Here is a 419,807-nt window from a genome sequence, read left to right on the forward strand (position 1 = left end):
AACAGAAGAACTAGGGGTTTTCAGAGAGGTTGCTGCGTTGGCCTGTTCCAGCCACAAAAGAAAAAAAAAAAGCCAAGACAACCAGGCCATGGTAGCCATAAAAACACACCCTCCAATAAATATGCTTGTCTTAAAGGTGCCACTATACTTTTCTTGTGTTGTGTTTTTTTGGAGGGTGGGTGGCTTGGAGAGTTGCATGGTGCCTGAACATCCAGCAGACCCCACGAAGCGTCCTGGGTGTCCAATGGCGGCCCAATATTCTCTTCAAGGCCTCCAGCGTTGGAGCACTTCACCCCTTCCCGCGCTCATGGGTTCCCCTGTTGTAATGCTCTAAAGAGTTTTTTCCTGATATCCCACCGAAATTTGGCTTCCTTTCACTAGAGCCCATTGTTGCATACCTGGAATGCTGGGATAACTGAGAACAGATCCTGCCCCTTCTCGGTTTGACTCCCTTTCAAGTCTGTCCCTCTCTCAATCTTCCTTTCTCCAGGCTAAACAGGCCCAGTTCCTTGGGCCTTTCCACACAAGGCTTGGTTTCCAGTCTTCTGATCAACCTCCTTGTCGCCCTCCTCTGAAGTTGCTCCAGTTTCTTGGCATCCTTCCCACCATGTGGTGTCCAGAACTGGACACACAGGACTCATGATGTGGCCTAACCAGTCTTCATCTGCAACATCTAGTTCTCAACATGGATACAAATCTCCCCAAATGCTCAGTGACTTGATGGGGGAATACTTGGTTGGGCAATCTTATGAGATGGATCTCGGAGTCCTTGTAGATCGCAAGCTGAATAGGATTGAGCCAACCGTGTGATGTCATTCATTGCACCCCATGTCATTAACTCAGAGCATTGTAGTAGCCAAAGGGGGGGGGATTAAAAAAATCATCTAGTTCCCCCTAGTGGCCAAATCTGTTATTGTACCTTGGAATTAAAAAACAAACCAACTCAAAAGATAACACCAGGAAATGCCTCCCTTACCACTTAATACTGATGAGAGAATGGCATAAAACCTTTAAAATTTACATGAAAGCGAAAGCGGGTTCCACCGTTGCTCGGAGCGACTACCGTTGTCTGGGGCATTCCGCCCATGCCCATTCGCCAGTTCTCGCCAGGCCGTTGACCGTTGCTGCCAACCCTGCCAGCTGGCTTCTTTTTCTTGTTTCTCTTCATCATTATCCACTTTCCTGCTCCTTCTCCTTCTCCTCTGCTCCTTCTACCCTCTTTTGCCTTTTTAAATTGCTATCCCTCATAATGGCAACCAGGGCCCAGCCCTTCCTTGGATGGATCTCCCCCTCTGTGACCCTCGTTCAGTTTCAAACCAGGTAAGGTCACCTGTAGCGTGGGTGGGGTGGGGTGGGGGCTTGTTGTTTTTGTTGTTGTTTAGTCATTTATTCGTGTCCGTGACCCCATGGACCACGAAGACAGGCCCTCCTGTCTTCCAGAGTTGGGTCAAAGTCATGTTGGTTCCTTCGATGACACTGTCCAACCATCTCATCCTCTTCGTCCCCTTCTCCTCTTGCCCTCACACTTTCCCAACATCAGGGCCTTTTCCAGGGAGTCTTCTCTTCTCATGAGATGGTCAAAGAATTGGAGCCTCAGCTTCAGGGTCTGTCCTTCCAGTGAGCACTCAGGCTTGATTTCCTTCAAAATGGAGAGGTTTGTTCTCTTTGCAGTCCAGGGGACTCTCAAGGACCTCCTCCAGCACCACAATTCAAAAGCATCCATTCTTCGTCGGTCAACCTTCTTTATGGTCCAGCTCTCACTTCCATACATCACGACTGGAAAAAACATATCTTTGATTATGCAGACCTTTGTAGGCAAGAGTCAATTAAAAACATGGTTGTATGTTCAGGCCTTCCCTCCTGTCAATATTTAATTCTTTATTTATTTTTTTCTTTGAACTGTTATTTATTTTATTATTTTATGTGTTATGGACTGTTTGTAAAATCCTTATGTATTATCGTATACACCTTATTGGAAGCCGCCCAGAGTGGTCGACCAGACCAGATGGGTGGGATATAAATAAATAAATAAATAAATAAATAAATAAATAAATAAATAAATAAATAAATAAATAAATAAATAAAAGACGTCTCTGCTTTTTAAGATGCTGTCTAAGTTTGTCATCGCTTTCCTCCCCAGAAGCAGGTGCCTTTTGATTTCGTGGCTGCTGTCACCATCTGCGGTGATCGTGGAGCCCAAGAAAGTAAAATCTGTCACTGCCTGCATATCTTCCCCTTCTATTTGCCAGGAGGTGATGGGACCAGTGGCCATGATCTTATTTTTTTTGGTATTGAGCTTCAGACCATTTTTTGCACTCTCCTTCACCCTCATTAAGAGGTTCTTTCATTAATCCTCACTTTCTGTCATCAGGGTGGTATTGTCTGCAAATCTGAGGTTTTTGATATTTCTTCTGGAAATCTTGGGATTTAACCAGTCCAGCCTTGCGTATGATGTATTCTGCATATAAGTTAAATAAGCAGGAAGACAATATACAGCCTTGTTGTACTCCTTTCCCAGTTTTGAACCAATCAGTTGTTCTATATCCACTTCTAACTGTTGCTTCCTGTCCCACATACAGTGGTGCCTCGCGTAACGAGCGCACCGTACAACGAAGAATCCGTATAGCGATCCCTTTTTGGGGATCGCTATACGGAGCTGCCCCAATCGCCGCACTCGCTTTGCGACGATTGGGGGGTCCGGCGGCCATTTTGGAGCCGCCGATCAGCTGATCGGCGACTCCAAAATGGCCGCCGGATGACCCGAAATGGCCCCCGTCAGTGTTTTCGCGCCCCCCTTGCTTACCGAGGTTGTGAAAACGCTGCGGGGGGCCATTTCGGGTCATCCGCGGGCATTAAAATGACTGCGGACGACCCGAAATGCTCCCCCGCAGCGTTTTCACGACCTCGGTAAGCAAGGGGAGGGCGCGAAAACACTGACGGGGGCCATTTCGGGTCATCCGGCGGCCATTTTGGAGCCGCCGATCAGCTGATTGGCGACTCCAAAATGGCCGCCGGACCGCGAAAACATCGCTGGAGGGGTAAGTTTGGGCGCCTATTGGAACACATTAAACTAAGTTTAATGCGTTCCAATACCCTTTTCCTGCCCCGTACAGCGATGTTTTCGCATAGCGAAGGTTAATCCGGAACGATTAACCTCGCTATATGGGGCACCACTGTATAGGTTTGTCAGGAGATAAATAAGGTGGTCAGGCACTCCCATTTCTTTAAGGACTTGCCATAGTTTGTTGTGCTCCACACAGTTAAAGGCTTTTGCGTAGTCAATCAAGCAGAAGTAGAAGTTTTTCTGGAACTCTCTGGCTTTCTCCATAATCCAGCGCATGTTAGCAATTTGGTCTCTGGTTCCTCTGCCCCTTCGAAATCCAGCTTGTACCTCTGGGAGTTCTCGCTCCACATACTGCTGAAGCCTTCCTTGGAGGATTTTTGCATAACCTTTCTAGCACACAACAATAACAAATAGTGCAGGAATAAATAAATAATAAATAGCAAAGCAAAGAAATCAGTAGTTGACAGGAGGGAAGGCCTGGACGTACATCCATGTTTTCAGCTGGCATTTGAAAGTACCCAGCGTAGGGGCCTCGCGATCCAGGTCTTGTTTTTGCTGACTGTATAGAGCTTCTCCATCTTTGACTGCAGAGAACATAACCGATCTGATTTCGGTATTGCCCATCTGGTGATGTCCATGTGCAGAGTCGCCTCTTGTGTTGTTGGGAAAGAGTGTTTGTGATGACCAGCTTGTTCTCTTGACAAAATTCTATTAGCCTTTGCCCTGCTTCGTTTTGAACTCCAAGGCCAAACATACCTCATTTTCCTTTTATCTCTTGAATCCCTACGATATCTCCCCCCACCCCACTTCTCCCCATTTCTGCAGGGTGAATGCGCCATCGCGGAAGAGAAAAGCAAACGGCTCTCCTGCGACTCAATTCTTTGTCGCCTCGAGGCAGGCTCCATCGGCTCCTCCAGGTGGGGCCTTGGGCAGGGGGGCCAGGGGTCGGGGATGGTCTCCCTCCACCCAGGATGTGGGGCAGGAGGGCAGCCACTGCCCTTTGGGGGGGGCATCTGAGAAGGTGGAGGCAGTGGGTTTCCAGGCGGGTGCACCCTCGGGCCCTGCCTTGGTGGGTTCCCTGCCGAGCCAGGATGGGTGCCCGGTGAGACTCTGTTCTCCCAGCCCCATTGGTCCAGAAGGGAGGGCTGTGGGGCGCCCTAGAGGCTTGGCCAGGGAGCTTCCCTGCTTTTGGCAGTCCCATGGACGAGGGTGGAGGGGGCACGCTTGTGTGGGAATGGGGTGCCCGAGTGGGAATGGGCCAAGTGGGGGGCCTGACCCCAGGCTGGCAGACCCCACATTGATCCACAGTCCCAATTCTGTGAGGCTGGAATGGGGGGTAGAATTGGCCCCTGAGCGATCCCATGGGCCCAAACGATCACCAAAGGCGGTCAGTTATCTAGTCAGTTTCCAGTGGTCGAACTTATACTCTTCTTTCTCTCACAGCTGCCCCCAGCGTGGAGGAGCCGATGGAATGGTGCCCGTCGGCAACGGAGGAGGCCATGGATTGGGCTCCTTCTCCCTATGTGGAGGAGGAGCCCATGGACTGGACTCCTTATTGACACAGGTGAGGAAGGGGAGGGCATCGGATAGATGACAGGCAGGCAGGCAGGCAGGCAGGCAGATAGATAGATAAAAATGCAGATTAGTTGGATTGATAGATTGATCGATCCCATGAGACTGAGTGCTGTGCTTCCGCCTACATATTGCTGGACTCCAACTCCCCATCATCCTATCCTGGACAGATGACGGAAGTTGAGCCACGCATTGCCAAGCCCAGCTTTGCAGGGATCAAGCCTGGTGATGTCTGGACAGGAGGGAGGAGGCCCGCCGTCTCCCAGGGGCTGATCCAGGTCTGCTTGGTGAGGTGGGTCGGCAGAGGGACCGGCGGAGCGGGGCCTCCCCCTGCCCTCGGGGCCACAGGCGAGGCATCCCTCGTGGGTTGGCCAAGGAGGCCGGGGCGTCAGAGGAGACGTCCCGGCCGATGGGAATGCTGGTGGAGAGCAGGATATTTGGTCAGAATATGGAGTGGGTCACAAATCAATCTGTGGGATTCTTCGCCCTGTCCCTCTCTCTCCGGAGCCTTTAAAGGAGGGCTCGTTCCGTAGTTTGGGCAATTCATCACGAAGGCTGAATAAAGCCACCGTGGTTGAAAGCAGCGTCTCTTCAGGTGTCCGTCGATGGAGAGCTACAACAGAAGAGGTTGGTTGCCGAGCGTGGAATGTTGCTTTTTAGAACGCTGTAGTTTCTTCCAGTTATTAGATAAGCAGCGCTACTGATGTGCCATCAAGTCTCATCCCAATTGTGACGAACATTTGTTTCTATGCAGCATTTTGGCAAGACCGTGCATTGGACCCTTCGGTCTAATTTCTGGAATCCAGCCGAGAGTACGGGCCGTGTTCCTGGATCCACCCGGGATGCCCAGATTTCAGCAGCACCCAGGGGTGCTTTTACACAGGGAGAACCCGTGCGCCAAGGGCTGCCTATCACCACACCTCCTGGGAGCACATGGACGGTGCCTGGTGGAACGGAATCCACTTTTCTGTCACTAGAAATGTCAGGGTATTTAACTGCTAATCCTTCATATGCATATATTTATAATTATGTTGTAAAACAGTAGTATTGTCTTTGAATTGTTCTAAAAATTCTGCAATGAATATTTCATTATAGAAATCTATTTTTTTAACCACCTTATTTTGAGTGCTAAGGCTACCCTGAATCCCATGCTTTCGTGGGCAAATTCCTGAGCTGCTAGCCTTGTCATTTCAGTCATCGTCCAATCCCCAGAGAGTGCCAATTTTCCTTCATTTCTGAAGAAAAGAAAAATGTATTAAAATGCAATTCGGAAGTGATAAAAACTGTAAGTGGAGCAGCCAGCTTTCAGCACCTCCTATGTATACTCAGGGACATTGGGGCCACATTAATTTTTTTTGTGTGTGATGTCCATCCCACGTCCACATTAGCCCTGGAAGTGCTATAATCTGTTTTATATGAGAGCCGCTTGTCCCAGGAGTATATACATGCTTCCGTAGTAGCTTTGTATAATGTAAAACTCTGCTAATTCTGTGCTTTTGTTTTGCTAATTATCAGGAGCCTTTGGTTTAGAATTCTGTATGGGCAATTTGACTGGCCAGATGTTAATAAAGACCAATTTGTTTCTCTGCAAGGAAGGTTGACTGACATAATTTAATTTTGATAAAATATTATTTTCTTTCCGTAGAAGTTAGTTAAAACAAGATAGTTTTTTTCTCTGCCATCAGAAAAGTTGTACACATAATAAAAAACCTACCATTATTATTACAAAATAAGAGTGGCTGCCTCTCTTTCTGTCCTCCACATTAAGAAAAACACACATCTCTGTGCCTGGGAAAATAGCACTCTTATTTTTCTGTATTATCTGACAGTATTTCATCATTCAGTATCTTTCAAGGACAACCATGTTTTTACCTTTGCTGATAGAGGTATCCTGAATTGCAGGGACTAAAATTTAATGTGGTACCCCTTGGGTACTCTAACTTGTCTGCAAGCTGTTCTGAAGTTACCTTTCAATAGGAAATTAGGCAGGCAGGATATTTGTGGCCGGCCGCTGTACCACAGCCTAGCTTCAAAGTGGAGCAAGCAGTGTGACCGAGTGGAGTGGCACCAAGTTCAGAGAGAAAAGCAAAGCTTTTCGATGCTTTAATGCAAACAAAAAGAGTAAGGGTCTGTTGAGGGGGGGGGTGCTGTGGAAGAAGCATCCTTTAATAAACTCAAAAACATTCACGTCCACACCTCGAAGCCAAGAAGTCATAATTTTCTTTAAACTGGGCGCAGCAGTTCTCCTTTCATTCCAACAAGCCTGGGCAAATTTTTATTTTAAAACTTGATGCCCGGGAGTGGGGTGGCTGGAAGAAGGGAGAGGATGCCTGGGATGGGCAGCAAGGAGGAAGGAAAAACAGGCCCGGTCCGAAAGGGCTGCCCCAGTTCCAAACAGGGATTTTATGGGGCTGAGAGCCTGTCCACACTGGCTAATATTTCCCTTTCTTCTTATAGGATTGCATTTCCTTTGTCTGTTCATTAACAGCCAAGAGCAATGCCTCACACTAATCAGGCACTATAAAAGAGGAAGAAACAAATAAATAAACAAGTAAATAACAATCAAACATATGTATCTCTCTCCCCCCCCAATAGTGTGTGCAGTAATTTGCCTGCAGTAACAACTCTGTGGAGGGATCGAAAGATCCAATTCCATCCATGTAGGTACAAAAACCCTCCCCTGTGAAGAGGGGGAAAGTCTACTCATGAGCCAGCTTGTTCAGGACTGGCGGCTCTGTGATTTTCCCTGATGGCCAACATAAACTGGGAAGAAGGAGGAGGCCGAAGGTGTGGGTCCTTTGAGCAAGTGAGGTGGGGAGGGCCAGCAATCCAACTGCTGCAAGAGGAGATGGCGGGCTGGGGCGGGGGGGTGAGGATTATATTCCAGGGTTTCTTATCCGGCATCAGTTAGGAGTTCGTCTTTATGGTGAATCGGGACAAACACCATTTGACACCAGCTAAGCAGTATTGCGTGCAAAAGAAAAGTCTACCTGATTTTCCGCAAGAGTTGGCTATATTTTAAAAGGCAGCTGGTGGTTCTGGACTACAAATCCCAGAATTCCCTGAGTCGTTGGGGAATTCCAGGCAGTAAAGTCTGCAAGCAGATCTGGCCCCCTCAACCCCGTCTCCAGCTTTCCTGGCCTTTAGCCCCGGATGTTATTTCCTTTGCAGGTCTGCTTCTTTCCAAAAGCAAAGAGTGCTGGGTTTGGTGATCCCGTTTCTTTGGGATGGGTTTTGTTTCAGTGTACCTGGAGTGCCTCTGAGCAGAAAAGTGGATTGCGGGTACCTCCTTCTTCTGCAAGCCCAGTTGTTAACATTCTGTGCCTACCACCTTTAGTCCTGCTCTGATATCACAGCAGCTCAGCCAATGGTAGGAGGCGAGGGGGACCTATAAGGAAGGACATTTTGCTTCTTTTGGCCAAGCGGCGATGATTTTATCTTTATTTTACTTAACTTTATAGGGTTTTACTGTTTTTTATTTACTTGAAGCTGCTACCTTACCTTGCAGCTGGGTGCAGTGAGCAAGCGTTTTTTTTTTAAACCAACTTTATAGCCTCTACAGTTAGTGACAGTCTCCCTGCAGCCGGAACCTTATTTCCTCGTGAAGGAAGAGTGCAGATAAGGACGGGCAGCTTTGTGGATATCTGGTGGATATTATCAACTCGGTCCTTATCAAGAAGAGCCTTAACGCCAGCAAACAACAGAGGACTACAAAACTCCAGCCTTGGGAAGGAATTAGACTGTGTGGACAATTCACTGCTTCTTGCCAGCTCCTTCCTGAAGGAGGGAGGGGAAGAGAGGAAAGGCAAGAAGCCTTGTTGACCTGGAGGTGTGTTGCAGCTGCTTACAACTTAGCCTGGCTCTGAGTCTCTGCCTTGGTAACTCCTTTCAAGTTACTAAGCAGATTGAACTGCTTGGGTTCTTTCCTTGCCTTTACGAACTCAATCTCCAGATCCCAAAAGTTTCGCCAGGAGGAACTCTGTTCCAGCATTCCCGGCCCTACTATTAAGAAGATAATGACTACTCCCATAGAAGAACTGGAGGATATTCTGGATTTCACATTAATGACCCCTGTGCTACAATCTGTTCAAAATAAATTGCTCCCACGCATTGTTCCATTTCCAGAACTTAGAGACTCAGGAGCAGGTGTTGTGGCAAAGTCCTTGTGCCAGGAGCTGTTCAGAACTCCTGATACGGATGGTCTACCCCCTTCCCCTCCGAATAACAACCCAGATGAGACCATTAGGGCGGCTGAGAAAGTGGGAGGTGAAACAACCAAGAAACATTGGAAACAAATTAAGATCACAAACTTCGTTAATATCAGCGAGCAACCTACTCATAGAGTGGACTACAAGGAGCTTGACTACCTTGGGAAATCAAGCAGCCCCATAATTGACCTGCCAGACAATGTTGCTGATAATTCTCACCCGTTGAACACCATATGCCTATCGAGTGAATTGGATGTGGATTTTGGTCGTATGAGATCACCAGACTTAAGCCCCTTACCAGATGCTTTTCTAGGCGGAACAGCCCTGGCGAATGCATTGGAAAGTCCAAGGAACACGGGAAAGGATTACGCCCTGGCAGAAGCCATTGAGGCGGAAAAAACCCAGAACACTCCAGATCAGCCCATCCCAGCGAGGGGGTCATACAACAATACTTCCTTAAGAGATGATCCCTGTGCTTACAATCAGACCCAACTATCAGAAATCAGGGATTTCCTATTTGACATCAAAGAACTCATGATAGTCATAACAGGCTACCTGATGAAAACACAACAGCTTCCTGTAGCAGAAAGTGAACTCCTGCGGAGGCAGAGAAAGGACAATTCCACACAAGAGCCTGATATGGACTACCATAATTTATCTCTGAGTACAATAAACAGAATTGCTGGTCTGTCCCTGGAGGAGTTACTGCTTTATGTGGATCCTAAGAATGTAGAGCATCGTGGTCCTAACTCCTGAAAAACCTTTATGGCAGGTACAGAGGACAATCATCAGACCTCGTTGGATGACAAGGGAAAACCAACCCAAACCACGGAGCCCCCAAGTGGAACAATAAGAAGTCCAGCTGTGAACAGTGGCAGAAAAGGCCTGGGTATAGGTGCACCAACAGTTTAGAAGGAAGGGGAGAAAGAAAAATACTGTCAGGTCTGGTAGTAAGAAGGTGACCAATCTCTTGCAGGGGAAGGTAAAGAAAGTAAAGAAAGGTATTAATTTTAGACCTCTCTAGGAGCTAGGCCTAGCTAAGCCTCAAAGCTGTCGAATTAAGGACTCCCCCCCCCCCCCCCAAGTGAGCTACATTTCGGTGTCTCGTCAGCCAGGTAAAACTCTCTGAATGCAGTTCTGGATTTGTAATAAATTGCAGTTGGAGTAAGCTGCAATTAGAGTGGGCACCTACGAATCAAGAGAACCCATGGAGGAGCCGACCCGTATTAAAGCCCCCATATTATCCATATGAATTCATGGCTCATGTTAAGCCACAGCAACTTGTAAAGCGATTTTGCCAGACAGTGCATTGAATTCTGCCATGCGCGCCGTGGGAAAGAACAAACAAGGGTTCCCCCAACCAGACACAACCGCCCTGAACACTTAAAGTGTGCGTCCGGTTGTCAGGAAGGGCTTCTTTTTACGGAACCCCTGCATGACCCAGCCAGCATGCCCAATGGTCAGAGCAAAGGGGAGGTTCAATCCGTCCCCCGTCCCAAGAGCTGCTCTTTGCCCTAAAGGGAGGAAGACTAACCCAGCTGAAGGGAGATTGGAAAGGCGTGAATTATCTCTTGGACGATTGACGTCAGTAGGTCTGCTAATAAATGGATTTATTTGAAATATTTTTTACCCCACCTTTCTTCTTAAAAAAGGACCCAAGGTGGCTTATATCAGTAAAAGAGAGTATTTAAAGCTAAAAGCAGTTTAGTATACAATTACTAAGAAGCACCAAAGACCACCCTAAAATATGGTAAACAAAAGCAGTACCAAAAATGCATTCAAAGCAGTAAGGGGCAACTGCCTACTTACTAGACTAGGAATCAAGAGACCTGGGTTCAAATCCTCACTCGGCCGTGGACACTCATTGGGGGGTGGGAGTTTGCAATGGGAAACGACTTCTTGAACATTTCACATGCCTCAAAAATCCTGCCAGGGTTCCTGTAAGTCAGAAGTGACAACACCGCTCAGCCTACAGGCTGCCCTCCCTTTAGATCCTCAACGCTGAACATCCATGCACCCCCTCCACCGGTTGAACTACAGTTCCCATCAAGGAGTTGACAGGAGTTGGGGCCGATAGGACTTGTAGTTCAGCCTCTCTGGAGGCTACCAGCCAGGGTGGCAGGAGTCTGGCAGAAGCACCCAGCGGGGTCACTTCCTGAAACATCTCATTTTCCAGGCTTTTTTAAAAAAGCCACTCGATAATAAATTGCAGCAGCACTAAATTGGTCAAAGGTACTGCTCAAGAGCCGAGAGGAGACCCTCAGGCCACAGGCGAAAGCCGCCCCAAAGAGACACAAAAAGGTTGAACCCGGCAGGGCCCCAAGGCAGAGGGAATCCATCAACCTTACCTGGGTCTTGAAGCCCCCTTTGGAAATCAGGAAGGGGGAGAGAGGGATGCCCCCCCACCGCCCGGAAGAAAAACACCACCTTCTCCTCCACCTGACTCCCAAGGGATCCGGCCTGGGCAGAGTTCAGGGGAGAACATCATCCTCTAAGAGGCAGGAGCACAGATCCAGGCGCGCTCAGGCACCAGCCTTCCAAAGTTTGCACCCTCGGAGAGGCTGCCGGATGACAACTGCCAGCCTCCTCTACCCAGATGGGCTTCCGATGCCCACCAAACCGGATCCGACCATGGGCTGAAAAGGGACCCATCATCTGGCTTGGCATAACACTGTATATTTCCACACATACCCCAACACACACATACACAAACACACACACACACACACACAAATACAGAGATAAGGAGAGAGAGAGAAATATCCTTTCTCTGGGAGGGATATCCACAGGAACTGGGCGATGCAGTATTTATCTAAAGAGAAATGGATGCCGGACGGGGAGCACCGGTTTGTGGGTAGAAAATTCCCAGCGATGCTGGGAGAGCGGAGCCGAGCTGCAGCAGGGAGAAAAACCCAGAGCCGCGAAGCTAGCGATAGATTTTTGCAAAGTCAATTGAGGGCCTCCCCTCCCAGTCCCCCGGTAGACACGCAGGAGTTTGGGACCGAATAGAATCGGAGCTCAGGAAAACCCCCTCCTTTTTGGACTACAATTCCCATCCATCCCTGGCCAGAAAAAGCCCCTTTCCCACGCAGAACCTGCCACCATTTCTCCTTCAGGGAATCTCCCTTCAGAAGAACCAGCAGCTAAGCATTCCTGGGGCACGGGATGGGCTTCGGAGTACCCTCTGAGGACATGCAGAGTGCATTTCCTTACTCAGCTCACTGCTAGGGCCCATTCATCTTCCAGGGACCTTGGGTTCTTTTTTAAGGAGAAAGGTGGGATAAAAATATTTTAAATATATATATTTTGAAATAAAAAAAATCTAGAACGAAGTCATGGGCTGGTTAGGACGTTTTTTGGATGAGCAAAAATTAGTATAAGACCCTGTCTTATTATTGGGGAAACAGGGTACACTATGCGAGGTGAATGTTCGTGTGTAAATCCCACTTCTTCAACATTTATTAGCGGCCTGTAAAGAAAGACACTGGCCATGTGACCACAGAAGATTGTCTTCGGACAAAACACTGGCTCTAGGGCTTGGAAACGGGGATGAGCGCCGCCCCCTAGAGTCGAACACGACTGGACAAAAAAATTGTTAAGTGGAACCTTTACCTTTACCTTTAATGAAAGACAAAGTAAATGATGCCACGCTAAGGCAATTCCGCAAGGAACTATATTGATTTTTGTTTAAATAAACAAGATCACACAATGCGAAAATGGAGAGCTTCAGTAAAATGTCAGAGATTTGAAGGGAGAAGGATATAAAACCCCCAGAATGGAAACTCATGGTGCCTTAACTAAGATGTAAATCCAAACTGTTTAAATGTGCTAATCATCTCTAATCACAATCCTCTCCCTGGGACCTGATGACCAGAAATTAAAACAGTTCATTTCCCTAAATTCGTTATTTTGCCAAAATGGCCGGTTTGGAGACAAGGTTTCAAAGAAACAAAGGCACCACATAATCCTTTAGCATTTCAGGGACTTTGCCCCCCCCCCCTTTCCCTTGTTGGGTGGCTTTGATAGAATTGCAAGGTGGAAACACACACAAACACACCAATACTTTGCAAGGTTTCTGATCACACAGGAGTAAAGAGTTGTATGTAACTCAGAAGCTTATATCAGCTATGGTGATCGTAAAAAATATAATGGTTATCTATATTAAAGTTAAAATTCAGAAAACCCAGTGAATTCTAGTATTTTGCTTAAGAACGATCTGACCAAATTTAATGGGTTTTGCTCCTGTGAAGATGGAATGCCTAAGATTGCTCTATTAATTGCAGGTTTTGGAAAAGTTGCTTTTCTTTTTTTCCTTAGATTTTATTTTTTAATACCTTGGGATAGGGCAAGGGATACAAAGGGTAAATGAAAGAAAGGTTGGGGTTATGAGGAAGAGGAGACACAAAAATATATTAACATCCATTCTATTCACATTATCATCCCAAAATTCTCTTTCTGCTTGTGAGGGTCCCCTGTCAGCCTCCCCACTGTTGTTCAATAAATCAGATGGTGATTTGAAATCAAAAGTTTTGTTTGTTTTATTTTTCTTTCCAACGGTAACAAGCCAGTAATAGCAGGCTTAGAGAACTTCTCCCGAGGGACAAACGTGTCTCTTGGGGGGCAACCTACGTGGGGCTACCTTTGAGGTTGCTGCGGAAACTGCAGGTGGTGCAGAATGCGGCGGCCAGATTACTCAGTGGAGTCAGAAAATTCCAACATATCTCACCAACTCTGGCCGCATTGCATTGGCTGCCCATCCGATTCCGCATCGACTTCAAAGTGTTGATGCTCACATATAAAGCCCTAAACGGTTTAGGACCTCGATACTTGGCGGAACGCCTTCTCCTGCCAAGATCTACCCGTGTCACTCGCGCGAGCCAGGAGGTGAGGCTGAGGAGCCTAACGCCGAGAGAGGCCCGGAAGGAGAAGACAAGAAATCGGGCCTTCTCGGTGGTGGCTCCTCGCCTCTGGAACAACTTACCTCCTGAGATTTGCGTGGCCCCCTCGCTGGGTATTTTTAAGAATCAGTTAAAAACATGGATGTTTAGGCAGGCCTTCCCACCAGATAATTCCTGACGCCCTCTTTTTTTCTCTCCTCCCCCTTTCCTTCAGCTCTCCCATTCTGTTCAGTATTTCTGTTATGTAAAATTGTTTATACGTATACTTATTGTATTATCTTTTAATTGTTGTTAGCCGCCTAGAGTGGTCCTGACACGACCAGATAGGCGGGATATAAATGAAATAAATAAATAAATAAATAAACCAGAGTTCTCTTTCAAACGGGTTTAAACTTCTCACTTCCCAAGGTCCTGGGGTGTGAGGGTCTAATTCCCGGGCAATTCCCATTCCACTTCTTCGCCCATTAATAACGGGAGGGTCTCCTCATCTCCCTCACATCCCCCCCCATAACGGTGGTCCCTCTCCCGGGTTCGCTGCTTTGCGGGTCCACCACATGTGATAATAACGTCCCACATGTGTTTCACGTTTCCAACAGGAATTTGATACATCTGTATACTTTTTAGATAGTTTTTCTGGGGTCATGTGCCATCTATGAAACATCTTGTAAATATTCTCTTTAAAGTTAACTGATTTTGTAAGCTTTATGTTCTTTTGCCATATTTGTAACCATTGATCAATATCGATACTATGACCTATGTTTTGTGCCCACTTGATCATACATTCTTTTACCATTTCATCTTGCGTTTTAATTTCTAGCAGGTAGTTATACATTTTCTTAATTATTTTATCTTTCAAACCTAATAGGAGTTCATCAAATATCGTTTGTTCTAAATATATACCTTCTATTTTATCCGTCCTATATCTAGATTCTACCTGTGCTCTAGACCACCAGTTTATGTGAATGTTCTCTGTCTCTAACTCTTCTTTTGACCTTAATGCATGATCCTTTTTTAGCAACTCTTGATATCTTAAGAGTTTTTCTTTCGTCATCAGATTAGGGTGTGTATAAGCCTCTATAGGTGATACCCATACTGGTGTTTTTTGCTAGACTATTTGTGTGATCTTTTTCCAAGTTCCCAATAAAGCTCTTCTTATCATATGTGAGTTAAAATATGTTTGCTCTTTATCCTTTTTATACCATAAAAAGCAGGCCAGCCAGATTGCAGATTGTGCCCCTCCAGACTGAGTAATCTATCATTTTCCAAAATTATCCACTCCCTTATCCAAACTAACACACAAGACTGATAATACAATGCCCAATCTGGAAGCCCAAGACCGGCCCTCTGTTTAGCATGCTGATAAAGAAGATTTGCTTTCCTTTCCTGATTCAAAACAAACCAAGATAATGGACTTTTTCACTGCAGAGCCTGCATTCACACTCCCCACTCCCATATCCAACTCCTTCTCTCCTAGTGAGGGTCCCAGAGAGGGAAGGGAAGTAGAGAACGGGTGAGGGCGAAAGGACCTGATGGAAAACATGACCGCAGAGAAATATTTATTTATTATTTTATTTATTTTATTTATATCCCGCCTATCTAGTCGATTAAGACCACTCTAGGCGGAGACACGAAAGAGCGGGAAGTTTGAAGTTCATTTAGTGGAGGAGAGAGAAGGCTCGAAAGGGGTGGAGCAGGAGTTGTCGGTTTGGGAGGAAAGTATAAATACCACTGGTGAGCGCCGTTTTGAGGTAGAAATAGAGCTGTGGAAGAGGAAGAGGGAGATCGAGAAGCTAAGAAAGCACGAGCGGGTTAAGACCCAGGCGTTGCTGAGGGACTTCCCGAACTTAAAGTGAGGAGGGCTGCTTCCCGATCCACCCTCTCAAGAAGGAAGAGAGTTGAGCTACGAGACTCTTGAATGGGGTCCCTCGTGGTCTTCCCTAAGAACAAAGGGAGAGGCCGATGCTCGGCACAACACTCCTCCAGTAGAAGGGGACTGGGCAAGGCACCCATGTTGCGGTACCATTGGCGCGGTGCAGAGCGCACCCCTGCGGAAACCGACGGATGCGGAGAGATTTGGCCCTGCACCCTTTTTGAGTTCGATTGGTGAGAGGACAGAAGATCCATTGGACAGTTATGGCTTGTTGCCAGAATTTGAGTTTCTCTGATCCGTTTTCTAACAAGGTTGAACCGCCTGTAACCAACGAAGATGAGGTTGTTAAAGTTAAGAAGACGACTCCTGTGATACTTCCTCCCCCCCCCTCCCAAAATGAGGAACCGTCCAAATCAGAAACTGAACCCATTCACACCTGCCCATCTAGACCAGGGGTCTACTCTGTTAGTAGATCAGCAATTATTGCTTCAATGGCTGTTTCCCTTTCTCTTCCACTGCTCCTGGGTATAGAAATTCATGCCTATCTTATACTGCCGTTCTGATGTGTGTGGACTATGGAGCTAATTATTAGAAATCAAACATCTATCTCCATATCAGACCACAACAAAGATATGCATGGCCACACGCTTCTACACCTATATGTTTTGTACATTTGAGGGCAGGGGTCTGGGTAACCGTGTAAGTCTAGTGCAGGAAACAACAAACAAACAATCTATTCTTATACAGTAACCATTTTTAGTGTCTGCTATAAAGTGTGGATTGGAGCCCACTTGCATCTGATGAAATTGGCTACAGTCCACAAAAGCTAACATGAAATAAAATATGTGCCAGCAAACTTATTTGTGATTGTGTACATACGTTACAAATACACTTTAAGAAAAATAGACATTCTACTTTTTCAAAACAGATTATCAGGATTCTCAATATTACAGTTTTGTATGATCGGTCCTTCAATGTAAAAAGAGCTTTTGGTGTGCATCCAGTGTTCATTTCAGGATTTCCTGCTTTCAGTAAATATGCCATATAAGCCCTACTCCAAAAATAAGCCCCACTGAAGTGAAACTACCGCCCTTCACCCTTGTGCAGCAGCCAGAAGAAGATGACAGGATTGTATTTGAAACAATTTAGATGGTTGTACATGAAAAAAAAATAGAACATCCTCTGAAAATAAGCACTAATGCATTTCTGGAGCAAAAATGAATATAAGACCCTGCCTTATTTGGGGGGGGGGGGTGAAACACTGTAAGACTTCTGAAGGTAAGTTTGTTTTCAACAACAACTTAGGATTTCATGAGAGAAGAGGCAGGCTGAAGGAGAGAAGCCTCTCATGAATCTGATGTTACCTGTCTGTCATGGGTTTGGAGGGAAAGTTCCATCCTATGGGGAGTGGAAGGCGGGACATCAGGAGGAGGGGCTGTACTGTATAAATATGTGATGCCTGTGTGGTGAGAGAGGAGATGCTGAGACAAACACGGAGAGACTCTGGGTGAAGAAGCAGCAGCTGGGAAGAAGAAGCTGTTGTGGGAGTCTGTGTGTCAGACAGGGTACTTCTGTGTGTCAGAGTACCAACCTGATAGGTTCAGGTGTCTGTTGGTTAGCCAGAACTGATAGGTTCAGGGTCTGTGCTTCAAGTTAAGGGTTCTGGGTGAACCAAACTGTATGCTTGTATGAGTGAGAATAAGCCACGTTACTTTATTTATTCACCTGATTGTTTTATTTTTCCCTGTGTGTATTTAAATAAACCTTATTCTTTTTATTGTTTAAAAATCCATCCCTGGTCTGTGTGACTTCTTAAAGGGAATGGTTGGTGGCAGCTTAGTGTAACTGTGTGACATATCCCAGTAGGTCTGGGTTTGTCACATTGATTGGTGTCCAGCGTGTGGGATACGACTGGTCCAGTTGTCCAGTGGTCCAGCAAAGCCTTGGCAGGTGTGCCCAGAGCAAGGGGGGTCTAGTCAGGGACAGTCTGAGGCGCGTAGGTAATCTTCTAGGTGTACCTCACGGGGAGGTGCGCTAGTAGAAGAACGTGCCAACTGGGGAGACTTAGATTAAGGTGCTCTGAGGCAGCCTAGTTTTGGCGGGAAAACGCTGAGGCAAAACTGCGTAGCAACAGCGAGCTAGCTTGCCAGCTGAGAGGCCCAGCAGAGGGGGGTAGGCTCTGACTCGATACTGTTGCAAATTTAGGGCTGAAGAACAGCAGCAATCTCTAGGGAAAGCTGGTTCTGAGGCAAGAAGAAAAAAAAGTGGTCGTTTTATTTTGAGGCTTGACTTTTAAAGCAGCCTGTTCTGAGGGGGGATTATGCCCTTGACTCGAAGCCAGGTAGCAGACATGAGTGAAGTGAAAGACCCCCAGATTGACCAAGGTTCTGAGGATGAATTTGGCTCAGTGCAGGGTGACAGCACAGGAGAGCAGGACCCAGAACTCAGAAAAATACTCCTAGCCCAACAGCATGAACTGAGGATGAGGCAATTTGAAATGGAGGAAAGGGAAAGAGAGAAACAGAGACAATTTGAATTGGCATTGGAGAGAGAGAAAATGGCGTTTGAATTAAAAAAACTGGAACTGATGAACCAGAACAATAATAATAATAGGGATTCTGAGGGAGGCCAACTGTCTAAAGCTGACCTGAAGAAATTCCCTGTGTACCACAAGGGAGATTGTCCTGAGGTGTTCTTTTCCTTAGTGGAAAGAGCGTTTGTGGACTTCTCAGTGAGGGAAACTGAGAAGATGACCATCATGCGGTCTTTAATCAGTGGTAGCCTGGCTGAGGTTTATGCCGAGATGCCTGAGGAACTGATGAAAGATTTTGCAGAGTTTAAGAAACTGGTGTTTGCAAGACATGGGATAAATGCAGAGCAGCTGAGACAAAGATTCAGGTCCCTAACCAAAAAACCAGAACAGACTTTTACCCAAGTGGGGGCCCAATTGGTGAGGCTGCTTGAGAAATGGCTATCGCAGGAGGGAACAGAGACCTATGAACAGCTTAAAGACTTGATAGCACTGGAACAGTTCTATTCAGTCCTGCAGGGGGAATTGAAATTCCAGGTGAGGGAAAGGAAACCGAAATCTGTGGCAGCAGCCGCAGAGATCGCAGATTTTATTTCTCAAATAAGAAAGCCCTTGGGTGAGGGGAAATCTGTAGGTAAACCCAAAGAAACCTACAGCAAGTACTCTCAGGGACCAGGGAAAAGCCAGCAAGGGGGAGGGGCCCATGGTGAAGGGAAGCCCTCAGGCATGAAACCAAGCCCTCAGAATTTGGAGGGAAAACCCAAACAAGAGGAGAGAGAATCAAAATACACCAGAAAATGCTATTTCTGTCAGGGAAAGGGTCATCTGATCTCAGAGTGTGAGAAATTGAAGCAGCTAAAAGGAATGGTGCCTCAGAATTCTAGTGGGACCAAGCCAAAAGCTGTGTTCTGTGTCCAGCAAGAGCAAGGCTCAGTGTCACAGAGGGAGCCTGTTGCCATGGCTACTCAGTCTGGAACAGCTACCTATGCTGAGCAGGCTGAGGAAAATGGTCCTCTTGTGGAGGTAAAGCGCTGCTTGCTGATAAAAACAGATTCTCAGTTGTTTGAGACAGCCGGGGTGGACGTAGGAATACTTGACCGTCAGTATAGGGGGCTGCGGGACACTTGTTCCCAGGTAACCCTGTGCCATCCAGATATCATCCCTAGGGAGTTTATAATCCCAAATGAGAGCATGAAGGTGGCAGGGATTGAGGGGCAGGTAATCTCTCTGCCAGTAGCTGAGGTACCTGTCAACTTTCAAGGCTGGAGGGGAGCTTGGCGCCTAGCAATTTCATCGACTCTGCCAGCAGCCGTGCTCGTGGGAAATGACCTGGCTGAACATGTGAAACGGGTGCTAGTGATTACACGCTCACAAGCCACCACGGGGACAGTTCAGGGGGGTAATGATGAGCCAGAGACGGAAGCAGAGGGGAGTTCAGAAGCTGTGGTGGAAACCTTAACCACAGACAGCAGATTTGGACAGGAGCAAAAGGCAGACGCCACTCTCCAAAAGTGTTTTGAACAGGTGACTGACGCCCAGCTAACACCTGAAACCCCAGTGAGATTTCTGGAGAAAAAGGGGATTTTATATAGAGAAACCCTGAGGAATATCTCAAAAGGGGGAGATGGGATCAGAAGTCAGCTAGTGGTGCCTGAAAAGTATCGCCCCATGATCTTACAAAGGGGTCACTCTGACATGTTTGCTGCACACTTAGGGGTGAAAGGGCCCCTTGATTTGATCAAACAAATTTGGGAGCAGATCACCCAGGATGACCCACAAGACGTTGTGACTTACATAGACACCTTGATGAATGACCTAAGGAGAAATCTAGAGCTGGCAGCAGAAAACCTGCAAGCGCAGAAGGTCAGACAGAAAACATGGTATGACCACAAAGCTAGAGAGAGGCACTTTGACCCAGGGGAGGAAGTGCTTTGGCTTAGGCCCTGCAGAGAGAATAAACTGCAGCTCAAATGGGCAGGACCATATAGGGTCATTTCCAAGATGTCAGACCTGAACTACCTAATAGAGCAGGAGGAGAACCAAGCAAGGAGGGTGGTTCATGTGAATGCCCTAAAACCCTACTACAGAGGGGAACAGAGGGTTTTATTCGCGATAAAAGCAGCTGAGAGTGAGGAAGCTGAATTACCCTTCTGGGAGGGTAGAGGGGAAGTAAAATACAACCCAGAGGAGGTAAAGATCAGTCCTGCACTCACCCAAGACCAGCAGCAAGAACTAAAAATGCTGCTTAGTAAATATCAACAGGTGTTTTCCAACAAGCCGGGGATAGTGAAGGGAGTGATGCATCGGATCCACACAGGGGATGCACCCCCGCAGGCAGTATCCCCATACCGAGTAACGGGACCCTATAGGGACAAGGTGCGGAAGGAGCTGGACGAGATGCTGAGGGAGAACATAATCGTCCCCTCTTCTAGTCCTTGGTCCTCTCCGATAGTCCTTGTGGACAAGCCTGATGGGAGCATTAGGTTTTGTGTTGATTACAGGAAATTAAACCGTGTAACCACTCCTGATGCCTACCCAATGCCCAGGCTAGACAACCTGATTGAAACCATAGGGGGTTGTCGATTCATCTCATCATTGGACCTGGTAAAGGGATATTGGCAATTAAGAATTGATCCCAGGGATCAAGAAAAGACTGCTTTTTGCAGCCCTTTTGGTCTCTATGAGTTTCGAGTCCTGAGCTTTGGTCTCAGAAATGCACCAGCCACATTCCAAAGGCTGATGGACCAGACCTTGGTAGGGCTCAGTGACTTTACAGTGGCCTACATTGACGACATAGGGATCTTCAGTAATACCTGGGAAGATCACCTGATACACCTGGAGTTAGTGCTGCAAAGGTTAAGTGCAGCAGGGCTAACAGTAAAGGCCAGCAAGTGTCAGCTGGGTAGCCCAGAAATAAAATACTTGGGTCACATGGTAGGGGGAGGAATGATAAAACCCCTGGAGGCCAAAATAGAAGCTGTTCGTGATTGGCCTAGACCCAACACCAAGAAAAAAGTCAAATCATTTCTTGGGTTGGTGGGCTACTACAGAAAGTTCATCCCGAGGTTTAGCGAGATTGCGGCTCCGCTGACCGATCTGACGAGGAAGAAGGCTGATGACCGCATCCCGTGGACCAGCGACTGTGAGGCGGCGTTCCAGAGGTTGAAGGAGGCGTTAATCAACTATCCTGTCCTGCGTGCTCCAGACTTCGACCGGGAGTTCATCATCTACACCGATGCGTCTAACAGCGGGGTAGGAGCAGTTCTGTGCCAGGAGGATGAGAATGGTGACCAGCATCCAGTGTCCTACCTGAGTAGGAAACTCCAAAAAGGTGAGAGACATTTGGCAACCGTGGAGAAGGAGTGTTTGGCCATAGTCTACGCGATCCAGAAGGCCAAGCCTTACATCTGGGGAAGACATTTTATTCTGTGTACTGACCATTCACCATTGCAATGGTTAAAGACAATGAAAACCCACAATAGCAAACTTATGAGGTGGGCTTTAAACCTACAGGACTATGACTTTGAAGTGAAGGTGGTCAGAGGGTCAGTGAACTGTGTTGCTGACGCCTTATCAAGAAGACCTGAAGAATGAAGACGGCGAAAGAACATGGACTATGTGTATATAATGAAGACAAAAGTAAAATGTACCTGGTTTTAAATTTGGTTTGTATGAATAAAGGTAAATGGATGTATTGTATATATGGTAAATGTTTAAATGCATAATTGCTATGGTTAACTTAGAGTGTAAGGATAAGTAAGTATTATATGGTATGTATAACTGTTTTTGTGTATTTTATACAGGTTGTTTTTTGGTGAAAAGCACGTTAGCTTTCCCCCTACAAAACAACTTATAAAGAGGGGAGGTGTTACATAACAGCACTGATGTTACCTGTCTGTCATGGGTTTGGAGGGAAAGTTCCATCCTATGGGGAGTGGAAGGCGGGACATCAGGAGGAGGGGCTGTACTGTATAAATATGTGATGCCTGTGTGGTGAGAGAGGAGATGCTGAGACAAACACGGAGAGACTCTGGGTGAAGAAGCAGCAGCTGGGAAGAAGAAGCTGTTGTGGGAGTCTGTGTGTCAGACAGGGTACTTCTGTGTGTCAGAGTACCAACCTGATAGGTTCAGGTGTCTGTTGGTTAGCCAGAACTGATAGGTTCAGGGTCTGTGCTTCAAGTTAAGGGTTCTGGGTGAACCAAACTGTATGCTTGTATGAGTGAGAATAAGCCACGTTACTTTATTTATTCACCTGATTGTTTTATTTTTCCCTGTGTGTATTTAAATAAACCTTATTCTTTTTATTGTTTAAAAATCCATCCCTGGTCTGTGTGACTTCTTAAAGGGAATGGTTGGTGGCAGCTTAGTGTAACTGTGTGACATATCCCAGTAGGTCTGGGTTTGTCACAATAAGCACTAATGCATTTCTGGAGCAAAAATGAATATAAGACCCTGCCTTATTTGGGGGGGGGGTGAAACACTGTAAGACTTCTGAAGGTAAGTTTGTTTTCAACAACAACTTAGGATTTCATGAGAGAAGAGGCAGGCTGAAGGAGAGAAGCCTCTCATGAATCTTGCAGTCCCCTGTGGGCAGAAGGCTTGCTTACATTAACTGCAGCCCATGGGCAGATATGGCTAAAAAGTGGGGGGAAATACCTGTGCCCATCAAGAAACGATTGGAATGAAAAAAAGGCCAGCGTTTGCTACAATACCTGATGAACGTAGGGAGGTATTCCGTACCTAACGTACAAACTGTAAAAATAGAGCACCTGTTGAATAATTTTGAAAGACTTGCAGATTTTTTGTTCAACAAATAAATGGGGTGCAGATCTAATGCTGTATAGACACCCCCTAGTGGCCAAATCTGTTATTGTACATTGGAATTTAAAGAAATAAATAAAGGTAGCACCAGGAAATGGTGTTATGCCAGAGAATGGCATAAAACCTTTAAAATTTACATAAAAGGGAAAGCGGCTTCCACCATTGTTCAGGGCGACCCCTGTTTGGGGCATTCCGCTTAGCGACCTGCCCCCGCCCATGCTTATTGGTCAGTTGTCTGCAGGATTCCGTGGACCGTTATTCACTGTCGCCAACCTTCCCCGCCAGCTAGCTGCTTTTCCTCCTTTCTCCTGCCCTTTTCCCACTTTCTTCTCCTTCCAACCTCTTTTGCGTCCTCCCCTTCATCATATTGGCGACAATGGCACAGCCTTTCACTGGATGGCTCTTCCCCTCTGTGACCCTCGTTCAGGTTCAGGCCAGGTAAGGTAACCTGGTCGGTCTCCTGGGGTGAAGGGACAGTGCGGGGGGTGGGGGGCGCTTGTTGTTGTTGTTGTTTAGTCGTTAAGTCATGTCCAACTCTTCGTGACCCCATGGACCAGAGCATGCCAGGGCCTCCTGTCTTCCACTGAGTTTGGTCAGATTCATGTTGGTCACTTAGTGACATTGTCTATCCACCTCGTCCTCTGTCGTCCCCTTCTCCTCTTGCCTTCAAACTTTCCCAACATCAGGGAATAGGTCTGTTCCCCTTGCCGTCCAGCGGACCCTCAAGAGTCACCACCAGCACAATTCGAAAGCATCCATTCTTCGGCGGACAGCCTTTTTTATGGTCCAGTTCTCACTTCCATAAATCACTACAGGAAAAAACATAGCTTTTCCAGATGCTGTCTAGGTTTGTCATCGCTTTCCTCCGAAGAAGCAGGGATATTTTAATTTTGTGGCTGCTGTCACCATCTGCTGTGATCATGGAGCCCAAGAAAGTAAAATCTGTCACTGCCTACATATCTTCTATTTGCCAGGAGGTGATGAGACCAGTGGCCATGATCTTAGTTTTTTTTTTATATTGAGCTTCAGACCATTTTTTGCGCTCTCCTTCACCCTCATTAAGAGGTTCCTTCTGTTACATAACAGCACTGATGTTACCTGTCTGTCATGGGTTTGGAGGGAAAGTTCCATCCTATGGGGAGTGGAAGGCGGGACATCAGGAGGAGGGGCTGTACTGTATAAATATGTGATGCCTGTGTGGTGAAGAGGAGATGCTGAGACAGACACTGTGAGACACTGGGTGGTGACGAAGCAGCAGCTGGGGAAGAAGAAGCTGTTGTGGGAGTCTGGGTGTCTGACAGGGTACTACTGTGTGTCAGAGTACCAGCCTGAAAGGTTCAGGGGTCTGTTGGTTAGCCAGAACTGATGGGTTCAGGGTCTGTGCTTTAAGTTAAAGGTTCTAGGTGAACCAAACTGTATGCTTGTGTGTGTGAGAATAAGCCACGTTACTTTATTTTATTCACCTGATTGTTTTATTTACCCTGTTTGTATTTAAAATAAACCTTATTCTTTTAGTGTTTAAAAATCCATCCCTGGTCTGTGTGACTTATTATAGGGAATGGTTGGTGGCAGCTTAGTAACTGTGTGATAGATCCCAGTAGGTCTGGGTTTGTCACATTGATTGGTGTCCAGCGTGTGGGATACGACTGGTCCAGTTGTCCAGCGGTCCAGCAAAGCCTTGGCAGGTGTGCCCAGAGCAAAGGGGGTCTAGTCAGGGACAGTCTGAGGCGCGTAGGTAATCTTCTAGGTGTACCTCACGGGGAGGTGCGCTAGTAGAAGAACGTGCCAACTGGGGAGACTTAGATTAAGGTGCTCTGAGGCAGCCTAGTTTTGGCGGGAAAACGCTGAGGCAAAACTGCGTAGCAACAGCGAGCTAGCTTGCCAGCTGAGAGGCCCAGCAGAGGGGGGTAGGCTCTGACTCGATACTGTTGCAATTTAAGTGCTGAAGAACAGCAGCAATCTCTAGGGAGAGCTGGTTCTGAGGCAAGAAGGAAAAAAAGTGGTCGTTTTATTTTGAGGCTTGACTTTTTAAAGCAGCCTGTTCTGAGGGGGGGTATGCCCTTGACTCGAAGCCAAGTAGCAGACATGAGTGAAGTGAAAGACCCCCAGATTGACCAAGGTTCTGAGGATGAATTTGGCTCAGTGCAAGGTGACAGCACAGGAGAGCAGAACCCAGAACTTAGAAAATTGATCCTAGCCCAACAGCATGAACTGAGGGTGAGGGAAATGGAGGAAAGATTAGAGAGAGAGAAAATGGCATTTGAATTAGAGCGAGAGAGAGAGAGAATGGAGAGAGAAGAAAGAATGGAGAGAGAGAAGATGGCGTTTGAATTAAGAAAACTGGAACTGATGAACCAGAACAATAATAATAATAGGGATTCTGAGGGAGGCCAACTGTCTAAGGCTGACCTGAAGAAATTCCCTGTGTACCACAAGGGAGATTGTCCTGAGGTGTTCTTTTCCTTAGTGGAAAGAGCGTTTGTGGACTTCTCAGTGAGGGAAACTGAGAAGATGACCATCATGCGTTCTTTAATCAGTGGTAGCCTGGCTGAGGTTTATGCCGAGATGCCTGAGGAACGGATGAAAGATTTTGCAGAGTTTAAAAAACTGGTGTTCGCAAGACATGGGATAAATGCAGAGCAGCTGAGACAAAGGTTCAGGTCCCTCACCAAGAAGCCAGAACAGACTTTTACCCAAGTGGGGGCCCAATTGGTGAGGCTGCTTGAGAAATGGCTGTCGCAGGAGGGAACAGAGACCTATGAACAGCTTAAAGACTTGATAGCCCTGGAACAGTTCTATTCAGTCCTGCATGGGGAATTGAAATTCCAGGTGAGGGAAAGGAAACCGAAATCTGTGGCAGCAGCCGCAGAGATCGCGGATTTTATCTCCCAAATAAGAAAGCCCTTGGGTGAGGGGAAATCTGTAGGTAAACCCAAAGAAACCTACAGCAAGTACTCTCAGGGACCAGGGAAAAGCCAGCAAGGGGGAGGGGCCCATGGTGAAGGGAAGCCCTCAGGCATGAAACCAAGCCCTCAGAATTTGGAGGGAAAACCCAAACAAGAGGAGAGAGAATCAAAATACACCAGAAAATGCTATTTCTGTCAGGGAAAGGGTCATCTGATCTCAGAGTGTGAGAAATTGAAGCAGCTAAAAGGAATGGTGCCTCAGAATTCTAGTGGGACCAAGCCAAAAGCTGTGTTCTGTGTCCAGAAAGAGCAAGGCTCAGTGTCACAGAGGGAGCCTGTTGCCATAGCTACTCAGTCTGGAACAGCTACCTCTGCTGATCAGGCTGAGGAAAATGGTCCTCTGGTGGAGGTAAAGCGCTGCTTGCTGATAAAAACAGATTCTCAGTTGTTTGAGACAGCAGGGGTGGACGTAGGAATACTTGACCGTCAGTATAGGGGGCTGCGGGACACTTGTTCCCAAGTAACCCTATGCCATCCAGATATCATCCCTAGGGAGTTTATAATCCCAAATGAGAGCATGAAGGTGGCAGGGATTGAGGGGCAGATAATCTCTCTGCCAGTAGCTGAGGTACCTGTCAACTTTCAAGGCTGGAGGGGAGCTTGGCGCCTAGCAATTTCATCGACTCTGCCAGCAGCCGTGCTCGTGGGAAATGACCTGGCTGAACATGTGAAACGGGTGCTAGTGATTACACGCTCACAAGCCACCACAGGGACAGTTCAGGGGGGTAATGATGAGCCAGAGACGGAAGCAGAGGGGAGTTCAGAAGCTGTGGTGGAAACCTTAACCACAGACAGCAGATTTGGACAGGAGCAGAAGGCAGACGCCACTCTCCAAAAGTGTTTTGAACAGGTGACTGACGCCCAGCTAGCACCTGAAACCCCAGTGAGATTTCTGGAGAAAAAGGGGATTCTGTATAGAGAGACCCTGAGGAATATCTCAAAAGGGGGAGATGGGATCAGGAGTCAGCTAGTGGTACCTGAAAAGTATCGCCCCATGATCTTACAAAGGGGTCACTCTGACATGTTTGCTGCACACTTAGGAGTGAACAAAACACAGCAGAGAATCACACAGAATTTCTACTGGCCTGACATAGGGAAGCAGATCAGGGAGTTCTGTAAACAATGTGATGTGTGTCAAAGGCAGGGGAATAACCGCGACAGGACCAAAGCAAAGTTGTGCCCTTTGCCTGTGATTGACACTCCGTTCAAATGCATAGGGGTGGATATTGTGGGACCTTTGCCCAAGGCCACAAAGAGGGGGAACAGGTTCATCCTAACAATTGTGGACCATGCCACAAGGTATCCTGAAGCCATACCCTTGACTAATATTGAAACTAACACAGTGGCAGATGCTTTGGTGGGGTACATGTCCAGGATGGGATTTGCCTCAGAGATAATCACAGATTTGGGCACATCGTTCACGTCAAAGCTCATGAAACGCTTATGGCAAATCTGTGGAATTAAGCTCAGGGAAGCCACTGCCTATCATCCTGAAAGTGATGGGGTAACTGAGAAGTTCAATGGGACTCTAATGCGCATGATTAGGGCTTTCTTGGCAGAGAATCCAAACAATTGGGACCAGAAGCTGCAATCCCTTTTGGTTGCTTATCGATCAGTGCCACAAGCCAGTACCGGGTTCAGTCCATTTGAACTTTTATTTGGGAAAGGGGTGAAGGGGCCCCTTGATTTGATCGAGCAGGGTTGGGGGCAGATCGCCCAGGGTGACCCACAAGACGTTGTGACTTACATAGACACCTTGATGAATGACCTAAGGAGAAACCTAGAGCTAGCAGCAGAGACCCTGCCAGCTCAAAAGGTCAGAAAGAAAGCTTGGGATGACCAGGAAGGCAGGGAGAGGCGCTTTAACCCAGGGGAGGAAGTGCTTTGGCCTAGGCTCTGCAGAGAGAGCAAACTGCAGCTGGGTAGCCCAGAAATAAAATACTTGGGTCACATGGTAGGGGGAGGAATGATAAAACCCCTGGAGGCCAAAATAGAAGCTGTTCGTGATTGGCCTAGACCCAACACCAAGAAAAAGGTCAAATCATTTCTTGGGTTGGTGGGCTACTACAGAAAGTTCATCCCGAGGTTTAGCGAGATTGCGGCTCCGCTGACCGATCTGACGAGGAAGACGGCTGATGACCGCATCCCGTGGACCAGCGACTGTGAGGCGGCGTTCCAGAGGTTGAAGGAGGCGTTAATCAACTATCCTGTCCTGCGTGCTCCAGACTTCGACCGGGAGTTTATCATCTACACCGATGCGTCTAACAGCGGGGTAGGAGCAGTTCTGTGCCAAGAGGATGAGAATGGTGACCAGCATCCAGTGTCCTACCTGAGTAGGAAACTTCAAAAAGGTGAGAGACATTTGGCAACCGTGGAGAAGGAGTGTTTGGCCATAGTCTACGCGATCCAGAAGGCCAAGCCTTACATCTGGGGAAGACATTTTATTCTGTGTACTGACCATTCACCATTGCAATGGTTAAAGACGATGAAAACCCACAATAGCAAACTTATGAGGTGGGCTTTGAACTTACAGGACTATGACTTTGAAGTGAAGGTGGTCAGAGGGTCAGTGAACTGTGTTGCTGACGCCTTATCAAGAAGACCTGAAGACTGAAGACGGCGAAAGAACATGGACTATATGTATATAATGAAAACAAAAAGTTAAAATGTACCTGGTTTTGAATTTGGTTGGTATTAATAAAGGTAAATTGATGTACTGTATATGGTAAAATGTTTAAATGCATATTTGCTATGGTTAACTTGGAGTGTAAGTATATGTAAGTATTATATGGTATGTATAAATGTTGTTGTGTATTTTATACAGGTTGTTTTTTGGTGAAAAGCACTTTTAGCTTTCCCCCTACAAAACAACTTTTAAAGAGGGGAGGTGTTACATAACAGCACTGATGTTACCTGTCTGTCATGGGTTTGGAGGGAAAGTTCCATCCTATGGGGAGTGGAAGGCGGGACATCAGGAGGAGGGGCTGTACTGTATAAATATGTGATGCCTGTGTGGTGAAGAGGAGATGCTGAGACAGACACTGTGAGACACTGGGTGGTGACGAAGCAGCAGCTGGGGAAGAAGAAGCTGTTGTGGGAGTCTGGGTGTCTGACAGGGTACTACTGTGTGTCAGAGTACCAGCCTGAAAGGTTCAGGGGTCTGTTGGTTAGCCAGAACTGATGGGTTCAGGGTCTGTGCTTTAAGTTAAAGGTTCTAGGTGAACCAAACTGTATGCTTGTGTGTGTGAGAATAAGCCACGTTACTTTATTTTATTCACCTGATTGTTTTATTTACCCTGTTTGTATTTAAAATAAACCTTATTCTTTTAGTGTTTAAAAATCCATCCCTGGTCTGTGTGACTTATTATAGGGAATGGTTGGTGGCAGCTTAGTAACTGTGTGATAGATCCCAGTAGGTCTGGGTTTGTCACACCTTCATTAATCCTCACTTTCTGCCATCAGGGTGGTATTGTTTGCAAATCTGAGGTTTTTGATATTTCTTCTGGAAATCTTAATTTCGGCTTGGGATTTATCCAGTCCAGCCTTTCGTATGATGTAGTCTGCGTATAAGTTAAATAAGCAGGGGGACAATATACAGCCTTGTTCTACTCCTTTTCCAATTTTGAATCAATCAGTTGTTCCATATCCAGTTCTAACTGTTGCTTCCTGACAAAACTCTATTAGCCTTTGCCCTGCTTCATTTTGAACTCCAAAGCCAAACGTACCTCATGTTCCTTTTATCTCTTGACTCGCTATGGTATCTCCCCCCACCCCACTTCTCCACATTTCTGCAGGGTGAATGCGCCAGTGCACAAAAGGAAAGCCAACAGGTCCCTGGTGGCTCCATCCATCTTCGCCTCGAGCCAGGCTCCATCGGCTCCTCCAGGTGGGGCCTTGGGCAGGGGGGCCAGGAGTCGGGGGTGGTCTCCCTCCACCCGGTCCGTGGGGTGGATGGGTAGCCACCGCCCTTTGGGGGGGCGTCTGAGAAGGTGGAGGCAGTGGGTCTCCCGGCGGGTGCATCCTCGGGCCCTGCCTCGGTGGGTTCCTTGCCCAGCCAGGATGGGTGCCCGGGGAGGCTCTGGACTCCCAGCCCCATTGGTCCAGAAGGGAGGGCTGTGGGGCGCCCTAGAGGCTTGGCCAGGGAGCTTCCCTGCCTTTGGCAGTCCCACGGGTGAGGGTGGAGGGGGCACGGATGTGTGTCGGTTTCCCCAGTGGAAATGGGCCAAGTGGGGCCCCGCACCCCAGGCTGGCAAACCCCACACTCATTGTGCCCCCTCTTGATCCAAGGTCCCAGGGATCCTAGAATGGGGGGGTAGAATTTGCCACCAAGGGATCCCTTGGGCTCAACCCGTCACGATAGGGCTGTTAGTTAGTTCATTGGTTACTTATCTAGTCATTGTGTTCTGGTCGAACTTGGACTCTTCTTTCTGTCCCCAATGCAGAAGAGCCGATGGAATGGAGCCCGTCGGGAACAGCGGATGAGGAACCGATGGATTGGGCTCCTTCCTCCTATGCGGAGGAGGAGCCCATGGACTGGACCGCTTCATAACTCAGGTGAGGAAGGGGAAGGGGTCGGCTAGATGAGAGACAGACAGGCAGGCAGGCAGGCAGGCAGGCAGACAGACAGATAGGTAGGGTGAAAAATTCGGGATGTCCATATTTTAGGAGAGTTTTTCTCTCCCCCTCCCCTGCCTGGAAGAGGAAGGGGTTTTAGGGTGTGTGGAGGCGATGCCAGCTCAAGAGCGCCGCAGATGATTCTGGTGCGCATCACTTCCCGCCATTTCATGAAAAAAGCTTAGGTGATGGACAGGTGAGATTTTAAAAAGGAATTAATCCCATAATACGAAAGCTGAAAGGCTTGCTGATCATAATGCATGCCGAGAGAGAGAGAGAGAGAGAGAGAGAGAGAGAAAGGCCAGGAAAGAGAGAAAGGCCCTTTGTGCGCTCCCTGACAAGGGCTGTTTGGGGCGCTGGTTTCATGTGTTCCTTTCTATATCCGCTCCAGAGTGTTGCGGGGTTTAAAATTATGGACCTCCCTGAAATACAGGTCAAATATAAAACGAATGAAAATGTGGAGACCATGGGGCTGTTTTTGACCAGAGGTGGGCTCCTCCGATCGCCTTCTCTTGGCCCTCGGCTAGATCTTCTTGTGCCCACCTGGGGGGGGGGGCATAAAATCATACTCACGCAAGCCTTACGTGGATCGAACCACGGACTGAGTTCCTCGTCTGGCGCTCAAGGTGCCACGTCGAGCTGTGGCAGGAGCCCAGTGTCTCCTGGTGAAGGTGCCACAGAATCTACCCTGTTTCCCCAAAAATAAGACAGGGTCTTATATTATTATTTTGCTCCAAAAATGCAGTAGGGCTTATTTTCAGGGGATGTTTTATTTTTTTTTCATGTACAACCATCTACATGGATTCAAATGCAGTCCTGTCATCTTCTCCTACTTGCTTCATAAGGATGATGGGTGGGCTTTCACTTAACTAGGGCTTATTTTTGGGGTAGGGCTTATATTACGAGCATCCTGAAAAATCATAATAGGGCTTATTTTCAGGTTAGGTCTTATTTTGAGGGAAACAGGGTACTCCTGCTCACTTTGCCTGCCAATTAAATCTTGACCCTGCCACATGCCCCCCTGCCTTGAGGTTATTACAGGAAGGGGGGGTAATCAATCTTTTTTCCAATTTTTATTCCAATAATCAACACTAAGGTTTTCTTTCTGTTTCCAGCAGCAGCAGCAGCACCAGCAGCAGGAGGGGGCGCAGCGGCGGCGGTGCTCCTTGCTGGGTTTTACAGTCCTACCCCACCCAGCCGGGAGGGAAGGAGTGCTCGCCCGCAGGGGAGAAGGGAAAGGGAAAAGGAAGCTGCCTGCCAACCCATCCCTGGGCCTCCCTGCCGTCAGCGGCCATCTTCCAGACGCACCGATGAAAACCCCACCACACTCATGTTCCACGCCTTATTTGTTTATAAGGACAGCCTTCAAATGCTGTTCCGCATACAGGGGTGATGTCAGGGACTATGATATCAGAGTGCTTCTGAGATTCCCTCAGAGACTGAAAAATCAAGGCACATCTGACTTCTTACCAAGCCGAACACGATATTCATGGGAGTGGCACAGCCGTCATCAGTGAGTGAAGGGCTCAGCATGGTACTTTCCAATTATGCTCATTTCCTACTTGTTTGTTTTCATGGGGCTCCCCCATTCCTGCGACTGTTTGGAGAGAGAACAAAAGCAGAATCTTAACCCCATCTACTCAGAATTTGGACAAGCAGCAGCCGCCTTTCCTGCTGAAGTGAGATTTTTTTTTAAAAAAAATCTTGCCTGAAGGATACAAAACAATTTATTTATATCCAGCCGGTTATTCCCTCCTGCCTCTGAATTCAAAGTCGTATCCTTGGCTTTCCTCCCCATGTTTTATCCTCAGGAGAATTCTGTGTCAGGAGTTAGACTGAAAGAGAGCGATGGGCCCAAGGTCATCCAATGGACTTCATGGACAAGTGGACATTTGAACCCGGGCCCTCTGAGCTGTCCTGCTCCCACAGTCCAACCATTAAGCTATGCTGGCATGTTGGAAATAACATGGAATATTTTTGTTGAGATGTGACCGGAAAATATATTTTTTAAAATAATGCATACATTTAATAAAGATGACAAGTGTGGATAAGAGCTTGTAATTTTGATAGCAGGGCTCGAAGCTGAAGGGAAGTCTCTTGCCCTGAATGGTAGGGGTTTTTTTACACGTGTTCACTGCAGATAATCATAGAAGGAATATTGTGGGAAGGAGATGCAACATGGTCCTGTATCTAATGTCATATAACTCCTAAAGAAGAACAGAACGAAATTGTGTTCCCTTTTTAACTCCCTGTTACAGTTCTCAGTTTTGCCTCAAAAGCTGGCTTGAGTGGGTTTTCCAGTTCTTTGAAGCAGATTCTTAGGTACAGTGGTGTGATGAACTAGTTTATGAAAGTTAAATAGTGATTTACTTTATAGGTACAAAGTTAGTCTTGAAAAATCCTTTTGATTTCTGTGTGTGAGTTAGAGAGGTAAAATTCCCAAGGACAGTTTCTTTTGCAGTTTGCAAAAGCTCTGTGCAGCTCAAGGTGACCTTTATCTTGGAACCATGCAACTATCTTAGCTCAGAAGGAGCAAGGACATAACTCCTTATTTAAGACTCATGAAAATGAGAAGAGAAAGAATTCCAGCATGAGAGGAGAGGAGGTTTTCCAGCACGGAGAGAGTTAGAAGATGGACTTCAGAAGAACTTTATTTTTGGAAAGGACAGTAAGACTGACTTCTACCTAATAGAATCTACAGTTTTGTTGAAAATGTAGTTTTACTAGAATTGGAGAGAAGGTCAGCCTTCCTCTAATTATAATAGTTAGTGGCTTGTTATTTTCGTTTTTTAATAGAGGAATTCTGTCTTTGGGTGATGGCTGGGGTTGGAAATAATTGGTTATGGAAATATGTCTTGTTTTACTTGCTTTAACAAATTTCTTTCTAATCTTTATATTTTTCTAATAAAATTATAAAAATGCTAAATGTCTGGAAGTTGGCTTCTTGGATAGACCATAAGCTACAATAGTTAATTGGCTTCTTTAGATTGATGTGCTCAATACGGCCACGTTTACTTATTGCTACCATTTGGGTCCTACATATTAAAGAGTACTAGGAAGATTAGATTCCCTAGAACTCCTGTAAGTGCCTTTGTTCTTTCTTAAATCGAGTCAGACTTGGGAGAAAGAGTGCTCAGCTGCCCTAGGGTAAAATTAATGAACCCGATTTTGCCTGTTAAAGGAGCTGATCATTCCAGACCCTCTCTGTCCGTGGTAAAGCAGTTTCTTAGGAAACTTGGCTTTTACGATAAGTGGTGCTTCGCTTGTCGAGCGCCTCGTATAGCGACGAATCCGCATAGCGATCCCTTTTCCGGGATCGCTAATGTGGAGGCATCGCGTCAGCCTCTATGGCCGAAACTCGCATAGCGAAGATCGGTAAGCATTTCGCTTACCGACCTTCGCTTTGCGACCCGCGGATCAGCTGTTCGGCGGGTCCAAAATGGCCGCCGGAACAGCCGAAATGGTGGCGCGCAGTGTTTTCGCGCCCTCCCCTCGCTTACCGAGGATGGGGGGGCATCCTGGGGCTGTGCGTCTTGCCCAGGGCCACACGGGGGTTGTTAGTCGTTACTGCACAACATAAATATTATTCTCTCTCCTTTTGGGAGCAAAGAAGGAAGAGACTTTGGTTCATAGTACTTGAATTTTCCTGTAAAATCTGTAGATCTTCCATAGCTTGGAGGCAATTTTATTATAAACATTACAGGTAAACTTCGTAGTAGGCATCCTTCAGTCTTGAGAGACTATGGTAACCTGCTCTGAGTAGAGGATTTGGAACGGCGTCTTGTGTGGCTGAGGAGGTCAATTCAAGAGTGACCATCCCTTCCACACTGAAGACAGATACAATCTGTCCCCTGTCCAGCTCCCTGATTTTGGTGGCTGCGGGACGGCCTCTTTGCCTCGGCCTGCTGGACAAGGGTCTCTTCAAATGGGGCTTGTCAAAGACCCCCAAAGAGCACCTCCCAGCCTGTGTTCTGTGCCTCCTCACCAGGGTGTGAGAAAGGCCTGGCCGTCCAGCAATTTCTCCTTCCTCCAGAAATGGTCACTTCCTGTCCAGATGCAAGAGAGCGAGAGAGGAAACCAAAACAAAGACGAGGAGCCGCCCGTATTGTTGGGCGCAGGGGCAGCCAGGGGGAGAAGACGTGTGCTTAGGAACATGAAACCTGATGAAAAATAAGGGCTCGTTAGTCTTACAGCAGCTACATAACTTTCTGGCAGGAAAGGTCTGAGTTCGAGTCCTTGATACCAAGTCCCAGGTCCAAAGCCCGAAGCTCAAGTTCTGAGTTGCAAGTTGAATCTGAGTCAATGGGGCAGAAAAACCCTTTGGTGTGACTAAAGTCTGACTTGACAGGGAGCCCCGGGAGTCACCTGACAGCTCCCCAGAGGGTCATAACAGCCCCACTCCTGAAGGCCAGAAACACCTTTTCCATCTTTTCAGAGCTGCAGGTGAGTTATCCTAAGAAGCCCAAACGAAAGCATCACACGGGGTTTAATGAAGCAGAACCAAATCAACTGCAGTTCCCCCAGTTCAATGCATACCCTTTCCTTCCAGGACACACATGCCTTCCTTTGGTTGGGCGTAGAGTGTTGTGGAGGGTGCCTTCCGGAAAATATTTAGAAAATTCTGAATTGTTCTTTTTTTCTTCCAAAAATGGTTACACGAGAAACCATGGCTCAATGGCCTGTGGAACTCTCTGCCACAGGAAGCGGGATATATGTATATATACCAACCCTAATGGTCCCCGAGTTACCAGATGTCAACACAAACAAAAGGCGCGAGAGAGAGATGGACACAAAATATCTTTTTTTCCCCAATTGTGAATTTTGCAAAGACACAGTTAAGCAACAAAATATACATTTCTGACTCTTTAGAATTTCTTTTATACAGTAACAAATACAAGATGCTACCGTAGCAGTAAATTAAATGTACATTATTTACAACATACATTAGCAACTGACTACAAAGCATTGCCTTTTGAAACGAAAGAAGAGGAAAACCTCCATGTTTCAGAACCTGTTTTTAAAAGACTCTTCCTTTCACACCACTTTTTTTTTAAAAAATAGCATTGAAATGGACAAAGCTTTGAGCAGAACATGTTTTGATGACTTAAACTATCAAAACACATCCCAATTGTGGTGATTATTTGTTTCTATGCAGTATTTTGGCAAGAATGTGCGTTGGACGGCATGCCTTCTCGGGCCCTGCGGTCTAATTTCTTGAATCCAGCCGAGAGTACGGGCCGTGTTCCTGGATCCACCCAGGATGCCCAGATTTCGGCAGCACCCAGGGGTGCTTTTGCACAGGGAGAACTCGTGCGCCAAGGGCTGCCTATCACCACACCTCCTGGGAGCACATGGACGGTGCCTGGTGGAACAGAATCCACTTTTCTGTCAGTAGAAATGTCAGTGCATTTCACTGCTAATCCTTCATTCTTGGTGTTTGAAGGGAGAATAGACTTCAGTGCAGGCGTTCGTTTTGCTTGAACTCAAATGCCGTTTTTGTGGAGTCCTCATTCGTTTTGTTTCTGGAGCGGAATACACAGGTCAAGTTGCTCCAAAGAGAAGGCGGCGAGACCACCGGAGCGCCTCAGTCCGCACCCTGAGTCCCTGGGTTAGCAATCTCTTGCTGTGGAATCCAGTGCAACTGGAAGGCTGCCTACTGCTAGACAATTGCTCCTTTTGCTATCCGTTTACATAACGTGTGCATGTAGTGCCATCCCTTTTAGATACCAAATCAATTGGTAATATAAAGTTAAATAACTGTATTTTACTATTTCTTACAATTTCCAGATTTCCAAAAAGAACCTGTTATCCGAGGCTTCTATATGTATTTTTTACAATGGCCTTTAAAACAAAAGGCAAAAGGAAAGTTGCTCCATCCCTCACAAAGCCTCATAGATCCGACACTCCGTTGTTGGATGCCTTTCCCAGTAGATCCAAGGCTGGTTCCTCAAGTTCGAGGTCCAAATGTTATGCAGATTTCTTCCAGGCAGGAACCCTGTACGGTTGCCTTGTTGTCGCTTCAGTGATGACCCGTTTCTGCCGCAGCTTAGCCACAGAACGGATCCGGGGCTTCTCCATGTGCTTCACTCATTGTTGTGAGTGATTTTCAAAGAAGTAGCCACGTTAGTCTGTGTGAGAAAATCCAAACAAAAACAAAATAAAAAAACAACCGAGTGGCACCTTAAAGATTAATTGTTAGAGCTCAATGCGACCTTCTGTTGTTCATCAGACACACTTATCCAAAAAAGCTCGCATTAAAATATAACGGTGACTCTTCAAGGTGCCACTGTACTATTTTTTTTGGGGGGGGGGGTGTCTGTGTGTGCTTATGATCCAAGCAGGAAAACATGGCTCTATTTCCTGCTACCCTGAGATGTATTTTCAGAAGTAAAGTGGTCAGAAAGACGATGGGGAGTAAAGGAGCTACTGAGGTCAAGAGTTGCCTAGATATAGTGTAGATGACCATCGCCTAGCGTCTGCTAGTAATTCTCCCCTGAAAGGTGAGAAGCAGAATTACAGTTAGGCAACAACTCTCCCCAATTGCATAAGTTAGGCACTCCTGGGCCAGTCTTGCATTACGCAGTTAATATGGAGAGTGCCCAATTCTCTGTACTGTCCATCCAGCCCTTTCTTCTTTGGCTCTCAGCAGCTAACTCCTTCCAATAGCTGTGTGGCCTCCCTGCAGCATTACCACCATCAGGACGAGGGATTCTCCTCCAGATCTGGAGTCGGAGGGGCAGTGATGGAGCCCCCCCACACACACACACTCTGCCCCATGGGCTCATAATCTACTTCAGTGCCTTCTGGCCTTGGGTCCCACAAGCCTTCACTGCTAGCTGTGTTGGACAAGATGTCTGGGAGTTGGAATGCAAGCATCTCTGGGAATCCAAGGTGGTGGACCACTGGTCTGGTGGATGCCACTGTCTCTCCACACCTCCACAGTGTGGTGACGACCTCATCTTAAGGGGTGGGGTAAATAAATGCCAGGAACACAGGCAGCCCAGAAGGTAGAGAGGCAACTAGGAGAAGGAAGACAACACTTCCCCCCCTCCTCTTTGTCTCTGGCTGGAGGGTGGCCCTGTAGGAAGGAATAGGGGTGGGAGCAGGAGTAAGAGCAGGCAGTGAAAGGGGGCACACACCTGTACACATAAGGGCTCCCCACCTTCTGTTTTTAGTGGACCAAACCATAAACGAGGAACTGAGGCTCCTGCCTTGTCTGCAGTATAGGTTTTCTAGCACCCGAACAAGGCTTGGGTTTTTCATGCAATAATACAATGAAAATGGAGTTGAAATACGTGAAGGTGGAATCGCCAGGTGACTGAAAGTGGGATTACATTTGATGTTCTCCAGAAAAAGAAGGGAATATGAACAAGACACATATCAGGCTACCTGGAGATGGTATTTTGAATTTATCTGCCTTTTTCAGCACCGAATACCAATGTAACATCATACCAAGTAGTGCTTATTTGGTTACTGGAGAAATTGAGAATTTGAAATGTACTCTGTTTTCTTGTGTCCTGTGCCAATGTTCATTCGTCTTTAAAGTGATGAATAAAAATACACTCACCATGAATGTTTCAAAAAGATATTTAGTAATAACAGACATTAAAATCTTTTGCACAATGGATTTTGTTTTGAATTTCTTCAAAGTTTTGAAATTGGGTTATCTTAATTCCTTACAAAATGCATTTAATTTTGTGCTTGATAGGTGCCCTGATTATTTATTTATTTAGCTTGCTTCTTTATTCATTTACTTACATCCCACCTCTCCTCCAACCAATTGAAGACAGCATAGTGGCTTTTCTCCTCGATCCTTTCATCCTCACAACAGCCTTGTACGTAGGTCATGCTAAAGTCAGTGAGTATCATGGCTGTCACTGCCTCCATATCTTCCCCTTCTATTTGCCAGGAAGTGATGGGACAAGTGGCCACGATCTTAGTTTTTTTAGTATTGAGCTTCTCCTTCACCCTCATTAAGCGGTTCTTTCATTAATCCTCACTTTCTGCCATCAGGGTGGTATTGTTTGCAAATCTGAGGTTTTTGATAATTCTTCTGGAAATATTAATTTCGTCTTGGGATTTATCCAGTTCTGCATATAATTTAAATAAGCAGGGGGACAATATACAGCTTTGTCGTACTCCTTTCCCAATTTTGAACCAATCAGTTGTTCCATATCCAGTTCTAACTGTTGCTTCCTGTTCCACGTACAGTTTTCTCAGGAGATAGATAAGGTGGTCACGCACTCCCATTTCTTTAAGAACATGCCATAATTTGCTGTAGTCCACACAGTCAAAGGCTTTTGCGTAGTCAATCAAGCAGAAGTAGAAGTTTTTCTGGAACTCTCTGGCTTTCTCCATAATCCTTCTGAAGCCTTCCTTGGAGGATTTTGAACATAACCGTGCCATGCCAAACTCCCATTTTTGTCCTTTTTCATGTCCATTTTTTCACAAAATGTTCCTTTAATATCTCCGATTTTTTTGAACAGATCCCTTTCTATTATTTTCCTCTATTTCTTTGCATTGTTCATTTAAGAAGGCCCTCTTGTCTCTGCTTGCTATTCTTTGGAAGTCTGCATTCAATTTTCTGTAGCTTTCCCTATCTCCCTTGCATTTTGTTTCCCTTCTCTTCTCTGCTATTTGTAAGGCCTCGCAGGACAGCCTCTTTGCTTTCTTGCATTTCCTTTTCTTTGGGATGGTTTTTGTTGCTTCCTCCTGTACAATGTTACAAGCCTCTATCCAAAGTTCTTCAGGCACTCTGTCCACCAAATCGAGTTCCTTAAAACTGTTCTTCACTTCCATTGTGTATTTATAAGGGATTTGGTTTAGTTTATACCTGACTAGCCCAGTGGTTTTTCCTACTTTCTTCAGTTTAAGCTTGAATTTTGCTATAAGAAGCTGATGATCAGAGCCACAATCAGCTCCAGGTCTTGTTTTTGCTGACTGTATAGAGCTTCTCCATCTTTGGCTGCAGAGAACATAACTGATCTGATTTCGGTATTGCTCATCTGGTGATTTCCATGTGCAGAGTCACCTCTTGAGTTGTTGGAAAAGAGTGTTTGTGATGACCAGCTTGTTCTCTTGACAAAACACTACTAGCCTTTGGCCTGCTTTGTTTTGAATTCCAAGGCCAAACGTCCCTGCACGTCTCGACTCAGGGATATCTCCCCCCACCCCACTTCTCCCCATTTCTGCAGAGCGAAAGGTCCATCACGAAAAAGGAAGGCGAGTGGCTCCCCAGCAACTCCATCTTTCCTCGCCTCAAGCAGGGCTCCATCGGCTCCTCCAGGTGGGGCCTTGGGCAGGGGGGGCCAAGGGGCAGGAGTGGGGTGAGAGGGCATGGGGTGAGAGGGCAGCCACCACCTGTTGGGGCATCTGAGAAGGTGGAGGCAGTGGGTTTCCCAGTGGGTGCACCCTCGGGCCCTGTCTGGGTGGGTTCCCTGCCCAGCGAGGATGGGTGCCCGGTGAGGCTCTGGGCTCTGAGCCCTGCCATTCCGGAGGGGAGGGCTGCGGGGTGCCCTAGAGGCTTGGCCGGGGAGGTTCCCTGCCTTTGACAGTGCCACGGGTGAGGGTGGAGGGGGCACGGATGTGTGTCGGTTTCCCCAGTGGGAATGGGCCGAGTGGGGGGCCCACCCCATGCTGGCAAACTCCACACTCATTGTGGTCCGAGGTCCCACCCCTGGGAACCTAGAATGGGGGGGGAGAATTTGCCACCAAGGGATCCTTTGAGCTCAACCCATCACAATAGGGCTGTTAGTTAGTTCATTGGTTAGTTATCTAGTCATTGTTTTCTGGTAGAACTTGGACTCTTCTTTCTGTCCCCAATGCAGCAGAGCCGATGGAATGGAGCCCTTTGGCAACAGCGGATGAGGAGCCGATGGATTGGGCTCCTTCCTCCTATGTGGAGGAGGAGCCCATGGACTGGACTCCTTATTAACACAGGTGAGGAAGGGGAGGGGGTGGATAGATGACAGACAGACAGACAGACAGACAGGATTATAAGAAGAGAGACAGACAGACAGAAAGATATATCTTTGCAGCTATCCACGGAATCCATCATCTTTGCAGCTCTGTTCTGCACACTAGGAAAACACAGGCAAAATCACAAATTGTAGAGATCGAAGATCACAGATCTAAACCCAGAGATTACACACAGCCGGAATCACGGACCTCTAAAACGACACATTAGAATTCTTTGCAAAATGTGACAGCGCAAGAAGGCAGAGTAACTGGTCGTTGCTCCAATTGGTTGCCCACCCTCGATGGTTCATTATTGGCTTATTTCTATTTGATTGTTTTCAGGTCTCCCTTTACAAGCATCTGTTCGACGCCATGGTGCGAGGATGCCTAGGGCAGGAAAGTTTCGTCTGTCACCTCCAGCTGAGGCCTGAGCAGCCGCTTGGCCCCCAGGTCCGAGAGCAGGCTCTGTGTGTGGGTTTTACCGCGTGCCGTTTCCAAGACCTCCTGGAGCTGGCCTTCCTGAACTTGACTTTCTCCGACCTCCCGCCCATCGACTGGCTGCGGGTGGAGTACGTCCACCAAGAGACCAATGCCTCGCTGGGCACGGAGGCCGTGGCTTATGAGGAGGAGGAGGAGGTGAAAGCCAACCACCGCATCGCCATAAACTGGACCATAAACTGCCGGAGGACAACATCAAGAACGGGACACGCCGCACACTGGGGCGCACGGAACGGGGAAGGTGCCGCTCTTGGGGAGGGAGAGCGCAAGAAAGCGACGGTGCATGCCATCAGCAGGAAAGGGTCGTTACAGTGTTCAGATTAAAACAAATCAAGATGGGTGGAAGATGAATTTTGGAAATCAAATAGTTCCTATCATACCATTGACATCCCCCCAACAGCTTCCCCACACTGAAAGGGATCCCACAGGAGCTTCAGGGGAAACTGAAAACATTTTTTTTCTGAAAAATCCCTGTGACCAATGATAGCAACAAGTTTACATGGTGTAGCTGCTGAAACAAGATTTCAGTTAGAGTTTTGCATTCATTTTTATGCCAAAAAAGCATATGTAAAAGATTTTACTTCCTGCTTAGTATTAACAAATGCAATAAAATAGTTTTATTTCAATGTTTTCATATTCTTACACTATTTGTTTTATAAGGGCTTTGCCATATTTTAATTATTATAATTTATATGATTATTCTTCACAGTTGCAGTCTAACTTAGTTGGAAACACTTAGTTGTGCAAACCTTTTAAACTCACAAAATGCCAATTGTCTGCCCAACCATATTTTGCCACTATGGAGCTACTCAACACAACATATATTTCACAAAACAGTTAAAAAGTAAAATTCTAGAAAACATATTGTAAGTGTATTCAAATATCATGTTTTCATATCAATAGTGGTCAAGCACTCCCATTTCTTTAAGGACTTGCCATACTTTGCTGTGGTCCACACAGTCAAAGGCTTTTGCATAGTCAAGGAAGCAGAAGTAGATGTTTTCTCACTTTAAAAAAAGTCCAAATACGGATTTGTTTTCATTTGGATGAGATGAAAGTGACAGTTTGTTTTGGCAAGACGGGGATCGTGGTTCCGTGTAAGGATGGACAGATCCGGGTTAGAGACTTAACACTTCAGGCTCTCCAGAGGTACCAAAGAAAAGGTAAGGGATGACTTTGGCGGCAACACAGTAGTTGAGTCACCTGGTGCAGCGCTTATGCGCAAGGGGATTGGGTGCATCTCCTCAGCGGTGTATGTACATGTTTTGAAGTGGAACATATTGCAAGCCACTGAGTGGCCTTTTTAGGTAAAGGACATTGCAGCGTAAACTGAGAGATATGATTGGGAAGTTCATAACCCACAGACTGATGTGTTCCAGATGTCTCTAGGAAGTGTTGCCCAACCAGTTTTGACAAGATAAAGGGCTGGAGATTACCTTTACAGTATCTCTTTGAACAAAATTGCCAAATATTTTTTGTGTGGATCTTAAAAATTCCAAGGTTTGATTTACAGCCCTATTTAGCTAAACACCTATATTAATCTAAGTGCACTGGTAGGGTGCGTTGTGCCAGAAAATTCAATGTTGATAGAGATATTTTCTTCGCTAAGCACAGGAAATGTCAGAGTTAAGAACCACACGAAAGATAAAAGACTGGCATTGCTTCAGTCATGTGTCACTTTCCTCAGCATCCTCAAGGACCACAGCTAAAAAAGAGTTAGAGTTGGTTAGGCCACTCCATTGTTTGGCGTCTTCATTCTGGTCCGCCATTCATGGATAGAAAATATTCGATAAAAGCAAAGAAAATTGCAAGTGAGGACGCCAATCAAACAGCAATATGGAAATATCTTCAATAACTGTTTGTCAGGTATTTAATATTAAAAATCTTCCTTTAAACAATCTAGTTGTCTGTACCTCTTTTACTATTCTTATTGCAGTACTGAATGCGTGAATTATTAAACTACCTTTCGGTATATTTTTTGGTATAGTTAAAATGGTCATTAGGACATAGAACCTGTTCTTAATTTATTTGAACCCCACCACTGGAGTGGGGGAAGGTGTTTTTGATCAGAACACCTACTTCCCTACCTCTTATGGAGCGCATATGTGAGTAACGGGACAGTTGGAGAGATCATTTTATGACAGCATTTGTTTAAGACAAGCTACCTTCATAGCAATTTTCGGTGCCCTCAGGACCGGTGAGTTAGTGGCAGGAAGGAAGGCAGACACCTCTCGATTAGCCTTATGGAGACAAGGCATTCGAGTCCAGGATGGCCGCTTAGAATCACTATTGGGGGACCCGAGGCTGATCGAATAGGCAACGGGAAGCCGTTGGTCCTTGGAGCATGGCGGTATTGAGCACCTGCCCCGTTATGGCCATGTAGGCATTAATCGAACCTAGGGGCTAAGAAGTAGGATAATTTCTCCGACACACTGTTCAGTCACCGTGACTAAACATCAGTTTTTTAAAAAACTGACAAAGCTAGAGTTGGACAAGGTTCGGGTTAAGGGCATAGGATTTGGTGACTCACTCTTTTAAGACCGGAGCTGCATCTACAGCAACAGCCCAAGGTATAGCATTGACCAAATTCAATAGCTAGACCTGTGGCCTTCTTTTAGTTCTCGGACGTACCTCTGAACCCTATCTAACATGTAGGCAGAGGACATTTATGTCATTGCAGGTTCGTTGTGTAGGCGGAAGCACATAAGGACCATTGGATATAGTTTGTTTATTGGGCAGAGTACTCTGCTGCCTCATCCCCATGTGGAGTGATCTAGAGCTCTGAGGCCATGCACACATAGCCTGGGCAGGGATGTGTGGCAAGCAGTGGATGCAGCTTGGCACAATGCCGGCATTGGACCAGTCTCCACCAGATGGGCTGGTAATTTACCTTGGAGACAATGATCTGTCTGGATCCTCAGGTAAGCTAGTGATCCTGGACATTCTGCCTTACTGTTTGAATGCCAGGTACCCTGCGATGCGGATTGTGTGGTCCACGATCCTTCCGTGGTTAGCCTGACGAGGCGCCCGGAATGTTGGCGATGTTAACAAGGCCCAGCGGGGCGTTAACACAAGTTTGTAGAGGTGTCTGCAGCCGCGGCCTCAGATTGGTGATTTTCACCATAGGATCCAATTAAGCAACACTGGATTTTTGGAAGCAACAGTGTCCACCTGTCTGAGGCAGGTATGGTCAAATTCCTGGAAGATATTAAAGGGGGCCTGCTTGTTGAGCTCGTGGGGCTCTGTGGCGGGCATAGGACATAGCTAAGCTGGTCCTTATGCTGTGGCGGGCAGTGCGGAAAAACAGGTAGTCTCGGTGTGTCCCGTTTGTAATTCAGGTAAGCCAACAGCGCATCCGACCTCCCGGCTCTCCGGATCGTGCGATTACAGGGCCGGTGCGGGGAAGATGCGCTGGGCCACTTCCGGACCAACAGTCATTAATTAAAGATGTCTTGAGGTCTGGGTGTTTCTTAGTGGCCGGTCGGGTTCCTGCTGTCTTTGAGACCGCTGGAACCTGGGGCCGGGGACTCGCCCAATGGCGGATCAGGGGGGTATTTGGATACCCCCGCCTTCTCCTGTTTCTGCACTACAGCAGGCCCCCTCTATTGCTAATGTTTGAAGATATAGATTGATGTGATTTGATTTAATAAAGTGTGGCCAATATTTAATCCATATCACTGTCTCGCGTCTTTATTCCAGGACTGGGGAGGGGGGGCAAAGGCGAAATGAGATATACAGCTGCACTTTCAAGGTCATAAAGGGGAGTTCATCTGTTGCTGAAGATAATTACGTCGCTCCCAGAACTTAGTAAAAGAGCTGGAAGGACTTTTATATATATATAGACTTCTAGCTATCATTAAGCTCCAATAACTATAAATATTTATAAATATAAATATTTATAAATATTTATATTTATATTTAAAAATATAAAAGAAGTCAGTATTGTATTGTTATAGTTCACACTTATATGATGGTAAAATAATATAAAATACTATTTAAGATAAATATACATGATAGAAAGGAACCTTAGAATTTTTAGATAAGAAGCACATATATTTAAGAATGTTTAGAATATGTTTAGAATATGTTTAGAATACTTTAATGTAATGATAAGTAAGAGATACAATATTCACAAACAAACATAGATAAGTTGTAATTTGTTATATTAATATATGTATAGATTAGGAGGGTTAGAGCGGGCATGGGGAAATATCTGATCTTTTACAGGGAATGTTAAGTTTTCTGGCTCCCTATAGTTCCACATGAGCTGGGGACTTGTTCTCACTGACCATTGTTGGAACCGGGTGAGGGTGAGGGAGCGGGGAAAGGGTGGGAGGGAATTAGGTACAGTAAATTGGGTGACACTGAAAAGAAAATCAGAACGAAGTAGACAATCTTGCTTAGTAAAATATGAATATAGACTGTATACCACAACATATATAAAATCTATATATAAAATCAGTATTCCAGCCATGTTCTTATTTCCTTCTTGACTCAGTAATAAGCATGTCAATCATGCATATAACCCACATGGTAGATTTTTACAGAAGTTACACAGTGGCATCGGATCATGGTATCCTCCTGGGGTGTGTCTCCGAGCTGGGGATCGGTGACTTCACTTTGGCATGGCTCCATTCCTTCTTGGGGGACTGTCCCCAGAGAGTGCAGCTTGGTGAGATGACTTCCACCCCATGGATCCTCAAATTGTGGGGTTCTGCAGGGGTTGATCATCTTGCCAATACTATTTAATATCTATATGAGGCCGCTGGGCAAGGTCAGCTGGAGTTGTGAGGCTCGGTGTCATCAGTACACTGATGCTCTACCTCTCCTTTTCTCCAACTGCAGTGGATGCTGTTCCAACACTTGAATGCTGCTTGCAGCCTGTTCTGGGGTGGATGAGGGCAAATGAAGTGAGGTTGAATCCAGACAAGATGGAAATATTGCACATGTCCCTATCTAGATGTGGAGGCACTCACGACTTTGATTCATGCACTCATAATCTCAAGAATAGACTACTGCATTGCTCTCTACATGAGGCTACCCTTGAGGTTGTTGCAGAGACTACAACTAGTTCAGCAGCCAGATTAATAACTTGGGTGAAGAAATTTCAGCACATCTCCCCCATTCTGGCTGCCTTCACTGGCTACCAGTTCATTTACGCATCGACTTCAAAGTTATGATGATAACATTCAAAGCCCTCAACGGTTTAGGACCTCGGTACCTAGCAGAACACCTGCTCCCAGCCATATCTGTCAGTAATAGGGCAGTTCAGGGCCTTGACACTGAAGGAGGCCCAGAGGGAAAGAACAAGAAGCTGGGCCTTCTTGGCGGTCACCACCCACCTGTGGAACAATCTGCCCGTGGACATACACCTGGCACCCTCGTTGGACGGGTTTAAACGAGCATTGAAAATCTGTCAGGCTTTCCCTGAGCATTAAGTTGCTGATATCTCTGCTTCCCTTTTATTAGCCTTTCTATCATCTTCATACCCATCTGTTTTAATTTATCATACTACTTATTGTATCAGTTGAATGCTTGTATTATTTTATTCTCATTGTATTTTAATATTGTGTACTTTGTCTTGTTGTCGTTAGCCGCCCAGAGTGGCATGCCTGCCAGATGGTGCGGGGTATAAATAAATAAATAAATAAATAAATAAATAAATAAATAAATAAATAAATAAATAAATAAATAAATAAATAAAAGAGGTCTGAGCCATTTGGGTCATTGTACAGGAGGGGAGATGGCCAGCATTAGGAGCATGTGGTCTGATAGGGAGGGGCTTTATCTCAACATTTTGGAGCAAAATGTGCCTCCTTTGTTTGGTTCCTGTGCCACCCCTGAAGATTAGCTTTCCTGGGAGGAGGAGAGCAATTATGGCTTGGCATCAAGATCCCATCCAATCTGCATGGCTCCCTAACTCCCATTCTGTTCTGCTCTACTGGTAATGACTATGGTTTCTGCAGAAAGAACCCTAGAGATCCTCAAAGTTATTTCAGATCCATGATCCGTATTCTAAGGACAACTGGAAACACAGATACACCTTATCTTTTCACTGGCACCACATTCTGGAACTGCTGAATATTTGAAAAGAGAACAATGCAAGAGACACACACATTTTCTGCAATGAGGAAATGCTGCCAACAATGACACTGCTTCAGAGCCTCCAAATCCAACTGGGACCCTGTACAGCAACGGTCAACAGGACCCTCACCTCGCTGGCCTTCTCCTCTCTTCTTCAACGGGGATTCAGCCTTCAAAGGCTACTAGTCTTAGTGAAGTAACATGATTAAGTGAGCCTTTTAAGACAGATTTATGCAAAGAGTCTCTCCTCCAGCAAGTGTCAGATCGGGTCTAACTCTGTAAAAGAGAATATTTCAAAGACGCCACCTCTTATTTAGAACCACTAAATTCTCTGACATTGGTGGCCATATAGGCAGCAGGCCAAATTAGAGCAACATTGATTGATACAACTGCTGATGTTGGCTTTTGTTCCATTTACAAAGCGAGAAAGTGAGGAACTTCCATTCAGCAGGCAAAATTGAAAACGATAAAGGAATAAAGAGGGAGGGGCTTGTGTTTCCCCCCTAAAAATTGATTAGATCCTCCAAAGAAGGCCTTTGGAACAGCTTAAATACATGTATGCTAAGTTTAATGTGAAGCAGCCCATGTGCATTCTGTACTGCCACAGGCTCACTGGGTGTGTCTGGCATTCCGCATGAATGCATCATTGCTTCTGAGACTCTCTGTCCTCAGAGTCAGTGTCCACGTTCAGCAAAATCTCATGGGACAGAGACTTGGCTCCTTCTGCAAGTACACGGTGTGGCATTCTCTGCCTGTGTCCTTTCAATATTGCACATTTGTGTAAGGTATCTCACCTTTATTTCCAGCAGTGGATAATAAACTATTCTGCTGGATAGAACCGTCCATCTTTTCTGTTGTCAAGGGGAAGCTGTTGTATACTGTTGCTGTTTTGAATGCAGGGAAAAAAAATACTGAAATCTGAGCTTCTACCTACTGTGCACAGAATAACACGTTGACAAAACTTTCTGCATCTGTTTATTTATTTTTGGGAGAAAAAAAATGTTGGTAAAGCACAGTAAAAGTCCTAGGGAACTATACTGTTTTAGGAGCAAGTATGTAAAAACAAACTCAATCAAGGGTACTTCTTTGTCTTGGATTTGACCACAGGGCAGAGCAAAGGCACTAACGGGATGAAGGAGGACACCTATGGATGTGCTGAAGTAAGGATGTGTTTAGAAGTATGGGAGAAAAAAACCCCAGGAAAATCAGGGAGAATACGCTGTTCACCTTAGAAATGAATCTTCCTCACATTTCCTGCTGCAAAATCATTGATTAAGCCATCAGAGTCTTCTGGCCAGGAGGGCAACCCTAATTATGGATCAAGGGGTGAGGATGGGGGGGGGGAAGAGAGAAAGAACATAAGGAGCATATAGAAGACCAGGCTCCTCGCAGTGCGCTTTTAAGGAGAAATTTAAGTGGAATATGCCCCTTGCCCTTTCAGCAGTCATAAATGAAGTACACAGATATGAAACATGACAATTATGTAAAATGAATCAAACTATTGTGTTTATAGAGTTGCCATGGGCAGGTGGCCTGTGGCTCCCTGGGGGTGGGTGGGTGGTGGTGGCAGGGGTGACCTCACAATCCCAGAGGTTGACATCCGGTTTTGTGATCCTCAAGGCAAGCTTGGGAGGCCAGCTGGCATTTCTTGCAAGTGCTGTGAGAACCACCGGCTCCTGGAAGAAGGATTTAGATGGTCTATTGGTGAACTCGGCGGTGCCGGGGCGATCCAGTGGGAGACCGAACCTTGGCTGGGGTTGAATCGGAGAGGCTCCGCGGTGGCTAGCATGTTGTGTCCACCGGCCACCAGGATGTCCCACACGCTTCCAGCCAAAGGAAGCGAGGCTGCTCAGGGGGCTTGGTCTGCCCGAGCAAGTGACCAGAGCCCCTCACCCCGGAGAGGAAGTGAGCTATCGCAGCCTTCTCAGAGGGGGAGCGTGGGTGAGGCTCCCTGGAAAACATCGACGGGGGCCTCCTCAGGGAGAGGAAGCGAGCCCTTTCCCAGGAGTGGGGTCCCCCAGAGAGGAGGAAGTGAGGTGATACCATCTCCGAGGGGTCCCAATCCCTCTCCACCTGGCCCCTCTTCACGAAGAGGAAGCGAGCTGTCTCAGGCCTCTTCCTCTGGCCAGCAGCCGAAGGACCTTTCAGGCAACGCATCTCCCCGCCATGGGAGGGAGGACGTCTGCTGCTCTTCAGCCCCCAAAGGGCTCAATTCCCCCCAAGCGCCTCCCCCCGCCGAGGAAGCCAGCTCTCCCAGAGCCTTTGTTCGAGGCCGGGGGGCCAACACGGGCAAGACCTCTCCCCTCAAGGATCAGGGCGCGGAGCTGCTGGGCCCTCTCTTCCTCACCAGAACGCGTCTCCCAGAGAGACCGAAGAAGCCGCCTTACAGCGAGGCGACCTGGACCCACTGCGGCCCCCGGCCTTGGACGCTTGGACAAAATCCGAGGCTTGTCAAGGTGCCCAGGGGATGCCCAGGGGTACCCCTCAGCCCAACGGAGAGGAGCCTCAGCGGGCCTTGCGGAGTCCGGAGATCCTGGCAGCTTTGCCTGGATCCTTGCCTCTCCGCGTCTTGCCAAAGTTTGGGCCTCAGTCTTCTTGGTGGCCTTTACTCCAGGAAGACCCCTCCCTGTTGGCTCCAGGCCACACAGCAAGGCCCAAGACCCTTCCGGATCCCGGCTGGATGGAGAAGCCGTCCAGTCCCCTCCTCAATCCAGAACAGGCAGGGAAGGGCAGGAGTCTGCCAGCTCCCGACCAGCCAGAGAAGTGGGCGATTCCCTGCTCCAGGCTGGACTGAGAAGCTCCTGAGCCAGGCTGCTCCGGGCAGTGCGGATGCCGTATCTGTTGCTCTGGCAGACCCAGAGGGAGCCTTTGGTTCCCCCTTGATGGCATTTCCCCCTCGAGCAAAGACCTGCCCGCCTTGCCAGGATGTTGTCGTGAAGAGCCATCTGCCACCTTGGCACCTCCTGGGCACGGAGAGCAGAGGGCAGAGGAACCCAGGCCCTTGAAGGGGGCCAAAGACCTCTTTAAGCCCCAGACGGGGACGTTGGCAGCCAGGTTTGGTGCTTTTTTTCTGGATGTTTCTGAGGAGATGCAACCGGATATTCTCTGGTGGCTCAAAGAGGAGGAGATCATCGATTTCTCGAAGGAAGACTCAGGAGAAGAAGCAGAGCTGCTCCAGTTCCCCGGTGACTGCCCAGCCCAGGATGACACCTTCCGCCGTGCGGAGCCAGAAGAAGAGACCCAGAAATACAGAAGCCTGGGCTGTGCAGAGGCTGAGATGTTCACCAGCATGGCCGCTGGAACCCTCCCGGATGAGACCCCGGAGGAGAAGGATTGCTAAAACTCAGGCGATCTCCTGATGTCCTCCTCCTGTCCTTGCTAGATCTTGTACGGAAATAAGGACAAATTTCCGCTTAGCATGGTTTGATTTTTTTTAAACCAGCATTGGGCTTCCTATTTTGGGGTGGAACGAACAGGAGCGACTAAATATGGGAGAGACAAATACAGACCCATTCATTCCCCCGGATTTGGGGCTTCGAGAGGCTTAGCTTTCCAAAATCTGGCTTTAAATCCCTGTGTATTCCGGAAACCCGGCTCTGAGTTAGAGTTGCCCCTTCTGCCCCCTCCGGACCCTCCTCTTTGGAGAGGTTCCTTTACCCTACTCGGAGTAGGTCCAGTGTGGCCCTCCTCTACTTGCCGGCAACAGGTTTTCGGCTGCCTGATTTGACTGCCAAGGGGGAGAAAACATTTCATTTCAGTTTGGGGGGTTGATCGGGATTTCCCCAAAACTGGCAAATGTCTTCCTCTTTGAGATGGAAAGAACGTGAGGTTTCCAGTGAAGATTCAAACATGGGGACAGTAAAGAGGCAGATTTTCTCACTCCAAGTCCGGTGGGAACATTTCCTTGGCTGCTTCATTTCCATCTCCCACCTCCCCTCAGCCGCTTGTGGGTCCCACGACTCCATCTTTACCAGCTGGTTCATCCTCTACTCCTCTCGGGCCCCCCTCCCTGTGGCTCTTTCTGCCCTCCACCTGTCACCCGATGGTGCTCCCGGCTCTTTTTGTCACCCAGAACTTGGTTTTATTTCCTCTTCATCCCGATCGAAACTCCACTTCCTTTCCTGAGAGCTGCGTCCTGTGCACAATTTGGGAAGAATGCTCCAGATCTCACCTGCTAATGGGTGCCCGGTGAGGCTCTGGGCTCCCAGCCCCATCGTTCTGGAGGGGAGGGCTGTGGGGTGCCCTAGAGGCTTGGCCGGGGACCTTCCCTGCCTTTGGCAATCCCACGGGTAAGGGTGGAGGGGGCACGCCTGTGTGTCGGTGCCTGAGTGGGTATGGACCACGTGGGGACCCCCACCCCAGGCTGGCAAACCCCACACTCATCGTGCCACCTCATGATCCATAGTCCCAATCCTGAGAGCCTGGAATGGGGGTTAGAATTGGCCCCAGAGGGATCCCATGGGCCCAAACGATCACAATAGGGCGGTCAGTTATCTAGTCAGTTTCCGCTGGTAGAACTTGGACTCTTCTTTCTTGGACAGCTGCCCTCAGTGCTGATGAGCCTATGGACTGGAGCCCATCATCCAGTCCAGAGGAGAAGCCGATGGACTGGAGCCCTTCGTAAGGCAGCACCTGTGTCCAGATGCAGGTGAGGAAGGGGAGGGGGTCGGAGCACTCCTCCCTGTTGGGGGGTAGAGGCCCATTCCACCCCCCAGGCTTCCTGCTGGAGGAAAGAGCACCTCAGCCGGCCCAAAATTTGCCAGACCAGAACCCAAGTTTTGGTTCCTGCTGGTGAGTTTGACAGTTACTCCAAGCCTCTCATGGTCCTTCCCAGTCAAAAGAAGCTAGAAGGCAGCCAGTGAGGTTGTAAAGTCCAACAGCCCTTCTGGACATCACCTGCAGCCACCCTCTTGTAGATTCCCTCTGGTTAGAAAAGGTCTGAAAACGATCTCTTGCTAAAGACTTCATTAGAATGTCTGAGGTCATTTCTGTTGATGGATCATCACGGGATGTTGTAGGTCTTCCTGGAATTGGTCAATTGTGGCCGGGCGGATGGTGGCAAAGGATGATGAGTGTCATAGTCCAGCTGCCAGTGCCCCTACAGGATAGAATTCCTGTGCGGGACCCCCGAGAGCTCCCCTGGCCGAGCGACAGCTCTTCTGCTCCCCAGAGGAGCAGGTCCTGCCAGAATCGACTCAGGGATATCTCCCTGCCACCCCTCTTCTCCCCATTTCTGCAGCAAGAAAGCGCCCATCAAAAGGAAGGCGAGCGGCTCCCCAGCGGCTCAATTCTTCGTCACCTGGAGCCGGGCTCCATTGGCTTCTCCAGGTTGGGCCTTGGGCAGGGGGGTCAGAGGTGGTCTCCCTCCGCTGACACCGTGGGGCGGAAGGGGCAGCCACCGCCCTTCGTGGCGTCAGGGATGGTGGAGGCAGTTCTTTGAAGCAGATTCTTAGGTATAATAGTGCTGAGCAAGAGAGTCACCCTGTTAGAATCTGATCATGCCCAAGTGGTTAATTTTCCCCACCACTACTTTTATTGTGGAAAATGTAATCCTAGAACAAAGGTCTTTCACAGTATGGTCATAGAATAATCCTATAGAAGGCAAAGCAAATTGTATCACAGTGGAATATGCAGTGGAGTGTAAAGTAAATCTCAAACTATTTTGCACATATTATTGAGGCTATTAGTAAAAGTAGACATTTTGAACCAGATAAACCGTGTCTTAGTTATCAGTAGGCATATAAGGCTACATTAAGCGCTTCCTATTCTTTCTGCAACAGGAATTTTGAACAGCAGTTCATGTATTACTTTGTTTTAAAGTATATATAGATGCATGACTGATAGCTTTCCATTTCATATTAAGTGACAGGGAAATAATGGTTGAACCAAATATTATGTAAACATATTTCTGTTGCTTTGTTTCTTATGAATTGTTTTGTTACCAAAAATGAAACAAATCCGAACTCTCCTGATAAAGAGGACTTGACAAGATACTGTAGCTGTTCTTCACGTATCACCTGTTTGCAGTAACAGATAGAATCAATAAAATCACACCCAAACGTTTATGAATTGGAGCATGTTGCTAATCCAAGCAGCATTTGTTGGTTCGAAACATCATGTTCGCTAAAAGTCAGAGTGGACCTGTAAGGGCATGTGGTATGATTGCAGTCCCTTAAAAGTGATTTCTGTTAAGTAAAAACACTCCCATATAGAATGGCACAAGAATTAACCATACTTCGGTCACTTCTGTGTTGGAAGCACTATTTGCATCCTCAATATGGAAATAGCTTCAATAACTGTCAGGTATTTAATATTAAAAATCTTCCTTTAAACATAATCTAGTTGTCTGTACCTCTTTTACTGTTCTTATTGCAGTACTGAATGCGTGAATTATTAAACTACCTTTTGGTATAGTTAAAATGGTCATTGGGACATAGAACCTGCTGTTAATTTATTTGAATCCCACCACTGGAAACACTGCCTGCGGTGGAGGAGGTTGGGGCGGTGCGGGTGGCGGCCCTGACAAAAGACCCCTTCGTCCTCTTCACCAAGTCGCGAGGGGCTGCGGGGAGACCCTCTTTCCTTTTTCGGGCATCAACAGGAAAAAGTTGCCATCACTGGAGAGCTTGTGAAGAAGTTCGATTGTGAGGGCTGGCGTTTCGCTCCTTCCGAGGCAGCGGGGGGGGGGCTGTGATACAGGCGGGAGGAAAGCTTTCCGTTCCCTCCTCGAGTTTGCTTAAGCCTTAATTGTTTAGTTACAGCTACAGATTTAATTTCTATTTCATTTAACCTGTGGATTGTTTTCTGCACCTGCCCGCCACAGCGAGGCTAGGAGCTTTTTTCTATCTGATTAATGGGTTTGCCTCATTTTGTCTACTTCTATTATAGGCTTGCTTACTTTTAAGTTTTACTTTCCATTAATTCTGGTTGACTTCTTAAATTTTGAGGTGTGTATTTTCACGGAGCACCATTTTTCTCTTTCGCACCCTTTTCTCTTGCCCGCCAGTTTATTTTAACGTTTGACTGCTGTTGCAAGTCCTTGAAGCCCAAATAGTTAAAAGCAATAGTTTAAAGATAATAGTATTAATTCTGGTTTACATAATACATTTGGCTAGAGGTTGTTGGATAAGGAAGAAATAGGATCATTTTTTGGCAGCTTATTGCCTAGAATAAATTCAATTCCTGTCTAGCTATAATCATTATTATTTGGTATATTGGGTTGTCAATTATTTTATATTATTTCATTGTTAATTGGATAAGTTAGGATAGTAATATAGTAAGTGGAGGCAATGGGTCTCCCAGCGGGTGCATCCTTGGGCCCTGCCTCGGGGGGTTCCCTGCCCAGCCAGGATGGGTGCCCGGTGAGGCTCTGGGCCCCCAGCCCTGTCATTCTGGAGGGGAGTCAGAGGCCCATTCTTGGGGGGCAGAGGCCCATTCCATCACGCACACCCAGCCTCCTGCTGGAGGAAAGAGCACAATCGGTGCCGCCCTCAAGCCCAGTGAACCACCAGAGGAACGGCCTCCTGGAAAGCCAGCCTCCGGTCCTCCTGCTGATGAGGATCTGCCCGATCTATAGGCACCGGGGGCCCTTTTTCCAACATCTCCATCTCTGATAAGTAAGGGTGGTCTGCACATACTCAGGAGAGGAGGAGCATGTGCATCCTGCTCCTGCCCCTGATCCTGCTCCTCTTCCGTCTCCTCTCCCTGCTCCTGGCCTTCTTTTGCTGACGCCTCCTCCTCCTCTTTTCGGTGGCAACTTGGGGACAGCCCTTCACCGCCATGCCCCGATCCCTCCTGCCCCATCCTCTCCTGTCCGCATGACTAAGAGACGAAAGAGCAAAGAAGAAGGGAGGCCATCCCCCCCCCCCGTAATCCTCCTCCAGACCCACGCCATGTAAGGTCAGCTGGTGGGTCTCTCCCGGGAGGCCTGCAGCTGGGGTGGAGGGGCAGCGGGGGGTTGGGGGGACGCCCCCTAACTGCCCTCCGGGAAGGAAGAGGGTGGCTGTGTAATGTGAAGGGCAGACAGTGGTGAAGGACGATGGGCGTTGTAGTCCAGCTGCCAGTGCCCCTGCAGGATAGAATTTCTGTGCCCCCCCCGAGAGCTCTCCTGGCCGAGTGCCCCCCCCACTTTTCCCCGTTTCTGCAGAGTGAATGCGCCATCACGAAAAAGGAAAGCGAGCGGGTCCGCGGTGGTTCCATCCTTCGGCTCCTCGAGGCAGGCTCCTCCGGCTCCTCCAGGTGGGGCCTTGGGCAGGAGGGCCAGGGGTCGGGGATGGTCTCCCTCCACCTGGGCCGTGGGGCAGGAGGGCAGCCACCGCCCTTTGGGGGGGCATCTGAGAAGGTGGAGGCAGTGGGTCTCCCAGTGGGTGCATCCTCCGGCCCTGCTCCCCAGAGAAGGAGGGCCTGCAAGTCTTGACTCAGGGATATCTCCCCCCCACCCCACTTCTCCCCATTTCTGCAGAGCGAAAGGGCCATCCAGAAAGAGGAAGGCAAACGGGTCCCCGGTGGCTCCATCCATCGGCTCCTCGAGGCAGGCTCCTCCGGCTCCTCCAGGTGGGGCCTTGGGCAGGAGGGCCAGGGGTCGGGGATGGTCTCCCTCCACCTGGGCCGTGGGGCAGGAGGGCAGCCACCGCCCTTTGGGGGGGCATCTGAGAAGGTGGAGGCAGTGGGTCTCCCAGTGGGTGCATCCTCCGGCCCTGCTCCCCAGAGAAGGAGGGCCTGCAAGTCTTGACTCAGGGATATCTCCCCCCCACCCCACTTCTCCCCATTTCTGCAGAGCGAAAGGGCCATCCAGAAAGAGGAAGGCAAACGGGTCCCCGGTGGCTCCATCCATCGGCTCCTCGAGGCAGGCTCCTCCGGCTCCTCCAGGTGGGGCCTTGGGCAGGAGGGCCAGGGGTCGGGGATGGTCTCCCTCCACCTGGGCCGTGGGGCAGGAGGGCAGCCACCGCCCTTTGGGGGGGCATCTGAGAAGGTGGAGGCAGTGGGTCTCCCAGTGGGTGCATCCTCCGGCCCTGCTCCCCAGAGAAGGAGGGCCTGCAAGTCTTGACTCAGGGATATCTCCCCCCCACCCCACTTCTCCCCATTTCTGCAGGGTGAATGCGCCAGTGCGCAAAAGGAAAGCCAACGGGTCCCCAGTGGTTCCATCCTTCGGCTCCTGAAGGCAGGCTCCATCGGCTCCTCCAGGTGGGGCCTTGCGCAGGGGGGCCAAGGGGCAGGAGTGGTCTTCCTCCACCCGGTCCATGGGGTGGATGGATACTACCGCCCTTTGGGGGGCGTCTGAGAAGGTGGAGGCAGTGGGTCTCCCAGTGGGTGCATCCTCCAGCCCTGCTCCCCAGAGAAGGAGGGCCTGCAAGTCTTGACTCAGGGATATCTCCCCCCCACCCCACTTCTCCCCATTTCTGCAGGGTGAATGCACCAGTGCGCAAAAGGAAAGCCAACTGGTCCACGGTGGTTCCATCCTTCGGCTCCTCAAGGCAGGCTCCATCGGCTCCTCCAGGTGGGGCCTTGGGCAGGGGGGCCAGGGGTCGGGGTGGTCTCCCTCCACCCGGTCCATGGGGTGGGAGGGCAGCCACCGCTCTTCAGGGGGCATCGGAGAAGGTGGAAGCAGTGGGATCCTTTGGGCTCAACCCATCGTGATAGGGCTGTTGGTTAGTTAGTTCATTAGTTAGTTATCTAGTCAGTTTCTGCGGGTAGAACTTGGACTTTTCTTTCTGCCCCCAGTGCAGCAGAGCCAATGGAATGGAGCCCGTATCCCGTAAAGGAGCCGATGGATTGGGCCCCTTCGGATGCAGAGGAGGAGCCCATGGAGTGGAGCTGCTCATTATGCAGGTGAGGAAGGGGAAGGCGTGATTTTCAGGGAAACAGGGTATTTGCATATTTACTGTTTTTGGTTTTTAAAACTTGTCTTTTTTGGTGATATGGGCTGCCTTGCTCCCTTATTAAGGAGAAACACAAAGTAAAAAAGACAGACAGACAGATCTACAAATGGCTCTATCCATTTGGACTATCGGTTATGATGGGAAATAAACGGAGAACAGCAACAAATATAGAGGGACTGCAGCGTCTTTTTGAGGATTTAAATATTCCCTTTCCAGGAGAGCAGACTACGGATGAACAGCGAAATGAAGCAGAGCTCATAGAAAAAATGCAGCTGCGGTGGAAGAGAAGGTCTCAGCTGCTGGACGGACGAAAGGAGGATCGCACTGCCTTGCTCGCTTTTTTGCTGCATCAGCTCTTGTCAGAGGGGGAGAAACATCCGCTCCCTCCTTGGGTTACATCGTATATTTGTCATTCTTCTCAGTTAAATTACTGTTAGTTGGCTAGCAGCAGGAAGAGCTCTGTGGGGAAGGTCACCCTGCAGGAGTGCCGGAGGTGGTTGGTTCAAGTCCCTGCTGGGGAGCAACCCTTTTATTACTGTTTAAATAAGTTGTTATTGTTGTTGTTTTTCTATCGCCAAATGCTTTTTTTTTTAAACTGAATACGTTTATTGATTTAAGCAGCAGCGGCGACGGGGTTTTGTTTGTTTAAATAGTTTAAAACTAATATAATTAAGAGAAGGTGAGGAGGTGTTCATAGCAGATAGTTGGAGCCTTGAGGTTTTAAAAGTTCATTTAAAAAGGAATAAGGTGTAGGGTTTTTTTAAAAAATCACATCCGATGCGGTGCGGGGCTTCGTTTTGGCCTTAGTCATTTAAATACTACAAAGGAAGCGTGTTTAGAGTTGGTTTGGAGTTATTATTTACCTGGGAATTGCTTAGAGTTGGAATTTTGAATTTATTTATTTATTTTTGGTGCTGCTCTGCAGACCGGTAACTGGGCGCCACTTTACTTACGGATTTTTGGGCCTTTCACCCCCCCCCTGCCATTTTGAGTTACTAGCTTATAACCTAACAGGAAGGAAACCTTTGATAAAAAAAACATTATTCATATTATTTAACATTCATTGCAGGATAGAATCAATCATAGAATAAAGAAGAGGGGTAATATTAGTTATAGTTATACGGGTAAATTCACTGTAGGTGCAAATAGGAAAGGAAGAGGGTGGCTGTGTAATGCGAAGGGCAGACAGTGGCAAAGGACGATGGGCATCGTAGTCCAGATGCCAGTGCCCCTGCAGGATAGAATTCCTGTGTGGGAACCCCGAGAGCTCCCCTGGCAGAGCGTGGGCTCTTCTGCTCCCCAGAGGAGGAGCTCCTGCTGGAATCGACCCAGGGATATTTCCCCCCACCCCACTTCTCCCCATTTCTGCAGGGAGAATGCGCCACCGCGCAAGAGGAAAGCGAGCGACTCCCCAGCGGCTGCATTCTTCGTGGCCTCGAACTGGGCTCGATTGACTCCTCCAGGTGGGGCCTTGGGCAGGGGGGGCCAGGGGCCAGGGGGGGCCTGCCTCCACCCACGCCATGGGGCAGAAGGGGCAGCCACCGCCCTTTGTGGCGTCAAGGATGGTGGAAACAATGGGTCTCCCAGCGGGTGCATCCTTGGGCCCTGCCTCAGGGGGCTCCCAGCCCAGCCAGGATGGGCGCCCGGTGAGGCTCTGGGCCCCCAGCTCCGTCATTCTGGAGGGGAGGGCTATGGGGCACCCTAGAGGCTTGGCCAGGGAGCTTCCCTGCCTTTGGCAGTCCCACGGGTGAGGGTGGAGGGGGCATGCATGTGTGTCGGTGCCCGAGTGGGAATGGGCGAAGTGGGGACCCCCACCCCAGGCTGGCAAACCCCACACTCATTGTGCCACCACGTGATCCAGGGTCCCAATCCTGGGAGCCTGGAATGGGGGGGGTAGAATTGCCCTCGAGGGATCCCATGGGCCCAAATAATCGCAATAGGGCTGTCAGTTATCTAGTCAGATTCCGCTGGTAGAACTTGGACTCTTCTTTCTTGTGCAGCTGTCCTCCAATACAGATGAGGAGGCAATGGATTGGGCCCCTTCGATCTATGCGGAGGAGGAGCCCATGGACTGGAGTCCTTTATAACGCAGGTGAGGAAGGGGAGGGCATCGGAGCGCTCCTCCCTGTTGGGGGGCAGAGGCCCATTCCATCACACACACCCAGCCTCCTGCTGGAGGAAAGAGCAGGATTGGTGCCGCCCTCCATCCCAGGGAACCACCAGAGAAAGGGCGTCCTGGAAAGAGTCTCCGGTCCTCCTGCTGATGAGCACCTGCCCGATCTATGGGCACCGGGAGCCCTTTTTCCAACATCTCCATCTCTGATAAGTAACGGCGCTCTGCACATGCTCAGGAGAGGAGGAGCATGTGCGTCCTGCTCCTGCCCCTGATCCTGCTTCTCTTCTGTCCCTCTCCCTGCTCCTGGCCCTCTCTTGCCTCCTGTTCCTCCTCCTCCTCTTTCGGGTGGCGACTTGAGGACAGCCCTTCACCACCATGCCAGGCTGGCAGGTGGCGGCGCCCCCAACAAAACTGCTTTACTCAGTGGCAGGACTTGACTGCAGGGGCCACAGGCTCCTGGCACGGCGGATCCTGGTCCCGGTGGGAGCGTCCCTTGCCTTGGCTGGGTCACTCCTGCTCTCTGCCACGGTGGCCGGGCTGGGGCCATGGAGCGTGGCCCTATCGGTGGGCGTGGCTGCTGGTACCTGGGTGAGCATCGGTGCCGCCCTCGGTCACGATGAGCCACCGCCGTGCCCATTGGTCCACAGGCTCCACCAGAGGAATGGCCTCCTGGAAAGCCAGCCTCGGGTCCTCCTGCCGATGAGGACCTGCCCGATTTGTGGGCACCGGGGGCCCTTTTTCCAACATCTCCATCTCTGGTAAGTAAGGGAGCTCTGCACATGCTCAGGAGAGGAGGAGCATGTGCGTCCTGCTCCTGCCCATGCTCCTGCTCCTCTTCCGTCTCCTCTCCCTGCTCCTGGCCCTCTTTTGCCTCCGCCTCCTCCTCCTCCTCTTTTGGGTGGCGACTTGGGGACAGCCTTTCACCACCATGCCAGGCTAGCAGGGGGTGGCGCCCCCTATACCACTACCCTATTTGGTACCAGGACCGCCCTGCAGGGGCCACCGGCTCCTGGGGCAGCGGATCCTGATGCCCTTGGGAGCGTCCCTCGCCTTGGCCGGGACACTCCTACCCGGCCATGGTGGCCGGGCTGGGGCCGTGGAGCGTGGCCCTATTGGTGGCCGTGGCTGCTGGCGCCTGGGTGGCGATTGGTGCCGCCCTCGAGCCCAGTGAACCCTCGACGCGCCAATTGGGCCACCGGCTCCGCCTGCGGAACGAACTTCCGGAACACCAGCCGCAGGTCCACGCAATGAACATAGGAGAGGAGGAGGGGAGGGCAGATACCCAGTCCCACCCCTTGCTGCTCCCTAGCCTGCCCCTCACCCAGTGCCCCTCCTGCCATGGGTGCCCCCCTCCTTTCAAGGCTGGGGCAGATCCAGCCTGAACCCTTCCCTCTTTTCCAAGTGGAAACATTTCCAAGGGGTTGGGTGGGGTGTGCTGGCTTTGGGGGGGCAGTTCTCCTGTCATGGGTGCCTCCCCCAAACTCTCTCTGGCCTTTGTCCCCCCCGCCTCCAATCCCTCTTTCCCCCCCAACCCAGCATCCGTTTGGCCCTCTGGGGCGAGTGGGGCTGGAGAGGCAGGACGTTCAGGGGACCCCCACCTTCCTCTCCTCCCCCGGGGAGCCCATCCCTCTTCCGCAATCTTTAGGGATGGTGGGGTTTCGAAGGGGAGAAAAAGCCCCCCAAAAAAGGTTCGCTCCTTTGGCCTTCATTCGTTCCCCAAGGCTCTCTGGGCTGGAGCCCTTCAGACCGAGGGGCTGGGGGGGACAGGGGGCCCTGGGTGCGGGGGGATGACGGGACCCTCCTGCTTTATTTGCCCTCTTGATCACAGAGGGTCTTGTTTTCTCGCACAGGTTGCAGCGTCATCTGGAGGAGCCTCCTCGTCCTCTTGCATCCCCATGCCCCCCATCCCTCCTGCCCCTCTCTTTCCTCCCTCTGCACCTCCGGCCCCGATCCATTCTGCCCATGTCTTCCATGCCTCGATTCCTCCTGCTCCTGCCTCTCAGGCCCCGATCCCTCCTGCCCCTGCCTCTTGTGCTTCCGGGACAAAGCGAAGCAAGGGCAAGGAAGAAGGGAGCGCCCGCCCCCCCGTGACCCTCCTCCAGACCCAGGCCAGGGAAGGGCAGGCAAGAAACAACAGCCTGGGCAGTGTCCTGAAGTTGCATCAAAAAAACCAAACTGGCGAGGAGCCATATAGATGCATGGAATGTGGAAAGTGCTTCATTCGGAGTGGTAGCCTTACTTCGCATGACCCTCCTCCAGACCCAGGCCAGGGAGAGACAGCCGGTAGGTCTCCCAGGAGGCCTCTAGCCAGGGTGGAGGGGCAGCGCGGGGGGTTGGGGCACGCCCCATTGCAGCTCTCCGGGAAGGAAGAGGGTGGCAGTGTCATGCCAAGGTCAGCCCCTTGGGTCTAGGCAGATAGTGGTGGAGGACACTGCCAGTGGCCCAACAACAATTCTGACTGCTGCAAGAACTCTTTTTGCTAAACACTGGAAAGACCCGGAGAATCTATCTCAAGAGGAGTGAATATCAAAAATCCTGGATAGGGTGGAAATGGATAAACTATCAGAATGGCTAGACTCAACAAGAAAGACAAAATATTAAGATGGTTGGCATAAATTCTATCATTGGCTTAGAAACAGAATGCAAATTAATATTTGATATTATTATAAATTAGTTACACTGGAAACATATGTATCTTTGAAAATGTAATAGATAAGAATGAATATTGTAAAATCTTTATGATGATTTAAGAATGAATACTGTAAAATCTTTATGATGATTTAAGAATATTGTAAAATCTTTATGATGATTTAAGAATGAATATTGTAAAATCTTTATGATTTACAACCCCTGTTCAATCCCATGTCCTCTGTCCCCAATCCCTACACCTAACTTATATATATATAAAGATTTCCCTATCTATTTCCTTGTTAATAAGTAGTTTACATTTTATAGGCAAATGTAACTCAGACGGCAAAATAAAGCATCATTATTTACTTGTTCAAAATTCTGCCGCCTTCTTCATTCTCTGGGTACTGAAAGCAAATTGGTCGTGTGGTGGTTCTGTTCCCAGCTGTGTTTTTCCAACAATACTTCCACTTTTAGGCACCCCTCTGAGGTACATTTTAGAAGGACTTCTACATATTAGGGGAACACTTCTGCATCCCACTCAAATTATATCTGTTTTTTCCTGCCACCTATTTCTATTAAAAATCCAGAACTGGCCCAGGTCATGCTCTTTTCCAGTTCCTTCCTGGCTACCCTTCCGAGCCTCCGTCTTCTTCCGATTTCCAGGCTGCAGCCGCTTCCCTGTGGATGGAAGGTCGGCAAGATCTGAGACCCTTGGAGATGCTTTGTTGTCCCCATGAAATTTCCAGTAAGGGAGATGATAAACTGTACGTACTGCCAGGCACCAAGGGCATACCTGCGAGAAGGACCACACAGCCAGGCTGGTGACGGGATGATGGGATTCGTCATCCAACAGGGCCGCTTTCCCCATCGCTGCCTCTGAGAGGCTGTCTCGTTCAAAATTCATTGTAAAGCTTTGTTTGGCTGAAAGCCAATGCTTTCCATGGACAAAGGAAGGCTTAGCAAACATTGGATACTGACGATTTTAAGGATGCTGCCCATGTCAACAGGACCCCCCCCCAGACTATCCTTTAGGTGCATCATCCTTTTTTCTTTGATCTGCTACTGACCTCTGGTGATCACACCAGGAAATTCCACACCAGCTTCCCTTCCCTTGATTGTATATAATATTAATATAAAAAACAATATATGGGTAATCTATCTTATTACTTTATACTGTTTTAACTGTCTTGAAATGTTTTAATTGCTTCCTCTTAATTTAAATATTATATGTATGTATTTTAATGGGTCGGAGACTGCAAAATAAAGATTGACTCGCTTTGTGATGGACGACTCTTTCACCACCAATTTCAAAGCAGACTGTATGGATATTTAAGGTTTGTACATGTTCCTCTCCCCCAGTTCCTCCTCCGTGGCTGAGCAGGGATTAAAACCCAAGTCTCCTGAGAGTCCATTACTCTACCCTCTACACCACACGGGGAGCCACATAGTAAATAGAGAAGGCAGCCCTCTTTGGATGGCCACGTATTGCATGCAGGTTGTGGGGTTCACTTGTTGTGCTTCACCCGGAGTTCTGTGAATTTGGCTGGTATATAAATTAAACAAATAACAGCAGTTTAAAATCTTGACCAGAATCCCATCGGTCATTTTCACTGCCTTTACTGTAAAACCATAGCAGCAAATGTCTGGATAGCTCAGTGGCGTAGGCATCTGGCTGCAGAACTAGAGGTTGGGAGTTCAATTCCCCCGCTGGGCTTTCCTTGGCAGGGGCTGGACTGGATGACCCCACAGGGTCCCTTCCAGCTCTGCAGGTCTAAGATGAGGATGACGGTTACGAGTTCATGGTGCCTATTTTCCTCTTGGCACTGGAGTTGTGTGTCTTGGTGTGTAGAAAGCAACACGGGTGGGTGTGTGTGTGTGACTTGTGAACGAAGGGTAAACTTCAGAAATACCCGGGATGTGAATCCCTGAATCCAGCCTGTCCGGAATCCGGCCGCCTTCTTCTCCTCTTTAGGGCCTCTCCTCTCTCTTTCAATGTCAAGCAACTCAGCCATGAAAGAGAAACGCCCCGTGGCCCTTCTGGCAGATGATCTCTTAACGTTAGGAGGGGGGGTGCTGTGGAGCCAGGTGGGAGGGGTGCTTGTTTCCTGCCTCTGGTGGCAGGAGAGCGTGGGCCACCCTCGTGAAGAGCTCGCCTGGCAGCTCGGAGCGCCGGGAAGGAGGTTGCTCTTTTCTGGACACTCTCCGGACAACCTGCTTCTCAATCCAGAGCCCTCTCGAGCTGACCCTCTTGGGGGGGGGGGAGGACAGATCCCATCTGCCTGGTTGTATTTTGGGCTTTGCCCTGACGGCTTGATGGGAGGCAGGTCTATCTGCAGGGCTTGAGTGTCTTCACTCCTTCCTTAGCTGGTCGGGGGAGTGCTGTGGATTGGGTGGTGTGGAAAGAGTTGGATGATGGAGAGAGGGTCGTGAGGATGAGTCACTGAAGACTCGGGTTCCTTTTAGAGATCTTTCTTCAGTCTTAAAGCCAGCTCTGAGAAGTGTTGATCCTAAGGAAACAGGACTTCCTCCCTTCCCTCCCTCCCTCCTGCCTCTGTCTCTCTGGCCCCAATCCCTCCTGCCCCAGTCTCTTCTGCTTGATCCCTCCTGCTCCTTCCTCTCATGCCCCCGGGACAAAGAGACGCAAGAGCAAGGAAAAAGGGTGACCCTCCGTGACCCTCCAGCAGACCCAGGCCAGGTAAGGGCAGCTGGTGACTCTCCCAGGAGGCCTGCAGCCAGGGCGGAGGGGCAGCGTGGGGCGTGGGGGATGCCCTATAGCAGCCCTCCGGGAAGGAAGAGAGCGGCTGTTTTGTGCCAAGGTGGCCCCATATGGCCAGGCAGACAGTGGCAAAGGATGATGGGCATTGTAATCCAGCTGCCAGTATCTCTGCAGGATAGAATTTCTGTGGGAGCCCCCCGATACCTCCCCTGGCTGAGCAGGGGCTCTTCTGCTCCCCAGAGGAGGAGGTCCTGAAGGAATCGAATCAGGGATATCTCTCCCCCCACCCCATTTCTCCCCATTTCTGCAGCAAGAAAGCGACGCCATGCAAGAGGAAGGCCAGCGGGCGCCCAGCGGCTCCGTCCTTTGGTGTCTCGAGCCAGGCTCCATCGGCTCCTCTAGGTGCGGCTTTCAGCAAGGGGGGTCAGGAGTGGTCTCGGTCCGCTTGAGCCGTGGGGCATTAGGGGCAGCCACTGCCCTTTGGGGGAGCATCTGAGAAGGTGGAAGCAGTGGGTCTCCCGGTGGGTGCATCCTTGGGCCCTGCCTAGGTGGGTTCCCTGCCCAGCCGGGATGGGTGCTCGGTGAGGCTTTGTTCTCCCAGCCCCATCGTTCCGGAGGGGTGGGCTGTGGGGCACCCTAGAAGCTTGGCCAGGGACCTCCCCTGCCTTTGGCAGTCCCACGGGCAAGGGTGGAGGGGGCACACATGTGTCGGTGCCCGAGTGGGAATGGGTCAAGTGGGGGCCCCCACCCCAGGCTGGCAAACCCCACACTCATTGTGTGCCCTCATGATCCACAGTCCCAATCCTGGGAGCCTGGAATGGGGGGGCTAGAATTGACCCCCGAGGGATCCCATGGGCCCAAACGATCACAATAGGGCTGTCAGTTATCTAGTCAGTTTCTGCTGGTAGAACTTGGACTCTTCTTTCTTGTGCAGCTGTCCCCAGTGCAGAGGAGATGATGGAATGGAGCCCATCCTCCAATACAGATGAGGAGGCAATGGATTGGGGTACTTCTTCCTATGCGGAGGAGTAGCCCATGGACTGGAGTCCTTTGTAACGCAGGTGAGGAAGGGGAGGGCGTCGGAGTGCTCCTCCCTGTTGGGGGGCAGAGGCCCATTCCACCCTCCGGCCTCCTGCTGGAGGAAAGAGCACCTCAGCCGGCCCAAACCTTTGCCAGACCAGAGTCCAAGTTTTGGTTCCTGCTGGAGAGATTGACAGTTACTCCAAGCCTCTCATGGTCCTTCCCAGTCGAAAGAAGCTAGAAGGCAGCCTGTGAGGTTGTAAAGTCCAGCAGCCCTTCTGGACATCACCTACAGCCACCCTCTTGTAGATTCCCTCTGGTTAGAAAAGGTCTGAAAATGATCTCTTGCTAAAGACTTCATTAGAATGTGTGTGGTCATTTCTGTTGATGGATCATCATGGGATGTTGTAGGTCTTCCTGGAATTGGTCAATTGTGGCTGGGCGGACGGTGGCAAAGGATGATGGGTGTCATAGTCCAGATGCCAGTGCCCCTGCAGGATTGAATTCCTGTGCGGGACACCTGAGAGCTCCCCTGGCTGAGTGACGGCTCTTCTGCTCCCCAGAGGAGGAGGTCCTGCAAGTATCGTCTCAGGGATCTCTCCTCCCAACCCCACTTCTCCCCATTTCTGCAGGTGAAAGCACTACCTGTCAAAAGGAAGGCGAGCGGCTCCCCAGTGGTTCCATCCTTCAGCTCCTTGAGGCAGGCTCCTCTGGCTCCTCTAGATGCGGCCTTCGACAGGGGAGCCAGGGGTCAGGGGTGGTCTCCCTCCACCCGGGCTGTGGGGCGCGAAGGCAGCCACTGCCCTTTGGGGGGGCATCTGAGAAGGTGGAGGCAGTGGTTCTCCCGGCGGGTGCATCCTCGGGCCCTGCCTCGGTGGATTCTGTGCCCAGCCAGGATGAGTGCCCGGGGAGGCTCTATTCTCCCAGCCCCGTCGTTCCAGAAGGGAGGGCTGTGGGGCACCCTACAGGCTTGGCGGGGGAGCAGGGATGGAGGGGGCACGCATGTGTGTCGGTGCCCATGCGGGAATGGGCCAATTGGGGCCCCCACCCCAGGCTGGCAAACCCCACACTCATTGTGCCTGCCTCGCGATCCACAGTCCCAATCCTGGGAGCCTGGAATGGGGGGGGGGGGTAGAATTGGCTTCCGAAGGATCCCATGGACCCAAACGAGCACCATAGGGCTGTCAGTTCTATAGTCAATTTCCTCTCGTAGAACTTGGACTCTTCTTTCTTGGGCAGCTGTTGTCAGTGCGGAGGAGCCCATGGACTGGAGACTATCATCCAGTCCAGAGGAGGAGCTGATGGATTGGAGTCCATCGTAAGGCAGCACCTGCGTCCGTATGCAGGTGAGGAAGGGGAAGGTGTCGGAGCACTCCTCCCTGTTGGGGGGCAGAGGCCCATTCCACCACACACACCCCGGCCTCCTGCTGGAGGAAAGAGCACCTGAGCCGGCCCAATCCTTTGCAGGACCGGAACCCAAGTTTTGGTTCCTGCTGGAGAGATTGACAGTCACTCCAAGCCTATCATGGTCCTTCCCAGTCCAAAGAAGCTAGGAGGCAGCCTGTGAGGTTGCATGTGGTGGTTTGTGGAAACAAGTCAACTCATCAACCAATATTCTGACACTGATTCTGCAACCCTAATTATATTACAGTTCTATTATTAAAAAGGTCTTTGTTTTTGTGTGGTAATGGGAACTTTTGAAGTAACTTTTCTTTTTACAGGCATGCCTTCACTTACCGGTGGAAGAACTTCACGATCCCAGAGATGGCGTGTGCTGCTGCCTTGTATTTTTGTTATGGAGATTATAGAGAGATGCATGCGGAATCAACTCAGGGATATCATCCCCCCCCCCACTTCTCCCCATTTCTGCAGGGTGAATGCGCCCATCAAAAGGAAGGCGAGCGGCTCCCCAGCGGCTCAATTCTTCGTCACCTGGAGACGGGCTCCATTGGCTTCTCCAGGTGGGGCCTTGGGCAGGGGTGGTCTCCCTCTGCCCAGGCCGTGGGGCGGAGGGGCAACCACCGCCCTTTGTGGCATCAGGGATGGTGGAGGCAGTGAGTCCACCGGCGGGTGCATCCTCGCACACACACCCGCCTTGGGGGGGTCCATGCCCAGCCAGGATGGGCGCCTGGTGAGGCTCTGGGCCCCCAGCCCCATCATTCTGGAGGGGAGGGCTGTGGGGCGCCCTAGAGGCTTGGCCGGGGAGCTTCCCTGCCTTTGGCAATCCCACGGGTGAGGGTGGAGGGGGCACGCCTGTGGGTCGGTGCCCATGTAGGAATGGGCCAAGTGGGGGCCCCCACCCCAGGCTGGCAAACCCCACACTCATTGTGCCACCACGTGATCCACAGTCCCAATCCTGGGAGCCTGGAATGGGGGGTAGAATGGGTCCCTGAGGGATCCCATGGGCCCAAATAATCGCAATAGGGCATTCAGTTATCTATTCAGTTTCCACTGGTAGAACTTGGACTCTTATTTCTTGTGCAGCTGCCCCCAGTGCTGAGGAGCCTATGGACTGGAGCCTAGTGGATAGGGTCGAACCGGCCACCGTGATGTCCGACAACCTTCCAAGCGATGTTGTTTATGAGCCATCGAGTTCTCCGCCAGGGAATCTGTGGGCACCAGGAGCCCTTTTTCCAACATCTCCATCTCTGGTAAGGGCGCTCTGCACATGCACAGGACAGGAGGAGCATGTGCGTCCTGTTCCTGCCCCTGCTCCTATTCAGTCTCCTCTCCCTGCTCCTGACCCTCTTTTGCCTCCTCCTCCTCCTCCTCTTTCGGGTGGCAACTTGAGGACAGCCTTTCACCACAATGCCAGGCTGGCAGGTGGCGGTGCTCCCCACACCACTGCCTTACTCAGTGGCAGGACCGCACTGCAGGGGCCACCGTCTCCTGCCGCTGTGGATCCTAAACCCAATGGGAGTGTCCCTTGCCTTGGCTCCGTCTCTCCTGCTCTCTGCCATGGTGGCCGGGCTGGGGCCATGGAGCGTGGCCCTATCGGTGGCCATGGCTGTAGGGTGGAGGGGGCACACAGATATGTCGGGGCCCAAGTGGGAATGGGCCACGTGGGGGGGAAGAGTCTGCCAGGCCCAACTTCCACGACCCCACCCCAGGCTGGCGAACCCCACACTCATTGTACCCCCTCGTGATCCACGGTCCCAATCCTGGGAACCTGGAATCGGGGGTAGAATTGGCCCCCGAGGGATCCCATGGGCCCAAACGATCACAATAGGGCTGTCAGTTATCTAGTCAGTTTCCGCTGGTAGAACTTGGACTCTTCTTTCTTGTGCAGATGAGGAGGCAATGGATTGGGCCCCCAGAGAAGGAATCGCAGTACTTGTGTCCTTTCTATCGAGGGAGGCAGGCAACCAGCACGCGGCACTTCTCCCCGGGCCCCCGGCTGCCTCTCCGGAGTGCCATCCCTCCAGACTAGGAGCTCCCCCAAGACCAGACCGGAAGGGAACGGGATTGAGGACAGGCCAGCTGCTGCCCATGTGGAAACTAGATCGGAGGACCGCTGCCTCCTTCACCGACACGTGGAAGCAGTAGTAGCCGCCCAGAAAGCGATGAGGACGCCTCAGCCATTGGCCTCTTTTCCCACCCAGGAAGAAGAGAGGCGACACTCCTTCCCAAAGCGGATCCCTCTTTCAGGAACCAAGCCGGAGCTTCTCCAGCTTTTCTCTTTTCCCTAAACCAAAAAACAAAACCTATGTTCCCTTCCCTCTTTCCCAAGTGGAAACCTCCCCAAGGGGGATCTGGAAAGACAGACGTCTGGGCTGTGCAGAGGCTGAGATGTTCACCAGGATGGCTGCTAGGACCCTCCTGGATGAGACCCCAGAGAGGGAATCGGTGTACGTGTGTGCTTTCCATCGAGGGAGGGAGGCAACCAGCACACAGCCCTTCTCCCCGGGCCCCCGGCTGCCTCTCCGGAGTGCCGTCCCTCCAGACTAGGAGCTCCCCCAAGACCAGACCGGAAGGGAACGGGATTGAGGACAGGCCAGCTGCTGCCCATGCGGAAACTAGATCAGAGGACCGCTGCCTCCTTCACCAACAGGTGGAAGCAGTAGTAGCCGCCCAGAAAGCGATGAGGACGCCTCGGCCATTGGCCTCTTTTCCCACCCAGGAAGAAGAGAGGCGACACTCCTTCCCAAAGCGGATCCCTCCTTCAAGAGCCAAGCCGGAGCTTCTCCAGCTTCTCTCTTTTCCCTAAGCCAAAAAACAAAACCTATGTCCTCCCTGCAGCCACAAGAAAGAACAGACATATTCTGAGAAGAAACGATCGCTCTCAGGATTTCTGCTGAGGAACAAGAGGCTCTGTGTCTTGTAACCCTCTGGTCCTCTTGCTCACGATGTCCTGCCCCATCTGTGGACACTGGGAGCCCTATTTCCACTGCGTTCTTATCTGGTAAGAAAGGGCACTCTGCACATGCTCAGGAGGAGGAGGAGGAGGAGGAGGAGAGGTAAGGCACCCAGTCCCACCCCCAGTGGAGGGGACTAAGGATCTCCCCAGAGAGGGCAAGTTAGGGACCGCTTGTGCAGGAGAGCTCGGCCCCTTCCCCCAGGCCCTCACAGCTGCCCCACTCTTTCCAAGGAGCACCTCAGCCGGCCGCAGGACTGGAACCCAAGTTTTGTAAGGGCTGGGATAGCAAAACACAGGTGAGCAGCTGAGAAGGGGAGGCTCCTTGCAATTTGTGGGGGGGAGCGAGGCTGCAAGGTGTGGGTTTCTGGTGCGCCCTGGACTGGTCGCCCTCCGGCCGGCCACCCTCAGCCCAGGGAGGGGGCTTGGGCTTCCTTCTGAACATGCCCTAAAACAAGCTGGACATGAAATTCTCTTTCAAAACACAGAAGTACTGGACATCATCAGCAATCACTATGTTAGACTGCACAGGGAAGCCCTGCCTCCTGCTAACTCTAAAGATGCTAGGCTGACCCAGCGGGTAGGAAAAGCTTTGCTGGCCACTGCTTGACCGATGATCAGAGACCACAGAGACAAACCGTTGACTATGCTGCTAGATAAGTGTGGCTGAGCAGCAGCCCCTTCTCCGGTGCCTTGCCTTTGACCTGAAAATGACATTCATTGAGACCTTTTTTCTATTTATGAAATTGGCCCATCGCTTCCTGGATTCAGACTGTGTGCCACTGAGATCCCACATTAAAAAATTATGAAAGGAAGGGAGCTGAAGATGGATGGAGTTCCTCAAAGGTGAGCCAGTTTCGGAGAGAAGGAGAAGGGGGAGGCACACGAGGAAACGTGGGGAGATGCATGAAAAGGGCCACATATTGGAGATGCAAGGGAGCAGATGATGATGGAGGAAGGATTCAACAGAGTGTCATAGTTGGGGAAAAAGGTCAGGAGGGCGAAACTTGGAATGAGCTCAGACGTGGAAGGGAGTTGAAAAATAATGAAAAGGGAATTTTCCCCACTGCAGTTAGAGCATCGTTGGTTGTTCAGAGAGACTGGAGAAAACAGCATGAAAGGATGTCAGGGAGCAATCAAGGGGCCAGCTGCGCAGATATACGGAAGGAGCCTGGACGTGTCTTTCTCTGTCTCCATTTTGGGAAAATTTTGGAGAACAAATGAGGTCCCGGGAAGGTGAGAAGTGTGCCAATATCCCCACCCTTGAAGAGGGAGAGAATGAATGATCTGGGCAACGCGCAAGCAGCCCACATGGCAAAGGGGTTCTGGAAGAAGTTCTCAAAGTAGTTGGTTGGAGAGCACCCAGAAACAAGCCAGCCAGCCAGCCATTGGATCTGTGACAGCCAGAGCCCTGGGGTTGGGCCGGTAAGGGGGGGTGTTAATCAGAGAATCACAAGTTCAGTAGATCAGGGGTGGTCGTAGCATGTGTTGCCCCCCAACTTTGGAATGCCGTCCCTATAGAGATCCACCTGGCTCCAACACTTCTGGCTTTTTGGTGCCAGGCAAAGACTATTTAGCCAGCATTTTAATTAAATAGTAATAATCATTTTATTTGTAAGATCAATAGATCAGATGTGAATAACACAGAACAACTGCATAAGAATAAACAGAATCAATACAATATTGAGTGCAGCAGACTCTTAGGGAGATGAATTCCATAAATATTTGTTAGGAGCATAACCCCACCCCCAATGCAAACATATTCATATATGCATGCATACATGCATATATCTAGAGGATTAAGGCACTATTTCTCGCCTGCAGACTAGTGTTGCTGCACAGAAACTGGCCACTTTAATAGTTACTGGTGGACACTGGTCTGCCAGCAGGTAACACATATACTTTAGTACTCATCTTCTCTTCCAGAGAAGCTTTGCAAAACTGGATAAAAGTGAATGAAAGTGTCATGGAAATCAGTGTAGAAGGAGCAATACAACAGAACATGGCGAACCGTCTCCCACACACCAGGGAGGACATAAGCACTCTTCCTAGGGAATGTTCTTGTATCTGTCTTCCAACAGGACTGAAGGAAGTATGTTACACTTTGCTAATGTAAAAGCTTTTCTATATTTTGGAAGGGTCAGAATATTCAAATAGCTTGCAGGTAAAATTGCCTGACCATAATCTCTAAAGCCAGGATGGGCTGTAACTATAGTATTCTTTAGCTGGCCATATGAGCAGCAGGATTTATTAATATTATTTTTTAATGATTGTGTTTAATATAGTATATTATTATAATATTGCCTATTTTAAATTGTTTTAATATTTTTTAAATTTTAATATTGTTGTATGCCACTCAGAGACCACTGATAATGGCGCAGCTAAAAATCTTGTAAATAAATAAATAAATTATTTTTTCTGGGTTTTGTTGTGTTCCCCCCCCCCCGCCTTTATCATTTTTACTGTAGTTTCCTGTGCCTCCATTGTTTATTTGATTGCATTATCTCTTAACTGCCCTGAAGAGTGTCTTGCACTAATGGTGTGGCATAAAAATAAAATTCAATAAATAAATAACTAAATAAAAACCCTGACTTCAGTAAGTCTTTTCAGCAAGGTTCCCCCTCCAATGTTCTTGCCTCCCATTTGGTGAAAGATGAGAGATTATATCTAAAGTGAGACAGATTTACAGCTGATAGATGGTTAGAAAGGGCCTAAGTTGAGGCAGGAGTCCAAATCAAAGGATATTTGCCAGGTGGTGGTTGAATTTTCTCTCGAAGTCCTGAAGCCCTTCACCCCCCTCTGAATGTCATGGGTCCCATGGCTCTACTGGTCTAACTCTTTGGAGGTTTTTCCTGATATTCAGTCTCAATGTGGCCTCCTGTCCCTTGAGCCTTTTATAGTCTGTCCCATACCCTGGAAGGATGGAGAACTGATCCTGCCCCTCCTTCTGAAGGACAGCCTTTCAAGTATTTCAAAAGAGCCATCTTGTCTCCCCTCAGCCTTCTTTTTTCCAGGCGAAACCCTCCCAATGCTTTCAGCTTTTGGCTTGGAACCGGGAGCCAGGAGCCAAGAGGAGGCCTAACCAGGGCCAAAGTGAAGGGGAAACCCATACCCCATGGGATTGGGAGGCTAGGCTTCTGTTCATGGAGCTTTAAAAACCACTGGCCTTTTAAAAAAAAGCTACACCACACGGTGGGCTCCTAGTCACCTTGTGATCTAAGACAAGGCAAGATCTTTCTGGCTCCTAGTTTGGCTGAGCCAGGGCTCCCCCATCTTGTCACTGTGTGTTTGGTTTATTTTTCTGAGGCGTTGCAACTCTACCCTTCTCCCCCTGTGAGTGTGTTCAGGATAAGGTGATGCCCGTTCCCCATTTTGTTTCCCCAAAACCCATGATGTTTCTTTTTCCCCCTTCTTTTTATTTTTATTTATTTATTTATTTATTTATTTATTGAGAAAACACCTTTTTAAAATTTTCTAACCCCAGAGACCTGTGGAGCATGACTTTGGGAGGACCCACCGGTCCTTCAAACTCTTTCCACTGAGCCTAACTGTCTCTCGAATTCCCCATGGGGGGGGGTTCGCTCCCAAAGGCTCACAAATCGGTTGGTTCCCTCATGAGGGGCTCCTCAGGCTGGGGCAGGGGAAGACCCCCAAAGGGGAGCCCACCACCACTGTCTCCCCATTGAGGCTCTTCTCCTCCTCCTCCCTGCTCCTCAGATCCCCCTCCATGGTCGGATCCTCTCCTCTCTTTCCCCTCTTCTCTCCCCAACGGCCGGTAATGAAGGCTAAACTGCCTGCTGTCCCCTCCAGTGTGAGGGCTTGAGGAAAGGAAGGCTTGCCCTCCTCCTTCCTGACAGGATTTCTGTTCCTCCTCATGCCCAGCCTATTCAGATCCTTTTGAATTTTATTTCTGCCTTCAAGTGGGTTCACCTGAATTTCTGTCAGCCACCCATTTTAGCAACCATTCCCTGGTCATTAATAAAAATGTTGAAGGTCAAAGAAACAATGGTTCAATGGGCAAATATATTGGATATAAAAATAACTTTGAAAAATGGCAAAAACTGTGGTCTAGAAACTATACTAAAATGACAATGGCAACATCTTATAAAGAGAACTTATATAAAATGTTTTATAGATGGCATTTACCATCTGATAGATTAGCTAAAATGTTCTTTAATAGGTCAAGTAAATGCTGGAAATGTCATAAAAAAACTGGAACTTCTTATCATCTTTGGTGGACCTGTGATAAAGAATTTTTGGGGGAAAAAATACATATATGGCTTGTTAAAATAATCAAAAATGTAGATTTTAAGCCAGAACTTTTTTTATTAGGTACAATACCAGAAAGTGTTGATAAACAAAATGTATATTTAATACTGCAAATCTTAACAGCTTGAAGGATTGTATTTGCACAACACTGGAAAAATGTAGAAACACCTACAGATCAAGAAATAATTAAAAAGATATTGGACTGCACCAAAATGGATAGACTGACACTGAAAATCAAAGGAAAAGAAGATGCAGAATATTATCAAACATGGAATTTGTTTTATTAATGATAAGAAGCATGTTGTATAGATTAAGAGCTTAATATATATTGTAGTTGTATTAACAAATGATTATAAGCTGAACCCAGATGACACTATGTTAAATAAGCATAGAAGGATTTTATATGTAATAATAATAAAATAAAATAAAAATGTTGAAGAGCACTGGACCCAGGACTGATCCCTGGGATCCCCACTAGCGACCTCCAAATTTGAGAGGGAGCCATTAATCATCATCCTGTAGCCATCCTGTAATCATCCACTTGACAATTGCTCTACCCAGCTCACACCTTATTAGCTTGTTAATTAGGAAATCATGGGGCACTTTTGTCAAAAACTTTGCTGAAGTCAAAATAAACCTCTTCTACTGCATTCCCTCTGTCTCTCAGGGAGGTGACCCGACTGGCCTGTCGTTCCCACATTCCTCATTTTTTGCCCTTTTTAAAGATAAGGTCAACGTTGGCCCTCTTCAGATCCTCACCCTTCCCCCCCCTCCCGCCGCCATGATTTCAAGAAAAGAAGGGGCAGTGCTTCTGAGTGGTCAGATTCCTCTCAGAGGCCGTTTTTATTTGAACTCCTTCAAGGCAGTCAGGTCTTCCTTGACAGTTTATCCGTCTCCAACTGCCATTCTGCCCCCCCCCCCCGCTTGTCCTTCCCATGTGTCTGGAGGGTCACAGCCTCTGCTTTGGGAAAAGATGGAGCTAAAAGAAGAATGGAGGGCTTCTGCCTCGTCTTTGCCCTCATTTTTCCATTTCCTTTGAGCAGCTGAGCCACTCTTCCTTTCCTCTGTCTTTTGCTAGGCACATGTCTGGAGAAGGCCTTTTTCTTCTTATTTTCTATGCTTCTAAGCTTGCCTCAGCTCCTTCTCAGCTTTTGCCTTTCCTGCAACTCCTTGCCACTTGTCTGGATTCTTTTTGTGTGTGTGTGGTCTGGCCTTCCTTCCACTTCCTACCCTGTTTCCCCAAAAATAAGACCTAACCTGAACATAAGCCCTCATCTGATTTCTCAGGATGCTCCTCACATAAGCCCTACCCCAAAAACAAGCCCCAGTGAAGAGAAACCCTGCCCTCCGCTATTGTGCAGCAGCCAGAAGATGATGACAGGACTGTATTTGAATCAATGTAAAAATAAATGTCAAAATAAAACATCCCCTGAAAATAAACCCTAATGCATTTTTGGAGCAAAAATTAATATAAGACCCTGTCTTACTTTGGGGGAATCACGGTATATATGTCCTTTCCCCCCCCCCCCCGCCGCCCTCAGGTCCTCTCTGAGCCACTTGTCTGGTCTTTTTTGCTGTTTCCTACCTCCCCCCCTTGTTCAAATTGTTTTCAGTTATGCCTTTATAGTTTCCTGTTTTAGAAACTCCCACCCTTTGGGATTTTCTTGTTAGGATCTCCTGCCATGGGACCTTACTCATCTTTGTTCTGAGTTCATTAAAATTGGAGTCATTTTTTAAAAAAAACATCCAGCATATCTATATGTGTGTGTGGCTCCCCTCTGCTCTGGTTTCCTTGGAAATGAACAATCCTAGGAGAACAGGGACCCTCTCACCCAGAGTTCCCCTTCCTGTCACTTCCTCCACCATGTTGTCTCTGTTGGTTAGAATCAAGTCAAGGATAAATTCATTTAGTTTCTCTGCTTTCTTTCTCCACCTTTTGTAGGCGAAAATGATCAGCCACGCAAGGCCAGGAATTTCTTGGAAGGGCTTGGAGTTGGAGTTTGCTAATGACCTCAAAACAAATCTGAAAGGAGTGAAATTCTGCCAAGTCTGCCATGTTACACTCAGGCACAAAGGCAAACATTTCACAACCTTTGCAGGACACCAGGACTGAACTGCATCTTCCCTCCATAGTCCCTGTTAGTTTTTCATTTTGATGTGTTTCTCTATGAATACCCTTTCCCCTTTTATTTGTTACCTTGAACCTAGTTGAGAAAGTCCACTAATAATATAACTATTTTCAAAAATCCAAGAATATGCTAAGGGCCTCAAAGTCAGAAACGTATTCAAGAATCTAAACATTTAGATTCTCAACCTCATGTCTGGTTTTAAAAAATGCAGCTGCCAATATCAGAAGGTGGATTTAATCTCCCAGATATCAGTGTGTATCATAAAGCATATCTTTTAGCTGAAGTAAACTGCTGGCAAACCTCTATTCCTATTAATACTCCATTTTAGGCGAGTCTAGAAATGACTTATTTAACACAACCCTATATGGATGGTTTGTTCTGGGTTCTAAATACATTTTGAGAAAAGGAAACATACCTCCTTCCATTTTAGCTACTGGGGAAATATGAAGAATATTAGCTTGCCAATTATAATTCAACCCATATGCCCATGAAAAAACTACTCTATGGGCAAATTCAGTACTAAGAATTGAGAAAAAGTCCTTTTTGTGGAAAAAATGGGCAGAATGTGGTATATACACCTTAGACCAGTTAATAGTACAGATGATTAATTTCTATTTTTTTCCATTCCACATTCTAAATATAACCTATCTGCAACTACACAATGGCAATATCTTCAACTCCAACACCTTTTGGTGTCTGTTTTTGGCCCATCTGCAATGAGTGCCTCAGAATCTCCCAGACTGTTAGAGGCAATTATTGGATCTAATGAGTGGCCAGAGTTAGCGGGCGCATGGTGACCTGGGCCGTTTCATCTGTCCTGTGTGGGTGTGGAATCTGATGGGTCAGCTCAGGGAGGTGACCCAATTTAAAAAAGGGAGAGATCAGATTAGTCTGGCAGGATTCCTCTGTGTTGGCTTCCAGTTCTTACTACATGGTTTTCTAGTGACTGCTTTATAATCTAAATAAAACTAATAAGAATCCTCTATTCCAGAAATTTCCCTGGGATGGAAGGTCAGGCTGACTGGCCTGTAGTGCCCACATTCCTCATTTTTTGCCCTTTTTGAAGATAAGGGCAATGTTGGCCCTCTTCAGATCCTCTGGCACCTCACCCTTTCCCCCCCCCCCCCCCCGCCATGATTTCAAGAAAAGAAGGGGCAAGCGGTTCTGAGAGTGGTCAGATTCCTCTCAGAGGCCGTTTTTATTTGAACTCCTTCAAGGCAGTCAGGTCTTCCTTGACAGTTTCTCTCCAACTGCCATCCTGCCTCCCCCCCCCCCCCCCCGCTTGCCCTTCCCATGTGTCTGGAGGGTCACAGCCTCTGCTTTGGGAAAAGATGGAGCTAAAAGAAGAATGGATGGCTTCTGCCTTGTCTTTGCCCTCATTTTTCCATTTCCTTTGAGCAGCTGAGCCGCTCTTCCTTTCCTCTGTCTTTTGCTAGGCACAAGTCTGGAGAAGGCCTTTTTCTTCTTATTTTCTATGCTTCTAGCTTGCCTCAGCTCCTTCTCAGCTTTTGCCTTTCCTGCAACTCCTTGCCACTTGTCTGGATTCTTTTTGTGTGTGTGGTCTGGCCTTCCTTCCACTTCCTACCCTGTTTCCCCAAAAATAAGACCTAACCTGAACATAAGCCCTCATCTGATTTTTCAGGATGCTCCTCATATAAGCCCTTACACCAAATACAAGCCCCAGTGAAAAGAAACCCCGCCCTCCGCCATTGTGCAGCAGCCAGAAGATGATGACAGGACTGTATTTGAATCACTGTAAAAATAAATGTAAAAATAAAACATCCCCTGAAAATAAGCCCTAATTTGTTTTTGAAGCAAAAATTAATATAAGACCCTATCTTATTTGGGGGGAAACACGGTATATATGTCCTTTTTTCCCCCCTCAGGTCGTCTCTGAACTTTTTGTGAAGCCACTCTGGTCTTTTTTGCTGTTTCCCACCTTTCCCCCCCTTGTTCAAATTGTTTTCAGTTATGCCTTTAGAATTTCCTGTTTTAGAAACTCCCGCCCTTTGGGGTTTTCTTGTTAGGATCTCCTGCCATCGGACCTTACTCATCTTTGTTCTGAGTTCATTAAAACTGGGGTCTTTTTTAAAACATCCAGCATATCTATATGTGTGTGTGGCTCCCCTCTGGTTTCCTTGGAAATGAAGAATTCTAGGAGAACAGGGTCCCTCTCACCCAGAGTTCCCCTTCCTGCCACTTCCTCCAACATTTTGTCTCTGTTGGTTAGAATCATGTTGAGGATGACTTTATTTAGTTTCTCTGGTTTCTTTATCCACCTTTTGTAGGAGGAAATGATTAGCCACACAAGCCAGGAATTTCTTGGAATGGTCAGACTTGGCACAATTTCCCTCCCAACAGATTTGTTTTTTTCTGCTTCCTGTCCTGGATTGGGAGGTCATTAGCAAACTCCGACTACAAAGTTCCTTTTTTCTTCTTCTTCGCCCCAGCAACATTGATCCAATGAGACAACCCATCTCCTCCTCCTTTATTTTTCTGCTGAAATGCATATTTTTGACACAGACTGCAATGCCACCTCCTCTTCTATTGTTTCTGTTCTTTTGAAAAAATTATCCCTTTCAATTGCTGTATTCCAGTGAGTCGTCCTTCCAAGTTTCAGTTATTCTGATCAATTCATATTTATGCTCCTGAAGTAAGATTTCTAGTTCTTCTTCTTTGTTTTCCATACTCCTGGCATTCATATACATATAGACTCCGGAGAGTGTGTGATTTGTGGCTTGCTTTTCTATGAGCATTTTAATGAATATTATTATGAATGTTAATGTTAATATTGATCCGCATTAGAACTGTTTAGTCTGTAAGGCTTAAGTCTGTGCTTGCGTCTCCCTCCCGCTTCCCATTCAGTTCAAAGCCCTCCTGATGACGTTCTCCATGCTGTGGCCAAACATATTCTCCCCAGTCCTTGTGAGGTCTCTCGCTAGCAGTCTGTCTTCCAAGAAGCTTATCCCCTGACCCCAAAAACCAAATCCCTCACGTTGACACCACCTTCGTACCTGGTCCTTCACCCGGAGAATTTCCCTTTCCTTTTTTATTCCTCTTCTGAGTATGAGTAGGAGGGGAGACAGCATACCTGGTGGGTCCATGGATCTTCCGGGCCTACCTCAGTTTCCATCCCACGCAAGAGGGAGTCTCCTGGTGCAACTTCTCTTCTTCTAGTTCCTATAGGGAGCATCTCATTCAGCACAATGGCTGTGGAAAGGCAGAAACTGCTCAACGTTCCACAGGTCTCTTCCCCGGGTGAAGGAACTGAACAATCTTTCTGTCAAGGGAAATTAGTTGTGTGAACATCTGTCAGAGATGCTTTAGCGATGGATTTCCAGGACTGGCAGTGGGGCTGGACTAGACTGCCCACCAACTCCACATTGCTTTGGACTGTACGCTTGACGCCGTTTGATTTTTCTCCTCTGTGTTGCATGGGTGCCTCTTGCAATAGTTGAACCTTTCTGGCTGGTTTTATCTTGGGATGTTTTTCTTTGCTGTGTCTGTTATAGCACAATGTTCTGAGTTTTGTGATTTTCATTTACCTTTACTGTGCCCAGAAAACTCTGGTTTTTGGACAATGTGAAAGTGAAGTTAACTAATACATATATGTGTGAGTCTATCGTGTCTACCTGGTTACCAACAGCTCGGGGTGGTGGTGGATAAGGATGAAGCATTTGTAGAAAGAAACCAGAGGAAAACATTTACAACTTGCAGACTAGCCAGTGGGCGCCTTATTTTCTGCTCAGAGGAATGCTCTGAAATCCTGGCGTATTTACAGCTTCAAGGCAGAAGGAGGCAGACAGTAGGGAGATTCTGCCTCTTTACTGCCTCCTCTTAATAATTTAGCAGATTAAGGCAGGAAAGGTTGTGTCACCCAAATGCAGAGATGCAATTCAGCAGCTCTGGGGAAAAGAAATGGCAGGTGAATGAATAAAAGGCCTTAAGTTAGGAGCAGGGAAAAAGGTCCCCCATTGTAATCTTTCTTTTGCAAACCAGCTAGAGAAAATGAGCAGCCCTGTCTAGTCACAGAGGCAGGGAGCCGCTCCAAAGGTTTCCCATGAAACTGGGGCAGAGAAGAGAGGGTGGGTGAGGGGAAGTGAAGCTCTCAATGCTGATCCGGATATAGGTGCTTCCCCCTCCGCTGGAAAATGTTTATTTGGAGACGGTAATTTTGGGTCCTCAGGAGAAAAAAGGTCTTCAAACCTTTCCATGCAAGCTAAGTAACTGCTACATCAGAAACCAGACAATCTCTCCATAGGGCCGAGGTGGGCCATTGATCCCTAGTCGGTCTCCGAAATAAGCAAGAATTTCTGACCCGGAATCAGTGGCCAACAAAAGCAATAACGAGGAGGTGCTGAGACCAGGAAAGACGGAGGGGGAAAACGGGGCTCGATTCTTCCACGAAGGCAGTGAGAAACCAACTCTGGCATCGCACAGACCTCAACTTCCAAGACACGTCCTTTCGAATCCGTCTTGCCAGGGTTGCAGAGGATCTGTAGGGAAGCCAAAGGTGGGCCCCACTGCAGGCCCGAAGCCCCACAGAACCCGGGGGATGGGGGACTCACCCGTGCAGTGCTTCTGCAGGCACAAAATCTCCAGGTGCAAGTCATGGAGCAGCTCCAGCTGCTGTTTCTTCAGGAAAGTCACATGCTGTTGCACACTCTGGATTGGGTGCTCCAGGGACACTGTCTCCATCGCCACCGATCACGGACAGAGTCCAGAGAGAACAGGCAGGGGTTGGTTAGTGGCTCAGGGTCTCCCCCTGGTGCCTTCGCTTTGCACCCAAGTCCGGTGGTGTCCCACAGGCTACTGCTGTTCCTCACAGAGCCCACTGAAGGAAGGGGGGAATCCCCAAGCTACTATTTTCATCTCAGCTCATGAGATTTCTGAGCCTCCCTTTCTTAGGAAAATGGGCTTCGCGGGAGCTCTCCGGGGTGCTGAAGGAAGCCCCCAGCTGGACCGCAAAGTCTTCCTTTCCAAGCAACCTACAGGGAGCTTGTCTTGCTTGCGAAGGACCATCCAGATGGGAGTTTCGGGTTTCCTAGACCACAGAGCCCATAATCCTTCCTTCTTGGAATTCTACCCGACTGACACACACTTTATCGACCACTAAGCTTCCTGTTCTTGTCCCAGTGCTCACTGGGAGCTTTCCTTCTGAGCCGGAACACAGCTAGGCCTAGGAGCTAGGCCTAGCTAAGCCTCAAAGCTGTCCAAGTTAGGACTTCCCCCCTAAGTGAGCCACATTTCGGTGTTTTTTCAGCCAGTTAGGACTCCCAGAATGCAGTTCTAAATTTATAGTATACAAGAGTAGGCCCATTGACTCATCAGATCTCAATGGAGAATGGCAGTTCCCTGGGGATTTCCCCACAAAAAAGTTAAACCCAGCAGGGCCCCAAGGCAGAAGGAGTCCATTAACCTTCACTTGGTCTTGAAGTCCTTTGAAAATTGGGAGGGGAAAGAGAGGGATCCCCCCCCACCGCCCAGAAGAAAAAAACCACGTTCTCCTCTCTCTGATTCCCAAGGGAGCCGGCCTTGGCAGAGTTCAGGGGAGAACATCATCCTTTAAGAGGCAGGAGCATGGATCCAGGGGTGCTCATGCACCAGCCTTCCAAAGTTTGCACCCTCGGAGAGGCGGCCGGACGACAACTGCCAGCCTCTTCTACCCAGAGGGGCTTCCGATGCCCACCAAAGCGGATCCGACCATGGGCTGAAAAGGGACCCATGATCTGGCTTTGCATAACACCGTATATTTCCACACATACCCCCAGTAAACACACACACACACACACACACAGAGAGAGAGAGAGAGAGAGAGAGAGAGAGAGAGAGATCCTTTTTCTCTGGGAAGGATATCCACAGGAACTGGGCGATGCAGTATTTATCTAAAGAGAAATGGATGACGGACGGGGAGCACTGATTTGGGGGTAGAAAATTCCCATTGATGCTGGGAGAGTGGAGCCGAGCTGCTGCAGGGAGAAAAACCCAGAGCCAAGAAGCTAGCAATAGATTTTTGCAAACCCAATTGAGGGCCTGGCCTTCCTGTCCCTGGGTAGCCACGCAGGAGTTTAGGACCAAATAGAATTGGAGCTCAGGAAAGCCACTCCTTTTTTGACTCCAATTTCCATCCATCCCTGGCCAGCAAGGACCATGGGAAGGCTTAGCGAAAAAGCCTGGTTCCCATGTGGAACCTGCCACGGTTTCTCCTTCAGAGCACCAGGGAATCTCCCTTCAGAAGAACCAGCAGATAAGCATCCCTGGGGCATGGGATGGGCTTTGGAGTACCCCAAGCAGTCTCATCCCCGACGGGACACCTAGGACCATCCAAGCACAACCCTTCGAGCCCCGAGATGGGGAGGTGCTGGGTTAAAACTGACACTTTGCAGGGAATGGAAAAAAAAACCTGCTGCTATTGTTTGGGAGAGCTGCCTCTGAGGACATGCAGAGTGCATTTCCTTACTCAGCTCACTGCTACGGCCCATTCATCTTCCAGGAACCTCGAGTTCTTTTTTAAGGAGAAAGGTGCGATAAAAATCTTTTAAATATATATAAGTACAGGATGATAGGGTCACTGAAGTGACCAACTTGACTTTGACCAAACTCTGGGAGGCCGTGGAAGACAGGAGAGCGTGGTGTGCTCTGGTCCAGAGGGTCACGAAGAGTCGGACATGACTAAACAACTAAACAACAACAACAAGTAGCCCCCCGACACCCCCCACGCTGCCCCTCCACTCCGGGAGACCGACCAGGTGACCTTACCTGGCCTGGGCCTGAACGAAGGTCACGGAGGGGGAGCTCCATCCAGTGAAGGGCAGTGCTCTTGTCACCTTTAGGACGAAGAGGAAGAGGAAGCAAAAGAGGTTAGAAGGAGCAAGAAGAGTGGGTAAAAGCCAGGAGAAAGCAGAAAAGCAGCCAGCGGGCAGAGACGGTTGGCGATAATGGGCAGCCACCAACAGTTGAGCAGAATCCCTGGAGAGAACTGGCCAATGGGCACGGGAAGAATGCCCCAGACAACGGTGGTCGCTCCCAGCAACGGTGGAAGCCCCTTCTCGGGGGGGGGGTTCGCTTAGGCCCCTCCTCAGGCTGTGCACACCTGGCTGCTCTCTGACCCTGAGCCATGCCCCTGCCCCCTGGGAAGAAGCGTGCCCACCTGGACTAGAGGAAGGAGGTGGGCACGGCCAACAGGTGGGCCCTTCCCACAGCCGAAAGTAAGAGGGCAAAGGTGCACAACTTGAAATGTTCCAAAATGGTTAAAAAATGAATAGCTGCCTTGTGCTTGCTTTCCTCTGATTCTTTGAAGGAATTTTTAGAAACATTTTCATGTAAATATTAAGTGCTAAGGGAGGCATTTCCTGGTGTTATGTTTTGAGTTTGTTTTTTCATTCCAATGTACAATAACAGATTTGGCCACTAGGGGGAACTAGATAATGTTTTTTATTCCCCCCCCCCCTTGGCTACTACAGTACAATGCTCCGAGTTAATAACATGGGGTGCAATGAATGACTTACTCAACAGGAGTAACCGCAGCAATAAGCGAAACCTGGCTACCGGAACGTATTGACTTATGGAATAAATTTATTTTAAAATGGAATATTCTGAATTTGGGCTGGCCCTGGTTCACCCCACCTCTGTGTATGAGGTTGGAAAGCCTGCACACTGTTTTTGACTCCTCTCAGAAAACTGTGGAGGGGAGCAGTTTCCCACCCAGACAACCACAGGCTTCCTTCACCCATCCTTGCAAAGGGTGGCCTGGCTGTATGGAATTGATGTTCCCCTTCTCTTCCCCGCTGGGCTCCTCTCTGATCCTATCCTGGAAGGGTGACCTCCTTGAAGAAGGCCACCGGCTGACCTTGATCTCTGTCTCTGCCACCCAGCCTCCTGGGGAGGTAAGCGGCCGGCCGTGGGTTTGTGTTCTGCTTTCTTTCTTTACTAATTTGGGCCGAAACGAAAAATGAATAAATCCAGGAAGATCACAGAAGGCAAAGCGTTGCAGAGGCACAGCTGATGCGCCTTCCCATTCACTCCGATGGAGCTGATGGCTCTGCCTCGGTGGGAAATTCAGCATTTTCCCCAAGATCGCTCTTGAAACTACTGTACAGGATGTGAGGGGCTCTATATCTGGCTCTTGTCAGTTTATTTTCCCCTCCAGATTTGGGACTTCCAATGTGGCCGGCGCTTTGTCTTAGGAACCGGTGCCTCAGGTGAATGTGAGGAAAGGCACGGAAGAGTGATTTTGGGAGTGTCCAAATTCCAGAATTCCTCCCAGCTGCCACGGTTTGTGCTGGATGATACCCAGGGTAGTGGACAGAGTGGCGGACTAGGACTCAGGAGACCTGCGTTTGAATCTCTCCGCTCTGCCGTGGGGGCTCTCTGGGTGAAGTGGAACGGGGAAAGCCACCCCTTAAATCTCTCTCGCTTGCTGTGAAAGCCCGACTAGGGTGGCTGTAAGTCGGCTGTGACTTGGCTGCACAGAACGACCACAGCAACACGGTTGATGTCTGGGCATGAAAATTCGGAGCTATGGCACCTACAACTCTGCCCAGATTTTGCAACTTACTAAAGTGTCCTGATTTTGCAACGTACGGTACTTACTTACTTACTTACTTACTTACTTACTTACTTACTTACTTACTTACTTACTTACTTACTTACTTACTTACTTGTCTAATAATGAGGTGGTGGCTTGGTCTCCAATGGAGCTGAGCCAATTTGCATATGTGTGCTTTTAAATGGATGACAACTCCCATGTTCCTCAGACCATTGAGGTTTAGGGGGAATCAATTATTCAAAAATAAAAGCATGCATCTCCTGGGGGACTAGCGCTGTTTCACAAAGGGAAGCCTGAGAAACGCCCTCGAATGAGAAGGCTTCATTCCCTGTAAAAGCAGTCTTAGGTTTTATGCCAGGAAAACGTAACTTTTTCACTGGGAAATCACAGTTTTTTTTCTCCTCCTAATTGAGTGAAATCTGCAGGAAAGCAAACACAGGGCAGCTGGGGGTCAAGTTAAAACAAACAGCAAGAGATTGATTGCCAGGAAGGCAGCCGTTGTCTTTAGGATCTGCCCCACCACTTGGAAAAGTTACTTTCTTGATCTACTTTCTTGACAGATTCTCCGAGATGCCGGGCCAAAGAAGCCACTCTTCCACATTATGATCCACACACAAGGAGTAAGAGCTAAATCAATTCTTGACTGCAGTATTTCAAATGATTGCAAATGATGGAGTTGCTATAGAGGGGGAAATAGTGCTTTGCAGGGTTTGGAGACGAGACTTTTGTTAATACCGTCTAAGATAGCATTGGCCTTTTTTTGCAGCTGCATCACATCATTGGCTCAATCCTATTCAGCTTGTGATCTACAAGGACTCTGAGATCCTTCTCATAATATTACTCAACCAAGTATCCCCCATCTTGTTACTGAGCATTTGGGGAGATTTGTATCCATGTTCAGAACTAGACGTTGCAGATGGACACTGGTTAGGCCACATCATGAGTCCTGTGTGTCCAGTTCTGGACACCACATGGTAGGAAGGAGGCCAAGAAACTGAATCAACTTCAGAGGAGGGCGACAAGGTTGAAAGGCGACAGGAGAGCACTTTTCAGAAACTTGAAAGGGAGTCAAACCGAGAAGGGGCAGGATCTGTTCTCAGTTATCCCAGCATACCGGATATGCAACAATGGGCTCTAGTGAAAGGAAGCCAAATTTCGGTGGGATATCAGGAAAAAATTCTTAACTGTTTAGAGCAGCACGACAGTGGAACCCATGAGCATGGGAAGTGGTGAAGCGCTCCAGTGCTGGAGGCCTTGAAGAGAACATTGGACCACCATTGGCCCAGATGGGCTTGGATTTGGACTCCTGCCTTGAGTAAGGGGGTGGGGGACCTTGTCAGGATTTGGCAACAGGAAAATGCGTAGAGTTAATTGAACTTAGACATTCTTCTTCTTTAGCAAGACGGTTGTATTTACAATATTTTACAAGTATATACAGGCAGGCATCACATAAGCATGGCAGGAACTCATTACACAAACCGGCATAGAGGATAGCAGCAAATGGTGGAGAGAGAAGAGAAAGCTATGAATACACTGTTCACTTATATACATATACAAGGCTTCTTTAGTCCGATCACAAGACACATTACATCATCTTCTGCACCTGGGTGTCTTCTCATCTTCAGACATTGCATCGTCTTCTCAGCAGTCACAGTGACTCAGCATACACACATCTGTTAACAATGGCAGCACATTAATAACACATTTATCCAGGTTCAGGCTTATAAAAATTACAATATCCTGACAGACCTGACGGCCTTTGGGGCCCCTTCCAGCACCGTGATTTTAGGAGGCAATGATTCTGAGCCATGTTTCTCCCCCAGGCTGAAAGCAGCAACTCGCTCATCCCATTTCTTCCCGGCACAATTTGCCTCCGGGACGGTTTCCAGGCTACTAAAGACGAGGCACCCATGACAGAGCAAAACAGTCCCAGGAGTCACTTTTACATCTGCACCCCAATGTAAACTTGGGCAGGACCGGCGGTGGAGAGGGGTGGGGGGTCCAGCCATCAGAGCCCAGGGTGGTTTCATTGGGAGACCTTCCGGCTTGGCCGCCTCGACACCCAGGAACCTTCGTGGAGTCTGCTGGATGTTCAGGCGCCATGCAACTCTCCAAGCCACCCTCCGCCCCAAAAAAACAACACAACAAAAGTATCGTGGCACCTTTAAGACAAGTATATTTATTGGAGGGTGTGTTTTTACAGCTACCGTGGCCTGGTTGTCTTGGCTTTTTTTCTTTCCTTTTGTAGCTGGAACAGGCCAGTGCAGCAACCTCTCTGAATAACCCTAATTCTTCTGTTTACTAGATTTCCATGTGATCCTCCGTGCAAGGGCTTCTGGGCCACAAGCACTGGCGGCTGGCAATAGATGGGCCACAAGCACTGGCGGCCACAAGCACTGGCCAGCCTTTCCTCTTCCCACCCCATCGCTTATTTATTTATTTATTTATTTATTTATTTATTTATTTATTTATTTATTTATTTATTTATTTATTTATTTGTTTATTTATTTATTTATTTATTTAATATCCTGCCTATCTGGTCATGTGAGGACCACTCTAGGCGGCTAACAACATAAAAGAAATACAATAATATACACAAAACCATTTTACATAACCAAGAAAGAAAACTATATATATATATACTAAACAAAATAGGGAGCTATAGGAAAAGGGAAAAATCGTCAGGAGTTATCTGTTGGGAAGGCCTGCCTAAACATCCATGTTTTTAATTGTTTCTTAAAAATACCCAGCGAGGGAGCCGCGCGAATCTCAGGGGGTAGGTTGTTCCAGAGACGAGGAGCCACTGCCGAGAAGGCCCGATTTCTAGTCTTTTCCTACCGGGCCTCCCTCGGCGTTAGGCTCCTCAGTCTCACCTCCTGGCTCGCACGAGTGACACAGGTAGATCTTGGTGGGAGAAGGCATTCCGCCAAGTATCGAGGTCCTAAACCGTTTAGGGCTTTATACATAAGCATCAACACTTTGAAGTCGATGCGGAAACGGATGGGCAGCCAATGCAGTGCGGCCAGAGTGGGTGAAATATGTTGGTATCTTCTCACTCCACTGAGTAATCTGGCCGCCGCATTCTGCACCACCTGTAGTTTCCGCAGCAGCCTCAAAGGCAGCCCCACGTAGAGCGCATTGCAGTGATCTAATCTTGAGATTACGAGCGCATGCACCAAGGTAGTGAGCCCCCCAACATCAAGGTAGGATCGCAGCTGGGCTATCTGCCTAAGATGAAAAAAGGCGGTACGGAACACAGACGCCACCTGAGGTTCCATAGTGAGCGCCGGGTCCAGATGGATCCCCAGACTGCAGACCCCATCCCTGACGGGCAGGGTCACCCCCCCAAAAGTGAGGGAGTTTCCCAGATCCCCTAATGTGGGGGCGCCCACCCTTAGTACCTCCGTCTTGTCCGGGTTCAGCCTCAGCCCGTTCTCCTGCATCCATTCCAGTACGGTCTCCAGGCAGCGCTGAAGGGACAGGACGGCATCTCCTGCGGTTCTTTGTCTTGCGTCGTGTCTGTTAAATGGTAAATGGGGAGACGAGACCATCCTGGCGGTTTCCTTTAACCTTATATGTCAACGGCTCTTTTCCCCCCATGAAGACCAAGACCAAAGGGCTCTCAATAAGTAAGCCGCTCTCTGTTCCGCACACAACCACCTACTGCAGCCATACAACGGTCCTGTGAGGCAGGCCGGTTGGGAGATGCGGACGGTCTAATGCAAAGGCTTTGTAGCTGAGCAGCGCTTTGACCCTGGCCTTTGGCTCCTAGTCTGAAACCTAATCCATGTTCACTGTATAAGATCAACCTTTGCGATTCCCAATCCAAAGCTTGGAAAAATTAATTTTTAAAACCACAGCTCCCGGAACTCTGCGTTCAGGGAGAGTCTGACAGCTGTAGTTCAGAAAAGCAACTGTTCCAACTTCTGCAATTAATGGTGCCATCTAACACATTCCATCTTCACTGTGGCAAAACCCATTAAATTTGGTCAGATGGTTCTTAAGCAAAATACTAGAATTCACTGGGTTTTCTGAATTTTAACTTTAATGTAGATAACCATTATATTTTTTTACGGTCACCATAATTGACCGAATTACATACAATTCTTTACTTCTGTGTAATCAGAAACCTTGCAAAAAATTGGTGTGTGTGTGTGTTTCCATCTTGCAATTCTATCAAAGGCACCCAGCAAAGGGAAGGGGGGAGGGCAAAGTCCCTGAAATGCTCCAGGTCTTGTTTTTGCGGACTGTATAGAGCTTCTCCATCTTTGACTGCAGAGAACATAACCAATCTGATTTCGGTATTGCGCATCTGGTGATTTCCATGTGCAGAGTCGCCTCTTGTGTTGTTGGAAAAGAGTGTTTGTGATGACCAGCTTGTTCTTTTGACAGAACTCTATTAGCCTTTGCTCTGCTTCGTTCTGAACTCCAAGGCCAAACTTACCTGTTGTTCCTTTTATCTCTTGACTCCCTACTTTAGCATTCCAGTCCCCTAGAATGAGAAGAACATTTTTCTTTGGTGTCAGTTCTAGAAGGAGTTGTACAATCATCTACATTTATTAAAATACAGTGGTGCTCCTACTTACGTTCCAGAAGATGTTTGTAAGTGGAAATGCTTTTAAGTCGAAGCACCATTTCCCATTGAGATGCACGGGAACGGGATTAATCCATTCCAGCATTTTTTAAAAATACCAAAATAAAAATAAACAGAGCACGTCCCACACTGGGACTGCAAAAGAAAATATCACCAAAAAACAAACTACACCCAAAGCCACCGAAAACAGTTTTTAAAAAAGCAAAAAAGCAGCACCTTACCTCACCAGCCTGAAGCCTCCTCCGATCGCACTCACACCCCGGCCAGGCTCAGTCTCCCTTTTCCTATCCATTGCTGGAAAAGAGCCACAAACAAGCAGCCTCTTCGCCACTAACGGTTTAAATTTCCCGCCTTTTCCCCCTGCCTTTTTCTCTTCTCACCTCGGAGCTCCGCTCGCAAGTCAAAGCGAAATTTTGTTCCTAAGTCGAAATGTTCGTAGGTAGGGGTGTTCGTAAATCAAGGCACTGCTGTACAGTCACGCCATCTTCTTAAATAAAATTGAGGCCACCCACCTTTGGATGTGTCCCAGGATGGCAGGATTTGTTGGAAAAGACGACTGTGCTGGGAAAAGTTGGAGGCAGCAGGAAAAGAGGAGGACTGGACATGAGGTGGCTGGACCCGCTCAAGGAACCCACGGCCTGGGATTTGCAAGACCTGAGCTGTTAATGGCAAGACCTTCTGCCGTGGCATCAGCTGGAAGTGACCTGGCAGCAAATAAGAAGGAGAAAAAGAACCAGCTTGAAATGAAGTTCCTATAGACAGAGACAGGTTATATATTTGGTGTGTTTACATTTGATCCCAATACAAGCATTTCACTCTTTTGGAACAGGTCCATTTCCATAGCCTCCCCCTTCTGTGATGATAAACGCCTTGGCCTGCCCTAAAATGTTAAATAGAGACCCAACAGAGTAGTGTACAGAGTGGCGGGCGAAGAGCCTCCTCGTGTTTATTCCCAGTTACACTTACAGGACATCCCCCCCCATTTTTTCTCCATTTCCCAGTATCTTCCCAATAAACCTACCGGGTAGGGCAGCCTAAGACACACTCCTTAGTCCGTTGTCAGTCACAAAGATTTTCACAACTACAGTCAATCACAGAAGTGACGACACCCCCCCCCCCGCATTTCATAAATATTTTACTACGTATATCTTTTCATGTGACAACACTGAAGAAAGGACAGGTGGCTACAGTATAAAGCAGTGAGTAGAGGTCAAGGTTCCCCTTGATATTTAGTCGTGTCCGACTCAAGGGCGTGGCGCTCATCCCCATCTCCAAGCCGTAGAGCCAGCATTTGTCCATAGATGATTTCTGTGGTCACGTGGCCAGCGCAACTAGACACGGAACGCCATTACCTTCCCACCAAGGTGGTACCTATTTATCGACTCACATTTTTATGTGCTTTTGAACAGCTAGGTTGGCAGGAGCTGGGACAAGCGACGGGAGCTCCCTCCGCCATATGGATTCGATCTTATGATGGCTGGTCTTCAGACCCTGCAGCCCAAAGGCTTTGCGGTTTAACCTGCAGTGCCATCCAAGTCCCAAAGCCGTGAGTAGACAGCTTGTAAAAACTGTATCAATGTGCTGTCTCCTCAAAATAACGCTACACACAGCCATTCATGGAAACAAAAGGGAGTCCGCCTGTAAGTGACCGCGTCCAAATGGGGCCCGAATTTCTCCTCCCTGGTGTCATGAGACCCGTTAAGTGTCCCAAGTCTCAGGGGCGAAGGGGGAGCCGGTCTTCTCGCTCTCATTCTCTCCGATGGGTCACTGGACGTTCCACGTGGCACCTTGTGGTCACGAATGCTCTGGGGATCTGAAAAATGAAGGGCTGCTCTCCACCAAGATGGCCTCAGGGCTATCAGAAGGTGGCCGAAACCCTGAAACGGAGCGGCCAGACCTTCCAGCAGCGGAACAGGACAGGTTTCCCTCTGAACCGGCCCAGCCAAGGTCAACCTGAGACGTGGAGGGCCCATGATCAGCATCCTCACCTCCAGAGGTTGGCTTTGGGAAAGAGATGGAGGAGGGCTGCCAGCATTATTGCCCTGGAGGTTGGAGGAGTTGGGGGGGGGGGGTTCCTACCTGTCCCTGCTCAGACCCTACGCTGTACTCCCTTCTGGGAGGGCTCCTGAACCCGGATCTCCCAGGTCCCAGTCCAGCTCCCCCGCATGACACCACACCCTTTCTCTTCTCCAAGGGACCCCCTTCCATCTCGTGCCACGTGAGGTCTACAGCATGGCATGTCCTTCTTTGAGAGCCACAGGGCGCTTTTCTTCTCTGCCTGCTGGGCTGCCTTCCCCACCCCAGGGCATTGCAGCGGGGATGGGCCGCCTCTAAACATGCACAGAGTGCCACCTCTGTGGGGAAACGGCCTGTGGTGTGGAGACAGAAACGGCTGCCCCCGGTCGGGTTCGAGCTCGGCCGCCCTGCGGATTTTGCGAAGCCATCCAGGAAGAGGTCAGCGTCACACAACCCCTCCGGAAGGCAGCTGGTGTTTAAACCAGCAAGAAACACAGGCCTGGAGAGGAGGAAAACGAGGAGCTGTAATAATAGCACCGTGCTTTCCCCAAAAATAAGACAGGGTCTTATATTAATTTTTGCTCCAAAAAAGTAAGTACTGTATTAGGGCTGACTTTCAGGGGATTTTTTTTTTCATGTACAACCATCAACACTGATTCCAATGCAGTCCTGTCCTCTTCTTCTGGTTGCTTCACAAGGGTGGAGGCCGAGGGTTTCACTTCACTGGGGCTTATTTTTGGGGTCGGGCTTATATGACGAGCATCCTGAAAAATCCTACTAGGGCTTGTTTTCAGGGTAGGTCTTATTTTGGGGAAAACAGGGTACTAGATAGCTGAGTGGTATAGTCAGGGTTGGGAGTTCAAATCCCCCACAGGGCCTCCTTGACAGGGGCTGGACTGGATGATCTGCAAAGCCCCTTCCAGCTCTGCCGTTCTAAGATTATTCAGTCGAGCCCTTTGATTTAAACGGTTGAGGGGGAAAGACATCTTTATACTGGAGAAGACAGAGAGGCGATGTGGTAGCCGTACTGAGATAACCCGAGGGCCATCCTGTGGTCTTCCATTTTGCTTTTGAAGGACCTTCGGTCGTTCCCTTGGCTGTGGTTCCCACCCGGAGGCCCCCAGATGTGCTTGGACCACAACTCCCTCCAGCCTTCCCCTCTAGCTGTGCAGGCAAGGGCTTCTGGGAGTCGTAGTCCAAGAACAACTGGAGGACCCAAGGTTGGGTCACACTGTCGCTGAGTCTTGTGAGGAAACGAAGAAGGAAAAGGTTAATCTTCAAGTCTGCAATACGTTGGATGGGTTGAAAAAAAAATGCCCTTTCCAATTAGCTAAATTCTGGTGCGAGAGTTTTATCAGCCGCCTTGAATCTTGGGGAGCCTTCATCTTGAATTCTCAGGATACCCAAAGGAGGAACTGCTGCTTTATCCAATTAGTTACAGGAGTTGGGAGAGGATGCCAGGGTGGTTGGTTAACAGTGCCGAGCCCTGCAGCGAGAGGATGATGGAAGAGGAGGCAAGCCAAGAAGAGACGGGTTCACTCAGGCATCTTCTTGCCACCTGTGCTGGCTTCAGTATGTACTCCAAGCCTTTTTTTATGCTGTGAACTCAGTGTATGCCCTGGAACCATGTTTCTTTGTAAGTACAGAATGAGAGAGTTGGCTTTCCTTATTTTCTCTGGGTCTGGATCTTAGCGGCTTTCACTTCTGAATGAGTCTGGTTTTCACTGTCCAACTGCGTCCTATCTTTATTGTTGTAGAATAAACAAACTCTTGTAGAATAAACAGACTCTTGTTGTAGAATAAACAAACTCCTCTAAAGCTATATGTCCTTTTGAAATTCTTTCCATACAAATAACAACATTTTACAGCTTTGTTTTCACTCGAACATCCTGACGGGGCTGGTGGTCCTGAGGAAAGTGAGTTTTGGCTTTTTTTTTTTTAACCTTGCAGGGTTGGTTTGCAGGCAAAACCGCAACCTGGAAGTTTTTGTCTCTTCCTGGATCCCCAAAGATGGGGGAGAAAAGGGTCCAGATTAAGCTTTCCCAATTGCCAGCACACTGAAACACACACACACACACACACACACACACACACACACACACACACACACACACACACACACACACACAGAGAGAGAGAGAGAGAGAGAGAGAGAGAGAGAGAGAGAGAGAGACATACACTAACACACCCAGCAAGCCCCCACACCAGTTTCAGCAAGGGTAGTGTCGCTCAGTGGTCAGCGGCTCCTCTCTGGGTGGCCCAGCATCCTCCACAAATCTCCTTGGTTGCAGATTTTTAGACTTTGGGGGCCATCGGCCAGGGATGGCTGAGCCAGGGGTGGCGGATTCAGGTACAGCCCTTGGGTTGGGCTAGATGACCTTTGGAGTCCCTACGGGCTCTATGGCTCTTCCGTCCTGAGAGGCAAAGGTGCTTTCTCTCCCCATCCTCTGCTGACACGTGCCTCTTGGTTCAGGCGAGAATCCTGGAATGTTTTGAGTTCAGCCGTTCTATTCCCTCTCCTGTCCCCCCCCTCCTATGCACCAAAGAACAAGGACCTGGTTCGGCTGCTGAGCAGCTGAGCAACATTTGCTGCAGGCAGCCTCAGTCCGTCCCTGGATGGAGGCCGAGAGCATCATCCTCCCGGCACCAAGGTAGAGGCAGTCTTTTTTTTTTTTTGCCGGGACTGAGAACTCGGGCCGAGGGAGGAAGAAGGGGGAGCATGGCCTCTAAGAAGACCCCAGGCGAGAAGAAATGGGAGTTAGTCCGATGGTGAGTTTTCCCGGGAGGGGGGGGCACAAGGAAAGGGGGAGGGGAGGGGAGGACCCCAGCCTCTCCTGTTGGAAACGCAAGGGTCACATTGCTGCTGCTCCAGCGCATGGCAGAGCGGTGCTGCAGCATTCTGGTAACAAGAGGTCCTTTCAAAACCAAGTCACAGGAGAAGGGCCTGAGAAGGCATTGTCAATCCGCTTGAGTGAACCTGCTTCAAAGCAGCCGACCTCCAAGGGACAGCCCCCCCCCCAGGTTGGGGAGTGAGGGTGGGGGTGCCTGATTCTCAAGGAGAGGCGGAAAGCAAAATGATGCCAGAGATTTTGTGCGCAGTCATGTATGCCCCTAAAGACATAGGGCGTGGGGGTTCGCGGGGCAAAAGTGGCAAGGGGTCAGTATCAGCGGGGCACTGGTTGATTTTTGCATGCACCCTTAAGACCCGTTAGCTTTGCAAAAGACCCGTTCTCCACAGAATGGGCCAGAACGGGAGCGGTCCCCTGGCCTGCGCATTTTGAACTCTCTTCGCAGGAGTGGCTCTTTGAAATTTAACCCAACTGGCACTAGGGAAGGTGTCCCATTCATAGGCCTCATGGACTGCAGCCCCCATCATCCCCCACCAATGTAGCCCAGGCTGTGTTGGCTTAGGAAGGTGGGAGTTAAGAGTAGAAAAGGAAGGTGGTGAATGATCTTTTCTGCTCTGAGCTTCTTGGAGGTCTGGAAAGAAACACATTATAACATGAAAAGAGATTTGCTTTTTTTGGGAAACAGAAAAGAATATTTAGGTTGACGCCTTTTCTCAAAGGATGTAAGCCAACCCTTCTTAAAAGTCCAGGTTTCCTCCTTTACGGAAAACTCCCGCCAGCGACGCAAAGTTGGGGGACACCTTCACTTGTAAACCACGGGCAGCGTGTTCACACATGACATCTTAATTGTACACTTAAATGCTTTCCTTCCGATAAGTGAAAGGAGCACCCTTTTTTCCAGCCTGAGGGTTGGAGCCAATGCTGGAAAAGTCCCATGTTCCACGGGTGGGTGGGGCCAAAGGCAAAGGGGGTCGGGCTAAACCCTGCTTTGGGGGAGCTCTTAATTTCCAGTAACTAAGCCTCAGGAGGGGTGTTTAAACCTTTTAGAGGGGAGGAATTAAAAACCTACCTAGGAAAACTCTCTCTCTCTCTCTCTCTCTCTCTCTCTCTCTCTCTCTCTCTGTGTGTGTGTGTGTGTGTGTGTGTGTGTGTGTGTGTGTGTGAGAGAGAGAGAGAATATCACAAAACCCTGGTGGGATGAGGGCGGGGCCTCACGTGGGGGGGATCCACAGGCCACACCCCTTAGGGGAATCTGGGCCCCTCATTTCTGAGGTTCATCTGCCCTGAGTTGAATCCTCTGCAATGATCAAAGCCTTCTAAAGGGTGACGCTTGATGGGAGGAGGCTGCTTCCCATGGCCGGTGGGGATAAGGCCCCAGAGAGAGAGAGAGAGAGATGCAAGGCTGGGAAGGGTGATCGAGGACCAGTCTGTTCTCTTTCGCCCCACGTGAGTCTTGATGCAACAGGCTCAAAGGGGGGGGAGGATTTCTATTAGACCCGTGGTAGAGCTGCCTAGGAGTTAGAGCTCCTGAGTGGTTGAATAGCTTGTTCCAAAACGCTTTGGCCTTCTTTTGCTGGAAATATCGAAGCAGAGGCTTAGTTGTGGCCTCAAAGACAAAGGCTGTGAGGATGCATTAACGGATGCCTTAGTGCCCAGATCCCGTGAGGTGCTTGTTCTCCTCGACTCAGCACGGATGAGGCCTCATCTCAAGTCCTGGGTTTAGTTCTGGACACCACACTTCAAGAAGGATGCTGACCAACTGGAACAGGTTCAGAGGAGGGCGACGAGGATGATGACCGGGGGACTGGAAACCAAGCCTTAGGAGGAAAGGCTGAAAGGATTGGGCACGTTTAGCTTTGAGAAAAGAAGGCTGAGGGGTGATAGAGCCCTTTTCAAATATTTGAAAGGCTGTCCTTCAGAGGAGGGGGCAGAATCTGTTCTCCATCATCCCAGAGTGCAGAACACGCAACCATGGGCTCAAGGGACAGGAAGCCAGATTTCGATTTAGGAAAAACCTCCTAATTGTTAGAGCAGTATGATGAAGGAGTCAATTCTCTTGGGAGGTGGTGAGCACTCCAATGCTGGAGGAGTTCAAGAAAAAAAAATTAGACAAAACCATCTGTCATATATACTTTCATTTAGATCCCTGCCTTATGCAGGGGGTTGGCCTAGATGGCCTTACAGGTCCCTTCCAACTTCATTATTCTGTAAGACTGTCTAACTGGGAATGTATAGCTTTGACCAAAGAGGACAGAGGAGAGATAGGATAGTACTCTGCAAATACAGTACTTGAAAGATGGCTATCAAGAGGAGGAGCAGGGTCCATACTTGATCCTCCCAGGGTGCAGGACAGACAACCATGGGCTCAAGGGACAGGAAGCCAGATTTAGGCTGAATATGAGGAAAAACATCTTAACCCTGAGAGCAGTACAGCTATGGAACCCATGACCTTGAGAGGTGGAGAGGGCTCTGACTCTGGAGGGCCTCCAGGAGACATTTAGACCAGGGGTCCCCAACCTTGGGCCTCCAGATGTTCTTGGACTTCAACTCCCAAAAATCCTGGCCAGCAGAGGTGGTGGTGAAGGCTTCTGGGAGTTGTAGTCCAAGAACATCTGGAGGCCCAAGGTTGGGGACCACTGATTTAGACAACCACCCAGCAAATATCCTTGGATCGGGATCCCTTGCCTTGTTGGCCCGGTTCCAATGCCCTGATTCTAGGGTTCAACGATCCTTTGGTCAGGCCTGCCTTTCCGTTCGATTTCTACCACGGGCGAGCGGCGAGGCCCCTTTCGGGTTCCTTCCCGATCTTTGGTTCTCCAAAAGCTGGGGGTGACTTTCCTGATCGAATTTCTTCTGCTAGTCTCTCCCTGCCAAGCGAGCAGACAGCCTTGTTTTATTTTTATTTTTTTTGTCAAAGCTGAAAGACTGGCAGGTTTATTTCAGGGAATGCCATTTTTGGGAATGATCCTCTACTTCTTCCGACTCGCCTAGGTGCACTGCAGGGGGGGGGAGCGAGAAGCAAGGGGAGTTCAATGCCGAAAATAGCAATTACGTTATTAACGCGGCTGGTAAACTGTCAGCATAAACATTCCGCCGTTAAATCATGCTGTTGGCAGATGCTAATCTTGTGTCATCAGGATGCGTCTTTGTTGAGAAGTTGCTTATTCTGTGTTGTGACATTGAGTGCCTTCTATTTCAAAGTTCAGGGGACCCATCCACTTAGACCTTGAGATATTTTTTCCATCTGGAGTTCACCAGATGTTTGCACCCTTTTTTCCACGCCGCCCCTCTTTGATCATCTCCTAATTTCATAGATTTCTTCCCCCTTCTAAGATCCCTCCTGAGACGTTGTGATCGGCCGGGAAGGTGGTGGCTAAAATATGCTGGGTTTTTGTGGCTCTGCCCGTTAGCGTTCACCGCCACCCTTCATGGAGAAGAGCTTCAGTCCTTCAATTTCTCCGAAACCATTAAAACAGCAGCTCTAGAGAGACACATGTGGCCAGCTTAAAACTCCAAAGCACGTCTTAAAGTAGAGCAGGAGAACTTGGAGCTTTCTAGAAGGCATTGGACTTGAGCTCCCATTAGCCCCAGACAATGGGGTTGATGGGAGTTGTAGTCCAGCTTTGTCCTATGCAGGCACGCCACTGGTTCGGAGAAAGCAGCCCGCAAGGAAGAGCAGATCTCAAATGGCTCATTGGGTGCCCTTTTTCTGGGTACCCTTAGTACGAAGACTTTGGGCTGATTTGGAAGTACCTCAACATTCCCAGGAGTGGCTGGGCCACCATGTCTCTAGATCTCAGCAGATCCCCTCCGGTTTTCTTCTCAGAACTTCTTGGTCCATTCTACTGGTCTTGATGGCCATGCGGTCCCTTGATGGGTTGGAGAAACCCTCAAACCCAACACGAGGGAAGGACTGCCCATTCCAGCTGCCCCAGGATCCTCCCAGGAGCCCAGAGGGGTCACCCTCCTCCAGATGGCGCTGGGCCCTTGCGGAGCCCTCAGCCTGAACCCCCAGAGGAAAGGGGGCGTTGAGGCAGGAGATGCTCTCTGCTGGAATCTAGGGCTGGGTTGGAGAGACCTTCTCCTGGGTCATGGTTGGAACGACCGGAGAGGGGGAAGAACCAGAAGTGCTGGCTGTGGAGGAAAGACTAGGTGAGAGAAGGGGCTTCCTCTGGAGTAGGGCGGTCTCGGTGAGAGAAAGCTGTTTCCCCTGGGGAGACTCATGGGCCTGATCCTGCAGCTGAGCTTTCCTCCCAGGCGGCTAATGCCCTGCAGCTGAGCTCAGGGTGGGGCTTCCTCTGGCCAGCTGTAGACCCTTCCCTTTGAGTGTCCAGAGAGACCAGCTCTCTCTCTCTCCTGGGTCTGGATCCGGCCTGACTCAGCTTTCCAGCTCTAGCTACAAGGCCTGGCTTCTTTGGGATCATTCTGGACCCCCAACTCTCCTGCGCCTGGTTTACCTTACTCCCTGGTAAGCATCTGTTTGCGAGATCTGGGCGTAGCCCTCCCGTGGGAACAGGCTGAGGATTCTAGGATTTCTCTGTTCTCCAAAAGTTAGAATGTCATTTCTGGCTTGACCTCTCCTGGAAAGAGAGCGAGGGATAGGGGAGGAATAGAGTGAAAAGGGGGTGCTTCCGACGGTCCTATAAGTGCCCCCGCTCCACCCTAGGAGCTGTGAAGATTCCCTGGGGCCGGCGAAAGGTGTGTAAGGAAATGGGTCCCAGTGGATTAACCCCAGAGGTGGGGACTGCTGCTGGAGCATGGGACAGGGAGTCTTTGAATTCCGAAAAACCACATCCCTAATGGTGAAATTGCCCCTTTCCTCTCCAGGGCCCTTTTAGGCCATTGAAATTAAAATTAGCATTAAAATGAAGAAAATCTATGAAAAGGAAGAAGAGATAAAAATAAAGAAAAATTAAAATTAACAGTAAATACAAGTGAATGGCAGCGAGATCCTGGAAACCATGGGGGGGGGGAGCCACTCCAGCCACCTCAGTTAGGAAACGCTACTATTGTCTGACCTTATGGTCTCTATTGCAATGGATGGGTACCTGACCATTGTATTCAGCTCTATATGTCAGGAGCTGAAGGTGGGGAGCAGGTTCTAATTGACCCTCAGCTTCATGGATGAGTCAGGCTTTTTCTCTGGAGCAGGTAATATGAGGTCAGTCTGTGGAGGGTGAATCCCATGTAATGAACGAAGTGCAGGTCTCATGCTTAGCCTTGTGGCTGCTCACCTGACTGGTATGCAACCCCCGACAGGGGCCTGGCCCCTCTCCATGCGCCATGACGACTTGGGATCATTGACTTACTCCAGAGTAAAATGGCAATACTTTTCTGGCCTGTGTGTTTTATATCGTTTTTTAAACGTTGCAATTCAGCGATTCTTTTAATCTGATGATGCGTTTTATTGAGTTTTAATACAATAACTTACTGTATCTGTATATGGTTGTTGTTTTTAAACAATTTTTTTGGTAAGTCACATATGGGTCTTTGTCCTGGAACAATGGTTTACCACATTGGGTCAACCAGGTGTTTCTGGAGCCCAATTCCCAGAAGCCTTTGCCAGCCGGGCTGGCCCAAGCCTGGAAGCCGCTATACTGTACTGGAAGAATGGCAAGGGACAGATAGGTTTTTTTAAAAAAATACAGCAAAGACAGATTTTAAAAAGTGCAGAAAAATACAAATGAAAAGCTAAGAAAAAGCCACAATGCAATTAAATCGGCTGTCAGAAACGTCCTCTCTCCCGTCTTTCTTTCTTTTTTTTAAAGGGAGAACCTGTCAAAATATAGCTAATTTAAAAATTGTTTGGAAACACAACAGTTGAAAAGAAAAAACACAGCACGGCTCCGTTTCCTAAAGAGTCGGACCATTGTCAAAAAAACTTGCTGGAATAAAAAAGTCTTTGTCTAACGGCAGAAGGACAAGAAGAGTGTTCCAGGACTCTTGTAGGGGTCTTGTGGCACAGTGGTTAAACTGCAGTGCTGTGGTCAAGACTCTGCGCACACAACCTCAAATCAGTCCTGATGAACCAGCTCGAGGTGGACTCAGCCTTCCTTCTTAGGTTGGTCAAATGAGTGTTGTTGTTGTTTAGTTGTTAAGTTGTGTCTGACTCTTCGTGACCCCATGGACCAGAGCACGCCAGGCCCTCCTGTCTTCCACGGCCTCCTGGAGTTGGGTCAAAGTCATGTTGGTTCCTTCGATGAGACTGTCCAACAACCTCGTCCTCTGTCTTCCCCTTCTCCTCTTGCCTTCACACTTTCCCAACATCAGGGTCTTTTCCAGGGAGATTTCTCATGAGGTGGCCGAAGTATTGGAGCCTCAGCTTCAGGATCTGTCCTTCCAGTGAGCATTCAGGGTTGATTTCCTTCAGAATGGATAGGTTTGTTCTCCTTGCAGTCCAGGGGACTCTCAAGAGTTTCCTCCAGCACTACAATCCTTCTGAGGTTGGTCAAACGAGTACCAACATGCTCAATTATATTGTAAACCACCAGTCCTATTGAGTGGTAAAGAAGCAGCCAACTTTGCCGGAGGGAAGTCCGGAGCCCGGGAGTCACCACTCAAAAGGCCCTCTCTCTCCCCACTCCACCAAACAGGGCTTTGGGGATGGCAGGATGAAAGAAAGGGCTTTTCTGGAAGACCTCCAAACTAGGAAAGGAAAAGGAGGCAGCTCATCAGAGAGGCTGGAGCCCAACTGTAGATGGATGAGAGGTCTCATTGGAGGGACCAGACAGTAGGGGTGGAAGGTGTTCCATGCACCAGAGCCTGTGTGGGTCTCATTTGATAAATCTGGATCTAGGACATGACGTGGCTGCTGGTGGGTCTCGGGTTGGCTACAAAGTGGCATCTAGGACCAAAAATGGACCATCTTCAAATGCAGTTGGATAGCCATTTTCATCCTGCCTTGTGCAAGAACTAGTTTAGTGGTACCACAATGTCTGCGGGACCACCCAGTTGCTTTTCGTGATCTAAGGCCATCTGATGCCCCCATGATCCCTGCTTTTCTGCATCTTCTTACAGACCTCAGGTGAGAGCAGGAAATCCTCACCTTCTGCCTTGATTCGTAGCCAAAGATAATTCCTATAAGAAATCCCCCTTACCATTTCCCACTGGATTTCCTCTCCCTTCCCAAAGGTTCATAAAATGTGCGCCCAAAGTAGGACTCCCATAGCTACAGCATCAATATCTGCTGATTCACGTATTCACGGTCTGAAAATATTAAAAATATGAAAAGAAAAATCCTAGAAATACACTTTTCTAAAGATGACATTTCTAGATTAGCCGCCTAGAGTGGTCCTGACCCGACCAGATAGGCGGGATATAAATACTGTACAGTAAAATAAATAAATAAATTAAATAAATAGAACTGGCCACTAGAGGGAGATAGAGACATGCTAATCCACATTTTCCAGTATCGGGTGGGGGGCTTGATCTTCTGTGGATCAGCCCTATTGTTCTTCCCTCCAGTCATCCAACATCAAAATTTAGCACCTTACTAGAAGAAGCACTATTGTTTCAAACATGAAAGTCCTTGGCCTGCTATGATCTTGACTTTTGACTTACATGATCTAGTTTCCCCCCCCCCCCCCTCTTTAGGTGTCATTTCTGTCACATCCAATACTACCTTTCATACTGGCTGTACTTTGGATGGTGCTTTTCTCTCTCCTCCTTTCCAAGGAATAGGAAGAGAGAAAGCAAAGGTGGGATCGGTTTTATTTGACCCATGCTTTAATTTTAATTTCTGGTCTAGATGTTTTGATCATTATGTTGTTAACCACCCAGAATGCACTAATGGGGGGGGGGAAGAGTGTTGGTTGGTAAGTAAGTAAAGGTGTAACCATCCTTATCCTTTAGCAAGGAATGCTCAGTGGTAAAAGTAAACATTTCTAATGCAAACGAGCCGGCATTAACCAGTATTTGTGATTAATGTGCGGAAGGAATCTGGCTTGCTTTCTCCTTCAAGCGTAATTACAGGATGTTTTTGTCATGCAAAGTTGCTTAATTAGACTATCAGGACTCCATTCATTGCTGTAGGACTACTTAATAAGCTTCAGCAGCTGCTGAAAAACAGCAGGAGGACATTAGGAGGCCTTGTGAAGACAAAGGTTGGTGTCTTATAGTTAAAGGTGAGGATGGTTTCTTTCTTTCTCAGAGGTCAGTGGTTCCCCCAACCTTGGGTCCCCCAAAGGTTCTTGGACTAGCTGTGCTGGCCAAGATTTCTGGGAATTGTTGTGCAAGAACATCTGGGGGACCCAAGGCTGGGAAGCCTATTTATAGCAGGGCATTTTCTCCTGGAAGGCCAACATGTTCGGCACAATAAATTATAAAGCATGGTGGTAGGGGTGCTCACGGAGGAGGCTGGATTTGAATGTAAGCCCATAGCTTGACACAGCGGAATTGCTAATACCCTGGAAGACAGAAACAAAATTCAAAGTGAACTAGATAGGGTGGAGCCCTGGGCCAAAAGCAACAGAATGAAATTTGACAGGGAGAAGTGCAAAGTCCTGCACCTCAGGAAAAGAAACCAATTGCACAGTTACAAGATAAGAGATACCCGGCTCAGCAAAACTACGAGCGAGAAGAATCTTGGAATGGTTGTAGATCACAAGCTACAGATGAGTCAACTGTGTGATGTGGCTTTAAAAAAAAAAGGCCAATGCTATTTTAGGTTCCATTTACAAGTATAGTCACCAAATCCCATGAGATACTTGTTGTTGTTTAGTTGTTAAGTCGTGTCCGACTCTTCATGACTCCATGGATCAGAGCACGACAGGCCCTCCTGTCTTCCACTGCCTCCCGGAGTTGGGTCAAATTCATATTGGTTGCTTCGATGACCCTGTCCAACAACCTCGTCCTCTGTCGTCCCCTTCTCCTCTTGCCTTCACACTTTCCCATCATCAGAGTCTTTTCCAGGGAGTCTTCTCTTCTCATGAGATGGCCAAAGTATTGGTGCCTCAGCTTCAGGATCTGTCCTTCTAGTGAGCAGTTGGAGTTGATTTCCTTCAAAATGGATAGGTTTGTTCTCCTTGCAGTTCTCCTCCAACACCACATTTTAAAAGCATCAATTCTTTGGTGGTCAGCCTTCATACTAGTTCCTCTTTATTCAGCCCTGGTTAGACCCCATCTTGGGTTCTGTGTCCAGTTCTGGACACCACACTTCAAGAAGGATGCTGAGAAATTGGAAAAAGTGCAGAGGAGGGCGAGAAGGATGATGATCGGGGGGGGGGGGCTGGAAATCAAGCCCTGTGAGGAAAGGCTGAAAGAACTGGGCCTGTATAGCCTGGAGAAAAGAAGACGGAGGAGAGAGAGGAGAGCCCTTGTCAAAGACTTGTCATGGGGAGCAGGATCTGTTCTCCATCATCCCAGAGTGCAAAAGACACAACAATGGGCTCAAGGGACAGGAAGCCAGATTTAGGCTGAATATTAGGAAAAATTTACTGTTAGAGCCATAGGACAGTGGAACCCCTGACTCCGGAACGTGGTGAGCGCTTTCCAACGCTGGAGGCCTTCAAGAGAAAATGAGCCAATGGTCTGATTTGTGTTGATTCGGATCCCTGCCTTGAGCAGGGCGTTGGGCTCCCCAGCCTTTACGACCCCTTCCAACTCCATGATTCTCTGATTGGATGACGTCCTGTTCTTTGAATTTCCTACCATTCAATGTCTTTCCCCCTTTCTCTTCCATCTGCTTTCTGTTCTGTATGGTAAGTTCCTAGACGAGTGTCATGTGTCTGGCTCAACTGACCCAGCCGTCACTGAATGACGGGTGTTTCAGTTGACTGATCAAGTGTTTTTGTTGATTAATTAATTGGCCCCCGCAAGCCCCCTGTCTTCTCTCGACTCAAACTCCCAGGAACATAATTAAGTGAGATTTGTTTAACGAGGAGGCAAGCACGGGAGAGAAGCTGAGCTCTTGGGATGGCCCTGTCCTTTATTCTCAACGTGTTTCAAGGGTATTTTTCCCCCAAGGGAGCTAAATTTCATTGCCTGAGTGAAGACATCCGGAATTCGTTTTTCTCTTGCTGACGCCCCCTCATCAATAATGGCCTCAGATTTGCTGTTTTCGGGGGGGGGGGAAGAGGGACAGAGCAGGCAGCTTTCCAAAGCCCTGGTTTACATGTAAACGTTATAAAAGCTGCTGAAAGAACCCCCTTCAGACCATGCTGGGGACAAATTAAACATTACAGCTGGCATATCAGTGGGAGTGGAAAGCCGTCCGCGTCCGCCGGGTGAGGGGTGGCGGGTGATGCAGATTTTGATAGGGTTGTGAAGCATTTCCCCCTCAAAACTGAAAGTGATTATATAGAGCAGGGGTCAGGGAACCTTTTTACCTTTTAACCCCCCCCCAAAAAAATTATTTACATTGACATTCCCCCCCCCCCGGCTCTTGCCATCCGCGGCCAACCCCTGTCCCTCCTGCACTCGCCCGGGACCTGTGGCCACTGTCCGGGCACCCAGTCTGGAGCCACCACACTGCTGGAAATGTCCATCCTTGGCGAGGGGAAGCGGGCACTGCAGGGCGGGCAGGTCCACTGGCCATGAGCTCAGGTGAGGCGGGGTGGAAAGGGGGCCTCCTTGCCAGCGAACCAGGCAGGTGGGCGCAGGCAGGCAGGAAAGCCCCAGCCAGGGCTCCACCGGGCAAAGAGTCCAGCTGGCCTGGTACGCCGCCCTCCCCCCCCCCCACTTTGGAGGTGAGGAGGGCAGGCGGGTGCCCTTGTGCAGTTCCCCGCCGGGGCTCGCTCTCCCCGCGACGGAACGGCCGCCTACACACAGTATTGTCGGACATAAAATGCCTGGGGGTAAAATGCCTGCCGCGACCGTCCTCATTACCCCCAGGATTTTCATTTTTACCCCATTTGTTTCCTGACCATTGGTATAGAGTGTCGGGGTGTCCTTAGGGATGGAGGGGGGGCAAAGAGGGGTCACAGTGATGCATCATTTGGGAATGGCTGCGTAGTGTTTGACCCCCTCATGCAAGATTCCTGGTGGCCCCTCTTTCCTTGCCTCATCCATGCTTGTGAGAAGTAAGAAGCTGCCTTTTTAAACCCCTTCTTCACCTGTGAGAGTTTTGCCAGTTGTAAGAAAAATTTGTGGGTCAATGGCATTAATTTTGCGCATCGTGTCGCTTATCCAGAAGAGCAGCTGCTTTGCTGCGCCAACTTCTCTGGGGCTTATTCCCTTTGCTTCTGTTGAGCGGTTTGCTCTCCAGAGGTTGACTCTGTCCCCTTGTAGCCGCACGAAGGGGACCCCTGAACGGGCCAAAGTTAATTGCAGAAAAGGAGGAACCCCAGCAGGTTCCGGCCAAGTTCCTGAGACTTTTGAGTTGTGTGGCCAAAGTGACGGAAAAGCTGTGTAATAGCTGAGGGCACCCAGCGTAGCTAAGCCTGGAGAGGCTTGTTGCAAGGAAGTTGACCGAGGTGAGGATCAATCGGTTGAATTACTTTTGAACTCAGTTGTGGTTGAAATAGTGATCGCACATCTCCGGAAGGCTGCTTTTCACGGAGGAAAGCTGGCCTCTTCAGGTGGTATCTTCAGGGGGGAGAACTCCTGGTGTCGTCATCCAAATAAAGTTAATTTTCAAAACCAGTCCCTGTTCCACGGGTAGGGAGGTTGCACCGTGTTATGATGCCTTTAGGAGGTTTTGGCTGGGAGGGACATTTCTGGAGGGGGGAAGGTTCCTGTCAGGCTCAGGCGATTGTGTCTCTCTCTCTCTACCTCAGGTTTAGCCTTCTCTATGCGAATTACAAAGGCAGACACAAACTGGTAGCATGAAGGGTTCTGTCTGTCCGGAATATAACCACTTAGTCTGCCAGGAAGCAAACGAAGCACTTAAGTTCTGTAGTGAATCCTGTTCGGCATCCAGGACTGTGGGGTCCCTCAGGGATCTGTTTTGCCCCCTTCGCTTTTCAACATCTACATGGAACCGCTGGGAGAGGTTGACCTGAGTTTTGAGGTTCGGTGTCACCTGATGACCTTGAATGCGGATGACACCCAATTCTCTCTCTCTCTCTCTCCTTTCCGTCAAAATCAGGAATGGACCGGATGAGGGCGAATTGACTGAAACAGAATCCAGACCAGATAGAGGGGCTCCTGGTCTGTCGAAAGGCAAATGAGGGAATAGGGATGCTACCTGTGCTGGATGGGGTTACGCTCCCACTGCAAACACAAGCAAGCCACTTGGGGGGTGGCTCCTCCTGGATTTGTCTCCAAGCCGGGATGCCCAGGTTTCCATGGTGGCCAGGAGAGGCCTTGGCCCAATTAATACTAGTGCGTCAGCTATTCCTGGGGAGGCATCCAGGAGCATCTGTTCCTGGAAAAGTGTGCTCTGGCACATGCCTAAGTTACCTCCTGTCTGGATCACTGTAATACACTCAATAGTTAGGGCTGCCTAACTATGGAAAGTGTCATGAAACGTTCAGTGGGGCCAAAAGACGACAGCAGCCAGATGGCTGACTGGGGCTGGTCACCACATTCACAGAACCACCTCCTTGTTAAAGGAGCTCCACCGGTTGCCAAACTGTTTCTGGTGTTTCTTTTTTATATAAGAAGATCTGTGAGTAAACAGAAATATTTTATTATTTCTAATTTACCAGACTCTCTGAGCAAATGTATTGAATCAAATAAGTGCCAGTTGAGGTACATGAACAAATAAGGGATAGTCTACTAAGGGAGACTGTAGTTCACTTTGCTCCTTGTCCTCACAACAAACTGTGTCACGAAACCAAGAGCACCCCAACATCTTCAAGGAAGATTCTTGAGGTTGTAGTCCAGATAAAGTTAATTTTCCAACTTAATATCTGTTTCATGTCTCAGCAAAGCCCTTCATTTCCTTCAACATTTCATTTCAGCCTCAGACGACAAGTAAGGCAAGAGAGAATTTTCAGGGATGATAAAACTGAATAGAAGTGAAGGCAATAAAAAGCAAACATATTCTTCATTTTTAGGTACGTCAGGGAAGGCCGCTTTCGGATCGAGGAGAGGACCTTGACTGCGTTCCACTGGCTCTACTCTCCACACCAGCATCGGATCGTTGGCCGGGCAGACCTGGAGGTCCCGAGCAGGTGAGCGCAACCTGCTTTTGTGTTGCGGTTGTTAAGACGCTGACGTGGTGGTTCTGTCGCAAATGGTGGGGTGAGGGATGGTGGCTGAGGCTTCAATGCATGAACCTCAACCCGAGGTGAGGAAGTCATAGACTCCACAGAAGGACTTTGACAACGTGTTGTGTTTAGAGAGAGAGGGACTGAGTAGCTTGGGCCATCACATAATTTTCGCTTTTTGCCTCGTTTATTTTAATGCAGATACTCTTTGATGGAACGACAAAGCCCACCCTCCTGTATTTCTGTGCACGAATAGGATATTCTGCTACTCCCCTTTCTATTCATTTTGAACAATTTAGATCCTTCAATTGCTGTGTTCCAGTCATGGGAGTCACCCCACTGAGTGCCTGTTAAACATTTTTATGAAAGTTATTACTAGTCCTCATTAGAACTGTTTAGTCTGTTCCTCATCATGTGTAGGGCTTTGTCTGCTTTTACCTCCCCGCTTGCGTCTCCCTCCCACTTCCAGTTCAGTTTGAAGCCCTCCTGATGATGTTCTCCATGCTGTGGCCAAACACATTCTCCCCAGTCCTTGTGAGGTGCGAGCCGTCTCTTGCCAGCAGTCCATCTTGCAGGAAGCTTGGCCCCTGATCCCCCAAACCGAATCCCTCACTTCAACACCACCTTCGTACCTGGTCCTTCACCTGGAGAATTTCTCTTTCCCTTTCTATTCCTCTTCCGAGTACGGGTAGGAGGGATGAGAAAACCATCTGAGGTCCAAAATGGTAGAGTTTCCTTCCCAGAGCTTCAGAGTGTGATGTGATCTCTTCAAAGTTGCTCTTGGCTGTTTCGTTTGTTCCCACATGGATGAGAAGAAAGGGAGACAGATCTATGGCTTTCATGAGTTATGGTGATCCTTCTGTCACATCCTTAATTTGTGCTCCAGGGAGACGGGTACACCTGGCGAGGGTCCATGGATCTTCCCGGCATACTTCAGTTTCCATCCCACGCAAGACGGAGTCTCCTATTGCAGCTTCTCATCTTCTTTTTTTATAGGGTGTGGGTTCAGGGCCTCTGTTTGACTGAGCTTCCATCCTTCTCATGCACTCCCGCGAGGTCTCCTCTTTGGCTTCGTGAACTTGCTGCCTGCCAGAGTTCTCACCAAGAAACTAAAAACAGTTTCCCAGTTCCACCGATGGAAGATCGTCCTCTCCTTCTCCTTTTGCTCCTCATGGAGTGACTCTTTTCCATGGCACTTCCTCCTCCTCCTGCTCAAGAGTTCTGTCAGGGTCTGTCCTCCTGTGTGTGTGTGTGTATGTGTGTGTCTCCTGTATGCTCTACTTTATCCTTACAGCAGCACTGGGAGGTAGGCCAGGCTGAGAGGCCAGCGAAAAGTCAACCCAGCGAGTTTCACAGTAGAGTTGGGGGATTTCCACCCAGGTATCCAGCATTACAAATCCAATCATCCTTAGTGATTAGCTATTCCAGATGTGGCTGATAGGCACCGGAATCCAACAACATCTGAAAGCTCATTGCGTCCCTCGTCCTTCCAGAGAAACACACCTTTGGGTAGAAGAAGTGGCCTGAAGAGCAAGGTATTATGTCCCAGAAACAGGGTTTCTGCCTTGAGGGTGTGCAACGCCCACTGTTTCTCTCTGAGCAAAGCCGGCAGTGTAGAAATTGATCCTTCCACTAATGGAGGCTGCCCTCTGCCTTGGGTGAACCCCAGATGCTTTTAAGTGCCATTACAGCTTTGCCTTCCATTTCCAAATGCCCCGGGTAAAAATAGACCTCAGCACTTAAAAGCTGGCTGGTTTCTCTCTAGCAAAGGATCATGACCGGAGCCTGCCGTGTTTTCGAGGTTCACTCCAAAGCAACATGAAAAATTGAGGTGGAAGAAGAGGGAGAGCCGGCGAGCAGGACAGAAAGACAGAGGGGACCCCGTCTTCCTGGATTCCTCTCTGAGCCCGGATGCTCAGATTTCAGTGGCGTCCGGGAGTGCATTGGTGCAATTCATACTAAGGTGCCAGCTACATCTGTCTCTGGAGGAGGTCTCATCTGGCCATGGTGACCCACGCTGAGGTTACACCTCAGAGGCTGAGAGAAGGGCCTCCCGGAAGATGTGGAAAAGCAGGATGGCGTCGGGTGTCATCCACACAGCGGGAGGGGTATCAGAACCCATCATGCTGGGCAGCCTCTTTCAGGGTTCTCCTGTCTGTGTGAAATCGCCTGGGGGATCCTGAGCCCCTCCCGCAGGGGTTCAACAGGACTATCCCCCAAGCACCACGACTATCCACGAAGTGACACCACGCCAGGAGGAAAATCCCAAAAGCGGGCTCCATTTTTTCAATCCGTTCACTGCTTCTCTCCCAAACACAAAGCCACAGTTGGGCTGTTTTTCAACAAGTGTGTGAATGATCGTGAGCCGAAGGGGGAATCCTGTAGAGATCCCCTGGACGGCTGCCGTGGGTGTCGTCCATCTCCAGGCTGCCCTTGGCTAGGTAAAGCTTGGCCTTCTTTTTCCTGCTGGCAAGGCAGGCACGATATTGTGCAGCCGCATCGGGCCATTTCTTGGGTTTTTGAATCATGGGTAGAGAAGCACAGTCCCCCACATTTATGCGCCGGAGGATTTTTTGTTTTTTAAGAATGGGATTATTGTAATACATTCTACCTGGGGCTACCTCTGGAAAGGTCAAAAAACTTCAACGGGTCCAAAAATGCAGCTGCCAGATTCCCACAACCCCTCTGTTACAGCAGATCCACGGGCTGTTGATGTGCATCCAGGCCCAACTCCAAGTGTTGGTTCTGTCCATAAAAGCCCGAAATAATTTTGGGTCCGAGCGATCTCAAGGACGTCATCATCCCCTAATGAACCTGCTTGGCTGTTAAGATAATCAGGGGAGGCCTTTCTCTCAGTACCATCATCCTCACGGGTGTGTTTGCTGGGGCCACAGGAGAGGGGCCTTCTCGGTGGCTGCTCCCAGAGACTCTGGAACTCCCTCCCACTGGAGGCCAGCCTGGCTCCCTCTTGGCTGTCCTTCTGCAAGCAGCTAAAAGACCTTTCTTTCCAGGCAAGCTTCCCCTTTAGGAATGGCTCTTTGGGTGGAGTTTTTAAAGGGATGGTTTTACCTTGCTGGGACGTGGTGGCGCTGCGGGCTAAACTGCAGAAGCCTGTGCTGCAGGGTCAGAAGACCAGCAGTCGTAAGATCGAATCCACGTGATGAAGTGAGCTCCCGTCGCTTGTCCCAGCTCCCGCCAACCTAGCGGTTCGAAAGCATGCAAATGCAAGTAGATAAATAGGGACCACTTCGGTGGGAAGGTAAACAGCGTTCCGTGTCTAAGTCGCACTGGCCACGTGACCACAGAAGATTGTCTTTGGACCAATGCTGGCTCTATGGCTTGGAAACGGGGATGAGCACCGCCCCCCAGAGTCGAACACGACTGGACAAAAATTGTCAAGGGGAACCTTTACCTTTACCTTACCTTTACCTTGCTGCTTTGAATGTGTTTTTGGTATTGCTTTTGTTTACCACCTTTTAGTGTGGCGTTGTTTGATCTTTTCCAGTTCTTATACACCTCCTGCTTTGTAGCTTTAAATACCGCATTTGATTATGTAAGCTGTGTTGGGTCCTTTCAAGGCAAAAAGGCAGGGTAAACATATTTTAATGAAGCAAATGAATATGCAGCCTTCCCCCTTTCCCTGACAGGCAAATGGGTAGAAAACAGAATCAGGAAGATTACCAGTAGGATGATCGTTTTTGAGTGATTTCCTTAAATATCTTGAACAGAGATATTCAGTCCGTTGTAGGCCTTGACTTTGAATCCTTTTCTTGGGATCTCTCTCTCTCTCTCTCCTCATATATATATGAGGGGGAAATTTGTTTTTTAAAAAATGCAGAAGACATTAGAGGAGATTCTCCTCTAAAGCATAACAAAGGGCTTGTTTTCCTACAAATATATTTTCAGCAGTTTTTGTAAAACCTGAACTTTAGGTATTGGTGGGACCGAATATCCACTGACCCACATTTGGGTGGGTAGGAGGTGCAGCGTTCAGTGGTTCAAAATCGAACTCAAGACCCCTCTGAACGTTGCCCATCCCTAGCCTAAGGAGATGCATTTTAAGTCCTGACAAGGGTACATTTCCAGGTTTATATATTATTGTTTTAGAAGAAAAGAAAACTGCAGTTTGGAGCATTTGGTTTTCTGGTCAACTCATCCCATCATGTTTCTGCATGATTTCGTGATGTTTGCATGCAAAAATCTGCATGCGTTAAAAGTCATAGACATTTCTGTGAGCCATTTTTCCTCATCCAGACCTAACTTGGCAAGTAAGTTTCTGTAATAAAATACCGCTGGTTGTATTTCCTGCTCTTATATGTGCCCTTTTTTTGGTGGCCATTAACACAACGACGTAGTGCGAAATTTGAAGACGGCAAAAGAGGGCTGGTTCTCCTTTGCCTCTTGAGTTGGGAAATGCAAACGTGACGAGCTTTTGCCCAAAGCAAATCCCACCCCTCAAAACCTTGGATTACTGGCCCATTTGCAGGCAGCGTGAAAGGCCGACATCGATGAAAATGAATTTTTTTTTTTTACTGGGACAGGATGCTGAGCTTTTTGTCATTTTGCCAGGATGTTACTTTCCTTGTCTGCTGTTTGCAAAAAGCTTGCGGGAGATCTTCCCGGGAAAACCGCAATCCAGCTTCAACTGGATACCTTTGGGATATCATGTACTTTGGGAAACAGAAAAATAACAGAGAGATGGCGTGTCCATACGGGAAGGGGGAGCTGGACGGAGAGGTGATGCGTCTCTGTGCAGGTGGTGCAAGCATGAGCAGCTAGACCAGCTGCTTCATCTTGACTCATAAAACACAGCAGCCAGATTGCTCACTGGGGCTGGTTTGCAGGGGTCACATCTCACTCCCCTGTTACAGCCGCTCTGCTGGCTGCCGATCCACTTCCGGGCACAATCTGGAGCGCTGGTTCTGATTGTGAATGACGACACGACAGTGTAATGCTTGTAGTGCATTCCTGCTCCGACCGGGTCTTTAGTACGACTTGTATTCACCATCTCTCTTGAGCTGTATTTGGTTTGTTCCTTTTGACTATTTGTATACTTATGATTCCATCTTTAATATTACCTCTTAAAGATGTAAGCTGCCTCTTTATCCTCCTTGTTCTTAGCAGAGATGCAAAAATCCCACAAGAGAGATGCTCTCTCCCTCAATAGTCACCTGTAAGAAGCAGGGCCTTCTCCGTGGTGGCACCAGCCTGATAGAACCAGCTCCCGGAGGAGTTACGCCTGTCTCCCTCCACGGAGGAGGCCACTGAAGGCGTTGATTTTCTGGGAAGCTTTTCAACCCCACCCTGGTGGACTCCTGTTTACCTCCTGGCCTGCTCTTATTGGGAAACCACGTCTGGCGCCATTTGGCTTTTATGCTGTCGGTGTTTTAATTTTACTATTTCTTTGTTGGTTTAATATGTGTTTTAACTTGCTGTTAAACTCCTCCAGGAAGAGTGCTTTCTGCACTAGTGGGTTCGGCATAGAAAATAAGCAAACGAACAAACAAATAAATTGACGAATGGATGATCTTAGCACTGCAGAGTGACAAGGGGCCCTTGGCCAGGAAGACCCAGTGGAGGAATCGAACCCCCAACCTCTGACTCTGCCTGTATTGCTGGATGTAAATAGTAGGCTAGATTCTTCAGCCATTCTCAGCCTTGTTTTTGGCCAGGGCTAAAAACCACAAGATGAAAGAGAATAACAGGCTCACTCAGGATTATGTAACATACCTTATTAGGGGGTGTGTGAAGAAGTGTTGTTAGTCACTGACCTGCTTCAAATGTGCTGAGCCCCCCCCCCCCTTAAAAATGGCTGGGAGACAAAGCTTCTTGCTGGATATATCTGAGTTTCTCATTGTCCTATTTTTGTGGGTGAAATCCTTCTGGCTTTGTAGCCCCAGGTTTTCAGGCTCAAGCCGGGCCAGCAGCCACGGTGTGGCTCCTCCTGATGTTTATCCAATGGGCACAGCTGGAGAGAGAGGGTGCCCGGAGGAGTCCTCCTGCCAAGGGTGGTTGGATGTCTCTCGTCTCCTCTCCTCCCGGCTGGCCTTTGTTTCCCGCTGGCACACCGTGGCCAGAACTGTGTGGCAGCGGATTCTTTGTGTTCCCTGTGACAGGAACACGGGAAGGTTTGCCGAGCCGCAGAGCAGCTGACAGCCCTCTTGCGGCCACAGGCTTCTCACGGAGAGGCTGCCGAGCATGAAAACAACCGGTTAGCCCAAGCCGACGCATCATCAGCTCCAATCAGCCACGCACGAGCAGCCAGCCTCTCCTTGGCCGAGGAATACGACGCGGGGCGAAGCTGCCGACGTCTCCTGTCTGGGCCCCCCCACCCCAACCCCCTTTCCACATAAATGCATCTGGACTAGATGTTGAGGCTGAGCATCACTGTTGCATAAAGTGAAGCCGGAATCCAATTTGAGGTAAGGACCACGGTGGTCTCTGCGTCGTGGTGGTGATGTGAGGAGGAACACAATGGGCACGTAACATGTGGATGGACATGGGTGACGGGAGAATGTGTGCGCTCGTTTTAGTCAAGAAAATAGGTTCCTTGCGTATAAAGTCTCTCTTTGTGCATGTGTGTTGTGTGTTTTGGCATACTTCATTTGCTTACCAGGAGGAGACAGGGGACGGTGATGTTTTCAAAGCCTTCCAAAGGAAAACACGTCAGGTCAACATGTTTGATTTCCTGCTCCTCGGTCCTGTGACATTGCGAAGGTGCGCCTGAGGCAAGCCTAGGGTTTTGGGGGCCGGGCTGCTCCCTCGGCGGGCGCCACAGATCTGTGGTGTGCACATTTTGTTCCCAAAAAGCTGGGCACTTTGGCGGTTCCCGGGGCGATGTGGGGATTGGAGGGAAAAGGAACTTGGGTTCTTGGGTTGGTCTTCTCAAAGGCAAAGGTGGGCAGCCTTTGGTTGGCCAAGACGCAGGTGTGTGTGTGTGTGTGTCCGCACTGTGGAGGTGCTAGGTTGTCACTCTGAATTCTTGCCTGTTTAATGGAAGCAGGAAAGAGAAAATAAAGGCTGGGCTAATGAGCAGCTTTCCAAGAGAGATTTTAAAAAAAAACCACACAATCTGGGTGTCTGTTGATTAAAACTACGTACATCTACCTGTCTATCTGTCTACGTATTTATCTGGGGTTTTTTTTCCAGACTGTTTGCTTTATGGGTGGAATTTCAGCCCGGAAGAGGCTGTGTTGTTGTCTGTGTTTTTCAAATTCTACCTGCTGGAAATGTTAGAAGCTTGGAATGGGATGTCTTTCCATGAAGGTGTTATCCTTTTAACCCCCTAATGCAGGTGTGATTGTTTCTCCCGGTTGCAGAGCTGTTGAACTTTGGAAGAGAGGGATGAGTCGGGGTGTGTGTGTGTGTCCCAAACCACCTTGGACGGAGTCTTTTGGGGCTGTTCTGTGTGTCCTCCCTCCCCACCTCGTACTCATGAGGACTAGAGGCTTGGGTGGTGCTTATGCGGGATCTTACTAGGTGGTGGGTGCTCAGAAATGGTTTTCCAAGAGAAGATTGTGGCATACGGTCAAAAGGTGTTCATTCAGAACTACCCGTCCCACACAGAAGCCTGTTCTCATCTTCTATAAGGTCCCATTCTGGGTTAAACCCAATTTTAGCCCAGAATAGAGTAGATCAATTAAAATCAGTGGAATGTGCGGGCAAGTCATCCTATAAACCAGCCATTCTCAACGGGGGCCCTGACCCTTTGAAGGGGCTCACTGACTAGAAACGAGTCTTCCCACACCACCTTTGAAGGTGTGTTACATAATTTATACAATCCTAATTCCGGCTATATTTCTTGCATTTAGGGTCGTGGGCAAAAAATATTTTTTTAAAAATTAAAGGGTTGAGAATGGCTGCTGACTCTGTTCTAAAACGGAATGTATTTTCCTGTGTAGCTCAAGAGGCTCTGCCAACTTCTGATTCGAAAATGTTTTGGAACAACAACACCCCTCGGCCTTATTCACTGGGGATGATGGAGGTTGTAGACCAAAACATAAAGAAATCAACAGTGGGAACTCCTGGTTGTTTTTTAACCAGCAGTGGCTCACTGTGATTTCACTGAAAGGAAAGTTTCCCGTTCTCTCTTCCCTCTAAATCAGGGATTAATGGAAGGACTGAATGTTTGATCTCTCGTCCGCAGTGTAAAGTTTATCATGAAATTAGAAGCAGAGAACAGCCAGTCTCCAGCTGCATGAGAAGGATGTGATGAATATTCACACATTTTTCTCATCAGCAACATAAAGGGGGGGAAAAGGATGTCTTGACACTTTGACTCACCCCACTGGGGGGAAAAAACACACCTCACAATTCAGAATCATTTGCTCCTGTAAGAAAGTGAAAAGATTGGGAACCTTTTCTTATCCATGGAGCTTTCGCAAAAAAATTAATTGGGGGTGGGGGCATTTAATGCTTGAAAACAGATATTGTGCATTTAAAAAAACTACACTCAGTGCAAGCTTTTAAATGGAGAATGTGCAGAATAAGAAGGGTGGATTTTTGCGTGTGTGTGGAACCCCCCCCCCTTCCCACCTCACTGTTTTCTGAATTTTTGACAAGGAGATCTCAAAATTATAAGAAAATTTTTACCAGATTCCCCAACAGGGAAAAAAAATCTTTGACATTTTTAATCTTCACCCGCAAGAGTGAAATAAGTGATTCTAATCACCCCTTAGCGAGGAAGGAGTTACGACTTTGGCCTCCCAGTTTAGAAAAGTTCCTTTTTGAGGACGACAGCGCCTCGGTGTGGGCCGGGCTTGCCGAGGGATTTTGCTGGTTGCAAGCGACAAAAATCATTTTTGTCTGTAAACCAACGTAGAGTATACTCATTCTTTTGAGTTTTAAAATACTGTCTTCCAAGGATGTAAGCCTACTTGGGTCCTTTTTAAGGAGAAAGGTGGGGGTAAAAAAATTTTAAATAAAAAAATTAAATAAATTTCCCCCCCCCCCCAAGTTTTGCTTGGAATCAGTTTTCGGATACTAGCCCCATCGTCCAGTAACTGGACCTTCACCAAGTCCACAGCGTTTTCCATTGAAAAAGGTTTCAGGGTACAAGATGGAGGGAGCTTTTCTGCCTGAACTTCCTACGGCCCAGCTTTCACTGCATCTCCCATCAGCCACCATCTGGTGCTCTAGAGGGGTATGGGGAATGGAATCGAGCAACCTCAAGGCAACCCTGCTCCCAGGCTTTTTGAGACTGGGACTTCCAGGACTAGCATCTACCAGGGGGGAAGGAGCTTTCTCAAGATGTGATCTAGCTTAATATTTGCATCTTGATCTATATCAAACGTCCTTGAGGGCTATGTTGGGCCCAGAGGAAACAAAACCAAGCAAATCCTGAATGTGCAGATGAGCTTACAAGGTGGTGGTGGGGAAATACCTGGCTCAGCAATACTACCAGTGAGAAGGACTTTGGAGTTGTTGCTGAGCAAGCTGAGTATGAGCCAACAGTGTGATGTGGCTGCAAAAAAGGCCAATGCGGTTTTAAGCTGCATTAACAAAAGTCTAGTCTCCAAATCCCAGGAGGGGCTAGTTTCCCTCCGTTCGGCACTGGTTAGGCCTCATCTTGAGTCTTGTGTCCGGTTCTGGATGTTGCAATTCAAGAAGGATGCGAACCAACTGAAACGTGTTCAGAGGAGGAAAACAAGGAGGATCAGGGGGTTGGAAACCAAGCCCTCTGAAGAAAGGCTGAAAGAATCAAGTACATTTAGCTTTTAAAAAGAAGACTGGGGGGGGGAGTGATAGGAGAGCCCTTTTCAGGGACCTGGGAGGTAGTCAAACAGAGAAGGGGCAGGATCTGCTCTCCATCATCCCAGAGCGCAGGACATGTCATAATGGGATTAAGTGACAGGAAGGCAGATTTTGTTTGAGTATTGGAAAAAACTTCCTAACTGTTAGAGCAGTATGACAAGGGAACCCATGAGCTCAAGACATGGTGAACGCTCCGACGCTGGAGGCCTTCAAGAGAAAACAGTCAGCTCGGCTTGGACCTGAATTTCTGCCTTGCCTTAGAGGCCCCTTCCAACTCCATCATTCTGTGATTAGTAACCTCTTGATAGATTTGATTTAGGCATCCTTCAGTCTCAAGAGATGATGATAACGTGCTCTGAATGGAGGACTTGGAACAGCATCTAGTGTGGCTGAGGAGGCCAATTCGAGAATGACAATCCCTTCCATTCCGAAGACAAATACAGTGGGGTCTTGACTTGAGAACTTAATCCGTATTGGAAGGCAGTTCTCAAGTCAAAAAGTCTGTAAGTCAAGTCTCCATTGACCTACAGTGCATTGAAAACCGATTAATCCCGTAACAGGCCGTTTTTGTTCCATTTTGGTTTTTTTCTGGTCTGTAAGTCAAATCTCAGTCTGCAAGTCGAACCTAAATTTTGCAGCCAGAGAAGTCTGTAACTCAAAAAGTCTGTAAGTCAAGCCGTCTGTAAGTCAAGGGTCCACTGTATAATCTGTCCCCTGTCCAGCTCCCTGATTTTGCTGGTTTCAGGACTGTCTCTTTGCGTCGGCCTGCTGGAGAAGGGTCTCTTCAAATTGGGAGAAGCCATTTTGCACCACCTGCCTCCAGGCTGAACGCTCAGATGTCAGAGTTTCCCATCTGTTGAGGTCCGTTCCTAAGGCCTTCAGATCCCACTTGCAGATGTCCTTGTATCGCAGCTGTGATCTCCCTCTGGGGCGATTTCCCTGCACTATTTCTCCATACAGGAGATCTTTCGGAATCCGACCATCAGCCATTCTCACAACCTTTTGATAAGGACAAACCAAAATGCTGTAAACAAGCAGGTGCACATACGCCAAAACCTGCACCCTTTCTTGTGACATTTCGATTATCCTAAGAAAAGGGCCGAGTGGGTGCAGCTCAGAGAGTTGGCCCACCTGACAGCAGAGCCAGGGACCAGAAGGGTTGAATCCCCCGCTGTGTTTGCCAAAAGAGGGACCCGCTGAGCTCAGTCAGAGCATGCTTGGCTTATGGGGCAGTGCATCCTGCCGAACCTTGTGCGAGCTGCACCAGAACCCAGGACACTGCCAGAAGGAGGAAAACATTTCAGAATACTCTAGACCTAGAAAAACCTGGGAAGGGTTGCCGTAAGGTGGAATCACTGACGGCATGTGGGTATGATTACGAAGAAAGAGGTTGCCTGGCTTTGAGTTCTGGCTGATGGCTGTTCTCAGAGGGCTGGGGATCCGAGTCAGGGAGAGATTTAAATCCCCGTTTATTGATTTGCTTAGTTTGTTTTCTCCTAAAACTGAGACCGAAGCCAGCGCACGGCTGACTTGAAAAAGGGAATCAATGAAAACTCTGAGGGCAGAATTCCGTTGGCCAATGTGGAGCATAACCGCTTCAGACCGGAGTGCGATGCATAGTCTCTGCCTTGCGTAATTCGGACTTTACGTCATGCAAGCCAGAGATAGGCCCGTTGAAACCAACAGGGTTTCCATGTGTGCAAGGGGATAGAATATCTCTGTGCATAAATGGCATAAAAATCAGATGTGCCATCTGCTCTTGCATGAGTGGTGGAAACCAGCTGATCTTGGCCACAGAATACAAACATTAAAAGAGGATTTAAGAAGTCTTTTTCCTTTGTGGCTGAGCATCTTTCTGCTCTCGCACCTCCTAGCTAGAGGCAGCAGGATGGGCTCCACTTTTTTTAGAACCAAGAACCCTCCTACGTGGGTGGGTTTGCTGCTGTCACTATGGGCTGTCAAGTCACCTCTGACTTAGGGCGACCCTATGAACGAGCGAGCGCTCTCCAAAAAGGTCCCGTCCTCAATGACCCTGCTGAGATCTTGTAAACTGAAGCCTGTGGCTTCCTTTAGGAAGTCAATCCATCTTGTGTTTAACCTCCCTCTTTTCTTGCTGCCTTCCACCTTTCCCAGCATTATCCCCTCCCCCTCTGTGAATCCTGCCTTCTCGTGATGTGCCCCAAATAGGACAGCCTCAGTTTCAATATGTTTTGCCTCCAGAGATCGTGCAGCTTGACTTGATAGAAGATCTACTTGTTTGTATTTCTGGCAGTCCCGGGTATCCATAAAGCTCTCCTCCAGCATCATATTTCAAGTGAATCCTATTTCTCCCCCCCCCCCACAACCAGCTTTCTTGACTGTCTAGCTCTCACATCCCTGCCTAGTGATCGATAATACAAGAATGTGGATGATCTTGGTTTTCGTCTCTTGTGACACGTCCTTGCACTTGGCAATCTATTTAAATCCCTTTGTTGCGGCCCTTCCCGGTCTGTCTTCTTCCAATTTCTGATCTTTTTCGTGGCTGCCGTGTCCATGAGAATTGAACCAAGGTGTAGGGGTAGACGTTGAGATGTTCGCCTGACTGCAAGGCTACGGAAGGGAGTTTCCACCTCTTTCTGTGGATGGAGATCTCACAGCCTCTTGTTCTCGAAGAAAAAGGAGAAATCCTTTTTTCTCCTTGCAAGGAGATTTCGCTGGACGGAGGCCATCCCCTTGCCCCAAGAAACCTCGTGAGAAATTGCCAAGGATTATTTTTTTTTAAGTTTCGTGGTCATTTTGTTGGTTGTTGTTCTGGAATGAAAGCGAACCTGTGCAGGATTAGTACAGTCCACGCTCAGGATGGCCTCTTTTCTGTACAGGATTCATCAAGCTGTGCAGGATTTGGAACCTTCCTGCCCAGGATAAGGAGAGAAAAATGGTGAAAAAAATGAAGAGGCACATGAGACAAGGGAATTTTTCACAGGCTGCTGGGAAATCCCAATAGCACAGGGGGAAAGACTGAGATTCAGATAATGACCCGGAGCCAGCTTTCCAAATCTCTGCTTCTGGATGTCCTCCTAGCTAGCCGGTCAGCTTCACATTGGCAACCAGCCCCCACAGAGCGCTGTCCATGGTCCTGTGGCACACGAGCTTGTCAGTTTCCTGTGGGGTTTCTCGTCTAGCCACACTCGTCCTCCTCCGTGAGGTCAGCAGGCCGTGGTTTTCCCTGGTTCTGCATGAAGCTTTTTAGCTGTAAGATAAAATACAGTATTTATTTATTTACTCCTTTAAAAAGGGCCCGAGGCAGCTTAGAAGAATTAAAAGACAGTATTTAAGTGGGTCACCATGAATATGCAGCACCAAAAGGACCAAAGGATGCGATACCAAAACACAAAACCAACACCAAAACCACATTCAAGCAGTAAAGCCACAGTAATCAATTTAAATACCACACTCGGGGAAAGCCTGCCTGAAGCGAAAGGTCCAAGCCTGCTTGCAGAAGAGCAGCCAAGAGGGGGACCCCCTCCAGTGGTAGGGAGTTCCATAGTCTCTGGGAACAGCCACAGAGAAGGCCCTGCTCTGTGTTTTCCCCAAGCGTGCCTCTGAAGGTGGCGGGACCGAGAGAAAGGCCTCCCCTCATGATCTTCACTCCCAAGCCAGTTAGACGGAGACGTGGTCCCTGAGGTACCTTGGGTCCAATACATTCAGGGCTTTATAGGTTAGAACAACTGCTTTGAATTGTGGCCGGAAACAGATGCATAAGAAAGCAGCGCCATCTGTCCTTATCGTTATTCAGGAAAGAGGTTGTTCCTTAGGGAGGACGTGTTTTGCATGCAGAAATCCCCATGTTTTGACCTAAAACTCGGGAGAGTTTTGAGCTCATCTGGAAGATTGGAGGCACAAATGTCAGCGCCACTGAGCGCGATGGATCAGGGCTCTTCCCTTCTCTTTAAGAAATACACGCCTCTACTGGCACTTCTCCGATGGAGCTTTCAGAGGGTGGGTTTATTATTTATTTATTTATTTTAAAAAGCTAATTGAATGTTAATTTGAATGCTTTTGATCTGACACACTTTCTGTTAGACATCAGCCGCCATGAGGAAGTGCGAATCTATGACCGGGTGCAAATCAACACACACACAAAACATGCTTTCAACAGGAAGGAAAAACAGTGGGAAGTCAAGGGGAGGAAAAAGAATGGGTGAAGGGAGAGAGGAAAGCCGTACAGATGATGGTGGGGAAAATGTTGTAGGTATGATGATGGCACCAGAGCAGGAGCTGATAACTTCAGGGGCAGAATAGCTTTTTATCTATCTTCAGGTCAGGGTCAGAGCATATGCTTTGCTAGAAGAAGGTCTTATTTTGATCCCAAGTATTTCTGCTAGAAAAGCACCTCAAACAATGAAGTTGGAAAACTTGGGGAGCAAGGGGTGTGGAACTCATGGCCTCTTGATTTTGAACGGGACGTGGAAGGGGTGTGTGTCTTCTTTTCCTCTTTCAGTGAGATTTTCCACCCCTTCTCAAGAAATCTCATGGAAAATCTTGCGGGATTTCATGGTATTTTTTTCTCTCCCAGTAAAGGCACTCAGGATGGCACCTTTCCTGTGCAGGACTCATTGGAAAGGTAGAGAAAGAAAGAAGTCAGAATGGGAGGCCACCGCGGGCTCCCCGAGAGGAAACGATGTTGTTTTGGTCTACACCTCTCAGAATACTTCATCAATAATCCCCCGCTCTGAGATGCCTAGATGGTGAGGAGAGACAGAATTCGGCTTGGCGAGAAAGTCACCTTGAGCACACCCAACGCGGCACAAAGAGAACCACGCTCGTAAGGGCTGTGAAGAATGCTCAGGGGATTACTCATTCTTAATGAGACGCACTTTCTTGAAATGTTGAGACAGTTTGTTGAGAAACTAGCGATCCTCCGGAGACGTCTTGAATCCAGATGAGGCGAGGCGCTTCCTCCTCCCACGGATGTTTCCACAACTTTATACCAAAAAAAAAATTGTAATATTTTTTTGGGGTAAAGATAAGGAGAAACATCCTGAACGGTTAATGTCGAGGTTGCTGGTAGGACCTGATTTAACGTGAGAGGGAGTACAATAGTAAGCGTAGAATGACCCTTTATTGCTTGGCTGTGGGTCACAGAGTTATCGCTGGATTTTCCAACTGTTCCTGAAGCTATAATGGGGGTCACCTTGTGGTGGGAGGTCTTCCATCATCCAGCAAAAGCAGGGAGGGGACCAGACTTTTCTTCTGTTGGACTATCTTTATTTGTACCAGCACGTCGAACAATTTAAAATCATGGGTGAAATCGAAGTAAAAGTAAAAACAAATCAAGATAATTAGACAATCTCCAATTGGAAGTGGGCTACTTCAGGAGCAAGAGCTTCGAAATCTGCAGGATCTTCTCTTGTCCACGGGGTGGGACATAAGCACGATGCACATAAGCACTGCCTTGATTGGATTTCTCCACAGTCCCAGAAAAGTTGTCCCGTGTCCAAGTTACCTCCTTTAACTTGAGGATTCATTGCTCTTCCCTGAATTGCCACCCATGGATGTTGTTTGCAACCCTTTTGGAAATGAATTCGCTCCAGTCACAAAGTGAGCGACCATTTTTACCTGTTGGGCGTTGAGTGGCGTGAGATGTGAAAAGATTTGGGTCAGTAAAAAAAAAGAATACATATTATATCTATCTGTCTCCACGGGCGTGTAATGCGGGGGCACATCCCCCACACCCAACTGCAACTGGTCCTGGTCTCTTACATCTCACACGACACTAGCGATACCTAATCTAAAGTTAACCCAGCCCCAGGCGGCGAGGCTGACACCGAGGGAGTACTGCAAAGTATTCCCAAACTCTGTCTCCATGGTGATCAAGCTGGCAAAAAAGTCTTGTTCCAAGCATCCTTACAAGGGGAGCAGCGATATTCATCACGGTGTTTGTCCTCCGAGCAGGTGTTGAACAACTCTCGGGAGGAAAGGTTTCTCTCTCACATTGTGCGTTTTTTCCACCTCATTCCTCACCTCTGAATTCTCAGATGCGCTCATTTTTTAATTATTATTACTATTACAGAATAAGGGTGCCCTGGCTGTCAATCTTTGGTTTCTTCTTTCCCTGAAAAGGATTTGGAACATCCTTGCCTCTCTCTCTCTCTCATTCTCTCTCTCTCTCTCTCCCTCCCTCCCTCCCTCCCTCCCTCCCTCCCTCTCTCTCTCTCTCTCTCTCTCTCTCTCTCTCTCTCTCTCTCTCTCTCTCTCTCTCTCTCGGTGGTGTAATGGGAAATTTGGCAGTTTGGGTACTCCTCGTGAGTCACCCTTGCAGCCACACACTTGGCTGTGCAGACTCTAAAAATGTCGGCAGGAGGTCTGCGTTCGTATCCACAAGCGAGGAGAAGCATTTTGGGTTTGCAAAGCGAAAGGCCGGGAGAGTGACGTAACTTTGCTGTTGACGAGAAAGAAATCAAAACTGGTTCAAGACTGTGGCCAAGAAATCAGAAGGAAACTGGGATTAGGAAGGGCAGCCATGAAGGAACTAGAAATGATGATCAGGTGTCAGGATGTGTCCCTGGAAACCAAGATCACGATCAACCACACTCTTGTGTTTCCAATTATGCTATACAGATTATTTTATCTGTCTGTCTAATTTATATGCCGCTTTATAGGGGACCCAAGATGGCTTACCACAGATAAAACTACAGATTTAAAAAAATACTATATAAATATCCTATTTAAAAAACATTTTAAAACTATATTGACAAAATGAAGTTTTAAAAACAGTTCAAAAATATTTTTGGAACCCCGTAGGTTAAAAAACCAGCATCCCTGGGAGAACTTATTGCTTAAAAGTCTGCCCGAAGAGGAAGGATTTTGCCTGTCAATGGAAGGACCAGAGGGAGAAAGGGCGAGGGGGGCAACCTGGCTTCCCAGGGCAGTGCATCCTGAAGCCTGGGAGCCACCACTGAGGAGGACTTCCCTCGTGTGCTCCCCAAAACGAGCTTGGGAAAGTGGGGAGCCCACCCAGAGAAGGGCCTCCTCAGAAGATCTTTTAAAAGCCAAGAAGGCTCATAGGGGGTGAAACGGTCCTTCAGGTAGCCAGGACCCAAGCAAATAACCAGCACTTTGAATTGGGCCCAGAAACAGACTGGCAGCCAGTGAAAATGCTGCCAGGGACTTACAAGCTCTCTACAACCCAATACCGGTCAATAGTCTGGCTGCAGCATTTTGAACACCCTAAAGTTTCTGAACAGTCTTCAAAGGCAGCCCCACATAGCATTGCAGTAATCCAGACACGTTGTAACTAAGGCATGACAAGATAAGACATCTCGAGGAACATGTGCAAATGACACACCAGCTTTAACTCCTGGCCACTGCTGAAACACCCAAGCGATCGGTTGAGTCCAGGAACACACCCATGCGGCGAACCTGACTTTTCAGGGGGAGTGTAATCCCCTCCAGTACAGGTGGGAGCCTTATCCCCTGGATTTGCCTTGCGACCGAGAAGGATCACAACCGGCACTAGTATGGGCACAGAACAGTTTCCTTGGAATAGACTGGAAGAAGAGGTGGACATTCAGTATCATCACTGTTCTGATGGCACTTAACCCCAAAACTCCAGACAATCTCTCCCAGCCATTCTGTGTACCCTGTTTCCCCCAAAATAAGACCTAACCTGAAAATAAGCCCTAGTATGATTTTTCAGGATGCTCGTCATATAAGCCCTACTGCAAAAATAAGCCCTAATGGCAAGCCACTCCAGTATCTTTGCCAAGAACGCCCCATGATCAGAAACAAAAGGCTAAAAGATATGACGCTGGAAGATGGGCCCCTCAGGTCGGAAGGCGTCCTAGGAGAAGGGGACGACCGAGGATGAGATGGCTGGACAGTGTCTGCGAAGCAACCAACATGAACCTGACACAACTCCGGGAGGCAGTGGAGGACAGGGGGGCCTGGCGTGCTCTGGTCCATGGGGTCACGAAGGGTCGGACACGACTAAACGACTAAACACACACACACAAGTGAAACCCCCGCCCTCAAGCCTTGTGCAGCAGCCAGAAGAAAATGACATGACTATAATTATTTATTTATTTATTTATTTGATTTATACCCCGCCCATCTGGTCTAAAAGACCACTCTAGGCGGCTTCCAATATAGTAAAAACAGTGAAATAATACAAAAAACATAAGCAATTACATAAATCATATTGTAATAAACAGAATACAACAATAGAATAGAAAATACATAAGGAGAGAATAAACAGAAAAGTCAGATATTAACTGGAGGGAAGGCCTGAATGTATAGCCATGTTTTTAATTGACTTTTAAAAGTGTCCAAAGTCGGGGCCGCGCGGATCTCAGGAGGGAGATTGTTCCAGAGGCGAGGAGCCACCGCCGAGAATGCCCGGTTTCGTGTCCTTTCCTTCCAGGCCTCCCTCGGCGTTAGGCTCCTCAGCCTCACCTCCTGGCTCGTGCGAGTGACACGGGTAGATCTAGGTGGAAGCAGGCGTTCTGTCAAGTATCGAGGTCCTAAACCGTTTAGGGCCTTATATGTAAGCATTAACACTTTGAAGTCAATGCAGAAACGGATGGGCAGCCAGTGCAGTGCGGCCAGAGTAGGAGAGATATGTTGGTATTTTCTCACTCCAGTAAGGAGTCTGGCCACCGCATTCTGCACCACCTGAAGTTTCCGCATCAGCTTCAAAGGGAGCCCCATGTAGAGCGCGTTACAGTAGTCTAATCTAGAGATTACGAGCGCATGTACTAAGGTAGTGAGCGCCCCCGTGTCTAGGTAAGGTCGCAGCTGGGCAATCCGGCAAAGGTGGAAAAAGGCGGAGCGTACTACCGACACCACCTGCGTTTCCATGGTGAGCATCGGGTCCAGGTGTACTCCCAGGCTGCGGACCCCACTCTTCGCGGCCAGGGCCACCCACCTTCAGAACTTCCGTCTTGTCCGGGTTCAGCCTTAGCCCGTTCTCCTGCATCCATTGCAGTACGGCCCCCAAGCATCCCCTGAAAATAAGCTCTAATGTGTTTTTTTTTTTGAGCAAAAATTAATATAAGATCCTGTCTTATTTTGGGGAAAACACGGTAGATATGGAGTAGCATGGGGGAACAGAACTGAACCCCGGGGGACCCCATAGGCCAATGTCAGGGGAGGCAAACAGGATTCCCCCAACACTGTCTTCTGAGTTTCAGCCATCCAGAAGAATCAGAGCCACTGTACCTCCAAGACGTGTCCCAGAAAGGCGCCCCAGAAGGACACCGTGGTTGATGGTATCAAAAGCTACTGACAGGTCCAGCAGAACCAGCAGGGACACAATTCCCCTGTCCAGTTACCGCCATAAATCGTCCACTAGGGAGACCAAAGCAGTCTCCGTTCCATAACCAGGCCTGAAGCCAGATTGAAAGAGATCTACTGTAGATAATCCACTTCAAATAGGACCTGGTTGTGAAAGCTGGATGATGAAGAAAGCCAGCCGGGAAACACCTTTGAAATGTGGTGCTGGAGGAGAGCTTTGGAGGTGCCCTGGTTGGCCCGAAAGACAGACCGGTGGGTCCTAGATCGAATCAAGGCTGAACTTCAGTAGAAGCGAAAATGACGATGCTGCGGTGGTTGTATTTTGAGTGCATCATGAGGATGCAATACACACTGGAGAACATAATGCTAGGAAAAACTGATGGCAGCAGGAACAGAGGAAGACCAAAAGTGAGGTGGATCGACTCCCTGAGTTTTGCGGAGCAGAACTGTTGGCAACAGGATCCGCTCATCCCTAGGGTCACCGTAGGTCCGAGGCGAGAGCACTTGGACCCAACAAAGGGCTCTCCTTTGCCCCTCAGAGACCAAGCTGCCCTCTGATAACTCTGCGTTAACAATGGGCACAGCAGCTGTGTGTCGAGGGAACAGGAAAGCCCTCGGGGTGGTGATGACAGATGCCATCAACGTGGTCAGCCCTGGCCCTGTGACCCCCTGCCCGCCTGTTCGAATGAGTGTCACGTCCAGCGGACAGAAGTGCTCCTCGAGTGAAACAACCCCCCCCCCAAACCACGGAGCCAAAGAGAGCAGACATTTTAAGGGAAGCCCACCCACCCCAAAACTGGCAGGACCAGCCTCAGCCTCGCTGAACAAGAAGGCTCGGCACTTACAAAAATCTCAACACCTTCAGCCCTCACCCTCATCTTTTCTGGAAAATGAAGGCGTTCATTTTCCTTCGTCTCCTGAAACCACGTTTCTCCGCGGTGTCGCTGCTCCAGCCCACACTTGCCTGAAGCAGGAGCAGACAGATGGGCGAACAGGTTTTATTTGTATTTTTTATTTTTTCAAAGGGAGCCGGACTTTATTTCTCAGCAAGATTTCTGGCCGCTCCTTTTTCCCAGGGACTTCGTCGGGAGCCACGCAGGTACCTTCTGCGTGCCTGAATGCATGATGATTTTTCTCTTTTTCAGCTGTGTTTTTTCTGGGTTTCGTGCAAATCCACTTCTAAACACAGCACTGGCGAGCTTTGGGCTGATTTTTTAAAAAAAAATGATTCTGGAGTAAATCCAGGGGCGAGCACCTTTTTTGTCCATCTGCTGTTCAAAAACTCCTTATGCGGCAACCGACAGGAATACAAACAGACTCGCCACCCCACCCCCCCAAGGTCATCTGGCATATATGAGGAGAGAGGTGTTGTTTAAATAATCAATGGTGCAATTATATAACGGCACATTCTTTTATTTCCATTTTGGATTCAGGCCATGCTTGTGCAAGCGCGTTTGCTGAGCTAAAGCATGTCCACGCAGCTGCTCCACTTGTCTGTCCCCCTTTTACAAAGTTATTTAATGCAATTTCATTCTCCCCTTATGTTTGTGTGCTGGCATTGTGGCTGGGCATCGCCCTCAGTAGCAAAGGATCTGTTTTGTCTAAGCCATGGGGCGGTGAAAGCTGGCAATGCCACTGTTCCAGAGGATGTGAATCTGAATTGAACCCATACTTCAGAGAAGCTCTCCAAATACTGCATCTTCCTTTTCTACTTCTTTCTCTGAGGTCAGTTTTTCTCCTAACTAAAGGACAAAGCTGGACTGCCGTTGAATGTTAAGACAAATCTCAGAACTACACAACTTTAGTGTTGACCATGAAGAAATTGGAATCATTAGAGATTTTGTATCCCTTGGTTTCATCCTCAGTCAAAAGGGAGACTTAAACCAAGAAATCAGGAGAAGATGGAGACTCAGAAACGTCCCCATGAAGGAATCAGAGACTATCATCCAGTGTAAGGATGTGTCACTAGAGATCAAGACTCTTGTGTTTCTGATCCCCATGTATGGGTGTGGAAGCTGGAGAGTTAAGGAAAGCTGACATGGACAAAATTGGATTTGTTTGAAATGGGGTGCTGGAACAGAGTTTTTGCAAATACCCTGGGCTTCCAGGAAGATGAACAAGTGGGTCCAAAATCAAATTATGTCTCAACTAACTCTGGAGGCAAAAACGTGGAAATGGAGGAGAAGGCAAGATTCTCTGGAAAAGACAATAATGCTGGGAAAAGTGGAGGGCAGCAGGAAAAGAGGAAGACCCAGTGCAAGATGGACCGACGCCCTAAAGGAAGCCACGACTTTTGAGTTTGCAAGGGCTGAGCATGGCAGTTGAGAAGAGCACGTTTTCGAGAGTGCTCGTTCCTAGGGCCACCCTGAGTCAGAGGCGACTTGACGGCACATCATAATGGGAACAAAGACACACAGAACTCCATAATGGTTCCCAGAATATTTTCCAAATAGGGAAGTCAGCTCCAGGGCCATTTGTCAACGATGACCTTTTCCTCCTGCACTTTCCAAAAGTGGGTTTTCTTCAAACCAGCAGCCAGGTTTTTTAAACCTTTTCTTCTTCTTCTGAAACACCAGGTCTTCCGAGTGATCACTTCTCTTTAATTTTGATGAGCCGAGCGCTCAACGATGGCATTCTGCCAGGATAAACCCAAAACCATCCTGACAACAGCTGTGACCTCATGACAGACAAACCCCTTGCTCCTCATGGATAGACTTATGGTGGACCCATGAATCAAATGTCTCCAAAAGGTCCTGTCCTCAACCGCCCGGCTCAGATCTTGCGAATTCAAGCCAGTGGCTTCTTTGAGGGAGTCCGTCTGTCTCGTATTGGGTCTTCCTCTTTTCCTGCTGCCTTCGACTTTTCCCAGCATTATTGTCTCTTCCAGAGAATCCTGCCCTTCTCAGGAGGTGCCCGAAGGAGGAGAGCCTCAGTTTTATCATTTTTGCTTCCAAAAAGAGTTCAGGCTTGATTTGATCGAGGACCCCCTTGTTCGTCTTTCTGGCCATCCGGAGCACCTTCAAAGCTCTCCTCCAGTGACACCTTTCAAATGAATTATTCCTCCCCCCCCCCCCCGTTGGCTTTGTTTACTGTGCAACTTTCACACCCATACAAGGTGATTGTAAATACAAGAGTGTGGCTGAACTTGATCTCCAGGGAGACATTTGATGTTCTTTTCCATTTCCTTCCTGGCTGCCCGTCCTAATCCCATCCTCCTTCTCATTTCTTGGCTGCAGCCTCCATTTGGATTGAGGATGGAACCATGGCGTAAAGAATCTTTCACAATTTCAATGTCATCAGTGTTAAAATTGTGCCATTTTATCCGTATTCAGTAGGATCCGGGGACCTCCCGCAAACAGCATTTTCAGGAAACAAGAAAATGCAAATAGCAGTCTTGGGAAACTGGGTGTGACCTTTCGGTCCCTTGTGGTTTTTGTCAGAAATGGTGGATCTGGCCTGCAGGCTTCTGGAGAGCGGTACAAAATATTTGAAGGGAAGAGAAAGCAAGGACAAGGCCTGGTGGGGAGAAGCCAAAATGTGGGTGTTCGAAACACTTTCATTTTGGGTTAAATGTCTCTAGCTGCACAACAGAAGTGCAGGGTTTCAGAGAGCAGACCAGCTTCAAATCCTGTAGTCCACCCCCTTTTTTCCCCTTATCAACTGGCACTGACAGTCTTAATAACGGATCCTGAGACATTATTTGAGGCAGAAGAAAAGGTTTAATTTGCTTACAGTGAACAGATAACAGCATCCCTGACTGCTTTTAAAAGGGGGGGGAGCTCTCAGTAGGACCTAGAAACCCCCAGGTTGCACATCTGGGTTCTCCGGACACACCGCTAATCCTTCAAGGAATTCCGTTTTGTGCATGTGTGAGAGATCTGTCGTGGACGTAAAGCCGTTCCCTATGGATGGCGAAGGGCCGGTGGATTTCAGTGGCTCTCCAGCTCTTCTCTGCCCCAATCCACACTGACAACGATCAACTCCCCGCGTACACCCCCCCCCACGCATGAATAAATCTGGCCGCAGATGCAAAGTGTGGACGGCGCAATCCATCTTTTGTGGTGCCAGCTTTCAAAGGAGAACATGAACCCGGCTTTCGTGGGCATCCCTTCGCATCCTGCTCGGTGGACGGATGATTATTTTTCTAAGGGTCAAGAACTGCACGCAGCCGATGGTTCTCCAGCATCTTGTTTCAGTGATGAAACGCACGCCAATGTTATAAAAGCATTGGCCCGAGGTTGCTTCCTCTCCCTCAAATGGCCTGGAGGCGGTGCTGGGATGGTTGACAGACAACAGACTGAGGCTGAACCCGGACAAGATGGAAATCGATCAATCAAATCAATGGAGAGCATGGTTTCTTCCTTCAAGACTGTTTTTGTGTTTTCATCTCGCCTTTCAACCCAGCCCTCCCCATAAGCCCACAAAGCAACCGTTGTGTTACCCTCCGAACAACCAGAAAGCGAAGATGTGGCCCGCTGAAAAATGTCAGTGGGGATGGTCGGTTTGCCCCGGGTTTGAGTCTGAACTTTAAAGGAGACATTGAGGGTACGGAACCTGTTTGGAGGGATAGGGCTCAGCCTCTGGCTGTGGAGCCAGTGACTGGGAGTTCGATTCCCCCCCCATGGGGCCTCCTTGACAGGGGCTGGATTGGATGATCCTACAGGGTCCCTTCCAGCTCTGCCGTTCTACAGTTGCATCATGTACCGTTCAGAGTCAAACCCAGAGTGGATCCTATCCCATACCTCTTTTCACTGGCGGAGATCCTTTAAGAGGGGCGTCCTGCTGTCCAGGATCCAGCCTGATGGGGTTTCTGAGAAGTCTATAAGCTCCTTTACCATGAGAGAATCATGTGAAGGGGTCTCAGGATTTATTTATTTTTTTTGTATTCTCCCATTCTAAAATATTTGAAATGCCTCCCCCCTCCTTTACATTTAGTTTTTTATGTGCTGTCAAGTGGCCTCCAAATGACAGCCACCGGATGAAGGAGAGATCTCCAACACGCCCAGTCCTCAACAGCTCTCCTTTTAAAAAGTCAATCCATCCTCCTCTTTTCCTGATGCTTTCAACTTTTCCCAGCCTTATTGTCTTTTCCAGCTCATCCTGCTTTCTCAGGATGTGCCCAAAGGAAGACAGTTTCATCCTTTTTGCCTCCAGAGATCGTTCCAGCTGGATTTGATCTAGAACCCACTTTTTTTTTCTTCTTTCCCGGGGTTGTGGCCATCTGGGGAAGCTGCCAAACCGTTGGCTCGTGCCCCATCTCTCGTGGAGATACAACCGTGTATAAAAAGCGACCCCAAAAATAAAATTAAAAATTTGAAATGGAATGGAGGGGGAAGGAAGGCGGAAAAAGCAGCGTCTCCAAAATCAGCCAGATGGGGGCGTTGTTCTCTAGGATCCATCTGGCCAAACGGCAACACATTAATTAGCCGAACAGGCGCTGTCAGCTCAAGCGTGAAGGCTTTGTTATTCACGCATCAGCTGTGTTAAAACAACCCCCTGTGTAGAAATCCAGCGAATTTCGTCGAGCGAATACTTATTTCCACAAATAATTTGTTTTGGCTTTGAGGTGGCGACGGTAGCGCTGGCTTGCCAAGGGGTGGCTTAAAAATGCAGGCCCTGTACTCCCCCCCCCGCTTTTGACAGCTCCAATCCTCTTCTCTAGGTTAATTAGAACAGGTCCCGTGGGGGTCCCCACCGTTCGGGGCAAGTCTGAGAGAGAGAAAAAGAGCCGCCCTTGGAAATATGGAAACGCAGCCACCGAGGTCAAAGCCTAGCTGGGGAAGGGCGGCCGAAAATGGGGGCTTTGCAGGACTGAGTGTCGTCGGGTGAAGGTATTACCTTTCGGGAAGACCACGGAATTGGCCAGGCGGTCCCTGAGGGTGACCCAAACATGTGAGGGGCCTCGCGGTTCCTTTTCGTGGACCCCTTGCAAATTTAATAAGTAACAAACTGTCATGAGTGGAAATCCACTTTGTCAGGCTCTAAGCTCCAGGTTCAGGGACTCGAATCGCGGGACCCGCTATTAAGTTGGACTTAAGTCACACCGGGGACTCAACTCGGACTTGACTCTGGGGGGGTGGTGTCAATGACTTGGATGCGACTCGTGACTCAGAACCCACTCCAGCTTATTTTTAACAGGGACTCAGATTTGCGGCTTGGTACTGGAGATTTCCTGACATCTTTGCTAAGCACACCCCCTTCGTTGATGGTGCAGGAAAAGGGTAGACTAGGCATATGTTATGCACCAGCAACTTAGAGTGAGCTTATGAGTGAGATATTTAAGGAATAGTTTTATCAGATAGCTTAGTGGTTTAGGCCTCTGGCTGTGGAGCCATAAGTCAAAGCTTGTCTCTGTTATATAATACTTGTCAATGTTTTTATAATTTTGACTGTGCCTGGTGTTTAATAATAATAATAATAATAATAATAATAATAATAATAATAATAATAATAATAATAATAATAATAATAATAATAATAATAATAATAATGATAATGATAGGCTCAATATAAGAAACAACAATTTTAAAATATAACTTGCCAGCCCCCAAAACCCCATGGGAACACCAGGTAGAGAAAGTGTCAGAAAAGGACGACGTCAAGATCTTGTGGGATTTCCGGGTTCAAACGGACAGACACCTTGAATAAAACAGACCAGACATAGTAGTAGTGATAGAACAAAGAAACGTCTGGATCATTGACATTGCAATTCCAGGGGATGCCAGAGTTGAAAATAAAGAATTGGAAATACCGACAAAGGACAGAGACCTGGCCATCGAAACATCTCGCCTCTGGAAGAAACACCCTTCAGGGGTCCCCGTCGTCATCGGGGCTTTGGGAACAATATCAAGAAACTTCACACAGTACTATAAGCAGTTGCAGATCTCAGAAATCACATCATCAGAGCTATAAAAAAAGCAATATTAGGAACAGCATAGATCCTGTGCCATATTTAACAGATACACAGGTTTTTTGGTTAAAACTTGTATCTTTTATAGAATACGAGTCAATGTTTTTATAATATTGACTGTGCCTGGAGTTTTTGAATAATAATAATGCTAATAAATTTGTTTCCACCCCTACCCTCTGCTGTCAATTTCCATGGCCAAGCAGAGAAATTCAAACCCAGTTCTCCACGGTCTTTGTCTATCGCCGTTTTCCACACCACCCCTGGCCTAGAAATCCAGCAAGTGTAAGGGAGCATTCGTGCGTCTCTTCCTTTCCACGTTTTCCTCCTAGCCACCCTTTGGGTAGAGGTGGGGGAGAGACAGAGATAGGAAGACGCCCTTCCAGTGATTGCCATTGATGGGGGCCAAGGCAAGGGCTGAACTCATAAATCCTGATCCACCATTCTCACCTGGGTGCCCAGAGAGCGACAGGCCGCATGCGGCTCTTTCCAATCTTGAGAAGACCACACCCTTTCTATGTCCTTGCTCATACCAATCTAGTTTTCTCTTTAAAAGCCCCCCACAAAAGCCCCCTCACTCTCTCCTGGGATCCAAAAGCTTCCAGAATATACCGCATATTTTTTGCAATAACTTTTCGAAAGACACACTGGTGATCTGAAAGATTTCGAAACAGCCTCCCCAGTCCCCCTAGAAAGGCCAAGGGGACTTGATCGCTATTTCAAAGCAGTTGAGGTCCTCTGTAAGAACAACCGTCTGCTGTCAATTCCGACTTATGGCGAACCCACCAGATTTCCCTAGGGGTTTGAGAGTTCAGAGGTAGCTTCCCAGTCCCTTCTCCTGGGGGGGGGGGCATTGTGGGATCACCCTGCAGCTGGCTGCCGGCAGAAATGAACCCCTTCAGCCTCATCCCCAGAGGAAAGAAAAGCTACCGTTCCCTGATGGGTTACATTTCTCCTTGCAGGGAGCCCTCCCTCACAAAAAGGCTCGAGAAATGTGCCGCCTGCGACGGCGGCGTCTGTTCTGCCGCTTCTCTACATTGACCCTCCCTTGGAAGGGATCAGAATAAGCAAAGGACACATGAACCCTGGAGTTGTCGTTTACACTGGGTTCACAAAGCGGTTGTTTTCCGTGCGCTGTCTCCAGGCAGCCGCCACAGATCAAGCAGGGGATGCGTTTCGTAGAGATGCTTGTCACAAGCAAGCTGTTTCTCCTTCTTCGGTACCAGCCGAAGCGCTCCCTTATGTAACACACTTTATGTAATGCGCTGCCTCGTGTTGCATATGCATGAGTTCCCTCCACTTGTCACGGCCACCTGCAATCCACTTCTTAGGGCACTGCTTCCCAACTTTGGGCCCCCGGATGTTCTTGGACTGCAACTCCCAGACGTCTTTGCCATTCTTCCTGCTGGCCAGGATTTCTGGGAGTTGTAGTCCAAGAACATCGGGGGGGGGGGATCCAGGGTTGGGAATCTGGTGTCTTAGTGGTTCTTAACCTTTGTTTCTCGGATGCTTTGAACTGCAACTCCCAGAAACCCCAGTCAGGACAGCTGGTGGTGAAGGCTTCTGGGAGTTGCAGTCCAAAACTCCTGAGTAACCCAAGGTTAAGAAACAGTGTCTTAGATGATGCTTCTTGGCTCCGAAGAGCATTGCTTTTCATGGGACGGGAGGCAGTTTCTCTGACTGTTTTGAATACCAGCAGCGTCATTTCTGTAAATTGTCACCTTGAGAGTTTCTACCGAGGTTATTCTTCTCTCTTAAGAGAGATGAAGTATACATGGATGAGGACACGCCTCATCTGGATGGGAGAGAAATGTGTATTACCACTTCTCCTTCTAGCGATGAGCGTTTATTCCCCCTCATTAAAGCCCGTTGCCATTGGGGCGGTTTGACATGCACCCAGCTGCCGAGACCTCCCGGGGCTCTGGAACAGCCAGACACCACGTGTCGCTTACAATCACTGGGTTTTGAAGGATGGCTGTCATCTGCAAGCCACAGGCCGGACTCTCTGCTGTTATTTGTCCTGGTTAAACTGCGGAATTTGCAAAGGCATTTCATGCTTGGTTAGGGGAGAGGGCCAGTGTCTGGATTGTCCGTTTTTGCAAATGAAGTGATACTTCTTTTTGGTAGCTGGGTCTCTGTTGTTTTCATTGTTGCTCCCGTCCGATGAGCCACGAGATGTGTGGGCTGTTATCAACATGTTGTCCTGTAACATTGGTGGGTCAGAAAATACAAGAAAATACTCTCTATTTCTTTCTAATGGCTTATTCTGAGATTGCATTTTGGGAATATTTACGTATAAAAATGCAAAAGCTAAAAAAAAAAAAAGCTAGGGTACAGTAAGACCACTGTACCCTGTGGGTTCCAAGCCACCCCGTCCCCCGTGGATACTGCAAAATGTGAATGTATTGAACACTATACATTGCATTATCTCTGGCTCCCTCTGTCGGCTAGTTCGGGTAAATACACTCTGGAAATAAATGTAAACACTCATTTCTGGATTTTTTTTCTTTTTCTTTCTTTTTTTGGTATCTCAGGCAGTGGATAAGTGAATCAGCGGATACTGTTTCCACGGATGGGGGCCCTACTGTATTCCTCTCAAAAGGCTTTGCAAATGCCTTGTAATGCCTTTACAAATAACTTTCAAAAGTAACTAGAAAATGTCATTCATTACCCCTTTCGCCTTGTAACTGCTTGCTTTCTCATTTTTATGATAAGATTGTAACTTTGTTTGTTTCCCCAAAAAGCAACCAGTTATAGGTAGCTGCATTACTTGTAACTAAGTACTTTGGGGAAAACTCAATTTTCAGTCGTCTTCATTGCTCTGGATTTGAAATGGAGGCTCGCTCCATGTTGGAACACCGAGCAAATTATTTAAAAGTACTTGTGTGTCGTCAACTAGCTTCCTTGGTTGATGGCTGCTCTTTCTGTCGGAACTGGAGTACTGTACATAGACTGATATTCTAAGAACTGGAAAAGTCACTCTCTGGAAAAAGATTTCTTCCTGTTCCTGCTATTGACATTGCTTGTACTTGCTCATGACTTCCTGGGATCCTTTTGGGAGGGGAGAAAAAGCTTCAAGATTTGGCAAAAAAAAAACAAAAACAAAAAAACAAAAAAAAACAAAAAACTTGACAAAACAGTTCCCACCACAAGGCTTTAAAAAATGCATCAAAAGGCGTTAAAAAGAAACTTCAGAAAGCAACGGGAAAACAATGCACATTACACTGGTAGGCCCAAATCCTCTTGCTGAAAATTCACCATAGTCACTTACTTATCTGTTGTGTATTGAGTTGTATAACTCAGTGTGCAACTTGTAATGTCTGCACAAATTCCTGAACGTGTGTCGTTTGCGTAACTATGCAAGAGGATTTGGGCCGTAGTGGACCTGTGTTCCTTTTTGACTTCATTCCATTTCTTTGAGATGCAAAATCGCCATTCCTTCGTTATATGCACAAAGAATGTTTTTCAATGAATTCCATTACTTGTAATTCATTATTACAAAGCTCAGGATAACTCTCCATTCAAACCATAAATACGAAGCTAGAATGGCGTCCTGCCCTTTTTCCCCTCCTATTCTAGTTCCTACAATAAACCTATTTATTCTGACTCTGAACGGTCTTTGCCACGCACCTTTGTGGAAGGGTGCACACACAGAGTACTGGAACGCTGTTAGCTTGCAGATTTCAACCCTTGGAAGCTCAGAATGGTTACCTGAGCACATTTCCCTCTTTGTAAAGACAATCACCTCCGCACTTCTTTCGGAGAAAGCAGGAAAACTTGTGTTTATTTGAGAAATACGCTTGGGAGAGGAAAGGGGAGAGAAGTCTACCTGGTTCTACTTAACTAAGGTTTCAACTTAACACAGCCAGGAAAATATGCCTTGATCTTCTTTGGTCCATCGTTGTTGTTTTTTCCAATTGCGCCCTTGCTGATTCCCACGAGTGAAATCGCTGGGGCCGTCCAGACCAAAAATAATGTCTGAGCTACAAGAATCAGCAGGGAAGCTGTCCAGCGTCTCTGCCCGGACCAGCAACAGTGAAAGCTGCCGTTGATGGGATGAGATAGTAATTTGGAAATTTCCACCGGGACCACCCCACCCGCTTGCCCCTCCCCTCCTCCAAGGTGACCTGAAAGCATTTGCTTTGTAAAGAAACATTGCTTGGGCACATGGGGTGCTCAGGTGTGGGGAACTGACTGGCCTGTAACCATCCTTGTGCCTCCATCAGGTCAGGCCAACGCACAGGGCAGAAAGTGGAGGAAAATGATGCCGACAGATCAGAGGAAATTGAAGGAGGATTGCCAGCCAAAACAAAAGAGACAATTTCCCATGGAAAACGAGTGATTCCCCATCAAATTCCACCACCCTCTAAACGTTGTGGCATGTCATGGCTGGCTTTTAATTTGATTTTGGGAGTTTTATCAACCTCGCATGCTGTCTTGAAACAGGTTTGGCTGGGAGGGACCTTTCTGGACTGGGGTGTCTTTCAGTTAAGCAGTAAGCAATCCTTCCTTCCCTGCCTCTGATTTCAAAGACAGCCTTGCCTTTCTGCTCCATTTCCTCTCCACCCGTCTCTTTTCGTGGGCCGGCTGTTAGGGTGTAGTCTAGAGCAGTGGTTCTTAATGTGGGCGATAATGCCCCCCAGGGGGCGATTTCATTTTTCAGGGGGGCGGTAGAATGAAAAGGGGCGGTGTGGGGGCGCTGGAGCAGAAGGGGGCGGTAGGGGGGCGCTGGAGCAAGCCAAACCTGTGAAGATGGCTGCAGCCTTTTTACAGTGTGCATGAATATATATTTTCCTCCATTTTTAATTTAGTTTCAGACTTTTTGTCTTGAAATTTTTAGTTCCTGCATTTGTTTTTATGCCCTTTTTATATTTCTTTTTGCGTCTTAAAATTCACTTGCAACTAAATCATTAAATGTTACTTTTTGGGGGGCATTTCATTTTCTTGGAATTTAATTTTGTTTTCAGGGGTCATTGGATTTAAGTGTCTTAAATAAATAAATAAATAAATAAATAAATAAATAAATAAATAAATAAATAAATAAATAAATAAATAAATAAATAAATAAATAAATAAATAAATAAATAAATAAATAAATAATAAAAAAAGATATCACTGCGGGGAGGGGGGCGATGAATACTTCCTCAATGGCTCAAGGGGGCGTTTCTTTCAAAAAGGTTAAGAACCACTGGTCTAGAGTCTGCTGGAAGCAGGCTGTGAGTTGGTTGAGGAGACCCATTGCTGAAAGGAGTCAATCACGTTTGTTCAGTAGGCTCTTTGATCTGTTCAACTCCGAGTGAATGTTTCAGAGTGGGTTATTGAGGCTGTAAGTGCCAGTGGATGAGAGAAAAAGGGGTGGTGTAGTCCGGGGAAACTTGAAGCTAATTCTGCTCTGTAAGTCCTTGCACTTCTGCTGCACAGCTAGAGGAAATCTGACTCAAAATCTGCAGCAAGTCCAACAGAAACTTCAGGGTGAACGCCTACTGTGGTCACCCCCTAAGCTGGAGAGGTCAGGGAGCCATTGTTCTTCCTTTCATCTCTAGAGATCAAAGGCAAAGGGTCTCCTCCTTGGAAGGACAAGAGAGAGGCGCGAGAAGGAAGTGACATCAGCCCCCCCCCCCAAGTAGGGTGAACTCGGGTCAAAGGAAGATCAGTTCAGGTCACCGCAAGTAAAGGGCAGTCTAGGAAACCTGAGGAGGTCCTCTCTGTTCCCCATGCAAAGACATGGATCTTCATGCCTGGAGGCTGAGTTGCCCCCAAGTCACTTCCAATCCTTCTAAGCTGTAGCTTCTTCGTAAAACTCTAACCCTCTCCATCCTTTTTAGGGACTGTTGCACGTAGCGCTACTGGTGCTATTTGTATAAGTGGTTTCCTTCAGCCGGTCTGCGCTGCCCGAAAGCTTTAGCATGATATTTTATTGACTTCCCGAAGGCTTAAAAACAGAAATGGAGGCCCTTGTTCCACCGGAAGGCATAAGCAGCGAGCATCACTCTGTCAAATAAGTGTAGAGACTCCAGAGGCTGGAGAATGAAAGCAGAGGGTGGGTTTGAGGATCTGAAGCAAATGCACACTCGTGATGGATATTGGCTATAGAGGAATCTTTGGGCTAAAGCAGATGATACAGTTAACACGTTGTTAGGAGCAGGCCTCCTGTAAGAGGAAAAGACTCTCTGTTTATTTTACCACAAGCTAGCCTTGAGCCACATTTGGCAAATTACCCTGTTTTTGTTTTGTAATGGCTCCATCAGGAGACGATATGGCTTTTCTGTGTATGTCATGCAGCATTGAAATATTTGCATGCCCGGTGGGATACGTAGTACATGCCTGGCCAGGCTGGCTGGGGAACTGTAATACTTAATACAAGGGAGGAAATGTGTCTTTGATGCTTCGTCTCACATAAAGGCCCATTGTTTTCAACACGGAGGACCAGAAGTGCATTGAGTGAGTGGGGTTATCCTCCATACAGCAAGAACGAGCACAGAGAATGGAAGCTGAGTCAAAGAGAACAGGGCCATCTTCTCCCCACCTGGCCGTTTGTGCTGCGGCAGAGAATTTAAAGCCTTACAGGAGAAACCGAAGGTCGACATTGACCTCTAAATGGACTTTTGACGTCTGGGCGCCTTCTTCGCCCTTTGCTTTTCTCCATGAAGAGAGGACGGGCACAGGAAGGAAGCTGGTTCTTCTTCTGCTACAACAGAAAACAGAGCTGGGATATGAGGTGTGAGATGGGAGCAATTCATACACCTCGAAGGGCTAAAAACTGTACAACAGATTCGTCTCATGTATATACCACCCCTTTGTACTTAAAGTACACGTACACTCTGGGTGGCTTCTATTATGCAGGCTACACTTCATCCCCTTCCCCAGCTTATTCATTTTACTGACCTCAGAAGGAAGGAAGGCTGAGTCCACCTCAAGGTACCTGAACTTGCTGGGATTAAATTCAGGTCGTGAGCAGAGTCTTGACTGCAGTACTACAGTTGAACCACGTCGCCACCAGGCTCCTTAATGTAGCCTTTCTGGTGCAATGAGAGGCATGTCTTTCTGGCTGTCAGATTGCAGCCTCAGCCTTGTTACGTTTGACAGCAGAAATCAAGGGGAACACAGCAGTTTTCATATTACCAAGTTAGGTTGGGGAACCAGGGTTGAAAAAAGAGAACTGACAGCAAATGAGTGTTGACTTCCCTTTTTAGAAAAAAAAAACTTGGTCCCCCACCTAAAATAGGAGCAGCCCGCCGCTAAATTTCGAGTCCTTTGGACCACATTATTTATGTTGTCTTTTCCCGCCTCTGTTTGCTCCCCGTCAGAGGCCATGCAGGCCAGGTAGAACATCACTGTGGTGCCCCGCAAGATGGGCACTCCGTTTGACGATGAAATCGCTTGACGTTGATGTTTTTGCGATCGCAAAACGATGTTCCCTATGGGGGAATTTTGCTTTGCGATGATCAGTTCCCTGCTTCGGGAACCGATCATCGCAAAGCGATGATTTTTAGCAGCTGATTGTCGGTTTCAAAATGGCCACCGGGTAAATAAAATGGTTGCCCGCTGTGTTTTCGCATGGATTCCTCGCTGCACAGGCAGCGAAAATGGCCACGCTATGGAGGATCTTCGCTGGACGGTGGGTTTCAAGCCCCTAGGAACGCGTTATTCTGGTTTTAATGAGTTTCTATGGGCTTTTTAAAATCGCATTACGACGTTTTCGTTCTACAGCGATTTCGCTGGAACAAATTAACGTTGTAATGCGAGGCACCACTGTATCTCTGCATCACCATGAAGCCAAAGCAGAGTGAGGGGGAACACCTGGGGACTGGAAACCAGGACGAGGGGTTGGGCTAGATCAAAGCTTTAAAGTGGCCCCTTTTTTGGACCACAAAGACCAGAACCCCCAGCCAAAATGGGACTTGCAGTACCTCCTCTCAGTCATGCTCCCAGCTTCTGGCAATACCATGGACTGAATTCTGATTTTAGCAGATCTTCTCACTGTGGTTATTTAGGGACGTTAGGACTGTTTCTAACAGCTGTTCTACATCCATAGCGCTGTTGCACTTTAAGTTGTGAATGTTGCTGGTTGGGTGGGTTTCATGTTGGACCTCTGCGTCTGGCTCCATTCCATGGATTTCGTGTGTACACACCCAACCAAAGTCTTTTTGTATCGGAACGACCAAACACGGAGAAAAGGGGGGGGGGGACAGTTATTTCTCCAAAGGGGGAGACACCTGAGCTGTTTAATCTACGAGCGCACAGACCGTCTGGGGCAGGAAGTGGCCAGTGCGGTTTCCCTCGCCTGCAGAAGGGTGCCGAAGATCTGGAGGGCGTGTACGACACTGGGTCGCACGCTGAGAGGGAGGCGGTTGGGTCTCCCTCTTCTTAGGCCCGGGGGTGTGTTTGTGCGAACTTACGAGCAGTTGTTTTCTGGAGAATGTGCGGGTGGCTTGACTAGAGAGTGGAAAAGAACGGAAGAAGCAAGACCAGAAGCAGCAGCGATGTTTCAGAGAAAGCGGAGCGTGTCCTTCGGAGGCTACGGATGGTGGGTCTTTGTTTGCTTACTTTGGCAAGTCAAGGCTAGTGAGAAAGACGGAGTGGGTCTCCTGTGTTTTGAAGCACTCCTCCTGTGCTAAGCTCTTTTGAAGGCTCGGTTGCCAGATATCCTTTGATCTGGATCCCTGCCATGAGCAAGGAGGTTGGACACGATGGCCTTCGAGGGCCCCTTCCAACTCCATCATCCTTGGATTCTCAGGTCTATCTTGACAACATTTCCCTTGATTTCTGGCATTAGATATTGAGGGACCTGGGCTTGGAATTTTGTCTTCTAGGAATGACTCGAGGCTCAAGATGACTTCATGTCCGTTGGGCCGAAGGTGCCTACAGCATTCTAGGTTGCAGGCTCTTCTGGATGAGTCCGTACGTCTTGTTTTGGTCCTTGAAGAAGGACCACGAAAGGAAGCAGACCGTGCCTGCCGATTAGGATGAGCTACACCCATATGGGTGGTGGTGATCCCAAGACGTTCCGTTAACTCTGCTCCTCCATTCCATGATTCGAGAGGCAAGTCCTTAGGGATGCTCCAAAGAGATGAGGGGGACCTCTGGCTTATGTGCCCGACACGGATGGAAAATCCTTTGACCTTCCCGTTTTTTTATTTGAAGGAGATGGAGGAAGCTGACTTCCTACCTACATGTGAATGGCTGGTGTCTCCTTGGGGTTTCAGGGAGTCTTCCAAAAGTTGCTAGAGATGCAACGTGGGATTTTCTTCATGCAAAGCATGCATCTTGAAGCTCAGCTCCTTTCCTTGAAAGATAAAGGGAGACTCTTCAGTATTTGTGGGTCTGAAATGGTGCCGGCAACCTTCAGAGGTCGGAGAACCTCACACACCAATCTTGGGACATCAGAGGGGCGCACCCACTCTCCCATCCATCCAAAATATTTTTTTTTGATCTTTTTAAAAATGTTTTTCACTGAAAAAGATCCTTGGTGCTTTCTAGTGATCTTTTTAATTTTTAAAATTACACTTGTAGTGTGAGGCGGGTGGGCGCTAGAAGCCCCAGACATTGCAAACCCATTTTCCCTAACTCTGTAGAGGCACATAGATTTTTCTGAAGAAATAAGAGGGGTGCTGAAGATTCCCCTTAAGTCCCAAGGCACTAACATTTGAACCATATGCTACACTTTCCCCTGATCTTTAAAAAAAAGAGAGAGAAAAGGAAGGAAGGAAGGATGACACTGAACACTGAAAACTGCGTTGTGTCAGCTTTAAGTCTGCCTGACCCAGACCCGCAATGGGATACAGTATTCTCATTTCTGGCAGTCTTTAAAGGTGGGCTGTCTTTAGGCGGGATGTAAGAATCAACACTTCCCAAGAGTTCTTGCCTACTGGTAGCTCAGGGGTTTAGGTGGAGTGTTCGATTCCCCCCACTGTGCCTGCTTGAGAAGGGCTGGACTCCATGATCCATGAGATCCTTTCCAATTCTGCAGATCTAAAATCAAGCTGTTTAGGCTGCCTGGACCTGCTTCCGGCACAATTCACCAGATCTGCGAGGTGGGTCTTGCTGCTCTCTTGACCGAACCTTAAGAGAGAATTCTGCTTTCCTCTTGGTTCTGAAACTTTCCTCTTTAAATTGACCCATCTTGTCACCCGCTTGGCGGTTTCCCACGTCCTGGGGTGATCTGCTGGTGACACATGGCTATCTAAAGACCTCCCAGGAAGTGTGGCTGGCAGGAGGAAACCATGCTTGGCTTCTGGCCGGGCCCTATCCTGTGCCATGGTCTGAGAGGATGTGGCATGGTACGGGCACGCTTCTGGGAGGCTGTGGGAAATGACACACGAGAGGCCACTTGCAGCGTCAAGCTGCAGAAAAGTTTGGAGCAATGTATTTTATTCCCAGCCATTCAGGGGAGGATGATTGCTTTACCTGGCCCTTGACAGAGTAAGCCGGCCACCTGGTTACGCACGTTCCCTCTGCGGTGAAATGTGGGGAAATATTGTTGCACTTGTGAGCCAGCCAGCTAGTTGTGAACACATGGTGTGCTCTATTGCGGAGCAAACATGCTGAGGTACAGGAAGCGCCATCTCCTCATGTGTTTACTTGAGAGGAAGTGGCTGCCTCAATCTCTCCTCTATCTTGCTCCTCCGGCCACCATCACCTTAATCTGGGCGGAGCGGTTTGACCGCATTAAATGCAACACACCCTTTCCGTGGGAAACTTGGTGCGTGGCGGGCCTTTGGCCATTGATTTTGCTGCTAGGCGTGACTCGCTTGCGGCGTGTGTGTGTCTCCGGATCAGAGCTTGGAGTGGCATGAACGATTGCTGAGAAACTTAACTCGCTTTGAGAATTTGTAGTGGGCTGCAAAAATCACCATCATTTTACTACGGAGAGGGAAGTGATTGTACCAATCATCGCGTCCAGCTCCTGTCAAGCAGGCCCTGGGGGGGGGGGGGAATCAAACCTCCGACCTCTTGCTTAGCAGCCAGAGACCTCAACCCCTGAGCGACCGGATCAGTGCAGTTCCTTGGTTTTTGGTTGACCAGATCTGGCATTCACACATAAGGGTGTTCAAAGCGGGCGAGTTCGTACAGTCAGCCTCATGGCACTTATTGGGAAAAGCTGGCTGCTCCTAAAACGCCAACTGGCATCTTTCCAGACTTGTAACTTGCCCCCATCCTGGGGGAAACAACCCCTTCATTTCTCATATGCCACAGAATGATGGGATACCATATGAACAAGCAGTTCCCAACCTTGGGCAACCCAGATGTCCTTGGACTACAACTCCCAGAAGCCTCCACTACCAGCTGTGGTACCCGGAGGTTCTGGGAGTTGCAGTCCAAGAACATCTGGAGGCCCTGAGATTGGAAACCACTGGCTTAGATCACAAGTGGGCAGTAAAATTCCCCTGTGGACTCGTTTTAGACCTCCTTCCAAATCATTAACCCCTTACCCTTGACTCCCAATTTAAAAAAAAAGAAAAATTGTCCATTTTTAGTTTAAAGAAACACGCCGCCGCCCCCATGAGGCAACTGAAACAGGGACTTCTTTTACATAAAAATAATTTATAGTTTTTTTAAAAAAATAATGTTTTCAAATACATGTATATTATATTTTAAGAATTCTAGTCTACTTGCTTTCTTTTTAACGTGCTGTGGATTTTCAGTGTTGTTGCAGGGTGCCTGAGGAGAAAGGTGGAATCAGGGCCACGTAAATATGGTGCGCACACCACCCCAGAAGGGGAACCACTACTCTGGGTGGCGTACAGGTTAAAGCTCACAAAACCCCCCACATAACAAAATACCGTATTTTTCCGTGTATAAGACTATACTTTTGTCTAAAAACTTTAGACTAAAAATTGAGGGTCGTCTTATACACGGAAGTAAGCTGAGGAGAGAACAAAAACAAGTGGAGGGGAAAGCAGGGATCAAAGCGATCCTGCAGCGCTTTGATCCCTTTCCTCCTACACTTGCTAAGCCCCACTTAGATTTCTTAATTTTGGATTAGAAAAGTGTGTGGGGGTGTCTTATACACATAAAAATACGGTACATTCCACAATATGGCCATTCACAAGTACAGGTCTAAACATCATATACAAATGGGGGGACTTAAATTAACATTCAAATTAACAGCATCTGAGAGAACCAGTTGTTGAAGGCAGTTGCTGAAGGCAACTTTGAATGATTTCCCCCCCACACACACCAATTTCCTGAACATCAGGAGGGAAGGAGCCTGGTGTATCTCATTTGGTAAATTATTCCAGAGACTGGGGGCCACCACCAAAAAGCCTGATTCTTTGCTGTTGCTTTTTTGGCCTCCCTCGGCGTGGCCACTTTTTGTAACATGGACGTAGAGGAGCGGGTGGAAGGGGTAGCCAATTTCTGAGAGAGACGTTCGAACAAGTATCGAGGTCCTAAACCATTAAGGGCTTTATAGATCAGAACCAGTACCTTGAAGTGAGCACAGAAACTGACAGGGAGCCAATGAAGGCACAATACACATTCATGGATGCATAGATATATATATGAAATCATAGAATAACTTAGTTGGAAGGGGTCTGTAAAGCCATCAAGTCCACCCCCCCCCCCCCGCTCAGCGCAGGCATCAAAGCAGATCGGAGAGGTGGTGGTCTTAATATTCTCTTGAAGGCCTCCAGCATTGGAGTGCTCAATACTTATTTTATTGATTGATTGATTGATTGATTGATTGATTGATTGATTGATTGATTGATTGATTGTATTTATACCCCGCCTATCTAGTCATTTCGACCACTCTAGGCGGCTTCCCGAGGTCCTGGGTTCCACCGTCGCACTGCTCTAATAGTTAAGAATTTTTTTTCTGATATTCACCCAAAATCTGTCTTCCTTTTGCTTGAGCCCATTATGACGTGTCCTGCCCTCTCGGAGGATGGAGAACAGATCCTGCCTCTCCTCTGGAGGACAGCCTTTCAAAAGTGCTGTCATATCACCCCTCTGTCTTCTTTTCTCAAGACTAAACATGCCCAGTTCTTTCAGTCTTTCCTCCAAGGGCTTGGTTTCCAAGCTTATTGGTTTATTTATAAATAAATAAAGTCCAGGCTTCAAAGTCTGTGGCCCCAACTCTGAAAAGCTGCACACTTTGACTTACATTTTCTAAGACTTAAAAGAAGAACCGATTTTATCTGCCACAAGCTTTTCTGGACTTCAGAGGCATGAGAAAAAGCGTCCAATAACCATCAGCGCTACTCCACCCTTGAAGCGCCCCTGATGTTAATTCAGAATGAAATTCAGGTTTCCTGATTTTTTTTAAAGACATGGGCTTACATCCACCAAAACGGATGTCAAATGCTAAGCCTTTTAAACACAAGGAGAGTCTTGGCTGGTTTAGCTGCAACAACCTACAAAACTACTCTGATCAGAAACTTCCCACATGCTTTCTCAGAGTGAAACTCTGGTTTCCTGTAGCAAGTTCTGGATTTTCTTGGCTGGAAGGAAGAGTGCTGCCCTTCCTTCTGCCTCTCCTTCCCAGCCCATAGTTTCACTGTTATGAAATCTAAGCCGGAACAGGGATCTATAAATATTTCGGCAAGCAGTGTTTCAACCCAAGCCTCCAAAACTCATGCATTCCTGTAAATCAGGGCTGAAATCTGATTTTGCTTTCGTTTTTGTTGTTGGAGATCCAGCATGTTTAGTCTGTGGCACATGGCTAAAATGAAGAATGAAAAATCTGGATCTCATGATTAATGGGCACCAGAACGGGATGGTACCCCATAGCCCACTCGGACAAAAAAAAAAATGGTATTGTTTATCTTCCAGCTTGCACCATTTCTGTGCCATAATCAAAGACAGAAGAAGAGTCCTTTTATATTTGCTAGTGGTTTAGGTCTTTGGCTGCAGAGCCAGAGGTTGGGAGTTTGAATCCTCCCGGTGCCTCCTGGAAGAATAGCCAGCCTGGATGGCCTTGGGCAAGCTGCACAGTCCCAGGGATCCCCCCCCCCCCCGAGAAGAAGGGAATGGCCAACCACTTCCAAGTATTCTCTACCTGGAAAATCATGAAAAAGGATCACTAGAAGTCAGAAATGACTGGACAGTACATGGTTATTACAATAGAATAACAGCTGGCTGGATAGCTCAGTGGTTTAGGTCTCTGGTTGTGAAGCCAGAGGTTCAGAGTTCGAATCCCCACTGGGCCTCCTGCAAGTACAGCCAGAGTCCCAGAAGAAGAGATGGGTAAACCATTTCTGAGTATTCCCTGGAAAAGGGTCGCCATAAGTTAGGACTGACTTGACAGCTCATCATCACCATCATCACTGTTCAATAACTGGAAGTCCGAAATTCTTTCTGATTGACCACAACGTTGAGATTCAGTTTGGCTTTCTGCTGAACTCTGCCGTAAAACAATATTTTAAAATGGCTGTTTATTTAAAACTAGGCAAATACACTGCCTCTGGAGTCAGACAGATGTATAAAAACACACTGACTGAGGGGACGCGTACATCTCTGAGGGGACCCACGGGGCTGAGCAAAGAGCATGAATGGGGGTTGGGGTGGGCTGGCCCCTCCACAGATCTCCCCAGTTCAATTCAGTCTTCCCATGTCATGGGAACCATGAGGGCTGGAATCTTGGGATCGAAGTCAAAGGGCTGCAGACTTTGAAACGTGTTGAAAGGCCTGCTCATCCTGTGGCTGAACTCGGCGACCTTTCCCTCCAAGATGTGGCAGTGGCCATCAATGTTGAGAGCTTTTTTTAAAAAGATCCGACAAACTCATGGACGCGGTGGCTGCTGGTCCTCGGAGTTGCTTGCTGTCATGGCAGGAGATTTTAATAGAGTGATGGATAATGAAATGAATACATCTAACTCTTCTAAAGGACAAAAAAGAGAAAGAAACAAATTTAGAATATCAGACAAATGATAAGTAAAATGGACCTAATAGATGTATGGAGAAAAATGAATGGAAGTGAGAGAAGATTGTCTTGCTATATTATATGGAACGTGTGGTCAGCATGGAGGTATTCATTTCCATCTGTGGTGGAAGTGTGAATCCCTTTTGCAATTTTGGAAGTTGGTATTTAAAGAAAAGGGGGGAATTGGAAAACCACACTTGGAGTCTCGCTCAAAATTGCATTATTATCTAGTTAATAGCAAAGAGCAGCGCGGTTGGGCAAAAAAAGAATTAATTGCGAATATGGTGACGGCAGCCAGATTAGTGATCACGAAAAATGGGGAATCTAAATATTCTCATGAGAAGAGAAGACTCCCTGGAAAAGACCCTGATGTTGGGAAAGTGTGAGGACAGGAGGAGAAGGGGACAACAGAGGACGAGATGGATGGAGAGTGTCGCTGAAGCTACCAACATGAATTTGACTAAACTCTGGGAGGCAGTGGAAGACAGGAGGGCCCGGTGGGCTCTGCTCCATGGGGTCACAAAGAGTCGGACATGACTTAATGACTAAACAACAAAGTTATATGTTTCAGTGAAGTGAATTAGCAATTAAGGATAAGTTGATGTGTGAGATAAGGTTAGAAAAGGGATTTTGAAGGAGAATAACATTGTTGAGCTATATGGCAAGATTATTGATGTTGTTGTTGTTGGATTTTTGTAATATGGAAAGGGGAAAGGTGAATACTCAAATGTGAAATAATGTCTCTTTGGAAAGGGTTAGGGGCATGATAATCCTTGGGTTGGTTCCAGAGATCAGTACACAAACTGAGACATGTTTGTTGAGTTGATGTAAGTTACGTGTGCATTTTTGTTTCGTTTTATATTGTGCGTTATCTTGACAAATTTCTACTGTATATAACTTGCTTTTCCCCATTTTTTTGTTATTCTCTTGTAATAAAATTTGTAAAAGAGCTCTTTCGCTTCTGAGGCTGTGGGCCTCTTAATGCAAAGCGTGAGCTGGCCACCTCAAGGCAGGGCAGTTCATAGGGTATGGCATGGCATTTTTTTTCCAGATAAGGGTGTATTTGTAGAACCTTTAAGCTCCCCAAAAAGCCCGGACCACAACTGAAATTTCCCTTACACCCAAACAATGTTTCCCTCATATTTACTCTATGCTACTTTTCCCCTTATAGATTTTTAGAGCTATTTCACCCTAACCCCAAACCCTTGCTTTATTTTTTGTATTGGTTTGTTCCCAGAATGTAGCTTAGCCCCACCACGCTGCCCATTTGCCGCGTATGTCTGCAGGGGGAAAACTCTCAGTGGGAAACTACATTCTTCTCCATTGGGAAGCTTTCAATTCTGGATCTCCCTTTGATGGAGAAATCTCACTGAGGTTGGCACGGGACCAGTGGGCGCAAGGCGCTGCTCCACACGTGTGGAGGCTTCCCTCTCCCCCCTGCCCCGTGAAAAGCTCTCCGGCTTGCAGATGAGTGCTATATCCCCTCTAGTCTGGTTTGTGAGCAGACCTGGTTTTGATGCAAACCTTGGGAAACTATGGACTTTGGGTTTGTTTGTTTTTTGCACTTAATGACAGAGCAGGGGGTAGGAAAAGCACCCCATCTGGAAAATGCCTCCATTGCTCAGTTATGATGAAAGGGGAGGACTCTATCCATAAGTTTTCAAGCTGATCTCCACAGCATTGAATGCTTTCCTTCTTATTCTTTTTTAAAAATTAAGATGTTTATGATACTCTGTCTTTGGCGTTGAATGCAGGACAAGTAGAAGGGCCCGGATCCAGGCTACCTGAAGGACCGTCTCTCCCCATAGGGGCCTTCTCGGTGTTTAAGATGCTCAGAGGAGGCCCTCCTCTCGGTCCCATGGCCAGCCCGGGCACGGCTGAGGGAGACATGGGACAGGGTCCCAGTTTATGGGATGTATTCCCCCCCCCCGTTATCCTTCTGTCGACAGGCGAAGACTCACCTGCGTTACAGTCCCTGAATTCCATTTTTGAGTTAAGATCGTCTCTATGTTTTCCACATTTTCAACTAGTCAGTGTATTTTAAGCAGTGTTACAGTTTGTTGTTTTCAGTGTATATCTTACTGGGTTTTTAATTTTATTCTTTTGAGTCCCCTTACCAGGAGAAAACTGGCCTATAAATAAGAGAAATAATAAATAATCTCTGCCTGCCTAAGAAAAACTGGACACTCATGAAAGCTGATAACAGTGATCAGAAGCGCCTCTGTTTGCTTAATAGTTCTTCTTTTCCTTCTCTTTTCCAGGATTGACAAAACCATGCTGGCTGGCTTGAAGATGAAGTGAGTCCTTATTTCTTTCATTTGTATTGAGTCGGTCGCTCTGTCTGCTGGGGCTTGAGCCCCCAAGGTTTGTGATGTGTGTCTCTTGCTGCAGCAGCCTTGCAAGGTGTACTCTCTGAGATGAAGGTGAAGCATCTCCCCATCAAGTTGCCAGCAGTGCCACACCTGTATGATTCTCCCAGAGGTTGATGCAGCTCCTGGCCTTCCCCTCCTGTGCCTGTAGGGGGCACCAGATCCTAAGTGCATAACTTCTGCCTTAGGCATGGAGACTGCCAGTTTGTGCTTCGAACTCTATGATCATCGTCTCTTGACGGCGCCCTCTGGAGCCTTTTAGGGAAACACACACCCCCATTCTTTCTGTTTCTTCCCATCTAGGATACAGTATGGGGTTTAGCCCAAGGAGTTTGGGAAGTTTTTAAAAGTACCGTTGACGTCTTTGCAAAGTAACCCGTAGAGGTGATTTGTCACAATCTTGAAAATGTGATTTGCCACATGGCGCATGTATTTATTTATTTCATTTATATACCACCCCATTCGTGCATAGCGCTAAAGAGAAATTACAAATTAGAAATATTATATATATTTTAATATTTATAATATATAATCACATCATAAAACGTGACAAATGGCCATGATAAAAGCAAAATAAATAAATAAATAAATAAAATAAACCAAACCAACCGTGTTAAGTGGCTTCAAACCACAAACAGCACGAAATAGACATGTTACAAGCGACAGGCCGAAGGCAGGGGAAAGTCCCTTAAGGGTGCATTCGCAAGCCTCTCGAAAGGGCCACGTCTTCAGTGGGATAAGGGATGGGGCCCGGGTGCAGCTCAACCAGGAGCCGGTTCCCCCAAAGCAACTGCTGATTCGTGCAGACGATTTTTCTGTCTTCCTTCGGAGTGGCTTCCCAGAAGAGCATTGCGTGGGAGGATCGGGTGGGGTGGGCGGATGATCTCGGGAAAACACACTCCGACAAGGAACAGGATCTCGAACCGTGGAGGGCTTTGTAGGTCACTGTCAAAACCTTGAACCTGACTTCTCGACTGTAAGGGTGTAAGAAATGCTTGTCGAGGGACTCATCTTTGGTGAAAAAGCTGTCTTTATAGACTGAGACACCCCTGTTGACAAGCACGTCGGCTGCAGGCAGGAGGTTCCAGCCCTGCAGAATAAAGCAACAAGCCAGCACTTGCTCCCCAAGCGTATTTGCTAAACAGTGTGGTTTTTGCACCCCCCAAAAAAACCCCAAAACAAATAAACACCAACCCTCAGGTTTTGCACCCAGAATTTTGGTTGCAGAATCTCATTGGATTTGACGTACATGGAAGCAATGGCGTGGAAGTCACAGCGGCTAATTGAGGCTAAATTAGCAAGATGCCTGGTTGAATGGCTACTGATATACAGATCCAGTGACGAGGTACACAAACCAAGTGCACAACCTACACCTTGTTATTTTGCTTCAATTAGCCGCCCCAACCTCCATTTTTGCTTACACATATGTAAAAACCCAAATAAGATTCTGGCTTGTATTTGTGAAAAATTTAGTTGGTTTTTTTTTTCTGGGCAGAAACTCTACGGTTTGTTTTGTTTGCAAAAATGAGTCCCCTCAAAGGCTTAAAAAGAGAGAGAAAAATCACAAGAGTTCCGATCACGTTGCACAAATGAAACAAGATTTCCGTCCCTATTGCCCTGCTTCTTACTTTTGTAACTTTTCTCTTTTTTGGAGGGAAAAAAAAGAGTGGGGTTGATAAGAGAAGGCCCCCAGACCGAAAACCTTCTTTTCAAAATGCCTCAAAAATACCTTTAAATGCTCTTTAAAAGCCATGATTTAGCATGGCTGGGGAAACGTTACCGGTGAACACCGATCAAGTCATTTAATTTCTGATCTTTTTGAAATGGACCTTTGAAACAGAGCCTTGTCTTCCCAGAAGGGACAAGAGCGAGGGGTCATCCCGTTCCTTTTGTGATTTAGGACAGAGGTTCTTAACCTTGGGTTACCCAGGTGTTTTTGGACTGCAACTCCCAGAAGCCTTCACCACCAGTTATGCTGGGCGGGGTTTCTGGGAGTTGCAGTTCAAAAACACCTGAGTAACCCAAGGTTAAGAACCACTGATGTATGACTTCCACGGCCTGGACACATCCGTTCCCCTTTGCCTGTCTCGCCTTGTGTGGCTTCTGTGTGGCTTATCCTGGCTGTGCCTATGTTGGCTGGGGATGGTGGGGTTTGTAGTGGAAAAGCGAGTGAGCAAAGGACTCTGCATCTTACCTATTTCTCCCTGGCACCTGCTCGCTTTCCTTGGTTCTTCCAAAATCTACCACCGGCTGTTCTGCTGCTGTTTTTCTAAAAAATCTTGTGTGTGTTTTGTTTTTTGTGTGTGGGGGGGGTGTTGCATTTTTTTTAATGGCTCAAAGCCATCCTTCGGAAGGAATCTGTTTGCCCTCCTTCCCCCCCACCCACCCCCAGGACCAGATGCCGTTTCTTCTGCTATCCCTCCGCCCTCTCACCTCCTCCTCAGCCTCTTTTTACTTCGCCAGGAGGAGGAGGAGGAGAAGCGGCAACGCTCCCAATTTGCAGCCTGTTTGGTTTTCACTTCTGCGGCTGCACTATTTTTAATCCCAGGATGCATGATTATTGTTTTTCCCTTCTTCTCTCCCCAGCTGAAGGCTGAGGTGATTCATGCCCTAAAGAAAGATATAAAACAGAAACTGCCTTCTCTGCGGAAGAGGTGAAACGGGGTGGTGTAAATCGTCATTTGTCTTTGTGAAAGGGGAAAACAACCAGGGCACCCGGTGTGCCAGAAATTGTGGTTTTCTATTTGATTTCAGACTGCATCTCCTATCATCCTTGCCCGTCAGCCCTTGTGATGGGGGCTGATGGGAGTTGGAGTCCGAGAACGTTTGAGTTCTCTTAGCCTCTGCTGTCAAGAGTTGGCCTCATTCTCACAGAGAATTTGTGTCTTGACAATATCTCTTCAAATTTCAGGCGGGGAAACCTCCTCTACTGAGAAGTTCCCCGCAGGCAGAAAGCTAGCATTTCAGGGATAAGGTTCTGTCCTTGACTTTGTCCGCGAGATGCTGGTTTCTGTATCTCTTGAAAGTCTGAAACAGAGCTTGCCTTTAGAAAGTCGGACATTAGTATAAGTTCTCTGTTTTGCAAAAAAAAAAAAAAAAAAGTGACTTATTTAAGAGTAGTAGGTTGGTAAGATCTCTTTCATGGGTCTTGGAATGTTCCAACCAAAAATGTCCTTTCTTTTGGGGGGACATGACTGACTCTCCCCCTTTTTCATGGGGGGGCTGGTCCCCATCCCTCAAGGCCATTGAGGGGGAAGACGGTGCCACTTGACATGTTGTTATGCTCCATTGTGAAAATAACAGTGTTACAACCCTTGTTTATTTCTTAAAAGTTTCCAGTGTGTTAAGGGCAGTAACGCTGTTGATCCCACCGTTATTTCCAAGCTCCAGGGAAAATATTCTGCTGGGCAATCCCAATTTTCAGTCTGAAAGGTTGCGATCCAGGTTCAGAGGTCCTCCCTTGTTGAGAACTTATCCCATCTCAGAGGAGGGAAGAGCCTCAGCGATTAAGCGGAGGGCTGTGGGTTCGATTCCTGAGCTCTGCGGCCAGCCAAGAGAGAAGTGGCCGCCCATGGGGGCGCCGGGCTCAAGATGCCCGGTGGAGACAGAGGAGGTGGAAATCAAATGGATGGAAACGGATCCATGGATTAATCCCAACCGAGGTGACTGGGCTGAGGTGCTCCGAGACCAAAGAACAGTTCCATCTCTACGACCTTCTATGGTTCTTGCGAAAGAAAGGTTTCCCTCTGGGTTTTCTAGCTGGATGGCTGGGAGCCAAAGCACGGCCCTGTCCTTGTTTTAAGAACTGTGGGGCTGATGTCGGTGGACAACGGCTTTCACCTCCATACGCAGTACAGCTTTCATCTTTTCTTGTCTTCCTCTGTCAAATGCTGATCAGGAGCAGAAGGGAACAACTATTCCAAACCATCCTGACACCGCTTTGGAGGTGTTCGTCAGAAATTCTCCTGTAAGAAGTAGGGGAGAGAGTTATTGTTCAAGTTCAAACACTCCGCCCTGCTCCTGCTCCTGCTCCAAGTTCCCTCTAATAATAACCATGTGCCGGCTAGTCAATTTTGATTTATGGCAACCCCTTTTCAGAGTTTTTCCAGGGAGAGAATACTTTGGAGTGCTTTACCCTTTCCTTCCTCTGGGGGCGCTGTGAGGCTGTGCAGGCTGGCCCAAGGCTACCCAGGCTGGCTCTTCTCACAAGAGGCACCGCGGGGAATCAAACCCCCGACCTTGGGCTCCGTAGCCAGTTACTCCAACTCACTGAGCTACCCAGCCAGCTTCCAGATTCCCTACCAGCCCTTTAAGGCACAAAAAGCCTCTCCCCCCCCCCCGGGGATGCAGAGAACCTGGGGGAAATTCTTTTTTAATTTTTTTTGGCAAAACTCAGATTCTAGGAGTCCAAAAACTTTTCTAGGTCCTTTTTCTAGTCCTCCCTGGAGGACTGATGGCAACCAGGTTGGAGAAATGCCTCAATAAATGAGGTACAGAATCTCTCCCCACCAGGAATAGATCTTGCTGATATTTAGCGGACAGTAACTCCTTGCTCGTTCCCTAAAGTACAGGGGTGGGCAAACTGTGTCCATCTATGGTAGGACTAACTCCTTGTTTTCAGAAGCTGAGCAGGTTCAGGTCTGGTAAATATTGGGATGGGGCATGGCCAGAATACTAGCAACCTCATAGTATGGGAAGGCAAAGTCACCTGCTGAAAACAATGAAGAGTTGGTGCTACCGACCTAGATGAGTGAGTGATCTGTTTCAGTACAACGTGGCCTTTCTGGATCTAAAAAGCTGGAGAGTCACACTTATTTCACCCTTTCTGCCCAATCTTGCCCCATTCCCTTAACTCTGCTTTCTTTTATGGAGTTCTGCACCCACTTAGATTTTGTATGGGAAACACCCACACCCCACCAATACACACAGAATTCTAGCTGACTATACCCAGGTAGCAAAATGAGTTCTCAAATATTTGTTTTGTTTGCACCAGTACCCACGTACAGAAATAAAATGTTTCAGGATGCTATGAAACATATACCGTGTTTCCCCGAAAATAAGACAGGGTCTTATATTAATTTTTCCTCCAAAAAAATTAAAAATAAAAAATAAAACACAGTAGGGCTGATTTTCAGGGGATGTTTTATTTTTTCCCCATGTACAACCAATTACATTTATTCAAATGCAGTCCTGTCATCTTCTTCTGGTTGCTGCACAAGGGTGGAGGGTGGCGTTTCACTTAACTGGGGCTTATTTTTTGGGGGGAGGGCTTATATGACAAGCATCCTGAAAAATCATACTAGGGCTTATTTTCAGATTAGGTCTTGTTTTTTGGGAAACAGGGTATTTATTGGCATTTAAAAGCCCAATGTGCTCTGGCTTTCTTCAGTGGGATTCAAGGAACACTCCTAGATGTAGCTAACTTATTTAAGAGTCTGAAAACCAGCTTCCTGGCTGGTTGTATTTCTTTTAAACTCCTTGAAGAAGGTGCTTGTCAGACTTTGAAAAGGTAATAACCCCTGTTTTATAGCATCGTGAGAATTGTTTCTTCTAGACATGGATTCCAGAAGGAGGCCCTCCAGTTTTCTTGAGCCCATAGTCATAGAATCCTGGAATCATGGAGTTGGAAGGGGCCTCATTGAGTTCAACCCCCTGCTCAGTCAAAGCAGATCGGACAGAAGGTGGTCCTTTTTTTTTTCTGGAATGCCTCCAGCGTTGGAATGCTCACTATCTCCCGAGGGCACTGATTCTGTTGTTGTACTGCTCTAACAGTTAGGAAGTTTTTCCTGCTATTCAGCCTCAATCTGGCTTCTTGTAACCTGAGCCCATCTTTGTGTCTCCTGGATTCTGGGATGATGGAGAACAGATCCTGCCCTTCATCAGTAGGACATCTTTGAAGAGTGCTGTCCTCTCTCCCCTCCGTCGTCTTTTCTCCAGGCTAAACGGGCCCAGTTCCTTCCGTCTTTCCTCCGACGGCTTGGTTTCCAGCCCCCTGAACATCCTCCTTTTTGCTCTTCTCTGAATTTGTTCTAATTTGTTGGCCTCCTTCTTGAAGGGTGGTGTCCAGAACTGGACCCAGGACTCAAGGGGAGGCGTAACTCGTGCCGAAGAGAGGAGGACAGGAGATCACACGGCAGTCGTGGTTTATTTCCCAGCCCCTGCTCTTCCTTGATCTTCTGGTGCTGCCATCCTTCATCATTTTGATTCCCTCGCCCTCAAATCCTGTTTGCCCTTTGTGACAGACAGTCAGCTCTGCTTTGCCAAGCCGAGGCCTGGGCGAGCAAGCTATCCGAGTGCCTTCTAGAATTCCCGCCCTGGGAGCTGGTGTCCTCATGTCTGGGAAATTGGCTGCCTCGGTCGGTTGTGATGAGTCAATGAACTCAAAAGCAATAACAATCCTGGCCGGAGGGCTTTGGTTTCGCATCTTTTCTCTCAATCAGAGTCCTTTGTCAAGCAAATAAAAGTCAAAATCTTGTTCTTTTAGGCCGCTTGGATGTGAAAACCGCATCTGTCTGTCATCTCGGGTGAGCTGCTTTGCTTTTTACTGAGAAAAATCTAGGGAAAGAAAGCAGGGGGACAAGCAGGATGTCTTGTCAAAACCCACTCCCTGGGTTAGATCGCTTGCTACATGCATGAAAGATTTTCTAAAGCACCACCCAGGCAAGATAGTTTAAATATCTTTTGAATGTAAACGAAAAAAAAAATCAAGCAAGGGGGAAAAAACAAGAGGGCATTAAATGGCAGTTTCTGGATCCTCCCGATTTAGGTGGGTCTCAAGGCCAGTGTGGAGAAGCCACAGAAATAGAGATGGGCATGAATTTTAAAAAAAAAATCACCAAATTTGTAAAATAAAAAAATCGCTAATTCATCGATTTGTAGTCATATGAATCAATGCTCCTGATGAATATAAATCAATGACTTTTTAGCTAATTTTGATTGGCTATAAAATGGCCCTCAAGGTACCCTAGACTGAGACACCAAAATCGTAGAGAAGCTTCCAGGGACTCTCCCCTACAGTCCACCCAAGCTGGGTGAAAATCGGGTTTCCCCAAGCCAGCTGGTAAGGGGCACTTTCCTGGGGGAATGCAGGTGTATAAGTTAGATGTGGGTGTATAAGTTAGACATCTGAAACCCGAAATTTTCCAAACTAGCAGGACTTGTAGAAGAGAGTCAGGGGAATCTTCCTGATTAATTTGGTGTCTCTCAGTGCTTAGAGAGCTGTTTTATAGGGATTTAAAGTAAAAAATAAATATATTGACAGATTGATTCATCAGAAAAAAAATTCATAAATTCCACAATTTGTGATTTTTCGACCTCGACAAACCAGGAATCAAAATGAACTGCCATTTCCCCTGATTCATGTTCATCGCTACACAAACTTTTTCCTGCCAATTATTTTCCTTTTTTAAAAAAAGAAAATAACAGATATGAAAAAAGGCCCCCAGATCTTCGTGCTTGTGCCCGAAAGGAGGGAGAAGCCTGTTAAATTTTTCATCCACACCTCCCAGACCAGTCTGCGTGAAGATTTCGTGCTCCTGGTTTGCACTGGTTTCTCTGTGGCTGCTTATAACGAGTCAAGCTATGGAAGAAATCCCGGCGCCTGCATTGTGGGGTGCGGCCTGCCTCAGAGCTGGCCTGCCACTTTGTTCCACTGATTCGAGATGGTTTGCAGAGAAGAGCAGGAATAATAACCACAATGATGCACATGGAAATTCAACGTACAGGGCACTCGGGCGCCTCCGCAGGCCAGAAAGAGAGGCGATGAAGTTATGCAGCAGGCGCTGTAACCTTGGCTTTTAAAGCATTTATGAGAAGCTATCAAACATCATTGAGGGAGAAGGCTTCTCGTGTGATATCATGGACGATATTGGCCCCTGCCTGCTTTTAATTCCCTCCTTCCCCATATTGTGTGGGGGCTGGCAGAATCGAAATGTTTCTGTCAAAATGAGCAGCGCTTGGCAGGGGAAACACCCAATATTTCTGCTTCTTTGACAAATGTTCTTCTGATAGATATAAACAGGGCAGCCTGGCAGCAGATCGCAGCTGCGTGCCAGCAAAAGGAGCTCTAAGTCCTGCCGCTTGATGACCCGAGCCGCGTGGGAGATTCTCCTTTGTCAGTGTTTGCACCTAATTATACAATACAGAATCCTGGAGTTGGAAGGGGCCTCAAAGGCCATCAAGTCCAACCCCCTGCTCAAGGCAAGAGTCCAAATCAAAGCAGAGGGTGGTCCGATTTTCTCTTGGATGCCTCCAGCGTTGGAGCGCTCACCACCTCCTGAAGTCATGGGTTCCCTTGTCGTACTGCTCTAGCAGTTAAGAAGGTTTTCCTCATATTCTGCCGAAATCTGGCTTCCTGCAACTTGAGCCCATTGTTGCTTGTCCTGCACTCAGGGATATTTGAGAGCAGATCCTGCCTTTACTCTGAATGACAGCCTTTCAAGTGTTGGAACTATCTTATCTCCCCTCGGTCTTATTTTCTCAAGGCTAAACATGCCCAATTCTTTCCTCCCAGGGCTTGGTTTCCAGCCCCCTGATCATCATCCCTGTTGTCTTCCTCTGAACTTGCTCTCGTTTGCTGGCATCCTTCTTAATGTACGGCGTCCAGAGCTAGACACAGTGGTCAAGATGAATCCTAGCCACTGCTGAACTGCAGGATACAGAGAAGGGGTGGGGTTGAGGATTTACTCTTGAGGACGGAAGGGACATCTCTCCCTCAAAATACATTTACTCTGTGATATGGAGGCTCCAAAAAGCCTCCATGGAGAGGGGCCGTGTGTGAGCATCTTCTAGGTGTGCATGGGGTTGTGATGATCTCAGTCCCACTCAATTTGGTTTGTGCTGCAGACCCGAATCAGCGCTTTGCACGGGGGGCACAGCATTTGTGAAGCCGGATCTGATATGGGGGCGTGAAAGCGCCAAACGTCAGAGGCTTGCATAACAGTCAGCTTGAAAGCTTGCTCCGTGGAAAGCTAAATTCCTCTGGCCTTTGACGGCCACCACCAAGCAAAGCCTTCTTCCTTCCCTCCTCATTGCTTGATCCACCTCCTCTCTTTCTGGGGTCTGGCTTCTGTTCCACAGCTTCACCCCCCCCTTTTATTGTTTTAGACATTTGGGGCACTGGATAACTGAAGAGTTGTCACTGTGTCCTGGAACCAAATCTGCCCGTTCTGCTTTGAATTGAGAAGCTCGCCAAATCTACTTGAATCAGGCTGATTTTGGATTTGGCCAGAACGATGCCCAAGTGCAGTTCTTAAGTGTTAGCAACATTTCTCCACCTGACATGAGCTTGCCTGTAATTTCCCACCCCTTCCAGCCTGGCCCCTGGAACGCTAAAGGACATGCGCCATCTCCTGCACAATGGCCTTCATATACTTCACTTTTACACATCCCACTCACAGTTTTAGAAGAGGTTGCCGTGTTAGCCTTGCAAGCACATCAGGAAAAATCCAAAGAAACAAATAAAAGCGGGAGGGGGGGGACATGCGACACCTTAAAGACTAAGTGTTATATTTTAATGTGAGCTTTCGTGGATCATGTCCGCTTTGTCAGACATATGGGAAACAATGAAATGCAGAATGAAATACTGAAATCACAAGTAAAACATTCCAAAAATTCTTTGGCTTTAAGAGTCTTGGGTGCATGGCTACATCTCACATGCAGTCATTTGTGGCCTATTAAGTTCTATTGTAAACATTCCCACAGGAGACTGAAAACAGACAATCAGGCCAGGAGTAAAACAGAGAGAAAGGGAGGGTTGGTGGTATTGTGAAGACCAGCTTTGAGCATTAAGGGGAATAAAGGGTATCAGTCAAAAATCCAAGAGGGGAGGAAAAGGTGAGGAGACAAAATATATAAATAAATGTAAAAGAAGATGGCAGTGGAATCATGTGTGTTAGTATAGGGAATATTAATGGTTTTTACTTTTGAGCCTTGTAATGAAAGATGGATCTGGTAGTTCTGAAGGAAAGTAACTGTAGATCACAGCAGAAGTGCTACATTTGGCAATGACTGATGAAACCTAGGCTTATATGTTCAGTCCATTTATATGGGTATCCATCATGCATATAAAGTTTATCTCAGTCGTTTCCCTCTGTTTTCTCGATCTGTAGTGTTTCTTTTCCAAAATAGCCACTTTCGTATCTTCTGCAGAGTGTCCTGGTAGATCGAAAGGGTTGGAGACAGATTCCTATGTGTTGTGGTTTCTGGTGTCCGATTTGTGTTCATTGATCCATTTATGTAAAGATTGTCTGCTTGTCCTCGGCAGAGAGCAGAGGGAAACTGTTGGCAAAAGAGGGCGCAGATCCCACTCGCAGGGGAGCAGGTGAAGATGCCCTTGACATTGTTGTGTGTGTCATTGTTAGGCCCTGTAAGTGTGTCGCCAGAAGAGATGTGGGGGCAGAGTTGGCGTCTGGGTCTGTGGCAAAGGTTCAGTCCCCCTGTCCCTGTTGCTGTTTTGTGGCCCTTTTTGTGTGCTAGCCTTTGCTTGAGGTTGGCGGGGGGGGGTTGTCTGTAGACAGCTATGGGTCTCCCTCCCACCAAGAGCTTGGGAGAAGGAGGTGTTCTGGTCAAGGATGGGCCAGAGAGCCCCTTAAGATGCGCACGAGAGGTTCTCATCCATGGGCTGAAAGTGACATTCACTCTGGAATACCAGAGGCTGCTCAAAGGAAAAGACAATGGTGTTTATTGGGGGCAGCACGTTTGGGGGTTTGTGCCGAACGATATGAGCAACCTCACAGGAATATCTCCCGAAGCTGAGCAATGCTGCATTTCTCTTCTAGACAGCAGTGGTTTTGTGACAGACAGCGGGTTGATGTTGATGTTTCGGTGGCAGGTTCTGGAGTCTCCTTAGGGCCTGCTGTTGTTCCTCAAGAGACCTCTCCATTTACCGTATTTTTCCATGTATAAGACTACCAAAAATTGAGGGTCGTCTTATATACGGAAGTAAGCTGAGGAAAGAACAAAAATAAGTGGAGGGGAAAGCAGGGATCAAAGTGATCCTGCAGCGCTTTGATCCCTGTCTTCCCCTCCACTTGCTAAGCCCCACTTAGATTTCTTAATTTTGGGTTAGAAAAGTGTGTGTGGGGGGGTCTTATACATGTAAAAACATGGTAATTTATGCTTTGGCATGGCATCGCTGTGTGATCGAGGGATCAGAAGGCTGGATTCTGAACTGGTCAAAGTATTGCTGAACCGTCTTGACAGGTGTCTGGATACCACTGCCATCTAAGTTAGAAGTTCTTAGCTCAGCTTCTGCCCCCATCCATGACACCCATGGATCACCTCCCCTTCTCCTTCACATGCTTATCCTAGCCGTGGCCCGTTCTTTCGGTGGCAGCTGCCATGCTGAATCCACAACAGGGCTTTGGAGGAGGAGGCTGCTAGGGTGGCAGGAGACGTTGGGGGGCCCTCCATGCTGGCCTGCCACCATGCCCCTCACCACAGGAGGGGCATGGTGAAGCTACTTTTGGGGACCACGCCCAATTTTTCAGGCGAAGGGGGGAATTCTGGGAAATGCGATTGAAAAAAATGAATGTTTCCAAACCTTGCCGAAGTCCTGTCTGCTTGTCTACTCTTAGACCGACCAGAAAACCCTTGATTTTGTCAGCTTTCATGTCCTGGTCCTTCTCCAGTTTATTGATCATGTCCAAGGGGGTGTGGAACTCCCCAAAGCGACTCTCTACCTGAGCAAAGGGCAGACGGATCCGGACCGGTCTACCTTGCGGGCCACTCTGTCCCACGGCCTGTGACGTTGTGCTTCGGCATATCTGAAAATAAACCACAAGAAAATAAACCAAGAGCGAAATTTAAAGAGGCCTCTTATGCAACCCCCTGTAGCTAGACGTATGAAATGTGTCTCGTTGGCGCCCCTTGATAGGATCTGTCATGACACCGAATTTCATGTACCTACGTGCGAAAACAAACCAACAAAAAAATCATAGGGCTATTTTGATTCTCCACTGCAAGCCGAAGAGAGGTGCAGAAACTGATTTGGATCTAGGGCGTAAACTGAGCTGACGGGGACACTGGTCACTCCAGACGGTGGCAGGGCATGTTCCAAACACCCGAATGAATCAACAGACCCGACGAGAGGACCCACGCACGGTTCTGGTTTGGGGGCTGCCCTTGTAAAAGGGAACTCGTGTGACTGTATACTTTGAGCAGAAGAGCGCCTCGTGAGCTTTATCACTGCTCCACAGGTGCACGCCTCCTGCTTGTTGGCACAGTGTGTCGGCCTTACTGACACGTCCAAAAGAATACGGAGAAATATTCTCTGGTTCCCTCTTGTGGGCGATTCTGGCACCTTGAAAATCCTGTCCAAAAGACAATACAGAAAGTATTTCTCTATGCAGGATGGCTGAGACGACGTGAAGTGTCCTTAAAAACCTATTAGGCTGCCCTTCAAAATTCTTTCAAGTTCTGAAAGTAAGTAGAAAGCGTTCTCCGTTACAACAGAAGTCGTGTTGTAACCAATTACGTTTCATATATAAAGTAATATGTTTTAGTTATTTCCAGAAGTTACTTTTGAACGTCACTGGAACACATTTTTGGGCACTGTTTGCCCCATCTTCTCAGGAGAGGATGAGAAATGGCTTTTTTTTTTTTTGTCCCTTTCCTCACTGTGTGAGAGGAACCTGTGTTTTCCGGGGCTATCGCTCTTACGGTTTTATGTAAGTTATCTCATTTGTGAAGATTGTGTGACATGAGCCATCTGTGCAAAATGGCTTCCACAAACATTGTGGAAAACTGCTGCTTTATTGCTGGACCACTAAAAATCGGAAGCGTTAGCTGTGTACGTGGATTGTCTCTGTGTGTTTCTGGTCTCTCTGTGTGCCTGCTTAAAGAGAGAGGACACTAGTTGTTTCAAGTCTACCCCAGACACACTTTGTATAAATTGCCAAACACACAAACAAAAAATAAACCAAAAAAACCTCCACCCAATACCAACACACAACACAACAAAGTTAGACGGGGCAGAAAAGCTGTCCGTGTCTCACTCTCAGGCTGGGGCTGAAGAATCTGATGCAGCCGGGACCTGTGTAATCTAGGAGTCTCCTCACATTGAGCAGGAACAAGGACAAAGCGTATGAAAAAGGCATTTCCTAAGCCATCTTTCTGCTTGTTGCGTTACTTTTGAAATGCAACTGGGTTAGAAACTCTGAAATAATAACCAGCTAAAGCAACCTTTCGTGTAGCTAGTAGCTTCCTAGATTTGGTCTCCTTCTGTATGTTGCAAAAAATGGACTTGGACATTTTAAAATAGCAGTGCTTTTGGGAAAACCATCCACGGGCCAGAGGGAAAATCAGAGCTGAAAGTGGGGTAGAAGACGGGCATTCCTAGATACAGGGAGGGTGTGGGAGGGAAGGGCTCCGACATCATCCTTCTTCCGGGGGGGGGGGGGGGGGGGAGGGGCGGGGAAGAAGTTTGATGTCAGAGTCTTTCCCTCCCACTCCCTCCCTGTATCTAGGAAATAATGTAGTTCCCGAGTGAAAGATGCTGATGGGGGGCATCAGCATCTTTCACTCGGGAACTAAATTATCAATATCCACCAAGTGGCTCTACCTTGATGCCTCCATTAGGCCAACTAAAAGCTTGTTAGAAGCTTTTGAGGTTAAATAAAAGCCTTTTTGTTAGACATGATGTTACAAAAAAATAGATGTGATGCTAAATGCGTGCCGCCGGCTCTGAATGTGAAGAAGTTGCAGGCTGTACACGAGGGTTCATCAGGCGTTGCTTTCCAACTAGAGATGGGCATGAACCATAGTTTGGCAGTTCGTGCTGGTTTGCTTTTTGGCCGAACGGGCGTTCGGCACTCCCCACCCCTCCTTCTCCAGTGTGTGCCCACGAAGGGGCAGCTGCCAGAGGACGCAGGGCAGGGAAGCCACGGCGCCACCTCTGGTGGGCGCCCAGCGGAGGAGGAAAGGCTGGGAAAGCCCAAACGCTCGTTCGGCCGAAAAATGGAACACGCACGAACCACTGAACAGGCAGGTCGCGCCCATCTCCGGTTTCAATCGAAACAGCCGTGGTCTGCCTGTCTTCTTATATATTCATTTATTTATGCCATGCCACCTCCCTAATCATTTTTTTAAAAAGAAGGAATGAAAAACAACGTCTCAATTTATACACATAAATTTATACACATAAATTGGACTGGATGGCCTCAGTAATAATTTCCATTATTATTTTCAAAATAATGGAAATATTATTTCTAATGGAAATATTTCTATTAGATATTAATATTTCCATTATTTCCATTTCAATAATAATACCCTAATATTTCCATTAGAGTCATAGAGCTTCTTCCAACTCTATGACTCTAATGGAAATATTATTAAATGAGCAATGATTAAAATCATCCTATTAAAACAAATTAAGAAACGGGAAAACATTTTAAAAATGCCTTTAAAAAGATGCAAATACTTTACCGCTTCATAGCCAATCAGGCTGTACACATAACTAGAAATTAAGCCACTCTTAAAAGATAGTATTGGGCAACAGAGGAATAATCTGAAAAGCGTAAAATAAAGGCCATACAATAAAGATTCTCTGACAAGTTTCCAGTTGTAAAGATTGACTTGCAGGGATTGTGAAGCAGGCAATGAGGTTCCGTCTTTCCACCTTAGATAAATTTTGGAGCCCTACCTACAGGATAGCTCCTGGCCTGGGCCAGCTAGCAGAAATCAAACTGTACCTAAAGCGGAACGGCTCTTGATCCCGACTCTTAAGGGTTTGAGATATTGGTCCCTCAAATCTGGAGGCAGAGGGCATCCCGTTAGGAAATGTGCGCTTGGCCATTTGGCTAAGATCAAGTGTTAAAAAGGATGCTCAGGGCAACTAACTGCCTTAAAATGAGGTATTTAACACCGAAACACTGGAAGGAGAAAAGAGGTTCAAAAAGAGTTTTTTTTTCTTTTTCTGGGAATAAGAGATGCCATGTAAAGCACTCAATCTCCATGTTGAAGGTTCGTTCTGGGGAAATTGGACAGCCCCTTTGCGACAATGGGGCTGTCCTACTTATTGAAACCTCAGGGCCCCTAAAGAGTTGTTCTTTTTAAGTCTCAAAGGCTTGCACGGAGAATATGGCAGCTTTTTTGAAGGCAGCGCAACCGATGTGTCTTTACAAGGTCGATTCGGGGACTTGTGTCCGATGCAGCTGTCCTTTCATTTGGGACAGCCAGGGCCACAGCGAGAGGAGGACTCCCTGGGGTTTGCCCCACGGCGCCAAATTTCAGAGGGCATCAAAATCTAGAGGTGACTCCATCGGGCCATAGCCACTGGGGATCAGGGGTCTTGTAGTTCCACACAAGGGAGACTGAGGGAACTTGGCAGAGCTTCTCCCCCCCCCCCCCCCCAATTGCTGCTTTGGTCTTAAGTGGATTCAGTCTTCTCATGCTGGGATCTCAGATGGGTGGGTTTATTGTTTGATCTCTCTCTCTCTCTCTCTCTCTCTCTCTCTCTCTCTCTCTCTCTCTCACTCACTCACACACACACACACACACACACACACACTCTACACCCCTTTTTGTGTTTTTTCTCCCTGCTTTAATTTGGCTTTCGTTTGTTCCTATGGTAACCATGCATAGATTGGTGAAGGGTTCTGAAATTAAGAGAAAATGAGTACCTGTTACAGAATGGGGGCATGTGAGATGAAAGATGAGCTGGTTCTGTCAGAATGAAAGGAAGGAAGGAAGGAAGGAAGGAAGGAAGGAAGGAAGGAAGGAAGGAAGGAAGGAAGGAAGGAAGGCAATTTACAAGGAATTATGGCAATAATTAGGAGAAAACTATTGTGTTACATCTGAGCCACTCCTTCTGGTGAGTAGCTGTTGGGCATAGAGTGGCTGTCCTGTTAAATGCATTTTTCACTTAACAAAAATACATGGCGGCACCCTTTCTGATGGCTGTGACATTAAATTTTAAAAGATGAAATCATTAAATGTGCAAATCAGCCCCCTCAAACTTGTCCCATGGGAGCAAAAGTCTTCCAACTAAGCAAAGCAAAAGTAAATTCACCTGTTTTGATTTTTGATGGAGATGCTGCCATTCCGCCAGATCAGACCAGTATTATTCTTCTGTCCAGTTCCTTCCTTTCCTTCCTTTCCTTCCTTCCTTCCTTCCTTCCTTCCTTCCTTCCTTCCTTCCTTCACTCAAGGGCAGTAGGATGTGCACAGCCCTGGGTATCCTGCTTGGAAAAAATCAGTTTTGTAAAACTTAAAGCTATGATCATATCCCCCAAATTCCCATTTAAGTTCATGGAATAGAGAGGTACCCCTGTGAAAATGTGCAGGGCGGTTCACACCCAGCCAGTCAGTACCCTGTTTCCCTGAAAATAAGACCTTACTTGAAAATAAGCCCTAGGATGATTTTTCAGGATGCTCGTCATAGAAGCCCTACCCCCCCAAAAAACAAGCCCCAGTTAAGTGATACCCAGCTCTCCACCCTTGTGCAGCAACCAGAAGAAGATGAAAGGACTGTATTTGAATCAATGTAGATGGTTGTACATGGGGGGGAAATAAAACATGCCCTGAAAATCAGCCCTACTGCGTTTTTGGAGCAAAAATTAATATAAGACCCTGTCTTATTTTCGGGGAAACCCGATATTGCAGTTTTATTCTTTGCCTATTGTGTGAGGCACCTATTCTTGACTAGTGTGCAAAGCACCTCAAATCCTTTGTGACAATGATTTCTCCCATCTTCGTACAATTTTCTCTTCTGCCTGCCTAACTTGGACCTCAAAACGTAGCTCTGGAACAGGACTTCATCCTTTGTTGGTAGGGACCTGACTGATTTGTTAAGTTTGATTATCATAGAATCCTAGAGTGAAGGAGTTGGACGGGGCCTCTGAGGCCATCAAGTCAAACTCTCTGCTTAAGGCAGGAATACAAATCAAAGGATATCTGCCAGGTGGTTGTCTTAAGTTTTTCTTGAAGGCCTCCAGCGTTGGAGTACTGCTTTAACAGTTAGGAAGTTTTTCCTGATATTCCACCAAAATCTGGCTTCCTGTCACTTAAGCCCATTGTTGCGTGTCCCACATTCTGGGATAATGGAGAACGGATCCTGCCCCTCCTCTGTCGGACTGCCTTTCAAGTCTTTGAAAAGAGCTCTCCTGTCTCCATCATCTTTTCTCAAGGCTAAACCTGCCCAGTTCTTTCAGTCTTTCCTCCTAGGGCTTGGTTTCTAGCCCCCTGGGCATCATCCTTCTTGCCCTCCTCTGAACTTGTTCCAATTTCTCGGCCTCCTTCTTGAAGTGGGCTGTCCAGAACTGGACACAGGACTCGAGATGAAAGCCTTGCTAGTGCTGAATAGAGGGGAACGAATACCTCGCGGGATTTGGAGACTAGATGCCGCCTAAAATAGCATTAGCCTCCTTTTTTTTTGCAGCTGTATCGCACTGTTAGTTTGATTAGCTGCATTTGTCCCTTGGGTGAGATCAAGGTGGCACGCATGGCTCTTTTTCCTCCTTACCTGAACCTGATAATTGCCTTGTGAGGTACGGCGGAGTGAGTATGAAACAGAAAGAGAGAGAGAGAACAAGAGCAAGAGAGATCTAGGAGAAACCAGCAACTTGGGATTGAACCCAGGTCTTGAGCAGAGTCTTGGCTGCAGTCTTGCAGTTTAACCTCTGCCCCACGAGGTTTACCACCCCTGATTGCTTTTCAAGGCCACTTTTGCTGATGCCAAATTGCTCTTACTGTCCTCTGGGTTTTTATCCGAAGCCTCTCTGCTCGCTTCCGGCTGCTCGGTCTACCTTCTGGGCTAAAACTCAGGAGAGTTTTGTGTCCAAAGGTGGGACCGGACAGGGGTTGAACCGACGAGCCTCCGCCTGTCATTTTACCATTTGACACATCACGGAAACAAGCCCGGGCCAGCTTTACTTCCCCAGGGAGCTGGCTTCTCACGCTCTGTGGCAGAAAAAAGGCGGCTGGGGCGAGTGAATTTCGCAGTGATTGAGAGAAACTCGCACCCACCACAAAAGCTGTGAAGTTCAGCGACAGAACAGGCGTGACCTGGTTCTTGATTTGAACAGAAAAAAACTGGAACATGGGATGCATAGACTTAGAAGATTAATTTTCTTTATTTAAAATATTTTTACCTCAACTTTCTCCTCAAAACAGACCCAAGTGGGCTGACATTAACAAAACGAAGCCCCGACGACCAGCTGTTCGGCGGCCAAAAGCCCCGAAATGGCACAAAATGGCAGCGCACAGTGTTTTCACGCCCTCGTTAAGTGAGGGGAGGGTGCGAAAATGGCTGCCGGCCATCCCGGAACATCGCTGAACGGTGAGTAAAGGCGCCGATTGGAACGCATTAAACACTGTTTAATGTGTTCCAATGGCTTTTCCTGCCCCATTCAGCGATGTTTCGCTATAGCGAAGGTTATATGCGAGGCACCACTGTATCAGGAAAAACCTCTTCACTGTTAGAGCAGTATGATGATGGAACCAGTGACCTTGGGAGTTGGTGGGTACTCCAACGCTTGGAGGCCTTCAAGAGAACATTAAGACCAGCCTCTGTCAGACCAGCTTTGATTCGTATTCCTGCCTTGAACAGGGGGTTGGACTTGATGGCGTTTGAGGCCCCTTTCAACTTCAGTCTTCTATGATTCTATGCTTTTGCATCTTTCCAATGTGTTTTTTTTATTAACTATTTGCAGGCACAGGATAAATGAATCAGTGGGTACTGATCCTGCAGATCGGGGGTGCTACTGTATTGTAATTTAGACACATAGTTTGGGATCCTTCCCACACAGGCCGCAGGAAACAAGCTCGCTCCATCTCCCCTCCGGACAGGCGTTCAGATATTAGAGGACGGCTGCCACGCGATGATCCTCTAGCCGTTGTCTCTTTTACAGGATAAACAGGCCCAGCTCCGTCCCTCGTTTCATACAGTTTCCAAGCAAACCTCCACAGCTTGAATGCTCAGCCCATCGTCATGCTTTGGGGAGAGTGTTCATGCCAGACATGCAGAGCCACCCGTAAGGCTGTGGGGAGGCTTTTCTTTCTTTCTATCATGAAGGGTCCATTTCTTTCCACCACCTCAAAGCCATCCAAACTTCCATGGGCCCTAAGGGTCAAGGCAGGGGCGTTGTCTGATATTCCAACATTTTCATAGAACCATCGAATCGTAGAGTTGGAAAGAGCGCCACAAAGGCCATCGAGTCCAACCTCCCTACCGAGGCAGAAACCCACATCCGTGGATATCTTTGCCACGTTTCTCTTGAAGGCCTCCGGCACTGGAGCGCTCAACGCCTCCCCTTGAGGTCATGGGTTCCACTGTCACACTGCTCTAACATTTAGGATGTTTTTCCTGATATTCCACCGAAATCTGGCTTCCTGTCCCTTGAGCCCCTTGTTGCGTGTCCTTCACTCTGGGATGATGGAGAACGGATCCTGCCCCTCCTCTGTAGGACAGCCTTTCAAATACTTGAAAAGTGCTATCCTATCTCCCATCACTTTTCTTTTCTCTAGGCCAGGGGTCTCCAAACTTTTCACACAGTGGGCCACATAATATGTTTGCAATATTTTTGAGGGTCGAAGGAATGTGCGTCCCTGCATGCATCCGCCCACCTGCACTCCCATCCACCCGGCTGCATGCATGCATGCACACCTGCCTGCCCGCGCACTCCTGCGCACAGACAGGCCAGATAAAAAGGCCTGGTGGGCCAAATGTGGCCTGTGGTTTGTTGCTTTGGAGACCCCTCTGTTCTAGGCTAAACGTGCACCATTCTTGCAATCTTTCCTCCTCCAAGGGCTTGGTTTCCAGCCCCCTGATCATCATCCTTGTCACCCTTCTCTCAACTTGTTCCAGTTTGTCGGCATCCTTCTTGAAGTGCGGTGTCCGGAAGTGGACACAAGACTCAAGGTGAGACCTGACCAGGGCCAAATAGACGGGGGGCTAGCCCCTTGCGAGATTGGGAAACTATTCTCCTCTTAATGCATCTAAAATCACATTGGCCTTTTTTGCAGCCACATCACACTGTTGGCTCATATTCAGCTTGATATCTATGACCATTCCAGGCTCCTCCTTGTCCGTAGCATTGCTGAGCCAGGGATCCCCTATCTTGTATCTGTGCTTTTCTGTGGCAGAACTTTGCACTGATCTCCATTCTGTTGTTTCCAGCCCAGTGCTCAGACCTATCCAGGTCCCTTTGAATTTTGTTTCTGCCTTCCAGGGGATTGGCGATTCTACCCAATTTTGTGTCATCCTCAACTCTGACAAGTATTCCCTGCACCCCCCAATCCAGGTCATTAATTAAAAAAAATCCATCCATCCATGCAGTCCCTTCAAACCTACCAATCAGACTTGCAAATCATGTACGTATTTATCTTCCAATGACTGTTCACAAAATGAAGGCAACCTTATTTACAGAACAGGGAATGAAGCAAGCTTGTGCCGGGACAATCAGACAGCTTTTACCATCTCAGAGAGCTCTGCTTCTAACAACATACTCACTGTATGAGGAGCCTCGTGGCGCAGTGGTTAAACCGCTGTACTGCAGCTAAAACTGTGCTCATGACCTGGGGTTCAAATCCCAGGTAGCCGGCTCAAGGTTGACTCAGCCTTCTATCCTTCCGAGGTCGGTAAAATGAGTACTCAGCTTGCTTGGGGGGGCAATGTGTAGCCTGATTAATTAATTTGTAAACCGCCCAGAGAGTGCTTGAAGCGCTATGGGGCGGTATATAAGCAGCACGCTTTGCTTTTTTTTGCTTTGTATCATGATGTTTGGGTCTAAGCTGTAAGCACAGAAGCAAACTCTCTGTGTTCTTAATATTACCATCACAGCCACAAGACCCCTTGCTGAATGTATGAGATTAATAATAATAATAATAATAATAATAATAATAATAATAATAATAATAATAATAATAATAATAATAATAATAATAATAATAATAATAATAATAAAAATCAGGGGCAAGTAAGGCACATTTTCTTGCTTCTCTTCAGCACTCTGGCTCATTTTACACTCCCAGAGATTGCTCACCTACTGTACAGAATTTTTGTTTTAGAGTAATAAAACATACAAAGAACCAAACCACCACATCTTCTGTGTGAACGGCAGAGAGGAGTGAGGAGAAATGAGCTGCCAGTGTCTGCCTTTGCAATAAGCTGGCTGGCTAGTTCTGTGAGTTAAGTCTCTGGCTGCAGAGCCACCGGTTGGGAGTTCAGTTCCCCCACTGGGCCTCCCGGGAGGAGAGCCAGCCTGGGTGGCCTTGGGGGGGCCGGCTGCCCAGACCCCAGGGATCCCCCCCCAGAAGAAGGGAAGGGTCAACCACTTCTGTGTCCCCTCTACCTGGGAAACCCCGAAAAGGGTCGCCGTAAGTCAGAATTGACTTGACAGGCGTTGTTGTTGCTGCTGCCATTGTCATCATCATCATCATCATCTTGTGGTAAGCAGAGGCCTGGACTAGATGACCTCCAAACTCTCACTCTTTGTGGACAATATCGGTTGAGTTACTGTAATGTGGGACAAAGTTATTAATATTTTTAGATGACCCCTTCCTGAATCTTGCAGCCGGCTAAGGGATTCTGGGAACTGTAGTCCAGCAAAAACAACCACACACGTTTCCATTGCTTTCGACGGTCACTCGGTTTCCGTGAAGAGACTAGCCCAGGATGTTGCTCCGATCCTTCCACTGGTGACAGCCCCCAACCCTCCCCAGTTCCAAAGAGGATGAGGAAGGGTAGTCTTGAGCGCACCACAACTGGGCAAGGCAGGCAGCTCAGGATTACACCCGTCAAGCATTTTGGACCCCAAGTGCTTAACGCAACCTCGAGCTGGACGATGCTGCTGAAATATCGGAGGGTGCCTGGAGACTCGGCCGTTTGCTCTGGACTCCAATACCCATCATCCCCCCAACAGCCTGAGCCATTCCATGATGGAAGGGGACTTGCAAAATAGCACACCCAATGAGTAGACTTTGCAAATTCAGAGAGAATGGACAGAATTAATTTTTAAAAGTTTTAATTAATTTAAACATTTTTTAACCCCATCTTTCTCCTTTAAAAGGACCCAAGGTGGCTTTTGCATCCCTGAAATGCAATACTGTACAATATTTAAAGCCGGAAACACAGAGGAGACAAAGGCAGATCACATCATGAAAAGCCAATATTTAAAGGTAGGAACAAAGGAGTCTGCAGATATGAAAAGGGAACAACCCTGGCTCTTCTGGGAGGGAGGGAGGGAGGGTCACAGCGCATGTCGTTCCTAAAGGATCCCCTCCAGAGCTGGGCAGCAGCCGTTCTGAGGCAGTCAAGTTCGAGGCAGAACCCGCAGGGGTCAAGCAAGAGAGTTTCTCAGGGGGAAGCTGAGTCCAGGCGGTGGCCGGGCAGGAAAGAGACCCGAGCGCCGTTCATTCAGCTGCTCTCATGTGGCAAAGGAAGTGAAACCGTCAGGAGGGAACAGCGAGCCGGCACGTCACACGTTGGGCCTCAGTTACGGGAATATCTGCCGACACCATTTCGGCCGCAGAGGCCACACGCCCCACCCCAGCTGATGTCAGAGACCCCTTCAGCGCATGGGAGCCGTTCTCTGCCCCCCCCCCCGCCCTTCCTCCTCCTTTGCAAATGTGCAGCTTGCAAAACAGCAGAGCCCAAACCAACAAGCAGCCCCTCGCCTGCAACACACACACATGCACACATGTAGGAACTCAGTGTGTGTAGCCCACAGGAGCCCTGCGGGGTGGGGGCATCCATGCTCAGCCCCAACACCTCCTAATCTAGGCCTTTCTCCCAGGTGAGCCCCACTGAGGTGTTTGCAAGATGCCCGTCCGGTAGGCAGAATGTCCAGAATGGAGAATGATGGTGTTTGTAGTCCAGAAAATCCCCAAAATTACTTTCCTACATAAGATGGACAGTTCCACTTCTCCTTCTCAGCCTGTCAGGATCTGCCTCAGTGAGGACTAGGAGCCGTCGCCTCTGCGACGTGGTGGTCGTTGTTGCGAAGGATAAGAACTTCAACCACGGACTATCCTGGCTATCAAATCTCAGGGTTCAGACATGAGGCTTCACCCACCAGGCTGCCCACTGGACCGTCCTGGACAGGAAGTGGCAAGGAAAGACTTCCTGTTCGGGAAGAAACAGCAGACACAGCGAGTCTGGTAGCCCCTTCAGCACTATGTCCACTTCGTCAGGTGCCTCTTCTGAAATGGAGTTGCCCCCGGGGATCACTTGTTCCGCCAGCTGATAGCAAACTCTTATCTCAGTCTCCAAGGCCTGATCCAATGGATAGCTGAAGCTCTCTCTTTAGTCTGTTGGAGGCAGTTTGTTTGCTGTTGATCTGTTAGGTTGGTGGCTAAGTATTGCATGCAGTGAAGAAAGCAGTATAGGCAAGTCTGTAATTTCAAGCAACTGTAAGTAAAAAATGTTTTTTATTCTTTCTCCTCCAAATGTCTCAGGGTGAGTTATTGAGACATTAAGTGCTAGTTAATGAGAAAAGGGTGGGCTATCTGGGGAATTTGTGGCTATTCTCCTCTGTGGATCTCCGTGCTCCTATTACGTAGTAAAACGGGAATTTTACCAGAAATTCAAAATTATGCAACAAAAATGGGATTGTCCAAAGGGGGGGTCTCCATATGTTGGGGTCCATTCACTAGAAATTACTACCAAAGATCTGAATGTGATGCCCTTTGTGTAATTCTGGGGATCCTGGTGGAGGAAATGGATCTTTCAGGGTTTCCTTGGAGGAGTTCACCTGCCACCTTAGACTTACACATCTGCAGCCTCAGGCAAGTTGGGAAAGCCATCAGAAAGAAGGACTGATAAACTACCTCCAAGCACTCTACAGTTGGGAAACCCTGGTGAGGGCCACCACAAATCTTTTATGACAATTGAGTGTACCGTAGGTCCCCTGTATCCACGGGATCCGTATCCGCTGATTCACTTATCCACAGTCTGAAAATATTAAAAGAAAATTCCTAGAAATATATATATCTAAAGATGAAGTTACCAGACCTGGCCACTATTGTATGTTATTACCCTTTTTTTGGTTACAATGGTTCTCTAAGGTCAGGTCAGTTTTTCCATTTTTGTGCTACTGCCTGTATTTGCCTTTGTCTTCAAAATGTACATTGTGATGGCATTTCAGTTGTATGTTGACTGGAGAACACAGCTTGCCTAGGTACCAAACGGTGAAAAAACAGCAAGGAACTACCAGAAGTGCAGTGAATGTCTGTGGGAGTGTGTGTGTGGCTAAAAAGGAAGCCACCCCCTAATAGGACAGGGAGCGCCGGGTCTGCCCCCTGAGCACAACACTTGGCTCAGTTGTTTGGAGGGAGAGAGTGGATCATGTGTGAGAGAGGTGTGTGTGTGTGTGTGTGTGTGTGTGTGTGTGTGTGTGTGTCTACTAAAGGCCTGGGGGCCTGCAAGTGCAGACTGGGGGCTCTCCAGTGGAACGGTGAATCCGTTCCGGCTTTTAGTCCGAACTTTTCAGGGGCAACCCACAGTGTGGAGCCCAACCTCCAAAACAAGCTGGTGCAGACCCTCAGAAACGTTATTGGAAGTTCAGGCTAAAAGGCGGAGCGGAGATGGGAGCCCACAGCCCTCCCTAGCGGGTCGGTTAGAGCGAGGATGGCAGGAAGCGCCTACCTGGCAGCGTTCTGTTGCCAATTTCATTTGCATCCTAATACTGTAGATTTTTCAGTCTTTAAGATGCTCCGAGGGCCACTGTCTGTCTGCCTTCCGTTCATCCCAGGGCACTTAAGAGGTGTCAGGATATGTAGGTGTGTCAAAGTTCTTACTTAGTCGATGGCTGAATGTAAGGGGCCAGCAAATCCTGTTTGCTTTCCTCCCTGCATTGGCAAGAGTGGGGTAGGCAGAGACGACCGGGGACCCCTTCAAGGGTGCGGGGAGGGGATCCGCTCTGGATTTCAATTTGAACTTCATCAGAGCTGTGCGGGATAGGGACCCTCCATAAGGGGGCACAGTTTTGCACCACCGGGGGAAGCCAAAGCTCCAGATTCGTTCGAGGGCCTGTCGGGTTACCGTCTGAGACTCCCCGGCTTTCTTGCTGATGAACAGAAGCAGCTTCTTTCAGCCTCCACCAGGGGGCGCTTTTGGCATGCCCACCTTTTTTAGGTGACACAGCAACACCTTACTCTATGCCGAAACACGGCTGTTAAAAGGGGGGGGGGGGGAAGTGTGCTGATTGTTTTATTTTATATTGCTGAGATCAAGGAAGCAATGATCGTGGCAAATCTGTGTCGGTTCTCTGATGGCTCCGCATGGGCTTGCAGCCTCCACAAGGGGGCGCTTTTGCCATGGAGCCTCCTATATAGACGATAACTCTGGGAAGCCGAAGGCTTTCTTGCTTTTTGGCTTTCTGCATGGATGTACATGAAGTGCGCAGATGCGCTAGACTAGGGGGCCGAAGGACGTCAGACAGCTCGCCTCTGGGGTTTCTGTCTGTGGCACCTTTAAAGCTCCCTTTTAAAGAAAAGACAAAAGAGTGACTCCAGTTATTGTGCTTTGGGGAGAGATCAGTTTATAAGAACTGCTGCTTAGCTTATGTAACTCCAATGCCGACAAACTGGAGCACGTTGCGACCAAGAGGATCGCCATTGATAGTCCTAGACTCGGTGAATGCATTTGGCCCCCTTTTACAGCTACTCCCCAAATGGGGAGCCGTGACTACATCCAGTGGCAATGGGTTCCGGAGACTAACTGGGCTCGCACCATGATGACTTCCCGGCTCTCCTGCCACTCAAGATGTAACCTTGCCAGGTGTGTGGACCTTCCAGTTGGCGCAACACACGGAGAAGGTCTCTCACACAATTTCTACGCACCTCCAGTGAGGAGGATCACGTAGGGGACGATGGGAACGCCCCTTGTTTCTTGAAACCCCAGAATAAGCACCTGAGCAGGCAAGATGGACCAACGGCTGAGCTTCACGGTTTCTTTTCCGTGCTGGTGAACGTGGAAACCCAGAGATCAGAGTCCTGGCCGTGGGGCATCTCTGACGCCCGGGATCTGGAACGAAAGGGCTGAAATCCATCTGCCGCTGATCCCAAAGCGCCAGAAGGAGAAGTTAGCTTTCATGTTTTTTTTCCCCTTCACAAAGGCGTGCTGGAAAGTTCAGAGGTGGGTTGGCACAGCAACGGCGAGAGCTTTGTTCTCAAATGAATGGTATTGTGGAGAGAGAGAAACAGACAGACACAGATTCCCCAAACCCTTCAGGTTAACTGAAGGATAATGGGATGTGTTGGCCCCAAAAGTAACTTTTTGACAGCATAAATGAATTCTGTTGTTGTTCCTATGTGCCATCATGTTGCCTCCGACTTACGGCAGCCCCATGAATGAGCGATCTCCAAGATGTTCCATCCTCAACTGCCCGGCTCAGCTCTTGCAAACTCAAGCCTGTGGCTTCCTTGATGGAGTCCATCCATTTCGCATTGTCTCCCTCTTTTCCTGCTGCTTTCAGCTTTTCCTAGCCTTATGCTGCAAATCTAGTTTTCTCCTGATGTGTCCAAAACAGAACAACTTTTGTAATTTTTTTCTTCCTTTTATAGATTCTTTAGGTTTGATCTAGGAGACACATGTTCATTTTTTCTGGTAACTCTGGGTATCCCCAAAGCTCTTCACCTCCGGAATCATGTTTTGAGGAGGAAAAACAATTTTTTCCTCCCCTGTCCGCTTTCTTCACTGTCCAGCTTTCCTTTCCATACATAACAATCAGGAATACGATAGCGTGGATGACAGTGGCCTTCGTCTCCAGCGAGACATCCTTAATCTTAAAGCGATTCAAAAGATGTGAAATGTGAAAGGCATCGCTCGAAAGTTCTGTCTTTGCTATGTGAAGGCCTACCTACCGTTCATGCACTCCTCGTGTTGGCGCATGACTTTACAATATTTTGAAGGTGACAAAGTTGTGTCTCTCGTTCTTTGCCTGGGGCTGAAAATCCATCTTGGCCTAGAAAGAGGTTTTTTAAAAATAATAATAAAATGATAAAATTATTGGATTCTGTCTTGCAGTCTCCGATCCATGATTGCCCCAAGGAGACAGCCCTGCAGAGGTGAGGTAAACAAGATAAATGGTCAGAGTGTGTCCCGGAGAGAAAGCCATTCAAGAGAAGGGTTTTTAATTTGCTGGGTTGCCATGTTAGTGGAACATAACACACGCTCCCCATCTGTTCCTCTTGGAGGCTCATCCGTCCTCGATAAATATGTTTGTCTCAGAGACGGCGGTGGAGCCGTCCGAAGGGGGGGGGGAAGACGGCGTTGTGACTATTTCGCACGGGGGGGGGGGAGAAAGCTGAGCAGTACCAGAAACGACAAGGATTCTGTGTGTCTTGCCCTCTCAAGATGAAGGGAAGGAAGCCACCTGGTTTGTGAAAGAGAGTCACAATGACACTCAGTTGGTCCTGTGGAAATGGACCTTCCTCCCATTGACTTGGGATGTTATTTTGTTCAAAGTCAAACCATCCTGTCTTCAGAACATGGAATAATTGAGTTGGAAGGGGCCTCTTAAGGCCATCGACTCCAACCCCCATGCTCCTTCTGTATGTGTAGTCCGGTTTACACCCTTTTTAGATCTGGGAAGGTTCTAAGAAGAGCATGCAGCTGTCTACTCAGAACTAAGTCCCATTCAGTGGCACTTTCTCCTGGGTAAGAGCATGTCAACACAAAGCAGCTTTAGAGAAAAAAAACACTTCTTTCTTGCTCGCTCACTCGTTTGTTCCATTGCATCTAGTTCTGATGTTCATGTGATATGAGCTGATCGGCCGGCGCATGCACAGGGGCAGCTGGCTGGCTAAGAAACCATGGACCAGTTGGTTTTTCCGGGGGTTCCTCGTGGTTCGTGGTTAGCCACGAACCAGCCCAATGTGTTATTCATCTCTAGACATAAACTCTAATTGGGAATCACGTTAGATCTATTATTCCCTAGTCATTTGTACCCCACCTGAAAGGGGGTATTTCAAAGTGGTTTATGATATAAAAACACAAAATAAAATATATAGGAGCATAAGACAGTAATTGATTATTTGAAACATCACCTGCAAATCCACAAACACCGATGGAGGGTCAGAAAATGAAATTAATTAGGGCTGCACGGAAGCCCTATCACCCTAGCTGTACTCAAAAAAAGTCATATGGATTAGAGTCAACCATTTCTGGATCTTTACTAAATCATCATCATCCTGCAAACACCTATGACCAGGCTGGAGTAGGGCCAGCTGTGCAGGGTCTTTCACTGACTTTAGCTTACTAAACTTTAGTAAGTATTGCTACACTATTACAACTGAGCGTGTGTGTGTGTCATGGTGGAAGGATTATTGTTGCAGAGTCTCATGGCGCAATGGTTAAATGGCTGGCCTGCAGCCAAAACTTATCCTTCCAAAGTTGGTAAAATGAGTACAGGGAGCAATGTGTAGCTTTCATACAGTGGGGTCTTGACTTAAGAACGGCTCGAGTTAAGAACATTTTGACTTAAGAACCGCTCTCATAAGAAAATATTGACTTGACTTAAGTACTTAGATTTGAGTTAAGAACTGAAAAAAACCCACGTGGGAGGCAGGGAAAGTGCAAAATATGAACTTTCAGTTAACTGTTGGCCAGTGAAAAGGGTGCCTGTCTGCTTCCTCACTCCTCCCAGCGTTTAGAGAGTGGATTGGGAGACAGTCTTCGGACTGCCTGGTACTTGTACTGCCTGGACTGTATTTTCCCTGCCTTCCCTGAACCTTTCTTGACCTAAGAAAAAAAGAAACAAAATATCCCCCTCTAGTGGTCGAAGGCAGAATAGCAGCTTCCCATTAGTTTCTATGGACGGAAAAGAGCAGATACGGATCAAATGGTTTTCAATGCATTCCTATGGGAAATGCAGATTTGACCTGAGAACTTTTTGACTTGAGAACCGCCTTCCAATACGGATTAAGTTCTCAAGTCAAGACCCCACTGTAATTAACTTGTAAATCGGCCAGAGAGTGATTGAAGCGCTATGGGGCCATATAGAAGCAGCATGCTTTGCTTTGCGTGGGTTTTGAATGGACCGGCCACACAATTAGAGTGCTTCATAGCCTTCTTAGGTGATAGTCCTTCCCCATTCATAATGATACTTAGAGAGAGAGAGAGAGAGAGATGGAAACGATGATATAGTATTATAGACCTGGGGTCAGAGTGGATTGAAATTCTTAAAAGAGATAAAATCCCTGGATCTAAAAATCCAGTGTCTCAGGAATCGAGGCATGCCACTTCCTGAGATGCTAAGTTTCCGGAATACAAGGGAATGGAGGACTTTGCCGCATGAGTCCCTCGTTGCATTCATATCACACAAAAACAAAACAAGAAGTCAAAAACATTATGGGACCTTCTATAATTTTATAGTATATATTTTAATTGTATTTTAATTGTCTTATCTTTTTATTGTGTTTTAATTGTTGTAAGCTGCTCAGAGACCTTTGGTCTCTTTATTTATTAAGTTAAATAAATAAAATAAAATAAATATTGCAATGAGCTTCCATGGACACCACTCTCTTCTTGTTCATGAAAGCTGACATTAAAGTATAGCAGTTAGTCTTTAAAGTGCCACCACATTTTAAACTTTTTTTTTCCTTTTTCCTTTCTTTTTGCCTGATACGCGAGCACAGACTAACACGGCTACCTCTTCTAAAACAGCATCTTTGCATTCAGGAATGGTCCAGCCCCGATACGGCATCTTTCAGATCCTTCGGATCTGTTCAGTTCAGATAAAGGGAACTCCCGCATCACACTCTGTCCAAAATGCACCCAGGTCCCCAGTGAGGTTTCAGAAAGCACGTTCCCCTTTATCTCTGGACGCCACAAGCTGGGGGGGGGGGGGCGCACCAGAACCTTGCCATGTGACAGGCAGCTGTTGCCTCATTCAAAAACCCAGCCCAACATTGAGAAAAAAATCCTGAAGCTGAACTGAGAGATTCGTGCTTGTCCTGCAAGCTGCCCTTTGAGGGAAGACATGTCAAGCGCTCCTGATCGGGATCAACAAAGGAAAGAAGAAACATCAGCAGGTCAGGGTTCAATTCTCAGCTGCAGAATGAATGGATGTGTTAGGAGGAAGAGAATGAATGAATGAATGAATGAATGAATGAATGAATGAATGAATGAATGAATGAATGAATGAATGAATGAATGAATGAATGAATGAATGAATGAATGATGGAGTTGGAAGGGGGTTGGATTCAATGGCTTTATAGACCCCTTCCAATGGCTTTATAGACCCCTTTATAGACCCCTCAACTATTCTAAGATTCAGTGATTTGATGAAGGGGCCTATAAGGCCATCGAGTTTAACCCCCAGCTTAAGGCAGAAATCCAAGTTAAAGTCTGCCTGAGAGAGGGTTGTCTAATTGTCTTTCGGATGCCTCCAGAGTTGGAGGGGATACAACTCACTGCCTCCCGAGGGGCCGTGGGATGTGTTGTCGTACTGCTCTAACAGATACGAGGTTTTTCCTCCTATCCAAACAAACTCTGGTTTCCTGGAACTCAACCTCATGCAAGTGGGATCTGAAGGTCTTAGGAATGGACCTCAACAGATGGGAAACCCTAACATCTGAGTGTTCAGCCTGGAGGCAGGCGGTGCATCACGGCCTCTCCCAATTTGAAGAGACCCTTGTCCAGCAGGCCGAGGCAAAGAGGCTGCCATGAAAGCAGCAAAATCAGGGAGCTGGACAGGGGACAGATGGTATTTGTCTTCAGTGTGGAAGGGACGGTCACTCTCGAATTGGCCTTCTCAGCCACACTAGGCGCTGTTCCAAGTCCTCCATACAGAGCACGCTAACATAGTCTTTCGAGACTGAAGGATGCCTAACCTAACCTCATGATGACATGCCCTGCACTCTGGGATGACGGAGAACAGATCCTGCCCCTCCTCGGTAGGACAGCCTGTCAAGTGTTTGAAAAGGGCTCTCCCATCTCCCCCCTCCAGTCGTTTTTTCTCAAGGCTCAACATGCCCAATTCTATCAGTCTTTCCTCCTAGGGCTTGGTTTCCAACCCCCTGATTGTCCTTGTTGCTCTCCTCTGAACTTGTTCCAGTTGGTTGGCATTCTTGTTTAGACACAGGACTCAAGATGAGTCTTAACCCGTGCGGAATAGAAGGGGAACTAGCCCCTCCCAGGATTTGAAGACTAGACTTCTGTTAATGCAGCCTAAGATGGCATTGGCCTTTTTTGGAGCCACCTCACATGGCGGGCTCATCTTCAACTTTTGATCTACGTCCATTCCGAGACCCTCCTCACTCACAGTATTGCTGAGCCAGGGATCCCCCATCTTGGCCACTGTGCGTTTTGGTTTGCAGAACTTTGCAACGATCGCCATTCTGTTGTTTTCAGTCCAATGTTCAAACTTATCCAGATCGTTTTGAAGTTTGTTCTCTCTTTCGAGGGATTAGCGATTCCACCCAATAGGGTGTCATCTGCAAATTTGACAAGCATTCCCCGAACTCCCTCATCCTAATCATTAATAAAAATATCGAAGAGCACTGGGCCCAGGACTGAGCCCTGGGGGACCCCACTTGTCACCTCCTCCCAGTCGGAGAAGGACCCCTTGATAAGCACTTTCTGAGTAGGGTTCTCTGTCTAACCCACCGTGTATCCTTCCTGATAGAATGGCTGAATTGACCCTCCCTCCCAGTGGCAGAGGGATGAATGTGGAATATGACAGCAGCCCTGTAGCCATCCCCCTCCATGAGAAGACTCCAAACACGCTCTTATCTGCCCATATCAACAAATAGGAAACAGGTGTTTTGTAAAGCTAATGGCTCTTTGTTGCCCACTCAGGACCAAGCTATTTTCAAATACTTTGTATTATACCAAGCGTAGCAACAACATGTCATTCCAGGGAGAATCCAATTTTTTTTCCCAACGGCCTATATAGGGACTGTCTCTAAGCCCGGAAGGAAGAAGAAAGGCTGAGATGGGGTGTAGTGTGGAGCTCCGGTCTCTGGTACTCACCATGTCTCAGAGATTTGACCCTATAAACAGTCGGATCCCACCCAACTCACAAATATAAAATATATAAAAATATAAGGTAAGGAAAACAACTTTTCTAAAACCCCAAGATGGTGGCAATAGACAAGACAGAGAGACTACAGAAACGAATCATCAAAAGAAAACTAAGGGGTAGGGGGCGGGAATCCCAAAATGCCTCCCTGAAAAGCAGAGTTTTTATATGTCTTCTGAATCTTAGGAGGGAAAGGGCCCCCGGTTTCCATAGAAGAGGGGGCCACCACAGAGAAGACCTGTCAGCCTAATGCATGATGATGATGATGTCTCAGGCAAGAAGCTTCCCTGTGTGGGATTATGGATGTTTGGGTCATGAAAAACTGAGCTGAGCGTGACTGAGGGTTGGGACTGCGTGTAAAATCAGCTATATTGCTTAATTTCTTGGGATGTTTTGGATGGTTTGTAGATGCAGCTTATTTTACTGGGCTTTGACTGGAATGAGCCTACCGTTGAATTTGTTTTCATTTTTTAAATTATTATTATCACTGCACATGTCTGCAGCAGTAGGTATTGTCCAACAGCAGAATTCAACATTTCACAAGCCAATTCAAAGGCTGAGAAAGATTCCCCCAGGTAAAAAAAATGGTAAGTTTGAAATGTGGGTCAACCCTCAATTTAACACAGATGTAGAAGACAGGCTGCTCTTGTTCTGTGCCAAATTGGGGGACATTTGGCGAAATGGTTTTTGAGTTACAATTTTAAAAAAAATTAAAACTGTTTTACCCCAGTGCAAATGCCAGCAACCTTGGGTGTCTAGTCAGGCTCAAATTAAAGGACTAGCAGGACAAAAACTTTTTAACCCGTTCCTGGCCAAACAGACATTAAAAAGAGTTTATATTTTGGGTGTAAAACTATTTTAAAAGATATTTTAAGCAGAGAAAATATTCAGCTGTGAAATTACTGTTTTTTGCTTTGTGGCTGGGGACGGGCTGCCTTGATGTTAGCAGAGCTTAGGTGCCTGTTTCACCCATCTTGACTCTATACAATTGTTTGGTAATTAAGGGGGGGGGGGAAACCCTCCAAAGATGCTACGTGCCACCAGCTCACTTCTGATGTGTGGTGACTCTACGATTACTGACTTCCAAAATGTCCCATCATTAACAACTGTGCTCAGATCTTGCAAATAAACAGCTGTGGTTTCCTTTACTGAGTCAACCCATCTCACGTTCGGTCTTCCTCTTTTTTTTTCTACTGCTCCACCCCACTTTCCCCATCAATATAGTATTCTGGTCGCTTCTGTATTTCTGTTACATGTATTATTTGTTTATTGAAAATATTTTTTTCCCAACATTTCTCCTTAAAAAGGACCCATTGTGGCTTATTTAAAGTATTTAAAGCTAACAACAGCGAGTAGACAAATATGTATATGATACGTGCATGGTAAAGGTTCCCCTTGACATTTAGTCCAGTTGTGTCCAACTCTAGGACGCGGTGCTCATCTTCGTTTCCAAGCCGTAGAGCCAGCATTTGCCCATAGACAGTTTCCGTGGTCACGTGGCCAACATGTGGCCAGACACAGAATACCGTGACCTTCCCACCGAGGTGGTACCTATTTATTTACTCGCATTTCTACATGCTTTCGAACAGCAAGGTTGGCAGGAGCTGGGACAAGCGATGGGAGCTCCCTCCGCCGCGTGGATTCGATCTTACGACGGCTGGTCTTCTGACCTTGCAGCCCAGAGGCTTCTGCGCTTTAACCCGCAGCGCCACCACCGTGCATGGTAGGGCACCCTTTTCTGCTCACTGCCATTCACACTTGTTAGAAAACAGACAATTGCTTTGTGAGACGTAGTTACATGATAAAAAAAAAGGGAGTCAACTTCTGGGGTTTCCTCTTGCGCGTTGTCATTTTGTGGATGGTAGTGAGCCGAAGACACTGCTTGACGTGGGTGTTGTCAACATTCATATCTTGATGTACCTTTTCCTGCTGGCAACGTGGCCATGGTATTGTGCAGTGATATCGGGTCATTTCCTGGATTTTTTGATCGTGGGTACAGAGGGAATCCCAAACCGAAATCCGAGTAGACGTTGTCTAGAGGGGTGGGGTAAAAATCAAATAAACAAACAAACAAACAAACAAACCCAGAGGGGCTTTTTTTCTTAAAGAATTGAATTATGCCTTATGGTGATTATTAAAAAGCTTGGAACACCATCTAGTTACAGTAAGGAAAAACAGGCTAGAAATGTAAATGAAGAAAGAAGCAATAGCAGTCATGGTTGAAATAAATATGACATACAACATAAGGATGCTGTTGTGTGACATTATGCAGACCTTAATATGGTTTCCAAGGTATGCAAGATGTTCACGGTCCCCCTCCAAGTGAACATCCATGGTCCAGCGGTGACTTAAACTCATGTCTCTTGAGTCATGATCATTCCAATCAACCTAGATTTGCCAGACATGGAATAATGGGCTCTAGTTGCACCAAGCCAGATTTCAGTTCAATGTCAGAAAAACACTTCCTAACTGTTAGAGCAGTACAACGATGGGACCAAAGACAGTTGGAGATGGTGAGTGCTCCAACGCTGGAGGCCTTCAAGAGAAATGTAGACAACCATCTGTCAGATCCGCTTTGACTTGCATTCCTGCATCGAGCAGGGGGTTGGACTCGATAGCCTGATAGGCCCCTTCCAACTTCATTATTCTATCATTCTATGTAGGGCCAAGTCACTCCTGAAACATGTTGATCCTAAAAAAGTTTTCAAGGTATGTGAAATATTCAAGGAGTATTTCACCATTGCCACCCCCAGTAATTTCTCCCAGGCCAGCAGGGATCTGAACCAAGGTCTCCTGAGCCCCCCATTCAATATTCTGCACCACACTGGGCCTCAGAAGCAATGTTATTTGGATTGAAATCTATTTTTTATGCCCAACGGGTGTATACCTGTTGAATGTAACGCCCTGTTCCTGCCCCTGCGCTAGCCGGCAGCTTTCTTTTTGAACAAGAAGCTGGGGGGAGCTAGCTTTCGCTAAGCGAGGCACGCTTCAAGCCCCAGTGCCTCTCTTTAAAAATAAAATTAAAGTTAAATGAACATCTGGTTCTACTTATGCAAATGACGGGTTCAGAAAAGATCACAGATCCACATGCTGCGAGCACATTCCACGTGTTGGAAAGGCAGCTCCATTGTCAAGCACACTTGGGCGTGTTTGAAAGATGGATTATCCACAGTTATATCTGCCCAGAGGGACCTCATTTTGCGGCGACAATGGTCTTGTCTAAGTACTTTTAGAAGCCTGTCTGCCTGGAGAAGCCGGGGCTTCTGCTTTAAGGATGATCCTCCACCTTTGCAGTTTGCTAAAGATGCTGTTTGCAGGAGCTAAAACGAGATTGCTCCTGGAACAGCCTTCCCCAAGTAAATATTTAGCCGGCTGCTGCCCAGTCACCTGCCATTTAATGGCCTGGAAGATAAAGATGCCATATGGGTTATGGCTCCCCAGCTCTTCTGGGTTTGAGGAGGAAATGGTGCTCAGCAACCATGTCATTGCTTTTAGGAGACAATTATGAAACAAACAAGCCAAAGAGAGCAATCTTTCTATCAATTAGGGAGTGAGAAATGATTAGGGAGGCAGAGGGAGCCTGCTAACCCATTTGTGCCGTGCCAGGTTTGAGGTTCTCAACATGCAGGCGGAACGCAGCCTAAAAGTGACTTTGAAGTACAGTACGTGGGGTCCTCGGTCCCATCGGAGCAAATGGCAGGCCCCACCTTTTTAAGAAGGATTGAGACCGTCATCGGCTGAAGCCACCCAGGCGGCAACGAGGAGATGGCAAGATGTTTCGATGGGGGCCACTTTGGTTGCGAGGATCCTCTGCAGCCAGTGGTCAGCAGCAGAAATGTGTCTCTTCCCCTGGGTCAGCACAGCTGTAAGCATCTGTATACCATTGGCTGGGGAATAGGAAGTGGGGAATGGACTCGTCGTTCTGTCCTGCTGATGGGCTGGTCCTGGAGGCAACGGACCCGGCGTTGTGCGGACAGAATGTCAGACCAGGAAGGCTTGTGGTTCCCGCGCCATTCGTCCGCCATAAAAGCAGCTTTCCTAGACCCTGTTTCTGGTTCCTTTTTCTTCTCCCAAAGGGGCACCATTTCCCATCCAATAATATTTCCGCCATCTCTAAGTGGCCATTTCTCCTCTGTGGTTGAAGGCAACAGGAGACTGATTCATGTTTTGGAGTGTGGTATTGGGGTGTGTGTGTGGCCCATAATTAGTTTCACCTTGGGCTATCATTAGTTTTGCTCTGCCTTCAAGTTTTCCAATTTTCTGTGGGAGTTTTTGCAACCTTGCAGGCTGCCTTTTTTGTAGGTTGGGCTGGGAGGGGCCTTTCTGGGCCGGAGTAACTGTCAGTCTCTCCAGCACTAACCAATCATTCCTTCCCTGCCTCTGAGTTCGAAGAGAGCCCCGCCCCTCTGCTTAAGAGTCTTTTCCCCCCTCTCTTTTTCATGATGTCACCAGTTAGTCGTGCACTTATATGCATGCAGTTAGAAATGTAGTCGGCTGTGAGGTTGCTGAGACCAGTTACTGTAAGCAACCACAGAATAATTACGTCTGAAGGCCCATTGAATCAGTATACTACAGTATACTGTTTTTGATTTACTTAACGGTGACTCAGTGAAAGCTTTTTATTCTTTCTCTTGCCTGTGTCTCAGAGTGAGTTACTGAGACTGTAAGTGACAATTAATGAGATAATAAGGGGTGGTCTATGCTGGGGGGACTTGAAACTAGTTATGCTCAGGAAGTCCCTGCCCTGGCTTATGCAGCTGGAGGAATTCAGCCCAAATTCAATTGAATTTTCCACACAGGTGTCTGCAGCTCATGGAATGGGGGCAGGGCTAACACAGCTTCCCTGTGCCGGGGATGAGTAATGTCACAGGACTACATTTCCCATTCTCCTTCCCCATTGGCTTTGCTGGCTAGAACTGATGAGAGTTGGAGTCCACCAACATCTGAAGGGCCACATTCGCCATCCCTGTTCTAACAGACCATTAAGCAGCTTCACATGGATGCTGAGGTGGGGGAGGTCACAGAATCATAGGCTTCGGAGTTGAGATCCAAAAGTTATCCACTCCCACCCACTCCCATTGCAACAAATCGGTACGTAAAGCATCCCTGGCAGATAGTGAAGCATAGATTCGGTTCTAGCGGGCAAATTAAAAATAATCTTTCTTTGCATTGCATGGGTTGGGAGTTCGAATCCCCCACTGGGCCTCCTTGACAGGAGCTGGGGCTTGATGATCCATAGGGTCCCTTCCAGCCCTGCAGTTCCAAGAATATTATTATTAATTTCTCTTTGACTTGGACATGCAGGCCTACGTCACTTCTGTTTTAGAACGATGGCCATGGGTAAGCTATAATTTTAGTGGTGTGTGTTTTCACGTCTGTGTTTTAGCTGGCCGCAACTCATCTGAGGAAGGAGCAAAGCCAAACCTACAGTATATCGCTGAGCCTCTTTGTGTTCTGCAGGTATGTTCGGGTCTAGCAAATTAGAGCAGAATAGAAACCTACAGTCCGGGCTGGAGAGAAACAGCCGTGGGACCTGATTTCCAAGCTGCCTCACCGGCAGTCTTCAGCTGAATGGAGGGGTAACTTGGTGAGATTTGGCTCCACGCTTCCAGCTTTCTTTTAACACCTTGCCGGCACTGTCAAAACAAGGTGTTTAAGGGAGATGAGCCATCCAGCCCTTTCGGATGAAGGGGCAGCAACAGATGGCAAGGGCATTGTTTAAAAGCCGACAGTCGTGTCTGGCGCCGCAGGGAAGGCTTCTAACGGTCTCTTCCTTCCACTGATGGAACGACTTGACATCACGTTGCATAAACAGATTACAAGATCTTTCTTGAAGGCGGATAATCGGGAACGGCTCAGGAGAGCATGGTTTCAGCTTCATGAAACGAACGAACGAACAAGGCAGAAATCCACGAGAAACTTGCCCTCAGCTCCACAGATGGGAAGTTGGGTTGAGGTGTTTTTTTTTCCCTGGCATTTGTTTTTCTGTTGAAAATAAGTCAAAGCCAGGGCCCTAGCGAGGGGTTATGGGAACAGCTGGCTTTGCAGCCTTAAGGGTGAAGGTTGGGTTACACGAAATGAGACTCTATGGTGAGATGATGGAGGAGGTGGTATACATCCTTGGGGTAAAACCCCAGTAGCCCTGCCTTCGTTACAACTCTGTGAGCCTGTAATCCTATCTGTCTTTGTACCAAGGATTTTCGTGTTTTAATTAAAGGGAAAAACACATACACACACACAAAATAGTCACCTTTTTAAAAAAAAGTTCATGTTCTTTTGTTGATTCCCAGAATGGATCCTTCAAAACACAAATGATTTAACCAAATCAAGGTACATGAAAGTTTCGTGTTCATTTGTGTTCTCCTGTTTTGTGTAGCCTTTCTTTCACCCCTTGCTTGTCAAATTGCCCTGGAAATTTTTCATCCACGAATGTCACAAGGGCTGCTGTCAGCAGCCAATCAGAATATTTGGGGGAAGAAGGAATTGGGTTGGTTGAAACCCTGTGAGGAGTCTATCACGATTTTCCTTTGGGGTGTGATTACGGTGTGTTGCAGAAGGTTTCTCCTGAGGCCCTCCATCTTGGATTGTGCTGCTTGCCTGTTGTTGGTCATGGGACTCAAAGGAAAAAAAAAACAATTCATCAAATGGTAGAGGGGAGAAAAATGCCCCCTAATTCTAGTAGTTTTGGTTTGGAGTGGGTTAACTGTATTTTTCTTCTTTTTCTTCTTTTTGGTTTGCTTGCATGCTTATTATAGGAGGCAATGTCTGGTTTTTTTAATTGCTGCTTCCCCTGTGTGTGTGTATGTGTAAGCCTTCATGATTTGATTTTTAAAAGAATTGTTATTGATTAATTTACAGTGTATTTATTCTGCTCAAGGTGTATATTTTGGTGTTTTGGGGGGATAGCTTTCTTTACTTCTGTGGGTGTACGTCTGGGTTTGGGGGTAGACCTTCTGACCATATCATGTGCCATGAGACCATATAGGTATTACTGTTGCCTGCTTGATTGATTCTCCGTTGTGGGCCATAGCTCAGTAGCAGAGCAACTGCCTTGCAGAGAGGGAATCCCATGTTTGATCCTCAGCATCTCCAGGTACCCTTAGAAACAGATCTCGTTTAAAAGCCCGGAAAGCGGCTGCCAGTACGAGTGGACTCTTCTGACCTAGATGGCTCAAGAAGAGTCTAACTCACTGTAAGATTGCTCCCTCCATGCCTTCGTTTGGCACGGGTGGGTCACTGCCAAGCCGCTCCTTGTCCACCAGTAAAGCCACTCACCACCTCTCCCCAAAGGGAACAGGGAGATTTCCGTTGTGAGCTGTCTGTTCTTGCTGTAAGGGGGAGACTCGAAAAACAAAAATCCAGATGCAGAATACTTCCCTCCCCTTTGTTTAACTGGGGAAATCTGGTTTGCGTGCAGAAAGAACAGACAAAGGCACTAGAAGAGTTGTGGTTTACCTAAGAAGGAATGAAGCCTTTTCTTTATACAGTACATAAATCAATATTAAGGAATACAACATGTCCACCTACTGAGTTAGAATAATAACACAGGGCTGCTTCCTTGGAGGGATAGGATATCAGTAGGACAGCAGCCGCCAACATCTGCTATCCTACTGATATCCTAGCAATAGAAGAAGAAGAAGCAACATTTTAAAAATCTGTAATGCAGGGTTCTCTTGGTTATTTCCAGCTTCAAAGGGACTCCTGTCTCCCTGTGCTCTGTCTCCTTTACTCCAGCAGTGACACAGTCATCGGCAGATTCACTCGAGTTCGTATTTATGAAGTGCCCTCGAGTCACCTCCAATCTGTGGTGATCTTAGGAAGGACCAATCTCAGGTTGATTGAGTCTCAAAAACAGCTTTTCCTGGGATGGGGTTCTAAGATTCCAGAACGAGTCTGAGGGCTCTCGTTCCCCACTGAACTCAACCCAAAGAAACGAGTTTGATTGGCTTCTCAAAGAAGCTCATTCCAGCCTTTTGCTGGCTCTCTGCAGCCCTTGGGAGCCACTGGTTTGGCAGTTGAGATTACCCACGGTGGCTGTAAGTACAGTGGTGCCTTGCTTAACGACGATAATCCGTTCCAGGAAAATCGTGGTTAAGCGAAAACATCGTAAAGCGAAATTTAAAAGCCCATTGAAACGCGTTGAAAACCCCTCAGTGCGTTCCAATGGGCTAAAAACTCACCGTCCAGCAAAGATCCTCCATACAGCGGCCATTTTTGGTGCCTGTATAGCGAGGAATCCATCCCTAAGCACAGTGGGGAGCCAATTTAAGCACCCGGCGGCCATTTTGAAAACCAGACAGTCAGCTGTTTTTGATCGTTGTAAAGCGAAAATCGGTTCCTGAAGCAGGGAACCGATCATCCCTAAGCGAAATTCCCCCATTTAGACCATCATTTTGCGATTGCAAAAACATCATCGTAAAGCAGATTCGTCGTAATGCGGGGCAATTGTTAAGCAAGGCACCATTGTATCCAGTTCCTGCTCCTGTACTAACAGGGAGCTTTCTTTCTGAGAATGGAGCTCAGACAGAACTTGGCCTAGCTAAGCCAAGCTAGGCCGAGCTAGGCCTTTCTCCCAGGCGAACCACATGCAAATATTTGCAAGACGGCTGTAAACACCTTACAATTTCCAGGACGGATAATTAGGTTTGGGCTCATGGAGTTCTCAGAGAGGCTGGCCAGTCGAAGTGCTGGCGCTGGGTCCCGGATGTGCCACTGATGTTCAGGGGTCTTGGGTTTGGGTTGGTTCAGGGAGGCCACGACCCAGTCTCCCTCAGTTTCTTGGTTTCCCTGTCCAGTCAGCGTGAGATGGCTGAGACATGGCGTCTTCCCCTTAACAAATGGGAATGGTGGGCGGCTACCCCGCGGGTGTCCCTTCTTCCCTATGCTCTGGAAAGATGCTCGGCTGTGGTGCGGCACAGTTCCAACCCTGCCTTATAGGAGGACAAGGCAACCTTGCTGGTTTCCAACTTAGGACGGGGGTGGGTGAAGAAGTGCCGTCCTATCCTCAAGGCTGGCAGAAGGAGCTCCAACCTGGGAAGGGAAGGTTTGGTGTGGCTTCCAGAGCGGAGAAGCCGTACGTCCCCTTAACGACGGGACCGTTGTCAGCCACTGGCGGCGGCGGGACTACATTTTGCAGCTAAAATGGAAATCAAGCGGCATCACTTGAAAGGGTAAAAGGTTAACAGGAGCAGCAGACGCCTTGGCGGGAAAATGCGCTTCTCTGACATGCAGAAGGATAGTGAAAGGTTAGCGCATAGTTCTTAAAGAGACATGCGTCATCCGCTTGAGCATCCAATCTCCCACTCCGAGGCTAACCTGCGCCATCGTACTTAGCGGAGGAAACATCAGAATGGAGAAATGAAGGGTCGTGGTCCTTTGGGGACAAGGAGAGGAAGAATCCTCACCACCGCTCTCACAATGTTCTTGCCTGTTTGCCAGGAGTGTCAGAATCATGCAGAAGCTAAAGCTACACAATGAGCCCTGAAGCCATTTCAGAGTGAGGGCCACAGTGGCTGCACAAGCTCAGAGTGCGGCAGCCGAGGGTCTCAGATTAGGAGGGGCTTCTAAATAAATAATCCCAAACGACCACAAACTGGTCGTCAGTATCTTAGAATAATGTACATTTTGTGGGTAATGCTAAAATACGTGGCAAGGTGGGAATACGTCTCTGGAGTGTACAGTATGTTCCTGTGTTATCTGGGCTGACAGGTCTTCCCACTCAAGAGGATACTGGATAATATCCTCTCAATCCAGCCCTATTTGTAATCATAATATCTCTGGAGATTGTGCTCACTACTCTTCCCGGATATTATTTAATCCCGCATCACCCCCGCTTCGCTTTGAATATGAAGGCAGGAACCCTCACTCTGACACGGCTTCAGGAGCGACGTGTCAATACCATGAAGCCAGATCAGAGTGAAGGCACTGCCTCCTGCCTCCATCCTGGGAGGTTTTTATGTTAAAATGTGCTGGGAGAAATGACAGCAGCTGTAGGGGAAGTGATACTGCAGTAAATCTTACTTTTCAGATGGGAGGGGTTGGAGGGAGAGAATAAATTTTGGGAGAGGGGTCTCTTGGTGCAGTCTCTGAATATAGTGATAAAACTGAGGGTCTAGCTTGGTTTAGCCCTGTTTAATAACTAGAGGAAACTAGATGGAAACACTCCTTGTTTCCAGCCTGTATTATGTCTGTCCTTAATAAATCAGTGTAAGAACAAACTCTAAATAAGTTATCAGTCTGGCTTTCCCACTGAGGTTAATGGCAAAATGAAACCATTTAGCTGTCAATTCGCTCGCAAAGCAGAGCGGAAATTTTCTGCTATAATGTCTTATTTCCTTTGCTAATTGAATTTCTTTTGATTTAAAGCTGAGCGCTTGGAATTTATATCCTTGGCCAATACATTCTGAATTGGGGAGCGCGGCAAGGGCCAGGAAGCTGTGTGGTGGTTTGGTCAAAACGTCCGCTGGGGTGAAACGAAAAGGAAGGCAGGACTGAAACATGCGGATTCTCCCGAGCATCATCATCACTGCGGTGGGGCTGTTTTGGAGGAAGGGGCCAAATATATCAATGTTATCTTGAGCGTTGGCATTGCCCGTGCTGCAGTTTGGCATTATGACATCTCATAACCAAGTATGAATAGGTGCATGCACCAGCAATCCCATCCTCCTGGCTACATGTTCCCTGATTGGCTAGGTCATGCTCCCATCCTCCTGGCTACATGTTCCCTGATTGGCTGCATCATTCTGCCATCCTACTGACTACATGTTCCCTGATTGGTTGGTCATACTGCCATTCTGCTGGCTACATGTTCCCTGGTTGGCTGGGTCATACTACCATCCTCCTGGCTACATGTTCCCTGATTGGCTAAGTCATGCGGCCATCCTCCTGGCTACATTTTCCCTGATTGGCTGCATCATGCTGCCATCCCCCTGGCTACATGTTCCCTGATTGGCTGCATCATGCTGCCATCCTCCTGGCTACATGTTCCCTGATTGGTTGGTCATACTGCCATCCTGGTGGCTACATAATCCCTGTTTGGCTGAGTCTTACTCCCATTCTGCTGGCTACATGTTCCCTGGTTGGCTGGGTCATACTACCATCCTCCTGGCTACATGTTCCCTGATTGGCTAAGTCATGCGGCCATCCTCCTGGCCCTGATTGGCTGCATCATGCTGCCATCCCCCTGGCTACATGTTCCCTGACTGGCTGGATCATGCTGCCATCCTGGTGGCTACATGTTCCCTGACTGGCTGGGTCTTACTGCCATCCTGCTGGCTACAATTCCCTGATTGGCTGGATCATGCTGCCATCCTGGTGGCTACATGTTCCCTGATTGGCTGACTCTTACTGCCATTCTGCTGGCTACATATTCCCTGGTTGGCTGGGTCATTCTGCCATCCTTCTGGCTACATGTTCCCTGATTGGTTGGTCTTACTGCCATTCTGCTGGCTACAATTCCCTGACTGGCTGGATCATGCTGCCATCCTGGTGGCTACATGTTCCCTGATTGGCTGGGTCTTACTGCCATTCTGCTGGCTACATATTCTCTGGTTGGCTGGGTAATTCTGCCATCCTCCTGGTTACATGTTCCCTGGTTGGCTGGGTCATACTACCATCCTCCTGGCTACATGTTCCCTGATTGGCTAGTTCCTGGCTACATGTTCCCTGATTGGCTGCATCATGCTGCCATCCTCCTGGCTACATGTTCCGTGATTGGTGGGTCATACTGCCATTCTGCTGGCTACATATTCCCTGATTGGCTGCATCATGCTGCCATCCTCCTGGCTACATGTTCCCTGATTGGTTGGTCATACTGCCATTCTGCTGGCTACATGTTCCCTGATTGGTTGCATCATGCTGCCATCCTCCTGGCTACATATTCCCTGATTGGCTGGATCATGCTGCCATCCTGGTGGCTACATGTTCCCTGATTGGCTGGGTCTTACTGCCATTCTGCTGGCTACATATTCCCTGCTTGGCTGGATCATTCTGCCATCCTCCTGGCTACAGGTTCCGTGGTTGGCTGGGTCTTACTGCCACTCTGCTGGCTACATGTTCCCTGATTATTTGGTCATACTGCCATCCTGCTGGCTACAATTCCCTGATTGGCTGGATCATGCTGCCATCCTGGTGGCTACATGTTCCCTGATTGGCTGGGTCTGACTGCCATTCTGATGGCTACATATTCCCTGGTTGGCTGGGTCATTCTGCCATCCTCCTGGCTACATGTTCCCTGATTGGTTGGTCATACTGCCATCCTGCTGGCTACAATTCCCTGATTGGCTGGGTCATTCTGCCATCCCCCTGGCTACATGTTCCCTGATTGGTTGGTCATACTGCCATCCTGCTGGCTACAATTCCCTGATTGGCTGGATCATGCTGCCATCCTGGTGGCTGCATATTCCCTGATTGGCTGGGTCATTCTGCCATCCTCCTGGCTACATGTTCCCTGGTTGGCTGGGTCATTCTGCCATCCTCCTGGCTACATGTTCCCTGATTGGTTGGTCATACTGCCATCCTGCTGGCTACAATTCCCTGATTGGCTGGGTCATTCTGCCATCCTCCTGGTTACATGTTCCCTGGTTGGCTGGGTCATACTACCATCCTCCTGGCTACATGTTCCCTGATTGGTTGGTCATACTGCCATCCTGCTGCCTACAATTCCCTGATTGGCTGGATCATGCTGCCATCCTGGTGGCTACATGTTCCCTGATTGGCTGGGTCTGACTGCCATTCTGATGGCTACATGTTCCCTGGTTGGCTGGGTCATACTACCATCCTGCTGGCTACAATTCCCTGATTGGCTGGATCATGCTGCCATCCTGGTGGCTACATGTTCCCTGATTGGCTGGGTCATTCTGCCGTCCTCCTGGCTACATGTTCCCTGGTTGGCTGGGTCATTCTGCCATCCTCCTGGCTACATGTTCTCTGATTGCTTGGTGATACTGCCATCCTGCTGCCTACAATTCCCTGATTGGCTGGATCATGCTGCCATCCTGGTGGCTACATGTTCCCTGATTGGCTGGGTCATTCTGCCATCCTGGTGGCTACATGTTCCCTGATTGGCTGGGTCATTCTGCCATCCTCCTGGCTACATGTTCCCTGGTTGGCTGGATCATGCTGCCATCATGGTGGCTACATGTTCCCTGATTGGCTGGGTCTTACTGCCGTTCTGCTGGCTACATATTGCCTGGTTGGCTGGGTCATTCTGCCATCCTCCTGGCTACATGTTCCCTGGTTGGCTGGGTCTTACTGCCGTTCTGCTGGCTACATATTCCCTGGTTGGCTGGGTCATTCTGCCATCCTCCTGGCTACATGTTCCCTGGTTGGCTGGTTCTTACTGCCATTCTGCTGGCTACATATTGTCTGGTTGGCTTGGTAAATCTGCCATCCTCCTGGTTACATGTTCCCTGGTTGGCTGGATCATGTTGCCATCATGGTGGCTACATGTTCCCTGATTGGCTGGGTCTTACTGCCATTCTGCTGGCTACATATTGTCTGGTTGGCTGGGTAAATCTGCCATCCTCCTGGTTACATGTTCCCTGGTTGGCTGGGTCATACTACCATCCTCCTGGCTATATGTTCCCTGATTGGCTAGTTCATGTGGCCATCCTCCAGGCTACATGTTCCCTGATTGGCTGCATCGTGCTGCCATCCACCTGGCTACATGTTCCCTGATTGTTTGATCATACTGCCATCCTCCTGGCTACATATTCCCTGTTTGGCTGGATCATGGTGCCGTCCTGGTGGCTACATGTTCCCTGATTGGCTGGGTCTTACTGCCATTCTGCTGGCTACATGTTCCCTGGTTGGTTGGGTCATTCTGCCATCCTCCTGGCTACATGTTCCCTGGTTGGCTGGGTCATACTACCATCCTGGTGGCTACATGTTCCCTGATTGGCTGGGTTTTACTGCCATTCTGCTGGCTACATGTTGCCTGGTTGGCTGGGTCATTCTGCTATCCTCCTGGTTACATGTTCTCTGGTTGGCTGGGTCATACTACCATCCTCCTGGCTACATGTTCCCTGGTTGGCTGGGTCATACTACCATCCTCTTAGCTACATGTTCCCTGATTGGCTGGGTCATTCTGCCATCCTCCTGGCTACATGTTCTCTGATTGCTTGGTGATACTGCCATCCTGCTGCCTACAATTCCCTGATTGGCTGGATCATGCTGCCATCCTCCTGGCTACATGTTCCCTGGTTGGCTGGATCATGCTGCCATCCTGGTGGCTACATGTTCCCTGATTGGCTGGGTCTTACTGCCATTCTGCTGGCTACATGTTCCCTGATTGGCTGGGTCATTCTGCCATCCTCCTGGCTACATGTTCCCTGGTTGGCTGGATCATGCTGCCATCCTGGTGGCTACATGTTCCCTGATTGGCTGGGTCTTACTGCCATTCTGCTGGCTACATATTGCCTGGTTGGCTGGGTCATTCTGCCATCCTCCTGGCTACATGTTCCCTGGTTGGCTGGGTCTTACTGCCGTTCTGCTGGCTACATATTCCCTGGTTGGCTGGGTCATTCTGCCATCCTCCTGGCTACATGTTCCCTGGTTGGCTGGTTCTTACTGCCATTCTGCTGGCTACATGTTGCCTGGTTGGCTTGGTAAATCTGCCATCCTCCTGGTTACATGTTCCCTGGTTGGCTGGATCATGTTGCCATCGTGGTGGCTACATGTTCCCTGATTGGCTGGGTCTTACTGCCATTCTGCTGGCTACATATTGTCTGGTTGGCTGGGTAAATCTGCCATCCTCCTGGTTACATGTTTCCTGGTTGGCTGGGTCATACTACCATCCTCCTGGCTATATGTTCCCTGATTGGCTAGTTCATGTGGCCATCCTGCGGGCTACATGTTCCCTGATTGGCTGCATCGTGCTGCCATCCTCCTGGCTACATGTTCCCTGATTGTTTGATCATACTGCCATCCTCCTGGCTACATATTCCCTGTTTGGCTGGATCATGCTGCCATCCTGGTGGCTACATGTTCCCTGATTGGCTGGGTCTTACTGCCATTCTGCTGGCTACATGTTCCCTGATTGGCTGGGTCATTCTGCCATCCTCCTGGTTACATGTTCTCTGGTTGGCTGGGTCATACTACCATCCTCCTGCCTACATGTTCCCTGGTTGGCTGGGTCATACTACCATCCTCTTAGCTACATGTTCCCTGATTGGCTAGTTCATGCGGCCATCCTCCTGGCTACATGTTCCCTGATTGGCTGCATCATGCTGCCATCCTCCTCGCCACATGTTCCCTGATTGGTTGGTCATACTGCCATCCTCCTGGCTACAATTCCCTGATTGGCTGGATCGTGCTGCCATCCTGGTGGCTACATGTTCCCTGATTGGCTGGATCGTACTGCCATTCTGCTGGCTACATGTTCCCTGGTTGGCTGGATCATGCTGCCATCCTGGTGGCTACATGTTCCCTGATTGGCTGGGTCTTACTGCCATTCTGCTGGCTACATATTCCCTGGTTGGCTGGGTCATTCTGCCATCCTCCTGGCTACATGTTCCCTGGTTGGCTGGGTCATACTACCATCCTGGTGGCTACATGTTCACTGATTGGCTGGGTTTTACTGCCATTCTGCTGGCTACATGTTGCCTGGTTGGCTGGGTCATTCTGCCATCCTCCTGGCTACATGTTCCTTGATTGTTTGGTCATACTGCCATCCTGCTGGCTACAATTCCCTGATTGGCTGGATCATGCTGCCATCCTGGTGGCTACATGTTCACTGATTGGCTGGATCTTACTGCCATTCTGCTGGCTACATATTCCCTGGTTGGCTGGGTCATTCTGCTATCCTCCTGGTTACATGTTCTCTGGTTGGCTGGGTCATACTACCATCCTCCTGGCTGCATGTTCCCTGGTTGGCTGGGTCATACTACCATCCTCTTAGCTACATGTTCCCTGATTGGCTAGTTCATGCGGCCATCCTCCTGGCTACATGTTCCCTGATTGGCTGCATCGTGCTGCCATCCTCCTCGCTACATGTTCCCTGATTGGTTGGTCATACTGCCATCCTCCTGGCTGCAATTCCCTGATTGGCTGGATCATGCTGCCATCCTGGTGGCTACATGTTCCCTGATTGGCTGAGTCTTACTGCTATCCTGCTGGGTACATATTCCCTGGTTGGCTGGGTCATTCTGCCATCCTGGTGTCTACATCTTTCTTGATTGGCTGGGTCCCACAAAACTAGTCTGAAGCATCCTCCTTAAAAGAATTCCCCCACCAAAAAAGAGAGAAAAAATAGTAATTGGATTGGTGGAGTGGAATTTTCCTGAGACCTCTAACCATTCCTATCCACCTTCCATCTGTTATTTTTAGCACAGAAAATATTCACCAAAATTCAGTTCAAGAAGAATTCATCAGGGAAGGTTGGAGGGCAGGGGTTGGGTTCAGCTCAGAGTCCCCCTTCCAGTTTGGAGCTTATCTTGGTGGGGCCTCCATCCAGCAAAGGTCAGAGGTGAGGACATGGAGCAGGGCCAGACAGAAACGTCAGGACCAGAGATGGGATTGTTGGAATTCTTAGGCAACAAATCCCAGAATTCTCCATTCTGGAAGTTCTACCTGCCAGGCAGAGACCTTACAGATGCCCAAATGTGGCTCACCTGGGAGAAAGGCCTCAACTGGAAGGCTTTAATGCCGAGCTAGGCCGAGCTCTGCTGAGCTTCCTGTTCAGAAAATAGCTCCTATGTAGAATTGGGATTAGGAACAGGAAGTTTGAGCAGTGCTCGGCCTAGCTCAGCCTCAGAGCCTTCGACTTCAGGCCTTTCTTCCAGGTGAGCCACATTTGGGCATCTTTAAGGTGTGTATCTGTCAGGTAGAACACCCAGAATGGAGAATTATGGGATTTGTAGTCCAAGAAAATTGAAAATCCCAGTCCTCATCAGTACCAAGTGTATACTGTACCAATTTGCCCCAGGGGAAAAAGCTTTCAGGTATATAAGGCAGTCTGCAAACATGGGCTTCTCTTCCATTTTACAACTTTCTAGTCTGCACATCAGAGAACCCCTGATCCATGTTCAGTCTTGCTGATCTGGAAATAGTACCCCTAGTACAACAAGGAAAGGGACGTGGTGGTGCTGTGGGCTAAACCGCAGAAGCCTGTGCTGCAGGGTCAGAAGACCAAGCAGTCGTAAGATCGAATCCACGCGACAGAGTGAGCGCCCGTCGCTTGTCCCAGCTCCCGCCAACCTAGCGGTTCGAAAGCATGCAAATGCAAGTAGATAAACAGGGACCACTTCGGTGGGAAGGTAACGGTGTTCCGTGTCTAAGTCGCACTGGCCATGTGACCTCGGAAGATTGTCTTCAGACAAAAACGCTGGCTCTATGGCTTGGAAACGGGGATGAGCACCGCCCCCTAGAGTCGGACACGACTGGACAAAAATTGTCAAGGGGAACCTTTACCTTTACCTTTACAACAAGGAAAAAAGAATAAATTAGAACTTGTAGGCCAGTATACATCTGAATTGCTGGCACAATAGTTTGATATTTGAAACTCATGGAAACATATGTCCTAACACAAAAACAAATCCTAGTTTGATCAGATGAAATTAAGATGAGAAATGCACATAAACCAAAGGACGTGTTGTCAAAAGCCCCATTCAGGGGTTGTAAATTCTGCCGTTCAGAAATAGGTTTGGAAGGAATGACTGGTGCCCTCCGTCCCACTGTTCCTTTCTTCCCAATTTCAGGCCCCAGTCCCTCATTTCAGGTGGAAGCATTTTTTTTTTAATTTTTATTTTTGTATGTAGGTGTTACCATGAGCAAGAACTCTGGAAAAACTGTCCCCCCCCCCAAGTCCTGGAATCATGTCATGATGAAGTTGGAAGAGGCCTATAAGGCCATCAAGTCCAACCCCTTGCTCAGTGCAAGAATAGAATGCAAGCAGATGTGACAGAGGTTGTCCAAACTTTTCTTGAATGCCTCCGGTGTTGGAGCGCTCCCCACCTCCCAAGGGAAAACGGTTTCCCTTGTCATACTGCTCTAACACTTAAGAAGTTTTTTTTCCTGATATTCAGCCTAAGTCTTACTTCCTGTCACTTGAGCCCACTGTTACGTGTCCCTCACTTTAGGATGATGGAGAACAGGTCCTGCCCCTCCTCTGAAGGACAGCCTTTCAAATATTTGAAAAGTACTCTCCCATCACCCCTCAGACTTTTTTTTCCTCAAGGCTAAACATGCCCAGTTCTTTCAACCTTTCCTCATAAGGCTTGGTTTCCACCCCCCTGATCATTATCCTTGTCACCCTTCTCTGAACTTGTTCCAATTTGTCAGCATCCTTCTTGAAGTGTGAGGCCCAGAACTGGACACAGAACTCAAGATAGGGCCTAACTAGTGACGAATAGAGGGGGACTAGCACCTCGCGGGATTTTGAAACCATACTTTGATTAATGGAGCCTAAAATTGCATTGGCCTTTTTTGCAGCCACATCACACTGTTGGCTCAGATTCAGCTTGTGATCTAGAACGACTCCAAGTTTCCTCTAACCTACTGAGTCAGGTATCTCCCATCTTGTAACTGTGTATATGTGTGTTTTTTCCCCTTGGTGTAGAAATTTGCACTTATCCCTGTCCAGCTTTATTCTGATGGGTTCATTTAAGGAATTCTGGGTTCTCTCTCATGTGTGGGGCCTAAATGTGAGCAGTAACCCCTTAATCTAAAGGGGAGAGGTTGATGCCATCAGATTTGGAACTGAAATTATAAAGAGGAAGGGGGAGAGAGCCCAGGTAATCTTAGAAGGGATTACTTCTAAGCCACACCTTGAACAGTCACTGAAATGATACAGAGAACAGCACAACGGGCTGTATTGGCAAGAGCCCCTTCCAGCTGAAATACTGTTGCTCAACTGTCTGCAAAAGTTATTTTTCTAAGCCCTGACTAGATAAGGGACACAACAGACACCCTGCAAAGTGGCATGAAGGCGGCTGCTTTTGATTCCTTGATTTAGCCAGCCACCGGTCGTCTGCCTGAAATGGGCTCTCCCTCCTTAAAGCCTTGTAGGGACCCCGATTATTGAGTTAATCATTGAAAGATCAGAGCAGGTTGGCATAACGGTGTTGTCAATGATTAGCCAGTGGAAGGGAAAAGGCTGAGTTTCTTGACCCTGTTTTCCCAGCCCCGGGTGCTACTTTAAAAAAAGGAGAACAGTTTGTAAAGCACCTTGTAGAAATAAATAAACACTCCTTCCCAGTGTAGTTATATGTTTATTAAGTGATTAGGTTTTGTTTACAGCCCATTGTTCAACTGTCTTCCAGCTTCAAGAGAAGTTGGTAAATCGGATTACTCATTAGTTTTGGAAAATGCTTTCCAACTTCAATAGACGTTGGTGAAGTCAAAGAATAGCGAAAGAGTGCCATGCTACATTCAGTTAACAGGAGAGGCATGCAGAAGGCATAAAAACCAGCCGGTGACTCAAGAATAATTGGTGAAAATGGACTTTTCTTGTTACATTCTCGCTTGCTGGGCAGGGACAGGGTATGCCTGGGTTTCTCTAGAATCTAAATCAGTGGCTCCCAACTGGGTCCCCAGATGTTCTTGGACTACAACTCCCATAAATCCTGGCCAGCACATTGTGGTGAAGGATTCTGGGAGTTGTAGTCCCAGAACACCTGGGGACCCCAGGTTGGGAACCACTGGGATTTGGGTTGAGGTTACCTGCTAATTTTGGGAAATGCCTTCTGTGAATGTGAAGCAACATGTTGATCTTCTTACAATTACACTGAGTATCTTGCAAAAGTCTTCTTTCCCATCAGCCTTCATTGTAAGGCCAGCTCAAGAGAGTTTGCTGCCTGAGGCAGAGCTCCCCGCCTCTCCTGCAAAGTCCAAGGGCCTTTGGTCTTCTATACCAGTGCTTAGAAAAGTTACTTTTAAAAGAAACAACTCTGAGAATCCTCCAGCCAGCATAGCCAGTGGGGGTGGGGTGCAATTCACCAGAAATAATTTTTCAAGTTCAGTAGGCCATCTAAGTTGTTTCGGCATCTGAAGTAGAAAAAACAACAAGTGTTTACTTGGCAGTAAAAATGCAACAATAGGCAGAATTTGCTTATATTGACTGGAATCCTGCTGCTGCAACTAGAGCTGAGGAAGGCTAATAATGTCATCAGAAAGCATGATTTTTGATCCTTAACAAATTCCTACTTCCCTTCCACAACTTTTCCAACTCCTGTGTAATCTCTTTCACCATATGAGAGACTTGGGATGGGAGGAGGAAGTATTTAAATATGGAAATTAACCTCCTGTTGGCAGTGTCATCCAGTGACAATTGATAGTAATTAAAGACTTCCTTCTTCCATTCCACAGCTCCCATAGCTTTTCATGGGAAATGGAAAAGCTGTGGGACAGAAGTAGGAAGTTTTTAATCCTCAGATAAAAACACCACTGCTGATGACATCATCGCCCTTTCACAAGCATGAATTTTGCAGTTGGTTTTCAATCATTATTGCAAAAAAGAGAGAAAACTAAAAAAAGAAATATGCTATTTAAAAGATAAATTTAGACATGATTTCTTTATTTTTTCAACTTTTTATTATTTATAACAGTGGACAAATGGTTTTTTAAAAATTACTTCTCAGCTTTGCACAAGCCCCACCCCTAATATTAGAGGTTGTGTTACTTTGGAAAAACAATATAATTGTCACACTCAACGCACATGGGAGCATGTCGCCGTGCACACAAGCACACACACAGAGTTATAAAAGTAAATTAAGAGGCAGTCGGTTCTGCTGAAAATGTGGGGGAAAGAGTTGTGCATGAGAATACGCCACACTTTAAGAAGGATGCCAATAAACTGGAACAAATTCAGAGAAGGGCAACCGGACAAGCAGGGGATTGGAAACCAAGCCCTAGGAGGAAAGACTGAAAGAACTGTGCATGTTTAATGGGGCAAGATCTGTTCTTGATCATCCCAGAGTGCAGGACCCGTAAAAATGGGCTCAAGTGACAGGAAGCCTAATTTTGGTTGGATATCAGGGGAAAAACTTCTTAACTGTTGGAGCAGTATGACAAGGGAACCCGTGACCTCAACGAGAGGTGGTGAGCACTCCAACACCAGAGGCACTGAAGAGGAATTTACACCACCCTCTGTCAGATCTGCTTTGATTAGGGTTCCTCTCTTGAGCAGGGGTTTGGACTTAATGGCCTTAGAGGCCCCTTTCAACTCTGTTGTTCTATGAGTCTATGAGTCTATTCCTACATGATTTTACTCACTGACACTTGCCACACCATGTGAACTGAAGTGAGTGAGCAGAAAGGTCCTTCATGAGGAGTGAAGCTGGAAAAGCTGTTTCCCATTTTCAGATCTGGCACTGAGCAAACACCAGCCTTATATGGAATTCCTACTTTCTGTTTCCCTTTCCCCACTTTTCAGCTTCTTCTCTTTTTTAATGGATGTTTTCATGCTCTGAACGCTAGGGTTTTCACTATTCTCAGCTGTCCTGATTTGCCAGAGCTCTTCCCTTCGACTGAAGGCTTTCCCCAAATGGAGACAGATACTCCTCATTTGACCCAGCATTTGGCATTTGTCCAGGGCACCCCTGAGTGGTCACAGTTTAGCCTCTGTATAAAAGTGACCGGGTCAGGGAGCAGATAAGACTTTAAAAAACATGTGACGAGTCTTCCATGACAGTGACACAGAAATGTATGACGCCTCACAGCGGGTCACACTGGTATTTATTTGACCTTGGGAGTCCAAAAAAGGATGTCAGTGTTTTTAAAATAAAAACTTAACAGCAACTCTCTGAGTTAGGTTTCTGGAGCTGCAGACCCAGAAGCTGGGAGTTGGATTCCCCCACAGGGCTTCTTGAAAGGGTCAGACGCCGTGATCCATAGGGTCCCTTCCAGCACTGCAGTTCTATTATTTTTATTATTCAAAAATACCAGAGGTAGACCATCAAAATTATAAAAACATTGACTAGTATTATATAACAGATACAAGAAACCTAAGTATCTGTTAGATATGGGCACAGGAGGTAGGCTCTTCCTAATATTGCTATTTTTTTTGGTAGCTCTGATGGTTGTTATCACTGAGATCTGCAATTCCTTATAGTACTATGTGAAGTTTCTTGATATTGTGTGTTTCTTCCAGAGGTGAAATGTTTCAATGGCCAGGTCTCTGTCCTTCGTTAAGTTTTTCAAATTCTTTATTTTCAACTCTGGCATCCTCTGGAATTGTAATGTCAAGGATCCGGACATTTCTTCGTTCTATCGCTACTATGTCTGATGTGTTATGAATCTCATTTTGGTTCCGGAAATCCCACAAGATCTTGGCTTCCTCATTTCCTGACACCTTCTCTAACCCACGTTGTTGTTAACTACATTGTGTGTTTTGTGCCACCAAGTCGGGACCAACTTAGAGCGACCTTAATTGAGCTTTCGAGATAAGTGAGATATTTTAAGAGTGATTTGACCAGTTCTGCTTTCCCAGTGCATTTCGATGGCTATGTGGAGACTTGAACCCTGTTCTCCAGAGTCCATCACTCTATCCACTACACCATGCTGGGAACCCTTTTAACTAGAGGATATTGGCTGGAACCCTGTTGCTTCGTTTAGTAAGTCCCAGCTAGAGTCAGTCCATTGAATCAAAGGAACGTGGGGGAGAGTTGACTCACCAAAGTCCTTACTGATACAAAGGCCGTCCTCTTAGTGACCTTCTTCGCTCAGCAACAGGACTTCCACCAGGAAGTATCTTTGTGACAAATACAAACTCAGAAGAATACGTCGCCCTTGTAGTTGCTGGAAGAGACGTCCGTAATGGCCGCTAATTGACTGTCAGAAAAAGGAAGGCTCAATGCCTACCCTTTCGGTCCTTCTCAAATTAAATTTCCTATCGAGTCGTGGAACAACTTGCAGTGGAGCATAAATGTCACGGTATTTTTAATACACTCTTTCCTTGCACTGAAGAACGAAGCGACGTTCCGTAAAGGTCATCCAAAGCGGGCGCAAGTTTACCCATAACTCAAGACTGGATCTGGTTGTAGTTTTTCCACTCGTGGCAGATCCGTTGAAGTAGATTCGAATGATCTCATCATCTAAGGCTCGAAGGGAGCGCTGGGGCTATGCGGTTTTATAATGGCAGCTTGTTTAAAAAGAGCGACAGGGTCTCTCTCCTCTCATCACCCTCAATGATCCTGTTCAGTCATCATGATCATATTGTGCCATCAAGTCAATTCTGACTTAGGGTGACCTTTTTCAGTGTTTTCCAGGTATACCGCACTCAGAAGTGGTTCCCCTTCTTCTGGGGGTGGACTCTGGGACGGGGCAGCTGGCCCGAGGTCACCCAGGCTGGCTCTCCTCCCGGGAGGCCCAGTGGGGGAACCGAACTCCCCAATCCACCCAGCTGCTCAAATGACTGTTGTAACCAAGGGGGGAGCTCCATCCACAGCGATCGTACAGTATTCAGAACAACCTTCTGGACTCACAGATCTTGAACTCGGAGCCGACAAATGCCGTTTGCCTCATTGGGTTGAAACTCAACTTGCTCTGATGGAGGCTCATTTGCACCAGGTTTGGAACAAAGCATGGCCAGATCCTAAAAGTTAATCCGCTGACGAGCATTAGGAAAATACATCCCAGCACATCCCAGCTGTACTCGTATTCTCTCTTTTTTTAAAAGGATAAACTTTTTCTTTATTTTTTTTTTGATAGGGGAGGGACTAGATTCTCCTCTTTATTTTTCCCCCTGGGAAAAAGGGGTCACACCCCTCCCTCAAGGTGGAGGGGGTGGGAAAGCCATAAATGGCTTTAAGCTGGCGGATGTTGTTCAATTGTTTTCAACGGCATCACGGTCTGTAATCCACCCCAAGCTCTTTTGATATGGAGTAGAAATATTGAATAAATAGATCACAGGATGAGAGTCCCGAGTTCAATCCTCTTTCATTCACTCAAGGTGTGGATTGCAAGGTTTTACACGGACAGTTTCTTGCCCATAGGACTTCAAGCTCACCGTGAAGCGTACGCCTCGGATATTGGAGAGCTGGGGGGGGGCCCGCGGCGGGGGCCAAGAAATGGAGGTGGAGGAGACGAGTGTTGATTCCCCTTTGCCACCAGGCTGTCCTGGACAATCTGTCCGGCCATCACGTGGAACAGAACGATGGGCCGTGCCATGGCTGGGTTTCATTTCTTACGAACTGTTTCTTATTGTTGTTATGTGCTGTCAAGTTGGCTCCGACTTGGAGCAGCCCCATGAATGAGTGGTCTCCAGAACATCCTGTCCTCAACAGCCCAGCTCAGCTCTTGGAAACTCAACCCTGTGGCTTCCCTTTTGGAGTCAATCCCTCTCATCTTTGGTCTTCCTCTTTTCCTGCTGCCTTCGACCTTTTCCCAGCATGACGGTCTTTTCCAGAGAATCCTGCCTTCTCATGGGGTGCCGAAAGCAGACAGCCTCCGTTTCAACATTTTGGCCTCCAGTGTTTGATTTGATCTCAGACCCACTTCTGGCAGCCCAGGGTGTCCATCCATAAAGCTCTCCTCCAGCATCCCATTCCAAAGGAACTGTGGAAGTGATGAATAGAACCGCCCAGTTCCCAGATAGTCCTTCTATATCACTGACCATCAGGCCCTTAGTGGTTTCTGGCTGGCCTCTGCAGGAAGCAGAGCGGTCAAGGATGGGCAACCGAATAAGATATGGAAGTAAAAAACTCCATGCCCCATTTTCTGACCCCCAGATCGCTGTCTCTAGAATCCACCCCTGAATGGGCCTGAAGGTCACTTCTGGTTTTTTTGGGGAAAAAATTAAAATAGCATTTCATGCCCTCAAAAGATGCTTCCCAAGAAAATAAAATATTTGCATATTTGCATATTTAAAATAAATATTTGCATACGTTCGAGGCATGGTTGTCTATTTTTCAGAAATGGGTGGATTCTGGGCAGTCCTGAATCCATATTAGGGTCTTTCATGGGCCACACGGGGCTTGCAGACGGCCGAACCTCATCCCTCCTCACTTCCCACAGTTGAACATAATCTCGTTTCTCTCTTAGCATCATCCTTCTGTTATCTTTTCTTGTCTACCAGGGGCTGGACCCGATGATCCATAGGGTCCCTCCCAGTTCTGAGAGTAAGAACCAGATTATTCATCGCATTCTAGGTGTGGATCTGGTTTCTTCTTCTACAGAGAAACTCCTTTGGATCCCCACCAGGGCCAGAAAGAAAAAAATATCTTTCATTGCTCCATCATCATTCTATGAGCGCACATATGAAAAATGGGGTCCATAAACCCAAGTCTCCCAGAGGCATCCAGGTGTATCCTTCACTTTACACTAAAAAAACTGTCTGGGTGTCGGTGATTTTAAGGATGATGCATACATGCAGACAAAGCATCCTTTCTCCATCGCTTAATGGGGACATTTGACACCAGCAAGTCAGAGAAAAAAAGTCATCATTTTGACCCACCCGTTCTGCTCTTGGCTGCACAGATTTTTTTTCTGACAAAGAGAAGCCTTTGGTGGATTTGAACAAACACGTTTCTTGTGGACTTTGCCAAACAGCCCTCTCTCTTTTTGTTAATGATTGACCCCTGCTAGCCGGGAGACGTAGCAACTTAGCAAAGAAGGCATGAGCCACTTTGAACCATTGCTACAAGTTTTTTTTAAAAAGGCAGTTTTGGGGAAGGTACCGTAAGGCTCGAAGATTTTGAAGACTAGCTCTCCCACATGGATAGGGAGATCTAGACTTCAAAAATCTTTTTCTTGTGAACTTGGGTTTGTTTAAGTTGCCTGCCCACAAATAGACATCTGAATGAAGAATTGTAAAGCTTGTGAGCTTCTTTGCCTCCAGCGGAGAGCAAAATAACAAGCACCCTCCCCCATCTCTTGGGTATTCTCAAAATGTCCCCGGTGTTCATTTTCAGAGGTAAAACATGTCCACACTTACCTGAAACAAGCAAAAAAAGGATTGCTTGATTCTAGAGAAAGATACCTTGCCGACAAATGTCCGCGTCGTGAAAGCTATGATTTTTCCAGTAGCTATGTATGGAATTGAGAGCTGGACCATAAAGAATGCTGACCGCCGAAGAATTGATGCTTTTGAATTGTGGTGCTGGAGGAGGCTCTTGAGAGTCCCCTGGACTGCAAGGAGAAGAAACCTGTCCATTCTGAAGGAAATCAACCCTGAGTGCTCACTGGAAGGACAGATCCTGAAGCTGAGACTCCAATACTTTGGCCATCTCATGAGAAGAGAGGACTCCCTGAAAAAGATGCTGATGTTGGGAAAGTGTGAAGGCAGGAGGAGAAGGGGACGACAGAGGACGAGATGGTTGGACAGGGTCATTGAAGCGACCAACATGAATTTGGCCCAACTCCGGGAGGCCATGGAAAACAGGAGGGCCTGGCGTGCTCTGGTCCATGGGGTCATGAAGAGTTGGATACGAGACTTGAACCCGTGGCCAGAAACCTAAATTCCATGCGAAATCCCAGTTTCATCCTCCTTTAAAACATGGCAACACCAGCCACCCCTTTCTGAGTTTGGGATCCTTCGCGCTTCTTCTGCCAAGCCGGTCATCAGGAGCGCTCCTGGGGCCGTAGACAGCATGGATGTCGGAGCCTCAGAAAAGCCAGTGCTCTCGGCTGCCCTGGGGGGGGGGCCAAAATTAAGACCCTCTGGAAGCGCACAGGCTGTGCATGAGGACATGCCGAGCTTAGCCTGCACAGAGCCATAAAAATCTCCCAACCCGCCAGAAATCAATAAACATGACTGTTCCAGCGTGGATCCTTCCGGAAGCTATGGAGTAGCAGATGTTCCTCCTCCATATTTATTTATTTATTTATTTATTTATTTATTTATTTATTTATTTATTTATTTATTTATTTATTTATTTATTTATTTGTTTGTTTGTTTATTTATTTATTTATTTATTTATTTGTTCATTTATTTATTCATTCATTTATTTAGAGAACTGGGGAGGGGGTTCCCGTGCCTCAGCGTTATTTCTTTCTTTCTTTCTTTCTTTCTTTCTTTCTTTAAAACCTTCCTCCTCCAACTTTCTCCATAAAAAGGACCCAGGATGGCTTCTTCCACCATTAAAAGGGAGTATTTAAAGTGGAAAAACCAAAAACCAAAAGCCATAAGGATACAAATACTAAAAAAAGGATCAAACCAATAGCACACTTTAAAAAAACCACAACAGTAAATAAAATCAACGCTAAGAAGGCATGCCAAGTAGTGAATTCAATTAACCCTGAGGGAAAGTCTGCCTGAAGGGAAAAGGTCTTTTTAGCTGCTGGCAGAAGGAGAGCTGAGGCAGGGCCGCTCTGGCCTCCAGTGGGAGGGAGTTCCAGAGCCTCTGGGAGCAGCCGCAGAGCAGGCCCCGCTCTCTCATGTGCCACCAGGCCAACCTGTAAAGGTGGTGGAACCGAGAGAAAGGCAGAACATTTGCAGGCAGATCCTGTCAATTATGCCACTTAATTGGTTTACTCATCAGCGATGGTACATTCCAAGTGCTTATAATTAAGAATAATGGAGAGCCGGTGGAAAAGAGGCAGAAATTTTACTTCTGACCTTCCCAACAGAGAAAGGGGGGGGGTCTTTCTTCTCTTACATTTACATTTCAGTACTGCATTTGCTTGTATTCAGTCCTACGCATGCTTAAGAGAGAAATTATAATAGGACCCCCATATCCACGGGATCCGTATCCGCAGATTCACTTATCCACAGTCTGAAAATACTAAATATATTAAAAGAAAAATCTTAGAAATATATATTTCTAAAGGTGACGTTACCAGAACGGGCTGCTGGAGGGAGCCAGAGACTATGCTATTTATATTGTTTGCTATTGAAATAGCATTTGCTATTATCCGTGTTTTTCAGCATCCGCGGGGTGGCTCACAGATGCAGGGCTGCATTCCCCCTATGTAGATTTATCACACTGCACTTGCTAAACATTTTAATAAACAATTTTATTATCATTTTATTTTAGAAAACAGAGGCAATGGCATTTTATTTGGAAAACCTTGCTGTCTGTGAAAGAAACGCCAGGTCTCCATCTTGGGAGAACATTTTTATTATCCCAACAAAAAATTAGTACATAAGTTTGTCTTCACAGTTTTTAACTTCGGGGGGGGGGGGAATCGTTATGCACTTTGTATTCAAGGTGAATGGTAAAAGTACCCTTAAAACGTTATGGGAAGAATAATAAACAATACTACATATTTTCTTTACGTTAGCAGTAAGAAGCACAAGTTCCAACATATAAAAAACCCTCTTGATGGTGGAAACTCACTAGGGTGTACGTGGCAAGAATAAACTACTCCTCGAAGTATCTCAAAGACCCTGTTAGTAAGTTGGAAGCAACTTGGTGGCCCATGACAGCAGCATGTGTATTTTGATTTATGTTTTGTGGGAATAATTTTGGCCAGAAGGATACTTCACACACAGCTGATACCAGGACTAGCTGATACCAGGACCGCAATACCACCCCTATGATGAACTAATGAGGGGGCAGAAAAGACATTATAGATACCCCATCATAAGAAGGTTAAAAAAAAACATCGATGTTGGTGAGATGTGACTGAGGCAGTCTTTCAGGTTTGACATGCTCAAGTCCCCTGCACAGTTTGCCTCCGTTCCTGGATCGTCCTTCTCAGGCAGATCGGCTCGACAGGCCAAGAATCTGACTCCATTTCGGGTCGCTTCTAATGCGCTCTGTTCCCATAAATCTGGCGCTTAAGTCCAGTTGCAACAGGCGACAAGGAAATCTGTCAGCTCCACGAGGTTATGACCAAGCCCTGCTCTTGTACTGAGACGCTTTCAGCTCTTAAGGATTTTCCTCCTCTCAAAATAGGTTGCGTGTGTTGTCTTTTCTCTTTCAATAGCATTTCTTCCGCCTCTACGCTGCAACTCCCGCACCCAGTTCCCCGCTAGCTCAGCCCTTCTAGTTTCATCAGCTGGGCAGGACTTACTCTAGGGCGGCCTGAGAGCCACAGACATCCAGGGACTTCCTGAGACCTCCAGACCCCCAGTACTCTTACAAAATCCTTCGTGGGGGGGGAGGAGTATAAAAATTCCCATTCTGCATCTGGGAGCTTCAGGGAGCAGGAGTTAAGGAGAAACCGACACACGTTCAATAATTTCCCGTTTTTAAAAGATTTGGGGCCACAGTTTGGCTTGCGCTGAGTCTTTGGGGAAGACATTTCACACACACACACACACACACACACACACACACACACACACACACACACACACGAGGCCTGCATCTGCTCACATCCACACCCGCAAGAATCCACCCTCACCCTGAGCATCACCACGATTCCACCCCTACGCCGTTGCATCTCCAGGCAATGGGTTTCTAAGTTTTCAGTCCAGTTTGGTGGGGCTTGAAGATGGGGGTCTTGGCACATGAACCTTTTGCTTTAGCCCCGTTACAGCCCATCCCTGTAAAAATATTGGATAATCCAGAACTGTGGGAAGTATTCACTCATTCCATTTTCCTGGACAAAAGGAGAAATCTGCTGCAGGGAACAAAGAGCAGGGCTTGCACCCTCTGATACAACTTTAAGTTTATGCATATAAGTTTATATATAAAATGTTATCTCTCTGTCTCTAACCCTAATGCCCCCCCGCCAGTTCTGTTTAAAAAGAAAAAGATTCTACGCCCCCATTTTGTGCACAGGTGATTGTGTAGTGGGTGTAGTGGGGAACCTCAGAACATGGTGTAGCTGGTCCGTAGGCACACTGAGGTCACGAAGCCAATTAAGAGTAAAGGACATGTTTCCTGAGTCAGCGTTACCCTCACTCTGAATGGGGGAAGACTTCCAGTTTATTTCAGGGCCCGCGCGCACACATGCACACACGCATGCACACGCGCGCGCGCACACACACACGCACGCACATCCCACTCAGAGTTAGTTTGTTTGGCTCTGGGCCTCGGCCTGATCCCAGATTCTCAGAATGGGTTCCTCCTCCCAGCTGCTGCTGGCATGCCCAGATGAGCGGATCACATCGCCATGCAGTGCGACAGCCCAGCAGCCGCACATCAAGCCCCTTTCATTTTAATACTCTTAAAATGTTTCTAATCCCTGAGAGCAATCAGCAAATGACATCCGACGAGGTAGGGAGGAGAGCATTTATTTTTGCAAAAGCATTCCTTTCAGCAGCTCTGGGTTACACACAAACCATCGCTATGCGATGAAATCGCTATATGAGAAATAACCTATTTCCCCTGGAATCTGGGGGGGGGGCAGGAGGGGGAAATAATGATCGCTTAACCCCCTTCCTCCCCAATCCAGCCAGCAGTCACGCCCACCTTATAGTTCTGGTATCCAAAAATCAGCAAGGCTCTCCCTCTGAATATATACCAATCATACACCTGTATGATTAATATATAACTGGGGAGGGGGAAACCTTTGGATCAGTGATTTGCAAAAGGGCCCGAAGGCTGTACGGTTTCCTGTGCCAAGGAAATCCAGTCCTTTGAGGGTTTTTCAGCTATTTATCCTGGATAACGCAGCCAGCTTTGGAGGGAAAGGCTGGGTCGCTCCTGACGTCTGCACCGTCTGTCTGGAAGGATGGAGGGACGGATGCTCTAAAATTAAACATTGAACACAATGGAAACTGAACAGCCGCAAGAGCAAGGATCTTGAGAGAGCCGCCAGCCGGTGCCCAGCGGAGAAAAACCCCCGAGGCTGACAGTTGCCGGTGTGGTGCTGCCGATGTGACAGATTGGCAGAAGCCGGCGGCCACATGGACGGCTGACGGTGTGGCGGAGGGTGATTTCCTGGGGATGCCAGCCTGACTTCTGGCCAGCGGTGGAGCTGCCCTGGAGAGAATCACAGGGGGATCCGAGCTGAGTCTCTGGGCAGGCGAAGGGCAGGCCGGCTGGCCCGTGGGCACACAGGCGGTGGATCTGAAGGTCGCCAGCCAGCCAGCCAGCCAGCCAGCTGTGGGGGGAGAGGAGGCACCTGATTGGGAAAACCGGCTTACCTATCAGACTGGAGAGGAGAGCAGAGGGAGGGAAAGACTGAGGACGCCCGCCTGAGGGAGAGGGGATGGCAAAGAGGCCGGCAGGCAGCTGCTTTTGACAAACAAAGAGCAGAGGTGGGAAGAAAGCCACCCCGAGCCAAAGGGATCTCCTGCAACACGGGTCGGTGTCACCTTGGCTATGTCACAGCCTCCTGCTGCTAGGATGCATGCGAAGCGGGCAGGGATCCGTGCGGCTGTGGTACTGATAGGGTTGTTGCACAAGTCTCGAAAGCAAAATAAAGAGAAAAGGTAATGCACCTGCTTTCTTGTCTATTTTACCTCTCTCTTTCTCTCTCTGTGCCTTGGTCTTTGATTGTCTTTCTTGGGTGCAAGCCGTGGGGGGGGGGGTGGAGGGTGCTTTTGGAAATGTTGCTGTGGCTTCTGAAACCCACAGGTCTGGGCATCGCCCTCGTGGTCCACGAGATGGCCTGGCGCTCAGAACAAGCGCTTTGGGTTTTTGCTTTTGGGTGAGCTGGTCACTCTGGGTCTGGATGGGAATCTGCGGGCTTAGTGGTGACCCACAGTTGAAACCATGCTTATCCCCTTCTCTGCCGTTCCGAGTGAAACTTTGTGTGGGTGTTAACGGGGCAGAACTGGACTCTGTTTGGGATGCTGGAAAGGCGTAGAAAAGAGATGCCCATCCTGTTTTTCTCCTTTCCTGTAAATCTGACAGTGAGAACTTGTTGCACCTTCTGGAAATGTTTTTGATGCAAACGATAATCTTCTTTTTTCCCACCCACCCCCTCCTTCTGTGGAGAGAGGGGAGAAGCCGGAACGTTATGGAACAGAAGCTGGTGGCACTTTCTTGTGGATATGGCTGGATTGTCCCCTTTCTGAGGCTGGGGTCAATCCGGGAGGTGGCCATGGCTTGCGATCTCTGCCACAGATGTTTCTGTGGGATTCCCCCCCAATGATGTTTGGTTGTGCTGCTGGTCAGGAGGGTCACCCCAGTCCAAACTGGTACCGTAGGTCTGGGTGTGTGTGTGTGTGATTCAATCTTTCCTTTAAAGACCGTCATCAAAGACCGATAAAGTTGAGACTCTTGTTTACTACCAAAACTTATTTCTTCTTCCTGTAATTATAGTTATTAGAATTATAAAGAAAAATTATCGGGACACCATGTACTTAAGTCAGTTTCTCATGGCTACTAAACCAGAGTAGATCTGTCAACTCAATGGCTTTCCCATAAGTGTTGACTTCCCATTTACCATCTGGTTCAATGGGTCTGTCCTTTAATCAAGACCAATCATAGGATACTGCTAAGAAAATAATGCATATTTATTACTACTATTATGAGAGTTACAATTGTTGTTGCTATTATTCTTTTGTTGCCAATCATTTTTAATTTGAGGACAGTGCCAAAGGCTGATTTGAACCATTATAAAGTGCCTTAAAATGATTGCCGCTTGGCTGAATTCTATTCAAAGCCAGCTAAGGAGGGATTGAGGCAGAGCGGTGGTTTGGCTTTCAAAGACAAGGTGGAAACTTTGTGGCTTAGTTGTATGTGGGTGCTTTATAGAGAACATCACGCCAGATCTCTGCCCCAGGTAGCTTACAGTCCAACCATCCACTCCAGAAAGGCAATAGCGGAGGCCGAGAATCATGGAGGGAGAGACGAAGAGAGACAGAATCAGCATTTCATTTGGGTATGCTCAGAGAGTGATTTATCTTGTGTTTTGGACCCCTTTTGGCATGGACTGGTGTGACTGGCTTTGTGGCGATGATACGATGCACAGGCAATTACAAACCGGTTCAACTTTTTTCTATGGTGATCCGTACCTTTTTGAATCCCTGGCAGCGGCTACTAAATTTAACTGGCGGTAAGAGCGCTGGGATGTGGTGGCGCTGCGGGTTAAACCGCAGAAGCTTCTGTGCTGCAAGGTCAGAAGACCAGCCATCGTAAGAACGAATCCAAGCGACGGAGTGAGCCCCCGTCGCTTTATCCCAGCTCCTACCAACCTAGCAGTTTGAAAGCATGTAAATGCGAGTAGATAAATAGGTACCACCTCGGTGGGAAGGTAATGGCATTCCACGTCTAGTCGCACAGGCCATGTGACCACGGAAACTGTCTTCGGACAAAACGCTGGCTCTATGGCTTAGAAACGGGGATGAGTATGGCTCAAGAAGAAGCTGACGGCCTATACCAAGATCCAGGTCTATAGAGCCTGTATCCTCAGCACACTCCTGTCCTGCAGTGAGTCCTGGACCCTTCGTGCACGGCAGGAGAGGAAGCTGAACATGTTCCATATGCGTTGTCTCCGATGTATTTCTGGTATCACCTGGCAGGACAAAGTTCCAAATAGAGTAATCCTAGAACAAGCTGAAATTTTTAGCATGTATATATTACTGAAACAGCGACGTCTACGTTGGTTTGGGCATGTTGTGAGAATGGCTGATGGTCGGATTCAGAAAGATCTCTTATATGGAGAATTAGTGCAGGGAAATCGCCCCAGAGGGAGAACACAGCTGCAATCCAAGGACATCTGCATGCGGGATCTGAAGGCCTTAGGAATGGACCTCAACAGATGGGAAACCCTGACATCTGAGCGTTCAGCCTGGAGGCAGGTGGTGCATCACGGCCTCTCCCAATTTGAAGAGACCCTTGTCCAGCAGGCCGAGACAAAAGGGCAGTCCTGAAAGCAGCAAAATCAGGGAGCTGGACAGGGGACAGATTGTATTTGTCTTCAGTGTGGAAGGGATGGTCACTCTCAAATTGGCCTTCTCAGCCACACTAGATGCTGTTCCAAGCCCTCCATACAGAGCACGTTACCATAGTCTCTCGAGAATGAAGGATGCCTAATCTAAGGATACAGTTCTCTGTTGGGTTGACTTGCTTGGCTTCTGTTCCTCTTTCCCTCCACCTCTAAGAAGTTAAAGGGATCTATTGAAAGGGAGAAAAATAACTGCTGATGTCTTTGCCTTTAATCTCATTAAATAAATTGCAGCTGATGTCCCTGTTGGGCTTCAGTGGAGCCAGAAGGGTCAGAAAATGCCTGGAGAAGAGAGGCCGAAACAGTGACTGCTGGCCTGCCAGAATCTTATAGCCACCAGCTGTGGAGACAGGAGATTTCTTAAGATTGTACTCAATGAAGATCAATTTCTAGATAGAGATCTAGTATGTTATAGCAGAGAATGGCTACAATATTAGATTAGGAGGGGAACAACTGAAGTTCAGCCGAAGCTCATGAGGGATTAGATCTCCTCTAATCAAGCCCTGGTTGAGTTCTGTGTCCAGTTCTGGACATGGCACTTCAAGAAGGAGGCCAACACATTGGAACAAGTGCAGAGGAGGTCGACAAGGATGATGATCAGGGGACTGGAAACCAAGCCTTGTGATGAAAGGCTGAAAGAGTTGGGCATGTTTAGCCTGGAGAAAATATGACAGAGGGGAGATAGGAGAGCACTTTTCTTGAAAGGTAATCCTACAGAGGAGGGGCAGGATCTGTACTTGGTCATCTCCGAGTGCAGGAAGCATAATAGTGAGCTCAAGTTACAGGAAGCCGGATTTCAGCTGAATATCATGAAAATAACTTATCAACTGTTAGAGCAGTATGACAATGGATCCCATGACCTTTGGAGGTGGCGAACGCTCCAACGCTGGAGGCCTTCAAGAGAAAATTGGACCACCCCATTTCAGATCTGCTTTGACTCGGATTCCTGCCTTGAGCAGCGGGTTGGACTTGATGGCCTTATGGGCCCCTTCCGACCGCTATGATTCTGTGAACATGTCTGTGCCAGCAGCTGAAATATTGTTCATTTAGTCATGGAAAGAATGCTTACCGTAGAACTTTTAGTTGAAAAATAAATTAAAAGCACTTGAACGTTTTTCTTGATATAAATCTGTGCTTGATAGACTTATAATAGTTTCATAACATCTTCCTGAATAACATACGAATAGCAAGACAGCAGAATTGAAAAACACAAAACCAAAAAACCTTATGCTTACAGATAAACAGAACAACCAGAGAAAGCCTCACCTTATCTGTCATTTCTTCTGTCTGGCAGTTAACCCTTTCAAACACCCATCGGTTCACCTGAAACCGAATCTGATCGGTTACAGTGTTCTATTATGTAAATAACACATCTCAGTCTTACAGACACATAGATATACACATATACAGTATACATGCTGGGTGGCAAACACATATATTCTAACAAATGCAGTCTATTTCACACTCTGTATTCGTGTCAGTCTTATTTGGGGTTGCCAATCCTTTTTTTCTGGCTCGCTCCTTGCCTTTAATACCTGTTGCTTGTCCCCTTTGGGATCAAAGTTTCTTCTGTTGAATTTGGCCAGTGCGGGTGGAGAAAGAGCAGAAATTGAACCTAGACCTCTTTTGTGAATAATGAAGGTTTTCCTAAAGCTAATTCCCCCCCTCCCGTTCTGTTGTCATACTGCTCTAACAGTGAAGTTTTTTCTCTCTACTATTCAGCTAAGTCAAGATAGGCGGGAGTTTGACTTCCCAATTCCAGAATTCAATGGGATTTTTAAAAAGAGATTATTTTATTCTGTCGTTTTACTTCTGTTTTCAATATTGCTTGTGTGAGTTTTTAATATGACACCTGTTTGATGCTTTTTTAAATATTGTGATAATTTATTACTTAGCTTTCACTCTTTTAAAAATACTGTATGCCTTGAAGATCACATTAGGAGAAAGGCAGCAGATAAATATTTTAAATAAATAAATAATAAATAAAAAATATTGGTTGCAGTCCCCTTGCATTAGTGATTTGTGAATTTTTAGTAAATTCGAAGGAAAGAAAGATTAAAGATAAACAGGGGAAGGAAGGAAGGAAGGAAGGAAGGAAGGAAGGAAGGAAGGAAGGAAGGAAGGAAGGAAGGAAGGAAGGAAGGAAGGAAGGAAGGAAGGAAGGAAGGAAGGAAGGAGCTGATGATGGACAGATGGAAGGAAGGAAGGTACAGTAGGAAAATCAAAACAGTTTCACTTTTCTAGTTTCACTTTTTCAGTGGGTTCAATTTCCTGACTGCAGAGCTGAGGACAGCAGGAGTTTGAATCCTTCCTGCATGGCCCAGGTGAGGGGCCAGGTGGCATGTGTGTGACTGATGACCCCCCCCTCCACAAAAAGTTTTCTTTGCCTGTCAAATAGCAAAATATTTTCTACAGGTCTTGAGAAGAGTTCTCTCGTGTGGCATTTTTCTGCGGATTGTGACAAACTGAATTCGCTGCTGTCTCGTTGGAGGGACATGGATCAAAATGGGGCGGGTGGGTTTCTTTCTCCTCATCCCGCCAAGTCAGCTGTTTTCCTCTGTGATTGCTCCAGGTGCTTGCGTATGCACGCGTGCTTCCCTGGACAGAGAAAGGCAGCCATTTCCCACACAACCCCTCACAAGAAATTGTGACACAAATAATGGAACGAATTACAAAGCATTGCTGGGAAAAAGCAAAAAATACATAGGTTAATGGCAGGAATGCTCATGGGAATCGGAGATTCTTCACTAGAGCGCCTCAGGCAGCACATGCTTCATGCAGGAGGAGCATGGGTTTTCCAGAATGTTCCAGATCCTTCACCCTGTCTTTCAGAAGAAACCTATCCAAAGCCCCACAGCGATGAGGGGCTGTGCTGCATGGCCTTATCGCCACATCTCCCTCAATAATAATAATAATAATAATAATAATAATAATAATAATAATAATAATAATAATAATAATAATAATAATAATAATAATAATAATAATAATAATAATAATGGTCAGTTCCGATTATGGCAACCCTTTCCAAAGTTTTCTAGGTGGATGATACCCAGAGGTGGTTGACCATTCCCTTTTCTCCTGGAGCGCCCTGGGACTGTGTGGCTTTTGCCCAAGGCTACCCAGGCTGGCTGTACTCTCAGGAGGCACCGTGGGGGACTCGAACTCTTGGCTTTGCAGCCAGAGACTTAAACTACTGAGCTGTCCAACCAGTTCTCTGAATATATAAGAAGCCCTAAAGGCTCTCTCTCACTCTCTGTCACACCCACCCACCCATGAAGATCACAGGCACAAATAGGTTTATCCCTTCCCTCCACACATTTCTGTAATCCTTTTTAGAAGTCACGTAAGCCGGTGGCCACGAGCGCACACCTTGTGACAAGGAGGGCCATCAGCTGCAATTAATGGAAAGCACAGAGAAGGGCTTAACCCGGCTTGTTTGCGCAGAACCGATTACAGCCCATCGGCATGACTAGAAAGCCAGCGTTGTTTCCAGGAGAGCGTATTCAGCTCTGGACCAAAAAAACAGGAGGGAAAGTTCTGGCTGGTGTCGCCCCCTCCACCAGGACGAGGGTTGGGGATGGCTAGGGAGTTCTGGGAAATGAGTGACGAACACGAGTCCCATTCAGCCGTTTGTGGCTAGAATAGCCCTACTGGTGTTCAGAGGTTTGTGTCACTTTCTGTGGCTAATTGCAGCTCATTGAGGAGATGCCTGGTCACGTCTTGGTTGTGCAATCGGGCACGCGACCGGGGACGCGCCTGAGGGGCTGCTCAACCATGAGCCGCAATTTGCCATGGGAAGCCACGTGAACCTTACCCAAGGTGGGAGCAAAGTTTGGGGACCCCGGGCCTCGTGAGCTTTAACGCCTGCCCTCCTGCGCCGTGGGTCCTGTCCCCCAAAACACGTGGCGCATGACGAGGATGGGGCAGGACAAGAGTTGGCTTTCCATGATACTGTTGTAGCATCCTGCCATGGAATGTGTACAAAATATGGACATTAGGGGAAATGGCAAGCAAACACACACAGAGAGACACGCAGAGACAAACTTCTGAAACCATTTATGAATATGGGCTTCTAAATGGCTCCAGAGAATTTGAGAACTCAGAAGATTTTCAGAGGCACATACTGCAATTTAGCCTCGGTCTTTTCCATCTTGGTAATGGACTTGCAAACCCGCAATTGGCCTTCAGCTTTGGATAAAGGCTTCCCTTCAACATCGTCTTTCTCCCTTCCCTATATGATCATAGAATCGTAGAATTATTGACTTGGAAGGGGCCTCAAAGGCCATCAAGCTCCTGCTCCATGCAATTATTCTAATCAAAGCAGATCGGACAGACGGCCGTCCAGGTTTCTCTTGGATGCCTCCGGCGTTGGCGTGTTCCCTTCCCTCCCGCTGAGGCCCTTGGTGTTAAGCGATTATTGTGTGTTCTGACCAATTATCTTCAGTGAGCTAAATTAAGTACAGAGTCAAAAACATGGAGTTAACTTGTAATAGCTTTAGAAAAGTTTTATTAACTGCGGACTTCAGTATTTCAGTAGCAAAGGTCAAAATAGAGCATTTGAGTGAAAAATAAAGAAGGTGGTTTTGTCATACATATTTCAGGTAAGTTTCTTTAGCTTTGTAAACCACCCTTAAAGCTGGACGGCATGGAGGCAAGTGTGGATGGAGAGAGGGAGAGCCATCAGAGAGCACATGCTCAGGTCATCATCATTTTGGAAAAAAGGGCCCTTCTTCAAGGAAGAAGGCTCGCACGCACGCACACACACGCACGCGAGAGAGAGAGAGAGAGAAGGGGCAGGAAGAGACCAAGGCACAATCAGGCCCCAATAAACAGCAGGGTAAAACTGAGGGATGGGCAGAATCACCCACTGCGTACTGGGACACCATTGATCTGCATGCTCCAACACTTGGTTCCATCGTCATACTGCTCTAACAGTTAGGAAGTTTTCTCTGACATTCAACCAAAATCTGGCTTCCTGCAGCTTGAGACCATTGTTGCGTGTCCTGCACTCTGGGATGATGGAGAACAGATCCTACCCCTCCTCTGTAGGACAGCCTTTCACATCTTTGAAAAGGGCTATCCTCTCTCCCCTCTGTCTTCTTTTCTCAAGGCTTACCATGCCCAGTTCTTTCAGCCTTTCCTCATAGGGCTTGGTTTCCAGCCCCCTGATCATCATCCTTGTCGCCCTCCTCTGCACTTCTTCCAATTTTTTAGCATCCTTCCTGAAGTGTGGTGTCCAGAACTGGACACAGCACTCAAGGTGAGGCCTAACTAGTGCCAAAGAGATGGGGACCAGTACCTCGCGGGATCTGGGGATTAGACTTCTGTCATTGCAGCCTAAAATCGCATTGGCCTTTTTTGCAACCACTTCACCCTGTTGGCTCAGGTACCCGCCCATCTTGTAACTTTGCATTTGGTTTTCTTTCTTTGGTTTCTTGCACGTCTCCCTCTTAAATTGCATTCTGTAGTTTTCAGCCTGGCACTCCAGCCCATCAAGATCATTTTGAATTTTGTTTCTGCCTTCCAAGGTATTAGCGATTCCACCCAATTTTGTGTCATCCGCAAATGTAATTAAGTATTGGCTGAACGTGTTCTAGTTCCTTGCACCTCTTGCAGTTCATTGCCACTGCAAATGGGAGACAGGGTCGGAAACAGATGATGTCTCCCCGGGGGTGTGATGGCTCAGCAGCTTTGCTGCCTTATTAGCAGCCTTGCAAAAACTAATGCTGAAAATTGATTGCAGCCAACCAGCCTTCTTCCACCACCACCCCCACTTCCAGCCAGGGATAAGCTCTCCCCCACCCAACTTTCTCTCCTGCAACAATCAATCCCATCTCGACTTCATCAAATAAGGGAGTAATAAACCAGGATGTCACTGCCGGTCCAGAGTGAGTAGTCATTGACGCTCAGCAGGAAATGGCAGAGAGAGGCAGACAGTGCTGGTGCCCGATGCAGGAACCAGGCAGTGGGCTTCTCAACAGCAAATCATTGGGACTCAGAATATGAACACAAATTGCACACCGACTCACTGTAAGAGTGTGCAAAAGCAATGGAATTAAGCAGTCATATGGAACTGAGTCCTGTTCAGTTTAATGGGGCTTACTCCCGCGCTATAGGCAGAGCTTGGGAACGTTAGTTCGAGAATCCCAGAATTTCCAGCCAGCACTTCTGGGAGTTGTAGTTCAAACAACAACGGCAGCAACAACAATGACAACTTTTCCAGTCTCTGGGAAAGGACCATGAACAGATGTGGGGCAGGTATGTCCTTCCAGATGTTTTGGGATTCCAGCTCCCATTGGTCAATTGTGAAGGATGATGGGAACAGGAAGCTTGCATCATCTAGACCCAGAGTCCCCATCTCTGGCCTATAAAACTGCAGCCAGAGTTTCCTACCCTCAATGAAGATGATTAATTGAACTCTGCCTCTGGAATAGCAAGTCTGTCCAGAATTAACCAGCACCCTATCACCACTAGTTGTGATGAGTCCTAAAACCCTGGCAGAAGAGGCAGCAACTTTTGCAGAGTTTTGAATTTTGGTTAAATGCTTCCAGCTGCACAGCAGAAGTACAGGGATCACCAGAGCAGAATAATTTCAAGTGCCCCAGTTTATTCCACCCCCTTTTTTTCTCATTAACTGGCACTTACAGTCTCAGTCACTCACTCTGAGATTTCATAACTTACAATTGAACAGAGAGCTGCAAACTGACAAAACCTGACTGCTTTTCAGCAAAGGCCTCAACAGCATCACTAAGTGTAACAGACAACAGAGGGAGGGGGGACACAGAACAGAGAGGCAGGGAAGGAAGGATCGGTTTCTGCTGGATAGATAGACAGTCAACTCAGCCCAGAAAGGTTCCTCCCAGCCAAGCCTACTAAAGGCAGCAAGCGAGGTTGCAAAACCGCCAACAGAGACCATTCCTGTCTGGATCACAACTCCCCGTTGCTGGTGACACTTATTTTCCTAACCCTCCTTCCTTTTTTAAAATATCAGGAATACTCTGAGCACTTGCCGTTCAGGCTGGAAACATCCTTGAATCATAGCACCATCAGGACTGCCTGTATAAAATAGCCGTCTGCTTTTCCGGTTCCTGATGCCAAACACATTTAGTTGGGGATGGATAGGTGCCATCGTACTGAAGAAATGGATTCTTTGTTGTTGTTGTTTTAAAAAAGGAATAAAATGAACAGCTGTATCTGTGTACGAATCGGATCAACTGCCCAGATCATAAAACAGCCAAATGCGTTGAGGAGATCCTTCTGATTGTGAGGAGCATCTCCTTGGTGTCAACAGAAGGATAATGTCCTTCAAAAGGAGGTCACAGCACTACTTGGTTTTGCTCTGTCCAGACATCCTCTTTGATGTGTATTGTCCAGTTCTGGGTGTCCCGGTTTCAGAAGGAGATTGACAACCCTAGGGCATGTCCCCAGGACAGTGAGCAGGATGGGAAAACGTTTGGAACCCAAGCCCTGTGAGGAGGAAGAGGTGCTGAGGGAACTGGGCATATTTTAGCCTGGAAGCGAGAACCTTGACTGGTGGCAGAAGAGAGCGATCTTCTAATATCAGAAGCGCTGCCACGTGAACAATGGAGCCCACCAGTTTTCTATAGCTCCAGAGCGGGACATGACAACAATAATATAAACAGTGATGGCATCACTAGCTTCCCTCAGGGTGGTCACTCGGGTCCTCTCTGGCTTTCTGAGCTGCCTCTTCCTGAATTTAAGCCCTAATGTCCTGGGCCAGCTGGACCACGGTCCATACCGGCTGGCCGGCCGGTCGTGTGGCAAACAACGGAACCTCGTATTCCAAAGAAGTAGGTTTTCTAAGAACTGGGAGTCAAGCGGTCAGCAAGCAGCCCCCTCCTGAGATGGATAGTTATGAATTTCTTACTTAACAAATTTGATTACTCAAGTCAAGACAAATTTGTCGCTTTCCAAATCAGAAGGCCCACTGTCTTAGCTATTTAAAACAAACCTTAATTTCTCAGGGCAAACCTGAATGGGTTTTTTACATCAGCTGCTCCTCCCTGATCCACTTTATATCAGATCCTGCATTATTAGATGGTAGTATGTTGGCCAAAAATCCTTCTGCAACATACAGTATGACCCCTGTATTGGTATCTGCGGTTTCACTTATCCGTGGTCTAAAAATATTAAAAACATTAAAAGCAAAATCCCAGGAATACATTTCCAAAATACCATTACCAGAACTGGCCACTAGAGGGAGGCAGAGACTGTACTATTTGTGGGGTTTCCTATAGAAGGAGGCCTTTCCATGATGTCCTTACCAGAAAAGGTGGGGTAGAAATATTTTTTAAAAAATAAAATCAAATCAATAAACTACCTTAACAAGCTGCAAGCAAGGTTTCTATCAGGCATCGTCTTTCAAAGAGTTTGAACCTGTCTGATATGTTCTCCTCCCAGAGCACGGCTGCTGGGGATTCTGGGAGATGTAGTCTGTAAAAGGAACTCATTCAAGCACTTTCTTCTCCAACCTCTAAAGCAGGATCAGGGCAGCTTTTAAATGTTGCGGGCGGGGGAGCTATACATGCCGTTGGAGATCTGCATCCCCACCGTATAGTTTTTCTTACAAAAAACTGGAGTGTTCTGGAAAAGCCCACTCATGCCCCCTCCCCTAGTGGCCGATAAATTATATATATTTTTTTAAAAAAGGAAACTGAGACTGCAGTGCTCTGGATGAAAGGAACTCTCAGGATATGGTAACATCCCCTTCCCTCCAGCGCCCCTAGGCAGGAAAGGTAAACACCTAAAATGATACTTAAATTCAGAGTGTGTGCGAGTGCTGGGGCCCCTCAGCAGTGCTATGGGGCCACATTTGGGTGGCCAAACAGTTCTTTAAGGGGAACTTAAGGACCTTATTCCTCTTTCACTCCCAAATTCCCAATTTGCTTTACTAAATCACACGTCTGTGGCTAGTGAATGTGCCCAGTTCTCACTCAGCTGTTGTAATGGGGAGAGGAACTTGATCCCTTCTGATAACTAGCTGACAATTTGTTTCATGCGTGTTTGAGAATTAGAGGCCCTGGATGGGTTGCATGCATCTTTCCAAACAACTGCTCATTCTCTCTGTACCTGCCATGTCGGTGCATTTCTTCTCAAAAGATTAAGGCAAATCTCAGAGACTTTGACAAGGAAAAGAGGCTATTCTCTCGCTTGGCACCACTGGTGAGGAATCTTTTCTGTTGAGGTGTCCTGAAGGATCAAGAGGACAGCTTGAATATGTGAGAACAAGCTATTTACAGAATATTTGTCACATTCATAATTTCTCAGAATCCTGCCTAGATTGTGAGGTTGCAATCAAACACTCGGATACTGCCTGGGAGTCTCTCTCATCAGTTCTGCTCCTAAATAAGGACACTCTGCCAGAACTTCATAGAGCTGGATAGCTCAGTGGCTGAGGTCTCTGGCTGCAGAGTCGAAAGTTGGGAGTTCGATTCTCCACTGGGTCTCCTTGACAGTGGCTGGACTGGATGACCCAGAAGGTCCCTTCCAGCTCTGCAGTTCTAAGATTCTAAAATTTATCCCACTCTTGGGTCTGATGTGGGAATGAATTGGTTGATTCCTTTTCCCAGTGACCACACAACATAAGCATGGAAGTGAATCAGCCCCTCCCGGGAGCTTCTTGGTACAGAAGCTCTGTTTTGGTTTGTTTCCAGCGCATCTGCTTGCTGGAAACGAACCAAAGCAAGCCTTTGGGTCTTAAGAGTCCTTCGGCGCTACCAGTTTGCCATATTGTGAAGCAGCTAAGAAGATAACCATTGCAGGATATTGGCAAATTAAGCACTTCCTCTGCTCCTCTGTAGAGGAGCAGAGGAAGTAAAATAAATTCTCTGTTAGGTCTATGTAGATGTGTTGCAATCACTTTAAAAAATAGCTATGTGTAGTTTGTTTGTTTTTTGAACACTTCCTCCCACAAGTGGGAGAAAGACAGGATTAGGGCTGCCAGGGCTATTTCTCTCCTTTTCTTTGACCTGCTTTAAGACTGGCGGAGAGCTTACCCACATCTGAATCCACCACCAAGTGCCACTTCTGAGTAGTCTCAACCTGGAAAGCCCTGGAAAGGGTTGCCATAAGTTGGAATGAGCTCAACAGCAAATATTATTATTACTATTAGAGGAGCGTTGGGATTGATGACCAGCTTGAAGTCTCAGTGGGGAGCAGCAGAGGAGATCTTGACTTTGTGAACATGCCGGAGTGAACAAAAAAAAAAAAAACTCAGAGCTTCATGGATGTGTGCTCATCTCAAGGTCCTGGGCATTGTGCCGGGAACACTAAGCTCCTCACCTAAAATGAACTTCTGCAGACAACATATGCTCCAAGCCGCCCTGTTTACCATAGACAGCCCCTGTTTACTAGCAGCTCCTGTCGCTAAAGCATGCTTCATGTTCTCTCTGCAGGTTTGCTTTTGAAGAAGAACAGGAGATGATTTTTTTAAAAAATTAATAACAACCAAGTATTCTGATTTTAAATGTTCCATATTGAAACCCAATTCCCCTGGCAACAGATTTGGTTAAAGTCTTTTTTTTTAACCCAGTTGATGGTCAAACCCTTTTCTTTTAAAGGAGAAGTTTGAAAAATACATTCACAGAACTTCACCTCTCAATTTCCAATAAATTTTAGTGTGACTGAGTTTAGATGCCAGGTTTACATGTTTCCTTTGCTCCTACTCTTAAGTCGCCGTACACAGACAGGCGCATCCGGCTGTATCAGATTGAACTGATTTTTTAAAAATGATATTTATGTGCTGTCTTTCAGGGGAAAGAAAAGATTTTTTAGGTGGCTTCCAAAATCCAAGCCACTATATATGAGATTTAAATGGATGGTTTTGCTGCTTCGAATGTGTTTTGGCGTGGCTTGTATTTTTTGTAGGGTTGTTTTTAAAAAATGCTTTTCAGTATTGATATACTCGCTGTTGTTAGCGTTACTATCATTTTCTGATGATGTAAGCTGCCTTGGGTTCTTTTCAGGAGAAGGGTTTAGGTAAAAATATTTTAAATAGTTAAATAAAATAAATATAATAAAACAAGAAGCTCGCAAATAAAGTTCGCCAGCGCTTAAAACTTGCAAAAAATTCGAAATGTGAGTTCAACAAAATAGAAACGATCCATAAATACATAAGCAACAGTAGCTTTAAAAAAAACTTCAGTTTAGTGAGCCAAAAAACCATGGAGTTTTTAATGTACATATATATGTGTGTCTAATTTTTGCTGCAGCAGTTCAATGTAATCTGTTGGTAGAGCATGCAGAGTGTTGTTAGTCTGTGGAACTCCTTGCCCCAGGATGGGGTGATGGCATCTGGCATCTAGATGCTTTTCGAAGGGGATGGGACAGATGCCTGGAGGAAACATCCATCGCAGGTGACAGGCCATGAGGGGGATGTATAGTTTCCAGGCTTCGAAGGAAGGTCCCTCCAAAGGCCAGAGGCAGGGGAAGAAGGAGGGTCAGGAGACAGGGATCTCGTGGTCTCTCCTGCGCTCCCAGAGGCACCTGGTGGGGCCACTTGTGAGAGACAGAGAGCTGGGTTAAGGGGGGCCCTTGGCCTGATCCTGCAGGGCACTTCTTCTTAGGTCCTTGATGTTCTTAACTGCAAACTAAGACTGAAGTTCAGCAGACATGTACTTGAGGACACATTCCCTCAAGCCAGTTGGGCCAGTTCTGGAATGAACCAACATAGTTAGGGATTGCAGCAGAATAATGATGCTCACAGGTACAGTACCAAGATGTTTGATCTGTGCTTTACGTGGGGGCCCAGGTGAGGTGGGGCACTACCTGGGAGCCTCTCTCCATCCTCCAGCACATGCCATCCCTCCCTCGGGGTGGACAACACAGACCCTGCATGGGTGGGTGGGAGCACTTTGACAGTGAGGGGAGTGTGCACACCCTCCTTCCTCACAATTGACAACCTGACCACCAGCCACGTAGCCCCGTGCCGTGGAACACAATGACCTCCAGTCGGTCACTTTCGTGGTTTGGGCTTATCGGAGTGAGGAAGGAATCAGGAAGTAACAAAAACTCACCGTCCTTGTCGTAGACCAGTAATTTCCAACCTTGGGTAACCCAGATGTTCTTGGACTACAACTCCCAGAAATCCCAGCCAGCACGGCGGGTGGTGAAGGCTTCTGGGACTTTTAGTCCAAGAACATTTGGGAACCCCAGGCAGGGAAGCACTGCCTGATATGTTGTGCAGAACGCAAGGTTTTCCTGTACAAAACACAAAGCTTTCTGTGCAAAGCACAAGGTTTTCTGGAAAAAAAGACAACTTTGATCTCACTAAAAAAAACATTTGTGTAAATGTGCTGAAAACGGGCTGATACGCTAGACAAAAACGCCATTCTAGTTGAAACAGTATGCCTAAAGGAGGCAGGGGTAAGATCTTTGTTTTAAAAACCCTCCTTCAACCCCGCAGTGTCAGATAATTATCAAGCAGTCTCCAATGCCCAATTTTTGGGCAAGGTTCCTTAATGATGTGGATTATAGATCATAGATCATAGGATCTTGATGTTGAAAGGGGCCTCGAAGGCCATCAAGTCCAACCCCCTGCTCAGTGCAGGAATCCAAATCAAAGCTGCTCTGACAGAGGGTTGTTTAAGTTTCTCTTGAAGGCCTCCAGCGTTGGAGCGCTCACCTGCCTCCCCAGTTCCCTTGTCGTACTGCTCCAACGGTTAGGACGTTTTTTTCCTGATACTCAAAGCTGGCTTTCTGTCGTTTGAGCCCACTGTTGCGTGTCTTTCCCTCTGGGAGGATTGAGAACAGATCTTGCCCCTCCTCTGTATGAATAACTTTCAAGTCTTTGAAAAGTGTTATCCTATCACCCCTTGGTCTTCTTTTCTCAAGACTTAACAGGCCCAAATCTTTCAGTTTCCAGCCCCCTGATCATCATCCTGGTTGCCCTCCTCTGATCCATTTCAATCTGGCTTCAGGTATGGGTACAGAACAGAGGCGGCTCAGGTCGCCTTGGTGGACCTTGGAAGACCTGCTTCCTTCTCGTTTCCTTGCTCCCTGCTCCCACAGCTCCAGCAGCCAGGAAGAGGGTGTTTGGAGAGTGTTTTAAGTGTGATTGAAGGACCAGGAGGTTGCAGGGGACAGAGACCCTTACTTCTCCTCTAGAGTAAAATCCAAAGTAGGGAAGAAGGATTTCTAGAGTCATTGCTGCCCCCTAGAGGTTGGGGGTGATCATGGCAAGTAGGGCCAGATGTCCGTCTTTGGACAGGAGTGTCAATAGAGAGAACCAACCTGGGCTGTTTTGTGCATTTCCGGGGTGACCATGGGATAGAGAAAAAAGGCCAAAAGTACTTACAGGGTGGAGCAGTATCCTGCTGTCAGCTCCCCGCCTGTGGAATCTCACATTCAGGGGGTGGAGAATGTGACAGACCATTAACTCACAATGGCTTTGTGTTTCGGTGAGAAGTGGTTGGCTGATGAAAAAAAAAGGAGCCTGCTCCTGGGGTTTTGCCTTGCATGGTGTCACTTTAGGGATGGTAACAAGCACAAGAGGGGATCCTGTAGGCCATCTTGACGGCTGCCAGGGGCGTCGTCCACATTCAGGCTGCCCTTGGCTTGGTGAAGCTTAGAGTCCTTTTATTCTGCTGGCAACGTGGGCACGATATTGTGGAGCATGATATTGTGGGAAAGGGATACTTACTGTGTCCACCACCCCACATATTTACCTGTTCTAGAGGTCAACAAGAGCTTTTTTGAATTGTGGGTACAGAAGAGCACAATATCCTACATTCATAAACTTGATCTCTCTCTCTCTCTCTCTCTCTCTCTCTCTCTCTCTCTCTCACACACACACACACACACACACACACACACAGACAAGCTTTCCTGCACACTCCAGTTGCAGAGGGTTTCTGAGTGGAGTCACTGGGTTGTAGCAGCGCTTTTCTGTGTTTTTCAAACTTCATTGTGAACTGAAGGGCTTCCATGAGTGTAGCCTGTTTGCATTCTTGAATTTTTCCCCCATCCTTTTAAAAAATGTGGTTATTTCCACCACTGGGACGCCAGGCAAATGTGTTTCCATGGCCACGTGCTTTCCTGCCTGGATTTTGAAGTGTTGACTTCAGGATGCTGGGGTTGTGTCTTTCTCCACCCTCCACGTTTCGCTTCTTTTTGCCTGCTGATCTGCTGTTGTGGCCGAAATTCATCCTCGGCATCTCCTGCTCGTCTTGCTCTCGTGTCCTCTGGCCGGGTGACCATCCCTATGGCTCCGTGTAGCCCCACATCAAGCCTAACCCTCATTTGGTGAGAACGAGGTTTTTCAAAGTGATCTGGAAGGGCCGAAACCAGCCGCCCGGAGCTGGGCACAGACGTGGATTGGGTCGGAGCGTCTCCAAAATGGCAGCAGGCAGGCTTGGCGAGGGTCCGACAGGCGTCAGGTAGCCTTCACCTCTCCAAGGCTCCTGTCCACATCCACCAGCTGCAAAGATGGAAACTGATCCAGGAACGCCGGACAAGCAGGGGCCACGGTTGCATTCACAGGACCTGTACCGGCGACAGCCGAGTAGATTTGGGCAACGTGGCCTGCAGAGTGTCCTGGAGACCCTTCCCAAGATCCTACGTTCTCATGGGCCTCTGACCATTCAAAAGAGCGCCACCGGACGGCGCGGTGTTGGTGCCATGGTGGCCGCCTGACTTTCCTCTGTCATCCGTCTAGTCCTTTATCACTCCTCCCCAACTCCAGAATCAACCCAGGGACCAGTTTGGCTCCAGTTAGTGGGAGGGGACCCTTGCCATGTCTACCACCCCACATGTTTCCCTCCTCTAGAAGTCAACAAGATTTTCAACATGATCACCTCTGGCGACAGGAAACTCTCCCCCCCCCAAAGCCACCACAAAACCAGGTCCTGTTCGTCCAGATTCTACCTATTTTTATTTTCTTTTCTTTTACTTATTCCATTTATACCCCGCCTATCTGGTCACTACGACCGCTCTAGGCGGCTTACAACACAAAGTTTAAAACAGCTAAGGTTTCCTTCAAGCCAGTCCCTGTTCTCTAGGCTTTCCTCATTCAAAGCATGTGCTAACTTTCTTCCTTCACAAAGATTTGATTTCTGAAGACAGCTGTTTTGGGGGTACAAATACAGCAGCCACTTTAAGGGCTGATTTTTTTTTCCCCTTTCAAACCACGGATCCTGCTGATACTTCCTTTTCATGTAAAGCGTGGTACTTTCGTGCCTGTTTACACATCGCCGCTCAAAGGAAGAGTCTGTGTTTGTTATCCTTTGATACTAACAGCAGTCGGCACATAAATGGATTTGCTCTCCACTTGAAACGGGGCAGAACGGACTTTAACTTCTAAAAGCGCACATTTCTAAATTTATTTTATCCCGAAACAGAGGAGTGAGGGGCACTTCCTTGTCTTGCACGTTCGCCTTGGCTCGTGCAACAAAGCCGCCAATTTTGTGGTTTTATGCGGCGGTGCAATTTGTGTTTGCACAAGTGCAAGGATTCTCACGGAGGTCCTCCGAAGAGATCATGGCCTGAAGATAACAATGTCAGAGTTCCTTCTGCTCCCAAGCGATGGCAAGAGCAGAGAGCTTTTGCAATCCTTGCGATAGACAGGCCAGTCTCACTCTTCTCTTTATCAGCACTGTGAGCATTGACCCATACAGAAAAGTCCCTTTTAAATTTTAAAAATGTGCACAAAAATCTGTATACATGCACATTTTCAACTTTTTTAAAAAGTGCATCAGGTGCATTTTATCTTAAGATGGGCCCCATTAACTTAATCAGGTGCATTTTCTATACGGTGCACTTCCTCTCCGTCCTTAAAGAAAAATATAATCTACGGATCCACATTCCGATCCTGCCACATTTGTGTGGACTGAGGTTCCGATCGGGTCACTGCCGACCAGAATTTGAGAAGATCACACCCCTCGGGCGTCCCCACCACAGGCGAAATTGAGTTAACTCTTACACGGTGGCGGGAGAGTTTGCCATCGCAAAAACGGCTGGCTGCTCAAGGCCTGCTTCATTCATCGTACGCTATCTCATCTATTTCCTGCTGTCCTCCAGAGAAGTGACTCATCTCTTTCTAATCTTTTGTGGGTTTCGCTGGATGGCTGTTTGGTGAGCGAATGGACTTTGTGCAGACTTGTAGCATTGCCCTTTAAATAGAACTACTTACAATCTCATTACCAAAAAGTAACCAGTGAGAACTAATTAGAGCACTTGTAACTTGTTACTTCCAAGATTTTTCAAACTTTTGACAGAATAACTTTTGACCTGCATTGGATGCCGATCAGTCTGTTTCTGTAGCCTTTTTTTGATCTTTGCATCCCCCCTAAACTGCAAGGTCAGAAGACCAGCCGTCGTAAGATCGAATCCACGCGACAGAGGGAGCTCCCGTCGCTTCTCCCAGCTCCTGCCAACCTAGCCGTTCGAAAGCATATAAAAATGTGAGTAGATAAATAGGTATACCTCGGTGGGAAGGTCACGGCATTCTGTGTCTAGTCGCGCTGGCCACGTGACCACGGAAACTGTCTTTGGGCAAACGCTGGCTCTACGGCTTGGAGATGGGGATGAGCACCACCCCCTAGAGTCAGACAGGACTGGACTCAAGGTCAAGGGGAACCTTTAGCTTTACGAAATTGCAAAAACGTCACAAATATTCGAAGAGGATTTGAGAAAGGAGCCTAAGCAGACATCCATGTCCCGACAGCACCTGCTCACCTGTTTGGAGTGCTATTGCTCATTAGAGGTGGTCTTAAAATCAACTGCAAGCCATGTGCTCTGCTTTGAAAGCACTCGGAGCTGAGCGCGGGGTCTTGCAAATACAGGATGTGGCGATTCTCACTCCCTATTGCCGGCATTAAAGGTTTGGAATGGACGTCAATTCATTCTGGAGGGTTTGAGCCCTCCCTTTGTCCTTTTCTGTCCCGGATCTTAATGGAGTTGTTTGTGCATGAAATTTGGAGGCGTGATAGACCATAAAGAGAGGCGTCGTCCTGGTAGATTTCAGGCTTTGCCTAGTAGGTGCCTTTAACTTTTGCTTTTTTAAACAATGAAGTCTGAAGCAATGCTTTGGGCTTCCTCTCGTTCCATTTGTGCTCTAGACCGAAGAGGGTTTGTCGATTTGTTTCGCTTTGCCCTGGAATTAAATCCAGCCGGCCCAATGTCTTCTGTGCACATCGCTTTTTCATCCATTCTGATTTTGCTCAGAATTCGGGCCGAAACCCGTGCACAGTGCAGAGCAGCATTGAGCAGCGTAGGGAACAAAATACAGCTGCCCATGCAGTTTTGGTTGCATCCCCGCCAGAATTGAAAAAGAAAGTTTTTAACCAATGGCAATCCGCCAGGGATGATGACTAGCAATGGGATGAAATGTGGCTCGCCTGGGAGGTAGGCCTTGACTGGAAGGCCTTGAGGCCTAGCTAGGCTGGGTTCCACCCAAACCTCTTGTCCTCGCCCCAGTGCTACCTGGGAGATTTCTTTCTGAGCGGGAAGCTGAGTGGACGTTGTGATGATTTGTGTTTTTATGTGTATTAGAATGGGATATGTAGTCCTAAGATTGTCCCAATAGCATCCATCTTGATTTAAAGTCTGCTCTGTAGTAGGAAAGTTTTTCATGCTGTTTCAGAGAAGCTTCGCTCTCTGGTTATCTCGTTGCTAAGATGAGCAGAGAGCAGAGACTTTCGTAGTCAAAATAATTCTGCCACAAAACATGATAACAACTCTCAAGCTCTCATGAGAAAGTTAGGTGGGACAACAAGACCCAGAAGGGGGTGTTCCTTATGAAGAATTCTGGGAAGAAGAAGGAAGTTGGTGAAGAGTGGAAAAAAGATGGAGTTGGACTGAGAAAGGTCAGACTCGTGCTTTTTCCCATAATGGATTATAACTTTGCTATGGACTATTTTCCCTACCATGGACTGATGGAAGTCAACTGGATTTTATCTATCGTCAGCCTATGAAGACCCAAGACACGTGAGATGGACTGTGTTATGTTTTTTATTAGTTAGTATAATCCCATTTCTTTATTTTTATAGCTGGAGTGGGGAGGGGAGTGTTCCGTTTGTCTTGATATGAAAATGTACCTACTGAACCATTTTACCATCAACTGAAACCTTTTCTAAAGCAATTCTTTTCAATAAAGCAGTAATGATTTGATCTGCATGCATTGGTTCTTGTACAGACTAGCTGAATGTCTAATTGGCCATGTGTGTTTGCTACCAAAGATTTAGAGCCAGATTATTCTGAGTATAACTCATGGATTTGTCTGTGTGTTGCTTTCTTACTAAAGGAGATTGGCTTTTGAGGAAGAAGTTTAGACAGGACCTTGCTGAGACCTAAGGGCTCTGCTCAGCAGTCAGAGGTTTGTCTGGATTTCGGACTCATCCCAGTCTCCGGCACCCCCGTAAATCTCTTTGGAGATAAGGGGCTGCTTACAGACGTAAGCCTAGCTGAGACTCAAAGCCTTCCACTCGAAGCCTTTCTTTCAGGAAAGCCACCTTCATCTACCTGGAAGTGGTCTCTGTCTGTCAGGTGGAACTCCCAGAATGGAGAATTATGGGATTCGTAGTCCAAGAAATCAATAAACCCCATCCCTAATAGGGACATTGATTGGTGGTTGGGTTGTCCACGTCACAGCCTCTCCAAGAAAGAGAATCCTTCTCGAGAGAGAGAGAAAGAGAGAGAAAGAGAGAGAAAGAGAGAGAAAGAGAGAGAGAGTCGTATTTCTCTGCATGAGTCTTCCTTCTGACCTTCCACCCCAGAGGAATCTCATGGGAAACCTCACAGGACTTGGCGGGGGGGGGACACTTTTCCCAGGAGGAACACCAAGGTGTGCAGGATTATGCCAAGCGTGACACAGAACGGCTTCTCTTCCTGTACAGGATTCATCCACAAAGTAGAGAAGAACGCCCCATCTGTGCAGGATGATCACAATTCCTGTGCAAAATGGCATTTCTTCACTGGAAGAGGCCTCAAGCTGTGCGGGTTTGGGCCGTCTCCAGCGATGAACAAAGGGCTAGAAATTGAAATCAAGACAAGAGGAAGCAGGGAAATCTTGCTGTTCCAGAAGGAAATCTCAGCACCGCAAAACTTTGAAAATAAATGGAGACCATTTAAAGAAAATTAGGAAAACATAGGAATGTTCATAGGATCATGGAGTGGGAGGGGGCGTCTAAGGCCATCAAGTCCAACCCCCTGCTCAGGGCAGGAATGCAAATTCTTCCCATCATGCACAGCATTTCATGGCAGATAAAAGAGTTGGGAACCAGAGACCCTCCCGAGGTTCTTGGGCTGCAACTCTGGTCAGCCCTGATGGGTGTGGCCGATGGGGGGGGGGCTTATGCAACCTGCAGCCTTTCAATAGAGAGGCTGGTGGAAATGGGTGATTCCAATGTTGGGGGGGGGTACAGGGAACCCGTTCCTGGTTTCTGCACGAACTGGCCAGCGTGGTGATCCCTTTCTCCAGACTAGGTTCAGAACCTAGGTTATGTGCAAGAGATGTAACGATGGGCTCAAGTTAAAGGAAGGCAGATTTAGGCTGAATATCAGGAAAAACTTCCTAACTGTTAGAGCAGTACGACGAGGCACTCAAGAGAAAATTGGACACCCATTTCTCAGATGTACTATGATATTTCTGCATTGAGGAGGGGGATACTTTCAATGGCCTTCAAGGCCTCTTCTGATTCCATTATTCTGTGGTTGTATAAGCTCATTGGAAGTTCAGGCTACAGTAGATCCTCCTATCCGCGGGATCACTATCTGCTAATTCACTTATCCACTGCCTGAAAATAATACATTAAAAACTGGAGAAGCACGTGTTTAGATACACTAGAAGGAGCCACAGACCGTAGAATGTGCAGCTTTCAAGATTTGTATGTTTCTTGGCATCCATGGAATTGATCGCCTGCAGCTTCCACATCTTATGCTAGAAGAAAGAGCGCCCCTTCCATAGATTGGGAATTTTGCATTCTGACCCGGAGAATGGGATTCTAGGAAGCTACTGGTCAATTTTGCTTGGAGGCAACCTGTCCACATTGCCTCGGGGAAGAACCTTCTAGCCAATTCTTTTCATTTCATATTCTGGGGTTTGGACTTGTGACCTGCAGCCGACGGTCCTCCTGAGCTTTGCCCCCAAAGCTGGGGTTCATTCCCTAGAACTTTTCTCCATGGGGATCCCTAGGCACTCACATTGTTTTCTTTGGGGGGGGGCCAGATCAAAAACATTTCATTCCTCCGGGGATTCTTTTTGAAAAATTACGCCGGTTGAGATCAACATTTTCAATGTTGTCTAGCAGCATTTAAACCTTCTGCATTTTACTGCTGATGTTTATGTTGCCCAGGCTTTGATTTGTTTTTGCCAATTGTAATTTTCTTTCTTAAAAAAATCTGAATCGAATGGGTGGGTACAGAAAAAGGAAATGAAACGAATAAAGAAACTAACTGCGACCCTCTGCCGGAGGAACTGTCCAGCAAGACCAAAGAAAGCCCAGGACAGAGGGGAGCTGTCCAGCAATGCAGGAGAGGCCGGGGAAGTTTCATGCTATCCTCTGTTAAATCACCCTTTTGGTGCCTCAACAGGGATGTGATCTCCGAGGAAGCTCTTCCCGAGTGATGATGAACAATGATGGGATTTTTCGATTTTCTGGACGACAAATTCTGCAATTCTCCATTCTGGGAGTTCCACCTACCTACCTACCTACCTACCTACCTACCTACCTACCTACCTACCTACCTACCTACCTACCTACCTACCTACCTACCTACCTACCTAAACACTGAATGTGACTCACCTTGGAGAGAGGCCTCATTTAGGAGACTCTGGGGCTGAGCTAGGCCTAGCTTCCTGTTCCTGCCCCAGTGCTAGCTGGGAGCGTGCTTTCTGAGCAGCTGTACTTTTGTTTCCTGTGTCGTGCCTACATAGGGATGCTTACGCGCCAGATCATGATGGAGACGGCTCAGATCTGTGGGTGGTATTGCACCCTCATATGAGGCCTTTAAAGAGGTTTTGGATGGAAGGGACTTTTCTGGACTGGGGTTGCTGTCAGTCAACTCAGTAGCAGTCAATTGCTTCCTCTCTACCTGAGATTCTTTTTCCTGCCTTTCTTACCGTCAGTCAGGGTTCAGTAAGCGTTCTGTGTGTGAGAATTATGGGATCAGAAGCTAATAGTTGAAGTGTTCTGTCAGCAATGTAACCAGTCAGTACATAATGGAGTAAATTAAAAAGCTAAACTCAGTGGTGTGACAAGTGAACATTTTTGCACTGGACAATGTTTGTTTTTATATAAGAAGAACTGTGAGTAGACTGAAGTGGTTCATTCTTTCTCATTTACCAAAATGTCTGAATGAATGTATTGAAGCAAGTGTCAGTTGAAGTAAATGTACAAATAAGAGGTGCTCTGCCATGGGAGATTAAAGTTCACTCTTCTCTGTAGGTTTCTGAACCGTTTTTATTCACTCAGTATACAGAGGAAGTTATTGTTGTTGTTAATTAAGGACTATACTCAATTTCTTCACACCAACTTTGCCAAACAAACCCCAAAAAGAGTGCAGTTTGGACACGGTGCAGGATGACAGGTCTCCCAAAGGAATGTTTCCTATGTTCAGCTCATTCCCTCTCCTGCCGTCTCTAATGAGAGTGTGAGGAGGAAGCCTTGCTATATGAGACCATGGAAGAGTGGCCAGGCCTTCCCATGTTGGCCAACCAGATGAGGAACTTGGCAGTGGTCCTTAAGAACTTAAGAAGTTTCCTCCTGGATCATTCCAAGACACGCGTGCAACCACATTCTCTTGCTGAAATCCTCTTAACCTGACGTTATGCCAATGCGAGCATGTGCCAGGAAATGCCCGCTCCCGGTGTGCCATGATCTTCCAAATGGTTCTGTGGATTCATGTCATGTATATGCAGCTGCGTGTCAAAATTTCACCCAGTGCTTCACCTTCCCCAGCAACGGCTATATAACAGAATTCTGCCTCCGAGACTAACAAGCCACATTGGAGGGCCCCATAATCAATGCATGTATCCAGTCCACATCTAATGCTGCTTGTTGTTGTGATGTGCCGCCACGTTGCTTCTGACCTATGGCGACCCTGTGAATGAGCGCTCTCCAAAGGGTGCTGTCTTCAACAACTCTTGTGGACTCAAGCCTGTGGCTTCCTTGAGGGAGTCAGTCCGTTTCGTGTTATTGGGTCCTCCTCTTTTCCTGCTGCCTTTGACCTTTTCCCAGCACGATGGTCTTTTCCAGAGAATTCTTCCCTTTCAGGATGTAGGACAGCCTCAGCGTCAACATTTTTGCCTCTTGAGCTTGAAGCTGGAGTTCAGGCTTGATTTGATCCTAAGAGACTCCCTGGTTTGTCTTTCTGGCAGTCCAGGATCTGCACAAACTTCGGCACCATATTTCAAACATATGATTCCCCACCCCACCCTGGTCAGCTTTCTTAACTCTCCAGCTTTCACACCCATACATGGGGATCAGGAAGACAAGAGTGTGGGTGATCTTGGTCTTGATCTCCGGCGACACCTCCTGACTCTTGATCCTCTTTTCTATTTCCTTCCTAGCTGTTCTTCTGTCTTCTCCTGATTCCTTCTTGGCTGAAGACTCCATCAGGGTTGATGATGGCCATCGTAGGGTCTGGAATTCCACTGTGTGCAATGCATAAATGCCTTCTTGTTACCTCCTTTGAATTTCTCACAGTTCAGCTTCAGTGGATAACCTCCAGAACGTCTAATATGATGATGAGACATGGAGAAAAGCTTCCCTCATCCACCTCCTGCCTAGAGCAGACGGTTGAACCTTATAGGCCCCTTCCAACTCAATTACTGTATGTACTTGATTATAAGCCTAGTTATTCATCACACTTTTTTTGCTGAAAAAGCACCCCCCTCGGCTTATACTCAAGTCAGTGCCAAAATTACATGTTTTCCCCTGCAGTATGGGTGTTCTCCAGGCTCCCCCGCTCATCTATGGGCGCCTCTGTGGGTGGTCCGATGACCCGAGTTAAGTACGCTGCATTTCTGCTTCCAGAACGCTCCCATCCTCCTTCTTCTTCATATTCTATGTACCCACCTTCCTCATCCCATGCCTCCCTCCATCTTGTTATGCAGCAGTAGAGGAGTAGATAAGCGCAGCATCAGGTATGAGTCCTCCCTCCGCAGGCAGTGAAGTGTGTCTCGCAGCTCAGAAGGGCAATATCTTCAAAAACATTTAACCTACTGATGCCTCAATTAATGTAATTTTATTGGTATCTATTTTTATTTTTGAAATTTACCAGTAGTTGCTGCATTTTCCACCCCCGGCTTATACTTGGGTCAATAAGTTTTCCCAGTTTTTTGTGGTAAAATTTGGTGCCTCGGTTTATATTCGGGTTGGCTTATACTCAAGTATATACGGTGTTCTGTAATTTTATGATTATGTGATTCTCTTGCCCTGCAGATCTACTGTGCGTCTCCTCCTGCCTCATCTTTCTAAGCAACGCGAAATCAAAAGTCATGAGTCTTCTTCATAACTTTGCAACGAAAATCTGCATGAAAAACTTCACACATCTTCATGCATTAATCCTGTTTCTTATTCTCCTTCTGCATGTTTGCTGGATACACGTATTTTGAAGGCCATGAGAAAACAGAGATGGAGCTAATCAGTTAAAATATTAAAGATCCCGAATTGTTTCTTGATAGAACTGCCTGATCTTAATTCTGTTCACAGAAGCATTAAGTGCCACAATTATCCCGGCTTCCCAAGCTGGCGGGTGATGTTCTGTCCATGTCATCTGCCAATTAGTCCTCCGTTAGCCTCTCCTGAGGTGAACTGACGTTATTTCGGTCACAACTGTCTCGTTAGCTGTTCGATGTGTGTGTGTGTGGGGGGGGGGAATTGATGTGCGCCAGGGCACCAAGAAGCACAGGAGCCCAGAAAAACCGGTTGGGTGTTAGATTTGCAAAGAGGGTGGCCCTCCAAGGCCGTTTGGAAGTCCGTCGACGAGCAGCCTCAGAACTTTGCTGCTTGTTTTATCTCGTGCGTTTTGATATCTGAACTCTGTGTTTTGCAAGGACCCAGAAAGGAAGGGCCTCCAAGAGAGAACTGTTCAAAGGAACCAAACAGGGTCTGAACAAAATGACACAGACATAAGGATGGTCACGAGACATAAACATTACTTAGTACTTTCCCCATCTTCTAGATCAAGGTGTGGAACGTGTCGAGGTTGGGGGGGGGGCTGCATCCAGCTCACCTACCCACCCTTGACACTGCGACTGGTTTCGGGTTGGCAGGCGTTGGCCCGTGTTTGGCGTCTTGTTCCCCGGAGGTCTCAGGATGGGGACTGGAGAGAGATGTTCCATTACCTGCACACCCAAATTTTGAGTAAGAAAGTTAGAGGGGGAAATGGGGTTCAAATCATTCCTTGTACCTTTCGGGGGGGGGGAACAATCTTGCTGTTTTGAAGCGGTAAAGTCCCTTTCTAGGCCCAATTCAGAGTGCGGGTCATGTTCTATAAAGCCTTACACAGCTTGGATCCAGGCTCCCTGAAGGACTGTCTCTTCCCCTTATGAGCCTTTTCAGTGTTTAAGATCCTTAGGTTAAAATCCTCCTCTCGGCCCCATCGTCCAGCCCAGGCCCAGCGGATGGGGACCCAAGACAGAGCCTTCTCGGGGGCAGCTCCTGGGGTATGGAGGGGTCTCCTCCGGGGGAGATCAGGAGGACCCCCAACCCTTTTCTCCTTCCGCCAACTGCTGAAGACACACCTCTCCAGGCAGGGTTTTTATTAATGCAGTCCCACAAATTGGTTTCTAGCTTAGTAAGTTTGTTTTTAAAGTGTTACATGTTTTTAATCACTTCGTGCCTTTTTACATTTTTTGTTATGGTTCTTTTTAATGCATACTTCACTGCACTTTGCACGCTGCTTGGTTTAACACTACGGGGCGCCTTGAGTCAGTCACTAAATTGGGAGAAAAGTTGCCAATAAATAAATAAATAAATAAATAAATAAATAAATAAATAAATAAATAAATATTTTGAGTACACCCCCATCTCATTTTTCTTAAAATCTGGCCACTGGAGGATGGAATGCAGCCTTTTTTTCAGTTTAAAAACCCCGTTTTTGGAAGACCAGCTATTCAGCAATGGGGGGGGGGGTAATCCGTGAGAGGAGAAATCTGCACTCCCCTGGGATTGAAATATAGCAAGAAGGCCCAACACTCTGGAGACTTACACACACACCCCGATCTCTCCTCCATTCAAGGGTTTCAGGAAACCTTTCATTAAAATAAAATATATATAATGAGTTAGATTTAGGAGGTTTGAAATGGCTGTCCAAGGAGACTTTAACTTGCACTTTACACATCCCATTCTAGAGAATTCCAACTAAAATCCACTTTCTTCCGTTTCTCTTCTTTTTTTATGAAATACAGTATGTATCTCAATATAGACCTTTCTGACATCAAGGCACTTATTTACATGAAGATTTTGTAAGTAAAAGAGAAACATTTTTATTCTTTCGAAACCAAGAGACTTTATTTATCTTGAGACACTGTTCTTCCAGTTAAACTAAAGTGTGGCAGATCTGCACTATGAGGTGTGGAAAAATTGAGACAGACTTGTAAATTAATATTCTAATCTGCTCTGTGGGTTCCTCTCTGGACCGCTGCATAGCTGGAAGCTTGTTTTTCATTTTTAATCCAGCATTTCACCACCCGCTTTGCCCAGCAGTCATAACAGCAACAGTTGCTTGCAGCATTAAGAAGGTTTTTTAAAACAACAACAACAACAACAACAACAACAACAAGAAGAAGTAACTAAAAGTAATTATTGAGTTGCATTTGAGAAAGCAAGAAAACCCGCAGCCGCCGCTAATGACTTTTTGGGGTTTGGTGAAAGGTGTGACCAAAAAAGCATGATCCCAATGTTGTGTGCGTTTCTTTTAACGTGTGGGTGTGGGCGTGGGTGCTGTGTCACATCCTGGATCCCTCCAAACATGATAGAGGTTTTGTATGAGCTGTGCATGGTCTCCGGGAGATGTGGCTTCTTCTCGGCTTCAGCCTTACAGGGTGCAAGAGAGGGTGGCCAGCGCTGGGACACCCTCCTGCCCCCCCCCCCGCGTGCAGGAACCGTGCTTAGCATCTGTTCTTGGGCACATCGTGTCCTTTCCATTGGGAGAGAAAGCCATCAGCAAACATTGAGGAGTCAATACTGTAGATAACAGCAGATGGAGAAACTAAGGACAAGTTTGTGTGTGTGTGTGTGTGTGTGTGTGTGTGTGTGTGTGTGTGTGTGTGTGTGTGTGTGTGTGTGTGTGTGTGTGTGTGTGTGTTTCCCCCCTTGCCCTGTTGCCATAGAAACCCAGCCCTGTATAACTCTTCCCCCCCAGATAGAAACTACCTGAAATGGATTTTACCTGCATCTTACCTAGAAGGTAAAGACACGATCAGCTTTATTTGGTTTGAAATTGAGCTTCTGCTTTTATGAGTCACAATTGTTTGTTTGTTTGACTGATTGATTGATTTATATACCGCCCATCTAGATCGGGTCTACTCTGGGTGGTTAAAACAAAATAAATAGATCCCAAGTCTCAAGAATTATGGTTCTTTTTATTATTGTTATTATTATTGATTTGTTTCCCTTCTCTTTTATGGTTCTCAAATATATAATATGCCACCCAGAGTAGACCTTTGGTCTAGATGGGCAGGGTATAAATCTAATTAATTAATTAATTAAATATCATCATCATACTCTTAGAACTGCAGAGCTGGAAGGGACCCTGTGGGACATCCAGTCCACCCCCTGCCAAGGAAGCCCAGTGGGGGAATCGAACTCCCAACCTCTAGTTTTCCTGGTTCAAAGTTCTCTAAGTTCCTGCTTGTTTGGAGAGCTAGGGGAAAGAATAAAAGCACACTAAAATGGGTCGTCTTTCCCCACAGGAAGCAGGAGGTCTTGAATAGCACGGATGGGCCAGGCCCCGAGAGACCTTTATCGCCGCCGCTCACGGCCCCACCAAACATGAAGGTAAGCTGACCGTTCTTTTGCGCTCTTGGGGTGGAGCTATTTTGCAGCCCGTGTCAGGAGGTCCATGGGGCCCGGTCGCCTTTTGTAACTGAACGCAGATCGAGATATTATGACGATCCGTGCCCCACCCAGTGCATGAGTCGGAACCAGCTGAAAAACCGCTGGAGAGGGGGGGAATTTAAGCTGAAGCAGCAGCAAAACTAGCAGACACAGAATTTCACAGCCTCCTCAGTAAAATGTCCAAACTGGGAAAAGCAAAGGGCTGATGAAACAGCTTAAATGGCATTAACCGCATTAACCGTGGGGGAAGGCCAGCGCCCAGAGAGGAGGGCATCGAAAGTTCACACTAGAGATGCTTCACAACTTTGGCACAGCCGACAAGAGTTTTCTCTTCCCGGGGCTGAACAAAAACTTCTCTCCATTTTTTGGTTCCTCTTCTACTGACACGCTGGTCTGTTCGTGGCTGTTCTGACTTTCGCTGTACCAGCTCTCGACAACAGCATTGTGTTGCAAGGTGGATTTTAAAAAAAGAAAAGTATGTTTTTTTTAAATTAAATCATTAAAATATCTGATTTTTTAAAAAGTGAATTATGGTTTAGATCAATTTGAATTTAAAGCCAATCCACGCTGTGTTGCATCCAAACCAGTCTCCCACGTTTTCGGCACAGAAGTATTTTCCCTCGTTTCTTTTCCTGTTTCTTTGGTCCTGAATGATGAGCTGTGATAATCCACACTTTTCTGTGTCTCCTTATGTGAACAAAGTGTTCCAGCTTTTTTCATTGAAAGGCAGCGATCCTGTTGAGAACCCCTCGCACATCTGAGTCACCTAAGCAGACCCTCCCTCTTGGCAGGCCATCAGTTCGTCACATGATCACTGCCACAAGCAATGCATGAGCCGTCATGTGACAGCCTACCTTGCGGTGTTTGGGTGTTGAACCACATACCTGATTACTGTTGAGCATTGTTTTTCTCAACAGGATTATGGCTTGGGTATTTTATGATTTCTTGGCCTTTAGTTTTCCTTCTTGGTGTATCTTTCTTTGTCATCCTCTTGACTGGTCAAATTCTTAGCACCCTGTGATACATCCATGTTTCAAAGGCTTATCTAGGTGGCTGTATTGTAGCCAACATTGGCACCTTTGAAACGAAAATGTCTTGTTTGGCACAAAGTTGCATGGACTGCTGCAGTCCACTTGTTTAGTTACTGTTTTATTTAAAAGGGTCTTTTTTATTTACTGTTTTAGTTATTGTTGTTTTTGGTCAGGGTGCATCTAGTTATATGTGTTTATCACTAATGAAATTAGATAAAACAGTGGTTGGAAAACAACCAGTAAACGTCACTTGTCAATGTGTGTTTCTCAAGACCAGATTTTTATTACAGAGTGGCTGAAATGCTATGGCACAGTTACACAAATAGCATAGCTTTTGGAATTGAACTGACCTCCCGTTAAGAAATATCTGTAGACTTTTATCTGTTGCATCTTGAGTTGTGGGACTTGGTGGGCAATAAATAATGCCTAGGGAGATTTCTTAGCTGACACCAATTTATGTCTAAAAGTTACGCCCTTTGCCTAACCATACAACAGGATTTCAGCCAGTGCATTCTTCAGCTGCCTCGAGTGGTCTTTTAGGCCAGATGGGTGGGGTATAAATCAACTAAATAAAATAAAAATAAATAAATAAAACATAAAGAAGCTGATTTGTGCCATATCTATTCAGACTTTTGTTACTTGACTTTGATCCCACTGTTGTTTGACCAAACTCCAGGTTACTTTACTTACATTTATCAACACACCTATATGTTCATTTTTGGATCTTTATCTTCATTTCCTGGGCTGTTTGCTTTTTATGATTACCACTAGCTTTGTTTTCTTAACATTTGTTTTTAGGCTGTGCTCATTACTTGCTTTGTTGACTTTATCATGTAATCTTTCTGAACTTTAAACTAGTCATAATGTATTGTCCGCATATCAAGTGCTGATAAACTTTCCATTGAAAAAGATACCGTCATTTGAATCAGCAAGTGGCTCTATAAAAATTTTCTTGGAGGATATACAGTGAAAAGTTGTGGTGGGAGTAAAAATCCTTTTTTCTTCCAAGTTGTTGTTGTTTAGCCGTTAAGTCATGTCCGACTCTTTGTGACCCCATGGACCAGAGCACGCCAGGCTGTCCTGTCTTCCACTGCCTCCCGGAGTTGGGTCAAATTCAGGTTGGTCGCTTTGATGGCACTGTCCAACCATGTCATCCTCTGTTGTCCCCTTCTCTTCTTGCCTTCACACTTTCCCAACATCAGGGTCTTTTCCAGGGAGTCTTCTCTTCTCATGAGATGACCAAAGTATTGGAGCCTCCGCTTTAGGATCTGTTCTTCCAAGTAGAGGGAAACAAATACAGTCGTGCCCCGCTGGACGATTACCCCGTTTAACGATGAATCCACTTAATGTTGATGTTTTTGAGATCGCTTTTGCGATCGCAAAACGATGGTTTAAATGGGTTTTTTTTCGCTATGTGATGATCGGTTCCCTGCTTTGGGAACCGATTTTTGCTTTACGACGATCAGCAAACAGCTGATCGTTGGGTTTCAAAATGGCCGCTGGCTGAAGAAAATGGCCCCCCGCTGTTTTTAGGAGTGATTTTTCGCACTACAGGCACCGAAAATGGCCACCCCTATGGAGGATCTTTGCTGGACGAGCAGGTATTCAGCCCATTGGAACGCATTGAACGGTTTTCAGTGCGTTTCAATGGGGTTTTTTATTTCGTTTGACAATGTTTTCACTCTACAGCGATTTCGCTGTAACGAATTAACGTCGTCAAGCGAGGCACCACTGTAAATGAATATCCAGGAAAACAAAAAGAGAAGCTTGAACTTTCTCTAGAAACAATAACGAATAAACTGAGACTGTCAAACTTTGGATGTGTTATGAGAAGACTAAATTCACTGGAAAAGGTCATGATGTGGGAAAAGCTGGAGGCAGCGGGAAAAGAGGAAGACTGAAGATGAGATGGATTAACTCAATCAAAGAAGCCATGGGTGCAACTTTGCAAGACTCAGTCAGGGATTTTTGGCATTCACTAATTCATCGGGTCAACATAAATTGAAAATGACTTGACAGCATGTTAACAGCAGCAACAAAACTAGCTTAAGCTAGCTTAAATTTTACATCAATAGTATCTGTTAAAATTTTCTCCCTCCAACACATCCTTCATTGAATTGGATAGTTCAGCCCACTAACTAAACCACTGGCTCTTTTCCGTATCAGCAAAGAATGCAAATTATTTAACACAAATAATCCCAAATCGCTGCGGCTTTATTATCTGGCTTTTTAAGAATCAAGAAGCATGGAAGGGGGGCAGGGAGCTTGTTTTAACAACTGGCCAGTCCTTTGAGGTTTGCTGGGTGTGCATCTGCATCTCTGTGTGTGTTTGTGTGCACACACACTCTGCTTCTTGATGGCAAAGAGTACCAGTTTTAGACAGAAGCAGCTTGCACAGATTAAGGAGAATATTTTTGATAAGAAAAATTAGTGCTCATTGTCTCACAATGTCACATGAAGGTGAGTAACTTCACAGGCATGGAAAATTTCACTTAGCTGAGAGAGCTTATGTGGCAGCCTTTTGAATGTTTGGTTATGTTCTTCTAGCTGCACCAGAAGTGCAGGGATTCATACAACAAAGTAGCTTCAGATTTCCCCTTTTCTCATTAAGTGGGCACTTACAGTCCCAGGAACTGAATCTGAGACATTAGTAAGAGAAAGAATAAAAGTTTACTTACAGCTGAACAGATCAAACAGCCAAATGCCAACACGACTGCTTTCAACAACAGACCTCAAGAAACTACAGAGAGGGAAAGAGTTCTCAGAGCCCAAGGGCGGAGCTCTCTTTGAATCAGAGGCAGGGAAGGAATGATTGGTTACTGCTGGATAGATTGACAGTCACCCCAGCCCAGAAAGGGAAACCCTCCCAGCCAAACCTACTAAAAGCAGCATGCAAGGTTTCAAAAACCTCAACAACCTAAACTGAGAACAAAGAATTTAGAATTTAGAAAAGTGTTTAATTCTCTGTTCCCTCCCTTTGCTCCAGAGTTTATACCAACAAAACAACTCTGTCGCTTCAATGTAGAGTAAGATGATCTTTCCTTTAGCTCTTCTTACTGCTTCCACAAGGATAATGCAGAAGCCTCGGATATGAAAAGAGATTAATGCCATTTTTCTGGGAAGCCTTCAGATCACTTGTCTTTGCAAGGAGATGATTACCCACCATCTTTGACTATATAGAGGATTAACACTTTTGAGGTCAGATTCTTAAAATTTATTTTGAAATTACACACCACCTATTTTTTTTTCCAATGAAACACCCTCTTTCCTCTCCCCTCTTTTATCCTTGCAAGGATCCTGCAAGGTAGGGTGGGCTGAGATTCTGCAACGGGCTCAAGACGTTCCATGGCCATGTGGGGATTTGAACCCACAATTTCTGAATCTTAGCCTACCCCTCTAGCCACTACACCACATTGTCGCCCGACCTACCCAACTGAAAACGACAATTGGAAGAGCAGCTGGTGGAGACTAGTGTCAGACGTGGTGAAGCCCGAGGAAGAGGCCCCTTCTCGAGGCTGCTTTTTTGCCTGATGGAGCGACCACTTCTTGGCTCTTTGTCCTCACGAGGAGGGCCAGGATCTGGAGAGTTCAGGGGTTGAAGTATCTGGAGCTGTGGAGCCCGAGGTTGGGAGTTTGATTCCCCCACGGCGCCTCCTTGAGAGGGGCTGGACTGGATGATCCCACGGGGTCCCTTCCGGCTCTGCCAGAAGCCAGAAAACAGCGAATAATTGTTGGCACAATTATCAGTATGGAGCCGGTTTCTCTCAACCGAGTCGGCCCATTGAGTCAATGGGGATTTGGTGGGTCAGCTCCTCTGTCAGTTCCCTTGGTTCAAAGGGGCCGGGCCGTAGCACCTTAAATCGCAGTTAGAGGAGGCCCATTTACGTCAATCCAATTATGGAGGAGTTGACTCTCATTGATGCAATGGGCTTACTCGACTGTGATTTACAATCCTAAGCAAAAGGATTCTGGCCAGTGTCACGCAGGATATCTCCTTAATCTTGCACCCTTCCCTCTGTACCCAAAGGCCTTTTGGAAGTAGGTAGGTAGGTAGGTAGGTAGGTAGGTAGGTAGGTAGGTAGGTAGGTAGGTAGGTAGGTAGGTAGGTAGGTAGGTAGGAAGGAAGGAAGGAAGGAAGGAAGGAAGGAAGGAAGGAAGAGTAAAATAAAAGGAAGGAAGGAAGGAAGGAAGGAAGGAAGGAAGGAAGGAAGGAAGGAAGGAAGGAAGGAAGGAAGGAAGGAAGGAAGGAAGGAAGGAAGGAAGGAAGAGTAAAATAAAAGGAAGGAAGGAAGAGTAAAATAAAAAAGGAAAGAAAGACAGAAAAACAGACAAAGAAAGAAAGAAAGAAAGAAAGAAAGAAAGAAAGAAAGAAAGAAAGAAAGAAAGAAAGAAAGAAAGAAAGAAAGAAAGAAAGAAAGAAAGAAAGAAAGAAAGAAAGAAAGAAAGAAAGAAATTAGGGAGGCTCCTGTTTATGGGGAAAGGACAACCACAGTTGTGTTGCTCTCACAAAAGAAAAACCCCAAAAGGTCTGCCCTGCTCCCAGCGCCCCTTGCCCGCTGCCCCTGGTCTTGGGAGAGCTTCAGCTGCCTCCAGTTACTTCCTAAGCAAGGTGCTTCCCGCCTTCCTTGCTTAGCAGCAAGATCACTAATTGGGCCTCCTAACGAGCTCTATTGTCGGTCTGCTAAAGGGTAAATTAATGCCAGCAGGATATTGCTTGTCACCCTTTGGCAACCCACTCCTTCCAGATTTCCTCTGAGTGGTTTTTTATTATGTTTTATAATATTTTTTATCCCAGGAGGCCAATCACAGTTTTCCTACCTGGAAGGTTTTTTCCCCCCACCTCTCCCTACCTGGGAGGCCGGAGGTGGGCAGGGAAGTGTGAAGAAGGCAAAGAACAGCCTCCACATCACACAACTTGGAGAGCTGAAATCTGAGGGGTTTTTTTTTTTGTGGGGGGGAGAAGCTCTTTGGGTTGCCTGTCAGCCATGAAACAGAAAAATGGGCTGCGAAACCCGTCTCGAAACCCGTGCCTGGCACTCAAAAGCTGCTTGCGTGAAGCGCTGTGGATGATTTTGGAGCTGGGTGGGTGTCGTCACTGGGGAAAGTTCCCAAAGGGAGAGATATGAGTTCAAATCCCTCCTGGGGAGGGTGGATGGGGAGCTTGCTCCCTCTGTTTCTTGGTGGGCAGTTATGAGAATAAAATAACACCAGGCACAGTGAGGCCGCTTCTTTCGGTCAAGAGACTGGTCCTCTTGGGGGTCGTTGTGAAGGGATGCATGAGCATGGGTGGGCTGGCCGGTGACTGCTGACGGGAGAACACCTGGTCTTTTCCAGGAGCCGGGGCTGCAGGGAGGACATTTGAAAGCCCCCCCTCCTCAGCCACCCCGTTGTCCATTTTAGACCCCCCCCCTTTTGCCCGATGTCTTCCCTTCTACTCATCTCACCCTCTTGAAGGACCCTTCCGTTTTCCTTCCATCCGCGCTACCCGTACTGCATCCTGGGTCTTCGCTTGACATAGGGCTGAGAGGAGTAGAATAAGAAGAATATTCCCACTCAGGGTGACCCTTTTCCAGGGGTTTCTAGGGAGGGAAGACTCAGAGGTGGTTTCCCATCCCCTTCTTCCCGGGGGGGGGGGGGGTGCTTGGGATCACTGGGCAACTTGCCCAAGGCTCCCAAGACCAGCCCTACGACTTGTAGAAGGGCACACCGTGGGCCCCACCGCCAGGTTGTCTGAACCAGTGATAGACATAAGCACAGTCAAAGCGGGACCAAAACCCCCTTTGCTTTCCCCGATTTTAAGCCCATTGCCAGGGGGGTGGAGCATATTTTTCCCCCTATTCGGTTTGGTTCCAGGGCAGGATCCTCTCACGTGGACCCCAGTATCACAGGGAGACCAGGCTCACCTGCACCCTTTGTGGGTGGATAATTCACAAATACTGTATAAATTATATTTCCTTCTGGGCTAGTTTACTGCACGCTCCTATTAAGTTCCTGGGAACTATTGAGTTTTCTTGAGAGATCAGCAAAGTTATAACTAGAGATGGGCAGGAACCTCGTGGTTTGGCAGGTTGTGCCAGTTCGTCCTTTGGTGAGGTGGATCCTCAGCTGGATACCGACTCTGGAGCTTACCTCAAGAACCTGACGGTTGGCTAGCTCGGTGGTGTCGGTCTCTGACTGCAGAGCTAGAGGTTGGGAGTTCGATTCCCCCACTGGGCCTCTCGGGAGAAGAGCCATCCTGGGTAGCCGTGGGCAAACAGCCCAGTCGCCCCGTGGCTCAGTTCCGGATCTGGAGCTCACTTGCACACGATGGCTTTCAAGGGACATTTGCCCAATTCGTGAGGGCTGGGTCTCCCTTGTGTGAAACACTGCAAGCATCACAGCAGCGTCTTACCAGCCATGGGCCTGATTGTATAACCAATTGCGCACCAAACGCACAACTGGAAAACTGCAGGGCATGGCATGAGAGCTCTAGCAAATCGGTGGCAGGCTTGCAGTTATGCCGTTGTGAAATGCAATAGGATTCAGGCCAGAGGGTGGTAATTGCTCTGAGAATCTCAATACTGAAATTCAGCTCCATCCCTAGCTAAGCAAAACTTCCAGCTTCAGGAGCAGCGTGGCATGAAATGGCAGTAGGTGGAGGGCAGAAACAGACAACGAGGGGGGTGTTGTTACATAAAATGATCCTGCTTGAGAACTATCTGGAAGGAATAAGGCAGCCACGCAAGTCTTTGTGAGAACCTCCCCAACTGGGCTTTTTGGAGAAAGCAAGCTCCTAGTCCTTTTGAATGAGGAGATGAAAAGACAATAAGGTGCTCCGGTCGTACTTCCTTGAATTGATGACTAAAAACGAACAGCCTGCGAAACAACACAATGCCAAATGTAGGCTACACCCAGTGTTTATGACTGAGTCAGACGTTTACCAACTCCCTAAACAACCCAGCCTAGCGAAGTGTACAGCAAAAAACGCCACACTTTTCTTTTGTGCCCAAATGAAAGCTTGAATCCAGCGGCGGCTCTTCCCATCTCCCCTGCTTCACAGCCTGCGTGATTGTTCTCATCATTTATATCGAGAGCCACAAGCCCACGAGGCTGAACAGTAACAATGGGCCTGCCTTCAAATTATACCCTGTGTGGGCCTGTTCGAAGCAGCACACAAATCCCTCCGTCTCTGAAGAGGTTCTTCCCTTTTTTTATTTTCTGCAATCCAATTACTGTACAGACTTTCTGAGAAACTCCCGCATGAGTTCTAAATTCCGTGAGGCCAACGGCAGATGAATCATCGGGCTTGGTGAGAGTCTGCGCATATTATTTTATGATCTCTTTAAAAGCAGAAAGCTAACAGAAACTGAGTCCCAGGATAGCCGCGAAGGATGATTGTTGTTTCTTAGCGCTTCGCTTTAATGACGGTTTTGACAGAAAGCCAAAACACTCACGATCTTCGCTGAATTTTAAGCCTTTACTTGTGTGTGTGTGTGTTGTTGTTGTTGTTGTTTTTAATTATTCCCTGTAAACTTCAAGAGCCTGCAATACTACTGGTAGTATGAGAACAAACAAAATACACAGAGAGAGGCGCTGATGCTTTAAATCCCCACTGATTCGATGGGCCTCCTGTAGCGTGACTTGAAAGGTCAAGCAGGGGGGAAGTCAGACCCCGGAGTATCACTCTGCTTCGGTTTTCACAAGCTCGAGGGCCATGGCTTCCTTTACGGAGTCGCTCCATCTAACATTCAGCCTTCCTCTTTTTCTGTTGCCTTCTGCTTAGCCTCGCATGACCGTCTTTCCGGCTGGCCTTAAAGGACCCACTGGAGGACGGTCTCCCTTGTAAATGTGGTTGTGCGTCAATGTCATTACTCGCGAATCATGTCAATTTTGATCCCCAGGAATCTCATCTTGAAGCGATGTAGTTTGTCTGAGTCTCTGGAAAGGCAGGAAGGTCATATTGCCTTAGAGATCTTGAATCTAATAGCATAATCAAGCCATGTAGTTGAAGCTCAGCACTTTGTAGTTGGGGGGGGGGGGCGCTATGGCATCATCTTCAGTACCTTTGTTTCTTCTGGTATTTTCCCAGGAACAGTATTCAATGACAGGCAATCCTTCTTGTCATGCAAAATATTTGAGGGCGGTTTGGTTCCGAAAGGGCAATTAAGAGCCATTAGCTTTATAAAAGACCCGCTCCTTTTTTTGTTGATTCGACCCAATCTATCAGCCTGCACTTCTGGAATTTCCTTAGGGAAGGGGAGGTTTGGGGGATCGTCCTGAGCAGCCCCTGCACTTCCAAACATACCGATTCACACACACATCCCAGGACACGGTTGCGACAGTTTGATCCCGGCCGAAAGGAAGAGTCGTATGAGCATACGTGGCGTCCTCCTCTGTGATACGGTTTCTGGACACGTTCCCATGACCGCGTTGGCCAAGGCTGGGTTATAGGCTTTTCACCACCTCATTTAAGGCCTAGTAGTCCAGAAATGATGGTAACCAGATGGGTGTGTGTGTGGAGCCTTACCAGTATAACCCGGATACGCCCCGGGTTTAAATGTTGTCAAAGCACTTCCACAAAATGTACTTCCACAAAAGCAAATCAGGAGTTCCCTGGTACTCACTGCAGATGGCTGCCACATGAAAGTTTGTTTTAGATTTATTGAAATATTATTTTTATGATGCTCTTTGGGAGGAACTCCCTTGGAATAATACAGTCAGGTCATAAAGCGAAAGAAAGAGAAGGGGCAATAACCAGAGAGGCTAAAAACAACAACAGAGCTCGGGCAAACAGAGAAGGAGAAGCCGAGCTAGCCGCTGGCTTGGCTGACGAGTCGATTTAAGAGAAGCCCAAGTAAATAGGATGAATGTACAGTGGTGCCCCGCATAGCGACGTTAATCTGTTCCAGATTAATCGTCACTATCCGAAAACATTGCTAAACTAAAAACCCCATTTAATGCGTTCCTATGGGGCCCAAACTCACAGTTCAGCGAAGATCCTCCATATCTTTTTGTTGTTGTAAGCCGCCTAGAGTGGTCTTAATTGATTAGATAGGCGGGATATAAATAAATAAATAAATAAATAAATAAATAAATAAATAAATAAATAAATAGTGCCGCCATTTTCACCTCCTCGGTAAGCGAGGGCAGTGCGGGAAAATGCTTGCGGTGGCCATTTTGGGCACCCGGCGGCCATTTTGGAACCTCCGATCAGCTGTTCTGAAAACATCGCAATGCGAAGATTGGTAAGCGAAACGCTTACTGATCATCGCAATGTGATGTTTACCCATTCAGAACATTGCAATGCGATCGCATTAGCGATCCCAAAAAATAGATTGCTATGCAGATTCGTCGTTAAACGGTGCACTCCTTATGCGAGGCACCACTGTATTTGCAGGGCCAGCAAGAGGGCACAACCCCAGGGAGGGCTGGGAAGGGTATGCCGCCCACCAGAAGCCACATCCACCCCAATTTCAGCAGGTTTTGTCTGCCCCCCTTTTTTCCAAACCAGGAGTAACTGGAAGGTGGTTGCTGTTGTTAGGGGCCATCGAATCACTTCCGATCTCCCAGATGTACGTCCCCAACTGCCCACCACATCTCTTTTAAACTCAATCCTGTGGCTTCCTTTAGGGAGTTGGTCCATCTCATATTGGGTCTTTCTCTTTTCCTGCTGCCTTCCACTTTTCCCAGCCTCGTCTTTTTCCAGAGATAATCCTGCCTACTCATGATGTGCCCCAAGTAGGACAGCCTCCTTTCAACATTTTGACCCCCAGGGACCATTCAGGCTGGATTTGATCGAGGACCCCCTTGTTAATCTCTACAGCAATCCAGAGTATCTGCAAAAGCTCTTTTCCAGCACCACATTGCAAAAAGAATCAAATTTCCCCGCTGTCCGCTTTCTTCACTGTCTAGCTCTCACATCCATACATGGTGAATGTCCCGTTTTTTTGCTTTTGTTTTTTGTTGGGGGGGGAAACGAGATTATATCAGGCCTAAAACAGGCCAGTGGGCTGGTATAGCCTGTAATGAGGTGTGAATCGGGCCCCAGAGGTCTGGGGCTGGCCCTACCTGATGCTAAACCTCAGTGACCCCAATTTCATTTGAAATACTAGGAGAAGCCCCTTGGTGCCATCTAGTGGCCAGCAGTATCGTTTCACTTATTTCTATTTATTAAAATAGGGGTATGGACTCCTAGGGGAGATCACCTCATGTGCCCCCTAAAAGACAAACTCCTGAAGACAAGATTTCCCCCCACTTTTTATACATTTAGGGCTTTGGGGGTGCATTTGGGTCCCCCAGGGGATGGGTATTGCATGCTGCTTCCGTAAATGATAAATTATGCCCTGTACTGGTAAAATTGGTTAATTTTCATCTTTTCCCACCCAACACAGGATTGTGAAGGGTCTTTGGGACCCATCCATTTTGCTCTGGGTCTCTTGAAGTGGTATGTGTGGCTCCGCGGGGAGCACGAATCCCAACCTTGCTTTATAACCCATTCACAAAGGGGTTATAATTTTGGGGAAGAGAGGCCTGACACCTCTTGCAGGGGTTCCTTGTTGTTATATAGAATCAGGGGATCCTGTTCAGAAAGAAAGCTCCCAGCCAGCACCGGCGCAGGAACAGGAAGCTCAGGCAGAGCTAGGCCTGGCTTGGCCTCAGAGCCCTTCCTGTTTAGGCCTTACTCCCAGGTGAGCCACACTGAGGTGTTTGTAAGGTTGCCTGAAAGGTAGCTAGAACTCCCAGAATGGAGAATTATGGAATCTATGATCCATAAAATCCAAAAATCTTACGCTGTTCTCCTTGATCTGTACCTCTCTAGGTGAGGAGAGCAAAGGAAGTGATGACAGACAGATGGGTGGAGCTAGTGCTCCCACATGTTTACTTAAAGTAAATCAACTTAAAAGTGGATTAACAAGAATCTAAGTAAAATAGCCAGTGTGGTGTAGGAGGAGAGCATTGGGCCACCACTCAGAAGACCTTGCTCAGCCAAGGAAATTCGCTGTGGGGTATGGGAGGTGGTAGACCACTCTTTGAACATCTCACACCTTGGGGAGGGTTGCCGTACGTTGGAAGCAGCCCACAACAATTGCAAATAACACTCGAAAGAGACCCAGGAGTGGGTCTCCTATGAATGTTTTGTAAACGCTGCAAGTACCTCGGGCTTGGGGTAGTCAACTGGTACCGTAATAGGCTCAAGGGTCAGGAAGCCAGATTTAGGTTGAATGTCAGGAAAAACTTCTTAACTGTTGGAGTGGTACAACAGTGGAACTAATTGCCTCAGGAAGTAGTGAGCACTCCTGCACTTGAGGCATTCAAGGGAATATTAAGACCACCCTCTGTCCGATCTGCTTGGATCTGAATTCCTTGCCTTGAGCAAGAGGGTGGACTGGATGGCCTCCGAGGCCCCTTCCGACTCTATTGTTCTCTGATTCTCTATGCTGAACTAAGCAGGGTGGATCCCCCTGAGCTGGTTCCCTCTTGGACATCTCCAAGAGAGCTACCTGAGATGGTCCTATCTGGGCTTGGCTGACCTCCTAAGGTAGTCTTCCTCTGCCTCTCTGCCACCCCTGGCACACTGGATTTCATTTGATTTTGGAAGCTAAGCAGGGTCAGGAATGGTTTGTATTTGGAGGGTAGACTACGGGGAGAACCAGGGAGAAACTTTCTGAAACCCAGTGGAGAGCCATGGCTACCCATCACAGTGGGCAACACTGGGCTGCAGGAACCAATCATCTGACTCAGTATACATCAGCTTTCTATATGCAGGCAAAAGGGATTTGTAGTCCTTCCCAGCTAGAGGAGGACCCTGGTGTCCCTCTGCTTCTCTTGATCGGGGCTTGAGAACGTGGCTTTTGGTGCACCGCAGATCCCAAAAAACCCAACCCAGCGTGGCCGCCGGCTGTCTGTGGCCGGGGGATTCTGGGGGTTGTAGTCCGAAAAGAGCACCAGCACAGTAGGAACCTCCCAGGCTTCACACGTCCAATTCTTCCCAAGCCAAACCTTGGCCAAGCCATCTGGTCTGTTTGCCGTCCACGTTAACAGGGACGTGACACCCGGGGACAGCTTTGATCACATTCCAAGCGGCAAGGTTGGAAGGAGGCCGAAGGAAGGGGGCAGGAGAGTCCCAACCCGACCGACCGCACTCCCTCTTTGCTGTTCTGGAAACCTTGCAGCGTGCTTCCTGCACAACCTGTTTTGGGTGCTCCCCCTGCGGTCTGGGTCTGGGCACGCCCACGGGACGCCTGCCTGCGGTGCCTCACTTAGAGAAACATTAACAAAGGGATATTTGCAACGGGGGGGGGGGGAGGCGGAGAGGAGGAGAGGAGAAAGCCCAGGCTACATGGACGGCCAGACGGGGTGCCTGGCTTCTCCCCCCGAAAAGTCCCGGGTTTGGGATGTGCGCAACCAATGCTCGGTGTGGTGGGAAGAGCAGGAACTGGGCACCTGATGGACCTCTTGAGCCACCTTCTGGTGAGTGAGCGAGGCCAGGGAGAAGTCTCCCGTCCTCCATATGGACTGGAGACTTCTTTGGCCCTCTGCAAAATAGCTGATGACCCATGTAGCAACCGAGGACTACGGTAATCATCCTGACTGTTCCTCTCTGGATCATTTAGAGAAAACGGAGGAAGGCTTCTTCTGGTGATGGTCTGCGGTTCTTCCCCTTTTACGTGGCTCTTCTTGCCTGAGCCTGGGGACTGGGCCTCCTCTTTCAGGTCTTATCCCCGCGGCAGGGGTGGTGAGCCTGTGGCCATCCGGATGTTGCCAGGCCCCAGCCTCTGGCAGCCCCATCCAGACGGCTCCTGGCCAGGGCTGATGGGCGTTGTAGTTCGAGAACTTCTGGAGGGCAACGGGTTTCAGTCCAGGCATCTTGGGTGAGAGCAAATAGAAACGGTTAGGAATTCAGGGTGCGCTCCGTTCAAAACTCTTCCTGCAGTTAAAAGTTTGGGAATCTACCATTGCACTTACTGGGGGGGGGGCATCCTTGCCTGTCACGATCGTTTGCCTCACCAGCTTTCTTTTCCTGACCTGAAGGGAGGATCTGGTGGACGCTTCCACATCGCTGAGACTTGACGCGCCTTCTGAGTTCACTTGTTCTGGACGGTCTTAAGGAAGGTTTCCCTTCCTTGAAATGTCCATACTTTGCTGCTGAGCTGAAACCATCCCCTGTACCTAAAGAAAAGGGGGAATGCATTGCTAGGAGGATGGCACCGTTATAAGTACACGTATTTTATGGGTTTTTTTTTCCCATTTACTGGAGTGTGGAAGGTAAGAGTGTGTGCCAAATACAGGTGTGACGATCTCTTCGCTTTGTTCCGTTGTGCTCTCCGCCGGCCGTTTTCTTCCCACCTCTGTGCTGTAAAACATGTTTTGTTCCAACACCGAAATTCGTGCACATTTTAATGAATTTTCTGTTCGTGCGCGTTTTAAGGAAAGTTTCAAGAGGCTCATTTATTACCACATTTTGCCAAAGGTATGGTTCTCCCCGTAGACTAAGTCATGCTTCTCTGTTTTGCATTTAAAAACATGCCTGTTGTTTTGTGCACATTTTATGTTCCCCAGATGCCTCACAAGACTCTCAAATGTGCAGCATCTCAAGGGGAGGTGCATTTCCTCCCCCGGGAAGCCCCAAGAGGTGCAAAGGAGCTATTTTCTGGTGCAGAATTTTGAATTTTGGGTTAGGTTCTTTGAGCTGTGAAGCAGACGTGCAGGGATTCACAGAGCAGAATAGTTTCAATTTCCTCGGATTAGTCCACTTTTCATTAACTGGCACTTGCAGTCTCAGTAACGCAATCCGAGACATTAATCATAGAATCCTAGAAAAGTGAAGTTGGAAGGGGCCTCCAAGGCCATCAAGTCCAACCCCCTGCTCAGTGCAGGAATACAATCAAAGCAGATCTGCCAGGTGATGATCTAGGTTTTTCTTGAAGGCCTCCAGCGTTGGAGCGCTCACCACCTCCTGGTTGTTTCGGTTTTGCACTTTAAGAGCAGCAGGTGGCCCAGTGGCGGAAAAGGCAGAAAAGAGAGCTGCCATCATTTTCGGTAGCTGTGGCTGGGTTCCACGGACAAACAGCCGAGCCAGTAGGAGCCCAGTGGCCTGCATTCACAAACGCAGCTCTAGGCTCCAGGTGCAAATACAGTGGTGCCTCGCTTAACGAGTGCACCGTATAGCAATGTTTCCGTATAGCGATCCCTTTTTCGGGATCGCTATACGGAAACATCCCCGATCGTCGCAATGGGGAAAACCCGCATTGCGAAGATCGGGTATTGCGGCGGCCATTTTGGAGCCGCCGAACAGCTGATCGGCGGTTCCAAAATGGCCGCCGGAAGCCCGGAAATGGCTGCCGGCAGCCGTTTTCGCGCCCTGCCCTCGCTTAGCGAAGGCGCGAAAATGGCTGCCGGCACCTGGAATCCTCGCTGAACGGGTAAGTAACAAAGGTATTGGAACGCATTAAACGAAGTTTAATGCATTCCAATACATTTCCCCTACCCGTTTAGCGACGATTTCGCATAGCGAGGGTTAATCCGGAACGGATTAACCTCGCTATGCGGGGCACCACTGTAACAGGTTGTGAAGTTACGGTAGTGCAATAAGAAGTCGGAAATCTCAACCTGGAAAAATCAGACCCTGACGCGTCTGTTTTTAAGTGGCAGACAGAGGAGGTTAATTAAAACGTCCCTCCCGCCGGCTTGGTTTTATTCTCCTGAATGTCACCCGAGCGAAGACGTGGTAGATAAGGTCGCTGGCAAAGAAAATGACACGGTGCAGGAGAGGTGAGCTGCTGAAATGAGTCTGCAGAGAGCCACACACCTCCACTTTTTCAAGCCTCTCGCCTGCAGCAAGCTGGGTGCACAGCGACAAAGCCGGAGCAATTGCTACCGGAAGGGCTGATCGTGTACAAATAATTTTTTCAGAAAACCCAACACGTGAGAATGGGGGAGAAAGTTGTGCTAAAGTTGTTTGCTGAAGCCCTTAAAGCTGGTCCTCGTCTGAGCAAGTCTGGTTAGACCTGTTTTGGAGAAATAGATACAGCTTGTTTCATACTCTCAAATGAGCATAGAATAAAACAGAATACTGTAGAATTGGAACATTTCTCCTTACCAGGCAAGATTATGAAAAGTGTGTTTCTATTTTTGCAAATCAGAACAACAACCCAAAAAGATTTGCTGGAACCCTCTTTTTTTTGCACAAAAGGGTTGACATTGAAAGAAGACGTTTAATTCTAAAGTATAAAATACTGTACAAGGCTTTTCTGAAAAGGACACATTTGGGCTTACAAGCCCTGCCATTTCTGCTAATGCCACTGCTAAGAGAAGAAAGATTGGCCCTTTTTTTGATCTCATGAAGGTGTGGAAAAATCTTGCTGGGGGAGACCTTATTTTCCAAAGGCAACGAAACATGATTTTCTTATTGAGCCAATCCAATCGACAAGCGTTAGAGGATCCGTGTGAGTTTGCTTTGCTGTAGCTAGAAGGAGGAGAAGCAGGAAGTGAACTCAAAGGAAGTGGAACAAAATGGGCTTAAGAGTAGCAATCTGACTATAGATCTAGAAAAGGCAACGGGACCCTCCTCTCCCACTTCTTCAGATTGCTGGGAGGGAGGGAGGAAAGAAAGGGGACATGCTGGGGACATGACTGTGTCTCTTGGGAGACTCGAGGTGTAGAATGAGGATACCCAGCCATGGGCTTCCCCAAAAAGTGAGTCTTGTACATACAGTGGGATCCCCCCTATCAACGGGCTCAGTATCTGCTGATTCACTTATCCACGGTCTGGAAATACTAAAAGAAAAATCCTAGAAATATGTACAGTACTTCCAAAAGTGAAGTTGCCGGAACTGGGTCCCAGAGGGAGCCAGAGACCATGCTATTTATAGCATTTTCTATTAAAATAATATTTGCTATCATCCACATTTTTCAGTATCCTCGGGGCGGGGGACTTGGAGCTGAACCCCCGTGGATATGAGGGGGTGGTTTCCTACTTTGCTTGAAATGCAGAAACGTGAGGCTTGTAAATGCAGGATATTCCGTGCCAAGGAATAAATAGGTGCTCAAGTAAGGAATGTTTCTTGTTGTTGATGATGATGTTTTGCATCCTCCGAATTTGGACACTGTGGGTTGCCTGACCTAGTAACAGCTCGGCCCAGAAGTGACCAAGGTAGAGAATACAGGGGATCAAAAAGAGACTGTGGGCCTCTTTCTTGGGGGAATGATGTCCCCCAGTGGTAGATAGCGCCAAAAACCTGAGCTTCTGTCTCTGCCGCGTCTAAGTGAGACTCGAAAAGGACCCGGACCAGCCAAAGCACGGAGGAGCCACAGCCACCTGGCACAGCTGACTACCTCTCCTGGTCTCAGTGCACCAGGGGTCTGGGAGTGTTATCAAGCTCGCGTTGATGGGTCCCTCCCTCCCTCTGTCCCTCTGTCTATTTGTTGCTGGTTTTTCCACGGCTTGGGGCACCTTCCAGTCCCAGCTAATTTTTTTCCCCAGCAACCACACAGCACACATGAGACCGGGGACCAGCCCGCCCCCTGCTCCGTGCCCATTTGGGTCCACCGGCAAGCCCGCCCCCTTTTGGGGCTGGAGCGATTCCTGGGTGCCCCTTCTTGGTTGGGATCCGGTGCAATCCTTTCTGGCTGTCTTGAGTGCCGCCAGACTTGCTCTCCAGGCAACCAAGCTGGTCTCATGTTTTCCAGGGTCCACACGCTGGCCCATGGTAGAAGGTGGGATGTGGGTTGGGAGGGGCTGGGGGGGGCTACCAAAAGTGGATTTCTGACAGCCTTCCAGGACGATAGGTAGGGGTCTTAGCAACCTTCATGTGTTGCTCTGAAGAGGTTTTGGCTGGGAGGGGCCTTTTCTGGACTGAGGCAGCTGTCAATCAATCCGGCAGCAACCAATTGTTACCCCTCTGTCCCTCCCTACTTAAGAGTCTTTCCCCACTCTTTGTTTAGTCAGTGGTCAGTTAACAGTATGTAGTTCATCAGTATGTGGTCAGTTAGCTAGGCAGCCAGTAAGCAGACTATGAGTCAGTTTAAGCTATGTTCAAATAACCAGTTATTATTTTTCTACAATATGCCGTTGTTAATCTATTGAGAACTGTGAGTAAACGGAACTTTTATTCTTTCTCTTACCAGTGTCTTAGAGTGAGTTACTGAGACTGTAAGTGCCAGTTGAGGAGAACAGGCAATAAAAGCTGGGGAGACCTGAAGCTAATTCTGTTCTGAATTTTTTTCTGCTGCATAGCTAGAGGGTTCTTTTTAGCCAGTTTTTTCACGCTCTGCCAAGATTATATGAGGTGGTTCTTTAAAAAAAAAAAGCTTGGAAGGCAAAGGATGGGAGCAGCTACTAAAGTTTTGATTGGCGCCATTCTGTATAATGGCACTAGCGAGTCCGAAGTTAGGAGCAGAGGCTGGTATAGAAGGATGCTTTTATTATTTCCTCGAGGAGAGCTTGATGGGTGGGGAGCGTTATATAAACAGGTATATTAAGGCATTGCTCATGCAGCGTGTGTTTCGAGAGATGCTCAAATGGCGCTAGCCACAAGACATTGAATACGTCACACACACACCCCCGCTGCACGCTGGAAAGTGTGGAAATGATACTGCGGTCTCAGTGAGGAGAAAATGGGATGTAAGCTTCCAGCATGTTCAGGTCGCCGATTGGCAGAATCTGCTGTTCCAAGAGTTCTGGCTGCGTTTGTGAAGCTTTGTGGATGGACTTCAAGGTTTTCCCAAAGTCCATGTTACAAGAGAGTGGACCTTAGTGAGATCCCCAGAGATCTTCACGTCTTTTAAATCTGGGATGAATGCTCGGATCCAGCCCGCTCCATCCATCCACCCTCCCACACATGCGGGTTGCACTTGGGTCTCTGAGCCCTAATTCATGAAGTTCCGGCAGGTCTCCTCAAAAGGCAGAAGGTGGTCCGGGAAGTGGTTGAGGCCCTGCTGGTCCCCCTCGATGGTGTGGACTAAAGGAAGGTCTGTAGATAGTGGAGACCTTTCTCTTCACACTCATCACCCTCCCCATGTACTAGGAAGGCAATGAAGTTAGAATGCTTTCACATAGGCATTGAATATTCAGTGTGGACCTCTTGAATTGGGCTGAACACCTCTTAAGCAAAATGTCAGCCTCCTCCCTCTTGTGCATCCTTCTGCCAGCCTTCAGTGTATTGTTACTGGCCTAGCTCGGCCTAGCTCTACTCAAGCTTCCTTCTGAGAAAGAAAGCTCCCAGCAAGCACCGGGGCAGGAACAGGAAGCATGGTCAGAGCTAGGCCTAGCTCAGCCTCAAATGTTTCCACTTTAGGTAACCTTCTCGTAAGGGAGACATAGAAGAACATTTGTAAGTAGGTAGAACGGACAGATCTCATGAGAAGAGAAGACTCCTTGGAAAAGACCTTGATGTTGGAAAAGTGTGAGGGCAAGAGGAGAAGGGGACGACAGAGGACGAGACAGTGTCATCGAAGCAACCAACATGAATTTGACACAACTCCGGGAGGCAGTGGAAGATAGGAAGGCCTGGCATACTCTGGTCCATGGGGTCACGAAGAGTCGGACACGACTAAACGACTAGATGTCAAGAACGGACAGAATGGAGAATTCATTGATGGAAAGGCTTGACCATTCCAGCTGTGTGTCAGATTTAGATGCTACATACCCATGATGACATTGAGAAAGTGGAGAGCATCCAGGAGATGATGACATGGAGTCAAGAAACCCAAGTCAAGAGAATCCTAGAATAAGAGAGTTGGAAGGAGTATACAAGGCCATTGTGTCCAACCCCCTTCTCAATGCAAGAATCCAAGTCAAAGCCGGTCTAGCAGACGATTGTCCAATTTTCTCTTCAAGGCCTCCAGCGCTCACCACCTCCCAAGGGAATGGGTTCCATTGTCCTACTGCTCTAACAGTTAGGAAGTTTTTCCTGATGTTCAACTCAAAGTTGGTTTCCTGTCACTTGAGCCCATTGTTGCTTGTCCTTCCCTCTGGGATGATGGAGAACAGATCCTGCCCCCCCTCTGTATGAGAATCATCTTTTAAGTATTTGAAAAGGGTTATCCAATCTCCCCTCGTCTTCTTTTCTCGAGGCTAAACATGCAGGTAAGTATTTCAGTCTCACCTCTTAGGGCTTGGTTTCCAGTCCCCTGACCATCCTTCTTTCAGGAACAGGTCCTGCAGGAAATGAAGAAAAGAGCTGGTTATGGTCTGTTGAGAGAAGATAGAAGGGAGACATGATAGCTGTCATCAAAGATTTGAAGGTCTGCCATGAAACAGTTGGAATAGACCGCCTTTCTGTTTCTCCTGAGATTAGAATCAGGGTGTAAAAATACAGAAATACATTTATTTATTTATTTATTTATTGCAAATGTTAGGAGAAAACTGTTAAAGAAAAGAACTTGTTAGCAAAGTGCCAGGTGATCCCCTCTCCTCTCCTCTCCTTCTCTGGAGGTATTTCAGCTGAGGTTCTAACAGCATGAATCTGGCCCAGAGCAGGAGGTCAGAGCAGATGACCTCAAGATACCTTCCAACAGTACAGTTCTGTAGTGTGATGATGACATTCAGCAGAAGCAGCTCTCTCTCTCTCTCTCTCTGCCAAGAGGGAGGTTGAGGAGAATAACCTGCTGGACGAGACCCAGGACCTGTCAGTTCCGGAGTCTTCTCTCCTCCCAGTGGCTAACCGGAGGCTTCCAGAATCTCCACGAGGCGGAAAGTCTGAGGAGGAACTGAGGAAGAGTCCAGACGGCCCTGATTGTTCTCTGCGTCACATCGCTTCTGAGTGATGGTGAGCTTAGTCAGGCATTTGAGGGGTGCGAGATGTTCAAAGAGAGATTGGACCCTTCCCACCTGGCCGTGAGTTTCCATGCTCAAGAGGAGATTCGAACCCAGGACTCTTGAATCCAAACCTGACGCCTTCCCCCTCTATATACCATGTTCTTTGAATATTTGTGAATGCCATTTTAGATTTTCTCTCTGGCCAAGTTCCTTCCCGAGTTGTTAAGTTTACTTCCTCTCTACTCTGGAATTGGCATATGTGCTTCCTCATTTTTCTCCTCGAGAAGCTCATTTGTTGATGCATTTTAGCGAACGTATGCGCTTCTGCTGTTGAGTGAAGCAGGTTCGTGTGGATTTGTTTTTCAAATCACGCACCTTGCGGCCACTTGCATTTTATTTATTATGAACTGATTCAACACGTTCGCTTACCACTTTCCTGCCCAACAGATGGACGCTAAGCGGAGGGATTAAAATGAGTAAAAACAGGTTAGAAACATGATTTGAAAAGGTAGATTACAAAGGCAGATTTGCTGATTTCATGTGTGCATAGGTTCCGGTGTCCTTTATTTTTTCTGAAACAGCTCACTCTTTGATTCTTGATCCCGTACTGGGAATTGCACCTAATGCTTCGCGTCTTGAGAAAGTAAATCACCCTGATCTTAGGGAACTGACCAGGAAATGTACAGATTCTGGAGGAGCGATGCTTGCATCATGCTTCAGAAGGTGCAAAACAGCAGCCTTTTTCAAGACGATGGGATCCAGTGAAGATGTAAAATTATTTATGTATTAATTCATATTTCCATTTTTAAATTTTCGAGTTCATCTTGAAAGCTTCCCAGTTAAGTTGGAACTTAGAGTGAGCCGAATAAGGAGCCAAGAAAAATCAGCTGGAGGAAATAAAAGCAGAAAGCAGCTTGGAGGTGATCTCCCCGGATTCGTCTCTGAGCTGGCATGCCCGGGTTTTGGCAGCGGCCAGGAGTGGCCTTGGCACAGTTAAAACTAGTGTGCCAGCTGCACCAGTCTCTTAATAGATATTTAATCTGGCCACGGTAACACATGCCCTAGTGTGGTTGGTTTTTTTGACACTGCTGCCAAGGTGTGGGACTCCCTGCCACAGGACGTTTGGTTGACCGTTTCTCTTCAGGCTGGCTTTTTCTCAGTAACTGACGGCCTAAGGAGAAGCTCCTTTTCTACCCTTCCAATGTTTATATCATTTGTTTTAGTATTGCCGGCACTTTGGGTCTGCTTGAGGAAAAGGTGGGGTACATACAGAGTTGATGACCCAGCTCAGAATGGTACATTTTGAAAGGAACTTGTAATATGCATTATTTCTTAGTAACCAAGTTGCTCTTATCTTTATCAGTTGCACAAGAAGTTCATTGCATTTTCCTTATCACTGGCCAAGAAAATCCAGAAATACTCTCTGGTTCCCCCTAGTGCCTGATTCTGACATTGCTCTTTAGAAATATTTATCAAAATACAAAAGCTTGGTAAGATAATGCCATAAATCTTGAAAATGTCTTGTTGAAATATCTCTAAAATAAATTAATTTTTGGAACTAACATAGGAAAAGGAATATTGAAATGTAATGAAACATGGAACTTATTTTTGACATATGTGTTTTAGAAAGGGAAAGGGATTACACCTGAAGAAGACTCAATACAGTATGCTTTTGGAGAGAAACGGGGCAGTGAGAAATATAAAGAAAAATAAAATGAAAACTAGTCCTGAGGGTGGTGGGGTTACACAGCATTGATAATGGTGGATTTGTTTATTTTAGGTTGATTTATTGATGGTATTTTGCATACTTATTATTGTTTTATTGTTTGACTGTTGATTAAAATATATTAAAAATGAAACATTTTTAAAATAGCTTTAAAATGCTCTGTAGCGTAACTCTGGGTTACCACCGTTACAATAGATCTTACTGATTATACCTACAAACTACTATCGTGTTTCCCCGAAAATAAGACAGGGTCTTATATTAATTTTTGCTCCAAAAATGTATTAGGGCTTATTTTTAGGGGATGTTTTATTTTCTTCATGTACAACCATCTGTTTCAATACAACCATGTCATCTTCTTCTGGTTGTTGCTGCTCAAGGGTGGAGGGTAGGGGTTTCATTCAACTGGGGCTTATTTTTTGGGGGGTAGGGCTTATATGACGAGCATCCTGAAAAATCATACTAGGGCTTATTTTCAGATTAGGTCTTGTTTTCGGGGAAACAGGCTAGCTCCGTTACCCATTACCCCAATAAATCTGTTAATATAATCTATTACTTGTAGTAACTCTTTACTTCTAAGTTCTGGTTGAGGCCAAGACAGCAGAGAAGGGAGGAAAAACGTACAGAGCAATGCATAGCTTTTCAGCACTTAGGTCCTCCCCCCCCCCCACCTCCAAAAACGTTATGTTTGTTTATTTGGAGTGACTCTCGAACTTTGAAAAGGACAGTGAGGACAGCCGGATGGGTCACATTTCTTTTTTTTTCCAAGGAGCTCAGCTTCCTGGCGGAGTTGCCTGCTTGTGTGGGGGAGATCAACCCATAATTGAGTTACCCTGCTCTTACTAGACATTGACAATGTCCTTGTAAATGACTGGAAAATTCAGAAGGCGATACAATAATCTCGTTTGGTGGGGGTTGGCTGGCTGGCAGCTCGCCACTAATTCGGCTAATGCCGGGCGTCTGTCTTTGCTCCGGCTTCTCCTTTATGACAAGACGGCTGTTTTGCTCTGCGTCGTCGGTACCTTGCGAGGAGTGCCCGACTCTCCTCCCCTTGGCATCTCCTTTTCCTGACCGTGCTTCTCCTTGGTCGGAGCACGCTCTTCCCAGAGCGAGGGGGAGCCCACCCTGTGAGCCGTAGGCCCAGAGGTTGAGCGGAGAGGACAAGGGTCTCTATCCGAAGTCAGGCACAGCCAGCCTGGGAGGCTTAAATGCTTAGGAATCACCCTTAGGATGCTGAACGTGCTCTGAGTTTCCCTTGGAGGCTCCAACCCGACATAACAGCCAAAACCTCGGGATTCTGTTTCAAAGATTTGGATTCGAATTCGGGACTCAGTCCCGCTACCCTCCCAACCTCCCGGATAAACAGGGTCATTCGAAAGTGTCGTCGGACTTATAGAAATATCCTTTCCTCTACGCGCAAGGATTGGGTGGTATCAGAATAGGAAACCACCTCCAAGCAAGCAACCTTCTTTTGTCTGCCCCCCCCCCTTCTCTGGCTCCCCTGCCTTCACACACTTTCCTTTCTGCAGAGAGCAAGGGCGTTTTTCATTTTACAAAGAAAGGAAAAAAAAGATTTGCTTTCCCTCCACTTCCCCCTCCCTCGGCCTCTGTGGGGAGAAGCACAAAGCGGGACTTTATTTTTATTTCTTGGTCAACGACTTATCCCTTCACTGGGTTGCCCTCCTTCAGCCAGCCGCTAAAGAGCGCTTCCCTGGGAGGGGGGGACCTGCTTTGTGGGGGTCTAAATGGGACATCTCAAATCCAGCCTTTGCCCGCTCTTTGGAGCAGGTGGGGAGGAGAGTCAGAGGAAAACGCGTTGCGAGTTTGGTGTTTCTTAACTCATGCCAGGGCCCTTCTACACCCCCTCCTTGGAAGTCCAGAGTTGTGCAAACCACGAAACAGTTTGTTCCGTCGGAAGTGTGTGAAAAGTCGTGGTTCATGGTTTGCGAATAGCGACGAACCATCATGAACGGCTGTTTCCCCAGATCGTACCCATCCCTAGCCGGGAGTGATCGCCTTTGCAATGACCTTCTGTCCACTAGGGAATTGCTTCCACCCAGTTCCACAAAGTAGTAGCCCCACTGATGGACAAGCGATCCCACTTTGGGTGTGGGATGGAGTTGGGAGGAAGCGCTCTTGCCCGCACGTCGTGTGATCGCCGGGAAATAGCTCACACTGGGCTGTGCCACTAGAGCGCCAAAATGTGAGCTATAGGCCTGTGTGATCACACCCCAACTTTATGGACCCCCAAACTCAGAAAAGCACTGGTTGGCTCAATTTGAAGTCCTACCTTCTGTGTTTTTTTCCCAAGGATTCTATGCCATGAGTTCTTGAGAAAGAAGTTGGAAACTTGAAACTGTTTGATTATATTCTTCCTTTTATCATGCTATTCAATGGATTATGACTACAGTCGTGCCCCGCTTAACGATTACCCCGTATAACGACGAATCTGCTTCACGATGATGTTTTAATGGTTTTTTTTCGTTTTGCGGCAATTGGTTCCCTGCTTCCGGAACCAATTCTTCGCATTACGATGATCAAAACAGCTGATCGTTGGGTTTTCAAAATGGCTCCCCGCTGTTTTTAGGAGGCATTTTTCGCATAACAGGCACCTGAAAATGGCCACCGTATGGAGGATCTTCACTGGACGAGCAGGTATTTAGCCCATTGGAATGCATTGAACGGTTTTCAGTGCATTTCAATGGGCTTTTTTATTTTGCTTGACGACGTTTTCACTCTACAGCGATTTCGCTGGAACGAATTAACATTGTCAAGCGAGGCACCACTGTACTGTTATGCTTGGAATAAAAACTGTATACGTTGGATGAGTTTTAACGTTTTAACTGCTGGATCGCTTTGTGGCGTAAGTGTCCGGCTGCAGAGCCAAAAGTTGGGAGTTCGAATCACCCACGGTGTGCCTTTGACAGGGCCTGGACTGGATGATCTCACAGAGTCTCTTCCAGCTCTGCAGCCCTCTAATCATTTCACCCCATCATCTTGGCTTCCTTACTACCATAATTCCTGGATTACTGATAAAATGAGCAGATTTCCAGCAGCTGCTACTGCTTCTTGAAGTTCTTTGCTAAAACCTTATAATGTGCTAGACTTTATAGTCTCACAATACCGTTATTTGAAACACATTGCATTTCTGTGCTCGTCTTTGACTGCCATGGATTTTCACTGGCTCACCTTTTTATTTCAGCCAAAACTAACAATAAATATGACACCTGTATCTTCTGTTTCCGTGTGTTTGCTTTTAGTCTGCATTAAACAAAATCACAGTTCAAATGAAAATAGGATCTTTTATCTGTAACATTCCGCTGTAGCATATTGACAGACATTTTTTTTTCTTATTTCTTTCAGTCTGCAGAGTTCTTTGAAATGCTGGAAAAAATGCAAGTAAGTGTTACAGCCACACCTTGCGCACGATGGGTTCCGGACTAGATGTAGCCACCAGTGCCTGGCTTCTAAGGCCGATGCGCTTTTTGGAAATGGGGGAAAAGGAGCAAAACTAGACCCTTAAATTTGTGGGTTGGGGGAACCTTGAAAGGGTTCTGGAGAAGTATTTATACCTTTTCTGGTGGGAGGGCTACTGGGTGGGGCCCTAAGGCCAGACTCCAGCTGCGTTTTATCACATGCCAAAGCAAACGGGCAGAAGGCAAGGGGGCTAGTCCTCAGGAGCCAGCAACGGGACCAGACATGAGAGCAGCGCCTTCTCCAACAGCTATGACAGCTTCCGCCAGATAGCTCAGGGGGTTTAAGGCACCTGGCTGCAGATCCAGAGGCTGGGAGCTCGATTTCCCCCACTGGGCTTCCTTGGCAGGGCTGGACTGGATGACCCCACAGGGTCCCTTCCAGCTCTGCCATTCTAAGATGATGATGATGATCCTTAATGAACACTGGATAGCTCAGTGGTTGAGGTCAACGGCCGCAGAGCCTGAGACCTCCAGGATGCGATGCCACCAACCCGGCACCCCTAACTTCACACACTTCTTCTCTTGGGTACCACACATCCTTAGATTAATCTCCCTGCCTTAGAGGCGTTGGGGAAACACAAGAATTCCCTGAAATTTTGGTGCCTGGACGGATGAATAACAGGCCTGGGAAGGCACAGACGATGTGTCCCTTTGGAGCTGATGTGCCCTACTAGTGCCCGTCTGGTGTTGTTGTTTTGAACCTGAGGGTCTCTCCCCCCCACCTCCCGTTATTTTCTACAAGTAAGAGTTGCAATATGATCGTCACAACTTTTCCATTGAGCAGCGACTTGTACAGCTTGCACCAAAAACTAGAATAAGAGGAGCAACGGGCATTGTGGTTCTTGGTCCTGTTGTTATGATTCTGTTGTGAGTCTCCGGGTGTGATCACAGGGGCACAGCGCTCACAATTCGGATCGCTCGTGGCACTGTCTGGGGTGAGCAATTTCCTGGCCATCCCACGGCATTATGGGGTATAGAGTTTCAACCCAGTTCTGGATCCTTTCTGGTCCAGCAGGGAGGTTGATACTTTTAGGGGCCTGACCGGAGGGACAGAAGCAAAATGACCCTTTCTGCCAGGTGACTGCACCCTTACTCGATTTGGATGCCATCTTGGAAGGGTTAATCCTTAATGGGAACTTAGGGATCTCTTAACTAATTAAGAGTGCAGTCAGACAATGGCAAAGGTTGTGTCTGATCGCGCCAGAAAGGGTTGCTTTGCTGGTAGTGATCTCGTTGAAAAGCAGCCCTTCCATCCATGCAAGAATCGCTCCAGAATTGCCCCCATCTTAGAAAAGAGTAGCCTCACTGCTAGGACAAGCAGGTCGAAGCTTGCACGTGGATCATGGCCAGTTTGCTTTGCAATCTCCTGCATGTCATGTGATTGCTGGGAAATAGCTTAAAAATGACCATGACACCAGGGGTCCAGAGGAAGGGCAGGATCTGCTCTCAATCCTCCCAGAGTTCAGGACACATCATAATGGGGTCAAGTGACAGGAAGCCAGATTTGGGCTAAAGACCAGGAAAAACCTCCTGTTAGAGCAGTACAGCAATCGAACCCGTGACCTCAGGAGGTGGTGAGCGCTCCAACACTGGAGGCCTTCAAGAGAAAATGGGACCACCTTCTCTCTGATCTCCTTCGATCTGGATTCCTGCCTTAAGCAGGGGGTTGGACTCTAGACCCCTTGCAACTCCATGATTCTAGGATTTCATGAAAACAGGAGCTATTCACCTGTCGGATCACATTGCACGTGGACAAAACTCCAGATGGGAAGGGGGGGGGAATAAGTGCACATTCTGAGCAAACAGAACCTGTGAAGGATGGACCCATATGATGCTCCAGAGGTTCCCCCCCCCCCGTGGGGCTGTTCCAGGAGGAACGCCGCCAGGCTCCGGCCTTCCCTGCCTCTTCTGCTCCCTCCCTTCAAGGTGAGCCGTGCGGAAAGGGGCCGTGGAGGCACCTTCTTCACATCCTCATTTCTGAGAGGGATTTGTCAGAAATCCCCGTTCGGATCCTCTGCTGGGCATGTCTGGAAAACTAACGGACGGTTCTTCTCTTCCAAAACAGGTGCCTAAATCAGAGGAACAGAGAAGCGGAAGCCAGAAAAATAAGGTGTGTTTGAGGCGCGTCTTCACCGATGTCGTCTAGATTTCAGAAGGAAGGAGCTTTGGTTCATTCGTGTGCCTGCTCGGTTCTGCTCCCAGACCTTTTTTAATTTCCTGTTTTATTTTAATTTTAATTGGTTCTGTTTTCTTTTCTTTTTTTGTCCTTTGGCTTTGTGGTTTTGTGAATGTGTGGGGTTCCTGCCAGCAAGCAACACCTAACTTTTGCGATGGTTGCTACGTACCTTTCTGGGCCTGGTGTTGCTCTCTCCATCATATACAACATCTGACCGTTGCACGGCCAGCGTCTGACGGTGGAATGTTTCACCGTGAATGTCCCCCGACTTAAGGCACTTTTCACGGGGTGCTTCCTCCCAGTTGCCCACCTGGATTTTTCACGTATCACAGGCCTCTCTGCTGAGCCTGGTCATTTCTCCCTCGGCTGCTTTAATGCTGTTTTAAACTCACGCCCTTTGCCTTCTCCCACTGGCGCCCAAGTGCCCCTGGTCATCCAGAGAAGTAGCTCACCGTTTGGACGGCTTGGGGCCCACTCCAGTGTGAGCCCGTTTCTGACTATCAGATGACCCACAAGAAATTGCGGATCAACCCAATCCACTCTGTGCCCAAGCTGGACCTTTTCTGGCCGAGGAGCCCGGCTCCTGCTTTCTGGAACCTGGCTCGGGTGACTCCTGTAGAGACGGGTCACTTCCAAGGGAGATCAGTCGCTGCCAAGGGACCCTCTCCATCACAATGAAACACAATCCTTTTCAACATCTGATTGCACCCTAAGTTTCCAAAGGCAGGTTTCCTACTGAGCAGGCTTGTTTTGTAAAGCCCTCTGGCCCTCGGTTGCCACAATGACCCATAGTCATGCACGCAGACGAAATCAGAACCATTTCAGGATAGGGCCAACCCAGGCTCTGCTAAAAACCCGGGACCTGATTCAAAATGCAGAGGTCAGCAGTGACGTGGAGGAAGGGCTTCCTTCTAGCTTTGCATCCAAAGACAGGGCCCCCCATGTCTCCGCCCTCACTCTTTCTTTATACTGTACACGGATGTCTTTTTTAAAAGTTTGGTTCTCCAGATGTGATGCCAGTAGTGTTGTGCTGGTAGGAAACAGAAATCAAGCAGTTCTCCCTCTTACACCTCATTGTTAGAGAAGGGAGGGAAGGAAGGAAGGAAGGAAATGGTGATGGATGGATAGAAGAAAGGAAGAGAGGGAGGGAAGGAAGGAAGGAGCTGATGACAGGCAGATGGAAGGAAGGAAGGATAGAAGGAAGGAAGGAGCTGATGATGAACAGATGGAAGGAAGGAAGGAGCTGATGATGGATAGAAGGAAGAGGGAAGGAGATGATAATGTAAAGAAGGAACGGAGGAGGGAAAGAAGGAAGCAAGGATGTGAGGAAGGAAGGAAGGAAGGAAAAAGCCAACGAGGGAAGGAAGGAAGGAACTGATGATGGATAGAAGAAAGGAAGAACATTTCTTAATTAATTTGTGGTGAGTTTGCACCTTCTGGGAAATACCTTTATTAGGCTACCCAAAAACTCAGTGCAAATGCTCAGAAGCTTTTGAGACCCTCCAATTCCTTCACCAGGCAAAATGTTACAAAAATCAAGCAAGGGAAAGGATCCTGGTCTTAGGCCCTCGTGGCTTATATTAGAGTCTTTTGATTAATGGGTGATGATGAGTGGATGGACAATGGGCTCCCCAAGTCATGTGATGAGGTGTGACGTCACTTGAGACACCCCCCACACCTTTCAAAACCTTTGTTTCTCCACCTTAAATCAAAGAAATCCATAGAGGCAATGAATGGATAGTGGCTTATCTTTTTGTTTTGAATCTCTTCCAGGAGGACTACATTCCTTATCCCAGCATTGATGAGGTAGGTGCTAAGAAAACATTCAAAATGGTGAGTTGGAAGCTATTAAAATGCTAGCTAGGAAAGGACTTGGTGGGCTGTTTCTCTGGGAAAAGAGACAGAAAGAGATGAAAGAGGAAAGCATCATAAAATTTGAGTTTAAAAGAAGGTTTTTTAGGGTGGGGATTACCAATTAAAAAAAGCAACAACCCACAATACAGTGGTGCCTCGCTTAGCGATCACTCCGTTGAGCGACGAAATCGCTTAGCGATGGACTTTTGGCCATCGCAAAAGCGATCGCTTAGCGATGGTCCCTATGGGGAAAATTAGCTTTGCAATGATCGCAGGGAAGCAATCATGGCAAAGCGACTCTTTTTTAACAGCTGATCGGCGATTTCAAAATGGCCGCTGGAAAAACAAAATGGCCGCCTGCTGTTTTGCCTCGCTTAAGAGGCAGCGAAAATGGCGGCGCTATGGAGGAGTTTTGCTGAAAGGTAAGTTTTTAAGCCCATAGGAACGCTTAGCGACGGTTTTTCCGGAACGGATTAACGTCGCTAAGCGAGGCACCACTGTATTTGAATGGGATGGAGCAGATTTGAATCTATGTTTACATGATGGACCTACAGCTCAGTGCACTTTTTTTTAATTTGGCCAGGAAGTGTGTTTTTCCATTGAGATACAAGGGTCCAATAAACAGTCACCAGCGGCTTGTTTATTTTAACCCAAATGTGAACGCAATTCCTTTTTGAATCATTTCGGCCCCTCTGTCAGAGTAAACTGTATCTGTGGTGTTTGTCAAGCCAGGATCATAGGTTTTGGGACGCAGCAAATGTAGCTGTCTGACCTGTTTCATTCTTTCCCATCTGTAGGACTGACATAGCTCCATGCCAGTTGGAAATAAATAATTTTTTAAAGGAGCCAGCCTAGAAGCTGGTCTTTATCAATGTCTCTCGTTCATATCTCTTGCCTTCCTTCTTGGCAGCCCTGGCTGATGGTTCCCTGTGCGTGCGTCTGTGTATTCCTTAACCTGTGGGATGGCCTCCTTACCGTTTCCTTTTTTTCAGATTCTGGAAAAAGGCAGCCCCTACCCCTTAATCATCTTGCCACAGTTTGGGGGCTACTGGATTGAAGACCCCGAGAACCTGAGTACGCCCACCTCGTCAGACAGCAGCCTCTGTGAAGATGATGAGGAGCCTATGAGCCCGAATACTTTCGGCTACAAACTGGAGCGCAAAGGTGAAGCGAGGGCATACAGGAAACACTTCTTGGGAAAGGTCAGTGGGAAAGTGTGAGCCTGCTCACTTATGCTCACTTAGGCACACACGTTGGCCAGGAGATTTGGCATCTTTGTTAGGAAGGCTTAGCGCTCGAGCCTGGACGGCAAGAAACACACGGTTCTGCAGTGTTGGCCATTAAAGTACGGAAACGTAGATGTCGCCGTTTTCAAAGCTCCATGGGAGCTGCAATGCATTAAGGGGATGGGAGTCTCTCTGTTTATTAGGTGCTGGAGAAGGTACCTCTGGGGAAAAATGCCATCCCTTAAGGCCTGAAACACTTGGGAGAACTCAGTTTTTTTATGTTTTATTATTATTATTATTATTATTATTATTATTGGCTAAAACTACTGAAATTGTAACTGGGAGAATTCCTGCTGAATCCTGGGAGTGGCAGTGAAAAGAATCTGAAAATCCCATGTTCAGTGAGGCATGATCCTCCTTGGCCGCAGTCCTGGGAGAAACGGTCCAGATCTCATGAACTGGCCAAGAGCCCACGTGACTCGCAAGGGGACCTCCAGCCTTTATGGATCATGTCTTTAAGAATCTTATTTGGGCTTCTGATTCTCTGCTCAAGGAAACCCCAGGGCTGAATAGGAAGGTGGGGTATCGCTCGGGGTACGACCCCCACTTCTGATTGCAGGGGTCCCAGATTCAGTTTGCAGCATCTCTATGAGAGGATGAGGAAAAGACCAGTGTGTAGCCATGGAGAGTCCCTACCAGTCATTCTGGCCAGTACTGGTGTCGGTGGAACCTCAGCCTGATTTAGTTTTAGGTGGCTTGGTGCTTTACTACTGATAACGCATAACCTCAGTGAGGGATCATGAAATATAGTTGGGATTTAACTGTTCATTTCTTCCAGAGCTCAATGAAAGGGTTTGATTTTTGTCCTTCAGAGACTTTTCTTGGCCAGGGTAGGGTTTATGCATCAGGTGGCTTGCTTGATGGAGGGTAATTCTCCATTTGGAGGTTGCTGTAGGACACCGCCCGTTTGATTTTCAGAGATAAAAAACTGTATGGTGGGAGATGACCGGACCAGCTGTTTCAGGCACAAGGCATGGTCATTTCACTTTAAATTGGGGGGGGGGGGGGAAACATTTCTATTTTTGTAGATGTGGATCCGCGTTTCTGAATGTTGTGCCTATCAGAGTCCTGTGTAGCCACCCTTTCTACGATGTAGAAGCAACCCTCCACCATACGTTGTTGTTGTTGTTTCGTCGTCAAGTCGTGTCTGGCTCTTCGTGACCCCATGGACCAGAACACGCCAGGCCCTCCTGTCTTCCACAGCCTCCCCAATTTGGGTCAGATTCATGTTGGTCACTTCGGTGACATACATACTGGATCCCAACTGAATCCATATCATTTCTATGAGGTCCTGATAGAAGCCAAAGGGTCCGGTTAATTTCCAGGGAGAACTGAAGCAAATGCCAAAACTCAGTTCAGATCCAGAAACAAATTAGATGAAGCGTAAATGGGCTCTTCAGCCCACGAGGTTTTGTTTTTAAAGTGTGATTTAAGCATGCATCGTGCACAGACCCCGGGACATTTGGGAGGCCTGCTGCCCTGCTTTGATTATGCCCTGTATCCCTCTGGGTCAGGGGAAAGATAAAAAGGTGAGAGACCTGTTGCTTCTCAATTGCAAGGACTTGAACACGTTTGGAAATTAGCTTAGAACTGGCTATCAGTCCAATCCGGTGGGCCCAGTGGGCTCCTCTGGGCAGATGCATTCCGAAGTCTCATATAGGACTACAAAGCAGATCATGCACAGCCCTAACGACCACCCTCAGTGGGCATTAGAAACCTAGGCTGGGTCATGGGGAGGGGTCGGGTGCCGTTCTGCCCCCATGGACTTCGCCAGTCGAGGCAGTGGTCATTTGGCTCATACTTGGGCACCGAAAAAGCACCTCTTTTTGGCGTTTGCTCCTCAACCAACGGCTTTGCGCTCTAGCACGCTGTGCGGCTCGCATACGGCGTCCAGCGCCCTGCTTTCACCGTTAATCACTTGCAACCTCCTGTAGCCTGGATCAAATATCAAAATGTCTAAGCGGAAGGAAAAATAATGCTTCTGAAAGGATGGGGTGCCTCGGTGAGAGTATTCTAACGAGAGACATGAATCAGGCTGCTGGATCGCTCAGGGGCTGTGGAACCAGAGGTTGGGGGTTCAGTTCCCCACTGGGCCTCTTTGACGGGGGCTGGAGATAATCTATGGGGTCCCTTCCAGCTCTGGAGTTCTAAGATGACGGTGATTCTTAATGAACACTAGATAGTTCCGTGGTTGTTCGATTCCCCCCCCCAAGTGCCTCCTTGGCGGGGGTTGGACTGGATGATCCCACGGGGTCCCTTCCAACTCTGGTCACTCCACCTTGGTCTGATCATCCACGATTCTTTCCGAGTTTTGAAGACAGGCCTGAATGGATCCACGTTCTTGCAGCCCCCAGGGGTGTTCTCCCCCTGGCGCCACTAATGCCTCTCTTTTCTCTTTTTTAGGACCATTTGAACTTTTACTGCACAGCCAGCAGCCTGGGGAATCTGATCCTGTCCATTAAATGCGAAGAGGCCGACGGAATTGAATACCTGAGGATTATACTCAGGTAGGGTAAGCTGGTGAGGGGGAGCGGATGGCAACTGTCCTCCCAAGAAAACCATTGGTTCAGCTGCAGTGGAAATTAGATTTTCTACCTTCTGGACTGCAGTGGCTAGAGTGGCCGGCTACGATTCTGGAGAGCAGGGTTCGAATCCCCACTCGGCCATGGAGACCGACTGGGGGACTGGAACTGGTAGAAGCACTCCTTAAACGTCTCACTTACCTTGAAAAGCCCCATTAGAGTCGCTGTTATTTATTGGTTTAAAATATTTTTGCCCCACCTTTCTCCTTAAAAAGGACCCCCCAAGGCAGTTCACATCCTTGAATGACAATATTTCAAGCAGAAAGCAATTATACAACGGGGGTTGACATCATCAAAAGACGAGATTTAACGCTAAGAACAGTGAATATAAAGGGGCAGTTTTCATCATGACACGACAAGATTAAAGCTAGCCCATAACAGCAACAATTAATCAGCAAACGGATAGTTTGTGGGGGACAGGGGACATTTTTAATTGCCTCAGCCCATCCGTGTGAAAGTGTATTTCACTTTTGGAGGGAAAAGAGAAGTGATTATTGTGGGGAGAACAAAGTATGAGAAGGCCCACACTATGGTCTAAATCAGTGGGTAGTTGAAACTAAAGGAAGCACCATTGCCTCAGGGCTGCCTGGCAAGCGTAAATCCAATTTGTTCAGTGGGGCTCCTTAAATTGGGTCTGGTTGTGGAATATAGGTGGCCCTGTTTGGTTTTGAAATCCAAGCTGCTCACCTGAACTAGTGCTGGCTCATTCAAATGTAAGGGACTATTGCAAATCTCCATTTAAGAAATTTGCTAGGGAGCCGCTAAGCAATTGCAAAACTGGGGCCTCTGGTGAAAGAGAGCTCGCCAGACGTCCAGGTCGTTGGTTCCGTTGTCCACCTGCTCTTAATTAGGCCTGTAAATTGTAATGAGTCTCCTCCCCTTAGGCAAGGATGGGGCATTTCAATATTCTTCTCCTTACTGGGGTGGACGGCAAGGGATTTTCTGGGGCTTCAACTGAGTTCTTGCAGCACTTAAAACTATGTTTTACAACAACCACAAAAACCCATTTCCCTCTGCAAAATGGCTTGGTTTTTGTGTTCAAAATTGAGTCGTCCAAAAATGGTTCAAAGCGTGTGGAATTCTCGCGCTGCTTCCTCCAGGACGGAAGATTGCAGCTTGAGCTGAGAAGCTGAAGCCCTGGATGGGGTGTGTGTATCCTCTCCCACCCTAGAAGTGTACACTTGTCAGTGCAGGAGGACGAAAGCAATGTGTCCCAGCTGGCTTCAAACCAAGGATGAGACGAAAGGAAGAGAAGAAAGGGTGGGTGAGATTTAGACAAAGAGTCATGGAAATGATTCAGAGAGAGAGAGAAAGAGATTTTGTATCTAGGGTTTGGAAAGATTTATGTCCCAAATCCACACCGGCTGTTGACTAAATGGTGTGACATAGTATTATGGAACAATCATTTATATTCCTCCGTCTGCCAACTAGGGATGTAAATCATGACCAGAATTTGGGAATAAGAAGTTAGGTTTCAATGCAAGAAAACATTGGTATCATCAGGACTTCTGTCGTCTCATTTGATAAATCAAGACAATGCGAACATCTTCTCACTGGGAGACGATGTCAGACTCAGAAGCATCGTGTGCATTTCGAGGACTGATTTTTTGTCCACATTTTATGGGATGCACAAAATGGAAAGAAAAATTGGATCACACTTGCTTTCTTGTGTCGTCCAGTGAACATTTGCCTGCTTGTATTCAGTCAGCCTGACCTTTTGTGCTTGCTCTGCGTGGGTGCGTAGGCGTGTGCGTTTTGCTTCACAATACAGAAAAAGACATCCGCTTTGTGTAGAGACAGAAATCTGGTTGCATTGACATGAGAATGTCTGTTTTGTGCAGATTGTGGAGATCGCAACAGTAAAAAACACAGTTGGATATTTGGGTGTCTGGTTGGTGCTAATTTTTCTCAACACTTTTGGACGATATTTCAAGTCCCATTTGATGCTTGAATGGAGTTAGTTCTGTTTAGAAACTCAGGTTGCGATCAGAGGGAGAAATGGTTTGCATTTTGGACTGCTTGGCTCATTAATACTGCAAGGGAGAAGGATCTTGGAGTGATTGTAGATCAAAAGCTGAATATGAGCCAAGAGTGTGATGCAGCTGCAAAAAAAGGCCAATGCGATGTTAGGCTGCATTAACCAAAATACAGTCTCCCAATCATGGGACGTGTTATTCCCCCTCTATTCAACACTGGCTAGGCCTCTTCTAGAGTTCTATATCCAGTTCTGGACACCTCACTTGAAGAAGGAGGCCAATAAACTAGAGGGCAACAAGGATGATCAGGGGACTGGAAACCAAGCCCTGGGAGGAAAGACTGAAAGAACTTGGCCTGTTTAGCCTGGAGAAAAAAAGGCAGAGGGGTGATTAGGATAACACTTTTCAGATACTTCAAGGACTGTCATACAGGGAAGGGACAGGATCTGTTCTTGATCCTCCCAGAGTGCAGGAATGTGATCATGAGCTCAAGTTACAGGAAGCCAGATTTAGGCTGAATATCAAGAAAAATGTCTTAACTGTTAGAGCAGTATGACAATGAAACCCACGACCTTGGGAAGTGGTGAGCGCTCCAACGCTGGAGGCATGGGAGAGAAAACTGGACAACCCTCTTGTCATCTCTGCTTTGATTTGTGTTCCTGCCCTGAGCAGGGGGTTGGACTTGATGGCCTTTGAGGCCCCTTCCAACTCCCATGATTCTGTGCTTGGGGCACCGTCTGGTGCACGGTGGGAGAGGGTTTCCAGCGAAGCAACTTTTTTCAGGAAAACCGCAACGCCCTCCTTGCTCACGTTCTGACTCATGATGAGGTTCCATCCCGTCTCAACCGTAGGCATCCTTCGGAGCTCGCCAGAGACGGCCCCGCTGCTCAGAGAGGCTGGCACCGGCAACGGTGGGCACCCTGTGGTCGCCGCGTACTCGCCGACCACCACCTGGTGTTGCTTCCGCATATCAGAGGAAAATATTCTTTCTCTCTGGCGCCTGTGTGCTCAAGATAGCAGGTCCCGGAGGGACTCGTTTTAGAGAGATTGTCCAGCAAAGTGCCAGCTGAGTGAAAAAGCTTTCACTGCATCGCAGGGAAGCAGTGGTGATCTCACGAGAGATCTGGGGTTTGCTTTATTTTATTTCCCTTTTCCTTTTTTCCTTTCAATTTGGATTTTGGAGCTTGGGCTTTCAAGATTTACTTGGTGCGTGAACAGTACCGGTATTTGCTTGATCTGCCGCCAAGCCTTTAAAATCAGACTTCTTGTGGGGGGGGTGGGGGAGACCCTTTGCAAGGCTTCTGAAAAATAGTGATTATATTTGGCAACCACCGCCTCCCATGCTTGACGTCTCCTCTTATTTCCCCAGCAAACTCCTTTAAAAAAAAAAAGCAAACAAGATTGGGGAATGATAACTGATGCTGATGATGACAGTGACAAGGAGGATGTGCTTTCAAGTCAATTCTGATTTAAGGCAACCCATTCTCCAGGGTTTCCCAGGTAGAGTGCTCAGAAGTGCCTTACCATTCCCTTCCACTAGGGGCGCCCTGGGACTACTGTGCAGCTGGTCCAAGGTCACCCAGGCTGGCTCTACTCACAGGAGATTTGAACTCCCAACCATTAGGTCCATGAGCTATTCAGCCAGCTGGCAACTATAATAAATATTGCCAGTTTATCTCCCATAATCACAATCAATCAATCAATCATTTCCAAATGTCTGGCAATTTTATTTGTTTGTTTGTCTATTTATTTATAACTTCTATACTGTATTGGACTAACAATCAGCCTGAAGAAAAGACAAGTCATGGGCCAGGGCGTGGACTCACCTCCTTCTCCACACAAGAATTGGAGGTTGTTCATGACTTTGTGTGCCTTGGCTCAACAATCTCTGACACTGTCTCCCTAGATGTCGAGCTGGATAAACACAATGGCAAAGCAGCTACCATGTTCTCTAGACTCACAAAGAGAGTATGGCTTAATAAGAAGCTGACGGCATACACCAAAATCCAGGTCTATACAGCCTGTGTCCTGATCACACTCCTGTCCTGCAGTGAGTCCTGGACCCTTTGTGCACGGCAGGAGAGGAAGCTGAACGCCTTCCACATGCATTGTGTCTGACGGATTTTTGGCTTTGTCCAGGACCTGGTAGGACAAAGTTCCAAATAGAGGAGTCCTAGAACAAGCTGGAATTTTTATCATGTATACATGACTGAAACAATGACGCCTACGTTGGCTTGGGCATGTCGTGAGAATGGCTGACGGTCGGATTCCAAAGGATCTCCTGTATGGAGAATGAGTGCAGGGAAAGCGCCCCAGAGGGAGATCACAGCTGCAATCCAAGGAGATCTGCAAGTGGGATCTGAAGGCCTTAGGAATGGACCTCAACAGATGGGAAACCCTGACATCTGAGCGTTCAGCCTGGAGGCAGGCGGTGCATCACGACCTCTCCCAATTTGAAGAGACCCTTGTCCAGCAGGCTGAGGCAAAGAGGCAGTCCCGAAACCAGCAAAACCAGGGAGCTGGATGGGGTACAGATTGTATTTGTCTTTGGTGTGGAAGGGATTGTCACTCTCGAATTGGCCTCCTCAGCCACACTAGACGCTGTTCCAAGACCTCCATACAGAGCACGTTACCATCATCTCTCGAGATGCCTACACACCATACTGCCTGTCTTAGTGAAATACTATTCAGGGAGATTGACATAATTAAAATGTACACAGTGAAATAATGAAAGAATGCATAAATAATAGTAAAATCAAACAAAAGCAAAAACAGGCAGGTGACCGAGCATTGCCACCTGGTGGTTTAAAGTGAACTAAACTAGATAAACCCTAACATCATAACAAAATGTCCAGTGATTGATTAGTTTATTATATCAATAACTGCAATACAATGTGAGTCTCAAAGATTAGAATCATAGAATCATAGAAAAGTGAAGAAACCTCTGCTCAAGGCAGGAATACCATCGAAGCATATCTGCCAGGTGATTATCTACGTTTTCTTGAATGCCTCCAGTATTGGAGCACTCAACACTTCCCCTTAAGGTCATGGGATCCACTAGTGTACTGCTCTAATAGTTAGGAAATTTTTTCCTGATATTCAACTCAAAGCTGGCTTCCTTTAACTTGAGCCCTCTGTTGCTTCTCCTGCATTCTGGGATGATGGAGAGCAGGTCCTGCCCCTCCTTTGTATGACTAGCTTCCAAGTCTTTGAAAAGTGCTGTCATATCACCCCTCTGTCTTCTTTTCTTCAGGCTAAACATTTATTTCAGCCTTTCCTCATAAGTCTTGGTTTCCAGTCCCCTGATCATCATCCTCGTCACCCTCCTCTGAACTTGTTCCAATTTTTTAGCATCCTTCTTGAAGTGTGGGGTCCAGAACGGGACACAATAGTCAAGGTGATGCGTAAGCAGGGCTGAATAGAGGGGGACTAGCACCTTGCAGGATTTGGAAACTATACTTCCATTAATGCAGCCTCAAAGAGCATTGGGCTACTTTTTGCAGCCAGCTGACATGGTTGGCTGAGATTTAGCTTGTGATCTACAACCCTTCCAAGGTCCTTCTCGCTCCTAGTTTTTCTGAGCCAGGTCTCCCCCATCTTTTAACATCACGGAGAAGGTCTGACCACCTAAATCCAGGGTTGAGAGGAAGAAGAAAAAATCTTGCCGTTGATGAAATTGGATCAAGATGCTTTACCAGGACAAATTAGGTCAGGTTTGGGAGCTCTAGCCTAGACCCATTTCTGTTCAAGGTTCTTGTGGCATGCTGGCTTCAGCAGAAGCCCGAGTTTTCTGAACAGATCAGCTTAATTTGGATGGATTCTTCCCTTGGAAGAAGGGACCAGCGGGCCAGGAGAGGAAGGAGTGTCATGGTGTACGACGGGAAGAGGAAAGGCAGCGCATTCCAGAGACTCTGGAACTCCCTGCCACTGGAGGCCAAGCTTTCCCTCAGGGACTGGCTGCCTGAGTGGGTTTTTTTTAAATGGATGTTTGTGCCTTAACTGCTTTGAATGTGGTTTTGGTGTTGCTTTTGTTTACTGTTTTTCATGATGGTAGATCTAATTTTTTAGATTCGGATCCCTGCCTTGAGCCAAGGGGTTGGACTGGATGGCTTTATGGGCTCCCTTCCGATGTCATTTTTTCTAGGATTCTACAGAATTTGTTCAATCCTTTGTAGTGTGTGTATGCTCACTGTTGTCAGGTTTAAATACTGTCTTTTAATGATGTGTTCTGCCTTCGGTCCTTTTAAGGAGAACAGTGGAGGAAAAAGATTATTAATTAATTTATTTATAAGTCAGGAAATCTATTTGAGGGTGGCATGCATAGTTCTAATTGCTACACCAGTGGCTCCCAGCCTTGGGTCCCCAGATGTTCTTGGACGAAAACTCCCAGAAGCCTTCAGTACCAGCTGTGCGGGCCAGGATTTCTGGCAGTTCTAGTCCAAGAACACCGGGGTGACCCAAGATGGGGAAACGCTGTGTGACACCATACCTCTTTAGTTTTTACTTTTTTAAAAAGCTGCAAAGCCATCTTCGAAATGTGCAAACCCTCCTCCCCCAAATCTAGCGGTCTGTCCTTGGGCTGGTTTGCTCCCCTCTTTCTTACTCTCTCCATCTGGGGAAATTTCCCGTCCGTCCATGCAAAAGTGAAACAAAAGGCATACATTGTCTTCTAGCATGAGCCAATGATTAGGATTTGCAAATCTATTCCCGTCTGGAGCACAGAGTTGTGTGAGATTCTATTGGGATCCACCCCAAAGCCTTGAATTGGACCCTGAATGGCTTTGGGGGGAGACACCTAGTCCTCTAACCCCCCCCCCCACAACCTTGTGGCTTGTTTCCTTCACTTATCCGCTCTGCCTCTCTTTCTTCCCCTTTCTCGTCTGCAGGTCCAAAGTGAAAACGTTACATGAAAGAATCCCTTTAGCTGGACTTAGCAAACTCCCAAGTATTCCACAGATTGCAAAGGTACGTGGCTTTAAAAGATGCTGGCTCCACGAGTGATTTTCCACGTGGGTTCTTTCTCACCTCCCTGACGAGCGGAGAGGGGTCTTCAAACTTCTTGGATTGCAATTCCCACATGTCCACATTCTGAGAGTTCTCCTTGACTAACACACCTTAATGATCATCCTCATGCGCCGTCAAGTTGGTTCTGTGTTAGGGTGACCCTTCCTAGGGTTTTCCAGGGAGAGAATACTCCAAAGACATTTTCCGTTGCCTTCTTCCGGGGGCGCCCTGGGTTTGCGGTGCAGCTTGCCCAAGGCCACCCAGGCTGGCTCTTTTCTCCCTGGAGAGAATTGAGCTCCCAACTGTCGGCTCCACAGCCAGATTCCTAAACCGCTCAGCTAAACACCTAAATGTGGCTCACCTTGGAGGAAAGCTTATACTGGAGGCTCTGAGGCTGAGCTAAACCTAATTTCACCCAAACTTTCCATTTCTGCCTCAGTGCTAGCTGGAAGCTTTCTTTCTGTGCAGGAAGCTAAAAAACACACATACAATCTACTCCTGTACTGCAGCAGGTCCTGGACCCTTCGTGCACAGCAGGAGAGGAAGCTGAACACCTTCCATATGCATTGCCTCCATCACATTTTCAGTATCACCTGGCAGGATAAAGTTCCAAATAGAGTAGTCCTAGAACGAGCTGGAATTGTCAGCATGTATACATTACTGAAAGAGCGACGTCTACGTTGGCTCGGGCACATCGTGAGAATGGCTGATGGTCGGATTCCAAAAGATCTCCTGTATGGAGAATTAGTGCAGGGAAATTGCCCCAGAAGGAGACCACAGCTGCGATCCAAGGACATCTGCAAGCGGGATCTGAAGGCCTTAGGAATGGACCTTAACAGATGGGAAACCTTGTCCTCTGAGCGTTCAGCCTGGAGGCAGGTCTTGCACGATGGCCTCTCCCAATTTGAAGAGACCCTCGTCCAGCAGGCCGAGGCAAAGAGGCCGTCCCAAAAGCAGCAAAATCAGGGAGCTGGACAGGGAACAGATTATTCCCCCCTCCCCTCAACCAATAAACTTCAACATAGTCCTTTTTTCAGAAAGAATGCCAAGCTGTGCAGGATTGTTATACTTCCTGGGCAGACTGGTACCATTCCTGCATGGGATTCCTTCAGAAAGGTGGAAAGAAATAGCAGGCTGCACAGGATTGTTACAATTCCTATGAAGGATGGCATCTTTCCTGCACAGGATTCACAGGAAAGGCATCAAGTTGACCAAGGCTTGGCAGGTTCCTGTGGGCAACGATGGGTGAAAAGTGAAAAGAAAAACAAAGAGCTAGGATTTCTTGTCAGGGGAGTTACAGGATGGCGAGACTTGGAAAATCGCTGAGAATGGCAGTTTTCTTGAGTATGTGTCACCAAACACAGTACAGTAGCGCACCATTTAACGACGAATCTACATAGCGATCGTATTGCAATGTTTAGATAGGCAAAAACCCGCATTGCAATGATCAGTAAGCGATTCGCTTACCGATCTTCGCATTGCGATGTTTTTACAACAGCTGATCGGCGGTTCCAAAATGGCCGCCGAGTGCCCAAAATGGCCACTGCAAGTGTTTACGCACCCTGCCCTTGCTTACCGAGGGTGCGAAAATGGCGGCGCTATGGCAGAACTTCGCTGAACGGTGAGTTTGGGCCCCATAGGAATGCATTAAACTAAGTTTAATGCGTTCCTATGGGGTTTTTCGATCCGTTTAGTGATGTTTTTGCATAGCGACGATTAATCTGGCACGGATTAACATCGCTATGCGGGACACCACTCTAATCCTTCCATCAATCCTGAAAGTCAGGTTAATTCATAGCAGTTGGAGGAGGATCACTGGGGGCTCCTGCCCCAGTGCTCCTTGGCACATTCTCTCTGAGCAGGCAGCTTGGGGGGGGGGCTTGGCCTAGCTAAGCCTAGTTTAGGCCTTTTTTCCCAGGCGAGCCATATTAAGATATGTATTTGGAAGCTGTCTGGAAGTTAGGCAGAACTTCCAGAATGAAGAACCCCACAGTGTTTGCAGCTCAGAAAGCCCGAAACATCGCATTCCTTACCATGAGAGAAGCACTGAGGGCTTCCCCTCCCTCTTGTCCCCCCCCCCGGGGCATCTCTATCGAAGCACCAAACCGCCCACCTTGGACGCTGGGAAATTTGTCCCCTCTGATGACCATTTCGGCACATTTTCCAGTACATTTTGGGTGTTTGGTGGGAGAGGGGAAGCCCGAAGACACAGGCTGCAAGCTTGGCCCATCTCCTCACAACCGGCCAATAAAAACTGACCCGAAAACTGGCCAGTTAAAAATGGCTTTCCCTTTTCTTCGGGAAGCGGGCCAGAATGAAATCCCTCTGAATCTGGGTTCCTCTCAGCCCATGGTGCCATTTTGAAACTGCCTTGAATTTTTTTGTTGTTGTTGTTGAAAAAGTGCTTTGGTCTGTGCACCCAATCCTGTGTTCTCAAATGCAGTTTCTGTTCTCTTGTCCCGACAGGCTTTCTGCGACGATGCCACCGGACTCAAGTTCAATCCTGTGCTGTATCCCAAGGTGAGCCAAAGAACGCCCGCGCAAGGGCCCTCTTGTCTATGATTCATGTAAGGACCTCCCTTAGAATGGGGTCTCCAGGTCTCGGGCCAGTTTAAGAAGGACCTCAGCAAGCTGGGAGATGTCCAGCGGGGGGCCACCAGGGTGGTCCTGCCTTCTGCCTTGTGGGGTTGGGCTGGAACGATTCCTATAGGGGTACAAGGATCACTTTAAGGGAGATCCCTCTTAGAAAGCCACCCTTTTCTGGTGCGCTCAGATGCGATCTTTGATCACCTTCTGATCCCACCCTAATAATCATAGCAGAAGACGTCTCGTAGGTTTCCTGGGTGGACCTTGGAGGAAAAAAAGCTGCCCAGGTATGTTTGGTTTCTGCAGGTTTCTGATTTCATGAACCCCCCAACAATATGGGATAGAGCCTTCCTGTTCGTGAAGGGTATCTCTCAGAAGAGAGATCCTTCTGGGTCCATAGAACAGAGGAAGTGGGAGGCTGCGGTTGACCATCTCTTGCCTGGATGCTCGGTTGGTCCCTATGGAACAGGAGATGACCGCCTAAAAATAGACCGATCCTTTCTGCTAACCCAGCGTGGGTTTTCCCCGTGTTCTTGTGAATGACGTGCAGGTTTTGGCTTTAGGACAACAACTCGGGCGTCACAGCTCTCTCGTTGCTTCCGGCTCAGAGATCTACTTATAAACAAAGGATGATATTAGCAATGGAGTCCTTATTCAGCCAGTCTGAATCAGCAGTGAAAGGACATGGGCACCTTAATTTCCTGTTTCTCTGTGCTTGAAAGTGTGTGTGTGTGTGTGTAATATGGCCCTAACTTATGGCGACACAGTGATTCTGCCCTTCTGCCTCTCACTGCGGCCACTTTCTGAAAACCTGGTGCCCGTGGGGTACCTTTGGCCCAAGTGGACAATCTCAAGTAAAACTTAGGGAGTGAAAATGGTCATTTTCCCACTGTGGCTTTTCCGGCTCCCTCCCAACATCCTAAAATTGATATTCCTCTAATTAAGACAGGCAGGCAGGAAGGGCGGTGTGTGCGCCTTCAAGTCAGAACCAAACTGTAGCAACTCTAGTAGAGTTTTCATAGCAAGTGAGTTTTTGAAAAAGTGGGTTTTTATCAAGGCCACGTCCTCAGTGAGTTTTCATGGCTGAGCAGGGATATGAACCTAGGCCTACTCAGTCCGCCATGGGGCCAGACAGCTCCCTTGGGGGGCAGGATGTATTCTAACCCCCGCCTGGCCATTGCTGTCCCTTGTTCCAGGCATCTCAAATGATCGTCTCCTATGATGAGCACGAAGTCAACAATACATTCAAGTTTGGTGTGATTTACCAGAAGTTTAAGCAGGTAAGTCGAGGGCGGGCTCCCGGGGAGGGTTTTATTTTATTTTATATTTTAAGTTTTTTTGCCCCCAGACGAAAAATGTTTTTAAAAGTATACCAGATTGGCTTGAGGAGACTCGCCTCAATGACCAAACCGTTGTCCCTGGAGAGAGATGGGAGGGGAAAGAAGACGTTTGGCCCCAATGTCTTGGGTACCTCCATGGTGGACCGTGGCTTTAGTTTCAAGGGCCTTGTGGGAAGGGCTCTTGTGGGCCATTCTTGTGGGCCATGCACGCAGGTCTGGGTGGAAGGTTTCTCACCTGGAACCTCTTTGATTGAAAGTGCCTTCAAGGGGGATGGAGGAGAGGGTGGTCGGGGGACTGAAAACCAAGCCCTGTGAGGAGGAACGGCGGAGAGAATTGGGCCAGGCTCCCCCATGCGTTTGCCCCTCGAAGGACTAGCTCCACACAAACCAAGCGCAGAGGTGTCTCTTCCAATTGGCGTTCAGGGGAGTGTCCTCCAGGCCGGCTGGTGGAGACCTTGAATTCCTCCCCCCCCGCCCCGGAATTCGCAGGCTGAAATTAAAGACGCGAATCCTAATGCCATTTGCCCTTGCTCAGCCAATGTGACTGAACATCCCATTAAAAAAACAGAAACCCTTTGCCCCTATAACGCCCCCCAAACATCCCCTTCCAAAAACAACAGCCCCTGTCTTCTTGCTATGCGATGCAGAGATGGGGTTCCCTTGTCTCTCTCCAAAAGTTGTGGCGTGCTCCTCCGACTGCTTGTCGCACTTTCCTATAGAATGCACGCAAGAGAAAGCCTGGTCGGGATCTCTTGTGGGTGTGTGCCGGAGAGTCCCGTTGAGAGTCTTGGTGCCTTTGGGATCATTCCCCGTGTCCTTTTGCTCGGGGGGCTTAGCTTCCCCAAGGCGGGGGTGGGGAAGACACCAAGTCTCCACAGAAACAAGAGTTTGGCTGAAACCCTGTCACTTCGTGTGGTAAGCCACAGCTAGGTCGGTTGTTCTTATTTTTATGGGATATATAGTTTTATGGGAATGACCAAAAATAAAGCCTTAAGAGGAAAGGATGAGAAAATGTATGAATATTCACAGCATCCTTGACGTCAACATTTTTAAATTTTATATTTTTCTTCTTCTTCTTCTTCTTCTTCTTCTTCTTCTTCTTCTTCTTCATCATCATCATCATCATCATCATCATCATCATTATTATTATTATTATTATTATTATTATTATTATTATTATTATTATTATTATTATTATGACTTTGCAGACACAGGAAGAAGAGCTGTTTGGGAACAATGAGGAGAGTCCTGTGTTCAAAAGTTTCTTGAATTTGTTGGGTGACACCATCACACTACAGGATTTTAGGGGGTAAGTCAGCAAACCCAGTCCTTGCGTGGTAGAAAGGAGAGTCAGTTTGATAGAAGGAGAGACGTGAAATGTTTGTTTCTTCGGAACATTTGTCCTTTATTCCTCCGCTAGAAAGGGTCCCAGAGTGGCTCACCTGTTCCTGTCAGGAAAAAAATAAACGATGGCACCGGAGGGAGAGAGTCGAGTGTTCTCTGCATGATTTTTGCCCCAGAGGTTTTCACGCAATGCTGGCTTTATCGGTTCTTATGTCTTTTAAAAACTTTGTAACCCAGCTCGAGCGCTCGCTTCTAGCGGAAAAGTGGGGTATCAAAAGGAATACAATTTAAAAAATTTATGCCCTCATAGCTGCCCCGAGTAGACATGGTCTAGAGGGGCGGGGTAAAAATCTAATAAATAAAAATAAAATAAATAAATAAAATATAGGGCAGCTGCCCCGGGAGTTTTGGACATTTGCACCATCGGTTAAAATCTCCTCCTCCCCGATGCAAGAGGGCTGGTTGAGACCGTTAGCAAATCCTTCTCAGACTCACTGTTGTGACACAAACGTTGTGGATGAAGAGAACACAAGCCGTAGTTTTGTCTTTCTCCTTCAGTTTCTCCTCTGCTTTGGCCTTAAGCGATTGAGGCAGAAATGGAGTAACATTTTATTTCCCCCCCCCCCCTTGGGGCAGAGGCGGTGTTGCTGCAACCTGGCACCTGGGGGGACCACTTTGTTCTTATTTTTGTTCTAGCTTCCGAGGAGGTCTGGATGTCACTCACGGCCAGACGGGCGCGGAGTCTGTGTACACAGTGTTCAGGGACAGGGAGATTATGTTTCACGTCTCCACCAAGCTTCCCTTCACGGAGGGAGACACACAACAGGTAACGGACCGTTGAGCTTGTTTGCTGGATAGAAGAATATCAGGCGAGGGGAAAGCCGTGGGGAGAAGAGAAGGGGGCTTTTTGGCACACCGGGCGAAGGGGTCGTGAGCCAGTGAGGAGGAAAAGGTGTAAACTACATTCTAGCTGGATGCTCCCGCCTGTGATGACACAACACGGATGGGGACCCGAGTCAGGGGACTCGCTGTCAAGTCAGATTTAAGTCACACCAGCAACGCGACTCAGGATTTCATGTCTCAGACTCAATTTTGAATGACTTTTTTGAATGACGTGGGTTCTTTGCTTTTGCTTTCTTTCTTTTTTAATAAGTGATGTTCAACTTGCATCTTGGACCAGCCACATTTCTGGGGAGGAAAGCTTGTTTTTAAGAGGGACTCGGTCGGACTTGGGCTTGGGACTCAGGGGATGTGGTACCAAAGGCTCAAACTCAGGTCCTGGGACCCCAAAGACTTGCCAACGTCCCTGTTGAAGAACTTCACAGGACAGTTTATGGTTTGAATCAAAGTTCAGAGCTCCTTATGGCAACCTGTCCAAAAAGAGGAAGCTTAGAAAAGTTACGTTTTTGGGGGATGAACCCTCTCAGAAACATCCAGCTGGTATGGATGGTGGCCATGTGAACAAGGAGTTTCCGGAGACTGGCGTCCATATAGAGGGTATGAAATTAGTCCCGTCCCACCAGCCCTCTCTGGGACACACAGGCTATCTGTTCTGTAGGGAAATGATTAGTCTGGATGCATTTTAAATGAAAGCAGTGATGGTCACGCTCAGCTATCCGCTGTTATGACCACCAGTAGAAGAATTTTGAATTTGGAGGCCTTTCTCAGGGAGAACAGCCCAAGAGAACCCCCCCCCCAAATATTGTGATGGAGGCTGAAGCCAAGAATTCATCCCAGACAGAGTAAAGCAGACGATCAATGACTCAAGTGCATTTGGCAAGCAGCACCTAACTGTTACTTAGCCTCAAGTCGTATGGAAGCAGTAGAAGTATATTTTGTTTTTCACACACGGCTTCTCCATGTTGGCTTTGTTTTTGTAAAAGAAATCATGACAGGGTGCAATATGTCATGTGTTGTCGTTCTTCTGAGGTTGCATTTACCTAATTTTCAGACCTGCTAAGAAACAGATGATTTTTATTATGTCCTGATAGGGTAAAACAGTAGAATTCAAAGAGGGTGTGATTTCTTTTTCACATGGCTGTAGGTAATTTCCAAAGACTTAGTGGGTCTCCTCTATCCTAGACCTGGGCAAAGTGCGGCCCAAGGGCCACATACGGCCCGCAAGCCGCTCCTGTCTGGCCCGCGGACTGTTTTGAACATCAAAACCATTTATAGGTTTTTGTCTAAAGTTGATCAGTTGCTTATTTTTAACATACCGCAAAAAACCTCTTTAGTATTTGTGATGATTAACAATAAAAACAATAATAACATCACTGTTTCGTTTCATTTTTAAGTAAAGTTGGTTCGGCCCCCGAGCACAGTTCAGATTTTTCATGTGCCCCCCCCATAGAAATTAATTGCCCAGCCCTGCTCTATCCCTAGGGTTGACACCAAGGATCAGGACCAACTTATTCCCAACTTGGAAAGCCAACACTTACAGTCATGTGAAAAAGAAAGGATACCCCCTTTGAATGTTATGTTTTTACATATCAAGACTTAATAAAAATTATCTGGTCCTTAGCAGGTCTTGAAATGGAGGTAAATAAAACCTCAGAGGAACAACAACACGTGGGATTCATGATTTCTTGTACAAAAATAAATCAGTTGGTCCTGATCCTTGGTATCAACCTTAGGGACATGCAGCTGGTGAGTAGGAGCCAACGGACTCTTTTACAATCAAGAACACTCCTGGGAACCATACAATGCAAGCTCACCCTTCAAAATGTTGGGGGGGGGGAATCCCACCATTCTTGACACCATCGCTATTTGTGGGAGTGGCTTGGCCCAGTCACAGAAGGGCTAGCCATTCTTCAGACCGACCTTCCTCATGTCGTGATGGTTATTCCTCGAGACCTGAAAGCCTAGTGGTGATGGGCGTGTATTTTTTAAATGCTCCTTTGTGGGGGAGGTCTAAGAAAGAAAGGGTCACACTTTTAGATGGACGAGGCATCGCCTTAAGTGGGTCGAGGGGTTTGTTTGCCACTGTGGGCACGTTTCATCACCCACTTATCTTGCATTTAGCGTGCTTTGGGATTAGTCCTTGGAAGATTAACACATGCTTCATTCACATGTCTGACGGCTGAAACTTGGATCCCATATTGGGAAGGGGAAATGGGTTAACTAGAATAAATTTGTATCTTCTCTTAACACCTGGTTTTTCCCCGAGATGAATATTCTATAAGAACCGTGAACATTTTAAGATTTATATTAATAAGAAGGGTGATTGACATCCATTTGTGGGGAATCCTTTATCTCCCTTCTCTCCCTCCCTCTCTCTCTTTTTCAGCTGCAGAGAAAGAGACACATTGGAAATGACATTGTGGCAATTATATTTCAAGAAGAAAACACTCCGTTTGTTCCAGACATGATTGCTTCAAATTTCCTGCATGCCTACATAGTTGTCCAGGCTGAAAATGCTGAGACAGAGAATCCGTCCTACAAAGTAAGAGAATGGGGGTGGGGTGTGAGAGAGAGAGTTTCTGCATGCCAGTGTCTACAAGAAAAAATACTGGGCAGGTTTAGCCTTGAGAAAAGAAGGCTGAGGGGAGAGAGGAGAGCCCTCTTCAAAGACTTGAAGGGACTGTCCTACAGAGGAGGGGCAGGATCTGTTTTCCGTCATCCCAGAATGTGCAGGACATGCAACAATGGGCTCAATGTACAGGGAGCCAGATTTCAGCTGAATATTAGGAAAAATTTCCTAACGGTTAGAGCAGTACGACAACGGAACCAGGTATCTCTAGAAGTGGGGAGCATTCCAATGCTGGAGGCATCCAAGAGAAACTTAGACAATGACCTGACTGATCTGCTTTGATTTGGGTTCATGCATTGAGCACAGGATTGGACTCTGTGGCCTTAGAGGTCCCTTCCAGCTCCATTTTCCTATGATTCGAGGAGTCGTAGTCCAAAAAAACGAAGTGTTCTAAGTTCTGTCCCACGCACGTCCATTCCAGAAGGCAACAGTATCCAGGGGTTTAACCCTTTGTGTCATCCAGCATGTTGTTACCTGTCTAGGTGCTCTGTCGGTTATCTGCCTTTGTGAATTATTATTTTCTCTTTCTTTCCCCTCTTCTTTTTACTTGGAAAAGGTCTCTGTCACTGCGCGAGAAGACGTCCCTTCTTTTGGGCCCTCGCTGCCCAGCCCACCCGTGTTTCAGAAAGTAAGTGGAGCTACAGAAGGGCTAAATCACTCCCACAGCGTCATGAGAACATTTCTTGTGTGTTGAAAGGAGAGGGGTTTTTTTGTGGCTTATTGTACAGTTTCACGTAGTATGAAATTGTAGCCTCAAACGCAAGAGTCTATAGAAAGATGGAAGAGTTTGAAATGAGGATTTACTGGCTCAAGAGGGTGACCAACAAATCGCTACTAGTATAATTTATGATGGAGGGCCATGAAGACCAAAAACACAAAAGACACATGCAATTCAGAAAGCTAGAACACTTTGGAAAAAACGTAAAGTATGGATTGTTACAGCTGACCCTTCAAGGCGAACTGAATGGGAAAAGAGGTACAGCGAGCAGAGGAACCTTGGCGGCTGGCTTGAATGCAGCACAAGGTTGAGGGTTAGAGCCGCTCCCTCTGAAATAAAATAGTTGGGATGATCTTCTAGCAAGAGAGGAATGAAAAGAAGGAACCAGTTTTTGGTTCGTGATGTAGGAGTTTACTGGCCATGTGACCACGGAAAGATTGTCTTCGGACAAACGCTGGCTCTATGGCTTGAAGAGCGGGATGAGCGCCGCCCCCTAGAGTCGGACACGACTGGACAAAAACTGTCAAGGGGAACCTTTACCTTTACCTTTACATGTCTCGTTTTGCTAAGAAATAAGGTTTTCAGATTTCCTGGACTACAAATACCATAATTCTCCATCTGGAGCATTCTACCTACCTGACAGATATCTTGCGGCTACCTGAATGCAGCTCACCAGGGGATGACAAAGGGTGAACCTCACCCTTGAAAATTAAGGGATTTTGCTCATCTTCCCATGAGTTGCGGCCATACGGCTTCCCGCGGGTGGAGCTGACCACTCTTCCACACCACCGCGGTGGTTGCAGTTGATGTGGTCATTCAGTCACCTGGCTTACTGGCAACCTTCCTGTGATGAGCCTCTCTCTATGTAGGTAGACTAGTGGTTCCCAACCTTGGGTAACCCAGGTGCTCTTGGACTACAACACCCAGAAATCCTGGGTGGCGAAGGCTTCTGGGAATTGTAGTCCACGAACATTTGAAGACCCAAAGTTGGGAACCACTGAACTAGTCTTATTCCTCAGTGGCAGATGTACTTCTTCCCATTTCCCTCTTGTTATGATTCATGGCTAATTTCATGGAGGTTTCTTAGGTTGTAGCCAACTGTGCTTTCATCTGTTTTCGTTGGTTTGGGAAGCGTTGTTTTTGAGTGGAAAGCAGAGTGTAAATGTAATTTTAAAGATAAAATAAATAAAATTCACCCCCTATCTGGAACTCTGCTTGAAAGCTCCCTGGCCAGGGGGCATCTCCCAGAGTTTGTGCTCCACTGACATGAACTTCAAGCATCTAAGGTCCTCTCCGAGCCCACAGTGAAGCAGCACAGTAGGATTTTAGGCTGGTCCACTCATTTACCAACAGAAATATAGATATGAATTGCCATTTTTCAGTCCCTCCCCCTGTTCCTGAAAAACAATGGGCAAATAATTCCAACACGGACATCAGTACAGTGGTGCCTCGCACAGCGAGGTTAATCCGTTCCGGATTAACCCTCGCTGTGTAAAACATCGCTGTACGGAAAGAAAAAAGCCATTGGAATGCATTAAACTTAGTTTAATGCATTCCAATCGGCTGATTTACTCACCGTACAGTGATGTTCCTCTATGGCCGGCAGCCATTTTCGCGCCCTCCCCTCACTTAACGAGGGCGCGAAAACGCGCGTGGCCATTTTGGGGCTTCCGGCGGCCATTTTGTAGCCATGGAACAGCTGATTGGCAGGTCGCAAAGCGAAGACCTTTGCTCTGCGATTTTCGCCCATTGGGGCTGTCGCTCTGCGATTGCATTCATCGCTCTACGGGGCGCTCGTTGTGCGAGGCACCATTGTATTTGCATCTCGGTCCCCTAAGCAGTGGTCCTAATGTCCCCCCTGTTGCTGCTTCTCCCTTTGCAACCTCAGTACAGTGGGATAACATTTTCCAGTTAGGACTCAATAGCTGGCATCAGCAGTTTTGCTTAGAATACGTTGTTTTGACATGTCTAGGCTATTGAGGGTGTGACTACACAGCGAAGGAAATGTGAATTCCCAATGCGTTCATTCACTACGAAATTGCACCGTGGATTTTGGGTTGCCTTGTGCCTCTTCCCCCTGACTGGCCGCACATAAGACGACACACAGGAAGCGAGGAGGAGCTGTAAATGTGTGCTAGCGGGAGGGCTTTTCTGCATCGGTTCAAGGGATCACACGCCTGAACCAATGCAAATGGATCATTTTGGGGAGGAAGTACAGTAGAACCCCGTACCCACAGGTTTCACTCATCCATGGTCTGAAAATACTGAAAATATTAGAAGGAAAAAATCCAGAAAAAAAACTATTTTCACATGTATTATCAGAACAGACCACTGGATGGAGCCAAAGACTGTGGTATGAATACAGTACAGTACTTGTTGGTGAAGAATGCATAGCATGGTCTCTTCCACCCTCTAGTGGCCAGTTCTGGTAATGCATGTGAAAATATTTTTATTTGGTTTTTTTCTCTCCTTTTACGGTGCTATGTATAGCATTCACTATTATCCATGGTTTTCAGTATTCACCAGGGACTTGGAACCAATGTCCAGTGGATATGGGTGTCCTACTGTGGTAGCCCCCTCAATGGAGGCAAAAACTATGATTTGAGAGAGGGGGAATGCCAGGCTTATTCACATTTCCTTTTGCATTATGTGGTCAAAGCCTGCCTCAATCCCAGATTATTTCCTGCACCTTCTTATCAGTGTGGCTGCCCCTTTAGAAACGGTGTCAGTGCTCATCTTAAGGCACAGTACAAAGACTTCTACGTAAGTGTGCATGGGCTGCCCAGCTTCACTGCTCCTTCTCCTTCTCCTGCCTTACGCAGAATTCTGAATTCCGAGAGTTTCTTCTCACTAAACTGATCAACGCAGAACATGCCTGTTGCAAGTCGGACAAGTTTGCGAAGCTTGAGGTAAGATGGGAAGACCTAGAACAAGCCAGCTGGGAGACTCCGGGTGTCACTGGGAAAAGGCACGTGGATCCGCTGTGAAGTTGTCCCTGGGAGATTGGGTATCCCCAGGTGGATTGATTTTCTTGCACATGTGTCAAACTCAAGGCCTGCAGGCCGAATCCAGCCCGCTGGGCTGTTTCATGTGGCCCTCACCGTGTTGTCTGCTACTGTGCCGTATACAATATGCAAGCGCTGACTCGGTCACCCATAATGCTCCACAAGGATGCTGGGAATCTGCCCAGTGGGACTTCTAATCCCTGCATTCCAAGCAGTGAAGACTCAGAAAGTGCAGCCGCTTGGGCAGCGTAAAGCACCTTGGGAAATGTAGTCCTCACTATTTAAAATGATAAAGAAGAGATACATTTACAGTGGTGCCCCGCAAGACGGGCGCTCTGTTTAACGATGAAACCGCTTGACGTCTATGTTTTTGCGATCACAAAAGCAACCGCAAAACGATGTTCCCTATGGGGGAATTTCGCTTTCCGATGATCGGTTCCCTGCTTTGGGAACCGATTCTCACAAAGCGATGATTTTTTAACAGCTGATCGGCAGTTTCAAAATGGCCGGCGGGTAAACAAAATGGCCGCCCGCTGTTTTCTGGGACGAATTCCTTGCTGCACAGGCAGCGAAAATGGCCATGCTATGGAGGATCTTCGCTGGACGGTGAGTTTCCAGCCCATAGGAACGCATTAACTGGGTTCTATGGGCTTTTAAAAATCGCTTTACGATGTTTTCGTTCTACAGCGCTTTCGCTGGAACGAATTAATGTCGTAATGGGAGGCACCACTGTATATAGTCTTGCAGATCCAACCAGCCCTGTGAGGGCAACTGTAATGCCGATGCAGCCCAAGATGAAATTGAGTTTGACATCTCTGCTTGAGGAGATCATACAGGAGTAGGCAGAGAGAGCAGAGGAAATTTCCAATCTGAACTTGTTTGCACCTTGTTAAGGAACCTCTACTGCAGCTGTCTGGATCTTCAGAGCCACCTTAACAAACTGCAAACAAGGGGTGTCTGCTCACTTCTTCCACTCTGCTGATTTAGTTCTCACTCCCTTTTCCCCCTTTTGGGTCTCTAGCTGTCCTTGCTCACTGGCAAAGGCATGAAATCTTTAGGGGGAAATGATTTGGAGACAAAGGGGTGCTTGATTGAGGGGAACAGACACCTCACGAGTAGCCCTTTGTTTCCTCCCTCCCCGCCATGAATGAGGAAGGAGGAATGCCAGCTTCTGGCTACCCACTGTGTGGGCTTACGTGATCACACCGTCTGAACTGATACGAATTTATCCAGTTCTAAAAGAAGTCGAAGTTCCAGTGCTTGAACAAATAATTGTGGTTGATGGGTAGACATTTTTGGCTCGGTGGTTGCTTGATTTGACTATTTTTGTCCTCTTCATGGGTGGACTCATAAATACATGAATTTGAAAAGAGGATGGGGTTTGGTTTCTTTCTGCGTGACAGGAAGAGTGATTGATGTTGCCTCCTGGTGATGATTTTAGGACCGGACACGAGCTGCCTTGTTGGACAACCTCCACGACGAGCTTCACATTCACACCCAAATGATGCTGGGGCTGGGATCGGAGGAAGACAAGATGGAGAACGGGGGCCACGGTGGATTCTTGGAGTCCTTCAAGGTAAAGGAGAAACGTGGGTGACCACGGACCGTCCTGCGATGCCAAAGGCGAGCTCGGTCCTGGAGATTCAAAGGTGTGGTCAAAAGAGTCTGTCATAGTTGAAGGTCTCTTTGACCCAAGCATGAGTTGGTGGCCATCACCATCTTGACGTGTTGATGAATAAAAGCATCTCCTTTCGTGGTGCCAGAAACGGCACTCGGGGTAGGTTGAGTAGGTCAAGGTTTGAGGTGGACCTCGTGGGAAAAAACCTCAACCAGGTTCCTCCTGGTTGGCTTGCCATCTCTCATTATATTTTGTCTTCTGATGTTCCACCATTTCCCTCTTGGAGAGAGTCTGCAACCGGCGCATTGTGGGAAACTGAAATGGTCCTTAGCTCTAAACGCTGGTATGACCCTCATGAAGATGATGATGACGATGGCAACAACAACAACTGCTAAGAAGGCCAGTTAATAACGCTGTCCATCTTTGGGGCCAAAGTGCTCCTTAGGTGAGCCCTGTTTCTTAGACTTCCTGGCCTTTTAGGTGATTTTGCTGCAGTGGAGTTACAAAATTGCACCCCTTTTAGAGGTGGATTGCCATTAAGTGAAGAATCTCGATCCTCCTCATTTGTTGCATGCTGATTTCTGCAACGCAGGGTGCGACAGATAACGTCTAGTGAGATTTCTTAACTTGCAGCAGTTGGCTGTTGGCGGAACTGCCGTGGAGGATTTCAGTCGTTCCGCAAGACCAGAAGGTGTGTTTGGTGAGGTGGGGGAGGGACGGACTTGAGATGGGGGACTCAGTATCGTTGGACCTCCTTCCTTGATGTTAGTCACTCTTAAGCGGATGTTTGCCCCCGCTGAGATGAAAAAAAAATACAGGAATTACATAATGTGTGGTTTGTTTTTGTCCCCATTGTGGGGAAAATAGCCGGGGAGAATGTACATCATATATTTGCGTAACTGTGCAACAGGCTTTCAGCCATTTATTCTTGCATGAAAACATGCCTTGTTGAACGTATATCACTTGAATGAATCATCCTTTTCCCTCCATAAACTAGTGTGAGGTGTCTGGGAACAAACCGTTGGGACTGAAAGATTAGAAGAGCAAAGACTTTAAGGAATACTGTATAGTAATGGGTTTTAAAAATGTTGCCAAATTTTAATTGCATCTAAAATATTTTTACCCTGCCTTTCTCCTTAAAAAAGGTCCCGAGGCAGCTCACATTGTTAAAAGTCAGTATTTAAAGCTAAAAATAATGAGTATATAGATCCCAAAAAGATTCAGACAAATGTCACACTTTAAAACGGTTCATGAAAGCAACTCCAAAAACACATTCAAAGCAGTCAAGGCACAAACATCTCTATTAAAAATCCCCCTCAGTCCCTGAGGGAAAGCTTGCCTGAAGAGAGAGGTCTTTGCCTGCTTGAATAAGGACAGCCAAGACGGAGCCAGCCTGGCCTCCAGTGGCAGGGAGTTCCAGAGTCTGGGAGCAGCCACAGAGAAGGCTTCTCTCCCGTATCCCCCATCAAACGTACCTGGGGATGAAGAGAAAGGCTTCTCCTGAGGATCTGAACCCCTTCACTTCTGTTAGTTACGCCTGCAACGGCCTAGGCCCCTGCTGACTCTTGGAGTTGTGGCGAGGTATCCCCAGAGCTGTTCCTCCAGCATAAAAATGCAAGAAGATTTTGGTCATTGTTTAAAACATTCGTGGATTGGGGGTGGCAACGTGATTGATTTAAGTCATGTTCCAGGCTGGTCCTGGCTCTGCTCCCCAGCCACCCCCTTGGTCCCCATCCAAACCCCCTCCTCTTGGCCATCTCCCCCCCCCCCCGAGCCTTCCTTTGCCTTTTGCCTGAGATGAAATCAGACTTTCTCACTCTTTTGGCTTTGCAGGACATCCCAGGGTTTGCCAAGAAAACAACGGTCAGGATAATTTTGCCGCTGCCCGTTTACCTTTGGACGGCCCTGCTGGTCGGCTTGGCAGCTTATTTGCTTCTCAGCGTGCTTCCAGTGTAAACAGATCACTGGACAAGAAATGGGGAAAAGAGAGAGATGTGGGTTTGGGGTTTTTTCGCCCCCACCCCACCCCGTTCAGGATGTGTTCAGAAGATTGCAGGCGTTACCTTTTCGCCGTTCTATGTACTCTCATTTCCTGGACTGCTGCCTTCCTCCCCAAAAGTCAAATAATAAGCAGGTTTCCCTTGTGTTAAATCTGAAACCACTCTGGCAAGTTGTATAAGGAGGCTGCCATTCTGTCCTTGCTTACCTGGAGGTAAGCCCCATTGAATTCAATGGGATTGACGGCTGAGTGGAAAGGGTTAGGATCGCACTGGGATTCGCCTTCTTCCTGTGAGCAGGGGGTCGCTTGAAAGTGGCTTTTCTCTTCTGTTATCTGAAGTAAAACGAACACTCTGGGGAAAATGCTCCATTGTTTTATATATCTGTTCATTTGCTTGCTTCTTTGCTTGTACCAATTTTGGCTTCTTTATTTTAGGGGGAGTTTTTTTTTTAATTTCATTTTTCTTATTATTTACCTCCTCCACCTCTTGATAGGATATGTGCCTAGATAAAATAAATACCTAAAACCAGGCAAGAAGGCAGTCTTCACAAGACGGTGTGGAGGACTAGAAACCCAAGCCCTGTGAGGAGCAGTTGAGGGAAATGGCCTGGTCTACACTAGAGAAAACAGAAGGGACAAGACAGCCATCTTCAAATATTTGAAGGGTTGTGATGCAGAAGAGGGAACAAGCTCGTTTTCTCCCATTCCGGAGGGTAGGACTCGAAGTAATGGATCCAAATTCCATCATACAGACCTCTTGTTAAAAGAATCAGACCATCAATTAGAGAAATACAAGTGTGGCCAGTGGATGCATCTGAGCAACTTCAAGATTGCTTTAGGAGCACTGATTGGGCACTGTTTGAGGAGGACAATGTTGATACTTATGCCTCGACAGTACTGTTTTATATCAAAAGCTGCATCGATGTTGTTACTACCACCAGACAAGTACGAGTGTTTTCTAATAACAAGCCTTGCCTAAATAGAGGAGTGCGCCTTTTATTAAAAGCCAGAAATGCTGCTTTTCATTCTGGTGATGAACTACAGTACAGAGAGGCCAGAGCTAAACTGAAAAGGGGCATTAGGGATGCCAAAGCTATGTACAGCCAGAGAATTGAGCAACATCTTGTGAGTTCTGACACTCGTCGAGTATGGCATGGCCTACGACAAATCACGGGGCAGAGTAACAAAAACAGTCTGTGTAGCAGCAGTGATTTTTTGGCTGAGCAGTTAAATCAATTTTTCAGCCGTTTTGAGGTGGAAACAGGAACAACCATTATTCCAGCACCTACTGTCTATAATACATCACTAGAATCTACCATCGACAGACAACCACTAGTACTGCAGATTTCAGATGTGAGACGCGCTTTCCAGAATATTAACGTTCGAAAGGCAGCTGGACCAGATGGAATCATGGGACGAGTTGTTAGGGGCTGTGCTGCAGAATTAGCTGGAGTTTTTACGGATATTTTCAATCTATCCTTGTTGCAGTGTTCAGTCCCCACTTGCCTGAAGACATCTATTATAGTGCCAGTCCCCAAGCAGTCAGCTGTGGTATCTCTCAATGATTATAGACCAGTAGCTTTAACATCTGTTATTATGAAATGTTTTGAGAGATTGGTGCTGGATTACATTAAGGCTAGTCTCTCACCTTCTTTGGACCCATGGCAATTTGCATTCAGGAGAAACAGATCTACTGATGATGCTGTGTCCATTGTACTCCATACTGTACTGAGCCACTTAGAACAACAGGGAACTTATGCGAGGCTGTTGTTTGTGGATTATAGCTCTGCTTTTAATACCATTCTACCAAATAGGTTGTTTTTTAAAATGATCAACCTGGGATTACCTCAAGAGATCTGCATGTGGATAAAGGATTTTCTGACAGATAGGCCACAGTCAGTAAGGATGGGATCTCACCATTCTTCTACCCTGGTACTAAGTACAGGAGCTCCCCAGGGCTGTGTGCTAAGTCCCTTCCTCTATTCCCTGTACACACATGATTGCACCCCACTGTATAACACCAATGCAATTATTAAATTTGCGGATGATACGACAATGGTGGGGCTCATAAATAAGAACAATGAGTCTGCTTATAGAAAGGAAGTACAAAGGTTGATACTTTGGTGTAAAGAAAATCATCTCACACTTAACATCAAAAAAACTAAAGAACTCATAATTGATTTTAGGAGGAAGAGAAATGTACATTTACCACTGTACATAAACGGTGAGGAAGTGGAGAGAGTTGGTAGTTTTAAATTTCTGGGTACTTACATCTCAGAGGACCTCTCATGGACTATAAATGCCAACATGCTAATGAAGAAGGCACAGAAGAGGCTGTATTTCCTGAGAATGCTCGGCAAGTTAAATTTATCTCAGCATTTACTTCTGTCATACTATCGTAGCACCATTGAGAGTGTCCTAACCTATGGCATTCTGGCATGGTTTGGGAGTAGCTCTGTAGCGGACAAAAAAGCTCTACAGAGAACCATTAAAATTGCCCAGAATATCATCGGGCTCCAGCTACCAACCCTGGATGACATCTTCACATCCCGCTGTCTAAGGAAGTCACACAGCATCCTGAGAGACTCTTCCCATCCTGCTTATAACTTTTTTGAACTGTTACCATCTGGCAGAAGATATAGAACAATTAAGACTCGGACCACACATTTTCTCAATAGTTTTTATCCCAGAGCTATAATTGCAATTAATAATGAGCTTAAAGACCAGCAGTAGTGAATAATTAGTTGGACTGTGTTACTTGGCCTGCGGTGTAGATGTTTGTATTTTTAGTGGGGGAGTTTTTAGTGGGTGGGGAGTGTTTGGGGAATTTTATGTGTGTGCATGTGTCTGGTCTCTGGGTATCTGTGAATTTCGTTGTATGGGTATACTGTGTATATACTTACAATGACAATAAATTATTATTATTATTATTATTGTTGTTGTTGTTGTTGTTGTTGTTGTTGTTATTATTATTATTATTATTATTATTATTATTATTATTATTAAATCACAAGAGAGGTGACGGTGACTAAACATTAGGAAGATCTTCCTGACACTAACGGCTGGTTGGCCGTGGAAGAAGCAGCCTTGAGAGGAGGTGGATTCTCCTTGACTGGAGATCTTTGAATGGAGGTTGGACAGCTTCACTTGTGGTTTTCCTGCCTCCTGGCTCCATGACCCTTGGACAATCCTATAGGGCTGAAATCCTGTTGCTTTAGCACAGTGAGTCACACTGGAGTAGAACGGTTGATTGGGTGAGTCAACTCCTCTTCTCACTTCCATCGATTTCAATGGGCCTACTCGCGGGGTGGCTTCCTGTGCTAAAATATGTTGCCACTCGGATCAGTGGGACTTCTGGAGGGAGTTGACTCCCTGAATCCCCACTGATCCAATGAGCCTACTCTAGAGCAACTTGCAACAGGATTTCAGGCCTCAGGCGAGCACTTGGCCATACAATGAAAGAGCCATCGTTTCTTTGCTGGTGATATCGGGCTACTTTGGGTGGGAAGAAGACACACACACACCCCGGAAGAACAGCCATTTTGCTTTTGACTCCAAGCAGAGCCAGGATCCGGTGTCTCAAGGGTTCAGATCACCTTGAGGGACCAATCTACAGAGACTTCAGTTTATCATACCCCACCCAGCAGAGTAACCAGCAGCCCTTTTTTAAAGGGATGCAGACATTATTTTTTTCTAGTACTTGCTGATGGAGAACATGCTGTCTTCCGTGACGTGTGGAGGGTGAAATAAAATGTGCTTATAAAGTTTTTTTTTTTTTTAAAAAAAAAAGCAGGAGGTGGAAGCCCAAGATTCTAACCCACATGCATTCTTGATTCTTGAACACGTCCAATGTTTACCCTAAAAATCAAATGTGTGACGGAAGGTAGGAACACGCAGGTATGAGAACTTTGGCAGCTAGAAATCTATATTTTTCCTCCAGTGTACATTTGTGTGGATAACATTAATAACGCTCAAGCTACGGATGCTTGTTTTGCTTTCCTTGATTTATTCTGAGGACAACACCCTCTCTCTGTGTGTTTGTCGATGCAACAATCTGTCACATCCAGTTTCGTCATTCTGAAATGAATACTCCACATCCTGGCATCCATGGATGTCTTTGGAAGTTTTATGTCGGGAGCCACAGAAAGAGGCGATGGCTGTTTTGTACCTTTTTCTGGACCACATTTGGGTGGGGTGGGTTAGAGCCATGAGAGGCACCATAATCATCCTGAGCCATCAAGCCCATTTTGACATATGGCGACAGCTTTTCAGAGTTTTCCAGGCAGAAAATACTCAGACGTGGTTTCCCCTTCCCTTCTTCTGGGGGTGCCCTGGGACAGTACAGCTGGCCCAAGGTTACCCAGGCTGCTTTTATTCCCAGGAAGCACCATGGGGATTCGAACTCCCAACCCTTGGCTCCACAGCCAGACCACCGAGCGACTGAAGGTCGTGCAGCCTTTAGGTTGCGTAACGTTTGATTCCCAGTGTGGTGTCGTGGATGGAGTGACGGACTAAGACTCTGGAGAACAGGGTTCAAATCCCCGCTTGGCCATGGAAACCCAACAAGGGTTGGTGTCGGTGAATTCCGACTTGATGGCACAAAACACATCCACAACCAGTTGAGTAAACCTAGGTGTTGAGTGTTACATTGTTATTAGTGGATAAGAATAGGACAGATGCTCACAAAGTATCACAGTCTTCGTGACTGTCTGAGTCTTCTCCTTCCCCTGTGTAAGGCGGGTTTCATGGCATCCTCCTAAAATGAGACCCCACCTTCCCTCTATACCCCGGGTTTTTGTCTTGCTCTTTGTAGGAAACGGCCAAATTCTGCACCGTTTAATGTCCCTTTCAGGTAAATCCTGTGCAGGATTCAAGCCTGTGTAGGTTCCTTAATCCTGTACACCATGCCGTTTCTTACACACAAACACACATATATACACACACAATCTGAGAATTCTCACAAGACTTCCTGCGAGGTGTTTTATTTTATTTTTTAATTGTGGGATTGCTGGATGAATCTCACAGTGGGGAGAATTGATGTAGTTTCCTGCTTTGGTTTGACTTCAGGAGCAAGGAGCTGTGAGATTCACCACTACACAACTCTACACAACATCTAGCATCCTCTCTCTTCGGGTATAGCAAAAACAGACACAGCAAGCAGGGAAAGGCAAATTCATTGCTTTAAAAGGTGCGAAAGCTTTCTGATGCTTTCAAGAAGCAGCACTTTTGTACAAGCGATGTCATGACCTCAAAGTAGGATGAGGGAGCCCCAGAAAATGTCTCACCCTTTTTTACGAGGGGGGGGGAATATGCAAACTCTTAGCCTGGCTGGTGAGGATGACGCAAACACCGGTGCCTGATAACATGGCCGAGGTTGTCTGGATTATCCCTTCCCGACCCAAGATGACCAAGTGAGAGCAAATCCATGCCCTGGCTCGACAACAAGAATCTGGGAAATGTGCAGGAGGTGCTTCAGCAAGTGGAAGCTCAGGCGATCCTTCTCTTAAGTCACCGTGGAACAGCTGATGAGGAAGGGGTCCCCTAAGCTGTGTCCCCAGCAGAGTCGTAAAGCCTGCTGTCCCTCTTTCTCAGGAGGAGAAATCGCGCAATTATAGAATCATGAAGTTGGAAGGGGGCTTTGTAAGGCCAGAGTCCAACCCAACCCCCTACTCAATGAAGGAAATTGACGAATATCTGCCAGGTAGTTGTCTAAATTTCTCTTGAATGCCTCAAGCGTTGGAGCGCTCATCACCTCCCAAGGTCATTGGTTCCGTTGTCATACTGCTCTAACAGTTAAGAAAAATTTCCTGATATTCGTTCTACATAAATCTGGCTTCTTGTCGCTTGAGCCCCTTATGACGTGTCCTGCACTCTGGGATGATGGAGAACAGATTTTGCCCCTCCTTTGGAGGACAGCCTTTTAAATATTTGAAGAGTGCTCTCCTCTCTCCCCTCCATCTTCTTTTCTAAAGGCTTCAAAAGGTGCCCTCACTTTGCAAGAGAGTACTGTAGTCTTGTGTACAGCTCCCATCAGATGAGAGAAGGAGAAGAAGACTTTTAACACAGTTCATCCAAGCTACACTTTAATGCAAACGAGGACACAAACGGCATACCATGATTCGGTCCACATACTTTGGTCCATAGATTTTTAAAGACTGGAAGCGTGAGATGGGGTACCTGCATCTTTTTTAACCATCAGCCCGCCCTCCGGGGTTTGGTGTCTGGGCCTGTGCATTGCTTCCAACGGGGAAGGGGTGTTCGTTTTCTGCAGAGAGTGTGCAAAATTATGGAGACGATGGCAAGGGGAAAAAAAAACAGCACCCCTTCTCTCGTTCTTCTGTGGACATGAGATCTCTTTCAGGGCTGGAGGGTTCTTGTCTAGTCAAACAAAATTCGAATCAGAAATGTGCCATGTCGTTTGGCCGGGGGGCCCTGATTTGGGACACAAACCGGCCTCCCAAAGAGCCAAAAACGGTCCAAGAAAGCACACCAAAAACATGCCCAGAACATCTGGAGTTGCTGGGATGACCGTTTATGGATTAGATTTGGGGGAGGGGGCGTTAGGGGGAGGTTTTCTAGAGTGAAAATCTCTGCCCTTTCCAGGCCTCCAGAAGTCATCTCATCATCTTCTCTTTTTTAAAAATGCTTCTTTTGCACTGGCTGGCCAGGGGGGGCTCTTTGGTGACTGGGGGGGAGCACAGAGGGGGACTGTGCGGTGCCAGCTGGACTTTTAGCCCACCCGTGATCCTAAATAACAAGAGAATGAAGGATTTATATTCCACACAACAAGCATGGCGTACATGTGTAACATTTCCTAACAGATCCGTTTTGGATGTGCAACTTTTCTTGATGCATGCAAATTTGTAGGATGCCTTTGAGCAAGGGGGTACATGGCTAAACCCCGAGATCTAGGCAAAGGGAATGACCCCTCTCCTCTGTCCTGCACATTGGCCCAAGAAACGCACAAGTTAGGGCAGGAGATGCTGCAGGAGGACAACGGTCAGATTCATATGCATTTCCATTGACTATGTGACGTACAGATCAATGTGAATCCTCCTGGAGTTTTCTTCCCCAGATCTGTTTTTTTTCCCCCTCTTCCACTGGGGCGTCTACATTGAAATATAGCAGTTAGTCCTTAAGATGCTGCAGTGTTTTTATCTTTTTTTAAAAAATTATGTTTTGCGTTTGCCTGACATGCTAGCACGGACTAACGTGGCTACCTCTTCTTAAACTAGTACTATTTTGGTGAGTTTTGGTCACCAAGAGCCTTGTGCCTATTTTGACCTCAACCTTTCGAGTGGTCCAAAACAAGGATTGTTAAATACATTGTGCGCACAAAATACAACTGGGAAATGAAACAGACGATGGGTTGGCTTCCAGAAGGATGGTTGGTAAAACCCATTTCCTATATGTGCCAAAAACGACAAAACTGTAGAAGCAGATAAGAGTAGACGATGGAAGTGTATCCTGTATGGGGGTGTCGCCAGGAACGCCAACGTCCAAGTAACCGCCGGGCAACTTAGGGTGATCAGAAAGGTCTCATCGGAGAGTCTCAAGGCCTGAAAGGAGAAGATGAACTCTCAGGATAATGAATTCTCAGATTAGGACAAGAAGTGATGTGACTTCCATTGCTAAAATGTGGGAAATATCAATTCAAAGAAAGATTGGGTGTAACTCTTAACATTCCACTTCCTTCTGTTTTGGCTTGGCAGAGAGCCATCCGGGTCCGAAGCCATTCCATGGAAACCATGGTGGGAAGCCAGAAGAGACACCAGAGCGGAGGCATTCCTGGAAGTCTGAGTGGGGGGATTGTTCACAACAGTGTTGAAATCACAAAGACAACCTTCTCTGTAAGTACCGGAGGGGATCATTTTACACAAAGCCACCAATCGGCTGCTGAAAGTATGTGCTCACCATGTTATTGTCCCGTGTATTTGTCCTTCTCCAAGGTTGTGGCTGATGTAAATGGTCTCTGTTAGCTTGTGGCAATAACTGGCAATGAGTAACACTGATTGGCTAGTATCTGTGTTGTCACAAGCTCCTCTGACTATGTTTTGATTCTGTTCTTGATTATATTCCTTTCTACAAAAAAAAGAAGATACAAGCATTTGTTTTTCTTTTGAAAGGAACTATACAGTGTCAGTGCTTAGTTTCTTAAGCAACAAGGTGTGTTATTTCTCTGTGTGTGCACAAGTGCACCGCTATGTTCATGGGTATGAGACATTCTCAACACAATGGGAAAGCTGATTTGGAGGAATTGCATTCCTTTGCTATGCCAGATATTGGGAACAGACATTTCTACAGCTAAGCCTTACGGAACATGATGGTTTGTTTCTATGAACGTACAAGAAGCTTTGCAGATCAAGAATGAGGCGCAAGGCTCATGTTTCTGTCCTAACATGTTTAAAATGTAAACTGAAACATATGATATAAGCAGAAGAAGGGGTGGAATCAGGGGCATAGGAAGCGGTGAGTGGAAAAGTAGAGATTGGAAAAGTTTCATTTTGAACTACAGCTCCCAGGATGCATCAGCCAGCATGGCCAGTTGGTAGAGGATTCTGGGTGTTGTAGTTTAAAAATAAATAAATAAATGATTCACTCTGTGAAAGAAAGTGCACAGGTGGAACTATGAAGAAATTATATTGCAATGTTAAAGCTGTTTACTTGGGGTGAGATCAGCCGGTGAGAAAGCTGCATATCTGATCGCACTGGGAAGGGCCACTTGGCCAGCAGTGGTTTCCCTCCAAATGACTCTTCCGTCTGTTGGGGAATCACTCCTGCCTGGCCTGAACTGCACCATAAATGGTACAAAATTAGAGTTGTACTGTGTTTCCCTGAAAATAAGATGGGGTCTTATATTAATTTTTGCTCCAAAATTGCATTGGGGCTGATTTTCAGGGTGAGTTGGTTTTTTTCCCCATGTAGAACCATCTACATTTATTTAAATACAGTCCTGTCATCATCTTCTAGTTGCTGCACAAGGGAGGGTGGGGTTTCACTTAATTAGGGCTTATTTTTTGGGGGTAGGGCTTATATGACGAGCATCCTGAAAAATCATACTAGGGCTTATTTTCAGGTTAGGTCTTATTTTCGGGGAAACAGTGTATGTCCATGGGATCACACCCTTACTATTGGGAAAAACTGGTTAAAATTGGGTTCTTAGAAATTTGCTTTTAATTAGCAGAGTATGAGGCAGAAAAACAACAACACAGGAAGGCAGAGAGATCATCCCTGTCTCATCAAAACCACCCCACTCCTGCTTTGCATATAAAACTGGCACTTAGTATGGTAAAAATCACTTTAGAAGCACTGACACAGTAAAAAAGTATTTTTACTTACAGTTGCCATCTGTAGTTATAGTCAGAAGGAAAAGAGGGGCAAATGGAGTCTCCAACATGCAGGAGCTCTTGCATGCTTGCTGCCTGGGGGATGGTCAGAGAGAGAAGAGGGGGCTATTGAAAAAAACAAGAGAAGCAAAAACAATCAGGAAGAAGGAGGGAAAATAAAGATACCAGTCAAGCTAGTGACAAGGAACAATCACATTAGGCTGTAAAGCCACAGCCCTACTGATAACTCATGTTAGTGCATGCAAGATTGTTATTACGTCAGCACTTACTTCCTCGTTCATGGGTGTCTCAGGGATTGTAGCCCTGGCTTTTATTGTAATCTTATACAGGAGGGAAAATCTTTCTGAGTATTGCGCTTGTCTGTCTTCTCAGCCTCCAGCAGCCATCGCAACGGCAAAAAATCAGTCGAGGAGCCCCATCAAGAGGCGGTCCGGGTTATTCCCTCGTTTGCACACTGGATCGGAAAGCCAGGCCGAGCCCCGGACACGATGGTAATTTGTGTGGGCTCTGTGCTGGTGCCCATATGCGGTCACAGGGGGAGGCGCACCTTAAAAGCGGGGTGTGGTCAAGAGAAAATGATGACAAAGGACACTTCCCCCCAAAATCCTTTCTACTTCAACCTCTCCAGACCAAAAACAGCTATGGAAGAGGCTCCATCGGAGCTTTGACCGGCTGGCGTGGGGTGGGGCTGAATCTTGACTGATTGAATTCTTATCCGTTGGGTGGAAATGCTTTGAAAGCTTCTCCCTGCTGGGAGAGATCACAGGAATTTTCGTGCCTTTAAAAATAGAACATGTTTGGAGATTTTTTAAAAAAAAAACATGTACAGACTGGGATTTGTTCTAACTTGACACACACACACACATACACAATTATAAAACAAAATTTTGTCCCATTATCCACTGGTCTGGTGTTTATTTTATTAACGTTTGATAAAGCCAACAAAGAAAACTAGCCGGTCCACGCTTCTCTCCTCCTCCTCTCTGGCTGTTTGAACAGCCTCTGTCAGGAGCATGGGCTTCCCCACCCCACGTCCTCGGTTGATCGGCCACTCAGACGAACCAACACGAACCTCCGAACTGAGGTTCGTGCCCATCTCTAGTTAGCAGACTTGGGTTGTATTGGAATAAATCTTTCTTCTCTCATTTCTTATGCATTTATTTTAAATTTCTTGCAGATCACAATTGGCGCCAGGTTTGGCTGCGTTTTGGTTGGGAATTATTTCCTTGATTATTTTGAGACTTTTTGCAATACATTTACAAAAAATGTTTTTGTGTGTGTGTGTGTGTGTGTGTGAATATCTTGTACTTTTGCAAAAAGAAAAAAGCTAGTAATGCTGCTGCTTACAACCGTTGATGGGTTTTTGCACACGGTGCCTTGAAGTGTCGAAGATAAGAAACTGTTATCAAGGCTGGAAAAAATGTATGGATATTTATTGCATTCTTAGACGGGGTTGGATGGATGCTATGCCCTGGCTAGCTTCTGCAAGGTGGCATTAGCCATGCCTTTTGCTTCACAGTAATGTGCTTCAAAATTGATTGAAAAGGCTCCAAAAATTTCATACTTTTAGTACTGAAAAAAATGTCAAAGTGCCTTTCCCCCTATCATTATTTCACCTCCGGTTGCAGGACTTCATGGGTTAAGTACACCCAGAAATCTGATTCGAGGACATGTTTTTCCTAATGCAGGCACTTGTAAATGCATTTTAATACTATGTGCTTCAAAAACATCTTGTCATTTTTCCCCCTGGTCTGCTTTCTTCCTAGTGACAGTAGCTCGGGAACACCAAAGACCCCTGATGGAGGCCATCCTTCCCAAGAAATGAAGGGGGAAGCCTCCTCGAACCCAAGCTCTCCAGAAATCTGCCCCAACAAAGAGAGGTGAGTGCAGAGCTAGGTTTGGAATCGGAGCCCTGAATTCAGAAGATCCTTGGCTGAAGGACACCGAAGTGGCGCCCGTGCGGGCCTCCTCCGCATCTCAGCCTCTTCTGGAGCTGGGATGAGTGACGTTTGCGGGTCGGAAGGACCCGCCGTTCCTGGATCCGATCCCCTCTAAGGTCCGCTTGAAAAGGGGGAATGGCTGTGGAATGACATGTTCTAGCCCCTTGAAGCTTCTAAGGTCAGATGAATGGACAGTCTGGGGCTGCCTGCATCCACCGAGGACCCACATCGGGGACACCCCCCCACAACCCCCATTTTCATTTTTGATCACGTCTCTTTGTCCCCCATGGAGGAGACGTGGGGAAAATTTTCCATGTTTGGAAGGTGCCATCACACCTGTTTCCCCCCCCCCCCAATTATTTTCTTATAAGGAAAATGCTTTCAGAGGGACCGCTTGAGGACCTAAGGGGGCTCTGTGTGTGTGTGTGTGTGTGTGTGTGTGTGTGTGTGTGTGTGTGTGTGTGTGTGTGTGTGTGTGTGTGTGTGTGTGTGTGTGTGTGTGTGTGTGTGTGTGTGTGTGTGTGTGTGTGTGTGTGTGTGTGTGTGTGTGTGTGTGTGTGTGTGTGTGTGTGTGTAGGCGCCTTTCCAAGACCAAAAAGTTGGCTTCTGCAACCTTCTTCCCCAGCCTTGCGGAGATAGTTCCTGATCATTTAGCAATTTTATACCCTTTCAGAGTGCCAGTTTTTTTCTCTAGGGTGCCAGGGGAGGGGGGGTCTGGTGTGGGGGCCTGGGGTGTCCTTGTTTAGGGCAAGAGAAATCTAACCTTTATTAGAGAAAGTCTGTGTAGAAATAGGAAGTTCCAGATGGCCACGCTACCCAACATGCATGAGAATAATAGGAAGTGTGTCACCCTGGAAGTGTCAATCTAAATAAAGAGGAGGCAGATCAGACAAGAGGCAAATGGAAACACCTTTAGGGGGCTTGAGAGCTATCTCTCCAAACAGTTAGTGGCCCCTCTTCATGGGTCCTTCATGCAGAGCTTCTCATGACCCACTTCCAAAGACAATAATAGCAGTCAATTATTCTGGGCCCATGCCCTCTGGAGCTCCAGAAAGGAAGCTCGCTCCGTCTTCCATGCCACAGTGTTTGAAGATGGCTATCCCACTGCCTTTTAGGGCATGACCGGATGGTGGGCAAATGGTTCCGAGCTGGATTGGGCTGGATCGTGCTGAACGGGGGCGCTTTGAGGGGTGGTGTGTCCTTTGAGGTGACCCGTGCACCCACAATGCAAGGATCAGGTGTTTTCAGGACAGGAAACAACACTGTCCGTCATGTGATCCTCTCGGACAGTTCCTTTCTTTAAAGGGAAAGAAAAGCAGAAAAAAAGTAACACAAAAGGAGAGAGAGTGATTGCCACTCCTTGTCTCTTCCACAGGGGAGTGGGAGGAAGCTGTCAGTTTTTTTAAAAAAATCATTTCTAAGTGGCATAGCGCTTTACTGGTTTGCTGAACAACCTGTTCAGTGCTAAAAGCACACTTTCAAAAAATAAAATAAAAAAACCAACCCTCTGCATCCTCTTTCCCCCCCTCTTCCATAGGGCAGTGGGAGGAAGTTTTCAGTATCACAAAGTGACTCGAGCAAAAAGACCCTTTAAGCTGTCCTCTTTGGTTCAATCCCAGCCGTCACACAGGCTGGAACCAGAGTGAAGGGGAGCCATCTACACCCAGGAAAGCAGCCCCTGAGAGGTTCTGAAAATAAAAAAAACTGAATTGCCTAGACGTCATGTGCTTGCTCGGAAAAAGAGAAAACCAGACTGTCCACAGACTGGACCAAACTGGAGGACAAATTCCCATCTGATTGTACATTTCGTAATCTCTTCTTTTGCTGAGGTCCAACATACCCAGTTCCCTCAACGATTCCTCACAGGGCTTGGTTTCTAGATACTTACAACCCAGCTTGCCAGCTGACTCTCGTGTAAACACATTCCAACTTGTTGATATCCTTCTTAAACTGGGGCATACAAACCTGTCCACATACCGTATTCCCGGGAAGGTCTGATGAAAGCAGAATAGAATGGTGCTCTCGCTTCCCTTGATCTGGATGCTATGCTTCTGCTTATACAATCCAGGGTCCCATTTAGCTTTTAAGTTTGCTGCTGCCTCAGACTGTCGACTCATGTTGAGTGTGTGTTTTGACACGTTCGGGGCCAGTGAACGCTTAGGCGTTCCAAGTGCAAAAATCAAAACATTTCAAAAATACAATTTGTGTCTTTTGTTTCCCCTAAATTGCTTTTTGTTTCCAAAGGAAAGCAAAATTAAAACGCATCGTCCCCACAAAGCAGTAAATGGCAGGTTCCTCTCTCACAAATGTCTGTGGTGTGGAGCTATTGCAATGTCACAGCATGCTTTGCATGATTGCTCTCGTTTTCTATGGATTCTGCAAAATATATGAATGAAAGAGAGGGAGGGAGGGAGGAATTCTAAATCACAGACAAGAGAGAAAGAAATCAGAGTGCAGTCTCACAAACACACAGCAGAGCTGCTTGGACACCATGATTTAATCAATGCCTACGTGCCCTCCTGGGGCATTCCCTACACGGTGGGGGAAGGCAGCAGAAAACCCTGGCCAATGGCGCCGAGAGCAGATCAGCGCTCAACGATCCAAACCATGTCGGGGCATTAAAAGAGATCAAGGCAAGGATGCTGAGTGAGGTGCATCTTTGTGAAAGAGAGGAAGTCTCCGGAAACCCCCAAATCTGGAGAAATGTTGAGGAAGAAAGGAATTACCAAGCCCCCCCCCCCCCCCAATATCTAGAATTTTAATCTTTGTTTCTTTTTCTCTTCATCCAATCCAGGCCCTTTGTTAAACTCAAAGAGAACGGCAGGCCAAACATCTCCCGATCCTCCTCCAGCACCAGTAGCTTCAGCAGCACGGCCGGAGAAAGTGAGAACCTGGAAGAGTACGAGAGTGCGGTGAGGCCGCTTTCTCTTCCGGGTCTTGATGGGCTGGAGGGGCGGCCAAAGGTTGGCCTGGGGAAAGGTTTGGGGTCAGCCGCAAGGGAGGCCCCGCCTGGCAAAGGCTCCCATCTCTCTCTCGTGGGTCTCCTCCAGCATTCGATCCTGGCGCTTTACATGGTTCTTCCAGATGAGGAGGAAGAGGGCAAAGGAAAGGAGGCCCGCCAGATTGGCTACAACCCTACTAGGGGAAAGTGGCCACAGAACACCATGCTTTTTGCCATTCCCCGGGTTTTGGTTTCATCATGGTTCGTGGGACCAAGGATGTCTCTAGAGAATGACCGGGAATGTGATAGGCAAGGAAAAAAAATAAAGTCTCCTATTCTTTTTAGGGTTACTATCTGACTGGCTGGGATAGTTGCACCTCTCAAAACTCAAAGGTTTAGGTTTCTGGCTGTGGAGCCAGAGGTTGGGAATTCGAATCCCCCCCTGTGTGCCTCCTGGGAGTAGAGCCAGCCTGGGTAGCCTTGGGCCAGCGGGACAGTCCCAAGGATTTCCCCACAGAAGAAGGGAAGGGGAAACCACTTCTGAGTATTCTCTACCTGGAAAACCCAGAAAAGGGTCACCATAAGTCAAAATTGACTTTATAACACAAGATGATGATGATGATGTGAGTCTGGTTTGAATTAAAACAAAGTATAGACTTGCAGGTGGTGCTTCCAATAAAATCGGGCCTTCTTTTTGCAACCAACGAAAAGAGTTCAGCTGTATCCAGAGGCCATTCGGGCTCAGAAAGGGTCCAGAGTCAGCCAGTGCAGTGCATGGGGGACAGGAGGTCAGATTCAGGGGACCTGGGTTCGAATCTCTGCTCAGCCATGGAAATTCACGGTTTCCAGAGGGTGTGCGGCCATGCTCAACCAGTGCCTGGGCATCCCACATATCTCCAAAACTTTACTGGGATGACCAGGAATCAGACATGACTTGACAGCACGCAATAACAACAACAACAATGGAGAGGGGCTCTGGCATTAAGGGGGTGAGCAATTTAAGTTAATTCCTGTTGATTTCAGGGGTCAGCTATAAAGGTGGCCAAATTTGGCTCTACCTCTTGACAAAGAGAAGCTGGTTCATAAGAGGGCAGCGGAGACGTTTCGGAAAACAGGTCCTCTGAGAAAATGCTAGAGACGTCAAAAATCTCTGTCTTGTTTTGTCGCTCTTGTTGAGATTGTATAGTCCTTTTCTAAGGCCCACCAGCATTTTATTTCCGTCCTTATTCCACATTGAACTGCAAGGTTTCCCCTTTTCTTTATGTGGAGACATTTCTGCACATTCGAAGGGCCTTTTTCTTAATCTCAATTCTGTCTTAAGGTGACCCTTTTCAGGATCTTTCAGGTAGACCGTGCATGTATTTGCACCAATTTTTTAAAAACATGCTTGGGAATATTTGTTTCCCACTTGTATATATTTTTCTCTGGGCCACACTTTAAAATGTGTATATTGTTTGGTGTACATTCCATTCCTCCAAACAATGATTTTCTTTGTTGATTTGCAGACATGTTATTTCTCCATGAGCCTTGAGAATGTGTGAATTCTCAAGGTGAAGTGTGTGTTCTTTTTCTCACTTTGAGTTTGGAGTGGTGCAAAAAAAAATACTTTTGAGAAGTCTGTTGAATCCAGTAAATTTCTGGATTCCTCGCAAAAGTTGAAGGAGTTCTGTAGGTTTAGGCTGGACCTGGGCGACTGAGGATGAGGGAATAGGATGGGGGAACACAGTAGCTCTTTCCTAAATCTGGAAGAGCTCCCGACTCACAGGTGAGGAATTATCTTTATTTCTTGCTGTTAATACTATGGATGGGATTTTCAGATTTCCTGGACTACAAACACCAGCGTTCTGCATCCTGAGAGTTCTGCCTGTCTTGCAGGCACTTTTCAGAAACTTCAGTGTGGCTCACCTGGGAAAAAGGCCTGGGTTGGGAGGCTTTGAGGCCTAGCTAGGCCTAGCTTCCTGCTCAGAAAGAAAACTCCCAGCTTGCACTGGGGCAGGAACAGGAAGCTCGGGCAGAGCTAGGCCGAGCTCGGCCTCAAAGCCTAACGATTTAGGCCTTTTCTCCCAGGTGAGCCACACTGAGGTGTTTGTAAGGTTGTCTGCAAGGATTAAGAATTATGGTGTTTATAGTCTAGAAAATCCAAGAATCCACCTCAGGTCCTCTTACAGAGGAAAATGTAGCACAAGTATTTTAAACAAATACATCAATGCATACATAGTTTTCTCCTTGTTGTTCTGGGACCAGAAGAGACACCTCTCTCTCTCTCTCTCTCTCTCCTCCCACAGGGAAGCCAGCCCTCCACAGCCTCCCCCTACAAGCAGGACGTCTTTATCTACAGCCCGTCCCAAAGCAACGAGAATCCCGTTTTAGCCTCGGCTTCCACTCCCGTGATCATGAGCAGGAGTCCCACCGGTGAGTTGGCGGCTTCGACGAGTTCTCAACCAGGAAATGCATTTGGGGAGAAGGTTGCCTCACAATCTGACAACGTTGTCAGCCCCCTGAAGTTGCCGTTGTTTCGTCTGAGCCACGCAATTTAAGCCAGAACCATAGAAACACAAAGGCCTTATTCTGGGAGTACGGAACTCGAGATGGGCGCGAACTGAACCACGAGCACAGAAAAGCCGACAGATCGAACCGGTTTGTGGTTCGTTTCGCGAACTAATTCGGGGATCCTGTTTTGTTGAAACGAAACGGAGCAGCAAACTATTCTCCCCTCGCGGCTTCGTTTTGTTTGGCAAAAGGGGTGCCTGCCTGCCCCCTTCCTACTGCTCCCCTATCTGGTCCTGACGCCTCTGCCTTTGCCACACCACCCTCGTCAGATCCAGCGGGCGGGCTTCCGGGAACCACACCTGCTGCCTCTGCGCATGTGCCTGCAGCCCAGTTGATCCAGGCACATGGACAGTGGCAGGCGCAGAAGGCAGCAACCGGCTTCCCTTTCCTTAGAAATCCACTGGGGATGTGTGGTGAGGGCAAGCCACTCCTGAAAGACGTGATATATACCGTGACAACTTTGTTGAGGTTGCCATAAGCTGGAAACAACTTGACGGACCAACAGCATGTGTGGGTGGGTGCACTTCACTAGACGTCCATGTGATGGAAAGAACAAATGCTCTAGGGATTAGGATCCATAGCTCTGCAGGAATCGATTTAAATTCCTCCCCCGAAATGCTCTGAAACTAATCTTCATGCATTTCCTTCTTCCAACAGACATAAAGAGCAGGAATTCGCCACGGTCAAATCTAAAATTCCGATTCGATAAACTGAGCCATGCAAGTTCAGGACCGGTAAGAACTCTTTCTCCCCCTTTTAAAAAAAGAATCTGAATATGAATTTTTTTTTTTGCTTCGCATGTTTCTCATGTCCTTCTTTGGGCCCATCATGAGAAGGCAGGGTTCTTAGGAAAAGACAATAAAGCTGGGAAAGGACAACAGGAAAAGAGGAAGACCGAATACGAGACGGACTGACTCCCTCAAGGAAGCCACGACATTTGAGTTTGCAAAAGCTGAGCTGTTGAGACCTGGCCTTTGGGAGAGGGTGATGTCCCCCATTCCTGGTTCTAGAAAGGGGCACATGAAGCCCACCAGCACCCCTGCCCACAAGGAAGCGGCATTTGGGGAGTCCAATTTCAGAGGGGCTGGGAGTCCACTCCGGGTTTTAATCTGCACCTTGCAGAAGTGATCCAGGTGCTGTGCCTGTTGGGGGGGGCAGGGTTGAGTACCTTGGCCATCTTCTGTAAAGGGCAGAGTCTAAAATCCTGAGTGGATTCACAGGACCTTGCAAATAGAAGTCCAGCACCTCTATTGCCACGAGATTTGGGCAGCCTCTTAGGGACATATTTTGGAGGGTGTCAGGATGACTCCCCCCAAGGCCTTAGTCAGGATGTCTTCTTATTCCCCGGAAGAATATATGCAACTCTTTTGCACTAAACTGGAATATAAACCCCATCCCACTCTGGCTAACAGGGTGTCACTTGGGAACACCGCCCGAAATAGAGATGGGGCAAACAGCATCATCTCCTGCTCCAGCTCCTTTGAGAGGTGGGTGGGAGCCCCCAGGCGAGAAATAAAAGGAGAAGGACATGTCATACCCACCAGAGAAAAATTAAAGATTCCGCTTTCCAAACAAAATTCCTGAAATCCCCAAGAAGGCTGTAAGGCACTGCTGTTCATTTTTTTGATCCCTCACCAGCAGGTGCACTTCTAGAATATGGTGCTTCCTAAATTTTGGGACTGGGAGCCTTTCCATTCCAAAAATCCCAACCTTGGCCAGGAGTTTGATTCCTCCCCACCCCCAGCGTTTCCCAGGAGAAGAGCCAGCCTGCGTAGCCCTGGGCAAGCTGCCCAGACCCACGATAACCCCAGAAGAAGGGGAAACGAAACCACTTCTTGGTAATCTATAGCTGGGGATCCTTGGAAAAGACCGCCGTTAATCCGTCGGTGGCACGGAATTATTTAAGAAAGTTTGGCAAAGCCCTGCTTGCTCCACCCTGTGAATGTTATCGCGGGTGGCGTGGTGATCCTCCGTCCTCTGTGCCACGCACTCAAGGTGGGTTACCTTAAGAGAGCAGCTCAGGGATCTCCCCATAGAAGACTTTTCTGTGTTTAAGATCCTCACAAAAAGGCTCTCCTTTCGGTCCCGTCGGCCAGCCCAGGCCCGGCGGATGGGGACCCGAGACAGAGCCTTCTCGGGGGCAGCTCCCAGGGTATGAGGGGCTCTCCCCCGGGGCGGGGGAGATCAGGAGGGGGCCCCTCCCTTTTCTCCTTCCACCGATTGCTGGAGACCCACCTCTTCAGGCAGGCTTTTAACAAGCAGGATGGACTTCCTGAATGCCGTTTTTTAAAGTGAAAATAGATTTTAATTATTCAATTGTATTTTGATCAGCATATAGTTTAATTGTTTTTTCTTCAAATGTTTAACATAGGTTTTCAATTTATAAGGCGACATAAATAAAAGAAATAAATAAATAATAAGGTCCTGGAACAACAAAAAGGACTTCAGGTGTGCTCTTGGGGCTGGCTTTTAAGGGAAGTTAGGATGTGGACAAACATGCTGCTGACTGGGGGATTCTGGGAGTTGTGATACAAAAGTTGTAAACGTATCCAAACTCTGGCCAATCGTCCCTTCATGCGGTCGGTCTATTCGCCTTCTGCCCATAGAGGCCGGCCGTATTGGACGATCCAGATGGTTGTTCAGCATCAGCTCTTGCATTCTCTTCTCTTCAGACACGAAGGATGGGGAAGATGGGATTTGTAATATCCCAGTAAAGACACGACTTTGTTCAGCAATTGTAACCTTTTCTGAGCAGCTTGGCCTTTCTTCTGCCCTTTCCACATACATCCTGTGCAGGAGATGTGCCATCCTGCATAGGAATGGTAATAATCCCACACAGGTCAGACTTATGAACCTTCCTGTGTTATTTCAAAATTTTGCAGAGAAACCTTGCTGGAAAGGAGTGGCAGGATTTTTAATTGGCTTCTGCCTAAGAGCGAGAGGCAGTGAGATTCACAACCCTATGTGTCTGAGCCTGTGAGAGAGAATCGGGAAACCCATGTAGGTCTATTTGCAAACTGCCATCCAGAGCCCTCCCACAGGCAGGAAAAAGCTTGTCCAGACCAACTTGAGGGTCTTTTGAGGGATGAAGGAAATCTTTACCCCAAACAGCTAGAGGACACTAGGTTAGGAGTTTGCTGGACAGCTCAGGGGTTCAGGTCACTGGAGCTTTGGAACCAGAGGTTGGGAGTTCGATTCCCTCCACAGGGCCTCCTTGATGGGGGCTGGACTAGATGACCCATAGGGTCCCTTCCAACTCTGCCGTTTTAAGGTTGTTACTGTTGTTGCTGGATGTTTTTCTGATCAGGCATGTCTGATGTGAAATAATCTGTTTCCTTTCCTTTTCCCACAGACCCACTAGCTGAAGGAAAGGGCTGTGAATCCATAAAAGGTGAGTGTCTCTGGCTTGGGCCTCATGGGATGTGGTCTGTGTCTGACGTTGTGCTTTCCTGTACAATTATAGAGAAGAGAGACAAGGAAAAGGAGAGAGGAGGGTGATGGTGAAGGGGTGCCAGCTTTCTGTGCAGAAGGGAAAGCTTGTGAGCTGGACAAGGATGGGAAACCTGGTTGGTTGGTTTGAGGTCCCAAGATCCCCCGGGTGGCCGTGAGGGCTGGGGGGTTCTGGGAGATGTCATCCAGACAGAGGAAGAAGAGGTGGCGCTGGTGGCCGTAGCAAAGGCAGCCAGAATGCTTCCCCTTTCGGATGCTGAAGGAGGGACGGGTGAATCTGATCAGTGGGGGTGGAAGGAAGGAGGTGCTTGGTCTCAGTGAACCAAAACGGACTGAAGCAGGATATTTTCTGTCAGAGAACTACAAAGTGTTCTACTCAGAAGAAACTCAAAAGAATTTGAGTGGTTCCAATACTGAATCAAGATGTAGCACAGGCACTTAGATCTTATAATGTAAGATCTGACTGCATAATATCCATCAGACTCCATGGAAAACTTCTCAATATAACCATCATTCAAATCTGTGCTTCAACTACAGATGAAATCAAAAGCTTTAATGCAAGCATCCGAGAGGAAATTGATCACATTTCAAAACAAGGCATGCTTATAATCAGAGGTGACTGGAACGCAAAAGTAGAAAACAAAGCAGAACCAAATGTTCTTGGAAAATTTGTAACAGGGGACAGAGATGAGGCAGGAGAATGACTCATAGAGTTCTGTGAAGGCAGCAGTCAGTTTATTGCAAATACATACTTCAAGCAACCAAATGGAGTGCTGGACATGTGGATATCACCATGTGGTCAATATGGAAATCAAACAGACTACACAGATGGAAGCAAGAGAGAGAGAGAGAGAGAGAGAAGCCATATTCTCTCTGCCAAAACAAAAGGAGAAGATTATGGCACTCATCACAAACTGCTGATATTCAACATTAGAGTAAAGCTGAAAAAGAACAATAAAAGAATCATAGTACCAAAATATAATTTAAACAACATTCTTGATGAATTTAAAGTCCACATGAGGAACAGATTTGCATGACCAAACTCAGTTGGCCAGGAACCAGAGGAACTGTGGATTGAAACCAGAGATATTTAGGGAAGAATGCAAAAATACAATACCTGTAGTTGGTTTCCGGTTCCGGCTCAGCCAGGCAAGACGCTCATGGCTACGCAGCGGTGATTTTATCTTTATTTTATGTAATTTTATATGGTTTTTATTGCTTTTGTTTAGTTGAAGCTCCTATTCTACTTCTTGGCTGGAGGCATGATTTTAACCTTGGTAAAAGTAAACACAGAGATAATGACCACTGGAGCTGCCGAGAGATATTAGAAATACCTCGGTCCAACAAAATTACACAACTGCAGTCTTGGGAAGAAAACAGAAGAAAATAACACCGTTACTGCGGACAGTAAGCACTTGCTTGAATCAAGTTTGCAAGAAAAACATTTACTTTGTTTAAAAAAAGCCATCTGCCTTCGGGGGTTGTTTGGCATACAGCAGGGGCTGATCCGCTGACTCCGTCAATCTACAGTTGACTCACAGTGAGTAAAAGTCCTCCAAGGAACGGGTGGAATAACCTGCCCTTTAATGGTTTATGTTTGAGTGTTTACTGGAGCTAAGAAGTGTTTTTATACAGCTACTACTGACCGTAACTGTGAAACCCACATTCTTCTCCCTTTGAGTGGTAGTTTGCACCTGCAGAAATAGAAGGGGACACTAAATAAGCTCAATTTGTGGAGTATAACTATGGTCACTACTAGGACCAAAAAAACCTATGGCAAGTTAAAAAAGGCTCCCAAAAAGCGAAATCAGAAATCTATAGCAGACTTCTGTGTGGTCTCAGATCAACGTGAACATGTACCCTCCTTTAATCAAAGGCCACTGAGGGAATTTACATCAAGTACCCCACTTACTATGGACAATGTAGGCATAAGTAATGGAGAGTCATACCAGGGGGCTGCAGTCGGAACTCCGCATTCCAGAGGAGAAATCGGCAATTGGTCTCTGGACCCAGAACTCTTAGAGAAGGCTCTCTCTGCCTCTATGGAATCATTCTATAAATACTTAAATCTATCAACACCTGGGCCCAAGGAGAACCATATGGAAGGAACAGTAGGCCCCCAAGATGCTCAAGGGCCCAAGAGTGAACAAACTAGGATCATTTATACCCAACTACGTGATCAGTGTCTCCTCTCAGCTAAATCCAACCAGACAATTTTCAATAATCTGCATGATCTAAAGAAAGAAATCGCTGATACTAAAGCAATACTACAATGCATTGCTGACATGATAAAGTTGGGGATTTTAAAAGCAGCACCTCCCTCAAACCCTCAGAATACTGAACAGAGAGGACTTCAGGCAAAAAAGGAACTGGGTACAAAAGATCAAACACACAAAGATAACTCCCTAGCCTTTAAAGGTCAGAGTTACCCACAGTTATCAGAAAAAGCAACTCAGGACCGAATGCCCATCTCTGGGAAGACCCCAAAGGCCTGGGCTAATCCATATGAGCCAAGTGAGGACACAGAGGACACAGAGGGACCTGACCTAACATCCTCTAATCTAGAGCTAATAACCATAGATGAATGGTGGGGAAACACCCCAGAAGAACCCTATCCCCAGCATCCACTTGCTGTGACAACATGCAAGGAAAATATACAGATTAAAAAACCTCAGTGGTCAGCAACCTCAGACAGTGAAGGGTCTACCCCTGCTGAAAGCCCATCACTCAAGCCTGTGAACCACATCACCATCTACAACTGGCCACTAAGAAAACCAAATGGTACCTGGGCCTCCAACTCAGAAGTATTGCGGACAATAACAGAAATTCTGGGCAAGGATTGGGATGCTCAAATGAACACAAAATGTTACTGCATCTATCCCAGCAAGCCCGGGCAATTAAGAGGCAGGGTGCACTTGATCTTCGCCAATAGTGAACAGGCCCATCATTTTTGGAGCCTGTTGTACAAGTTTGAAAAAATAGCAGTATCATTCAAATGGGGAATACATACAACTTACTCAAATATCAACCTAAGACCGATCACAAAATTGGACACCTACAAACAAACAAATACATCCAGAGAAATTCAGGTTCCAGAACAAAGAGATGGCCCCACAGCTGCTTCCATAAGGAAGATAACAGCCGAAAATTCTAGCTATGACCTGTACAGAGATAGGGCTGAAGCTTCCACCATTTACAACAGATCACCTTCCAAAACCAAATCAGATGGTAGAGGAAAGGAAACGCAGATCAATGTTGCAACCTTTCCAAACAATATCCCAATTAACAAGCCTCGTGATCTTACAAGCAAAATCAAAAACCAGAGCAATCAGGTGAAAATGCTCTCAAGGCCAAAGCATCTTTCAAAAGGTATTACATCCTCCAGAAAAAATAGAATATACCATCCATACAAAGAGAAGTTACATCCAGCCTGCTCGATGGGAACTATTTCCGACTCCATCTCCGAGTGGCATATGGGCAATAGATATGCCCCTTTAGTAGCTTATCCCCAGAACTGACTATTGGAAGGCAAAAAATATAAACATCTTAAGAAGCCTTTGTCCTGGAATATTGCATGGGGGAAAAACAAACAAAAAGTCCAACTCCACAAAGATACCACAGTTTCAAACGCAACAACGACTACCTACTTGGGTAGAGCTGAAAGATATTCCTTTAGCAGAGAGACACAAAGAAATCAAAACAACAAAGACTGGGCCCGCAAAGATTATCCTTTTCCCACACCAGTTGCTCCCCTCACCTACAGAGGATGTCAGTCATCAGATGTATCCCTGCCTGCTCTGGAGAAGCTAAAGTTATACAAGGAAGGGAACCCCATTAAAATGCTCTCTGCCACAAGAGGGGAAATGACCCCAAAGGCAAAACAACTGAACATTCAGGAGCGAAATGAGGCACCAGACACTCAAGAATCGCGGTGTGCTCCAGAAAGCAACCAAACATCTGCATCTAAAATTGAACTTTTATCATGGAATGTGGCAGGTTGGACCAGATGTATCTCCCAAACTCATGATACTCCTTTCTTTCGTAGCAAATATGACATCATTCTTTTGCAAGAAACTTGGTCTGACAAAGATATAATACTAGATGGTTTCAACTCCTTCATGGTAAAGGCAATCCCAGGGCGCGGACCGGGGAGACTGAAGGGGGGACTGAGCATCCTGGTATCAACGGCTCTGAAAGTAAAATCTACGATGAAACCCCCCCTGAGACAGCTGGCCATGGCAGTAGTACTTACAGGAAGTATGAAAACCCTATTGATTATTAACATATACTTACCTCCCACATCCAGAAAAGCTGAAATAGAAGGAAACTGGACAGACCTTGAAAACTATGTAAGAGAGCTTATCATGGAACATCCAGATGCTTTGGTCCTGACTGGTGGGGATCTAAATGCCCGTATGGGACCAGATGATGACTATCTGGGAACCAAATTTAAGATGATAGCCAACTTAAGAAATGATAATGTGGGGACCCTGAATCAGGAGAGGGCATCTAAGGACCAACATGCAAATTATGCCGGGGCCTGTCTGTACAAATTTGCTTACAGACTGGGCCTCTCAGTTTTAAATGGCACAATCACAGGCGATACTCCAGGAAAATACACATTTATGGCAGCAACTAAAGCTAGTACAATTGACTACATCCTGGTGTGCAGGGGGCTCCTTTCCATGGTCAAAACTCTCCAAGTACTTCCTTACATGGAGGGGGATCATTTCCCCCTACATCTAAGTTTCCACCTAAACATCAGAAACTTAGACACAGAACCAAGATATCATACTGAAATTACAGCACTAGAAAGAGTGGGTTGCCGAGTAATATGGTCACTTAATCTGGCACAAAATTTAAAACAACTTTTAACTTCGAAAAATCTGATTGATGCCCTTAATCCAGTAGGAAGCCAGACAGTCCACTGGAATCCCATAGATAAATATGAAATTCTCCTACAACAATTAAAGCCACATCTCGTCCATTCATATAGCAAAAACCTTCAGAATTCATATAACCGATCGAAACCTTGGTTCAACCAAAGCTGTAAGGCAGCAAAACAACTAGTTAATCAGACATACCAGGAATACCTGAGAGCAGAAGACCATGTCAAAAAAGAGGCCCTCCTAAAACTACTGGTACATAAGAAAGAATACAAACAGCAGATACATCACAGTAAAAGAGAACACAAGAGAGAACTATGGAGGAAGGTGATTGAAGCAGCAAAAGCCAAAAATCCATCCCTTTTCTGGAAACTAATCTCAGGCAGACTATCAGAGCCCAAACACCCATTATCCTCTTGTATTCCACCAGATAAATGGGTATCCCACTTTACAAGTATGTATGAGGATGTCATTGTACCCCCTTCTCCACTAATGCTTGGAAGCACTCCCAAATGGCCCCCGGTGACCCCAGGTGAAATAATAGCTCATATAGATCAGTTAAAAAATGGAAAAGCCCCAGGCCTTGACGGCATCCCACCAGAACTCCTAAAAGAAAACAAGACATGGTGGGGCTCCTTTCTAGCACCTCTCTTCACCCATATTAATGACACAGGCCAAATCCCAATATCATGGAAAACGGCCACAGTGGTCCCATTTTATAAGAAAGGGAAAAGGGAAGATCCAGCCAACTACAGGCCAATAAGTTTGCTGAATATCATAAGCAAACTATATGCAAGGCACCTCCTAGACAAACTCCTGGAGTGGCTTGAAGTAGAAAATATCATTGGGGCAGAACAAGCAGGCTTTCAGCCAGGGAGATCCACAATAGAACAATGCCTAATTATACAGCATCTTATAGAGAAATACTCAGCCAAAGGAGTAACATCACTCTATGCCGCCTTTGTGGACTTTAAATCAGCATTCGATTCTATATCGAGAACACACCTCTGGGACAAACTATCAAACTCATCTATAGACAAAAGACTTCTATATCTAATCAGGGCCCTACATGAAGAAACATACCTGAGAGTCAGGTGCAGCAGACAGGGACACCTCACGGAATCTGTGCAAACGCACAGAGGTGTTAGGCAAGGCTGCCTACTGGCTCCAGCATTATTCATATTTTACATAAACGACTTATCAAGCTGGCTTAACACCGCCGATCTCCATTCACCTAAACTTACAGATAGAACAGTGCCAGCCTTACTCTATGCTGATGATACAGTAATTCTATCCAGAACCCCCATAGGGCTGAGGAGGGCACTTAAGAAGCTTGCCTCATACTGTGAATATAAATCCCTAACGATTAACTATCAGAAGACCAAGATAGTCGCCTTTGGACAGAGACCCAAGAGTAGGTCATGGCAAATAAATGGACACAGTATCGAACAGGTGAACAGCTTCAAATATCTGGGGGTAGTACTACAGGCCTCAGGTTCTAGGCTTCAGCATAGTAAATTTGTGGCTGATCAGGGAGAAAGATCGGCTAATAGTATAGTAAAATTCCATCTCTCCCAAGGAGGGTCCTTTATACCAGCAGCCCTCAAACTGTATAGAGCAAAGGCATTAGCCCAGCTGCTATACGGCTCATTCATGGGGCCACCCAGCTCTCACTTTGCACCACAAGAAATAGTCCAATCCAAATTCTTAAGAACTATACTCCAGATCCCAAGATGCGTGTCAAATGCAAGGATAAGGCTAGAAACAGGATGCCTTAAAGTAGAAGCCTGGATTAGAATTCAATCTATATATATGTGGCTAAAGGGACAGTTAAATCCAAAAGGCCTATTTTCCTTGTTATTTAAAGACAACTATCAATCTAAGTGGGTTAAATCGGTCCAGGGCTACTTGGGGAAAATTGGCCTCTCACCTCAGGCACTTATATCCTCTGGAATAGAGCAGGCAAAACAAATAGTTAAACAAAGAATAGAGGACAATGAATATCAAACAGACCTTTCTAGCATCCAAAATATGGCAGCAAGGACTTACATCAAAAATTTTATGGTACCGGCCAAATACTTAACATCTTTGGAAATTAAAGGAATTAGAAGAGCCTTTACTCTGGCAAGGTGTTTGGCCCTCCCCTCTGCTGTACTAGAAGGGAAGTATAAAAATACCCCTTTTGCTGAAAGGTTATGCTCCTGCCACCTGAGGGAGATTGAGACCATACAACACATGTTCTTCACCTGCCCATTGTATGAAGCAGTGCGGAAAGAGACTATAACCCCCTTAATAGATAGACTGCCAGGACGTTCGGAGGGAAAAAGGCTTGAGTTCCTTCTCTCAGATGTTGATGTCCAGATCACCTGTCGGGTTGCAAGGCTCTGTGTAGCAATACTTCGACTGCGGAAGTTAAATACCAATTAGATTGCTGTTCCCAGTTGTATGTATGCCAACATGTTCTAATGGAATACTGAAAGTTAGAAATTTTAAGGTTTTATAAGGTTTTTACTTATGTGACTGGTCTAAGGACTGTAAATAAACTATTGATTGATTGATTGATTGATACCTGTAGTTAATAAGAAAAGAAAAATCTAGATGGATGATGGAGGAAAGACTTAAAATTGTAAAGGACAGGAAAAAGCAAAAGTAAAAGGTGACAGAAATAGGGTCAGAACCTCAAATGTTCAGCACCTCTCAATGAAGAGTCAAAGAGAACTGTTATAATGATCAATGGCCCCTGGACTGGAAATGTTCAAAATATATTCCAGTCCCCAAGAAAGGGGATGCTGAGGAGTGCAGGAACTTGAGGACCATTGCTTTCATTTCCCATGCAGGCGAAGTGATGCTTAAGGTGTTACAACAAAGGCTTTTACCTTAGATGGAGCGAGAAATGCCTGGTGTTCAAGCTGGATTCCGAAAAGGAAGAGGCACTTGAGATCATATTGCAAATATCTGAATGCACCAAAGAATTTCAGAAGATCATCCATGTATGATTTATGGGCTACAGCAAAGCCTCTGACTGCGTGGATCAAGAGAAACTATGGCTTGTTCTCAAAAAATGGACTTGATTGTACTTAGGTATAACCTGTATTGGTGGACAAGAAGCTACCACTAAGACAGAATATGGGGAGACAGAGTGGTCTCCTCTAGGCAAAGGGGTCAGATAAGGGTGCATTTCATCATCATCACTGTCGTCATCATAGAACTGCAGCGCTGGAAGGGACCCTGTGAGATCATCGAGTCCAGCCCCTGTCCAGGAAGCCCAGTGGGGGAATCGAACTCCCAACTTCTGGCTCCACAGCCGGAGACCTCAACCCCTGAGCTATCCATCTGTACTTTTATTACCTTATCTGTTCAGTCTGTACACAGAACATATCATACGGAAAGCCAGACTAGATTCAGATGAAGGAGGAGTGAAAATTGGTGGAAGAAACGTCAAGATGTGCAGATGACATCCTTTTATGGGCAGAAAGAAAGCAGCAAGGGCTTGAAACCGTTTTATGTGAAAGTGAAAGAAGAAAGTACCAAAGCAGGATTGCAGTTGAATGTTAAGAAGGCAAAAAAAAAAATCACTACAGAACTACACAACCTTGATGCTGACAATGAAGAAATTGAAATAAAGATGTGGAGTACCCTGGTTCAGTCCTCATTCCAAAAGGTTGACGGCAGCCAAGAAATCAGAAGGAGACCGGGATGAGGAAGGGCAGCCATGAAGGGATTAGAAACAATCATCAAGTGTCAGGATGTGTCCCTGGAGATCAAGATCATCCACACTCTTTTATTTCCAGTAACCATAGGTGGATGTGAAAGCTGGACAGGGAAGAAACCTGACAGGAAAAAGAATAGATTCATTTGAAAAGGGGTGCTGGATTAGAGCTTTCCAGATAACCCTGGAACTGCCGGAAAGATAGATAAGTGGGTCCTAGATCAAATCAAGCCTGAATTATTTCTGGAGGTAAAACATGTGGAAGCTGAGGTTGTCCTACTTTGGGCACCTCCTGAGAAGTCAGGATTCCCTGGGAAAGACATGGATGCTTGGAAAGGTGGAAGGCAGCAGGAAAAGAGGAGGGCCCAATGGGAGATGGACTCATACATTAGAGGTGATAGGATGCTAGAACAAGCCATCAATAGGAGAGCGACTGGTTGTAATAGGCTGAAGCACTTTTTTTCTTTGTGATATGCCCAAAGTTTGATTCTGTGCAGATGTGTGATTTAAATGCAGGTTTTAAAAAGAGAGAAATTGCATATTGGTGCATGTGAATGGAGGGGCAAAGGAGGGGAAAAATTGAAGAGAGAACTTGTTGAGGGAGAGCGAGGGTGGTGAATGGGGGATGGCCGGGAAGGGAGATCTGCCGGGCTGCCTCCTGAACAGGAAGACGCTCCTTCTGTCTTATCTGAAGTAACCGTCCCAATTAATTTAAAAGTTAGAAATAGTCCTGAAAGAAGATACAAGCAAGGGGAGGTGGGGAGATGACTGGCCATTAAAAAAACAAAAACAAAACCAAACCGGGGTGGTCTTCTACCGCCTGAAACGACAGAGAATCAGTAAAATTCAGCCCAGGAAAAAAAATGGATCGGGCAGGGTTTTAAACCGCAGAAGGGTTTTCCCTTCCTGCTGTAGGCCAGCCGTTGCTGTAGATTCAATTGAAATGTTTCTGACAGTGTGGTCACAGCCTTAGCCACACAGCGGCGGCAAACACCCTCCTCAGACTTCCAAGCAAGATGGCGGTCACACCAGCAAAAGGTTTCCGAGATTCACTTCTCATGAATTTCGACCCTTTCTGGGAAGTTCAGATGATGCACGACCGTTGCAGAAAGGTGTCCCAGCATATATATAAAAAAGATAACCGAATGAAATCAGCTTAGGGTTGGTAAAATGAGAGGTAGTAACAAAAAAGTGGAATTGAGAGGCTCAGAAGGCAGGTCAAGGAAAGGCCTAATGGGCTGTTCTTTTTTGTCGTCTTCTTTGTCTTTTTCAGGGCATCTATGTTTCGTTCTGTTCTCTTCTATTTCATTTGGTTTCATGAGGGGAAAATGGCATTCCCCCCCCCCCGAACCCTTGCGTGTCTCTGCTACACCTGGAGAGCACAACCGACGGTGTTTGGGTCCTCCCGTCCACAAGCCGCGAGAATCCACTTCATCCACGTTGGCCCCAAGCCCAACTGGGAGGGGGGGGACAAACAGACACCACCCTCGTGTGGTTCCCTGACTTTGTGAAGTTGCTGAGGGACAGAACTGGCAACCCCACCCCAACCGCGCTAACTCCGCTTTGCAAATGGTGTTTTCCTCCCTGGCGGGATGAGGACATGGGGGGCATACCGCGAAGCCTCCTGAGCGTCTCTACCCGCACACCACAAACGTCGGAGGTGGCTCTCTCGGATCTTCGAAGGAGGGACCGTCCTCACAGCCACGCGCCTAAATCCGTGCTTCACCTGAGCCGACGTCACCATCTGGCTGTGAAAGAAGCCTTCTTCCCGCAGCCATGTTGTGTTGAGCCACGGAAGAGGGGCCAGGCCTGGAGTCACGCGGGTTGGTGTGGATTCCCCCCCCCCCGTTCCAGGTTCCGCGCCTCTCAACCCAAAGGTCACCTTGGAGGGATCCACCACAGGACCGAGAACTGCCTTCCCCTCCCTTTCCCACGTGGTCTTTGAACGCTTGCTTGGACTCTTGTACCTTGCGTATGAAATGGTCGCTTTGGGGCAGAGATTCATGAACTGCTCTTCTTTGGGGCTCATTTGGTACTCCAGAAAGCTGTATTTGGTTTTTAAAAAAGAAAATAAGAAAACGAGGAATAACCCTTAGCTATCCTGTAGGCTGGTTCCTTGCCCCTCGGGGTTCAGACCTCCTAGATCTGAGCTGAGCCCCTTTTTCCTCTTACATGCGACCAGGAAGGGGATGATCTTGAGGGCTACCTTCCCAAGAGGTGGAGAAGGGCAGATGTGCGCAAGGAGGGCTCAGGGCTGGTCCGTACGTCTCAATTGGAGCAGACCGAATTGGACTAAAAAGGCTCGCTTACAACCGGGTAGAGGGCTGGTATCTCTTAAGGGAGCCTGTCTCCATTAAGAAAACAACAGCAACAGCAACAAACAGATAAATAAACAAGCCCCCCTCCTTGCTCCCTCCTCTCTTCTCCTCTCCTTGGTGGATGTTTCCAATTTTTAATTTTTGTTCTTCTTGGTGATGTAGAGCACTGGTTCTTAACCTTGGGTTACTCAGGAGTTTTGGACTGCAACTCCCAGAAGCCTTCACCACCAACTGTGCTGGCTGGGGTTTCTGGGAGTTGCAGTTCAAAAACATCCGAGTAACAAAGGTTAAGAACCACTGATGTAGAGCATCAGTGCTGCCTTAGTAGAAGTGTTGAATTTCCCAATCTCGTGAAGTGGCTCAGCTGTCTTGTTATGCCACTTAATGAGATTAGGAAATTGAAAGCAGAAACAAAATGTGAAGATGCAGGCTTTGCTTTGGTTTGATTCCAGTGATTGCTGGAAACGAAGCAAAATGCAGCAAATCTACCCGTGCATCATGAAACCGCCACCCCTAACAGGGACCCAGAATGCTGTGAGTAGGGACCCTCTGGGGATGAGCAGGTTCGCTCTAGCAATTCTGTTGTCTGATCACTGGCAAAAGGAGAGAACCAGCCCATCCCTGCTCACCAAATCACACCCAGACTTGCATATTTAAGTTGTGTATGTGTTTTAAATGTAGTGGGCAAAGCAGCTAATGTTACTTTGAAACTCAGTGATTGCAGTGTGGCCACAGCGACTTAAGCTGATAAGTTCTACCTGCTCCATGTACAAAACAGACTCTATTGGACTGAGGCCCAAAATCTGCTCTGCCCACCATCCTGTTCAGCCCTCCCCAGAATGATCCCAGGACCGTCAGATGGCCCCAAGCCCAGTCAAATGGCTTGGAAGCTGTCTTATATGGAGACATTGATCTACCTAGGCGGGTCCTGGCAGCTCTGAAGGGCCACAGCCCCAGGCCAGGATGTCAAGAGACTGACAGGAAGGAGAGAGAGAGAGAGAGAGAGAGAGAGAGAGAGAGAGAGAGGAAATGCCAGACTGAACAGCACTTGATAGTGAGAAGCTTCAACCACCATGAGATGGAATGCTTAAGAGGGTGGTTGACTCTCTCTCTCTCTCTCTCTCTCTCCCCTTGGGGTTTTTAACAGGCTGCTTTAGCGATAGACTGCCTTCTCCATCAGTGTAGTTATCGCTGCTGATTTTATTCTCACCACCAAGAGAGAAAGTTTTCAAATGTTTTCTCTCTGCTGAGTGAGATTGTGTGAGTTTTTTTGGGACCTCTCTTCCCCTTCTAAAAAAGAAAGAAAGAAAGAAAGAACGAAATTGAATGACAGCAGAGAATTCTAAGGGCCTCACCAAAGTACAGGATTCTGCAGGACAGACCACGTCACCGTTCGGTTACTGCTCTTCCGAGCTTAATGGCCACACTCCACTTTCTTGATTGTCTGAAGCTGCAGGTTTGAATGCCTGTCTTCCATTAGGATTCTCCCAGTAACTAGAAAATGGTGGTGATGGAATGACTGATAACAGATTCTGCCCTCCTCATCAAAGACTTGAAAGGCTGTCCTTCAGAGAAGGGGCAGGATTTGTTCCTGATCCTCCCAGAGTGCAGGACACACAACAATGGGCTCAAGTTACAGGAAGCCAGATTTCGGTGGAATATCAGGAAAAACCTCCTAACTGTTAGAGCAGTACAACAACGGAAACACTTCAGGAGGTGATAAGTGCAATATGAGGGACTTTCTCTCTCACTCGCTCACACTCTCTCACTCACATGGACAGGAGGAAAAAGGTGAATTCCCACCTCTGGAAACCTTCAGAAGCAACCCTTCACCCTGTGGTCTTTAACACCCCAGAACAGCCATTTTTCAGAATCGGAAGTCGACCTTGGTAGGGTCCAAGTTTTGGTTTTGTTGTTTATGAATTTCGTGGCCATTGAAATCCTTCCTTCCTTCCTTCCTTCCTTCCTTCCTTCCTTCCTTCCTTCCTTCCTTCCTTCCTTCCTTCCTTCCTTCCTTCCTTCCTTCCTTCCTTCCTTCCTTCCTTCCTTCCTTCCTTCCTTCCTTCCTTCCTTCCTTCCTTCCTTCCTTCCTTCCTTCCTTCCTTCCTTCCTTGTTTTTTGTTTTGTTTTTTGAATTAATGTTTGCAGTTAGGACATAAAAGACACCCTCAGATGCTGAGAAAGGATTGTGACTCACTGCCTCGCTGGGTGCGATCTCCCCTCAAAGCAACTCATCTGTCCCTGGAGGAACCACTCCAGCCCCCCCCCAAAAAAAGATGGAATCAAGGATGGTGGAAGTCAAGGTTGGGTAGGTGAGCGCCTGTTTGGGAAGGTAAACTGGGTGGTTCTGCACTGGCTGTAGGGAAAGGGCATTCTGGGTTATTGTAATCCAAAAAAAAAAAAAACCCCATCTCCAAGGGCTGCCTATCACCACACCTCCTGGGAGCACATGGACGGTGCCTGGTGGAAGAGAATCAGCTTTTCTGTCAGTAGAAATGTCAGTGCATTTCAATGCTAATCCTTCATTCCTGGTGTTTGAATTTGGAAGAAATAAAATTGTGCTAATCCCCATAAACTGGTGTAGGGAAGGGAGCAAAACTTAATACTTGCCCCTATTCATTTCATTTTGGAGTCCTTATGCAATTATTTCTACGTCTCTTGACTCATAATCTGGTTCGGTTGTTCTTGATGTATGGAAAGAAAACCACAAAGCATGTGTTTTGATCGTTTAAGTCATCAAAACATGTTCTGCTCAAAGCTTTGTCCATTTCAATGCTATTTTTTTAAAAAAGTGTGAAAGGAAGACTTTTAAAAACAGGTTCTGAAACATGGAGGTTTTCCTCTTCTTTTGTTTCAAAAGGCAATGCTTTGTAGTCAGTTGCTAATGTATGTTGTAAATAATGTACATTTAATTTATTGCTACGGTAGCATCATGTATTTGTTACTGTATAAAAGAAATTCTAAAGAGTCAGAAATGTATATTTTGTTGCTTAACTGTGTCTTTGCAAAATTCACAATTGGAGAAAAAAAGATATTTTGTGTCCATCTGTCTCTCGCGCCTTTTGTTTGTGTTGACGTCTGGTAACTCGGGGACCGTTAGGGTTGGTATATATACATATATCCCGCTTCCTGTGGCAGAGAGTTCCACAGGCCATTGAGCCATGGTTTCTCGCGTAACCCTTTTTGGAAGAAAAAAAAGAAGAATTCAGAATTTCCTAAATATTTTCTGGAAGGCACCTTCCACAACACTCTACGCCCAACCAAAGGAAGGCATGTGTGTCCTGGAAGGAAAGGGTATGCATTGAACTGGAGGAACTGCAGTTGATTCGGTTCTGTTTTCATTAAACCCCATGTGATGCTTTCATTTGGGCTTCTTAGGATAACCCCCATGCAGCTCTGGAAAGATGGAAAAGGTGTTTCTGGCCTTCAGGAGTGGGGCTGTTATGACCCTCTGGGGAGCTGTCAGGTGACTCCTGGGGCTCCCTGTCAAGTCAGACTTCAGTCACACCAAAGGGTTTTTCTGCCCCGTTGACTCAGACTCAACTTGCAACTCAGAACTTCAGCTTCGGGCTTTGGACCTGGGACTTGGTACCAAGGACTCGAACTCAGACCTTTCCTGCCAGAAAGTTATGTAGCCGCTGTAAGACTAACGAGCCCTCATTTTTCATCAGGTTTCATGTTCCTAAGCACACGTCTTCAAGCGAACCGAGTGGTCCAGTCTCCAGAGGCTCTCTCCCTCTGGCTGCCCCTGCGCCCAACAATACGGGCGGCTCCTCATCTTTGTTTTGGTTTCCTCTCTCGCTCTCTTGCATCTGGACAGGAAGTGGCCACTTCTGGGGGAAGGAGCCACTGCTGGACGCCTAGGCCTTTCTCACACCCTGGTGCGGAGGCAAAGAACACAGGCTTGGAGGTGCTCTTTGGGGGTCTTTGACAAGCCGGACACATCCCAATTTGAAGAGACCCTTGTCCAGCAGGCCGAGGCAAAGAGGCCGTCCCACAACCAGCAAAATCAGGGAGCTGGACAGGGGACAGATGGTATCTGTCTTCAGTGTGGAAGGGATGGGCACTCTCTAATTGGCCTCCTCACCCACGCTAGACACCATTCCAAGTCCTCTACTCAGAGCAGGTTACCATAGTCTTTCCAGACTGAAGGATGCCTACTACGAAGTTTGTCTGTAATGTTTATAATAAAATTGCTTCCAAGCTATGGAAGATCTACAGATTCTACAGGAAAATTCAAGTACTATGAACCAAAGTCTCTTCCTTCTTTGCTCCCAAAAGGAGAGAGAATAATATTTATGTTGTGCAGTAACGACTAACGACCCCCGTGTGGCCCTGGGCAAGATGCACAGCCCCAGGATGCCCCCCCATCCTTGGTAAGCAAGGGGAGGGCGCGAAAACGCTGCGCGCCACCATTTCGGCTGTTCCAGCGGCCATTTTGGACCCGCCGAACAGCTGATCCGCGGGTCGCAAAGCAAAGGTCGATAAGCGAAATGCTTACCGATCTTCGCTATGCGAGTTTCGGCCATAGAGGCTGACGCGATGCCTCCACATTAGCGATCCCGGAAAAGGGATCGCTATGCAGATTCATCACTATACGAGGCGCTCGATAAGCGAGGCACCACTTATCGTAAAAGCCAAGTTTCCTAAGAAACTGCTTTACCACGGGACAGAGAGGGTCCGGAATGATCAGCTCCTTTAACAGGCAAAATCGGGTCCATTAATTTTACCCTAGGGCAGCTGAGCACTCTTTCTCCCAAGTCTGACTCGATTTAAGAAAGAACATAGGCACTTACAGGAGTTCTAGGGAATCTAATCTTCCTAGTACTCTTTAATATGTAGAACCCAAATGGTAGCATTAAGTAAACGTGGCCGTATTGAGCACATCAATCTAAAGAAGCCAATTAACTATTGTAGCTTATGGTCTATCCAAGAAGCCAACTTCCAGACATTTAGCATTTTTATAATTTTATTAGAAAAATATAAAGATTAGAAAGAAATTTGTTTAAGCAAGTAAAACAAGACATATTTCCATAACCAATTATTTCCAACCCCAGCCATCACCCAAAGACAGAATTCCTCTATTAAAAAATGAAAATAACAAACCACTAACTATTATAATTAGAGGAAGGCTGACCTTCTCTCCAATTCTAGTAAAACTACATTTTCAACAAAACTGTAGATTCTATTAGGTAGAAGTCAGTCTTACTGTCCTTTCCAAAAATAAAGTGCTTCTGAAGTCCATCTTCTAACTCTCTCCGTGCTGGAAAACCTCCTCTCCTCTCATGCTGGAATTCTTTCTCTTCTCATTTTCATGAGTCTTAAATAAGGAGTTATGTCCTTGCTCCTTCTGAGCTAAGATAGTTGCATGGTTACAAGATAAAGGTCACCTTGAGCTGCACAGAGCTTTTGCAAACTGCAAAAGAAACCGTCCTTGGGAATTTTACCTCTCTAACTCACACACAGAAATCAAAAAGATTTTTCAAGACTAACTTTGTACCTATAAAGTAAACCACTATTTAACTTTCATAAACAAGTTCATCATACCACTGTACTTAAGAATCTGCTGCAAAGAACTGGAAAACCCACTCAAGCCAGCTTTTGAGGCAAAACTGAGAACTGTAACAGGGAGTTAAAAAGGGAACACAATTTCGTTCTGTTCTTCTTTAGGAGTTATATGACATTAGATACAGGACCATGTTGCATCTCCTTCCCACAATATTCCTTCTATGGTTATTTGCAGTGAACATGTGTAAAAAAAACCCCTACCATTCAGGGCAAGAGACTTCCCTTCAGCTTCAAGCCCTGCTATCAAAATTACAAGCTCTTATCCACACTTGTCATCTTTACTAAATGTGTGCATTATTTTAAAAAATATATTTTCCGGTCACATCTCAACAAAAATATTCCATGTTATTTCCAACATGACAGCATAGCTTAATGGTTGGACTGTGGGAGCAGGACAGCTCAGAGGGCCCGGGTTCAAATGTCCACTTGTCCATTGGATGACCTTGGGCCCATCGCTCTCTTTCAGTCTAACTCCTGACACAGAATTCTCCTGAGGATTAAACATGGGGAGGAAAGCCAAGGATACGACTTTGAATTCTTTTTTTTTTCATTGTTCATTGAGTCTTTAATCTTTATAATTTCATCACTGGAAGCATAAAAGTTATATAATTCTTCCGTAGCCATTTTTATCTTCTCAATATTCCACTGTAATCTTGCTTTTGCATTTTCTTCATTAACCTTCACAGCTGCAACATAACTCCTTTAATATGAATACAAGACTAGTTATCTGAGAATATTTATATTGTGGAATGTAGTGTTGGCCAACATTATCTACAGAATTTCTTATATCATGCTCTGCCACTGAAGAGGGCTAAAATGAATTCCGAGCCCCAGACATTTTTTTTCTACCCTGAGTAGCTTTTTTTTTTAGTAAGAAATTTATTTATTTATTTCTAAAGAATGAAAAGACAATCGAACATTTTACAAATATTAAATACAAAACTATTCCCCACTCTTCTCCAATTCACATATATATACCTTTACCCATCACCTTTTTTAAAAAAATTGACCAACAATCGAAGTCTCTTTTGAAACCACATGTCTCCATTTTATCGGCATATTTTAACAATGGCTTCCAGTTTTCTGTGAATTTACTATGGCTTATTTCGCCTCTATGTACTCTAACTTTATTCGTCATTTTTTCCATCAACAATGTATGCCATATTTTACTTGTGAATGCTTGCAGTGAGAGATCTTGGGCTTTTTTCCAATTTTTAGCTATTTCAGATCTTGCGGTGCCTATGAGATTTGCAATTAATTCTTTGTATTGTAGTTTGTATTGTAGTTTGTATTGTAGGTATCAAATGATGGTAATAAAATTAAGAAGCTATTACAGAGATCAGGTTTAATCGATGGCTGGAGGTATTTAAACCCTAAAGTGAGAGAATATACATATTTTTCTAAAAGATATTGTACTTATTCAAGAATCGATCACTTTCTTGTATCAGAGACTTTAGCCCCAAATCTGGACAAAATACAGTTTGCCCCTGAAATAGCCTCTGATTGTGCACCATTAAAACTTTCTTGGGTTAGTGAAGTAAAGAGTAAATCTAGAATTTGGAGAGTGAGCCCTAATGTGCGTTTAAATATAGAAATCATTGGAAAAATAAAGAAAGAAATTTAAAAATTTTATGAAATAAATGATACTGTAGAAATAAAATCAGCATTGCTATGGGATGCCCTAAAAGCCTACCTAAGAGGAATTTTTATTATGGAAACCTCTAGAATAAAGAAAGAACGAAATAAGCTCCAAGAACAATTAGAAAGTAAAATAAAAAAATTAACAGAACAACATAAACAACTAGGAACCAAGAATATACTTAATGAATTAACAAAAACTAGAGCAGAGTTAGAAGCATTGCAAAGGTTCATACAGCTATGAACTACTTAAAGAGAGAATATTATGAACATGGAAATAAAAACACTAAACTGCTATCACATGCAGTTAAAAAGAGGGCAGCAAAAAGAACAATTGTTTCATTAAAAACGAAGGAAGGAATAACGGTAAATTCGCAGCAACAAATACTCTCTACATTCATGGAATATTATAAAGATTTATATAAATCAGAAGTAACACCGGACATAAATACTAAAAAATTTATACAAACATTACCAATAAACCAAATTTTAGAGGAACATAAAGACTATTTAAATAGTCCAATAACAAAAACTGAGACAAATTCAGTTATTAAAAAACTTAAGAAAGGAAAAGCACCAGGCTGTGATGGACTCACAGCTGATTTCTATAAAGTATGGGAAGAAGATGTCATAGAACATCTTCTAAAGCTATTTAACTCAATTCTGGGAGGTGACAAAATACCAGAGTCATGGCATACGGCCACAATAATAACTATATTGAAACCAGAAAAAGACCCAATGTTTCCTTCATCTTACAGACCTATAACACTGCAAAATCAAGATCAAAAAATTTTTTTCAACAATACTGGCACAAAGATTCAGTAGTTTTGTAACTAAATATGTTCATACAGACCAATATGGCTTTATGCCAGGAAGACAAATGTGTGATGCTATCCGGAGAGTATTGAATATTATATACACAGCCAATAAAGAAAAAAAGAAGATAGAAATACGCTCACTGGATGCTCTTAAGGCCTTTGACCGGGTGGAATGGAAATTCATGTTTGATCTGTTGGAAAAAATGAATATGGGTAAAAACTTTATTAAAGTTTTAAAGGAATTATATATAGGAGCAGGTGCTACGGTACTTATTAATGGATTGCAATCTGAAAAATTTACACTGTTTAGGGGAACTAGACAAGGCGATCCCTTGTCTCCAATCCTATTTGCATTGATGCGACTTTGAATTCAGAGGCAGGAGGGAATAACCGGCTGGATAGAAATAAATTGTTTTGTATCCTTCAGGCAAGATTTAAAAAAAAAAAATCTCACTTCAGCAGGAAAGGCGGCTGCTGCTTGTCCAAATTCTGAGTAGATGGGGTTAAGATTCTGCTTTTGGTCTCTCTCCAAACAGCCGCAGGAATGGGGGAGCCCCATGAAAACAAACAAGTAGGAAATGAGCATAATTGGAAAGTACCATGCTGAGCCCTTCACTCGCTGATGACAGCTGTGCCACTCCCATGAATATCGTGTGTTCGGCTTGGTAAGAAGTCAGACGTGCCTTGGTTTTTCATTCTCTGAGGGAATCTCAGAAGCACTCTGGTATCATAGTCCCTGACATCACCCCTGTATGCTGAACAGCATTTGAAGGCTGTCCTTATAAACAAAGAAGGCGTGGAACATGAGTGTGGTGGGGTTTTCATCGGTGCGTCTGGAAGATGGCCGCTGACGGCAGGGAGGCCCAGGGATGGGTTGGCAGGCAGCTTCCTTTTCCCTTTCCCTTCTCCCCTGCGGGCGAGCACTCCTTCCCTCCCGGCTGGGTCGGGTAGGACTGTAAAACCCAGCAAGGAGCGCCGCCGCCGCGCCCCCTGCTGCTGCTGCTGCTGCTGGTGCTGCTGGAAACAGAAAGAAAACCTTAGTGTTGATTATTGGAATAAAAATTGGAATAAAGATTGATTGGCCCCCTGCCTGTAATAACCTCAAGGCAGGGCATGTGGCAGGGTCAAGTTTTAATTGGCAGGCAAAGTGAGCAGGAATACCCTGTTTTCCTGAAAATAAGACCTACCACGAAAATAAGCCCTAGTATGATTTTTCGGGATGCTCGTCATATAAGCCCTACCCCAAAAATAAGCCCTCGTTAAGTGAAAGCCCACCCATCATCCTTATGAGGCAACCAGGAGAAGATGACAGGACTGCATTTGAATCCATGTAGATGGTTGTACATGAAAAATAAATAAATCATCCTCTGAAAATAAGCCCTAATGCATTTTTGGAGCAAAAATTAATATAAGACCCTGTCTTATTTTTGGGGAAACAGGGTAGATTCTGTGGCACCTTCACCAGGAGACACTGGGCTCCTGCCACAGCCCGACGTGGCACCTTGAGCGCCAGACGAGGAACTCAGTCCATGGTTCGATCCGCGCAAGGCTTGCGTGCGTATGATTTTATGCCCCCCCCCCAGGTGGGCACAAGAAGATCTAGCCGAGGGCCAAGAGAAGGCGATCGGAGGAGCCCACCTCTGGTCAAAAACAGCCCCATGGTCTCCACATTTTCATTCGTTTTTAATTTTACCTGTATTTCAGGGAGGTCCATAATTTTAAACCGTGCAACACTCTGGAGCGGATATAGAAAGGAACACATGGAACCAGCGCCCCAAACAGCCCTTGTCAAGGAGCGCACAAAGGGCCTTTCTCTCTTTCCTGGCCTTTCTCTCTCTCTCTCTCTCTCTCTCTCTCTCTCGGCATGCATTATGATCAGCAAGCCTTTCAGCTTACGTATTATGGGATTAATTCCTTTTTAAAATCTCACCTGTCCATCACCTAAGCCTTTTAAATGAAATGGCGGGAAGTGATGCGCACCAGAATCCTCTGTGGCGCTCCTGAGCTGGCATCGCCTCCACACACCCTAAAACCCCTTCCTCTCCCAGGCGGGGGGGGGGAGAGGAAAAAACCCTCCTAAAATATGGACATCCCGATTCTTTCACCCTTGTTTGCACTCAGGCGCGGGGGGGGGGGGACATGGGCTTGTTAGGGTGGATTTGATGTCCATATCCATCTATCTATCTGCCTGCCTGCCTGCCTGCCTGCCATCTATCCGACGCCCTCCCCTTCCTCACCTGAGTTATGAAGCAGTCCAGTCCATGGGCTCCTCCTCCGCATAGGAGGAAGGAGCCCAATCCATCGGTTCCTCAGCTGCTGTTCCCGACGGGCTCCATTCCATCGGCTCTGCTGCTTTGGGGACAGAAAGAAGAGTCCAAGTTCTCCCAGCAGACACTGACTAGATAAGTAACTAATGAACTAACCAACTCACTAACAGCCCTATCATGACGGGTTGAGCCCAAAGGATCCCTTGGTGGCAAATTCTACTCCCCACCCCCATTCTAGGCTCCCTAGGACCTTGGATTATGAGGGGGCACAATGAGTGTGGGGTTTGCCAGCATGGGGTGCGGGGCCCCACTTGGGCCATTCCCACTGGGGAAACCGACACACATCTGTGCCCCCTCCACCCTCACCCGTGGGACTGTCAAAGGCAGGGAAGCTCCCTGGCCAAGCCTCTAGGGTGCCCCACAGCCCTCCCTTCTGGACCGATGGGGCTGGGAGCCCAGAGCCTCACCGGGCACCCATCCTGGCTGGGCAGGGAACCCACCCAGGAAGGGCCTGAGGGTGCACCCGCCTGGAAACCCACTGCCTCCACCTTCTCAGACACCCCCCAAAGGGCGGTGGCTACCCACCCACCCCACGGACCGGGTGGAGGGAGACCACCCCCGACTCCTGGCCCCCCTGCCCAAGGCCCCACCTGAAGGAGCCGGAGGAGCCTGCCTCGAGGATCCGATGGATGGAGCCACCAGGGACCCGTTGGCTTTCCTTTTGCGCGATGGCGCATTCACCCTGCAGAAATGGGGAGAAGTGGGGTGGGGGGAGATACCATAGCGAGTCAAGAGATAAAAGGAACATGAGGTACATTTGGCTCTGGAGTTCAAAATGAAGCAGGGCAAAGGCTAATAGAGTTTTGTCAAGAGAACAAGCTGGTCATCACAAACACTCTTTTCCAACAACACAAGAGGCGACTCTGCACATGGACATCACCAGATGGGCAATACCGAAATCAGATCAGTTAATGTTCTCTGCAGCCAAAGATGGAGAAGCTCTATACAGTCAGCAAAAACAAGACCTGGAGCTGATTGTGGCTCTGATCATCAGCTTCTCATAGCAAAATTCAAGCTTAGACTGAAGAGAGCAGGAAAAACCACTGGGCCACTCAGGTATAGTCTAAACCAAATCCCTTACGAATACACAGTGGAAGTGAAGAACAGATTTAAGGAACTCGATTTGGTGGACAGAGTGCCTGAAGAACTTTGGATAGAGGCTCGTAACATTGTGCAGGAGGCAGCAATAAAAACCATCCGAAAGAAAAGGAAATGGAAGAAAGCAAAGTGGCTGTCCAACGAGGCCTTACAAATAGCAGAGAAGAGAAGGGAAACCAAATGCAGGGGAGATTGGGAAAGTTGCAGAAAATTGAATGCAGACTTCCAAAGAATAGCAAGGAGAGACAAGAGGGCCTTCTTAAATGAACAATGGAAAGAAATAGAGGAAAAGAATAGAAAGGGAAAAACCAGAGATCTGCAAAAATGGACATGATAAAGGACAAAAATGGGAGGGACCTAACAGAAGCAGAAGACATCAAGAAGAAGTTGCAAGAATACACAGAGGAATTATACCAGAAAGGTTTGGATATCCTGGACAACCCAGATAGTGTGGTTCCTGACCTTGAGCCAGACATCCTGGAGAGCAAAGTCAAGTGGGCCTTAGAAAGCATGACTAACAACAAGGCCAGTGGAGGTGATGGGATTCCAGTTGAACTATTAAAATCCTAAAAGATGATGCTGTAAAGGTGCTACATTCAATGTGGCAGCGAGTTTGGAAAACTCAGCATTGACCAGAGGATAGGAAAAGATCAGTCTACATCCCAATCCCAAAGAAGGGCAGTGCCAAAGAATGCTCCAACTACCGTGGAATTGCACTGATTTCACACGCTGGCAAGGTTATGCTCAAAATCCTCCAAGGTACGGTTCAGCAGGATGTGGACCGAGAACTCCCAGAAGTACAAGCTGGATTCCGAAGGGGCAGAGGAACTAGGGACCAAATTGCTAACATGCACTGGATTATGGAGAAAGCCAGGAAGTTCCAGAAAAACATCTACTTCTGCTCCATTGACTATGCAAAAGCCTTTGACTGTGTGGACCACAGCAAACTATGGCAAGTCCTTAAAGAAATGGGAGCTCCTCACCACCTTATCTATCCCCTGAGACATCTATATGTGGGACAGGAAGCAACAGTTAGAACAGGATATGGAACAACTGATTGATACAAAATTGGAAAAGGAGTACGACAAGGCTGTATATTGTCCCCCTGCTTATTTAAATTATATGCAGAATACATCATGCGAAAGGCTGGACTGGATAAATCCCAAGCCGAAATTAAGATTTCCAGAAGAAATATCAAAAACCTCAGATTTGCAAACAATACCACCCTGATGGCAGAAAGTGAGGATTAATGAAGGAACCTCTTAATGATGGTGAAGGAGAGCGCAAAAAATGGTCTGAAGCTCAATATAAAAAAAAAACTAAGATTGTGGCCACTGGTCTCATCACCTCCTGGCAAATAGAAGATATGCAGGCACTGACAGATTTTACTTTCTTGGGCTCCATGATCACAGCAGATGGTGACAGCAGCCACGAAATTAAAAGACCCCTGCTTCTTCGGAGGAAAGTGATGACAAACCTAGACAGCATCTGGAAAAGCTATGTTTTTTCCTGTAGTGATTTATGGAAGTGAGAACTGGACCATAAAAAAGGCTGTCCGCCGAAGAATGGATGCTTTCGAATTGTGCTGGTGGTGACTAAACAACAACAACAACAACAACAACAACAAGCGCCCCCCACCCCCCGCACTGTCCCTTCACCCCAGGAGACCGGCCAGGTTACCTTACCTGGCCTGAACCTGAACGAGGGTCACAGAGGGGAAGAGCCATCCCGTGAAGGGCTGTGCCATTGTCGCCAATATGATGAAGGGGAGGACGCAAAAGAGGTTGGAAGGAGCAGGAAGTGGGAAAAGGGCAGGAGAAAGGAGGAAGAGCAGCTAGCTGGCAGGGAAGGTTGGCGACAGTGAATAACGGTCCACGGAATCCCTTCAGACAACTGACCAATAAGCATGGGCAGGGGCAGGTCGCTAAGCGGAATGCCCCAAACAGGGGTCGCCCTGAGCAACGGTGGAAACCGCTTTCGCTTTTATGTAAATTTTAAAGGTTTTATGCCATGCATAACACCATTTCCTGGTGTTACTTTTATTTATTTCTTTAAATTCCAAGGTACAATAACAGATTCGGCCACTAGGGGGTCTCTATACAGCATTAGATCTGCACCCCATTTATTTGTTGAACAAAAAATCTGCACGTCTTTCAAAATTATTCAACAGGTCCTCTATTTATACAGTTTGTACGTTAGGTACGGAATACCTCCCTACATTCATCAGGTATTGTAGCAAACGCTGGCCTTTTTTTCATTCCAGTCGTTTCTTGACGGGCACAGGTATTTCCCCCCACTTTTTAGCCATTTCTGCCCGTGGGCTGCAGTTAATGTAAGCAAGCCTTCTGCCCGCATGGGACTGCAAGATTCATGAGAGGCTTCTCTCCTTCTGCCTGCCTCTTCTCTCATGAAATCCTAAATTGTTGTTGAAAACAAACTTACCTTCAGAAATCTTACCGTGTCCCCCCCCCAAAAAATAAGGCAGGGTCTTATATTCATTTTTGCTCCAAAAATGCATTAGTGCTTATTTTCAGGGGATGTTCTATTTTTTTTCATGTACAACCATCTAAATTGATTCAAATACAATCCTGTCATCTTCTTCTGGCTGCTGCACAAGGGTGAAGGGCGGTGGTTTCACTTCAGTAGGGCTTATTTTTGGAGTAGGGCTTATATGTCATATTTACTGAAAGCAGGAAATCCTGAAACGAACACTGGATGCACACCAAAAGCTCTTTTTACATTGAAGGACTGATCATACAAAACTGTAATATTGAGAATCCTGATAATCTGTTTTGAAAAAGTAGAATGTCTATTTTTCTTAAATTGTATTTGTAACATATGTACACAACCACAAATAAGTTTGCTGGCACATATTTTATTTCATGCTAGCTTTTGTGGACTGTAGCCAATTTCATCAGATACAAGTGGGCTCCAATCCACACTTTATAGCAGACACTAAAAATGGTTACTGTATAAGAATAGATTGTTTGTTTGTTGTTTCCTACACTAGACTTACACGGTTACCCAGCCCCCTGCCCTCAAATGTACAAAATGTAGAAGTGTAGAAGTGTGTGGCCATGCATATGTTTGCTGTGGACTGATATGGAGATAGATGTTTGATTTCTAGTTAGTAGCTCCATAGTCTACACACATCAGAACGGCAGTATAAGATAGGCATGAATTTCTATACCCAGGAGCAGTGGAAGAGAAAGGGAAACAGCCATTGAAGCAATAATTGCTGATTTACTAACAGAGTAGACCCCTGGTCTAGATGGGCGGGTGTGAATGGGTTCAGTTTCTGATTTGGACGGTTCCTCATTTTTTCGGGGGGGGGGAGGAAGTATCACAGGAGTCGTCTTCTTAACTTTAACAACCTCATCTTCGTTGGTTACAGGCGGTTCAACGTTGTTAGAAAACGGATCAGAGAAACTCAAATTCTGGCAACAAGCCATAACTGTCCAATGCATCTTCTGTCCTCTCACCAACCGAACTCAAAAAGGGTGCAGGGCCGAATCTCTCCGCATCCGTCGGTTTCCGCAGGGGTGCGCTCCGCACCGCGCCAATGGTACCGCAACACGGGTGCCTTGCCCAGTCCCCTTCTACTGGAGGAGTGTTGTGCCGAGCATCGGCCTCTCCCTTTGTTCTTAGGGAAGACCACGAGGGACCCCATTCAAGAGTCTCGTAGCTCAACTCTCTTCCTTCTTGAGAGGGCGGATCGGGAAGCAGCCCTCCTCACTTTAACTTCGGGAAGTACCTCAGCAACCCACTCGTGCTCTCTTAGCTTCTCGATCTCCCTCTTCTTCTTCCTCAGCTCTATTTCTACCTCAAAACAGCGCTCACCGCGGGTATTTATACTTTCCTCCCAAACCGACAACTCCTGCTCCACCCCTTTCGCGCCTTCTCTCTCCTCCACTAAATGAACTTCAAACTTCCCGCTCTTTCGTGTCTCTTTCTCTGCGGTCCTGTTTTCCATCAGGTCCTCTCACCCTCACCCGTTCTCTACTTCCCTTCCCTCTCTGGGACCCTCACTAGCAGGGGACGTCACACTCCCCAGTAGGACTCCTTCACGGCGGGATAGAAATCTAATAAACAAACAGAACAATATAGTTCCACCGCAACAGTAGTCAGTCCACTTTTATCCTTCCACTTTCATGCCAGACCATATTAATGATTACTCTCGTTAGCCACACGGGAAATGCACAAATCAATGTGTGAAGTTAGTCAGCACCACCAGTGAGATAACACTGCCTTACTCAGTCTACATCACGTTACCCATAATGGCTAAAATTCTATTGTAATTAACCAAGTGTGCAAGGAGAATTGCACAAGTGTTGTCTGCAATTTACTGGCCATCTCTTGTGCAGACACACAACTAGGCAAGTACAAGCACACAACACAACAATCACACACATAAACTATGCAATTTTCAGTACACCGTATTTATTAGTAATGGGATAGGATTCCAGCCAATGCGAAAGGCAGTGTGTTATAGTTTTTAGGAGAGAAATGTGGGATAAAAATATTTTAAATCAATCAATCAGTCAATCTTTGAGTGGGATTTGAGAGATCCAGTGTCAAGGCCCTCCGGAGCCATGATACTCACTGACTTTAGCATGACCTACTTGCAAGGCTGTTGTGAGGATGAAAGGATCGAGGAGAAAAGCCACTATGCTGTCTTCAATTGGTTGGAGGAGAGGTGGGATGTAAGTAAATGAATAAAGAAGCAAGCTAAATAAATAAATAAGCAGGCCACCTATCAAGCACAAAATTAAATGCATTTTGTAAGGAATTAAGATAACCCAATTTCAAAACTTTGAAGAAATTCAAAACAAAATCCATTGTGCAAAAGATTTCAATGTCTGTTATAACTAAATATCTTTTTGAAACATTCATGGTGAGTGTATTTTTATTCATCACTTTAAAGACGAATGAACATTGGCACAGGACACAAGAAAACAGAGTACATTTCAAATTCTCAATTTCTCCAGTAACCAAATAAGCACTACGTGGCATGATGTTTCATTGGTATTCGGTGCTGAAAAAGGCAGATAAATTCAAAATACCATCTCCAGGTAGCTTGATATGTGTCCTGTTCATATTCCCTTCTTTTTCTGGAGAACACCAAATGCAATCCCACTGTCAGTCACCTGGCGATTCCACCTTCACATATTTCAACTCCATTTTCATTGTATTATTGCATGAAAAACCCAAGCCGTGTTCGGGTGCTAGAAAACATATACTGCAGACAAGGCAGGAGCCTCAGTTCCTCGTTTCTGGTTTGGTCCACTAAAAACAGAAGGTGGGGAGCCCTTATGTGTACAGGTGTGCCTCCTTTCGCTGCCTGCTCTTACTCCTCCTCCCATCCCTATTCCTTCCTACAGGGCCACCCTCCAGCCAGAGACAAAGAGGAGGGGGGGGAAGTGTTGCCTTCATTCTCCTAGTTGCCTCTCTACCTTCTGGGCTGCCTGTGTTCCTGGCATTTATTTACCCCACCCCTTAAGATGAGGTCATCACCACACTGTGGAGGTGTGGAGAGACAGTGGCATCCACCAGAGCAGTGGTCCACCACCTTGGATTCCCAGAGATGCTTGCATTCCAACTCCCAGATATCTTGTCCAACACAGCTAGCAGTGAAGGCTTGTGGGACCCAAGGCCAGAAGGCACTGAAGTAGATTATGAGCCCATGGGGCAGAGTGTGTGTGTGTGTGGGGGGGGGCTCCATCACTGCCCCTCCCACTCCAGATCTGGAGGCGAATCCCTCGTCCTGATGGTGGTAATGCTGCAGGGAGGCCACACAGCTATTGGAAGGAGTTAGCTGCTGAGAGCCAAAGAAGAAAGGGCTGGATGGACAGTACAGAGAATTGGGCAGTCTCCATATTAACTGCGTAATGCAAGACTGGCCCAGGAGTGACTAACTTATGCACTTGGGGAGAGTTGTTGCCTAACCGTAATTCTGCTTCTCCCCTTTCAGGGGAGAATTACTAGCAGACGCTAGGCGATGGTCATCTACACTATATCTAGGCAACTCTTGACCTCAGTAGCTCCTTTACTCCCCATCGTCTTTCTGACCACTTTACTTCTGAAAAGACATCTCAGGGGAGCAGGAAATAGAGCCATGTTTTCCTGCTTGGATCATAAGCACACACAGACCCCCCCCCCCAAAAAAATAGTACAGTGGCACCTTGAAGAGTAACCGTTATATTTTAATGCGAGCTTTTTTGGATAAGTGTGTCTGATGAACAACAGAAGGTCACATTGAGCTCTAACAATTAATCTTTAAGGTGCCACTCGGTTGTTTTTTTATTTTGTTTTTGTTTGGATTTTCTCACACAGACTAACGTGGCTACTTCTTTGAAAATCACTCACAACAATGAGTGAAGCACATGGAGAAGCCCCGGATCCGTTCTGTGGCTAAGCTGCGGCAGAAACGGGTCATCACTGAAGCGACAACAAGGCAACCGTACAGGGTTCCTGCCTGGAAGAAATCTGCATAACATTTGGACCTCGAACTTGAGGAACCAGCCTTGGATCTACTGGGAAAGGCATCCTACGACGGAGTGTGGGATCTATGAGGCTTTGTGAGGGATGGAGCAGACTTCCTTTTGCCTTTTGTTTTAAAGGCCATTGTAAAAAATACATATAGAAGTCTTGGATAACAGTTTCTTTTTGGAAATCTGGAAATTGTAAGAAATAGTAAATTACAGTTATTTAACTTTATATTACCAATTGATATGGACATCTAAAAGGGATGGCCCTACATGCACACGTTAGCAAAAGGAGCAATTGTCTATCAGTAGGCAGCCTTCGAGTTGCACTGGATTCCACCGCAAGAGATTGCTAACCCGGGGACTCAGGGTGCGGACTGAGGCACTCCTCTGGTCTCGCCGCCTTCTCTTTGGAGCAACTTGACCTGTGTATTCCGCTTCCAGAAACAAAACGAATGAGGACTCGACAAAAACGGCATTTGAGTTGAAGCAAAATGAACGCCTGCACTGAGGTCTATTCTCCCTTCAAACACCAGGAATGAAGGATTAGCAGTGAAATGCACTGACATTTCTACTGACAGATAAGTTGATTCTGTTCCACCAGGCACCGTCCATGTGCTCCCAGGAGGTGTGGTGATAGGCAGCCCTTGGCGCACGAGTTCTCCCTGTGTAAAAGCACCCCTGGGTGCTGCCCAAATCTGGGCATCCCGGGTGGATCCAGGAACACGGCCCGGACTCTCGGCTGGATTCCAGAAATTAGACCGAAGGGCCCGAGAAGACATGCTGTCCAACGCACGGTCTTGCCAAAATTCTGCATAGAAACAAATGTTCGTCACAATTGGGATGAGACTTGATGGCACATCAGTAGCGCTGCTTATCTAATAACCGGAAGAAACTACAGCGTTCTAAAAAGCAAGGTTCCAAGCTCGGCAACCGACCTCTTCCGTTGTAGCTCTCCATCGACGGACAGCTGAAGAGACGCTGCTTTCAACCATGGTGGCTTTATTAATGGCCCAAAATACGGAACGAGCCCTCCTTTAAAGGCTCCGAAGAGAGAGGGACAGGGCGAAGAATCCCACAGATTCATTTGTGACCCACTCCATGTTCTGACCAAATATCCTGCTCTCCACCAGCATTCCTGTCGGCCGGGACGTCTCCTCTGACACCCCAGCCTCCTTGGCCAACCCACGAGGGATGCCTCACCTGTGGCCCCGAGGGCAGGGGGGCCCCCCCTGCTCCGCCGGTCCCTCTGCCGACCCACCTCACCAAGCAGAACTGGATCAGCCCCTGGGAGACGGCGGGCCTCCTCCCTCCCGTCCAGACGTCACCAGGCTTGATCCCTGCAAAGCTGGGCTTGGCGATGCATGGCTCAACTCCCGTCATCTGTCCAGGATAGGATGATGGGGAGTTGGAGTCCAGCAATATGTAGGTGGAAGCTCAGCACTCAGTCTCACGGAATCGATCATTCTATCGATCCAGCGTTTTTATCTCTCTCTCTCTCTCTCTCTCTCTCTGTCTGTCTGTCTGTCTGTCTGTCTGTCTGTCTGTCTGTCTGTCTGTCTGTCTGTCTGTCTGTCTGTCTGTCTGTCTGTCTGTCTGTCTGTCATCTATCCGACCCCCTCCCCTTCCTCACCTGAGTTATGAAGCGGTCCAGTCCATGGGCTCCTCCTCCGGATAGGAGGAAGGAGCCCAATCCATCGGTTCCTCATCCGCTGTTCCCGACGGGCTCCATTCCATCGACTCTGCTGCTTTGGAGACAGAAAGAAGAGTCCAAGTTATACCAGAAGACAATGACTAGATAACTAACCAATGAAATAACTAACAGCCCTATCGTGACGGGTTGAGCCCAAGGGATCCCTTGGTGGCAAATTCTACCCCCCCATTCTAGGATCCCTGGGACCTTGGATCATGAGGGGGCACAATGAGTGTGAGGTTTGCCAGCCTGGGGTGGGCCCCCGACTTGGCCCATTCCCACTGGGGACACCGACACACATCCGTGCCCCCTCCACCCTCACCCGTGGCACTGTCAAAGGCAGGGAAGCTTCCTGGCCAAGCCTCTAGGGCGCCCCACAGCCCTCCCTTCTGGACCAATGGGGCTGGGAGCCCAGAGCCTCCCCGGGCACCCATCCTGGCTGGGCAGGGAACCCACCAAGGCAGGGCCCAAAGGTGCACCCGCCGGGAGACCCACTGCCTCCACCTTCTCAGATGCCCCCCGAAGGGCGGTGGCTGCCCTCCTGCCCCACATCCTGGGTGGAGGGAGACCATCCCTGACCCCTGGCCCCCCTGCCCAAGGCCCCACCTGGAGGAGCCGGAGGAGCCCAGCTCGAGGCAACAAAGAATTGAGTCGCAGGAGAGCCGTTTGCTTTTCTCTTGCGCGATGGCGCATTCACCCTGCAGAAATGGGGAGAAGTGGGGTGGGGGGAGATATCGTAGGGAGTCAAGAGGTAAAAGGAACAATAGGTAGGTTTGGCCTTGGAGTTCAAAACAAAGCAGGACAAAGGCTAACAGAGTTTTGTCAAGAGAACAAGCTGGTCATCACAAACACTCTTTTCCAACAACACAAGAGGGGACTCTGCACATGGACATCACCAGATGGGCAATACCGAAATCAGATCGGTTATGTTCTCTGCAGCCAAAGATGGAGAAGCTCTATACAGTCAGCAAAAACAAGACCTGGAGCTGATTGTGGCTCTGATCATCAGCTTCTTATAGCAAAATTCAAGCTTAAACTGAAGAAAGTAGGAAAAACCACTGGGCTAGTCAGGTATAATCAAAACAAAACCCCTTATAAATACACAGTGGAAGTGAAGAACAGATTTAAGGAACTCGATTTGGTGGACAGAGTGCCTGAAGAACTTTGGATAGAGGCTCAAAACATTGTCCAGGAGGCAGCAATAAAAACCATCTGAAAGAAAAGGAATTGCAAGAAAGCAAAGCGGCTGTCCAGCGAGGCCTTACAAATAGCAGAGAAGAGAAGGGACACAAAATGCAGGGGAGATAGGGAAAGATACAGAAAATTGAATGTGGACTTCCAAAGAATAGGAGGGAGAGACAAGAGGGCCTTCTTAAATGAACAATGGAAAGAAATAGAGGAAAAGAATAGAAAGGGGAAAACCAGAGATCTGTTCAAGAAAATTGGAGATTTTAAAGGAACATTTTCTGCAAAGATGGACATGATAAAGGACAAAAATGAGAGGGATCTAACAGAAGCAGAAATCATCAAGACGAGGGGGCAAGAATACACAGCAGAATTATACGAGAAATATCTGGATGTCCTGGACAGCCCAGATAGTGTGGTTGCTGACTTTGAGCCAGACATCCTGGAGAGCGAAGTCAAGTGGGCCTTAGAAAGTATGACTAACAACAAGGCCAGTGGAGGTGATGGCATTCCAGTTGAACTATTTAAAATGTTAAAAGATGACGCTGTTAATGTGTAGCCTACATAATTAACTTGTAAACCGCCCAGAGAGTGTTTGAAGTGCTATGGGGCAGTATATAAGCAGCACGCTTTGCTTTGCTTTGCTTTAGGGTGCTACGTTCAATATGCCAGCAAGTTCAGAAAAGTCAGCAGTGGCCAAAGGATCCCCATCCCAAAGAAGGGTGGTGTCAAAGAATGCTCCAAATACCGTAGAATTGCACTCATTTCAGACACTGGCAACGTTATGCTCAAAATCCTCCAAGGAAGGCTTCAGCAGTATGTGGACCGAGAACTCCCAGAAGTACAAGCTGGATTTCAAAGGGGCAGAGGAACTAGAGACCAAATTGCTAACATGCGCTGGATTATGGAGAAAGCCAGAGAGTTCCAGAAAAACATCTACTTCTGCTCCATTGACTACACAAAAGCCTTTGACTGTGTGGACCACAGCAAACTATGGCAAGTCCTTAAAGAAATGGGAGCTCCTCACCACCTTATCTATCTCCTGAGAAATCTATATGTGGGACAGGAAGCAACAGTTAGAACTGGATATGGAAAAACTGATTGGTTCGAAATTGGGAAAGGAGTACGACAAGGCTGTATATTGTCTCCCTGCTTATTTAAATTATATGCAGAATACATCATGTGAAAGGCTGGACTGGATGAATCCCAAACTGGATGAATCCCAATTAAGATTTCCAGAAGAAATATCAAAAACCTCAGATTTGCAAACAATACCACCCTGATGGCAGAAAGTGAGGAAGAATTAAAGAACCTCTTAAGGAGGGTGAAGGAGAGCACAAAAATGGTCTGAAGCTCAACATCAAAAAAACTAAGATCGTGGCCACTGGCCCCATCACCTCCTGGCAAATAGAAGGGGGAGATATGGAGGCTGTGATGGATTTTACTTTCTTGGGCTCCATGATCACTGCAGATGGTGACAGCAGCCATGAAATTAAAAGACCCCTGCTTCTTCGGAGGAAAGCGACGACAAACCTAGACAGCATCTGGAAAAGCTATGTTTTTTTCCTGTAGTGATGTATGGAAGTGAGAACTGGACCATAAAGAAGGCTGACCGCCGAAGAATGGATGCTTTAGAATTGTCCTGGTGGTGACTCTTGAGGGTTCCCTGGATGGCAAGGAGAACAAACCTATTCCCTGATGTTGGGAAAGTGTGAAGGCAAGAGGAGAAGGGGACGGCAGAGGACGAGGTGGATGGACAGTGTCTGCGAAGTGACCAACAGGAAATCTGACCAAACTCAGTGGAAGACAGGAGGCCCTGGCATGCTCTGGTCCATGGGGTCACAAAGAGTCAGACATGACTTAACGACTAAACAACAACAACAACAACAACAACAACAAGCGCCCCCACCCCCCGCACTGTCCCTCCACCCCAGGAGACCAACCAGGTTACCTTACCTGGCCTGAACCTGAACGAGGGTCACAGAGGGGAAGAGCCATCCCGTGAACGGCTGTGCCATTGTCGCCAATATGATGAAGGGGAGGACGCAAAAGATGTTAGAAGGAGCAGGAAGTGGGAAAAGGGCAGGAGAAAGGAGGAAAAGCAGCTAGCTGGCGGGGAAGGTTGGCGACAGTGAATAACGGTCCACGGAATCCCTTCAGACAACTGACCAATAAGCATGGGCAGGGGCAGGTCGCTAATCGGAATGCCCCAAACAGGGGTCGCCCTGAGCAACGGTGGAAACTGCTTTCGCTTTTATGTGAATTTTAAAGGTTTTATGCCATTCTCTGTCATAACACCATTTCCTGGTGGTACCTTTATTGATTTCTTTAAATTCCAAGGTACAATAACAGATTTGGCCACTAGGGGGGTCTCTATACAGCATTAGATCTGCACCCCATTTATTTGTTGAGCAAAATATATGCACGTCTTTCAAAATTATACAACAGGTCCTCTATTTATACAGTTTGTACGTTAGGTACGGAATACCTCCCTACATTCATCAGGTATTGTAGCAAACGCTGGCCTTTTTTTCTTTCCAATCGTTTCTTGATGGGCACAGATATTTTCCCCCACTTTTTAGCCATTTCTGCCCCTGGGCTGCAGTTAGCAAAAACAAGACCTGGAGCTGATTGTGGCTCTGATCATCATAGCAAAATTCAAGCTTAAACTGAAGAGAGTAGGAAAAACCACTGGGCTAGTCAGGTATAATCTAAACAAAACCCCTTATAAATACACAGTGGAAGTGAAGAACAGATTTAAGGAACTCAATTTGGTGGACAAAGTACCTGAAGAACTATGGACGGAGGGTCGTAAAATTGTACAGAAGGCAGCAACAAAAACCATCCGAAAGAAAAGGAATTGCAAGAAAGCAAAATGGCTGTCCAACGAGGCCTTAGAAATAGCAGAGAAGAGAAGGGAAACCAAATGCAAGGGAGATAGGGAAAGTTGCAGAAAACTGAATGCGGACTTCCAAAGAATAGCAGGGAGAGACAAGAGGGCCTTCTTAAATGAACAATGGAAAGAAACAGAGGAAAAGAATAGAAAGGGAAAAACCAGGGGAATAAATGAGCGCGGGAAGGGGTGAAGCGCTCCAACGCTGGAGGCCTTGAAGAGAATATTGGACTGCCATTGGACACCCAGGACGCTTCGTGGGGTCTGCTGGATGTTCAGGCGCCATGCAACTCTGCAAGCCACCCCCCCCCCAAAAAAACACAACACGAGAAAAGTATTGTGGCACCTTTAAGACAAGCATATTTATTGGAGCGTGTGTTTTTATGGCTACCATGGCCTGGTTGTCTTGGTTTTTTTTTTTTCTTTTGTGGCTGGAACAGGCCAACGCAGCAACCTCTCTGAAAACCCCTAGTTCTTCTGTTTCCTAGATTTCCACCTGATCCTCTGTCCAAGGACTTCTGGGCCACAAGTCCTCGCGGCCGGCAATAGATATTCCATCAGAACACACACACCCCACTGGAGTGCCCAGGCTTTCCTCTTCCCTCCCCGTCGCTTATTCGTCTTGCGCCATCCTGGGGGTTTCCTTTAACCTTATACGTAAACGGCTCTTTTCCCCCATGAAGAGCAAGACCAAAGGGCTCTCAGTAATTAAGGCGCTCTCCGTTCTGCACACACACACTTTTATTGTTACAGCATCAAGCCATATAAATAAAACAAAATTAAATGCAGAGCTTCAAGTACTGACATATACAGCAAAACACCAAATCAAATAAGCAAAAAGCAATAAAACTACAAATAGGACAATGTAAGACCAATGTCTAAGGGTTTGGCTATCCATTCTGGCTACTATGGCATGCCGCCCAAAATTGCACTCCCAGTTCTGTGGTAATCCGATTTTGATCAATAAACAATTGGTTACAGTAGTCCGAGTCTAACTGGCTTGACATGTCTTTTAAGAGAGGTGTAATATATTTTCCTCGAATCTTGTTATGCCTGTTACATCTGAGCATCAGATGCTCAATGGATTCTATCTCACCAGGTCCACAAGGGCAGAGTCTCTGTTCCCTCGGGATCTTCTTAAACCTGCCTTCCAGGACTGCTGAGGGAAAGGCCTCCCATCTAGCCAAAGTAAAGGCTTTCCTAAACTTATATATCTCAAGCGGTCATAAACAGGCCATGGGGAGCAAGCGATATTTGTGTGTGTCTGCTGTACCTAGATATTTAAAGCAGGAAACCTGTTTGAGAGATTGCCCATTTATAGTCCAAGACCTTTTCTTTTGTCTTCTACCAAAGGCCATAATTTTGGTCTTTTGATAATTTATTTCTAATTCCTTCATTTTGCAGAATTCTGAAAATTTCTTAAGGGCTCTCTTTAGGCTGATATTCCAGCAGCCCAAAAACTCGTTTCCCGCCAACCTAGCAGTTTGAAAGCATACAAATGCAAGTAGATAAATAGGGACCACCTCAGTGGGAAGGTAACAGTCGCGCTGGCCATGTGACCACGGAAGATTGTCTTCAGACAAAACGCTGGCTCTGTGGCTTGGAAACGGGGATGAGCACCGCCCCCTAGAGTCGAACACGACTGGACAAAAAATTGTCAAGGGGAACCTTTACCTTTACTTTAGGCCGATTGGAGTTCTTGCTAGAAGCACAGCATCGTCCGCATAAAGAAGGATAGAAATATGTCTTTGATGTAATTTTGGAGCATGGAGACTAGGAGAGTTCAGGTATTCTACTATGTCATTTATGTATAAATTAAACAGAGAGGGGGCCAGTAGGCAGCCCTGTCTGACTCCTCTATAGGTGTTAATTGGTTGTTAAATTTCCTTTCCTGTTGAGCCTAACCTGGAGTTTGGTGTTGTCATGTAGCACACGCAACAATAGAACTAATCGTTTATCTGTTGAGGTGGTTTCTAAATTGGCCCATAGTTGCTGTCTTGAGATCGAATCGAAGGCTGCTTTCGGATCGACAAATGCAGCATATAATGAGGTTTGACCCTTTGACGCCTATTTCTCTATAAGGTGTTGGATAATGAGAGAGTGGTCCATAGTGGATCTACCCTCTCTAAAACCAGCTTGCTCTGCAGCTATTCTATTTTCTTCAACCAACCAAGTCTCAAATTTATCCTGAAGATGCCTACCATATAGTTCACTACAAATGTTCAGGAGACTAATGTGGCGATAATTTGCCGGCTCATCTCTTAGTACTTTTTCAAATAGAGGAACTCTTATTGCAGTGTTCCATTCTGCAGGAAAAAGGCCTGTAGAATCAATATATGTAAATAATGCTGCAAGGAAAGGAGCCCACCAGTCAATATTCTCTTTGAAGAGTTCCGGAGGCAAACCCTCTGACCCTGGTACTTTACCTATTTTCAGTGGGCAATATGGGATATAATTTCCCATTTACACCGGGAGATTGGAGGATCAATTTGGCAAGCGGGGTTTTGTTTCTTAACATTAACCAATTGTCAGAACTTGGAAGAATTTTTCTTTTTGCAGCTAGAATTACTTCTGCCCATAGCGAATGAGTATATTCTTTTTTCTTTCGATATATTAGATGTTTATATGCTGCTTTTTGAACCCCAAGCTTCTGTTGAATTTCCTGTCTCTGTTGTTTGATTTTTTAAAACTGATAATAGACAGCTGTAAGGGCTTTTCTTGCTCTTGGACAATCTATATCAAACCAGGGTTTGGATTTCCTATAAGTTGTTAAGAGTCGGTCTTTAGATTCATTTAAATTTATTTTTAGTTCCTGTACTAGATTGTTATAAATCATAATGTGTTCATTCTGTATATTATAGTCCAGGTCATCAAATTTAAGAGTACAGTGGTGCCTCGCTTAACAAACTCCCATTTAACGATGAATTTGCATAGCGATGGCTTTTTTGCGATCGCAAAACTGATCGCATTGCGATGTTTTATATGGCCAAACATTGCTTTGCAATGATCGGTAAGCGTTTCGCTTACCGATTTTCACTTAACAATGTTAAAAAACACCTGATTGGCGGTTCCAAAATGGCCACCGGAAAAAAAACAGCCGCACGCAGCATTTTCACGCACTTTCCTCACTTACCGGGCAGCAAAAATGGCGGCCAGATGGAGGATTTCCACATAGCAGTGAGTTTTCCCCCCATAGGAACGCATTAAACCGGTTTTAATGTGTTCCTATGGGTTTTTTTGCCCTGCATAGCAACGAATCTGGATAGTGACAATTTTTTCGGCACAGATTATCATCGCTATGTGGGGCACCACTGTACAGTGATCTTTGACCGCTATTACTTCTCTGAACCTGGATTGCATCAGTGCAGACCATCTCACCCTATGAGTTAGTGTTTGCAAGCCTTCATGTGAAGGCTGATCAGTCATAGTTTGAGTTGTAAATGAAGGTTTAACCTGAAGCAGTAGGGGGAAATGGTCACTCTCTAGATTGGGTAACACTTGATAGCTGGTTAACAGCGGAATTAGAGAGGCAGAAACTAGCATATAGTCAATAGTACTGGAACCTTGACCTGACATGTAGGTGAACTCCGTGGGATGATCTATCTTGGCCAAATGCAATCCTGTGAGGTTTGAATATGAATCTTTGAAAAGGCTAGGGAGGGAAAGAAGTTTATGAAAATCATCTGGCTCACTAAAAAATTCCTTGTACTTTGCTTCAAGAATAGTATCATCAGGGCCGAAGCGTGCATTAAAATCTCCTAAGAGTAGCACCTTGGCCTTAGGGTGCTCTACTAACAGGTTTGCTATATATATTTCTAAAGAGCTCCATGCTTCAGTTATTGGTAGTTTTAAAGTGAGTGGGGGGATATATACATTTATTAAAATTAAGCTATCTTTTTTGCTACTTTCCAGGACTATTGCCATAGCCCTTGTCCATTTAACTCTTGATTCGTAGCTCCTAGTACAGATGTCGATGGTGTGATCAACGGTATCCTATCCTCCTTTACGTTTGACAACTCCAACCCATATGTGGTGCCACTTACTAACATGGGGGGATCTCCCCCGCTGCTAGCTGGAAGTTGGTCCATAGCAATTGGAGGGATCTCCTCTGTGTCATATGGGCCCACATTGTCCTGTATGTTTCCCTCTGGTGTATTCACAGTCCTTACTGAGTTCTGGAGTCGTGAGCGCAGATCTTTTAACCTGTCCAGAATCTCTGACTGTGCTTCCCTTAACGGGCCTGGGAAAGCTGCCGATGTCCCTGTCCTCCTTGTGTGCAGTATCTGTTAGGTCCAGCCACGTGATTAGTTCAGTTTCCATGGCTGTTTCTGTCCTTGATTTCGGTGTTAGCAATGTTGTTCTTGCCGGCTCTTTGTCAGGAGGCTTGTGAGTGAGATTTGGGAGGAAGGGATAAATCTTGGTGTTTTGGAACACTCTATTTGGAAAAATTCCAAATTTCTTTCATAAGGGTCTCTTCCTCAGTATCAGTGATCTTATTTTTTTGGTTTGAAACAGTAACACTACTTTTTGTATCTGTTTAGATTTGTTTATGGAAGAGCTTTATTGGGAACGTGGAAAAAGATCACACAACAAATCTAGCAAAAAACACCAGTATGGGTATCACCTATAGAGGCTTCTACACACCCTAATCTGATGACGAAGGAAAACCTCTGAAGATATCAAGAGTTGCTAAAAAGAGGATCATGCGTTAAGGTCAAAAGAAGAGTTAGAGACACAGAACATTCATACAGACTGGTGGTCTAGAGCACAGGTAGAATCTAGATATAGGAAGGATAAAATAGAAGGTATATATTTAGAACAAATGATATTTGATAAACTCCTATTAGGTTTGAAAGATAAAATAATTAAGAAAATGTATAACTACCTGCTAGAAATTAAAACGCAAGATGAAATGGTAAAAGAATGTATGATTAAGTGGGCACAAAACATAGGTCATTGTATCAATATTGATCAATGGTTACAAATATGGCAAAAGAACATAAAGCTTACAAAATCAGTTAACTTTAAAGAGAATATTTACAAGATGTTTTATAGATGGCACATGACCTCAGAAAAAAAGTATACAGATGTATCAAATTCCTGTTGGAAACGTGAAGCACATGTGGGAAGTTATTATCAAATGTGGTGGACCCGCAAAGCAGCGAAACAATATTGGAAGGAGGTGCATTTGGTATTTCAACATATATTGCAGTGTAAGGTCCCACTAACACCAGAATTGTTTTTATTGTCTATATAATATCAGATAATATAGATAAAGCAAAGAAGGCTACAGCTACATATATAGTTACCACAGCTAGAATCTTATATGCTAAAAACTGGAAAAGTCAGAGGACACCAAAACAAGAAGATTTGATAGAGAAGATAAGAGAAACGGCAGAAATGGACATACTATCAGAAGTAATGAAAGACTGTCCTTTGCAAAAGGCAACCCGAAGATGGGACTTATTTTACAAATGGTTAGAATCACCAAACAATGCTTGACTAATTTAGAACAAAACCTGGATTGAAACCTAGAAGGCAGAAAAGAGTAGAAAAGCAGTGTGAGGAAGGAGGTAAGAGGGCATAAGCCCTCGTTGGAGTGCCGTCTCTCCCTAAGGAGAATAAAGAAATTCAAACCACTCCGCCTCCTACCCCACCCCAGATGGTACATCGGAACTTAGACACTGGGGACTTGGAAACGGGTTTGCAAGGGTTAAATGTATCCACTCAAACGGAGGCAGAGATGGCGGGAAAGGAGGAGAAGGGACACACCACGGTGGAGGCGGGAATGGGCGATATAATTACGGGGAGAGACAACATCCCGGGCGGTTGGGAACTAATTTGGGTACAGGATCTCTGGACGGGGGTTATGGGAACAGGTCAAGGTTCCTAGGGAAGAGGCCGATGATAGGCATCGTCAAGGGCTTCCCCAGAGGCCCTTGTACTGGGGGGGAGTCCGAAGAAGCTCGGGAATGGAGAAGACGTCTTAGAGAGGAGAGAGAAGCCGTCGCTAGAGAAGCTGAGGCACGGAAGGCATGGCGAGTGGAGGAAGCCCGCCGGATGAGATACCCACCCACGGGGAGCCTACCTGGGAGAGGGACCACCATTATGGGGGGGATGTAAGGGAGATGAGGAGACCCGTTATTAATGGGTGAAGAAGTGGAACGGGAATTGCCTGGGAATTAGACCCTCACACCCCAGGACCTTGGGAAGTGAGAAGTTTAAACCTATTTGAAACGGGTTTCAAACCCCGAGAGACGCGTTAGTCCCTCGGGAGAAGTTCTCTAAGCCTGCTGTTACTGGTTTGTTACCGTTGGAAAGAAAAATAAAACAAACAAAAACGTTTGATTTCAAATCACCGTCTGATTTATTGAACAACAGTGGGGAGGCTGACAGGGGACCCTCACAAGCGGAAAGAGAATTTTGGGATGATAATGTGAATAGAATGGATGTTAATATATTTTTGTGTCTCCTCTTCCTCATAACCCCAACCTTTCTTTCCTTTACCCTTTGTATCCCTTACCCTATCCCAAGGTATTAAAAATAAAATCTAAGGAAAAAAAGAAAAGCAACTTTTCCAAAACCTGCAATTAATAAAGCAATCTTAGGCATTCCATCTTCACAGGAGCAAAACCCATTAAATTTGGTCAGATCGTTCTTAAGCAAAATACTAGAATTCACTAGGTTTTCTGAATTTTAACTCTAATGTATTTATTTATTTATTTATTTATTTATTTATTTATTTATTTATTTCATTTATACCCTGCCTATGTAGTCAATTGTGACCACTCTAGGCGGCTTACAACACACGTAATGTAGATAACTATTATATTTTTTACAACCACCATAGCTGATATAAGCTTCTGAATTACATACAACTCTTTACTCCTGTGTGATCAGAAACCTTGCAAAATATTGGTGCGTGAGTGCGTTTCCACCTTGCAATTCTATCAAAGGCACCCAACAAGGGAAAGGGGGCAGGCAAAGTCCCTGAAATGCTAAAGGATTATGTGTTGCGTTTGTTTCATTGAAACCTCGGCTCCAAACCGGCCATTTTGGCAAAATAACAAATTCAGGGAAATGAACTGTTTTAATTTTTGGCCATCAGAGTCCCAGGGAGAGGAATGTGATTAGAGATGATTAGCACATTTTGGATTTACATCTTAGTTAAGGCACCACGAGTTAAATTCTGGGGATTTTATATCCCTCTCCCTTCAAATCTCTGACATTTTACTGAAACCTCTTCATTTTTGCATTGTGTGTTCTTGTTTATTTAAACAAAAATCAATGTAGTTCCTTGCAGAATTGCCTTAGTGTGGCATCATTTACTTTGTCTTTCTTTAAAGGTAAAGGTAAAGACTCCCCTTGACAATTTTGGTCCAGTCGTGTTCGACTCTAGGGGGCGGTGCTCATCCCCGTCTCCAAGCCATAGAGCCAGCATTTTGTCCGAAGACAATCTTCTGTGGTCACATGGCCAGTGTCTTTCTTTACAGGCTGCTAATAAATGTTTTTTTTAAAAAAACATACACTATGTGAGCTGAGTATTTGTGGGTAAATTCCACTTTTTTGAAGCAAATCCGACTTCTTGCTTTGAAGAAGCGGGATTTACACGTGGACATTCAGCTCGCATAGTGTACACTGTTTCCCCGAAAATAAGACTTATACTAATTTTTGCCCCCCCCCAAAAAAAAACACGTCCTAAGCAGCCCATGCCTTCGTTCTAGTTTTTTTAATTTTAAAATATATATATTTAAAATATTTTTATCCCACCTTTCTCCTTAAAAAAGAACCCAAGGTCCCTGGAAGATGAATGGGCCCTAGCAGAGAGCTGAGTAAGGAAATGCACTCTGCATGTCCTCAGAGGGTACTCCGAAGCCCATCCCGTGCCCCAGGAATGCTTAGCTGCTGGTTCTTCTGAAGGGAGATTCCCTGAAGGAGAAACGGTGGCAGGTTCCACGTGGGAAAGGGGCTTTTTCGCTAAGGCTTCCCATGGTGCCTGCTAGCCGGGGATGGATGGGAATTGTAGTCCAAAAAGGAGTGGCTTTCCTGAGTTCCAATTCTATTCAGTCCTAAACTCCTGCTTGGCTACCCAGGGACAGGAAGGCGAGGCCCTCAATTGGGTTTGCAAATATCTATCGCTAGCTTCGTGGCTCTGGATTTTTCTCCCTGCAGCAGCTCAGCTCTGCTCTCCCAGCATCGCTGGGAATTTTCTACCCACAAACCAGTGCTCCCCGTCCGGCATCCATTTCTCTTTAGATAAATACTGCATCGCCCAGTTCCTGTGGATATCCCTCCCAGAGAAAAAGAATAGCTCTCTCTCTCTCTCTCTCTCTCTCTCTCTCTCTCTCTCTCTCTCTCTCTCTCTCTCTGTGTGTGTGTGTGTGTGTGTGTGTATGTGTGTGTGTGTTGGGGTACGTGTGGAAATATACAGTATTATGCCAAGCCAGATCATGGGTCCCTTTTCAGCCCATGGTCAGATCCGGTTTGGAGGGCATCAGAAGCCCGTCTGGGTAGAGGAGGCTGGCAGTTGTCATCCGACTGCCTCTCCGAGGGTGAAAACTTTGGAAGGCTGGTGCCTGGATCGGTGCTCCTGCCTCTTAGAGGATGATGTTCTCCCCTGAACTCTGCCCAGGCCGGTTCCCTTGGGAGTCAGGTGGAGGAGAAGGTGGTGTTTTTCTTCCGGGCGGTGGGGGGGCATCCCTCTCTTCCCCTTCCTGATTTCCAAAGGGGGCTTCAAGACCCAGGTAAGGTTGATGGATTCCCTCTGCCTTGGGGCCCTGCCGGGTTCAACCTTTTCGTGTCTCTTTGGGGCGGCTTTCGCCTGCGGCCTGAGGGTCTCCTCTCAGCTCTTGAGCGGTTCCTTTGACCAATTTAATGCTGCTTCTATTTATTATCGAGTGGCTTTTTTTTTTAAAGCCTGGAAAATGGGATGTTTCAGGAAGTGCTGGGTGCTTCTGCCAGCCTCCTGCCACCCTGGCTGGTAGCCTCCAGAGAGGCTGAACTACAAGTCCTATCGGCCCCAACTCCTGTCAACTCCCTGCTGGGAGCTGTAGTTCAACTGGTGGAGGGGGTGCATGGATGTTCAGCGTTGAGGATGTAAAGGGAGGGGAGCCGGTAGGCTAAGCGCGGTGTTGTCACTCCTGACTTCTAGGAAACCTGGCAGGATTTTTGAGGCATGTGAAATATTCAAGAAGTTGTTTCCCACTGCAAACTCCTCCACCCCCATGAGTGTCCACAGCCGAGTAAGGATTTGAACCCAGGTCTCTTGATTCCTAGTCTAGTAAGTAGGCAGTTGCCCCTTACTGCTTTGAATGCGTTTTTGGTACTGCTTTTGTTTACTGTATTTTAGAGTGGTATTTGTTTGGTCCTACTTAGTATTTGTATACTTACTGCTTTTAGCTTTAAATACTGTCTTTTGCTGATGTAAGCCACCTTGGGTCCTTCATTAAGAAGAAAGGTGGGGTAAAAATATTTCAAATAAATCCATTTATTAGCAGACCCACTGAAATCAATCGTCCACAGATAATTCACACCTTCCCAATCTACTTCAGCTAGGTTAGTCTTCCTCCCTTTAGGGCAAAGAGCAGCTCTTGGGATGGGGGCTGGATTGAACCTCCCCTTTCCTCTGACCATTGGGCATGCTGGCTGTTACATGGAGACCCCCATAACATGCAGAGGCTCCATAAAAAGAAGCACAACGCTCAGCCCTTCCTGACAATCGGACGCACACTTTAAGTGTCCAGGGTAGTTGTGTCTGGTTGGGGTAACCCTTGTTTGTTCTTTCCCACAGTGCACATGGCAGAATTTATTTATTTATTTATTTATTTCATTTATTTCATTTATATCCCGCCTATCTGGTCGGGTCAGGACCACTCTAGGCGGCTAACATTCATAAAAAATACAATAAAATATATAAACAATTTAAATAATAAAACCATACACAGGGTAAAAGAAACAATAAAAAAGAAAAGAAAAAGCGTCAGGAATTATCTGATGGGAAGGCCTGCTGAAACGTCCATGTCTTTAATTGATTCTTAAAGATACCCAGCGAGAATTCAATGCACTGTCTGGCAAAATCGCTTTACAAGTTGCTGTGGCTTAACATGAGCCATGAATTCGTATGGATAATATGGGGGGTTTAATAGGGGTCAGCTCCTCCACAGCTTACTCCAAGTTATAATACCTACCGAGGAGTTGACTCATCAGATCTCCATTGAGTCAATGGGCCTACTCTTGTCCAATTTACTACAAATCCAGAACTGCATTCTGAGAGTTTTACCTGGCTGGCAAGACACCGAAATGTGGCTCACTTGGGGGGAAAGTCCTTAATTGGACAGCTTTGAGGCTTAAGCTAGGCCTAGCTCCGAGGCCTAGCTGTCTTCCGGCTCAGAAGGAAAGCTCCCAGCGAGCACCGGGAGAGGAACAGGAAGCTGGGAGGGGAATAGGCCCAGCGCGGCCTCCAAGCTATCCAGTTGAGGCCTTTTCTCACAGGCGAGCCACATTTCGTTGTCAATGAAGTGTGTGTGAGTCGGGAAGAATTCCAAGAAGGAAGGATTATGGGCTCTGTGGTCTAGGAAACCCGAAACTCCCATCTGGATGGTCCTTGGCAAGCAAGCCAAGCTTCCTGTAGGTTACTTGGAAAGGAAGACCTTGTGGTCCAGCTAGGCGTTCCTTCAGCACCCCGGAGAGCTCCTGCAAAGCCAATTTTCCTGAGAAGGGGAGGCTGGGACATCTCCTTGGCTGAGATGAGAATGGGGATTCCCTCCTTCTTTCAGGGGGGCTCTGTGAGGAAGATCTGTAGCCCGCAAAGCGAAGGCACAAGGAGGAGAGCCTGAGCCGCTAACAGGCAACCCCTGCCTGTTCTCTCTAGGGTGTGTCTGTGACCGGTGGCGATGGAGACGGGGTCCCTGGAGCACCCAATCCAGAGCGTACAGCGGCACGTGGCTTTCCTGAAGGAACAGCAGCTGGAGCTGCTCCATGACTTGCACCTGGAGATTTTGCACCTGCTGAAGCCCTGCACAGGTGAGTTCCACCCCCACCCCCCCCCCGGTTCCATGGGGCTTCAGGCCTGCAGTGGGACCCACCTTTGGCTTCCCTGTAGATACTCTGCAACTCTGGCGAGACGGGTTCGAAATGACGTGTCTTGGCAGTCTAGGTCCATGCGATGCCAGAGTGGGTTTCTCACTGCCTTCGTGGAAGAATCGAGCCCCATTTTCCCCCTCCGTCTTTCCTGGTCTCAGCACCTCCTCGTTATTGCTTTAGTTGGTCGCTAATTCTGGGTCAGAAATTCTTGCTCATTTTGGAGACCGACTAGGGATCAATGGCCCACCTCGGCCCTATGGAGAGATTGTCTGGTTTCTGATGTAGCAGTTACTTAGCTTGCATGGAAAGGTTTGAAGACCTTTTTTCTCCTGACGACCCCAAATGACCGACTCCAAATAAACATTTTCCAGCGGAGGGGGAAGCACCTACATCCGGATCAGCATTGAGAGCTTCGCTTCCCCTCACCCACCCTCTCTTCTCTGCCTCAGTTTCATGGGAAACCTTTTGAGCGGCTCCCTGGGATTAACCGGACGGCAACAGTAAAAGCTGGGACCCTTCAGGTGTTTCCTCAGAGCTCAGTCCTACGGAATAGAATGATTTCGTTCAAAGGCTTTACGTGGTTTTTTTAAACCATTAATGTAGTACTTTTAGCAGTAAGCTGTCTTGGATCCTCTCTGGGAGAAAGGTGGAGTATAAATATTATAGATAGATAGATAGATAGATAGATAGATAGATAGATAGATAGATAGATAGATAGATAGATAGATAGATAGATAGATAGATAGATAGATAGATAGATAGATAGATAGATAGATAGATAGATAGATAGATAGATAGATAGATAGATAGATAGATAGATAGATAGATAGATAGATAGATGGATGGATGGATGGATGGATGGATGGATGGATGGATGGATGGATGGATGGATGGATGGATGGATGGATGGATGGATGGATGGATTTAGGACAAGTGGATGGATTCATTGACATTTGGAAACCTTTCATGCCAGAAAGTTATGTAGCAGCTGTAAGACTAACGAGCCCTTATTTTTCATCAGGATTCGTGTTTCTAAGCAAACATCTTCAAGCGAACGGAGTGGTCCTGTCTCCAGAGGCTCTCTCTCCCCCTGGCTGCCCCTGCACCCAACAATACGGGCGGCTCCTCATCTTTGTTTTGGTTTCCTCTCTCGCTCTCTTGCATCTGGACAGGAAGTGACCATTTCTGGAGGAAGGAGCCACTGCTGGATGCCCAGGCCTTTCTCACACCCTGGCGAGGAGGCACAGAACACAAGCTGGGAGGTGCTCTTTGGGGGTCTTTGACAAGCCGGACACATCTCAATTTGAAGAGACTTTTGTCCAGCAGGCCGAGGCAAAGAGGCCGTCCCGCAACCAGCAAAATCAGGGAGCTGGACAGGGGACAGACTGCATTTGTCTTCAGTGTGGAAGGGATGGGCACTCTCGAATTGCCCTCCTCAGCCACACTAGACGCCGTTCCAAGTCCTCTACCCAGAGCAGGTTACCATAGTCTTTCCAGACTGAAGGATGCCTACTATGAAGTTTGCCTGCAATGTTTATAATAAAATTGCCTCCAAACTATGGAAGATCTACAGATTCTACAGGAAAATTCAAATACTATGAACCAAAGTCTCTTCCTTCTTTGCTCCCAAAAGGAGAGAGAATAATATTTATGTTGTGCAGTAACGACTAACGACCCCCTTGTGTGGCCCTGGGCAAGATGCACAGCCCCAGGATGCCCCCCCAAAAAAAGAAAGGAATGGAGAAACTGATTTCCCTTCATCGTGGCCAGAAAGGAAAGATTTCACCTCTAAGGCTTCCTGTGTCTAACCTTCACAAACCTCAATCAATGTTTCCAAGTTTCTGAGCTGCTGTTAAAAACTTTGGTTGTTGTTCTTGTTGTTGTTGTTTTGTGTGTGTGTGTGTGTGTGTGTGTGTGTGTGTGTGTGTGTGTGTGTGTGTGTGTGTGTGTGTGTGTGTGTGTGTGTGTGTGTGTGTGTGTGTGTTGAGGGGAGCAGGGACAGAAATATGTGGATGAATGTTGAAGGTCTGAGGGTGTCACCACGGAGGGGAGGGGGAGCAAGGCAGGGAGGGGGCAGCTTTGTCGTGGCTGGAATACTCCGAGGAACGGAAATTGGAACAGAATCTGCTCTCAGGCACCCCAGAGTGCAGGACATGTCATCAAGGGCTCAAGATACCAGAAGCCAGATTTCGGCTGAATATCAAAAACCAAAACATTTTAACTGTTAGAGCAGTATGACAAGGGAACCCATGTGGGGAGCACATTGGGGGCATTCAAGAGAATGCTAAACAGCCATCTTTCCAACACTTATTTATTTATTAAATTTGTCTACTGTCCCGTTAGTGCAAATGCACTACTCTGGGTGGTTCACAGTCAACTAAAAACAATACATATAAGGCAAAAATACACAACAACAATTAATCAACACATCGGGAGGCAGAAGTATCAGAAATAAAATGTGTCATGGCATGGGTCCTGTAAACATACAAAGCAGTGGAGAAGACGTCAAGCACGGTTGCCCAAAAAGGCTTCTCTATCACGCAATGTTTTCAAAGATATGTTAAACGTGAGGAGGGAGGGAGGGAGAGCCGGGCGCATTTCCACCAGCGGCCAATTCCCAAAGGATCGAAGCCACAGCAGAGAAGGCCCTGCCTTCTAGTGGAAGATCTCTTGGCCTCCCTTGGAGTGGCCGCCCGAAGCGCCATGGCCGGGGAGGGCCTTGTGGGACCGGTGGATGACCTTCGCGAGGATCTCCCTGCTTCTGAAGCAGTGGGCTGTTGCCTCGAAAGCACAAACCGAACCAAACTCGTTAGCCTGACAAGTCTCAAAGGCACTCTTGGTCATTTTCTGTTGATGCCGGCGACCATCATCTGCTCCGGGAGTTGTCAACATTCACTTCCAGATGGTCTTGAAGCAAACTGGGATCCCAACAGGATTGGGGGGGGGGAGCCCACTCTTCCTGGCAATAATATTCTTATGTTTACTGCCACTCTGCTATTGTAGTTATAATTTATGAGTTAATGTAGGATTCTGTAATTCTTCCCCAATCACTTTGAGGATACCAGATGAGTAAAAAACTAAAGGTATGGCGTGAATAAGAAAAATATGTAAGGTAGGGGGCAGAAGAGAAGGGAATAAAAGTGAGGTGGGGTGGGTGTCTTTCCCTCTCCTGAATTACGTCCAGGGCTGCAAGGTGTCCGATATTGCTTTTTATGCTTGTTTGTTTTTAAAGGAGAAAAACATTCGGGAAGTAAAAAAAATTGAGAGGGGGAGAGAAGCAGCCCTCATTAGGTTCTGAAGCTGCCATATGAAAAAAAGTAAAATTAAGGAGGAAAATAAGGAAGAGAGAAGAGGAAGGATGAAAATAGGGAGACATGGGATGGCCCAGAAGGTTCCCCAGGCCATTGGATCAGAGAAAGTAAAATCAAAATAGGAGGAAAGTTTTTAAAAAATTAAAAATAAATACAAGAAATGGAGTAAGTAAGTGAAGGGAATGGGGGAGGGGATGATGGAGCCCTTGAAATGTTATATAAAAAATAATTAAAAATAGGAGAGAGGAACTTCGAGGAGATGAGCATGAACACGGAGGAAGGGAAACAAATGAAAGTATTCTGGTCCTGGTTATTCTGCCAGGTTATTTTTCCTGGAGGAAAAGTCAAAATAATAAGAATATAAAAGAGAGACAGAAGGAGAGGAAAAAAATTGGGGGGGGGACCGATATCCCCAATCCCTCCACCCAGTGGTGGGATTCAAATAAATTAACAACAGGTTCTATGTCCTAATAACCATTTAAACTATACCAAAAGATACTGTATACCGAAAGGTAGTTTAATAATTCACGCAATAAATATTGGAATCAGAACAGTAAAAGAAGTACAGACAACTAGATTATATATAAAGGAAAAATTTTATTATTAAATACCTGACAGTTATTCAAGATATTTCCATATTGCTGTTTGATAAGTCACTGGAAAATCCACCGTCCTCAGTTATATAATGGGTTTTCAAGGCATATTTTAAAATGTAATAAAAGTGTTTTAAATATAAAATAATAAGCACGTGAACTACCTATATACATAGATATAACAGGGTTAACAGTTTTAAACACACATTTTATCTTGTATACTGTACTGTTTTTGTCAACTAATAAGTGCCCTAAACCTAGCAGACGTTGAAGGATAGGAGTATCTCCCAAATTGATCATCTGTGCTAACAATTAGGACAACTCCAATTACTCCAGCTACCCACTTTATAGATTAGGAGATTAAGATTATAATTTATAATTTATTAATTAATGATACAAAATTCAAATTTATTCAAATTTTAGCCAAAGGCCATTAAAACATTGGATCAGTACATGAAGCCAATAACAAACCAATAAAACAACATCTTCAAAACCTTCATGACCATATATAAAAATTCCAAAAACGGTAAAATTTAATATATACAGTATATATAAAAGAGTCTTATAAGATAGAACTATTTTACACTGTCATCCTGTAATGACCTGAGGGGCCTTACTAGCCTAAATGAGCTTAGATAAACATGTGCTGCTTAATGAGGTATTTATCCATTTGGTTGGTCCAAACTTGCCTAAGCTTGATAGCTAAGCATCCAAATTTGGCCACATTGTAAGTTGTAGCTTTGTTTCTGTCTTCCAGCAGGGTCTGGAGACAGCCCTTCCTGTTGCTACCATCGCTGTCCAAAATAATTGAATTAATGTATCGTTCCCGGATCTTTTCATAAATTTTACAGTCTAAGAGTGCCTGCTCCAGGGTCTCTATGCTTCCTACACCACATACACAATGCCGATTCAGATATGGAATTTTCTTATATCTGCCCTCCGAGATGGCAGAAGGCAACATGTCCATACGGATTAGCATAAACGCCCTTCTATTTTCAGGATTTTCAAGTTCGCTTACCTAAGGCATTGATGTGTTTCTATTGATGATATCCCTTATGTGCGCTTTAACTCTATTCAAATCATGCTGCCTTTCTAGTATGTCTAAGATCCGTTGTTTAATCAGACTTTTGGCTTGGTCGTAACTCATAGACATTAGATACTGTTGTGAGAATCCATAATACCCCAGTTTGATCTCCAACAGTTCCCTCCATGGGGAGACAAAGTTGTCCTTTAATATCAAGTGGGTAAGCCCAGAGTTAGTGCGATTCAGTTTCAGCCAATATGACAGGACACTTATCCATAGTCTGGCCTCTATTGTTACTAATCCTGTTTCCAGACGGACCATTGCCTTAGATGCATTGGTCGGCAGTAATAGTACGGCTTTTAAAAATTTGGTTTGAAATTTTTCCATCACAGATCTGTCTGCTACAATACTAATAGGAGCACCGTCGGTCAGTTGTGCCAAGGATTTTGCCAAAAATAGTTTGATGGCAGCTGTCACATATCGCCCCACTTTGGTCCAAAAAAATCTTTGCATTGCACTAGCGCTTTTTGTGCATTAGATACAACATACTTTGTATGCGCGTTTTTCTTCCCATTTGCCTAAATGACACCTAAATATTTGTATTGTTGTACCTGTTCAATGCGGACATGATTTAAATACCAGGTATGCCTCTTTGGTCTATTAGCAAAGGATATGGCTTTTGTTTTGTCATAATTTATCTCTTATTGGTGTCCTTGAGAGAAGCACGGAATCATCATCCGCATACAACAATGTAGCAATATGTATGCTTGCCAACTTAGGGGGATGATGAGTGGCTAAATCATTTATGTAAAGGTTGAATAACAGGGGAGCCAGTATACAACCCTGTTTTACACCTTTCTCAGTCTTGATAGAAGCTGTAAGATGGCCTTGTGCGTTAGTTTTAACTCGTATTGTGGTATTTTTATATAGCACTCTAATTAAAAATAAGAGACGTTTGTCAATAGTAGAATCTCTTAATTTGGCTCATAGGATATCCCTTGAGACTGAGTCAAAGGCTGCTCTAAAGTCAATAAATGCTGCATATAGGGATACAGGGTTCTTAGAAGCGTATTTTGAGATTAAATGCTCCAGAATCGCACATTGATCCAGAGTTGAATGACCCTCTCTAAATCCTGCTTTGTTCTTCAGCCATACAGTTCTCTTCATCTATCCCAGTGGTTCTTAACGTGGGCGATAATGCCCCCCAGGGGGCGATTTCATTTTTCAGGGGGGCGGTAGAATGAAATGGGGCGGTGTGGGGGCGAAAGAACAGAAGGGGGGCGGTAGGGGGGCACTGGAGCAAGCCACACCTGTGAAGATGGCTGCAGCCATTTTACAGTGTGCATGAATATATATTTTCCTCCAATCTTAATTTAGTTTCAGAGTTTTCATCTTGAAATTTTTAATTCCTGCATTGCGGTTTGTTTTTATACCCTTTTTATATTTCTTTTTGCTTCTTAAAATTCCCTTGCAACTAAATCATTAAATGTTACTTTTGGGGGGCATTTCATTTTCTTGCAATTGAATTTTGTTTTCAGGGGTCATTGGATTTAAGTGTCTTAAATAAATAAATAAATAAATAAATAAATAAATAAATAAATAAATAAATCAATCAATCAATCAATCAATCAATCAATCAATCAATCAATCAATCAATCAATCAATCAATCAATCAATCAATCAATCATCACCGTGGGGAGAGGGGCGATGATAACTTCCTCAATGGCTCAAGGGGTCATTTCTTTCAAAAAGGTTAAGAACCACTGATCTATCCAGTCTCGTAATTTCCACTGCAGGTGTCTAGCATACAATTTACTTAATATATTAAATAAGCTAATAGGTCTATAATTTGATGGAAGGTCTTTGTTGCCTTTCTTATATATAGGAACAATTATCGCCAGCCCCCAATCCTTGGGAATTCTCCCAGAATTATCAATTGCTGTAAATAAGGATGTTATAATTGGTAGCCACCAATCAGTGCTTTTCTTAATTAATTCTGAAGTGATTAGATCCGATCCCGGAGCTTTACCAGGTTTCAGGGTTTGAATGAGGTTCCTCACTTCTACCGAATTCACTGGTGGCCATTGAGGGAGATTGTCCAATTCATCAATTTCATACTCTGCAGATTCAGAGCTGCTATGTAGGGCTCTAAAATATTGTTCCCAGGCATCCTCCATGGGATGTTGTTTTTGGATCCTGGGGAAGTTGGCGGTGTCTCTCTGCTCTTGGCGGTGTCACCACTGAAGGGACACCAAGAGGAGGCGCTGGTGGTGGGAAGCCGCCCTGGCACCGCTCAGCTTCTGGACCGCGGGAAGGCTCTGCTTTTTCAGAATCTCTGCAAAACAAGAATGGACAAGATTTGGGTCCAAGGTCTCCCAAAGGCCTCCGTCGCCCGGTTTGAGCCTGCCCACAGGCATGAAGCTCCCCTGACCAGATAGAGGGCCTTCTCGGTCGCTCTCTGGCTGTTCTTTCTCCTGCCACCAAGTCATCTTCAACTCGGGTGGACTCTCGCCGTGAAAAAGACTCAGGACCTCATGATTGATGGAAGGAAGGAAGGAACAAATAGAAGGAAGGAAGGAAGAGATGATAGAAGGAAGAGAGAAGGGTGGGAGGAAAGAAGGAAGCGTCGTAAGGAAGGAAGCAAAATAATATGGAGGATAGGCTGTTACCCAAGCAGCAAAAACACAAAAACAATGATGTTTTTTAAATAATAGAACTGTAATATAATTAGGGTTGCACAATCAGTGTCAGAATCATGGTTGATGAGTTGACTTGTTTCAACAAACCACCATTAGGATTACCCACAGAAAGTAGGGTTTGGATGTAACACTAAACTATAGTTTATTGGAAACAGAAAGAAAACCTTAGTGTTGATTATTGGAATAAAGATTGGAATAAAGATTGATTACCCCCCCTTCCTGTAATAACCTCAAGGCAGGGGGGCATGTGGCAGGGTCAAGTTTTAATTGGCAGGCAAAGTGAGCAGGAGTACCCTGTTTCCCTCAAAATAAGACCTCACCTGAAAATAAGCCCTAGTATGATTTTTCAGGATGCTCATAATATAAGCCCTACCCCAAAAATAAGCCCTCGTTAAGTGAAAGCCCACCCATCATCCTTATGAAGCAACCAGGAGAAGATGACAGGACTGCATTTGAATCCATGTAGATGGTTGTACATGAAAAATAAATAAATCATCCCCTGAAAATAAGCCCTGCTGCATTTTTGGAGCAAAACATAATATAAGACCCTGTCTTATTTTGGGGGAAACAGGGTAGATTCTGTGGCACCTTCACCAGGAGACACTGGGCTCCTGCCACAGCCCGACGTGGCACCTTGAGCGCCAGACGAGGAACTCAGTCCGTGGTTCGATCCACGCAAGGCTTGCGTGCATATGATTTTATGCCCCCCCCCCCGGTGGACACAAGAAGATCTAGCCGAGGGCCAAGAGAAGGCGATCGGAGGAGCCCACCTCTGGACAAAAACAGCCCCAGGGTCTCCACATTTTCATTCCTTTTTAATTTTACCTGTATTTCAGGGAGGTCCATAATTTTAAACCCCGCAACACTCTGGAGCGGATATAGAAAGGAACACATGAAACCAGCGCCCCAAAGAGCCCTTGTCAGGGAGCGCACAAGAGGCCTTTCTCTCTTTCCTGGCCTTTCTCTCTCTCTCTCTCTCTCTCTCTCTCTCTCTCTCTCTCTCGGCACGCATTATGATCAGCAAGCCTCCTAATAAGTTAAATCCACTCAATGTTGTGGATTTGATGTCCATATCTATCTATCTATCTATCTATCTATCTATCTATCTATCTATCTATCTATCTATCTATCTATCTATCTATCTATCTATCTATCTATCTATCTATCTATCTATCTATCTATCTATCTATCTATCTATCTATCTATCTATCTATCTATCTATCTATCTATCTATCTATCTATCTATCTATCTATCTATCTATCATCTATCTGTCTGTCTGTCTCTGACTGACTGTCTGTCTGTCTGTCTGTCTGTCTGTCTGTCTGTCTGTCTGTCATCTACCCGACCCCCTCCCCTTCCTCACCTGAGTTATGAAGCGGTCCAGTCCATGGGCTCCTCCTCCACATAGGAGGAAGGAGCCCAATCCATCGGTTCCTCATCCGCTGTTCCCGACGGGCTCCATTCCATCGGCTCTGCTGCTTTGGGGACAGAAAGAAGAGTCCAAGTTCTACCAGAAGACAATGACTAGATAACTAACCAATGAACTAACTAACAGCCCATTCTAGGCTCCCAGGGGTGGGACCTCGGACCGCAATGAGTGTGGGGTTTGCCAGCATGGGGTGCCCCCCCCGCTTGGCCCATTCCCACTGGGGAAACCGACACACATCTGTGCCCCCTCCACCCTCACCCGTGGGACTGCCAAAGGCAGGGAACCTCCCTGGCCAAGCCTCTAGGGCGCCCCACAGCCCTCCCCTCCGGAACGACAGGGCTGGGAGTCCAGAGCCTCACCGGGCATCCATCCTGGCTGGGCAAGGAACCCACCCAGGCAGGGCCCGAGGGTGCACCCGCTGGGAGACCCACTGCCTCCACCTTCTCACACACACCCCCCAAAGGGCGGTGGCTTCCCACCCACCCCACGGACCGGGTGGAGGGAGACCATCCCCGACCCCTGGCCCCCCTGCCCAAGGCCCCACCTGGAGGTACCGATGAAGCCTGGCTTGAGGCAAGGAATGATGGAATTGCTGGGGACCCGTTTGCCTTCCTCTTTCTGGATGGCCCTTTCGCTCTGCAGAAATGGGGAGAAGTGGGGTGGGGGGAGATATCCCTGAGTCAAGACTTGCAGGACCTCCTCCTCTGGGGAGCAGAAGAGCCGCCGCTCAGCCAGGAGAGCTCTCGGGGGGCCCCCCTAGAAATTTTGTCCTGCAGGGGCACTGACAGGTGGACTACAATGGCCATCGTCCTTTGCCACTCTCTGCCCGGCCACAATTGACCAATTCTAGGAAGACCTACAACACCTTCTAGAACTGACACCAAAGAAAGAGGTTCTTCTCATTCTAGGGGACTGGAATGCTAAAGTAGGGAGTCAAGAGATAAAAGGAGTTCAGAAAGAAGCAGGGCAAAGGCTAGTAGAGTTTTGTCAAGAGAACAAGCTGGTCATCACAAACACTCTTTTCCAACAACACAAGAGGCGATTCTGCACATGGACATCACCAGATGGGCAATACCGAAATCAGATCGGTTATGTTCTCTGCAGCCAAAGATGGAGAAGCTCTATACAGTCAGCAAAACAAGACCTGGAGCTGATTGTGGCTCTGATCATCAGCTTCTTATAGCAAAATTCAAGCTTAAACTAAAGAAAGTAGGAAAAACCACTGGGCTAGTCAGGTATAATCTACACAAAATCCCTTATAAATACACAGTGGAAATAAAGAACAGATTTAAGGAAGTAGGCTTGGTGGACGGAGTGCCTGAAGGACTATGGATGGAGGCTTGTAACATTGTACAGGAGGCAGCAATAAAAACCATCCCAAAGAAAAGGAAATGCAAGAAAGCAAAGTGGCTGTCCAACGAGGCCTTACAAATAGCAGAGAAGAGAAGGGAAACCAAATGCAAGGGAGATAGGGAAAGTTGCAGAAAATTGAATGTAGACTTCCAAAGAATAGTAAGGAGTGACAAGAGGGCCTTCTTAAATGAACAATGGAAAGAAATAGAGGAAAATAACAGAAAAGGAAAAACCAGAGATCTGTTCAGGAAAATTGGAGATATCAGAGGAACCTTTGGTGCAAGGATGGACATGATAAAGGACAAAAATGGAAGGGACCTCATAGAAGCAGAAGACATCAAGAAGAGGTGGCAAGAATACACAGAGGAATTATATCAGAAAGATTTGGATATCCCAGACAACCCAGACAATGTAGTTGCTGACCTAGAGCCAGACATCCTGGAGAGTGAAGTCAAGTGGGCCTTAGAAAGCGTGGCTAACAACAAGGCCAGTGGAGGTGATGACATTCCAGTTGAACTATTTAAAATCTTAAAAGATGATGCTGTTAAGGTGCTACATTCAATATGCCAGCTAGTTTGGAAAACTCAACAGTGGCCAGAGGATTGGAAAAGATCAGTCTACAACCCAATCCCAAAAAAGGCCAGTGCCAAAGAATGCTCCAACTACTGTACAATTGCACTCATTTCACACGCTAGAAAGGTTATGCTCAAAATCCTCCAAGGAAGGCTTCAGCAGTATGTGGACCGAGAACTCCCAGAAATACAAGCTGGATTTCAAAGGGGCAGAGGAACCAGAGACCAAATTGCTAACATGCGCTGGATTATGGAGAACGCCAGAGAGTTCCAGAAAAACATCTACTTCTGCTCCATTACCTATGCAAAAGCCTTTGACTGAGTGGACCACAACAAACTATGGCAAGTCCTTAAAGAAATGGGCGTGCCTGACCACCTTATCCATCTCCTGAGAAATCTATACGTGGAACAGGAAGGAACAGTTAGAACTGGATATGGAACAACTGATTGATTCAAAATTGGGAATGGAGTACGACAAGGCTGTACGTTGTCTCTCTGCTAATTTAAATTATGCGACTGGACTGGATGGATCCCAAACTGGAATTAAGATTTCCAGAAGAAGTATCAAAAACCTCAGATTTGCAAACAATAACACCCTGGTGGCAGAAAGTGAGGAGGAATTAAAGAACCTCTTAATGAGGGTGAAGGAGAGCGCAAAAAATGGTCTGAAGCTCAACGTTGAAAGAACTACGATCGTGACCATTGGCCCCATCACATCCTGGCAAATAGAAGGGGAAGATATGGAAGCCGTGACAGATTTTACTTTCTTGGCCTCCATGATCACTGCAGATGGAGACAGCAGCCATGAAATCAAAAGGCACCTTCTTCTTGGGAGGAAAGCAATGACAAACCTAGAGAGCATCTTAAAAAGCAGAGACATCACCTTGCCTACAAAGCTCTGCATAATCAAAGGTATGTTTTTTCCCAGTCATGATGTATGGAAGTGAGAGCTGGACCATAAAGAAGGCTGACCACTGAAGAATTGATGCTTTTGAATTGTGGTGCTGGAGGAGACTCTTGAGAGTCCCCTGGACTGCAAGGAGAACAAACCTATCAATTTTGAAGGAAATCAACCCTGAGTGCTCACTGGAAGGACAGATCCTGAAACTGAGGCTCCAATCCTTTGGCCCTCTCATGAGAAGACCCCCTGGAAAAGATGCTGATGCTGGGAAAGTGTGCAGGCAAGAGGAGAAGGGGACGACAGAGGACGAGACGGCTGGACAGGGTCATCGAAGTGACCGTGACTTTGACCAAACTCTAGGAGCCCGTGGAAGACAGGAGGACCTGGCATGCTCGGTCCAGGGGGTCACAAAGAGTCGGACACGACTAAACAACAACAAGCCCCCGCCCTCCCGCGCTGCCCCTCCTCCCCGGGAGACCAACCACGTGACCTTACCTGGCCTGGGCGTGAACAAAGGTCACAGAGGGGGAGCTCCATCCACTGAAGCGCACTGCTCTTGAAGCCATTGGGAAAAGAGAGATAGAGGGAAAAGAGGTTAGAATGAGCAGAGGACAAACAGGGAGAGGATAAAGAGTGGGAGAAAGCAGAAAAGGAGCCAGCGGGCAGGTAGGGTGGGCAACGAATAACGGTCGAGTGGAATCCCTGGAGAGAACTGGCCAATGGGCACGGGCGGAATGCCCCAGACAACGGTGGTCACTCCGAGCAACGATGGAAGTTGGGGGTGGGGCTTTGCTTAGGCCCCTCCCCAGGCTGTGCACACCTGGCTGCTCTCTGGCCCTGAGCCATGCCCCCCGCCCCCTGGGAAGAAGCGTGCCCACCTGGACTAGAGGGAGGAGGTGGGCACGGCTGACAGGTGGGCCCCTCCCACAGCTGAAAGTAAGAGGGCAAAGGTGCACAACTCAAAATGTTCCAAAATGGTTCAAAAATGTATAGCTGCCTTGTGCTCACTTTCCTCTGATTCTTTGAAGGAATTTTTAGAAACATTTTCATGTAAATTTTGCAGGTTTCATGCCATTCTCTCATCAATATTAAGTGGTAAGGGAGGCATTTCCTGGTGTTATCTTTAAATTCTAAGGTACAATAACAGATTGGGCCACTAGGGGGAGCTAGATAATGCTTTTTTATTCCCTTCCGCATCTTTGGCTAATATGATGCATGGGATGCAATGAATGACTTACTCAACAGGAGTAACCGCAGCAATAAGCGAAACCTGGCTACCGGAATGTATTGACTTATGGAATACAGTACATTTATTTTAAAATGAAATAGCCTTAATTTGGGCTGGCCCTGGTTCACCCCACCTCTGTGTATGAGGTTGGAAAGCCTGCACACCGTTTTTGACTCCTCTCAGAAAACCGTGGAGGGGAGCAGTTTCCCACCCAGACAACCGCAGGCTTCCTTCACCCATCCTTGCAAAGGGTGGCCTGGCTGTATGGAATTGATGTTCCCCTTCTCTTCCCCGCTGGGCTCCTCTCTGATCCCATCCTGGAAGGGTGACCTCCTTCAAGAAGGCCGCCGGCTGACCTTGATCTCTGTCCGTGCCACGTGGCCTCCAGGAGAGGAGAGCGGCTGTACGAGTTTTTTTTATGTTTTTTTACTATCACCATAGTTGATATAAGTTTTAGAGTTACATACAACTCTTTACTCCTGTGTAATCAGAACCTTGCAAAATATTGGGGTGTGTGTGTGTTTCCACTTTGGAATTCTATCAAAGGCGCCCAGCAAAGGAAAGGGGGGGAGGAGAGGCAAAGTCCCTGAAATGCTAAATGATTACGTGGTGCGTTTGTTTCTTTGAAACCTTGGCTCCAAATCAGTCATTTTTGCAAAATAACTGGAATTCAGTGAAATGAACTTTCTCAATTTCTAGCCATCAGAGTCCCAGGGAGAGGAACGCGATTAGAGATGATTAGCACATTTGAACAGTTTGGATTTACATCTTAGTTAGGGGACCGTGAGTTTCATTCTGGGGGTTTTATATCCCTCTCCCTTCAAATCTCTGACATTTTACTGAAACCTCTTCATTTTTGCGTTTTGTGTTCTTGTTTATTTAAACGAAAATCAATATAGTTCTTTGCGGAATTGCCTTAGCGTGGCATCATTTACTTTGTCTTTCTATATAGGCCACTAATAATTTTTTTAAAAAAATCATACACTATGCGAGCTGAGTTGTTGTGGGTAAATCCCACTTTTTCAAAGCCAGTCCCACTTCTTGCTTTGAAGAAGTGAGATTTACCCATAAAAATTCAGCTTGCAGAGTGTATGATTTTTTAAAAACAAAAATTATTGGTATAAAAGTATCGCCTATTCTTGCATTTGTATTTTGTAAAAGCCATACAGCTCACCTCTTTTATTTCCTCTTTCTTTTCTTTCTTCATTCGTTTCACAGTGTGGCACAATGTAAAACTGTGGACATATATGAAATATAGGTAAAATGAGAAACACATTAAAATATTAAGATAATCAGACTGTTTTTGAGCACAGCGAGCTACTTTCATAGCACCATCTCAGTCCTTTGCTAGGTCTTCTTTCGCATACCCGGTGGGGCATAAACTGTGTGCCCAGAAGTGCTGCCTTGATTGAATTTCCCCTCAGTCACAGAAAGCTTGTCCTGCAGCCAGGTAGTCCCATATTATTATTTTTTTTTGGACTTATATACCGCCCCATAGCACTACAAGCACTCTCCGGGCGGTTTACAATTTTAATTATACAGGCTACACATTGCCCCCCCAGCAAGCTGGGTACTCATTTTACCGACCTCGGAAGAATGGAAGGCTGAGTCAACCTTGAGCCAGCTACCTGGGATTTGAACCCCAGGTCGTGAGCACACTTTTTAGCTGCAATACAGTGTTTTAACCACTGCGCCACGAGGCTGATCAGAGTAAAAAAAGAGAGAAAATCAAGCAAATTTACTTCATAATATAATGCTCTTTATTTCTGATGTCCGGCTGTGACTGCTATTGCTTTGGTAGCCAAAACAATCCTAAACTGCAGAAGGGCATCAGCAGGTGTGAGAAAACCACAACTTTGGGGAAACACACAAAAATATATATTTGGAGAAAGAAACTGTTGGGAGGGAGGCCAAAAGCATCATAAAGAGAGGTCACACCCAAGAACTACAGAATGTCGTGACTAGGATTATTGAACAGCGGTACTTGACGCTGCAACATTTTATTACAGGGTTCCCTTGGTCTTTTTCAGAGTTCCAACTTTAGATTTTGTGAGTTTTCCTGCAGCTGCGAGGTAATATGAGAAATGCATAGTGATAAATAAGCCGCAAACAGGATGGCTCTTTACCTTGGAAGGGGTGGGATGACATGTCCCAGAATCCCCATTTATTGTGCTTGTTGGGTGGGGTTTATGGGAGATGAAGTCAAGCCAGAGCTGTAGCTAGCCTTTCTGGCCTCTGGAACCAGCGGCAGCCTCTCCAACCGAGGGAGGCTTTAAAAAAAGAAGGAACACGGACGGGTCGCCCTAACTCTTACCCAGAGGTCCATGGCTTGCTTTTCGTGCCCTTTCCATCTGGGTGCCTGGGCACAAAGCCTCCGTTGAGCGGCCCTAGTTATTGCCCCGAATCAAAGACAGTCCAGGGACCCACAGCTGAGCATCACCCTCTGAGCACAACCAAACCACACCTGGAGCTTGTAACTCCTCTCTTTCCCTCTCTTCCTCCCTTCCCCCCCCCAAATCCTAGGTAGATCCGAGGGTGCTGGATAATATCTCAGTGAGTCGGAGTCCCTGGCTGCAGAGCCAAGGGGTTGGGAGTTCGAATTCCCACGATGCCTCCTGGGAGAAGAGCCAGCCTGACCGGCCTTGGGCAAATGGCAGAGCCCAAAAGGAAGACATGGTTTCAAGCCACTTCTGAGCACTCTCTCTTTACCTAGAAAACCCTGAGAAGGGTCCCCGTCGGCTTTCCAGCCTGCAGTTCTTATTAGAAGAATACTCATCCAAGGCGTGGCCTCACCAGGAGCTGTGGAACTCCCAGGAGCTTCCGCCAACGAATCCATTGGCCAAGGATGCTGGGACTTGTAGTCTAACCACATCTGGAGGTGCACCTGTCGTTCTTTGTCTGGGCGATGAACAGGTTATCGGGGGGGAAGCCTCTTTCTCCATATCTATCAGCACGTAAATGGGAAGAGAGAGAGACAGGCACCACGTCCTCCTTCTCAATGTCCACGTCGAGCAGAACATTCCTCTGGCACATCAAATCGCATCCTTGCAACTCTCCCACGGGTAAGATCCTGTTTTCAAGGACAGGGAGCCTGTCTCCTGCAACAGGGACATGTGGAGCTGTGGGGTTTTCCTGTATTGGTTGCACTTCGTAGCTTTCAGCCATTTCCCGCTGACCATTAAACCACGGGTCTTAACCTAACAGGCTTAACAAATAGGATTCTAGCCATAGACATGCAGAGGTGGAGGCAGAGATGAATGTATTTAACCTGCTAGCCTCTCTCCGGCCCGGAGGTCTCAAAGGGTCATCTAGTCCAACCCCAGGCTGCAGAACAAAATCATAGGACACAGCCTTCTGTCCTAAGCAGCCAACGACTTTGTTCTAGATTTATTTATTTTTTAAAAAAATATTTAAAATATTTTTATCCCACCTTTCTCCTTAAAAAACAACTCGAGGTTCCTGGAAGATGAATGGGCCCTAGCAGTGAGCTGAGTAAGGAAATGCACTCTGCATGTCCTCAGAGGCAGCTCTCCCAAACAATAGCAGCAGGTTTTTTTCCCCATTCCTTGCAAAGTGTCAGGTTTAACCCGGCACCTCCCCATCTCGGTTCTCGAAGGGCTGTGCTTGGATGGCCCCAGGGGTCCCGTCAAGGATGAGACCGCTTGGGGTACTCCGAAGCCCATCCCGTGCCCCAGGGATGCTTATCTGCTGGTTCTTCTGGAGATTCCCTGGCGCTCTGAAGGAGGAAGCGTGGCAGGTTCCGCGTGGGAAAGGGGCTTTTTTGCTAAGCCTTCCCGTGGTCCCTGATGGCCAGGGATGGATGGGAATTGTAGTCCAAAAAGGAGTGGCTTTCCTGAGTTCCAATTCTATTCAGTCCTAAACTCCTGCGTGGCTACCGGGGGACTGGAAGGCCAAGCCCTCAATTGGGTTTGCAAATATCTATTGCTAGCTTTGTGGCTCTGGGTTTTTCTCCCTGCTGCAGCTCGGCTCCCCTCTCCCAGCATCGCTGGGAATTTTCTACCCACAAACCAGTGCTCCCCGTCCAGGATCTCTGTGTGTGTGTGTGTTTGTGTGTGTGTGTGCGTGTGTGTGTGTGTGTGTTGGGAGTATGTGTGGAAATATACGGTGTTATGCAAAGCCAGATCATGGGTCCCTTTTCAGCCCATGGTCGGATCCGCTTTGGTGGGCATCGGAAGCCCATCTGGGTAGAGGAGGCTGGCAGTTGTCATCCGGCCGCCTCTCCGAGGGTGCAAACTTTGGAAGGCTGGTGCCTGAGCGCGCCTGGATCTGTGCTCCTGCCTCTTAGAGGATGATGTTCTCCCCTGAACTCTGCCCAGGCTGGATCCCTTGGGAGTCAGGTGGAGGAGAAGGTGGTGTTTTTCTTCCGGGCGGTGGGGGGGCATCCCTCTCTTCCCCTTCCTGATTTCCAAAGGGGGCTTCAAGACCCAGGTAAGGTTGATGGACTCCCTCTGCCTTGGGGCCCTGCCGGGTTCAACCTTTTCGTGTCTCTTTGGGGCAGCTTTCGCCTGCGGCCTGAGGGTCTCCTCTCGGGTCTTGAGCAGTACCTTTGACCAATTTAGTGCTGCTTCAATTTATTATCGAGTGGCTTTTTTAAAAAAAGCCTGGAAAATGAGATGTTTCAGGAAGTGACCGCGCTGGGTGCTTCTGCCAGCCTCCTGCCACCCTGGCTGGTAGCCTCCAGAGAGGCTGAACTACAAATCCTATTGGCCCCTACTCCTGTCAACTCCCTGATGGGAACTGTAGTTCAACCGGTGGAGGGGGTGCATGGATGTTCAGCGTTGAGGATCTAAAGGGAGGGCAGCCGGTAGGCTAAGCACACGGTTGTCACTTCTGACTTATGGGAACCCTGGCAGGATTTTTGAGGCATGTGAAATGTTCAAGAAGTCGTTTCCCATTGCAAACACCCCCCCCCATGAGTGTCCACGGCCAAGTGAGGATTTGAACCCAGGTCTCTTAATTCCTAGTCTATCGGTACCATGGTAACCTTCAGCTGTATCATCAGGAGGCGCCCTTCTCTCCATTCCGCCACCTTCCTAGGTGCATTTGGTGGGGCCTTCTCTGTGGCTGCTCCCAGAGACTCTGGAACTCCCTGCCACTGGAGGCCAGCTGGGCCCCATCTTTGCTCTCCTTCCTCATGCAGCTAAAAGACTTTTCTCTTCAGGCAAGCTTTCCCTGAGTGACTGGCTTCCTTAAGGAGGGTTTTAAACTAGGCAGTTGCCCCTTACTGCTTTGAATGCGTTTTGGGTACTGCTTTTGGATACTGTATTTTAGGGTGGTATTTGTTTCGTCCTTCTTAGTATTTGTATACCTGTACTTAACTGCTTTTAGCTTTAAATAATGTTTTTTGCTGATGTAAGCCACCTTGTGTCCTTTTTACAGAAGAAAGGTGGGGTAAAAATATTTCAAATAAATCCATTTATTAGCAGACGCATTGACATCAATCATGCAGAGATAATTCACACCTTCCCAATCTCCTTCAGCTGGGTTAGTCTACCTCCCTTTAGGGCAAAGAGCAGCTCTTGGGATAGGGGGCTGGATTGAACCTCCCCTTCGCTCTGACCATTGGGCTGCTGGCTGTAACGTGGAGACCCCCCCGAAAACATGCAGGGGTTCCGTAAAAAGAAGCACAACGCTCAGCCCTTCCTGATGACCGGACGCACACTTTAAGTGTCCAGGGTAGTTGTGTCTGGATGGGGGAAGCCTTGTTTATTTTTTCCCATGGGGCGCATGGCAGAATTCAATGCACTGTCTGGCAAAATCGCTTTACAAGTTGCTGTGGCTTAACATGAGCCATGAATTCGTATGGATAATATGGGGGCTTTAATAGGGGTCATCTCCTCCACAGCTTACTCCAAGTTATAATACCTACCGAGGAGTTGACTCATCAGATCTCCATTGAGTCAATGGGCCTACTCTTGTCCAATTTACTACAAATCCAGAACTGCATTCTGAGAGTTTTACCTGGCTGGCAAGACACCGAAATGTGGCTCACTTGGGGGGAAAGTCCTTAATTGGACAGCTTTGAGGCTTAAGTAGGCCTAGCTCCGAGGCCTAGCTGTCTTCTGGCTCAGAAGGAAAGCTCCCACCGAGCACCAGGAGAGGAACAGGAAGCTGGGAGGGGAATAGGCCCAGCGCGGCCTCCAAGCTGTCCAGTTGAGGCCTTTTCTCTCAGGCGAGACACATTTCGTTGTTGATAAAGTGTGTGTCAGTCGGGTAGAATTCCAAGAAGGAAGGATTATGGGCTCTGTGGTCTAGGAAACCCAAAACTCCCATCTGGATGGTCCTTCGCAAGCAAGCCAAGCTCCTTGTCGGTTGCTTGGAAAGGAAGACCTTCCGGTCCAGCTGGGGCTTCCTTCAGCACCCCGGAGAGCTCCCGCGAAGCCCATTCTCCTTAGAAGGGGAGGCACAGACATCGCCTTGGCTGAGATGAGAATGGTAGATTGGGGGATTCCCTCCTTCCTTCAGGGGGGCTCTCTGAGGAAGATCTGTAGCCCGTGGGACACCACCGGACTGGGGTGCAAAGCGAAGGCACCAGGAGGAGAGCCTGAGCCGCTAACAGGCAACCCCTGCCTGTTCTCTCTGGACTCTGTCCGTGACTGGTGGTGATGGAGACAGTGTCCCTGGAGCACCCGATCCAGAGTGTGCAACAGCATGTGACTTTCCTGAAGAAACAGCAGCTGGAGCTGCTCCATGACTTGCACCTGGAGATTTTGCACCTGCAAAAGAAGCACTGCACGGGTGAGTCCCCCATCCCCCGGGTTCTGTGGGGCTTCGGGCCTGCAGTGGGGCCTGCCTTTGGCTTCCCTGCGGATCCTCTGCAACCCTGGCAAGACGGTTTCAAAAGGACGTGTCTTGGCAGTCGAGGTCTGCGCGTTGCCAGAGTGGGTTTCTCACTGCCTTCGTGGAAGAATCGAGCCCCGTTTTCCCCCTCCGTCTTTCCTGGTCTCAGCACCTCCTCGTTATTGCTTTTGTTGGCCACTGATTCCGGGTCAGAAATCCTTGCTCATTTCGGAGACCGACTAGGGATCAATGGCCCACCTCGGCCCTATGGAGAGATTGTCTGGTTTCTGATGTAACAATGACTTAGCTTGCATGGAAAGGTTTGAAGACCTTTTTTCTCCTGAGGACCCAAAATTACCGTCTCCAAATAAACATTTTCCGGCGGAGGGGGAAGCACCTACATCCGGATCAGCATTGAGAGCTTCGCTTCCCCTCACCCACCCTCTCTTCTCTGCCCCAGTTTCATGGGAAACCTTTGGAGCGGCTCCCTGCCTCTGGGACTAGACAGGGCTGCTCATTTTCTCTAGCTGGTTTGCAAAAGAAAGATTAAAATGGGGGACCCTTTTCCCTGCTCTTAACTTAAGGCATTTTATTCATTCACCTGCCATTTCTTTTCCCCAGAGCTGCTGAACTGCATCTCTGCATTTGGGTGACACAACCTTTCCTGCCTTAATCTGCTAAATTATTAAGAGGAGGCAGTGAAGAGGCAGAACCTCCCTACTGTCTGCCTCCTTCTGCCTTGAAGCTCTAAATACGCCAGGATTTCAGAGCATTCCTCTGAGCAGAAAATAATGCGCCCACTGGCTAGTCTGCAAGATAGATAGATAGATAGATAGATAGATAGATAGATAGATAGATAGATAGATAGATAGATAGATAGATAGATAGATAGATAGATAGATAGATAGATAGATAGATAGATAGATAGATAGATAGATAGATAGATAGATAGATAGATAGATAAAACCTGGATTAGTTGGATCGATAGATTGATCGATCCCATGAGACTGAGTGCTGTGCTTCCTCCTACATATTGCTGGACTCCAACTCCCCATCATCCTATCCTGGACGGATGATGGGAGTTGAGCCACGCATTGCCAAGCCCAGCTTTGCAGGGATCAAGCCTGGTGACGTCAGGACAGGAGGGAGGAGGCCTGCCGTCTCCCAGGGGCCGATCCAGTTCTGCTTGGTGAGGTGGGTCGGCAGAGGGACCGACCCACCTCACCAAGCAGTAGTTTGGGCCATACATCATGAAGGCTGAATAAAGCCACCGTGGTTGAAAGCAGTGTCTCTTCAGGTGTCCGTCGATGGAGAGCTACAACGGAAGAGGTCTGTTGCTGAGCGTGGAATGTTGCTTTTTAGAACGCTGTAGTTTCTTCCAGTTATTAGATAAGCAGTGCTACTGATGTGCCATCAAGTCTCATCCCAATTGTGACGACTATTTGTTTCTATGCAGTATTTTGACAAGACCGTGGGTTGGACGGCATGTCTCCTTGGGCCCTTCGGTCTAATTTCTGGAATCCAGCCGAGAGTCCGGGCCGTGTTCCTGGATCCACCCAGGATGCCCAGATTTCGGCAGCAGCCAGGGGTGCTTTTGCACAGGGAGAACTCGTGCGCCAGCCACGCCCGTTCCTTGAGAGGCCTGGTTTGGCCACACGGGTGCAGGCCTTAGTGGCCTCATCCCGTCTGGATGATCGGGATGTGCGCTATGTGGGGGCTGCCTTGGACGTCGGCTTTGACACCTCAGCCGGAGCGAGATGCACCTGCCAGACTGCTGACTGGGGGGGGGGTCGCAGTTATAGGGGGCATTTAAAGGCCCTGCGACAGCCGCTGCTCTGGCGACCCGTCCGTTTCCAGGCCCACTTCAAATGGCTGGACATTACCGACAACACCCTCTATACCGTATATCCCACTGACACCCAAAGGGCCATCTCTCGCCATCCTGGCCTTCTCAGTGTTTAAAATCCTCAGAGGAGGCCCTCTGCTCGGCCCCATCGTCCAGCCCAGGCCCAGCGGATGGGGACCTGAGACAGAGCCTTCTCGGGGGCAGCTCCCAGGGTATGGGGGGGTCTCCTCCGAGGGGGGGAGATCAGGAGGACCCCCATCCCTTTTCTCCTTCCACCGACCCCTGGAGACCCATCTCTCCAGGCAGGCTTTTAACAAGGAGGATGGACTTCCTGAATGACGTTTTTTAAAATTTAACGTTTGACCTGATTTAATGATTCAGTGTTTTAAAATAAGTTTGACAGTTTGTATTTCTTTAAATACAAGCTGGAAGGGACCCTGTGAGGTCATCCAGTCCAGCCCCTGCCAAGGAAAGCCCAGCGGGGGAATCGAACTCCCAACCTCTTGTTCTGCAGCCAGATGCCTATGCCACTGAGCTATCCAGATGTTTGCTGCTATGGTTTATTGTAAAGGCAGTGGAAATGACCGATAGGATTCTGGTAAATATTTCAAATGGTTGTTATTTATTTAATTTCTCCAAGGGTCATCTAGTCCAACCCCTGGCTACAGCCCAAAATCATAAGTGATGCTCAGCACCAACTAGAACACAGCCTTCAGTCCTAAGCAGCCCAGAACTTCATTCTAGATTTATTTATTTTAAAATATAATACCTAATACTTAATTATTCTTTTTTCTTTCTGCTATAATATACCCTGTTTCTTGCCATCTTTGGGGGAAAATTATTCTATCTTTTAATTATGCAAATTATGCTATGTTTGTGATGTGTTATTTGTTTAATTTTTTAGTGTGTGTTGTAAGCCGCCTAGAGTGGTCACAATTGACTAGATAGGCAGGGGGAAAATGAAATAAATAAATAAATAAATATTTAAATATTTAAAATCTGCTCTGCCCACCATCCTGTTTAGCCCTCCCTAGAATGACCCCAGGACCATCAATGGGCCCCAAGCCCAGTCAAATGGTGTGCATTGAACTGGAGGAACTGCAGTTGATTCAGTTCTGTTTTCATTAAACCCCATGTGATGCTTTCATTTGGGCTTCTTAGGATAACCCACCTGCAGCTCTGAAAAGATGGAAAAGGTGTTTCTGGCCTTCAGGAGTGGGGCTGTTATGACCCTCTGGGGAGCTGTCAGGTGACTCCCGGGGCTCCCTGTCAAGTCAGACTTCAGTCACACCAAAGGGTTTTTCTGCCCTGTTGACTCAGACTCAACTTGCAACTCAGAACTTCAGCTTCTGGCTTTGGACCTGGGACTTGGTACCAAGGACTCGAACTCAGACCTTTCCTGCCAGAAAGTTATGTAGCCGCTGTAAGACTAACGAGCCCTCATTTTTCATTAGGTTTCATGTTCCTAAGCACACATCTTCAGGCGAACGGAGTGGTCCAGTCTCCAGAGGCTCTCTCCCTCTGGCTGCCCCTGCGCTTAACAATACGAGCGGCTCCTCGTCTTTGTGTTGGTTTCCTCTCTCGCTCTCTTGCATCTGGACAGGAAGTGGCCACTTCTGGAGGAAGGAGAAATTGCTGGATGCCCAGGCCTTTCTCACACCCTGGTGTGGAGGCACAGAACACAGGCTGGGAGGTGCTCTTTGGGGGTCTTTGACAAGCCGGACACATCCCCATTTGAAGAGACCTTTGTCCAGCAGGCCGAGGCAAAGAGGCCGTCCCACAACCAGCAAAATCAGGGAGCTGGACAGGGGACAGATGGTATCTGTCTTCAGTGTGGAAGGGATGGTCACTCTTGAATTGCCCTCCTCAGCCACACTAGACACCGTTCCAAGTCCTCTACTCAGAGCAGGTTACCATAGTCTTTCCAGACTGAAGGATGCCTATACAAAGTTTGCCTGTAATGTTTATAATAAAATTGCCTCCAAACTATGGAAGATCTACAGATTCTACAGGAAAATTCAAGTACTACGAACCAAAGTATCTTCCTTCTTTACTCCCAAAAGGAGAAAGAATGATATTTATGTTGTGCAGTAATGACTAACAACCCCTCCGTGTGGCCCTGGGCAAGATGCACAGCATCAGGATGTCCCCCCAAAAGAAAGGAATGGATAAACTGATTTCCCTTCATCGCGGCCAGAAAGGAAAGATTTCACCTCTAAGGCTTCCTGTGTCTAACCTTCACAAACCTCAATCAATGTTTCCAAGTTTCTGAGCTGCTGTTAAAAACTTTGGTTGTTGTTGTTGTGTGTGTGTGTTGAGGAGAGCAGGGACAGAAATATGTGGATGAATGTTGAAGGTCTGAGGGTGTCACCACGGAGGGGAGGGGGAGCAAGGCAGGAAAGGGGCAGCTTTGTCGTGGCTGGAATACTCCGAGGAACGGAAATTGGAACAGAATCTGCTCTCAGGCACCCCAGAGTGCAGGACATGTAATCAAGGGCTCAAGATACCAGAAGCCAGATTTCGGCTGAATATAAAAAAACAAAACTTTTTAACTGTTGGAGCAGTATGACAAGGGAACCCATGTGGGGAGCACATTGGAGGCGTTCAGGAGAACGCTAAACAGCCGTCTTTCCAATATTTATTTATTTATTAACCCAACTCGGGGAGGCAGTGGAAGACAGGAGGGCCTGGCATGCTCTGGTCCATGGGGTCACAAAGAGTCGCACATGACTAAACAACAAAACAAAGTCACTATGATTCCCCCACAGTGTTAATTTATTCAAATTATCAGCAAATCAAAACATATTTTTAAAACATTTATATTACTTATCTATTTATTACTACTAATATATATGTATGTATATATATATTATATTTATGTTTTATGTTCTATTTATTAATAATTTTATTTATTTATTTATTTAATCTGCAGATGCCTTTTCTAATGTTAACTAACAATATTACTAATTCATCATAACATATACAATTAACCAATTAACAATGAAATACTAATAATACCAAAAAAAGGAAAGAGGGCCTCCCCGCAGCCCCTCGCGACTTGGTGAAGAGGACAAAGGGGTCTTTTGTCAGGGCCGCCCCCCTCACCGCCCCAACCTCCTCCACCGCAGGCAGTGTTTCCCTGAGGCAGCGGCGGGAAGGAAGAGGAGGACGTGTCTGCTCCCATGGGAGCAACGCAGGCCGAGCCTGGAGATATAGCAGGCGGGCGGCTCTTTGTTGCCTAGGCCGCCGCTCCTCGTGCCTGGGCTGAGGGCTGCAGTGGTGCTGGCCTCCTTCTCTTGCCACCCCACCTAGCCTACCCCAAGATCTGCCCCCCTCCCTTCCTCTCTTTGGGGCAGCTGGTGCTGGTGCCGCCGCCGCTCCCGCCTCTTCTCCAGCGTGCGCGTACCAAGGACCCGAACTCTGACATCCCAGAATGCTTTGGTCTTCAAAGCGTGGTAGTGGGGATGGCGGAGGTTGCATCACCGAAAAGTTAAGTAAAATAAAGATAAAATAATTGCCGCTTGCCCAAAAGCATGCTGCCTGGGCGAGCCAGAACCGGAACCCCTTAAAATCCAAGAAAGCAAGGAGGAGGCCACGTACACTCATGGGATGGGGGGTTATAGGTGTCCATCATCCAGACGTGCAGGACGGGATCTTGGCGCCCAGGCATCTTCCATGGGCACGTGCCTTCCTGTGTCTGGATGTTTTTTGATCCTGGGGAAGTTGGTGGTGTCTCTCTGCTCTTGGCAGTGTCACCACTGAAGGGACACGAAGAGGAGGCGCTGGTGGTGGGAAGCCGCCCTGGCACCGCTTAGCTTCTGGACTGCGGGAAGGCTCTCCTTTTTCAGAATCTCTGCAAAACAAGAATGGGCAAGATTTGGGTCCAAGGTCTCTCAAAGGCCTCCGTCGCCCTGCTTGAGCCTGCCCACAGGCATGAAGCTCCCCTGACCAGATAGAGGGCCTTCTCGGTCGCTCTGTCTGTTCTTTCTCATGCCGCCAAGCCATTTTCAATTCGGGTGGACTCTCGCCAAGAAAAAGACTCAGGACCTCATGATTGATGGAAGGAAGGAACAAATAGAAGGAAGGAAGAGATGATAGAAGGAAGAGAGAAGGGTGGGAGGAAAGAAGGAAGCGAAGTAAGGAAGGAAGCAAAATAATATGGAAGATAGGCTGTTACCCAAGCAGCAAAAACACAAAAACAATGATGTTTTTAAATAATACAATTGTAATATAATTAGGGTTGCACAATCAGTGTCAGAATCATGGTTGATGAGTTGACTTGTTTCAACAAACCACCATTAGGATTACCCACAGAAAGTAGTGTTTGGATGTAACACTAAACCATGGTTTACTGGAAACAGAAACAAAGCCTTAGTGTAGGTTATTGGAATAAAGATTGGAATACAGATTGATTACCCCCCTTCCTATAATAACATCAAGGCAGGGGGGCATGTGGCAGGGTCAAGTTTTAATTGGCAGGCAAAGTGAGCAGGAATACCCTGTTTCCCTCAAAATAAGACCTAACCTGAAAATAAGCCCTATTATGATTTTTCAGGATGCTCGTAATATAAGTGTTACATACAGCACTGATGTTACCTGTCTGTCATGGGTTTGGAGGGAAAGTTCCATCCTATGGGGAGTGGAAGGCGGGACATCAGGAGGAGGGGCTGTACTGTATAAATATGTGATGCCTGTGTGGTGAAAGAGGAGACACTGAGAGACTCTGGGATGTGACGAAGCAGCAGCTGGGAAGAAGAAGCTGTTGTGGGAGTCTGTGTGTCAGACAGGGTACTTCTGTGTGTCAGAGTACCAACCTGATAGGTTCAGGTGTCTGTTGGTTAGCCAGAACTGATAGGTTCAGGGTCTGTGCTTCAAGTTAAGGGTTCTGGGTGAACCAAACTGTATGCTTGTATGAGTGAGAATAAGCCACGTTACTTTATCTTATTCACCTGATTGTTTATTTTTCCCTGTGTGTATTTAAAATAAACCTTATTCTTTTTATTGTTTAAAAATCCATCCCTGGTCTGTGTGACTTCTTAAAGGGAATGGTTGGTGGCAGCTTAGTGTAACTGTGTGACATATCCCAGTAGGTCTGGGTTTGTCACATTGATTGGTGTCCAGCGTGTGGGATACGACTGGTCCAGTTGTCCAGTGGTCCAGCAAAGCCTTGGCAAGTGTGCCCGGAGCAAGGGGGGTCTAGTCAGGGACAGTCTGAGGCGCGTAGGTAATCTTCTAGGTGTACCTCACGGGGAGGTGCGCTAGTAGAAGAACGTGCCAACTGGGGAGACTTAGATTAAGGTGCTCTGAGGCAGCCTAGTTTTGGCGGGAAAAAGCTGAGGCAAAACTGCGTAGTAACAGTGATCTAGCTTGCCAGCTGAGAGGCCCAGCAGAGGGGGGTAGGCTCTGACTCGATACTGTTGCAAGTTTAGTGCTGAAGAACAGCAGCAATCTCTAGGGAGAGCTGGTTCTGAGGCAAGAAGGAAAAAAGTGGTCGTTTTATTTTGAGGCTTGACTTTTAAAGCAGCCTGTTCTGAGGGGGGATTATGCCCTTGACTCGAAGCCAGATGGCCGAAATGAGTGAAGTAAAAGACCCCCAGATTGACCAAGGTTCTGAGGATGAATTTGGCTCAGTGCAGGGTGACAGCACAGGAGAGCAGAACCCAGAACTTAGAAAATTGCTCCTAGCCCAACAGCATGAACTGAGGATGAGGCAATTTGAAATGGAGGAAAGGGAAAGAGAAGAAAGGGAAAGAGAGAAACAGCGGCAATTTGAATTAGAGAGAGAGAGAGAGAGAATGGAGAAGGAAGAAAGATTAGAGAGACAGAGAATTGAATTGGAATTGCAGAGAGAGAAAATGGCGTTTGAATTAAAAAAATTGGAACTGATGAATCAGAACAACAATAATAATAGGGATTCTGAGGGAGGCCAACTGTCTAAGGCTGACCTGAAGAAATTCCCTGTGTACCACAAGGGAGATTGTCCTGAGGTGTTCTTTTCCTTAGTGGAAAGAGCGTTTGTGGACTTCTCAGTGAGGGAAACTGAGAAGATGACCATCATGCGGTCTTTAATCAGTGGTAGCCTGGCTGAGGTTTATGCCGAGATGCCTGAGGAACTGATGAAAGATTTTGCAGAATTTAAAAAACTGGTGTTTGCCAGACATGGGATAAATGCAGAGCAGCTGAGACAAAGATTCAGGTCCCTCACCAAGAAGCCAGAGCAGACTTTTACCCAAGTGGGGGCCCAATTGGTGAGGCTGCTTGAGAAATGGCTATCGCAGGAGGGAACAGAGACCTATGAGCAGCTGAAAGACTTGATAGCACTGGAACAGTTCTATTCAGTCCTGCATGGGGAATTGAAATTCCAGGTGAGGGAAAGGAAACCGAAATCTGTGGCAGCAGCCGCAGAGATCGCAGATTTTATTTCCCAAATAAGAAAGCCCTTGGGTGAGGGGAAATCTGTAGGTAAACCCAAAGAAACCTACAGCAAGTACTCTCAGGGACCAGGGAAAAGCCAGCAAGGGGGAGGGGCCCATGGTGAAGGGAAGCCCTCAGACATGAAACCAAGACCTCAGATTTTGGAGGGAAAACCAAAACAAGATGAGAGAGAATCAAAATACACCAGAAAATGTTATTTCTGTCAGGGAAAGGGTCATCTAATCTCAGAGTGTCAGAAATTAAAGCAGCTAAAAGGAATGGTGCCTCAGGAGTCTAGTGGAACCAAGCCAAAAGCTGTGTTCTGTGTCCAGAAAGAACAAGGCTCAGTCTCACTGAGGGAGCCTGTTGCCATGGCTACTCAGTCTGGAACAGCTACCGCTGCTGATCAGGCTGAGGAAAATGGTCCTCTTGTGGAGGTAAAGCGCTGCTTGCTGATAAAAACAGATTCTCAGTTGTTTGAGACAGCAGGGGTGGACGTAGGAATACTTGACCGTCAGTATAGGGGGCTGCGGGACACTTGTTCCCAGGTAACCCTGTGCCATCCAGATATTATTCCCAGGGAGTTTATAATCCCAAATGAGAGTATGAAGGTGGCAGGGATTGAGGGGCAGGTAATCTCTCTGCCAGTAGCTGAGGTACCTGTCAACTTTCAAGGCTGGAGGGGCGTTTGGCGGCTAGCGATTTCATCTACTCTGCCAGCAGCCGTGCTCGTGGGAAATGACCTGGCTGAACATGTGAAAAGGGTGCTAGTGATTACACGCTCACAAGCCACCACGGGGACAGTTCAGGGGGGTAATGATGAGCCAGAGACGGAAGCAGAGGGGAGTTCAGAAGCTGTGGTGGAAACCTTAACCACAGACAGCAGATTTGGACAGGAGCAAAAGGCAGACGCCACTCTCCAAAAGTGTTTTGAACAGGTGACTGACGCCCAGCTAACACCTGAAACCCCAGTGAGATTTCTGGAGGAAAAGGGGATTTTATATAGAGAGACCCTGAGGAATATCTCAAAAGGGGGAGATGGGATCAGAAGTCAGCTGGTGGTACCTGAAAAGTATCGCCCCATGATCTTACAAAGGGGACACTCTGACATGTTTGCTGCACACTTAGGGGTGAACAAAACACAGCAGAGAATCACACAGAATTTCTACTGGCCTGACATAGGGAAGCAGATCAGGGAGTTCTGTAAACAATGTGATGTGTGTCAAAGGCAGGGGAATAACCGCGACAGGACCAAAGCAAAGTTGTGCCCTTTGCCTGTGATTGACACTCCGTTCAAATGCATAGGGGTGGATATTGTGGGACCTTTGCCCAAGGCCACAAAGAGGGGGAACAGGTTCATTCTAACAATTGTGGACCATGCCACAAGGTATCCTGAAGCCATACCCTTGACTAACATCGAAACTAACACAGTGGCCGATGCTTTGGTGGGGTATATGTCCAGGATGGGATTTGCCTCAGAGATAATCACAGATTTGGGCGCATCGTTCACATCAAAGCTCATGAAACGCTTATGGCAAATCTGTGGAATTAAGCACAAGGAAACCACTGCCTATCATCCTGAAAGTAATGGATTAACTGAGAAGTTCAATGGGACTCTAATGCGCATGATTAGGGCTTACTTGGCAGAGAATCCAAACAATTGGGACCAGAAGCTGCAATCCCTTTTGTTTGCTTATCGATCAGTGCCACAAGCCAGTACCGGGTTTAGTCCATTTGAACTTTTATTTGGGAGAAGGGTGAAAGGGCCCCTTGATTTGATCAAACAAAATTGGGAGCAGATCACCCAGGATGACCCACAAGACGTTGTGACTTACATAGACACCTTGATGAATGACCTAAGGAGAAATCTAGAGCTGGCAGCAGAAAACCTGCAAGCTCAGAAGGTCAGACAGAAAACATGGTATGACCACAAAGCTAGAGAGAGGCACTTTGACCCAGGGGAGGAAGTGCTTTGGCTTAGGCCCTGCAGAGAGAACAAACTGCAGCTCAAATGGGCAGGACCATATAGGGTCATTTCCAAGATGTCAGACCTGAACTACCTTATAGAGCAGGAGGAGAACCAAGCAAGGAGGGTGGTTCATGTGAATGCCCTAAAACCCTACTACAGAGGGGAACAGAGGGTTTTATTCGCGATAAAAGCAGCTGAGAGTGAGGAAGCGGAATTACCCTTCTGGGAGGGTAGAGGGGAAGTAAAATACAACCCAGAGGAGGTAAAGATCAGTCCTGCACTCACCCAAGACCAGCAGCAAGAACTAAAAATGCTGCTTAGTAAATATCAACAGGTGTTTTCCAACAAGCCGGGGATAGTGAAGGGAGTGATGCATCGGATCCACACAGGGGATGCACCCCCGCAGGCAGTATCCCCATACCGAGTAACGGGACCCTATAGGGACAAGGTGCGGAAGGAGCTGGACGAAATGCTGAGGGAGAACATAATCGTCCCCTCTTCTAGTCCTTGGTCCTCTCCGATAGTCCTTGTGGACAAGCCTGATGGGAGCATTAGGTTTTGTGTTGATTACAGGAAATTAAACCGTGTAACCACTCCTGATGCCTACCCAATGCCCAGGCTAGACAACCTGATTGAAACCATAGGGGGTTGTCGGTTCATCTCATCATTGGACCTGGTAAAGGGATATTGGCAATTAAGAATTGATCCCAGGGATCAAGAAAAGACTGCCTTTTGCAGCCCTTTTGGTCTCTATGAGTTTCGAGTCCTGAGCTTTGGTCTCAGAAATGCACCAGCCACATTCCAAAGGCTGATGGACCAGACCTTAGCAGGGCTCAGTGACTTTACAGTGGCCTACATTGACGACATAGGGATCTTCAGTAATACCTGGGAAGATCACCTGATACACCTGGAGTTAGTGCTGCAGAGGTTAAGTGCAGCAGGGCTAACAGTAAAGGCCAGCAAGTGTCAGCTGGGTAGCCCAGAAATAAAATACTTGGGTCACATGGTAGGGGGAGGAATGATAAAACCCCTGGAGGCCAAAATAGAAGCTGTTCGTGATTGGCCTAGACCCAACACCAAGAAAAAAGTCAAATCATTTCTTGGGTTGGTGGGTGTTACATACAGCACTGATGTTACCTGTCTGTCATGGGTTTGGAGGGAAAGTTCCATCCTATGGGGAGTGGAAGGCGGGACATCAGGAGGAGGGGCTGTACTGTATATAAATGTGAAACCTGTGTGGTGAGTGGGAGATGCTGAGACAGACGCTGAGAGACACTGGGGTGTGACGAAGCAGCAGCTGGGAAGAAGGAGCTGTTGTGGGAGTCTGTGTGTCAGACAGGGTACTACTGTGTGTCAGAGTACCAACCTGATAGGTTCAGGTGTCTGTTGGTTAGCCAGAACTGATAGGTTCAGGGTCTGTGCTTCAAGTTAAGGGTTCTGTGTGAACCAAACTGTATGCTTGTATGAGTGAGAATAAGCCACGTTACTTTATCCTATTCACCTGATTGTTTTATTTTCCCTGTGTGTATTTAAATAAACCTTATTCTTTATTTGTTTGAAAATCCATCCCTGGTCTGTGTGACTTCTTATAGGGAATGGTTGGTGGCAGCTTAGTGTAACTGTGTGACATATCCCAGTAGGTCTGGGTTTGTCACATTGATTGGTGTCCAGCGTGTGGGATACGACTGGTCCAGTTGTCCAGTGGTCCAGCAAAGCCTTGGCAAGTGTGCCCAGAGCAAGGGGGGTCTAGTCAGGGACAGTCTGAGGCGCGTAGGTAATCTTCTAGGTGTACCTCACGGGGAGGTGCGCTAGTAGAAGAACGTGCCAACTGGGGAGACTTAGATTAAGGTGCTCTGAGGCAGCCTAGTTTTGGCGGGAAAAAGCTGAGGCAAAACTGCGTAGTAACAGTGATCTAGCTTGCCAGCTGAGAGGCCCAGCAGAGGGGGGTAGGCTCTGACTCGATACTGTTGCAAGTTAGTGCTGAAGAACAGCAGCAATCTCTAGGGAGAGCTGGTTCTGAGGCAAGAAGGAAAAAAGTGGTCGTTTTATTTTGAGGCTTGACTTTTTAAAGCAGCCTGTTCTGAGGGGGGATTATGCCCTTGACTCGAAGCCAAGTAGCAGACATGAGTGAAGTGAAAGACCCCCAGATTGACCAAGGTTCTGAGGATGAATTTGGCTCAGTGCAAGGTGACAGCACAGGAGAGCAGAACCCAGAGATCAGAAAAATACTCCTAGCCCAACAGCATGAACTGAGGGTGAGGGAAATGGAGAGGCAGGAAAGATTGGAGAGAGAGAGAATGGAAATGGAGAGGGAGAGAGAGAAAATTGCTCTGGAAAAAGAAAGAATGGTGTTTGAATTAAGAAAACTGGAACTGATGAACCAGAACAATAATAACAATAGGGATTCTGAGGGAGGCCAATTGTCTAAAGCTGACCTGAAGAAATTCCCTGTGTACCACAAGGGAGATTGTCCTGAGGTGTTCTTTTCCTTAGTGGAAAGAGCGTTTGTGGACTTCTCAGTGAGGGAAACTGAGAAGATGACCATCATGCGATCTTTAATCAGTGGTAGCCTGGCTGAGGTTTATGCCGAGATGCCTGAGGAACTGATGAAAGATTTTGCAGAGTTTAAAAAACTGGTGTTTGCCAGACATGGGATAAATGCAGAGCAGCTGAGACAAAGATTCAGGTCCCTCACCAAAAAACCAGAACAGACTTTTACCCAAGTGGGGGCCCAATTGGTGAGGCTGCTTGAGAAATGGCTATCGCAGGAAGGGACAGAGACCTATGAGCAGCTTAAAGATTTGATAGCGCTGGAACAGTTCTATTCAGTCCTGCATGGGGAATTGAAATTCCAGGTGAGGGAAAGGAAACCGAGGTCTGTGGCAGAAGCCTCAGAGATCGCAGATTTTATTTCCCAAATAAGAAAGCCCTTGGGTGAGGGGAAATCTGTAGGTAAACCCAAAGAAACCTACAGCAAGTACTCTCAGGGACCAGGGAAAAGCCAGCAAGGGGGAGGGGCCCATGGTGAAGGGAAGCCCTCAGACATGAAACCAAGACCTCAGATTTTGGAGGGAAAACCAAAACAAGATGAGAGAGAATCAAAATACACCAGAAAATGTTATTTCTGTCAGGGAAAGGGTCATCTAATCTCAGAGTGTGAGAAATTAAAGCAGCTAAAAGGAATGGTGCCTCAGGAGTCTAGTGGAACCAAGCCAAAAGCTGTGTTCTGTGTCCAGAAAGAGCAAGGCTCAGTGTCACTGAGGGAGCCTGTTGCCATGGCTACTCAGTCTGGAACAGCTACCGCTGCTGATCAGGCTGAGGAAAATGGTCCTCTTATAGAGGTAAAGCGCTGCTTGCTGGTGAAAACAGATTCTCAGTTGTTTGAGACAGCAGGGGTGGACGTAGGAATACTTGACCGTCAGTATAGGGGGCTGCGGGACACTTGTTCCCAGGTAACCCTGTGCCATCCAGATATTATTCCTAGGGAGTTTATAATCCCAAATGAGAGCATGAAGGTGGCAGGGATTGAGGGGCAGGTAATCTCTCTGCCAGTAGCAGAGGTACCTGTCAACTTTCAAGGCTGGAGGGGAGTTTGGCGGCTAGCGATTTCATCGACTCTGCCAGCAGCCGTGCTCGTGGGAAATGACCTGGCTGAACATGTGAAACGGGTGCTAGTGATTACACGCTCACAAGCCACCACGGGGACAGTTCAAGGGGGTAATGATGAGCCAGAGACGGAAGCAGAGGGGAGTTCAGAAGCTGTGGTGGAAACCTTAACCACAGACAGCAGATTTGGACAGGAGCAAAAGGCAGACGCCACTCTCCAAAAGTGTTTTGAACAGGTGACTGACGCCCAGCTAACACCTGAAACCCCAGTGAGATTTCTGGAGAAAAAGGGGATTTTATATAGAGAGACCCTGAGGAATATCTCAAAAGGGGGAGATGGGATCAGAAGTCAGCTGGTGGTACCTGAAAAGTATCGCCCCATGATCTTACAAAGGGGTCACTCTGACATGTCTGCTGCACACTTAGGGGTGAAAGGGCCCCTTGATTTGATCAAACAAAATTGGGAGCAGATCACCCAGGATGACCCACAAGACGTTGTGACTTACATAGACACCTTGATGAATGACCTAAGGAGAAATCTAGAGCTGGCAGCAGAAAACCTGCAAGCTCAGAAGGTCAGACAGAAAACATGGTATGACCACAAAGCTAGAGAGAGGCACTTTGACCCAGGGGAGGAAGTGCTTTGGCTTAGGCCCTGCAGAGAGAATAAACTGCAGCTCAAATGGGCAGGACCATATAGGGTCATTTCCAAGATGTCAGACCTGAACTACCTAATAGAGCAGGAGGAGAACCAAGCAAGGAGGGTGGTTCATGTGAATGCCCTAAAACCCTACTACAGAGGGGAACAGAGGGTTTTATTCGCGATAAAAGCAGCTGAGAGTGAGGAAGCTGAATTACCCTTCTGGGAGGGTAGAGGGGAAGTAAAATACAACCCAGAGGAGGTAAAGATCAGTCCTGCACTCACCCAAGACCAGCAGCAAGAACTAAAAATGCTGCTTAGTAAATATCAACAGGTGTTTTCCAACAAGCCGGGGATAGTGAAGGGAGTGATGCATCGGATCCACACAGGGGATGCACCCCCGCAGGCAGTATCCCCATACCGAGTAACGGGACCCTATAGGGACAAGGTGCGGAAGGAGCTGGACGAGATGCTGAGGGAGAACATAATCGTCCCCTCTTCTAGTCCTTGGTCCTCTCCGATAGTCCTTGTGGACAAGCCTGATGGGAGCATTAGGTTTTGTGTCGATTACAGGAAATTAAACCGTGTAACCACTCCTGATGCCTACCCAATGCCCAGGCTAGACAACCTGATTGAAACCATAGGGGGTTGTCGGTTCATCTCATCATTGGACCTGGTAAAGGGATATTGGCAATTAAGAATTGATCCCAGGGATCAAGAAAAGACTGCCTTTTGCAGCCCTTTTGGTCTCTATGAGTTTCGAGTCCTGAGCTTTGGTCTCAGAAATGCACCAGCCACATTCCAAAGGCTGATGGACCAGACCTTGGCAGGGCTCAGTGACTTTACAGTGGCCTACATTGACGACATAGGGATCTTCAGTAATACCTGGGAAGATCACCTGATACACCTGGAGTTAGTGCTGCAGAGGTTAAGTGCAGCAGGGCTAACAGTAAAGGCCAGCAAGTGTCAGCTGGGTAGCCCAGAAATAAAATACTTAGGTCACATGGTAGGGGGAGGAATGATAAAACCCCTGGAGGCCAAAATAGAAGCAGTTCGTGATTGGCCTAGACCCAACACCAAGAAAAAAGTCAAATCATTTCTTGGGTTGGTGGGCTACTACAGAAAGTTCATCCCGAGGTTTAGCGAGATTGCGGCTCCGCTGACCGATCTGACGAGGAAGAAGGCTGATGACCGCATCCTGTGGACCAGCGACTGTGAGGCGGCGTTCCAGAGGTTGAAGGAGGCGTTAATCAACTATCCTGTCCTGCGTGCTCCAGACTTCGACCGGGAGTTCATCATCTACACCGATGCGTCTAACAGCGGGGTAGGAGCAGTTCTGTGCCAGGAGGATGAGAATGGTGACCAGCATCCAGTGTCCTACCTGAGTAGGAAACTTCAAAAAGGTGAGAGACATTTGGCAACCGTGGAGAAGGAGTGTTTGGCCATAGTCTACGCGATCCAGAAGGCCAAGCCTTACATCTGGGGAAGACATTTTGTTCTGTGTACTGACCATTCACCATTGCAATGGTTAAAGACAATGAAAACCCACAATAGCAAACTTATGAGGTGGGCTTTAAACCTACAGGACTATGACTTTGAAGTGAAGGTGGTCAGAGGGTCAGTGAACTGTGTTGCTGACGCCTTATCAAGAAGACCTGAAGATTGAAGACGGCGAAAGAACATGGACTATATGTGTATATAATGATGACAAAAAGTAAAATGTACCTGGTTTAGAATTTGGTTTGTAAGAATAAAGGTAAATTGATGTAATGTATAAGGTAAATGTTTAAATGCCTATTTGCTATGCTTAACTTAGAATGTAAGTATGAGTAAGTATAATATGGTATGTATAACTGTTGTTGTGTATTTTATCAAGGTTGTTTTTTGGTGAAAAGCACGTTAGCTTTCCCCCTACAAAACAACTTATAAAGAGGGGAGGTGTTACATACAGCACTGATGTTACCTGTCTGTCATGGGTTTGGAGGGAAAGTTCCATCCTATGGGGAGTGGAAGGCGGGACATCAGGAGGAGGGGCTGTACTGTATATAAATGTGAAACCTGTGTGGTGAGTGGGAGATGCTGAGACAGACGCTGAGAGACACTGGGGTGTGACGAAGCAGCAGCTGGGAAGAAGGAGCTGTTGTGGGAGTCTGTGTGTCAGACAGGGTACTACTGTGTGTCAGAGTACCAACCTGATAGGTTCAGGTGTCTGTTGGTTAGCCAGAACTGATAGGTTCAGGGTCTGTGCTTCAAGTTAAGGGTTCTGTGTGAACCAAACTGTATGCTTGTATGAGTGAGAATAAGCCACGTTACTTTATCCTATTCACCTGATTGTTTTATTTTCCCTGAGTGTATTTAAATAAACCTTATTCTTTATTTGTTTGAAAATCCATCCCTGGTCTGTGTGACTTCTTATAGGGAATGGTTGGTGGCAGCTTAGTGTAACTGTGTGACATATCCCAGTAGGTCTGGGTTTGTCACAGTGGGCTACTACAGAAAGTTCATCCCGAGGTTTAGCGAGATTGCGGCTCCGCTGACCGATCTGACGAGGAAGAAGGCTGATGACCGCATCCCGTGGACCAGCGACTGTGAGGCGGCGTTCCAGAGGTTGAAGGAGGCGTTAATCAACTATCCAGTCCTGCGTGCTCCAGACTTCGACCGGGAGTTCATCATCTACACAGATGCGTCTAACAGCGGGGTAGGAGCAGTTCTGTGCCAGGAGGATGAGAATGGTGACCAACATCCAGTGTCCTACCTGAGTAGGAAACTTCAAAAAGGTGAGAGACATTTGGCAACCGTGGAGAAGGAGTGTTTGGCCATAGTCTACGCGATCCAGAAGGCCAAGCCTTACATCTGGGGAAGACATTTTATTCTGTGTACTGACCATTCACCATTGCAATGGTTAAAGACAATGAAAACCCACAATAGCAAACTTATGAGGTGGGCTTTAAACCTACAGGACTATGACTTTGAAGTGAAGGTGGTCAGAGGGTCAGTGAACTGTGTTGCTGACGCCTTATCAAGAAGACCTGAAGAATGAAGACGGCGAAAGAACATGGACTATGTGTATATAATGATGAAAAAAGTAAATGTACCTGGTTTTGAATTTGGTTTGTATGAATAAAGGTAAATTGATGTAATGTATATGGTAAATGTTTAAATGCCTAAATGGTAAATGTTTAACTTAGAATGTAAGTATAAGTAAGTATAATATGGTATGTATAACTGTTGTTGTGTGTTTTATACAGGTTGTTTTTTTGGTGAAAAGCACGTTAGCTTTCCCCCTACAAAACAACTTATAAAGAGGGGAGGTGTTACATACAGCACTGATGTTACCTGTCTGTCATGGGTTTGGAGGGAAAGTTCCATCCTATGGGGAGTGGAAGGCGGGACATCAGGAGGAGGGGCTGTACTGTATAAATATGTGATGCCTGTGTGGTGAAAGAGGAGACACTGAGAGACTCTGGGATGTGACGAAGCAGCAGCTGGGAAGAAGAAGCTGTTGTGGGAGTCTGTGTGTCAGACAGGGTACTTCTGTGTGTCAGAGTACCAACCTGATAGGTTCAGGTGTCTGTTGGTTAGCCAGAACTGATAGGTTCAGGGTCTGTGCTTCAAGTTAAGGGTTCTGGGTGAACCAAACTGTATGCTTGTATGAGTGAGAATAAGCCACGTTACTTTATCTTATTCACCTGATTGTTTATTTTTCCCTGTGTGTATTTAAAATAAACCTTATTCTTTTTATTGTTTAAAAATCCATCCCTGGTCTGTGTGACTTCTTAAAGGGAATGGTTGGTGGCAGCTTAGTGTAACTGTGTGACATATCCCAGTAGGTCTGGGTTTGTCACAATAAGCCCTACCCCAAAAATAAGCCCTCGTTAAGTGAAAGCCCACCCATCATCCTTATGAGGCAACCAGGAGAAGATGACAGGACTGCATTTGAATCCATGTAGATGGTTGTACATGAAAAAAAAAAACATCCCCTGAAAATAAGCCCTGCTGCATTTTCTGTGGCACCTTCACTCTCTCTCTCTCTCTCTCTCTCTCTCTCTCTCAATCAGTCAATCAATCAATCAATCAGTCAGTCAGTCAGTCAGTCAGTCAGTCAGTCAGTCTGTCTGTCTATCTGCCTGCCTGCCTGCCTGCCTGCCTGCCTGCCTGCCTGCCCGACCCCCTCCCCTTCCTCACCTGTGTTAATAAGGACTCCAGTCCATGGGCTCCTCCTCTGGATAGGAAGAAGGAGCCCAATCCATGGCCTCCTCCATTACCGACGGGCACCATTCCATCGGCTCCTCCGCGCTGGGGGCAGCTGTGAGAGAAAGAAGAGTATAAGTTCGACCACTGGAAACCGACTAGATAACCGACAGCCCTATTGTGATCATTTGGGCCCATGGGATCCCTCAGGGGCCAATTCTTCCCCCCCATTCCAGCCTCACAGGATTGGGACTGTGGATCATGAGGGGGCACAATGAGAGTGGGGTCTGCCACCCCCACTTGGCCCATTCCCACTCGGGCACCGACACACAAGCGTGCCCCCTCCACTCTCGCTCGTGGGACTGCCAAAGGCAGAGAAGGTCCCTGGCCAAGCCTCTAGGGCGCCCCACAGCCCTCCCTCCCATCTGGAACGACGGGGCTGGGAGAACAGAGACTCACCAGGCAGCCATCCTGGCTGGGCAGGGAACCCAACCAGGTAGAACCTGAGGATGCACCTGCCGGGAGACCCACTGCCTCCACCTTCTCAGAAGCCCCAAATGGCGGTGGCTGCCCTCCCGCCCCACAGCCTGGGAGGAGGGAGACCACCCCCGACTCCTGGCCCCCCTGCCCAAGGCCCCACCTGGAGGAGCCGATGGAGCCTAGCTCGAGGCGAAGATGGATGGAGCCACCAGGGACCCGTTGGCTTTCCTTTTGCACACTGGCGCATTCACCCTGCAGAAATGGGGAGAAGTGGGGTGGGGGGAGATACCATAGCGAGTCACGAGATAAAAGGAACATGAAGTACGTTTGGCCTTGGAGTTCAAAATGAAGCAGGGCAAAGGGTAGTAGAGTTTTGTCAAGAGAACAAGCTGGTCATCACAAACAGTCTTTTCCAACAACACAAGAGGCGATTCTGCACATGGACATCACCAGATGGGCAATACCGAAATCAGATCGGTTATGTTCTCTGCAGGCAAAGATGGAGAAGCTCTATACAGTCAGCAAAAACAAGACCTGGAGCTGATTGTGGTTGTGATCATCAGCTTCTTATATCAAAATTCAAGCTTAAACTGAAGAAAGAAGGAATAACCACTGGGCGAGTCAGGTATAATCTGAACAAAATCCCTTATAATTACACAGTGGAAGTGAAGAACAGATTTAAGGAAGTAGGCTTGGCGAACAGAGTGCCTGAAGAACTATGGACGGAGGCTTGTAATATTATACAGGAGGCAGCAACAAAAACAATCTGAAAGAAAAGGAATTGCAAGAAAGCAAAGTGGCTGCCCAACGAGGCCTTACAAATAGCACAGAAGAGAAGGGAAACCAAATGCAAGGGAGATAGGGAAAGTTACAGAAAATTGAATGCAGACTTCCAAAGAATAGCAAGGAGAGACAAGAGGGCCTTCTTAAATGAACAGTGTAAAGAAACAGAGGAAAAGAATAGAAAGGGAAAAACCAGAGTTCTGTTCAAGAAAATTGGAGATAGTAAATGAACATTTTGTGCAAAGATGGACATGATAAAGGACAAAAATGAAAGGGACCTAACAGAAGCAGAAGTCATCAAAATGAGGTGGCAAGAATACACAGCGGAATTATACGAGAAATATCTGGATGTCCTGGACAGCCCAGATAGTGTGGTTGCTGACCTTGAGCCAGACATCCTGGAGAGTGAAGTCAAGTGGGCCTTAGAAAGCCTGGCTAACAACAAGGCCAGTGGAGGTGATGGCATTCCAGTTGAACTATATAAAATGTTAAAAGATGACGCTGTTAATGTGTAGCCTGCATAATTAACTTGTAAACCGCCCAGAGAGTGCTTGAAGCGCTATGGGGCGCTATATAAACAGCACGCTTTGCTTTGCTTTGCTTTAAGGTGCTACGTTCAATATGCCAGCAAGTTTCGAAAAGTCAGCAGTGGCCAGAGGATCCCAATCCCAAAGAAGGGCGGTCCCAAAGAATGCTCCAACTACCGTACAATTGCACTCATTTCAGACACTGGCAAGGTTATACTCAAAATCCTCCAAGGAAGGCTTCAGCAGTATGTGGACCGAGAACTCCCAGAAGTACAAGCTGGATTTCAAAGAGGCAGAGGAACTAGGGACCAAATTGCTAACATGCGCTGGATTATGGAGAAAGCCAGAGAGTTCCAGAAAAACATCTACTTCTGCTTCATTGACTACGCAAAAGCCTTTGACTGTGTGGAGCACAACAAACTATGGCAAGTCCTTAAAGAAATGTGAGTGCCTGACCACCTTATCCATCTCCTGAGAAATCTATATGTGGGACAGGAAGCAACAGTTAGAACTGGATATGGAAAAACAGATTGGTTCAAAATTGGGAAAGGAGTACGACAAGGCTGTATATTGTCTCCTTTACATCATATGAAAGGCTGGACTGGATGAATCCCAAGCCGGAATTAAGATTTCCAGAAGAAATATCAAAATCCTCAGATTTGCAAACAATACCACCCTGATAGCAGAAAGTGAGGAGGAATTAAAGAACCTCTTAATGAGGGTGAAGGAGAGTGCAAAAAATGGTCTGAAGCTCAAAAAATTAAGATCATGGCCACTGGTCCCATCACCTCCTGGCAAACAGAAGGGGGAGATACGGAGGCAGTGACAGATTTTACTTTCTTGAGTTCCATAATCACTGCAGATGGTGACAGCTGCCACGAAATCAAAAGATGCCTGCTTCTGGGGAGGAAAACGATGACAAACCTAGACAGCATCTTAAAAAGCAGAGACATCACCTTGCCAAAAAGGTCTGCATAATCAAAGCTATGGTTTTTTCCAGTCATGATGTATGGAAGTGAGAGCTGGACCATGAAGATGGCTGACCGCCGAAGAGTTGATGCGTTTGAATTGTGTTGCTGGAGGAGACTCTTGAGAGTCCCTTGGCTTGCAAGGAGAACAAACCTATCCATTCTGAAGGAAATCAACCCTGAGTGCTCACTGGAAGGACAGATCCTGAAACTGAGGCTCCAATACTTTGGCCATCTAATGAGAAGGCTCACTGGAAAAGATCCAGATGTTGGGAAAGTGTGAAGGCAAGAGGAGAAGGGGATGACAGAGGATAAGGTGGCTGGACAGAGTCATTGATGTGACCCATGTGACTTTGACCAAACTCTGGGAGGCCGTGGAAGACAGGAGGGCCTGGCATGCTTTGGTTCAGGTGGTCACAAAGTGTCGGATACGACTTAACAATGAAAGAACAACAACAACGTCCCCCGACACCCTCCCGCGCTGCCCCTAACCCCAGGAGACCAACCAGGCGACCTTACCTGGCCTGGGCGTGAACGAAGATCACGGACGAGGAGCTCCATCCAATGAAGGGCAGCGCTCTTGTCGCCATTAGGAGGAAGAGGAAGAGAAATAGGCAAAAGAGGTTAGAATGAGCAGAGGAGAAGGGGAAGGTGCAGGAAGTGGGTAAAGGCCAGGAAAAAGGAGAAAAAGAAGCCAGCGGGCAGGTAGGGTTGGCAATAATGGGCAGCCACCAAGGGTCAAGGAGAATCCCTGGAGAGAACTGGCCAATGGGCACGGGCGGAATGCCCCAGACAACAGTGGTTGCTCCGAGCAACGGTGGAAGCCCCTTCTTGGGGGGTGGGGCTTCGCTTAGGCCCCTCCTCAGGCTGTGCACACCTGGCTGCTCTCTGGCCCTGAGCCATGCCCCTGCATGGTGGGCATGGCAGACAGGTGGGTCCCTCCCACAGCCAAAAGTAAGAGGGCCAAAGTGCACAACTCGAAATGTTCCAAAATGGTTCAAAAATGTATAGCTGCCTTGTGCTCACTTTCCTCTGATTCTTTGAAGTAATTTTTAGAAACATTTTCATGTAAAATTTTCAGGTTTTATGCCATTCTCTCATCAATATTATGTGGTAAGGGAGTCATTTCCTGGTGTTAAGTTTTGAGTTTATTTTTTAAAAATTCCAAGGTACAATAACAGATTTGGCCACTAGGGGGAACTTAATAATGTCCCCCCCCCCTTGGCTACTACAATGCTCCGAGTTAATAACATGGGATGCAATGAATGACTTAGTCAACAGGAGTAACCGCAGGAATAAGTGAAACCTGGCTACTGGAACATAATGACTTATGGAATAAATTTATTTTAAAATACAATATTCTGAATTTGGACTGGCCCTGGTTCACCCCACCTCTGTATATGCGGTTGGAAAGCCTGCACACTGTTTTTGACTCCTCTCAGAAAACCGTGGAGGGGAGCAGTTTCCCACCCAGACAACCGCAGGCTTCCTTCACCCATCCTTGCAAAGGGTGGCCTGGCTGTATGGAATTGATGTTCCCCTTCTCTTCCCCGCTGGGCTCCTCTCTGATCCCATCCTGGAAGGGTGACCTCCTTGAAGAAGGCCGCCGGCTGACCTTGATCTCTGTCTCTGCCAGTCAGCCTCCTGGGGAGGTGAGCGGCCCTGGGTTTGTGTTCTGCTTTCTTTCTTTACTAATTTGGGCCAAAAGGAAAAATGAATCAATCCAGGAAGTTCACAGAAAGCAAAGCGTTGCAGAGGCACAGCCGATCCCCCCTCCCATTCACTCCCAATGGTTCTGTTTTAGGGTGTATAAAGGAAACCGCTCTGCCTCGGTGGGAAATTCAGCGTTTTTCTCAAGATCGCAAAAATGTTAAGAAAAAATGTTAAGAAAAATGCAAAAATGTTAAGAAAAATGTTAACAAAAATGTTAAGAAATGTTGGAAACTAATTTTTAAGGAAACGTGTGATATATTTGAAAAGATATTGAATTTAATGCTAAAATTCCTTTATTGTCAATGTTTGACAATGTAGATTTGGATTATTATTCGAAGGAATTGAGCAACAATTTTATGACAAGTGCTATAATATTAATAGCTAGGTTTTGTAAAGACAAAAATGATATTAAATTAGAAGGCTCGTACAGTGAAGTATGGGACGTTGCATTAAATGATAAATTGATCTCAAGATGAAAAGAGGGGAAATAAATTCTAATATTTTTATGCTATTTGGGGTACATTTGTTGAATTTGTATTAGTGAAAGGAAAGGGGAAAGCCTCTAAACAATTCATACAATTTTGGAAAGGAAATTTGCAATAAAAATTGTTCAATATTTTTTGTTTTTTTGTTTTTGTAATTGTTTCAGGAAGTCACCACGCTGGATGCTTTTGCCAGGCTCTTGCCAACCTGGTTGGTGGTCTCCAGAGTGGCGGAACTACAAGTCCTATCAGCCCCAGCTCCTGTCAACTCCCTGATGGGAGATGTAGTTCAACCGGTGGAGGGGGTGCACGGATGTTCAGCGTTGAGGATCTAAAGGGAGGGAAGCCAGTAGGCTAAGCACACGGTTGTCACTTCTGACTTATAGGAACCCTGGCAAGATTTTTGAGGCATGTGAAATGTTCAAGAAGTTGTTTCCCATTGCAAACTCCTCCCCCCATCCCATGAGTGTCCACGGCTGAGTGATGATTTGAACCCAGGTCTCTTGATTCCTAGTCTACCTGTACCATGCTAACCTTCAGCTGGATCATCAGGAGGGGCCTTTCTCTCGGTCCCGCCACCCTCCTGGGTGCGTTTGGTGGGGCCTTCTCTGTGGCTGCTCCGAGACTTTGGAACTCTCTGCCACTGGAGGCCAGCCAGGCCCCATCTTTGCTCTCCTTCCACAAGCAGCTAAAAGACCTCTCTCTTCAGGCAAGCTTTCCCTGAGCGATTGGCTTCCTTAAGGAGGGTTTTTAAATAGGCAGTTGCCCCTTACTGCTTTGAATGCATTTTTGGTATTGATTTTGTTTACTGTATTTTAGGGTGGTATTTGTTTGAACCTTCTTAATATTTGTATACTTACTGCTTTTAGCTTTAAATATTGTCTTTTACTGATATAAGACACCTTGGGTCCAGAGCATTCCTCTGAGCAGAAAGTGAGCCGCCCACTAGCTAGTCTGCAAGTTGTAAATGTTTTCCTCTGGTTTCTTTCTACAAATGCTTCATCCTTATCCACCACCACCCCGAGCTGTTGGTAACCAGGTAGACACGATAGACTCACACATATATGTATTAGTTAACTTCACTTTCACATTGTCCAAAAACCAGAGTTTTCTGGGCACAGTAAAGGTAAATGAAAATCACAAAACACAGAACATTGTGCTATAAGAGACACAGCGAAGAAAAACATCCCAAGATAAAACCAGCCAGAAAGGTTCAACTATTGCAAGAGGCACCCATGCAACACAGAGGAGAAAAATCAAACGGCATCAAGCGTACAGTCCAAAGCTATGTGGAGTTGGTGGGCGTCCCGTCTAGTCCAGCCCCACTGCCGGTCCTGGAAATCCATCGCTAAAGCATCTCTGACAGATGTTCACACAACCAGTTTCCCTTGATAGAAAGAATGTTCAGTTCCTTCACCCGGGGAAGAGACCTGTGGAACGTTGAGCAGTTTCTGCCTTTCCACGGCCATTGTGCCGAATGAGATGCTCCCTATAGGAACTAGAAGAAGAGAAGAGAAATTGCACCAGGAGACTCCCTCTTGCATGGGATGGAAACTGAGGTAGGCCGGGAAGATCCATGGACCCTCGCTAGGTATGCTGTCTCCCCAGAGCACAGATTAGGGATGGGACAGAAGGATTGCCATCACTCATGAAACCCACAGATCTGTCTCCCTTTCTTCTCATCCATGTGGGAACAAACGAAACAGCCAAGAGCAACTTTGAAGAGATCACATCACACTCTGAAGCTCTGGGAAGGAAACTGTACAATTTTGGAGCCCAGATGGTTTTCTCATCCCTCCTACCTGTACTCAGAAGTGGACTAAAAAGGGAAATTCTCCGGGTGAAGGACCAGGTGCAAAGGTGGTGTCAACGTGAGAGATTTGGTTTTTGGGGTCAGGGGCTAAGCTTCTTGGAAGACAGACTGCTAGCAAGAGACCTCACAAGGACTGGGGAGAATGTGTTTGGCCACAGCATGGAGAACGTCATCAGGAGGGCTTTGAACTGAATGGGAAGCGGGAGGGAGATGCAAGCACAGAGTTAAGGGAAGATGAAGCCTTACAGACTAAATGTGGATCAATATTAACATTAACATTCATAATAATATTCATAAAAATGCTCATAGAAAAGTAAGCCACAAATCACACACTCTCCGGAGTCTATATATGAATGCCAGGAGTATGGAAAACAAAGAAGAAGAACTAGAAATCCTAGTTCAGGAGCATAAATATGAATTGATCGGAATAACTGAAACTTGGAGGGACGACTCCCATCACTGGAATACAGCAATTGAAAGGGATAATTTTTTCAAAAGAACAGAAACAATAGAAGAGGAGGTGACATTGCAGTCTGTGTCAAAAATATGCATTTCAGCAGAAAAATACAGGAGGAGGAGATGGGTTGTCCCACTGGGAGCATCTGGATCAATGTCGCTGGGGCAAAGAAGAAGAAAAAAGGAACTTCGTAGTTGGAGTTTGCTAATGACCTCCCAATCCAGGACAGGAAGCAGAAAAAAACAAATCTGTTGGGAGGGAAATTCTGCCAAGTCTGGCCCTTCCAATAAATTACTGGCTTTGTGTGGCTGATCATTTCCCCCTACAAAAGGTGGAGAAAGAAACCAGAGAAACTAAATCAAGTTATCCTCCACATGATTCTAACCAACAGAGACAACGTGGTGGAGGAAGTGACAGGAAGGGGTACTCTGGGCAAGAGGGACCCTGGTCTCCTAGAATTCTTCATTTCCAAGGAAACCAGCGCAGAGGGGAGCCACACGCACATACAGATATGCTGGATGTTTTTTAAAAAATGACCCCAATATTAATGAACTCAGAACAAAGATGAGTAAGGTCCCATGGCAGGGGATCCTAACAAGAAAAAGAGTCCAAGAAGGGTGGGAGTTTCTAAAACAGGAAATTCTAAAGGCGTAACTGAAAACAATTTGAACAAGGGGGAAAAAAAGGTGGGAAACAGCAAAAAAGACCAGAGTGGCTTCACAAAAAGCTGAGGACCTGAGGGGGGGGGGGAGGACATATATACTGTGTTTCCCCCCAAATAAGACAGGGTCTTATATTAATTTTTGCTCCAAAAATGCATTAGGGCTTTGTAGCGATCAGCCCTGCCCTCACCTGTCCGCCGCAGCAGAACAAGGGAGTTGGAGACAATGAAAGGACGGAAGGTGGAGCGGGGGGGGGGGAAGGGGCTGGATATAAAGGCTGGTGTGTGGAGTAGGAGAGAGATTCTGTGAGCGAGAGACAGTGTAAAACTTAAATGTGAACTTAGAGTGTGTTAGAGGTCTGTGAGAACACTGAACGGAACAGAGAGTTTTTAAAGTTAAGGTAGAATTGATTCAAATATAAGTGATTGGCAACCTGTGATTTACCTATTGAATATTAATCAGATGCTAACTTCCCTGATCTAATAAATGAGTTAAGATTCAAAAGCACACGTGTCTCCTTGATTGAATGGTATTGAAGCAACAATACCTGGTGGCAGTGAAGAAAGAAGAAGAGCGAGAACCTTGTGAAGACCTGAGGGGCTTCAGAGGGGATCGCCACAGGCTTATTTTCAGGGGATGTTTTATTTTTACATTTATTTTTACAGTGATTCAAATACTGTCCTGTCATCATCTTCTGGCTGCTGCACAATGGCGGAGGGCGGGGTTTCTCTTCACTGGGGCTTGTTTTTGGGGTAGGGCTTATATGAGGAGCATCCTGAAAAATCAGATGAGGGCTTATGTTCAGGTTAGGTCTTATTTTTGGGAAAACGGTAGGAAGTGGAAGGAAGGCCAGACCACACACACACAAAAAGAATCCAGACAGGTGGCAAGGAGTTGCAGGAAAGGCAAAAGCTGAGAAGGAGCTGAGGCAAGCTAGAAGCATAGAAAACAACAAGAAAGGCCTTCTCCAGACATGTGCCTAGCAAAAGACAGAGGAAAGGAAGAGCGGCTCAGCTGCTCAAAGGAGATGGAAAAATGAGGGCAAAGACAAGGCAGAAGCCCTCCATTCTTCTTTTAGCTCAATCTTTTCCCAAAGCAGAGGCTGTGACCCTCCAGACACATGGGAAGGGCAAGTGGGGGGGGGGGGACAGAATGGCAGTTGGAGACAGATAAACTGTCAAGGAAGACCTGACTGCCTTGAAGGAGTTCAAATCTCCAGGGCTAGAAAAACGGCCTCTGAGAGGGGAATCTGACCACTCTCAGAAGCGCTGCCCCTTCTTTTCTTGAAATCATGGCGGCGGGGGGGGGGGGGAAAGGGTGAGGTGCCAGGGGATCTGAAGAGGGCCAACATTGCCCTTATCTTCAAAAAGGGCAAAAATGAGGAATGTGGGAACTACAGGCCAGTCAGCCTGACCCTCCATCCCAGGGAAAATTTTGGGACAGAAAATTCTTCTTAGTTTTATTTAGATTATACAGCATTCACTAGAAAACCATGTAGTAAGAACTGGAAGCCAACACAGAGGAATCCTGCCAGACTAATCTGATCTCTCCGTTTTTTAAATTGGGTCACCTCCCTGAGCTGACCCATCAGATTCCACACCCACACAGGACAGATGAAACGGCCCAGGTCACCATGCGCCCGCTAACTCTGGCCACTCATTAGATCCAATAATTGCCTCAAACAGTCTGGGAGATTCTGAGGCACTCATTGCAGATGGGCCAAAAACAGACACTAAAAGGTGTTGGAGTTGAAGATATTGCCATTGTGTAGTTGCAGATAGGTTATATTTAGAATGTGGGATGAAAAAAATTGAAATTAATCCTCTCTACTATTAACTGGTCTATGGTGTATATACCATATTCTGCCCATTTTTTCCACAAAAAAGGAATTTTTCTCAATTCTTAGTACTGAATTTGCCCATAGAGTAGTTTTTTCATGGGCATATGGGTTGAATTATAATTGGCGAGCTAATATTCTTCATATTTCCCTCATAGCTAAAATGGAAGGAGGTATGTTTCCTTTTCTCAAAATGTATTTAGAACCCAGAACAAACCATCCATATAGGGTTGTGTTAAATAAGTCATTTCTAGACTCGCCCAAGATGGAGTATTAATAGGAATAGAGGTTTGCCAGCAGTTTACTTCAGCAAAAAGATATGCTTTATGATACGTACTGATATCTGGGAGATTAAATCCACCTTCTGATATTGGCAGCTGCATTTTTTAAAACCAGACATGAGGTTGAGAATCTAAATGTTTAGATTCTTGAATGCGTTTCTGACTTTGAGGCCCTTAGCATATTCTTGGATTTTTGAAAATAGTTATATTATTAGTGGACTTTCTCAACTAGGTTCAAGGTAACAAATAAAAGGGAAAGGGGTATTCATAGAGAAACACATCAAAATGAAAAACTAACAGGGACTATGGAGGGAAGAGACAGTTCAGTCCTGGTGTCCCGCAAAGGTTGTGCAATGTTTGCCTTTGTGCCTGAGTGTAACATGGCAGACTTGACAGAATTTCCCTCCCTTCAGATATGTTTTGAGGTCATTAGCAAACTCCAACTCCAAGCCCTTCCAAGAAATTCCTGGCCTTGTGTGGCTGAACATTTTCCCCTACAAAAGGTGGATAAAGAAACCAGAGAAACTAAATCAAGTTATCCTTGACTTGATTCTAACCAACAGAGGCAACATGGTGGAGGAAGTGGCAGGAAGGGGAACTCTGGGCAAGAGGGACCCTGATCTCCTAGGATTGTTCATTTCCAAGGAAACCAGAGCAGAAGGGAGCCACACACACACATGCTGGATGTTAAAACAACCCAATTTTAATGAACTCAAAATAAAAATGAAGAAGTTCCCATGGCAGGAGATCCTAACAAGAAAATCCCAAAGGGTGGAAGTTGCTAAAATAAGAAATTCTAAAGGCCTAACTGAAAACAATTTGAACAAGGGGAGGGGGGAAGGCGGGAAACAGCAAAAAAGGCCAGAGTGGCTTCACAAAAAGCTGAGAGAGGACCTGAGGGGGGAAAAGGAGATATATACCGTGTTTCCCGAAAATAAGACAGGGTCTTATATTAATTTTTGCTCCAAAAACGCATAAGGGCTTATTTTCAGGGGATGTTTTATTTTTACATTTATTTTTACATTGATTCAAATACAGTCCTGTCATCATCTTCTGGCTGCTGCACAATGGCAGAGAGCGGAGTTTCTCTTCACTGGGGCTTGTTTTTGGGGTAGGGCTTATGTGAGGAGCATCCTCAAAAAGCAGAGGCTGTGACCCTCCAGACACATGGGAAGGGTAAAGGGGGGGGGGGCAGGATGGCAGTTGGAGGCGGATAAACTGTCAAGGAAGACCTGACTGCCTTGAACAAGTTCAAATCTCCAGGGCCAGAAAAACTGCCTCTGAGAGGAATCTGATCACTCTCAGAACCGCTTTCCCCTTCTTTTCTTGAAATCATGGCGGGGGGGGGAAGGGTGAGGTGCCAGAGGATTTGAAGAGGGCCAACGTTGTCCTTATCTTCAAAAAGGGCAAAAAATGAGGAATGTGGGAACTACAGGCCAGTCAGCCTGACCCTCCATCCCAGGGAAAATCTGGAATACAGGGTTCTTCTTAGTTTTATTTAGATTATAAAGCAGTTGCTAGAAAACCATGTAGTAAGAACTGGAAGCCAATACAGAGGAATCCTGCCAGACTAATCTGATCTCTCTCTTTTTTTAATCGGGTCACCTCCCTGAGAGACAGAGGGAATACAGTAGACGAGGTTTATCTTGACTTCAGCAAAGTTTTTGACAAAAGTGCCCCATGATCTCCTAACTAATAAGCTAATGAGGTGTGGCTGGATGATTACAGGATGGCTACAGGATGATGATTAATGGCTCCCTCTCAAATTTGGAGGTCGATAGTGGGGGATCCCAGGGATCAGTCCTGGGTCCAGTGCTCTTCAACATTTTTATTTTATTTTATTATATATATAAAATCCATCTATGTTTATTTAACATCGTGTCACCTGGGTTCAGTTTATAATCATTTGTTAATACAACTACAATATATATTAAGCTCTTAATCTATACAACATGCTTCTAACCATTGATAAAACAAATTCCATGTTTGATAATATTCTGCATCTTCTTTTTCTTTGATTTTCGGTGTCAGTCTATCCATTTTGGCGCAGTCCAATATCTTTTTAATTATTTCTTGATCTATAGGTGTTTCTTCATTTTCCAGTGTTGTGCAAATACAATCCTTCAAGCTGTTAAGATTTGCAGTATACATTTTGTTTATCAACACTTTCTGGTTTTGTACCTAATAAAAAGAGTTCTGGCTTAAAATCTACATTTTTGATTATTTTAACAAGCCATATATTTATTTCCCCCCAAAATTGTTTGCTTTATCACAGGTCCACCAAAGATGATAATAAGTTCCAGTTTTTTATGACATTTCCAGCATTTATTTGACCTATTAAAGAACATTTTAGCTAATCTATCGGATGGTAAACACATTTTATATAAGTTCTCTTTATAAGATGTTGCCATTGTCATTTTAGTTTCTAGACCACAGTTTTTGCCATTTTTCAAAATCATTATTATATCCAAAAAATGTGCCCATTGAACCATCGTTTTTTAGACCTTCAACATTTTTATTAATGACCAAGGAATGCTTGCCAAAATGGGCGACTGACAGAAAATTGGGTGAACCCACTTGAAGGCAGAAATAAAATTCAAAAGGATCCTGATAGGCTGGGCATGAGGAGGAACAGAAATCCTATCAGGAAGGAGGAGGGCGAGCCTTCCTTTCCTCAAGCCCCCACACCGGAGGGGACAGGAGGCGGTTTAGCTTTCATTACCGGCTGTTGGGGAGAGAAGAGGGGAAAGAGAGGAGAAGATCTGACCATGGAGGGGGATCTGAGGAGCAGGGAGGAGGAGGAGAAGAGCCTCAATGGGGAGACAGTGGTGGTGGGCTCCCCTTTGGGGGTCTTCCCCTGCCCCAGCCTGAGGAGCCCCTCATGAGGGAACCAACCGATTTGTGAGCGAACCCCCCCCCCATGGGGAACTCGAGAGACAGTTAGGCTCAGTGGAAAGAGTTTGAAGGACTGGTGGGCCCTCCCAAAGTCATGCTCCACAGGTCTCTGGGGTTAGAAAATGTTAAAAAGGTGTTTTCTCCAAAAAAAATAACAAAATAAAAAGAAAGGGGAAAAAAGAAACATAATGGGTTTTGGGGGAACAAAATGGGGAATGGGCATCACCTAATCCTGAACACACTCACACAGGGAGAAGGGTAGAGTTGCAATGCCTCAGAAAAATGAACCCAACACACAGTGACAAGATGGGGGATCCCTGGTTCAGCCAAACTAGGAGCCAGAAGGATCTTGCCGGTGTCTTAGATCACAAGCTGACTAGGAGCCCACCGTGTGGTGTGGCTTTTTTTTAAAAGGCCAGTGGTTTTTAAGGCTCCATGCCTAGCCTCCCAATCCCGTGAGGGAGGTACGGGTTTCCCCTTCTTTTCGGCCCTGGTTAGGCCTCCTCTTGGCTCCTGGCTCCCGGTTCCAAGCCAAAAGCTGAAAGCATTGGGAGGGTTTCGCCTGGAGAAAAGAAGGCTGAGGGGAGACAAGATGGCTGTTTTGAAATACTTGAAAGGCTGTCCTTCAGAAGGAGGGGCAGGATCAGTTCTCCATCCTTCCAGGGTATGGGACAGACTATAAAAGGCTCAAGGGACAGGAGGCCACATTGAGACTGAATATCAGGAAAAACCTCCAAAGAGTTAGACCAGTAGAGCCATGGGACCCATGACATTCAGAGGGGGGTGAAGGGCTTCAGGACTTCGAGAGAAATTTCAACCACCACCTGGCAAATATCCTTTGATTTGGACTCCTGCCTCAACTTAGGCCCTTTCTAACCATCTATCAGCTGTAAATCTGTCTCACTCTAGATATAATCTCTCATCTTTCACCAAATGGGAGACAAGAACATTGCATGGGGAACCTTGCTGAAAAGACTTACTGAAGTCAGGGTTTTTATTTAGTTATTTATTTATTGAATTTTATTTTTATGCCACACCATTAGTGCAAGACACTCTTCAGGGCAGTTAAGAGATAATGCAATCAAATAAACAACGGAGGCACAGGAAACTACAGTAAAAATGATAAAGGCGGGGGGGGGGCACAACAAAACCCAGGAAAAATTATTTATTTATTTATTTATTTACAAGATTTTTAGCCGTGCCATTATCAGTGGTCTCTGAGTGGCATACAACAATATTAAAATTTAAAAAAACATTAAAACCATTTAAAATAGGCAATATTATAATAATATACTATATTAAACACAATCATTAAAACATTAATATTAATAAATCCTGCTGCTCATATGGCCAGCTAAAGAATACTATAGTTACAGCCTATCCTGGCTTTAGAGATTATGGTCAGGCATTTTTACCTGCAAGCTATTTGAATATTCTTACCCTTCCAAAATATAGAAAAGCTTTTACATTAACAAAGTGTAACGTACTACCTTCAGTCCTGCTGGAAGACAGATACAAGAACATTCCCTAGGAAGAGTGCTTATGTCCTTGTGAGGCTGGTGTGTGGGAGACAGTTCACCATGTTCTGTTGTATTGCTCCTTCTACACTGATTTCCATGACACTTTCATTCACTTTTATCCAATTTTGCAAAGCTTCTCTGGAAGAGATGATGTGTACTATACGTGTTACCTGCTGGCAGACCAGTGTCCATCAGTAACTATTAAAGTGGCCAGTTTCTGTGCAGCAACACTAGTCTGCAGGCAAGAAATAGTGCCTTGATTGCTGATGATGTCCAGAACTTCTGTGTTTTGAAAGAGAATTTCATGTCCAGCTTGTTTTAGGGCATGTTCAGAAGGAAGCCCAAGCCCCCTCCCTGGGCTGAGGGTGGCCGGCCGCAGGGCGACCAGTCCAGGGCACACCAGAAACCCACACCTTGCAGCCTCACTCCCCCCCCCCCCCACAAATTGCAAGTAGCCTCCCCTTCTCAGCTGCTCACCTGTGTTTTGCTATCCCAGCCCTTACAAAACCTGGGTTCCAGTCCTGCGGCCAACTGAGGTGCTTCTTGGAAAGACTGGGGCAGCTATGAAGTCCAGGGGTCCCTGGAGGAAGGGACCGAGCTCTCCCGTACAAGCGGTCCCTAACTTGCCCTCTCCGGGGAGATCCTTAGTCCCCTCCACTGGGGGTGGGACTGGGTGCCTTCCTTCTCCTTCTTCTCCTCCTCCTGAGCATGTGCAGAGTGCCCTTTCTTACCAGATAAGAAGGCAATGGAAATAGGGCTCCCAGTGCCCACAGATGGGGCAGGTCCT

General features: G+C 47.0%; 1 protein-coding gene and 6 long non-coding RNA genes across 18 annotated transcripts; 4 read left to right on the plus strand and 3 right to left on the minus strand.

The window, feature by feature from the left end:
• Nucleotides 1–56,493: 56,493 nt before the first annotated feature.
• On the plus strand, nt 56,494–57,885 carry LOC140701801 (uncharacterized). The gene is made up of 3 exons (XR_013538000.1): nt 56,494–56,578; nt 56,803–56,910; nt 57,177–57,885. It is a non-coding gene; the product is annotated as an uncharacterized LOC140701801 (long non-coding RNA).
• Nucleotides 57,886–58,936: 1,051 nt separating this feature from the next.
• On the plus strand, nt 58,937–63,095 carry LOC110070596 (uncharacterized). The gene is made up of 3 exons (XR_013538001.1): nt 58,937–59,052; nt 59,724–59,834; nt 60,927–63,095. It is a non-coding gene; the product is annotated as an uncharacterized LOC110070596 (long non-coding RNA).
• Nucleotides 63,096–85,627: 22,532 nt separating this feature from the next.
• On the minus strand, nt 85,628–90,432 carry LOC140701802 (uncharacterized). The gene is made up of 4 exons (XR_012080781.2): nt 89,718–90,432; nt 89,559–89,621; nt 89,188–89,235; nt 85,628–86,416 (listed from the first exon to the last, which is right to left on the minus strand). It is a non-coding gene; the product is annotated as an uncharacterized LOC140701802 (long non-coding RNA).
• Nucleotides 90,433–107,140: 16,708 nt separating this feature from the next.
• RAP1GAP2 (RAP1 GTPase activating protein 2) lies at nt 107,141–331,014 on the plus strand. Of its 11 annotated transcripts, none has more exons than XM_072978234.2 (25): nt 107,147–107,257; nt 150,351–150,386; nt 242,967–243,051; nt 268,967–269,002; nt 271,145–271,189; nt 273,029–273,061; nt 274,102–274,311; nt 276,799–276,902; nt 283,840–283,918; nt 286,424–286,477; nt 287,740–287,823; nt 289,092–289,192; nt 289,924–290,053; nt 292,514–292,669; nt 293,313–293,384; nt 296,297–296,383; nt 297,921–298,055; nt 307,809–307,946; nt 309,816–309,934; nt 311,210–311,323; nt 314,178–314,295; nt 316,610–316,736; nt 317,532–317,608; nt 320,227–320,265; nt 330,193–331,014. In XM_072978234.2, the coding sequence occupies exons 2-24, from the start codon at nt 150,364–150,366 to the stop codon at nt 320,233–320,235; spliced, it is 2,136 nt and encodes a 711-aa protein (XP_072834335.1). In that variant the 5' UTR covers nt 107,147–107,257; nt 150,351–150,363; the 3' UTR covers nt 320,236–320,265; nt 330,193–331,014. The 11 variants fall into 11 exon arrangements, with proteins under 11 accessions (XP_078235491.1, XP_072834335.1, XP_072834334.1 ...); XM_072978233.2 differs by lacking the exon at nt 107,147–107,257 and adding an exon at nt 113,518–113,715; XM_078379367.1 differs by lacking the exon at nt 107,147–107,257 and adding an exon at nt 113,633–113,715 and having other exon boundaries at nt 274,102–274,273.
• A 44,611-nt stretch (nt 331,015–375,625) lies between these two features.
• Nucleotides 375,626–380,832, minus strand: LOC144584075 (uncharacterized). 2 transcript variants are annotated; one of them, XR_013538109.1, is made up of 3 exons: nt 380,310–380,832; nt 378,403–378,457; nt 375,626–375,717 (listed from the first exon to the last, which is right to left on the minus strand). It is a non-coding gene; the product is annotated as an uncharacterized LOC144584075 (long non-coding RNA). The 2 variants fall into 2 exon arrangements; XR_013538110.1 differs by having other exon boundaries at nt 378,403–378,462.
• An 869-nt stretch (nt 380,833–381,701) lies between these two features.
• LOC144584077 (uncharacterized) lies at nt 381,702–410,052 on the plus strand. The gene is made up of 2 exons (XR_013538112.1): nt 381,702–382,197; nt 409,723–410,052. It is a non-coding gene; the product is annotated as an uncharacterized LOC144584077 (long non-coding RNA).
• On the minus strand, nt 390,540–404,725 carry LOC144584076 (uncharacterized). Its single transcript, XR_013538111.1, has 2 exons — nt 404,597–404,725; nt 390,540–391,635 (listed from the first exon to the last, which is right to left on the minus strand). It is a non-coding gene; the product is annotated as an uncharacterized LOC144584076 (long non-coding RNA).
• Nucleotides 410,053–419,807: the final 9,755 nt, after the last annotated feature.

The sequence above is a fragment of the Pogona vitticeps genome, chromosome 7 (genome assembly GCF_051106095.1).
Source record: "Pogona vitticeps strain Pit_001003342236 chromosome 7, PviZW2.1, whole genome shotgun sequence".
NCBI lineage: Eukaryota > Metazoa > Chordata > Lepidosauria > Squamata > Agamidae > Pogona > Pogona vitticeps.

Bases quoted from the DNA above. Each gene is read 5' to 3' on its own strand.
- RAP1GAP2 (XM_072978231.2), top strand. From the start codon at position 141,308: ATGTTGGACCTCTGCGTCTGGCTCCATTCCATGGATTTCGTGTGTACA. The intron at 292,670-293,312 runs GTAAGAGAATGG...TACTTGGAAAAG, and splicing joins CAGAGAATCCGTCCTACAAA to GTCTCTGTCACTGCGCGAGA. The intron at 311,324-314,177 runs GTGAGTGCAGAG...CATCCAATCCAG, and splicing joins ATCTGCCCCAACAAAGAGAG to GCCCTTTGTTAAACTCAAAG.